General features: G+C 40.6%; 9 protein-coding genes, 2 long non-coding RNA genes and 1 pseudogene across 37 annotated transcripts; 4 read left to right on the top strand and 8 right to left on the bottom strand.

The window, feature by feature from the left end:
* Positions 1–27,887: 27,887 nt before the first annotated feature.
* IFNAR1 (interferon alpha and beta receptor subunit 1) lies at positions 27,888–51,539 on the top strand. The gene is made up of 11 exons (XM_019730209.2): positions 27,888–28,512; positions 31,936–32,059; positions 35,924–36,102; positions 38,096–38,253; positions 38,338–38,485; positions 39,295–39,409; positions 42,605–42,804; positions 42,913–43,067; positions 45,206–45,356; positions 46,110–46,252; positions 47,481–51,539. The coding sequence occupies exons 1-11, from the start codon at positions 28,440–28,442 to the stop codon at positions 47,715–47,717; spliced, it is 1,683 nt and encodes a 560-aa protein (XP_019585768.2). The 5' UTR covers positions 27,888–28,439; the 3' UTR covers positions 47,718–51,539.
* A 38,430-nt stretch (positions 51,540–89,969) lies between these two features.
* On the top strand, positions 89,970–114,889 carry IFNGR2 (interferon gamma receptor 2). Its single transcript, XM_019730214.2, has 7 exons — positions 89,970–90,755; positions 97,484–97,616; positions 102,679–102,893; positions 106,715–106,863; positions 111,107–111,266; positions 111,644–111,801; positions 114,186–114,889. The coding sequence occupies exons 1-7, from the start codon at positions 90,680–90,682 to the stop codon at positions 114,294–114,296; spliced, it is 1,002 nt and encodes a 333-aa protein (XP_019585773.2). The 5' UTR covers positions 89,970–90,679; the 3' UTR covers positions 114,297–114,889.
* LOC141570126 (uncharacterized) lies at positions 109,225–111,730 on the bottom strand. Its single transcript, XR_012494032.1, has 2 exons — positions 111,625–111,730; positions 109,225–111,031 (listed from the first exon to the last, which is right to left on the bottom strand). It is a non-coding gene; the product is annotated as an uncharacterized LOC141570126 (long non-coding RNA).
* LOC141570128 (uncharacterized) lies at positions 113,395–121,336 on the bottom strand. The gene is made up of 3 exons (XR_012494033.1): positions 119,564–121,336; positions 115,690–115,767; positions 113,395–113,631 (listed from the first exon to the last, which is right to left on the bottom strand). It is a non-coding gene; the product is annotated as an uncharacterized LOC141570128 (long non-coding RNA).
* A 2,950-nt stretch (positions 121,337–124,286) lies between these two features.
* TMEM50B (transmembrane protein 50B) lies at positions 124,287–155,088 on the bottom strand. Of its 5 annotated transcripts, none has more exons than XM_019730215.2 (8): positions 154,932–155,084; positions 139,452–139,923; positions 139,117–139,256; positions 137,478–137,590; positions 136,107–136,174; positions 133,076–133,168; positions 129,798–129,855; positions 124,287–126,217 (listed from the first exon to the last, which is right to left on the bottom strand). In XM_019730215.2, exons 3-8 carry the CDS (start codon positions 139,213–139,215, stop codon positions 126,172–126,174), a joined length of 477 nt encoding a protein of 158 aa, XP_019585774.1. In that variant the 5' UTR covers positions 139,216–139,256; positions 139,452–139,923; positions 154,932–155,084; the 3' UTR covers positions 124,287–126,171. The 5 variants fall into 5 exon arrangements, with proteins under 5 accessions (XP_019585774.1, XP_074181998.1, XP_074181996.1 ...); XM_074325897.1 differs by lacking the exon at positions 139,452–139,923 and adding an exon at positions 150,072–150,229 and having other exon boundaries at positions 154,932–155,083; XM_074325895.1 differs by having other exon boundaries at positions 139,452–139,556; positions 154,932–155,082.
* Positions 153,191–153,379, bottom strand: LOC141568143 (small nucleolar RNA U3; annotated as a pseudogene).
* Positions 155,089–170,466: 15,378 nt separating the features above from the next.
* On the bottom strand, positions 170,467–174,496 carry DNAJC28 (DnaJ heat shock protein family (Hsp40) member C28). Of its 3 annotated transcripts, none has more exons than XM_019730210.2 (3): positions 174,355–174,487; positions 174,146–174,275; positions 170,467–173,362 (listed from the first exon to the last, which is right to left on the bottom strand). In XM_019730210.2, exon 3 carries the CDS (start codon positions 173,331–173,333, stop codon positions 172,173–172,175), a length of 1,161 nt encoding a protein of 386 aa, XP_019585769.2. In that variant the 5' UTR covers positions 173,334–173,362; positions 174,146–174,275; positions 174,355–174,487; the 3' UTR covers positions 170,467–172,172. The 3 variants fall into 3 exon arrangements, with proteins under 3 accessions (XP_019585769.2, XP_019585770.2, XP_019585771.2); XM_019730211.2 differs by having other exon boundaries at positions 174,350–174,476; XM_019730212.2 differs by lacking the exon at positions 174,146–174,275 and having other exon boundaries at positions 174,350–174,496.
* Positions 174,497–180,764: 6,268 nt separating this feature from the next.
* On the bottom strand, positions 180,765–214,925 carry GART (phosphoribosylglycinamide formyltransferase, phosphoribosylglycinamide synthetase, phosphoribosylaminoimidazole synthetase). Of its 8 annotated transcripts, none has more exons than XM_019730222.2 (22): positions 214,787–214,925; positions 212,415–212,565; positions 210,230–210,325; positions 209,586–209,760; positions 208,391–208,502; positions 207,576–207,644; positions 206,942–207,067; positions 204,593–204,680; positions 204,283–204,368; positions 203,599–203,767; positions 201,353–201,584; positions 199,530–199,624; positions 199,054–199,163; positions 198,478–198,676; positions 197,243–197,494; positions 196,845–196,997; positions 193,155–193,361; positions 185,791–185,928; positions 184,680–184,810; positions 184,263–184,404; positions 183,096–183,211; positions 180,765–182,998 (listed from the first exon to the last, which is right to left on the bottom strand). In XM_019730222.2, the coding sequence occupies exons 2-22, from the start codon at positions 212,557–212,559 to the stop codon at positions 182,807–182,809; spliced, it is 3,033 nt and encodes a 1,010-aa protein (XP_019585781.2). In that variant the 5' UTR covers positions 212,560–212,565; positions 214,787–214,925; the 3' UTR covers positions 180,765–182,806. The 8 variants fall into 8 exon arrangements, with proteins under 8 accessions (XP_019585781.2, XP_019585776.2, XP_019585779.2 ...); XM_019730217.2 differs by having other exon boundaries at positions 212,415–212,598; positions 214,787–214,898; XM_019730220.2 differs by having other exon boundaries at positions 214,762–214,861.
* An 824-nt stretch (positions 214,926–215,749) lies between these two features.
* On the top strand, positions 215,750–247,565 carry SON (SON DNA and RNA binding protein). Of its 8 annotated transcripts, none has more exons than XR_012493996.1 (13): positions 215,750–215,899; positions 219,273–219,439; positions 221,185–227,085; positions 228,385–228,545; positions 230,436–230,582; positions 230,761–230,949; positions 237,935–238,045; positions 239,345–239,461; positions 242,897–242,976; positions 243,643–243,790; positions 245,677–245,748; positions 245,849–245,964; positions 246,504–247,565. XR_012493996.1 is itself a non-coding variant. In XM_074325754.1 (12 exons), exons 1-12 carry the CDS (start codon positions 215,823–215,825, stop codon positions 246,660–246,662), a joined length of 7,365 nt encoding a protein of 2,454 aa, XP_074181855.1. In that variant the 5' UTR covers positions 215,750–215,822; the 3' UTR covers positions 246,663–247,565. The 8 variants fall into 8 exon arrangements, 5 of the variants coding, with proteins under 5 accessions (XP_074181855.1, XP_074181859.1, XP_074181872.1 ...); XR_012493993.1 differs by having other exon boundaries at positions 246,451–247,565; XM_074325754.1 differs by lacking the exon at positions 242,897–242,976.
* Positions 247,566–248,049: 484 nt separating this feature from the next.
* DONSON (DNA replication fork stabilization factor DONSON) lies at positions 248,050–256,862 on the bottom strand. The gene is made up of 10 exons (XM_019730232.2): positions 256,015–256,862; positions 255,186–255,266; positions 253,858–254,061; positions 252,710–252,888; positions 251,978–252,156; positions 251,046–251,124; positions 250,826–250,930; positions 250,158–250,356; positions 248,984–249,196; positions 248,050–248,467 (listed from the first exon to the last, which is right to left on the bottom strand). Exons 1-10 carry the CDS (start codon positions 256,324–256,326, stop codon positions 248,330–248,332), a joined length of 1,689 nt encoding a protein of 562 aa, XP_019585791.2. The 5' UTR covers positions 256,327–256,862; the 3' UTR covers positions 248,050–248,329.
* A 328-nt stretch (positions 256,863–257,190) lies between these two features.
* On the bottom strand, positions 257,191–290,382 carry CRYZL1 (crystallin zeta like 1). Its single transcript, XM_019730234.2, has 13 exons — positions 289,982–290,382; positions 281,753–281,824; positions 279,452–279,529; positions 277,476–277,548; positions 274,506–274,550; positions 272,848–272,916; positions 266,956–267,089; positions 265,546–265,657; positions 262,390–262,488; positions 261,157–261,278; positions 260,265–260,370; positions 258,038–258,083; positions 257,191–257,530 (listed from the first exon to the last, which is right to left on the bottom strand). Exons 1-13 carry the CDS (start codon positions 290,078–290,080, stop codon positions 257,431–257,433), a joined length of 1,155 nt encoding a protein of 384 aa, XP_019585793.2. The 5' UTR covers positions 290,081–290,382; the 3' UTR covers positions 257,191–257,430.
* Positions 290,383–290,736: 354 nt separating this feature from the next.
* Positions 290,737–473,732, top strand: ITSN1 (intersectin 1). Of its 7 annotated transcripts, XM_074325803.1 has the most exons (40): positions 290,777–290,984; positions 340,120–340,179; positions 342,169–342,261; positions 343,230–343,293; positions 348,050–348,107; positions 352,813–352,973; positions 359,379–359,558; positions 361,094–361,190; positions 363,961–364,061; positions 370,029–370,092; positions 372,325–372,462; positions 373,972–374,087; positions 377,049–377,311; positions 380,133–380,282; positions 380,372–380,512; positions 384,895–384,982; positions 385,120–385,259; positions 397,679–397,806; positions 400,343–400,572; positions 402,325–402,446; positions 410,686–410,933; positions 412,734–412,893; positions 417,008–417,213; positions 417,985–418,067; positions 422,204–422,370; positions 425,555–425,600; positions 427,897–428,018; positions 430,914–431,031; positions 432,678–432,869; positions 451,159–451,280; positions 453,038–453,144; positions 457,497–457,680; positions 459,716–459,814; positions 461,216–461,383; positions 465,169–465,381; positions 466,552–466,673; positions 467,684–467,766; positions 468,093–468,176; positions 468,685–468,858; positions 470,688–473,732. In XM_074325803.1, exons 6-40 carry the CDS (start codon positions 352,826–352,828, stop codon positions 470,834–470,836), a joined length of 4,953 nt encoding a protein of 1,650 aa, XP_074181904.1. In that variant the 5' UTR covers positions 290,777–290,984; positions 340,120–340,179; positions 342,169–342,261; positions 343,230–343,293; positions 348,050–348,107; positions 352,813–352,825; the 3' UTR covers positions 470,837–473,732. The 7 variants fall into 7 exon arrangements, 6 of the variants coding, with proteins under 6 accessions (XP_019585798.2, XP_019585800.2, XP_019585804.2 ...); XM_019730239.2 differs by lacking the exon at positions 348,050–348,107 and having other exon boundaries at positions 290,737–290,984; XM_019730241.2 differs by lacking the exons at positions 348,050–348,107; positions 422,204–422,370; positions 425,555–425,600 and having other exon boundaries at positions 290,737–290,984.
* The last annotated feature ends 5,722 nt before the right edge of the window (positions 473,733–479,454 follow it).

Here is a 479,454-nt window from a genome sequence, read left to right as displayed (position 1 = left end):
CCCTTTCAGCTTTCCAGGTTACTCTACAGTCATGATTTCAATTCTTAGGGCCTCTTCCTCTCTACTGTGCCTTGGTGGCAGCCTTATTTTGTTCTAAAACATTTGGAAATGACTTTCCAACAGTCTTGAGATTTTAGCACCTCTCAGCTTTTCCATGACTGGGCCATGATGGAGGCTACATTTCTCCACTTTGTCCAAAGGGCATTAATTAAATCATGGAATTAATTAGGCAGTAGGATCAGTAGGGTCAGGCTGGAAAGTGGCCCCCTACAAGGCATCCGCATCCTAATCCCTGGAATTTAGGAATGTGGTCCTCACAAAAGGGGTCTTTGCAGATGGGATTAAATTCAGGATCTTGAGATAAAGACATTATCCTGGATTATCAGGGGGACCCTAAATGCCCTTAGAGCTGTCCTTATAAGAGAGGCAGAAGCAGATTACATAGACAGAAGAGGAGGATATGACCGCAGAGACAGAGATTGGAGTAATGTGGCCACAAGTCAAGGAATGTCTGGAGCCACGAGACTCTGGAATAGGCAAGGAACAGACTCCTTTCTAGAGCCTCTAGAGCTGGTGCAGCCTTGACAACAGCTTGATTCTGGTTCAGTGGTAGTGATTTTGGACTTGTGGCCTCTACGACTGAATAAAGTACCACAGTTTGTGGGACTTTGTTACAGCAGCCACAGGAGACACATACAGATGGGGATATTAGCTTGTGTTCTGCAGGCAGCCTGTCCTGTGTTCTGATTCTGACCCTGTCATGACTAGCTGCGTGACCTTGGTAAAATATTTAACATCTATCTGTCCTAGTTTTCTAATCTGTAACATGAAAGGTGATGAAAAGGATGCCCATTTTGAAGACAATTAAGGATTGGACCTGGCAAGTCCATAAAATGACATCTGATTGTAAATGAAAAATGAGGTTCTATGGAAAGTAAGCTCACAGGGTGATCTGATCGTAAATTCCTCATTGGGTAGGTCATGGTGGGTAGTTATACTCCAGGCATATAACTTTTTAGTAAAAGGTTTATCACTGCCTTAAGCAAGCCCTGTCCATTGTTTTTGTGCATCTAGGTTTACACACCTTTGAAATAAGTGTAACAACCCTCAAGAGAGCTCATAACCTTGCTAACTACCCTGTAATCCAATCCCCACCTTGCATTCTCCCACCTTCATGTCATTTTCCTTATGTTCCCTCTGTGGACCCTGAAAAGAAGATAACTACAGAGAAGGACTCCTGGTGGCTAACTGAACTCAAATTTAACAGCAGAGCCTAGCAGCCATTTCTAACAGGGGCCTCTCACACAAACCACACTTCCGGGAGAGAAGCCTGCACCGAACTGCCTGCCTCCACTGTGTTCCAGCCATCCGAGCCAGCCCTTATAAAGCAGTTCCTGGAATTGTATTTCAACCAATAGGCCTGAGACTTTCCCCATCCAATTGGAGCTGTACAGCTACATTCCTATCAGTATCTTCACTGACCAATCAGAGCATCTCCATTCTGACCAATCAGAACAGTGGTTTTTGGACCTATCAAACTGTGAGAATTTGGAGTCCTCATTTGCATGAAGACAGAGCAGTCAGGGACCAGGGACCAGGGACAGGGACTTCTTTCTATATAAATCAGTTCTCCTCTGGCTCAGGGAGCATACTTTCTCTTTTCACTGAAGACTGAAGACAGCATATCCCTGGCTGGAGCTGAAACATCAAAGACTTCTCATTGAAGCAGAGGGGAGCAGACTACACTAGAACATGTGGAGCAGAGCCGTCTAGACAGAGAGTGGCCTCCCCGCAGGGCCTCCTTTTCGCCTTGCTGTTTCTCAGCTGTGCTGCTTCATAATTGAGCTGTGACACTATTGAGCTGTTCTAAAGCCATGCTGTATCACAACTGAGCTGGTGGCACTACATACAGTTTCTTTCTTCACCACATCCCAAATTAGGGATTCCTGTTGGCATTGAACTGGTGCCGACAATCAACGGTTGATAACTTCTTAATTTCAAATGCATAAAAGAAACTGCAAACTGCTGTTCTCCAGAGCATTTGAGATCTTACTTCCCAGCAATTGTCATCAACTTTGGTGCAAATAAACCCTTGTAAAAATTATCCACAGGTTTGGACGTTCTTATGTCAACAAAAGAAAAGGCCATGTGAAGACGAAGTGAGAAGATGGTCATCTGAAAGCCAAGGAGAGAGGTGTCAGGAGAAACCAACTCTGCTGAGCTGACACCTTGATCTCAGACTTCCAGCCTCCAGAAGTGTGAGAAAATAAATGTCTTGTTGGAGCCACCCTGTCTGTGAAACTTTGTTATGGCAGCCCTAGCACACTAATATAGACAGGTAGATAAAAACAACTTGTGGCCTAGATGTATCCACACATCTTATTATTTAAAAATGTTGTCAAGAATGCTTGGCAAGCTCAGATTGTCGAAGGTCTTGCTCAGTCCTGGAAGAAAGGTCATGTATTCAGAACCTACTCTATACACAGCACTGAGTCAAGAACTGAGTCAAGAAATAGCAAGAAGGGTCACCCAGACCCCCTCCAGAGCAAAGACAAAGCCACTTGACTGGTACATGGCCTCCCAGGCCTAACAGACCCTGCGACTGTGATTGCAGAACCCGGCCAGTGAGATTGGAGAAATTACAGTCAGTGAGAAGATAACAACACACTTGATGTAGATAAAGAACTACCACATTTTCAGAAAGAGGGAAAAAAGCAAGATTCAGGAAAGTAAAAACTATTGAGATTAATTCTGATTCACTAGGAAAAAAATTACTCTCTATGACTGATTATTGAATGGAAGTTTTCGAACACTGTCAAAGTAACCTCATTTCTTTCTCTGGATGCGGTAATTTGTACAGTGTATTAGTGAAACATTATAGACCAGCTTTTCCTTCACAGTGTTTCTCATAACACTGGAGTTCCTCAAAATGGTAACCAGAAAGGGGGGAATTGATTGATCGAGGAATTTCTGAAGCACTTGGTTGAACAAAATCAGTTTGAAAACATGTTACTATTGCAGGACTCTTTGCAGCATGTCATATGCTAGCACATGTAGTGAATTTTCCCAGAGAGAGAATATAGTACATATCATTTTTAAATATTTGATGGTAAGACCTTTTTATGGAAGAATATCCATAAGTACTTATGGAAACTGCTACCATTGACATTGGGTATCTGATTTCATCAGGTCATGTAACAATGTCTTAATGATAACCACGTGGAAAAGAAGAGGAACTATAGCATAGACAATAATGCAGTTAGAAGGATCTGTGGCCAAGGAAACAATCAGCTAATCACTTTATGTGGCGTAAGGAAGGTGCACCCAGGAGCATTTTCAGTCATTTAATCCACAAACTTAATAAAGGTCTAGAACCATTCCTTTCAAATCAGCAAATAAGACTAAGAGAAGCAATAAACATGTTAAATGAGACATTCAACAGACTGTGACAAGCTGCAATGATGGACTAAAATTAACACGATATCCTTACCAGAGGTTTCTCGTTGAATTGAGGTTCTCATGGGTAAGTGGCAAAAAGAAGAAGGCAAGAATTAAAAACGAGCTGGAGAATGTATTTGATGTCAAACTTAGCCTGTGGTAATTGTGTGGGACATGTCTCCTAGAAAACTATGTGACCTGTGTCTGTTCTCCGACTCCCAGTGTGCAGGCCTCAAGGACCGTCTGCGGAACCCTGCCTCCCCATGGCCTTGTTCTCGGGCCATCCTGTTTTCTAAAGAAACACCAAGGGCCAATCGGTGCACTGGGGTAAAGGGTATAGAGGAGTTCCTCATATGATTCTTACAACTTTTCTACCAGTTTTAAATTATTGCAAAATAAAAAGTTTGAAACAAAAAGGAAGAGAAACACTAAGTGTCTAGGGCCTGTGTCAGATTATAAATGAAAAATTATAATTAGGTCCTGGTACCACCATGAAAACCTGCAGCACATTGTGGAAAGGGTGACAGGATAAGGATGTTTTCAAAGAAAATGGAGACATGATGGGGGACATTGTAGGGCGGGGGGGACGGGGCTTGTGATACTGAACCTTCCCCATGCTGTCGTGTGGAAGACTGATGAGAAGGGAGCACAGCAGAGGTGGGCACACGGAGACAGACCTCAGCAACCTGGACGGAAGCCATGTCCCTGCAGCCCTCTGGTCTGAGTGAACTTGCCGCCTCACAAGCCCATCAGTCAGGGCTGAACTGGGTGGGAGTTTGCTCGATGTGGTGATTTCTGAGGAGCCTTGCAACCCCCACACTCGGGCGTCTATAAAGCTACTTCACATGCTCAGAGGAGGAAAATTACAGACGCTGCATCTCAACACTCACCGTCATTGATGGTCTGCTCACAGACAGGCGCACCCCATTCCCCGGTTTTGTTTTGATTGGGGGGGGAACCCTTGAACTTGAATACAATCAGTTATCCATGGCTGCGGATTTCGAAAGACCTCAGAGCTATAATGAGAAGTGATTTGAAACAAGTGAAGATGAACGGAAATCATGGGTAGCAGTACTAAGTGGAATGGTGTTCCCCCACACCCCCAAATTCATGTCCACCCCAAACCTCAGAATGTGGCCTTATTTGAAAATAGCATCTTGGCAGATGTAATTAGATAATTTAAGATGAGGTCATACTAGATTTGTGTGGACCCTAAAATGTTGACTGGTGTTCTCATAAGAAGAGACACACAGACACACACAGGGAGAAGGACATGTGATGATGGAAGCAGAGATTGGGGTGATGCGTTTCCAAGCCAAGACACACCAAGGATCACAGGCCAACATCAGAAACAAGGAAGAGGCAAAGAAAAATCCTCCAGAACCTTTGGAAGGAGCACAGCCCTGCCACCCCTTGATTAGTCTCCAGAACTGTGAGAGAATACATTTCTGTTGTTTGAAACCACTCAGCTAGTGGTAATTTAAGGTGGCCACAGGAAAGTGATACGGCAGTGAAAGGCTCCACTTTTTCATCCTGACCAGTTATAACTTCTTCTCAGTGCTTAAAACGGAAGGCAGGAGAGGAAGGAGGCCCTCCCAGTTCATCTTATGAAAACCCAACACTAAAGGAGGAATATGTCTCTGTGAGTCACCAAATGAAGAAGGGGACTTTGGAGTGAGTGAGTGAGGGCCGGGATCCTGTCTCGTGAGACCAAAGAATGGAAACACGGACCCAGGAGAGGCAAAGAGTTTTGAAAACAAGATAGTTTATTGAAAGCAAAGGTTCAGAACTCCCGAGCGGGTGGGGGTCCCGAATGGGGGTGCCCTGCGACTGAAGCAAAAGATCTTACTTTTATACCTTCCTTTGCCTGTTTGGGGAAGGGGAGCTGTTTGAAGAAGGGAATTGTTTGAAGAAGAGAACTGGTGCCTTCTAGTGAAATTCGTCTACCAGGTTTGTTCTGCTTGCCCATCCTGAAGGAATTAGCAAAATAACCCACTCTTATCTATCAGATCTGCTCGTTTGTCAGGCCAAAAGGAATTTTTATGATTAACCTCAAGACGTTGTTACATTTGTCCTGGAGCAAAGGAGTGATTTCAAAACCTAGAATTTTAGGATATGGCTGTCTTTGTTTATTCCACCAGGGACTTCCCTCTCTACCTCGGGACATGCTACATAACCTGTCTCAACACGACCCTCTCCTCAGCAGGGGACTTACCTGAAGGACAGACAGCTGTGTGCTGTCTTGTATCCTGAATTCTCCGTTCAGATATCTAACCTCGGAAAACAAAAGAAAAGAAGTCTGACTCACGCAATAAAGACTCAATGTGATTTTCTTCCTGAGTCACGTTCCTGGTCTGTCTCCTGGCGGCCTCCACTCCTGTCTGGACCAAGCAGACACCAAACAATGCCAATTTCCATACCCATAAGTAATGCTTCATTAAGCAGCCACCTGCTGCTGGGCCTAGATTTAATGCCCTTGGTTTATGACTAAAAATATGCCCAGAAGGCTAAACGTATGTGGGTAAATTCTCTGAGCAGGAGAAATGGCAAAGACAGACGCAAGACAACAATTCTCCAAGAACAGAAATGCAAGATAGCTGCGAGTCCCCTCCCCCTGAGGGCTGAGCTGCATACCTGCCGGGATGGAGTGATGGGGCAGGAGGAACAGCCAGTCCTTAGTTAGCACCCTCTGCAGGTCCTGCTTTAAGCACGTTTGCATTTTTATTTAATTCCCACAGCAACCCTATGAAGCCTATTATGTGCCTCGTTTTCCAAAGGTTGCGACTAAGACACAGAGAGGTTAAGTGACTTACCCTCGACAAGTGCACAGTTCCTTGGGGGGGAGTGGGACAGGGGTTCCCTGTTGCTTATACCACGCAGTAAGTGATTAAAGGTGGCACTGTTCCTTTCATTTTGGGCTTCTTGCTTTCATCGCATTCTCTGACACGGGGCAGCTCAGTGCTCTGTCTCCAACTCAGCTGGGCCCTTGACACAAACACTGATGATACCCGTGAGAGGAAGGACTGACACCCTTCGAAAGAACAAGAGCACAATGACAGGACCCAGAGCCCCAGCACAGGCCTTTGACAGGAGGGAGAGAAGAGGAGAACGTGGTCAGGTTCTGGCAGGCTATGGGACTAGGTGGTGGGAAATTAAGGAAGTCTGGTGTCTCCTATTATCCCAATGAGGTCCAGGTCATCAGAGCGTGGGGAGAAATGAGCAGGCATGAAGCCGTCCTCTAGGGGAGTGTCGTGCAGGGTCTCTGCTCCCGCTCCCCATAGAAGAACATAGAATATGGAGAGGCCAAAAAGGAACACCCATGGAGCCATGGATGGGGGTTTATATCACTACAGTCTCGGCTGGGTTGGAGACACAGGAAGCAGGAGCCACACTATCTGCAACCTGCCATCCGCTTCTCTGCCAACCAACCAACCAGCCAACCAGCCAGCCAACCAGCCAACCAGCCAACCAGCCAACCAGCCAACCAACCAACCAACCAACCAACCAACCAACCAACCAACCAACCAACCGATGCAGCCATGGCAGCTATATTAGTGGCTAATGGCTAACCGATAACAGCTGATGGCCAACCAGTCACAGCTGATGGCCAACCAGTCACAGCTGATGGCCAACTAGTCACAGCTGATGGCCATCTACTACCCAAGCCAGCACCTTTCCACATGAGGCTGAGAGCCTGGAAACTGCTCTCTGGAACTCTGTCCTCACAGGGAGTGAAAAAGAGAGTACCCAGCAAAGGAGTGGGCTACCTGGGCAGTGTTGAGAGGAGAGCCTATTTGAATATCAGTGGCAGAATATTTGCAGATTGCCTCACATGGCGACAGGCAAATAGCAGGCATTTTGCAATAGCGAGCTCCCCCCTTCCAGTGCCACATGCATTTCTGCCAGGGTGGGGGCAAGCATAGCGCTGTTAGATGGGAAAGGGCTGGAAGAAATGCTGCCCCGGGGGGGGGGGGGTGACGTTGACATGTGGCTCTGTTCCTAGCATTCCAGAAGGTGCATCAAACAGGGACTTCGATGCATCCAGTTGAGCAGCCAAAGCCCCCAGGCAGGGAAAATACAAGCAGTAAATCCCCAGGCACTGTTCACTCAGAGTACAGTGTGTTTGGGAAAGAGCTCGCGTGTGGACTCGTGGCTTCTTTCTCTTCTGGCTCTTCCGTCGGTCAGATGGGGAATCAATCACTAAATTTGTTTTACTCAAAGCCTGAAGGTGTCCCAAGTGGGCTGCCTGAAAGGCCCGGGTCCTTGACCGTGCTCACTGTCCCGGGGGCTGTGTGCATCCCCAAGGTCCTGGGCATACACAGATCCAGACCCAGAGGTAGCAGAGGCCTCATTATTGTTGGTCTTCATGGTCAATGGGAAGTAAAATTCACTCTCCGTCAGCTGACTTGGCTGTAACTAATTAAAACCACCTGGTTCTGGCAACAAGCAGTTGCAAAATGGCTTATATCACTTGCATCATAAACACGTACGTAATTAGACAGTCTTTTCTCAGGCTCTACTTTCAAGGTAAGACATTCAAACAGCCTTATTTTTCAAAAGATTATAAGACAAAGGACACCAACAAATCAGAGTAAAACTGATCGCTTAGAGCCATTCACCTGGGCAGTTCCTCATGTAATGGACAAAGGCTAACCCCCCAAAAGATAAAGAGCCTGTTCTGGTTCTGCTCAGACAGAATCCTCTGGAGGGAGGCAGCTCCAAGTCTCCTGGCCCTGGTTCTGAGCCTTCACCTGTTCACCTCAACTGGTCAGCAAAAGCCAGTCTGGGGGCCGGCCCAGTGGCTCAGGCGGTTAGAGCTCCATGCTCCTAACTCCGAAGGCTGCAGGTTCGATTCCCACATAGGCCAGTGGGCTCTCAACCACAAGGTTGCCAGTTCAACTCCTCGAGTCCCGCAAGGGATGGTGGGCAGTGACCCCTGCAACTAAGATTGAACACGGCACCTTGAGCTGAGCTGCCGCTGAGTTCCCAGATGGCTCAGTTGGTTGGAGCGTGTCCTCTCAACCACAAGGTTGTCAGTTCGATTCCTTGAGTCCCGCAAGGGATGGTGGGCTGCGCCCCCTGCAACTAGAAAACGGCAACTAGACCTGGAGCTGAGCTGCGCCCTCCACAACTAAGACTGAAAGGACAACAACTTGACTTGGGGAAAAAAAAAAAAGGCCTGGAAGTACACACTGTTTCCCAATAAAGTCCTGTTCCCCTTCCCCAATAAAATCTTTAAAAAAAAAAAAAAAAGAAAGAAAGAAAAAAAAGCCAGTCTGACTCTCCAGCTCAGGCAAATAAAAATGTCATCCTATCTGTCAGGGATCTATCAAGAAGGAGCTGACACACATCAACAGAGTGACAGAGGAGGGTGGAATGAAGGTACTATTTATAAAAGGGTGGGCAGGGTTAAAGGAAACCAACAAGGAATAGCATGAGCTCTGGTGTGGGCAGCTGACTAGCTCCAGGCCTGGAAGGGGAAGGGCGGAGCCATTATCCCAGAGAGAGGAGGGTCAGCAACAGGGTTTGCGGCCTTCTGTGCATGACACAGCCAACTCAGGAGACCCTGCAGGAAAGGAGCCTGCCTCACTGTCCCCCTCCCTCCAATCTCAGGCTGAGTCCCCCACTGTCAGAACCCAACAAGTTGGAAGTCTGAGAATAAAGGACTCTGTTGATGCATTTTATACGAGGAGTCTCCCAGGACACAGAGCAGGGCAGACAAGGGCGAGAATGGATCTCGGGAGGCAGACGGAAGGTGTCCAACCCCCCAGGGAAGCAATATGAAAACAAGAAAATAAGAACAGAGATAAAAAGCAAATTTAGATACATGACATTTTTGCAGAAAAGGGTTTGGGAGGTTTATATTGAAAATTTTATAATTACTATATTCATGTGTGTGAGATTTTTAAAGTGTTTAAAGCATTTTAAAGTGTCTTATAATTTGGCTTAAAATTTTCATTTGGAAGAGTTTAGCTGATGAAGGTTTTAATCACTGTTAAAATGTTTGGGGAACGCCTATTTCTAAAATTCATATTTTTTGATGTTATAGTTATCTAAGCAGAATGTGAATATTTAGACAATTACCAACTCCTTAAAAACAGATAAAAATTTAGTGTGGGTTCCTTTCAACATACAACAGCCCTTAAACATTAAAAATGATTAAAATGGGAGTAAGTCCAGTGTCACTGTGAGCAAGGAGGGAGGTGGGCCCCTGGCGACCTTGCACCCCTTCTTTCCCAAGTTCACCTGTTATTGCTGTCCTGGATCAGCCCCAGAGCCCAATTTCTTGATCTGGGGTCACATATGTGTTGTTCCGGGTAGAAGAACTGGGGCTTTCAAGAGTCTCAAGAGAATAAAAAAGACAAATAATCCAATTTAAAAATAGGCAAAGGGTCTGAATAGACATTCCTCCCAAGAAGACTTACAAATGGCCAAGATGCACACGAGAAGTTGCTCAATATTATTAGCCTTTGGGAAATACAGTTCAAACCACAATGAGATATCACCTCACACCCACGACGACCGTAATGAATGAGACAGATAACCACACGTGTTGGCAAGGATGTAGAGAAATTGGAGCTCTCGTTCACTGCTGGTGGGATTATGAAATGGTGGAGTCACTTCAGAAAACAGTCTGGAAGTTCCTTAAAAGGGTAAGTAGAATTACCTTGTGACCCAGCAATTCCATTCTTAGGTATATAACCAAGAGAAATGAAAACATATGTCTATACAAAAACTTCTGCACAAATGTTCATAGGACTATTATTCATAACAGCTGAAAAGTAGCAACAACCCTACTGTCTACCAACAGATGAATGGATAAATAAGAGGTGGTGTATGCATACACTGGAATATTCTTTGGCAATAAAAAGGAATGAAGTCCTGATACATGACACAACACAAATAAACCTAAAGCATTATGCTAAGTAAAAGGGGCCAGTCATAAAAGGCCACATATTGTATGATCCTATTTATATGAAGTTTCCAGAATAAACAAATCCATAGAGACAGAAAGTAGATTAGTGGTTGCCTAGAGCTGGGGCATTGGGAGGAAATGAGGGACAATTGCTAAAGGGCGTGGGGTTTTCTGGGGGAGTGATTAAAATGTTCTATCAGAATTAGATAGTGGTGATGATTACACAACTCTGTGAATATACTAAAAATCACTCAATGGAACAGTTAGAGTCAAAAGGGGTTACATGCCCACAGGAAGCGACCACAGGGAATGGTGGGGACCATGAGGCCCTGCCTAAAGGTAACGTGCATTTTTTTAAAAATTAATAGATTTATTTTTTTAGAGCAGTTTTAGGTTCACAGCAAAATAGAAGGAGAGTACGGAGTTCCCACACAGCACCACTCACACTCATCCCACACGTGTGGTCCACTTGTTACAATGAATGAACCAACACACTCACCCGTTGTTCTTAACCAAAGTCTATGGTTTGTTTACATGAGGGTTCTCTCTTGGTGCTGCACATTCTATGCGTTTTGACGAATGTATAATGACATGTATCCACCATTGTAGTATCGTATAGAACAGTTTCCCGGCCCTAAAAATCCCCAGTGCTCCACCAATTCATCCCTTTCTCCCCTGACCCCTGGCAACCACTGATCTTTTCATTGTCGCCATAGTTTTGCCTTTTCCCACATACGTACAGTTGTAATCACAAAGTAAACAGTCTTTTCAGATTGGCTTCTTTTGCTTAGTGACGTGCATTTAAATTTCTTTCATGTCTTTTCATAGTTTAAGAGCTCCTTTTTAGCACTGAATAATATTTTGTTGTGTGGATGTACCACAATTTATTTATCTAGTCATCTATTGCTTCAAAATGTTGGCAATTGTGAATAAAGCTGCTATACACATTCATATGTAGGTTTTTGGTGTGGACGTAAGTTTTGTCAAATATTTGGTTTGATTTACAAGACCCACCCACCCAGCTGCTAATTGGGAGCCCTTGTCTGGAGGCCTTATGAGGTCCAACTAGGCATGCTCACTCTTCCAAAAGAAGGAAGGAAGTTAATAGTTATTGGACCCTCTGGGTATGCTAGTGCTATGTGTGACCTCATTTGCTCCTCACCACCAGGCTAGAGGGTGCATTTAACAGATGGGTAAACTGAGGCTTGGTTCCTTCGTTTCTGTGTACTGTCCAGGGTTCTCTGAGAATCTCGACCCTTGGTGCTGGAAGGAGCCTTAGGCGTTGCCTAGTCAAATCCCCTCACTTTATATATGAAGGAGCAAAGGCTTAGCGAGTCAAGGACACGGCCACCATCTTGGAGTCATCCTTGACATCATCCACCCCAGAATACAATCCATCATCAAGAGTCTTACACCTCACCTTCAAAATAAATCTCAATGTGTACCACTTCTCCCCACTGCCATTGCTTCCACCCCGACCAGGCCTCTCTCACTGGTCACCTGGGTTACTGCAGTACCTTCCCAACAGGTGTCTTTCCTTCCTCCCTGCTCCCCTCTGCCCCATACTTGAATCTTTACACAGCAGCCAGAGTGACCCACTTGAGACGTAAGTTTGTTCCTCTGCTAAAATCTCTATAATGGTGTCATGCAGGGTGTCATGCGAGGTCTCGACTCCCACTCCCCACATAAGAATGCAGGACATGGTGAGGCCAAAAAGGAACACCCACGGAGCCATAGATAGGGGAGTCACACCACTATATTCTCACTGGTGGCTGGGTTGGAGACACAGGGAGCAAACATCCACCAGTACCCCAAGGAGGGGTCTTCCTACACCCCAGTCTCGCTGGCGGCCGGGCGAGATACAAGAAGTAGGATCAACACGATCTGCAACCCGCCATCCACGCTTGCAAACCCCACTTGCTAGCCGCAATCCGCCTGTCTGCTTTTCTGTCAACCAACCAACAAAACCCCCCTTGCCAGCGTAGCCACGGCAGTTCTGTTAGTGGCTAATGGCTAACCTGTAACAGGGGATGGCCACCCAGCCACAGCTGATGGCCATCTAATAACTGAGCCAGTACCTTTCCACATGAGGCCAAGAGCCTGGAAACTGCTCTCTGGAACTCTGTCCCCACAAATGGCCCCCCATCTCCCTCACAGTAAAACCCAAACCCTTCTCATAGGCTGCAGGCGCTACAGACGACTGCTCAGGTCTGTGTTCCCTGCACCCCCTCCCTCCCCACACTCTAGCTGCTCCGTCCTCCTTGTTCTGCCTTTGTAAGGGACTGTTAGCATAAGAACTGCTACTTTAAGGTTAAGATAGGGTTAACAGCCCTGAGCTTAAAATAACCTAATGGCCTAATTGTTATGTGAGACCAGGTGCCTAATAGCTTATCTCCCGCTCTCTGAAGCAATGGAGGCTTTTGTAGCTTATCTGTAAACTCTTTGAAGCATAGCTCAACCTGCACTCCCTAAGACTATGAAAAATTACTAAATGCCTTAGCTATGTGGGAATTATAGTTTACCTTGTACTCCCTAAAATTACTGAGTGCCTTAGAAACGCTATAAAAACCCTTAGCTTGAAGGGCTAGGGGTCCTTGTTAAAACCAGCTGCGTCAGGCAGAGACGGGGACCCCAGCTAGCTAGAAATAAACCTCGCTGTGTGACTTGCATTATCGTGTATGTCCTCTGTCTGTCTGAGGGGTGGACGATTCCAGGACTTAACACCTGGAACATGCCAGACACATGCGTGTATGTCAGAGCCTTTGTATTAGTTCCTCCCTATGCCCAGGATGTTCTGTTCACACCGCCCTCTTATGTCATTGTATTTCTGCTACAGTGTCTCCTCTTTGATGAGGCGTTCCTTCTCACTGTCTCTTGTCCTGCTTTATCCTTTCTCATAGCTCATATTGTTACTTGACATTACATTGTTTCAATTCAGTTTGACACATACTTGGAGCACGTTTGACTGTGTCCACACCAGACTGTAGGGTCCATGAGGGCAGAGACTGTGTGTGTGTGTCGTTCAAAGCTGGATCCCCAGCCCTTAGAACAGTGCCTAGTACTTAAGAGGTGCTCAGGATAGATTGATTAGATGCATGTATGAATAAATGGGTGAATGTCCAAGGTCATCCCGTAAGTTAGTGGCAGAATCAGACGCAGAGCTGAGGTCTTCTATGACTCTTTACTGGTTGCTGCATTGCAATCCAGGACTTCCCATCTTTCAGATTCTCAAACATTATATGTACACAATTTGGAACCAGCATATGTAAACCTTCTGAAACATTCAATTTGTGTTTAAATAATATCTATACCCATAACTAGGACTTTACAGCATCTTTTTTTCCCCATGTGGAAATTTAAGCACTTTCACATTGAGTTTTCTCTCATCCATCCTAAAATGTAGAATTTATGGCAGAGATTCTACTCCCTCATTGCTTTTTCTCTTCCTCCCATGACCCTCTGCTTCTGTCTTTAACACAGGAATCTGCCTTGTTTGGGGGTTCTCATTGCACGAGACAGGTTTGCCTTCTCTGTTTAAGAGGTGCTGCGGGAAGAAGCAGCTGAGAAACCCTTCCTTAGGTGCTCTGGGAAAAGGAAGTGGAGCACCTGCTGTGGAAGAAAAAGCTTCACGTTATATTTGAATCTGACGTGCCACAAGCAATATTTTTCGTTTTCTTTCTTTCGTTTTTAACTGAGGTGAAATTCACATAACATGCAATAAACCATCTTAAGGTGCACAATTCAGTGGCATTTACTATCTTCACAATGTTGTGCAACCATCACCCATATCAAGTTCCAAACCATTTTCAATACCCCAAAAGAAAACCCATACCCATTAAGTAATCATTCCCCAGTTCCCCTTCCCCCGCTCCTTGGTAACCACCAATCTGCTTTCTGTCTCTGTGGATCTACTTGAGTTCATAAAAACGGATCGTACAATATGTGACTTTTTATGTCTGGCTTCTTTCACTTCCATGAAGTTTTAGAGGTTCATCTATATTGTAGCACGTTTCAGGACCTCGTGCCTTTTATGCTAATATTCCAATGCATCCTGTATGCTGCATTTTGTTCATCCATTCGTCCAGGGGTGAACCCAGTTGTTTCCAGCAATGTTCTTTTTGAGCAGGTCTCTAAAAATAAAGCTAAGCCTAGAATCTAATGCTTTCTGACTAACAAAAGAACCTCCACTGCAACGGTGAATTGAAATAACACAACACTGTGGCATCGATTGTAGTTGGTAGGTTAAATGTTACAAGTATTCATTCACAAGGTATCAAGCAAATTCCATTTCCAAGAACAAACATAACTTACATGTTTGTCATCGGATACATCACATTTTCCCACAAACCTTATTTTCTTCTCCTTCTCCTTTTCCTCTTCCTCCTTCTCCTCCTTCTTAACTATTAGGAAGCCTGAAGAGATTTGTAATAAAGGCAACATGAGGGATGGTGTGTATGGTATAAGCTACACAGACCCTTGCCCAACCTGGCTAACGATGTGTCATATAAAATAGCTTCCAACCTTTTTCATATGTTGTTCTTCAACATAGCAATTGAATGCCACAGTGTTTCTTGTTAAAGAACATTGAAGCATCTTTCATGATTAAGGTCTATCAGAGATGATTTCTGCCTCCCCATTGGTGAAGACACAGTGAAGGAACTGTTGCTAGATATTTGCTACTTCCAATTCAGGGAGTGCTTTCTACTTTTTGCTTTCCCTTCTCTCTCCTCTGAGCTGCCTTGCTCCTGCTTTCCTGCTTATCCTCTCTGACCGGCCTGGACCCTCTGGGTGTCCACCAGGTACTATTAGGCTTCACTGCTGGCCCTCCAGGCTATCGATTGCTGGCCACACCTGCCGTAGCCTCTCGGCTGAGGTCTTTCTTTCTCTCTGCACCCCACACTGGCATCAATCTTTCCACTTTCCAGAAACAGGAAACACTGCAGTCTACAAACTCCCCAGGGGACCTTGTTCTTTCTTCTGGGAACATCATGTGAATGCATCAGAGTTAGGGCCAGATCAGAGCTTTGCTTTCAAAGCATATCACTTTATGCGCATGAAGTGTCCTGACATGTTGGAAACCTCATAACTTTTGACAGAAGCTGCACTGTATTTGCAGTACATACTTGGATATGTTAATTAAGTGCTACATTTGAAAAGAATGAGATTGCTAATTGTGTTTAAAATTAAATGAAGCGGATTGATGTTTTACTGGGGTAAGAGAACTGTTAACATGAATATGCTGAGGATAACCACATAAGTAGAAAATTCTAAATGGCCTATCATCGCTAATAAGAAACTTCAACAGTCTATCAGATACTATACAATCACATGGAAAACTACATAGATCGTATTAGAAGTTTCCATGAAAGGAACAGAGACTGTAAGATATAATCTTCTAAGCTAGGGTAAGAAGAACACAAAATTCCTTAAAGCAATCGTTCTCAAAGTGTGTTTCCTGGACAACAGCAATCACCTGGAAACTTATTAAAACTGCAGTCTCTGGTCCCACCCCAGGCCTTTGGATCAGAAACTCTAGAGATGAGGCCTGTCTTTTAATCTTTAGTTTAACAATCCCTCAGGCGATTCTGATGCACACAAAAGTTTGAGAACCGCTCCCTCAAAAGACACAGAAATTGTCAAGTGAGTACAAAATGTACAGATTTCTGTGTTATTGTGGTTTCCTACTCTTGCAGGAGTTGAAAAGTACCCTATTGTGGTGGAGATAAACGGATATGAAACCCTAGCACCCTCAGGAGAGGTTCTTCATGGCAGCTGGACCCTACACGCCAACTGGTCTTACAGGTTTGTGTTCATTGTGGTTTAATAACCTAAGAGACAAATCTGCCGCATTCTGGGTGTCTGAATTCTTCTTGCCTTAAGCAGGATCAAACATATTACAGGAAGCACAGGAGTAGAAATTTGCCTCCCATCACCAGCCTCTCTTAATAAACTTTTGAAGAGAGAAGAGTGGAGCTTTTGGTGTAAGGGGTTAAGGGAAGGATGTCAACTTTTGGCCCCTCTAACTTTACTGGATTCCCTCCCAGGAGGAGATCCTGAGATGACAATTGAAAGCATGTAGTTTTTCTGGGAGGTGTAGAGACAGCACCAGAATAGAGGGGAGATGCTACAAGGAAGGGAAGACTTTCAATAAACCAGCTATCAAAGTGGGTGAGTAATCTTTACCCCATGGAAAAGCTCAAGAATAGTACAGTGCACATTCCTTAAAAATATCCTGGCCAAGGATCAAGGGAGCTGGTGTTTACACTCCCACACACCATTCCTAAAAATGTCTGGTCTACATCCAAAAAAGACACAGGTGCTTGGCATTAGAAGATGCAGGCTCAGGTTCACAGACAAGTAAAGGGGATCCCAGATGTCATGGATGGATTACCGCTAGCATTAGTACATGCAAAGCCAGACAATAAGGTCCAGGTCTTAGCACTGGAAAATGAGGACCCAGTCCATGCTTAGGATGAAGTTTTGTTTTTGGTTTGTTCCTGAACCAGCAAATATGCTTTCCAAACGACCAAAATGAGACAATAATAAGTGGGTACTCACGATTCATCACTGTTTCCCTTCAGCACATGCTCACAATTCTGTAGTCTCAATAGTTGTACTGACAAGAGCCTACTATTGTGGGCTCATAACATTTTATTACCTGTAACCCAGAAACACCTTTTTCTACTAAATAAGACATCAGTTATGATGCTCAAGAATCATTTTAGGTGCTTTTGAAATTAAAAAAAACAAACAACTTTTGACCTTTTAAGTGGACACCTAAAGTTTACCAGACAGTGAGAAAAACTAGCGCATAAAAAAAAAAGACAAAAATAGGCAAATAAAAAAAATTTACTCTTGAAGAAAAAAAATGTTGTAAAGAAGAGAATGTCACAAAAACCCAAATCCTAAAATATTTGAGATGTTAGTGCATCCGTAAAACAAGAAGAAGCTGCTACTTTAAAAAGAAAGAAAGAAAGAAAGAAAGAAAGAAAGAAAGAAAGAAAGAAAGAAAGAAAGACAATCAGAATAAGACAGTGTTTTTGAAAATTAAACACATAATTGCAGAAATAAAATTTTAATTAGAGGTCAAATAAATCCTTCATAACCAAGGGCAAAAATACAAAGAGATTAAAAACTAGAGAAAACAGATTAAAAGGCATCGAGGGTCAACCAAAGAAATAAACTTTCTACTAATAAGGAGAGAGCAGAGAAAATGGAGAGGAGAGGATCTGAAAAATAGTACAATGATGGACATCTGCTTCTGGAAGAATATTTATATTATATTATATTACATTATATTATGTCTGATATATGTGTTTAAATATTAGACAATAGACAGTTCAGGACAGTGATCCCTGAGAAGAGAGAAACAAATGAGAAACAAATGAGATACAGTCACCCAGGCTGACTTACTAGAGAGAATTTCCAGGCCTCAGCACAGAGGAGGAACTCAGAGCCCTGTGGGTTGAGGAGATGGAACTAGGAGTCCAAGAAGGCTGAGGCAGCTGGATTTCTCAGGGCAGAGGATCAGGGAGGAGAATGCTGCACACCAAGAGAAGGCTCTAGAGATCTTCACAGGGTCTCCCTCAAGTATTTGGCTAAACACTGATCAGAGCATTTGTTGTAAGGAAACACAAGACCAGGGGAAAAAAACACAAAAAGCGGGAAGGATGTCAACCCCCAGGGCTCATACAGGGTGGCAATAGTTCACCAGCCAGAGTGGAAAACCTCATAATTCATGGAGAATCAGGTACAGTACTCAGAAGGCTATTACCTCAAGGCAAGCCTTGAAAGGACCAAACTATTTCCAGGTAACTTAACTGAATCCCAAAACAAAACTCAACCATATTTATAGGGATACAGAAATTTCAAACACCCAACAATGTAAAATGTACAATGTCTGGCATCGATACAAAAATTACATGCAAAGAGGCAGAAAAATACAACCCACCATGAGAAGAAAAATACATTAATAGAAATAGATAGAATTAATCAATTGTAACATTAAAACATTTATTAAAATCATATTTCATATGTGTTTTTGAAATACATATATGAAGGTAGAGAAAAGCATTAGTATGATAAAGAGAGACACGAAAGATAATTTTAAAAAGACTCAAATCAAAATTCTAGAGATAAAAAATACAATGTCTGAGATGAAAAATATACTGAATTGGGTCTAATAGCAGATTAGGCACTGTAGAAGAAAAGATAAGTGAATTTGATGACATAGCAATAGAAACTATCCAAAATGAAAGACAGAGAGAGAAAAAAAGAAAAGACAAGAATATCAGTGAGCTGTGGCATAACTTCACGCAACCTAATATATGTGTATTTGGAAAGTGAGGGCAGGAAAGAACAAATATTTGAAGAAATAATAGTAAATTTAGTTTTCCAAATGACGGAAACCATAAACACACCCAGACCCAAGAATTTCAGCAAGCCCCATTTCCTTCAGCGGAAGAGATACAAGTTTCCAAATGGAAAAGGCCCACTGAATGGTCTCAAGTAATCAAGGGTCCACGTAGTCCAACAGGACAAACTGAAAGTAATAAGTGTGACTTTGTTCATTTACTGCCACAGGCAAGCAAAAGAGGCACCGGCTCCCCGAGATCCCTTATCCTCACAGAAGAGTTCAGGCAAGTCAGGTGGATACAGCACAGATAGGGGAAATTGTCTCACTGCCAAAGATCCCTGCACAAAAGACTCCCCAACAACAACAATAAAAAATCAATGAACCAAAGGGGAGTGAGGGAAAGGGAGAAGGGCTAGGAGTGGAAAGGTACTGAATCAAAGTAGAGAGAAGTGCCTCAGCTGGGGTTCTGAATGGAAGTACCTGGAACGCAGGTATGCAAATGAGCATGGCTGGCCTGAGGAAGCCTGAGTTCTTGACTACAACCCCCTCTAGGAACCTGGAATGCACTGCTCTGCACCAGGTCAGGTGTGGAGGGGCAGTTTCCTGTGAGGCCGGCCAGGCAAAACTTTATCATTGTATTTGGTTGGGACTAAAACATCCCATGTAAGATTTTAGCCTACAATCAGCCTCCTCAAATGGGGAGCAGAATAATTGGGGAATATTTCCAATATGCTGGTGGGTATAAAATATGGATATCAAGAGAGAGATCTAGGCTGAAGACAATTTTGGGAGCCATCAGCATAAATGACAGCCAATGAACTCATAGATCGGAGGGGACCCTGAGGGGAGATCACTTAAAATGAGAAGAAAGAGGGCTAGGACAAAAAAATGAGGGACACCAATATTTAAACGACAAGTAGTGGAGTGGGTTTGCAATGGAGATTGAGAAGAATGGCCAGAGGGACAGAAAGAACAGCAAATGAGTATGAAATCATGAGACCCTGAGAAAAAGGGAACGGGAAGTAATAGACACCAAATGCTATTGACAAGTCAGGTAAGATCAAGGCTGTAAAGAGTGTAATGAGTGTGAATACTAGAAGCTAGCTGGTGATCTTGGTGAGAACAGGGCAAGCATGACAGGAGGAACAGAAAGTCAGACTTAGTAAAACTGAGGAATACATGGGAAGTGAGAAAACAAAGATAGGTGTGGATACATGTAGATATGAATGGTAGGAGAAAGGACAGCTTCTGGAAGGAGTAAAGAATGTGACCTTTTAAGATGGGAGAGACTTGAGAATGTTTAATTGTTGGTGAGAAAGAGCCAAAGAGAGATGATGAAGTCATGGGGGGAGAGGGGGAATAATCAATAGAAAACTGTCTCTACAAAGAGGTTGCTCACAGAACCAGATGGAGAGATTGTCCTTCCACTGAAGGAAGGACATCTTCCTATTAATAGAAGGAAAGAATGGCTGTGGTTTCAGGTGCGTTTGAGGCCTTGGTTGTGGGAAGCTGAGGTCTAATCTGTTGATTGCTTGAACTTTGCCACAAAGTAGGAGCTGGGTGGGAGAACATCTGTTGAAAATGAGAAGTGATGGCGCAGAGATTTGCAGTAAGTGGAGATGTTTTTACATTTCAGCACAGTTGAGGTTGGAGAATGAAGTTTGGATCGTTGGCACCTGTGACCCCTCAGGTTTTTTCTACTAGAACTGGATCTTCCCCTGAGCCTTTCAGACATAGAAAAGTTATCACCACAATGGTCAGGGTGGGGGTGGGCGGATGGGGGGGAAATAGCCACTATTTATTGAATACCATATGTCAGATACTGGACTGAACTCTTTACATGCATTAATTAATTTAATCCTCATCACACCACTACAACATACATATTCTTGTGGTCCCGTAAGGAAACAAGATTAAATACCTTGCTCAAGTTCCCAGAATGATGGAGCTGGGATACCAACCCAGGTCAAGTCAACTTTAGAACTCATACTCTTAACCAGCAGGCCTACTGTTTTGTTTCAGAGATACTTAATTACCAGATGGGCAGAGGCGTGGCTGTCCTGCACCATATCACTTAAAACCTGATATGTTCCTCTCCCTGTATGCAGTCAGTATGCAGTCGATCTCACTCTTTCCTCAAGCCTAGGGTTTCCGGGTGGGAATCCCTGCCTGTTCTTGTGATTTTTTTTTCGCTTTCCCATTCCCGAATCCTGAGAAAAGTTGGTCGGGAAATCGGGAAAATTGGCTCCTTGAACCCAGGTGGTTGGTAGTATCGGCCATCACTTTGGGGAAACAATTCATCGTGGAGAACAGAAAACAGTTTATATCTCAGGATTCAGGAAAGGGAAAGTGAACACAATTCCTGAGAACGGGCGAGAATTCCCGCCTGGAAACCCTACACAAGGTACATTGAACACAGGCTTCAAATATGATGGTCCCTTTGCTTGGAACATTGTTCCCCTCTCCTTTTCCTGGCTATCTCCTGCTTATACTCTCGGTCTCCACTTAGACACCTCTTACTCCAAGGCACCTCCCAAAATCCATATTCCTTGCCACCAGAATAGTTGACTGTTTGTACTGTTTGCTTTATTGCTATTCTTTACTTAATTGTCTGCCTGCTGGGATGAGGAAAGGAAGATGATAAAGCCCCAAGGAGAACAGCAATTTGGGAGATTCAGGGGCAGAGCTGCTCAGGTTCCTCCCTGAGCATCCTGGAGCTAGTATTCCTGCACCCTAAAAGTTTGCTCCTCTGAGCTCTTCTCCACCATCCTGTCTGCCCAAAAAGAAGTAAACTCATTTTTTCTGAAAGCTTGTAATACAGCAGTTTCTAAACTGGGGTCCACCACTCTGGGATTTGTGTTGGAATAAAGGGTCCACTAGGGTGCAATGAAATTCTATTTGCATTGTTAAATAAGAAATAAAAAAGCTTTACTGATGTTTGACATATGGTCTAGCACTAGCACTTTCACTTAGTGTAAATGTCAGAGGATCACACGTCACATTCAATGATGTGTGACATACCTGAGCCCAGAGTGGGGGTCCCACCAGGAGGAAATCTGCAGTGATGCTTCCACTTGTATGTTTTTGGAGTTTGTGACTATGTCTAGCTGTTTACATGGCCCAATTAATCATGTTTACAGATTATGCAGCTAGTTTTAATAAACTAAAGCTCAATAAATGGATGTGACAAGATTTCTGCAAATACACTGGGAATTAAATATAATACTAGTAACAGAGAAGTGAATAAGATAACGTCAGAACTGACCCATTTCCTGTTATTGATATGAACTTTGTGGGGTATTTTTGTGCCACATTATGACAATCTGATCAGACCCTTCAAGAACTCAGTAAAAAAAAAAAATCATCACAAAGACTATTTGTGGAATGTTTTTTTTTTGTTGTTGTTGTTTTTTTGGGGGGTACAGGACTTTATTGGGGAACAGTGTGTACTTCCAGGACTTTTTTCCAAGTCAAGTTGTCCTTTCAATCTTACTTGTGGAGGGTCCTGTTCAGCTTCAAGTTATTATCCTTTCAATCTTGGTTGTAGAGGGTGCAGCTCAGCTCCAGGTCCAGTTGTGGTTGCTAGTTGCAGGGGGCGCTGCCCACCGTCCTTTGCGGGATTCGGGGAATTGAACTGGCAACCTTGTGGTTGAGAGCCCACTGGCCCATGTGGGAATCGAACCGGCAGCTTTCGTAGTTAGGAGCATGGAGCTCTAACCGCCTGAGCCACCGGGCCGGCTCCTGTGGAATGTTTTTACACTCATCATTAACCATTCCTCTCCCCCTAAATTATATTGAGACTTGAGATATTAGCTAATGACAATCTGAAGCCATAACATTAGGAGGACCATAAAAACAAACCTCTACAAGAGTATTTCAAAAGTGTTTACATTGTGTGATACTTACTCTTTACAAAATTTCACAACTGATGACAATGTTTACAAAGCTGCTTTTGATGTTGTTACTTAACAGCAAGAAACAAAAAGCGACAGGTCATGGGGAAACATTTGTTCTTCTTGCAACTATGTAATGATAAACTAAAGCATATTCCTCTGCCAGCAAACACTATTGGAAGATGTGTAAAAAAATATGGCTGAATGCTCAGGTGTTTGGAGCTCCCTGCTCCTAACTCCGAAGGCTGCCGGTTCAATTCCCACATGGGCCAGTGGGCTCTCAACCACAAGGTTGACAGTTCAATTCCTCGAGTCCCACAAGGGATGGTGGGCTCCGACCCCTGCAACTGTGATTGAACATGGCACCTTGAGCTGAGCTGCCGCTGAGCTCCTGGATGGCTTGGTTGGAGCGCATCCTCTCAACCACAAGGTTGCCGGTTCGACTCCCACAAGGGATGGTGGGCTGCGCCCCCTGCAACTAGCAACGGCAACTGGACCTGGAGCTGAGCTGCACCCTCCACAACTAAGATTGAAAGGACAACAACTTGAAGCTGAACGGCACCCTCCACAAGCAAGATTGAAAGGACAACAACTTGACTTGGAAAAATGTCCTGGAAGTACACACTGTTCCCCAATGAAGTCCTGCACCCCTTCCCCAATAAAAAATCTTAAAAAAAAAAAATATGGCTGAAGATTTGAAGAAACAAGAGTTTCACGTTGTGGGAAGTTTGCTGTATAACTATATGGCAACATACCATGCAGGCAGCTGTTTGTAACAAGTCCTTTTCAAAAGTGAAACACACAAGGAACTGCTTTTCTTCGTTAGCCCCCAAGGAAGAGACAAGATATACAGGCAACAGGAATTTACTTCTTTAATTAAAACAAAAAGTTTTAGTGCCTAGACCTTGGTTTCTAAATACCATTCCCCATTAAAAGAAATCAGTACCTCTTGGAGAAATGGCTGATTTCAGGGTTGGGGCTGAAAAGTATGACATGAACTTGAAACATCTTATACCAGAGTTCAAAGAAGTGCTTTAAAAAAAAAAAAGAAAAAAAAGAAAAAAAGATGGGACATATCAAAAGGCTCCCACGGACCTAAAGTGGGACAATTTGAAAGCATTAAAATAAAAAAAGACGATGAGTCAATGGAGTACAGGGAATTTTTAGGGCAGTGAAACTATTCTGTATGATACTGTAATGATGGGTACATGATGAAGGGGGACAGAATATGCTACCCCAAAATATGCTATTTGGGCACACTGATTATTTTGAATTAAAGTAACTTGAGAAACAACTGGTGCAGGGACAGACACTCTGATCATCTTTGTCCCCTTAAAGCAGACAATAACTCTCTCACGTGAAAGGTACCTCCCTGTACCAGGAAGGTAGAAGGCATCCTTATCACCAGAAATAGGGAATTGAGGGCCGAGAAGGGTGTGTAAACCAACCTTGCTACCTCAGCAATTTACTACTCCAAGCTCCAACCCCTTTGTCTTGTCAAGTCTTGACAAACTTATTGTTTCTGTCTCGTAGGTGTAAAAGCTGCCTGCTTTTGGTCACATCTTTGAGTCTCATATTTTTATGGGGCTTCCGTACATATGTAACTAAATTTGTTTTTCTCCTGTTAATCTGTCTTATGTCAATTTAATTGTTAAACCAACCAAAGAACTTAAAGGGGAAGAAGGAAAACATTTTCCTCTCCTACAATGACATTATGCATGTGGCAAAACCTATAGAATGTACAACACAAGGAGTGAACCTTAATGTAAGCGATGGACCTTAGTTAATTATGTGTCAGTGTAAGATCATTCGTTGTAATAAGTGTACCATACCAATGTAAGTTGATAACAATAGGGGAAACTGAGGAAGATGAAAGGATATATATGGGAACTCTGCACAATTTTTCTGTAAAACTAAAACTGCTCTAAAAATAGTCTATTCCTTTAAAAAATGTAATAAGCAAATAGCGATAGTAATGAACTATAATCAATTGAATAAAATGAGAGTCCATCCTGATAAATAAAAGAAGAGCAAGCACTTTCCTATAACATGTTGGCTAATGCTTGTAGTAGGAAAGGCAGTGTTACGTTACCCGTTCACAATCATCACAGTCACAGTAGGCTGCTTTAGGCGGGGATCATTAATGGATGCTAATTACAGATGGAAAAGTCTGATGAAGAACAGAGTATTCGCAGGATCTCAGGGCATCTCTCCACAAATTAGTTGCAAGGGATAAAACAATAACTACACAGTGGAGAACATTTTGTAGGATCACACTTTGACACTGTGCTCAAAATTAGCCAATAAGGGGTGAATGAATATAGTTCATAGGTGGGTCATCTGAGGACACCACACAATTTATGCAGTATTCCAGCCAGGAATACATAATCTGAATCTAATCATAAGTGTTGTCACACAACGACCTAGCCGATTGTCCCCTCACCCCACCCCGTGTCTTTCCTTAAGGGAAGAAGAGTCTGTGAGACTGTGCCTTTTTGGGATTTTGTTGTATCTTGATGTTTTATACCTCATGTCTCTCTATCTAGTCTCCAAAAGAGCCAATGACGAGTAAGATTCCCCACGGGGGGAACAATTCAAGCCAGGTGGAACCGCATGGAGACCCCCAATGAGCTGCCTTAGAAAGATCTGGGAAGGGGCCTTGCCTCCCCTTTCCCCTGCCTGGGAAAAACCACTGCTGACTCTGGCTTTCCCCTCTCACCTGACTGTGAGAGAGGTCAAGAGAGTGGTAAAGATCAAGCCCTCTCTGCTCAGCTCTATGGAACAGTTTCGACATGTGATATATGTCCCTTAGGGAGTCGCATACCTCACCTCAGTCATCATAGGACTTTCTGCTTTGGCTGTTTGGGGACCAACATAACTGTTTTGGGTTGTCTCTATGATGTGATAAATGAGTCTCACGACCGTGTCAGAAACAACACTACTCCCTTGTATGCTTAGCAATAAAAGCCACCATTCGGTATGATTAGGGGCTCCAGTATTTCATGGCTGTGAGACCCCCTGGCCTTCTGGGATTTAACTGCATTAAGTCTCTGTTTCTTTCTTTCTTAAAAACTTAACCCAAAGCTGCCCCTTCTCGCACGCTTACTGCCCGTGTTGCGCTGGATGCGACACATAAGGAAACATCAGACAAGCCCAAAATTGAGAGGCATTCAGCATTGTATAAAATAATTGGACTGTATTATATATATAAAAAAGTGCCATGAAAGACCAAGGCCAGATCTAAAGAAGTTCAGAGAAGCACAGATAGATATATAGGTATAGGTATAGATATATATATATAGATATACAGATATGGAGTTTGTACATATATGTGTGTATGTGTATACACAGAAAGCACAAATGTGGCAAAATATTAATAATTTGGTGAATCTGGAGTTCTCTATTTTTGCAACTTTTCTGTAAGTTTGAAACCATTTCAAAACAAAAATTTAAAAGAACATGTTTAATAAAAAACCTGCAAGTGCAACCTCTGATGGATCATTTTGACTTGAATGAAGAGCAGGTGGTTCTGGGTTAAGGTTGGAGAGCTAGAACCCACCCCAGGGGAAATTAATTCATGCTTCATCCACAGACAAACTACTATTACAGCAAATAAACTGAAACTGAAGTGCATAAAGTGCTCCAGGTTGTTACTTGTGTGGTAAATTTTATTAAAACACAATCCACTATTTACAATATGTTGTGTTAAGATGAGGAAAGATCTTGAAAATCTGTGCCATGCAAATGCCGTCAACCCCAAGATGAATTATGTATTTTTTACAAAAGATATTTACTGGCCTTTTCTTTAACAAGTGACTAACATTAGTATGTTATGTCACAATACTGAAAAGCAAAACAAACCGGTGAATGGATTCCTTAAAAGTGCTTTTATTGTGAGAGAAAGTGAAAATCAAAAGAAACTACATAGGTGTGAGCTATATATAACTCTCGCAATTTTTTTTCTTTTTTAATTGGGAAAGGGGAACAGGACTTTATTGGGGAACAGTGTGTACTTCGGGGACTTTTCCAAGTCAAGTTGCTGTCCTTTCAATCTTAGTTGTGGAGGACGCAGCTCAGCTCCAGGTCCAGTTGCCATTGTTGCAGGGGGCACAGCCCACCATCCAAGGAGTGGAACCAGCAACCTTGTGGTTGAGAGCTCCGGCTCCAACCAACTGAGCCATCTGGCCACCCAGGAGCTGAGTGGCAGCTCATTGACTTCGTTCTAGTTGCAGAGGGCGCAGCTCACTGGCCCATGTGGAAACGGAACCCGTGACCTTGAGTTAGGAGCACGATGCTCCAACCACCTGAGCCACCGGGCTAGCCCCAACTCTCACATTTCTAAATATATTTGGGGATATTTCCATTTGGATGTGACTTTTGTTGCCAAAAACACTGTGCGCACCTGTAAAAACTCTAGTTGTCTACTGAAGTGTGTGTGTGTGTGTGTGGTGGAGGAATTACCACCACATTTAAAAATTATTCAAATGCAATGTTTCGGTTGATTTGGGGTCCATTGTTCTAAATGTAAAAATGCCACTAGTTTGCAGAACAACTTTTGTAAAGCAGGAAATGGAATTGCAATAAAACAGGTTCCATGAGTCATAAGAAAGCCTTTTAACATGAGAATGATTTGGTAATTGCAACCAGGAATATCCTTCTTCATTTGGATTCACATATGCTGGTAGGGTATTTTTCCATCTGTGACATCGTTGAAAGCAGACATACTCAGAATCAAACCAAAGAATCGTTGAATCCCAAAATGATAATCCAAAGGTTTTTTAAAATGAGGCCTAACAACTGGAGATTTACTAAAAATCATTGTTCACTTAAAATGGGTGAATTTCATGGTATGCAAATCATACCTCAGTTTTTTATAAGGCATATCCAATCGTGTTGTCCTCTACAAATACTCACTTTGCCATATAATTGACAATTAATATTGTTAGGTGTTATATAATTAACAGCTAAGCATTTGATTTATTTCATCTCTCATCCTTTATTTTTCATTTTGCTTATTTTCATAATGTACATACTCTATTAAGGATTGAAATAACCATTTGAATGGTGGATTCGAATTGTTTACTGATAAAAGAATTGGCGATCAAAGAGCTTGAGCTCCGCTGCTCTGGAGACCACCTCACGCGCGGAGGCCTCACTGTTCTCTCCAAGGGGCCCTCTGCCAGATCGCTCCGAAAACGAGCGCTAGACGTGTCTTGACCTAACTCTGGACTCGCCCGCATTTCGCTCGCAGCGCTCTGCACTTAGGAAACGGCCTGGCCTGCTAGGCAGCTTCCTCATTCATGCCTCCCTTAACCCGCAAGCCGCCCCAACACCGCTCTCCAAGGCCGCCGAGTTCGCGAGCAGCGCGAAGAAGGGCGACACCTAGGGCGCCTTGACAATGCCCTCCAGCAGCAATCAGCGGAAAGGAGCCAGGGGATTCCGGAGCCGCGAGACCCGCGCAGCAGCACTGGCAACGCGCCACGTTCCTGCGAGGATCAAAGTCTCCAGCTGGGCGCTGTCTTCCCGGAAGGCAATGGGAGGACCCCCGAGTGCGCGGCCTCAGGCCGCACGGAGCGGGCGCAAGAAGGAGGCAGCGCGGCCTGATACTACTTTCCCCGGCGCGAGCTCCCGAGCGCGCTCTACCGTTCACGCCGCCAGTAACAGCGCTCGCCCTCGCGTCGTGGGGACCGCGCGTGTGCGGAAGGGGCGGGGCGAACGCAGGGGTTGGGGGACTAGCGCGGGGCGTGTCCCGCGCACACGGGCTTCCCCCTGAGTGCTCCGCAGGACGTGGGGTGGCCGAGATGTGAGTGGCGTGGTCGGCGGCGGCCCGCGGACAATGTTCGCCCTCCTGGGCGTGACGACCCTGGTGCTGATCGCCGCGGTGCCAGGGGGGTTGCGCTCAGCCGCAGGTGAGAGACGCGGGGTCCGGGCGCAGGCTCCGGGGACGGGGCTCGGGGGACGGGGCGCGAGGCTGGGCGGGGCGATGTTGGAAGCCGCCGTCCGGGGAGGTGGCTGGGTGGTATTAGACGTCCTTCTGGGAGGCCTCTGGTCATCCCTGGCCGCAGTGCTCAGGTTGAAACCGATTTGGACTCGAATATCGAACGGGAGGAAGTGGTGTTCAAGAGCCAACCACGCCGCTTGCTCGGCGCGCGGCGTACCAGTCCCCGGGCTGGGGGCGCCCTCCCCGCGGGTCCTCCAACCCTCGGCCGCGGGCTGCTCATCACCCCCGCGGCACGTAATGTGCGAGAGCCTTTGTGTAGAGTTTGTTTCTTTGGGCAGCTCGGCTGGACCGCTTAATAATAATAAGGCTTTAGACGCGAACTATGCTACTGTTCCTGAAACGCATATCCTCAATTTAGTAAACAGTCCCACGTGGGAGGGAGATGAGGGTTGCAAACATTTCTGTGCCTTCAGGATTCGTACAGTCTAATAAAAAGTAACAATAAAAGGAGATTAGTCAGCCAAAATACAAAGGCTGGGAACCACCCAGGCGAGGGGGCCATCTCAGGCCGGAAAGACGGGGCGGAATCTTGAATACTTACCAGGATGTAGCTGGGGAATGGCAGCTATTATAAAGGTTGATTTTTGCAGTGAGGAGAGGTGCCCAAAGAGAAACGGGGCCTAACAATCGCGCGCAGGAATCCAGGAGGTCGGGACATGGTATCTCAAACTCGTCCACACGTACAGTACGCGGGTGGTAGTAGGGCTCTAGGTCAACCCGTGGTAATTTCTTTGAAGGCTTTTGTTCGTGAAAATTTGCGTTAAACTCATGTTTGTTTTAATAAGCATTTCCCTAGAGTTTTCATGTAAAATTAACACTCAAGAAGGGTGTGCTTTGAGATCCTAATTTTACTCTAGAGAGAGCTGCTAAAATTACTTTGATACACAACACAGCTAGCGTTTACTGTGCTCTTAACTCTGTACCAGGCACTGGTCTGTTTTAACGGTATAAACTTCTTTACCTTTCAAAACAACCGCTAGGCGGGCTTACCCTCATTTCACATATAAGTAAACTAAGATCCTGAGAGATTGAGTAACTTGCCTAAGCTGTACAGCTAGCTAGCCAGTGGCTGAGTGGAAAATCAGACGCAGGGAAACTGGCCTCAGAGTCCTGGTGCTTTAGGCTAGACTGTTTTCCTAAAGACCAAACAATTTAAATTCTTGATTAGCCACCTCTATGTTAAGAGCCTAGTTAGCTTTCAATTAACTACTCTACTTTTTTCTCAAAGGAAAAGTCGTGTTGAAAACTAAATGAAATGTGAACTCTAACTTGAGATCATAATGTTGTTCCATCTTTCAAAGTCATAAAAATATTCATACCTTTAAACCTAGTAAATGCAGTTCTGGGACCCTAGCCTAAGAAAACTACCCAAAATATGGGAGGAAATTGATATTTGTGTGGATGTATGTGTTTGGATTTATGTCAGACTTAAATAAAATAGTAAACTGGCCCGTTATCAATATGAATGTGAAAGGTTGGAAGGCAACCAATTGTATAAATAGAAGTTTGGGTTAAGTGCCCATTTATATATTTTACATGCTAAAAGGGTGAAATGAACCATTATCAAAAGGATGTTGCTAATACTAATAGAACAAAAACCTGTGAAATCTAAAATCCTGTTTAATAACTCTATTTTCAAGTCTCTGTCCATTTATCAGGCAGTTATGTGTTGATCTGCCAAATGCCAGCATGCCTCTAATTCCAGGGTTCCTTCCTTTAGCAGAAGAATTGCATCCTGAGGAGCTCCCTGGTTCCACCCCATCAGATTTCCTCCTCACATCTGAAGGCTCCAAATTATAGAATTAGAATATACTACACATGCCATCAGGTCTTTTGTTAACCCCTGTAAAGCGAGTCACTGTCCTTCAGTTGCATAGAATATAAAATTCCAACGAATGGGATGGGAATTAAGTTTAGATGAGTGGGATAAGGGGAAGTATTTTGTTCAGGGATGAAGTCTCAGAGAATATGAGTGTGAAATAAAATAGAGGGTGCGGACACTCAATGAGTACCTCCCCCAATTTAAAAAGAAATTCAGGAAATATTTTCTCAAATGTCTCCCCTTTTGACTCCGTACCGTAATGTCTCTAAATGGAAAGTAGAGGGAAGCAGTCCCAATAAAGAAAGTTCCACACAAGGACCCCTGTGGTAGCAGAAGTCTGCAAGGAGATAACATGCTTGCTCTTAGGCAGAAGTAAAGGCTAGAAATATCGTAGGAATCAGAAATAAATTTAAAAGCTGGTCTTTTAAAAATTGTAGTTTATCATAGTGAAGGATCAGACCTTTGTGATATTGAAGAAGTTCACGTGAGCTCAACATTATGCTAAGTACTCTGAAAAACGCACATTAAGTATGCAGATACATAGACCCTGCCCTTAAGGAACCTGCGGTGTGGGTGATTTGTGTTTAACTCAATTTTTAAAAAAAATCTTTATTCAACAAATTTTGAGAGCCTACTAGGTAACACGTACTGTGCTTTATTGTTGTTGTTTTTTTCACCTGCTTCCCATGTGAAATTGGGCAGTTCAGCATGTGAAGGAAGATCAGCGTGAGCTGCAATATTTGAGGGAAGTTTTCCAGAATGGGTCAAACTTGAGCTGGGTCTTGGAGGATTTGAGTGGTCAGATAGGAAGAAAAATGCAGATCGGAGGGACCAGAACGGAAAAATGAGGCAAGAGAGGTGGAAGATTTGTACTAGGAGTGTAAGAAATAAAGGTCTCTACAAGTCCTTAAAAGTAAACAGAAGGGTTCAGCCTTGATTTGTTCAGCATTCAAGACCTTTTCAGGTTCCTGTAGGGCTTGGCTGACATAAACATTCATACCTCTATCTCTTGGTTTTGTTATGTGAATATTCATTTCCTGTGAATCGCCGTCAAGTTTCAAAATCGCATCTGTTCAGTTCTCTATCAGAGTATGTGAAGCATATATTGTCTCTGAATATAGAATGTGAAACCAAACAGTTCCACCCTGTATTCTTTACATCATTATCACTTCCAGACAAAATAAAAATTCCATTTTTGTACAGAGACTATTTGTTTCAATTAAAATACATGTCTTTTTTCCTACTTTTATTGAGGTATAATTGACATATAATATTTTTTATAGATTAAAAAAACTCAGTCTTTTTCCAGTTCTCTCAGATGCGGAGATATAAATAATTAGCAGCCTCCCTGTGCTGTGAGCAATGATTAGGTATTCTTAGATGTTTTTATATACTTTGTTGTATTTAAATGTATTCATTCTTAAATCAGTGATGTGAAGGGAAGAATAACGTTTTAAAAAATAATCTGCAGTGTGTATATAACTGGCTTCTTTTTTGTTATCTTTACAGGACAAACAAACCTAAAATCTCCTGAAAATGTAGAGGTCTACATCATTGATGACACCTTTAGCCTGAAGTGGAACAGAAGCAATGAGTCTGTCACAAATGTGACTTATTCAGTAGATTATAAAACGTATGTGACTCTACTTATTGATTTGCCAGAATCACCTGAAGAATTTTTATGATTTTAACACCATAGCTTTTTTCAGATTTGTGAAACATTTTGTTTTTCCATTTTTTAAAGAAATGTTATGTCTACTTTGCGTGATACAAATAACTTCATTTGTACCAGTAGAGATCTAGTCAAATTTATCCTTGGACATTGACACAAAGAGATTTTGGGGGATGCTGATGGCAGACAGCTTCTGTAGTCCACAGCCACACCTTCTCTGTTCCGGATGCTCCACCTTCTTTAAATATAAGTCTGGATCTGAACTGGAGCATCACCATAACTTGAGGATGTAGGAGAGATAACCCCAGAAAGCCTATCCATGGTTTTGGAATAGGAAACCAGGTTTTTTGTGGTCAGGCTTTCCTATTATCTCCAGCATATACAACATTTTAATTTTAGATGCAATTTATAAACGTCAATACTGGGAGTACCAAAAAAATGTATACACATGGCTTGTACTCATCTTTTGTTCTCAGTATATATTAAGTATTACAATTTTAATACAGTTTTTTTCCTTTGCTTTTTTGGCACCCTCTGTATATTGGACCCTGCGTTTCCACACTCGATGGTTTTAGGGTTTCAGTTCGTCCGTAGTGCTACCTTTGTACTTCATAATTGCTGGGAGGATAAACAGGCAGGGAGGTGAAAACGAGATTGCAGAAGGAAACAGAACAGAGCTCAGGAACTGCAGTACTTTGCTGTTGGGACGTGTCTGCTAACCCTGCTCCTTGTCCAAGAAAGAGCAGGCAGGTAATCAGGCAGTGAAGAAACCAGGTGTAAGACCCCCAGTACCGGGGTCCCCCCTTCACGCGTGGCCATGGCACTGTCATTGTCCAGTTGATTGTTAATAAAACTGTGAGATGACTTTCACCTCACAGCTTTAGTAGTGTCTGCGTGTGTATATGTGTACGTATGTGTGTACATGGACACATACACATGTACGGTTTTTCTCAGAATTGATAATATACAAATTTTTATCTCTAGAGTTTTTCTTTAAATTGAATTTTGAGTTTTGTTACCAATTTTGTTCTTTGTATTAGTTCAGAATTTTTAACTGAACGGCTGTTTTAAGTATAGCAAAGATGACCTCAGATACCCTTCTGTAAAGTTACCCAGTAATAAAGGACAGAGCCGTAGACCGCTCTTGTGTTCTTCCTTCACACGTTACATTTATTGCTTATACTGAATTCTCCAGTCCACAGCCATCTTGTATCCTTCCATTCTGACTTGAGCATCAAATGCATTATTCCAGTGTGTTCTTACTCCTTTCTACTAGCTTTATAAACAATTGGCTCTGTAAAAATATGCCAGATTACAAGGTGGGGGAGACAGTATAGCGCAGTGTAGTGTGGAGTGTAGCATGGATGTGAGCCAGGCTGTTTGGGCTTAAACCCATCCTCTGCTACTTCATCACAGTTTCCTTATCTGTTAAGCAGAGAGAAAAACTATGACCATATATAATTTAGCATCCAAAGCAGATACTTTTGAGAGTGAAAAGAGGCACTTAATTTTACATAAGCAGGAACAAGCTTACACCAGGACAGTTCTAGGTAAACTGGACTACTAGGACACCCGAATAATAAAATGTCTGTGAAAGTTGTTATGAGTATTGAACAGTTGTTTATCAAATACTCAGAACAGTGGCATAGAGTAAGTGATCAATTAAAGTGTAGTCAATAGCAACAGCAGACCGGTATCTCTTAGTGTTTCTCAGAATGGAGCGCATGTAATGGTGATAAATGGTACCCAGATGCATGAATAAGCTGTCAGATACTAGTGCCTGTGGAACCGATGGATGCTAAGACATCAGTGCTTGTGACCTGTATCTAAAATTTGTTATGATGCTATGTACTATGTAGTGTTCTTTTCATTCAACAAATATTGAATGCTTTTATTTTTTGTTCGTTTTTTAATATTTTATTTGTATTGTTTTTCATTTGAATTCCAAACACTGTTCTGGGTGCTTAGACTGCGTCAGTAACTAGGAGAGACAATGATGGCAGGAAGTTATATTATGAAACCTGTTTTAAGAAATGAATTTTATATTGGTTATATATTCACTTTCAAATTATATTCTGTTCTGATGTAAATACTGTATACGATAAAGTTTTTTTAAGGAAACATAAAAGTAGCTACCTCTGTAGTAGCTCCCTGAGATGCAAAAGCAGTTGTAATAGAGTGTGCAGGAAAGACAGCTGTAAAAAGTGAGGGTGGTTTGAAACCATCTCAGGGCTTAGTTTTAAATTTTTTATAAAGTTTTCTGTTTATAATAAGAGTTTTCCAGATGAATGGACCATACAGTCGTTCAGTCATGACCTGCTTTTTGCCTGTAGTTCATTTTATTTTGACCCTCTGTGCCCCTGATTTAAAGAAGTCTGTGTACTGGACCCACTTCCCAGTCTTCTTATAGCTCCTACTTTGCTAGAATTGTATTTTCTAATCAAAGACATTTGAGAAAAACAAAACTATCAAAAAAATCTGGATTTTGATATACGGAAGAGTTTTTCAGGAATGTTTATGTTAAATTAAGGTGTCATTAATACAGCTCTAATCTCAGAGCTCACCTAGGTCATTAGAAGGGGTAACTGGCCATGGCCAAGAAGGAAGGGTTCCATATGCTCGTGTGTATTTTTTGGTAGTTTTAAAAAATATTTCCTTTTTGAAAAATAAAGTAGACTTGAATTTGGGTCAGCACCAAAATTATTTGGATAGCATCCCTAGTTTCTGTTGTTGTAAAGCATCTTTAAAATGAAGTCTAGGGATATAAATGATAAATGTCTAACTATTACATTGTTTTGTGCACCTGCAACTAATAAAAAAAAAATGTTATTTAAAAAAAAAAGAAAAAAAATGAAGTCTACGGTATTCCAAAAGAAAAAAAATCAGCTAATGCTAGAATTCTGAATTAACCTTGACAAAAATGTCTTCTCAGAGGATAGTTTCTGTGTGGTTCAAGGTAGGCAGGGCTTACCATTGGCAGAAGTTTTGAAATATTTGTTTTCTGTCCCTCACATTCACTTCAGACTCCTTTTCTCCTTTATAGACACAGGTCCTTTCTGCTTGGGGCGCTGGATGCCAACTTGATTACTTCATGTGTTTGAAGAATTTGATATTAATCACTTAAACTTTTTGATTGACTAAATCCACTTTGAAGAATTTAATTCTGTTAACATTTTAAGTTCTTTGTTTCTAATACTATAATAGAAGGAATAAAGGAGATCAGCAAGCAGAAGGGATGGTTTGATTTTGAGGAGGGCAGAGGAAATTCTCAAACCAGATTGATTCTGAGGTCAGTCTTAGGAGGAGGAAATCTGTTCGTAGGAGATCGGAAGGGAATCATCTGATCCAGTTTCCAAATTTTCAGTAAGAAAGAGAAGATCCAGAAATGCAAAGTAATTGCCCAGAAGTCACACAACTATTTTTAACAAAGCTGACACTAAGTCCACTTTAACCTTATGGGTCATTTCTTTCTCTGTTTCTTTGAAATCTAATGCAACCACACGCGGTTACACACAAGTACACACAGGTACCATTTATATGCTCTGGACTCCCAAAATGATACCTCCAGCCCATTACTTCCCCTTACCTTTAGAACTGTATTAAAAAGTAGTTATATGTCAGAGTTAATCCTTTTATAAATAATGACTTGGTATATATGCTTTGAAAATGAATGGAATGTTACACACTAAAATGTTAACAGGACATTAACTCAAGTCAAAGTAACTACTTAGACTAGCTTTATAATGTTAGTAAACAGAACAGTTGTCTTAGCACTCTTTTGTATTTATAGATTTGCCTATTCATTTGTTTTTTTTAATTTTAAAGCCCTGAAATAGATAATTGGATAAAACTGCCTGAGTGCCAATATATTACTAGTACCAAATGCAACTTTCCTTCACCTGATATAAATGTTTATGAAGAAATGAAATTGCGTATAAGAACAGAAAAAGGAAACAGTGCTTCTCCGTGGTATGAGGTTGACCCGTTTATACCATTTCAACAAGGTAAGAAAAAGTGGCCAGCTGAGTTGCGTTGTATTCTTTGTTAAATATTACCAGAACAGCTCACTTCTTAAACCCATTCATTTGCATGATGAAAAATCTCCCGTCTTCAAAAAAAATAAACAGCAACAAAGATTCACTTAAACTTAACCTCATCCCTGCTACGGCCTGATTTTTCTGCTTTCCCTGTAATGGTGGTTCTTAAACCATGGTCCCCAAGACACTTTCAGGAGGTCTGTCAAGTCAACTTCATAATAGTTCAGAAGATTTACATTCCTTTTTCATTTTCGTTCTCTCTGAATGTACACTGGCATTTTCCAGATGCCATTTGGTGTGTGATTTGGTGACTGGATGAATGCAGAAGTAGGTGTGAGGGACATCTTCCTTTTTTATTAAGCCAGACATAAAAGAGATGTGAACAAAAACGTGAAACTCTTCTCACTAAGTTTTGGTTTGTTTGGGGGAACTATAGTTAATTTTTCATAACAAATATTTGTTACTGTGTAATAGGTTTATCATTATTTTTAATAAATTAATAAATATTTTATCAGTTCATATTTAATATGCTAAATATCAAAAGACATAACCCATATAAAGAAAAGCTCTTTGGGATCCTCAGTTTCTTTCAAGTGTGTAAAGGGCTCCTGAGACCAAAAAGGTTGAGAACCCCTGCCCCACACGGGACTGACAGGAGCACGGTCTGTACCTCTTTTTTGTACCTGGTCCTCCCACTCCTCCTTCAACCCTCTCCGCTCGAGCTTGTTCCTCATCACTACACTAAAACCAGTCTTGTCAAGGTCACCAGTGACCTCCACGATGATGCCCAGTGAGTTCCCAGTCCTCTTCTGGCTCCGACCGACGTGGTTGTCGCTCCCTTTTCTCAAAACCCTCCCGTCTCTGGACCTCTAGGGCACTGCTCCTGCTTGGCTCTCCCTGTGCTCATCGGTCGCTTCTTTGCCAGTTTCTCCTCATCCCCCAGACCTTTAAACGTGGGACTGCTGCAGGGCTCAGTCGTTTCACGTCTTCTCTTTCTGCACTCACTCCACTGGTAATCGTACAGCTTTCAGTACCATCTATGTACTGTGGACTCCCCAAAGGATACCTCCCTCCCCTCACCTGTAGACTTGAATCACCAACTCTCTGTTCGATATCTCTACTTAGATGTCTAAAAGTCATCTCAGATTTAAAATGGCCCAATAAAGCTCTTTATCTTCCCCCTCAAAACCAGCTCTTCTTGCAGTTTTTCTCCATCTCTGTCAATGACATCACCTCTGTATTTGCTCACGCCAACCGCCTTGGAATTATCTTTGACTTCTCTTTTCCTCACATCCTACATTCAGCCTGTCAACAAGTTCTGAGTGATCACCCTTCCAAGTGTATGCTGAGTCTGATCCCGTGTCACTTCCCCTCCTGCCGCGAGCCTTCACCAAGCCCCTTTCACTTCCTTATACATTAACCAGGTTGACCTTATCAAAACATAAATCACGCCATGGCACCCTTCCAATCTCAGCCCTCAAGTTCTTTCTTATCTGACTGCTAGCTCCCTCTGATCTCATTTTCTACCACTCAGCCATTTAAGCCCCCTTATTGTCTCTTGAGAATAGTAAGCACTTTCCCTTCCCATCTTAGGGGCCCTGCTCTTGATGCCCCCCCAGTCTGGCATACATACTTTTACCTTAGATATTTGCATGACTTACTCCCTCACTTTAGTCACGTATCAGCTCAAATGTCTCAGGCTTTACCTGCCTAACTTATCTAAAACAGCTTTTGCTACTAGTCTCTCTCCCCTTATATTACTTCATTTTTCCTTAGAGCACACATGATACTGTATGTGTTTGTTGGGGGGTTTTGCCATATCCCCCATTAAAGAGTAAGCTCCCCGAGTGTCTCTGTTTGACCGTGTCAGGCACGTATTAAATAATCAGAATTATTTGTTGATTGAACGTTTTGGCATTGTATTAATGAAGTTGTATAGTAAATGTTCTGAGTCTTGCAGCTCACATTGGTCCTCCGGAAATACATTTACAAGCTGAAGATAAGGCAATAATAATAAACATCTCTCCTCCTGGAACAGAAGATAGTATCATGTGGGCTATGGAAAGTTCCAGCTTTATATACAGCTTAGTGATCTGGAAAAATTCTTCAGATGTAGAAGTAAGTATTACTTTTACCTTGGTTTGATAGGACAAAAGAAAGACATGAATTAATTCTGAAATTTGACTTTGTCCTTTTTTAAAGACCAGGACGGAAACTGAAACTGTTTATACCAGAGCTAAAATTCATAAACTCTCACCGGACACTACTTACTGTTTAAAAGTTAAAGCAAGATTACGTTGGCAGAGAAAAGTTTCTTTGTATAGTCCAGTGTATTGCATAGCTACCACAGGTAAGGAGAAAATTTTGCTTTTAAACTCAATAACTATATATACAGATTAGCAATCTAATAATTTTGGCATTTTTCCCATTGTTGCTGAAATTTATATGATGGTTTAATAGATACTAAAACAAAAGCATTTACATTAGCAAAAAAATTTTGTTCAGAATCCACAAAAAGGGGGAGGCAGTTGCTATTATAGAAGAACAGTTAGTCTTTCCAAAATTATTCCTCTGTAAGTGAGATGTTAGAATATGAGCGCGTCCTGATATGTTTATCAGTGACATCTTGCAACAATTAAGGTCACGGGTAGGAGGTTAGATTTGTGTATTATTTTAATTATAAATTTAATACACTTTGTGTTTTGAATCAAACCATAGAGAAGGGTTCAAAATAGTTTTCCTCTCCTGCCTCCTTACCCCGAATTCCATTTATCAGAGAGAAGCATTGCTAACAGTTTGCGTAGCTCCCTTCTGACTTTTTCCAGGACTTAATATCAGCATGTGTACAGACATACAGTTTTTTTGTTTTGTGTTTTAAATTAAAAAATAGGATCCTGCTAGAAATATTTTACAACTTGCTTATTTAACCTACTGTATTGAGAATCTCTTTGCATGTCAGTACATTCATATAGGTCTACCACATTCTTTTAAATGACTACATAGTATTACATTGTGTGAATATGTACCATAACTTTACCACGTCATAATGATAAAGTGCAAGCCTTTTATCGTCTCTGCCCATGCTGTTGAGAATTCTTAGCACGTGTTATCTCACTAGAGTAAATATGTATGCTTTTTTCTGTATTCTTTGTCTTCCAGTTGAAAATAAATTGCCTCCGCCAGAAAATATACAAGTCATTGCCAAAAATCAGGTCTATGTTCTTAAATGGGATTACACATATGAAAACATGACTTTTCAAGCTCAGTGGCTCTCGTAAGTTCTATTCCATAACGTTCCCTTGGCACGGTTTGTTTTGCCCAGTTTTGTATGCTTCTTTTCACTCACTGCAGCCCCTGCGGCTCCTTGCACACATGCTGACTGATAGAGAGGCAGTTATGATATATTGGAAATGAGATACTGAATTGTCATTCTTCCTCTGCCAGTAACTAACTGGATGACATTAAGCTAATCACTTACCGTCTTTTGCTCCACTTGATATTAGCCAAAAGGCCGAGAAGTGATCACTTAATCTCTTTTGGACTCAGTTTCTTCGTTTGTTGTAAAATGGGTATATTCCAATAATACCGACTGTCCTTACCAGCTCTTGGTTTTTAAAAAGAAAGGTGTGATTCTAGTTACTTGTGTTACTTCCCCAATCTGGAATGCTTGACGCGTGACCTTGATCTTTTCTTCTGAGCTCACTTCTTCCATGAGTCCTTGAAATGATTCCAGTCCAGTCACTATGACTTGTTCAGTTCAAGTTAGCCTTCCCATTTTCTTTATAATTTCAGTGGTTTGAACAAATTTTTCAGTGATTACTTTAGTGGGAATTGAAAGACAGTTGGAAAGAACTGTGTTCTATGTGGTCGAATGGAGACTAGAAAAATATGGATAAAGTCTTAGCACCACATGGTGAAAGAGACCTGGACATAGTTTATACTAATGGGAAATTGTAGGGAACAAATAGAGAAGGAGAAGAGAAGAGGAAAATCAAATGGGGGAAGTGGAGAGAAAAGGGGTGAGAAAGAGAAATATCGAGGGCAGAGGAGCAGAGGGACCAAAAGCAAGTATAGGTAAGGCAGGTAAGGAAGAGGAAGAGCGAAGAGACTGGAGAGAAACAGAAAATGAGGGAGAAGGAAAGCTGACACTGCCGTGATCGATTTCTCTATCCTTTAGTGTTAGTTTTGAACCGAGAACAGTTTGTATAAAGGCAACAAACACATTCATGTATACACATGCCTCTCAGTATCTCGTATGTAATCTCAGACCGATCAGGAAACTGCAGTAATCTTTTGCGTATACTTCACTTTCAGAAGTATGTTAAATAATAGGGCCGCAGGTTAGAGAGGGATAAGGGTTTCTGATGGCTGCTGTCTGTGATTTTCTTTTGGGTACAAAGCTCTGAAGGAATTGAAAAGATACAGCAGAATTAAGACAGATGGTTCTAGAAATCCAAAGCAGCAGCTGACATTGCATAGCAAGTGTGTTTTAGGACTGAGGAGTGATTTACAAATTATAAGCATTATAGAAATCGAAACACAAAGGGCGAAGGGGCTGGAGAGACCAGAGAAGCCACCCGGAAGGAGATGAGATGTGAACAAGGCCTTGGGTGTTGAATCGGATATTTTAAAGTGCGTGAAGGAGGGCATCCTAGGCAGGGATCTATAGCACAAGGGAAAGCTTGGGATATGAAGAGACGTAAAATTAGGTTGGGGTGAGGGACAGGTATAAGTTTTCTGTTGCTCTGTAACAGACTATCACAAACTTAGCAGCTTAGAAAACCCTGTTTATTATCTCAGTGACCTCTGGTCAGGAGTCCAGGCACAGCGGGGTCCACTGCTCGGTCTTACAATGCTGCAGTCAAGGTCAGCGGGAGTCATGGTCTCACACAAGGCCTGGGGTCCTCTCCTGAGCTCATGCAGTTGTTGGCAGAATTCATTTCTTACAGCTGTGGAACTCATGAAGGTCATCAGAAGAGTGAATCTCTGACCTCTGGACCCTCTTTGAAGGGCTCATCTGATTAGGTCAGGTCACCCAGGACAGTCTCATTTGATTAACTCAAAGTTGACTGATTTGGGACCTTAATTTCATTTGTAAAATCTCTTCACCTTTGCTGTATAATGTAACCTAGTCAGGGGTTCGTGGGTCCTGCCCACACTCAAGGGGAGGAGGTGTACACCAGGGGGCAGGGCTCTTGGGGGCCAGCTTGGAGTTTTGCCCACCTCAGTGGGGAAGGCCTGCTTGGAGAGCAGCAGGACATTGGGTGCAGGAGAGCAACGAGACAGGGAGTTGAGTAAGTTGGACAGGAGAATACGAGGCTTAGCTTCAGACTTGCCCGTAGGCATTTGGGTGCCATTGGGAATTTTGTGTTGCGGGATGGGTCGCATGACCTTTGTATTTGAGGAAGGTGAAGATGGCCGTATTGTATATGGTGCAGTGGACTAAGGGGAAGCTAAAGATGAGGAAACCAGTTGGGAGGCCATTGTAGTTCCAGGCTTAAATTCAGATGCTTTGAGCTGTTGGTTTCTGAGCAACTTCCTTGGCCTCTCCAGGTTCAGTGAGGTGCCCATACTCTGTTTAGGCTTGCTCTCTTAACGCTGGTGTATATCTCGGTCATAGCACTTACCCGGTGTGGGGCTGGTGCGCGTTCAGCATGCACCAAAAGGGAAAAGCCTTATTTGTAGTATTTGCCAGTTTTCATGATGTAAATATTCCCACCACGGCCACTTTCAAGCTACTAATATAATGTCCCTGAACATGGAGTTGGGACAAGATGCATGGTAGCACTCCATTGTTCAGTATTTCCACCATGTGGGTACGATAGACATAAATAGCCTGAGTATAGGTCATAAATGTAGTAAAATAGGACAAGATGAGTTTTGAGTGTTTGTTACTCTTCTTTTTAGTACAATTTATTTACTTATAAGTTTATTTAATTTTTAATAATGGCTGTGTTTAACAACTGGCTCCCAGCATTCCTGAAAATTTAACAGCTGTCTTTGTGCACTGATATGAGCCAACTCTAGCACACCACTACTTTATCACACTCTGAAACAAGATCTTTCGTTTTCTTTTGTGTTGTATATACCGGGGGTGCCACAGTGGACACTTTGGTCAACGTTGCTCAAACAGTAGTTCGCCATAATCAGAAGTGTCTAGACACTGATGGTAACAACTTTGAGCACCTCTTGTAATTGCAGAAGTCAAACGTGACTTGTATTCATCTTTTGTTATTGGTATATATTGAGTATTACAATTTTAATAGTTTTTTTCCTTTCTTAAAATGTGTATACATTTTTTTGGCACCCTCTGTATCTCTCTTCCACTGCATTGTGAATTTCCTGAGCGTGGGGACTATTTGTCTTTATAACCTTAGCCCCTAACAGAATGTCTAACCTATTAGAGGTACTCAATAAAAATATTTATTAATGTGTTTGGAATAAAAAAAATTTTTTTTTGTCTTAAAAGTGCCTATTTAAAAAAGATTCCTGAGAACCATTCAGGAAAATGGAAACAAATACCAAACTGTGAAAATGTCAGAACTACCCAGTGTGTCTTTCCTCAAAATCATTTCCAGAAAGGAATTTACTTTATCCGTGTACAAGCATTCGATGGAAATAGCACATCATTTTGGTCTGAAGAGGAAAAATTTGATACTGACACACAAAGTAAGCCAATAGTTTTTACTATAGATTGTAATTCTCCAGTCTGGTAGAGATTCTTAAAATTGTTTCCATAATCTAAATTAACATTGTGCCTTTACAAATGTTTTCCAGCTCTCATACCTCCTCCAGTCATTAACCTGAAGCCCATTAATAATTCACTGCGTGTCTATATTGGAGCCCCAAAAGTCTCTCAGAACAAGTCTGTGTACCAGCATTACCCACTAATTTATGAAATTACTTTTTGGGAAAACACTTCAAACGCTGAGGTAAAAAGAATATGTAGTATAATTCTGTAATTTAGAGTTATAATTGACGGGGTTAAAAAAAAGCTTGAAATTAAAATTTTAGGGAAATTTTTAAACTTTAAGACAGTGATTAACTCACATATTTACAATATGAAAATGACTAGCCTTTTCCCATGTTTTGCATGGCAGAGTTATAGGTCACTTGCATCTCGGCCCCGGTTTGTTTTCAAAATTCAGATTCCTGAGCCCATTCCTACTCAGTCAGAATCCCTGGGGGTAGAACTCAGGAATTTGCATTTTTAATATGATTGCCCAGTATTTACCTAAACCACTGTGTTGGGACTGTTGACATTTGGGGCGAGTCGTTGTTGTGGGAGCTGTCCTCCACATTAGGGGATATTTCGCAACATCTCTGGCCTCTGCCCACTAGGTGCCACAGCAGTCCTTCCCAGGTGTGACAACTGAAACTACCTCCAGACATGCCAAATACCCCCTGGGGGCAGGACACCTCCAAGGGGGCAAAAATTGGTTTTTAGGGGGCAAAAAAAAATCTTAGGTATTACGATGTTTTGTGGAACTCTAGGAGGGAAACATTCTTCCAAAATTCAACATTGCCCAACATCCTTGGTATTCAACTCCATAGTGGAGAGGGGTTAGAAAAACATCATCTAGAAAAGCTCCTCGTGGGGGTAGACATGAAAAAAGGGTTGAGAAACCCTGGCTTAACGCTAAAAACCCTGACAGAGATAATACACTGCATCAGGTGACCCACATTATTCCCAGGTCACTTTTCCCTGTGGAATTACAATCAAGGAATCAACCTTTAAAAATCTTATGCCGTTGAGTTGGTAAATTCTTTAACTTCATTTTCTGTTGGAAATCTAAGAAAATTCTGGTTACTTGGCTACTTTTATTTTAAGTATCTGACACTGTAATCATAGCATAATTTAGCGCATTGCTAGTTGTGGTCAGTTCTCAGTTGTCCCCAGTTCAGGGAAACCTAAATTTGTGTCTCAAGCTACGAAATTGTGTATCCCTAGGCAAGGTGCTTTACCTCTCGGAGACCATTTCCTCCTCTGTGAAATGGTGGTAACCACAGTAATGAATTTTGAGGGTGGATGTTTATAAGGTTTAAAATGAGGTAACATGTGAAATACTACCTGTGTAGCCCATTGCTTGATAAATGGTAACGATTCAGGAACTTTTAGTTACCATCCTATCCTAGGCTGGAAAATTCATCAATAATGACAGTAATAATAGCAGCTCATGTTTATTAAATACTTACTCTGAGTTGTGTGCTAAGAAGTATTTCACATGAATTGTCTCAGTCATTCTTCAAAACAACCCCGCCATACAGTATGGTCAATTCAGTGACTGTTCAGAAGATACCTGGGATGGGGTTTTCGCTACTGCTTCACTGGCTGGGCTTCAGACAGCGGGACGTGAACGGTTGTGATGTGAGCAGAGGCCTAACTGTGCATGCCTGGCTTGGCTTGGCTCTTGTCCTTCTGCTTGCCCAGAGCAGCGCTTGCTCGGCATGGTCTTTGGTCCGAAGACAATGAGAGCAGACCCAAACCAGACCACAACTTCCACAACAGCTCCCCAGCCAGTCAGGACACTCAGGAGTGAGAAAAGGAAGTATGTCCTGAGCCAGGGAATGTTTTGTCCCACAACATTTCACAACACTTACATGTTTTGTTACACACTATGGTGGCAATAGCTGACTAATACAGATAGGAACAATAATTGTCTTCATTATTTCCTGTCTGGGTGTAGGGCCCAGAGAGATGGAATCACTTGCCTAAGGCCACAAAGCTGTAAATGATATCTTCATACAGGCAGTCTGAGGCCAGACCCTTACTTATAACCATTCTGCAACTAAGCGGAGGTAATACCGTGGTAAACCAAATCCGCATGTACATATAAATTAGAGTTGTCTTAGGAATATGTCATATTTCTTTTTGACAGCAGCATCTTTAACTTCCTGATTTGGTTATAATGTGTTGTGCAAAACAAATTTATATTTCTTAAACATACACCAACTGTTCTTGGGAAAGGTCAATCTTAGATTGAATATTTAAAGAATTCAGGAATAGATGTTCCCTATATGATTTCATGAGGTGACTACATTTTATCAATGATACACTTATTTTTTATAGAGGAAAATTGTAAAGAAAAGAACTGATTTTACTTTCCCTGACTTGAAACCGCTGACTGTATATTGTGTCAAAGTCAGAGCCATCGTTGAGGATGTAAAGTGGAATAACAGCAGTGTTTTTAGTGATACTGTATGCGAGAAGACAAAACCAGGTCAGAATCTTTATTATATATATTTTTAAAATATTACTAGACTTAACAAAAATATTTAATTCATTGAAAATTGTAAAATACTACTATAAATTGTAAAATACTACTGTAAAAAGAATATTTTCTTTATGAACTACATGAATGAAAAGTAGATCTTCAAGCTAAGTCTTTTCAGTTTTAGAAAATATTGTTAATGCTTAGTTCAATTCAGTGTTTTTTTAATGCTTTCTATTTCATCCAGTATGTACATAATTGCTTGTGATTATTACTCTTTAGCATTAAGTAAGACTTACATGTTTTACATAATCCTTAACATAACCATCATTTGGAAATCACTTCATGGGTTCAGTTGTGAATTTTTTTTTATGTGGGAATGACTTAGTCCCATTTTGTATTTTACAGTTTCTAGTGTAGACTTGTGGACAGTCACACCATGTTTTTAATTGTGCTAGCTGTCTGTTACAGAAGTGCTGGAGAATACTTAGTATGATTGGCGCTATGTGGCAATATTGTATCCTTCACTAAGGATCTCTTATTTCACTTCCCAGGCTTCTCTTAAAAAGTAAAGTCCATTGCCCACAGCGGTGGTAGGCTCAGTGGTACCAGAACCACTTCTAAGGGTATCATTTAGTAGATTTTTATGTAATAGAGTTCCTTTCATATGGTTATATTTCTTTTATACAAACTGTCGGCGCTTTTAACATATTTATGTGTCAAGACATGTATTGATGCCAAACATCATTTGTTTGTTTTTAGGAAATACTTCTAAAACCTGGCTTATAGCTGGAATTTGCACTGTGTTGTCTATCCCATTTGTCCTTTACGTTGTGAAAGTGCTCTGGAAATTTATCCTTTATGTGTTCTTTCCATCAAGTAAACCTCCTTCCATTATAGATCAGGTATGTTACTTTTCTTTGTCTGGATTTTTCTTAAATGGGAAATATATTTGGTTTCAACAGAACATACACGATTTCTTGATATTTCGAAAGTAATGCAGACTGATTTGGGTATTTTCTTCAAAATTTCAGTTTATTAAGTTTGGAAACAGTCATTTAGTACAATATAACATGGAATGGTAAAGTTTGTCCTTAATCTTATATTTTTCTGGCATTTTGGCTACTGTGGCATTTGTTTTTCCATTGAAAGTCTTTGTATTCACAGAAAGAGTAAAACACTACCATCAGTGCAGAAACTGTATTCTATGGATGAAATCTCAGAAAATGAAATAAGAAAACATGAGTTTCCTTCCATGACACCTCTCAATTTTAGGTGTTTTTTTGTTTTTGTTTTTGTTGGGTTTTTTTGGTGGCAGGGATGTCAGATATTTCCTTAAATATCCTGTGAGATCAGCATATTTAAGGAAAGCACTAACTGATGAAGACCTCAGCCTGGGTTATGCGCCGGGAGTAGTATGTTCACCTAGCTGCGTGCCGTGAGAGTATCGTTAAGAGCTCAGGCTTTGGAGCTAGAGAAACCTGACGGTGAATTGTTGATAAGCTGTAATATAGTTGCACTTGTGAGCTCTGTGCACTCTAGCAAGTCCTTTCAGGCTGTAAGATGGAGCCAGTAATACCACCGCATAGAGTGGTGAGCAATAAAGAGAAACCAGAAAGGCTTAGACCTGTAAAAACGCTCCGTAAATATCAACTATTTTATCGCCCTGAGTTTTTAAATATCATTCCAGTATACTCTAATACACATAGCTGTTACTGAAAGAACTTAAAACTAGCTGATTACAACAGTTAATCTTAGTTGAACAGGGGAAAATTAGTGTATCGTTGGTGCTGCTTCTGGATGTTTGTGGATTGGATACAAAAATTTTTATTACTTCAAAATGTCCACGATCCCAGTGCTCTCCCATCCCCTGCCCCTGCCAGCACACTGTACTGAGGTACTCTTCATGTACTTACCAAAAAACGGTATTAAGATGTACGTGACCTCACCAATGATGGTTTTATGCTACACATTGTAATGCAGGGGATAGGCGCTTAGCTGACTTTTTAATATGCATGCCAAAAGATAGGTTTTCTAGATAATGAACTTCAGAAACTAAAGCTATTAGAACTAGAAAACTGATTTTTATTATTTTAAATAATCTGTTTCTATTCTTTCCCTTTTTTAAATTAGTATTTCTCCGAACAGCCACTAAAGAATCTATTTCTTTCCACTTCTGAGGAACAAATTGAAAGATGTTTTATAATTGAAAATATAGACACTATTTCTACAATAGGAATTAATCAAATTGATGAAAATCACAAAAAATTTAATTCCCAAACTAGTCAAGATTCAGGAAACTACTCATATGAAGATGAAAACAGTGGAAGTAAAACAAGTGAAGAATTTCTACAAGTGGAAACTATGTGACCAGAAATGAACTGTAAAATATTAGGGAGTTCTGTGGAGTTACACTGGGAACCTGAGCTCCTCGCTTCTCTCAGTAACTATCAAGAGGATATTTGCTTGTTGGAGAAGAAAAACCATCTCCGATCATAGGTCCTAAAAATACAGGCAAGCACTTAGCTATTCACAAGTGAAATTACAGGAATTTGGAAAGAAGTCTTTTCCATGTGTAACGTCTTGCAAGAGCTGTCATTGGGCTTGTCTTAGATGAGATGAGGTAAAGCCGGAAGATGCCGTCTGTGTTTCTAATGGTGTCGTAAGTCCCGCTGTGCGGTGTTGTGTTCCTGTCAGTTAGCGCTATCACGGCGCTGCTGGGCTGCCTGTGGCACTGAGTCCGGCTCCTTTCCCGGTGTCGTCCATTATGTTTCAAAAGATACTTAGAACATTTGGCCTTTTCTTTTGATGCTAAAGCAGCCCCTTAGGAAATTTGTTTAGAAAAGCTGAATACTGCTACCAGTAAAAGAAATTCTGAAAAAATAGCTTACTTGAAAAAACATCTACAGAAGATGCCAGAAACGTGATCCTGAAAAATTTGGGGGGGAATTCTACCCATTTATCCTGAGAACATTGCCACCTTTACCACAGTTATCTGTCTTTCCATGGTTTAGGATGAAAACCAGGTGATCTTGTGCTATACACGAAGCTGTCCTGATTCATAACTTATTAGAATAGCTTCTGATTAGAATTTGCAGTCACTAAAGTTATAGAGAAATGGGAAATTACCTAATTAGAGAAATTACTATCATTTTTGAAGATAGCGGGGAGTACGTCGTGGTTAGTCACAGTGTATGCAAGAAGCCTTCAAACCAGAAAATGCTACTGGTAGAATAGACAGAGTAAGAAGTAGAATAATTCAGTAGGAAAGAAGAAGGCGACCTTAGTGAAAAACAAGAATAATGTATGTAAGCGACTTTTAATTATTAACATCCTGTGGAGTTGTTTGTGTTTATGGTTTATCTGTGTCATTTTTAATACGAGGCCAGTCTCTTGACTCCGCAGGACAGTGTGCAGGACCCCTTCTGCTCTGCCTGCATGGACTCGGGACAATGCAGGTTATTTATTACCAGGATGAGGGAGGAAATTGAACTGGGAAGAACACCTTATTTTAGAAAGTATATAATCATAATGCTTTTCAAAGGCACCTCTAGCTTATTTTTCTATTATTTGATATTTGGGATCATTCATGGAGATCCTTCGTGGGAAGGAAGTCTAGGAATTCCAGGGCAGAGTTGTCAACTTGAGCGCTTGCAGCAGGGAGCAGGGAATGGGAAAGGAGACGAAGCCACCAGAGCAGGCTGGCACGTGCACATGACTACAGCCACTAGCTTACCTAGCGTCTCTACCCAGGGAACAGTTCATCTGGGTGGAAGGAAAGGTTGAAAGCAGCTGCCCAGGGGGGTCGGGGTCGGGGTGGGGGTGGGGAAACTGTGACCTGGGCACCTCTGCAGAGCCGGCCATGCGCTTTCCTGCTCCTGTGGTCCAGGCTTCCGGCAGCTATGGTGGGGATCAGGGAAACCCCTCTGAGACACAGCTGTGCTGGAGAATCCCTCCAGCGACCCCGACACACTCACCTTTCCTCTTTTTGACCAGAAACTTTAGTTTAAAGCAGATCTTCTGGGTTGGCCTTCCATTTGTAAAGGCTCTGTCTCTGGAAATGTGCCTCTTTCAAGAGGACGTTAGGACCGTGTCGTGACACCTGGCACTGCTGGCTTTCATATTGTGCCAGCCCATTGCTCTGGTCCAGCATGCAGGCCCTGGGTTTATCTGGGAAAATGCTGTTTCAGGCTGGACATCCTAACAGACAATCTCTGTGTGGAAGGTGCAGGAGGGAAACTCAGACATTCAAATTCAGAGACACTGATGAAATTGTTCGTCCCTAAGATGTGGGAACATGTGTCTTCAAGTTTTAAGGCCCTGGGTGGTTTTCAGGGAGCAAACGTGGGAAGTGGCAACAGCAAAACAAAAAACCCTCGCTTTTGCCTTGTCTCCTGGATGGGAAAAAGCAGCTCAGTTCCATTTATGGTCTGCGTGTAGCTTAATCAGACGTGCTTACTTGTAAGGATATTTTTTTGAAGAATACGTGGAAACACCTTGTACTTGCGAGCACCAATAAACTGCCTGAGAATTACAACAGGGGTGGTTCTTGGAGAGACTGGATATAACCTAAGAATTTTTGTATCATTACAGCCAGAACTAATGTTATATTAATGTGTAATGTAGATAAATGTGTATGTAATAACTCGGGTCTGTAAACATACCCTTAGGATGTGGCCATGTCCCATTAGTATAACCATAAAGTACTACTAGTATAGATTCTATAATAATCAGAAATGCTGCTCAGAACTGTGAACTTGATAGAGTCTGACCAGAACTTTGCAACCTACAAAAAAGTGATTTTACAATATAATTCAGAGTTTTATCTTTTCCCCAAGCTTTGACCTTTAAGGCAGCCTCAGATAGCTCTGAAGAATTTGGAGAGTGTACAGAAACTTTCCTTCCTCCCCCTTCCTCCCATAAGCTTTGACTACCTGACCTCTTCATATGTGTGTGGTCTGGTGTCTGTCTGCGCCCACGAGACCAGAAGCTGTATGACAGCAGGGACTTTCTAACTCATGACTGTGTCCCCAGCATCTCAGCAATGCAGTGCCTTGCACGGAGATAGAACGCAGAAAATAATTACCAAATGAAATACAGAATTTGAACCAACTGGGTGTTTCTGACAGTGTTTGTGTGTTTACTGAGTTGTGGAAAGACGTACAAATGTTTTCAGTGTTGTATTGTACCTCCTATTTAATTTGTATTTCTGTCTTAAACCTGTTGCTATGAACAGTTTTATGTAATAAGCACTGGGTGGGGCCACAAGTCTTCGATTTTGTCATTGTACTTGAACTTAATCAATAAACGATGCACTGAAAGTGCTGCAGCTGACACCTTCAAAGGTATTCACAGTGGGGGCTGATGCCGCTCCCAGTGTCCTGACGTCCAGCGTTAGTGTCTGGAAGGAGCCGCTGGAAGGCGCCAGCACTGCCCCACGGTCCCGCACTTGTCCCAGACCCAGTCCATTTGCTCGCTCATTTTTTCACAGCCTCAACTTAACACGTTGCGTACGGCGGGGTTTAAATCCCTCATACCCCTCTGTTCCGTCAGGTTTTTAAAAGAAACTACTTTAAAATGCACTCTTCTCTTTAAAGTGTAAATGCTTCTATGTCATTTATTATTTTTCTATAAATAATAGATTCTACAAATAAATTATTCTATAAATTATAAGTAATTATTCTACAAATAATTCAATAAAATATGCAAAGTAAAAAGAGTCAACAGTAAAAACGAGAATTCTTGTTATCTGTCCTTAACGCATGGCTCAGAAAAAACGAAGATTCTTGTGATCCGTATGCAATGTGTTAAGACTTGGTTGGACCTGTAAGGGATGGTGGGCTCTGCCCCCTGCAACTAAGATTGAACATGGCACCTTGAGCTGAGCTGCCTCCCGGATGGCTCAGTTGGTTGGAGCACGGGCTCTCAACCACAGGGTTGCCAGTTCAATTCCTCGACTCCCGCAAGGGATGGTGGGCTGTGCCCCCTGCAACTAGAAATGGCGACTGGATCTGGAGCTGAGCTGTGCCCTCCACAACTAAGACTGAAAGGACAACAACCTGAAGCTGAACGGCACCCTCCACAACTAAGATTGAAAGGACAACAACTTGACTTGGAAAAAAGTCCTGGAAGTACACACTGTTCCCCAATAAAAGTCCTGTTCCCCTTCCCCAATAAAATCTTTAAAAAAGACTTGGTTGGAGCACAGCCTTACTGAGGTTTTCAGTGGTGTTGCCTACTCTGCTTTCTAGAACCAAACTGCTGTCATTTCACAAATATTTCTTCTCAGAATAAGCTCCTTCTAAGGAGACCCCAATCCCACATGTAAATTGGTCTCCCCTGCCATCTAGACATTTGAATCTGAATCCGAACACACTTGACATTCAATTGGGAACCTTTCTATATTCATGTTTTAGACAAGCTTCCTCATTTTTTTCAAAATAGGGAAGCAAATTCATCTCTGATGCCCAAGAAATGCCCCATTCCTTAACAACAGTGAGAAATACCAGTAACGCCCAGTTTTTCTCACTACCTTTTTTCTTGGGTTTAGGTGATCAGAATTACAGGTCTTGTGGGCCACATAAATACATGTGGATATTAGTTGTGGGATGTTTTTATTGATGGAGGAAATACCGTGTATGCCACCTAAGGGAACAGAAGCATGAAGAGAAAATTTTAGTAGTCTTACATGCAAAGGATATACTAGTTTCCTACCCTTCCTTTCGTCTGTCCCCACTTAGAACTCATTTCTAACACAGGACATTATGTGATTGAAGAATTAGTAATTGGTGAGGATGAAGAAAAGAAAAAGTTGGTGGAGTAGATATTGATTAGAAAAAAAGGGCTTGGGAAGAGGCTGGAAATAGAAAAATTACACCTCTCAATAGCTAATTTAAATTAAACATTTCTTCTCACAGTACTCCCACTTCCCCCACCCCCTGTCTTCCCCCCCTGTCCTCCTCCCCCAAATCTCCTGGCTCCATCAGAGAGGACGGAGCTGAGGAGAAAATGAATAAGAAAATCATTTTCCTATCTATCCAGTAGAAAGATGGTCTACAGAGGGTGCCAAAAAATGGATATACATTTTAAGAGGAAAAAATTGTATTAAAATAGTAATAATATAGTCACGTTTGACTCCGGGCAATTACAAGAGGTGCTCAAAGTGGTCACCACCAGGGTCCAGACACTTTTGATTATGGCGAACTGCTACATAGATAACATATCTTAAAATTCATATACTTTTTTTGGCACCCTCTATCTTTTCCAAAAGATGGCAATTAGTCCTTAAATATCTAACAGATTGTAATACCTTTTTGTGTACTCAGTTATTGTCCATTCCCAATTTTTATAATGCTTTAAATACTCTGGAATTTTACTTATCCAAAGATTATTATGAATTTTACAGAATAAAGGTACATCATCCACTTTGAAATTTTCCTAAAAGACCTCCGTGTAGATTTCTTTGTGACCATCTGTCCCTGCACGTTTGTGTAGCACACGCCCTGTTAGGCATGTGCCCACATACATCTGCTGGGTGGCAAGCTCCAGGAAAGTGAGGGCTATCTTACTAATTTTTGAGCCAGCATTCGCTACGTGTTTAATAAGTGATGGCATTGAAGGTACATACATTGTCTGGATTCGCCACTAGGTGGAGACAAGTCACTTTAAATGCACAATTAGCTGGGTTGTTTTTTGTTTGTTTTTTAATTTTATTGGGGAACAGTGTTTTTCCAGGGCCCATCAGCTCCAAGTCATTGTCCTTCAATCTAGTTGTGGAGGGCGCAGCCCACTGGCCCATGTGGGAATTGAACTGGCAACCCTGTTGTTCAGAGCTCGGCTCTAATCGGCTCTAACCAGCTGAGCCATCTGGCCGCACCCTTAGCTGGTAGTTTAGAAATAGATTCCTAAATAGCTGTGTCACCAAGAAACATGAAGAAGGCAGTGTGTAGCTGAAGGCTGTGTACATCGTTCAGAGTTGCCAGATTTAGCAAATAAAAACGCAGGACACCCAGTTAAATTTGAATTAAATTTGAATTTTAGGTAAACACTTTTTTAAAGTTATGTACCAAATACTTCATGGTACATGTTTACACTAAAAAAAAAGTTTTGTTGCATAATGTTTTGAATGCTCTGACATTTTACTTATAGAAAGAGATGATTATGAATTTTTTAGAATGAAAGTATATCATTCCCTCTTTGACATCTTCTAAATGGTTTCTATCACATAAACATGGAGAAGGCATCTTTGTGCCCCATCAGTAATTTCAGATAAACAACAAATCACTTTCATGTCCCGTGCAATATTTGTGACATACTCATGCTTTACACAGAAATTTATACCAGCTACATTACACACAACATGTTTTGTTTACCGTTTAAAACAGTGGTTAAGAGAGTGAATATTGCAAACATATAGCCAGAAATATCAATTCTGATCTAATTCTGTTCCAATGAGAAGCCATAGGAGGCATCTCCATCCTGGGGCCTGGGAGGGGGATGCAGGTCTTTCTGAGGAATCTGACCTGCTGCCAGCCTCTCATCACTTCTCACCTGGCTCTGATCACATCTTTCATATCACAATACTTTTATGCCAGTGAGACCCATTTTGGACTTCTGAACCCCAGAACTTACAATTCTGTAATATGAACATTTTGTTCTTTTAAGCCACTGTTTGTGGCAATTTGTTCGAATAGCACCAGAACACTATCGTTGGTATTTATTATAGGGATTAGACCCTCAGCAGTTAGAAAGGAACACCGTCCCACTGACATTTGATTGGTCCTTTGTGGAAGTTCTAGAGGAGAATCACTTCCTTGACTTCTCCCACATTCCTTGGCTTGTGGCCCCTTCTTCCATCTTTGTACATTTGTATATGTTTATAATTTGGAGTTCTAATGGATCCATGCTTTTATCATTTATAAAATATCATCATCTCTGGTAACAATTTTTGTCTTAAAAGTCTATTTTGTTTGGTATTAGCATAGTTACTCCAGCTATGCATTGTTATTTGCGTGGTATATCTTTAAAGCTCCTCCATTGATCCTGAAGTGTGGTCGGTTGAGAATCAGCAGAACAAGCACTTTAAGCTAGGAGAGCAAAAGAGACAATCTTTTGTCATCATATTAGTTTATTTAGCAGAATGTTTCTCAAACTTGAAAAATGTTTGGAACACTTTAAAGGGAAAAGTTTCTTTGGCACCTACCAATGTTGGAGAAAAATTTTGTGATAATATTCCTTAAGTATATGTGAATATTTAGAATAATTTTATTTTGTTGAAATTAAGTTGTCACTGGCGGAATGAATCTGGTCATTCTTTTGAGTTCAGCATTGCTTGTCTACCACACATCCTGCAGTGAACCAATTTAGCCATTACTTTTTTAAAAATTCAAACTATGATGAATGTCTGATTTTATAGTATACAGTTAATATCATTTAACCATGTTTGGATGAAATAGATAAATTGAGTCTATCTTTGTTTATGTCCCATTGCCTGGAAATGGTCAAAATAGTGCTATTACACCCCAAGGAGACCTTAAACACAAACACACAATAGATTAATTCTGATGATTCCAGAATATGCCTATATTCATTTTTTAAAAGATTACTATCAAAGTGAACACACATTTTTTTAATTTCTGGAAGAAAAGTTTGTATACCCCAAAAACAAATCTGAAATTTGAAAAACATTGGCTTGGAACTCAGTTCTTTCCACAGGGCTCCACTTGAATCCTTAGGCCTTTTTACCCTCAGAAAATACTTCCTCAAAGTATGGTTCTGCAGGGAGTTTCTTAAAGTTCTATTTTTGAATGTCTCATTTTGCACAATGAGGAAAGGAAAGCAAAAGTAAGAATCATGTGCTGGTCACCATTACTTGACCTAGAAAGTGTTTGGTTATTGGTTTTACTAAGCAAGATAAAAGCAGCTGAGCAAATACTTAGCCACCACATTCTCTACTATAACCACCTTTGCCTTTCAATGAACAGGACTTTGTAGTAGTTAAGTCACTGAGAAGGAAGCTCCTCTCCATAGTAACACCTTGGGGAAGATGGGAAGAGTAGGTCTTACTTCAGAGCTGAGTTGAACCGGAAAGGAAACAGGCCTGGCCCCAGGGTATGATCATTGCAATGCACACCCTGCTGGTGGAGATGACTCATTAAACTCTGACTTGTTGAACAAGCAGCTGAAGACAGGAGTATAGAACAGTCAGAGCTATGACCCAAGAGAGATATACTGCAGTGTCTCCTGCCCCATCCACTCCCAGGGAGATGCCGGACCACTCAGGATACCACCTTAAAGTTATGGCTAGAGTGGCATGTGAGGACAGTATTTGGTATTGCTTCTTCCTTCTTTGTCTACTGAACCCAATAAATAGACTATAAATGGCCTAGGAGGTCTCCTCTTTCTACAGAGTATGATATAACATGTCTAGTTCAATTCACTCGTGGAAAAGTTTTGCAAAACCTTGAATAAAATGCTTTCCTCTCATTTTAATTCAACTAGTTAACTCAAGAACCATATGAAACAATGATGAACCCTTTCGTAAGATGAAAAAGAAGAAAAATAACCTTGCCCAAAATTATAGGAAAATTAGTTAGGTATACTCTAAAATTCCCTTTAAAATTTCTTCTCAACAAACCAAGAAACTGAATCTCTTCACACATTTTACTTGGAGGGTTCATTTTGGGCTCAATTTTTATGTTACTGAAAATTACTCTACTTACATATCAATGACAGTATGTTCAGAGTTCCGTTAAGACTTTTTGTGTCTACTGAACTTTCTCACTGCACAGCATGATCAGAGGAATATGGAATAGCTTTCTAATAAGGAAAAATATGCGTCAGATCCTCAGTTTTCACCATCTGCACCTCTTTCCTCCCAATCGCACAGCACATTACAGGTCAGTCACTCCCTAGAAAGCTCAACCTGAGAAGAATTGCTCTCTATCTTGTCTAAGTATGATTGAGAGCATGGCAAAGCATTGGAGAGGGCACATTTAACTATCCATTTTTCTGAATATAGAAAAGCAGCAGACGGACTTCAGTAAGCCCTAGGAATGTTGCTATGCTAAACTACAATTCAATATTACTTCTCAAGCTTTTCAAGGGCATGACCTCATCCACCTTCACCTCCCACCTTTTTGTCTCCTTGCACACCACACACAAGCCATATTGGCCTCCTTTTTGTTTCTTGGGAGCTCTTTCCTGCCTCAGGGCCTTCATCAGGGATCTCTCCCCGATGGTGTCCCCACTGTGCCTCCCCACCCATCTTCACCAATGCTCTCCTTCTCCCAGGTCTCAGCTTTCATGGAACCTCCCCAGAGAGAGCTCTCTGTAGTCCCTTACCTGACTCCTGGATCCTTTTCTTCATGGTTCTTACACACCTTTTCATTGTTTTTATTTGTTTGGCTACTAGTATCTAGGCGCAATGAGGTAAAAATCTAGTATGCTTTATCCATCAATATACACGCAAATTCAAGCATGGTGCCTGGAATATGTAAGCACTCAATTTATATGTGTCAGTGAAAGAATAAATAAAAGAAATGACTATAAAAATGTTTATTTTCTTCAGAATACAAGAGGATGGTGATGTCATCTATTATATTACCAAATAATGTTCCAGCAAAGATTAATGAAATAAAATTCTCCTTGAAAATGTTTGTATTCCCAGAGTGGTAAATTTAAGGCAGAATAACAAATTTAGCAAAGTTACAGGATACAAAATCAACACACAAAAATTGGTCACATACCTATACACCAACAATGAACAATCTGAAAAGGAATTTAAGAAAATAATCTCATTTATGGTAGCATCAAGAAGAATAAAATACTTAGGAATAAACTTAAACAAAAAGATGAGAGATTTATATATTGTAAACTAAAAAACACTGCTGAAAGAAATTAAAGAAGAGTAAATAAACAGAAAGACTTCCTGTGTTCATAGATTGGAAGACTTAATATGTGATTAAAAGGTCCCATACTATCCAAAGTGATCTACAGATTCAATGTAATCCCTCTGAAAATCCCAATAGCATTTTTTGTAGAAATAGGAAAAAAAATCCTAAAATTCTTTTGGAATTTCAAGGGACCCCAAATAGCCAAAATAATCTTGGAAAAGAATAAAGTTAAAGTCTTCATACTTCCTGATTTCAAAATATGTTACAAAACTATGTTTAAAAAATGTGGTGCAGACATAAAAGCAGATACATAGGCCAATGAAACATAATAGAAAGCCCAGAAATAAAGCTTCGTATAAATGGTCAAATGATTGATAAGGATAAAAGACCACACAACAGGTAAACAATAATCTCTTCAATAAATGAAACTGGGAAAATTGAATATCTACATGCATAAAAATTAACATTGGAAACTTACCTTATACTATGTACCAACTACAATGGATTAAAGACCCAAATATAAGACCTAAAACTATAAAAATTCCAGAAGAAAACATAGGAAAAAAGTTTCATGATATTGGACTGGCAATGTTTTTTTGCATATGACACCAAAAGCACAAGAAATAACAAACAAAATAGACTACTCAGACTACATCAAACTTAAAAATCCACATCAAAGGAAATAATCAACAGAATGAAATGACAACCTACAGAAAGAAGAAAATATTTGCAAATCATGTATCCGTTGAGGGATTAATATCCAGAATTCATAAAGAACTCCTACAACTCAACAACAAAACAACAAATAACCAGATTTAAAAATGGACAAAGGACTTGAATAGAAATTTCTCCAAAGAAGGTATACAAATGATCAACAAGCATATGAAAAGATGCACAACCTCACTAATTCTTAAATATAAATCAAAACCACAATGAGATATCACCTCACACCCATTGGGAAGACCACTATCAAAAACCAGAAAATAACTAAGTGTTGGTGAGGATGTAGAGAACTTGGAACTCTATGTACTTTTGGTGGGATATAAAATGGTGCAGCTGCTATGGAAAACAGTATGGAGGTTCCTCAAAAAAATCAAAAAAGAATTACCATATGATCCAGGAATCCCGCTTCTATGGATATATATAACAGAATTGAAAACAGGATCTTGGAGAGATATTAGCACGTCCACATTCGTTGCAGCATTATTCACAATAGCCAAGAGGTGGAAGAAACCCAAATGCCCATTGACGGGTGAATGGATAAAGAAAAAATATATATACATACATTGGAGTATTTTTCAACCTTTAAAAAGGAAATCCTGTCTCATGCTACAACATGGATGAACCTTGACGACATTATGCTCAGTGAAATAGGCCAGTCACGAAAAGACAAATATCTTATGATTCCACTCATATAAGGTATCAAAAGAAGTTAAACTAAAAGAAATAGAATGTTGGTTGCCAGGGGCTAAGGAGAGGGGAAACTGGGGAGTTGTTGTTCCATGGATGTAGAGTTTTAGTTTTGCAAGATGGAAAGTTCTAGAGATTTATTGCACAGCAATAAATACAGTCAACACTACTGAGATGTACACTTAAAAATGGTTAAGATGGTAAATTTTATGCTATGTGTTTTTTACCACATGTTAAAAAATGTGTTACCTGGTTTTTTAAAGTCTGTAATTAATTGTTTGGGAAAAGAAACAAATTAAGATATTTGTTTGTGTGTTTATTTTTTACTCAAAAGATTTCAATCACAGTTTAGCAGTTTTGTAGTCTGGATGTCTATATTTTGGCTTTTGTTGATGAAGAGCAAACCCTCATTATTGCATGTTTTTTATTGTTCTTTGGAGGAGATTCTTAGTATTTTATTTCTTTCTAACAGAGGGAGGGAGTCAAGACTTATGTTTGGGTGTTTTCAATTATGAAAACACTGGGAAAATCATCTGAATCAAAATAGATTGAGAGGAAACAAAAGTAGATATTCCAAGATGAAAGGCTAATAAATGAAAAAAAGATGTCGTGATTTTAATAAAAAAGTAATTTAGGGCAGACTTATAGTCACCACTTCATCCTTGGTTCCTGATACAGTATTTCCTCTGTTCTCTTAAGGGAGTCTGTTCATTAATCCGCCATTATTTTAGCTGTCCAGAACACAAGTACAGAAATGTTTTATTCTGAGTTTTTGTCATATGCAAATCTCTTTTGAAAGCAAATATACAGTTAGTCACACAGGCTTTTGCTGATGTTAATGTAAAAGCAAGCCCTTCCCCATTGCACTTAAATATTGAAGGAACATGAATGCCAGTATCTTCAGACTGAGAGGGAGAGCGGGAAAACTGCGTGTAGTTTTTCAACATTTTGCTTGCATAGCCCCTGAAAGAATTCTTCAAGTCCTTCCCTCACACGTTTTCACTGACATCTAAAATATTTCCTGATAAGTTTAAATACTTGCAAAGGATGTTAACACTTAAAAATAAACTTTATCACTCTTATAAACGTATCCAATGGAGTCTAATGCCAAAGCAATTGATCCCCCCTCTCACTTACTTTAAAATTACAGAAACTCTTCTTTATTGGTTCTGAAATTTGCCTCATAACTTGTTCTCCCTGAATTCATATTCTTCTTCCTGAAGTGTTTCTTAATGTAATGTGTTTATCGATCACCTGTTGTACATCTTTGCAACAAAAAAGTATATAAATTGATACAATATTTCTTTTTATATTTTCTATGACCATAGTCTCTAAATGTTAAAAACAAAACAAAACACAAAAATACCTCACAGCTGAGAAACTAGGTTGTAATATGCCTTTTGCTTCACTAAGAGGAGGCTTATATGTCCACAAGAGGCTATAAAGCTAGCAGCAAAACCTTGCAATACGTTCACCTGTATCCTTCCTGTGATCAAATACTGATATTGCTCTGGAAATGGAAATGGATTAGACATTTTGCCAAAGAAAGTGACATCCCTGCAAAGGCATCACTTTCTAGTACAAATGCTACAAGAGGGAAGAAAGGGCCAGTAAAGTGAGTGGGCAGGAAAAATTAAAAATTTCAAAACAGGGCAGCCAGTTGGCTCAGTTGGTTAGAGCACAGTGCTCATAACACCAAGGTCGCCGGTTTGATTCCCACATGGGCCAGTGAGCTGCGCCCTCCACAACTAGATTGAAGACAACGGCTTGACTTGGAGCTGATGGGTCCTGGAAAAACACACTGTTCCTCAATAAATTTTTGTTTAATTATTTCTGTTTAGATGTTAAGCATCAACAGCTCCGAACATCACAACAAGAGACACATTACACAACTCCTGTTGGAGGAACACATCACCATCTGTGGAGAAGTCTTGCCAAAAATTCAGTCCTGATCTGATCAAGCCTCAGATCCAATTACCGACTTACAGGAAACATAGGGCAGAAAAAAGTATGCTTCAATACGTCATGCAGATGCAATTAGCAAACTGCAGACGGAGCAAGTCTCCAAGACAAGTGATCTGGTTTTATTAACAAATCAAGTGCAAAGAACAAGAGAGTTTATCTATTTGCAATTTTGATTTAAACAAGCAAACTTCAGAGAAATGAAGAAAGAGTAAAAATTATAACATTTTTGAGACAATTAGAAATTTTAGCACTAACTGCATTTTTTCTTTTTTTTTGAAATTAGTTTCAGGTGCACAAAACAAAGTAATACTTAGACGTTTATCATTTATATCCCTCACACTGTGTCAACCCCCTCCCCCATCCACTGTCCCTCTGACATCGCACACAGCCTTTACATTTCCACTGTCTCTATTCCTAATGCTGTACTCCACTTCTTGTAAGTATATGCATACATACATACATACATACATACATATATATGTATATATATATAAACTTGTAGTTGACATTCATTATTGTTCAGCTTCAGCACTAACTGCATTTTTATAATATGAATTATTAATTTATTTTGGATGAGATGATATCATGATTCCTTGTATTTTAAAGACACATATGAAACATTTATAGATGAAGTAATACTGAAATGTTTATAGATGCAGCAATAGGATAGCCGGGATTTAATTCAAAATAACACTGGATGACTGGAAAGGAGGGGCGTAGAAATGCGGTGCAATACAATTGCTGTAATGCACTAATCGGGAATGAGCAGTTTATTTCCTCACCTGCTGACGGGTTGCCAAGAGACACCCGGCTACTCTCAGTATGTTCTGGGAGTGCCTCACCGCTGCCACGCCCTCAGTGAACCCTGCCTGGGCAGCCCACGTCCAGGGTCTTGTCCACACAGGGGCTGCCCCACCCTGGGACACCTCTGACGGACCATCTGAGTTTCAGAACTTCCTCTCCCCACTCTACTTCCTTCTCTTCCCTTGCACAGAGTTGGTCCTGAGAAGCCAACCTTCATGTCGGAGCCTGCTTCCCAGGGAACCCATTCTGCAACGAGATGAAACAAGCTTGGCCATGGGTTGGTAATTCTTGAAGCTGGGTGGAGCAGAATTCAAAGGTGGTCCACAAGATCCCCACACCTGCTGTGTGATTCTCAGCGCTGTGAATATGATGGATTTTACTCCTGTGGTTAGGTTATAGCATATAGCACGGTTGACCTTGAGATAGGTGATGGTGGTGGGCCTGACCTAATCATACAAGCCCTTTAAAAGCAGAGAGTTTTCTCCGGCTCATCACAGAAGAGGCAGTCAGAAATTGGAGCCACAAGGATTCACTGCACCATCGCTGGCTTGAAAATGGAGGGAGCCACATGGCAAGGAATTGGGGTGGCCTGTAACCACTAGGTGACAGTCATCGTGGAACTAAGGGCACGGTCCTCAGTCCTACAACTTTGAGGAACTAAATTCTGCCAACAAGAACAAGCTTCCCCCAAAAGATTTTTTTCCCCAAAAAAGACTTCCAGACAAGAACCCAGTCCAGCCAACACCTGGATTTCAACCTTGTGATATGCGGACTAGAGAACCAGGCATGCCTACACGGTGTGGTCAACAAATCTGTAGGCTGAGAAATTGGAAGAATTCCTCTTAAATGACCAATTACTTGCAAAGTTCAAGTACATATTTATCCTGAGCAAGAAGCGTTCATTTGATCTCATTAACATCATAACTATATGGAAGCTGATACCTGAGATTTGATTTTTTTGTTGTTGTCATTTTGTTTTTGAGAGAGAGAGGAACTGGTCAAATGGAGCATTTGTCTTGCATATTTGTTTTTGTCTAAAACTAAACCAGGTTGTACCCTAAAGCTTCCTTCTGTAACTGGCCCTGTGCCCGCTGTGACTGGTATCTACTTCCTGAAACTCACATCTTTATGACGGTAACCATCAAGAATAAATATGTGAACTGAAGCCTGGGTGTTCCTAGTTCTGTTGCTTCCGTCATTTCAGGGAAAGGAAGTTGAAAAACAGAAGAAGGTCAAGAACATTCATTCATCCTACAAACCTTGCATGTGCACTATCTGCCCCACGCTATGCAGGTCTCTTCATTACCACGTTCAGGAATCATCAACTTCGATTACAAGCTTCGAGTGCATAGTGCTTTTGTGCCATTCCTTCGGTTTTAAAGAATTATTATGGAGAAGTACAACGTTCTCTGAGTCTTTGGGGGCCTGTTGGTCCCCTGGCCTGGTAACCCACTTCCTCAACTGTACACTGTCTTTTATTTAGAAAAATTCCCCTTGACTAAGCATGCACTATCTAGTTATACTTCCTCTAAGACAGACAAGCTTTTTTTTTTCATGTGTGGAACTTAAAAAACAAAAACTCGACTGCCATAAGAGCAAATAAATTACTGAGTCTACCCTTCTGGAGAATGAGAATGGATAATTCAGAATTACTATCAAGCACTTCTTTCCTATGTGGCCCAACATTCAGTTTTGCAATTAGGCACCACAGTGTGTCAAAGAGACGGGGAGCTTCAAGGTCCAGCACACCAGTTCAAATCCCGGGTCTGCTACCTACTGGCTGTGTGAGCTGGGGCAAACAACTTCTCCTCGTGGCCTAGAGCCCAAGAAGTTCTTGGTAACTGTTTGCTATCACTAATTACACCCCAGGTATGACATAATGAATCACATAGTAATAAATGTAAAATCGGCACGCTCACACCACGTCCCAGAGGTGTTGCTGGGATAAACAGGGATGGACATACAGTTTCTAGAACAGTTCATGGTTGCAAGATTATCTAGAAGATTCTAGAATCATGTGCCTCAGACACATTATCTTTTTTCTTAAGTCTTCTATTATAAAATGAGAGATGCTGATGATGATTTGAAATCAAATCAGCCTTTCCTATCCTCCCATGAAGTAGCAACTCCTTTCTTCCAGTTGCCGAAGCCAAAAACCTTGTGCCACTTTTCACTTCCCCACTCTCTCATGTCTCCCATTCCACCTGTCAGGAAATCCTGTCAGCGCTACTACCAAATATCTGGAATCTGACCACTTCTACCATGTCCACAGCTACCACCCCGGTCCAAGCCACCATGACCTCTCGGTAGGTGATTGCAACTGCTTCCTATATGGTCCTCCCTCCTTCAGCTCTTTCCCCTCTTCAATCATTTTAGGTGACTCTTCAGCAATGTAAGCCTGATCATGCTACTCTGACCCGACATCCTTCCATGGCTCCCTTCTAAAAGTAAAACCCCAAATCCTGCCAAAGGTCTATGAGGCACCTCTCTGATTTCATCTCCCCCTTGCTCCCTCCTCTGCACCACACGGGCCTCCTGGCTGTTCCTCAAGCATTCCAGACATATTTCTGCCTCGGGGCCTCTGCACTTGCCAATTGTTCTGCTTGGAAGTCACTTTCTGCATACTTATCCTCATGGCTCACACATTCTCTTCCTTCAGCTTCTACTCAAATGTTATTTTCTCAGGGAGGCCTGTCTTGCTCACTTTCTCTTAAATTGCAGCCCCCCCACACACACACAACACATACACATTTTTAACCCCCTTTCTCTGATTTATTTTTCTCTTTAGAAAAAAAAAACTTTTTAACTTATGTATCATGTATATTTTCTGTCTCCCCCACTAAAATGTAAGTTCCACAAGGCCAGGGATTTTTGTTGTTTTCTTTTAATCTCTTTCAGTAGCTGCAGTATCTCCAATGCTTAGAAAGTACTGGGCACACAGTAGATGTTCGATAATAACTAATGGTTAAATGGATGAATGGAAAAATAAATGATTTTATTCACTAAATTACGAAGTATTAAGAAAAGCTAAAAGTATGAAGGCCTATTTCTTGACTTGATATGATGTTACATGGAGTCATATGGGGCAGGGGGATACACCATGCTGGGAAAGTTAAATTTTCTTTACAGAGATTTCAATTTACTACGTGCCTTTGAAAACAAGAAAACATAGGCAGCCATGGCTGCTGACAATCTCTACACATCACCACTTTGACAAAAATCTTAAGTTACATCCTTAATGAGCTCATATTATTAAAAATTAAATGTTGACTTTCCAGTATGGATGTTGTGGACTGAATGCTTGTGTGTCCCCCAACATTCATATGTTGAAACCCTACCCCCTATGTGATAGTATTAGGAGATGGGGCCTTTAGGAGGTAATTAGGGTTAGATGCGGTCATGGGGGTGGATCCCTCAGGAACGGAATTGATGCCCTTAAGAGTCACCAGAGAACTCGCTTCCCCTTTAGGCTCTCCCCCATGCGAGGATACAATGAGAGTTGGCAGTCTGCATCTAAAGGGAACTTTCCCCAGAACTCAGGAATGCATTCTGAGTAATGCAGAACTCAGTAATGTGTTCTGAAAGCCACCCTGACCGTGGGCTTTCAACCTCCAGAACTGTGAGACATCAATTTCTGTTGTTTATAAACCACTCAGGATGTTTGATAGAGGAGCCCAAATTGACTAAGACACTGGGTGAAACTTTGGTTTTATTTTTTTTCCAAATAAATGTCTCAAGGGAAAAAAGAAGAAAAAAGAAAGTTACCAGAGGCCAGCCAACAGACTGGCTTTCCATCTCATGTGGGCTGAAGTGTGTCTCTCCTTTCCTCCCTAGAAATTGAGATGTTGACGTCCCAACCATCAGCACCTCAGAATGTGACTATATTTTGAGTTAGAGCCTTTAAAGAGGTAATTAGGTAAAATGAGGTCATTAGATTGGGCCTCAATCCAGTCTGACTGGTGTCTTCATGAGAAGAGGAGATTAGGACACATATAACAGTTAGACAAATGTCTGACCAATGATCAGGGTACCACAGCCTCACCACATTGGCACATCAAATTAACTATCACATGATGCCTGACAAATGATTGAATAGTTGATTGAGTCATTGAAATAAGATTGCAATTGGCTTAATTTAAGCCATTGCCACAGAAAGAAAAAATATATACTTTTTAAGTTTAAAAATACTTTCAAATTTCTGGGTTTTTAAAAATAGACATGTATTTTTCTCTAACTCTAATTGTACTTAGGGTGCTTTTAAGAATTAAAAGAAAATTGACAAATGTGCTAGATTGTGGTTATTGTTGCACAACTCTATACAGTTACGATGAATTACTGAATTGTACACTGAAGACAGATGAGTTTTGTGTACAAAAGTTATACCTCAATAACAGCTTTTTTAAAAATTTAATTGAGCGATAAGTGAGTTTTTAATCCAGTAAAAACATCCAAACAAGAGCATTCCAGAGCAGAGACAAAACTAGACTCCACAGTATTTCAGTGTAAGTAGGATCAAGTCTGGGGACACTTGAAAAATAGTACTGGTATGGACAAAATCCTGACAGGCACAGAAAACAATCTTTAAGAAAATAACTTTGTTTCTGTTTACAAAGGTAACAAGTTTTTCCTAATAAATTTGGATGCCACTGAAACTGTCAACAGCTTTGGGAAGATAGGAGCTAAAAAGCTTTCTTTGGAGTTAGCTATAAAGTCACTTGTCTCCTGAAACGGACTGGCTCTCCCTTCACGCTCAGAAGGACAACCACACTGGGCTCTTAGGGGTGTTTGGAGGAAGGAGCTTCCCACCTGACCTCTTTGGCAAAACCTCCGCCAAAATCCAGAAAATTCAGGTGCCGTTTCCCCACCTCCGGACCTCTTGTTTTCTCCCAATGATCACGCCATTCTCATCCTGCCCTTTTCTTATTTCTTCTCCTCCTTTCTTCCCGGCCCTCCATCTGCTCTACTTTCTCCAACTTTGCCAACGTTTTCAATGTTTTTAAAATAAGTAAGATCTTTTTGTCTCTCATCCTATCGAAAGGTTACCACCCTCATGGCATGACTGCGGTAATCACAGTCTTTTGACAGGTGTGAAATGAGACTCCATAGGTGAAAGCCACCAGCTGCTCAGCTGCCCTTCTGAAAGGCCCTGGACTGTGATGACACAGACACAGATGCCCAGTCACACCTACTGATTTACATGAGGTCCGGGGACTCACCTGCACAGACCCCACCTGGAAATTGCTGAACTAGAGGAAGAGAAAGCACTGCCCCTTTGAAAAATGCTCTATGAATGCAGAGGTGTGACCAGAGTGACAGAGATGGTGGCAGATCCCAGAGACCACGGGAACGTGCCCTTCCTGACTTACTTGAGTCAGTCTCTATCAGTCATCTGCTTCCTCCTGTGTCCAGGACCCTGGGAAGTTCAAGATGGCATTGAAAGAACTGTAGGGTCCTGTCTGAAAGGCCTGGCTGTCAGAGGCCCTGTGGGCAGCATAGTGCGGGGAGGGCCAACAGCACACAGTAGGGCTGTTTGCAGCAGGTGCAGCTCTGATGATACGTGTGAGCCCTCCTCTCCACCTTCCCGTCCTGTCTGCCTTTCTTTCCTTATCCAGGAGCAGAGGCAGGAATGGATGGCAAAGGGGAAGGGTCCCTTGAGAAGTCTGGACTCTTGGCAACTTACACCCAAAGATTTGCTATGAAGGTGACTTGGAGGACACACACACACTGAGTAGAGCCTGGGACATTCCAGAGATGCTGTTATATGGGAAAGTGATTTGTTTTTGTATATGCATCATTTATCCAGCCATTTTACCAAGCCAAGTGACACTAGTAAAACTTTTAGCTGAGTCTCTTGAATGTTCCAGAACAACAGTTCTCAAAGTGTGGTCCCAGAAACCCACGCAAGTGCGTCTGCAAGGTCAAAACTATTTTCATTATAATACCAAGAGGTCATTTGCCTTTGTGGCTCTTATTCTGTATCGAGTATACAGTAGCATTTCCCAGCAACCACACTGTGTGTGACAGCGAAACTGCAGAGCACACATAGGAACCCAGCTGCCTCGCGGTAGGCCAGAGGTTAAAGGGATTTGTAGAACAGCAAAAGAATAGCACTTTTCTCACCAAATGCTTTTGGGGGGAGGGGGAGAATATAATTACTGTTCATAAAATGGTGTTGCGTTAACCGGTAAGTTAGTTTGTTAATCTTGAATGAATTAATGAGTAAATATTAAAAAATGTTTTCTCAGTCAATTTCTACCATGGTTAGAACAAAAGTCATTTGGAGTCCTTCATGAATTTTAAGTGAGTAAAGGGATCCCAAGGTTGAAAGGGTTGAGAACTGCTGTTCTAGAAAAAGTAGCATACTACATGCAAACAGCGGTAATTTTGTATTCGTACTTCAGATAATGATACCTCTTTTTTACTTCTTATCTTTGTTAGTCAGATCTTCCAGATCCATATTAAATAATTGCAGTGAAAGAGCAGGGAGCAAATTTAGTTCCTTGGCTGAAATGACCAGTCAGTCTTCTAAGGTTTCCCAGAGCCTGGTCATATTTCCCAAGCTGTGTCCTGGTCTAGAAAGTGTTGACAAGTGTTGGTGCTGCATTGCTCTGGCATTTCAGAGTTGTTTCAAGGTAGATTTTTCTTTTAGTATTAAAAAAAATAAATACCTCTTCTATTGCTAGTGACTGTGTGATTTTGAGAAAATCTTTTCATCTCTCTGAGTCTCCGTGTTTCTTCTCTGCAAGTGAGGCGGTTGCACTGGATCAGTGCTTCTGAACTGTGGTGGGTTGACATTAAAATCACCGGTGAAATGGATGAGGGAACGCTTTCTTCATAGAAGAATTCCAGCCGATAAAGGCAAAGTTAATGAAAGAATCATAAAATTAGCATTTTGCAATTCCTAGTGGAATAATTGCTTCAGGAAAAGCTTATCAATGGATGTTAAAACCCTTTGGTGAAAAGTTGGGGAATGGAATTTTTGCACAGAGACAACCTACCACTACACTGAGCGTTTCTTAGTTACAGTAGAGAAAATGGACCTTTACAATGGACAGATCTGCCTCAACTGAGTGGTCACTAAATGTGAGACAGCCAGGCATTATGGAAGCAGTGATGTGATGTAAAACTATGACGTATTCCTGCCAAAATGTTTAACTTGAACCTAAGGGAGCCTTTAGCTGAGAGGCAGATCCAAGTCTCATGAGACATAAAACTTATACAATGTTGGGAGTCCCTCTTTAAGAAAAAGTATACAAAATATGCACCAAAGCAAATACTGACATAGAATAAAAAAATAAAATTACAAGTTACAAGTTTCAAAAGGGGTCAAACATCATGGACGTCACAAAATCCAGGAAAATAATGTAATATTTGTATTAATTAACAGCCTGATACATGTCTGTAATACTTTTTGCCTACATTTTTGCTGCATTCTCTTTGATCCATAGTGTAATGTCATTTCTGTAGAAAAGAGAGTTCCCAGCAGTCAACGTGTGGGTCCCTACCACCCACCCCAATTGACTCAGAGGCTCTAGGACAAACCTGGGCATTGCTAGTATTTAAACGGGCCCAGGTATTTCTAAAGTGCAGCCAGAGCTGAGAACTACACTGGGCCGTCTCTGGGCCTCCCGTGTCCCCAGCTATGACTTGCTCTAACACACAGCAGGATGGCAACCAGAGCATGGCAACAGACAGGAAACCAAAACCCTGAGGCAACAACGGTTCCTGTGACCCAGAAAAACCTACATCTGAGCGAAAGAGACTAAGGGTGCCCAGGGCACCGGGACTGTGCAGCCCTCCCTCTGCCTGGTTTCTCCCCCACCCACTTCCCTCCCATCCCCTGGCCTCTGAGACTCTTTCCAGAAGAGCTGGTCTGAAAGCGTAAGCCAAGCCCATGGCTGACGGGCCCACAGGGTTGCACAGCATAGCCCCAGGTGGCACACTGGTGGCATGTGTGACCCCAAAAATGATGGTCCGTGCCCATTAGCAGTCACCCTCATCCTCCCTCCTCCCAGCAGATGGCATCCATAAACTACTTTGTGTTTCTGTGGATTTGCCGATCCTGGACATTTCATATAAAGAGAATCACGCAGGGTGTGACTTTCTGTGACGGGTTTTGTTCATTTGGCACAGTGTTTCCAAGGCTCATCCATGTTGTGGCATGTATCAGCACTTCATTTTTTTTTTTATTGCTGAATAATTTCCATTATACACTACATCACAGTTTGGTTATCCGTTCATAAGTTGATGGACATTTGGGTTGTTTCCACTGTGAGGCTGTTTTGACCAGTGAGTTAGCTGCCCACTTTTGATTCCCATGCAGCCACTTCCTGAAGGCACCCCACGTGTGCATGTGGCCCTGTCCCTCACAGGCCGATCCACACTAACTCTTCTCTTACATGACTTAGGCTCTGGACCCACAGTTCAGAGCCTCTTGGGCCTCAACCCTTCAGATTCCCAGTCCTTAGGGTGAATCAGGGCCCCCACTCTTTTTTCCACCAGCTTCAGTCAAGCTCTCCCCGCCCACATCCACCCAGATGAGCTCCAATAACACTAAACTTCAAAACAAAAGAGTTCCAGTTACTCTTTCTCCTTGACATCTCTGTAAATTAGTCAGTCTATTTGCATCTCTCAGATTGAGGCATCACCGAATTTCACAGGCCAACTACATCTAAGCTCCAGGCCCTTATCCAGCCAAAAGCATCGTGCCCAAGCTCCCAGCACCACCACCAGTACAACCCTTGGAAGGCTGCCTTGTATCTAAGTCACTGAAGGGGCCACTCATGAGGTTAGCCTTTGACCTCAAAGAGGACCGCAAAGGAAATTCCAATTTCCACTCCAGAAGGAGACACTGCTACAGCCCCGAATCTAGCGCTGTCCCAGCTTCACCATGCTTAAGACGCAGCCTCCTCCACGAGCCAGCGGAGCCCTGTGCCACACCCCTGCAATGCAGCGGTATGACTGCCCGAGGAGACTGCCTCAGGGTGGAGAACCTGAGATTATCTCCAGGACTGGAGATACTGTAGCCTTGACTTCCGCACGCCTGTTTAACCAGAGCACAAGACAGGCCAACCAACTCAACCAATTTACCAGGGACTTTCCCAGGTTCACACGGAAAGCCCTGCCTCTGAGGAGAACCCTTGGTCCCTGAACAACCAGGACTGTGGGGGTACCTGGCAGAGCATGGCACATTTTAGCCACAACGTTGGCTAAAGACCAAGGTGTGATGAAGCTATAGGGAGTGTCACGTGATCCACACTGTGAGGAGGACAGCAGGAAGTCAACCATGGCGGTGTCCATCACCTGCCCAACAAGTGTTTGGATCCCCATTTCAGAGATCAGAACATAGTGGACCAGGGTAACTTGTTCATTGCTGCACGGCTGGTGACTAACGAGTCTTTGAATGGAGGGAAGTGGAATCCCGCAATGGGCAGGGCCCAGCATCGTTTTGGGCTGGCATCATGATGATGATGATGATGATGATGAAGAAATTCACACAACATGAAATAACCTTTTGAAAGTGTACAATTCAGCAGCATTTACTACATTCAATATGTTATGCCACCACCACCTGTATCTAGTTCTGAAATATTTTCATCACCCCTAAAGGAAACCTTGTACCCATTAACAAGTCACCCTCCTGTTCCCCTCCCTCCAGTTTCCAGCAACCACGGCCCTGTTTTCCATCTCTATGGATTTACCGATTCTGGACATTTTATGTAAATGGAATCATACAATCTGAGACCTTTCATGCCCTGCTTCTTTCGCTCAGCATAATGTTTTCAAGGTTCATCTGTGTTGTAGCAAATATCAGTACTTCGTTTCTTTTTATGGCTGAATAATATTCCATGTTATGGACATGTCATCTTGGTTTATCCATAGTTATGTTTATTGAAAGCTTGAGCTGAGCTCAGCCTTGCTCCAGGCCCTCCAGGAAACAAGGGAGACCTCAGCAAACACTTGTTCTGGCTCTTGTTTTTAACCTCACAAACCAAATATTAATATGTTCTCATTGTAAAACAAACAAAATTCAAACAACACTCATCAAGCGATGAAACATCAACATTCTGAATGTGTGCCAGCAGTTACAAGGCACGTAGGACCGTGTACGGAACACGAAGAGAGCTTGGTGATCGCTATCATGACGTCTGCTAAAGATGCAGATTAAAGATATCCCTCCTCCACTGGCACCATCCCCCACCCCGACGCCACCCTCCAACTACAAACATGCTCAGGTCTCCCTCAACTTAAAAACATAGACACAAATCTCCTTTGGCCCCACCACTTCCTCAGCTCACCACCATGCTCATCACCACGCTTTTCTCGGCTTCCTCACACCCACTCATTGGTTAATCCCTCTCGATTTGGCTTCACTGCCTGCTGTTACACCAACACTGCTCTCTGAAAGTCACTGCTGTCCCCAGCAGTGACCCTGGTTTTTGGTCCAACCTCTCCCGTCCTTTTCCTCTATAGTGGTTGATGCTGTTGACCAGCCCTCTCCTTCTGAAAACTCTCTTGCCTTCCTCCCCCTCTGCCTTATCTTAGCATATGTTTTCCCCTCATTTGTCTTGTTTGATTGCAAGATCCTGAAGGCAAAAAATCTGTGTTATCAGTTTCACATTCTATGGAACGTCACACACCTTATCAGTTCTCAACAAATATTTGTTGATGTCAAGTCACTTAAGCTGTTTGTGTACATTTGTTTCCAGAATGAGACAGTGTCCACCCATCCCACTCTGAACAACCCTGCATCTCAGTGACATGATCAAGAACCTCTCAACTGCTCCTCTAGAGGACCTTAGAACGTACCGAGGACACTCGTTCACCAGGGTCTGATTTCTCACGTGAAAGGTTCAACACATGAAAGAGCGTGTGACGTTGAAACAGCTGCTTCGTTGTTCTGCAGTACTGGATATGTACTCAAAGGCTTCGAGGAATAGTTTCCTGAGTTTCTTGATGTTCGAGTGCTTACTGTTACTTTCACACTTAGCTAAGTAACCTCTGATACTGTGTGGTTATAACATAATAACCACATGTCACTTTGTCTTCTCTGTCAATGGTGAAAAATTCGAAGGGCTTTAACCGTTTGTAAAAGTGTCTTCACACATTAACCACATAGCAGCAAGTATTATGTGAATCAAATGGCTATTTTCACTGAGTGGGTTGAGTATAAGTTACAAGCGGAATATAAAACTACCTGGGCTTGGCTGAGTGTAGGTTAGCCAAAGACAGTTCTCTGGGCAGCTAAATGTCCTCTTTCAATTGCTTTCCTGTTAGTTCTAAGCCAGCCTTGGGACTGACCCCAGCTTCTGAGGTGTGTCTGATAACTCTGGCGGGAAGTCCATGCCATGTTTACGTAAGGTAAGTGTGCTAGGGGCCATCCCAGGCTGCAGCCATGCCTTTCCCTGCCATCTGGCCCTTCCCCGGCTTTAATGGAACTGCTGCCAAGAGAGCAGGTCCTGCCCAGTAGGTGGTTGGAGCAGGGACTGATCACCAGCACCAAGTGTCCAGGGGCTCTTTAAAGCCACGACTCCCCTCTCCTCTGCAAGGAAGAGCACAGACCTTCTCTGTCCTCAGGGTCTAACTTCCCCCAGTGACCCAACGGCCCAGGTCATTGCAGTGCCCCCCGAAGCCCACTCTGGGTCTGAGGAGGTCTTTAGCAGCTGGGAACTTGCTCTCCTTTCTGTCCTGGACCCAAGTGGGGTGACTCCCCTGAGTGAACCACCATGTCCTCGCTACCAGCTCAGAGACACAAATCTCCTTCATCAGGAATCATCTCTCTCATTCAGCTCCTTCTCTTCCCTCGTGGGAGAACTATTGAAATCCTCAATAGAATTTCCAGGCCTTTCTCTGTATTGTTAATGGGTGAACCTGACCTCAGAGTTACATTGCGAAATATGTGCCATGGGGTCCGTAATGCCAGCCCCATGTCTTGGCACCTTTTCAGGGGTCTTTCCCTTTCCAGGGGACACTGGGACTCTTCAGAGTCCTATTGCTCACATACCTCTAGAGTGGCCCTGTGAAAGCAAAGGAGAGGGCGCAAAGTCACCTGTGCCATTAACTGGCAGCAAAGACACCCACCCTAAGATCCTGCCCAGAGCCTGGTAGACGGAGGAGCGTCTGGTCATACCTCCAACCCAGCCAACCTTTCTTAGGCAGCACAAATGCCAATCACTCTAAAACCTCATCTCTGATATACCTGCCAACTGAGGCAGTCCTGCTGAGTTTATAAATACCAAAGCATCATCTGTGCCTGTGTGTTTGTAGGTCTGTGGAAACACGCATCATAGCACAGGCTTCACCCATATCGTGTGTAATGGCAGGCGAAAGAGGAGAAAAGTCATTCCTGCCTGAAGATGATGTTGGGTTGTATGAACATGAGGAACAAAGACAATCAACTGAGAAACTATTAGAAACAATCAGGGAATTTGATCATGCAACTCATTACAAAAGTAATATGTAAAAAGCAACAGTTTCCTACATAGAAATAAAAACCAGTTAGAGTAGATATAATGGAAGAAAATATCTCTTTTATAATAGTGACAACAACACATCAAGAGATAAAATATCAGGGAATAAATTTAGCAAGAACTCTATAGGGATTATTTTGAGGAATATAAAAGAAAGCTTAAGTAAATAGAAAGATTCACTTTGTTCTTATAAAATATGTCAATTGTCATTTGATTTTTTTAATTCAGTAGTGTCCCAATTAAAATACCAACAGGAAAAAAAGCACTGAAATCCTAACTTTATTCTTTAAATGAATATAAATTATAGATTGGTCAAATATGAAACAGTAAAAGTCCCAGAAGAAAACATGAATACATTTGCTAACAAATTAAGCTACGGAAGTCCTTTCTAAGGAAAAACTATTCATAAGCATAAAAATAAATGGGGGCCAGCCCGGTGTCTCAGACGGTTGGAGCTCCGTGCTCCTAACTCCGAAGGCTGCCGGTTTGATTCCCATATGGGCCAGTGGGCTCTCAACCACAAGGTTGCCAGTTCAACTCCTCGAGTCCTGCAAGGGATGGTGGGCAGCACCCCTGGCAACTAAAATTGAACACGGCACCTTGAGCTGAGCTGCCACTGACCTCCCAGATGGCTCAGTTAGTTGGAGCGCGTCCTCTCAACCACAAGGTTGCTAGTTCAACTCCCCCAAAGGATGGTGGGCTGCGGCCCCTGCAACTAGCAACAGCAACTGGACCTGGAGCTGAGCTGCGCCCTCCACAACTAAGATTGAAAAGACAACAACTTGACTTGGAAAAAAGTCCTGGAAGTACACACTGTTCCCCAATCAAGTCCTGTTCCCCTTCCCCAATAAAATCTTTAAAAAAATAAAATAAATAAAATAAATAAATAAAAATACATAAATATTATTTTAATTACATTAAATAATTCATCGTTAATCTTTTTTAAGAAGGTAACTTGTCCACATAGCATAAATTTTTTTTAAAAAAAGAAAAACGTTCACACACAAAAAGATTTTCAACAAAGAATTAAAAAGTAAAAGTAAGTCTGGGGAGAGAAGTTCCAAGATGGAGGAGTAGGTGAACGCTGTGCTTGCCTCATCCCATGAACACATCAAAATTACAACTAAATTATGAAACAATCAACCTGGAGAACCATCTGAAGTCTAGCTGGACAGAAGTTTTATAACTAAGATATAAAGAAGAAACCACGTCGAGACTGGTAGGAGGGGCAGAGACATGAAATGAGCTAGTCCCACACCCACCTGTGGCAGTTGAAAATTGGGAGAGATATCTCGGTCACAGAGGTTCCCCATGAAAGAGCGAGGAATCCCAATCCCTCACACCAGGCTCCCCAGTACTGTCCCAGGAACAAAAGCCCCCTCAACTTCTAGCTGTGAAAAACAGTGGGGATTTCAACCATCCAGGTGGAAGGGAAGGCTGCGGGAAACCCAGATACCCTCTTAAAGGGTTCGCACAGGTACTCACCCTGGGCTCTGGCAGAGGGATGGTGATGCTGGGGGTGTCAGAGACATATGGAGAGAGACTGAGTTGTGGAACTTCAGGGCAAGGACTGGAGGAACAGTCCCCATTTTCCCTGTGTGGGGCCATTGTTGTGAACAGCCGGCAGGTGGCCGCCATCTTTCCTGTGTTGAGCCCGCCCCCACAGGCCAAATCTGAATCTGATTGGCCTGGTGAGTTCTGCTGCTCCATCCTGCTGACTCACTGAGATCCTGCCTCACCCAACTTGCATACTACAGGAGGCTGAACCTTAAACAAGCCAGAGGTGACAGTAGGACTCAGAGTGTCCTAGCTTTTTGCAGAGGTACCCCAGACCCGGTACTGGTGGCAGTCATCCTCGGTTCTCAGCATGGTCTCTCTCACAAGCCTCCAGGGCAGCACAGGCAGCAACCAACCATGGGTTGCTTTGTAACTCCTACCAGGTACTCCCCAGCCAGTCACAGGCAGTGGCTGAACTGGGCCTATACTGGAGCCCCTCCCAAGAGTCTCTAGAACCAACATACTGGAAGATTGGCTTCAGACCACAGCAGAGCACTGCCCAATTAGCCCCACAAGCAGCACACAAAAAAGGTGGTCTCAACAGGCACCAGAACCCGCTGGAGCAAACCCCAGTCCATGGGGTAAACACCCACCCCCACCACCGCAGCTCATAAACTGTGGATGTGGACAAAACCCACAGCCAGTCAGCCGGAGGGTCTGTACCACCCACTGACATGCCAACAGCAATCAAGGCTCAACCATAACAGGAGGGCACACACAACCCACACAAAGGACGCTCATGGAGCACCCAGCTCAGGTGACCAGGGAGACTATGCGACTGGAACCCACAGGACACCTACAACATAAGGCCACCTGGCCAAGACTGGGAGACATAGCAGATCTACCTAATATATAGAAACAAATGCAGGGAGTCAGTCAAAATAAGGAAACAAAGGCATACTCCCAAATGAAAGAATAGTGAAAACACCAGAAAAATAACTAAATAAAATGGAGGCAAGCAACCTACCAGAGACAGAGTTCAAAACAATGGTTATAAGGATGCTCAAGGAATTTAGTGAGAAATTCAACAAAAAGATAGTAAGCATAAAAAAGGACATAGAAACCATAAAAAAGAACCAGTCAGAAGTGAAGAATACAATAACTGAAATGAGGACTGCACTAGAAAGAATCACCAGCAGATTAGATGAAGCAGAGGATCAAATCAGTGATTTGGAAGACAAGGTAGCAGAAAACACCCAATCAGAACAGCAAAAGGAAAAAGAATAAAAAAAAAGACACAAAAAACCCTAAGATATTTCACTTACTCCAACCAAGAGATCAATTTATACATCCACATTTAATGCTATCTCATTCATTTCTCCTTGTTTAATATTTTATTTTATTGTTCTGCATAAAAATTATTAATTCCTGTATGGGAAAAACTATGACAAACCAATTTAAAAGACAAACGACAACCTTGGGGGCACATATTTGCAACACATATGACTGAATAGAGCTAATATCACTAAAACAAATCACTTTTAATGGGAACAATAAGCCACTCAAAAAAGGGCAAAAGATGTGATCAGCCCGTTCACAGAAAAGGAAATTCAAATGTTCTTAAACAAACAAGAGATGGTCACAGTTAAAAGATGCAAATCAAACAACAGGAAGTTTTTGGTTGTTTGGTTTTTTGCCTATAACATGGGCAAAAAAATACCAGTTTAATACTTTGGTACTGGTGAGGTTGTGGGAAAAGAATGTGCCCACCAGAGCTGCCTAGAGGTGACAATGAAGACCATTTCTGGCCTGGCCATGAGGTCTCCAGGTCTGTTTTCTGGCTCAGCCAGAGATTCTGCTTCCTAATATCCTTCCATACACTTGTTTTCTGCTTGAACTGGCCAGGGTGGCTTCTGTTGTGTCTGATATAGACCCTACCACAAGGCCTCTGAGCCCCAGTTTCCGCCCAGCTAAGAGGATACCTGTTTCTTCTTTACAAGTGGGTCGAGAAGACTCCCCAAGAATCGACATACTGGTGTTCAGTGGATGGGCAAGGTTATCAGCACAGGTGCACAACCCCTCCTCACCTGGAAACCTCGGGCCAGAAATGTTTTGCAATTTGGGATTTTAGAAAGAGGGTATGGTACAAGTAATGTTATGTAGTACCTCCAGCAGGGAGTGGGCCAGCACCTTATAATCAAACCATTTATAGTTAGTTCTCAAGAGAATCGTGTAACTATTTCCACTTCATGGGACAAAGACTATATATAGCTTTGAGTTAACACAGGTCATGAGTTATAAAAGAAGTTTGTGATTTTCAGAGTCTTTGAATTTTAGAAGTGTGGATCAGGATTGTGGACCTGTATGATGTCTACATTATTTTCCTGTGGCCTAATTATTTTATTCTGTGATACTTGGTTTTTTTTTAAATACTTGAACAGCAGCCTGCATTCTCAGTGGAGACAACTCTGACCTCTTGGCATAGTTTCTCTTCTTATCAGCCTTGGTGACCTTTGGCCCACCGGCAGGGTTAGCCCCAGCTTGTATATGACATCACTGGGTTGTTGGGATCTCCAAGCCCAGGGTGACACTGGAGTTTCTCCAGGCCTTGGAGCTGCCTGAGGGGGCCAGAGCCCGGGCACTGAATTGGGGTCATTTTTCCATATAGGTCCTGCTCTGATTTCTAAGGGAGGAAACTCTAGGAATTCCAATTCAGGTTAGGGGTGAAATATCTTTAGAGTTAGATTTCCCTCTCATTGGGGTTCTCCAAAGGTGGAATTTGACTCATGGAATATATAGATTGATCTGTTACATTGACCATCATTGGCTAAGAATTTTGCAACCCTATGTTTAAAGTCTTAAACAAGACATGCAATTTTTTCTTTGTTTCTTTTTGTGACAGCTTGATTGTGGTATAATCAGTATTGAGATAATAATCAGTATACATCATGCTGTGCTTATATGAAATGTACATTTTTATGAGTTTTTACATATATAAATAATGAATATCCATCACTCCCGAAGTTTCCTCATTGTATATGGTTTTAAAATAAGATAATTAAAAAAAAAAAAAGTAAAAAATTTCCTCCCTTAGCAACCTTTTGCTTCTGAGGGACAAATTCAGTTATTTGTCTTTTTGACTGTGTTTATTTAAAAAAAAAACAAAAAAACAAAACAAAACAAAACAAAAACCTCAAAAGAAGGTCTAGATTTCAATAGTTCCAATAAGATAACATGTATTATAATAAAGTCTACCCTTTTGTCATCCTATATCTGCCACTTCAAAAAAAATCCAGTGCAATGGAAGATGGTACCCTGGACTGGATCTTAGGACAGAAAAAGGAAACTGGTAAAATCCAAATAAAGTTTGGGTTTGATTAATATTAAGGTGCCCATGTTGGTTTCTGGGTTTTGACAAATATACCTGAGTAATGTAAAATATTACCCTTAGGGAAACTGGAACTGGGTAAGGGGTGTACAGAACTCTCTGTACTTTGTACCTTTTCTGTAAATCTAGAAAAAGGTTCCAAACACAGTTAGTTATTAACAGAGAACCATGTTTTATCACACGTACAGTGTTTTAAACATAAAAGATTTTATTATAATTCTATATAATGGGCAAGCAATAGCTCTTATATTGTAGCTTTTAAAAAGTAACAATGGGGCCGGCCCAGTGGCTCAGGCAGTTGGAGCTCCATGCCCCTAACTCCGAAAGCTGCCGGTTCGATTCCCACATGGGCCAGTGGGCTCTCAACCACAAGGTTGCCGGTTGGATTCCTTGACTCCTGCAGGGGATGGTGGGCTGTGCCCCTGCAATTAACAACGGTGACTGGATCTAGAGCTGGGCTGTGCCCTCCACAGCTAAGATTGAAAGGACAACAACTTGACTTGGAAAAAAATCCTGGAAGTACACACTGTTCCCCAATAAAGTCCTGTTCCCCTTCCCCAATAAAATCTTTAAAAAAAAAAGTAACAATGAAGCATATTTCACTTTCTGGTGCTGCCTTTTCCTCATCCTTGAATTTCATCATCTTCTCATTCATTTTCATCGTCACCTGTGGGGTGCTTTACTTACCAATTACAGCCATTTCTAAATGCAAGCTTGAGCAGGTTTATATTTTGATTTTGGGAAATAAGACTAATCTGCTTGTAAAAAAATTTATAATAACATAAATGGAGCCACCTTAAAATGGAGTGGAGCTGCCATCCCAGAGGAATTGCATTGCACGTCTTACTCATCAAACCTTTGAAATGGTAGAACAGCGCAAAATAACCTTTGGACTGAGCCTAAAGCAACATTGTGTACCAAAGAACTGTTTGCAAAGATAACAAGAAAGCAGATATTATGACTACCAGACTGAAAATTAAAAACACTTTTTAGAAATAGCATCAATACATTAGCTTTTCTGCACCAATAGAAATCCCTTTCTTCTACTGATGTAATTGTTCCTCTTCCCTTTCTTAAAAATACCCCTTACCTTTGTCTCCTAAAGGGAACACTATTTGGGCTTCTAATGGCTATTCTTTTTGATCTCAAATAAATGCTTGTTGCCCTCTCACTTTGAAAGGTCTTTTATGTTTATGTTAACATGCTTTAAGGTGAAGGGGCTAAATAGAAATTTAATTTGTGGAAAACAAATTAGAAACTGTCTCTTCTGCTGTTGATACTGCAGTCGCTGTGAATGAGAGAGGAGGAGTGGGAATGTTTGTGAAAGAGGAGCCAGTAGAAGGAAAAAACGGGCGCGGGGAGGGGGGGGCAGGGGGCGGGGCTCCGTTTCCCCTGGTTGGGAAGATGCAGCTGGTGGGAGTCAGGTCTTGAGTGGCAGAAGGCAGAGGAGGACCCGGATGAGGTTGCTTGGGTTCTCTAGGGGTGCAAGAAGTGGGCTCAGAGAGCGGGGATCCACTTTTTCGAGTGGATTCATGAGCATTTCAGCTGTGCTCACAGCACGTTCAACAGGGCTGGCCCTCCCTGCATTCCCGTATTTTGTCCAACTCTAGTGGCCTGGAAAGTTGGAAGTGAAGCCTGATTTGATTTGATTTACATAGCAAAAATGATTCGATGGTTCTTGTTTTCGAATGTTGTGAAGCCAACGCATAGTGGCGCTCACCTTTTTAACAAATGCACTCTTTCTGCTGGTGAAAAGGTTTATCTAGGTCAGGAAGTACAAAATATTTTCAGTAATCACTTTCTCCCACTAAGTCTTCTCTCTGGCTTCCCATTTAAACGACACTTTTTTTCTTATAGATAATAATCAAATTACTGAAGTCCAAGGGGTTGTTGAAGTTTAAATTTAGCTACAGTGCTTTGGTCTGGGCTGTATCTCAAGTGTCTAGAACAATGCCTGACATATAGGAGTACGCAACAAATATTTGCTGAAGAATGAAAAAGGAAATGGATCTGTCTCTTTGGATACTTGGATAAGTCAAAATTTTGGTGTTGGAATAATGTGTTATTTACTAGTATTACCTTCATTTGCATCAAAGTTCTTTAGGACTCTGCTTCCTGAGGCAATGTGAGCAATGTCCATTTGGGAATCAAGAGCGTCCCCGGGTCTTAACTGAGATTGTCCAGGCAGGTTCTGGGGCTTCATCTGTATTGATGCCCCTGTACCACCTGACAGAGAGAGTGAGGACGTGCTTGTAGCTGGACGCAGGTCTCTGAGTATTTAGGACAGTGCCAGAAGGCAATGGTGCCCCCCCACTGCATGTCCTGGGAAGGCCAAGGCAGGGGGAAGATCCCCCCAGGTCAGGGGCGGTGGGGGGACGGGGAGCTGAGGGTGAGATCTGTAGACAGGAGGGAAGACATTGCCACTCAGTGGACACCTCCCAGGAGCCCAAGCTAGTGTTTCCCTCAAGCTACAGTTGGGGACTTTGAAAAACTGCATGGATGGGTCCTCTCTGGCACAGCCAAAGAGTCACCTCAGTTCCTGCCAGGGGTTCCTCACTTCCCATACAGAGGATCCACCCACCTCATGACCGACTGCTAACACTGGAACAGAAGAGAGAGGAGGGGCTCCTACAAAATCTGCAACTGCAGACACGAAGGGAAAGGCCTGGGACAGAACTGAGTGCGACTCATCCTCTCAAGAGAATGTCCATCATCACCCCAGACATGAGGTGCTGTGTTTGCTGATTGACCTGTGTGACCTCTGTCACGTCCACTAAAAAGTAAGCTCCACAAGCTCAGAGTTTTTGTTTATTGTGTTCAGAACAGGGCCTAGCATGGAACAGATGTTCAATAAACATTTGTTAAATGAATGAGAAAAGAAGGAAGGAAGGAAGGAAGGACACAATATGGAAAACAACCTATGCTTTTTGAACATGCATCTCTGTCCCTAGACTCTCTCTGTTCCTTTATTTTTAAGTTAATATGCTTTAAAGTGAATATGCTTTAAAGTCAAAAAAAAAAAAAAGGAAAGTTCATGTTGACAACATTCTAAGACTTTGCAAGAGAAGGGAAATCCACAACGTATTTAACATCCATGAGATGTAGGATAAGCCCGGGTAATGGCCTGCTGTACAATGTCCACGACTTGACTCAGAAGGAGTGAGCCAATATAAGGCTTAAGCTTGAGGGTGGCTAGAGAGTGAATGTGAGGTGTCTGGCTCGGTGTTTCCTGGCCCAAGTCATGTTCCAGGCTTTGCAAAGTCAAGACTGTATCTGTAGAATGTCCTGAAAATATAGGCAGCCTGATTTTTACATAATTATAAAACACAAGCACGTGAGAAGCAAAAGATTCCTTTCTATCGTGTCCTGAATGTGGTTTCTATGACCGTCTCAAAAAGGGTGAAATAACGCTGCCTACTTGCCATTTTACAGGTGCTCAAGAACTTGAGAATTTCAAGATGCAAACTGTGGTTATTTCTGGGTTGTAAGATTACGGGGGAATTTTTTTCTCTTCTTTATTCTTTTTCTGTACTTTACAGATTCACCCACAGGGAGCAAATACTATTATTATAACAAGGAGAAAATGTATGTGTTTGTTAAATTTAGAAGTTCCAAATCAATGAATATTTCATTTTAAGTTAACCCACATACTAAAGGCCCAGCAAAGGCAAAAGTAGCCATTGTCTGGAGCAGAAGTCAGACTGGAAGCTAAATGCATGTCTTGTAAACTGCCTTTTATTACTTCAGATACTAGGGCACCTTGGGACATTAAGTAGCCAGGTTTTCAGTTTGGTTGCTAGGAAGCTGATTTTAGTAAATGTGTAGGCCTTTTTGACTGCACATGAACATACTGCCCCCACTCCCCCACAACACTCTTTCTGTCTTAATTCCCTGAACTCATATACTTGTCCTAGGCCAATACTTTTTTATCTAATATTTTGTACCATGTATGCTTCTTTAGTTATGGATTTTTACATTAAAAAATAATACATGCATAGGTTACAAACAGCCATATAGTATATTTATTATTCTAAGCTGCCTTAGAATTCTAGAGAACGAAGTACATGATTAACTTTTTTTTTATTATTGAGTAGTAGTAGAACTCAGCTGATTTTCACAGGTGCTGCCCAAGCTAAGCCAGCATGTTGGTCCAGGTGACTGACAGTATTACATCACGCACCAGAATTTCCTGGAAGTCTCAGTTCTGGCAGGAGCCTGTTCAAGGGGAATGTGTATCCAGAAAAAAATTGTTTGCACGGAGGAAGGAATTAAATGAAGAAAGGTGCTGTTCACAATAACCCTTTGTCTTTCCTACTGTGAGAAAATATACAAAATATATATTGGTCTCTGTCCCTGCTTCCTTGCCAGAGCTCCTGAAACCCTTGTAATTTCCTGAGTGATGAGAGCACCTTCTTTTCTATGATTTGGCCTTTGATCCTGGTATCATGGAATAATATTCAGCCGTAATAAGAAGGAAATCCTGCCATTTGCACAACATGGGTGGTCCTCAAGGGCATTGTGTTGTGAAATAAGTCAAACAAAGAAAGACGAATACTATAGGATCTCACATATATGTGGAATCTTAAAAACTAAAACAACGAACTCATAGATACAAAGAACAGATTGATCGTTGCCAGAGGCAGGGGTGGGGGCTGCAAAATGGGTGAAAGGGGTGAAAAGGTACAGACTTCCAATTATAAAATAAATAAGTCCTGGGATGTAATGTACAGCATGGTGACTATAGTTAATAATGTTGAATCGCACATTTGAAAGTTGCTGAGAGAGTAGATCTTAAAAGGTCCCAGCACAAGAAAAAAAATTGTAACCATGAGTGGTGTTGGGATGTTAACTGGACTTATTGTGGAGATCATTTTATAATATATAGCTATATTGAATCATTATGTTGTACACCCAAAGTTAATCTTATATGTCAATTACATCTCAATTTTTTATAAAGGAAAGAAAATGTGGTGGCAGAAGCAGGGATTGGAGAGAGAGATTGAGAGCTGAAGACACTAGGCTGCCGGCTGCTTGAAGATGAAGGGCCCACAAGCTGAGGAATGCAGGCAGCCTCTAGAAACTGGAAAAGGCAAGGAAACAGATTCGCCCCTACAGCTTGCAGAAGGAACACGGTCCTGCCAACCCATTTTGGACTTCTGACCTCTAGAACTGTAAGACAACTTTTTGTTTTAAGCCACAAACTTTGTGGTAATTCGTTACAGCAGCCAGAGAAAACTCATGCAGCCCCGGGTAACAGGGGCCCAAGCAGGCCTCCACAGGGCACATTGACAAGAGGGGCAACTGGGTCACCCATTTCTGAGCTGAGGGCTCCCAGCCTAAGTCCCCACATCTCTGGGAGTCTTTCATGGAGGAAATGAAGGCCCCCGGGACTGTCTCAGAGCCTCAGAGAAATCCTTCATTTGCCCTCAGGAAGGCTTCCTGGGTGAGTTCAAACATCAAGTTTCTTTCTCTGTGGCTGGAATTGTACCCCCTCGGTGTGGTAATATGTTTTGCCACCAGAAACGCTGACTGGCGACATCTGAGAGGTTATAAAACAGGAACTGAACTCCCCCAGACTTAGTCCATGCAGGGGTTATGTTGTGGCAAGGAGAACACAGACTTTAGAAAACGTCACTATTCCTGTTTCCCAAACAATCTCCATGAAATGAGAAGAGCATCCATCAGATGGAAGCCAGGTGACTTTTTCACTTCCGTTCTTAACAGCTCTGTTTTATGAACTCTTCTTCACACATTGGTGTAACCAGAGATGAAGACCCCTTGTCTTATTCCACTTGGCTGCCGTAACAACATACCACAGGCAGTGTGGCTTAAACAACAGGCATTTCTTCTCCCACAGTTCTGGGCCTGGAAGTCCAAGATCCAGCTGCCAGCATGGTCAGGATCCGGAGGGTGCTCTCTTGCCACTAATCCCATAACCTCATCTAACCCTCATCACCTCCCACAGGTGCCCCATCTCCAAATACTGTCACAATGGGGTCAGGATTTTAACATATGAAACTGGGGGAACATATTTAGTCCATAACCCCGCTCCAAAATGCATACACACACGTTCATGCACGTGCACGTGCCTGCACACACACACACACACACACACACACACACACACACACGAGGCCCTGTTCTCCCAGGTAAATGAACCTACAGTATACATTTGACAAGATGTTCCAGCACACATTTTCCACACACAAAGAGTAACAGTAAATCAAATCAGAAAACACATATGGAAGAAAGATTCAAATATATGTTTTGAAAACAAGGGGAATCTCAGTAAACAAGGTAAAGAATATATATGAAAGGATATTCATAAATATGTTCGCAAAGAGAGAATAATATATGTTTTTAAGTTTTAGGATCTATAACATACAATTCTTTTGATTATATGGTGCTGATCTCCCTCATGAAAAATTCTTGAAGAATTAGAGTCTGCAGAGAACTCCTGGTGGTTCTTGGAGGTGAAATTTTGGCCCAAAGGAGGAGCATAGTGGAAGAAGGATGCTTAGCACAAACTGTAAGGGAGGCTGGGAACTGGAGTTTTCTGGGAGGAGAAGTCCTCAGAAAGCTGAAAATCGCCTAAATATAGCGAGGGTATTCAAAAGGTGCCAGGCAGTGAGAAAACAGGACACACAGCCACTTACCCTACCTCAGAGGTTTGCTACAAGGATGGAGGAAGCAATACAAACAACATGGGGGGTGGGGGGAGGGTCTCAATAAATAGTAAGTATTGTTAAGGGCGGGTGAGGGCATAACTCCTTGGTTTGCTGACGGTGTTTGCAGTGACTCATCAGATGTCCCTTCTAACGCCTCGGCCTGGCAGTACTTTGCTGACTTATGGATCCTACTCCTGTCTGAACCACTCTTACTCATTTCCGACCTGCCAGGTTCTTCCTGTAAATCTACAGGATTCAGAGGGCAAATTTAAATACGAAAGGATACTGATAGAATCTTAATCTTTCCAGGAAACGGAGATTGATTTGAGTTTTTCTGAATTACAAACCCCCCGGGGACAGGGCAGAGTCACCGATTCTGCCCTGAGAAGTCTCAAGCCCACTGCCTTCCAGTTCCCACTGGCAGCTTCCTGAAGCCCTGTGCCCTGTCCCCGGGGGTTGCTGGGGCTTTTCCAGCGGCCTCATCAGGGCCGGCTCAAAGCTCTGGCATTTACCTAAAATGGAGGCGCACCTTCTCTTTTTAAAACGGATAAAAGAACTAATAAATGTTTCTCTACTCTCTGACTATTCTTTCTTCTCCCTGCCAAATTTCAAGATATTACCCACCCCCTGTTTTACGGAGAAATTAAATGCAGAATGTAGTGTTTTGTAATAGTTACTCTTGCAAGAATTCCCCCATAGGAGGCGTAGAGGAGAAAAGGGTATGTATTTTTGTGGTAAGGCTTTATGCTGGCTGCACTGGGGAAGCAGAAATGCAATACTTGTGGGGAGATGAAAAGAGGGGCTGTGAGAGACAGTGAGAAGACAGGACCCAATCTCTGGAGACCTGAGGTGAATCTGTCCTTTCACTTAAATGCCAGTCAATCCCCCTGACCTTGCTGCTGGCATTTCTTGGAACAGAGGACACCAAGTTACAAATCAAAGGCCCACAGAGCAGTGCTCAAAGATCTACTTCAGGATCAGAGCTCTTGCTGCTCTTTTGGAATCTGTGGGGGACACTCACCCATCTACACTTAGGAGGCCTCCGTCTCAGACTAGATCAACGCTGATACTAAATGGTGTCGAAAGGTAGAAGATAGTAATCAGAGAAGGCGACAAAGTTCTCAGGAAATTCACGCAAGAGATAGAGTTGTACATAGAATTTAGATTGTGGGTATGCGGAGGGGGAAGAGGGTGGTAAGTGAAGGAAGGAAGAAGGAAGCACAGGTGGGACAGGTGGGACAGCGTGGGAAGAGAAGTTGCGCCTGTGACCTTCACAGAAGTACATCTTCAAAGACTTGCTGATGGAATAGCAGGGTCTTGCTGGGGAGCCGCGGAAAGCACAATCCGGCAGGCCGGATTATGGGGAAACTGAAATGGCAGGATGAAAAGTTTGGTATGAGATACGAGGGGCTTTGGAGATAGATGGGACTGGCCAGGAGCCCACCCCACCACTTACAGGCTGTGTGATTTGGGGGTATGATCAGTCAGGTTTTGATCAGAGAAGCAGTACCACCAGGGGATGTGACATGACGTGACGTGAGCCTGCATGGGTGCATCCGTGTGTGTATGATTTAGGGATTTGACCTCAGGCAATCGTGGGAGTTAGCTACAGTCTACGTGAGACTGTTTCTCCTGTGTCTAGGGCAGGAGCCTGAAGTTCTCAGGGCGGGAGGTGGAGGAGAGAAGGTGGAGGATGCAGGGACAAGCTGGAACCCTCATCAGGCCCTCATCACCTCCAAGCCTCCAACTTGGATGACTGCACGGGGTGTCCTGCAGGGAAGCTGGCGCCCATTATCGCGGAGCTAAACAGACACCTGGCCCAGAACAAAGGGGAGCTGTATCAGAGGATCTGGCAGGAACTGGAGGAGGCTAAGGCCTGGCTGCATTCCCTGCGATCCAGGACGCTAGCAGATAAGCCACAATGTTGTGACTGCAATGCCCCCTGCCCTGCCCCAACCTCCCGAGCATAAAAGAATATGGCTGCACCTTGACTTCTATCTTCCAAATCTTGTACAAAAACATCTCTCCTGACCCATGCCATTTTGGAACTATGCAAGAAGGGGAATTCTAGGAAATGCAGTTATAGCTTAACTAAATTGACAAATACAGGTGGCCGGATGTCTCAGTTGGTTAGAGCTCGAGTTCTGAACAACAGAGTTGCCGGTTCGATTCCCACATGGGCCAGTGAGCTGTGCCCTCCACAACTAGATTGAAAGACAATGACTTGGAGCTGATGGGCCATGGGAAAACACACTGTTCCCCAATATGCCCCGATAAAAAAAAAACTGTTGAAAAGAAAAAAGGTTTTAAAAATAAATAAATAAATAAATAGACAAGTACAAATTCATCACAGGGCAAGTGACTTAATTCTCTGAGCTTGGGTCTCCTTATCTGTGAAATGGGAGTCGGGACTAAGTGATAGAACACATGTAGAAGCCTTCCTTTCCTGGCCATCAGCCAATGTTGGTTTCTCTCTGACATCTCTCATCCATGCCCCTGAGGGTGTTGAGGGGAAGCACCTCTAGATTATTAGCATGAGAACAATATTTAGGGACAATCAACTGGGTGGAAGGCAGCAAATTAATGGAAAGGGATGGGACAATTAAGGTTTTGTAAGGCTGAAGTTTAGATCCTAGGTGGGAGCCCTTTCTGAAAAAAACAAAAAACAAAAAAACCCAAAAAAACTAAGAATGTAAAATTAAATACCAAAGTGTCTATTTAGAATGAGAAAATAAATCACAAATTACACATTTTTAAAAGCCGCCAAATACCACTAACATTGCAAAATCTAGAAAAATATTTGTACATACCTCTCTAATACTTTTACCTACATTTTTTACTGTAATCTTTGCTTCTGCATCTGACAACATATTTGTAATATGTTCTATAGAAACAATAGATTAACAATAAACAATCGTTAATTCAGTCTTTCCTCTAGAATGATTTATCAAAATGTTTATTCTTGATAGTTTAGGAAAGTTTCTTTTAACTTCACAACTTGTTGATACATAATGTCAAGACATTTCTCAAAAATGCCACAGCCACGCCAACAGCGCTACAGAAGTATGTTAGAGAAGTCAAAGAGGAAAGAGACAGAGGTCCTAACAACTGTGGTTAAAAACCTCTTACTCTGCAGATTTCACAAAAGCATATGACCATGTGAACACAGGGCTGGCAGTGCCTTCTATGGTCGGGGAAGAAGTTGTGCAAGTGAGGGCCCCTAAGGTTTAAGGTTTCAGTAATTTCACAGTAATTCCGCCTCCAAAAGGCAGAAACTGCAGAAGGGGACCCACTTAAAGGTTATATACAATAATCGAAGTATTGCATGATGCTATGTGGGGGACGCATCCAAAGACAGGGCAGTGGATGCTAAACACCTTTCTCAAGAAATACCAACAACATTGGTTTCCTTTATTTGTCAGATCTGGGATCTTGGTGGAAGTCAGAGTCGTCCATAGGCGACTTCAAATGTCTTCCAGGCAGGAGGAGCAGGAAAATGGAAATGCCAACCACCACCAAGAATTGGCCTTTTCATGGCGAGCTGCTTTGGAGTTGGGACAGTTGCTTGCTTTGGGGATAGTGTGTGCTTGAGGTGACAGCAGGATGCCCATCCAAGTAGCAAGACGGGCATGCTCCTTTTAGGACTTCTACAAGGAAAACTGAAGCTAAGTTCTAGCAGAGAAGAGCTTTGGAAGCTTCTCCATCCTGGGAGAAACAAGCAGCCCCCTGGGGTGTTGCCATCCCCCTCAAAGACCACAGGTGGCATTGTCACTGCCCCTGAAAACTTGACGTCAAGAGACCTCACAAGGCCTCTGTGGTCTGGGTTCAGACAGATGTAGGTTTGTCCTTTTCTTCAACAAGGTATATTTGCATCCTGATTATAAAAGTAAAATATGTCCATTGGGGGAAAAAGTATAAAAAAGGAAAAGTGTTACCATTCACTATCCCACTACTACCTAGTCCATGTTAGTATTTACTCCAGTCATTTTCCATGCATCATTTTTGCAAGGATTCTGAATTATATCCTGCTTTTTAAACACATAAACATGTCTCTGTATCCTTGAAAAACTCACTCAAAGCATCATTCAAATAACAGCTAGATATTTCATCACACATTTTCACAAAGGTGGCCAATTTCAAAAGAGTTCCACAAAAAGGAAATAAAATGCAAGTCCAAGAGTAAAGCTGTATGTTGCCAAATACGCTGCTGTCAGCTAGCCCAGCAGGCTCCCGACTGTGCCCTGATGACCCTGTTCTTTCATTCGTGGTCTTCCCCCATTTATTCCCTTTCTGCCCCCGTCCTTCCGTGCTGGGCCCACCTTGGGAGCACAGAGAAGACTCAAATCCTTCCAGATGGCATCAAAGTAGCAACAGCGCAGGCTCAGGCTCAGGCTCAGAAAGTGGGCTTCCCCGCCCCCCACAAACCCAGTTTCTGAGGTTACTTCCTCCTACAGCTCACGGCCTGTCCCAGAGCCAAACCCACAGGCCATTGAGAAATGTGGGACGTTTGTCTTTTCCCTCCGCATTGTCTGGCAACATTATCTCCCAAAGCCCCACTCCTTCCTTTATCCAGGCCCCTTCTAACTCGACCCTTAAAATCTGTTTTCAAAAACGGGTTAAAAGCTTCACCTGTACTTTAGAAGCTATTAAGAAAGCAAAAGTTTAAACTAAAGAGAGTAATCTTCGAATTGTGCGACCTCCAAGTATCAGGGAGCAGCGGGAAAGGAGGGCGTGGGGCTAGGGGGCTCCAAGCTGGGCGCGAGGCCCACGCTGGGCCTTGGGTGTTGCGCGGTCTCTTCCGAAGCGCCGCAAGCTCCCCGAAGGTGGGCATCTGGAGGGGTTCCATCTCCGCCCCTCCTCTGTGCCAGGCCCAGATCCGCCTCGGTGGGGCCCGGCTCGGCCTCCGCAGAGGCCCGGCCTGGACCGCGCGGGGCGCTGCGGATCGAGGAAGTTCGGGACGCGGTTCCCAGGAGCGTTGCCAGGGGAGGTGGCTGGAAGCGCCGGGGAAAGTCCCCGGCGGTGGGCAGGGAGCCGCCGGGCGGGGCGCCGGGACGGGTGAAGGGTGCCGGGCGCCGCAGCGGAGCGGGACTCCCTGCCCCCGCCGCTCGGGAAGAGGCGGGCCCTGCGCACGCCATGGCCGCCGCAGCGGCAACGTGAGCGCCTCCGCGGACCCCGCGCCTGGGCCGGGGCGCGGCCGGAGCCCCGCCGAGCCTGCGGCGCCGAGAGGCCCCCGGCCATGCGGCCGCCGCCACTCCTGTTGCTGTCGCTGCTACTGCTGCTCGGCGGCCGCGGCGTCGCGGCGCCCCCGGCAGGTAAGCGGGGCCTAGGGCCCACCGAGGCGTCACCACAGCGGGTGGGAGTCCGCAGGGCGCCGCGAATGGGTGGGGTTCTCGGCGAGCCCCGATCGGGTGGGGTTTCCGCGAGGAGCCCGGAGCTGGTGGCCGAGCCACAGGGAGCTCCAAACGGTTGAGAATATGCAAGGGAGCCCCAATCGGGTGGAGTCCTGAGGGCCCGTACAGGGGGCTCCGCGGGGAGCCCGCAGTGGAGGGGGCCAGCAGGGAGCCCGAAGCAGTGGACGGCGGGGAGTTCCGGGCGGCCTCCTGGCACGGAGCCGGCGGACCCGGAGGGCTCGGGACGGCCGTCGCCCGTCGCGGTGTCCTGGCCCTTAGGACACCCTTCTAGGGAAGGAGGACACTCCCACGGCCCCTGCATGAATCTGGACACGCTGCTACCCCTCCTGTTCCCCACTCCGCGCCGCTGCACCCTACGTGCGCTGCGGTCCCCGAACTTCTCAAAATGAACAAAGGAAGAACCGAGTCCAGGGCTCGGGAGAGGGCAGACGCTGCTGGCCACACATTCTTCATCCTGGCGACTGAACGTCCTGCTTGGCGTGGCCTCGCCAGTGGCCCGAGCTAGAAGCGGAACCCAGGTCTGCCTTCCTTGCCGCTTCGTGCCAAAGCGGTCAGCCAGGGGCAGGGACGTATGTCTTGGAGTAGTGACGACGACTTGGCCCTACTGTGTTCCGGATATGTTTGATAGTGGGTGTGAAATCCAAATTGTCAGTATCCTAGGATCAGATAGATGGAGGCAGCCCTCAGGACAAGACCCACAAATATCTGGACCTCGAGTTGTGTCGGGATGGGGAGGGTGCCACTGAACCAGACTTAATCCCCAGCTCTGCTCCCATCCAAACAGCCCTTTACCTGGGCTCTGCCTCCTTACCTCTGACACTACCTGACCATACTTACAAGCCAAATATAAATTTAAAAAAGAAGAAAGAAAGAAAGGGGGAAAAAGAGCTCCGTGATAGAGGTGTAGGTGGGAGAACATTCTCTCCGTGTATGTGTGTGCGTTTTCCTGGGTTCTTTCCCTTGGAGAGACTGATATCATAGGTTGGGTAGCACTTTAGAAGTTTCCTCCCACCTGAAGTCTCAAGGTGTTGTGGAGTTTGTTTCTTCTACCAGCATATCTTGCAGAGGCCCTTAAATGCCAAAGCTCCTTGGTAAGAGGAGCTGTGCTTATGTGGATGCTGTGCCTGGTTCAGTGGTTTTCCTCTGGAAGTTGGCCAGATGTGTTTAATCCTGACCCCACCCCTTCCCACCTTCAAGTGTTGTGCAACCTAGGTCTGCACCCTCCCTGGGCCTCCTTCAGGGGAGATTTGGGGATTGGCAAAATGTTGGTAATTAACCCAAGCTGGGTGATGGGCATTGGTGGTAATTTATACCAGTGCCATACCTGACTAGTGGTGGTCTGTGAACTGTTTGTGATTCCTCTGCACCAGCCCAGAGGTTGAGAGAATATTTAGAAAACTGCAGTTTGACATTTGCCGACACCCAAGGCCATGTCCATCTCTCTAGTAATTGCCTTTTATTGGATTCTGCAAAAGTCTGGGTCTGTGTGATGATTGGAAATAAACTGGCTCTTCACCATAGACCCTTTGAAACGAAGCCTCATGTTATAGTAACCTTTATTTTTGTGACTATTGGAAATTTTTCGTAATAAATGATTTAAAAATTGATATTTTTTTAAAAAGAAACTCTTTGTTAGTGAAAACATAAAGTGAAAATAATTACCGTGAGTATATAGTAAATGGGTAATAGAAAAAATTTCCACACGTTTCCATAATTTACAAGCCCTTCAGTAATCATGAAATTGATTTTATGGTGAGAGAGAAAAAAAAGGTATTGGAAGCAAATTTTAAAAAGGGAGACTTACAATGTCTACCCGTTAGAGTTATTATAGGGATAACATGGAAAATATTGGTCTTGAACCGGTCTGTAGTGGTGCTTTAAGTGGCGGCCATTTGCTTTGGATAGAAAACTAATCAACAGCACTTTAGTGCAGCAAGTCAAGTGACTCTTTAGTAATTTAATCACCTGAGTGTTGAAGTATTAAGGCTTCTATTGGTAATTGTTGTAGATGTTACTTAATTTTCCAGTGGATTGGATCTGTACTTGTGCCACAGAATTTTATTACCATGATTTGTTGACTTGAGCATCCAAAGCTTCTAATGTGCTTAGAGACCACTGAGAAAGACAGTAAATCTCCAATTGCAAATGAATACACACAAGTAACTCCTGTTTGTCATAGTCCCAGTTGTTGAAACTACTCAGTAGCTGGAAGGTTTTGGTTGGGCAAACTCTGTAAATGACAGTCATAGTTGCTATTTATTGGGCTACTCTCCTACGTCAGCCAAGGTGCTAAGTGCTTTATGTACATTATCTTTCTTAATTTTCTCAGCAGTTCTTTTGAGTAGGTAACAGCCTCATTTTCCTCCAAAAGAAACAAAACCATGCTCTTTTGGAAGAGACGATCTGGGTGAATAAGCTCATGTACAGTATTTACTGATAAGAACAACTTCCTAGTTATGGCTGAGGATTCAGGGAATTTTTTTTTTTTTTTTTTTTTTTTTTCTCACCTGCAGGGTGCTGGAGGTGGGCTCATTGATATTCATCATAATGACCCATCTATGGAAAGTTCCTGAAGGGTCTTCCATTGTCAAGATTAAATGATTAATTTTAATAACTGTACTTTATTATCTGTAGGTGATGATGTGTTAATCAGCTATGATGCTAAGACCCAGGGTAGCCTATTCTTAAATATGGATAACATCTCAAACGCCTGGATCTGCCTGGATCCAGGGTGGATTAGACGGCAGGTTGGGACAGGAAGGCAGAATAGAAGGAGCTGAGGTGGTGAGGTGCAGAGGACACACTTGACTCCTAGATTCTCTCTTCTTACCATTAACAATTTATGAATCATTGCCGCCAGACCACGGAGAAAGAAGGAAGAGTGGGGTTTTGTACAGCCTAGTTAGAGGACTGTGAACTTTCATCTCGTAGGAGCTGGGGTGTCATTAAAGCCTGGCATCCGTTTGCGGGGACTGTATTCATTTCCTGTTGTTGCTGTAACAAAAGACCACCAACTTGATACCTTAAACATACTTCCTGTCCCCACACACTTTTGTTACCTGGAGGTCAGAAGTCTTGATGCAGGTTTCACTGGGCTAAAATCAAGCTGTTGGTAGGGATGCATTGATGCATTCCTATCTGGAGGTGCTAGCAGGGAGAATCATTTCCTTGCCTTTTCCAGCTTCTAGAGAAACACCTTTGTAATGCCATTGGGTCCACCCAGATATTCCAGGATAATCTCCCTATTTTTAGCATCTTCTGATTAGGAACCTAAATTTCACTGCAACCTTAATTCAACATTGCCATGGAACCTAATATATTCGCAGGACACAGACATCTTGGGGGGGACCACTATTCTGCCTTCAACAGGGTCAGACCATTGAACACAGTGCTCAGCTCAGGGCTGGGCGTCCTGTTGGGGGTCACTAAAGGGAGTGTCTGGGTAACTGGTTGGGCCAGCCATTCATCGGGACACCCTGCAATCATCACGTCATAAAAATTACACTGAGGCAGCAGTGTCTCCTTTGCCTTTCGTTTGTGGTCTTGCATTTGCCCCGTCCTGGGAGAGATGGTTATCGTTTCACTCTTCATGAGGAAACAGGCTCAGGTAGAGTCTTGGCAGGATCCCGGGGCTAGAGTTGGCAGGATCAGGATTCCTTTGTCCATAAATTCTGTTCTCTTCCCACTGAGCCTTCGTGAACACCATTGACAGCAAGAGCTTTGCCCCTAAACGTACTGATGTTAGAGCCATCCAGATAAGTCCGTGGTCCAGAGTTATCCACCCACTCCCTGCCCCAGCCTCCAAGACCAGAGAAAAGGGAGGACTTAAGCATAAAGTAAGGAAGGGCAAAGAGCCTGAGCTTTGTGTGTGGCCCAATGAAAGTTGAGGACACAAGAAACTGCTACATAATCTCTGAAGGAGATTGAGTGGCTGCTCTTCCAGACACTGGGGATAAAACAGCCCCCAAATCTACCACCACCAGCCTTCCTAGAGCTCACTGTGTCAGTGTCTGGGGGAGACTGGATAAGCTGCTAGCGGTGACCGGAGGCCACGCTCATGCGGTGCTCACACTGTCCTCAGCACTGCACGTAAGAGGAAGTCTTCATTCCCTGTCACCGCCTTTTGAAGTCTGTACTGCCATCCCCATTTTACAGACGAGACAACAGATGCACAAAGAGATTAAACAACTTGCCCAACCTCCCCCAGGGAGTGTGTGGCTTTGGACCCAGGTAGTCTAGTTCTGGAATCCATGCTTCTAACCACTGTGGTGTAAAGAAAGGTGGTGGGAAAGCAGGAATGGGGAGCCCTGTGCCCTAGGCATTGTACGCAGGAAACAGCTGGTAAAGTGGCACCTGAGCGGAGACCTGAAGGGTAGAGAGCCATGGACTAGCGGGAAAGAAGGTTCCAGAGAAAGGGAGCAGCAAGGGAGGTATGAGGTGGGAATATTTCCAGCATTTCCCAGAAACTAGGAGACCATTGGGCCGGAATAAAGGGAGTGAGGCCCCTCAAGGATGGGCCTTCTGCGTGTGACAAGGCAATTGTTATGAGTGGGCAAGCTTTGGTACTTCACTGGAAATCCACAGTTCGAAGACTTGTTTTCTTCTCTGAATGTGGTGAGACAGGGGATTCCAAGATCAAAACTGTGGCTCCTCTCGCCCACGCCTCAATAAGAATGAAAGTTGAAGAAAGTGGAAGGCTCCTCTGTGACAAGGCTGCCCTTTTGGTCCACATGTTGGTGGGGCTGGAAGCCCTTCCTTCATCACTGGGTACCTTGGTGATTCCTTTCTTAGCTGAATGTCCAGATTGGGGAGATGGGGGGGGGCCAGGAAGGATGGAGGGAGAGGAAATTACTGCTGACTCCTCCCCGGAGATGGAGAGATGCTGAAGGGGCACTGTGGCAGGCAGAATCCCCAAAGATGTCCACATGCTAAGCCCCAGAACCTGTGACTATTACCTTACATGGCAAATGGGACTTTGCAGATGTGACTTAATTAAGGATCCTGTGATGGGGCAGTGACCCTGGATTGTTGGGCTCCGTGGACCCAGTATAACCACAGGGGCCTTGAAAGATGGAAGAGGGAGGCAGAAGAGTCAGAACCAGAGAGACGGCAGCACAAGAAGGACTCAGCCCAGCACTGCTGGGGGAAGGGGCCACGAGCCAAAGAATGTGAGCAGCTTCCGGAAGCTGGAAAAAGCAAGCTACCATTTCTCCTCTAGAGCTTCCAGAAGGAACGCAGTCCTGCTGACACCTTGACATTAGCCCAGTGAGACCTGTTTCAAGCCTCTGACCTCCAGAACTGTAAGAGCATAAATCTGGGTTAAGACACTGAATTTATGGTAATTTATTTCAGCATCAATAGGAAACTAATACAGGCAGTAAAAGGAGTTCTGAGGTTCTTTGATGGGTGCCTAGTTCTAACCAAGTGCTCACCACTGGGGCGCTGCACAGCCCTCCTGGAAGCAGGACGTCAGTGCTCAGCTCAGTTTGGGGGTCCTCTGGGCCATAGCAGCCACGGTGAGCAGGACGTGCCCGCCCAGGAGAGCAGCCTCCCCCCACACTCTGTCTGTCTGCCTTTGGCCCTGGCCTTCGTGCGGCCTGGTATGAACTGAGAGAAGTGGTGGTTAGCCCGTTCAGTAAAGATCGGGAATGAAGGTGTGCCCAAGCTTGGCGCTGTGGAGATGAGGGGCATTCCGTCAGGAAGCAGTGGCCACAGACGCTTGGTAATGCCTGTCAGGAGAGCTGGCAGGCCAGGCTGTGGGCTCCAGTCCTGTTCTACATTGATGCACTTACTGAAAATGTGTGGTTTGAATTTCCTGCTTTGAATTCCGGAACAACATGGTTCCCCAACCTTGCTTCCCACCTTCTGGGCGTTTCTCATTAATCTTTCAATCTCAGAGAAACTCATCATTAGTATTTTCTTACTGGAGAGTGGGCTCTTGAGCTTGTAGTCTCTGGCCCAGTCCTGTAAAGTATCTGCCTAGAGATTGTGTCATCAGACTTCTATGTGCATGAGAATCAGCTGGGAAGCTTGTTGATAATGCAGATTTCCTGGTCTGGGGTGGGACCTGGGAATCTGCCTTTTAACTGGGAAGCCCAGAAGACAGCTCTCACCCCCACTTATGTGTGTGGGTTTTGCATACCTGGGGTGGTGTGTGTGTGTGTAGGTTTACCACATAACTCCCTTCATATTGAGTCTGGGGCTAATGCATGTCACATGGCCACCAATTTAATCTTCACTGTAGCCTGTGGAATGTATTATTATTTACCCTTGTTCCTGAAGAAGAAACTGGGGTCTGCCTGTTACCTGCCCAGTCACGTACACTCACTAAAAGTGGGACAGGCATTGTAGTCTGGCCAGACTCCGGCACCCAGGACCTGGAACCGACAATGGAAAGGCAGCCCCGAGCCCCTCTTTTTTCCCACGGACTGTGCTGATGGCTCCATCTTTAGTCAAAGGTGGGGTGAGAGCCAGGGAGATCATGCCATTTCTGCACTTGAACAAAAACTGAATTGTATAAATGGTTTGGCACTGTGTATTTAAATATGTTTGTAATTGATTTTTCTCCTTTTGACCCTCCCTTTCTCTCCCACCTCTTCCACCTTCTTTTGTTCTTTGTCCTTTTCAAGACTCTCTTTCCCAGCTGCCTGCCCCTCAAAACCCGAAGATTCACCTGCACAAAACCAAGCAGGTTCTGAGTTGGGAGCCAGTGTCCCTGGACAATGACACAAGGCCAGTGGTCTACCGGGTGCAGTACAAATAGTAAGCCTGATGTTTGTGTTGGCGTCCTTACGGGAGCGGTGGGGGAGCTGTGGAACCCTAGGCCAGCTGCTCTTCCTGCCTCTCAGCAGGATTGTAAGCAAACCCATGGGAAGCAGATAGTTCTCCCCCATTTTTAAAATCTCTGAGGACAGATTTCACAACCCCCTACTCATTTGCAAACCATATGGCTTCTTAGTTTGGGGGAAGTTCATTCTCTCAATGGTTTCAGGATAGGAAGGGCTTTCTGTCTTGGAAGGGCTGGAGGCACCTGGAGTCTTCATCTTCAGGTTTAAAAATCTGGCTTCTTTCACCTGATTGGCCACATTTGGCCTCACAAGGAATTTATTCATTTAATTACTATCAGTTCTCAGGTTTTAACCGGGTTTTCTATTTTGCATATTATTCTGGTTCCTCATTCTATATCTCACCTCTTTTTCAAGCTTTTATGTAACACATGTAGGAAGTAGAAAGACAAAACCCAAGTCCTGAAGTGTTATTTGTTTACTTTGTTAAATGTATTAATTGAAGACTAAGGCTAATTGAAGACTAATTGGCTAAGTCACTTTATGTTACTAAAACAAAATTGAAAGAAATGGTAATGCTCAGTGCTTATGAGAATGTGGCTGGTAGATACAATGCTGGATGAGGGTCAATTAGCACAGCCCTCTTAGAAAGTAGTTCTACACATTTAGTCATGGACACGTCAATGTTATTTTTATACTAAGCAGATAATACAACCCCCCACCATCAGAAAAAAAACCTTATATTCGTGAAGGTGTACATTAAAATGTGTATTCAGGTCCATCAACAGAAAAGTGGCAAACTGTGTCATGTGAACTTATAGTTGTATATTAGGCAATCACTAAAAAAGATCATTGTGTGTCAGCCGGTAGTGTTTGCAACTATGTAAAATCTAGACTGTCTTTGGTCAAGAAAACTTTTAGGCAGTTAATTTGTCAGAGGAGTGTGTTCCAGATGATTTGTTTTTCTTCTTTAAATGTCCATTGTAACAATATGTGCTAAATAGCAATAGATTCTAAACTGAGACTTGGGGGTTATCTCTGAATCATATTTATCTGTTCCTCAAGTAATTATAAGTTACAGACACGATCATCTCTAATAAATTGGTCAGTCCACTGGGACCAGCAGGACCCAGTGGAAAATGAAACTGTGGGGCCCCTTGTTCACAAATCATTAAGAATTTCAAGATGGCATCAACAGAGCACCAAACCAGTGCCCTCCCAGAGCAGGGCTTTGTGACACTGCGCAGGTCACAGGCCTGAAGCTGGCCCTACTCGGCATTTCATACACAATATCCTACAGCTAAACAAGATTTCAGTAAGAGGAAGTCACAGACGATTTACTGACTGGCACTCCTTAACCTTGAATAGGGAAGTAACATTTGCGGGGTGACAGTGCCTATAAATATTAGAAATACTTTTTCAAAACTTTTGACAGTTTCACACCACAGACGTGTTTCACGTTGTTTTCTTTTCAGAAAGTATTTTGTGGATAATTTGTCAGGATAGAGATTGGTTTGGGTGAAAGAAACAAAGGATGGGGTGACTGTGAATGTCCCTGTTTGGAGAAGTTGAGGGGTCCCGAAATACTGAAACTGAAGTTGATTTTGTTTTTGTTTCCAATTGCAGATTTGATGATGGAAGAGGGCTTTGCTTTTGTTTTGTTTTATATACTTTTACATGTTTGGGACATTTTTGTTACATTAAATAATTTAATTTTGAGACTTGTGGGACTTAAAACTCTCTATCCTGTTTATCTACAGTGAAGCATTCCTATAATTATAAATGAAGATGCCTCTCTTTTGTGACAGTCACAGTAGCAAAGCCAAAATTACATCGAGCACTTTGTGGGAAAATTTATATCAGGGGTTGCAGATAGTGTGGCCTACAGGCTGTGTTTGGCCCACAGTGTTTAAATTTCTTTCCCCAATTACTGCCAACATTAAAAAATTTGGGGGTTTCACTTAAAAAGAAAAAAAAACAAGTTTTGTTTTTTTCCTGAAAATACAGACAAGCAGCAGGGCCCTTCTGGGTCACGCCCCATTTGGCCTGCTGCCAGTCCAGTCTTCTTAAAACATTTTTTTAATTTCATTTTTTTCTGACTTTAATAGCAATACATGTCCTCTATAGAAAATCTGGAAAAACCCATAAAAGTTGGAAGAATAAAATTAAAACACCCTGTTGTCCTACAGTCTAAGAATAATCACTATACTCGTTTTAGTGTATTTCTCTAAGACTTTTTTCTAAATGCATGCACTTGTTTGAAAACGTACTGGAGGTGTGTGTGTGAAAATGAAACAAAACGAGGTTTAATGTTTGGGTCCTGCATCCTTTTCTTTTTTCAACATAGTACGTGTATGAGCAGTTTTTTCATATGATTAATTCTGGGTAAATATTTTTATTGCATGTCGTCCATTTTTGGAAGTGATCTAACAGAGGCTGAACAGTGAGGCTTTAGTTGCCACGTGGTGCTTACTTGGCACCAGGCCCCTGGCCCAGCCGTCGTCCCGAAGGCCACTTGTTCCACCTTCATGGCAACTCTGATCGGCAGATACTGTAGTTTATCTCCGTTTTATAGATGAGAGTCAGGAATGGAGAAGTGAAGTAACTGGGATTTGAACCCAGGTAATTCGGCTCCAAAGTCCATGTTTTTAACCGCTATCCTATGCTCTCTCTCAGGAGGAGGGTTGCTTTGAAAATTAGGTAAATTCAGGGATAGAGGCAATTCCCAGTGGGTGCATTCATTGCAAGGAGGAGCCAGGACGACTTTCTGAGTAAGGCTCAGGCTGGCTGAGCAGACAGGACCCAGGACTAGAAGCCGTGAGTCTAGTGACGGGCAGTGTCCTGCCCTTGAGGCCATGCTCCTTGTTCACTTACATGAGGCCAGCGCCACCTTTCTTTCCCCTCTGCCTGTAGCCGGGGAGGCAGCCTTCCAGAATTCAGCTTCCTGTCCCACTCTTCCCTCCCCCAAAACTGCTGGTCTTCGTGTGCCAGCTGTCATTTCCATTTGGACGGCTTGGTCCCCTTTAAACTCCTTTTCTGAAAAACATTTTTAAAACGTACTTCTGAGAAAGGGGCAAGTTTGGAGGAGAGGAGGAGAGAGGGTGGTACGTGGTTGTTGATTCCACAGGGAATGAGCCTTTGAAATACAGGGAGCCTTTTGGCCAAGTTCAACAGCTAGGATAGGTGGGGAGGTCAGACTATCTTTAAGTGTTCGTATACCTTGAAAAAGAAATCACCCCTGCTGAAGCATGCCCCCCAGCCTGAAATCGGGGCCTGTGGTTTGGGATCCCCCTCCCCAATAGGGTCTGTGACCCTAGGCCTTGGAGGTGTGTGAATATGGTGGATGTCTTCTGTGGAAGCCCTGGTTATGCATCTTGAAGTGGCTTTCATCTTGTCACTTGCCACTTCAACAGAAGATAAAAGTCCCCAGCCAGGGTCAGAGTTACCCTTAGAAGCACGTGTGTGAAAGGTTGGTGGCAGTGCCCCCCAGTGTTGCTGTCCATGGCATAGCCTCTCCCTAGAGGGGGACACTGCCCACTGCCCCCCACTGAGGCTACTAGCAGCCACCTCCCTGGCCTTTCTCAAGTCTGTCACCTAAAACAAGGACAGAGGTCAAAGCTGGAAACCAGAGTCCCATGTGGGGATGAGGCGTTCGGACTCTGGGGACTGCATTGTCACCTCCAAGGCTGCACGGCCTTATATTTGGCAGGGTTTTCATACGGGCGAAGCAAAACTGTCTTTGCATGGGCAGCTCTGGGGCGAAAGCCAGCTCCACAGTAGCAGGACGCATGAGTGTGGTTAGTGTGAACACAGTATCCCCTTTAAGCTACAGGCTTACAGAGGCTCCGTGTCAAGCACTGAAATCGGTTAGAGCCGCCATTCTGTTGTCTGTATCTATGCCTTCGTTTTTGTTTGTTTTGTTTGTTCATCAGTTACTTTTTGTTTTATATTCCACATATGAGTGAAATCACAGGGCTTTTATCCTTTTCCATCTGACTTATTTCACTAAGTTAATAAAAAAAAAAAAAACTTTAAAAAAATTGGCCGTAGGACAGAATTGGGAGAAAATGTGTGCAAACCACGAAGCTGATAAGTGACCTGTAGCCAGAATGTACAGACTCCTTACAACTGAACAAGTAAAAGACAAATAACCCAATTAAAATGCGGACAAAGGATTTGAATAGACAGTTTTCCAAAGAAGAAATACAAATGGCCAACAAGTACATGAAAATATGCTCAGCATTATTCCTCATCAGGGAACTGCAGATCAAAACCACAGCACACCCCCTGGGGTGGCTATAAGAACAAAGGCGTAATAGCAAATGTTGATAAGGATGTGAAGAAGTTGGAACCCTCAGACATTTCAGGCAGGCATATAAAATGGTGCAGACTCCTGGAAAAATAGTTACAAACAGTTACCACGTGACCTAGCAATTCCACTCCTAGGTATGTACACGCAGAGAATGAAACCAGAAGAACTTGTATGTGAATATTCTTAGCATTATTCACAATAGCCAAAGAATGGGAAAAACTCACCACATGTCCATCAACAGATGAGTGGGTAAACAAACATGGTATATTCCTACTGTGAGATAGTGTTTGGCCACAGAAGGGATGAAATACTAACACACGCTACAGCACGTATCATGCTTGAAAACATGCGAAGTGTAACATGCTACATGAAAGGAGCTATTCACAAAAGACCACGTCATTTACAATCCCATTTATGTGAAATGACCGGAATAGGCAAATCCATAGAGACAGAAAGTGGATTAATGGTTGCCTAGGGCTTGGGGGGTGGGGGAGAAGGGGGAAGTGACTGCTAATAATACAGGCCTTCTTTTTGGGGTGACGAAAATGTTCTAAAATTGAGTGTGGTGATGGTTGCACAACCCTGTTGAATATACTGAAAGCCATTGAATCATACACTTTCAATGGGTGAATTGTATGTTATATGAATTGTATCTGAATAAAGCTCTGGGAAAACTGTGTGATAGAAAAGGGAATTCTGTGACGTGAAATCCTGTTTTTCTTTCCAGCTCCACTAGTAATGATTGGTTCAACGTGGACACAAAGGAAGCACACGTATCGGTGAATTGTACGAATATCACCTCAACAGAGTGTAACTTCACCCCAAACAGCGTCTCGAAGGGTTTCCCACTACATTTCAACATCTCTTTACGTGTCCGCGCTGAGCTGGAAGAACGTGTTTCTGACTGGGTGACAGTGCCTTGGTTCCAGCACTTTCGGAATGGTAAGAGAGCTTGGGTATCAAACTTCCGTTATCATTGCCAGGTTTCCTTCACTTCCTTTTCACTGAGCAGTATTGACTCCATGAACCTCCGTCCTGCCTCTCACCCTAAATAACCAGCAAAGAGGTGGGGATAATGGTCAAACCCAAGCACTGACCGTGGAGGCTGGTGCTAGGGGAGTATGATTGACTTAGACAGGGTTTGGCAAACTACAGCCTTCAGGCTAAATCCCGCTCACCATCCTGTTTTTGTGAATAAAGTTTTACTGGAACGCAGTCATGCCATCTTTTAATATATTGTCTATGTCTGCCTTCATGTTACAACAGTAGAGTAGTTGCAACAAGTCGGGTCTGAAAGCCTAAATTTACTCTGGTGCTTTACTGAAAAAATTTGCTGACCTCTGTACTAGATAGAATACTAACATAGTGACTGCACTGATCACACTTACCTGTTCTGGCACAACTTCTTTTATGTTCAAGAAAGACTGTAATTGAGCCCTGAATGGTTCCTGGCACATAGTATATATTCAGTAAATATTTGTTGAATGATTGAATGGAAAATGTGTTCCCAGATATTGGAAGGGGGCATAAGAATCATCAGATACTAATTTGTACATTTGTTCATTCACTGAATCATTTTTCACATGGTCAGTTACACCCGATGTTTCTTCAGTGTCCATGGTTTATGCAAACACAAAGGATGGAACTTATATGGATCCTGATTCAAACAAACTAAAGTATAAGGCAACTGAGGACATGTGATCACTGTCCACATATTTGATGATACTTAAGCCATTACTGTTAATTTATTGTAGGTGCTATAATGGTATTTTGTTTACATGTTTTAAAAGGGAGGGGGGGTCCGATCTTTTAGAGATATGTACTGAATTATTTACAGATGAAACAATGTGATGTCTGAGATTTGATCAGAATAGTCCAGAGAGAGAGGGGCATGGACAAGGGAATGAGCACAGGAGAAACGAAACTGGCCATGACTTGGTGTTTGATTTCAAGTTGGGTGACCAGTACACGAGCTTTTGTTACAGTCTTCTCTCCGCTTTCTATGCGTTGTGAGATTTTCTGTAATAGGAAGCTGAGGGGGAAGAAGGGCCTATTCTAGGCGACTGCAGGGATGGACGGAGCAGACATGCCATCCCTGCTCGCTCATCATCTACTGTGCACTAGTCCTTTGTCCCTGAGTAGAGAATCATCATAGAGTGGAGCTAGGAAGTGTCACCTAAGTGAGAATTAGTTTAAAAACACTTTTTATAGTAATGGTGATTACCAGCCGCTGCCCAGGAGAAAGGGGTGGTAATAGAAGCAGGACGTGTCATGAAAGTCACTAGTCCAGTGTCAGCTACTCTGTCCACCCGGCCTGAGCTGGGCAGCCATGTTCTTGGTTAGTTACTGGCTGGGTTGTCATTCTCTGCCCCCTCATGTATCGAGTCTGAGGTGGTGGTGTGCTCCAGACCCATCGTTGCTTTCACCACTTGGGATGGCGTTGGGATGAGTAACCAGCAAGAAGATCGTTTTTACCCAGGGCCTGAGGGGGAACGGATGAGACGGCTAAAGAGGGCAGGCTGTGGCATCACACAGACCTGGGTTCAAATTCCAACTCTGCCACTTACTGGCTGATACTCTGGGCAGGTACTGTCACCTCTGGGCTTCTGTTTTCCCCTCTGGGCAATGGGGGTCACCTTGTATGGCTGCCCCATGGATCTTTGTGGACACACAGGTAAAGTCCATGTTGCCTGGTTTATAATAACCACTCAGTACATGAAAGGTGCTTTCGACAGTTATCCGTAGTCGCATCGAGCCTTCCTTCAGTGCACTGAGAGAAAGCAGATTGTTCCCTCCTCCAGAGACAGGCTTATCAGGAGGGTATCAGATTCCAGACCCAGGACTGTCTTCAGAAGGGGGGTCTTTCAGCTCTGACCTTGCAGAGATTTAGTGATGAGTCATGGCTGGTCTCTGTACTCACACGCATTCCCATGTGTAAGTCACGGAAGTCTAGAGGATATGTGCTGCGGAGGTGAGAGGCCACAGCAGGTGGCTGCGCCCTGCAGTCAGCAGGTTTTCTCGTGCTCCAATCATGTCGCTGTTAAAAGGGAAGCTCGAGAGTGCGTGTCAGCATCTGTGAGTAGGTTCAATAACAGAGCTTTTTGCCACTTGCAGCCAGTCTGCCAACCTCGCCCTGGCTCGTGGTGGGCCAGGCCCTGCTCTGTCTCTGTCTGGGTTAGTTCCTCCACCAGAACAAATGAGGTCAGAGGGCACAGTTGCAAAGCCCGTAGGGACCAGTTACTTCTGCATAGAGAGAAGGCTGGCCAGACCATATTCCTCACCCTTGCTCAGGGGAGAGCATGGAAGCGTTAAGAGAAATCAGCCCCAATATCATGAACACATAACTGTTTACAGTGATGTGATGGTCTCCGTGTATAAAATATACATAAATAGGCCTCTTAGAGCTTGTAGGATCCAACCTGTACTTTGATCTGAGCTCCTTCGGTTAATTATACATTGTAAATGCTTACTTGATAAGTGCTGTGAACTTTCATTTATAGCACATGCTGAGTCACAGTCCTGGGCTGGCCTGTGAATCATATGAAAAGCCTGAACAAATAGACTTAACAATGGTAATATTGATCCGTTATTATATTTAAGTATCGTATTATAATAAGCTAGGAGACAAATTATTTATAAGTTTATAAACATCACTTTTTGTTCATGTGTATAGAAATTATATAACAAAATATAGATAGGTGAGAGGTAACAAAATCTTTTCCCCGCTGCATGAAAATTTGACCCTTGGTTAGCCTTCCAGCTGTTTCCCTGGAAACCTAATAAACATGGCATGTCAGCCACGATACTAGGGATACTAGGCATCATGGCTTGTGGTCAAAATGAACCCTGATTGGTAAGCTGCATTTCAGTTGAGACGCTCTGAAATACCCAATAGGAAGCCCTATCTTTGGGCTGTGCTGAGCGCAGTGATTCTTGTAACTGTGCATATTCCTTATGGGGACTCTGGAAAGTGTTCCTGTGGAATTATTGTAAGAGGTATTGGTTCTTGTGGCTTTTAAGCCACGGAGGCTCCTGTACCTCTGCCTGACATGGGTCTCGGCTCCTTGCACTTGAGCTGTCTCTTGGGAGGGCCAAAGAGAATTGCTCTGGGCTGCCGTGTGGACTCCCGCAAGGACCCCTCCTTCCACTGAAGGTAAGAAGTCCCTGGTGCTGCGCTGTGGTCTTGCTGGGCTTCCTGCCCTGCAGCCTTCCAAATAAATCTGTGCCCAGAGCAGCCTCTGGTAGTCTTGTGTGCCTGAATGCAACCTCGTTGCATATATAAGCATATGTGTGTGTATGTGTACATGCCATATATACAATATATACTGTGTGTGTATATATATATATATATATATATATATATATACACGTTATATTGTATATATACAATGTGTATATATACAGTACAAGATATAATGTGTGTTTATACATGTTATATATATAATATATACAATGTAATGTGTATATTTACAATATATATTACATGTATGTATACAGAGGGTACCAAAAAAATGTATACACATTATAAAAAAGGAAAAAACTGTATTAAAATTACACTGTGGTAACCACTTTGAGCACCTCTTGTAATTGCAGAAGTCAAACGTGACTTGTATTCATCTTTTGTTATTGATATATATTGAGTATTACAATTTTAATACAGCTTTTTCCTTTCTTAAAATGTGTATACTTTTTTTGGCACCATATATATGTATGTATATATATATTTATATATTTTTTTGTTTTTGTTTGTAATTCTATTTCAGTTACCATCGGGCCTCCAGAAAACATTTGGGTGACCCCAGGGGACGGCTCCCTTATCATCAGGTTCTACCCTCCCTTTGACATCGAGGCCTCTTCCAAGGCCACTTTTTTGTACTATGTGCATTACTGGGAAAGGGCAGGAATCCAACAGGTAAGAGCATTTTCGTGTGTTTTGATTTTCTTGTCTTTGCAGTTTCTGATACAACAAAAGACAGTAAGCTTTAAAATGGACAAGGAGAACAGGCTGTCCCACTGTCACCTTAGAGTCTGAGACCTGAGCTGGTCTTAATCCTCCTCTTTAAGACCTATTTTTCTCCTCACTGTGCTGAGAGTTCCCTTCCACCAGCTCCATCTGAGGGGCCCCTTGCTCACGGGGCACATTGCTCACGTTGACTTTGACGCACTCTGGAGTTTGGAGAAGGCTCTAGTGGGCCTGTTTCTACAACTAGGAATCTTCCCCTGCAGTCTGCAAGGTTTAACAATATAAATTTCTCTGGTTCGAACAGTTTGCAAAGAAGGTACATGTGAATAGGTGACAAGTCGACTGGAAGGAGAGAGTGTTTTAGGGAGAATGACCAGTAGAGATGAGAAGACGGCCAATTTTGAGAACTGTGAGTGTGTGGATTTGTCAGAAATACAGGCCATGTGAGAAGGGGCTGTGGCAGGTGATAAGGTTGACAAAGGTGGGTCAGCCCCCATGGGTAGTACAAGAACAAAATGATGGCTTTTAATGCTCTCCAGTGCCTGATTATCCAAGCCGCATTTCATGAGGTTTCAGTATCTATGTAAACGTCATGATTTCCTAACTTCAACACTATTATAATTTTTCTACTAATAATAAGAGCTTATGTTTATCAAGAGCTTTCTTTGTGTCTGGCACTACGCCAGGCATTTTAGATAGATCATCTCATTTAAGCTTTACACCAAACTGTTACAGAGAGAGAAATCAGTAATTAAGTAGTAACCCAAGGTCAGCAGCTGACACCTAGCAAAGCAGAAGGAAACATCTGGCCTCAGGGTTCGTGCTCGTATTTGTACTTCATTTCCCTTTTTTTTTTTTAAAGGAGAGTAGCAGAACCCCTAATAGGTTTTTATTAAAAGAAAGTATGTAATTTAAAAAGTTACATACATTGACTTTCCAAAGAAATATAAACATCTTTTTACAATTAGATATTCTCAGCAACTAAAACAGTAGTCTGTAATCAAGATGTTTTAAACGCTCCTAGGTAATGGCAACTGTTTGTTTTAACAATGCCTACTTAGATTTGGTGCTACCGAATGTGCTTTTTTTTTTTTAATTAGTTTCAGGTGTACAAAACAATGCAATAGTTAGACATATCACCCCTCACAAAGTTATAACCCCCCTTCCCCAATCTATTGCCCCTCTGACATCATATATATGTACCGTGTTTCCCCCAAAATAAGACCTAGCCGGACCATCAGCTCTAATGCATCTCTTAGAGCAAGCATTAACATAAGACCTGGTATTTATTATATTATATTATTATTATTATTATATTATATAATATAAGACCTGGTCTTATATTATAGTAAAGTAAGACTGGGTCTCATATTAATTTTTGCTCCAAAAGACGCATTAGAGCTGATGGTTCAGCTAGGTCTTATTTTCGGGGAAACACAGTATTACAATTCCATTGACTCTATTCCCTGTGCTATACTCCATATCCCATGAGTATTGCACTTCATTTCTTTATAGTGAGTCTAAAATCACTGGGCAAGGCAAAACTCATGGAAGAACATGTTCTTAGCAAAACTCAAGGAAGAAGGAAGTAATCATTTCCCCAAATCAGAGGTTGAGATCTGGTCAACTGGAGTAGAGAAGGCTCAGAAAAATCCAGGAGGGAGAGGCGGCTGCCTCTTCCATATACATCCTGCGCCATCTACATCTTGGACTTCAGATGTGATGCTGGAAATGTGGGAGATAGGATGGGCACTCTGACCACATGTTTTCTCCGCCATTTAGTTGGTTTCTTGCCCAGCATGCATGCATCATGTTGCAGTGCTCCCTTCCTGTCCTTATTTGTGTTACTTACGATGGAGTCAATGGCTTCACTCCACCGAATTGGCCCCCAGGGGGCAATTTGCTGTTGGTATTGTAGAGCTGGGCAGGGCTGCCCAGTGCTGGAGGATTCAGCCTCCAGGATGCTGAAACCAGGCTCACTTAGCTGTGTGCCTAATGAAAAGGGCATGGACCACGCTTCTACCCCTTGGAACTAGTTCAATGTCACTTAGCCATTCTAGGCTACAGTTTCCTCTTCCGTAAAAAGAAATAATTGAATTATAAGTTGGAATTTGTGGGGGGCCGCAAGCCCCTTCCCCCCTTTCAATCAGAGCTTCTAAACTTTGGATTCCCATAAACAAAATACTCTAGGGCTAAAAAAGGACTCTGAAAACCACCAATATGGTTTCCATCCCAGCTGCAAGTCTGTGTGTCCGGGGCCCCCAAGAGCAACTACTAGATTTGCTCAAAGGACTCGCAGGACATGGCATGTAGTTGTACTTGCGGCTATGATTTATTACAGAAAAAGGACACAAAGCAAAATCACAAAGCAAAGAGAAGAGGCCCATGGGCAAAGTCCAGAGGACACCAGGCGCAAGCTTCCAAGAGCCCCCTCCTGTAGACTCACACAGGACACACTCAATTCCATCAGCAACAAGCTGTGACAACACGTCCCATGTTATCTACCATGGAAGTTCATTACAGACTCCGTGCCCAGGGTTTTTATTGGTGGCTGGTCACATAGGCAGTCCTCTCCCTAGCACATACAAAGATTCCAGACTCCCAGAAGGAAAGCAGGTGTTCAGCATAAAGAAATATTGTTTGTATAATAAACCACCCTTATTGGAGAATGGTGGGACGCTCCTGAGCTCCAAGGTGCCAGCCATGGGTCAGCTTTGCAGGAAGCCATTTGTTTCTAAGGACAGCAATCTCAAGCCTGAATGTTGGTTCTTCTCTGCAATCAGTGATTCTAAATTTTAGAAATGCCAACTGGCTGCTGGAATAAACCCAAAAGCAATTCTGTCCTTACAATTGCTTTATGTAGCATCATGAATAAAATTGCCTTTTTTTTTTTTCCCTCTGCCCTGGCAATCCATCAGCAGTAAACAGAAAGAAACAGAATTAAAAACCATCTGTAATCCCACTATTCATAAATAATATAATTATTTTGTCTTTTTAAAAATAAGATCATGTAGGAGAAGATCCAAGATGGTGGGTTAGGTCAACGCTGTGCCTCCTGCCTGCCAGGACCACACCAGAATTACAACTAAATTAGAGAACAATCAACCCCAAGAATCATCTGAAGACCAGCTGAACAGAATCCCTATAACTAAGGATATAAATAAAGAATGTCCCATCTAGATTGAGAACAGAGATGTAATATATAAGTTATATATAATATATTATTATTATATTGTTTCTACCAAATATATATAGTATGAATATATAATATATATATGTGTATACATATATGTGCATATATAAATATGGTAGAAAAATTGCAATACTCTGAAGCAGAGTCACAGTGACCTTTGAAAAAACTGGACCATATTTACTTTTGAAAAAAAAGATCATGTTCCGTATACAGTGAATAATCTTTTTTCAGTCAATACTACAGCAGTTTCCTCTCTGACTGATGGTTTTACCACCATTTCAAATGGCTACAATGCATCCTACTGTATCTCAAAATAAGAAAGCAGTCCTTTCTAAAAAGTCCTATGTTGTCGTAGTATAATACATCTTTTCCTCGTCTCCCTGTGGGACAATGGCCAGTTTGTTCAGGACGAGGCAGAAGCCACTGACTGGAGTGACCCAGGTGTGGAGGTGACGAGGCCTGAGGGAAGGCAGACATGGGACAGAATCCTCTAAGAATTTGGGAGCCTACTGTTTACGGATTACATAAACCACTAAGGTCATTTTGACCAAAACTATAAAAGGAGTCAGCACATTTCAGTTAAAACTAGAAGCAGGTTGGGAATTAAAGGCACATTTTCTTCCTAGAATGCTGTTTTTTCCCTGTTTACTAACTTGATGTATCTGGATTAAATTAACCATGAAATACAAAATGGTCGTTTTAAAGGAGAAAATTTAATTCTTAAATTCCAGTTTTGGCTCCTCCGTTGCTGTAGTAGGTCCTGGATCGGCCGTCTGAGGCCGCACAGCCAGAAACAGCCCTAAAGCCATCGGCACCTTTCTTCACACTACTCATCAGTTTTCACATATAAAATGTGTCCCCTGACGCTTTCAAAACAGAATCTCCTTCTTTGGTTATTGTGTTCACTGTGAATCTGAGGAAATGCTGAAAGGATGGAAGTGGCTTGAGCAAGTCTGTTTGGGTCATTTACATGTGTGGCTGTTGGTGATTTTTACACAGGTTAAGGGCCCTTTCAGAAGCAACGTCATTGTGTTGAAGGATTTAAAACCCCTAAGAGTATACTGTTTACAAGTCAAGGCACAGCTGTCTGTGACAGAACCAGACATCTCCAGATTCGGGCAATTGAGCAACATAACTTGTCACGAAACGATAATAGATGGTAAGTTGTGCCTTCTCGTGCCCTTTCTGAGCTGGGAGAAGAATACTAAACTGGTGAAATTGGGGACCACTTATGAGGTGAAGGGTGGTGGGTGTGGGGAGACCCAGAGTGAAGGGGGCGAGAAGAACACTCTTAACTGTAGGTACCGTGAGCTGGTGCTGAGATCGCCAGTAGCAAAAGCTGCCACAGCTAACACATGCTTTATCTTAGGGTTGCCTCACTGTCTACTAATTTAAGCAAATGGGGTGGGGAGGGGGCTGGTATCTGTCCATTTTATTGGGACATGAATGCTATTTGAGCAGTCAGCAGATGAAAAGGTACCTGATATTTGTATGTGTGGGATACTCCTCTTACTCACTTTTACGACATCTTTTTAGCCTCTACCGAGCTTCAACAAATCATCCTGATTGCCGTGGGAACCTTTCTGTTGCTGTCAGTGCTGGCAGGGGGCTGTTTCTTCCTGGTCCTGAAATATAGAAGCCTGATTAAATACTGGTTTCAGTCTCCACCAAGCATCCCATTACAAATAGAAGAGGTACGTATGCATACATCTAAATGGGTGATGTGTCAGCCCTCCATAGCCCTCTGGTAACACCGAAGAGTCCAGCAATGGACAAAGCCGTGGACACAGATTTGAGTTAAAAGTGGTGTGAGATTATCCGTACATTCACCTTCACAGCAGCCAAAAGATGGAACTAGCCGAGATGTCCATCGACAGATGAACGGATCAACACATGTGATGTACACATACAGTGGAATGTTATTCAGCCTTAAAAAGGAAGGCGATTCTGACACGTGCTACAACGTGGATGAACTCTGAGGGCATTATGCTAGATGCAATAAACCAGTCACAAAAAGACAAATACTCTATGATTCCACTTATACGAGGTACTGAGAGTAGTCAGATTCATAGAGACAGTGGAGAATGGTGGCAGCCAGGGGCTGGGGGAAACGGGGAATTAGCACTTAATGGGTACAGAGTTTCCGTTTTACAAAATGAAAATGTTCTGGAGATGGATGATAGTGATGGTTGCACAACAATGTGAATATATACTTTGCACTGCTGAACTGTGCACTTAAAAATGGTTAAGATGGTATTTTCTATGTTATGTGTATATTACCACAATTAAAAACAAAATTTTTTACGGGTACAAAGTTGGTCAAAATGGTGGTCCGGCCTGGCCAAGAGATTGGCTGCAGAAGGGCCCTGGCTTGAGGCAGCACAGTGAGCACTTAGGAAGATTCTAGAAGGTCTTGCACACCAAGTGCTCGTGGGTGTTACGAGTATCATAAAGGCTCTCAGAAAGAAAAGCAGAGCGGGCCCCGTGGAAAGTCTTGTTTTCCTGCACGTGCCCAGGCCCCTGAGGCTCTGTGAGGCAGCCGGTCCCTCTGACGACTCGGTCGGCACATTCTTAGGATCACAAGCTGGCTGATAGAAAAATATTTAAAAGTATTTGCTTTTGAAGGTTTATTATTCTTTGGTAAAATTGGGGTAAAACTGAAATTCTGTTTCGTTGTAAACAGAATCTGATTCTGTGACGGCTAGAATGAATAGGTGTTAGATAAGGTCCAAGTCTGTACAGAGTGTTGCTTCTGGAAGGAGCTGTAATCACTTGTTTTCCTTCATCTGTCATGAAGCATTTAAAGGACACGGGCGTCATACAAATTATAGGTTAAATTCCCTACTAGAACCTCCGTACAAATACTGCATGATTTACCTTATAAGAGGCATCGAAAATAGTCACACTCATAGAAACAGAGAGTAGAATGGTGGTTACCAGGAGCTGGGGAGGGGGAAACGGCCAGTTGCTGCTCAGCAAGTATAAGGTTTCAGTTCTACAAGATGAGTAAGTTCTAGAGATCTGCCATACAACATCGTGGCTAGAGTTAGTACTGTATTGTGTACTTAAAATGTCGTTAAGAGAGTAGAACTCATGTTAAGTGTTCTTACCGCAAAAGAAAAAAAAAAAACAGCAAAAAACCCAAACCTTCCCTGGTTGATATTGTCACAAAATGTCAGCTCTCCAGGGTCTCGGAGGTCTAACTGCATCAATGATCTCTCTGACGCAGAACTAGCCACTAGCCCTAGGGAGTTAATTTACTACTAGTTGTTTCTTTGGGGCTTGAATCTAAAACATAGTCTTTCGGTTCACTTTCTTGGGAAAGTGTGAAAAATATCAAAGGCCACTGAAGTTACCTAAGAATAATCCTGTTTCACTTACATTGTCGAGGTTTCACAAGCACACGTAATTCGTTGTTTCTCGTTTAGTTAGCGGCTCTAAGCTTAACCGTATTTCAGTATCTCTCGGCATCTTGAAGATCTAGGCGCTGGGTTCTTGGTAACTTGGTGAGTTTATGGCGAAGCCTAGAGCAGAGGCAGGAGGGGAAGGGAGAGTTAGGTGGTGTGAAATATCACTTTCCCCTGAGGACCTCCACTTTCTCACAGCCCCACCACCAACCCCCCAGGGCCATGGGGGCCATGCTGCACGTCCAGACTGCGCGTTGTGTGGAGTAGAAACGGCCGGTGGGTAGGAGGGCTGAGAAAAATGCTCATGCCGTTGCTCCCATTGTTGGTGAACGAGAGATCCTGTTTTCTCCTTCACTGAAAAGTTAGAATTTTGGAGACATTGTAGGGCTAATAACCTACAATCCTGCCCGGGTGCAGCGGGTCAGAGCTTGCTTCTCCGTGGCGTGATCCCTTTTACACCTTCAGAGCGTAACCTAGTAGGGCCTTGGATTCGTGTTCAAGTTACCAATGAGATGAGGGGTGAAGGGGAGTCAAGTTATACAAGGTGTTTCATTGGTGGACAGAATAGGAAGTGACACCTGAATGAAATATGGTGGTGCCGAGTAAAGCCAAAGTACAAGGGCTGGTATTTTGAATGGATTATTACAATGTTGGTTTTCAATCTTTTCAAGTATTTAAAGGACCCGGCTCAGCCGATTTTAGAGGCTTTGGAGAAGGACAGCTCGCCAAAGGATGATGCCTGGGATGCCGTGTCCATCGTTTCATTCCCAGGGAAGGAGTGAGGAGATGGTCTCCCGAGCACTTTGCTCAAAAGCACTGGTCCCGTTTGCCAGGCTGTGGGAAGAGGACGTGGAGCCAATGAGCTGCTGATCATCCTGTCAGGACTTTTCGGAGCCCAGGACACCCTATTCCCATAGCAAAACGGGCCGTCGGTGCCTGGGGAGAAGTAGTGGGTCTCCTGACAAGCTTCTGTGTTGTTGTGTTTTTTTTTATCTTTTGGAGTTTTCTAATTATACAACTTGCTAGACTGATTCTATAGAAATATCCCAGAAAAATTAAGATTTCTCTTAAACACTAAAAAGGAATGTAATTATTTGTTAGCAAAATGGTTCTGGCATACCTCTGATATTCTGTTTATTGTTGGTTGGACCCAGCAATGAGGAGACCAGGTCCTCTTCCTGACTGTCTGGAAAGTGAGCCGTGGCCCCTCAGGGAGGTCACATTACCTGTCTCAGCCTGTCCCTACGAGGGACACTGAGCGGCCCTTCACATCCAGTCTCCCAGCTTAAAATATGATTAATCCTGTAAATATTTCCCTAGTAATTTAAGGGTTTTTTTTTCCCCCCAAGCTAGAAATAAAAGACTGTATAATTAACTTTTAAAAGTCTGTGTGAAGTTTTTCCTCTCCACTTTGCCGTCTTATTTTTGGTCTCTTCTGCAAAGTTACAGTTTTTAAAAATTACTATACCTGAACATGTTTTCTTCAATGACCCTTAGTAGGGCTACTGAAGCCTCATGGTCACTCAGCAAGAACTTTCTATGTATGTTGCTTGATCCCTTGAAAAGGCATAAAGGAGATTTTCAGAAGCTACATTAGCATTTCATTCAATGGGATGAGTCACATGTGCTGACCAAGGCAGGGCTTGTAGCAGTGAGTAGTGCTGTCCACTGGGCACGCAAGTCTTCTGATTGTGCAAGTACCCCTGGGCGCTTCTGTTCAAAGGACATGGATTATAACCCACTTATGTAACTGAGCATTTAGGAAATGGATGTGTGGTTTCACCTCCTCCCCACAATCACACAAAATGACATAGTGCTGTAAGGTCTGCTTTAAAAAGAAGCCCCTACTGGCAGCCTAACCTTGACAACGGGAAGAAGAGATGCTGACTTTGGCTATATGTATGAAACCTCTAGCACTAGTTAATGGAACCTCTCTCTCTCTCTCTCTCTCTCTCTCTCTCTCTCTTGGAGCTCTGTGCCACTGGTGAAAAGTTGGGTTGACTTTCTGACCCAGCACTGTGCATCCTGCCAGTCTAGGGTGACAAGAGACAAAAGGACGCCCACCCACAGCCTACACCCTGGCAATTCCCCCTACTTTATCTACCTTGAGTAGGTGCACCTTGAGTTGGGACAGATTTAGAGAAGAGTTAGTAGCTGGACATTATACAGACCTACCTGGATCATCTAGGGAATTTAAGGTAGAAGAGCTTCCTGTCCTGGGCCACGGGATGAAGCTCCGAGCGGGAGGGGGGCCTGTATGTGTCAGAAAGAGAACAGGTTAAGAGTTGGAGCCCAGGAGAAAGGGGGACAGATAATTGTGTTAGAAAGTTAAGTTAGAAGTATGAAGTTACATTTGCAGTAGGCTGGTGTACGCCGCCCTGTGTACAGGGCGCTGACAGCTTCTCAGGAGCAAGCAGGCTGGTTGTGGGGACGAGATTCTAATGAGGCTGAGCTGGGTTCAGGACAGAACCGGGCTAGTGTCCTGGGGCACAAGTCACTGTGGTCCAAGCCCAGAAAGGCTCTTCTTAGTTGAAGGCAGCTGCTTAAGTTAGTGAGAGATTGTCACTTGTCAATTGACTTAATTGTCAATCGTAGGTTAGTAGTGACAGACAGCCCCAGCCCAGGGCCAGCGTTCTGTCCAGGCCAGCTCTCTAAGATTATTACCTTAGAGGGGAGGGGCTGGCATGACACCAAACAGGGGTCACCCAGACACCAAACGTGCTGCCCCCTGCGGGCCCTCCCCACTATCCTAACTCAGTAAACATCTCAAGTAGATATGAGGTTGGCCTATTAAATGGGGAATGGACAGGAAGGTTTTGATTAAGATACTCCTTTCTTATAGTATTGCCCAAAAAGAAACACCCAGCTCTACTTTGCAAAATAAATGTCTAACCAATGCGATTAATACTTACACTAATTTGGGGCTTAATTTCTAGTCAAGCTAAGTACATAATCATAATATGTTTGAGTTGGAGGTGATAGATTGGGACTTTAAACGAACGTAATCAGTCGGGAGGGTCTTTGGCAGGCGCTAGAGCTTATGGGAGGGATTCTTGGCGTTCCACGTTATGGGGAGCACTCCAGAGGAAGAACTCTGTGCTTACAATAGAATTATTTGGTTGTAACTCCCATTAACTTCCTTTTTCCCCCCTCTATAAATAACCCTCCATCTTGGCACACAGTTCAGTGTGTACATGTGGTCACGTCTGCGTGGCTGGATTACAATCTTTTATTTCCCTACCTCCTGCCCCGCCAATAATTCCTTTTTGGTGACAAAACACTTAGTTGATACTGTTTTCCAGTTGGCAGAAGCAATCTTATAAATCAGCTACAAACAGAGGAAAGCACCCAAGCACCCAATCCAGCCGGCTCCATTTTCATATGGCCTGTGAACTGACCATAGTTTTTATCTCTTTAAATGGTTGAAAAAAATCAAACATACAGGAAATTTAAATTTCAGGTGCATAAATAAACTCTTATTGGAACCCAGAGATGCTCATTCTCTTATGTATCATCATCTATGGCTGCTTTTGCTCTGCAAGGCAGAACGGAGTAGTTGCAACAGAGATTGTGTGCCTACAAAGCCTAAAATATTTGCTACAAGAAAAAGTTTGCTGACCCCTGAACTATACGGTGAAGTGTTCATTGTATAGGAGAAACAGACCCACCCCGGTTATTTAGGTTTATAATTACTGAAGGTCCCACAAGACCCCATTTGACACTGAGCTTATCTTAATTCAGGGGCCACATATTACATGGGAGGAGGGGTATTTAATTCTTGCAGGTATCCTACGAAGCACATTATGAACTAGTGACTAGGAAAGGCTGGATACAGAGTTTAGGAATGTGCAGCTCAGTAGAGGAAAGTGAGCCCTATACCAAAAATAGGTCACCCAGAGATGACGCGTTAGCTAGATCAAGGCCATTGCTAGCCTACAAGGTACCTTTGCGTGAATTAGATAAAGGCGTCTATCTTTCAAGACACTGATTTCAAGCGCCATGGATTTTCTTTTTAAACCGGTCGCATCTATGGCTGCACTGTGAATAGCGCCCCCTGGGGGTCCCACAGTTCTCAGTCGTTCAGCCGCAGACTGGACAGTGGCCCTCTGCGGGAGGAAGCTGCAGGCTGAGCCGTTATACCGGACGGTGCTAGGCCGGGAGGAGGCGGAGCCCATGGGGTCCCCCGGGCAGGAATTGGAGGAGGGGTAGAGACGGAGAAAGGAGACTTTCTCTGTATAGACGTTCTCTGTATATCTAGGACCGATAACTGGAGAAATCGCTTCTGCCCTCTCACTCTGAGGGGAAGAGCTCAGTTCCTAGCTGGTGCTTGGGGCAGCCGCCTTTGTGACTTTTATTTCAATTACAGTGCTTATCTCTGTCCACAGTATTTACATAAATCTGCATAGTCTCTCGTTGCTCACTCCCTTCCGCAGCTGCAAAACAACTACTCTTCTCTTTGAGGTTCCCCAGAGCCCTCCCAACTAAATTTGCTGTGTGCCAAACAGCCTGTACTTGAGATCAGAACATCCTAAACGGTCCTTACTGTTTGGCGAGAATGAGAATCTACTGGGCATTTTCACACGATGCAGTCAGACCTCCCTGCTCTTCCATGCTGCTCACAGGCCCCCTGAGGAAAGCAAGGGCTCTGTGATGGGAATGTAGCAAAAGTCAGTTCTTCCTCCTGCTTCGTTTGTGGTGACAGAAGACAACTGGCTGCTTTGGGAGGGAATGGAAACTGGTCAGAGTGGGTACTAGGGACCTGGGCCCTCAGAGCAGCGCGTTGCTGCGGGGAGAGCTCTGGTCTGCGCAGTTGGCCAGTGCTCTGGGAAGACCAAGAACAATGCTGCCTAAAATTTCATCCCGGGATAGAAATACAGCCAGTAATGGCTCCTCTGGGCGCCTCAATTATTTTTTTTTTTAAAGGGGGGAAGGCAGGCAGACCCCCAGGGTTTCTTTACATACATACCATTAGATAACCTAAAATCACTTTCAAAAGGTAGTTAAGTATTTTTTCCTTGTAATTAAAGAGTGGTATGAATAACAATTATAACGGATCGGAATGTAATTGAACTTGTTTCGTTTTGCACTCAGGTAAATAGAACTACTTGATATTTTCTGTAGGTAGTAAGTGTATTTTTTGTAGCTGAAAACATAAGAGAAGCCTAAGCTCTTAAAGAGCTGGTGAGTCCAAGTAGGACCCTGAGATCCTTGGGAATGGGCCTGGCAGAAAATTCAATTAATTAAACGAATTTCATTTCTTGACTGTTTCCGTTCTGAAATGTTGCTGTGAACCTCCAAGTGTACCCCCAAACACTTCTCAAGTGGCCAGCCCCACGCTGCTACTAAAAGATATACACAATACCACCAGTCAGGGCCATGCATACATTTGTGCAGGTTGTGCACTGTGCAAGTCCAGTGGTGCCACTTACATACATAGAACACAAATGTACACAGCAACTGCTAGTAATCCTGACTTGTATGTAATCCAGTGAAGTTTCAAAAATACATTTGGTTCCTTTGAGATTTAGAATATTCTCATAAAAATCTGTCAAAATTAATGGTGAGGTTTCCAAAATCAGATTTAAAAGTTACTATACACCAAAATGCCACTAGTAGACTTTAGATGGCAATGTGAATCTCTTCTTTCTACCCTGTTTTCCAGCAATTTTCTATGAGAATATTCTTTTACAATGAAGTAATTATTACAAATTCCATGAGATGAAAGGACAATGCTCCAGGACCAAGGGAAACTGGGATGGTAGGGACTGAAAACAGGCAGATTTCAGGATGAGGCGAAATCCTCACCCTGCCCCCACCCCCCACACACATCTGAGTTGTCCTTCAACCAGATGTAAAGTAAAGATTATAATTTGTTACATACAAATTGTATATCCCCTCTGTCACGTCATAGGGCCAATTTAGTTCAACTCCACGTAATGCTGTTAGTAAAAAATACAACAAATTTGTTCTATTTGATTTAATAAGTTAATCAGTCCCTCTCCCCACAAGGCACTTTAGTAATTACAAAGGAGAAAAATGGTTACATTACAGTGGAGAAAGCTGGCGGACACCTCCTTGAGCAGGCAACAAAGTTAAAATCACGGATATGCGGACACACGGCTGGGCAATTGCTTGCTGATAAGCTGCACTGAGAACAAACAACACTCCTATATTATTCCTGCCAAAAAACGCATAACCAGGATTTAATCATGAGGGAACATCAGACAAATCCAAATTGAGGGGCATTCTATAAAACAACTGGTTTGCATTCTTCAAAATACTTAGTCATAAAAGACAAAGCCTAAAGAATTATTCCAACATTAACAGCCACTAAAAGGACGTAACAACTAAATGCAATGTGTGATCATGAATTGGATTCTGGAACAGAAAAAAAACCCCACATTTTTCTTTACTATAAAGCACATTAGTGCAGCAATTGGCAAAATTTGAATGAAGTGCTTAGTGCTGTGTCAGTGTCAACGTCCTTCTTTTAGTATCTGATTTGGGAAAATATATACAGATATATTGAAAGCTAAAGAGGCATCACATCGGCAGCAGATTGTCAAACACCTCAAAAAAAATAGACGCAAATGTGGTAAAATGTTAACATTTGGGAAATCTGAAGGGTATACAAGAATTCTCTGTGCTATTTTTGTAACTTTCCTTTCAGTCTGAAGTTATTTCTAAGTGAAAAGTTAATCTCTAAATTCACAACTTGCATAACGGAAGGTATTAAAGTACACAACATCATACTGCATCACTTTTTTGGCACCTGGAATAGAACAGGTGGAAAGAAGCTCTATTTTACTCTTTTTCTGAGAATTCTCTGGTTTTCAGCCTAGACCTCTGGGTAGGGAGAGGCCATAAGTTCCCAAGGCAAAGATCTGGGTGCTTTCTATACTGGCATAATCAGTGAGGGTCTGGAAGGCCTACCCCACCACACTTACCTGTAGAAATATAAAACATCCTATTTTCTACAGCTAAAAGAATTGAAGAGGCATACACTGTCATCTGAAATCACTATGTAAAATGATTTAAGCTGTGTTAAAACTGCTCCAAAAAAAAAGCAATCACTGGAAGTTTCCAACAAAACAAAAACCAACTTTTTTTTTTTAGGTGGCACGCCACCTTGTGACAAAAAGTGAAAAAGCCATTGAATAAGGAAGGCAACATCCCTTCAGGCAAAGCCATTAAGATAAGGAGGGCCCACATTTATTGGTCACTTACTGTTTCCTGGGACTATGCGAGATGTGTTAATTCTCACACACACACAAATAGGTAAACAGCTCAGGGTCATGTAGATAATAAGTGGCAGCACCAGATTTAGGGAAAAATAAACCAACCTAACCATAAACTCATGGTCCCCCCAAGAACCCCAACTTCAAAACCAGAGATGTCTAATAACAATGCAACTGCAAATACTCTTCCTTCCATCTCCATCTTCACCATTTTTATTCTCCATGTGAGGTTGGCCACTGGGTTTTCCTAAAGCCAGCAGCATCCACAACTAAGTTTCCCTCTCCTTTTGTTAATTTCCTGCGTTCTATCTATTCTTCTAAAGCCACCATAGCAACAGTTGCCCCAAATTTTATTTCTCAAAGTGTTTCAGGAGATAAATTTCCAAGTCTCGGCTGCACAAGATGGCGGAGTAGGTAAACGCTGTGCTTGCCTCTTCTCATAACCATTTCAAAATTACAACTACACTACAGAACCACCATCATTGAGAACCACCTGAAATCTAACTGAACAGAAGTACCCCTCACAACCCAGCATGCAGACTTAAGCAGGCCCCATATCTGAGTCTCCATCAACCTGGCTAACACCGTTCACCCCACCCTGGTAATTCTGAGACCCTCTCCCACCCAACTTGCAGGCCCACCCAAGCCACCCCCAGTGGCTTTTCCATACAAACGGCCTGTCTTGGCTCATGCTGTGGACTTTCCCAGAATCTCTCAAAGGTTCACAAACTCTAAACAAGCAGCATTTGGCCTCAGCATGCCCCGTACCTCTTTCTGGCCAGGCACTAGTGGTAGCCGGCTGTGGCTCACAGATTGGCCTCTCCCAGACACCTCCCAGTGTGAGTGGCAGCAATCCCCAGATTACTTTGTGGCTCATTCTAGATGACCCCAGGCAGGGCACAGGCACCAGCTGAACTTGGCCTGTAGTGGGGCCCCTCCCAGAAAACCCTGGGGCCGGCACACCTGGTGGCCAGCTTGAGGCCAATCAGGAACATCACCTTAGCTGCCTCCAAGAATGACACACCCAAAGTGCAGACTGGGCAGGCACAACAGCCCTGCTAAAGCAAACCCTGCACTGTAGGGTCAGCCCCTGCACAAAAGCTCCTCCACTGTAGTCACAGCCAGTCCTCACAGACAATCAGCCTGAGAGTCAATCCCTCCCACTGATGTACAAACAGCAAACAAGGTTCAACTACAACAGGAGGGCAGACACAACCCACACAAGAGACACACGTGAAGAACCTGGCTCAGGTGACTAGGGAGACTGCGCCACTAGACCCCACAGGACACCTACTACATAAGGCCACTCTACTAAGACTGGGAGACATAGCAGCCCTACCTAATACATAGAAACAAACACAGGGAGGCAGCCAAAATGGGGAGACAAAGAAATATGTCTCAAATTAAAGAACAGAACCAAGTTCCAGAAAAAGAACTAAACAAAATGGAGACAAGTAATCTACCAGATGCAGAGTTCAAAACACTGGTTATAAGGATGCTCAATGATTTCAGTGAGAACTTCAACAAAGAGATAGGAAACATAAAAATGGAGCTAGAAAACATGAAAAATAACCAGTCAGAAATGAAGAATACCTGAAATAAAGAATACATTAGAGGGAATCAACATCAGATTAGATGAAACAGAGATTCAAATTAGCAAAAACACCCAATCAGAACAACAAAAATAAAAAAATTAAAAACAAACAAAAAATAAAACCAAAGATAGTTTAAGGGGCCTCTGGGACAACATCAAGTATACCAACATTTGCATTATAGGGGTACCAGAAGGAGAAGAGAGACAGCAAGAACTTGAAAACCTATTTGAAGAAATAATGATGGAAAACTTCTCTAACCTGGGGAAAGACATAGACATATAAGTCCAGGTAGCACAGAGAGTCCCAAACAAGATTAATCCAAAGAGGCCCACAGCAAGACACATCATAATTAATTGCTAAAGCTTAAAAACAAGAGAGAATCTTAAAAGTAGCAAGAGAAAAGCAGTTAGTTACCTACAAGGGAGCCCCCATAAGACTGTCAGCTGATTTCTCAAGAGAAACTTTGCAGCCTAAAGGGATTGGCACAAAATATTCAAAGTGATGAAAAGCAAGGGCTTACAACCAATATTACCCTACCCAGCAAAGCTATCATTTAGAATCGAAGGACAGATAAAGAGCTTCCCAGACAAGAAAAAGCTAAAGGAGTTCATCACCACCAAACAAGTATTACAAGGAATGTTACAGGGACTCCTTTAAGATGGGGGGAAAAATCAAAATTATGAATAATAAAGTGGCAATAGCTACATATCTGTCAACAATTACTTTAAATGTAAATGGAGTAAATGCTCCAATAAAAAGACATATGGTGGCTGAATGGATAAGAAAACAAGACCCTTATATATGAGATTGGACAATTAAATTCATGAACTTGTTGCAAAGATGTTGCTAACCGTTTTTGATACAGAAGGATTATTCATTATGAATTTGTACCAACTGGACAAACAGTTAACCAAGTTTACTATTTGGAAGTGCTGAAAAGGCTGTATTAAAAAAGATAGACGACTTGAACTTTTTGCCAATGATTTATGGCTCTTGCATCACGACAATGCACCAGCTCACACGGCACTGTCTGTGAGGGAGTTTTTAGCCAGTAAACAAATAACTGTATTGGAAAATCCTCCCTACTCACCTGATCTGGCCCCCAATGACTTCTTTTTTTACCCGAGGATAAAGGAAATATTGAAAGACATTTTGATGACATTCAGGACATAAAGGGTAATACGATGAGAGCTCTGATAGCCATTCTAGAAAAAGAGTTCCAAATTGCTTTGAAGGGTGGACTAGGTATTGGTGTCGGTGTATAGCTTCCCAACAGGAGTACTTTGAAGGTGACCATAGTGATATTCAGCAATGAGGTATGTAGAACTTTTTCTAGGATGAGTTCACAAACTTAATTGTCAGACTGTGTATGCTGTCTGACTACAGGAGACTCACTTCAGATGAAAAGACACACAGATGGAAAGGGATGGAAAAAGGTATTTCATAAAAACAGAAAAAAAGAAAAAAGCTCAAGTAGCAATACTTATATCAGACAAAATAGACTTTAAAACAAAGGTTAGACAAAGAAGGATCCAGTAATCCCACTTCTGCCATTGAAACTGTAACATAGAGATCTTTATATTAAGGGAATCACATATATTTAAAAATAATTACAAAAGACTGTATCTTTTCTAACTCACATTACCTATAAGAGTGGATACTAAGATTATCTTCCTTTTTTTAATGAGGAAAGAAAGAGAAAAGAAATGATTTGCTAACAAATAAATTCATGGCAGAGTCAAAAATAGAAAAAAACAGCCATTTTCTGTTGGTCTTCTCAGACGCCCTTCATTAGCCTTCACACTAGCATTTTACAAATCTGACTATAATATTTTTCCTTATTAGAGCATGCAGACCCAGGGAAAAGCCCTGAGACTGAAAATTTACATCCATAAGCGGAGGGCAGGGAAAGACGGAATAAAGAGGCTGGCCACTCTAATGTAATTAATAAGAGTTTATTTAAGGGAAACTTATATATGAGGCATATTTTGGGTGGCTGCAGGATGAAATGGATCCCCACACCACTTGGCAGGCACCAAAGAATGACGTAGGGTAAAGGAGGGGGGCAGTCACAGGTACTAGTACGTGATTACACACTTGAACCGATCAGGACAACGGCCTGTTCCAGGAACCAGCGCATAGCAGGAGGCAGGGAGGGGTGTTGATTTACGTCAGAATGAACATCGATTACAATCAGACAGACTCTAAGCGGGGTTGTGCTAAGCAATCTCCATTCTGGCCCGGTCCAGCTCAAGGGTCAGACAGTGGTCATGCCTCCAGACTCCTTATTTTACAAAGATCAACGGCTTCTTTGATTGGGTGCACTTGAATAATTGAAAAATGAACAGCAAACCAATGTTTATGGTTCGTTTTCTCAAACAGATTCAACGATGTTACAACATGTGAGAAGTAATTATTTATTGCAATAGGTTACAAGAGACTGGAAACAAGTAATTAGTCTTACAATTTGTTGGAAGCAAAACAAAGTATTACTAACATTAAAAGGAAAAAACAACAAAGAAAGAAGTAATTAAACAAGATGGTATCTAGACAAAGGCACAGCGCTGTGTTCCACCACTGCTTCATACTCTGCACAGTAAATCCTCTCAGAGAGGAGAGAAGTTAAGATAAATAAGGCTTGCATTAGAAGCTGCATGTGATACCCTTGATATTATTGTCTTACAACAAAAGGCTCTATAAAATCCCTCTGGAGGAAAAAAGTGCAACATAAAACCTGTCTACAAACAAAAGCAACAATAGTAATAAAGACTCAAATATCCATTTGACATCTCTGGTAGGAATATACACAGTGCAAATACAGTGTTTTGAATTCAGCAAATGAAGTTTTTGACAGCACTATGAACTTTCAGGTTCAAGAGATACATTTTGCAGGAAGAGTTCACCCCGACCTTGAGAGCTGGAGCAAAAGGAGACTTGCAGTTGGTACCTAAGGGGATGAAATACCTAATTTTTCACCAGGTCATAATAATTCCCTTTGGGAAGAAGTGCTTTATCTGGAAACTAATTATTCCACCTTTTGTTACATCGTTCGTGCTTCTAAACTGCAGTTGTCTCAAACTTGCTTGATGTTGAATTTTGTAATGTGAGATAATAGCAAGCTGTCAAATGAGAACCCCAGTAGACAGACCATTTAAGCTGCTTTTATAAGAAGCATGTTGCTGAGCTAGCTGCCTTACAGTCTTCTTACATTAACCATATAAAACTGAGCTTATCTGATTGTGTATTACCCCATCTCAAATAAAGTCATGTTAAAGGAATTGCTTTTAAAAGAGGCTTTCAAACTAGTCTATCAGACATTTATAAAATCTTCATATAAAAGTCCACTTCTTTAATACACAAGAACATTTTTCCTTTAAAAAAATCTCATTTTTAAGCCAAAATAAATTACAACTTGCTGAAATACCCTTTTTAATGGCTCAGTGCTTATTTCAGATACATGGATCTATTTTTCGTACATCTTCAAAAATCAGAGATACTGAAACAATACAGTTAACTCTAAAATGACATGATGATACAACCGGGGCTCAGAAAACAGATCAAGCTTTAAGTCTTCAGGAATGAAAGACTGATATTCACCATCCCATCTCTATAGTCTTATATTATGTACATGTTAACAATCTATTCATTTAAAAAAAGGACAAATTTCATAAAACTATTTCAAAACTCAGAGCATAAAAGTGTAAAGAAACACAACATTTAATGTACAATCTATTTCATTTGGCAATGTGTAAACTATATTGAAAGATAAAAACTTATCTACAAATAGAATATAACACAAGAAAAATGTGATTTAAGAAGTGATCTCAGGTCCATAGTTCTTCAGTTCTTCCAAATTTGTAGATCAGAGTGCTACAAAAATATTAAAATAAATTGTGAGGAAAAAATACATGGAATAAGCAACAGAAAATTCATTTTCTAAATATGCTTTGACAGATACTTCACTGATCCCTTTGTATCAATTTCTAAATTAAAGATTGTGGTGGTGTTGGTCTAAATTTGCTTTTTTGTAGAGCAGTTTGCTGACCTTGATATCTGAGCTTAATTAAACACCCTTTCTTAAAGCCTGTAAAGTTATTAGATAGGAAACTCGTAAGGTAAAGGGGAATGTCTCATAGTGGCAGGCATTCTAAGATATCTAAGCTACAATAACCGAAGCATCTTAAAATGGACCATCCTGCAATTTTCTGTTCATTTAACAACTAATTATTGTACAGGTATGATTTAAAAAAAAAATACAGTGAATGCTGCTGCCAAGTGCCATCCAACGGAAAGGCAGGGATCTTCAATACAGGAAGTAACACATTGAACCTTAGTAACACTGTGTGACAAGTTTCAACTTGTTTGGTGCAATCACTTCGGTGTGAGCTACGGTTGAGAGAAGGTGTGTTTTAAAGTGTGCTGTAAATCATGGATCACGAACAATGCATTAACATGAAATGGGCAAATGGTTTCATCCTCCATCATGACAGCACTGCATGCCACACATCGCTTCTGGTATATGGCAGTTTCTGTCAAATAAAAATATGACAGTGTGTCCTCATCCACCTTATTCACCAGCTCTGGCACTGTGTGACTTCTGGCTCTTCCCCAAAGTCAAAATGATTCAGAACATCGAGGCAGCCGTGACAGTGCAACTAAAGACGCTCATGAAAGAGGACTTCCAGAACTGCTTCAGAAAGTGGCAAGAATGATGGGATAAGCATGTCCAAAGCAAGGGGGAATATTTTGAGGGGATTAATGGCAATGAGTCTTTTACTGTAATAATTTTTTTACTTAAACATTCACCATATTGTTTGATCACACCTCACACTGGGTACCGACTAAATGCTTGGAATGTGATTGTGAGTCAAAATGAGACAAATGTGCTCACTAATAGAGCTGAGTTTACTGAGGGAGACAACAAATCCCAACTGCAAAACCAAAACCAAAAACAAAAAACAATGCTTCAAAGGCAATGTACCAAGAAAGTGAAATAGAAGGATCTGACCTGGTAAGAGAGGTTTTCCTGCGGAAGTGGTGACTGAACTGAGATCTAAAACAAGAGCAGGAATTATCTCAGCAAAGCACAAGGGGAAAGAGGGAGAGGACCAGAGAGATGGGATACTCTGGAACCATGAGTTGAGTTGCGGGCATTTTGGATGTGTTGGATTGGAAACGTCTGTCACCCAAGAGGGGACAAGGAGGAATCTGTGTACATAGTTCCGACGTGGAGGTAAGATTCTGTGACTCATCGGCATATCGGCAGTCACTGGCGTCCTAAGCACAGAGGAGCTCAGCTAGACAGAGAGAAAGAACGAGCAGAGAAGAGAGTGCCTAGAATGGAGCCCTAAGAACCTTCAAAAATTAGTGGCCGGGGGTGGAGCATCAGCTTGCAAAGGAAACAGGAAGAGTGGCCAGAGAGTAGGAGCTGCACTCTGGTGCGTAGAACAGGCCCAGCACAGAGGACGCACTCAGCTGGCCAGACAACGTGGGCCTCCGGGCGGAGCACACAGCAGGTGCAGTAGTCACTTCACTGCCCACGTGAGCACAGGCTTTCAGACACACAGACAAGGTTTCTGTCCATCCGGCGTTTATGTGGATTCACCTACGACTACAAACGGCTGGATGGGAATTTAAATGTGCTCTCTAAACGATGTCTTCATGAAAATTTACTGTACCCCTAGAAGGCTGTCAGTCACATGTCAAGAAATACAATCACAAGACAGCAGAAAACTGTCCAACGTATTCCAAAGCCACGAGTGTCCAGGCCATGACGCAGTAAGAGGGAGCCCAGGCAGAGCCAGTGGTCTCCCTGAGTTGAGGAAATGGAGTTGAGAGTTCAGGGAGGCCAAAGCGGCTGGAGTTTGTCAGGCAGAGTTCAGAGAGGCACAGAGAAAGGGCGCTCAGATGTGTAGGGGGTTCCCCTTGAGTCTTTAATCAAGGGGTAGACGCATGTGAAGAAAATACCCAAGAAAAGGGAAAGACCCAAAGGGAAGAACAATTCCCAGAGCGGCCACAGGGCTGAGAGGGCTTCACAACGTCTTGAACACAGTGGGAAATCCCGGAACGCATGAAGCGTCAGGAAGGATACTCAGAAGTCTGTTGCCTTCGAAAGGGGGACAAGTCAGTCGCAGACTCACGCTGCTCTGGTCCAACCTAACAAAGCTTAAAAGCAAAACTCAAAAGGATCAAACTGTTTACAGTGACCTAACTGCATCCAGAACAAAGCTCAAAATATTTTAAAGAAATGCTCAAAAGTCCAGCCCCTACCACCTGCATGCAAAGCAAACAAGGAAAAAAGGCCCAAATAAAGAGAAAATAGAAATAATCAACAGGAACAGACTCAGAAATGACACAATTAGACAAGGACCCTGAAATAGTTATAAACACACTTCAGATGTTTAAGAAGGTAGAGGAAAGCATGAACATGTTAAGGAGAGATGTGAAAAATTTTTTTAAAAAGACACAAATCAAGCTAATAGAGATAAAAATATAATGTCTGAAATGAAAAATACATTGGATGGGAGGAATAGTAGACTAGACACTACAGAAGTAGAGATCAGTGAATTCAAAGATACAATAGAAACTATCCCAACTGAAGCAGAGAGAAAACAAAAACAAACAAACAAACAAACAAAAACGAAGCATTGGTAGGCTATGTGATGGCTTTAAGCAGCCTAATATACATATATTTGGAATCCGAGGAGGGCAGGTTGACAGAAAAAGTATTTAAAGAAATAATGGCTAAAAAGATTCCAAATTTGATGAAAACTATAAACCCACAGACCCAAGACAATAAATGAATCCCAAGCAGAAGAAATATGGAGAAAACTATACCATAGAATATCATAATCAAATTGCTTCAAACCAGTGACAAAAGCAAAATTCTTCAAGGCTTAGATCTTAATGATTTGGGGTGGGGTGGGAGGTATAATTTTACAAATGGAAAAATACGTAAAATACGTATCTTTACATTAAAAGACATTCACAGGATATAGGCTTCATTTGGGGGCTTTTTAGAAGATAGCCCCTAAAAAACACTTTTAATCAAAAGTGTTTTAATCAAAAACCCAATTCCCCTACCAGTTTTTGTATAAGACATGAATAGTCTGTATAAATTCTGATTTCTTTCTTTTTTTTAAATAAAGGTACCTGATATTTTTTGTTGTTATTTTAACAAAACACAGACTGTGGAAATAGCAATCTGGGTTCAAATACCAGCTTTGTATGTATTAGCTGGGTGTCCTTAAGGCAATGCTGAGCCTCACTTCCTCATCTATTAAATGGGAACAATTAAATGGAAATTAAATGGTAACACATCTAAAGCATCCGGCTTAGACTGTAACTAATCAAAGGGATTTATACATGTTCCATTGTGTATTCTGCTCTTATAAGAAAGGTGACATTTCTGTAAATGTTCCAGGTATGATTAAGAAATTAGGCAACTTACCTAAAAAATATAAGTGCATTTTGAAAAAACACAGCTAGCCCTGGATAAACATCAGTATCTGCACATACAAAATAAAACGGAAGATTACAAAAGGGAACTGGCAGTAACAAAGTCTCTGCGCCATTCGTAATGACATGCTCTGTATACTACACAATACTGCTTTATTCCTTAACTCTAAGAAATCTATAATGAAATTGAAATAAGAAAATGCCAGTCTCACTTGCCCAAAACAAAGGATTGGTCTCACAGTGAATAAAAGACAATGAACTTGGGTTTTCTTTTTGTCTAAAGTAATTGTTATGGTTCTTGCTGCATCAAAACTGTTGCGGAAGCAGTAGCTCATTTCTTCACTTCCAATGGCCAATTTATAAATACAAAATGTTAGAAAGATACAAATTAAATTCCTGATGATTTCCTAGTCTGTTCATTTGTTTTCTTTCATTAATTCAGGAGTTTTATTGTGCAAATCTGACAGATAGAAAAAGGGTTATTATAGTTCATTGTCATGTTCTTTCATTGAATCTTTCCTAGAGGAAATATTTACGTTGGTGCAAAAGTAATTGCAGTTTGGGGCAGCAGGATGGCTCAGCTGGTTAGAGCATGAGCTCTGACAACAGGGTTGCCGGTTCAACTCCCACATGGGTCAGTGAGCTGCGCCCTCCACAACTAGATTGAAGACGAGCTGCTGCTGAGCTTCCAGAGGGGCAGCCAGATGGCTCAGTTGGTTAGACCATGAGCTCTTAACAACAAAGTCACAGGTTCAATTCCTGCAACGGATGGTGGGCTGCGCCCCCTGCAACTAAAGATTGAAAACGGCAACTGGACTTGGAGCTGAGCTGCGCCCTCCACAACCAGATTGAAGGACAATGACTTGGAGCTGCTGGGCCCTGGAGAAACATTGTTCCCCAATATTCTCCAATAAAAAAAATTGGGGGAAAAAAAGTAATTGCGGTTTTTGCAATATTTTTAACCTTTTAAACCAGAATTATTTCTGCACCACCCTAATATTACTATCTTCAGAGAAAAGGAAAACTACTTAAATTTTTGTGAATATTTAACTTTTATAAAACTGTAAACGTTGATTAAAACTACTGGATAGGATGAAGAAACATTCAATTTTTACTTTCTGACATCACAGGAAACAACATAGCAGCATGATTAATAAGAGCTCCAAGTTTGAGCCACATCCCTGGATTTGAATCTTAACTCTACTACTGACTAAGTGTATGACTACGGGCAAATTATTTAACCTCATTATGCCTTAGTTTCCATCTCTGTAAAATGGGCACCTCCCCCAGAGTGTCAGAAATGTGTGACTACATATAGCACTTAGAATAGCACCTGACCCATAAAGTGCTACATAAATGTTAGCTAGTATGATTAATAGTTCAAGCAAATCTGTACAGTAAAAGATTTGAAATATGTTAGAAATGCTCTCTGAAGTAAAAGCATATTCAGTTTACAAACAGAAAAATATATTTAACGAGCAATGCTGTAGAAATATGAAGATGAGGTCCATAATCAAGAAATTACTCGATATGCACTAATTCTTTAAAGATTAAGATACAATCAATGAATGCACAACCTTCATAAACTGAATACTTCTCTACACACCTCTCAGGATGGATAACTGATTCCTATTTTCATAAATAGTAACTGGAAAATTTCACGAGTTGATACAAGTACCTATGCAGACTTTCCAAGGAAATCAATAATAGCAGCCCATCCTTCTTAGAGTCAGAGATAAAATGAGCTTAAAACACACTTCCTATATGATTCCACTTATATGAAATAGGCAAATCTATAGAGATGCAAAGTTGGGTAGTGTTTGCCTCGGGCTTGTGGAGAAGGAGAATGCTCATGGGTAAGGGATTTCTTTTTTGGGGTGATAAAAAGTCCTAAAAATGGACTGTGGTGATGGTAGCACAACACTCTGCTAAAAACATTGAAGTGTACATTCAAAATGGAATCATGATATGCAAATTCATCGCAATAAAGCTGTTTTTAAAAAAGCACTTTACACAAGCTGCATACTAGAACTATGTGCTCCATCAGTATTTTTAATTAACTAAAATAACACATTTTAGATATATTTGGTGAGCAGTATTATTTAAGCATTAGTCCACCACCGTCCTCTTGCACTGACTTATTCTGTGCCAAGTGAAAGACAAAAGTATCTCAAAGATCTAATATTGATCAAAGTATGAGATTTAAGGGCTCCTAACAAGAATATTAAAAGATCAGCTATGGGTCAGGACAGGGAGATGTGACAGTTACGCAGAGTGACAAAGAGATTCCAGAGAGAAAGGGGTCAGAAGATGAATAAGCTATTTATTATCTGAAACTGACTCTTGTCTTTGGAAGGAAGGGAGACAGCCAATGAAACGGGTTCTTCCAATGCTTCCAGAGGCACATGCTCAGACTGGGTCCTGCTTTTCAACCCAATCCTGGATGAAAAGCTCTGGTGCCTGGAACAGCCAGAAAACTCAGGATGGAGTATGAAGAGCTCACGTCACTGCATCAACAGGTTCTGCATGAAGACTACACACACCTTCGGTGTTGCCCTTAAAAAGCTCCTCTTGTATCTATGACTGAAAACCTACTTAGGTTAGAGAGAGGAAGTATTAGTGGAAGGAAAGATTGTGGTCCACAGCCTCTTATCTGAAACCCACGAGGCAAGGTATATTTTGGAATTCAGAATTTTTCAGATTTAAGAATGATAACACATTACATAGCAAACCCAGCTAGGTATGGACCAGCATCCCACAATCAGATACAACCACATTCCTGCAAGAAAACATCTGAAGATGTATTAAATGGAATAAAGACTATAATGAGCCCCACATCAGTTTAGGTGAGGTACGGCTGCCAAACTGTTAATGGAAAAAATGACTTTTAGCACTTTGGATTTTAGAATTGTGCATTTTAGAACTGCAGGCCTGTACAGGTTTCTTTTACTACTACAAGCATCAGTAAATGGGCCTCTAGTAGAGAGCCTAGCTGCTCAGGGTAAGGAAGGAAATCAGAAACTCTAGGGATGGCCGAGTTACACAGTCGTATCAGTGGCTTGCATTTCCTAACCAGGGTATCCCACTGCAATCAATGATCCCACTAAGGAATTTTATTCAGCGACTATGTACCTTCACACAGAGTCGTATCTTCAAGCTAACTGAGTAATTCAACTAAATTCCACTCCAGGTGGAGTTCACAGACTGAGGCAAATATGAAAGACATATCTGAATCCATATATATGAAATAAAGGAGGAATGAATACTTACTTTGGGAAACATATGCACCAAAAAGAATCCACATGGAAGCAATAAGTGACCCGAACATCAACATGAAACCAAGGAAGAGCCAAACCCGAGCACCTGTGTGAAGAAGAGGCTTTATGGTTTTGCCCATGTCTGCAGCTCTGTGCCTTAGGAATGAGGAACACTAGAAACACTGTTAACCTAATATATGTCATGCACATCAAAGACAGTCACATATTTACGCACACCTGCTGTCACAGTTACCTGAACGAAGATTAAAAAAAAAAAAAAAACCTAAAAGGGAAAGTTACCTTTCTTTTAGTGGCTACAGAATCTAAAAGCTGAATACACTAGGCAAGCTTCATAAGTAATTATTTGACTAAATTGATTAATTAAGCCCTAACTGAAAATGTACCCTGTTGTATATATGGTATTATCAAAGTAATTGCTCTATGAGAAGCAGCAAAGGTATTTCAAATAGCAATTACCACACAGGAATGAGACACTGCACATGAGTAAGGACCAATGTGTCCCCTTTGCATCACGCCATTACTCAGAACGGTGCAACCCCTGAGTGTGCCTAACAGACAGTCTGCCCTTCATTTTTGAAGCACTAGATAGAACTTGCACTATATGCACCACATAGAAATACATATAAACTGTATTCTAAATTTTAACTAGGTAAATGGAATAAAATGTCATACATAACTCAGTGAGGGTAAAAAGTATGGGCTTTGAAACCAGAGAGACCCAAGGCAAGTTCTACCTTTAAGCTAAAAAACTTTTGGTAAATTACCATGAAATTTTCTACAGAAAATAGTTAAGAGTAGCACAATCCACAGCAATGTCTTTGGAATATTCTTTAAAGAAAAATAATCAAATAAATTATTGTGTGTTCTACGCACAACATTTTCACTTGCTAATACATGCTTTCTTATTCTTTACTCTCCCCCATTCCTGATATCGCCTGCTGTGGCTGAGGCATAAGATATGCGAGCGCGCACGCACGTGCATACACACATGCGCATGTACACACACGTGCGTGCATGCACACACACACAGAGTGCACTTTTAACTTAGGTTTGTCTGTCATTTGTCACTATCCCCCTCCCCTCCAATTCTTATAGGATCTCAAGGGAAGTGAAGTCATAAATTCTGCATCAGCATTTAAAGCATCAGGTAGAAAAGATAGTTAATTTATCCCCCTGTAACTGGCTTATTTCACTCAGCATAATGTCCTCCAGGTCCAGTGTTGTTGCATATGGCAAGATTTCCTTCTTTATTAAGGCACAATTCTCCTTATATGAGGCATCTGAAATAGTCAAACTCATAGAAACAGAGAGTAGGAAAGTGGTTGCCAGGGCCGGAGAGGGGGAACGGGCAGTTGCTGTCCAATGGTATAAAGTTTCAGCTATACGAGATGAATGTACGTCTTACAGATCTGCTGTACAACACCGTGCCTGTCGTGAAGTTAAAAATTTACTATGCACTTAAAAATTTATTAAGAGAGTAGATCTCATGTTAAGTGTTCTCACCACCAAAAAATTTAATTAAAATTCTTTTTTAAAAAGCTAGGCTCTTGGGGCGGCCGCTTAGCTCAGTTGGTTAGTGTGCAGTGCTCTTAACAACATGGTTGCCAGTTCGATCCCCACATGGGCCAGTGTGAGCTGCGCCCTCCACGACTAGATTGAAACAACTACTTGATTTGGAGCTGATGGGTCCTGGAAAAATACACTTAAAACAAATATATTTTAAAAAACTAAACTCTTCACAGCTTCTTTATTTGGCATAAAATGTTATACTTACTTTATGATACCACTTATATGAAATTCTAGAAAGGGCAAAACTACAGGGATAGAAAGCAGATCAGGGGTGGCCAGGAAGTGGGGGGTAGGGCATTAATTACAAAGGAGTATGAGGGAACTTTCTGGAGTAATGGAAATGATCATGATTGTAGTGGTAGCTACACAACTGTATACATCTGTGAAAACTAATCAAACTGTACACGTTAAATGGGTGGATTTTATTTGATATAAATTATACTTAAGCAAGTTGACAAAAAAATAAATATGTATTACTACACCAGACAAAGATACCAAATGGTTCTGGATTAGAAACAAGCATAGCACGGTGGCAAACAGCATGGGCTCTGGAGCCAGAATGTTGGTGTTCAAATCCTGGCTCCACGACCTGCTTTGTGTCTTTGGACAAGTTATTTAACCTGTCTCTTAGTTCCTTCATCTAAAACTGAGGACAGTAAGAGCACTTACCTCATAGGACAATTAAACAAGTGAATACTAAGTGTAAAGCATTCAGGACAGTCTCTAGCACACACTAAGTATTCTACAAGTATTTGCTATTATTCTTAACCATCCTTCAAAATTCCTTTCCCACCTTCTCCAAATTTCTGGCCATAACCACAAATCACCCTCCCTAGTCCTTCAATGTTGAAAATAGGTGCTTTTTCCATACAGCATGGAAACTCCACTGAAAACAAACTCCTGGATTCTAACAGAATGTGTTACAACCTGAATAAAAGAAAAATACTATTGGATGACACTTCAAAAGAATTCAACCTCCAAAAAAATGATTTATATGTAACAAACAGAATGTGCTTCTAAAACAGTTTTGTTAACAGTGTGTGTGGGGTTACTCAGGTGATCAGAACTGAACGTGAAAACGCTGTAGTCCTAGGTTTGATTTCCTAATGTGTCCATACTTTGCTGGTAGTAATCATAACAACCATCTCATAAGTAATATCATCGGTCAACATTTGGGATAAGAATAACCCATCGTTAGCACTGGAAGTCCAAGATCCATTGACTTTCAATAGTAACATTTTATCTACATACTATGGGTAGTAGAACATGACAAGAATAGTAATTTCTAGAACTTTAACTTTCTTAAGGCTTTATTAACTCTGAAACTTTTGAAAGTTAATAAAAAAAGATTCCACTAATCATTACCAGTCCTAAAGACTCACTAGAGACTTTGTTTTTTCCTGCTCATGAATCCCTCTTTCATCAGCGAACAGGAACAACTCAAATGCCTTTACCTGTTCTTCCTAAACAGCCGCTTTCGTAGCTGTCACCTCTCACCTGAGCATTGGACACAGCATTTATCCTAGAACAATACAAAATCATCTAATAAGCTTTCGTGATGCTGAAATGTTTACAGGTATTTACTTATTTAGAAGGGAACATTTCCTAACTAAAGTCAATGTCTGAATAACTGAACATACCTTTTAATTTAATGTCCCAGTGGATATAAATGTTACATTAGTCTTATCTCTCTAAAGTACACCCAGAAAACACTCAATTTTAAGAAATTACTATTAGTTTTCTCCAGAAATTATGAAAGAGGGGCCATTTTTCTGATTTCTTTGCCTATTTTACATTTACACATGAATGACTCAGTGTGTGTTTTCCCATTTTAAGGTTCTCATTACAATCAAGAGTTTAACAGTTTGTCTTTGTGTTAAAAGTCAAGTGATTTTCTCTGATCCATTTCTCAAATTCAGAGAACATTTGATCTACGTATAATAAATAGGCCCACTTTATTCAGCTTCTTTCTATTTTTGTTAGAGAAAGGTGCATCTACAGCAGGAATTGCCTTTTCTTAGCAACTACTTAGAATGCATACAAGTAGTTACATCTTCTACAATTTAAACTTTTAAAAAATTCCTGCCAGTATAAGGGAATTATATAATCTTATTGTTTAACACATTTTTAATTAAAAGACATCCATGAAAAGCTTTCAAACTCTTTTATGAAGTGAGATAACGAATAAACTTGAAAATGATTTAATTAAAAAGAAGCCATTTCTTTCTCATTTAAGACCAATCCCACCCTTCCTTCCAAATACTAAAAAACACAGTCAAGCAACACATTTAAAAAAAATAATACTCCTTGGAAAAAGTTGAGTGTATTATAATACTTAAGGATGATTCACTGCTTAAAAAATTTAGAAATGTAACATTTCATTAAATATAAGATGCCACTGATTTTTAAGAGGCACCATTATTTTTTAACTTGCCAAGAAAGAAAAATATGTTATCAACGATAATTATAAGATTGCACTGACTAAAAAAAGCACCTGATATTCAGAGACGTTAAAATATAAAAAACAATCTTGGAATGGATAAAACAGGGTAACTGACCGGTTTAACAAATATAAGGAGAAAAATCACATGACAATCTTTACAGATGCTAGCTAAGAAAACATGTGATTAATTCAACACTAATTCTTGATTTTAAAAAATCTTAATAAAATGGGGATTTGTTTGTTTGTGGGTTTATTTATCATGTTAAAAAAGAATCCATTAATTAAATTAAAAATTTATTCCAAATAGCAGATAGCATTAAACTTTAAGGAAAAAATATTTTTAGAAAAATAATCTTGAACTGAGAATTTCCTTCACACTTACATGAAGAAAGCCAATGTGGAAAATACACCACATGTGTGAAAAGCGTGGTTCAGCTGCTCTGGCTTAGGATATACCACGGCTGCATCAATCATTATCCACCAACCTGTGAAGAACTTGAGAAAGGGCCCAAGTCATTAAAATAACACTAATACTTTGAATTAGCATCATACCTGCTCTTTCACATTCCTCTTTTTCTATAGACCATATAAGTGAAACACAAAATATTTTTACTTTGAATTTTCAGCATTGAAATATAAAAAAGTAAGAATCCTTGTTTACTTATTCTTTACAGCACATGAGTGAATCTAATCACTCTAAAGTTCTCCTCTCAACGCAAGATGAAAAATTATGTGGAAATCAATTCTCTGCTTCTTTCATCTACCATAATAATATATGCAACTGAAGCTCTCTTTACTAACTTCCAAATAACCAGCTCTCTGATTACATGACGTGTTTCATTCACTCTAAAGAACACTCCTTTTCAACATGCCCATGCATTTCTGCTTCCACAAATGAGCTGTACACTTACCAAGAGTCAGCTGTCATGTCTCCAAAACTGTTTAAATCTGCTACGGTATTAATTCTGTAATTTGATTAAAAACTATATAACTGACTGAACATGAGTTTGTAAAATGTAATGTTTCTATGTAAAATAAGCTGAATCAACTTAAATTGGACAAGTTGCTAAAGAATTTCACAGACAAATTAAGTGCAGCTGAGATGACCATAAAGAACAAAGAAAACTTAGAAACATCATCTAAGAGGACTGCTCCACAATTATCTTTAGTTTCTGCTCTGCTTTATTTTTTTCTATTGGACTTCAAGTATAAAGCCACATACTAAAAGAGATGAATTTTTAAAATGTAATAGCTACTGAAATTTGCTTCAAAAAAGGCAGTGGGGGCAGAGTGGTTGATGGAGTGCTAAAGCAAGATTAGTCATGATTTGATTTTTTTTTTTTTTTTAAGTACATGGGGCAAGAGGGGGAGAGACTCTTTTACCACTTTCCCTATTTTTGTTTATATGATGGACATTTTTAATAATAAAATATTAAGAAAAGAAAAAATATTTGGGAAGAAAATGAAGCAATGGTCAAAAGAATTAAGAAGACAATGAATTACCAAAAGCACATACAAAGGTATTCAACATCTTCAGTTTTCTCCACAAATTTCTTCCTCTCACTTTCCCAGACCTGGGGAAATGGAGGTGGCATCTCTTCGCTAGCACTGCAGGGCATCAGTTCTAGTGCAACCTAAGGTCATTACTGCTGTCTACACAGCCTGAATTTTAATGAGTCACAACAATAATATTTAGTTACATCAAATTCTGAGCCTCTAAGGATCTTAAAGGACTTACACATATTGTATCATGAACTTCAAAATGTTACTTCCTATAATAATTGTGTTATCACTGGAACTGAAGAAAAGATATTAAGTTTAGCAAATTTATAGTCAAATGAATCCAAGCTCTACCTTGTTTTTGTTCAGTAACAGTAACTAGAATTCTTAAAATTATCTATACAAAATAACCAGTGAAATAAATAGCTCTAAATGGATATTCACAGTTCAAAAGGACTCAGCATTAATTTTCAGGGAAAAAGATGAGGCATAAATGTCACCAACCAGGCTTTTTCACTTACCAATATACCTGCTACCACAGAAGCCACGGCATTTCTTCTCTCACTCCAGTCAATACATTCACATTCTGGCCAACGGAAATTATCTAGGAAGCCTGCCATTTTCACCCCTTAAGCATGGATTTTTCATTAAATACTGTGTTCTAGAAATGAAAAGACCAAAAAAAAAAAATCAATCTAAGGAAATGTTTTTAAGAAGTGACATTCTCCTTTTTTAAAGCTTTAAACACAAATTTACTTTAGGTCCAAATCTACTATAGTTAAGAAGAAAAATTCAATATTTCAATGAATATCTAACGAGATGTACAAAGGACATTAGGACACGACAGGGAGCTTACTAGTTCCTAAATGAGCATGGTGGTTTTGAAACATGTCTGCAAATTCTAAGAGGTGCATTTATGTCCTTCCCCTTGAATTTGGGCCAACAATAAAGACTGGTTGACCTAGAAAGTAGAAAAAGGATGCTATGTAACCTCTGCTATACAACTTCTGAGACTAAGACATAAAAAGCAATGAAGCTTGTAGTTGCTTCTCTGGAACACTAATACTAGAGTCCTGAGTTGCTGTGTAAAAAACCCGAGGCCACAATGCTTCAAGGAGACCCTGTTACAGGTATTCTGGCCCACAGTTCCAGGTGAGGTCCCAGCCAGCTGCTAGCATCATCTGCCAGATGTGTGAGTAGACAATGCCAGTTGATTGCTATTCCAGCTGCAGTGTTATCCCCAGACGTTAAGGTTTCCCTGGTGAGGCCACATATGTACAGAGCAGAGATACATCATCCTGGCTGTGTCCTTTCCAAATTCCTGACCCCTAGAAACCAGAACCAAAAGTAACACTCTTTAGATGAAGATAACTGAATCCAGAGTGTCTATAATGTACCACCCACAATGTCCAGTATATAGTAAAAAATTACTAGACCTTCACAGAAACAGGAAAAAATGTGATCTGTTTTTAAATAGATATATAAATAGGTAAATATAAAAGATGTTTGTTTTCTTTTTTTCATTTAAAAGGTAACTATTTAAGCAAAAATTATAACACTGAATAGGATGTCCACAAAAATAAACTTATTTCTAAATAGTATGTCAGTTACATTTTCAAATAATGTTTAAATACGGATTTAGGTGAAATGCCTCTAAATTTAAAGTAATGGGTCCAATTGTTCATCTGGGGGAAAAAACACAAAACAATAAATATACTACAGAAGATCCAAACACTGGAGACACAAACTGGGAAACAATATTTGCAAAACAAATATCTGACAAAGGACTTGTATCTAAAATATACAAAGAACTCCTAAATATTAATAATAAAAATGTAAACAAAATATAGGCAATGTAAAGTGTGCAGAAGACTTCAACACACTTGAAATGGTCAAAAGAATTAAGAAGACAATGAATTACCAAAAGCACATACAAAGGTATTCAACATCTTCAGTCATCAGAGAAATGCAAATTAATGAAATATTACCACAAATCCACTAGATCGGCTAAAATTAAAAAGACTGACAACTAAATGTTGGTGAGGTTGTAGAACAACTGGAAATCTCATACATTTCTTGTGGTAGTTTCTTACAAAGTTGAAAATAAACCTCCCAATAACCCAGCAATTCCATTCTTAGGTATTTACCAAGGGAAGTAAAAACACATGTCCACACACACGAAAACACTTGTGTAAGAAAGTTTATAGCAGTTTTATTCATAAGAGCCCCAAACTGAAAAACCTAAATATTCATCAACAAAAGAACGGATAAACATATTATGATCAATTTATGCAATAGAATACTATTTGGCAACAAAAAAGAATGAACTGATACATATAACCACACAGAAAATAATCTCAAAAATATGAATTTAAGTGAAAGACAGACACAAAAGGGTATATACAGTGTGATTCCACTTAAACGAAACAAGAGGCAAAGCTTATCAATGGTCCCAGAAATCAGAACAGTGGTGGCCTAAGGGGGTGAGGACTACAGAGAACTTTTGGGGGTGCTGGAAATTTTCTATATTTTGATTGGGATAATGGTTAGGCAAGTAGATATAGTTATCAAAGTCATTCAAGTGTATACATAAGATCTGTCTATTTTCGGTATGTAAATTTTACCCACAGAAAGTTTAAAAATGTTTTTACCATTCAGATATGCTTTAGTTTGCACAAAAGTCTTACTCTGCATTATGAGCACGTTATCAAGATATTCTACAGACATGGTAATGAACTGTTATCAGAGATTAAATATTAACTAGTTAACAGCAAGTACAGGGAAGGTCAACATGAATTTAAGACAATGTCTGAAGGTTAAAACAAAAGTCTTACTTCCTCTTATAAAATTCATTTCTCGGGACGGCTGGATAGCTCAGTTGGTTAGAGTGCATGCTTTTAACAAGGTTGCCGGTTCAATTCCCGCATGGGATGGTGGGCTGTGCCCTCTGCAACTAAAGATTGAAAATGGTAACTGGAATTGGAGCTGAGATGCGCCCTCCACAACTAGATAGAAGGACAATGACTTGACTTGGAGCTGATGGGCCCTGGAGAAACACACTGTTCCCCAACATTCCCCAATTTAAAAAAAATTAAAATTAAAAAAAATTCATTTCCTACATATTAACATTATAAATCGTTCAATAGGTAAAAAACATATAGTTATTTCCACACTGTGATTTATGAAATGTCATGGTCTTCTCCCTCCTAGGGCTTAAGTTGGTCAGTCAGGGATGGGGTGAGGCAGAGAAACATCAAGCAAAGTAATACAAATAATTACTGTGAAGGAAATGCACAGGATCCTAATAACAAATAAAGGGGAGACCTACTTTAGAATGAGCGGTTAGGAGAAGCCTCTCCAAAGAGGTAACATTTGCTAAAATTTTGAAACATACTGAAAATAGACAGATCTTAAGTATACACTTGAATCAGGGTATCATTAATTCAGTGGAGCAAGTGGCTTGGAATAAGTTTGGAGACAAACAGGGAAGGGCCAGATCATATTCCAGATTAACGTGGACCTTAGGATGGATTGGGGGTTTCACCATGGTTTGTAATGAGCAATCAACTGAAGGTCTTCAAGGAGAAAAGTTGCTGAGGCACCAAGAGCCCAGTCACTACGGAGAGGACAGTGAGGGGGAAGGGCTAGTGTGTTAAGAACTAACCGCTCAACTGGGAAGACTGACTTTCCTAAGAGTTTTATTATTGATATTTGCCAAAGGATAAGCATATCGCATCATGACACAGTCTTGATGTAATGGAAACTGACAATACTAACACTGGCTCCCTGGCTTAAAGTAGAAACAAGTACACAATATTTAATATAACAGGCCTTTGGAGACTTAACGAAGGCAACAACTAGTTAAAGAACAAGTACACAATATTTAATATAACGAAGGCAACAACTACTTAGGTAAAATCTAAATGTTCAATAACAGAATAAATGTTAAAGTAAAATTGTTTACTTAATGCAGACAATAAAAAGTCTATTTTTGAAAAACATTTAATGGCATGAAGAAACAGCAATGGCTAATACTAATACTAAGTGAAAAAAGTGTATTCATAGCATCATTTCCTTTTTAAAAAAGAATTAACAGTATACATATATAAACACACATATACATATAAAAATACTAGAAGGGCAAACATCAGTACTTTTGTAATATTATTTACATACTCGTATATATTATATAATATGCATATATATTATATACCGGGGGTGCCAAAGAAAAGTATAACCAAGTCACTTTGGTTAACGTTGCTCAAGCAGTAGTTTGCCGTCATCAGAAGTGTCTAGACGCTGATGGTAACCACTTTGAGCCCCTCTTGTAATTGCAAAAGTCAAACGTGACTTGTATTCATCTTTAGTTATTGGTATATATTGAGTATTACAATTTTAACACAGTTCTTCTTTCTTAAAATGTGTATACATTTTTTTGGCACCCTCTGTATATATATGTTTGTGTGATAGGATCTTGTGTTTGTCTGTTTTCAAAGTTTGCTGCACTGAGCATGAATTACTTTTTTTAAAATACAAAGTTTCTGAAAGTTATTGTACTTAACACAATGAATTGTTGATATTTCTTGCCTGTTGAGAAATCTCTCATATAATGTAACATGTCTGTAACTGCTTTTAATAAACTCGAAAAGACTTTTTTGAGGACAAGGAATTATTGGTATGTTCTCCCACAAAACTGATCCTGGTACCAATTAAAACAAACAAAAAACCCCAACAACACTGCTGTTGTAGCGTAAACGCAGCAACAGACAGTACGTGGACACACGAGCATGGCTGCAGTCCATGCATAAAACTTAATTTATAAAACAGGCAGCAGGTCAGACTAGGCCCACAGGTCGTGGTTTGCAGACCCCTGCTCTAAGCAATAGGAAACCACCAGAGGCTTATAAGCAGGGAAGTGACAAAAAAGGCTCTGTGATTTAGAAAGAGAATTCTGGCAGCAGCACTGTGTGGGGACTGAAGAAAAATGTTAAAGATACCTGCCCTCATTCTAGACAGGGAGAGAATAAGGATGCAAACTGAGATCATATTGGTACAAGTGAAACAAAGTTTCTATTTGAGAGATGTTAAAGTAGTGCTATCAAGAGGCAGGGAGGAGCTAAGCATGACTGTGGTTGGGCGCCAATGACTGGTGAGACACCAGTAACCAAAACAGAAAAGGAAGAGTGGGAAAGGAGAGTCTCAGCATAACTGACATGACTGAAGGACATTCAGATGGAGAGGTACGTGAGACAGATGTACAAAGATTGGTTTAAGTCAGAAATACAAATTGCAGGCTCACAGTCAGTTAGTGGGGCAGTGAAGGTATCTCAGGGAGAAAATATGGAAGATGACTGAGGATTGAGTCAGTGCTCATCTCTGAGTCACTTCCTTGCTTCCCTGAATTACAGGCATTACAGCAGACATATGTATATAAGGGTATTCAATCAGCACAGAACTCCTCTACAGCATGTACTGAATATTTACAGATCATCTCCTATGAGCACGGCACTGCGGGGAAAATAAAGATAAATAAAACTCAGCCCTTATCATCAGGGGAGTTATAAACTAGCAGAAAAATCAATGAACACTTCTTAAAATTAAATTACAATTCGTGTCATTAAAACTACAATTCGTGTCATGTTACAAAAAAACAGATTAACAAAATACAAATATCATTCAAAATATTAGGTCTACATAGCCAGAGCAAAATAGGCTTGACTCAAATGAAACAAAACAAAATGTACATCTTCCCACTACGACTCACTGTTATAGCGTGCTTATAGATTGCAGACCACTCCATTCCACCCTCCGAAACACTTTTTTCATGGACTATTCCATTGAATCCACACACACACACACACACACACACACACACGCTAAGGCAGTTACTATTATTAGCTCATATTACTGCAAAGGTTTCCAGAATGGTTAACCTGCCCAATGTCACAGAGCTAGCTGGAGGAGAGCCAAAATTTCCACTGAAGTTCTGATCTGATTCCAGAACCTGCGCTCATGGCCGTTACACGGCAGTGCCACCCATCACCAGACAGTCGCACAGCATGTCTCTCATTTCAGATTTCATGAGAACGTTATGGTTCCACTACCCGTGGTGAAGAAAGCAAGAAGAACAAGATGGAAAAGAAACAGCCCCAATTTACAGGAACACTGTGATCATTTGGAAATAGAGGAAAGCAGCTCTGTGAGACCCACCATGACCACAGTGATCACTGCTGATTGAAATCTGGCCAGAGGAGTCTGGACAATACAATTTTTGTTCCTGGATTGGTACAAACCTGGTTTCTAAGCACTTCCAGCGTGAATATTTTATAGGCCTAAAATCCAACAGCAAGAATTAGTCAGACATCTAAATACTTTTGGAAAACACATTTTACATACTTAATTTTAGGGAATGCTTATTATTTTTAAACAATGTATTAAACATGACAGATTTTTTTATTGGGGGATATTGGGGAACAGTGTGTTTCTCCAGGGCCCATCAGCTCCAAGTCGTTGTCCTTCAATCTAGTTGTGAAGGACACAGCTCAGCTCCAAGTCCAGTCCCCGTTTTCAATCTTTAGTTGCAGGGGGCGCAGCCCACCATCCCACGAGGGAATTGAACCGGCAACCTTGTTGTGCGCTCTAACCAACTGAGCCATCCGGCCGCCCCAGGGAATGTTTACTTGCCTTCCAACTTGTAAATTACAAATAACAAGAATAAAATTTAGTAAGTGCCACCAATTATGGTAGAAGATTTAAATCTAAAACCCAAAGTAAAGGATAGGGAGCACAGATATTTAGAGACTTTAATTTTATAACTATGTAACTTCCCCAGTAACATCCTTAACAACTTCTAATTATTCAAAATGTGGGCTACTTAATAAATTCTCCACTGCTTCTCTATGCAATTGATTCACAGATTTAAAAATCCAGTCCCAGATCCATACATCCAACCACCTGCAAGCAAAGTCACCTCAAAATCAACATGTCCAAATACAAATTCATGATCTCTTCCTCCAAACCTGATCCCATTCCGAGGTTCCCTAAGTGACCTGAGTAGCACTGTCTCACCTGTCCCATTACAATAGCCTCCCAACTGATCTAGCCACATCTACTCCTGCCCCCATCAATATGTTCTGATACTGCAGCTGGAATGATTAAAAAACAAAACAAAACAAAAAAAAAGCACACAGCTGGTATCTCCCTCCTCCCTAAAACCTTTCACTGCTTTCCCATTTGTTTTAAGATAAAGACAAAACTCTATTTGCAGGCCAATCACTTGGCCCAGCCTCCTCTTACATTTTCTTCTTTCCTCCAGTCATCCTGGTTTCTCTTTTAGTGCCTCATTCTTGCTAAATCGCCCCATCTAAAACCCACACAGCCTCTCTGTCTGATACCTTTCCATCCCCAACTCACCGAGTTAATCCAACTCATACTGTCAGATGGCAGCTTAGCTGTCACTTTTCAACTCATCAGCTTTCCCTTCCTTCATTTATCTACAGTGTCTATGACACGCCAGGCACTGCTATCGACACTTAGGATACATCAATGAACAGATAAAAAGCACTCGCTCTATGGACCTTCGGGAGTGGGGGCAGGGCAGGGGGGGAGAAACAGACAATAAGCATAATTTTTAAAGTAAATTATATACCACGGTAGTATAACTTTCATGGGGAGAAGGCATTGGGAATATAGTAAGGCTGGATAGATAGTAGCGCCAGATGAAGGGCCAAATTGATGGAGTTAGGCCCCGCTGAGAAGACAACCCCTGAGCCAAGACTTAGCCCTGTGGCTATCTGACGGAGAGAACAACATCGGGGCAAGGCCCTAAGGCAGAGTCTCCATGGAGAAGGAAACCAGTGTAGCTGCAGTGGAGTAAGTAGGAGAAAACCAGATCAGAGGTGACAGGACCAGGAAGGATAATTCTAGAGCCTCAGCAGCCACCCCGAGAACTCTGGTTTTTACTGATTGACAAAGAGAGCCATAGAGAGTTCTGAACAGAGTGACTTATGTTTAAGGGCTGTTGAATTAATCCCAGTGAAAGATACCGACTTCCGTGAACAGATGGAACCCCCCTGGTATGTTATTATTAATCTTATGATTTGATTAACACCTACCTCTCCATGTAGAGTAAGCCCCATGAAAGACACCCGGTTTTGCTCACTGTAGTTTTCCAGGGCCAACCACAGACTGTCTGGCACTAATCGGCATTCAAGCACTTGTTGAATGACTGACTCTAACTATTACAGCTTTCAAATTCTGAAATGCAATACATGTCTCATTATCCTGTCACGAAAAGAAATGGAGTCAACTTTATACCTGTATTTATTTAAACTGATGATCTGTAGAAGTTGTATTACCATAAGATACTTCATTTCAGTGAGGGAAATAAATTTTGCCGTGATAATATATTCAAAAACATTATTTCTTAAAATCATCCTCCCTGCTTCCCAAGTCCAGATTCTGCCAGATTTTTCTCCCTAAAATTCAGACTAGATCTTGCCTTTCATTCAGAAACTTTCAACAGCCTGTGAGATAAAGTCCAAAATATACGGAGTGCGTCCAATCTCCCAATATAGCTTTCTTCTCACCTACTATCTTGACACACTCTATACTCCAGCCACAAAGAAAAGGGAAAAGGCAGCCAATACTTGTTGAATATCTGTTAGGCAAACTGCTAAGTTTACACACACACACACGCACGCACGCACGCACACACACGCGCGAGGTCTGACAATTAAGTTTGCGAACTTGTCGCACAGATGTTGGTAATCTTTTTTGGTATCAGAGGGATTATTCATTACGAATTTGTACCAACTGGACAGTTAACCAAGTTTACTATTTGGAAGTGCTGAAAAGGCTGCATGAAAAAGTTATACGACTTGAACTTTTCGCCAACAATTCATGGCTCTCGGAGACGGCCTCATTACGGGACAAATGGTGATGCTTACATTCTTAGCAATGGAAGGGACCCTTGAGGTAGTTTGGTTCAGTAATTCCCAAACTTGGCTGATCATTATGTTCACCTAGACAGTTTTTAGAATAGATAACCTGGCATTACTCTTGACTTTCTGATCATGGGGGAAGGAGTGAGTCCTAATCACTTTTTTCCCCAGCTGAACTCCCTGAGTTACTACCGTGTTTCCCCGAAAATAAGACCTACCCTGAAAATAAGCCCCAGTTAAGATCGTCAGCCAGACAGAAGCATTTAGTACATTATGACGATGTTCCAGAAGATGACATGACTGTATTTGAATAAATGAAGATTGTTGTACATGAAAAAATAAGACATCCCCTGAAAATACACCCTAATGCATCTTTTGGAGCAAAAATTAATATAAGACCTGGTCTTATTTTCAGGGAAATATGGTATAAGACCTGGTCTTATTTTTGGGGAAACATGGTATGAAGTTAGCTTGTCACTGGTCCATGTCCCTATGTTTGGGAACCACTGATTTAGCCCATCCCATTCATAGGCCAGTGTTATACAGCTGGAGAATGTCTGAGCCAATACTAGAAGGAAGTTTCCCAGGTTCGTTTTTTTCTAGACATTATTCGAATACCATTTGTCAAACTGCTCATGAAAGCATTTACATGATTTCTGCCTGGAGAAGGAATTGTTTGATGTGTGTCCTGAAGGTTAAAATGGGAGTTTGTCTACAGATAAGAGATGAAAGGGGTATTCCAAAGAGATTTTTATACATATATATAAAATGTATATATACATATATATGAGGTCTGACAATTAAGTCTGTGAACTCTTCCTAGAAAAAGTGCTACATACCTCATTGCTGAATCTCACTACGGTCACCTTCGAAGTACTCCCCTTCGGAAGCTGTGCACTGATGCCAGCATCTAGTCTACCCTTCAAAGCAATTTTGGAACTCTTTTACTGGAATGGCCATCAGAGCTGTCATCGTATTACCTTTGATGTCCTGAATGTCATCAAAATGTCTTCCTTTCAATATTTTCTTTATCTTCGGGTAAAGAAAGAAGTCATTGGGGGCCAGACCAGGTGAGTAGGTAGGGTGTCCCAATACAGTTATTTGTTTACTGGCTAAAAACTCCCTCGCAGACAGTGCCATGTGAGGTGGTATATTGTCACGATGCAAGAGCCATGAATTGTTGGCGAATTTTATCAGTAATTTCATCTATGTCAAAATATACAATTAACAAACCAAGTGAAATAGGTTTAACCTTATTAATTCTGGTTAAAAAAAAAAAGTTTAAGGCAGTCTGGGCCAGTCGGGAAAATCTGAATATAGGTCAGACATGAGAGGATAATACAGAATTATTTTCTTGGATGTGATAATGATAGAATTGTGGTTATGTAAAGAGAATGCCCTACTGTTAGGAGAAACATGCTTATATATTTAGCGGTGGGAGTGCTGATGTCAGCAACATTATCATCCAATGGGTAAGCGAAGAAAAAAAGGATAAAGGAAATAGGGCAACATGTTAAAATGCTGACTTTACTTTTCAACATTTCTGTTTAAAATGTTTTGTAACAAAAAGTTGAAAAAAACAAAGGCATACTATCATGAATGGCCACCTACATATAGAGGACTGCTACACAATCCAAGGGCGGATCCAGCCATGGCAAAATTCCATTCACTCCCTAAAGCCATCTTTGCATTGGGGTCCAGCAGGAGCCCTGCTGAGGCATGTTTGCATCCTCTGGGATTGCTCAGTAAATGCCCTACTCCCCAGTTCAGAGAAACCGGCCCCAGGGGCACAGCTTCCAACCCACAAGGGAAAAGAGAACTCTACCGGCAAGCAGTACTGGGAAAGTAAGGCCTATAGTAAGAATTTTTTTTTTTAAAGATTTTATTGGGGAAGGGGAACAGGACTTTATTGGGGAACAGTGTGTACTTCCAGGACTTTTTCCAAGTCAAGTTGTTGTTCTTTCAATCTTAGTTGTGGAGGGCGCCGTTCAGCTCCAGGTCCAGTTGCCGTTGCTAGTTGTAGGGGACGGAGCCCACCATCCCTTGCAGGAGTTGAGGAATCGAACCGGCAACCTTGTTGTTGAGAGCCCACTGGCCCATGTGGGAATCGAATCGGCAGCCTTCGGAGTTAGGAGCACGGAGCTCCAACCGCCTGAGCCACCTGGCCGGCCCAGTAAGAATATTTTTAAAGGGCTCAAAGGCAGTGGACACGTTCCAGCCCCAGTTATCACCTCCCAGTATTTGCCAGCACAGAGGCAGCTACAGGCATAGACTCTGGAGTTAGTCCTGGCCTGCACGTGCCCCTCCATCCAGTCTCTGCCCAGCTGCGCCTACTTGGCCAGGTTCCCTCAGCCACTCTACTCTTCATGGAGTAGTTGCTCTGTGCAAAGCACTGTTCAAGCTTTAAAAGTCGTTGGGCTATGGTCTTCTGGTATGTAAGCAGGGGTGATGAAAGCACGTCTCTCAGAATGCGAGAATTAATAAGAACCGCAGTGTTCGGCACATGTGATTACTCAATACTGTCAACTACCTACCAAACGGATGTTTCACGTACACGTGACTGCTTTGCAGAGGGCTCTCTGCTCCTGGCAGGAAAGTCAGGACTCCTTGGTCAGGAAAAACTATTTCTGTTTCTGGGTGAAGATGGCAGAGTGTACATCAGCATCTCATTTTGCTCCCTCCTGAAACTTCACTAAAAGTACAATAAAAGTAGTTTTTCAAGTGTCATAAACTCCTAATGATACAGAGAACAGAAAAGGAGACAACAATAAAATTTTGAAAGCTAGAAAGCAAATGGACAATGGTAAGTGACTAAGCACACCCAAGAAAGCTGAATTTCCAAGCCAGCAGCAAGGAAAGCTGACAACCAACGCAGTAAAGACTTGGGACAGTAGTTAGAAAACTTAGATCCCCAGATACTCTCTTTTCTCTTTATGGGCCTGGCAACTGCTTCTTCCATATCCTAGCAGAAGTCTGAGACTTTTTTCCTTGTCTCTTGTGTTCTGGACTGGGGATACTATCTAAGCACCAATGAAGACGTACGTATCACACTGGAAACTGGACGTACGGGAATGTTGTTTTCCTGTTCTAGCTCAGGAAAATCGGCAGCTGAATCCTTTCCGTATACACAAGAAGGTGGAAAACTATGCAGAGAAAGAAAACTTAAAACAAATCATTGTAACTTCAAAGATAAGAGAACACATTTCATCTATTAAACAATAGGATGCTATCATAAGAAACATTCAGACTAAAAAAAAACAGCTTTTGGAAATTAAAAACATGATCTTGGCAATTAAAAAAAAAATCCAAATAGAAGGGTTGAGAAATAAAAGTTAAAATATAGCAGTAAGTAGCAGGATGGAAAACAGATAAGAAAATTAGAAGACCTTTAAAAGATTCACATGTAAATATTAGGTAATCCAAAAGAGAGACTACAGAGAAAATAGAAGGGAGAAGATAACAAAATATTTCAAGAAAATGTCCCAAGAATAAAGGTTTTAAAGGGCCCATCAAATACTCAACCTAATGGAAGAAAATATGAGTAAGTCTACACTAAGACACATCACTTACAATGTTAAAACACCGGGGTCAAATGTAGATTCTATAAATTTGCAGAGAGGGAAAAAAAAAAAGAACAGGTCACATACAGAGGATCAGGAATCACAAAGCTCAGCATTCTCAACAGCAACCCTGGAAGCAGGATGACAATGGAGCAGTAACTTAAAAACTCTGAAGGAAAATTATTCCCAATTAAAATTCTATTAACAGCCAAAACATCAATCAAGTATGAGGATAGAATCAAAACACAGGCAAAGTCTCCAAAAAGTGTTACTCTTTTTGTCAAGAAGCTACTGGAGTTTCAGTACCACCAGAGAGAGTAAATCAATAAAAGAGGATACAGCAAAGATCCAACACAGGAGAGCTCAGAAGCCAGCTGTGCCCCAGATGAGGAGAGTAACCAGGCCAGACTGAAGCAGTGTCACAAGAGACAGATTATGTCCCAGCTGCTATACCAGCGTGTTAACCTGAGGATTGAATGCCCCTGAACCTGGCCCACATTCCTGTCTGTACTCAGCGGGGCTGGGCTTGATCTTGGTCATATGCTCATGCGGTTCCTGCTCTCCTCCCAAGCCCCGCAGCCTGGATCAGCAGAGAGCATTCACTTCCCTCCCAGAAGGGTTCTGCTTTGACCTACCCTGCTAACTGCAGGCAGGCCTTGGTGAGCTAAGCAGCAGACACAGAGCAGCCCATTCCCTCATATTCCTGCTGTCCTTCCAGTACTTGGACCACACGAGAGCCCTCCAGAGCCCCTGACTGCAGTGAACCCCTTTTCCTAGGACCCACTCAGATCCCTGACCATTGACTTCCTCAGAAAGGGCCCTTGCAAACAGAGACGTTAAAGCCATTCTTTTCTGCTCATCTTTTCCTGATAGTGACAATACTGTCCTTTCTTTACACAGTCAGGTTTGTGCTTAAAATTATGAAACAAAATTTTAATCTCAAATTTAGAAAGCTCTAGCATTTTTTATTAAGCCTGTTTAGATCTCACCTGCACTGTTGGGGAGAGAACTTTACTACCATAGTTTATTTAATGAAAGGTCTACTTAGTAAAGGCATAGTTTATAGTATGCAAGGTTTGAACTAAACTGCAGAAATTTGTAGTGTTATGATTTTATAGACTGGCAGAAAAAAAAATTAATTCCGAAGTTATGATTTTGTTGCCCTTTAGAACATTAAAGTATTATATCTAACTCTGCAATTTTACTGACATTCCTTTCTCTATGGACTACATAAATGTCTATTCCTTAAATCCTCTTAAAATCAGCTCTTTGTGGCACTGTCAATAAGTTAAATAAAACTTTGAAACACGCTATCTATTTTATCAAGAATTTTGTTTTTAACTCTATTCATTCAAGATCAAATATATTATTTAGGATGTGTGTGTATGTACTTTTATGTATATATGTGTAAATATATGTGTGTATTTATACATTTATGTATAAAGCTTATTTTAAAAAGCAAGAGAAAGATTAACAAAACAATCAAGATAGAGGCAACTTCTGGAAGAAAGATGTAAATGTTTTGTTTCATAAGTAATCGGTGGTAGATACAATGATGATCATCGCAAAAGTAGCCTTCAAATATACATATATGTTTTACACAATTTCTTGTCCCTGAGATACATTTTGCAATAAAGGAAACTTATTTAAAAAGAGAACAAGAATTTCTGTTACTGTTGGATATGCTAGGGAATTACCACCAGATGATATTACACAAATATGTCTGTTCACATTTTCTCTTCCTGCAGCCACTCTCTATTCATTCCTGCCAAGCCAATCAAATGAGTCAATACGACCTCATAGTCAACACCACTGAATGGTAACAAGGTTAATAAATTCGCCATTATTTACCGTGGTCCTCAAAATTTTCTTAATCCAATCTCTGAATATAAAAGGACACACAGCTTCTAAGAAATGCATTCAAATCAAACAGAAATCAGCTACGGCCTTTAAATTATGAAATCCTCTAAGTTATAAAAAGAATCCTGGTGAAAAGAGTTATTTTTATACTGAAGTACAATGATCTGTTTAAATTATCTACTTGAAACATTCTACAATGTCAAAATGATTTATTTTATTTTGTTTTTATAGACACCACTCATTCAGACTGTGTTTTCTCTCTCTTACTCTCCCAAAGGAAGATCTCAATCAACCGCTAATGGCAGTTACAAAAGCAACACCAAGATCTGGCTTCAGGCTCAGGAGAGCACACTGCACCTCTTCCTCGTGGTTTCCAGTGCTCTGCACAATCAGGGCAAAACGATTTTTATGCAGCAAGACTTTTAATGGCTAAGACCCAGAAACAACCAAAATGTCCATCAATAAGGAACTGATAAATATATTACAGTACATCCAAACAAAGGCATACTATACAGTATTTTAAACATGAGGTCCACAGTACTGATACAAAAATGTGTCCTTACATTAAGCTAGTTGCCCAACAGTATTATCACATGATTCCCTGTTAGGGAGTGGAATTCAGGATGTAAAGGATGCAAAGTGAAGAAATAAAGAATTCTGACTTTTCACTTGATATACTTCTGTGCTGTACGAATTTTTTCTTGATATTCTTCTGTAATATTAAAAAGATTACAACCTGAATATACTTCTGTAATCAATTAAAAGGAGAAATTAAAGATAAAATGATAAGATAAATTATTTACCTTGGAATCCAGAAGTGAATTCAGGAAAGACCAGCCAGTTAAAGCTGCCCGTAAATCCTAATGGGCAGAAGATGGGGGTGGGGCAGGCACGTCTCCGGAAGGGAAAACTACATCCTCCCCCGCTCTCAATAAACCTGCTTTTCCAGCGGCATCAATATTCAAGACAACTTTTTATTTTCATTTTAAGAAGGAAGAGTCTTGCAACACTATCACGGGTGAAAAAATGTTTAACGTTTATTCTACGTCTCAAACCTATGCAGGTTTGAAAGAAGACAAGTGCTGGAAGTGTGCCAAGCCTGGGAGTAAGAGCCTCGGGAACTGTTAAAACGGGGGATTTAGTACAGGTAAGGGAAAAGTCTGAGAGAAGAGGTGGACATGCCAAAAAGAAAGTGAGAAGCATAACGATGATTACATTCATTCCAGTGGGAGCCTAGAAACGCCCCTCAACGCGCGCGCGCGCGGCTCTGGCAGCGAGAGCGCGAGCACAGCCGGTCTCCTCACGGCTCAGGTTTTCAAAAGGTCATCTGTTTACCTTTCCGATTAAGCACCTCCCAGTAATTAACTCGGAAGCCAACGTATTGGTTAAAAACCAAAATGGTCTTGCCCAGCGCAACTACCACTGCTAACAGTGGCAATTCTCTGCTGCTACTTATCTACGAGGACGCTCCACACTTTATGATTCATTCTCAAAAGAATGTTGATCCTCTTCCATTTCCTCTTCCCACCTCTGCACCTGACTCCCGTACGGACACGGTCGGAAAAGCCCACAAAGCGGTGGCCACATTCCCAGCAATGGTTCAGAGCAGTCCGGAGAGACGGCGAAGTACTTGGGTCGCCCCCAGGCACCCCGCGCGAGCCTTACACCGTCTCTCCCCGGGCCGGTCTCCCTGGGCAGCTGACAGGCTCCAGGCGGAAACCTTTCCAGACCTCCCAGGGAAGCAATCTGATGGCGAGATAACGCTGCACTGAGACCAGCCCCGGCCGAGAGCCGACCAGGGCGCGTCACGGCCACCGTGGGCCCGAGGCCACTGGAGCAGGGCGGGAGGGGGCAGCGATGGCCCCCATTCCGCAGGCCTCCGGGGGCGCCGCTGTACTTCGCAGGCCGGGCCGGGCCGGGCCGGTGGGGACCGCCTCCCCTAGTGCGCCTGGGGGCCTGGCCGACAGCACTCACCCGGCTTTCCCCGACGCCCACGCCGACCCCAGGTGAGCACACAGGAGGAGGAGGCTGCACCGCAGCTGGGCCCGCGTACCCCGCTCCGCCTCAGCCAGGAGCGGGGAGCCGAGGGCCGGCACCAGGCTAGAGCGCCGAAGGGGCGGGGCGGGGCGCGGCGCCGTGCGCACCGCAGCAACCAATCGGCGCGCGGCAAGTGGCCGGCCGGGGGCGGGGCGAGGCTTAGTGGGCGGGGCGAGACTCCAGCGGACCGGGCGAAGGCGCTGCAGTTCTGTGGGTCGCCAGCCAGACCCCGCGCTACTCGGTTTGTGGCCGCTCCAGTGGTCTTCGGGGCGGCTGCGACGCGCTTCCCCCTCAGCCCCCGACGCGCTGTGTTTCTGCTCGCGGACTTCAAGTATAGCCTCCGTGAGATCACGAGCCGGGGAGCCCAAGACCCAGAAGGCAGGGGCTCTCGTTACCTTTGCCTACAGGTTCAGCGGCGTTGGCCGCGAGCGGTTCAGAGTAGGGCAGGTGCTCCTGGAGGGTTCTCCGGAACTTAAGGTCTGTAGAGACGCCTCTACCCTAACCCGCCACTCAAAAATGGAGGCCTGGAAAGGTGAAGTTACTCGTCCAGAGCTACTAACTAGCACTGTAACTCGAGGTTACCAGCACAATACAACTGGTCTTCTGAAACTGTCTGGATGCTTTTCCCGACCATCCACCCAGATTTTTAGCTTTCTTACAGTCAGGTCTCTTCCTATTGTCTCCTTTAAAGACACTGTGTCTTGAATTTTCAGCATCATTTCAACAGCCTTTGAAAGCCCCGTCTAAATTTTTCCTACAGAATATAAAACATCATTTAGTTGTCTGAGCAAAAGACACTGTGTAAGTCCAGATATTTTCAATGGAAATCTAAAAAAGTTTTTACCCGAGGTATAATGCAATAAAAGGTTCTGTGTCCCGAGTTATCACAAAATGCCATCCTTACACTCCTGTTACTTCTATAGATCTTACTATACATGTAAGAGGGACAATCCCTACTTCTTGTTATTTTTCCACTTTCCCTCAGTTCTCATTTTCATATGTACTATTTTTTTATTCTTTATTGTTGCGACCTGCACAATACAAGCCGTGGGAAGGCGAGGGAGGCGGCGAGGGTTAAACTATAATAAAGAGACAGAGACTCATATACAGTTAAATCACAGAGGACCAGGGGACTCGCAGCCTTAAGAGACTGGAGCCCCGAATCGGGTCGTCATCAATATTTATTGATTTCTTACAATAAGCATCACATGATTAGGGGCGGGGTCTGCAAAACTCTTACACCACACTGTAATAATTTTTCCAATACCCACATAATTGTCCCAAAGCAACCGATGCACATCGTCCCCAGGTGACTAAGGTGCGGTGTGTACAACCCCTGGGGAGCAAGTCTCACAAGGCAAAACTATCCCATGAGCTAAGCAGAAAGAGCGAGATCTTATCACTCTAATGGGTCCTTTGCACAACAGGGTGCAGGGCAACAACTGGGGCTGCATCAGCAGCTTCCCGTAATGACAAGGAGGAGGGGAACGGCTTCCTCCTAACTTTTATTATACTAGCTCATGGGGGTCCCAATGGGGTCCCGTCTGGCTTAAGTCGTCCCTCCCTTGAGGAATCTTACTTGTCTTTGACCGCAGACCCTTCTCCTGAGGACCAGATGGAGAGACTCTAGGTATTACAAACTCAACCCCAAAGAGGCACAATCCCACAGAGTCCTCTTTCCCTAAGGAAAGATTGGAGGGGACAGACAGCTAGGCTGCTGTGTGACCACACTTTATATTTTGTCAGTTGGCAAATAATACATTTATTGTTACTTTATCCATCATCCTGATACATGTGCCTAGGATATAGGTGCTAATAAATATTTCCTGAATAAATTACTTTTGAAATATGTGCAACCCTAAAACTGGTTAAATTACTGACCTATAAAGGTTGACTTTTTAAAAATAAGCTTTTAAATCTTGCTTCTGTTTTGATTATTGTATTGGGATTAAGTTTGACTGGGAGTAACAGGGCGAAACAACCACAAAATAACAGGGGCTTAAGCAAAAAATGGACTTCTTATGTGTCAGACGTCCAAAGTTAGTCTAGAACTGGTCTGGCACTTCATGGAGACAGATCCAGCCTCCTTGCTCCAGTCAAGAGAGTCGCACATAGATTTATTTATGCTTTCAAATATATGGGCATTTGGAAAATATCAGGTTCCATTCCCAATATCACCTCATGGTCTAAGAGAGCTACAATAGCTCCAGCCATTGTGCCTGCATTCCAACCAACAGAAGAGAAGACAAAGAAGGGAACACTCCTCTCTTTAATAACCTTTTCCAAAGGTTGCACTTACCATTTCTGCTTTAATTCTGCTGGCAAAAAAACATTCACTTAGCTACATTAAACTGCAAGGAAGACTGGAAAATGGGGTTTGCATACTGAGAAAGGAAGGAAGAATGGATATTGGGGGACAAGTAGGAGTTTCTACCATAATTTTAAATATCATCACTTTTTAAAATTGAGTATCTTAAGATTCCCCAAGATGTTTTAAAGCTTTTTTACAGAAGAATATCTGTACAAAAATGCTTACCTTCATACATTACGAAAATGTGAAAGAAGAGGTTGCCTTGCTGTTGACCTGCCAATAGGATGTACATGAGTTGCTTTTCCAGAAGTGAGTAGGAACTTACACTAATGTAGCTTGCTTCTCTCTCACTCTATAAAATATTTCACAAAGAAAGTCAAATATGTATACAGCTATGCTTTCAAAAATACAGGCATTTGAAAGATATGCGTATTGGGATTAAGTTGCTGATGTCAGCATTTCAGTGTCAGCATTTCAAATGCACTGATTTGAGTCTTTAGTAAAATTGCAAATCATCCTTAAAAAGACTCCACATATGCCCTGATTCAACTGGTATTCCATCATGTCATTACCAAAGTTATATGTTTTGTTAAAATCCTACTTGTATTACCTAAGGATCTCGGAGGGGCTTTCCTAGATTCTGAAGTCTTTGTGACTTCACAACCATTTCAGGTTTGGTCCAGAACAGGTTCTTAAAGACCTACTTCACCTAAAACTGGACAGGTAGAATCCAGTCCAGTTGGTTCAAGCTTACGAAGAGTAAGGAACAATCCAGTTGTCCTTCACACTAGGTCCTACGTGTTCTAGTTTGTTCTTAACTTTCTCAGGGCTGCTTCATGAACTTAACTCTGATGGAGTGGCATTCACTTCCGATCTTTAAAATAAGAGTACATGCCAAATGTTACCATAAGAACTAGCTGAAAGACTAAAGCATGTTGTGTAAACATGTACTTCCAAAACCAGTCTCTTCCTCCATAAGCTTATGAGGTTGTGTGACAAAAAGACTTTGTGTCAGTCAGTTAGAACTGTTGTATTTGGATAAGAGTGGCTTAAGACTAAGGTGACACTCCTGTGAGTCTGAAACGACCCTCTCCTGAAAGAATGGGTATTCAGTGTCAATATTTGGAGGAAAGAGTGGTCATTAGATGAAAAACAGAAAACCAAAGATTGAAAAGATGATTTGATTCTGTCAAAAGAGAAAAGATTTGCTTCTATAGTCTACACTCTGAAGGCAGTGGTTACACTTATCAGTTGGTTTCACTTACAGTCATAGAGAAAAACAATCTCAAACTGGCTCAAATAATACAGAGGATTCAGCGGCTCATGGAACTGGAGGAACTGGTGGGCTTCAAGGCAGGGTGACCCACTGGCTCTACAATGTTGTGTCACCTTTTATCTCCACAGTGTTGTCCACAGAAGTGGTTTCTTCCTAAGGCTGGCTCCAACTTTCTCCTCGAAGTTGTTGGGCCTAGCATCTTTACTGATCATATCCAGCAAACAGCTTTTCTCTGATTGGACTATCCATGAACCCATCCCTAAACCCAGCAAACTGCCAGACAATGATTGGTTTAAGCCAAGTTACCTGAACCAATCACTGGAACAAACAATAGCTATGACCTCTCTGAGGCCCAATCAATATCTTCTACTATCTCATAATGCCCTTTAATTATATTGAAATGGAATTCCTGGAAAACGTAACTTACCTAAGCACATAATTTTTAAAATATCAGTAAATGCCCTAACTCTAATGTAAGAGAAATAGAAATGGTATAATTTACAATTTTAATGATGTACTATTACACTAGAGGACATAATAAAGTAGTCAAATGCTTTCATCCACTTGAATATGTTTAGATTTAAGGGAAGTAAGAAATCAGAAGGCATCCTAATCAAGAAGTGCAAGAAAAATGAAAGTATGAGCTACAGATGGAAACTAGAGTGAAACCAAGGTTTAGAATAGTAACAACATGACTGGCCTGTTTGTATCTGATAAAAAATGGGACATAACCTCAGTTGAAATAGAAATACATATGGAGAAAATGTATGAGACCCAGAAAATGGTGGTGATGAAATATCACAAGTACTCTAAACCAAGGATATATTTAGACACCAGTGTTTAAAAGACTGATGTAGAGACAAATTCTTCAATGGGTAACAGTACAGAGGCTACGTCAGAAAAAGATATAGTAGTATAGTAGTACCAGAAGCCATAGAGAAGTCAGGTAGAAGGCCTCTGGGGACAGTATAAAACAGATACACGATAGGCGACCCCAAAATTAATAAACCATTTCAACGTGTAATTTTTACAATGCAGATTGACTGTAATTACACTAGAAGGGTAACATGTGAAAATTTAAAACTGCTTATTGATGAACTTGAGGTTACTGAGTTTCATGTATGTCTACTATATTCGTTATCTATTGCTACATAACAAACTATCTCCAAACTTAGCAACTTAAAACATCAAAGACTTATTAGTTTGCATCATTTCTAAGGGTCCAGAATTTGGGAGCAGCTTAGCTGAATTGTTCTGGCTCAGGATTCCTCAAGAGTTTTTAATTAAACTGTCAGCGGAGGCTGCAGACTTCTAAAGGCTTGAGTGAGGCTCAGCTTCCAATACAGCTCACTGACATGGCTGTTGGCTGGAGGCCTCAGTTCTTGGACACACATGCCTCTTCACAAGACTGCTTCAAGACACAGTAGCCGGCTTCACCCAAAGTGAGAGATCCGAGAAAAAGAGAGCAGAAAGTTTCTAGCCTCAGAAGTGACATGCCATCCCTTCTGCTCTATTTTTTGGTCACACAGACCAAGTCTGATGCAATGTAGGAGGGAAAGCACTACACACAAAAATGTGAATATCGGGAAGTGGGTATCTTTGGGGGTTATCTTGAATGCTGGCTATGACATTCAGTAATTTAGTTATATTTGGTTCTCAACTAAAAGGGATCTCCAATTTCCTCTGATACATATTTGTATCCAACATTACAAATGCAGACTGCTGTAGGCATATACATGGTGCCATCAGTAATGTTTTTCCGAAATGGGGTACAAGTCTTGGTAAAATTCCCCAGAAAACAAAGTACAATTCTCACAGTAGTTGCATTTGTGATAAAAAAAAAAAAATTAGTGTATTTAAAATCATGTAGAAAGTATGTTGTATTTATATGTAAAATATAATTCTGTTCTAGGCTTAGGTGATTATAAGCAGGTTTTTCACCCACACGAATGTCTGGTAGGACATTTGAATGTTGGGCAGAACGTGGAGCAATTCCTTTTTGTGGTCAGCAGCCTGCACATTTGAAACCCAGTATCCCTGGCCCCACTTCCTAAAAGCCTGTGTTGAGGGGTGATGTTTGAAATATTTAACAACTAGGATGGTGTGGACTTACCAACCAATCAGAATCGATGCCAGCCAGTACAACGTATTGGTCCAAATGGGCTAAATAGAAGCTCTGCCAATAGTGCCCCTCTAATCATCGTGTCAACTAAAGATTTCCCCTCCAGATTTTCAAAATGTCCTCTAGGGGGAAATATGCCTCCTCTGAGAACCACTGACTTACCACCGGGATCCATCCTGCACCCAGCATCTCATGTTCATCATCTCTAAAGATTACAGCAATCCTGCAAGTTGGGTCTGGTTATACTCACCTGACAGATGAGAAAAGGGAAGCTCAGGAAGGTCACGGAGCCAGTGGATGGAAAAACCTGGATCTAAATTCAAATCTCCCTAACTCCAAAGCCCATTTCCTTCCACTGCGTTACATTGCCTCAAGCTCACTGGTATTAAGGCCAGTCAAAAAGGCAAGGGCCTCAAGGGAAATAAAGGACAAGAATGACAGTCCAACTATAAAATAGACTGAATCCAAGGCAGCCCCAGGATGCTCAGTGGATGTTCTTGAATCTTCACTCCAGAATCTGTCACTAATGTGATCTGTACCCCTCTCCTCAATGCCTTCACCATAGTGCAATGTGTGGGTAAGAACAGGGATCTGGAATCAGACCAGTCATAGACATCCTGGGTTCAAATCCCAATTCTGTCACTTTCTAGCTGTATGACCCAAGGCAAATTACTGAACCTCTCTGTGTTTTAGTTTCCTCGTCTCTCAAAAAGAGTTAACAATAGCACCTACTGTGTTTCCCTGAAAATAAGAACAAACCGGAAAATAAGCCCTAGCATGATTTTTCAGGATGACATCCCCTGAACATAAGCCCTAATGCATCTTCTGGAGCAAAAACTAATATAAGGCCCGGTCTTATTTTCGGGGAAACATGGTATGTCATAGGGTTGTTGTGAAGGTTAAATTAGTTAATGCAAGTAAAGTGTTCAACAAGTGCGAGCTATTGTACCATATCTCATTCTTGATTCAGCTATTGTGACCTTCTCTGTACCTTATACCTTATGCCTCATTATTATGCCATATCTCATTCCTGATTCATATAACTTCAGCGTGCATTTGCTCTCTCTAGGCCTCATGGTGTCTTGTGTAACCTTGCACTGCTGTTTATTTCATTTGCTCAGTATTGATTAACTCTAATTTCCGTAAGAGCATATAACAATCTCACGCAGGCTTAACAAATAACGTGTTAACAATATATTAATAGGCAGCTGAAGAAAAAGATATAGACAACTATGTAGTGTGATCACATTTGTATGTGTGAGTTTGAGAAAGAGACAGTGTGTGTGTATAAATTATATATACATATATATATTTGGAAGAGTATTGTTGTAGCAGGATAATGGTCCCCCCAAATATGTCGTAATCCCCAGAATCCATGAATATGTTATGTTACTTAGCAAAGGGAAATTAAGATTGCAACTGGAATTAAGCTTGCTAATCAACTGACTTTATAATAGGGAGATTATGCTGGATTATCTGGTAGGCCCAATGTAACCATGAAGATCTTTAAAAGTGGAAGAGGGAGGCAGGAGAGTCAGAGTGATGTGATACGAAAAGGATTCAACCTGCTGTTGCTGGCTTTGAACACAGAGGAAGGGGGCCACAAGCGAAGGAATGCCGACAGCCTCTAGAAGCTGGAAAAGGTCAGGAATCTGGTTCTTTTCTAGAGCCTCCAGGAATGAAGACATGCCAGAACCTTGATTTTAGCCCAGTGAGATCTACTTTGGACTTCGGGTTTCCAGAACTGTAAAATGAATTTGTGTTGTTTAAGCCACTAAGTTTGGAGTCATTTGTTACAACAGCAGTAGAAGACTATTATAATGTAGCTATGCAAGAAACTGGTGATTAGAGCTGGGATGTGGGCTCAGGAGATCTGGATCTGGGGTGACAGGAAACCCATTTCTTTATTGCCTATCCTTTTGCATTGATTGACTTTTTACTATATACATGTGAGTTTTCATAATAATTTTCCCCCCCAAATAAAGTACATTATCTTGTTATGTATTATGTAACCCTTCACTAGTCAGTTGATGTATTTGCTGCCCTCAGGCCAAAGGCTGTGGCCCCTGTGGGGATGTGGTCAGGCACTCACTGCTAGTGGTAAGTTGATGGGCATCTTCCAAACCTCTCAAGGTACTCAAGTTCATAAGAATGGGACCCAAAGTCATGTGCAAGCATTCTTCCTCCCTCTGCCAGCTCCCTGCCACTCGTGTTCAGTCATTCTGTGGATCCAGTTTGTGGATGCGTGTTTATGTCAAGCCACCACTCCGTTTGGTAAGAGTAGTCATTTGTTGTAAGAAAGACACAGTAGCAAATGCCTGAGAATACTAACAAAGATTTATGGGTTTTTTTGGTAGAAATTTGTAAGTCATGTTGAAGAAAAAAACATAGGCCCCCAACGGTGTCACTTGTGTTAAAAGCCCATGAAACCAAACCTAAATTTAATACCTCATCTAACTGCAGTTTCCTCCTCTCCCAGAAACATAATCTTAATCAACCAGTCTGGAAGTTTCTGGTCAAGCACCAGTAAGGTTATCTGTCTCATGGGCCCTCTCTATCCCCTATAGAAAGAAGAGCAATCTGCATGATGAAAACCCTTCCCTTTCTCTTCCTCCAAAGAAATCTGGGCTCAAGAATTATCCTTTCTTTTCTTTTTTTTCTTTTCTTAATTTATTGGGGTGACAACTGTTAGTAAAATTACATAGATTTCAGGTGTACAATTCTGTATCACATCATCTATAAATCCCATTGTGTGTTCACCACCCAGAGTCAGTTCTCCTTCCATCACCATATATTTGATCCCCTTTACCCTCATCTCCCACCCCCCACCCCCCTTACCCTCTGGTAACCACTAAACTATTGTCTGTGTCTATGAGTTTCTATTTTTCTTTTCTTTTGTTACTAGCTCCTTTGTCCCACCCTTTTTCCTACAAGAACTTTCCATTTTGTACAACCCCCTCCGAACACCCTTCTAGCTGCTAGATGGGATGCTGCCCCATTCATGAATTGCTTAATTAAAGCCAATTACATCTTCAGATTTACTTGGTTGAATTTTGTTTCTCAACAGTAATAATCAACTTTTGCTATAGATATAAGAGCATCTAAATTTAAATTCTTAAAACATTGCTAGTCATTTTTATGCTTAACACAATTTAAAACAATTCTTATTTCTTACACTCCTGAAGACATTTCTTGCCTATAAAAAAGTAGTAAGCAACCTACTAAATTCAGAACCATTCTACATTTTTTTCACTTTTTTCTTTTTTAAAAAACAGTTTTCACATACCATAAAATTCACTCTTTTAAAGTGCACACTTCAGAGAGAGATTCAAGATGGTGGAGGAGAAAAACAATGTGCCTGGGTCCTTCCGAAAACACATTAAAATTACAACTAAATTATAGGACAATCAACATGGAGAAGCATCTGAAGTCTAGCTGAACAGAGTCCTATAACTAAAAATATAAAGAAGAAACCACATCCAGACTGATAGGATGGGTGGAGACGCAGAACGGGCTCCAAACCTCTCTGTGGTGGTTGAGAATCAGGAGGGATGTCTCGGCAGTGGAAGTTCCCCCTGAAGGAGTGAGGGACCCCACTCCCCCACACCAGACTCCCCAGCATGGAGCAGACGAGTCCCAACAACATCTGGCTGTGAAAAACAGTGGAGATTCCAGCCCTTCAGGTAGGACAGAAGGCTGCGGGAAACCCAGACATCCTGTCAAATGGCCCACACACAGACTCATTGCTCACAGACACTCACCTTGGGCTCCAGCACAGAGAAGGTGACTTGGGGGGCCTTGAAGACATATGGGGGGCAGACTGAGGGCTGTGGCTTCAGGAAGAGGACTGGAGGACTGTCAGCATTTTCCCAGTGAGTGGTCCTTCTCCTGTGCAGCTGGCAGGCGGGCGCCATCTTTTCTATGTTGAGTACACCCCCACAGGCCAAATCTGAATCTCACTGGCCTAGTGAGCTCCACTGCTCCACCCTGCTGACTCAGCTGGGACCCCACCCCACCCAACTCTCACATAGCTGGAGGCACTTTCTCCACAAGCAGCCAGCCCCTCCCACGTTGCACTCTTTCTTAGAAAACTGTGGGAGACCACAGGCTCCAGGAAGGTGGCGACTGGCCTCAGTGTGTTCTGAGACTTTTGCTGTTTTGTTCCAGGCTCAGCACTGGAACCCTACCAGAGTCTACATTAATCTGGTGACCACAATTCTTCCCACTCTAGTGGCTCCCTGAGACCTTGCCTCACCCAACTTGCATACTGCACGAGGCTTTATCAATGACCGAAACTTAAGGGAGCTGGCAGGTGGCAGCATTCGTCAGGGTGTCCTGGCATTTTGTGGAGTTACCCCAGGCCTGGTACTGGTAGCAGTAGTCCTCAGTTTGCAATGTGGCCTCTCCCATGTACCTCCTTGTTCAGCACAGACAGCAAACAACTGTGGACTGCTTTGTAGCTCCTACCAGGTAGTCCCTGGCTGGTCACAAGCAGTGGGTGACCTGCCCCTGCACCAGAGTTCCTCCCAACATACTTGGAGGTTGGCTTCAGACCACAGCAGAACACCACCCAATTAGTCCCACAAGTGGCACACACAAAGGGTGGTCTCAATAGGCACCAGAGCCCGCTGGGGTGAATCCCACTCAGTGTGGTAAGCCTCCTGCACAGCAGACAATAAGCTGTGGATGTGGCCAAACCCCACAGCCAATCAGCCTGAGGGTCAATCCCAGCAACTGACATGCCAATAGCAATCAAGTGTCAACTATAACAGGAGGGCACACACAACCCACAGAAGGGACACTCCTAAACACCTGGCTCAGGTGACCAGGGAGACTGTGCCACTGGGTTCTCCAGGACACCTACTACATACAGCCACCCGGCCAAGACTGGTAGACATAGCACATCTACCTAACACATAGAAACAAACACAGAGATGCAGCCAAAATGAGGAAACAAAGAAATACGTCCCAAATGAAAGAACAGCAGAAAAATCCAGAAAAGAACTAAACAAAATGGAGGCAAGCCAACTACCAGAGACAGTTCAAAATAATGGTTATAAGGATGCTCAGGGAACTTATTGAAAACTTCAACAAAAAGATAGCAAGCATAAAAAAGGAGCTAGAAACCATAAAAAAGAATGAGTCAGAAGTGAAGAATACAATAACTGAAATGAAGAATGCACTAGAAGGAAATCACCAGCAGACTAGATGAAGCAGAGGATCACATCAGTGATTTGGAAGACAAGGTAGCAGAAAACACCCAATCGGAACAGAAGAAAGAAAAAAGAAACCCCCCAAATGAGGATAGCTTAAGAGACCTCTGGGACAACAATAAGTGTAACAACATTTGCATCATAGGGGCACCAGAAGGAAAAGAGAGAAAGCAAGGCATTGAGAATATATGTGAAGAAATAATCACTGAAAACTTTCCTAACCTGGTGAAGGAAATAGACATACAAGTCCAGGAAGCACAGAGTTCATCCAAACAGGATGAACCCAAACAGGCCCACCCCAAGACACATTATAATTAGAATGGCAAAGGTTAAAGACAAAGAGAGAATCCTAAAAGCAGCAAGAGAAAGGCAACTAGTAACTTATAAGGGAGCTCCAATAAGACTGTCAGCTGATTTCTCAACAGAAATTTTTCAGGCCAGAAGGGACTGGCACAAAATATTCAATGTGATGAAAAGCAAGGACCTACAACCAAGATTATCTACCCAGCAAGGCTATCGTTTAAAATCAAAAGACAGATAAAGAGCTTCCCAGCAAGAAAAAGCTAAAGGAGTTCATTACCACCAAACCAGTATTACAAGGAATGTTAAAGGGACTTCTTTAAGATGGAAAAAAAAAAAAAAAGACAAAAATTGCGAATAATAAAATGGCAATAGCTACATATCTATCAACAATTACTTTCAACGTAAATGGATGAAATGCTCCCATCAAAAGACATAGGAGGGCTAAACAGATAAGAGAACAAGACCCTTATATATGCTGCCTACAAGAGACTCACTTCAAATTGAAAGACACACACTGAAAGTAAAGGGAAGGAAAAAGATATTTCATGAAAATGTAAATAAAAAAAAAGTTGAGGAAGAAATACTTGTACGAGACAAAATAGACTTTAAAACAAAGGCTATAAGAAGAGACAGCGAAAGACCCAGTAATCCCACTTCAGGGTATTTATCTGGAGAAACCCAAAAGTCTACTTTGAGGGGACCTGTGCATCCATATGTTCACTGCAGCATTGTTTAGAGTGGCCAAGATGTGGAGGCAGCCTGGGTGTCCGTCGATGGATGAATGGATAAAGAGGAGGTGGTACATATATATAGTGGAATATTGCTCGGCCATGGAAGGGAATGGGTTCTTGCCATCTGTGGCAGCATGGATGGACCTGGAGGGTACTATGCTGAATGGAGTCTCAGACAGAGAAAGATGCAATGTGATTTCACTTATATGTGGAATCTAAGAACAAAATTAACAAACAAAACAGAAACAAACTCATAGATACAGAAAATATTTTGATTGTTTCCAGATGGGAGGGGGTTGGGGGTGTGGGTGAAAAAGGGGAAAGGAATTAAGAAGTACAGATTGTTTGTTACAAAGTAGTCATGGGGGTGTAGGGTATAGCCTAAGGGATATAGTCAACAATACTGTAATAACTATGTATGGTGTCAGATGGGTACTAGATTTGTTGGAGCTATAGATGGGAGGGGGTTAAGGGGCAGGGTGGAAAATTTGAAGGGATTAAAATTATAAATTGGTATTTACAAAACAGTCATGGGGATGTAAAGTATAGGGAATTCAGTCAATAATATGGTAATAACTATGTATAGTGCCAGGTGGGTACTAGACTATTCAGGGGGATCATTTCTTAAATTATGTAAATGTCTAACTATATGCTGTATAACTGAAATTAATATAAAATATTGAATATTAGCTATACTTGATAAATTTAAAAAGGGGATGAGAAAAACAAGAGGTCCAAAATTCCAGGTACAAAATAAGTCACGGGGATGTAATGTACAGCATGGAGAATATAATTAGTAATATTGTGATAGCATAATACAGTGTCAGATGGTTGCTGGACTTATCATGGTGATCACTTCTTTAGGTGATCATTTATAAATGTTGAATAGTTATGATGTACCCCTGAAACTAATATAATATTGCATGTTAGCTATATGTCAATAAAAATATTTTTTAAAAAATGCACAATTCAGCAGTTCTTAGTATATTCAGAGCTGTGCAACCATTACCACAGTCAATTCTAGAACATTTTTATCACCCCCAACAGACACCCTGGAAGCATTAGTCACTTATCATTTCCTCCCAAACTCTACAGCCCTGGGCAACCACTAATCTACTTTCTATCTCAATAGATTCCCCTGTCCTGGACTTTTCATATAAATGGAGTCATAAGATATGTGTCTTTCTTGACCGGCTGCTTCTACATTTTCATGTAAAGCCCCTGCTAGCTGAACGCACCACAGAGGACAGTTTCAGTCAATTTGGGACATAGACCGAAACTGACAAGATCAGCTTTGAAATCAATACTCCCCCAACAGAAGACCTACGGAACTTTTTCAACAAATCTTAAAAATCATTAAGAACTTCTATTTATGATAATATTAGCACAATAACATACACAATTTAATACTTAGAATGGAGTGCTCGTTGTGTGTCAGTAACCGTGTGTCAGATTCTTTACACAGATCTCGTTGAATCTTCACAATCACCGATCATTATTCCTATTTACACCCGAGCATTCTGTAGGTCAGTGAAGTTGGGTAATTTGCCCAGGGTCACACGCCTACAAAGTGGCACAGTTGAGAGCGGAACCAGAGTCCACGTGCCCCATGCACTACAATCCACTGCATAGTTCCTGTTTATCCCAAAGCCATGACATGCCCCTGATCTCAACTCTCAGTCACAGTTCTTAGTTGCAAAACAGCAGTCCCCACTCTAGCTGGATTAAGCAGAAAAGGGATTTATTAAAGGACACTGGAACTTTTGGGAGGGCTGGAGAAAGTGGTTCAAGGTTATTCCCAGGAAAAATGCCTAAAACCACACTGAAGAGCTGGCCTGGTGAGAAAAACACCAAGCTGCTGTGGCCACCATGCACTACAGGCGAGGAACTTCACTGCCACTGCCATTGATGCCACTTCTGTGCCAGGAGCTCCCCCTGGCAGCCACTGTCTTCCTGCACCAGCTAAGTGGAACTTCTCCATAGACAGCCGTTTCCTCCAGTGCCTCATTCTGAACCCATGTCTCCCAAGGACAAGTCTTCTTGGCAGAGCCTAGGTCACATAACCATTTCTGAGCATATTTAAGAAAATTAGGGATTTTCTCTCCTGCTAAGACCAACTTTAAATGCCTGACTTCCTGTACTAGGAAGTACATCTTCCCCAGATGAATGACACGTGCCACCGTCAGTATAGGCCATGTGGAAGATGAGAGGCTGCAAAAGCACAACAGCTGTCCACTACATCAGTTAAGGAAAGCTCACGAAGAATCTTAGGGCTCAACTGGGCAAATTATGATATAAACTGTGGCTGAATGGGGAAGTTGAGAGGACGAGGCCACGGAATCAGGATCACCCAGAGGTGGAAACCACAGATAGCACAGAGGCCCAGCTATAAATGCCAAAGCTGAGTCGCCACTGAGCCACATCCTCCTTGCCAGGAGGTTCTCAAGGGGCACCGGGAAGAACCCTGCCCCATAACTGAGTAGGTCTCTCTTGTAATAATGGTAAGCTTATTGGGGTGTATTTGGATGTATCTGTCCTGTTGAGACCTTCAGGTAGGCTTTTGGGGCTGGGGACAATGGCATACATCAGTCATCTAGGGAAGATACGGGTCCTTGAAGAGGAAGCCAGACCTTTGAAATTGGTCTTGGCAGGAAAGAAAATTGCTTAGACCCTACTTTCCTAAATCTAGATTTGGGGGTGTGGGGGCATACTTAGGGCACTTGAGGGCTGCCCCAGAGGTAAGAGAATGGTGGGCTCTGTCATCCACAGCAGGCTGGGGGCTGGGCTCAGAAGCAAACTGGAGAGGGCTACAGGCCAGGTTATCCCATCCTAGGGACTGTCTTCCCTTCCCTGGTCATCCCTGAGCCTTGAGGAAAGTTGTAATTTGGTGTTCTGGTCTGGTCTCAGGCGGGCAAGAGGTATCATGACCACATTTGTGGATCTGCCCTTAGGTCACAGGAAGAGGAGCCCAGTGTCCCCAACCTGGAGCTGGTGGCAGCAGTAACACCAAGGAAAGTGAGTATCTGAGGATTACATGAGGGGTCCATCTGCCCCCATCAATTATTAATTTCTGAGAATCCAGATGGTAGAATGGTGGATTCCATTTCAGGACTTCAGTAAATGTATGTTGAATGAACAGAACATTGTTGAAAAGGAAAGGCAGTACTTCTGAGTTCAGAAATCTCAATAAATTACTACTAGATCTGAAAAGCTGACAAAGTTAGAAGGTGAAAAACTACAAGAAAAAAGTCAATGCTGCATCCTAAGAGAGATAAGTGTCAGATTCCAATTCAACAAACTCCAAGAAACTGGCCAAAATCTTTTTTCTGACCTGGAGTTCGGTTACTTAAATAAGTGAATCTGTTTTTATACAGGCAAATTTGCCTTCTTAACAAGAATAATCTATATTACAGTTTTGATATTATCAGTCAAAAAGATTAAAAAACATTTATTTAGGTAGTCAGCCAAAAGTATGGTGATTATTTGTTTTTGTAAAAATGGACCATTGAATAATAATGAACTTTATTAATTAACTTTATTACTATAGACATTTACAAACATAAAGTGTCTTGTGCTGAAATTAAGGATTTACCAGTTTTCTGGTAACTTTGCCTTCCCATCCATTACCCAATATGGAAAATGGTTTCCTTTACAAATGTTGCTGCAGTGGAATTAGGTATCACACATTGAATTCCCATTTTTAATAACAAGATTGACAGAATCATAGCCTTCTAAAATATTTTGGAACTAGCTCTCATTATAAAGCTATATTCATACTGTTCACAATTTTGTTTAGAGTAATACTATCATTATAGAGGCCAAATTCTAACCCATTCAACAAAATAATCACATATTATACCAATGAATGCCCCATCATCCAGGTAAAAAGGCCTGAAATTTCCTTTTGAAGATGTAGCTTTGTTTTGACTATCACAATTTACAAAATAGCTGTTTCCCCACAACCAAGTGGCAAGTGCCATGTTTCTGAAACACATCTAGAATACAGTGCTCTGAATTAAATAAGGAACAGACCTGCTCCTTTTGACCACTCTCCGTATCCTTCTAGTTGCCTAATTCTGTGGCTAAAGCAATTAACAAACCTAAAAGTCAGATTTTCTGAAAGGGGATAGGACACAACACTCTTATGAATGTCAATCTCTTGTCATTTGCCAAAGGTGCAAATTGGTACAAAATTCAGACATCTTGTCTTTGTTTACTAAAGGACGACAGTAAATGGAGATTTTCATATGGCTGAAAAGCCTCTGGGGCGTCCCATACATGACACAGAGAGAGGCTTTAGACTCAATCTTTCTCTGGTTAGATATGAAGCCAGACGTGAAATCTTAACTTTCCATTGAGCTCAAGGATTTTTTTCCTCCACCTCTGAACGATCAGAAAATACACTCAAAACTCTTTAAAAGTGGACACTGGAGTCTATTTCTAGAATAGCTAAACCAACTAGCTTGGTTGATTGATTTGTGCAGCCAATGGATCATGAACTTAGGCAGGAAAAAGTACAAACCAGATTTTTTTTCTTTAAATCCAGTACACACACAGAAGGCCCTTACAAAAAAAAAAGAAGAGTACCTCTCTTAGGCTAATTTCCTCATCTTAACATTTCCACCCATATAGAGTATCCCAAAAGTCTTGGAACAGTTTTGGGCTTCAATAAAACCTCAGGTGTATAAATGCAGAAAACATGCAAAAAACATACATCATTTGGAGGTTTACTTGCTTAGTTTTGTGACTTTCGATACTTGTTTAGTTTTGTGACTTTCGGTAACAAATTTTTAGTTTTTTTGTTACTGTTGCTAAGTACCTGTGTTTGAAGATGGCAAACAGCAACTGTTTTTAAGTTACTAGAGTTTAAAACTGCATGTTTGGAATATTCGTTATGATCCCCAATCGGAGTCCCTGTCCCTACTCATTTTACCGGATGACTGACAGTTAAACTCTGAAATGGATTCAATTGTTTTCTTACAAGTCAGTTCTCTTCTTTTCTTGCTATATTCCCAGAACAAAGCTGGTTGAACATTTCTTTGACAGTTTCTTATAGTTTTCTTACTTATATAATACATCTCTGCAGATGTGATTAGTTTTGTGAAAAGCACCCAGGCACACAGTTCTCAAACTCCTGTTTTACAGCCATAAATCTCAGCCTCTATGTGTGATGTCAGTACAACCAAAAACGGTTTGGGGCAGTAGTGTGAACATTGAAATGGTCACATTTTAATAAATTTCCACATATTCATCCAGTTGAAAAAACCTGTCTTGACTCCAGGTGTTTTCTCCCCTTCTTCCTGATCAATGTTACTTGGGTTTTCATCTGTGACTTCTTTTGTTTTTATAAGGGTCTCATATATTTCCTGGACTTTGGCAATTTCTTTCTGTGCATCAAAATGGACTTTTTGCCTGGTCAGGAGGGGAACAATTAAATTAAAATCATTAATTCGCTTATTTAGTTTTCTGATGTTTTCTTGAAACTGCTCACAAACTTGGCTCCACTGTTTCTGTTCAGTTGATGTCATTGGATTCCCAAGTTTTTTCCTTGACACTAAAATTGCCTTTCTGAGTTCATCAATAGTATCCTTTATTTCCTTTTGCATTAGGATCCATTCTGGTTGGTATCCATTATCTATCAATATTCTGTTCAGGTTGTGGGTCATGGGATCAATATATGAACAGCCAGAAAATTTTTTTAGAGGTTTTCCCTTCCCACTGAGATTGTCAAAGTCTCCTTTTGCCATTGATTCCTGAATGAGATCCTCCACTAAACGCTCTATTGCTTTAGTTATCTTTTGTTCTTTACTCTGTCTTACATCTTTAACAGTTAAACTATCAGCAAAATACTGTCTTTGTAGTTTCTGCTTTTGATATTCCATCACTTGCTCAGTTGCACGATCTGCTCTAAATTGCCTATATTGTTTCTCTCGTTGACTTGGAGTTCCAAAACCAATACCTTCAAAACTTAAATAATGCCGGTGTTGGGGTGTTTTATATTTGAACTTTTCTTCTTCTTCTTCTGCTACTTCAACTTTATTCTGTCTGGCATTTGTTTGTTCTAGCACGTGGGAAAGCACCATCCTATAAGCTTCTTCAATCTTTATAAATGTTGCAGAATCAGCAGTAGTAGAACCACTGTCTGGATGGTACTGCTTGGCAAGCTCACGAAAAGATTCCCTGACATCATCGGCAGAGCATCCTTCATCCAGATTCAGGCGCCTATAATATTCTCTCATCTTCTTTTTGGATTTATGAGTTGACATCATCCTATTTCTAATTACACCAAGATATGGAAGCACTTTCACTCGATTAGGAATCATTGCAGCATTTATCAGATGCGATCTTAAGATTTGAGCCATCAGCACATACATTGTGTTCATTTTTGTACTCAGTTCCTCCTAGCAATGATCTATAAAATGACAACAAATATAGGGTAAAGAAAGTTGTGTTATCCACTAATTTCCTATATTCGACAGTAAGGAAGAAATTACAAGTACAATATGGCGTAGTTCTTTCTAAAGCGGCTGCCAAACTTCTTACAGCTCTATTTCATTTATATTAGTGGAGAAATGGAAGTTGATAATGTCTAGCATTAACGTATTGTGATATTATCTGGATTCTACCCACTAACCACAGAATTTTAGAGCAATCAGGTTCTTAGAGACCATCTAATCCAATCTTCTCATTTTATGAGAGAACGTAGGCCTAGAAGGTTAAGCAACATGACCGTCACAGCAAGGTGTAAGCAAAATGAAACAGAAAGGTGTATGCACATGAAACAGAGGACGTGACAAAGTATGTACCTAATCCGACGCTAAACTGAATAGAATCAAGTATCCAAAAGACTTTAAACTCTCTACCTCGTTTGGAAGGAGCTATTTGCTACATGCTACATGCCGGGAAACCAGGATAAAGGTGAGCCCTCCCAACATGTTAGCTGGTATTTTAAACACGCATGCTAGAGGAGCAAGACTTGTACATAGATAATGGCAATGAAATGATGGAAATGGTTTAATTGTGTGATTTTAAGGGTAAACGCTAAAACTGATCTCCTGGGGGCCGCAATATTCTGGACAACTGGGGTTAACGGCTTTTAGAGTCGGTTGGGGCAGTGGTGATTGTGCCAACGCGGTTGCTGCAAGGGAGTGGTGAGTCCCAATGGGGGACACGCCCCGCCCCGTGACCCACTCACCACAGACGCCAGGAAGGGGCTCAGCGGCTCCTGCCCCCATGCTGCGCCTCTGCGCATGCGTGCGCGGCCCGTCCTTCTCTCATCAGGCGCCTCCGGGGCAGCGAAAGGTGTCTTCGCTGGACTAGACCATCTGCCGTTTTACACAGAGGGGTTTGAGGGAGGGGTGGAGGGCAGAGTCATACCTAATCGGAACAGGTATCGTACCTTACCGGTGGACCCAAGAATCTCTCTTAAAACGAACTCTACCCAAGAGGACACAGGCAGGACATTTCGGGAGGACACGTCCCATCCCAGGGCGATCCGCTCCGCCTCCGTCCCTACCTCGGGAGGGAGGTGGTCCAGTCGATTGGAATTGTGGGGGCTGTAGTTTGTCGGGAAGCGCGACGCGCCCTGGACGCCTCCGTGCGCTTGCGCCTGCGCCTGCGCCTCCCGCGAGAGAGGCGGGGAAGGTGAAAATAGTTTGAGGGCGGAAACGGAGGCGTGTGTAGGGCTTGTTGCAGAGTGTGGTGAGTGTAGGTTGGTACCTTTGAAGTCTTAGTGGTTCCGAGGGCGACGGCCCTCAGTAACTTGTTTTTTGGGAGGGGAAGACGAGCCCGTTTTCCTAAACAGGACCTGAACAACCTTTTCCGAGTCTGCAGACGCAGATGCCGGCGCAGAGACGTGAAAGATCCACCTAACTCAGAAAGGTCGAGCTAACCCAGGCTAGAAACCTCGTCTTTCATTAATTTAGCAAGTACTTACTGAGCACCCCGCTTAGCCAGGCGTCGGTAGGGGGTGAGGATAAAATCAGAATAGGGGTTTACGGGTTTTAAATTCAGGCACCGTCATGGGGATTTACTACGGAGAGATAATTGTTTTAAAAAGAAGGGAAACACTTGAGTTACCTTCTCTCTGGGTGCACAGAAAAAGATTTAAATTCTGATTCAGAGGAATTTCCTTACAAGCAAACAATGAACTGTGTGAAAGAAAATGGTGTTAACTTTTCGGGTCGACACCTTAAACAGCATAAAAGAAAAAAGCATCGATACAGTTTAAAAACCACTCATACTTGTATCCCGTTTTGCATTTTACAAAGCTCGCATCACAAATTTCATTTTGACGTTTGCATCTTATAAGTAATTATACTTTAATCCTGAGTAGTTCAGTGACTTGATTAAATGGCAAAGTTAGGAGTAGAACTAAGTCCATTTCTCTTTTCAGAGGGTCCGTATTATGATACGATTCCGTACATACAGAAGGTGAATTGGAATCGATTGAGTACCTATAAAGAACACTTTCAGCTGCAGAGTGTACACTAGCTAAACTACTTGGGTTATTTTTCTCATGTATAAGAAACGTGGAGCTAGGCAGTTTCTAGTATTGATTCAGCTGCCAACAGCTGCCACGTTTGCTTTGCCATTCTCTCTCTTTCTTCATATAGGTACTTCCTCCCGCCCCCAAGCATTTAAAAGTAATTGCATATATTACGTCTCTTTACCCCAGAGTACTCCAGTATTTATTTCCTCAAAACAAGGACACACCATAGTACTGTTACCAAACCATCAGATTTAACATAGATATATTATTTAATACACAGTTTTGTGTTCCAGTTTCACCAATTGTCCTAACGATGTCCTTTAGAGCAACACATAGACTTTTAAGTCAGCAGGTCCAATGAATGATAAACCAAAGCATTCTTGTTTAGTTTAGTTATGGGCGGAAAGAGACCACCATATTAAAATAATGGTTCTTTTCCTTTTAAAAAGGTGGCTACATAGTCTGCAGTCAGCAATCCTAGTGTTATAATATGATGTGAAAAAAAAAATCAAATTTAGAGTCAGAACAAACACACAGGTTGACTAGCATTTTTAATGTGGTTATGTTACCTTGCTTAACTAAACTGTAGATTCTTAAAAACGTGTTCAGTTTTCATTATAATATTGTTAACCATTTTAAGGGTATGTCATGATTAAAATCAACATACTTGAACCTCAGTCTATCGTTTCCACAGTCTTACCTCAAGTTTATCAGCTGGGATGTAGTATAATATTACACATAGGACTGGTTTTTAAATGAAAGTGTGTTAGATTAGATGTATGTGACACATTTCCTGGTTTAGAGCATCTTTTTCATGAGTCTGTGCTCTCACAATATTGTTGAGCATTTTGAAACAAATTTTCCCACAACCAGAGACAACTGTCACATAACACTATTTGCAAGAATTTAGTTTGCACACCAAAACCTTTACTAATTATGTTGCTGAATGGATAGAAAATAGATGATGATATTATTGAAAGTTACAAAAAAACCAAATTTCCTGACTTTATCATTATATTAGATATTTACTGCACTACTGCAAAAAGTGTGGTACTGCAAAAGCAACCACTTTTCTCTTTGTACTCTCCGATGTAATTTCACACCTTGACTAAAGCCAATGAGGTCTCTGTTTTAGTCCATCTGTGTTTTTTTTGTTTTGTGTGCTGGTTCTGTGATAACTGCAAAGAAGTTGATTTTCCCCCCAATAAATTGTGTTGCCATAGTAACCAAAAAATCACACTTCCCTGAAGATTGATTTATGATTCAGTCTGGATCCTAAAACTGAATTTTTTCCAATGACGTTTGCAAATGTATCTTCTGGAGCTACAGCCTTTAGAGCCACCATGAAAATGCTTTCCTCTCTGAGTGGCATCCGAATTCATTTTTCACTCTTTTTGATCAAGGAACAGTTTGATGCAGAGAATGTCAGCTTTAAAAGAAAGTAGGTGGTAGATTAACTTACACAGTACAACAGCACTCTAAATTCTAAGGGAAAGGTGCCATGGAAAAGAGGAGATTCACAGTCACTTGGGTATTTTTCCCTTTTCCTTCTCCCCAACCAGGTTAACCAGTTTTTGAACTGTCCTGGAGTGGTCATTAAGGGCCACACACAGAGTTTGTGGGTGTTTGCTAATGGTAAAATGCCCTCCCCGACACAGGATGTCTAATTTTCATTTTTGGCGTTGAATTAATGTGATGATTTATTGTCACTTGAGCCTGAAATATCTACATTTGACTGGTACTGGTCTATAGCACCTGCTGTTCCTTGAAATTATGAATAATGTATATACCTCCCTCTAATTGCAGGCTACTGTTCGGGAAAACAAATGCACATCAACTGCCTGGGAATCAAGATTTGAATTGTTTCCAGTCCATATTATGTTTACCCAGGGTGTTTATTGAAATCACTGCCTTACAGCACAACTACTCCCTGCTTTTCTGACCCTTCAAAATTTGTTTCCAGCTTTATTGAAGTATAACTGACAAATAAAAAATTGTATATATTTAAGGTGTGCAACTTGATAATTTGATATACACATATATTGTGAAATAATCACCACAATCAAGCTAATTAACATACCCAGCATCTCTGTAGTTACTATTTTTTCAGGGAAGACACAATCTACTCTCTTAGCAAATTTCAAGTATATGATACAGTATTGTTAACTGTAGTCAGTCAAAATGTTTTGATGAAGAAAAAACAAAACAAGGAGGGTTTACTTCCTTTCTCTTACTGCTGTCCAACTGTCAAAGATTTTAGGAACAAAACTGTAAATACATCAAAACCGTCACATAACACTATTTGCTAGAGAACCATCCAAGATGCTTTACAGACAGAATTGGTTTTAAGGCAAATCTAACTCCAAAGACAGCTTCCTAATGAGATGGGCGCTTCTGTTCAAAAAGCCCATCACCTGGGGATGCCTCTGAATGACCCTTTCACCTTAAGGCTTGTCCAGAGACACCTCCAACTCTGGGTGAGGAAGATACTGTATCATTTGACCCAAGCTATTCTCAATAGAAGAGCACAGGAAATGAGCATATGCATCCAGTTTGTTACCTAAGCTCCTTTATGAAGAGGCCCTTCTTAAGTCACATTCTTGTATTAAATAAAATTTAAAAAATCACATGATTTCTATTCCTTGACAGCTAAGGTTTATCAGCTCTGGGGGATAGCCACAGTGAGCGTTTGGTTTTGTCTTAGTTCTGAGGAAATACACATTGAAATATTTATGGATAAAGGGATATGATGTCTGCATATTATTCTCCAATGATTTAGAAATAAATGCATGTACGGAGCAAGGGGGCAAGAGACAGGAAACAGCAAACTGCATGGAAGGAAATGTTAATTGGGAAATCTGGGTAAAGGTTATTTGGTATGTTTGTATGTTCTTGCAACTTTTCTGCATGTTAACGTGTCATTTTTAATTTCTAAAAAATGTATTCATAATTGCCAAAAATTGGAAGCAATCAAGATGTCTTTTAATAAATGAATAAAACCTGAAACTAACAAAATAATACTAAATGTCAACTATAATTTAAAAAAATATATATAATCATGGATGTAAAGCACGGCATAGGAAGTAGTCAATTATATTGTAACGGCTATGTACGGAGTCAGGTGGGTAGCAGACTTGGGGTTATCACTTGTGAGGGGTGTAAATGTCTAATCAATATGTTTGTGCACCTGAAACTAATAATAAGTGAATACATTAAACTGGTACATCCATGCAATGAAATATTATTCAGTAATAAAAAATAGTTTGAATCTTAAATGCATATTGCTAAGTGAAAGAAGCCAATCTGAAAAAGCTACATGTTGTATGATACCAACTTTATGACAGTCTGGAAAAAAATATAGAGACAGTAAAACGATCAATGAGTTAAAAAATTGGCAAAGGAATTGAATAGACATTTCTCCAAAGAAGATATACAAATGGCCAACAAGTATATGAAAAGATGTGCAATATCACTAAATCATTAGGGAAATGCAAATTAAAACCACAATGAGATATCACAACACATCCACCAGGATGATTACTATTAAAAAAAAAAAAAGGAAAATAAGTGATAGCAAGGACAGGGAGAAATTGGAAACTGCATTATTGGTGAGGATGTGAAATGGGGGAGACATTTTTGATTGTTACAATAGGGGATTGTTACTGGCATCTAGTGGGTAGAGAGACCAGGGATGCAGCTCAACATCCTACAATGCACAGGACAGCCCCCCCGCCCAACCAAAGAATCATTTGGCCCAGAATGTCAGTAATGCTGAGGTTCAGGGACCCTTCTGTGTTCTTTGTTTAAGCCACTCAGTCTGGTATTTTTTTATAGCATCCTTAGCAAACCAAAACAACAGGTCTCTTTGAGCCTCATGCATTGCTTCAGTGGACTCCAGGAATTTGTATTATCCAAGCTGTTTCCTCCCAGACGGAAAACTAACAGCAAGTACCGTGTTTCCCCGAAAATAAGATCTAGCCGGACAATCAGCTCTAATACATCTTTTGGAGCAAAAATTAATATAAGACCCAGTCTTATAGTAAAATAAGACCCGGTATATTACATATTACATTATATTACTAATTAATGGCTTTGCCTATTTTGGTTATCCCATGCAAATAGAATCATAAATGTGTGTGTGGTCATATGGGACTGGATTCTTTCGCTTAGCGTGTTTCAAGGTTCATGGTGCACCGCATCTTCATTCCTTTCTATGACTGAATAATACTCCATTTTATGGCTGGACCACATTTTATCAATTCATTAGCTGATGGACATTTGGATTGTTTCTACTCAGGAATTTTTAAATGTTAATTTACAGTTGGCTCCAGGTAAAGGAAAATGGCCTTACATTGTGGTAAATACAAGTTCTAAGTGGCTTGAGAAAGAATGGCTATCAGAGATGGTCTCTTTTAAACAGTGGTGGAGGTGGCAAAATTTATGTGTTGGCTAATTACCAAAAAGCAGCTCGGGGAGATAAGAAGCCAGGAACTGTCAGCATAACATGAACTTTGAAAAGAAAATGTGGATTTTACACATCTTCTGACCTAGTTGCAGTTGTATCCTTCACTCCAAGTCTGGAGTTGGACTTTTGTCATGGGGGGAGGGGGTGTGCCCCTGGGCACGGGAATCCCCTTGCTGTGTTTGGGGCACCCACCATTGTGACAGGCAGTCTCCCTGACAGCCCAAAGGGCTTATTCTTGTTCTCCCTAACCCATGGCTGTGAGAACAGGGTGGGTGACCTCAACTTGGCCAATCAGATCATCGTGCCTGGGACTTGAAGCCTGGACGAATGACCCAGAGACACCGGCAGCCCGAGTGCCTTTTGGTTGTGGGGCAGCTGCAGACGGAGTGCACTGGAAGTGGGGCCAGTGGAGCCTGACTTGGCCATGGCAGCAGTTTCCTTGCCAGACTCTCCCCGTGGCATGATTTTGGCTTTTTCTGGCTGCTTAGCATGAGAGAGACTAGCCAAGATAAAAAGTAACAAGGCACTAGCTGTACCAGTTACCAACTTTACTATAATTAAAATAGTACTATATTGTACCTGAGTTATATAAAAGTTTGTATAGCAGTTACAAATATTAAAAAATTGAGAGAGAATACTTAGAGTCTGAAATCTTAGAAATTACAATACTTCTCTTTAGAACGTTGGCTGTCATTTTGGAACTCACAGTTGAATCCTTTCTCTTTGTTGTGCGTAACCAGCAGGACTCATTAACAACTGGACCCCCTTCCACAACCCCCACCATATTCTACCTGAACACAATGTGTGATCACTGGGCTGTTTTATTGCTGCTCACACAAATAGAAACAGAGACATCGGTAATAAAAAAAGTCCACATTTATTACATTAACAGTAACATCTTGTTTTCACCTTTTGCATTATGACCTCTTTATAACTTAAATGACCTTTTCTCTGTGACTATCATTATAAACAAATGGCTGCTCACACACTCAACATGTCCAAATAATATTCAACTTAGCACAATCCTTAAAGCTCTTAAGACCCCCTTTAAGCTCTTTTGTTCTTTCAGTATCATCCTGCTCTTTTCCAGTGTTTTTTTCTGGTGTCTGGCAACAGGTATTTCAGACATTTTGATTCTTCCCATCCAAAGATATGGAATCAGCTACCTTACATGGAATACAGGTTCCTTTTAGTGAAATTAGTATCAACATAAGGGCTGGAAAGTTTTATTTCTAAAGTCAGAAGCTTACATTGGTTTTTCTAATCTACACCCTGGTACTAGCCTCTACTTTTACAGTATGGAATGTTATCAGCTAGTAACATTTTCCTTTATATCTTTTAACTTTCTACAAACTTCATTGGACAGTGTTTGGCATATATGTAATAAATGCTTAACAAGCTGAGTGAACGCTCCAAAACCAGTGATTTGCTTGTTTTTATAGCAAAGGGACCTATGGGAAATGAGGCACCTGAATCTCCCATGTAGTTGATGGCAGTTGCCGACTAGTCAGTGTGAGGTAACATAACGTCCGCCAGCTGCCCAGGCCTGGGGACACCCACCAGCACCAGAGGCAGTGATCAGGGTCTATTGGCGAAGGTGTCTGTCCGCTCACCCTCTACTCTTTCCTGCCTTCAGGCTAGAGTATCCTACCTTCTGAATACGTGTATGACTACTCTAAGAATCCTTTCTGGTTAGGTTTGGAGTTCCAACTCCGACGGAGGATTTGAACAGGGCCTCCAGGTACCCTTCTAGTAAGGTGCAACCCTGCTGGGCAGGCAGAGCTCTGAGGCCACATCACCTGCAAGTCTGCTCAGCAGTCTGAGGATGGCTGGCTGCCTTTGGGTCAGGTAGCCATTGCTTGTTCACTCAGCCATGGCAGAAATGTGGTACCAAGCTTGGGTAGGGTACTCACTAGCAGCCTCGGCCTCCTAGTTCCAGAACTGCAAATCCAGACTGTGAATGACCAGCTAGAAAGGAAAATAACATGCAATGCCATAATCTTCTTCACTAGTCTGGGTAGATTGCCATCCACTTGCCTTCACTTCTTCCAAAAAGAACTACCACTCTTCCAATATTCCATTTATCACCATGCTTGAGTTTATGCTCAAGATGTATTTGTTTTAAGAATGAGTTACAACAGCTTTCATAACCAGCAGGAATTATGAAATAAATGCTAAGCTTTGAATGCCTACTCTGTCCCAAGCATTGCTCTAAGCATTTCACAAGTACTAAATTTAATTATCAAAACAACCATGATAGGCATTTGCTACTTTAGTAGATGGGGTGATAGAATGCGTAACCTGCCTAAAGTCCTGTTTGAATCTAGAAGCCACCGAAACTGTCCCTTTAACCCTCCAGTGCCCTATAAAAGTATGGATGTATATAATCCATAGAATAACTAAGCAGCTAAAATCTGCGTATTATAAAATCTGTCAACAGTTAGAGGGACATTTAATATTTCAAAGCACAAGGGATACTATCCCTCAGAAATGGGAGCTACCCAGAAATTTTATGCCACTAAATCATGATCAGGATAATTAGAGATCTCAGTTCAAATCAGCACAGATAAACAATATGGGGGAGAGCTATTACTATTAGACTTGTCGGATAACTTTTCAAAGACTAGAGAACATATAACTAAACCAAAATAGAGGGGAAGGTCATAAACAGGTAAAACCTGAAAGACCACTGAAGCCACTACATGTCTTAGAAATGCTTCCCTTGTTTTGCTTGTAATGAATCTCTATTCGTTAACAAAAGGCCGAAGAGGATAAGGGTGAGTGAGGTTCTCTTTTTTCCTTTTTTTAGTTTTTCTTTTGGGTCAAGTCCATGATAAAAAGCCACCATACAAACAGCTAGACTTCTTTCAAAGCTGGTGCCATTCCTGAATTAGGCAGCTTCATTCCTCTTTGGCCCAACAGAGCTGGCCATTTTCTTCAAGCCGTATAATTCCCCTGGCCACCAGCTGGAGGGCTGCAGGAAATATTTTATGTTCTGCTAATTTCACTCTTTCAGACAGAGTTGCAACAGTGTCACCCCTCTTCACTGGAACAGCTTCTTGCAAGATAATCTGTCCAGCATCTACGTCTTCCTGAAAAAAGAAGCAAAGTTTTGAACATCACCTTCTAGCAAGTACAATTTAGGTCTGAGCCCTAACAATACAGGATTTTGGGAGAAGACATACTCACAGCTACGAAGTGCACAGTACACCCAGTTACTGTGACCCCGGCATCCAGGGCTTGCTCGTGGGCATTTGCACCCTTAAAAGAAGGGAGCAAGGAAGGGTGGATGTTCAGCATCTTCCCTGGGAATAAAAAGCACAGTAGTCAGAATAGAAACAGCCTGTGGATTCTGTTAAAAGAATACACGCTTCCCTGGGTCGAAACAGGAGTCCACAGGAGCAGGATTTTTCTGGGACAGGGGTTTTTCGTTGTCAAAGACAGAAATGATGTAAAGAGGAAGACAGGTTCTCATCGAAGGAGGCCCTGGAGATAGCCAGTTCCTGCCTTGAACAGCTGAAGACGCAGCGAGGGCTCTGAATAGGCGCCCGCAATGATGGAAAGTTGGACAGGGGCGGGGCGGGGGCGGGGTGTTTAATGCTATCCTAGGGCTCTTGAAGAAAATTCAGCTTGTCGCTGGCACATACTATTAGAAAGACAGGAGATTCTCTCATAGTGTCTATGTGTTTGACTTCTAACCACCAAGCGGCATGTCCACTAGCCAGATGCCGGATTAGTTAGTTCTGTGTGCCATATGTCACCAAAGGCATTGCCTGGTTAGATCAGACCACAAGGGCTCTGACTATATTCTTAGGAAAACAAACTCATTGGAGAGAAAATGCATTTATTGCCTAAATGTGTGCACAAAAAAAGACAACAGGATGCAGTCAAAACTTTTGTGGAAAAAGGCAAAACACAGTATTTTGTTTTCTGGCAACAATGTCTCCCTTGCCATCTTCTGGCCACGGTCATGACTTCCTAAGGAGAGGATAGACTCTTTTTGGGATACAGGGAATCACTTTCTCTTGCTTCTGAACAAGTGAAAAAGTCTCTTCCAAATATTACTCAGAAGATGAAATATCTTTGCAGTAATGTGAAACAAACCTAAGCTATATTAGAATAAGTGACTAATTACAGCAGGCCAAAGAAAACTGATAAAGAAAGCAGGATAATGAACAAATCATCACTGGGTCATGCTTTGGGCTAAGGCAAAGGAAATTAAATTATGACCTGTGCCATGAAAGAAAATGTTGCAGTAAATATTTCACGACTAGGATTGTTTGGCGAATTACCCACCCTGGAGTCCATTTTCATTCAGTTGATTTCTCAATGTGGTGTCCCACAATTTGTGCTTACCATTCCATTTTCTGACAAAGGGGCCAGATAAAATTCTCATGAATCCTGCAAGACAGACTATGTCTGTGGAGAACTCTTCAAGGACTTGGTCAATTGCAGTGTCAAATTCTACACGACTTTTATATAATTTATGATTAATTACCTGTGATAGAAAAAGAGAAGTGCAATCTTTTTCAATGAATTACCAAAAACAATTTAAAACTCAACCTTTACACAGAACATACTTCACTGCCTTCTGAAGACACACCCGATACACATCTGTTAAGGAGTGGACACGACGAGGCGGAAAGGCAAGCCCAGCACCCACCCCAAATCCAGACATCCAAAGAACGAGTGCCCCCCAGCCCCAGGTCCTGTGGAGGCAGACTGTGAGCTTCAGTGCCGCTGGCAGGAAAGACACTTTTCCAAGCCACTTACTCTGGTCGGAATGCCGGCTCTGGCCGCCTTATCTAAACCAGCCACCCCAGCTTTGTTGGAGATGACGACAACAATGTGCGCAGCGCTGCTTGGCGCCTGCGTGCTGGCGAGGAGAGCCTGGAGGTTTGATCCTGAAAAGGACAAAAACGCAAGCAAGCTCATGCTTCTTAAAAAGAGACACGTACCATTTTGAATGGGGAATGGTCAAGATTTCTGGATAAATGTCTTAGAATAGATTGGCAAAATATGTGAGGCTTTTAAATTCTCTTCTTCTTGGGATAATGGATTAATAGCTTACAAAAATAGGCATTCCTGGCTTTAGGATATGTAATTGCTCTTGCACTATAATAATAGCTTATGATCTATCATTAAAAAAATATGATCTAGCACAGCAGTAGACATAACATGATTTTAAAACTGAATACGCTGCTAAATTAAGCAAGAAAAACCCATCCTCTCCAGAAGAATAAACCATTATGGCCTTTACAAGCACAGTATCTTTGCTTTATCATCAACGTGGGCCTGAAGTATACTGAAATCTTAAAATGGACTTGTAAAGCAATGATACTTCTGAGAAGGCACCCTAAAGAAATAATCCGATATGCACTTAAGAATGTACTATAAATTTATGAGATGTTTACCAATGTTACAATAGTGGAAAAAAAATCATGCTCTATCTGCATAAGAAAATATGACACACTTATCACTTTACCCTTCTATCCACAAGAGTCAAACATAAATTTCATATTCTTCTTATTATTAGCAATTAAGATAAACCCCTCAACTATTATAAGACTTTTCAACTATAAAGCCACTATGCAAAAGAAGTTGGATTTTCCATCCTCTCTGTGTTTTCTAGGTTGTCTTTCTTCAATCGTCTTCCTGACACCTACTTTTCCTTTAGGAACTGTCTCAAATGCCTGAGAAAAGTAGAAAGACTGAGAATCCAGGACAGATAACCCTCCTCAGTGATCCCCCCACCCCACTCTGCTGAGTGTTCTCACAATCTGAAGGAGGTTTTTCTCTGGTGGGGAGGGTGAGGTGGGTAGGGGGTCAGAAGAAGGGAACAGCATTTCTACATTGATACGGCAAAGAGGAAACGACACCTCACCTGTTCCAGATATTAAGACAGCCACTCTTGCCTTTTTTGTTTGGACAGCGAAATTATTTTTCATGGTGCCATTCTGCAATTTTGGTTCATTTGTTTGCATGGCTTCAATCAGGTGCCTGACTTTCACACGAGGAGAACCTTCATTTCAAACACACCCAGTCAATAAGTAAAAAACTGAATTAACTAGTAAAAAAAGTATTTCATGAAAACTTTAGAATACTGCATTTTATTCTCAAAATAAGACATTTAAGGACTAAAACAAATAATAGGTTTTTTATTACTTAATATTACTCATTCATAAAAACTTCCTTAATTTGACCATATTACCTACTTCGACTAAAAGCTCTATGTTACTGCCTGCCAGTGTTGTGTCCCCACCCCTCCCAATCTTCCATTCAAGATAGTGCTACCATGTTTTCCCGAAAATAAGACCTAGCCGGACCATCAGCTCTAATGCGTCTTTTGGAGCAAAACTTAATATAAGCCCCAGTCTTCTCTAACATAACATAAGACTGGGTCTTATATTAAGTTTTGCTCCAAAAGACGCATTAGAGCTGATGGTCCGGCTAGGTCTTATTTTCAGGGAAACTCGGTATAAGCTCCTGGCCTCAAGGGTAGGCATGTGACCCAAGCAAGGCCATTAAAAGATTTGATATAGGGACTTCCGGAAAAATGGCGGCGTGAGGTGAGCCTCTGTAAAGCTCCCCTGGAATTTACAACGAATCGAACAACAAAAACTCCACAAAGGACTCCCTGCACAGCACACAGGCAACACGAAGAGGTCCACTACCGACTGAAATCACCTACAGGTGGGAGATTCGCGCGAGTGGAGGGAGGAGGAAAGGGAGGAGAAGCGCGCGGAGACGGAGCCGCGCGGGCGCAGGACGCAGACCTAGTTCAGTGCGCCGAGCTCGCTGCTTCCCGGAGCTACCGCAGCTGCGGGAGAGGGAAGAACTCGGACTGCTAGGGCTCCGCTTGTGGCCCACAGGGCTGAGGGGACAGCATATAACACGGCTGAACCCAACGCTCACGGCAGAGACCTCGGAGAAAAGACTGAGGGAAAAAGGCTGAAAACGGTGGTTTAAGCCCGCACTGCCGAGCAGAGAACGGAGCCTTAGGCACTGAGACTAGCCACCCCCTCCCTCCCCTCCCAGAGCTCGCCCCGCCCCCACCTGCCCGGTGCTAAAAGCGAAACAGTAGCAGTGTCAGATCAAAACAACAGAAAATTTGCTGTTTTGAGAACTGTGGACTGCAAACACAATTTCACAGCCCAACTAGTTCCAGCAAAGGGGAGAGACCTGTGGAAGCAGGACCGGCTGTGGTGGTGGTTGCCGCCATTGCTCTGGGCCACCTCACAACTCACCCCGCCTCTGACCCCACCTATCTGGGCGGATCCCTGCAGGAGTAAACAGAACTGCTGAAACCTACGGGCTCTGAATCAGGAGCTGGAAGAGCTTTGGAACATCAAAAGCTCTCCGCATACCCACCGGGACACTGCGCCCTGTGACCTAGACGAACTATTAACAGAGGAGAAGCCCATCTCCCAGGGAATCCCCCCATTGTGTGAGAAGTTGGAATAGTGCAGAGAAAACATAGCACTACTGTGTGGGAGAAGAAAAATAAGTTGCAGTTGGAGAAATAATAAAACATTCTACCAACAAGTACTGGCAAACAAAAGAAAGACCGCTTTCTATCAACCTGTTGCAGAAGCCACTCCTGTAGATGTCTAGGAAGAGAAATAGTAAACCAGTAATCGCCATGAATAACCAAGGCAACAAGATAGCTCAGAAAGAAAGTGAAAAATCTCCAGAGAAGGCACTTAAAGATACAGAAATATGTGACTTAAATGACAGAGAATTCAAGATTGCAGTTCTGGAAAAACTCAACGAGATACAAGAAAACACAGATAGGCAGTTAAAGGAACTCAGAAACTCAATCAAAGAACAGCATGAGCATTTTACGAAAGAGATTGAAATCTTAAAAAAGAACCAAATAGAATTTCTGGAGATTAAGAACTCAATAGAAGAAATTAAGAATGAAATAACCAGCTTAGGTAGTAGAGTTGACCAGATGGAGGAAAGAATCAGTGACATCGAAGATAGAAACCTGGAAATGACACAGAGAGAAGAAGAAAGAGACTTGAGACTTAAAAGAAATGAAAGAACTCTACAAGAACTTTCTGACTCCATCAGAAAGAGCAATATAAGAATAATGGGCATACCAGAAGGAGAAGAAAGAGAGAAGGGAACAGAGAATATATTCAAACAAATTGTCGATGAGAACTTCCCAAATTTGTGGACAGAACTGGACCCTCGAATCCAAGAAGCAAATAGAACACCTAGTTACCTCAATCCCAACAGGCCTTCTCCAAGGCACATTGTATTGAAGCTGTCTAAAATCAACGACAAAGAAAGAATCCTCAAGGCAGCCAGGGAAAAGAAGACGGTAACATACAAAGGAAAGCCCATTAGATTATCATCAGATTTTTCAGCAGAAACTCTACAAGCCAGGAGGAAGTGGAACCAAATATTCAAACTATTGAAAGAGAGAAATCATGAGCCAAGAATAATATATCCAGCAAAGATATCCTTTAGATATGAAGGAGGAATAAAGACCTTTCCAGACATACAGAAGCTGAGGGAATTTTCTAATACACGACCTGCACTACAAGAAATACTAAAGGAGGCTATTCGACCACCATCAACAGGGACAATTTGTGGCAACCAAAACTCAAAAAGTGGCAGAGTAAAGGCCTGTAACCGAATATGGGAATGGAGAAAGTAAGCGTGCTGAAAAAATGGAATACTCTAAATATCAAACTTTCTTTTACATAAACTTAAGGGTAACCACTCAAAATAAATCCAGAATTGAAATATATACTGAAATAAAAGAAGAAACAGAGGGAAACATCATAGAATACCACCACACAGAAATAATAGACAACAACAAAAAGGCAAAGAAACAATGGAGACACAGCCTTACCAGAAAACTAAAGATAGAATGACAGGAAATCCTCACATATCAATAATCACCCTAAATGTAAATGGACTGAACTCACCAATAAAAAGGCACAGAGTAGCAGATTGGATCAAAAAACTAAACCCAACCATATGCTGTCTCCAAGAGACACATCTCAGCTACAAGGACAAGCATAGACTCAAAGTGAAAGGGTGGAAATTGACACTCCAAGCAAATGGTACCCAGAGAAAATCAGGTGTAGCCATAATGATATCAGATGAAACAGACTTCAAGGTGAAAAAGATAACAAGAGACAAAGATGGACATTTCATAATGGTGAAGGGACTGTACAACAAGAAGACATAACAGTCATCAATATTTATGCCCCCAATCAGGGAGCACCGAAATACACCAAGCAACTACTAACAGAACTAAAGGGAGAAATTGACCAAAACACAATTATACTAGGGGACTTAAATACATCATTGACAGCTATGGATAGATCATCCAAACAGAAAATAAATAACGAAATAGTAGCCCTAAATGACACATTAGATGAAATGGACATAATTGACATTTATAGAGCACTTCATCCTAAAACATCAGACTATACATTCTTTTCTAGTGTACATGGAACATTCTCAAGGATAGACCATATATTGGGACATAAAATCAGTCTCAACAAATTTAAGAAGATTGAAATCATACCATGCATATTCTCTGATCACAAGGCTTTGAAATTGGATATCAACTGTAAAAAGAAAGCGGAAAAACACAAATACATGGAGATTAAACAACATACTTTTAAAGAAGGACTGGGTCAAAGAAGAAATTAGAGGAGAGATCAAAAGATACATAGAAACAAATGACAATGAAAATACATCCTACCAAAATTTCTGGGATGCAGCGAAAGCAGTTTTAAGAGGGAAATTTATCTCATTACAGGCCTATCTCAAGAAACAAGAAAACTCCCAAATAAATAACCTCATGTTACACCTTAAAGAACTAGAAAAAGAAGAACAAGTAAAACCCAAGGTCAGCAGAAGAAAGGAAATAATAAAAATTAAAGCAGAAATAAATGAAATAGAGAACAAAAAGACAATAGAAAAAATTAATGTGACAAAGAGCTGGTTCTTTGAAAAGATTAACAAAATTGACAAACCCTTGGCTAGACTTACTAAGATAAAAAGAGAGAAGACACTGATTAACAAAATCAGAAACGTAAAAGGGGAAGTTATCACGGACACCACAGAAATACAAAGGATCATCCAAGAATACTATGAAGGACTATATGCCACCAAATTCAACAACCTAGAAGAAATGGACAAGTTCTTAGAAACATATAGCCTTCCAAGGCTGAACCATGAAGAACTGGAAAATCTAAACAGACCGATCACCAGTAACGAAATTGAATCAGTCATCCAAAACCTTCCCAAAAGCAAAAGTCCGGGACCAGATGGCTTCACTAGTGAATTCTACCAAACCTTCAAAGAGGATCTAATACCAATTCTGCACAAACTCTTCCAAAAAATTGAAGAAGAGACAGTACTCCCTAACTCATTTTATGAGGCCAACATTACCCTGATACCAAAACCTGGTAAGGACAGCACATAAAAAGAAAACTACAGACCAATATCTCTAATGAATACCGATGCAAAAATCCTAAATAAAATTCTAGCAAATCGAATACAACAATGCATTAAAAAGATTATTCATCACGACCAAGTGGGGTTCATCCTCGGGCACAAGGATGGTTCAACATCCAAGAATCCATCAATGTGATACATCACATAAACAAAGTAAAGGACAAAAATCATATGATTATATCAATTGATGCAGAAAAAGCATTTGCCAAGATACAACATCCATTTATGATTAAAACACTTAATAAAATGAGTATAGAAGGAAAATACCTTAACATAATAAAGGCCATATATGACAAGCCCACTGCTAATCTCATAATTAATGGAGAAAAACTGAAGCCCTTTGCTCTACGTTCAGGAACACGACAGGGATGTCCCCTATCACCTCTGCTTTTCAACATAGTGTTGGAAGTCCTTGCCAGAGCAATCAGGCAAGAGAAAGAAATAAAAGGCATCCAAATTGGGAATGAAGAAGTTAAATTATCACTCTTTGCAGATGACATGATGCTATATATAGAAAACCCTAAAGACTCCACCAAAAAGCTATTAGAAACAATCAACGAATACAGTAAAGTTGCCGGCTACAAAATCAACGCACAAAAGTCCATTGCCTTCCTATATACTAACAATGAAATCTCAGAAAAGAAATACAAAAACAATTCCTTTTGCAATTGCAGCAAAAAGAATAAAATACCTAGGAATAAACTTAACCAAGGATGTGAAAGACCTATATGCTGAAAACTATAAGACATTTTTGAAAGAAATTGAAGAAGACACAAAGAAATGGAAAGACATTCCGTGCTCATGGATTGGAAGAATCAACATAGTTAAAATGGCCATATTACCCAAAGCAATATACAGATTCAATGCAATCCCCATCAAAATCCCAATGGCATATTTTAAAGAAATAGAACAAAAATCATCAGATTTGTTTGGAACCACAAAAGACCCGAATAGCCAAAGCAATCTTAAGAAAAAGAACTATAATGGAGGTATCACACTTCCTGACTTTGGCCTGTACTACAGGGCCACAATAATCAAAACAGCATGGTATTGGCAGAAAAACAGACACATAGACCAATGGAATAGAATTGAGAACCCAGAAATAAAACCACATAAATATGGACAGATAATTTTTGACAAAGAAGCTAAAGACATACAATGGAGCAAAGACAGCCTCTTCAATAAATGGTGCTGGGAGAATTGGATAGCCACGTGCAAAAGAATGAAACTGGACTGCTATTTGTCACCATGTACCAAAGTTAATTCAAAATGGATCAAAGACTTAAGCATAAGACCTGACACAATAAACTGCATAGAAGAAAACATAGGTACTAAACTTATGGACCTTGGGTTCAAAGAGCATTTTATGAACTTGACTCCAAAGGCAATGGAAGTAAAAGCTAAAATAAGCGAATGGGACTATATGAAACTTAAAAGCTTCTGCACAGCAAAAGAAACCATTGACAAAATAAAGAGGCCACCAACTGAATGGGAGAAGATTTTTGCTAACAGTGCCTCCGATAAGGGGCTAGTATCCAGAATATACAAGGAACTCATGCAACTCAACAACAAAAAAACAAACAACCCAATTGAAAAATGGGCAGAGGACTTGAAGAGACATTTCTCCAAAGAGGACATACAAATGGCAAATAAACATATGAAAAATGCTCAACATCACTAATCATCAGAGAAATGCAAATCAAAACCACAATGAGATATCACCTCACCCCAGTCAGAATGGCTATCATCAACAAGACAAATAGTAACAAATGTTGGAGAGGTTGTGGAGAAAAAGGAACCCTCATACACTGTTGGTGGGAATGCAGACTGGTGCAGCCGTTATGGAAGGCAGTGTGGAGGTTCCTCAAAGAATTACGAATAGAATTGCCGTATGACCCAGCAATCCCTCTCCTGGGTATCTACCCAAAAAATCTGAAAACATTTAGAGATAAAGACACGTGTGCTCCAATGTTCATTGCAGCTTTGTTTACGGTGGCCAAGACATGGAAACAACCAAAATGTCCTTCGATAGATGAATGGATAAAGAAGTTGTGGTACATATACACAATGGAATACTATTCGGCAGTGAGAAAAGATGATATAGGAACATTTGTGACAACATGGATGGATCTTGAGAGAGTAATGCTGAGCGAAACAAGTCAGACAGAAAAAGCAGAGAACCATGTGATTTCACTGATATGTGGTATATAAACCAAAAACAACAAAAGAACAAGACAAACAAATGAGAAACAGAAACTCATAGACACAGACAATAGTTTAGTGGTTGCCAGAGGGTAAGGGTGGTGGGGGGGGAGGTGAGGGTAAGGGGGATCGAATATATGGTGATGGAAGAACTGACTCTGGGTGATGAACATACAATGGGATTTATAGATGATGTAATACAGAATTGTACACCTGAAATCTATGTAATTTTACTAACAATTGTCACCCCAATAAATTTAATTAAAAAAAAAAAAAAAAAAAAAAAGATTTGATATAGGATGTTGACAAAGAGAGGGCCTCTCTTTCTCATTGCAACATAAGCTGAAGGATGTGGGCTCAAGACATTTTTCCGGTATTTGGAGAACATGCTTGCAAATGAGCCCAACATAATAAAGCAATGAAAAGCAGGTACAGAAAAAAGAAGCCCTGACATCTCTAGCTAATTGAGTGGGTATTCTGCCACCCTGACGGTTGTGAGGCAGGACACAGTTATATTCAATATTTTATACCTAAGGGCAACTAATAAGGAGCGATTACCTTCAGGGCATGCCACCACACTGCCAATCACCCAGGCTTCTTCCTGGCGCTGCTGAATATACTTTAGAATCTGCTTTGTCAGTTCTTTTGATACCACGAGGGCAGCCCCAATGCCACAGTTAAATGTTCTGGCCATTTCTTCTTTAGAGAGCTGTCCTTCCTGCTGTAACCATGAAAAGATCCTGGGGACCCTCCAGGTCTGGGCATCTGGAAACAGGCAAGTTGTATGATTAAACCTATTGTCTCAAACAAGTATATAGGTGCATGCACACACAAAGCTATGGAAATTCCAACCAGCACTGTTATTTTATAGGGTAAAACTATAAACTGCCCTTTTAGAAGTTTTTTTGGGGATCCATTTATACCTTAGACATTAGAAACATTTTTGTTGACACACTTTGGCCAGTATTCACAATTGAGTGAGATTTTGTGTTGCATTAATTAGTATCTAGAGGCTTAGAATCCCCTAATGTAGCAGATGTGCTAATAGCTGAATTCCAGTAAAGGTTGGCATACTATCCTTTTGTGAATGTTTAGCTGGATCTTAGTGATGACCCAAGTGCACCTTAAGTATGATGCAAAATTAGGTGGCTTATATACAGATTTAAAGGAAATGCATACACTTTTAAGGAAAAGTCATGTTATATAAAAGGTTTACGGTCAATACTCTATCTTTCTATATTTATCTAAAAAAAATTTAGATTTAGGTCTGTCATAAGAATATATTTCGGGGCGGCTGGTTGGTTCAGTGGTTAGAGCGCAGTGCTCATAACACCAAGGTCGCCGGTTCGATTCTCACATGGGCCAGTGAGCTGCGCCCTCCACAACTAGATTGAAAATGACTTGACTTGGAGCTGATGGTTCCTGGAAAAACACACTGTTCCCCAGTATTTCCCAATAAAAGTTAAAAAAATAATAATAAAAAAAGATATATATCCTTTATTATCACGAATAACACAACAATAATCTTTAATAAAAAATTTTAGGTGAAGGTATACACACATACACATACACATACATAAAATTTGTGGATAATAAAGGAATTTGCAGAGTTCTTTGCAATCTACAGTTATGGGATCTGATTTACAAAATTACTATACTGAATTAAATATTTATGATGCTCCTAAGAAAGAGAAGTCACCGTGAACTTAGCTTTTTGTTATATAATAACATTGACTATCCATTCCCCTTATTTATTTGGGATACCTGCAGGATAATTAGCTTTTTAGTGCTGCTGAGTTGATACAAGTTTTAAAAGGCATCCCATGTGTATGGATCTTGTCCCCTATCAGATTTAATTCCATTTCTACTAGCTGGGAAATATCCATTTTTTAAAGTTGAGCTCAGAAGATTTAGCTACTATGAAGTTCACTATTCTACCAATAATCAAAAATGAGTAACTACATAAAAACAAATAGTGCTACACCCATAAAAATGGAATACTCTTCATGAAAAATGATGTTATTATGACAGGTAGGTGATATATTAAATGGCAGGATAAATAGCAGATTACCAAACTATGATCTCATTTTAGCAAAAAGATTTACAAAGTATTTATTTATAGAAAAAAAGACTGACAGACTAAGAGCCTAGTTCCTACAAATGAATAAGTATGTCATGAATAACACAAGTTGTAACTTTAATGCTGAGAATTCCTTTCTTAAATCTATTGTCAAAGCATGATTCCTAGAAGAAACCTCAGAGGCTGATGCAAGGGACTGAGTTTCCTTTTTAACAGGACACAGACATTTGTGTAACTCAAAACATAACAGACCTTAAATACTACATCAACTCTCAATTTCCTGATGTGGGGACCATGATGTTATTTTTCACCAGTGGTGTGCGAGAGCCAGCTTGTAGAGACCGTTACATATAGCCATTTAAAACTGGCAGGATTGGAGTATTTACACCACAGAGATTGGCAAATGCACAAATTAGCCTTGCCTGTTCCCCATTCATCAGCATGCCACCGATTGTAATGATTTAAAGAGGATGAATACTTCGTTAAGGTTTTGTTTATGCTCACTGGAACACAGTTCTATCCCGAGTGTCTTAAACCACTAACTTAATCCTCTTACATACCCTTCAATTCTGTACTACGCTCATGACGGGATTCCCATCAAGCCTGTCTCTTCTGCTTCCCTGGAGATGCTGTAATCCCAGTTGACCACTCTGCCAGCCTACCTTGCCTGTTTCCTCACTTTTACACCTATTTCTGACTCTTCAGATTCTCTTAACTTCACATACTCTCTGACTCTAGGGTTAGCTCAGCAAATCTACTCACCTGCATCCACAGCTGCTTCACCCCATAACTGACCCCTCCACCTGGATCAATCCAAACCATTTTTTTTCTGTTGTTTCAAGGCTACATATGCTCTTACTTTTGGAGAAAAATTACACAACCGGATTCATTTTGACCTTCAGTACTGCTTGCTGTCTCATTCTTGTTTCTGACCTTGATGGGTTTCCTATTCACTCCTCTCCTCAAGTCCGCACTCCAGGTCCGCTCATCTCATTAAGCTTATCTTACTTCAGTGGGAAAAGACATTATTTTATGGGAACTTCTTCAGTTTCTACTCCCTCAAACCAATGTATACTAGTTGACTATGATAGCTGAAACCGTTTCTCTGCCTATCTCTTTACCCTATAAAAACAGGGAGGAAAAACCCTGTCCTTCACTTTTGCCACAAGCGTTTAACGTATTAGTCCCCTTTTCCTTTTACTAATGAACGTCTTAAACAGCAATCGCCATTAATTGTCTCTATTATCTCTGCAACCCACTGCCCCACAATAAACTGGTGGATAGCACCTACCCTCACCAAGCTGCTTTTTGACCTAACTCTGAAATATACTGGTCTTTTCTGGTCCTCATCCTAGATCTATGTTGTACTTGATACTGACCAGTGTTATGTTCAAATCCTTGCTTCAATTGATGATACTTTTACATGGTTTACTCCGTTTCTTTTTTTCTTCTTTTTCACAGTTTGACCCACTATATTAGTTTTCTATTGCTATTACTCCGTTTCTGACTGTTCTTTTTGAGTAATTCTACCTCTGCCAACGTAGCTAGAACACTGAACAACACCTTTTGGTACTCTCTACCCGCTTGGCTGTAACCATCTGCATATGAGCACCCATATGCAAATTATCTCCAACCTGATCTCAACTTCTGTTCAAAGACTCCTTGCAATAAACACAATGAAGGTTTAAAACACTGTATTCCCACTTCCTACTCCAAATCTACTCTTCCTCTTGTGTTATGAATGTTACCATCTACTCACCTGCTTAACTATAATAGAAACACGGGACGTCTTTTTTCCTTCTAAGCACAAAAACGATTCTCAAACCTGTCTCTCTTCTCTATGTATTGGTTTGGGTCCTCTTCATCTCCTGCAATGGACTATATAATAGCTACCTCTTCCCTTCCTGGTATGTTCCTGATTCCATCCTGTTAAGAGCTTGATCTTATATATAAGTCAATTACATGAGAGGATTTTTATGCCTTATAAACACAGCTAATAAAGCAAAAAGGTAGAAAATGGTCAGCTCTACTTTCCCCCCAAGAAACCGCAATGATATGACTTTAACATGTATAATCATATGTGTACTAACTACCCATAGAGCTTCCCCCTCTAATGTACTTTTTCTTCTATTGGTTTTCGGATCAAAAGTTTCATTTCGCGAGCTTACCTAATACCACCCCAAGTTTCTCAGGGAGGACTCTCGGGATGTTTTCTAGCAATCCTCCACCCGTAATATGGGCAAAGGCCTTGACATGTCCTGCACGCAAGACAGGTAACAGTGAATGGCTGTAGATTCTGGTTGGAGTTAGAAGTAAGTCCCCTGTATGTTGGAGAGAGAAGACAAAAACTTAGCCTGTGAACATAAAACCAAAGCATATATAAATAATAAAACTGAAACAGAAAATGACTGTGACCCTGCAGACACACCAATTCTATAATAATGTCCAAACAACAAAACCATAGGACAATGTAATTTATTCTACTTGAAGTTATCAGAGACGAACCCCACGAAGTGGTTGCTCAGACATTTCCAAGCAGGAGAGTGTAAAACGTAAGTGCATGTACCTAAGGTCTGGTCACCACAGCCATCAGGTGCTGGAGAGGAGTACTGGAGGGAAGATTTCGCTACAATTTTCCTCACAAGGCTAAATCCATTGCTGTGAAGACCAGATGAAGCTATGCCAATAACGACATCCCCTTCCACGATTCTTTCCAGGTGAGGGAGTTTCTGATCCCGCTCCATGGCCCCAACGGCAAAACCAGCTAGATCATACTCTCCAGGAGGATACATGTCAGGCATTTCTGCCGTTTCACCTCCTGGCAGGAAGGTAATGCAAGAGTAAAGAAATCATAATATTTATAAACCCATCTAGAATGTAGTGACACCAGCTACAATTAAACACGTGGCTATATTCCGCGGACATTCAATAAAATGTACTCTAGTAACTGTCTAACAGAACTTTTAACCAAGCATAATTTCAGGGGAACCAGCACTAATTTACACAAAGGTTGAGTGTAGCCTCCAAACACTATTACTTTAACAGGGTGAATGCTCAGCTGAATGTCATTTCTCTAGCAATTTACTTTCAAAAATGCTTTCACCTATAGTTGATCTTTACAATCCCTGTTAGATGATGGTACTGGCTTAGAGATGTGATTTAATCAGCCCACCCAACTCCACATGCCCTGGCCTAAAAAGCGTACCGCAGTTCACTTTATGAGAATATCATGTAAAGACAGGGTTTAGGCCGGCAGATTCCAAATTACAAATTGTTCTAAAAAATGGTTGAAAAGGCAATTGGCTTCTGGAACACATTTGTCCACAGAAGCAGTAATATAAAAGAGGTACGATAGTTTCGTTTCTTAGTCAATCTACAAATCGAATTTGCTCAAAATTCTGATATATGTTGAAGTAATGTTTCTATAAACCTTGAGTACATTTTTAGTGTCACTTCTGAGGGAAAATAAAACTTCAGATTTAGAATGCCAAGAACCCATCTGCCTCTGTTGCATGGCGATAAGGAGGAAGTAACCCCTACCCTGTCTAGGAGGCCACTGAGAAAGATGGAGATAGAAATGGGGGTCAAAGATGGGGGAGAAAGCTAAGGCCTCGCTGACAGTGTAGGAGTGTGAGTCTGGGGAACAAACCCTTGAGGAGGGGTTTGAAGACACCAGGGTCTAAGTTGTCTTAGTGTTATCTGTATCTTTATTTGCCTGATCTTGTGATACACAGTTTCTCTCATTAGCTATACATAGGGCTAAAATACAGTAAAAAGGATGTGTAATTAAAATGATCATACCAAGGAGGGCACATCCAGCTTTTCTGCAAGCTTCAGCGATTCCAGCAATGACAGCTTCAGTCGTATTGAGGTCAAGTTTTCCACAGGAAAAGTAATCGAGGAAGAAGAGGGGCTCTGCCCCTTGGGCCAGAATATCATTTACACACATTGCAACCAAATCTTGACCAATGGTATCATGTTTATTGCACTGCTGGGCAATCTACAGAACATAACACATCCACATGAAATTAAGCTCCAAATCATATCTTCTCCTTTTTATCAGTGGAGGCTAACAAATATTATCAACTTTTGGCTAGCTGCTCTGAACGCCTAAAGACAAAAGAACACTAAATTCTGATAAGCTATTTGGTCCAAAAGCATCCCTTTTCATCCCCTAAAATAACCCTTCCATCCAGAGATAGAGTCAACAATATTGTACTGTTAGAAACATGTCGATATTTTAGTCATATTATATGGTTATCTGGTATGGTTCACTTTAGTGCTTATATGTCAAAAGGGCAAAGTATGTATTTGATATACAGCAAATTCTCTCTTATCTTTCACAAAAGGCCTTTATTCACAAAGGTGTCTGATTACTTTCAGTTTAGTTCCAACGCCATCTGTTCCACAGGCCAGAAGAGGATCTTTGAAACCAGCTGCTTTCAAATCAAAAAGACCAGCAAAACCTCCCAGATCAACATCACAGCCTGTTGGAGAGGAAATTAATTACTTTCTGCACTTCGACAGATCAGGTAAACATGAGTATACGAAACACTTTATAAGATGCCTTTCCTGAGAATGGGAGAGAGCACCCCACGCTTAAAGCACAGATCAAGAAGGTAATTAAATATTAAAGGAGCAGACATATCCTTTTGAGTTTAACATCCTAAATAAGAGATGCTTTTTTAAATCACAGGTACAAGAAGGCAGAAGACTTTGAGTCTGGCTTAAATAGGGCGAGACAGCAACTTGGCATTAATTTGGAACATTTTCCTCTGTAAATTATAAAGCCCAAATCAATTCACAATATTTGTCAAAGTTAATGAATTAGCAAAGGCTAGGATCTGCCTCACCTGGTCTGGAGGTGGCTTTTGCTAAAGGTTTAATCCTCTTGACCAGCATATTTCCAGCTGCAATGTCTACCCCAGATTCTTTGTAAGTCAGGCCTCTAAAGAATTCAAACAAACAAAACACCTAGGATATCACCTAAATATCAGGAAAAATCATTTTAATCTTAAAATATTTAAAGCAGAATACATCCCTAGTGATTTTCATATCCCCTAATGTGCTGCGACCCCTCCACAGATTATGATTTAACTGGTCTAGGACTGGCCCTGGAAATTGAAATGTGTTTAAATAATCTCCCTAGTTGATTCGATTGTATCATCACTACTGAGAACTACTTTTCTAACTTAACCCTTCCGTATTTCTCACAGGTAGTTAAGATATATGGATATTTTGCCAAAATCTTTCTCTGTTCAATTTTGGTATGGGATGAAAAGGAGTAAGAAAACTAAGTGAAAGAAGTAAAAACTAGGGTTATAAGAACTCAACAAAGAAACCCTTAAATTCTAAAAATCAGGATTATAATAATTCCTCAAAAAAATCCCTAAATTATTGCAACAACAGAGAATTGTAAATTTCCTTATAGCTGAGACAATAAGAAACAAGATGAAAAAACCTATGAAAAAAGCAAAACCAGACAGTAGTATTCAGTGCATCATTTCCTTCTACACAGGACCAACACACTGGAGCAGTACATTTAGAGACCAAGTTTGTGAATGGCGCTGTGGATTCAGCAGTCTTGCCTTACAAAAATGAGAACTTTGGCCTAGTCGAATGCAGTGATACATGAAGAAATATGGGAAGTTTTATTAGAAACAAGGTACCAGGGTACATACAGAGTTTGAGAGCTTTGCCAGTTAATACCAATGAAATTAGCAGTCAGGGTCATGCTCAGATAGGAAACAAAGTTCTACTGGTTTAAAAAAAGCCTTTTCTCAGTTAGCAGCTGGCATTGTGGCCTCTCATTTTCTTCATCTTTAATTTAAAGAACTTGAGACAGTATTAAGACTGCAGGGCCTTGAAAGAGGTCACTTTTCAATGGAATTATCAGTTTAAGATAAAAAATACATTTTTAACAATGGTATTTCAATGTTCTTCTTTCTAAAAAAAAAATGCCAATATTTAAACTTTAAAAATTTGCCTATCAGTAGTAGTATACCTTGAATTAAGTTGCTAAAAATTTCTTATTTTATCCTAAAATTTATTTTCAAAGATGAACTCAACAAATAGTAACTGTAATATATACTTAAGAAATCAAAACACCCACAGTTACAGTTAACAGTTTATTGATTTTACAAAGGACTAGTTGTACATGTCAATAAATGAATCGCAAAGGGGTCAAAAATACATTTCAGTAATAGGTATAAATGCAGTGACAAAAGACTGCCAAAATTTATAGTCTAATCAAACTAAGTTGTAAAAGTAGATGACCAATATTTTCATCTTGAATTCTTCGAAAAAACCAGGTATTAAGATATAAGTATAACAGTAATATTTAAATATTACAAAAAGAATAAAAATCCTTTTTCTCATCTTTATTGAATGATTGACAAAATGATCGTATATACTTAAAGCGAACAATGTGAAAAAAATCCTTAATATCACTGTGATTTTATCAAACTTTTTAAACATACAGAGCTACCATGAAATTTTTTCCATTTCATTTGAATATTGTAACTAGTTTTGATTCAAACCAAATGCAAATCAAAATCAGATCAGTCCCACAGAGAGAAAAGAATACAGAATGACTAGTATAGGGTTACAGAATTTTCTATATAGGTATATATGCCAGTTTGAAGCTGTGCTTTCATCACTTTGGTAAGAAATTTACCTGGGCTGCTGCAGGAAAGCTATGGCACGATAGCCGATGTCCTTCCTGTAAATGGCTCCCTCAAACTTTATAACAGCTAGTCCTTTCTTGGCATCTTCAAGGGCTGAGATAAGATTTTCCCGGATGGCTGTAACAGTAAGGACTCTACCACCATTAGTCACCACTTTGCCATCTTTTAGGGCAGTACCAGCTTGGAACACCTCCAATCCTAAAGCTTGAGCCTCAGGAAACCCTGTAAAATAGCACATTTGACATGTTATTTCAGATAACAATATTCTACACTTGTGAAGTGGTTTTTAATTGCCAGAAGTTTTGTTGTTTTTTTTTTAAATAAAATCTTTATTTCATTTAAATGAATCTTCACAAGGATCAGGAAAGAATGAATGCAATAAATTAGTAAACAGACCCTTTCTCCTAAGAACAGTCCATTCTGCTCTAGGGAGATAACTGTATTTCTAAAACCTTGTGTCATCATCATTCTCATGTAAGGACCAGTGGTTCAATGTGGGAAAAAAAAAGAAAGCTAAACCCTGAAAAGTTTGAGACTTAAAAGTAGAAAGTTACTTTTACGTGACAAATTAAAAACTAAAAAAATAAAATAAAAAAAGATATGAAACGTAAACATCAATGAACAATCCTGCATTTGATCACATCTTTCACTTAAGACTAAAGGAATTTCTACTTCCTTTATCCGTCATCCAAGTAAAGTTGCTTTCTTTCTTTTTTAAATAACCAATAGGACCATAGCATTGAAAACATATTCTTAATCTTTTCCCTACTATAACAATTGTAAAATTTTAAGACAAATTTGATTAGCTTTTAGACTTGTCTAAGATTTCTGGCTTCATTTTCTTTTGAATTATTTTTAAAGCACTCATATATAACTTTACACTTAAAATATCACTCTATTTTATAAATTCTAAAATGATGAACCTGGGGAGTTTATACAAAAACACAATCTCTTAATTTTTAAAGACACCATTCTTATATCCCCAGTTTGTCCGTGTCTGTCTCCATTTTTCTTTTAGCATCATATTTGGTAGTCTGTTAATATATGCCTTTCCTAAGTGTTTTTTTGTAATATAGTAGCATTCAGTCACAGGTACCCAAATAACTGCTGGTATTGGTAATACCCAAAATCGCTGTGTCAAAAATGAATTATTGGGCTGCCCCGGTGGCTCAGGCGGTTGGAGCTCCATGCTCCTAACTCCAAAGGCTGCCGGTTCGATTCCCACATGGGCCAGTGGGTTCTCAACCACAAGGTTGCCAGTTCAACTCCTCGATTCCTACAAGGGATGGTGGGCAGCGCCCCCTGCAACTAGCAACGGCAACTGGACCTGGAGCTGAGCTGCGCCCTCCACAACTAAGATTGAAAGGACAACAACTTGACTTGGAAAAAAGTCCTGGAAGTACACACTGTTCCCCCAATAAAGTCCTGTTCCCCTTCCCCAATAAAAAATCTTGGGAAAAAAATGAATTATACTTGTCACCTTAATCTTAGAGAAATTTCATAACACAAGGGATCTTGATTCTATCTCTTTCTTTGCTCATTTTCAAAGGCAACCAATTCCCAATTGCCCAGTTGCATGTGTGGGATTCATAGGGCAATGGACTTGTCTGGGCAAGACAGTAAATAGGGTGTTTGAATCAAACACACTTTTGGGGTACCAAGGGAGGCCAAGCTACAGCCTGCTAGGGATCACAGAGGTCTGCCTTTGGGCTTTTGGCACTGGAACTTAGTTGGCATTTTAAAGTTTTACTTAACGTCATTTTAACTAGACGCCTTACCTCCTGTAAAGAGAAACAGAACAGAAGGCCATACTTTTGAAAGCTTGAATTCTACCACCCAAGGTGACTACAGGGTGCACTGCAAACTGCAGGAATCCATGTGTGATGAGATCAGATCTCTGAACTGTATCTCATCGATGCAGTTTATACTAATGTGCTTCTAATTCTCATACAGTTCCATTATCTTCCTGGCTCTTGGCCAGGCCCACTTCAGTCTTCCTTGTGTAGAGGAAAGGAAATGGATGACATTTCTTTAAATACAGTGATTGTGGATATCTGAACACTCATACCCAATAAACAACATGAGTACGTTAAGACCCCCTGAAAGGTTTCTGATGGGTTTACACCCTTAAGAGGAGCAGAACATGGCATGGAGACCTACAGTCAACTGGACCTAGTGACAGTGGCACTAGTGACTTGTCACATTGTAATTCAAGCTTTTGTTCTCTAACATTCACCTGTTACCTCCACACCCTTGGTGTAGTCTCCTGGATAACCTTTACTTGCCATGACAACAGTTATGGCAGTGCGGTTTTCAAGCCAAAGGGGTGGAGAGGTACACAGCAGGCCATCTAAGGTAGACTGAATCACTTCGTAAAGATCACTTTTAAGAAGTGGGAGGATAACCTGGAAAAACATAATTAACATGGCAATTGAGAAACATTTTAATCACTGGGATACCAGCAAAACTTGCACATACTGTTGACCCATGAACAACGTAGGGGTAGTGGCACTGAAACCCTGTACAGTTGGAAAATCCACGAATAACTTTTCACTCCCTAAAAACTTAACTATGGTCGTCCACTGGTATCCGTGAGGGATTGGTTCCAGGCCCTCCCAGACCAAAATCTGCAGATGCTCAAGTCCCTTATATAAAATGGCGTAGGATGCAGACAGTGGGCCTCCGAATCTGTGGATTCCCAACTGCCAATATGCCAGTGGCTGAATCAAAGAGGTGAAACCCAGGGACATAGAGGGCTGACTGTATATATATTTAAAAAATTCATGTATAAGTGTACCCACAGTTCAAGCCCGTGTTGTTCAAGGGTTAACTATATTTCTCAAAGGTAATTATTCCAAGGTTGATAAATCCTGAGATTAAAACAATATACATCTTCTACAAAGTAATACTTTTCATCCACCTGGCACTCTGGATCACCGAAACGGCAATTAAACTCCAGAACTTTTGGGCCATCCTTAGTCAGCATTATACCAGCATAGAGAATACCTTCATTAAAAAAGAGAAAACAAAACACAAAAAATAATGAAGACATTGTATTGTGACTATGAAAATTAGAACATAAACTTCTAATACTTGAAGTTTTTGAATAGCCATAACAAATGTTACAACAATGGTCAATTAAAAGGTAGTGAAAAAAAGAGAAAACAGGGAAGTTTTGCCAAAGGTGTCAAGTTACTCCATGAATAATAAAATGACATCGATGTGCTTACCTGTATATGGCATACCCTCCTGCTGCATGCCATCCACTGTCCGCTGAAGAATGGTATTTTTAATTTTTAGCAACAAATCCTTAGGAACCTGGGGAACAGACAGCAATATGTAAATGCAATCAGTATCTGAAAAAAATCACCTTGCATGGGACAATGAAAGGGGACAACTATCATTTATTTACTATCTCAGATAGGCTGAGCACTTTAAATTCATAAACGTTTTAAATACTCACATTGGCCCTATCAAGTAGGTATTCAGCCTCATTCTTATAAAATAGGAAAGATGACCTCTGAGAGTTAAAAATTACCATAAGCAGAAGCTGGATTATGTATTTATAGAGCAGCATCAATTACCATTTCATAACCGACTGTTAAAGCACCTTTTACTATTAAACCTATAGATTTTCAAACATATACACGCTTAACACTTAACTAAAACGTTTCCTGAAACATAATAAAAATGAAAAAATTCCTCTCCCATTTAGAGGCTCCTTTGATTCTTTCCAGTATATTCTACGCATATTTCATAAGCCTATAAACTTAAGAATATGAGTTTATGAATTTAATTGTAAAAATGAGACCTAGAGATAGTCCTTATATTAAAACTATCTTCTACCAAATGGTAGTTTTAATACTTATAAAGTCTAAAGTATCGGAAGAAAGCCATTTGGAATCTAATTAGAAAAGATATATGCATCCCCATGTTCACTGAAGCATTATTTATAAGACCCAAGATATGGAAGCAACGTAAGTGTCCACTGATAGAAAACTGGATAAAAAGGATGTGGTACATATAACAATGGAATATTACTCGGCCACAAAAAAGAATGAAATCTTACCATTTGCGACAACATGGATGGACCTAGAGGGTATTATGCTAAGTGAAATATATAGAACAAAATAAATGAACAAATAAAATGGAAATGAACTCATAGACACAGAGAACATTTTGATGGTTGCCAGATGGGAGGGTGGTTGGGAGCAGGGTGAAAAGGTAAAAGCATTAGGAAGTACAAATTGGTAGTTACAAAATAGTCATGTGGATGTAAAGTACAGCATAGGGAATATTGTCAATAATACTGTAACAACTGGTGTCAGGTGGGTACTAGACTTAAGAGGGGTGATCACTTTGTAAGTTATATAAATGTCTAACTGGTATGCTGTACACCTGAAACTAATGCAGCATTGAATGTCAACTGTAATTGAAAAATAAAAAACTTTAAACAATAAAGAATAAAGAGGGCCGGCCCAGTGGCTCAGGTGGTTGGTGCACCGTGCTCCTAACACTGAGATCACCAGTTTGATTCCCACATGGGCCAGTGAGCTGCGCCCTCTACAGCTAAGATTGTGAACAAAAGCTCTTTCTGGAGCTGGAGACAAAGGTTGGCGTGAGCAGCCAGAGGTTGGCGTGAACTGCCGTGGGCTGCTGTGTGCTGCCATGAGTGGCCAGCGTGAGTGGCCGGGAGCCATGGAGAGTGGCTGGCAGGCGGCAAGAGCTGCCGAGAGCTGCTGAACGTCGACTGGCAACTGACCGCCTCAGCCGGGGGGAGCACAAGGCTCCTAATACCAGCATGGGCCAGGGAGCTGTGTCCTATACAACTAAACCGAGAAACAACGGCTTGAACCAGGGTGTGAGGGGGAGGCAGAAGGAAATGGGGAGGGAAGATTATAATATTGCAAACAAAGAATTCATTAAATAAAAAGAATAACGCAAATCCTGTTTGGTTTTTAATCAAGAAAAAAATCTGAAAGGCACTACATTATTAGCACAGTTTATGATTATCATCAGTGGAAAGAATGGGTGAGTTTCTGAAGTGTTAATGTACTTATAATACACTCAATGCAGATTTCTTATAAAAACTGTCCAGAAATTGTTTGGAAATATACTTTATCTATCCATTATCAAGTAGAAAGACCAGAAGAACAAATTATTGTCTGACTGGGTTCTCAATTCATATCTCTCTCTCTCTGTCTCTCTCTGTCTCTCTCTCTCTCTCTGTCTCTCTCTCTCTCACTGAGCACTTCTGTGCTGGGTCCTGGATATCCAAAGATGAATAAAAGATAATTCTAGACTATAATTGTCTCCCATGGGTTAAAAATAGGGTACAGAGAGGAGGGGCCAGAAGATCTGTTCAATCTATACTTAAATTAGTTTTTCAAAGGCTTTTTTGAAAAGGTTAATTTTAGAGAGACTAGAAGAGATACCATAAATGCCATTTCACTTAATAGGAAAAACAAATTACTGATGGGTAATCATTTACAGAAATATACAAGACAGAAAAGCATTGTCTGAGAGCTCTTTGAGAAGACCAATTACTAGGGAACTTTAGCTGAGCCTTTGGGAAGTACCTGAGGTGCCGGACAATAGGCTCCCATCCCCCCTGTGTTGGGGCCGTGATCTCCTTCCAGCAATCGCTTATGGTCCTGTGCTGGGGGCATAGGGGCCACAGTCCTTCCATCAGTGAAGCAGAGACACTGGACAGAAAACAAATAGGCCACTTAGCTTAAATGCCAGAAAGTAAAAAAAAAAAATTTAATAAGGAGAACTATATGCACCTTAACTCTTCTTAGAGGAAAAGTCTTCTTTTTTTAAGGTAAAATGAGTTGAAACATAACTAACCCTAAGCTACCTATATCAAGAACCAGATCTTGTATATTCAATTTCTGAAGGATCTGTAATTTTTGAGCTAGGTTAGGAAAAATATCCAAACTACTTGCAAAGTAAAATATTTCAGCCTTTGCCCCTTTTAAATAATTTGTGATATAAGTCCAAGTCTCTTACTGAGACACTGGGGAAGATTAAAAGAAGGTAAGTTCTTTTTTCATGTACATCCCAAATACTAAATGCATACAAATTTCTTTGTAACTGTTGGGCTTATGCTTTCAGATGAAACAACCAGGGTAAATCAAGTCGTTTGGGGCTCATAGGTCAGACACCACAGCTTCTATCCTCCATAAAAGCCCCAAAGATAAATATACTTACAGACACCTCTTCTCCTTCAAGAAGTTCTTCAATGACAATTGTTTCTCCAGCTGCTCCAAAAGCTTTATCCTTTTTGTAGATTAAAAAAAAAAAGGTAAATTGTAAGCTTTTAATATTTACTTAATTGGCTGTTATTGTCTACCATTTGTATTATGAACCAATACATTGGTATTGTAATTTCCTTTTCCCTTTCTGAAAGCCTCAAAAGAATATGTAAATGTTTCCTGTTTTTATAGTGGCAATGATACAGAGCTAGCACTGGTACAGATGAGTGTGTCACTAATACTCTCCTGGGGATCACGCTGTCCAGTTTCAAACAAGGTAATGGAAAAACAAATGTTTTCATCATTGACATTTAATTTTTATTTCTGATTGATTTTATATGTTTGCCTATAATAATTCATCTAAAAGGAAGGAAGCCACAACAACCAAGATGGATCATAAAAGAAAAGAAAAGTATATTAATTCATTACTTCACTTCTCTGAGGCCAGGGGCACAAAGCACAAATAATTTTGTCCTCATGGATAGTTGAGAATTTATTTGTATGTTCTGTAGACTGAGGATTTTCTATTTTTCAGTACCAGACAACAAAGGATGCTAGAACTTACTTCCAAAGAACAGAATCATGGTTTAGCTATCAGTGTAGATCTATAACAACTCTTACAGAGATGGATATAATACAGGGTATTAGGCACAATAACTTACCTGTATGTTTGCTAGATTTGTTTTCCTTATTTCGAGGAACATTTTGTAAACGTTAAGAGTATTTACCCAGTGTGATTAGGAACTTACTTTTCCAGAGGACTCAACCTACCTGCATGATCTCCTGCACAGCTTGGCAGGCCTCTTCTTTGCTCTTTGCAACAATCACCCCTTTCCCAGCTGCAAGACCGCTGGCCTTCACAACCAAAGCAGGGAAGTCTTCACTGTGAAGACAGAGCGGTCTTCAATAGCCAATAAACCCTTATCATTCGGGATAAAATGCTTCGGGATTTTGTTAATGATATGCTATAGCAACAAGTGAAAAGCAGAAAGAAAAATTCATGATCATACCAACACCCTTTTGATGTGTTTCCCACCAGGAATTTTCCCCCTACGTATTCATTTATAGTCGTGATCATATCGCACATACAATTTTCCTTTTTTCACTTATTATGAGAGCATATTGGCAAAATCTTTGGAAGAATAAAGCAGTTGTAGAGCACTGGTATAGAATGATCTTTATGACACAAAGTAGTGAATCATACTCTCATTCAAGTAGAAGATACGGCTTTGTAAGAGCAATATAAACATGGGCACATAGACCATTTCTGAAAGAACACATCAGAAACTGTTGCTGGTAATTTCTTCTGTTGAGTGGAACCGGAGATCAGAAAGATTTACCCAAAGTAACAAAACTGTTACTTACCCAAGGCATCCGGCTACTAGGAAATGATAATATTCAGTGTTTAAGAAACTCTGTAAGATTTAGAATGAATAAAGAATGAAGCTGACACCACTAAAAAGAAAACATACCAGGTCACAGGGAGAAGTGTCAACAAAAAAGGGCAAAGTCATATGTCTACCAACGTTCATGAATTTCTCAATGTTTTTCATGTAATATTGAGAACAAGGATGTTTAAAATTTAGAGTTGAGCAGTGCTGGCAGAATGTCAAGCAATGATTTCTCACTCTGGTTAATTACTTATGGAAAAAAATCAATATTCTTTATGTTGTAGATGCCACTGTGTCAATTTGGCTGTCAAAATAGTGCATGACTGTAAAACCAAATGTATCTTTTCCCCTAAAACTATTCACTAATAAATATATAAAAAGCCTCTTTCAGCAAGGCCAGAAGAGTGTACTATATGCACAGAAGCCCACTTTATTTTGATGTTGGAAAAAGGCAACCTACATAGACTGATCTTTCCCCCATAATTATGTTACAATAAACTTGCGACATAAAAGTGACCCGTATATTTAACTATCACAACAAAACAACTGCCCTTCACAGTCAGTCTTCTATCTACCTCATAATGAAGCTGGAGGCCTCTTTAGGTTTGGTGAAAGCTCTCCATTGTGCAGTTGGGATTCCATGTCGGTCCATAAATTCTTTTGCAAATCTTTTGCTGGACTCTAACTGAGCTGCCTCTGCTGTGGGGCCAAAACATTTCACTCCTGCAGATGTCAGGTTCCCAACAATTCCTATGGATGGAAACAAGCAGCATGAGGTGAGCCAAGGTCTTTATGGTGCCTTTCCATTCTGAAGAATTAGGATTAGACTAAATATACATTGAGATAAAACAGACGACTGGTGGCAGAGAATAACTAAGATTTTCGTGTTGTCTACAAGATATAAACAAAAATGCTACCAACATGTGATTCAAATCCAGCAGAAGTTATTTGTTTTATTCAAATATATGGATTACTGATACCGTAAGAGAGCAGAATAAAAACGTATGCTTCCCACAGCTGCAGATTTGATCTCTCACTTAGCACATTGCTGATGCTTGAGAAAAAAATCTAGAATCCATAAATTTCAAGAGGGTGAAAGCTTTTTTTCCAATGTAATATTACATTAGAAACCCTCATCTCTAAAATGAATTGGATTAGATGAGCTCCAAGTTCCTTTGGCACTAGACATACTGTAACAATAAACAGAAATGATCTTTACCAGCAGCCAGAGGTGCCTCTGGTCCGACAACTACCAATTCGATTTTCTCATCTTTGCAGAACTGAGCAAGAGCACTGTGATCACTGATGGAGATGGCTGTGAACAGAAACAAAACAACAAACCCACATCACTTACAAAAATATTATTTAATAAGTTATCGAAGTGTCACACTGAAAACTAAGTACTACACTTTGTTATGCCTACTAACTGTTGGTTTTCTTTTACTGGTACAGACGAGTTTCACCATGAGAAAGTCAGAGCAGAGGGGATTAGGCTGACCAATAAAGCTCAGTTCTCTGCCACCGCTTTAGCCAGTTAGATGAAAACACCAGTAAGCTTCCCAAAGAGCTATAGAGAACCTTCTCGACTATGGTGTTCATGTCACTAGTGTTGACTGTATAGTAAACAAAAATGTATATTCAGAAACCAGTCTTTTAATGTCATTCTTTCAAGATTTACTGAGAACCACATGCTTTAGATACTCTTCTAGTCACTGCATTAAGATGTTAACACAAACAGGATCCCTACACTTAGGATCCTTATATTCTAAGCAAGGGAATGTTGGGTAATACATAAATAAAGAAAAAACCAATTGTGAACAAATGAGGCAAATTTGATATGAGGTGAATTGGGAGGCTATTTCTGGTGGAGTCTCTGTGCACAGATGTATAAGCTAAGAACTAAATGATTTTAAGACCTTGCTCGCTTCTCCAAACTACAAGCCAGGTAAATTTTCTTTCTTGATGGAGTTCTAATTAACTGGCAGTAGGATCAACCATATACTAAGCATGGGTTGGTTCTATAAGTGCTCTCCTGCTTCACTGTACCTGGATCCCTTTTCTTAAGTTAGCTGAAACCTCCATTACCCTGCACATATATGGTATTTGTGATGTGTTGGGGATAAGTACAGAAAGGGTAGAGTTCTCAGTCCACAGGAACTGCCTGAGTGGAATAAGGATGGAGTACAATGCACTCTGGGTGAGCAGCTGCAAACACAAGTGGGCTGAGAAGAGCCAAGTACCTCAGCACAGCAGAGGGTGGCATGCGGAAGAGGGCACACCTAGCTTGTCTCTGCAAGTGGTAGCAGCCTCAGGACAATCTGGGAGATTTTCAGGGGCTGGCCTGCATGGCATCAATTGCTTTTACATAAAATGTGCTAGTTCTTCAATAAACATACAATATCTCACCCCCTAGCTAAGATTCCAGGGAAGCAGATATTTCCTTATTTATCTTTTTGTTATTATTCTTATTTTTGGTCCTGTGTATGCTATTATCTTCTCCCAGTTTATGGCTTGCTGGGTGATAGTCTTCTCTCCAATACATACTATGAGCCACATAGGGTACTAGGCACAGGGCACACAGTACAAACCAAGACAGTTGAATTCCTTGCCCTGATGTAGCTTACCTCCTACAGCTTACATTCCAGGGGTGAAGTGAAGGTAGGAGACAGACAATAGACAAGTAAAAAATAAATATAGATAATGGTTCATAATCGCAAACAAATAAAATGTGAGGTGGACATGCTTTACTTAGAAACTTTAGGAAAGTCCTCTTTGAGGAGATAACATATAAGCTGAGATCTGAAATAATGAGGAGCCACTGATGCTGGAGGTGGGAACAAATACAAAGGCCTAGGCAGCTCTGTTTGGGAAATTGGCAGGCCTGCACGGCTAGAGCACAGTGAAAAGAAAACAAAGGATATGAAAAATAAGACTGGAAAGCAGGCAGCGGCCAGATCACAAAGGGCTTCATAAGGAACACTAAGGACTTTTGAGTTTTATTTTAAGTGCTATAAGAAGCCATTGAAGAGTTCAATATAGCATAAGAACTGATAATTTTTTCATTTTTACCAGTTAAAGAGATAAAGGCTGAGATCTATGATGGAGATAGAATTGTCAGAACTTAATAGCACTGCTCAAGTTTTCATGTCCAAAACTACACATTAAAATGCCTTTAACCTACATTGGGCATGTGTGACTTTTTTAATGGACGTGTTTTATAATTTAAGATAAGGAAATGCTATATACCGAGCAACAGTATACCTTACATTTACAATATATGGCAAACATTCAAATTACCTCATAAACTTTAAGGTTAAGAAAAGCATTCAAATCTGAATAGCAATTGACCTTATAAAAAACAGATGCGGTTGACAGTTTATCATTTATAATTAAAACATGATTACCAGCATTTGAAATCTTTTCAGAGCAGGCAGTGCCTGCATTTCCTGGGGCAACCAACACCTGCTTGACATGATTAGACTGTGCAAGTTTCCAGGCCAGTGCATGCTCTCTTCCTCCATTGCCAATTACAAGTACTCGGGCTGCCATTGCTGTCTGCAAAGCAGGAATTCAGAAGGAAAATGAGAGCTGCAGAAAGAAAACCACAATCGGTATTTCAGAATGCACATACTTTAGAAATCACAATTTTTAAATATGATGTATTCCAACGATTCATTTGTGAAAAGTCAGGATGAATTTGAGAAATGAAATAATTTGAGAAATATGACTGTATTCATGAGGATTAGGGAGGTATTTTAAAAATGAGGCAGACGAGCCTAGACAGCTAAGTTAAGGAGTAAAATGGTGACTTTAACTCCTTATTGGATTAAAAAACAAAACAAAAAACAAACCTTGTATGAACAATAACCTTTTGGGTTTTTAGAAGATATAATTATCGAACCTCAGTTAAAAATGAATCCCCATGTTTTAAATCTAGACCAGAACTCAAAATAACTAGTTTTAAATCTTGTGATCGTCTCCTGTAGCATGAAAACAACCACAGACAATACCTCAGTAAATGAATGTGGCTATGTCCAGTAAAAACTTACAAAAACAGGCGATGGGCAGTAGGTCATAATTTGCCTATCTCTGCTCTAAGCAATAGAAAGTAATCAGAGGTTCATAAAGGATAAGCGTGGCTGTGTTTTAATAAAACTATTGTTTATGGACACTGCAATTTTAATTTTAATTTTCAGGTGTCGTAAAAACACCGTTCTTTTTCCCCCAACCATTTAATAATGTAAAAACTATCCTTATTTGGTGGGCTGTACAAAAACAGTTGACAGGAAAGATTGGCATAAGGGTCATAGGTTGCTGACCTCTGATTTAAGAAATTAGTGCAGTATTTTAGAAAATCAGTAGAGAAGGCAAAAATCAAATTTGAACATGTCTCACATTGTTCTGGCATTTGATTCTGAGCAGGATGAGTACAACAGCTATCTCTCCACTGGTTAGCAGTGTGACTTTGGGTAAGCTCTTACTATTTGTAATTCAATTTCTTCACATCTTAAAAGATGGGAGAAAATTTGCCTTACAAGGTTACTTAAGGATGAACTGAAAGGATATTTATATAAACAATTAGTACAATTTCTGACATTCAGCAGTAGTAAAAGCTAACTTGTTTTATTTTAAGTACTTTTACTCAAGTTAATACTTTAGAAGTTAGAAGTTCTAACAAAAAAAAAGCAAAAGGAATGAATAATTTGGCAAATTAATTTACTAATTTTCAGAAGACATTTAATTACGTAGAAGGCAAACTGAAAATAGGGAAAAGAAAACTGAAATTTGTAACTTCCTGTGAGATGCTAAGATTACACATTTAAATAAAAACCTAAGCTGATAATAGAAAAAATTAACTTTTTGAGCATTTACTTTGTACCAGATGCTATATTCTAGACGCTTTTCATGAACTACTTTGCTTAATCTTCCTAATTCTATGAGGTACTATTACCATCCCCACTTTACAGATAAGAAACTGAGGTACAGTTAGGTTAAGTAACTTGCAGGTCAGAGCTAATAGGGGGTGGAGCCTGTATTGCAACTGAAGCAATTTTTCATCAGATACTGCAAAATTGAGATGGTGGTCATTGAAAACCTGAGGGGAAAAAATTACTAAATTATCTTTTCAGAAAAGGAAAAGCTATTTTAGTTTAACAGAAAACACAGATCTACCACGTGCATTGAAACATCTGAAAGAAACACAGCTTTAAAACTAGAGAAAATATTACATTTTGTTTGAATAAGAGGGGGAAGAGAAGACAGCCTGAACGAATCTACACCAGGAGTGGTCAGGCCAGGCTCTAGTCTGGGTGCCCTGGTTTGGGTTGAGACTCTGTCCCTTATTACCTAGGGTACGTTGAGGGACTTAACTTTCTCGGGCCTCAGTCATCCAAGTGAGTAACATAACGAGATGTGGATTTGATGAGTAATATAAAGTAAAAACCAATTACAGAGGTGGACTAATCTGCTAGACACAATGGGTGCATAACAAGAAAATATGCAACTTATATTTATGACCTAAAAAAAGAAGCATAAAGATACAAAAGGCCCTGAATCTTAGACAGCAGGGAAAGTGACAGATCCAATGTAAACCTGTTAAAAACGAAAAGCACATGGCGAACCCCCGCTCAGTGCACTTAAAAATTGAGTATTCCTATGGCCAAGCCAGTTCCTACAGCTATCTCTCAACTTAAGTTAGTTCATTCAATTCCTGATATTAGATCCCCAAACCAAAGTATAAATGTACTTTACTTAAAAGCGGAGAGGGCTTACGCACGGACACAATGTCGACTCAAGGCCTCCTGGCCGCTGCCACTCACAAGTTCGACTGCGCGCGCCGGAAGTCAGCCGCCCGGGATCCGGGGCGCGCGCCTCCTCCCCGCTCCGGCCCGCCCCGCGGTGGGCTTCGCTTCCCCATTGGTCAGCGCAAACCGTGGGCCCTGCCGCGAGGTAATCAGTATGTTCCCTCCCATTTTTGGGTGCGGCCTGAGCCCACTCCAGCGCAAAGCTAACAAGCCCTTCCTTGCGTGCTTAGGTGATACTACAGCATCAGGTGCCACCTAAGGTCCTTATTCCTCCCGTAGAGCGTCTGGGTCTCTGAGGAGGGGGAGCACCCCAAAACGCTGAATCCACACTTAGCTAATTGTGTGTTGCTAACGAGTCAGAACCAAGCAGCTACAGTGATAGTCTCGTGAAACGCCCGGCTCCTGACTAGCATGCACCAGGCGTTGATCGCAGGTCGCTCAAGACTTCCTATTGCTTAAAAACAAAACTGATTATAGGCTATCATGGGGTAAAATCGTGTCCTTCCTATTGGCATCAGTGGGGGCGGGCGCTGATTAATGCTTTCCCGGATGCATCTCCCTTGCCGAAACAACTTGGGAATGTCGGAGGCCCCGTAGCCAACATGTTGCCCTTCTTACACCCTTTCCTCATAACGTTTAATCTCGGGAGTTTAGTGGCTAAAGTAAGCCTCTTAAGCTTCCAAACATTGTTGGGGACTGACAACTTAAACTGACAAAGTCGCCTCGAGAGATTTCTCCTGTAATGGCGCCTGCGTCAGTCACTAACATGGCGGACAGAGTCGTGCGCGGCGCAAACGTCAGCAGCTCTACCCAAGCCGCTCAGAAACAGCGGAGGAGAGCAGGGCCGTGCTCACTGATTGGTACATTGGCAGAGCGTGCAGATCCGGGCGCTCCCACAGGAGCCAATCAGGACTGCGAGAGACGGAATTGGCCCCTGCGCCTCCTCCCGAGGCATTCTGGGAGACTGGAGGACTAGCGAGGAGGAGTTGAGAGAACGGAGCGGACGCCATGGCTACCAACATCGAGCAGATTTTTAGGTCTTTCGTGGTCAGTAAATTCCGGGAAATTCAACAGGAGCTTTCAAGGTAGGCGCTTCCCAGACTTTTCTGCTCCCAAGGGATCGATAGAGCATCATGTAGTCTTCCATAGCACCTTTATTCAGAGACGCCGTCGTTCCCTGCCTCAGGCCCCGCTACAGCCCCGCCTGGGCCTGGGATCCATTTTCCGCCCCCCCCACCCCCATCCGCTCCCTCCCTTCCCAGCGAGGAACTTCGCTCTTTCCGAGGTAATCCCAGACTCCTCTCCAGGACCGAGTTAAGAAGCTCACTCTTCTCTCTCGTTTGGTCGTCTCCTACCCTTTAGTTAGTAGGCCTGGTTGTCCACTAGGGACGGGCCTAGTTCCTCCTCAGCTCCTCCTCCGCTGCCGCGTTTCCCCTCCCCCTCTCAGCCTCCGCGGATTTCGCCGGTCGGTGCCTATGACCGGAAAGGGTCTCTAACGGCCGTTTTTTGAGTAAACTTAAATCCGCTTTTTACTACATGCTTCAGACCATTTGGGGGTCGGGATCCTCTAATTAGGTTATTTGGGCCCTAGTGTCCTGTGGCTTCCACTAGGCAGCATTGTAAGATTCGGAATTCAAATTAAAAAAACTCAATTAATGTTAGCTTCTTTGACCAAAATGTCGAGTTGAGGATGGAAGGGGACTTTGAATTACTACTAATTTCTTAATTTAGCAAGTGAAAGATGGGCTTTGTGTGTAGATTTAAATTTTTATTTGCTATCGTTGCCCCAATTGATATTTGAACAACACGTTCCTTTTTGACATTGCTGGTAGACTTTACGTAGTTTATCCTTGGTTCCACAAAATTTGAACGAGGAGAGATTTCCAAAGAAATAGTTGTTTACTCAGAGGAAAATAGTGTGGGTAATGTGGTTGTTCACTGGTTGTCTTTCAGTATTTTTTGCTTTGTATAACGTAAATATTTGTTCCGAGTTCAAATGTTTTTGCTAGTTTTAGTTTAAAAGTTGACATCAGGAGCAATAAAAATCAGCGGAAAACGCAATTGTAAATTAAGCGCTCGAGTTAACATAGGGTTATTGGAGCAACGATATAGTATTGCTAGGATTATTTTTTACAGGATATATTGTTTTTTAAATGGAAAATATATCTGCTTACTCATTCCATTGCTTTCAAAAATTTTGTTACATGCTTGTGTTTTCAGGATGATGGGAAAAGACCTGAGCTAAGGGAATATGTAATATATTTTTTTTGGGGGGGGATACATTACATTCTAATAGTCTCGTGCAATAAGTGGTTGTGTTTGCTTATTGTAATGTTTTTCATACCTTTTAAAATCGGTTTTTGTGTTAGAAAGTGTTTTGTTGTGGAAAAACTTTAAAAAATTTAGAAGGAACAAAATTAAAAACTACCACAGTTATTGATGTTCTTTGATTTTTTTTTTTTTCCTGTGCGGACAGATGCACATGCATGTTTTGTGAAATGTGATTATCTTGTGTTGGTTTTTTTTTCACCTAATGTATTGTGAACAAGGTTGTCTTTAATCAATCTCCGTAGTCTTTTGGAACTTACGGGACATTTTTTTCATGGTTCCATAGAATTCTGTAGGAATGTGTTGATGGATATTTAGGTGGTTTGAAATTTTCATCCCTTTTCATCCCTTTTGAGGTAAACATCCTGATAGCTTTAAGATGGTTACTTTCTCATAGACTGACTTTTTTTTAGTTGTACTTTTCTGATTTTTAAATCTGTTGCCTTTTTAGTGAGGTAATTACGTATGTGTAAGTGCTTAGGAAAAGTGCTTTGGAAGGAAATTCTAAAGAATATCAGAGAAAGCAGTTTATTATTAGAGGAATATTCAGCTTCTGAAATAACATGTAATACGTTATCGGTCTAAAAACAGATTTTTGATATTTGCCATTTCCATGAGCTTTATGTCCCTTCTATTTTTACGTATGTCAATTTCGGTAAGGAGACTGAAATTTAGGTAGTTAAAATAGGTTATTTATTATATATAGATGGTGGTTAAGAGTATGAGCTCTGGCTTTGAGTAGCAGCTTCACCTCTTAATAGCTGTGTGACCTACAGCAAGGTTTCTTGTCTTTTCTGTGCCTCATATTCCTTATTTATAAAATCAGAATAATAGTGCTGATCTTAGGGTCTCATTAGGATTAAATGAGTTTAAAAAATGTAGAACCTTGTGACATTAATAGTCAACAAATGTTAATTATGTGCATCATTGTATTAGAAAACCAGATGTTCCTTAATTATGGTTAACTACCAATTTTTATCAGGTAGTGGAGCATAATTCCATCTGTTTTGTTAGCTAAAATGTAAGTTAAATTGAATGTGTTCTTGAAATTATTTTTCAAAACAATTTTGCAAATTTATACAAAAGTAGTGAAAATGACCAGGTAAATGACATGTTCTTATGTCTATTAAGATTCTTGTAAAACAAAACAAAAAAAACCTTTAAAAAAAAACACCCCAAACCCACAAAACAAATGAACAAACAAAACAAAAACAAACTCATAGATACAGAAAACAGAGTGGTGGTTATGAGAGGGGAAGAAGGTTGGGGAGGAGGGAGGAATAGGTGAAGGGGTCAATGGTGTGGCGATAGATGGTATCTAGACTTTTGATGGTGACCACTCGTGGTGTATACAGATGATGGATGATTATGTGCACTTCAAGACACACACACACACACACACACACACACTTTACCCCAATTAAAAAAAAAAATGAATTGACCCAGTGAGTTGAAAATATGTTAAGCCACCCATTCAATCTGTTCGTTTACTGTTGGTATAAATGAATTGTCACTTGTTTTACGTGAATTTTTTTTGATCTCCAGGAAGTTTTTTTATACTAGGATTTTTGATGACTGGGTAAAAATTATATAAATGTATTTTTGTTTTTAATCTTTGTGGCATTTCGCTAACATCAACCTAAGTCTGATCAGAGTCTACATGTTACCTGATGTGTCTGTGGCTAACTTTGTGTTCCTTGATACTGTTGATGGTGATTGTGATCCACGCACAGGTGTGGCTTTATAGTGGCTATAGCTTCTGTTGTAACATTAGGTCATATAGTTTTCTTTGGATTTGTGATTGTGATCTTACAATAATTTTTCTTTCCTGAGATAAATATGTAGGTAACTGAAATCTAAATAAATTTATATTTCTGGGAGTGTTTTATTTTTTAAAAAAGATGAGCACAGAAATTTATTTTGAAGACTTTTTCACAGTTCTGAAAACTTGGTGTAAAAATCTATAAGTAGATAGTGTTAAGGAAGCACTACTAGTAGGGAATGTAACCTGAAATAAATACAAAAATGGTGAATGTATTCATATAAGATGATTTTAATCAATTGAGTTACAAAATTTATTGTATAATGTGGTAAAAATATTAATGAATTTTGATAACTTTTCTTGTAAAGTGGAAGGAGTGAAGGCCAGCTCAATGGTGAAACAAATACACCTATTGAAGGAAACCAGGCAGGTGATGCAGCTGCCTCCGCCAGGAGTCTACCAAATGAAGAAATAGTTCAGAAGATAGAGGAAGTACTTTCTGGGGTCTTAGATACAGAACTACGATGCAAGCCAGGTAAGTTGGAGATAATGAGCTGTTTGAAAAACTTGAAGATGATTTTTTTAACGGTAAACAGTATTATTTTTTGACTGAATGGTATTTAAAATGTTCATTAGATCTAAAACTTCAATAAATTTAAGTTTTAGTTTGACTGGTTTACTGAAGAATTCGTTTGATTATTTTGAAAATACAATTGTTACTGAAATATGAACATTGATGTACTTGTTTGCTTTGCTGGTGGAACATAACTTTGATTCAGTCTCATAGTGCCTCAGTGCCAGGATTTTGAAAGTGGGTTTTCATTGAACAGTTGTGTAAATGTGCACTTTGGAAGATACAGGATCCTAGACCACATTAGTCATGATTTTAAAACCCTGGGAGGTTTTATTTTATAAACTACGTGTAGAAATTGTCTTGTGTTTGCATCTACTCCTCTTAAAAGTGCAGTGAATGCAGAGGAATCATTGCTTGGATATTTATCATTTTTGGAGTTGATTAAATAATTGATGCTTAGAAATGAAAGTGTTATGATGAACCACAAAAATAGCAATATCTTCATTTAATTTTTCGAAATGGAGTATGGTACGGTATTTTTATTTTAATTATTATTTTTGGTACAGGGTATGGTAAAGAAAAGCAGAGACTTTAGCTATACTTAGATTCATGGCACTAGCAACTTTTTATTGATTGAATTGTAACTTAGCTAACATTTGGTGCATAATAAATGATAGAAAACGATTAGTTTTGCTTTGGAATAGGTCTTGTGTGCTGATTTTTTTTTTACCCTCCCATAATCTTAATGGGCTAGGATTCTGATCAGCTTTTTCTGGGATCAGTAAGATTTATCTAATTTAGTACTGGCATTAGAGTAAATCCCACCTGGTTATAAAGTGGACTGTAAGCCACTCTCTTTCAGATAGGCAGATTGAAATGTTCTTATGTTACTTGTTAAAGGCTGTAAGAAATTTCTTCCCCAAATGACATTATTATTAGTAGCAGTAGTAGTAGCAGACATATAAAAAATTGTTTCTTAGTAATTTTAGAAGATTATTGGTGGGAATATGTTATTTTTATTAAGACATAGCATGGGTGTAATAAGGTAAAATTCATGTTCCATATTGATGCTTTACATTTGTTGTTCAGACCTTTGTGTGCCATATAAAAGCAATCACTAGTAATTGATGAGAGCAGCTTACTACATGCCAGGCATTGTTCAGTGCACTTTGTACGTTTTAACTCACTTTGTTCTTTTACTATGGGAGACAGAGTGTCAGTCTAGTGAGTGGTGGATTGATTCAGGGTCCAAAAGCAGACAGTTTGTTCCAGAGCCAGTGCCATTTTGCTTCTTGCATAAATAGAGGTTATAAAAGTCACAAAATTATTTAACGTTAGCATTTTTTATAGGAATTCTAATACTGATAATATGAAAGCTGTTTAAAAATAATGTGATATAATTTGAGAGCTGGAGAAAATGATTGTTTTAAAACGAATTTGGTTGAAACACATTTTAATGTAATTCTAAGTTTTTGTTATAAACTAAGAACTTATTTTTAATCTAGGCTTTAGTTGTAGAGGTATTGGAAAAGTGTCAGTCTTCAGATAATTGGTTTATGGAAAATAGTTTATTTGGTAACTTTATTTAACAAGGAGTGTTAAACGATGTCGTCTTAACATGGAATGTAAATTTTGGCTTACATGGCTTAGCTAAGTCTACTTGAAGGAATGTTTGATGAATTAAAATTAATTTCTCTTAATTTCAGACTTGAAGGAGGTCTCCAGAAAAAGTAGATGTGTGTCTGTACAAACAGATCCTACTGATGAAATTCCCGCCAAAAAGTCAAAGAAGCATAAAAAGCACAAAAATAAAAAGAAGAAAAAGAAGAAAGAAAAGGAAAAAAAGTATAAAAGACAGCCAGAAGAATCTGAATCAAAACCGAAATCACATCATGATGGGAACATGGATTTAGAATCAGATTCCATTTTGAAGTTTGATTCTGAACCGTCAGCGATGGCACTGGAGCATCCTGTAAGAGCATTTGGCCTGTCTGAGACCAGTGAATCTCCTGCAGTTGTGCTAGAACCTCCTATAGTATCAATGGAGGTATCACAGCCACACACTTTAGAAACTCTGAAGCCAGTTACAAAAACTGCAGAACTGTCAGTTGCATCTACATCAGTAATCTCAGTTCAGTCAGAGCAGTCTGTGGCAGTAACGCTGGAACCATCCGTGACAAAAACCCTGGATTCTTTTGCAACAGCACCAGTGCCTACTACAACAGTAGAGCTAAAGTCATCTGAATCATCTGTACCAATGTCAGTGGCATATCAGATGAAATCTGTGCTGAAATCTTCAGAGAGCACACCTCCAGAGCCATCAAAGATCACGTTAGAGCCTCCAGTAGTAAAAGTGCTGGAACCATCAGAAACCCTTGCGGTATCATCAGAGACACCTGAGGCATACCCTGAGCCAAGCACATCAACAACAATGGATTTTCCAGAGTCATCTGCAACTGAAGTACTAAGATTGCCAGAGCAGCCTGTAGAAGTACCATCGGAGATTGCAGATTCATCCATGACAAGATCACAGGAGTTGCTGGAGCTGCCCAAGACCACAGCATTGGAGCTGCTGGAGTCGTCGGTGGCCTCAGCGATGGAGTTGCCGGGGCCACCTGCGACCTCCATGCCGGAGTTGCAGGGGCCCCCTGTGACTCCAGTGCTGGAGTTATCTGGGCCCTCTGCTACCCCGGTGCCAGAGTTGCCAGGGCCCCTTTCTACCCCAGTGCCTGAGTTGCTAGGGCCCCCTGCGACAGCAGTGCCTGAGTTGCCGGGGCCCTCTGTGACGTCAGTGCCACAGTTGTCACAGGAATTGCCAGGGCTTCCAGCACCATCCATGGGGTTGGAGCCACCACAGGAGGTATCAGAGCCACCTGTGATGGCACAGGAGTTGCCAGGGCTGCCTGCGGTGACAGCAGCAGTAGAGTCGCCGGGGCAGCCTGCCGTAACAGTAGCAATGGAGTTGACCGAGCAACCTGTGACGACGACAGAGTTGGAGCAACCTGTGGGGATGACAACGATGGAACATCCTGGGCAGCCTGAGGTGACAACAGCAACAGGGTTGCTGGGGCAGCCTGAGGCAGCGATGGTGCTGGAGTTGCCAGGACAGCCGGTGGCAACGACAGCGCTGGAGTTGCCAGGGCAGCCTTCGGTGACTGGGGTGCCAGAGTTGCCAGGGCTGCCTTCGGCAACTAGGGCACTGGAGTTGTCGGGGCAGCCTGTGGCAACTGGGGCACTGGAGTTGCCTGGGCAGCTCATGGCAACTGGGGCACTGGAGTTCTCGGGGCAGTCTGGGGCAGCTGGAGCACTGGAGCTTTTGGGGCAGCCTCTGGCAACAGGGGTGCTGGAGTTGCCAGGGCAGCCTGGGGCGCCAGAGTTGCCTGGGCAGCCTGTGGCAACTGTGGCGCTGGAGATCTCTGTTCAGTCTGTGGTGACAACGGAGCTGTCAACGATGACCGTGTCGCAGTCCCTGGAGGTGCCCTCGACGACAGCGCTGGAATCCTATAATACGGTAGCACAGGAGCTGCCTACTACATTAGTGGGGGAGACTTCTATAACAGTAGGAGTGGATCCCTTGATGGCCCAAGAATCCCATATGTTAGCTTCTAACACCATGGAGACCCATATGTTAGCATCCAACACCATGGACTCCCAAATGCTAGCGTCCAACACCATGGACTCCCAGATGCTAGCGTCCAACACAATGGACTCCCAGATGTTAGCCTCTAGCACCATGGACTCCCAGATGTTAGCCACCAGCTCCATGGACTCCCAGATGTTAGCCACCAGCTCCATGGACTCCCAGATGTTAGCCACCAGCTCCATGGACTCCCAGATGTTAGCCACCAGCTCCATGGACTCCCAGATGTTAGCCACCAGCTCCATGGACTCCCAGATGTTAGCCACCAGCTCCATGGACTCCCAGATGTTAGCAACCAGCACCATGGACTCCCAGATGTTAGCAACCAGCACCATGGACTCCCAGATGTTAGCAACTAGCTCTATGGATTCCCAGATGTTAGCATCTGGCACTATGGACTCTCAAATGTTAGCTTCCGGCACCATGGATGCCCAGATGTTAGCGTCTGGTACCATGGATGCCCAGATGTTAGCATCTAGTACCCAAGATTCTGCTATGTTGGGTTCAAAATCTCCTGATCCCTACAGGTTAGCTCAGGATCCTTATAGGTTAGCTCAGGATCCCTATAGGTTAGGTCATGACCCTTACAGGCTAGGTCATGATGCCTACAGGTTAGGGCAAGACCCCTATAGATTAGGCCATGATCCCTACAGACTAACTCCTGATCCCTATAGGATGTCACCTAGACCATATAGGATAGCACCCAGGTCCTATAGGATAGCTCCCAGACCATATAGATTAGCACCTAGACCCCTGATGTTAGCATCTAGACGGTCTATGATGATGTCCTATGCTGCAGAACGTTCCATGATGTCATCTTATGAACGCTCTATGATGTCTTATGAGCGCTCTATGATGTCCCCTATGGCTGAGCGTTCTATGATGTCAGCCTATGAGCGCTCTATGATGTCAGCCTATGAGCGCTCTATGATGTCCCCTATGGCTGAGCGGTCTATGATGTCAGCTTATGAACGCTCTATGATGTCAGCTTACGAGCGCTCCATGATGTCCCCAATGGCTGAGCGATCTATGATGTCCATGGGTGCCGACCGGTCTATGATGTCATCGTACTCTGCTGCAGACCGGTCTATGATGTCATCGTACTCTGCTGCAGACCGATCTATGATGTCATCTTATACTGCTGATCGTTCAATGATGTCTATGGCAGCTGATTCTTACACTGATTCTTACACTGATACATACACGGAGGCATATATGGTGCCACCTTTGCCTCCTGAAGAGCCTCCAACAATGCCACCATTGCCACCTGAGGAGCCACCAATGACACCACCATTGCCTCCTGAGGAACCCCCAGAGGGTCCAGCATTACCCACTGAGCAGTCAGCATTAACAGCTGAAAATGCTTGGCCATCTGAGATGCCAGCATTACCTCCTGAAGAGTCTGTACCACCGCCTGAACCTCCTGTGAGTCAAAGTGAGATTTCAGAGCCTTCGGTAGTACTTGCTAATTATTCAATGTCAGCATCAGAGCCTTCAGTGTTACCATCAGAGGCTGCCGTGACTGTTCCAGAGCCACCACTAGAGCCAGAATCTTCGGCTACATCCACATCTATAGCGTCTGCTGCAGTAGCAGAAGAACATGAAATTGTTCCAGAAAAACCTGTGACTTACATGTTATCTGAAACTCCTGTGTCAGCTGAACCAACTATGTTAACATCAGAGACTTCTATTATGTCAGAGACAGCAGAAACCTTTGCTTCCATGAGAGCTTCAGGACATGTTGCTTCAGAGGTATCTATGTCTGTGCTAGAGCCTGCAGTAACTATTCCAGAGCCATCACAGAGCACACTAGAGCTCTCAGCCATGGGTGTCTCAGAGCTACCAGCTGCGGCTGTTCCAGAGCCCCCAGCTGTGGCTGTCCCAGAGTCCCCGGCCGTGGCTGTCCCAGAGTCCCCGGCCGAGGCTGTCCCAGAGCCCCCAACCGAGACTGTCAGGGAGCCCCTGGCTGTGTCTGTCCTAGGGCCACCGGCTGAGGCTGTCCCGGAACCTCTGGCCTTGGTTGAGCCAGAGCGTGTTACCATTCATGTGCCAGTTTCTGCCCTGGAACCTGCTGTGCCTGTCCTGGAACCAGCAGTGTCAGTTCTTCAACCTAATGTGATTGTTTCAGAACCATCTGTTTCTGTCCCAGAATCCACTGTGACAATTTTGGAGCCTGCTGCAGTCACTGTCTCAGAGCAGACTCAAGTAACACCAACTGAGATGGTTTTAGAGTCTGCACCAGTGATGCTGGAGTCTAGTGTTTTATTATCTGGTGATGAAACTCGTGCTCCAGAGATGGGCACGCAGGAAATTACTGTGCATTCAGAAGTAGAGCCATATACTGAAGGACACCTGAAGAATAACTCTTATGAAAGTGAACATGGTATAAATATAGACCTTAATATAAATAATCATTTAATTGCTAATGAGATGGAACATAGCACAGCGTCTGCTGCCAGTACTGGTGCTGTTAGTGAAATTGGTGAAGAGAAAATTTTGCCTACGAGTGAGACTAAACAATGCACAGTATTGGATACCTGCCCTAGTGTTAGTGAAACTGATGTAGGAGGAACTCTATCTTCTACTGGCCCTCTTGCTCTTGAACCTGATACAATGGGAACTAGTAAGGGTATTGAATTTGCCACAGCATCTGCTCTCAGTTCAATTAGTAAATATGATGTTGAAGTATCTTTAAATACTCAAGATACTGAACATGACATGGTAATTTCCACGAGCCCCAGTGGTGGCAGTGAGGCTGACATAGAGGGACCTTTGCCTGCTAAAGACATTCATCTTGACTTACCGTCTAATAACTTTATTAGTAGTGATGCAGAAGGACCATTACCTATGAAAGAGAGTGACCAGACAGCGGTTGCTCTCAGCCCTAAAGAAAGTAGTACAGATAAAGAAGTACCTCTCCCTGCTAAAGAGATACTATCTGGTTCAGGATTTTCTGCCAGTATTGATGATATTAATGAAGCAGATTTAGTAAGACCATTACTTCCTAAGGACATGGAACGTCTTACAAGCCTCAGAGCTGGTATTGAAGGACCTTTACTTGCGAGTGAAGTTGAACGTGACAAATCTGCTGCCAGTCCAGTTGTAGTTAATGTACCAGAAAGAGCTTCAGAGTCATCTTCAGAGGAAAAAGATGATTATGAAATTTTTGTAAAAGTTAAAGACACACATGAAAAAAGCAAGAAAAATAAGAACCGTGATAAAGGTGAGAAAGAGAAGAAAAGAGACTCTTCATTAAGATCTCGAAGTAAGCGGTCCAAATCTTCAGAACACAAATCACGGAAGCGGACCAGTGAGTCTCGTTCTAGGGCAAGGAAGAGATCATCTAAGTCTAAGTCTCATCGCTCTCAAACACGTTCACGGTCACGTTCAAGACGCAGAAGAAGGAGCAGTAGGTCAAGATCTAAGTCTAGAGGAAGGCGATCTGTATCAAAAGAGAAGCGTAAAAGATCTCCGAAGCACAGATCCAAGTCCAGGGAAAGAAAAAGAAAAAGATCAAGCTCCAGGGATAACCGGAAAACTGTCAGAGCTCGAAGTCGCACCCCAAGTCGGCGGAGTCGGAGTCACACTCCGAGTCGTCGAAGAAGATCTCGATCTGTGGGGAGAAGGAGCTTTAGTATTTCCCCGAGCCGACGGAGCCGCACCCCAAGCCGACGGAGCCGCACCCCAAGTCGAAGGAGCCGCACCCCGAGCCGACGGAGCCGCACCCCGAGCCGACGGAGCCGAACCCCAAGCCGACGGAGCCGTACCCCAAGCCGAAGGAGCCGCACTCCTAGTCGTCGGAGAAGATCAAGGTCTGTGGTAAGAAGACGAAGCTTTAGCATATCACCAGTCAGATTAAGGCGATCACGAACACCCTTGAGAAGAAGGTTTAGCAGATCTCCCCTCCGTCGTAAACGATCCCGGTCTTCTGAAAGAGGCAGATCACCTAAACGTCTAACAGATTTGAGTAAGTCATTTAAAAATTTAATGGTAGTGTAATAGAGAATTATTTAAATCTGTGTTTTTCTGATCTTTGAGTCATGGGATATTTTGGGTTATTGGTTTAGGATAAGTGTTTCTTTTTAAGTTTTAATAGGTTAGTTTGTGTTTAGAAAACGTAGGGATAAGTACTTTTGTAATTAGAGTTAAAAAGACCTGTCTTGGAGTCTGTTAGAACCAAGGTGTTTTCAAACTTGAATGTTTTATTTTGCTTGAACCATTTTCCATAACCGAAAGTGGAAAGTAGAAGGCTAGTTAGAGACAAGGCTAGTATATGCTCAGGTTGTTACCATAATATTCCAACACAAATCCTTGCAAATAAGCCTCAAGTTACAATGTTTCTTTAGTGTTACATGTCTTAAAATGGCAACATAGCACTTAAATGTTTGTGAAGGTAATTCTAATAGGTATAATGGGTAATGGAAGTGAATAGGGAATTTTGCTTATAGGGAGTTATTTACCTGGGTAGGTGATACTAGTAAAATAAAGTGAAATTTATTAGAGTGATTTTAATAATCTGCCTTACTTTAAAAATAAAGTACTCTAATGCCCCGATTTTAAGAAGTGCACATAGGTAATAAAATGTATGGTTAATACATGACTACCTGCATAAATTTAATGGCTCATTTATCATTATCCCAGGTTGGACATTTCCAAGTCAGTGTTGTCTAAAGAAAAAGATCCTAACAGAACAATAAGGGAGAACGCATTCGGTTTAAAAAACATTTTTGAGTTCTTTTTCATTCAAAGGAGAGGAACAGTATCTAATTCCTGAAGTGATTACAAGTTAGTAGAGGAGACATGGATAAAATACATGTGTCTCTTTAACCAAATAGTAAAATTACCAAAAAGAGCAGTGTGTGATGATTGCTGTAAATATAGGTAAGGTGCTTTGGGAGCACAGTGGAGAGGAATGTTAAATTCTGACTTATGACTTGTTATAAGAGGTGGCACTTGAACTTGGGCTGAAAGAGTGGTTTAAAATGTCAGATTAGAAGGCTTTGGCAGGTGTGTGTCTTAGAGTGTGTCAAGGTGATCATCATAGTCGTATAATTTAGCTATCTTCTGTGGTATTTGAATGGGAAGCTAAAAGTGGACTTGATTCTTTAAAAGGCATTCGCTTAAAACCTGAGCCAAAGAGTAATTTGATAACAGCTGTAAGTTAGGGCAGAAAATTGATGTTTTCAGTTTTGTTAGCATATGAAATTTTTGATAATACAAAATGTATAGCCTTTTAGGAAAACTGCTTATATTTTTCCTCTTACAGATAAGGCTCAATTACTTGAAATAGCCAAAGCTAATGCAGCTGCCATGTGTGCTAAGGCTGGTGTTCCTTTACCGCCAAACCTAAAGCCCGCACCTCCACCTACAATAGAAGAGAAAGTTGCTAAAAAGTCAGGAGGAGCTACTATAGAAGAACTAACTGAGGTAAGCTAGACAGAATTTGTTTTCATTCTTAAATGGATTATTCCAGTGAAGTTGACTCTGGAGCGTGCCAAAACCCGAATTGTGGGCTGAACTGATAATGGCTGGCACCGAGTGGCCAAAACCCGAAATACAGATGTGGCAGCGGCAGAAGCTCTGTTTAGCAGGCCATTATCCGGGATGGCTAAGCTCCGCTAGCTAAAAGTTACTTCCCATTACTTTTGCTTTCCAGTTTTAGAAGCCAAACTGACTGAGGAGTGGGACGGTTCGTTTGAATGGAGGAGGTGTTGAGTGAGCAACACGCAGAAGCTCGCCTACAGTTTCGTTTCCATTCACGACGTGTTCACTGATCGCCACGAGTGTACTGCATATACGCAAAGACACAGACAATCTTCAGAAATGATCTTTTGCCACCGGAGCTTGGAAATTAATGAGAATAGCTGGCCATTGCCTGAAAGGAACTTCTTTCGCATCAACATTTCGGGTTTTGGCTGTTTGGTACCAGCCATTGATGATAATGGCCAGCCATTATCAGTTCTTCCTTGCGGTTCGGGTTTTGGCAGTAACATATATATTTTAAACACTTATTTTTGTTTTTAAGAATTTGATCTTTTCAATTAAGGCTTTTTTGGGGCTTTGTTTTATTAATGTTATTTTGTTTGTCTTTTTTTCGGGGTGGGGGGAATGCTGAAATATTGCTGCTAGGATCCAGAAATACCATTTTCACATATTGAAACTTGCTATCGGCTAGCCTTATGCCAGCCTGCCACTGTCAATATATTCTGTTTCCCTTGGTTACAAGCTTAGTATACTCTGTGTTTTTGGCTAAATGAGCTTTTTATCCTATTGTAATATTTTCACTTAATGGATGTCACAAATTCTACTACTTTATGTATAGAGACAAGTCCACTCAAATTTATTCTGACCTTTTTATAAAGCCAGGTAATGGAGTCTGTTCCTTTGCTTCTCAGGAAGGAATTGACTTTGCTTTATGTGTCAGACCTCATTAGTTGCAACCTCTCCATCATGCCTTATTTTCCATTCTTGAGTTCTATTCCTTTAGAGACTCAACCTATAAAGACATTTATGGAGAGACATTATTATCTAACCCAATCGCAAATGTTTCCGATGTTTTATTTTGCCATACCTTTGGGGATCACATAGTTTCTTAGTCTGTTTCATCACTTAGATTTATTACAATATGAATTACAACTTTTTTTTTTAAATAAAGGACCTAGTAAAGTCTTCTTTCTATTGCTTATCAGATCCAAACTCCTTACCCAAAACCTGTGAACACTTAGTGTGTCCCTATGTTTTTAGCCTCATCTTCAGCCCTCTTGTCTCATAAGTTTCTTCTCACCTTTTTACCACCACCTGACTAGATCACTTTCTTCTCCTTTCCTTGCCAATCCTTGTTCTTAACTATGAAAATCTGGTCTAGAACTCTTCAAGGAATATTCCTTGATTATCAAATTCTGCCTGATTCTATTCTCTCTTAAGCTTTTGTTCTTTCGGCACTTAATGTATTCAGTTTGTATTATATCAGTTTGCACTTGTTAACTTGTGTTGCTCTGTAAAAGCGTTTCAATTATTTCATGTGTATGTATTCTGTCTCTTGAACTAGATTGTAAGCTCCTTGAGAGCAGGGACCATGTCTTTTTTTTTGTATTATCTGGACAGTGCCCAGTACAGTGCTCTGCACATAGTAGGTGCTCAATAAATGTTGTTGACTGACTGACCAGCTAGTGTGTTTAAATAATAACTAAGTCAAGTTATTTACCTATAATCTATCAATCTTGTTTTAGTTTTGAAAGCTGATTTTATGTGGTTTGGTTCTTTTAAGAAACATTTTATCTAAAGTGTAAGATCTATGTTTTGTTTTTACTTTTTAAGAAATGCAAACAGATCGCACAGAGTAAAGAAGATGATGATGTAATAGTGAATAAACCTCATGTTTCGGATGAAGAGGAAGAAGAACCTCCTTTTTATCATCATCCCTTTAAACTCAGTGAACCCAAACCCATTTTTTTCAATCTGAATGTGAGTATTAGCATTTATGGTTTGATGAAACAGAACTTATGGAACTATTTAAATAAAACTCAAATGGAATTTAGTTTTTTAATTTATGAATTAAATACTGTGAGAAATAATGAACAAAATCATTTTCAGACTGTTGAATATCTACTGAGTTTTAATTAAGAAATACATTATTTTCTAGATTGCTGCAGCAAAGCCAACTCCACCAAAAAGCCAGGTAACATTAACAAAAGAATTTCCTGTGTCATCTGGATCTCAACACCGAAAGAAAGAAGCAGATAGTGTTTATGGAGAGTGGGTTCCTGTAGAGAAAAATGGTGAAGAAAACAAAGATGATGATAATGTTTTCAGCAGCACTTTACCCTCTGAGGTAAGTAAGAGAAATATTATGTATTTTTCTTTTTTTATACCTGAATCTGCCATTTTATTGTTATTTTATATCTGATTTGGATTCTGTTTCACTCTTCTTAGGGCCGGGGTAAACGGCAGGGCCGGGTTAAACGACAGATGAAACAACCCGCAGCTTCTCATTTGACAGTAACTCGATGCAATTCACTTTGTGGAACCAAGCCACAAAGTGAAAAGCATCGAATTGCAGAGAACAGTGTTGTCACATCCCTACCCAACATTGGGCCCTCCTTGCACTTGTGGGAAGGTAGCCCGAGGTACAACTATTTAGCTTCCCGTTTTGCTTCAAGGCTCTATAGCTCTAGATTTTGGTGGTAGCAAATTTACTGGGTGGAGGGATTGAGCAGAGAGAGGCATATCAGGTTCAACACAAGACGTGGAATGGAAAGGTCTTTGTAGGCCGATGTGAGCATCTTGGATACTTAGCCCATTGCCCTTAAATAATGGTTTCTTACTATTTCTCTGGGTTGTCAGATAGCCTTTATTTTAATCATTTTCCCTTCCCTGTGCTACCTTGGCCCTTTTGAATTCTTGTGTTTAACTTAATGCTCAGCCTTGGTGTACTCCATTTCCCTTCTCCTTCCCCTCTTTGCTACTATTAAAAGTTGGAGAAGTGGAACACCTTGAAATTTTCACGAGGCTATAGTTGCATCTTGTCAAAATGACGCAGTAATAACGCCAAGTGTCAAAACAACCCCAGTAAAATGCCGCCTGATTAAATATGTGCTGCTGAATACAGTGCACATGAAAACAGCAAGACTGTATATATATGTAAATATATATATATATATCTGTATCTTTGTATGTATCTCTGTATCTGTACCTTTGCTGTATCTTTTAATAAACAGTTTACTTTTATTTAACTTGTTGTGCAAAATCACGCTTGGGGGATCTGGGAGGGTGGAGACTTTTAGTAGAGGGTGGTGGGGGTTTTAAATACCATAGACTAGTCATCACCTCTTGCCTTTGGTTTCCAGAGCCCAGACATTTGTCCAAGGACTGGATTAGATTATTGGTGCCCTTACAATGTGGGACTTCTTCCCCTTCCTTTTCTTGCATTTCTGGGATATGTAGGTCAGAGAGACCTGTACTCTACACCTTGAGGTTCCCTTTATTGGCCATATCGTCATCTTCCACTAAACATCCCCAATATTACAAATAAACAAATCCTGTTTATAAAACCAGAAAGTGAACAGAACCCAAATCAGAAATTTTTTTGATAGTATTTTTTTTCCCCTGAGCTATTCACAGGTGACATTTTCACTGCTTTTTTTTTTTTTTTTTTTGGACCTGCGGCATTTTAAAAGAGCAAATTCTATACAATGAAGCTGGCTGGACATGATAACTGGCCAGTGCGACTTACAGTCACTGGTGATGATCTTTGTTTACATGGGGTTCAACAATTGAAGCAAGTTACGCCATCGCCGGTTGAGGGGAGGGTGGCTGGTTTGTCCACTGTTTTAGTGAAACAAGTTGAGGAGCTCAGTTGCTAATCCCTAAATCGGGCTACCTGCACATTGACCAGGGAAAGGATAACTGATAGTTGCAACTGACTTAAGTCTTGTCGCTGACTATAAACCATTGATAAGGGCTGAACAGACTTACTTAGAAATTCTGATACATACGCAGTTAGTCATTTCTTGCAGAGTAAGCATTTAACAAAGAGTTGGAAAAAAGCCAGCGAGGTTATGTGAGAAAAGTTTTCCAACAGAATGAAGCCCTATAAAATTGCAAAATTCCAAGGGGTTTTCCCAAGAAAATAAATGGCCATAACTATTTTAACTTCAGTTGAAAGTGGGGAAGGTAATTAGTGAATCCTGATGACTTTCTTTTTTGACTGAGAATTTATATGCATGTATGTATATTTATTTGAAATTCACTATTCTGCCAATTTTAGTCTTAACACTGACCGGGGGCTGCCTTAGCCTTGTTTGTCATCAAAAGTGGTTGACAAATTTTAATTAAACGTTGGGAAGAGTTATTCCAAAGAAATCTCGGGGAAAACGTGGGTATTCAAATTTTATAATAAGTAAAGGGAGTGTTTTATTAAAGCAGGAGGAAGAAAGGTTCTGTTCAGAGGGCAGAATAAATGAAGCAGATTCCTCCTATGGGAGGATATATACAACTATTTGATGTCAGAACTCTTAAGCTAGTTTCTTAGAAGAGTAGACTCAATACATAGGTTAACTTTAATTTTAAAACAATCCCAAAATTTTAGGAGGAAAAGGGACAGGATTTTGTTTTGGCCTCAGGTTTCTATACTTGTATGTAGCAATAATATTAAACACCTGGAGGAAATGTTCACATTGTAAAATGTTGAGTTCCGGTTATTTAACTGTGTCTTGTATTTGTAAGATTAATAATGTTCTATATACCAATGTTTGTGGAATACTACTGGTGAAATTTTATGAAAGCATTGACCCTTTTCCATCAGGGGTTGAAATAAAGCCTTCATAGAGTAAAGGAAAGTTCTTTAACAGTTCTTTTAAAGCAAATATTTTAACTGAATAGTATTTAAAGTTTTTTTTTTACCTTTTTCATTTTTAAAAATACAAGTGGATTTTGTGGTTCTTTAGTGTTGAGCATAAAACATTTAGGCAAAGGTCACAGATTTGATCCCACCAATTGTCTTGCATGTGAGTGCTCTTTGACATTAAGTATGAGTGGATGGATCAACATAAATCCATCTTATGGAATATCAACTCATCAGATTGTGTGCCCCACTGCCATAGCATAAGAAGTAGTAAGCCATTCTCAGTAAGGAGTGGTTATAGAATTTTGACTATATTTTTGTGAATTTGATTTATAAGCAATGAAATAAATGTTGGAAAACTAATATTTAAAAAAATGTCCTTGGGGGCATTAATTCTTGGTAATAAATGTTAGCAAAGGCTTATTGGGTAGGCGATTTAAATGTAATCTTTGACATAAAACTTCCTTGGGTTTATTATCCATCGTAAACGTTTAGAAGTCCAGAAGTAGCTCTCCATGAGGGTCTAGTGATTGCTTACATGTGAAGATAATTTTTGTCTCAGGCTGTGTGCTTCGTTTTTATTACTGAAGAATATTTTCACATCCCAATGGAGCTAAAAATCTCTTAAAGTTTAGAAGTTCTAAATTCATAAAGTTTAGGAAAGCTAAATTCTTGGGTCAAGATGAAAATTTCAACTGGAAGTTAAACACATAGTTCCTAGCAGTGCTGGAATGTAACAGCCTTGTTACTCATTCTCTCCTTAGGTTCTCCTAGGTGATTAACACTGAATTTCCTTAAACCATTTAATGGGTTATCTATTTATTTTTCTGTTATATTTCATTTAGATCAAGTGTATAAGTTAACTAATAGTTGCACTAGATTATTTTCTATACTACAAAAAGACTCATAATTCACCTTTTAAAATGAAGCAAATCCATTAACAACTCAGGCATTCTATATTTAGTGTGGCTTTTGTTTTTGAAGCAGTCGTTTTCATTTCTATATGAGTCTTTGTATTTCATTAATTTTTGTGAAATGTTTTAAAATAATGTTTTATGTATCAGTCAGATGCTTTTTCTTTACTTCCATTATAATTAAAATCATTCTTTTATACTATCTTAATTCGAGATACCTGTAGTTACCTGTGTAGAAAATAATTTTCATGTTAGGAGCTATTTTAATTATCTGATTAACTTCCTTATAATTCTCTTTAGCTCTTTTGTAGCCTTTCCTTGTCTTTTTAAGAATTATTGAAGTTACTTCTTTCTATGTAAATAGTTGGGTTAACAAAAGGAGGAGTAAATTGACTTAGAAGGCTTTTTTTTTAAATGAGGAAGATACAGAAGGTACACAATTACAGCTTAGGCCCTGTAATGCATGTTGCATGGTACTATTTACTTTATGTATTTTATTATTCCTGATACCTTTTTAGGTTATAGAAGAAAAAGTAATCTGTGTTGATGAAGTAGAAAGATAAATAACTTGGACAGGTTTTTATTAAAGTGAGAAGTATTCAGGTCAGGACACTCTTTTATGTAGATTTCACCCTTAAGAACAAGTCCTAGGGAAAAAGAAATTTAAGCATTTCCCCGAATTGTGATATCTGGAGTATTATTATTACACAATCATAGTTATATAGATATACTTCCAAGTCTAGTGTATCAGTGGAAACAAGGCTTGTTGATGACAACTTGATAATAGGGATTTAAGATTTTTTTTCCCTCTAGTTTTTAGAAGGGATTTTTTAGCATCATTTTGGTACCTTTCACACATTCCTGTTTCTGAGCAACATTAAAAGATGTTTAAGGCTCTAAAGCTCCATTATGTAGTATAGTACACGTAGTCCAATGTAGTAGTCAACAGCCACTGAAACATCAGTTCCTTAATTGTACTAGCCACATTTCAAGTGCTCATTAGCTAGCTGTAGAATATTCTATTGAACCGATGCTGCTATAAAGGGTAGCAGTGATATTTTGAGTGTTTAATACTGATACATACATTTGGCCTAATCCTTGCATATTAATGCTTTGGGGATTATAGTTGGCTTTTTATGCATTGTATATCCTGAGTTACCTTGAAATCCTGGAAATAATGCTTTTAGATGCAAACTCTTGAGGATCCTTAAGAAATTAAGATAATCCTGATTCATGCTATTTTGAGCATATCTCTTCATAATAAAAAGGAACAAATATGAAATTAGTCCAATTATTATTTGGTAATAAAATTTTGACATGAACTTGCAGCTCACTTGGTAAGCCTGTTGAATAAATGAGGTTGTGTTACCTTAGGAAAAAACTAGTAATTTTATCTAAAGTAAATTTATATTAAGCATGAAGGTTGCTATATTCAAATTATTTTCAGAGATATGAATTTAACAAAATATTACTGAGATTTGAAAGAAGTGTCATTGTGGGGATAAAATGATGACGCATTAGGTTACCTGCTTCTACAATAAAGGCTTAAAGAGAAAAAAGTATGAAGATATAAAATGTCTTCAGAAGGATGAATTTACAGATAGGTATATTTATTTGCTTTACAGTTGGGAAGAATTAATTTTATTTTGGAAAAGGAGTTTTCAGAGCCATCTTAACTACATTTTTATGGCTTATATTTGGACATTAGGGATCAGGGCTTGGGAATGGTTGGTAGATACATTTTTCCCCAGTATTTCCTCTTGAGTTTAGACTTGGGAATAAAAATGTATTACTTATACCTAACCCCCTAACACATAGATTTATAGACTACTGTGGAACCCAAAATAATTCTGACAAGGTTATTGAACAGTATTTGAGATGTATTTGGTGGGCCTTTAAAAAGTACATCAATAATCCTGAGAGTTTTAGGAAACATCTACGGTAGGCTAAAGGAACATAAATTCTGACCAGGAAGTTCCAGCGGTCAGAATTACAATAGAAGTGAAAGGCGAACATACTAAGTTTTTAGTGTTTAGTGTGTTTCAGTCTGATTTTGCTTAGGTGATTTCTTACAGGCCCCGGAAATATTCTAATTAGTTTGGATAATTTACTAAGTTGACTAAGACATTAAGATCTTTCACTCATGAAATCTGTAAATAGTCTAATAAACAATTACAGAATGCAGTTTAATTTTGCTTTCATTTTAAGAAGACATACAAGAATCTATCCTTTGTAAGAAAAAAATTAATTTTGCTAAAGAAATATTAGGTGATTTAGCAAGATAACTAGGAATGATGGAGTGATGAATGATAAAGGGCTTCTGAAGTTAGGGAAAGGAAGTAGTAATCCTTATGCATGACAGAATTATTCAGTCATATACCCTTCTCTACTATATAGGTCTTGTTTTGAAAAGTATTTTATATGCAGCACATAGTCAAATTACAGGTAGCCTTTACTTAGCTTTTTAAATAAATCCTTAGCTGTTAACTCATTTTACTGACTGCCTTATATTTGTCATACCCAAGCAGTACTTATTAATCATTCTTTGTATATGAATACAGGGAAACCTTCCCATGTCAGATGAGCTTTTTCCAAAAACGAATTCTCTTGGGTGAAATAACTAAAAAATAGGTATTAATGGGTTGTTGTATCGCAGGAAAACAAGTATTAAAAATTGGTGAGTTGGTACAGATCAACCTGAGCTCTTAATGTTAGAACAAAAAGCATCAGATACTCACTTGATGAGTTTCTTCCTTCTGTGGTTGAGCCTTCCACAAATCTGACAGTGGGGATTTGTTCTAAAGGGTACCTTTAAGAATTTTCCTGGACATTATGAAACATTTTTAAAAGTTAAATCATAAAGTCATCTCTGCTTAGCATAAGGTTTTTACAGGTAGAAGATGAGCTTTGATAGGGAGAACCTAAGACGTTTCAAACATAACCTTAAGTGTTTTAATCCCACAGAAATATATTAACTTTGGTCATAAATGTATATAAATTAAAAACAAAAGATTCATTTACATAATGAATATATCCTTTGAAGAAATTAAGTTCAAGACCCAAAGTATATGAAAACTGCAAGAAGGTTAAAAGGTCTGCAGATGAGTAAAGACCATTGACGCAATAGTGGTTTTCTGCTTGCTATTCAAGAACTATATTGCTTCTGAAGGTTATGCTGATGAGTAAAATAAAAACTGCTAATGAGTATAAAATTAATAGTTTAAAAATAGTTTTAAAAATTCTTAGTGAAAGCTAGAGATAATTTTAAGTTCTTCATGGAACTTTCTCTGATTATATTTTGATACAGGAAATATGGCATCATATTTTTGGATTGAGTTCAACAGCTGCCTCTTTCTAATACTTTGTAACTTACCTTAAACAATCCTCGTCTACTTTCCAAGGTTACTTTACCTGTTTGAGTCTTCTACCTACTTTACATGATTATTAATACATACAAGACTATTTTGTTTTTCACATGTAGAAACTAAAGATTTGAGCACTTTTCAGAATTTAGGGGGTCTGTCGTAATTTGAGATAATTATCTGTGTTTTCTTTCTTAGCCTGTGGACATCTCGACAGCAATGAGTGAGCGGGCACTTGCTCAGAAAAGACTCAGTGAGAATGCATTTGACCTTGAAGCCATGAGCATGTTAAATCGAGCTCAGGAACGGGTATGTAGCAATTTTAATGTCTTAAGTGAGAATTTCATTAACTAGATTGTTGTGACATAAGCAAAATCTGTGGCGTGCTGTTGAAATGTAGGTCCTTACCTTGAAAATCCAAGGAAATAAATCATTTGTTAATTAGCTAGCTTATTTTAAATGAACAATTTGGGGTCTGGTCATTCAGTAAATGTTTACTGTGTACTATATGACAGGAACTGTTTCTTGAGAGAATAAAATAGAAAAAATTTCCTGCCCTCACAGTTTATAATCTCGTGTATAAAAATAGCTAATTGCTCTTAACAGCCCTGTGAAATGTAGGTAGTATAGTGATGCCCAAAGTCATAAAACCTAGTAAGTTGGGGAGCTAGGATTCAAACCTAGTCAGTCTAAGTCAGAATCTATGCTTTTAACAATGGGCAGCAAGAAAGCGATTTTATACAGAGGGTGCTAAAAAAGTGTGTACATATGACTTGTGTTCATCTCTTGTTATCGGTGTATATTGAGTAGAGTGGTACCTCGGTTTTCGAACATAATCCATTCCGGAAGACCGAGTTCTGAAACGTTCGAAAACCACAGTGTGGTTCCCCATAGAAAGCAATGCAAAATGCGTTCCAGACCTTTAAAATCAACCCCTAAAACTGCAAATTAAGAATAAATTTTACTATCTAATGATACCATAGATGTATAACATTTACGGCATTCGTAAACCGAAATGTTTGTCAACGGAGATGTTCGAAAACCGAGATACCACTGTATTACTAGTTTAATAGTTTTTTCTTTTCTTAAAATGTGTATACGTTTTTTTGGCACCCCCCGCCCCAGTATATTCGAATGAACAATTTTTTGTATTACTACTTAAGCATGTATCTTGCATTTATTCTGGATTTATAATACTTCAAAGGAAGTAATTAAAAACTGGCTGTCATGACGTTAGAATGCATTTATATGAGATATGTAAGCAGGAGGGCAGGTATCCTTTGCCATATGAGCTCTTTATGTGTGTGGTATTTTGAAGAATGAGTATGGTAGCTATGCTTTTTAGTTAGAAGAGGTACAGCTCAAATCATGTTAATAATGGGACTCACTGAATGTTATCAAACTTATTTGGAATGTTTAGGAAAACAATGTTAAATATGTATAAATTCACTATGTGGTCTTAAAAAGTGGATATTTAAGCCATTTTTTTTTTAGCCTTTTCAGGAACTAAATAACCATTTTTAGTGAATTAAATTGTTAATATACCAAGGGCATTTTAACTAGATAAGTAATTTTACTTAGTTAATTGATGCATCTTCTTGTCTTCAGATTGATGCCTGGGCTCAGCTGAACTCTATTCCTGGCCAGTTCACAGGAAGTACAGGAGTACAGGTTCTGACACAAGAACAGTTGGCCAATACTGGTGCCCAAGCCTGGATTAAAAAGGTACACAACATAATGCACATAGAAAAGTGTTCAAGTTGAAAGCTAAAATTTTTTAGAAAGTATTTTATTAAAAATGCACAAAGAAGCCACTGACTCTAACCCAAGTTGATGAGTAAATTTGCTATGTGTATATACTCCAGGATGGACACTGAAGGTGGACCCGGATTCGTGAGACTATTGCCAATGTATAAATATGGCTCAGGAGCCACTCAGTTTATATCCTGAGGTTATTTTTATTACTGCTGCTACTGCTCTTTTGGGGGGTGGTTTTTTAAACTGTGTTTTGAAATGCTAACAGTGTATCTTAGGTATTGTTCAGAATATTCCACAGTTCCTGTTTGACTACTAATCTCATGATTTCAAAGCAGTGGTTCTCAAATTTTTCTCATCATGGGATACTTTGTTTCAGGTTTAGTTTTGGTGGATCACTGCCCCCAAGAGCCCTCTACCACCCTAATTTTCCACTGCTGTTCCTCTGCCCTTCTTTCCCCTTCCTTAGTGCCTGCGCCCTCCTGTAAGCCTCCTTGGTCCCTGTTCCTCACCCTTCTTGTGATCTTCAGGCCCAGGTCCTTGTGGTTGGCAGCTGTTGGTTACAGCAAGTGGTCGGGAGGCCCCAGTATTAGCACTGCATGCGGTGATTTTGCCATGGGACTGGACGGCTGGGGGAGGACGGCTGGAGCGTGGGGTGCGCAGTGTTGAAGGGTGAAGAGGGTGGGATGGGGATGGAGAATACTATCTGTGGACCACCATTTAGGCCCTGGTGGCCTTTGGTGATCCACAGGCTTAATTTGAGAACCACTGATCTCATGAAAAAACAGGATATATGAGACCTAAATTCAAGGGAGAGGATGGACGCCTCGTGCTGCGAAGATATAGGTGCTCCTGGTTTCAGATTCCTGCAATGAGACCTATGAACTCCACCTACGGCTGCCTCGTTGTTGGGGGAGTCTTAGGTGGTTAAGAAGGGCTTCCTGAAGAAATGCATTCTGGTGAAGGGATGTGGCCTGGTTGGATGGGTGATTGGAAATTTGTTTCAGGAGTACTGGCAGCATAGCAGTGCTGAAACTGGGAGGCTCCGTGGTCTAATGGATTGGGAAGGTTTCTTTATCTGCCGTACTCCTGACTCCTTTTGTGATCATGGGCAAGTAATTACTTGGAATTTCAGTCTTCAAGTGTCATGTGAAGACAAGTCCTCATTCATGCCTTTCAGGGTGGTAATGTGATGGGTACCTGTAGAGAATTGCCATGAGTGCCAGTGGATGGGCGGAATTTCTGAAAAATGAGATTTTGGTTGCTTTGGACCTTTTAATCTCATAACATTTATTTCACTTTTTGATAGCATTATCTCTGGTGATCCTCTTATTAACAGGTTAATAGGAAACATTATATATTCTCACTTTGCCTGCCATTTTTTGGGGGAAATAGTTGCACTCCAATATGTGTATAGTGAGTACACAGATTCATTAAAAAATTATAACTTACCTAATTTACTAGGGGTTGGTATTGGAAAAAAAGATGAGAATCCAGCAAAATATTTTTCAGTCTGAATTAATTCTGGACTAATATTACTACAGTATTTCAAGTATGAAAGTGATTTGAATAGTATTTGAAAATTGCTTTCATCTCATTGAGAATTATAAATGTACATTTAAGTTTTAATTCTTTAATACTATTAAAGAATTTGTATATAAATTCTATATATTCTTATATATTTAATATGTATATTAAATCTTGAAGCTGAGTACTCAGTATTTCAGGAACTTAGACTTGAAGCTTATATGGGTGTTTAGGCACATAATAGTCATGTACATTACTAAGAAACTTCAATGTGATTCCATTGCAAAATTTTGGTACTGATCCATAATGCTTCTAAATATACTTCTAAAATTCATGTTAACTTTTAAAAAAGTGAATCTTTTACAGATTCAGTTGGTTCCCTGTAAACTTTTTCCCTTAAATTATTTCCAGTCTTAACAGTTTATAGATTTTTAAATAACCTATATCATTTTAAATGTAAATAATGTAAATCATTTTGATAAATTATCATGAGATAGATGTGTTCATCTGACCAAATTTTAAAATAATTACTGAAGAAAGCTGTGTTTTTAGGAAAACTTAATTTGTATGATACTGAAGAATATTTGCTACTAATACCATTATTAAGGAAAGACATTTTATAAAAATGAGCTAGGACATGTGGAAAAGTTATTAAGAAAACATCATTTATCTTCACTGTCAAATATCACAAAACTATCTACTTATGTTTAGAAAACTTTTTCAAATGATCATTTGGCTTTTTCTTGCCTTGCTGTAGCCCAACGCCCTCTCTATATGTTAAAAACCACATAGAATGCCAACATTCTCCTTATTCTTTAAGTTTGTTGCAGTATATTCTTAGATGAAAAAGGAGAGTTTTATTATTTTTTGTCACTAAAACATTTTTACATGGTTATTGATTGAAAAGAACCGTTATATTTTGGAATGGAATGATTTGGAGATGACCTGATGAATATGGCTTACTATTGTAGTCTCAGATTAGTCATCTTTTTGGTGAACTTTATACACACTGGGGTAAAGAAACAGATGAAGATATTAGAGAATGGAAACAAAATTGGAAACCTGGGTTTTTTTGGATTTGTATTACACTCTGCACAGTTGCCCTTTTTTTTAGGAGTGTTTCCTGGAAAAGAGGGGCGGATGAACCTGGAAGTAAGTAAAAGTCATTCTAGGTGTGTAGCAACAAGGCAGTTAATACCCAAGCATCAGCTAACTTTTCTCTTTATACATCAACACTGCATGGCCTGCACCAAATAAGGAACTGAACCAGGGGTATGTTTTTACCTCCACAGCTGCCTCCTTCCATCAGAGCACCTTCTTGAACTTAATGTCTAGTCACATAAATCATTGGCATGTTTTCTCCCTAGCATATAGTTAAAACGCTGGGGGAAAATAATATTACACAGTTTTACTGTGTGAAAACAAGATTTAAAAAATTTAGTATTATCAATACAGGAAAATGACTAGTGTATACTATTTCTAGATTTACCAAAATTTTTTATCCCCTTTGTTGATAAGTAATGACCTCTGCTATACATTTACTAGAGAATGTAAATCTAAAATTTAGTAACAAGGGGAAATAATCATTTGGAGATTTATGTCATAAATTTTTTTAAAAATAGCCAGAAAGATCAACAGTAGAATTCAGTAGTTTGTTACATGTACACGGATGCCCTTTAAAAAAAGGCATCACATTATTTCTTTGTGTGGAAACAATTGACTGTTGACCATGCTAATGTATACAGCTGTGCATCTTATGACATTAAGTGCTTTGCTGCTTTGATGGAAATTATGGTTCAGTGGGTTGGATACAAGAGAGATGACTGTTCACAGAATAACCTGTGAACTTTCACCCCTCTGTATGGAAACTTGTTTCAGGGCCAAATCCTTGTAGCTGTCTTCTTGCCCCGGTCAGTGCCAGCCCTACTATTCACAACACTGCTGCTACCGAGGCCTAGGTATGTAAACGTTTAAGGAGTTTTTTAAGTCTTTTAACATCAGCTAGGTTTTAAAAGAATTCAAATTCAGTTTGGTATAATTACAGGGTGTTTTCTGTGATTGCCTTCCATTTTCTTAACTGTGTAAATTTATTTTAAGAGCTATCTTTTGGCTTCATAGGGATTTTCTCAGTAAAATATTTATACTTGCTTCATGGTAGAATGGGGAGGAACACTTTGGATGTTAACAGTACGCTTTTTCATTGTCCATACTATTCCTAAATGATTTCTGGGCTTTATTCATTAACTAGGTACACCTGGGACAATTAATATTATTGACTGTTTTAACATTGCCTTCTTTTTATTTTGCAAGCTAAGAAGAGATACCAGTGAACCTAAATAGTGGACGAAAACAGGAGTGTTCTAATTTTTTTTTTTTGGAGGGGGGCACGAGGGCCACTGTTTTAAAACTGCTATTTATTGCCTTATTTGACTTTGAAAATATTATGTTAATGTGAAAAACAATTAGAACATACACATTACAGTATGTATATAAGAAGCATTTAAATTTAATTGCTATAACAGATCTAGAAGTAAAATGAGATTTCTTTTTTTAAAGTGATACTGATTTGCAGTCAAATTCTAACTGTAAAATGGGGACATTTTACCTTTTTTTTCTTTGGATAGGATCAGTTCTTAAGAGCAGCCCCAGTAACTGGAGGAATGGGAGCCGTTTTGATGAGAAAAATGGGCTGGCGAGAAGGAGAAGGATTAGGAAAAAACAAAGAAGGAAATAAGGAACCTATCCTAGTTGATTTTAAAACAGACCGAAAAGGTAACAAGTTTTTATGGGAATATTTATTATATCTCCTTTAACATTTAGGGTTTCATTACCGTCATACATTCTTTTGGTATCAGTGGTCCTGAACTGGAGGTACTTCTGGTATATGTACAGCTATTTGTTAGGGAAAAAAGTTTAACCCGTTTTCAGCAACTCTAATATAAATATAGATGGAAACACTAATTTGAGCTTTGAAAAGGCAACCTCTGTTACGTTAGTTGCTAAATATTATGGAAGTATGCATATATATTTGTATGATTAAAATTTTAACTAGATTTCATATTTAGAAAGTGGAATTTCCATTGTGTTTTCTCTTGACAAGGAATACATTCTTATCCTTCTAGGATTTGATTGTTTTTTCTTTCTCAGATACTTTATTCCACATAGTCCCTATATTTCCTAGTAGAGTGCTATTTTGTCTTCACCTTCCTTATAAACCCTTTTTACACATCCCTCTTTTCAAGCTCAGTAATTTGAGTTCTGTTGGGTTGGGAAGTAGATCACCTACTGACAACAGTGTTACCTCTTCACATTGCCCTGTGTTTGGAGCTTATATCTACCTGTATTTCGCTACTATTCTCAGATACCTGGGGGTCTAGCTTGCATGTAGTCACTAACTATTAAAAATACACTTGGATAACATAAGTAACAGCCAATTTGTACCTTTTAAATAATTTCTTCCCTTAGAATGATGTCTTAAATATCACATGGGAATGCCAGTTCATTGTGATTTCAATAGCTTGTTTTAAAGCCTGATTTTTAAAAACTGGAAAATTTAAAACTGGAATTTATTTTCCCTATCTTTGTAATAAAATAGCAAGTTGAAGTTAATGCAGTTAAACTATTTTCTTAATAGCTTTTGAAACCGACTAGCTGTGACCAAATTATGTATTTTTTAAAATGTTTGCATCAGAATTTCTACATTGTCATCCATGTAGAATACTGTGTTGCTATTTTATTTCAAATCGGAGGGAATATATTATATTCATAGACTCAAATAGGCTTGAAATAACATGAGAATCATCCTATGATATAGCTAGTTAATTCAAACTTTAAATTAGAAAAGGACATTATGCTAATTACGTCACTGTCATTTTATTGCTTGTACAAGTTGATCCGAGTTCTTTGTGTCATAAAAGGTAGTTTGTTGGAAGAAAACATCTGTAGATGTATAATTCCAGGGAACATTCTCTTTGGAATTGCAGTATGGCCTAGGTTTAGGAAAGCATACTGGCAGAATTAGCAAACATCTGGTTGAGGAATTCTCCCTAGGATAAAAGGAAATTGGGAAAGCATTTATTTGGATAGTAACACAGCTACATCACTTTGGAAAGGGAGGTTATGCACTGCTGGCACGTTTGTCTTTTGAGAACATCTGACATTTGATAAGTCAGAAAGGGCTTCATTCCTGGGGAAAAAATAGAACCATAGAGACAGCCTTGCTCACTTTTTACATGCGCGTGCACCTAAACTCCTCACCTTTGGGGGAACATACTTCTTAAGTGAGCATTTTTAAAGGAATGGGAAATACTTAGAAATCACTTGCAATAAATAGTAACTACTTTTTAAACTTACAAAAAGCCAGACCTAGAGTTGTTAATTATGGCACTTTATATATGTACTCACATATTAAATTTTTGTTTTCTGAACTTCATTTATACACTTTCCAATACACCAAGGTATATGAATATAAAGTATAGATATATACTGTATTGAAACATAGCAAAACAGAAGTCAAGATGATATAGAAATCAAGGGTAGTGGGAATTTGTTGAATATTTGAAGGCATGGCTTGTTTCTACAGATGGAATTGTTTTGCTATGTTATAATTTAAAACGATCTTTGAAATTTATTCATTGAACATTCACTGTTTTTTAAAGGTCTTGTTGCTGTAGGAGAAAGAGCACAAAAGCGGTCTGGGAACTTCTCTGCTGCAATGAAAGATCTGTCAGGTAAGGGGACACTTGAATTTCTTCTTGCCCGCCCCTACCATGAAGTCATAATTTGTTGCCACAGATGGTGGAAATAACTGGTTTGTTTTTTTCTCTGCAGGCAAACATCCTGTGTCTGCCTTGATGGAAATCTGTAATAAGAGAAGGTGGCAACCACCTGAATTTCTCTTGGTCCATGATAGTGGCCCTGATCATCGCAAACATTTTCTCTTTAGGGTAAATATGAATTTCTGCATTAATTGTATATTTATTAATTTGATGTTAGAGGGTGAGGGATGAATATATGATCATAGGATTACTATATTGTTTGTGGGTTGGGAGTGTGTATATGTGTGGGTAGATTTGTGGGGTTTTTAAACATTTAAGCATGCTTTAATACGACTTTTTAATACCCTATTTTTAAAAAATGTTGGAGGGAAATATGTGGGCAAAATCTGGTGAACAAATTTGTTGACATTTTTCAGTGGAATGTGGGGAATGAATTTAGTAGTTTTATCAGGATTTTTTCAATTTGGAGACCTGCTCTTAATTTGCAGTCCCTTTTTCCAAACGATTTGTTTCTTCTGGGTTGAGATTAATTTGACTTATATCATATGGGTTTTATATTTTCGTAAATTATTTTTCTAGCATTTAGTGAAAAAATACAAAGCTAATAGATATTAAAGTTTGATGCTGTTCTTATTGTATGTTTTTCTTGAATAGGTATTGAGAAATGGAAGCCCTTACCAGCCCAATTGTATGTTTTTCTTGAATAGGTATTGATAAATGGAAGCGCTTACCAGCCCAGCTTTGCCAGCCCTAATAAGAAGCATGCTAAAGCCACAGCAGCAACTGTGGTTCTTCAAGCAATGGGCCTTGTACCAAAGGACCTCATGGCTAATGCCACTTGCTTCAGGAGTGCCTCACGTAGATAGATTGAGGTTTTATAATAATCATTTCAGATAATTTTACTCTGCATCAAAATGTATTTCCTCTTTAATGTTGTAAATATTTGGCAATTTAAGACATTGTGTAAAAAGCAATCTGTATAAACATCTCCAGGCTTTGATTTTTGTACCATGGAAATTGTATTTAACCATACAGGGTTTTGGTATGTTTATATTGTTTACCTTAGTGATGTATTTGTTTAAGTGGCTAACATCCAAACAATTGTTTGAAGGCATCCGTAATCTTCAGTGTGGAATGTTAAATAACGCTTTTATACTGTATTTTGTACTATGATGTAACTCCCCTTCCTTATGGCTAGGCTGCTGTAACACTTGCCTGTAATCAGTGAAGGGCTGTGCACCTTGTATTAGTTCACAATGGGTTCTGCTGGACAGATACTGGGCCAGTGTTAATTGAGGTAATCAAGCAAGATCTGTTCCACAGGGCTAATGCCACCATCTCCCCTTAAAATTTTGTAGAAGTTATAAAAAGAAAGTGGTATGTGTGATGGTCAGCACTAAGGCCTGCATTCCCGTCAAAGCCACTTGGGCAGTGAGAAGGGAGTCAGAATGAAGTCCGACTAGAATTCTGCAGAGGCCAAGTACATTTAGTATGGCATTGAGTTGTGATATAGTTTTACTTTGATGTGCATTTTGAATTTCAGCTACACCTAGATAGACGTAAAATGATAATTAAAACGCTGTAACCAATTTATCTAATAAAATCGGCACCCGGCCACTATTTTTTGTTGACTATGAGAAAGTTTAAGTTTATGTTAATTTTTAGGGTCTGATAGACTATTTCATGTGTATTACAGTGGTATTCATATGCTATGTCTCAACTTTATTTTCAAAAGCTTAAGGCCCAAATATAAACTTCTCTGGAATAAATGTTGTGTTTTATTTTCTGGATTATAAAGTGAACACATACATTTCCACTAAATACTATTATTTCTTTACCCCAATGCTTTTGATTTCTAAGCACTTGAAGAAAATTTGAATTATACACACACAAACCACACATACCACCACACACACAATACCTAAAAGCACATTAAATACTACTATACTGTAATAGGTGAGCATACTTCACAACTCAACACTATGGAATATGAAAACCCTTACCTGTATGAACATGCATTAAGATACATGTATATTATAGGAATTTTAAATCAGCAAGAAAGCTAAGGTAAAAGCATCAACAATCAGCTCAGCAGATACTGTCTACATTTTGTTTTCTATCTTTATAAACTAGAACCTGCTAATTCTAGGAAAGTTAAATAGTTTTGCCCTGATGCTGTTAGTCACAATGCCATGAGTTAATAATACTAAGTTAGCCTCAATATCCCATTTGCAAGGAAAACACTGACATTGATTCAATTTTCTATTCAGTTTATAATTAGGTTATAAGGATCTAGAATTCTCATTTGAGGTTTAAAAAGTCTGAGTTTTCATATCTGAATATCCCAAGTAGTAAAAAAAATGTTGATTTAAAAACCTTAGTGCATGTAAAAAATGTTAATGTAAAAGAATATAAACATTAGAAATATTCAAGTTATATTTCTTCTAACTTCCAAAATGAACTTTAAGAATCTTGAATTTCCTTGCTAGAAGGCTTTTTTCCTCAAAGATTCCTTTTAGGCTTACTTTGGTGTTCAGGATCTCCAATTATAAATGTAGCCACTCATTTCCACATTGCGTAAAGATGACTTCCCCAGTACTGGTGTTTGACTGATTTGGTGCAGAGTCTTAGGGTGCAACCCACAGTTAGCAAGCTCCTCATGAACAGTCTCCTGTGGAAATTTGTATACAAGTCAGTAAAAAGCACATCAATCTTTGAACACTAAAGTTTTTAATAATTACTATGGGAACTTTGACAAATGTCTTGTTCCTGTTCATCAATAAACATCCCAAAGAATTTTTGTATAGTGAGTGTCCAAAAATAATTTTTTAAGGCTAGCAAAGTGATAAATATGAGGCAAATTTAAAGTTCTTAATAAAAAATATGTCCAAAATTAAAGGCAAATATGGTTAAATAAGTACCCATAATTTATAACAGGAATCAGGCACTAGTAAGTTCTGGATCTGAGAAGACAAACTTGGCTTTCTTTTTGGCAAGTTCTTTAGTCACTGCTGAGTACAACAGCCTACATGCATAAAATTTACTGCACAAGAACAACATAACAGACTGCTTCCTCAATAATTGGAAAAAGTACAATTTAATAACTTGAAACAAGTCTAGCTCATAAATCTATCTAGTTTGAAGAAATCAGCTGTAACTAAAAGTCTGTTTATAGCTGTCTACTTACCTTATCCAGTACTTTATCCATTGGTGGGCAGATATTAAATACAACAGTTGGCTCATGGGTATACAGCCCTGCAGAAAATGACCCACTCTGTGAAGATTTGAGTAGTGTGGTCATAGAATGTAGACAATGAGGCATGATAGGTCCTGTAATCTCCAAACTAAATTGATCTTTGTATTCAGAAAGACCTTGTGCCTTCACATTTATACTTCGTGCCTTCAAAAAAATTTAGGGGAAAACAAAATTACGGTCATCTCTCAAGCTTTTGTCCCTAGCTAAAAATGTGTTCAATAACTTTTTATTTGGGTTTTCCTCTCTTTAGTTACGGAACAAAAGTAGTTCATAAGACATAAAAAGAATGTTATATGAATAAAAATTGTAAAGTCTCAGTCTCCAGCATCTCCAAATTATGAGAGAGTCAGTTTATATTCTAGGAAATACAATTTTTGCTTACCGTATCCATTCTGATTTAGTAATACACTTTCAATACATAATGGGAAAACAAAAATAAAAATTTGATTCTATTGCTTTTAATCTATATTATTGTGTATTTACATGTATTATAATATGGACATACACGCATACCTGGGAGATACCACGGGTTTGGTTCCAAACACCGCAAAAAAGTACTGCAATAAAGCAAGTAGTAATCTTTTTGCTGGTGGAAGGTCTGCCTTCAATTAAAAAAAAAACAAAACGCAACATCTCTGAAGTGTAATAAAGCAAAGTGTAATAAAATGAGGTATGCCTGTATTTATCCATGACCCAGTGTTTGAGATCTAGAACATAATATTCTTGGTTGGCTATGGTCTTTCATTGGTTAAGAAATGAGACAAAGATTTAAGACTCATGATGAAAATCCTGAGACACAATGAGACATGAGATTAAGCAACTTTATGGCAAAAAAAGAAAACATCAAAATGCTTTCGTTGCCAATTATGCTTATTCAATAAGAAAAAAATTATTTTCATATAATTCAGGTATTTTCAAATAATAACTACTTTGATACAAATTTACATCAAAGAATTTTTTTACTGGGAGGAAAGCATAAACAAAATATGCACCATGTAAAAATGCTAGAAGGTGTTGCTAAAAACAAATCAAGATCAAAAAAGGAAAAGTTCTTTTTAAGAAGCTAGGTTATGAGGATGAGTATAGAATTATTTATTTTTATTACCTTAAGCATTTGCATTGTGGCTCCTCGGAAAGCTATTGGGGATAAGAGGGTTGGTGGAAGTCCTGCCTGTGGACCTGAAGTAGCAATTAAACTCTTACAGTTGATCAAAAAATTGAGCAATGTAAAGGTGTTCGTTCCCTTCACCAGCACAACAGACTCAGGTCTGTGATCCATTTGTACTTCATGTTTCTCTTTACGCCTGAAGATTACCATCAAGGAAATTGCTAATGCGAACTCCATACCAATGGGAAAAGCAGTTACCTTGATTCTGAATCATGTGGGATTCCTTTCCCCATTCCAAACCAGAAATGCTCTTGCTGCCCCCTCACTGCAATTTTAAGGCATCTGTTTAAATCAAAACCATTTTCTCTTTGATCTGAATTTGCTAGAAATTGACACCCAGCAAAAACTAATTTCTTCTCTAGTCAAAAATACGTTCTGTTCCCTTCACACACTTAACCCAAAATGGAATGTTTTCACTTTCAAAAAGCTTAAAAATTGTTCGTATTTTATTGGTACTTAGGGGTTTGTTAATGTCATGGAGAATTAGTTTTAATATGATCCTAAGATAATTTAAGATTATGGTCAAATAAACTTGCCAGTGAGTATTACACTACTAACTTAATTCAATGAAAATGAATTCTAGTTAACAACAAATGAAAGGATACAGCTTGATAGACAGTATGTCTGGTTTTTTAATTTTATCTTGCACACCCATCTCTTCTAGCCAGGAAAAACTTTCTTCTTCATCCTCATCACTGATTGCTTGCTCCCTAAAAAAGGGTTACAGTTAAGAGTTCCCATTTCATAAAGCTGTTTCCTCTAAAAATCTATTCCACTGAGTCCATAAATCACTGGATGACGTAAAAAATTATTATAATCACATACTCCCCATGTCCCAAGCTTGTTCCAGATGCTTTCTTCTCATGGCCATTTGCTTTTATCAAAGGCAGAGAAAATTCAATACCTACATGAGAAAAGAAAAATTTTCTTTAATATTCATTTTCATAATTTAAATTCATAATTTCATATGCATTTTCTTTAATATAATTTAAAAGAATTTAACAGGTGTGCCCTATTTTTAGAGAGTACAAAATTTGAAATGTGAGTCTTTACACTTGATCTGTTAAGTCTAGCTTTCAAGCTTTCTTGACAGCAGCCCAAAACACACTCATTTCTCCACGAAACAAAAGGTTTAGGGAATAATACACAGTCTTACTACCTGTGGTAGTCTTTCATAAAATATATTTTACTCTCTTTCATTTTTAAAAAAATGCTGACTGAACCCACTAAATAGATTTTATGATCCAATAATGGTTTGACCCAGTATGAAACTGTTATTAAAAGGGGTAGGTAATTTGCACTATAATTTCAAGAAGAGTATATTCAGATAGAGACTTTCTGACCCAATATGTATTTAGACAACAGTGACGGGAACACCATTAATTTAAAGCTATGTATAAAGGATAGCTTAAATACTAAAAAAAGGAATGAAGAAATAAAACATTTCTTAATATAGACAAAACTGGTAGAAGACAATTCAACTTGTAAAAGATAATTCAACTTTGAGCTTTCAAGAAAAGCATTTAGTAAGGGTGGTGGGGAGTGAGAGATGAGGGTAAGGGGATCAAATATATGGTGATGGAAGGAGAACTGACTCTGCGTGGTGAACACACAATGGGATTTATAGATGATGTAATACAGAATTATACACCTGAAATCCATGTAATTTCACTAACAATTGTCACCCCAATAAATTAAAAAAAAAAAAAAGCATTTACTATATAGTGTGGTAGTCTCATTTTAACCTGCAGTTTTACCTTCATTTTTCATAGCTTCTCTTATACCTCTAGTTGTAGGAGATATGAGAGCTGTGATTACATCATTTCCTCCTAATCCTGCTGCACGGAACAGGACAGTAAACTGATAGGTACAAATGTAGAAATAGGGACAAAGTTTTGTCTTCAGCAGATTATATAGAGAAGTGAAGCTCACAGACCTATGAAGCAAAAAATGCTCTTTAGGTATTAATAAACACAACATCTAAAATTTAATTTTGTATAATTCAGTTTGATACTCACTTGATTTAAAACACAACACAAATATTAAAGATAATGGTTTGAATTTCTGCCATTTCATGCAACTTGGCATTTAAAGAACTAAAATTGGTCATGGGACTCACTGATGACTTCTAGATACTTAAACAAATAGTGTTTACCACTTAAACTCTATTTTTTCTTTAAACAAAATTTAATTGATAAGTTGATGACATCCTCTGAGCAGCTTTTGCTCAGAAAGGAAGCAGCCACTGACAAGTAAAGAATTATTTCTATATATTTATCAAACACTTACGTACATTTCACAATTGCATAAAGAGTAAGAGCTAAAAAAGTAAACAATATAAATGTTGGTTATTAACAGTTTAAATAAAATAATTCAGAAGGACAAAGAGTTCCTTCTATCAATATACATTTCTGTATCACAAACAAGGAGAGAACATTGCCAAAATGAAAATTCACTATTGGGTTTGCACAAGGTTTTACTGATCTTACCAGTCATTCATTAAAATGTGTTGCAGGGTTTCATCATTTGACCAAGGGCTTGTCTTTCCAGCCATTTTTCTATCAGCTCCAATACGCGGGAACATTGACAGCCACGGAAAGGCAGGGTGGAGCCAATAGATAAGGCTCTGTTGGAAGGCACACCGAAGCTCAGTGCAGAGTTTGGGGTCCTAAAATCCAGAGGTATTGGACAGTGTTTGCCCCATTAGAAGTATAACATTTCATTAAAAAGACACTGCTTTTTCAGATAAACACTTACCTTTACTGCTTCCCATGGCAAAGTGTTCATAACTGTTACAGGGGCTAAAATGTAGTTTATGCTTGTTTGGGAAAACCTCTCTTGTCAGCAATGACAATCTGTAAACCATTTATCAAAAAGAGCTCTGGAGCATAGACAGGAGCAGTCTGCTGTCTCTACCGTCCTTGAGAGCAATGACTATCTTTTTCATCATGAGACTGGTGTGTGTGTGTGTGTGTGTGCGCGTGTGTGTGTGTATAGCTAACACTGCATTCAGTTGCCTACCCCTCACAACACTGTTTCAAAAGTAGCCAGTAAAAACTGACAATGCAAATCACAAATCATCCTGATCAATTTATTGAAAAAGATATACCAAAGCCTCTTTTGGCTAATCCTTTTCAACCTTAGCAGCTTGACAGCAATGCTATTACATTTCTCTGAAAACATTCTAGAACTCATTAACTCTGCTAAATTTACAGCAGACCATCATCCAGCTAGCAGGAGTTAGTGCATTTAAATAAAGAGTATATGTTATGTGAGAAAATCAGTAAAATAACCAATCTGCCTTTGCAATTCGACTCCCCAATTGCTTTTCATTTCTTTTCCTTATATTTTCTTTCTCAAAAGGCCTTTAAGAAGAATTGTTTTGTTGAAACAATGCCTCCCTGCAACATTGACTATTTCTCAGGACACCTCTCTAAATTTAATGAGCAGTTATTGAATCTGATTAAAATAATTTTATGAAAGCACCATTTGGGAAATACAAAATTGCTAAGCCCTAGTGTCTTTAAATGTCAGAAGAAAAACTTAATGGAAGGAAATATCTCTGATATTTTGCAGAGAAGTAAATTTTACATTTAATGTGTTACTTTAAAACATAGCTATTTGCTTTCAGAATTACCTGTATACTTTGAGGCAGAGTAACTTCTGTTGACCTACAATGCTGGACGACACCTTGAGCCTCTTCCTGTGCTTTCAAATGATCTGCCCAGGTAAAGGGTTGAGAAGAGGTGAAAAGGAGTCGAGTTTTAATACTCCAGTCCACAGGTAACTCAGTACTTTCTGAGGATGCGATATCAGATTCGGAGAATGATACATGTGGAGTCTTTTAGAAAACAAAGAACACAAAAATTAGTAGAGTAACAAGAAAAAAACCTTCAATCTACAGATTTCATCAACTAACATACTCATGATCACTGAAATTTCAAAATTGTAGGAAATGTATAATAAATAACATATATACTACACACTGAAAACGTCTGGAAAGAGCTACACTAAACCGTTATCAGAGTTACATTAAACAGTGGTTATCTCTGGAAAGTGGGATTTTTTGTTGTTGAGGATGGTGGTCGTGGTGGTGGAGGGGCAGATTTCACTTTTTGTTTATATAGTTCTATATAGTTTAGTAACAGGAGGCATGTGCTCTTTTCATGATCATAATTTAAAAAACAAAATCTATTAATACTGCTATCAAAGCAAAAATCTTCCAAGTACCTTCAAAGCACCCTTTAAGCCTCTAAAACTCTGAAACCAGGACTAAACTGCTCTTGCAGATAACTTAGGTAGGTCTCTTAGAGAACATATTTAACAGTATTTCCTACACTACAATGATTCTTTCAGATGACATAACCAAAAAATAACAAGGAAAGGGGAACTACTTCCAATAGACTCTGTGAAGGCCATTTATTTACAAGGAAGGGAAACTGGGTCTTGGGGAATTCTTTTAGCCGGCTCCTATTAGAACTAACTATGCATTTCTTAAACTATCACAAAAGAAGTATCAGGGAAATGGATTCAACAGTGTGAGTGTATTGCGTGGAGTGTGTGTATGGTGGTGATGGTGGTGTGAGCAAGGTTCAATGATACGCCACATTTGGGGTATTTGGTCTGAAGATTCAGTGAAAAACTATGCTGCAAAAGCAGCTGAGCCTGGAGGGGCTGGCTCTGAATGATGAGCTGGAGTTGTCACCATCCACAGGAGTGTTACAAACTGTTGGAGGGTGAAGGAAAATCCACATCTACGCCTTCTTTAGTGTTGGTGCCATTATAAACATCATTACTACATCATACAAAGTTCTTGACCACAGCTGATGACATCTTTTTAACCCTGGTAGAGATGACCACTCACTCAGAGCTCTCTGTGAAACGATTTTCCAGGTAAAATGTTTCTGAGAAGTATGAATTTATAATCTAAGAATATACATTCTAATGGCATTTAAAAAGTATTACCTGGAGTAACTCATTAACCGCTGTTCTTTCAGGAAACTTCTCTTCCCAAAGCAAGTCATTCTCTTGATTGGAATCTAAAAACTGTGGTTAAAAAAAATAGTCTCTTTTAATAAAAAATGATGCTAGAGTTTGCTTTAAATACGTTCAGAGCCTCCTCACCTGCCATACAAGTTTCTCAATAACTGCAAGTGCAGGAATTCACATGCACCCAAATCGGTACATCCGTATTTCGCTTCAGTTTTGTGCTTTAACTTTACTATTAAAATTGAGGCGGGGAAAGCCGGTGATTTGCACATCTAATACTGATGTATAAATCTCAAATCAAAAGGCTTTGAGGTAAGACAAATTCTAGTAAATTCTGATCCCATGAATCCTCGACATTCCTCCATGCCCAGAATTTTGAGAGCGTGAGGGGAGGCCCTGAACCACGCAGAGAAACCGTGTTGTTATCTTCCCAGCCTTCCAGGATGAGCTATTCTAGGATTTTTAGATCTATCTGTCTCACTGATTTCTAACCCCCCACGAGGGCTGCTGCTCAAATTCCGACCCGGGCACGGCGCTGGACTGCGGGGGCGCGCACCCTAGTGCTCTTCGCTTTCCTCAGGACAGGCCGACTGGACCCCGTCGCTCCGCACGTCCCGCGGCAGCTCGCGAAGCGCACTTCACCCACACTCGACCTGTCAGAGCAGCCACTGCCAGTGCCCAGGGCTCCCTGAGGCTACGGGGGTCGGCACTCTTTGCGCCCGTCGCCCTCCGCGAACGCGAGAACTGGCCACCCCTAATTCACAGCCAGGTCAGCCTCTCGGCTGCCAAGCACCAAGACACTCACCCGGCTCGGCGGCTCTTGCTGGTCCCGGGACGGCCCGTCGTGGGGCTCCGCGGCGATCGGCGGCCGGTTGTCTAGGCAGGCGAAGGGGTTCCTCCCGGCTGTGGCCGGGCCACCGCCGTCACTGCCTGATGCCGCCGCCGGGAAGGGGCGGAGGGACAGCCGGTCCGCCAGGGGAGCGCGGCGGGGCTCCGGCTCGGGCCGCTCCCCGGGCGGGAGGGCGGCCCCAAGGCTCCGGACCCTCTTCCGTCGTAGCCGTAAAGTCTCGGGCGGCTTTTTGAAACTGGGCGAGTAGCCGGGAACCGAAAGGGCCATGATGCGCGGCGGCGAATAGGTGAGCTGGCCGGCCAACCCGCAGGCGCTTCCCGCGCGCGCCGGCCCCGCCCCCGAGGCGCCGCGCGGCGCGTGCGCCCTGGGCCTCTCCTGAGGCCCCGCCCCCGGCTGCGTTCCTGCGAGGAAGCCGCCGGACTTTCAAACCAGGTGGTGCCCCGGACGCTCGCTGCCCTGGCTCTCCTGCCGGGACCTTAGCCATCGTCCGGTCGCCGGGTGCTAAATGTCTGGGAGGCACGCGATCCAGGGTACTGGTCTGCACACCCCTGTTGGACCCCAGAATAGCTGACTGCTATTTAAATCCGCAGCAGGGGCGTGATGAGCCCGGGGAACGGTGCCTGGATGAAAAGGAAACGTCACACTTGAGCTGCTGCTTCGATAGGCTTAGAGGGCAGTGGCGAAGTCCAGAGCTGGCGAGAGGGGCCTGGGTCTCTTCTCTCTACCCCCAAATAGAGAACCCCGAGGGGAAATGAGCGCAGCCTCCCGTTCCCCTCCCCAAGCATCGCCACCGCAGCCCTCCACGCAAACACTGCAGCTGCCACTGGCGAGTTACTCTGAAGATCCTGTTTGATCCTGAGAAAACCCTGAGGTGAATATTTGAAAAACATTTTAAGTGTCTATGGGCTAGATCCTTTGAGACTTGAAAGTATACTCAAAAGATTAAATTACGACAGCAAACGTTTGTTAAGGAACGAAGGTGCTGAGAATGGAGTTGAGACAAAAGTAACGTTATTTTGACATACCAAAGGACTAACAGCTTTATCAACAGCGTGGCTTTTGCTGAAAGCAGTTTTCTTCATGGAAAAAAATTAATAACGGAGGAAAGTACATAAAAACAATAACGAAAAAGACTTTCAGAATATTCCCTTTAGATGTTATAGAACGGTCTTGGCCGTTTGTACAGTAATTTTTCAAATACTTTCTAAATACTTGAAATAACGCTGAACATCTTGTCTCAGCAGGAAATCATGCTTTAAACTGGAACAACTTGCTTTTATCTTCCTTGACTTTTCTGAACAATTTCCAAGAAAACTCTGGCTTCAAAAACTGGAATGGATTCATCCAACTGAGCTCTGAGAAAGAACAAAATTAAAATTGAACAACTTGCTTTTTTCTTCCTTGATTTTTCTGAACAACTTCCATAGAAACTTTTGCTTCATATAGTGGAATGGGTTCATCCAACTGAGGCCTGAAGAAGAATGAAATTATTAGTTGAGTAGAGGACATAGAATCGTAGGTAGTTGACAACTGCTAGGGTTCAACTGTATTACTTTAAATAATACAAAGTTGTCTATTAGATTTTCTAAAGTGATTATATTTTGAAGGCGAAAATATCTAATGTACTCACTCCCTCTTTTTTGGTAAGCAGATCCAACTTTAAAAAAATGTACTTTTTGTTCTCAAGCTATGGGTTATTTCAAGTTGCTTTGGGAGGGGTGATGAAAGATGCAAAGGGTGAGGTATGGTACAGAATGGAGTAAGGAAAACTCAGGAGCTACTTCTCTCTTAGGGAATACTTACTGGTTTGTCACAAGATACCCTTTGAGAAACATTAAGGAACAGCTCTTTATCTAACCCAAATAATAAAATGTAGAGGCAATAGGTGTTCTGTGAAAGCTGAAACAAAAATAGAAATGCCTGCCTTACCTCCTTGAGAACAGAAAAATAAACAAGATCATTTGGTTACTTAGCGTACCTAAAAACACCAATCGATAACTTCTCCATCACATCTTTTAAGATACGTAGCTGAAAGGATGGTTAAGGTGGCAATGTAAAAGATAAAAGGATTAAACAAAACCACTCAGAAGGTGCCAGACAGGCCACTTGTTTTTTCTTTATGTTTAGCAATCTCAGAAATTCAAAATTTTATGTTACAGAAATTCTGTAAGCTGTCAAATTTATCTCTAAAAAGGGATATGGGGAACTGTGGGAGGTGGTAACATAATAGAGCCCAAACTTGAAAGAGCAAGTGATGAAAGAAGCAAGCCTAATGCCTGTCCTAAGGAATGCCTAGTGTTATCCCAAATGGATGATAATGGGATGGTGTGAGGTTTTTTCACTTTAGCACTACCTATGCTATTTTCAGTTAAAAACAATTTCAGCACGTACCTCTCTTACTTTAAGTGCACATTTATTTATTAAATGGCTATAGACATAAAAATTTGTGTGCAGGAAAGTTAAACTGTGTGGTATGTCACCAAGAGAACCATAAAACTAAAATTTTTTAAAAATCTAGTCATTAATTGAAATTAGAATTGAGAGCCTATGTAATTGCTAGTACTGGAGAATTATTTATTCTCACAATTGGGAGAACTGTTAAATCACAAGCAGCAACTGGCTCAATGTGTGACCTGACGCAAGGGGGTTTGCACAAGTGAGGGTGAAAGTCTTACTTAGGACTTTAGAAAATGTAAATTAGAAAATATGAACATAAGACATTTTAAATATTTTTAAAAAGGACCTAACGAATACTGATTCACTTATTCATACTGTAAATTCTTTTTACTTTTGTTAATGAAATTGCCAACAGTATATTTAAGTGTGTGTGTGTGTGTGTGTGTGATTTCTGAAAATTTAACATCATTTCATATAAACATGTCACCTTTCAACATGGTCCAAGAGTTTGTCAAACAGGTTAAAAACATCTTCTGGGGGGGAAGGGAGGATGGTTGAGAGAATTAAGTTAAGCAACATAGGCAAAGCAGCCCAGCCTAGCTTCTGCCATGTAAGATTCAAAACATGCTGTTACTTTTAAAACACTGTATTCTCTCTTGCTAACATCCCATGATATTCTTGATAATTACAATGATATTGGACATTTAAGTTGCTTTAAACTGAAATTTAAAACAAATTCTTCTAGAAAGTTGAGAATTAATTTTATTTTCTAAATTTAATAGGAAAGTATTTAATCAGAAATACTTTAATCTCGTCCACTCACTACATTAAAGGGATTTTTCTGGTTTTTGAAATGTACTCTTTAAAGCTCAACATACACAGTATATTAATGAAATACTTATGAAGGCTCTGCATCAAGTCTGTCATTGCTCCTGGAAGAGACTGGCCTTATACATATCACTCCTATCTAACTACACATTTAACAAAAGTAAAAGTAAGACATTCAGTGGCGACAAGTGTAAGGTCATGCAAGTCTCTTTCTTTACGTACAAGTACACTCTATTATGTGATGAGAACTTATTTTTTTATCCAGTATGTTAAAAATTTTACCAATGGCAGCTGCCTTCAGAACAGCCATCTTAGAAATAAAAGTTTTATTTTTAAGTTAACCTTGTTCTGAAGTTTGGAGCTTTCTTAAGAAAACTTTTCAGTACTTTTACCAAAACTGGAATGATTTGGCTTCCTTTACCAGATTTGTCTCTGAATGACTTCCATTAAAAAAAATAAATCAAACTCATCTTTATTTCATGAAGATTTCCTAGCAGTGATATTCTTAAAAAATGCCCCACAAACTCTTTAATTTAGATAAAAGTTTTCTGAAAGGTTTTCCACAAGGGCACCATTGTAAGAGTATGAAAGCAGCTTCTCGAGGTGACGTGTCATTTCCAGAATGCCAGGTTAAAAACAAAAAATCTTCCATGTAACTTATGGTTTAGCTCCCATTCAGAAACGAGCAAGACTGCCTGGGTGTGATTCCTGTCCTGGCACTTGCTAGCTGCGTCCTTGGGAATGCATTATTGATCTATTCTGCTTCAGTTCCTTCACCTGTGAAACAGGGATAATAACAATACTTACACCTCATAGGGTGGTTTTAATGTTTAAATAAATTAATACCTACAAAGGAACGTTGTTCAGCATGCTTAATGAAAGTTAGCTGCTGTTATTATTGCCATTATTAAAGGACATAATGATGACAGCACAGGGTAAATTTCAAGCCAGACACCCGAGTCCGTAGAAAAAAAGGATATAAAGATATTTTCCTTGCTGTACATTTGACAAATTCCAAACTTCATCGTTCAGGAAAGCCACCGTTGCTCCCTTGAGGAAAAGGCAGTAGCTGTCGGGAGGATCCAACTTGGACAGAATGCACAAAGACTGATCAGTTACTGAGTTTAACAGCAGAAAGGTGACGGGAATCTTAAGCCAGGAAAACTTCTACACAAATTAAATAATAACCACATCACAAACAGCACAGAAACTTTAGTAACTGTACGTAAGCCATGTTTTCTTTTGTACTTCATTGTCCAAAATGATGAAACAGCAAGGTCAGATTCAAGGCCCATGTAGAATCCTGGTGATAGAGCAGTAGAGAGTGTGTGTGTGTGTGTGTGATTTCTGGCTGCTACTTACCAGTCATTTTCATGAGGCTGTTGGAAAATCAGAGATGACTGGTGTATGAGAACTATGGTGTTTGCATATCAACCAAGATAAAAATATTTAAGAAATGTAACTTTGGGAGACAATGTGTATATACACAAATATAGTACATTCCAATTTGAATTAGGAAATTGTAGTAATTTTATATAGAAATATTTTGCTAAGTATATGTCAATAATGTTTGTTACTAAGAAAAAGATCCTATTTGAAATACGTATAAATTCAGAAGTCACTACTTCCAAACCACTAGATAAAAGTTAAATGAACTTCTCTATTAGGCACCATTTCAACATTTTGGCCAACATGTAGCTAACAGTAAAAAAAAAACAAAACACCACAAAAAACAGCTATACTATACAGAGTATAATTTAGAATTTACAACAATTTAGCCACATCTTGCCTCAAAAGACTTAGGCGTTATTCTTTGGTAATTACCCCCTTTTGGTAATAGTAATAGTAATGCTTTACTGTGTCTGATAATACCTGCAGTTTTTCTTCCGTTGTTACCCAATGGCCTCCGACACCAAGCAATGTGATGATATCATGTTTATGTGGTAGTAGTTGTAATTTTACATCTGGTTCATCACCTTTACTATATAATCTCACTTAGAGGGGAACAGTTGAGGGAGAGAGAGAGAGAGAGAGAGAGAGAGAGAGAGAGAGAGAGAGAGAGAGAGGAAATATATTTTATAGTCATCTGACAAAAATTTATTCTTCAAACAAGTTCTCTTTGTCCTTTAATGTAGGAATGAAGAAGCATTTTTTCTCAGAAAAAGTCAACACAATGTATTCAGACATCCTAAAATATACTTTTTGCATTAAAACTGGTCATAAAATTTACTCTAGATTTAATTATAAGTGTAATAACTAAAGATAAAAAGTCTATTTTTATTTGAAAACCAGGCAAGGTAATACAAGTAATACTAAGCCTGAGAGTTTTAATCATAACATCGGTAGGTCAATACTGTGGGAAAGGTTGACTTCTGATTAAGGAACTCATAGACTCAAGATAGTCACACTTTGACATAATTATTGATATGTCCACTTGAATAGTTAATGAAGTATACATTCGCTCCACTGAAAGATTTGTTAATTTCAAATCTTGAAAATAATGGTTAAAAAGAAACACATATGATAGCCATATGTAGCTGTCTTCACCTATGATTCTCATGACAAAAAATAAATCTGAACAAAGTATAAATAGAATGCTTTTGCAGGCTTGTGAAACCTATTCTTTAGGTGATATGGCACTACCTAAGTGTGTACAAATTTGGTGTTAGATATTTGTTAAACTACAAAAGTTCACTAAGGTGAAAAACTGAACAACATTCTGTGCGTTTTCCAAATAGAGACTACAGAAGTCAACCATCCAATACAGGGCCATAGGTAGCACAACTGATTGAATAAGCATCTGGCTGAGACTTGAATGAATGTGCATCAGGTGGGAACCATTGAAAAGATGTCTGTAGATTCCTGTAGACATGTTTAAACTCTAATGCTTATAGTTTAAAAGGCAAGCATGTTCTCTCTTCCAGACAGTTTACAATGGAAATAAAATGAAGAAGCTCCAATTTAAACAGAAAAAAAAACCCAAAAAACTAAACATCAACTTAATAAATATGCTAAAAATTATTCCCTGGTTATGTATCTTTTTTCTAAAATTCATCTATCACACTAAAAAAATTACGCAGACTATTAATTTAGTGAAGTACCCACCTCCAGCATCCAGGACAATATCTACTCCCAGGCCACCTGTTTCTTCTAAACAGCTTTCAGCAACATGGGCTTTCCCATTAGATAAATCGATCACTCGGGCTGCAAAGGACAGGAAGTCAGGCAATTGTACTGTTCTCTATGTGATCAACACAAACAAATCAGAGGAAAGAAAAAGAAAAGCAAATAAATATCTATTCTCTGAAATGAATTAAGTGGTTCAAACAATTAGTGAATCCAAATTATACTTTTTCTCATCTAACCCAATATTGGTAAAGATCAGTTCACACGAAGGGGCTGGTATAGTCCAATAAAATAAAATATAAGCATTTGTGGATAACGAGTTTCAAGGCTGGTCTGTTGACAACAGAGGATTGTTCTCTATAGCTATAGAACAGGGGTGTCCAAACTGCGGCCCCGAGGGCCAACTGCGGCACGCAATCCATTGTTAATTGGCCTGTAGCAAATTCCAAAAATATATTTAGTTTACTTAAATAAACCAGGTGAGGCAATACGTACTTCACCTCGAGTAAGTGGCCCGGCTGTTTGTGTATTTTACTGCACATGGCCCTTGGTGAAAACCGTTGAAAAAAGTTTGGACACCCCTGCTATAGAATATATTGCCAAGACTGAGAATCTCTCAACCATAGAGGTACACACATCAGTTGAAAGATTAAGCAATGTCTTAAGTATTTTCAGATTGACTAGAGTTTAAAGCTAAAAAGCATGAAATTATATTTGTGCAATATACTTCTCTATTAGAGGCTGTTTTATCCTTTCTCAATCATAGAAATCCCCTTGACTTGTGCCCCAAAACAAAGAAAAATCTTGAAGGAAAAAAAAGCATGATTATTTTTAGCACAGTTAGTGAAAATTAAACTAATTTTAACTGGTTGCTTTAAAGTATTATATCAATAGAATAAGCCAATGAGACAATTAAAATAGAAGTCTCAGAATTGGCAAATGAAGACACATATATATTTCATTTTCGTATCTTTTTTTTTTTTTTTTAAAGATTTTATTGGGGGAGGGGAATAGGACTTTACTGGGGAACAGTGTGTTTTTTCCCAGGACCCATCAGCTCCAAGTCAAGTTGTTGTCCTTCAATCTAGCTGTAGAGGGCGCAGCCCACCATCCCTTGTGAGAATCGAACTGGCAACCCTGTTGCTCAGAGCTTGCGTTCTAACCAACTGAGCTATCTGACCGCCCCTCATTTTTGTATCTTTTAATGCCTCCTTAAAGAGAATCCTGCTAAGGGCTGGTCAGGTTTATGGTGTAGTCCAATAGTGATCTATGATTGGGGGGGACAGAGATGTGGGGTGGGGAGGACACAAGGGAAAGGGGACTAACGCACCTGCGAAGGGCATGATTAAGTAATAAGAAAACTTTCCCGGGGCTGGCCGGTGGCTCACGCAGTTAGAGCTCCATGCTCCTAACTCCGAAGGCTGCCGGTTCAATTCCCACATGGGCCAGTGGGCTCTCAACCACAAGGCTGCCAGTTCAACTCCTCGACTCCCGCAAGGGATGGTGGGCAGCGCCCCCTGCAACTAAGATTGAACACGGCACCTTAAGCTGAGCTGCTGCTGAGCTCCCAAATGGCTCAGTTGGTTGGAGCGCGTCCTCTCAACCACAAGGTTGCCGGTTCGACACCCCCAAGGGATGGGGGGCTGCGCCCCCTGCAACTAGCAACAGCAACTGGACCTGGAACTGACCGGCGCCCTCCACAACTAAGACTGAAAGAACAACAACTTGAAGCTGAACGGCACCCTCCACAACTAGGATTGAAAGGACAACTTGACTTGGAAAAAAAAAGGCCTGGAAGTACACACTGTTCCCCAATAAAGTCCTGTTCCCCTTCCCCAATAAAATTAAAAAAAAAAAAAAAAAAAAAAAGTAGCCACTTCAAAAAAAAAAAAAGAAAACTTTCCCTTCAACAATACCATTCATACTTTTTTTTTCTATTTTCAATTTCTTCTTTTTCCTTTTTTTCCCTATATTCCTCCTTCTCCAGCCCCTGCCTTAGCCATCCTTCCATGCCTTGGTTATCTCTGTCAGAAGCGTAATTTAACAATGGAAATAACATGGACTTTAATGCTAGACAGGCCTGGGTTCAAATCCTGTTCCAGCCCTTCTTCTAGCTGTGTATCGTTGAACAAGCTAGTTAGATTCTCGGAGATGCTGTTCCTCAGTTAGGCAACCCAGGGCTGCTGAGGACTTAAAGAGATAACATCCATATTAAGACTCGATAAACATTCCTTTCCTACCTTCCTCCTTTCAATTACACTCTGCTCATACTCTTTTCTCTTCACGTGTTAAACTCCAATGTTAATTCTGTAACTCCATGCTATTAACTTCCATTCCTATATTTCTCCTCTCCTTTTTCATGTTTTCAATCTCTATTTTCTTTCTCCACTCCATATTTGTTGCTGTTCAGATATGTTCAATCTTTTCAAGAGCTCTCTAGTCTTTACCATGCCCATTCATCATAAACTGTATCTGACCTGTGTTTTTGTGTAAGTAGCTCATCTCCCTTCCTAGTATATCACGGAAAATAGACAACTTTAGAGGTGTATCACTGGGTAAAACAGGTTGAGAAACATAAAAAGTAATGCAAAAATATATTGATTTATTGACCAAAACCGAAGAGGCATCAGGTATATCTAAATTGTTTCAAAGTTCATGTAACTTGAACTTGGCTAAGTTGATAACAACAGGGCAAAGAAGAAAAACATTAAAAAATGAAGGTTTAAAAAACAAATAATTAGATAGATGACATGATACTATACATAGAGAACCCTAAGGAATCCCCCCAAATTATTAGAACTGATAAATGAATTCAATAAAGTAGGATAGAAAATGAATATTCAGAAATTGGTTGATTTTTAATACACCAATAATGGACTACCAGTAAGAGAAATTAAGAAAACAATCCCATTTACAACTGCATCAAAAACTTTAAATAAAAAATAAAAAAAATTTAAGTGAAAAACAAAATTAAAACTATCACTTAAGTTAACTTGGACTTAGCACAGATACTAAGTGCATTTTAAAAGTGACTGTCATTTGGGATTTTGTGCTTTGTTTTACGAGCATAATTTTTAAGGTGATGTCCCTTCAAAATTTTATGTCTTAAAGTCTGTGTTGAACAATACTACCCACCTATAGAAGGCCTAAGTCTTTCCAGGTACTGCTTGTCTTCAAGGCTGCACGCTGTTGCAATCACTTTGGCTCCTCTATGGTGTGCTAACTGAATAGCTATTGTACCAAGTGCCTGTGTAGAAAAAATACACAATAGGTTTATAGATATAGGGTGGAGGCCATATCTAATTTACTTGATAGGTTGTTTAACAAAGTGTAACACCTCGGTGCTACTTTAGTAGTGTATTTTCCATTGTTATCTGATAGAAAAATAAAATATGGACAAGTTTAGTAGAATAGAACATTTGAGTGAGTTTCTTCTTCAGAAAGGGTGGTGGGAAAGCTGCATGTACCACATGCTCTCACCCAGTCAGACCAGAGCATATAATTTCAAGGCTGGAGCGCTGCATTCAAAAACATGGCCTTGAAAAGAGAAAAATGGCTTTGCGGGCCTTGTCAGCATCATGATCTAAGCTAATCAGACTATCATACATATGTGAGTCCAGCGACCTCTGTTGGAACATCACAGCACTTCCAAAGCTCCGTCCTTTCCTTTGCTGACTTGTGGGTAAGTTCAGGGAGACACTACTACCCTGATATTGGACATCAGGCTAAGCCACAGCTAAAGACAGTTCTGCCTTTTTTCCAAAGAAAATCAGGGGAAAAGCATTTTCATCAACAGCAAGATAAAAAATAAAAGTGTAAATTCATTCCAAGTTTGTAACATTTTTAGATAATGTTTTTATGTATTTGCTTTTAGTGTCAAACTATTTTTTTTAAAATTAAATTTATTGGGGTGACAATTGTTAGTAAAATTACATAGATTTCAGGTGTACAATTCTGTATTACATCATCTATAAATCCCATTGTGTGTTCATCACCCAGAGTCAGTTCTCCTTCCATCACCATATATTTGATCCCCCTTACCTTCATCTCCCACCCCCCACCCCCCACCCCCTTGTAACCACTAAACTATTGTCTGTGTCTATGGGTTTCTGTTTCTCATTTGTCAAACTATTTTTTTTGATGATACATGTAAGCTGTTTAAATTAGGACATTTTTGATCCTGTGTGATCCACCTATAAATGCAACACTTTATTACAGAAAGTGTAAATGTGTGGGACATGATAAAACATTGGTAGGGAGTTCTAGGGTATGGCTTCAAAGACTTCATGAGCTATTTCAGACGTGTAACGAGGCATGAAAAAATTGCTTGTTTGTTTTTTTAAGGTACTAGCAGATTCAAAGTAAGAATAAACACTAAGTCTTTTATCTCCTATTGATAAAAGTTGCTTATTTTAACAAACTGGGACTTTGGTCAACACATCAGTGAATGAACTATTGGCAAAGAATTACATTAGCAAAAGGGTGGCCCGGTCCCTAAGTTTACTGTGTTTTGGTCTATTTCTGAACAAAACTATTAGCACCTACACTTGCTCCATCCATTATCAGCACTGATTTTCCTGGAGAGAGATGAGAAAGATAATGCAGAGCTGTGTAGGCTCGTACTCCATCCCGAATGGTTCCAGCAGCTTCTGTCCACGTGACTTTTTCTGGCTTGTGAACTATCACATAGAACAAGAGAAAACAATCCGTTAGCAAGTCCTGTTAGTGTCACCATCTGGAGCTACTTCTCTCCATCACCACTCCCACCACGGTCCTGGTCGCAGCCTCTACTCTCATTGTCGCTGACCTACAATGTGGTTTCCCTGCTTCCACTCTGGCCCATGCATAATCCACTCCCCCCAGCAGCCTTGTCTCTCCCACCAGAGGTCACCACCATTGTTTTTGGCTTTTTTTAATTGAGATAAAATTGATATCAGAGGTCACCACCATTCTAACTTAATTTCTTAGTTGCCTTCATTGTTCATCACCAAATATCCTAAACAATATAATTTAGTTTTGCCTGTTTTTGAACTTTATCTAAATGGAATCATACTCATACGCATTCTTTCCTGTCTTGCTTTTTTATGCTCAACATTTAAGACATACCCTTTTTTGTACATGTGGCTGTAGTGCTGTCATTTTTGTTGTTTTATGTCACGCCACTATGTGAAAACACCTTCATTTGGTCATCCATTCTTCAGCTGAGGAACATTTGTGTGGTTCCCAGTTTTCTGCAGTTATAAACAGTGTTGCTAAGCATCCTCTTGTAGACAAGATAGTGTTACACTGGTGCACAAGTTTTCTCCAGGATATTGGCTTAGGAATGGAAATCTGAGGTCCCCGGGTGTATTATTACCTCGACTTCACTATGCATTTCCAAAGTGGCTGTATAACTTCTTTCTCCCGCAGCAGTTCATTAGAGCTCTTGCTGCTGCCAATACCCTGTCAACCCTTGGCATTATTCTACATTTTTACCAATCATGTGGGTATGTAATGGTTTCTTACTGTGATTTTAATTTGCTTTCCCCTCACTACTGATGAAGTTGAGCATCTTTCCATGTTTGTTGGCCAGGTAGAATTCCTTTTGTGAAGTGAGTGTTCAAGTATTTTATCAATTTTTCTATTGTCTTTTTCTTATTCATTACAGAATTTTTAATATATTCTAAATGAGTCACTTGCTTATGTGTTATAAATATTATTTTCAATTTTATGGTTTCTTTTCAGTCTTTTCAACAGTATTGTTGAAAAACAGAACCATCAGAATGATATTTTAAAAACATAAACATCTTAACACTTTGATACTTAAAATTTGTCAACGGCTTTCCGCTGCATTTGGAACAAAATGCAAACTCCTAATATACTTGTAGTTTAAAGAGCCCTATTGATCTGACCATCAAGTGGCTCCTTATAATATTTAATTATTCAATTTTAATTTTGTTTTTATGTTGTATACTGATTGTGATCTTTTCACAGTATAAACAATCCTCACTTAACCTAAAGTCAATTTTATAACACTTTTCATAGTCTTTACCAGTGTTTTCAAATAACTTTCCTCTAATGGCAATACTCGGGTGGTGCAGCACCAGTCAGCATTACCTTTACGATCTAACTAGTGCCATCTAGTGGGGAAGCGCAGCATCCACGCATACGTATTGAAAATGTTATGATCAAGGCATTAAAATAGTACAACATACTAAGCAGGGGAATTACAATCATGATCAGCATAATGACGTTTGTCAACAATGGATCACAAATAATCCCATAAGATTATAATGGAGCTGAAAAATTCCTATTGCTTAGTGAGTGACCTTGTAGCCACCCTAACGTCTTACAAAACGCATTACTCACCTGTTTGTGGTGATGCTGGTGTAAACAAACCTACTGCACTGCCAGTGACATAAAAGTATAGCACGTCCAATAATGTACAATACATAATATTGAATCATGATAATAAAAACTGTTACTGGTTTATGTACTTACTATACTCTATTATTTTAGAGTGTCCTCTTGCTACTTATAAAGAAAAGTTCGCTCTAAAATAGTACGCTGTTATGCGGGCCGCAGCCTCACACATCTTGCGTTTACCACCTCTTGAGTGCATCACTTTCTCTTGTGCTTGATTTAATCTCGTGTTGTTTTGTACAGTAATAGGCTGTATAGGCTTATAACCTACGAACAATAGACTGTACTGTCTAGCCTACGTGTGTAGTAGGCTATGCCACTAGGCTTGTGTAAGTGCACTCTATGATGTTCACACAAAAACAAAATTGCCTAACACATTTCTCAGAAAGTATCCCCTTCATTAAGTGACGTATGACTGAGGTCATATATCTAATAAGTTTGAATGTCTGACTCTAAAGCACATCTACTCTATTTGGGCAGGCTTAATTTACCCACAATTTATTTAGAGTGTTTTGGGAACATGTTCCATCATAAGAACTGGGACTACCTACATTTTTATTTAAAAAAAAAATCAAACAAGCATTTTTTATAAGAACTAATGAAATAAGTAAAAGAGAGTCATGTATGGATCAGTAATAACAGTGCGTAAGAATCCAATAATTATCATTTCAGTTCGTCGACCCTATGTCCAAAGGAATAATGCTGAAAATGTGTGCTAAAGTTTGAATGAAACATAAAATTATTTTTAAGTTTGACAGAATGCCTTGAGAACTGAAAGCACAAAAGAACTGGAAGAATTACGCAATTTTTAACTCTGTCCTAATGTTCTGCAATTAAGGATAGAGTCTTACTGATCAATAAGACAGTTTTGGGGGGAGTCGTTTGGAACCCAGCTATTTGGTTTTAGGGAAAGAACAGACTTCTCTGAAGGTGACTGAGTGCTGAGCTTTCATTAAAACAACAACAAAAAAATCACCAAAGAATTAATACGAACTAAAATTAGAGTTGTGGTAAACTGAATATTTCCCCCTGCAAATCTTTAGGAAACATACTGAAATTATTTCCTTTTCCACAAAATGCTGGCACTGCAATAGAGGTTAGAGCTTATCTAGTTTGGCAGCTTTGTTTATAGACATAGTAAATGCACCCAGGATCTTGCCTAAAGGTCATCTGCAATTAGTGGTGGTTCTTAAAGTACTTCCTTTAAACAATACAGACATTTTTACTGTATTTTCTTTCTCAAGGACTATCTGAAATTGTTGCTCTATACGTTGGTGGATTTTTAGACTATAATCCTCCTGATCTGTGGGAAAATAAAAGGTCATTGTGTGGTTTGCTTGTCTTAGCTTAAGCTTTATAGCTAGGAAACTTTGGTGTTCTAATTTTCTTTTCTCTTTCTGGTCCGTTTTATAATTCTCCAGTTTTCAGCAATACCTACAGGAATGGGCCTTTTTTGTTTCTTTTTTCAACATGTAACCTTCTGTAACAATTTAGTTTACAGGACTTAGCCAAAAGTCAAGCTTGGGAATCCAGATTAAAGGTTTTAGTTGACTCCATATTTACAAGGTTCTCAAAAGAATATGGGCAACAAGGGCCCAAAGAAATTCTGGGGTCAAAGTCTGTAGTTTCCCATAAAGGAGCCAGGGTTGGACTTCCATTTTCAAACAGCCTACTATCAAAATAGCTATGGATCAGAGACTTTCACTGCATAGTATTTGAAAGTGAACTTTACTTTCAATGGAAGGCACATTCTAACCTTAAAACACATATAAGTAAGCACAGTCCTCAGATTTCTGGAAAACTACCTTTTGAAATTAATTTTTAATAAAATAATATGGTATTACTTGGAAATTTTAGACATAGTAAATGTCATTAATTTAAACATGGGTTATTTGCAATTTATAATATTAGAAATGAAATGACAAAATCAGCTATCTAATTTTAGCATTTGCTTTCCCAGTGCAAGTTACTATATGGACAAAAAAGTATAAATTTACTATTTTTAATAGTCCAAATCCAAATTGGCCATCTGTCCTCCCAAGGTCTGATTAGGGATTGTATCATTTAAGAAAAGACTTTGGAAAAATTTTAATGAAATACTTCAAGAACACAAAAGAGTATACGTTGACTTATCCATAAAGTACAAGAATAACATGAATCGTAGTATAAGAAACAGCTGATTGGCAGAACCGCCTGAGTCCTGGGGTCCACTCTGATCACATCCTTCTTCTTTGCCCACGAAGGTAACGTCCAGCTGATTTTTCCCCCCCTGATTTGTTTATTTTATCATGCATACATTCTTATAAGGGCCAGGTAGACATATAAGTCATCAAGGGTTTTTTTTAAAGGAAATTTGAGCCATTCTTAAAATAATTAGACACCTTGGAAATGTCAGGTTTTGTTGGAAACGTTAGTAACACAAACCTGATTTGAAGCTATAGACTTTGTCTTGTTTTTATGAGTTTTATTTAGCAACTGTCACAGATCTGGTAGCATCTAGTAACCTATCTTCCTCTCACCCGTTATATTTGGAATTGAGATGAAATATAATAGAGCTGTTTAAGTATTCTAGACTATACTTTATATTTAAGTATCCCCTGATTTATGAACTGAGTTGTATTCTAAAAGTTAATTTGTGAGTTAGCTATTTAATTTCACTATAGAAATAATGTACATAGGGTTTTTTATCTTTGTTCTCAAAGTATAATTGATTCACAAAGACCAGCTTTTTTATTTTTAAAACAAATTCAAGATGTTATGCAGTTTTACTCCTGTGTATTTTAGTGTTCACCTTTAAATAATAGGGACATTTTCTGATATAACTATAATGGTATTTTCATAGATGACAAAATTATCAGTAATTTCTTAGTGTCATCTAATACCCAATCCATGTTCAGATTTCTTTATCTCGAAAAATCTCCACCTTATATTTCACCCCTACATTTTCTTTATATCCTTAAGTAACATATGTTTAACTTTGTATGTTTTTGAACTTTATAGAAATAAATGGTTTATACCGTTTGTATTCTTGCTTTCTTCACTCAGTACAGTTTGTGAGATTCATCCATCTTGATATGTTTGGGTCTTATTTATTTTCACTGCTGATTTGAATTACCATCTAGGACTATCTTTAGTTATCCATTTTCCCGGTGATGAACATATGGGCTGTTTCCATTTTTATTTTACAATTTACAAACTGCACTATCATGACCTCTTGTGCATATCTATGGGTGCACAGCAAGTTTCTGTGAGGTACAAAACTACCAGTAGGATGATTAGGTCTGAGTATGTAGCATTACCTTTATTAGACAATGCTAAACTATTTCCCAATGCAGTTGTACCAATTCCTGCTCCTGGTGCAGGAGAAGTCCCACCGCTCCACAGCCTTCCCGACCCGAGAAATGGTTTAACTTTATAACTCAGTCAAGCTTGTGGGTGCACATGTCATCTCAAAGGGGTTTTAATTTGCTTCTCCCTGATTACTGAGGAGATGCAGCATCTTTTCACTATGGTTTCATGAAGTGTGTGTATTTATATTTATTTTAATTTAAATATTCAAGAAGTAAATTACTATAAGAAAAATAAAAAATTAACATTTCAGTTAAACTGAATACTTGTCAAAAGATATTAGCAATAGAAAGCAAACACAAGTGTTCTTGATTCTTTCCTGTATCAGACTCTACATGTATTTAGATTTTTCAATTAAAAAAATTTTAAATGAACATTTCCAATTTCAATTAATAACCAAGAGTAAGAAGTAAAAATATTCTAATTAGGAATAGCTCAGAGCCAAGGGAGAAACTGCTTCCCAAACCTCTTACCACGAGCAGTATAAACAAAACTTAAGGTTCTATATACTGCTCAGTATGAATATGAATTTTATGATGCTACATTATAAGCCGAGGTCCTCACATGACCAGCCAACAGTTATTTCCGATGTACACTCACGGTAGATACAAAGACATCAAAATGTCACTACAACCACACAGCAGTGAAGTAGACTTATCTGAGCTCTGAGACTGAGCCGCCACATACCCAAGTAATGCTCATGTACTCTAACAACTTCACAAAGTCCAGGGTCTTCAGAATCCAGGGGTAAAATTCCTGAAAATTAAAACAAGAAACTTAAGGGAAGCTATCCCCAAATGCATAAATTCATTCCTAATGAGATGCTGGTAAGAACCAGTCTAAATTTTGTTCAGTGGAATTTTGAGGAAGATTCCAGTAATTAGTAGTGTAGGAAAGGGAAGGACTTCAGAAATATGAAAGGGAAGTGGATATTTCATTTTCTGACACAAGCATTACATCATCTGTACTACCTTTTTCTTTCCTTTCCTCCCTTTTCTTTCACCTCTGAGTGAAGGTAAAGACAATGGCCAATGTGAAGAGCCAACCAGAGTCTAGGGGGCACCTGAGTTCCTCATTAAAACTGTGCCCTTTGTATATCTGAAACTAATAATAAAATAAAGTAAAATAAAATAAAAATAATTTGAAAAGGAGAAAAACAACACAAAACTGTCCTTGGTGCACAGCTACCTTCCCACAGTTTGGTTCTATAAGATGCCTCAGTATGCTTCCAGTAAAATCCCATTTTTTCCTAAGCTAGTCTGATTTCATTTTTGGTCTTTTACAAAAAAAATCTTGAGTAATACAGTGTCACTGATTTTTTGGCCAGATAAATAAAATAAGAAAGACAGAAATAATAAATTCTTCAAGAAAATATACGAGTCAAAGACAATAATATTGTAGGAGGCTAACAAAAGCATGCCTACAAATCTATCTTTTCTTAAAATTTTAAAATTTTTATTAAATTTATTGGGGTGGCATTGGTTAAATTACATAGGTGTCAAGTACAATTGTATAATACATCGTCTGTAATACATCGTCTATGTATTGTATTGTGTGCTTACCTCCCAGAGTCAGTTCTCCTTCCATCACTGTACTTGTATACTTGACCCCGTTTTCCCTTTTCTACCACTATCACCCCCTTACCCTCTGGTAAACACTATAAACTGTTGTCTGTATCTGAGTTTTTGTCTTACAAATCTTTTCTTAACAGCTTCAAGCATGCCATCAAGTTCAACAATTTCTAAGTTTATATCAATATTTTCCATAGAGAAATGGTCATTTCAAAGTCTACTACTCCTAAAGTTATACTTCATATGCTTGTGTGACTGTCTAGGACACAAGTATAAATATATGTATTTGCAAAATAGTATTAACTGTGGATTAATAAAAAACAACAACCAGTAAATGAAATGTTTCTAGTTTTACAAGAGCAGTGAGGAAGAAGTCCTGTATAATTCAAGTTGATGTGGGGAGGGGTGCTTCTACAGCGTACAGCCAAGTCAGTCAGCAGTCTTCAAGTAGATGACCTACGACTTTTCTCTAGACTTCAGTCTAGCCATAAACAGTGGCCCTGTCCGGAAAGGGCTGAACCAAGCATAGTGACAACTATGGTCATCCTTTTCATCACTAATATTAGTCCATAGCCACATATTGAAAAGTTTTACATGTTCTGCTATTGAGATCAAACTCCCAATTCCCTTCATCAATGAACATGTGAGAGCAAATTTCAAAAATCAGAACGTACTTGTATATGAAGCAAGGTCACAATAAACATTAATAATTGTACAGAAAAAGGAAGAGATGACAGTAAAATAGATGAAATAGGACTGGGAATGATAACTTACCGACTACTTCATCATCTGGTTGAAAGAATGATACCTTGCTTCCAACTAAAGCGTGAAGGAAATTCATAATTAGTATTGAGGTTATTAAATATAATTCTTATTTAACTATTAAAGTAAATAAAAAGATTCATGGGTTTCTAAAAAGTCAAGAACTCAGAGAAAAGGCCAGAACTTCTAGGACATTTTGATGATCTATAAGGACTACTGGAAGAACACTTCAAATGTGGATTCTCTACAAAATTTTCTACAAAATCTGGGCCACGTGGCTTTTGGCACCACAGAGAAAAACGTCCCTCAATTTAGCTAAGGATGAAGGACAACAATCCACAGCATGGCTCCTACGATGGTTATGTTGCTTTCCACCCCTCATGTGGTTAGCCTGATTTTCTATCATTATTTTAGTTGCAGAATCTCAGACACACAACAGGATATTCTGGTAAGAGTCACATATAAAATTACTTTGATTTGGGATTATGGAAATAAATTTAGACTGGTGCCAAGAAATTTTTTGGAACTATATTGAGATGAGACAGTTACATTTTCTCTGCACATGTAGAGAAAAAGCCTCTACCATCAGTCAATTCTTTAGAATATTTTTCTTCAAATAGTTACAAGAGGAAGAGGGGGGAACCAAACATCACTGAGTGTCTACTTATGTCCAGCATGGTAGTGTGCTATCACATTTAATCTTCCTGGTATACATGAGGTAGGCATTATTATTCCTATTTAACAGACAAGGAAACTGAGGTGAAGCAGTAATCTAGAGGAGGACTCTTCGGCTGGCTCTGTCATCAAAATGGCCGCAGAACTCATTTTTGGTACTCAACAAGGACCTCTAAGTCTGACATTCCTATTTTCAAGGCCTCCTTTTACAGTTTGTTCTTTGGATCCCTCCTGTGCCATCATCTTCCAATAACTTTGACTTCTGATCCATTGTACTTTTTTCCTTTTCCTACTCATTCTCCTCCTCCTGGGATCACTCTGATACTTTTTTCTTGGCTTCCTTCAGACTCCTTTGGATTGTCCCTAGAATAGTGACATTCCCAAGGGATCTGTGCTATGCATATGTCTCTCCTCCGTTATCCCCTCCCTGGGTGAGTTCATCAACTCTGTTATATTTAAAATACAACCTACATGCTGACAACTCTCAAATATATACAATTCCAGCATAGGTCTCTCACCTTTGAGCTTAAGCTCACATAACTGCTTACTACACATCTCCAGTGGGATATCACTTAGGTACCCTGAACTCAACAATCATAAATCTAAACTCACCATCTTCCTCCAAATCAAATCCTCTCCCCCTATTAATTGGTGGCACCAATTCATACCTTACCAGAATCCTGTTATTCCTGGCTCTTACCTGTTTTTAACTCCCCTGTTCCAGTCAATTATTAAGCCCTGCTGACTTGACTTCCTCAGTATTTCTTGAATATGTCCCTGTTCACTTTCGCCACCATAGCCTAGGTTATGGACTCTGTCGTCTCTTGCCTATTGGTCTACACTCCACCCAGTCCTCTTCCCTACAGGCTGGTTTGCCACACATCTATCCTTCATGTGGCTACTCTAATAATCTCCCTTAAAACCCAAGCTAACATTTGAGGCTCATCATGGGTCTGGCCCTTAGCTACCCTCCTGTCTCATTTTTTAGGGGGAAGGAATCAGTATTCATATCATCATTAAAATATCTTGTTCACTATCTTTTATTCTTCTATGTTTGAAGGAGAATTTTCTTGACAAAATGCTTCTCTGTGCCAAGTACCTGCCTTACCTCCAAGGCCTGCCAAGAAGCTTATTTTGCTCCAGCAACACCAAACTCTGTCATTCTTACTACATACATCACATTTTTGTTACTTGCTTCTCTGCCTTTGCTCATGATATCCTTGCTGCTGGGTGATTCTCCTCCTGCCTATCCCTTACTTTCTGGCTAATTTACTCCAATAAGCCTTTCCTGTTTCTTCTGGCTAAGTTGGGCATCTGTCCTCAGAGCTTTCATAATAATCCACTCATATTTGTGTATCTGTCTCTCCCCTAGATTGTAAATACTTGGAGGGCAGGGACTTTTTCTTCTTTATCTTCATATACCAAGCACTTAGCAAGTGCTCATTAAATATGGAATAAATGATTACTCATCTTCTGGCTACTATAATTCTTTTTTTAATTTTTAAAAATTTTCCTACAGTGTGAGCAGAAGAAAGGAGAGGGAACAAAATTATGATTTAGCTGTCTTAGAGGATTACATTGAGAAAGAGTATCAAATGTATTATGGGCTACAATTAGTCTAACCTATTATATTACACACTCACTCATTCATTCATTCATTCATTCATTCATTCATTCACATATGCAGAAAGAACAGATACTGACTGATCGTGAACTACCTATTAGCAGTGAATATGAACAGCAGGTCTATTTAGAATTAAATTATTTCAAGTACTCAGGTGTATTGCCCTGCACGTTAAGACCATCATTTACTAAATAAAACTTAAAATATTTTTTTATTTAAGGCAATCATAAAACCTTACTGGTTATTTCTCCCTAGAACCCATTTTTAGATGAGCAAACTGCTTAACTTTTAAACGCTCAATTTTAGGCAAACTTTAAAATATAATGTGAATTTAATGTGATTACCATATAAATTTTGGCCCAAAGCCAACTCACTCAAGTAATTTATGTTAGTTTGTAAACATCATAACAAGGATAACACTAGTCATTCTATTCAATATGATTACTCACAGATTTAAACACAGAATTCCTAAATATTTACTAAAGTGTAATAAGCTCTTTAATTATAAATACCAATTAAGTTCTATTTTTCTTTTTAATTAAAAAAAAGAAAACATTTCTGTATAATTAAATTTTATATTTAAAGAAGTGTGTACGATTTTATGTGCCAGTAAACCAATTAGCTCCCATGTAATTTCTTGTACTTTAGAAAATAAATTTAGATATTTACATCTGTAAACTTACCATCTAACACAATTCCCGCAATTTCTCTCCCAACAGGAAAGAAATCCTTCTCCATCTTCATTTCTGCAAGAAGCTAAATCACGACAAAGGCTGTTTATTGTCAAGAATAAATCCTGGCTTATTCTTATACAAGAGGAAAGCAAGAGCAAAAAATCAAACCACAGATAAAGCAAACATGATTCAATTTTTGGAATCAAGACAAAGCAAATAACTTCACAAAATAAGTTTCTCTACCGAGAGTTTGCTGAGGAATTAATTGATATGTATGATTTAGGTACGAGTATTATTATTCAAATCACCATTAACATACTTTAACATTCTCACTCTGACAAGCACGAAGAGAAATTATGGCCCAAATTTACCAGTCACCCCATTTGAGTGGGTTGAGGCGAGTTTGGAGAGGACACTGCTGAATAAGGGGCATATGTACAAAAAGGTCTCAATTCCCACACCCTTTAAAATCATCCCGTTTCTCACAAGTCTTGACTTAGGAAGCAGGCGGGAACAAGTGATAGATATACATAGAGAAATTGCTATGTAATTTCAAATTGGCATTTCTTTTAAAGGATAAATTATTTATTTTTGAGCAATTAGTATTTTGTTAGATTCTGACCAAATTAAGTACTTGGCTTTTGAAGTGACAAGACTGTACCCAGATAAGCCTGTAGTTTAAGTTCCTGTCATTTACACTTTTATAATAACACCAGAGCTGTGGGACACATTTGTCGGTATCACAGTATTTTAGGGACAGTAAGTAAAAAGAAATTGAAATAATTCTCTTGTATATTTTTTTATTTTCCAATTAGCTCATAGCTTGTGTATGGTTGCCAGAAAAGTCTCTTTTTCAATGTAGAACTTCTTACATTTCCTTTTATATAATGTAAAAGAGATAACATGACACTCTTATAGAAATATTGGGTGTTTCACATTATTTCTTTTATGTACACTTTTATAGAGCTATAATCATGGTTATAGCAGTTGCACCCCGCCTTCTTTACTTACCATAGGCATTTTTTTTACATTATTACCGTTTTCATAAATGTTATGTTTAATAGTTGTGTAATATTTCATTGAACTGATTTTATTATAATTACTATTTCTTTCTGTTAGACATGAGATAATTTCCTAGACTGGGATTTTAATGAATTTTTCATAGTTTTAAAGAGAACACCGTGGAAGGGTGGAACATAACCCTGCAAACAAGGAGAAGTACTCGTAGCCCCAGTGAAAGGACTTTTGCATCTCACAAATTCATTTTTCAAGTCAGGCTCAATGGAAGCCTTTAATTTTGTTCTGTAATTTCCCTAAATGTGACTTCATTACAGAAAACGTTTAGATTCCTAGAAATTAGGGTGACATTATAATCCAATAAGTTAAGGGTCCAGTAAAACTATGGCATTAATCTTTACAAAACTGAGTAAACAGACCTGTTATATTTATCATTGCATATTTAACCACAGTCTACCATTGGAAAACTTCCCATGTATTTCATGATCGATAGCGGAACGTTATTGTGGGGTGAGGTGAGGTTGCAAATGTGTATGTATGAGAGAGAGACAAAGAGAAATGATTAGAAGAATATGAACTCTATCTAAAGACATTAACTAGAAAAATCTATAGAATATACAGTTAATAAATTAGTTGATTAGGATTCTATATTTTTACTATATTTATAAGAATAATTTCTTCCTTGGTTATAGGCTTTAGTAATTATAAATTCTCAGCCTTTCACACTGTAAAAGAGTTACAAGGTATTTTCATATAACAATATAAAATACATGACTTCAGTCAGACTAATAATTTACTTTAATGTAGAAATATAGAAATTCACATTAAACTTCTTCCTAGCTATTCTATTCTTCTGAGGATGATAGTAATTTCTTGACACTCAGAAATCAGTTATCATGATACATTTGTACAGTAAATATACTACGAAACTCTCATTTGACTTTTGACCAAAATGAAAGCACCAATACCTTTATATTTATCTGGCTCAGAGCACAGGCTTTAACTTGAAGTTTCACATAGTTATCCTCTGTAACAGGAAGATTTTCCTAGAATCAAATGATAACAAAACATCACACATTTCTTTGACAACATGCCTTTGTGTTGTGAAAATTTTCATACATAATTTAACAAAATTAAACAGACCCCAATCCTTATAGCTAACTTAATTGAAAAAGCTGTAAGTAATGATCCAATAGTATACTATCAAAAATAAAAGAAATTGGGGCCGGTCCGGTGGCTCAGGCGGTTAGAGCTCCATGCTACTAACTCCGAAGGCTGCTGGTTTGATTCCCACATGGGCTAGTGGGCTCTCAACCACAAGGTTGCCAGTTCAACTCCTCGAGTCCCGCAAGGGATGGTGGGCTGTCCCGCAAGGGATGGTGGGCTGCACCCCTGCAACTAGCAAAGGCAATTGGACCTGGAGCTGAGCTGCGCCCGCCACAACTAAGACTGAAAGGATAACAACTTGAAGCTGAACAGTACCCTCCACAACTAAGACTGAAAGGACAATTTGACTTGGAAAAAAGTCCTGGAAGTACACACTGTTCTCCAATAAAGTCCTGTTCCCCTTCCCCAATAAAATCTTTAAAAATAAATAAATAAATAAATAAATAAATAAATAAATAAATAAATGAAAAAATAAAAGAAATTTTGGGGTAAACTTTTTAAAAAGCCTTCGGGTACGTATTTTGAAAATGTCCTCAGATACTGACATGGATATACTGCAGGTGCCAAAAAAATGTATACACATGACTTGTATTCATCTTTTGTTATCAGTTTATATTATGTATTACAATTTTAATACCGTTTTTTCCTTTCTTAAAATGTGTATGCATTTTTTTGGCACTCTCTGTATCTGTGTACACAATAAAGTTAGGATAACAAAGTAGAAAAACAAACACTGTACTGTATTTCAATCTAAATAATCTCAAAGCATCTAACCTTTACACTTACAGGGATATCTTTATATATATACATATACACATAACACATGGCCTTTACTGATTTTTGGAATTTCCTAATGCTATAAATGTAGTTCTTTAGTCTACTTGTTTATCTCTTATTTAACATTACCTTACTTAACATGTCACTTAACATTTCAGCATGCCCCATGGAATTATGGGGTCAAAATATAAATTTAATGAAACTTAATTACTCTTCCTATTCCACAGCTAGATATAATTTCAAAGGCAAAAAAATATTTCACTCAGGCACTCAATGTCAGCCACCTGTATTATTAAATATAACATCACTTCCTCTAAATAGCTATATCCCGGCACCAATAATTAAAATACTCTCTTTACCTCCAGATAGATATGCCCCCAAATTAGATCAAAAGCTAGCTAAAAATAACTACTTGCATAGCCCTTCCTGTGGTCTATTAACCAGATCACCATGTTTGACATGAAAACAATATTCTGGGAGTATCTCTTTTTAAATCTCAGATCTAATAATATTTGGTGATATTATGAGGATATTCAATAATGTCAATGAATTTGTGGATTTTACTCATTGTTGTGTGACCCTGGAGGCTATTCTTTCTGAGCCAATAGAACCTCTTAGACTGTCATCTTGACTTAAAGGGAGAAGCCAAGCTGTCTGAGATTTAGACTCCTGACCTAAATGATTCTAGAGTTAGTGAAAGATAACAGAGAAAAACTGGATTGTGGTCATGATCCAGAAGTTGTTATTACTACTAAGAAATATACAACTATGAAATATAAATAGCACTTATTTTTAATCCCTAAATTTACAGTGGAATGATTTTGGCTTGCCACAAACCTTTCAAACAATCACGAATATATAATTCTCTTACTATGCTTAAAGTGATAAAAAGCTAGTAAACATTTAAAGCTTAGTGAATAAGGCAACTTTGCAAAGCTCAAAAATTTGTGTGGAAAACAATGCTTTTCCACCTTTTTCATTTCACAATTTAAGAATTTTCTGAAATATGGCTACAATCTGGAAAGTCACTTTGTTGTGGTATTCAGAATAACTTGAGTTAATTTTGCAACATATAAGACTACTAAGTTTGTTTTGTTTTCCTATTATCTGTATACTACCACCCTGAGGAACTAAAAATTCTTTTGTAGCAACTGTCTCAAAAATATAATTGTATTACAATATGGACCACCTGTTATATAAGATTAAAGGAAAATAATTTGTAGAGTTTCATTTAAGTTCCACTCAAAGTAACTTCTAACAGATCATTCAAACCCGGGTAAATGTACTTTTCTTGTTCCATTTAATGATTAAACAATTTTTCTTACCCTTTCTTGAAATACAAATGTTATTTCTTCATTTGTAGAACTCTGTTGAAAATATAACCCTTTCATAGTCACCTAAAAAAAAAAAAAAGAAAAATATACATGAAATAAACAAACCAACAAAATGTCTTCCGGATCAAATGAAAGCAAAAATTAAAAAATAGTGCTGGAGGGGGACGGCCCGGTGGCTCAGGCGGTTAGAGCTCTATGCTCCCAACTCCAAAGGCTGCCAATTCGATTCCCACATAGGCCAGTGGGCTCTCAACCACAAGGTTGCCAGTTCGATTTCTCGACTCCTGCAAGGAATGGTGGGCTGTGCCCCCTGCAACTAGATGGCAACTGGACCTGGAGCTGAGCTGCGCTCTCCACAACTAAGACTGAAAGGACAACAACTTGACTTGGAAAAAAGTCCTGGAAGTACACACTGTTCCCCAATAAAGTCCTGTTCCCCTTCCCCAATAAAATCTTTAAAAAAAAAATAGTGCTGGCAAAGGATAAATTGACAACTATAAATGTAGTCTTTAAACAAAATAATTTAGGTAACGGTTCTCAAAGTGATCTCATAAGAGAATTTGTGACAGTCTCTGGGTAGTCTTATGGAGAATGGGTTTATAGTTCAACCTGTCACACAAAAGTGAGCATGTACTTAATTTCACTTTGCTATTCAAGAAAAACTATGAGACATACTTGAAAGGAAAAAAAAAAATCTGAGGGCCAGAGTTCAATTTTTATCACCAAAGGTGTCATTTAAAAGGCTTTCAAAGTCTTATACAAAACCTTTGAAAAGGAAAAAGTGGACTATTTAAGACACTGAAATTATGTCCCTAATTCTTCTCTAACAGTTTATAACCATTTAACTTGTATTCTGTGGATTTGTTGAAGCATCTCTAAGGATTCCAGTTGTTTCTTTAATTTTTATAGTAATTGCATGGCAGGACTAATTTTTAAATGTAAATCTTATAAAAGAATAAAATACACATAAAAAGTGCACAGATCCTACAATGTATAGCTTGCTGAATGTTACAAAGTGAACACGGCTGTCACAGCAGAAAACGCGTAGCTAGAACTCCAGAAGCTCTTTTGTTCCCCTTCTGGCCAATACATCCCCTCCTAAGAATACTCAATATCCCGAGTTTTAACAGCACCGATTAGTTTTGTCTGTTTTGACTTTATGTAAATGAAATCATACTCTTTTATGCCTGCTTTCTTTGTGTGAATATTATGTTTGTTTCACCCATGTTGTTGCCGGTAGTTGCAGTTCATTGTTATTTAGTACTCCATTGTATGAATAAATTACAATTTATCCATTCCACTATAGATGGACATTTGATTGTTTTCAGTTTGGGGCTTTTACAAATTATCCTGTTAAGAACATTCCTGTACACACTTCTTGGTGAAAGTACTTATTACATTTATTTTATGAATGAAGGAACTGAGTCCTGCAGAGGTTAAGGCACGTACCCAGGGTCTTCTAGCATCAGCTGGCCCAGAGCTGGCACAAACCAGGTGCTACCACCTCCATAGTGATTTTTGTTAACCATTGTATTTAATGGTTCTCTATTGAGCTACTAACATTAGTTATTTCCCTTAAAACTAGGATCCTATGTCCTTTAGTTTAGGATTGACAATTATTAAATGCTTGCTGATAAAACTGGCTACATAATTTGCAGAGCCCAATGCAAAATGACAATGTGGGGAAGCTTCTCCAGAAGTCATTAAAATTTCAAGATGGTGACAGCAGAGCATTAAACCGAGCTTGGGTTCCTTCCGAGCATGAAGTCCAGTGCAACTAGCTACGTCCCACGCCCATCAAACCAGCTTGCACGTTGAATCTCAGAAGATCCAATGGAATCATATAAATGGTTTTTACTGAGTAGTTCAGCAATGGTTGCCACTTTCTAGAGTACGATAATCAAATGCTGGATCAGAAATGAATACACGTTCAAGACCTGTATAATTATGTATGTCGCATGTATCAACAAAGTATATAACAGGGTGAGCTAGGTCAAACGACTGAATTCTAACCCTTTGGCTGGCTACAAAAGGGCCTTGTGTGTGTATGTCAATGTGTTTGTTTGCATGATAGAGAAGAGGGGAAGAACCGAATCACAGATACATGTTATTTCCTGTGACATTAAATCTATCCTCTTCCGCCTAGCTTTCAAGGCTGTCTGAAATGCATTACCCACTGCCCCTAGTCTACCTTACTCCCTCATTTTTCCAACACATACCTTCTGTCTGACATAGTCATTATGACTTCACACCATATGGTTTCCCATCTCAGGGCTTCCAGGCATTGCTTGTTCTCAGAGACTAAGCTGTACTTACTCTACTGATTCTGCGAACAAAGCTCAATCCTACTCCCTCTCTGAAATCCCCCCAGTGACATTCAATCTACCCCATCTGTTCCATGCATCTAGGTATTATAGGCTAACAAAATCTTGCCTTATTCACTTACTAACTAGTGTGTTTTCCCAGCTATTGCTTAGAAGAATCAATACCCTTTATTATTAAATAAATAAATCTCTGCTCCTACTCAGTCTGGACTTACGAGCGTTGACTTTTTGAGAAATGGAACATTACCTCAGCACCACCTTGATGTCAAAGCATCTCCTTTTGTAGTTCTAGAAGTCACTGTTTTCTCTGCCCACTGCATCTTAAAACATATGTGTCATCTACCAGATTAGCAGTCACATGGACCTCACATTGCATGCACCCCGATTTCAAAGACCCGGGAAGATATGCACTAAAGCAAATATTATATACATACTAATGCCACTATTTCTAGTCAGGTTGTTCTAATGGTTCCTCCAAATTTTAGGTTAAAATTGGCCTGGCTGGTAGGAAAAAAAAAATGTTTAGTTGGTCCAATAAAGAACCATGTAGGAACAAAAACATCCTCAAAATTACAAAATGCAGAGAAGTGTTTTTACAAAACTGGCAAGAAAATTAAGGAAAAATTATGTTTCACAAACCCAAAAAAGGAATACTGAGTTCTTGACACTAAGAAGATGGTAGAATGGATAGTATTCAAGGCCCAAAGAGTCCCTTAGGCACAGGTCTAGATTAAATGGAACACTTAGTCCATCACTTAATAAAAGTTTTATTGAATGTAAAGATACTTGCACACAGGAAATAAAATACCACCACCTTATGAAATGAAAATGTGAATTAAAATATGTAACACTTATGCCATTTCCAAGAATGAATGTTATGTAACTTCAAAATTATGTATTTTACTATAAACTTTCCTTTATCAAAGAAGTGCTATATAAAACTTTTAAATGACAACAAACCTGTTTAAAAATGTAGGCTGTTGTGCCCTATAAAAAGCATAAAGATTTTATATTTTTCCATGTACGTCAGATTTTAAATACATTTGATGTAAGTTCACAAATTGAGGACTATGTTTGTAATACTTTATATTTTTATAATGGTCACACATTAAATATATTTAAAAATCTGGAGGAACAAAAATTATGACACCTATTTTAAATAATTTTTGGTACAAAGCAGAGGACTCTGTGTACATTGAACACTTGCTATATATAACACTTCAAGAAAGTAGTTAATAAAAGTACTGATCTTTTAAGAGATTTCTAAAAAATCAATAGGAAGAAATTTCCAATGGCTTCATCTTATACAGCAACACGAACTCCACTTGCTTTTCTGCTGCGGCATATAATCCCCCAAGGAGCTCATCTATTAATAATTATAAATAAAGCCGCTACATATCATTTTTCAGCTACATTTCCAGACCAAAAGTGTTCTACATATCAGATCAACCTCAAATTTAAGAGACATAAAACTGGACACATCTTTCCCCAAAATAAGATTTTGCTGTACCAATCTTCAGTCATCACTTAGTCTATCATAATTCCTTCCTTTGTATGAAGTTATTGACCATAAAGCTTCCTTTTTTCTTTTGATGTTCTGGCTTACCTGCTCATTTTTGGTTTTCATGGGTATTAGCACAAGTGAGGCACTAATGTTGTAATGCCTCAGGCCTGAGCTAGGGCCACAGGCTGTTGAATGGCTTCATTTCTTTCCGTCATCCAATCCATCTGTTACTCTGTGGACAACTTAATTCCTGAAAATCCAAACCTTTATACTGGTATGCTCAAATTTCTATCATTCTCTACCAAAAACTTTGCAATACTGTGGCCACCTCAGGTTCAGGATTCAGTTGTAACATTTCTAACCCACCCTCATTTTTATTTTAAGGAAAGCATAGATATTGTCAAGCAACTAGGCTACCAAAAACACCAGAAAAACAGATGGAGTCAACGCTGAAACGTGGCCCCATATGCTCATCATTATGCCAGGACTATTACATAGCGTTATTATACTAGCTGGATTGTTAGGGATAAATCTTCCATTATGTTGAAGAGTTAATATTAAGTTTTAACAGTGTTTACCAATCTGTGAGACTTTTCATATTTAACCACATATCAGATAAAGAAGCATGTCAAGCCACGTGCCCAAATGTTTGATTAAAAAATATGGTCAATAAATTAAAGTAACTAGATGGAGGTGTGATTTAAATATGTGGGGACGGAGCCAGGAGTGCAGTTTCCAGGCTCTTGGCCTCACGTGGAAAGGTGCTGGCTCAGGTAGTAAATGGCCATCAACTGTGATTAGATGGCCATCAGCTGTGGCTAGTTGGCCGTCAGCTGTAACCAGTGAGCCATTGGCCACTAATATAACTGCTGTGGCTACGCTAGCAGAAAATGGGGGCTAGCAAGAAGATGGTGGCTGAGCTAGCAAGCGCGGATTGCAGAGAGGTGCGGAGGATAGTGGCATGACTCCCCTATCTATGGCTCCGTGGGTGTTCCTTTTTGGCCTCACCATATCCTGCGTTCTCATGTGGGGAGCGAGGCCAGGGACCTTGCATGCCACCTTGCATGACAAAATACCATACTTTGCAGGCTGTGGAAAATGGTAGTCCTAACTAGATAGGCCAGTTCTGCTTCTTAAAAGAGGGAGCTGAACGCATGGTTTTAACAGTTGGAGGACATGTCTACACTGTATAGGCAACAGTGTCTAGAAATCTGTCCACTCTAATGACACCATGCACAAGCAATGAGTACACAGGTGTTTTGCTACATACAACTGCACCGCTCTCCTGTGCCTGTTACAAGATGGGTACAGGAGACACTGTGATAGTGGCTCACACCTGGCTAGACACTAGGAAGCGTTTCTAGCTAATATTGTGTTATAAGAAGCCTTACTTTCGCATTTTAGGTATATAATTTAAACTTCAGAAAATGCATGAAGTTGCATGGTCCCTATCTGGATACATTCTTACAGTGGCATCATAAATGGGATTCAAGCATCAGTTGAGGGGGGAGGGAGTTGAGATGACCATATTCAAGTCTCATCTAATTATGACAATCTAAATTTCTATGAACATTATCAAGACGTACTCGATTGAATTTTTACATGTGTGACATAATCTTTACATCTCACATAACCTGAGATCTAAAGGTAGGTAAAGAACTAGGAAGGAAAAAAAGTTTTTTCTTTTTGATATAAGCTTTAAGCAGAAGCAAAAAAACCCCCAAAAGAACATTTGCTTGGAGATGCCAAGTTGTATATCTATGCATCAAGTGGTATCCAAATGAGTCTGTCTAGAACAGTGGCTCCCAACAATAACCTTTAGAATCTCAAATTTTTGATTAACTCTCCTGTCTCCAGGAGAGCTTAACTGTTATTATTTGATTTATAAAATGCCTTTTCACTTAGGGTTCTCACTGGAGGCACTCCCCTGTAGTACCTCTGGGGGGTGGGTAGTGGGTAGGTTGGGGAAGTGGGATGGCCATTATGTCAAAGATTGGACATCTTTGGTCCAGTTACTATTCAATGTAGGGCCATTTAATATAGTTAAGATCCAAAACAATAGAAACGTAACTTTCTGAACATTTATATTTCTGAATCAGCACCATATTTTCCCATATTGTACTACTGGGGAACAATGGAACCAATGGTGTGATGAAAGTATTCTCTTTATGTTGGCTTAATCATGTGACACTGGGAAAATGCAGGTGGTGATGAGGGATATAAGCAACTGAAGGATCTTCAAATCTTTACACTTTCCATCCTCTCCAATTGATTTAACCAATCTTCTCCACTGACTATCATCATTGCAGTTTGTAAATGCTTAATTTTCCAATTTGTTATAGGATCTTAAAGAAACCATTTCTTGCTTCAGATGCAAAATATCATAGAAATTGTAATTTTGATTACATATTTGCTAATAAATTCATAATCAAGAGAAAACAATTTATGCCATATTTATTATAAAGTATAAAAACAGAAGAAAATTATTTTGCAAAATACTGTATTTCAGCAGTGTGGATATGTGTGTTTTCACTCTTCTACTCACAAAACCTCTCCTTATTTCCAGGTACTACTGTTCAACAGGTCTAGAAAAATCACAAATAAAGTTGTCCTTGAAACATTCTATGTCAAATTCACAAGAGGAAGAAAACATTCATTTTTATCAATTAAAAAAACATTTCACTAAAAACAAAACCAAAAAACACTGTGATTCCATAGTGAAACACTTTAAGAATTCCTTAGTTTTTCCATCTTTAGGGAGGTACACAAATGAATCAAGACACATTACTGCCCAGGGTATAATACTGGTCCAGAGGCCTAAATATCTCGATGGTTTGAACATCCTTTTTCAATCCAGAACTTTGATTTTGAGTGCACGGAACTGACAGTTGTAAAACTATCAAAATATTTTACTGCACCTGACATGCCACTGGACCTTGTGTGGGGAACCCTCTGTGTTTCAAATCTGAACATTTCATCCCCTGCCAGAAACTGGAGCAAACGCATCAATGAGGTGAAATTAGTGATAAAAGATAATAATTATACATTGCAGTGGTTGACAGATAGGATTTGGAAGTCATAATTGACCCAAGTTTGAATCCTGATTCTCCTTCTTGCTAGCTATATGACTTTGGGCTATTTAATTTTAATCTTCTGGGCCTTAGATTTCATATTTATAAAACAGAGATAATAGTAGTAGTTACCTCAAAGGGTTGCTGTAAGGATTAAAGAATACACGCAAAGCACTCAGTACAACGTCTGGCACAAAGTAAGCATTCAGTAAGTGTTGGCTATTTTCACTCTTATTTCTGCAAATTGGGCAGAGAACCTCTAAGGTAGTTCCGAAGCCCATCTCAAAGAGCAGCAGAGGGTTTGGTCACATGGTCACATGCAAACCCTTTTAGCTGTAACACCTTTTAGTTTCTGCAGTGGGCAACCATATCATCTGGATCTGTGCTGTCCAGTAAGCCACAGGTGGCTAAGGAGCACTTGAACTGTGTCTAGTCAGATTTAAGATGTGCTGTAAATGTAAAATATGCATCAGATTTTGAAGACAATACAAAAAAAAAGTATAATATCTCAATTTAAAAATATCTGATTGTATGTTGAAATGATAACATTTTGGATATACCAGATTAAACGAAACTTATTATTAAAATTGATTTCACGTGTTTCATGTTTTTTGATGTGGCTGCCAGGAAATTTTCAATTATGTAAGTGGCTTTGCCATTGTATCTGTTTTGGACAGAGCTGATGTAGAAGCTTGCTGCTCCTAAGGTGCACCAGCAGCACCAGGGAGCTTGTCAGAAACGCAGATTCTCAGTCTCCCCGCAACCTACAAAATCGGCATCTGCACTACAACACATTCTGAGGTGATTCTTACGCATTGCTCCAGAGTATCATCAGCTGTTTAGCTTAAAAGGGCAAACCTGGCCTTATAGCCGCATAAATGCGAACACTCTTGCTTTATTTAGGTAACTGCTCACCAAAAAAGGAAAGTGAAGGAGAAAGCGGTTGCAGAGCAGTAAGCGAGAAAGAAAAAGAAACTCAAATTATAGAAACAAACAGAAAGAAGCAGGTGGGGGGTAAATTCAACCTGGAAGATTCAGTGGAAGGGAACTTCCAGACTTTTGCCTCCATTAAAGGTGAAGGGATATGCAAACTGAGATAAAACTTACAGTCAAAACCTGTAAGGACCAGGAAATCGTCAGTCAAATCAAATCTTACCCGCCCCTCTGCGCCCTTAGCTAAGCTAGGCCTGGGCCCGAGGGGATCTGGGGTGCAACGCGAACCACCACCCGCTGCAAGGCTGGATGGTTCCGCGGGGCGTCTCTCGATCTTTCCTCCAAAGCCCTGTTTCCCAAGAAACACGACGCGTTTCCCCGGGCTCACCTGCCTTCGAGCGGCCCTAACGGCCTGCGCCTGGGCCACCGCCACCTTCGAGTCCTTCTGTAGAGAGCCCGCCCCCGCTGGTCCAGGCGCTGCTCCCATTGGTCAGGCCGCTCGTCACTCCCGGACTCCCGGAGGCTGTAGAGAACGCCATAGTAACTGAATTCCGAACTACATCTCCCGACATGATCTGCTCCAAGGAGAAGCGAGGCGCCGCTCAGGGGCTACCAATAAATGAGTGAAGTTGTAGTCACCTGGATGGGTTCCGTTTTATGCAAATTTAAGTTGAAGGTCACACCCCTTCTCATTCTAACCGTTTACCCTACCACCTTACTAGGGCTGTGCCCCGCCTCCCTCTTGGCCTCCACGTTATTCTCTCCTTTAAAAATCTTCCGTAACTAGATTAGCTGTCACTAGCGTCTCGCATGGCAACAGATGCACTGAAATCGTGGAACAAAATCTCCATACACCGCGTCAGGGAGATCCCAGACCGGAAGCATCTGGTTACGCCTTCTGGAAGGTGGGCGGGGAAGGATACTACTATGCCCGCCCCCTTTGAGCTTGCGATTGGTTTACTTGGCTATCACTCCATCTTCATTCGTTTCTACGGTGGGCGGAGCTAGAGACGGGGTGGGGCGGTGAGGAGGTGCCTGCCTCTTCTTCCGATTGGCAGGCTGTTTGTCCCCACCTACCTGTGGGCGGAGATGGAGGGGTGGGTAGGGGAGGGGCAGGTAGCCGAGGGAGATGAGGAGATAGGCGGGAGCGAGGGAGCGAGGGAGGGAGCGAAGGAGGTAGAGAAAAGCGGAGGAGAGGGGAGGGAGCGCAGCTTGGTTGCTCCGTAGTACGGCGGCTCGCGAGGGAGACTCCCGAGCGGACTCCGGGACGCACGGAGAAGCGGGCGGGCGGGGATGGTGTGCGGGGCTGCGGCTCCTGCGTCCCTCCCCACGGCGAGTGAGCTGCACTGATTTGTCCCTGGGGCGGCAGCGCAGACCCGCCTGGAGATGAGGTGAGGAGCTGGCCGCTCGGCGGCGGCCTGGACCCGGGAGGCGGGGGCGGGGGTCCATGCGGGGGTCGGCGCGATGGCCGCCCGGGGCGCCGGTCCAGAGGGCCGAGGCGCGTCCCGAGGGCCGCCCTTCACCCTTTGCCGCGTGCCGGGGAGGCGCGGCCCCGGCGGCCCCTCCGCTTCGTCCTTCCCCATCCTCCCGGGGGCGGCGGTGGGGTGGCCCGCTGGCCGGCGCCAGGAGGCCGGGGAGCCGTGGCGGGCTGAGGAGGTGGCGGTCGCGGGACGGGCTTCGGGTTGAATGGGCGTCCGCAGCCCTGGCGGGCGGAGCGGGGTCTCTCCCTCCCCAGGGGGACGTGGGGGCGGTCGGTCCTTCCAGGGCTGACCTCGCTGCCCTCCGCCGCCTGAGCGTGGCGCGCTGGCCAAGCCTCGCCTCCCCGCCAGCCTCCCGGGGATTCGGAGCTCGCGGGGAGCGGCATCGCGCCGCCCGCCTGTCCCCTCGGCCTCGAGTCCCCGGCTCATCTCTTTCTTTCTCGTGTGCCTGCACAGCCCTTGTCAGTGAAGGGCAGTCAATGCCGTTTGGCCCTAAGTCGCCCTACCGGGGCTGACTGATGGTATTTAACAGAAAGCCGCTCTCCTTTTAGTGGGAGCGCGTTCCTCCTCTTCTGCCGTTCCTCCTTCCCTTCTTTACGCACAGGCACGGTTTTATGCTGTGCACCCAAGGCACAATTGCGGGCTCTTCTTGCTTGAACGAGGAAATGTAATCAGAATCCCCAGGAAAAGGAAACCAGCAAGGAATGGGTTGCACCTTCCTTTACTTAATGTTTGCCTTTGGATTAGCAAGCGACTTCGTAGATTACATTTCCTATGGGCATCTTTTGTTGTGATTCAGACTGAAGCAGATTTTGCTTTTGAAGAAATAGATTAGCGGCTTCTCAGTTGAGTTGGAGGCTATGGAGATTTTTGATAGCCTCGTAATATGAAAGTTTCCTTTAGAACTTTGCGATCACCAATGCTATTGTGAAGGCAGCACCAGCCTGAAATTTCAAATACATACAGACTCTGGACAGACGCGTTTCTTTATGATTATCTGCTGGCATCCTGCTCTTGCTATTTGCGTGGTCAAAGGGTACAAATAATAAAAACAAGAACAATAGAAAGTATAGATTAAAAAAACAACCCAAATACCATAGAAACAAACGCATCTGAAAAATCTCAATTCTGTCAACGAGGAGACAGTTTTACTAATCGCTTTGGACCGTTGAAATACAGGCTCAGAGATTGCATGGATTCTGTAGTGGGCAGGATCTGAGGGCAGGGACTGGGGCGAGGACCCAGCAGACCAGCTGGTTTGTGTAGTGCTCCTTTTAACCTCTGAAATAGGAGGAATGTACTTGTTGGGATACCTTTGTTAATTTGATGACTTAAGGTACAGAAGCTTAAACAACCCTCCAAGTTATGATTTCCACCTGTCAGTTATCTGAGAATAAAGTACTATGTTTCTCTTTTAATTCTTTTTAATGGGTTACTTGAAACATTTATATTGCTTTGATGTGTGTTTGCTTATAACTTAAAAATATTTTTAATATTGAATTCTTTCTATGGGAGGTTTGTAAAGAACCTAGGAACTTTTAAGTAATCTAAATTGAGAAATAGGGATACTAGTGATGACATTATAACTATTTAAAACTCCTTTCCATAGCTCCAGTTAAGGAGTTTCTGTTAGAACATATGTTTTAAAAAGCATTTTTAAATCTAAGAATGTGTCTATTGAAATTGCTGAGGCACATGGTACCTTCACAAAACTCTATTATTATTCTACCCACGTAAGGGAGGAAATGAACAAATTTTTGATGTACTTTGGAATCCTGGATTGTTCAGATACTAAGATTGTGAAATAGGGCATAAAATGAATAGCAAGTTAGTTCCGTGAAATGTTTGTCCCTCTTAGCATTTTTTTTTTTTTTTGCACTTGACTAGTAATTTCCTTTTTCTTAAAATGCTTACCTCTAATATTGGTAGTAGAGGTCTGCTTAAGCTCATCTTTTCCCCAAATGCCTAGATTGAGACAAATTCAAATCTTCCATAAGAGGTTAAGGAGGAAATGCTGGTAAATTACCCTAACTCATCTTTTTAATTTGCTAGATTTGTGAATTGCAGAGGATTGATTAATTACATGAGGGTTGGGTTTATTACTCAGTTCAAATTCCGCTGCAGTAGAGCATTCCTTTCTTAATGGCTCCAGGCACTGGTGGTTTTCTCAAAGCCTGGACTTCAGATCACTTACAGCAGCATTAACTGAGGTTCTTGTTAAAAATATGTATTTTTTTTTTGTCACATCCCCTCCAAATCAGACTCCGGGAGGTGGGAGCCTGGAATCAGTATTTTCAACAAGTTTTTCAGGAATTTCTCCTGCTCAGTAAAGCTGGAGAACCACTGGTGGTGTGCTTCCTTCTCACTGACTGTCTTCTAAGACCATCTCTTGAGGTAGATAGCAAGTTTTTCAAGTAACAGAATGTTTTATACCTTTTGCTGCTAATAAAAACTGACCGTGACCCTCAGATAAGTTATATACCTATTATAAACATTTCAGAAGGGCAGAGACTTTGGTTCATCATCTGGAGGAACTTGATTAAATATTTATGAGTGAACTACATTGCAGCAAGGCCATATTTTAAAACCTTTACTTGTAAAATCATCTTTATCACTTAATAGTCACTGATTTTAGAAATTAGGAGCTAATAAGTACTGTATCCCAGTCATTTTGGTAAGTTTGGTTGGTTCTGAAAGGGGAGAACCCTTCTCAAGCATAGAATGCTCAAGCTGATAAGCTGGAAAGAAGGCACCTAGCAAAATATTTGCTTTAGAGACTCAAAATGTAAATTTAAAACACAATGTAGTGGTAAACTATTATGGTACCACTATATCAAAATACCATTTTTTAAACTATGATATGCCTAACATAATGCTATTAAAATTGGTTTCCAAAAAATATAGACCATTGGTATGTTTTCCAATTTCATTTTTCATTCTAATAAAATCTGACCTTCATTCCCTTCTTTCATAGTCCAGCATAGGACCCCATAAATTACAGATTCTATTGTATAATTGAGGGTGCTGGATAGTTAATCCCTAGAGCATACTGAGTTTGATCACACAAGGTCTGTGCCTTTGATTTAGTCACCTAACTTCTCAACACTTCAGTTTTCTCAGCTGAAAATGGGAATAATAATAGTAGATAAAGCGTAAATACTTCCAAGTGCTTACATAAGTTCTTGAGACATGTTTATTTAATCAATGGTAGTTACAGTGATGATAAAGAATTGGGGTATATAAAAACATAAAACTCATATATATTAATTTTTGTACTACAGCACTTTATGGTAGTAAGTAGAAATCCATTGCTACTTGGATTAAAAGAAGTCTTGCAAATTTCTTGGTACTAAAGAAATTGATTGGATAACTAGGCTGAACATTAAAAGCATTTAGTAAACCAACAAATGTTACATAAATACAAGTTTTTTCTAAATAAAGATAAATCTTGCCATCACTTTCAGCTTAATTGTACATTTCAGAACCAAACTGATAATCAGTTTATCATGATTAGCTAATATCCCTTATATTGTAAAGAACTGCATGTTCATGGTAGAAAGACTGAAATACAGAAAAGTGAAAAGGAGAAAAGTATACAATACTCATAAGTCTATTGTCTGAGTATGTATCTCTCCAAACACTATTTATGTGTGGATGTGGCTATTCATAAACAATTTTTGGTAACAAGAGATACAAGAGATTCTACTATATATATGATTGCTTTGTAACTTTTTTTTTACATCTTATGAATTATTCCATGCCTGTATTATCAGTTGTAATAGTTTAGTAACAATAACATTCCATTTTATGGATCTATGATAATTTAGCTAATTTATTTCATTAGACATTAGTTTCTTCCCTTCCCCCCATTATCAGTAACTCTGCAGTGACTGTCCTCCTACATACATCTGTGTATCTGCTTGTGAGAATCTTTTTCTTAGGATAAGTTTCCAGAGGTGGATTTTTAGGATCAAAGTACATGCTAAGTTTTAAGGTTTTTGATACATATTTCCAATTTACCATTTAGAAAAATTGTAGCAATTTGTACCCTTACCTTGTTGTATGAGAGTTCGGTTTCCCTTCCTCCCTTTTTTTGAAATGACTTAACAAGTGACAAACCTAGTGAATTATTTTTAGGAAGAAGAATCGGATGTCAGTGTAACCTGTTGAGTAGTGCGCTATGGAAAGTCAGAAAATGCTTACACCTGTGATAGTGATAGCTCATGTTTATCAAGTCTGTTTGCAGCATTTTATAAGTATTAAGTCACTTAATCTTCATAAACTTCTCATGCTTTAGGTGCCCATGCCTTGGAAATGGGCATACCTGCAGTTGAGTATCTCAGAGAGCCAGCAAGTAAGATTTGTATCTGTAGGGCCCAGAACGCTTGGCCACAGTGCTGAACTGCCTATTTCCTGGGCATGTGTGATAGGCATTCGGGTTCTTTTCTGCATTCCTGGTTTCTGCTTTGGAATAACCTAGAGATTCCCTGATATGTATTAATTTATAAATTAGGTGGGGCACAAATTAGAATCCCAGTCATTGAGGAGTTAGCTCATAAGTTAGCTGGCAAATAGGCCTTGTCTGCTCTCAGCATTCATCTTGCAAAGCAGCCTGTTACCCTTTACTTTCGTGGTTTTCCTAAAGTGCCCCTGCATGGAAAACAGGAATAAAGTCGTAGAGAAGACTAGTGAAATTTGGAAAGGCAGTTCACGTGTGGTGTGGACTTGCCTTGGAAACATCAGACTATATACAGAAGTGAGATTAGAGAGCCTGTGGGAGGCTGTCCACACATTTCCACATTGGCCAGTTTGGAGATGTGAGCTGGCCTGTGGAAGTTCACATCAGGCATGCAAAGGCCTCACAGTAGAGAGGTGTCACAGATCCACTGGGAGACCATCAAAAAACAAAACTTCTATCACTAAGTGTGAGGGTAGGACATCATTCAAGTTTTGTTGCTGATGTTTGTAGCCCTCTAACAAGGTGCATTTCAAGCAAAGTAATCTATTTGAATTCACTAATGCTCTTTTAAGGTTTCTCTAGTAGAATTACGGGTTGGTAGCTTGCCTTCTAGCTGATTGTCCAGAGAGAGCATTAGTGAGATTGTTTTGGCTTCAGCTCCCTGGCCCGAGTTTGTCTCTGCTGCCTAGTGAGGTAGTTCTGCTGCGCCTCTGTGGGAAGCTGCTCACTGCTGTGCGGGCAGGGCTTCACTACGGTGGTGTGGGAATGGCACTGGTCACATCTCACTCTTCATTGAGTGGTAGAGCCAGGAATTGAACTGAGGGATGTGACCGACTTTTGGATTCAGCTGAATCTGAGTGTGAAAAGAACAAGGTCATAGCAGTTGGTCAAAGTTTTTTTTGTCCTTGGTGGTTAAAATTAAACGTCCTCTCCTTCGTACAGGAGGGTAGTGCTTTTGATCCCCTCTCGCTTTGGTGAGCATTTGGTCTTGTTTCTCTGTCAGTATTGGTTTCGTTCACCCCTGCAGTCTGTTTGCGAGTCCTGGTGACTGGTGGTGTGCATTTGCAAGACATGGATACAACTCATGGAAATGAACAAAGTTAACTGACTTTTAATGCCATGTTTTAACCTCTGAGACAAATTTCCTGAGCAGTTTTATTGTTCTAACAAGGGCAGTGTGTTGTATCTTAAGCCATTGTATAAACACACACACACCATTCCTGTGCGTTATCTATAATGAGTCTGTTCATTGTGGATTCAGTGTTTTGTAAAAATCAATTCATTCCTGCTTGTCATGCAGGAGACCCTGCTCACTGCGCCATGTGTTGTGCAGGGCAGCCTGCGGGGTCTCTGGTACCGCTCCCCACATAAGAATGCAGGATGTGGCTAGGCCAAAAAGGAACACCCACGGAGCCATAGGTAGGGGAGTCATACCACTATATTCTCGCTGGCGGCTGGGTTGGAGAAACAGGAATCAGGAGCCACACAATTCTCAACCCTCACTGCACCGCTTGCAGGCTCAGCCACCAACCTCACTTGCTAGCTGCAATCCGCCGTCCTAACTATAATCCGCTCTTGCTAACTCAGCCACCATCTTCTTGCTAGCCCCCATTTTTCTGCTAGTGTAGCCACAGCAGTTATGTTAGTGGCCAGTGGCTCACTGGTTACAGCTGATGGCCATCCCATCACAGTTGATGGCCATTTACTACCTGAGCCAGCACCTGTCTATGTGAGGCCGAGAGCCTGGAAACTACTCTCTGGGGCTCTGTCCCCACACTGCTATAAACTTAAGGTAATAGATTTTAAAAGCAAGTAATTATTCAGTTTCTGGAATTATTTCAAGCTCAACTGCTCCATTCTTGCAGAATCAGAGTATTACATTTTTTGAGTACTGATATATAAAAGCTGTATAGCTAGTACTGAAAAATTGACCCCCCAAAATAGTGCCATTCCTGGTATGGAGCAAGTTTCAATGAGTAAAGCCCTCCTTTATTTCTCCTCTCTCCCTCACTAATAAACAAAAATTAATGTTTATTACAAATAGTTAATGTTAAATAAACTCAGTAAATGGTAATACATTTTCTCGGGTAGTCCTGCTGCCTCTCAGACCCCTTCAGAGGTAGTCATTGCAATTGTTTCAATATTCTTTAAGTGATTAGAGAGATTGAGGAGAAAGAGAACTTGGTACAGAGGTTACTGGAATGTTAGTGCTATGACGGCGGGGAGCTTTGTCTGCGTCGTTTCCTACCTGAGTGTATCCTTAGGACCTAGAACAGTGCCTGGTGCACAGTGGACACCCGGCTGTTACTTGTTGGTATGTGGAATAGATTTGCGTTTGAGGACCCAATTGTTTGGAGGCCAGAGTCGCCCAATTGTGGTAAGCATGGGAGAGACAGGTGAGGAATAAGGGAGACGGGCTGGTTTGGAGTTTATTCGGTCCGTGGAAGTAGGACGCTAATGTGAGTTTTAAGCAGGGGAGTCCCATGATTTGCTTTTGTTTAAAAAGATCACTCTGTTTTAATTAGTATCCAGGGGAGGGCAATACTGCAGTAATTGTAACCTTACATTACTTCTTTAGTTCAATTAGTTTTAAAACACAGTCATTATCTGTTATCGTTAGTTGTTTTGGTCTCCTTAGATGAAGTGCTATTGCCGTTGTGATTTGGTTATTTTTAAAAATCACGTTTTTTTTTACTACAAACGCAATGCATGTTTATTGAAGAAAACTTTTGAAAATATCGATAAGGAAAGACAAAAGCGTACCCAGAATCTCATTGTCCATCGATAATGACTGTTCCTACTCTGTGAGGGTCTGTTCATACTCAGGTTACTTAGCAGGTTGGGTGTGTGAGGCTGCGCAGTCTGGGAGACAAAGGCACCTGAGGGACTCTGGGCACCGAAGATGGTCCCATAGATGGGGCAGCCTGGGCTGCCCTGGGAGGATGCATCCTGGTGGCACTACACTTTCTAGTTCCTCCAGAGAAGCTGGAAATACAGGCATATGGATTTAATGGGAAATCTCCCGATTGTTAGGTGGTTCACAATTTTTATTAACACGCTGGGGTTCAAACAAAGCACAGCTGAGAGCTAAATTCAGTCTTTGTTGCCTTGTCAGTTTATAACCTCAGGTGCACAGACTTTTGTAGCCTGTCTTTTTTACTTACTATGTTGGAACATATTCCCAAGACCGTAGAGCACCATGCCCTCCAGTGTGCTCCCCTGGCAGTGTGTACCTAGTTCCAGGTCCCTTACCAACATTGGGTAAAACCACTGCAAAAAAGTCTTAGCCAGTTTTACTTGTTTAATCTTACCAATGAGTCTGAACACCTATTAAATGGTAATTGGCCTTACGCAGTTTTACTTGGTAACCAGCCTCCTTGCTAGAACTCTTCGTTCCAGTAAGTAGTGTTTTGGTCGTTTATTGAATGCCTCTCAACATTTTAATACCATGTAATACTAGTCCCACATAAGTCCTGGTAATTAGTGCTAATGGCAAGCATCATCCCCCAAAGCTGAGGGCAGCAGTACCTTGAACACACCTGTAACTCATTTTAAGGTGCTATGGCTGGGCAGTTCAGAGTTTGATCGGGGGTCAGTAAATGTCTGAGCACGGGCTTCGTGCCTGCCACTCACTGTTCTAGGTGTCCAGACTGGTATCAAGACACAATCTCAGCCCTCTAAGCGTTTTCATTTCTCTTGGGTTTTTTCATGTAGACCATCATACTTGTAAAAGACAATTTGTATTTCTAGACTTTATAATTTGTTTTTTACCTTGTATATCTTTATTTACATGAACTTCTAAAACAGTGAATGCTCGTTACCCTCTCATCTCTTAAATTCAACTTAATTCTCTTAAGTACTGTTAAACTCTAGACTCTTAGCAAAAATGTAAAATGGACTTTGGTGACCAGTTCGTATGTTGATGATGAGAAAAGCAAAGTACGAAGCTGGGCCTGTGCAATGCTGTCTGACCCAGTACAAATCCCAGAGCCGTCCTTTAACCTACACATTCACTCCCCACTAACTTCTTCCTTCCCACAGAAGACACAGAGGATTGAACCAGGTTTGGAGACTTGACCCAAGGTGGCCCAATCAGTGTCCCTTTCCTGCAAATTTGAAATGGGCCCAAGAGAGGGTTCTTTGGCCGTGGTATGTGCATGGGATGGGATTTAAAGGCAGTTCTGTTCTGCTGCTGTGTCCAGGGTCAGAGAAAGGTCATTTATTGACGGAGAGAATAAAGCAAGTATCTAGAGAGACACAGAGAAAACACAACCTGAGTCCCTGATAGTTTTAAACCTTTTCTAGTCTTTTCTTGGGCTGCCTGCATTCCTGTTCCTGACTTCTGTGAAACCAATATTCTTAACATTACCCCTACATTCCCCTTTTAGTTTGAGCCAGCTGAGATTGGTTCTGTTACTGTGACCTCAGTGTTCTCATTCTCAGCACCATATTCTTTTTTATAATACTACCATGTCTCTTACGTTCCTTCACTATTTGAGGAAGTTGTGAATGTATTATTTTCTCCATATAACAACATCACAAGTTAAAGATAGCAAGAAAACCAGAGGTACACACATGTAATGTAATTCAGGTAATCACAGTTTTGTTGGCAAGGCCATTTTGCAAATGTGGATGCAGCCTCTGACCTCTATTAACACGTTGCGTATGGATCACGAGAATCTTCGTTTTTTCTGAGCCATGCGTTAAGGACGGATAACGAGAATTCTCGTTTTTACTGTTGACTCTTTTTACTTTGCACATTTTATTGAATTATTTGTGTTTCGTTAATAACAAAGGAAGCTGCTTTCTGCAGTATCACACCAGGAGGGATTACTAACGTCATAGGTGAGTAAATCCTAAAAAATTCCATAGAAAAATAATAAATGACATAGAAGCATTTATGCTTTAAAGAGAAGAGTGCATTTTAAAGTAGTTTCTTTTAAAAACCTGCCGGAACAGAGGGATATGAGGGATTTAAACCCCGCCGTACGCAACGTGTTAAATCAGTTCACATCTCTAGCTGTGGGAAAACAGGAAGGAAGAGATTTTGAATTTACTACCAAATGTCATAACATTTTGACCTCATGCAAAAAATGATCATAGAGATATTTACAGCATACAGTGTTGTGTGTGTCATGTAGGGGGTGAGTTTGAGGTCTGTTCAAGTGTGTTCAGTTCAAGCCACTGAAACCAGACTCTTAACTTTAATTTCTAAATATCAAGGAGTTGAATTACAACGTAATTTACCTGGGGCTAGGCTTATTCTTAGATTAGTTTGCTGTCTCATGACAATGTCATGAAAACTCAGTGCTAAGTTTAAGCAGTCCACTATCCTATGGAGCTGGGTGGGGAGAGGGGGAAAAAGTGACAGGAAGAGAAGGAAAGAATTGTACAGAGGACAAAGTTCATTGCTACAATTTTCCTCATTCATAATTGTATTTGTCTGAGCCTTTTCATTTGCAAGTGGAAGAAGCAAAAAAAGTGCCTTAAAAAAAAATGGAAATGTGTTGATTCATATGCTTGTTAAGTCCAACGGTTCTGATTGGCCTGACTTGGTCACATGCCTGAACCAATCACCATGGCCAGGGGAATACAGAACTCTTATTGGCTGTCCTGGCCCTTTGGGTCCACCTTTTGTACCAGTTGGGGAGGTCAATACCTAAACTTCTGAAATTAACAGGAGGGAAAGTGGGGTCAATTACAGGAAGATAGAAAGCTGGGCAGGCAAAACACATGTCCAACACACTCATCATTTACAGTGATCATTTGGAAAGGGACTGATGGTGACTTTTTTTTTTTTTTTTTAATGAGAGCCTTTAATAAAACAATACAAAGACATCAAAGCAACCAAAAGTATGTATGAACTTTCTTCTCAATAAAGTTTTCTTTTTAAATATAAATGCCCTATATGCCCACAGAATTCATGTTGTTTCTCATTCATTTTAAAACAAAATATATTTTACTATTCTGTGATTTCTCTAGAGGGAGTTCAGTGTGGGAGACTCATCTGTAATCTGGTTAGATCCGTGGACATTATTTTCACCAGTTTGACTACTTCTATAATTATAGATTTTTTCAGTGCCTAATAGTCTGTCAGTATTCTCTCTTGGCTCATAGTTGGGAGGCTTTTTAACTGAAGGTTCTGGAACTGCTGGAAAAACATGCATATACTATGGAAAAGTTGGAGCTGGAAAGGGATATCCTTTCTTCAGCCATCTGCATTTTTTAAATTTGATTCCAGGAAAGATAGCGACTTGACCTTTTTCAGAAGGGAATGGGGCTATTTTTGATTTTTTTTGTTTGTTTGTTCTAAGAGACTGATAACAGTAAGTGCTGAGAGCTTATGATATCATGAAAAATATGTTGTACTAAGTTTTTAAATTACATATCTGCAGCGAAATTTGTTTTACACTTTCTGATTATAATAATTCCAACCAGAAGCTCTAGTTCCTGGATCTTCTTCCTTTTATTTCAGATGATCAGTTTCCTCCTACTTTCATTTCCTTCCATATGCAGCTGGGACCTCAGAGTAAGTAATTTCAGCTATTTCCTTGCTCTGTTGTCCTGTCATTTTTACCCTGCAGACCTCCATCTTTAGACCAACTCAACTATTCTGCTTCCTGTATTTGTGCTGCTAAAAGTCAGCTGAAGAAAACCATACAAATGTGGGCTTTTGTCCTTACCTATTTGGCTGTGTTCCACTAAGTTCCACTAAGTATCCCTCCTCAGCTTTCTCTCCATCCCTCACAGCCATTGAACCAAATTTGCCCCTTTTCTCAATCCTCCCTGCTCTTCCTCAGACGCGACGCGACCTTCACTCTGAGGGGTGCTTCTGCTTCCTGCTTGGGGCCACCGCCCATTTCCCAGGTAGCCCTCGTCCATCTGCCTGTTCACACTTACTCTTTGCTTCTCGAGATCAGAGGGAGAAGGAAGAGGTCGGTGTCTCCTTCCCCTGGTGCTAGATGCTATCCTTCTCTTTTTCCTCTGAGACTTCTTGCCATTTTCTTGTGCTCGGTCTCTTCAGCGGTGCCACAGCTATAGCCTGCTTGACTGCTGTTGTGCCAGGTGCTGTGTGTGGCAGGAGCCAGGAGGACAGTCATGATGGGTCCCTGTCCTCACTCAGTATTTTACTGGGACAGACATTACACCCTCACTCCGCCACCCCCCACCAATCACATAAATAAATGATTCCCACCTGTTGTAAATGCTACAAAGAAAGTATTCAACAGGACATAATCTAGTTTTAGAGTTCAGGGGAGATGTGACATTTACTTGGGGTCTGAAGTATGGATTGGAATTAATCAGGGAAGGGAAAGGAGTTGTTTTGCAGGCTGAGGGGTCAGCACGCGAGCAGGGCCTGTGGCATTCAGGAGCATAGTGTGTTTGAGGGGAAGGCCCTTGTGGCCGCCATGAAGAAATTGGAGAGGGAGCTAAGTACAGACCAGGGAGGGCCTGGCAGGGTTTGTGTCCTTCTAAAGCCCTCCTCTGACTTATGCTCCTCTATCTCCTGTGTCTTCCATCCCCTCTGTCCTCTTCCTTCATGTCTGCTCAGGTTTGTCTCACTTGCTGCTGGACTCCCTCTCACTGTTAGCGTCTCACTTCCTCCTCTAGTAGCCATGTTGATCGGAAGAGCAGTCTATGTGGGGTGCCTTTGTTCCTGTCACCTGTGGCAGTCAGCTTCTGCCTCTGCCCCTCCATTGGTGATCCCCGTGCACAATTTTCCATCCATTTGTTTCTTGACCTTTTTGTGACATTCTGCACATTCTTGAGAAACATTACTTGTACGTTCCTCTGCCTTGTGGTTGTGTTTTTTCCACCTTTACCTCTAGGACTTCTAAGCTGTTTTTTCCACCCTCTTTTGACCTTACACTGTCCTCCAGGACAGTCTTCTCCACTCTTAGAGTTTTAGCTACCGTACTTGGAGCTCTGTCCTTTCTTCTGCGTTCTAATGCTTTAGCTAACCCTGCTGCATTCCTTGGGCATTTCAGATTCAGTGTGTCTAAAACATAGCCCACCCACCACCTTTCTTCTGACCAACCTCTTTTGATGCCTGTATTTCCCATTTTGGTGAATGATAGTGTTATTTACCCTTCTGTTCATTCTTTAAGCAATTATTTATTGAGTACCTGGTATATATCAGTAATGTTAGCTACTCTGTGGTATAATAACAAAAAATAGTGTTGGTCTTTGTCCCTAGTTCCTGACACAGGTCCTAAGTCCCTTGGAATTTCCTGAGTGGTGGGAGTGTCTTTTGTTTTTCAAAATGATCCCCTGTAGATCTTACCTGAGTGTCATGCAGGAGACCCTGCTCGCTGCTTCATTTGTCATGCAGGGTGTCATGCAGAGTCTCTGGTCCCGCTCCCCACATAAGAACACAGGATATGGCTAGGCCAAAAAGGAACACCCATGGAGCCATAGGTAGGGGAGTCATACCACTATATTCTCACTGGCGGCATCTGCCTCTCTGCAATCCGCTCTTGTTAGTTCAGCCACCATCTTCTTGCTAGCCCCCATTTTAACTGCAATCCATGCTTGCCAGCCACAGCAGTTATATTAGTGGCCAATGGCTCACTGGTTACAGCTGACGGCCAACTAGCCACAGCTGATGGCCATGCAATCACAGTTGATGGCCATTTACTACCTGAGCCAGCACCTGTCTATGTGAGGCTGAGAGCCTGGAAACTGCTTTCTGGGGCTCTGCCCCCACACTCCACCCCTACAGGCTCTCGCCTCACAATCTACGCGACAAGCGTCTTCCGCGAGGGGCCCTGTGCGAGGAGCCTGGAGGTGAATGCAATATACATAGCCAGGCTCTCTGGGCACAGCCAGGGTTTCTGAGGGCACCACCAGTACTTCTGGGCACAGCCAGACATCCTGGGCTTCTTAGGGTACCATTAGTTTCCCCGGGCACAGCCAGGGTTTCTTAGGGCACCACCAGTACTTCTGGGCACGGCCAGACTTCCTGGGCTTCTCAGGGTACCACTAGTTTTCCCGGACACAGCCAGGGTTTCTCAGGGCACCACCAGTGCTTTTGGGCACAGCCAGACTTCCTGGGCTTCTTAGGGTACCACTAGTTTCCCCAGGCACAGCCAGGGTTCTCAGGGTACTGCCACTCTCTCTGGGAACAGCCCGACTTCCTGGGCACAGCCAGGGCATCTTAGGGCACAGCTAGACTTCCTGGACTCAGCCAGGGCTCTCAGGGCACTGCCACTCTCTCTGGGAACAGCCCGACTTCCTGGGCACAGCCAGGGCATCTCAGGGCTCAGCCAGACTTCCTGGACTCAGTCAGGTCTCTCAGGGCACTGCCACTCTCTGTGGGCACAGCCACACTTCCTGGACACAGCCAGGGCTCTCAGGGCACTGTCACTCTCTCTGGGCCTCTCAGGGTACCGTGCTGGAACAACAGCGACTCACAATCAAGGTGCTTACATATTCTCGATGGCGGCGGTCAAGACACAAAAGCAAATATCCCCCAGTTCCACTACATGGTGGTATATTCCCAAACAAACAGTCAAGCTGTCCATTACGACTCTCCTCGGCTCTCCTCGGCTCTCCTCGGCTCTCCTCGGCTCTTCTCCTTAGCCGCAGCAGTTATCCTAGTGGCCAATTGGCCAACTGGCTACGGCTGACGGCCATCTACTACCCGAGCCAGCACCCCTCCACTTGAGGCCGAGCGCCTGTAAACCACTTTCTGGGGCTCTGTCCCCACACTGAGTTTGTGCTAATGAAATGATTTCCAGCCTACCTCCCCTCCCCCCAACACACTGCCACCATCTCCTGGAAAAGGAGAGAGACTGGAGATTGAGTTCAGTGTCAGTGATTTAATCAATCATGCCTACATGATGAAACCCCATATAAAAATCCTAGGATGATGACGTTTGGAGAGCTTCTGGTTTGGTGGACCCTTAGACGTATGGGAAGGTGGGCAACCATATTCCACAGAGGAGGCGAGGGCATGGAAGCTCTGCATCTGCCTTCCCCGAACTTTGCCCTGTGAATCTCTTCCATTTGGTTGTTCCTGAGTTGTATCCTTTATAATAAAACTGTAATCACTAATATAGCGCTTTCCTGAGTTCTGTGGGTTGTCCTAATGGGTGCTTAAACCAAGGGCGTGAGGGGATGGCGGGGAGCGTTGTGGGACCCCTTGAATTTGTAGTCTACCTGGCAGAAGTGCTGGTAGCTTGGGGATACTCAAGACTTGTAGAGGGTGTCTGAAGGGGGATGAGCCCTTAACTTTTGGGGTCTGCATTAACTCCGGATAGTTAGTGTCAGAATTGAATTGAATTGTAGGAAACCCAGTTGGTTTCAGAGAACTATTGTTAGAACTCATATCCTGACTATAGAGTATTTAGATATCTGGATATATACAGTCATGCTTCATATAATGATGTTTTGGTCAACAGTGAACCACATGTATGACAGTGGGCCCATGAGATTGTAATGGAACTGAAAAATTCTTGTTGTCTAGTGTGTTACTCACGTGTTCATAGGGACGCTGGTGTAAACAAACCTGTGCTTCCAGTTGTGTAAAGTATAGCACAAACAATTATGTACATTATGTAATACTTGATAATGATAATAAATGACTGTTGCTGGTTTATGTATTTACTATACTATCATTATTTTAGTGTGTACTGTTTCTGTGTAGTAAGTGCTGTAAACCAGTATGCAACAGCCTCATACATCTCGTGTTACTGCATCTCTTGATCACATCATTTTCCCTTGTGCTTGGTTTAATCTTGTGTTGTTTTGTACAGTAACGGGCTGTATAGGCTTGTAGCCTGGGAACAGTGAGCTAGCACACAGCTTAGGGGTGCAGTAGGCTATGCCATCTGGGTTTGTGTAGGTGCGCTCTGATATTCACACAACTCATATCAGAAGGTGTCCCTGTAATTAAGCGGCGCAGGACTGTATAGACTAGACTCAGTCCCTGCTTGTAAGCCAAACAGGTGGACAGGAAGTTACCATGTAGCCATGCAGCCTGGACTTCTCTCCACTTCTGAAGTTGGTTGCTAGATTCTGTCAGTTCTGCCTCGGAAATACCTTTTGAACTCATCCTTTCCTCTCTATCCCCGTTATTAGTCCAGCCTTCCTCATTTTTCACTCTACTAATTTGCTCTTCCTGGCTGCAGCTTCCCTAATTCACTTGGTTTTACCTACTCCTTCTTGTGGAGGAGTGTATTTGCTCAGGTGCTGCCAGACAATAAACTCTTTCTCTGTGGTTTCATCTCCTCTGGCCAAGGGTTTCAAACTTTGGTATCAGGACCCATGGATACTCTGAAAAGGACGATTGACCTCCAGGAGCTTTTCTGTATGTGAATTTTTTATCTATTTGCCAGAATAAAAATTAAAACTGAGAAGTTTACAAAATATTTATTAATTTATTGACACTATTATGTAAGCATGTAATGAGCCCATTACATGCTTACATAAATAACACATTTTTATGAAAGCTGTTTTATGAAACAAAAAACTTAGTGAGAAGAGTGGCATTGTTTCACATTTTTGTAAATCTTTTTAATGTCCATCTTCATAGGAAACAGCTGGAGTCTCATATCTTGCTCCTATAGTCAGTCTGTTGTGAAATGTTGTTTTGGTTGAAGTAGTTGAAGAAATCTGGCTTTATACAGATAAGTAGTTGGAAAAAGCAGGAGTCTTTTAATGGCATTTTCAGAAAACTGGTTATTTGATACTATATCAAAATTTGACACTGGTGGTTTCCTATGGGTTAGTTGCAAAGTGGAATCTGAAATCACATTAGTGAACTTTTCATACCGTGTTTCCCTGAAAATAAGACCTAGCCGGACAATCAGCTCTAATATGACTTTTGGAGCAAAAATTAATATAAGACCCGATATTACATTATATTATATTATATTACAATAAAATATATTATTATATTACAATTATATAATTATGTTATAATAATATATTATAGTCTTATAATTATAAGTCTTATAGTAAAATAAGTCTTATACACAGTCTTATAGTAAAATAAGACCGGGTCTTATATTAATTTTTGCTCCAAAAGACGCATTAGAGCAGGTTAATTATCCAGCTAGGTCTTATTTTGGGGAAACATGGTGCTCTGTTGCAATAAAATCTATTGATCTAAATTGCAAAATCTATTGTAATTTGAATGGATGTTTTACTCCTGTGTGAATTTTGTTAACATCATGTTTTGGTATTTGGAAAATATTGGTTCACTGAGTTTGTAGATCTTCCAAATGTTGATATGTTTCATTAAATAATATCACAAAATCCTATGTGGAAAACATCAACACCTATCTTGGAAAATTCTTTAAATGTTGGGAAGTAGTCTGTCTCACCATGGCAGATACAAGTTTTCCAAATTTCTACTTTTGACCCAAAAGTTCAAATTTTATCATTAGCAGCCAATACTCTCGGTTGTTTTACTTGAAGCAATAAGCTCACTTTATTTATGAGAAACAGCCCGCCAAACACTCAAGTCTGAACAACCATAGTTTTTTTGATGATGTTCTGCCAAATAAAAATTGTGTTCTGTGAAAAAAGGGGGCTAGTTCAGCTTGCAGCTCAGTTGCACAAGTGTTTCCCTGAGACATTTGTCATAGTCGGTGTGCCATAGCAATGCTTTATGACTTCTTCCATTATTAGTCACACAGATATTAAACACATGGACTCAGGGGCTGAGACTTAATACAGTAATAATTTTTAATAACTCATCAAGACCATTCTGAAGTGAAACTTTTTTTTTTTTTAAATAAGAGTCTGTGGCAGTGAAGAATACAATGACCACTAATACAGTTTGGTGCCACTGCTAAGCTGGAGCAGTTTTACCCACCTTGTTTTTGTATCAATGTGAACATAAACACAGTGAAAAGGGAGAATAATGTCTGAGTCCTACTGTGATAATAATTTTGACCTTCCCGACCTCCTGAAAGCATCTTGAGAACTCTAGGGGGTCCCTGGACCACACTGATAAAATCTAAACTTTTACGCACAGTCTAAAGCTTTATGCTTCGTCCCTGTAGACCTTTCTAGTTTCTTCCATCTATATCTCACCTTTCTGACTCTAGTCACCTGCACCTCAAAATGTGGGTATTTTATCACATACAATTTTCACATTTCATTTCCCTAAGTCTAACATGTTCCTTTGCCCTCTTTTTTCTGCCTCCCCTAATCTGTCTCTGGCTCATGTTCCAGATCAAACAGACGGACGCTGCTGAGGTGAAAGTTCCTGCCCCAGCTATTTCTCACTTTCCCTTTGACTCCCTCCCCCCTCCCAAACTTTTGACTCGACCTCTGTCCATCTATTTACTAGGTCCCTCTGGTTTACAGTTATTTTCATAAACCTGTGATAACAGGAAAGCGTTTTACATCCCTCTTGTGACTTAAACTTAATATTTTGTATGTTGAACCTTCTTAGCCCTTATGAAATGAAGCATTTGGACAAATTGTGGTGGAGTAGTTTTTGGAGCCGTCTGCTCTACCAGAAATGGTATTATAGTTAGGTGTAGCCCAAGGAATAAATTGATTTTGTTGATAACTATATGAATGATACCTATTTTCCTAGTCAGGAAGCTCCCCTGGTATTGTCTAGATTCTGGCTTGTATGCAGCTGAGTTCATCAGATAAGTAACCTTTAGATAAGTAATCAGAGTTGTGCTGAGCTTATGTAAATAAAGTATGCCTTAGAATGACTTCTGGCATTATCTGACTGGTAACCATTGCCCCACACTTGCTTATGACTGTTTATTGAGTACCTGTCATGGCTGAGGGATTTTACAAGAGGCTTTCACAGATCCCATCTAAATTTGTTTTCCACAATTCTGTGAGATAGCTGGTAAATATCCTTATGTTACAGGTGAGAAAACAGAACCTCACATTTGCTACCATTTGTAGTAATGAAAACATTGCAAATGGCATATTGGGTAGCTGAAGTTAAAAAATGCTTGTGTTACCACAAAAGTAAATAGGAATGTTATAAAATGACACTTGGTATAAATGAGCATTTATCTAGGCACATTTCAGGGCTTTAGTCTACCTTTTATTCTAAAAGGAGCAGGAATTGTTTGTAAAGGATTGTTCTAGAAATGGCCTGAAATTTCTTCAAATTCTGAGGTCCTGTAACTCTAGGCAGTTACAGCAATGCCCAATACTTCAGGCAGTTTTGTCTGTAATTACCGCTCAGAAAATGAAATCTATAAACTCCAGCATTGTGTTCATATTGGTTTTTATTATGAAATACATTACCTTTTAGATTTCTTCTCAAGTTTGAGATTCAGTTTACAAAGCCATTAACCAATATATAATTATACTGTAAATTATGGGTTTGAGTTAGATGGGCCTTTAGGCCCTGGCTTTGCTGGTCACTGTAATCTTAGAATTACAGTCAGTGTGCAATCCAGACGCTCTTGGAAATAGACCGCTGAGTCAGAATATCCTGAACAGTCTTTTGCCAGACTCAAAAATGTTAGAAAAGATCTAAATCGAAATGAGAAAATGACACTCACCCATCTGGTTTGGGGCTTACTTCTTTATGACATTCCTAAACCCAATGAGAGCGGCAAGCTCTAGAACCAAGAATTGCTTAAAACATTTGTGCAGACAGTGGAGATTGGAACTTGAAAGTGACATAACAAAATGTAGCTACTGGCATTTTCTAAAAAGTCCTCAGTTCGGCAACCAGGTGAGGTTTATTATTATTTCATGGTTGAGAGGCAGTATAGCAAAGGGATCAAGAGCACAAATTCTGGAACCAAACTGCTCAGCTACTGATTGTATAACCAGAAGCCAGCTGTCTAACTTTTCTGTAGCTCGGTTTCCGCATCTGTAAAGTGGGTGGGTCACAGTTCTTGCCTTATAGAGTTGCTGAGAGGATGTTAAAGCACCTCGCGCAGTGCCTCACTAAATGGTTACACTTTAGAAGAAATGACTGTATTATTATTATTACTATTTTATCATCATCTATGACCCAATCCTGGATTTATGATTTCAGGCAAAAATGAAGGTGTTATATACACTTGTTGCCGATTGATTCTATGATCTCTCTTAACTTCTCAGTTGCTCTTTCCATCATCTGGAAGGTTGGCATTTGTCTTAAAGCTTGGTGGAGAGGGGAAGACCAGATGCTTGCTAGGTTTAAAGTGCTTTCATCCACTTATATAAAAAATAATTAGACCTAAGAACTCTTATAATCCAACAACAAAAATAAAGAACCCAATTGAAAAATGAACAAAAGGCATGAATAGGCACATCTCGGAAGAAAATATACAAATGCCCCCAACAAGCACATGGAAAGATGTTCAATGTATTTAGTCGTTAGGGAAAACAGTTTTATAGTTCCTGTCATGTGGGATCTCTGGTCCCGCTCCCCACATAAGAACGCAGGACATGGTGAGGCCAAAAAGGAACACCCACAGAGCCATAGGTAGGGGAGTCATACCACTATATTCTTGCTGGCGGCTGGGTTGGAGACACAGGAAGCAGGGGCCACACTATCCGCAACCTACCGTCCACTTCTCTCTGCCAACCAATCCTACCTGCTAACTGCAATCCGCTCTTGCTAGCTCAGCCACCATCTTCTTGCTAGGCCCCCATTTGCTTCTAGCTTAGCCACAGCAGTTATATTAGTGGCCAATGGCTCACTGGTTACAGCTGATGGCCAACTAGCCACAGCTGATGGCCATCCAATCACAGTTGATGGCCATTTACTACTCGAGTGAGCACCTTTCCACATGGGGGCGAGAGCCTGGAAACAGCTCTTTGGGCTCTGCCCCCACACTTCTTCAATAAGCTAAGTACGGAATTATCATATGGCCTAGCAATTCCATTCTTAGGTATGTACCCAATAGAATCGAAACAGGTGTTCAAACAAAAACTTGTATATGAAGGTGAAAACAACTCAAGATGCCCATCAACTTTTGTATATCAAAGAACAAACAAAATGTGATATATTCTTGCAATGGAATATTATTCAGCCATTAAGAAGAATGAATGATACATACTATAATACGGATGGATGCACCTTAAAACCGCTATGGTGAGTGAAAGAAGCTATACACCAAAGGCCACGTACTGTACGATTCCATTTATACGAAACATCCAGAAGAGGTAAATAACCTACAGAGACAGAAAGCAGATTAGTAGTTGCTGGGGCTGGGTATGGGGTTTCTTTTTGGGATGATGAAAATGTCGTGGACTAGGTGTTGGTGATGATTGCACAACATCGTGGATGTATTATATGTCACTGAAGTTTACGCTTTGAAATGGTAACATCAATTTGATGTTACGTATTATTCTACCACTTAAAAAAGGAAAAAATTAGGCATGACATTTATTTCGTTTACCTTAGTAATAATTTTGGCGAAATATTTTCTTAAAATTTTTTTGTAAATTTAGGTAATGATCATTTCAGTTATTCTCTTGTAAATCTAGAAAGATAGAACATGAAAGCCATGAGAATTTTGATACCTGTTCTTTCCTCAGTGCAAATGGGAGCCTCTGGGGGTCACTGAGATCTTTTCAAAAGGTCTGCAAGTTCGGATTATTTTCATAATGACAGTTAAGATGTTATTTCCCTTTTTAACTCATTCTCCATAAGTGTACAGTGTCGTTTTCCAGTGGCTGTATGATGTTTGATGACATCTGTTTGGTGGCTAATGGCTTATGTGCTTGTATTTGTCTATTTTTTTAGAATTTTCTAAGGTAAGCTCTTTGGGATCCTCAATCATTTTTAAGAGTGTAAAAGAGAGTCCTGAGACCAGAATGTTAGGTGGAACCAGTGTCTTAGTGGAAATGTTATGTGCTCAGAATAATAATAATACTAAAAAAAGTAGAAGTGCCTGTATTATGCATTTTTGAAAATAGAGGGAAAATAAATTAAAAGCCAAATGATTTTGGGAGGGTGTCATTTTATGTCTTTATTGCTCAGACATTACTAGATTTAGAACCATGGTGGTTTTTTTTTAAGTACAAATATTGGTGGTAATGGAGGTCTTTGGGTTCAAATCATCAAAATAAGAGTCATCGTCCTCGCTAAGGTCACTTTGCCTTGGTGTAGGCTCCCCCAGACTTATCATCACTGAGGCGAGGGTAGGTGCTTTGCCTGGAGAAATAAGCCAGCCCTGTAGCCAAGCGCTGGAAGGGAGAATGTTACCCAGAGCACTGGGGCTAAAGGATGTGCCCTCTTACCTCCTCCCGTTTTCTCTTCCTACTGTTATTCCTACTACCACCGGTCCCTCCTAGGTCCAAGTTCACACTGGGGTGACATGGAAAACAGGGATGGGGCCTCGGGATGTTCCAGACAGTTGGTGTGAAGTGGAGGTTCCATTACTGTTAAAAAGTGGGCATTATAGTCCTTTCCCACTGGTACTCTCAGTAAAAGCTTTTACCTCCGGGGATTTTCTTTGCTCTGTGGCCATATCCGTTACTCTGTCCTAAACTGTCCTGAACTGCAGGTGGCAGGCCCAGACCCTCCCAGTGGAGCAGTGAGAGGGCCGAGCCTGCAGGGAGTTCTGGCAGATATGTGTGACAGGGCAGTAGGTGGTCCCTGCTTCCTGCTGCTTTGAACACCTCTGATTGAAAAGGTTTTTGAAGCTGAATCCTTAAAAAATAAAAAAAGAAAGAAAAATTCTGGGGGTGCCAAAAAAATGTATACAAGTGGACACATTGGTCAATGTTGCTCAAGCAGTAATTCGCCGTCATCAGAAGTGTCTGGACGCTGATGGGAACCACTTTGAGCATCTTTTGTAATTGCAGACGTCAAACGTGACTTGTATTCATCTTTTGTTATTGGTATATATTGAGTATTACAATTTTAATAGTTTTTTCCTTTCTTAAAATGTGCATACATTTTTTTTGGCACCCTCTGTGTGTTGTGTGGGATCCTAAAGATACTGGCTGAAGGGGGCGGCAGGAGACTGGATGCTCCCTCCTGAGGCTCCACTACCTTTGGGGGCCACGGCGTGGAGTCCAGGAGTCCAGTCTTGTTTGTGACTATTGTCCAAACATGCTGGTTTATTTACGTAGATCAGAAGCAGGGAGAGAAGAAGGTATTTTTAACTATTATTATATCTGCGTGAAAGGGGGCTATTTGTGCCAATATTTTCATTTGAGCTTTTATATGTTAGTGGATTTATTTTCTACTTACAAAACTTTTATTACACAAAATAATATGTTTATGATATTAAAATCTCTCTGAGTGGCTTTTTGTTTACGCAGCTGCCCCAGTCAAAAGCCTGTGCCTTACCCTGGATTCCTTCCTCTCTCTTACACCCACTTCTAATCAAGCTCTATTGATCTGGCGTAGTTCTCAAAGTTTCCTCATTCTACTCAGCCGCTGCACCAGCCTCGGGACCTGCTCTCTCCAGCCAGTTTTGCCCCCATTCCATATCTTTTTCTACTAGAGCCTCAGTTTTCAAACTTTGTATTCGTAGGACCCCCTTCATACACTTAAAATTTGAGGACCCCCTCAAAGAGCTTTTGTTTATGTGGGTTCTATACTGCTATTACCATCTTAAAATGAAAACTGAGAAATTACTTTTCAACTTATTTATTCATTTAGAAATGAATAATAAACTCATTAGAAGTTAACATAAATAGCTTTTTAAAGAAAATAACTATTTTTCAAAACAGAACTGTAGTGAGAAAAGTGTCATTGCTTTGCATGTTGGCAGTCAGCTGGATTCTCATCACGGCACTCATTCCCCTGGTCATCACAGCAAGCTCTCAACCTTGGCAGACCCAACACTCCCCTCTGTAATCCCCCTTTATTCTCATGAAGTTAAATTCATCACTAATGTACACATAATTTAAAAAGTATCAATGTAATGCCCTAACTTGTTTCTAAAGAAATCTAAGTAATTTGCACTATTTCAGTATGTCAGATCTCGGTCTTGACTACACCGGAAGACAGGGAGTGAGATGCTCCCTGCAGATGTAGACAGATGGAGGCAACTCACGTAGCGAGAAGGGCCTTATAATTAGGACATGATTTCACGAAATTCTGAACAACTTTTGATAAAACTCAAAACAATCTTCTCTTGAATTGCACTCCTGGAAAATTGAGTGTATACCGTGCTTCCCCGAGAATAAAACCTAGCAGGCCAGTCAGCTCTAATGCTTTTTTTGGAGCAAAAATTAATATAAGACCCTGTATTATATTATATTATATTATATTATATTATATTATACCCGGTCTTATAGTAAAATAAGACTGGGTCTTATGTTAATTTTTGCTCCAAAAGACACATTAGAGCTGATTGTCCGGCTAGGCCTTATTTTCGGGGAAACACGGTAGTAAAGACTTTCAAAAAATCCTTTGTATTATATGTAAAATGCAATTTGGTTCTAGGCTCAGGTAATTATAAATTGATTTTTTTTTTTCCTTACGCCAGTGTCTAGAGAGACATTTGAAAGTCACATGAGACAATTCCTTGTATGGGACTGTTCTGAACAGCCTATTAAATGCCAGTGATGCCTTCCGATGAATGTGATAACCACAAATAACTGTACACATGTCCAGTCATCCATCCATCTATTGAAAACCACTGATTAATGGAATCTTGGCTGGGTAAAAAAAAAAAAAAGGTTTTTTAATGCTAATGACCATTTAAAAAATAACTTAATTATAAAAGAATTTCAAAACAGAAGAATAATTGCCTGTAATCTCATCACCCAATATAATCAGTACTCTTACATTGTTCTATTTTTGTCTTGGCGTTTGTTTTGTTCTCTAAATAATTTTTCCCATTCAAAACTGGTATCAGATATAAACTACTTGTTTACTTGGCTTGATACTACTTGATTTTACATAATGTCTCTTTTTAAAATCATAACAATCATTTTTATTCTTGATTTGATCCTAAAATCAGCACCATCTCATGCTATAAGCAAACAATGCCTCCTCATGACTCTTGTTAACTTTAAAAGTGGTACTAACATGAGGAAATGGGGCTTCCTTAGGGCAGAAAGAGCCTGGACTTGTAGGGAGTTGGGTGGCCTTGAACAAATAAATTAACCTCTCAAATCCTCACCTCAGTTTTCTTGTCCCTAACAAGTACTAGAGATGGTGCATGTAAAGTTCCTGCTCTGGGGTAGAGGGAAATCCCTATCTGTTCTCTGCTGCTCTCCAGGTGGACTGCAGGTTTCTGGAGGGCAGGCAGGGTGGTGTCTTAGACACCTTTTTGTCTCAGCCCCTGGCTCGTTAATCCATTGAACAAATGACTGTGACCGAAAGTTAATTTCTTTGGACTGTGAATAAACTTTGTTTCATTTCTATCATGGTTACACTTTCATCAAAGTAAATAACTAGATTACCACATAAAACCTCACACAAATCTTGCCCACAATAAATCTTGCCCCAAATGGGATCATTTATTAGTTGAAGAGAAAGATGTTTCTGAAATTTCCAGCACACCTGATTGTTGTCTTTATGTCTAGATGTGGCTTGAATATTGTTATTACTCAGGAATCTGGTTGATTGTTTGTGCATCCCTCTCTGTGACGTGTAATTAAATGAGTTCATGTTTAGTGTGTTCCTTGAGGAAGCCAGGTCTGTTTACCTCAAAGACTGGAAGGCTTGAAGCGATGTCTCTGGGACTCATTGGTACCTTTAAGACACCTGTGCAGGTATGGTTTTCTTTCATTGTTGATCTTTTTTTTTTCCTTACGGAGGTTTGCTTTCAGCTGTTAAGATTCAAGATGTAGCAGCTCAGTCCCCTTGAATGATTTAATTACATTACGATTGGAATTTTGAAACATGTAATTTAAAAAATGAGTTGACTGTTTTTAGGAGGGTTTCTAGATTCTGATGGCCTAAAGCATATAGGCTGAAACAGTGGTTCTCAAACTTGAGCACACATTAGAGTCACCTGGAGGATTGTGATAAACATTATTTGGAGGACCTCCCCTGTTCCCTTCTTCCCTAGGTCTGGGGTGGGGCCCCAAATCTTGCATTTCTAACAAGCTCGCTGTTTATTCTGGTGCAGGTCTGGGATCAGCCTTTAAGAATGACCTAGGCTGAAGTGTTGTAGTCAACTAAAGGAAATAATATGAGGGAGATTTGGGGCCCAGCATGTTTCAGGAGAATCCCTTTGTCCTTCCCCAAAATACTAGAATTATAAAGAAAAACTGGTTTTGGAACTCAAAGGGAAGGAAAACATAGGCGTAATCCCTTAAAGACTGTATGATAGTTGTAATGGTTCATAAAATTAAGGTAACAAAAGAGAATTGGAAATAGTTAATTGAAAAAAGATTTTATTTTACCTTCTTAAAAATAAGTGTAATGCATATTCATAATGGGAAGTGTCATAAATACAGAAAAATTTCTATTCTAGAAGAGAGGAAACATATTCCCAAATTATATTTTACCACTTGGAGATGTGTTCTGTAAATTTTTTGGTTAATTTCCATTTAGTGTCTCTTTTATGTGTAGGACTTTTGTTTTCCCCCCAACTGAGGTTTTGATTATCAAACAATATGTGCTCAATGTAATCAAAGAAAAAGATCGTAAAGAGCACTGTCTAGACGCAACTGCTACTGTGTTTCCCCGAAAATAAGACCTAGCCGGATCGTCAGCTCTAACGCGTTGTTTTGGAGCAAAAATTAGTATAAGACCTAGTATGTTATACTCTATTCTATTATACCCAGTCTTATACAAGGGCCGGTATTATATTATACCTGGTATAAAATAAGACCGGATGTTATCTTAATTTTTGCTTCAAAAGACACATTAGAGCTGATGGTCCGGCTAGGTCTTATTTTCGGGGAAACACAGTATTAACTTCCTGCACTTTATTATCTTTTTATATGAATTTACCTATCGGTATGTATTATCCTGATCATATGGTTTTATAACCTCATTTTTTATACAATATCTTTTCGTGTCATTAGGTGTACTGCTGAAGCATCTTTTTAGCTACAGAGTATCCTAACCTGAAAAACATGATTTGTACCTGAATCTTTTCTAACAACCCCCAATTTCCCACCCTTAGGATGAATTCCCTGAAGCAGACTTGGTAAGTCAAAGAGCATGTAAAATCTAAGGCTATTGATTTATTTTACCAAATTGTCTCCAGAAATGGCCTAGTAATTACTGCCCAGGCTCCAGTCTACACTCATTGCCATTTTAATATTTGCTAGTTTTATCTCCTCATTTTAATTCAGTTCTTCTTGCTGATAAGAAGTTTAGCACTTCTTTTCATGTGTTAATTGCTCATTTATGTTTCTTCTCTTTTGAATTTCTGCTCTTGTCCTTGTCACATTTTCTTTTGGAATTAATCTTTTTTCTTACTTTATGTGAGCTCCTTCCACTTAAGGATATTAATTCTTTATGTTACATGCTTCAGAGATTTATTCCCAATTCTTCATTTATTTTAAAAACTTACTTGTGTTTATCTTTAATAGAATTATTTAAGGCCTCCCTTTCCCCCGACCTGTTATTATTTTCCATTTTTGAGGGTTTCTGCCCATGGTGTCCAATGGGAAAGTCCTCTCTCACTCCAAGATTTTCTAAGTATTAACCTGTATTTTCTTGTAGCACCCTAACATTGTTTCAGTTTTTTCACTAGAATCTTGAAATCATCTGTAATTCATTTTGGTATGAGCAAATAAATTCTAGTGTGAGCAAGTGCAATTTATATTTTCTTAATATTTAATTATTTGGTCACACGATGCAAACATGAGGCAAATTTAGGTAGCAAGTTGGAGATACACATTGTTTTCGCATTGCTCTGAGGAGCACTGGTAATTCTGAGGAGGCTTTAAAGGATTTGCCATGAGAAGAGAGGTGGGAAAGGAAGGGGAGAGCTGAGCAAGTATGTGGTATTTCCAGCTTCTCCCAAGAACTACAGACTTAGATGGGCAGCTAGGCACCTAGTAGGCAGATCTTGGGCTCCTAATAATAGACAGTTCAAAGTTAACATGGTGAGAACAGAATTCTTGGTGCTATCCCCACTTTCATCTGCGCACCCCAGACCTGTCTGTCTTAGTAAATGGTGCCGTTATCCCCCCGTTACACAGGCCAGAAACTTTATAGCTATCTTTGATTCTTCTCTCTTCCACACACCTTGTATTTACTCCATTGTTCAGTTCTGTAGGTTTTCTGTCCAAAATACGCATAAATCTCAAATCTGACCACTTCTCATCATTTCCAATGTTAGCCTGGCCACCGCTGTCTCTCACAAGTTTATCTGCCATGTCTCCCAGCTGATTTTCTTGATTCTACTCTGCTTGCCTTGAATCTATTTCACATCGTAGCTTCTACAGCATAAATCAGATCATGTTATTCTCTTGCTTAAAACCTTTCAGAGACTTCCCGTTACACTTAGAATAAAATCCAAGCCTCACTTTTGGAGATCCTTGTGGTCTGGACTCTGTTGCCTCTCCAGTTTCCTCTCTTTCTACACTTCTGTTATTTACTTTGCACCAGCTAACCTGGCCTCTTTCTATTCCTTGATCAGGTACTTTTTTTCCTTTCTTGGCTTTTTGCACTGGGTGAACCTTCTCTAGAACTTTCTTGAAACTACCCCGAATGTCTTCTTAGAGATTGACTACCCAGGCTCATGAAGAAACCCCAAATACCACGTCCAGTATTCGCCTACCTTATTACCCTACTCGCTTTGGAGTGAAATGATCAGATTTGTTTTTCTCCCATTCTAGAATGTAAGCTCCCTGAGGGCCGAGACTCTGTCTTGTTCCCTTCTGAATTCCCTGCCCAGTGCCTGGTGGTACTGGTGATAGGTAGTAGGTAACCATTTGTGGGACTGCTCCCACCCTGTGGCCCCCTACCCACACTGTAATCAGAGCAGCTCAGCTTTTATGTCTTGAGCTTCAGTGTAAGGTTTTGTTTATAGAAAGTTTTCTTGGTAAACAAAAGTTTGAAGATAATTTCCTTGGAAGATAAGATTTTACTCTAAAGATATATGAAGAAGAAAAAATTTTAATTTGACATTTGTCAGTTTTCTAGCTACTTTATAAATATATTGGTGATATGGTTCCTGATTTTTAACCTGAAGTGGCAAGCCTGAATACAGCATAATGATTTTAAACATTTCTGGCCCCAGGGTACTTTTTTCTTTACATAGTAAATTGCATGCCACAGATTGTTTTTATCCTATAGTTAGGAAGATTATGAGATGATGCCATCTTATATTTACCCTTTTTGAAGAGTGCTTCCTGAATCCTAAGCCAAAGCATTTGAACATCTTTATTGTGTAAATATTTATGTTCCAGGTGTGTTATTCATAGGTATGTATGCATACATATAATCTCTATGTGTATGCATAGTATTTGTGTTCTCCTGTTCCCATTAAATTATAAACGCTGTAGTTTATGACTTCTCTGTTTCCTTTTCTACCTCCTCACTGCACCGGTACTCTGATATATACCTGCTTGCTGCCTTAAATATTAACTGATTTTTTGTGACAGATGTCCTATGACAATTATAGTATTTTAGTTTTAGGCTACTCTGTTAATTAGAAATTCATCTCAGTTGTGTTTTAAGTTATTGCTTTCTACATTTTAGCCAGTCAGTGTAAAGAGATTGCCTTTAGTTTTTTGCTTTACATGTTTTCATGTTACAGTACTCGGAGTATAAAGTTTTACAACTGTTCTCACTGTGGATTATACATTTTATGAAAAAAATGTATCATATATAGCTTTTTGAATCGCAGATAGGTTTTTCCCTGAAGTGATATTTTATTAAATTTAGTAACTCTTCCTTTTTATGAGGCTTTTTTTTGATAGATCCTTATTCATCCCTTTATTTTCAGTCTGTCTTTTATTTTAGGTGTATCCTTGTTAGCTTAGCCTGCTCTCTTTTCACAACAGCCTATTGTTTAGTAGATATAATATTCTTTTGTATTTTATTGTTTCTAAAGGAAATACCTTCTAATTTTAAACATAACTTTTAGCTAATTTTTAAAAATGAGATATAATTGACATAACATTATGTGAGTTTCAGGAATATAACATAATGATTCTTACAGTTGATTTATTTCAAAGGAAAGTGGTAGGTTTCATTCCTCTGGACGTTTCTTGTTCTCTTGTGTCCTGTGGAATATTTTCACTGGCACCACTTTTTGAAGGTTTTTTTGAAGGAAGGGAATTGCATGCATGTCTAAGGCTTGAGTGAGAGCAGAGCTCCAAATGCCTGAAGTGCTGCAAATTGTCCTGCCCAGACTTCTAGAGAGAGAACAAAGCAAAACAAAATAAGCAGTGGGTTAATGACTGCAGTGGTTTGGAGACCAAATAGCTACAATGGGCATAGCGAGGGCGGAAGTTACTTATTTCTACCTCCTGTTCATTGGTGAATGGTGATCTTTAATGTATTGAAGTTTAGTCAATGGTGTGTGAATTAGTCAGCTTTTGCTAAATTATGCTGCAGTAACAATCTCCAAATCTCAGTTGTTTACAACAACAAAAGTTTATTTCTCATGTTAGTGTCCTTTGTGGGCTTCATTCCAGGACCCAGGATGGAAGAATGACAAGAGCCATGACAGAATCTTCCAGTGGCTCTTAATGCTTCTTCTCAGAAGTGGCATATGCCATTGCTACTCATACTTCATTGGCCAAAGCAAGTCACATGGTCAAGCATGGCCTCAATGGGCAAGAAATATAATCTCCTGCAAGGATGGGCAGGAAGAGAAGGATTTGGAAAGGAAAGGACAACAAATATTTTCACAATAATGCTGTCTGTTGCAGTATATTTTTGGACGCAGTGGCGTTACAAAAAGAATTTTTCGGTTTTTGAGGAGTATTTAAAGTTGGAGGTGCGGGGGCAGGAAGATGTACCGCTATGCTCTCAAGCACCTTGATAATGAGAATTTACTGGTTATATCTTTATTACCATTTTGGGGATCTTGGCAGACACTGGATCTGGTACATGGTAGCTGCTTAATAGATGTTTGTTGGAATAATGGACAAAACTTATTAACAATAGGAAGAAAGCAGTTCTTTTCATTATCTTTAGTGCCTTTTCCTGCTTAGCTTTAAACAATTTTATGGAGTAGTTCCTATAAATTGCACCTTAATATACGAAATGAAAATGCTTTCTTGGGGGTCATTTTTGTCATACAAAAATTGTTTTTCTTAATGACTTACATATTATAGAGTATTTGAAAAATATGCATTAAATACAGTCAAGGAAAAGATCGTCTTCTATCTGGCTATTGATAATGTTTATTGTGTATCCCACTATGTTTCCTCTTCCTTTTTTCTTCATATAGTTTTTGAACAATGTCCTTGTTTATAGTCATATTGTAACCACTTATTTTTCTTCCTTTTGCAATATCTCCTGCTTAACTTACAAGGTTGTGAATCAACAATTGAAAGGGTCATAGATGACATAGATGAGTTTTATAGGATTAATTTTAATTTTTCCTTGTTCTCTTTCTCTCTTCCTGACTCTACTCCTCCATATGAACTATTCACTAAATCAAAAAAGTTACATCCTATTCTCTCCTTTGCTATGGCAAGAATGGAAATGAGCAGAAGAATGATGGAAGGTGGACAGCAGGCCTGTAAAATAAGATGTTGAGGTGATTCTCAGACTAGATAATCAGCCCCTGGAGAATCAAGCTCATTTTCTTTTTTTATTTGGTCTCTTTCTTCTTTTACTCAAGAGCTCTCTTTCATATCTTGGAGTTTGCACAGTCTTTTGCGTGATCTAAATGTCAAGAATTTGATAATAAGTTGATTTTAGTCCTCTTATCTTTTTGTGACTGATACACTAGTTAAGTTTAATGTGAGTCTTTCAAGAACCTAGCCCCTGCTTGAACCTGCGATGAGTGCCCTCTTTATCTAAAGTTGAAGCAATTTTTTAGCCACTGAATCTTTTGTAAGCAACGCATTGTACACATTCACCATGCCTTGTTCTTCTGTATCATTAATCATCGTCCCTCTAAGCTTTGGAAACCTGGCTGAATCTTGAGTCATCTGGCCCTTCACTGGGCTGTAAATCCACCCTGCTGAGGTGAATGCATGAGTATTTGTTGTCTCGGTATAGATCTGAGGACTGGTTTATCTCCTGCAATACACAGATTGAATTCCTTACGTGTTACTAAAAGGTGCCTTTTGTGTCCATTTTACAAAGAGATCTGATCAGGGCTGTAAAAATTACCATAAAGATTACATGATTAACTAAACTGTTTATTAAACTCTTTTGAGTACCTCTTGTTCTTAATGTAATTTCCAAATATTTTGAAATACCCAGTGTAGATGCAGGGACCAGTTTTTGTGTTTTGATGAATTTCTCTGTCAAGTTTTGTAGTTGCTACCCATTTTAGAAACGTCCACTCTGCAAAATAGGTTAGGAATGTGTGCAGAATGACAGCTTATATAATGTGCATGTTTGCTGTTGAAGCAGATGCCTCTAAGTAAAGCTACCAAATCTAAGAGGAGAAAGGGGAAAAAAAGGAGAGTGAGCACACCATGAAACATCTGTTAGAGACTAATGTGAGCTCTACAAGTTATTCTTCATTTCCCATCCTAGATTTCATTATAATTTTCCCTGTTCAATTAAAGCATTTCGATAAGTTCTGTATTTAGTAGACTGCTGATAACGTCTTAAAGAAATGTGATTCTTAATAACTTTGAGTTTCCATGTGACTACTTATCTAATCTAACATGTATCTCCTTTAAGAAAAGTGTCCATTAAGATCAACTCACAGGTTCACAGGTCCGACATTAATCTGGATTGTCTAATGTCTCACATCATTTATGGAGACTGAAGTGATCTTGATGGAACTCATCAGAATACTGATTCTATTGAATAAAAAGACACTGGTCAGGGCTTTGGTATCTATTGTGTTGCAATTCTTAGCAGGATCTAAAAGAATGAAATTTCCCAAATATGGAATAGTATGACTTAGGGGAGTATTTCTTAATATATTAAGATAATATGTTAAAAATTAGCTTAATTTAGTTTAATCTAAGGGTAACTCTTAGAAACTGATGTAAAAATTTAAATTTTGCTAAGCTTTATTGAAAGCCTGGGTTTTTGGGTAGAAATGGCTTCCCTACAGGATCCTATAATTTCCTTTAATTTTTTCAGAAAGAGTAGAGTAGTTACCAGGCAAAGAAAAAAGTGCACAGTCATTTTTTAAAAATCAGCCTTATTTACAGTGACATATAAAGGAGAAATCATAGTAATTTAGAGACAGGTGATTTCTTAACTCTTTTGCTGCAACGTTTGGATATGTTTTCCTGTGGCTGGCACTATTAATAACAAAGATATTTTGTATACCATATTGTGTAACATTTTGTAATAAATTATTTTATGTCATCAATGCCATTAGATTCTAATTCATCTATAACTTAAGTCTAATTGATGCCACTAAGTATGTTTTGAGTATTTTTTGCTAAAATTCAATATAATGGTAAATTTATTACCATATAACAAAGGTTTAAAATAAAAATAATGTCATTTATGTACAAAGCAGCTCAAAATGTTATTAAATGCATAAGATAGTCAAAATATCAACTTTTTATTTTTTGTGGATTTTTGATACATTTTGGAAAAAAACCTGAAATCAATTAACACAGTGAAAACATTAACTCAGACTTTTATTCCTGTGTGAACAACAGAAAAACTGTAGGATCATCCTGATTGTTTTATAACTATAAAGAATTTTGCTATATTCTTTTTGAATTCTCAGTTAAGTAACTTGTTTCCGAGCTGGTAGCTTATAGAAATAGGCTAGTTGGGAGGCATTTACTTTTGAAAATTAGCTTTCTTCTCTTTCTCTATTTAACCTTTTATTTAAAAAATTCCAACATCTACAGAAATGGGGCGAGTAGTAAACCCCTAGAACCATATCCATTTCCCAGCTTCAGTAACTGTTAACTCTTGGCCAATCTTGTTTCATCTATCCCTCCAGCCCCAGCTCTAGATTATTTGGAAGCAAATTCTAGACATCATATTTCATTAAAGTGGGTTGCTTTTGATTGTGGCAGTAGAAGCCATTTTCTCTTTTGGCATTAGCATGGCCGGCTAGGGCTGAATAGAATTTATAAGGAGACAGACCCTGCATTGAAGAGCTTACCTTTTAAGAAAGGAGCTCATATTTTCACTGGATACTTTCTTCAAGTTTCTCTTGTCTTTCAAATAAGGGCGTATTTACAAAGTTCTTAAGTTCTTATCTGTTTGGAAATTCCTGTAACAAGTTCAGGTTTAGTCATCCTGTAACTGCTTTGGCTGTGCCTTATCTAAATAGTATTGAAGGGAAGAAAGAATTATTTCACCAAGAGTTGGCATTGAGAGGAAGTTAGATATATTAGGTATATTCAGGAAGTGCCCCTTAATGCTGTAATAATACACTAGCTTTTAAAGGTACCTCTTATAATAGCTCTTAAAAAGCACAAATAAAACACTTTTAGGTGATTTTGTTTTGTAGCCATCAGTGGGACAATTGAATTCCTATTTTGAGTCAAAATGAAATTTTCTTTCAAGTAGCTGGGATCTGCAAGTATTGGTTGACTCATCCTTTGTTGTTAAACCTATTGGTTTCCCAGGCCAGTGTGTCTTTTTATGTACTTTGACCTTGCCCGTTAAACTGAATTCCTTTTTTTGTCCTTTGAAGGAGGCATAAAGCTGTCAGTTTATATTGGTGAGTGTGCAAAACAGAATTTTCACTTTTCTGTATGATTTGCAAATGTCAAGTGGTTTTAATAATAATCATAGCAGTTCCTCGATGTACTTCTAAAAAAGTAGATTCAACAGATTGAAGAGACTACTTGAAGTGCTTTTCTCCTAAAACTAAAGCCAATTTTGCCTTAATTATTAATTCTTATGGTTGAGTTCTTAAACATAGAAAACTGTGGTGTTAACTTTTATATTTTACTGTGTTACAATTTATAGAGTAATTGGTGACTTTTTTATAATGGATGCTGAGTGTGCTAGACTGAGCTAGATCAGGAATCTAATTTGCAGTGTAATATGTGTCTACTTCAGTAGCTAAACAGACATAGTTATATTTATATTCTACCTATTTCACAGGGATTTTGTTAGAAGTACTATCATTAGATTTTTTAAAAATTTGCAAAATTATTTGAGCTCCTTCACAGATTGGTGCAATACGAAAAGCCAAGTGTTATTACCATCTCATTTTTCTTGATCTGTGTTTTTGACACTAAAAATATATTGCTTTTTGTCTTTTCCCGGTACAGGTTTTGAATTTGTTCTCTTAATGTTTTTAGTAGCTGGGACACTATAGAAGCATTCTTGTATCCTATTTTTAGTACACAGTCGAGTCTGGATAGATGGCTAAATGAATGACAAGGCAATTGAACTGTGCTAAGGGCTTGCCTGTGTAGCCTTCTGGCCTCTCCACTTTCAGGGTTGAGTTACTGTTTACAGTGACACTTTTCACTGTCTGTGACTGGGTAGTCTGAATCAGTTTGTCTGTTGCCTGGCTGTCTTGAACTTGAATTTTGTCTTCTACCCCCTCTGTTTTATGTCTTCAATTTCAGTATGGATCTACTTGGTTAACTAGTGCAAGGAAGATGGATGCTGAGGAATAGTCAGAATGAGATCCTTCACGTTATGTGGCATGAATTAGACAGTGAGCAGCAGATCTGAGACGAGAGCTGGGTCTCTAGATTCCCCAGTTTTCTGGGCTCCCATTGTGTGTTTATGGGTGAAATTGCTCTCTTCATGTGGCTTGGGTTGTATTGTTTGAAAAAAATGAGGATAGGCATCTTGTACATTTGCAAAACATGCATTTTCTTTAGTCTTAACAATATTTGGTCAACCTTATATTTATGAGGTTGAAGAATTTTAACCTTAGTAGAATTTTAACTGTAAAGAATTTTCCAGCCTACTTGGAATGCTTATAGGCATGATCTTTTCAGACACTAGATGATCTATTTAGGTTTTGATGTTTCTAATGGAACTTGAGGGCCTAAGGATTTGGGGTGGTAATTTTTAAGGGAACAGGACTCTTTCTCTCAGGGTGGTCTCCTTTGTTACATTATTATGTCCACCTACTCAAAGGGTTGGTTTCTGTTACATTTGGAAATGAATTAACTTTTAAGAACAAATGAGATGACTTGCTCCAGACAGCATTCCACTGATACAGGTAGGGACAGTTGTCAGTCGAGTAGGAAATGTTTGAAAGTGGCCCTCATTGTGTCATACAGCATGACTCGGCATCCTGTGATAACTGCCTTGCTTTTGTAAGGTCCTTACAAACAAGAATGACATACTTTGGTACTGAGTACATCAAATAAACAAGGAAGCCTCTGATGGTAAACTGAATTAGTTTGATTTTAAGGCTCACTAAATGAAGACTTTTTAAGAAAAACTTGTCCTGTGTGCAGATAAGAGGGCCTCCTAAGCATTTTTATAGTTGCGTCCAAAATAGCAGAAATCTAGAATGTGATTACCTGGTCGGTCTCTTTTAAAAAGCTGCCCTGCGTATGATAAGATATTAAGTTAAAAAAAAAAAAGGCATCAGTTTTTAAATTCATAGCTCCTTTTTTTTTCTTGAAAAGCCATATGTTTAAGCATTAGCTTCATTAGCTGGACTGCATTTTATGTATTTCTGTGAGAACTCCATATAATTGATTTGCAAATTGCATGGCAAATAAAATACTGTGAAGTTTAGGAAACTAGTTAGTTTCTGTTGTATTCTTTGGAATATTTGGGGGGCCATAATCACCTTTTAAAATCATTTGTTTTTTGCTCTGGTATTGGTCGCTTTAAAGAAATGAAATTGGTTCCTGAACATTTGTTGAGACTATACAACAGCAGGAATCTGACAGGGAAAATGTTTCTTGTTTGTTTCTCAGTGTATGCAGGTGACCACTGAAGGTGGAAGGGTGAGCACATGGGCTTCTCAGTATTTACTTCATTCATTCATTCATTCATTCATTCATTGTAAACCCCATTCATTCAGTACACATTCTTTGTGTGCCTTGAATGGGCCAAACCATGTAACAGATGCTGGGAATTCAGAAAGAAGTCCTTGCTCTCAAGGGACAATGGTTTTGTCTAAGAAACAGACAGTAAATAAACAGTTTACAGTGGATCTAGTTGTAAGCTGAGAGCATGTAAAGGGAACAATGAAGGAAATTCACAAGGCACTGTACCAAATGTCTTACTTACACTAAAACTCATTGAATTCTCTTTGTTGTTAAAGAAAAAATTATTCTGACACATGTTAAAAATGTGAGGAAGCCTTTATTCAAGACTGTTGCAATAGAGGAGAGAGATTGGGCTCAACTCTACATACAAGAAGTGGGAATTTATACTCAAGGAGCAGGGTGAGGGGGGTCACAATGGATGGAAAGTTACTAAGAGGAGACATCGGGGTAGGGGGATTCTTGCTAAACTGACCTAACAGGATTTTTGCAAAAGGCAGCCCAAGGACTTACACATCAAAGGTTGGGGATGAAGAGCTCATTCGGATACCAAGTATGATCAGATATCTGGGGTAGGGTGTCTCTCACTAAACTGACTAGTAGGATTCTTGCTTAACACGTTGCACGTGTTAAACTGGGCTAAGCAGACTGAAGACTGCAAGAACCAAGGCCGAAGCCCAATACCTAGGCCTCGTCAAGAGGGCTCAGAGCCTGACTAAAGTATGGTCAGGGAGAGAGTATTTGTCATTACGAGCTTTTTGAGTCAGGTACTGTTATTACCTGCATTTAATAGATAAAGAATCTAAAGCTTAGAAATCGTCTAAGCAACTCACACGAGGCCCAAAGTCAATTAAGTACCAGAGCTGGACGCTTGCTGGATGCTTTCCATTTGATGACTTTAAACTGTTGGTCATGCTTTGGACTGTGTGCCCAGCCCGTAATGGCAGTTCATTGTTGCTAACTTATTGTGAGACTCAATAGAAGGTTGCCTTATTTTAGAATGATTCATGGCCTTGCCACTATCAATACTGTTTCAAAGCCCATGATTTCCACTGGAGCAAGATACTGAGGTTGCAATACAGAGAGCCCTTTAAATGTTAGCGGCTTTATTGGAATTTCAAGTAGTTGGTGTGACTATTTGTCTATAAATGTTTCTTTCTCTCTCTCTTTTTTTAAATTAAAGTTTATTGCGGGGCCAGCCCGGTGGCTCAGGTGGTTGGAGTGCCGTGCTCCTAATGCCGAGGTTGCCAGTTCGATTCCCACATGGGCCAGTGAGCTGTGCCCCCTACAGCTAAGATTGTGAACAATGGGCCATCGACTGACTGCCTCAGCCCCAGGGGGGAGCACAAGGCTCATAATACCAGCAGGGGCCAGGGAGCTGTGTCCTACACAACTAGACTGAGAAACAATGGCTTGAACCAGAGCTGGGGGAGAGGCGGAAGAAAGGGGAGAAAATGTTTGTTGCAGTGACAATTGTTAGTAAAATTACATAGATTTCAGGTGTACAATTCTGTAAAATATCATCTATATATCACATTGTGTTCACCACTCAGTCAGTTCTTCTATCAGCATATGTTGGATTCCGTTTACCTTCATCTACCACCCCCCTTCTATTTATTTATATATATATATATATATATATATATATATATATATATATATATATATATATATATATATATATATACATTCAGTAGAATAACATTTTTCAGCCATATTTCTGGATGTCACATATTGAAATATAGCTACAGAAGGAAGAAAATATAAAAATTTGGATTTCAGATGTGAACATGAAATGTGATTTTAAACATCCACCAATAATCTATTTCTATGCAAAACTCCTCAAATATGGGCGAGTTATCCTGTAAGCTTTACTAATTGGCTGTTTTCTAAATTGTTATGAGTCAAATATGACCATCTGGGTGTGATTTTACTCAATTTTTTATAAGAAAAATAAAAAATAAAAATCGCTTGGGTAGCTGCTGCTCCTGCTGTGCAAATTAATTAGAGGAAGACCTCTTCAGCACGAAGCTAAGGTTCTTTCAATCGCAACACGTTTTGGAGGCTACTCTCCACTACTGGGTTCCTGTCCTCTGTACGGCATCTCTTACATTCTCTCATCCCTTTTACATTCCTCCCGTTCTGAATTACTGACTAATCCTTGGATGCGTTTTGTACTTTTACATGCTGCTTTAATCATACCCTTCATGCCGCTCTTCAATCTAAATGCTGTTTCCTGTGTGTTTATATACAGCTTCTCATTTAAATCACACTCATTGCTAGTTACTCTGCAGAGTGGCTTGTTCTCTCTGTCAGGTTGATAGCTTTTTCCTCTGGGCTTCACAGTCCAGTGGACAACTACAGGGTCATCTCATTTGATACAATGTATATGAAAGTAGTAACTGAATCATTGTACAAGTTTTAAGTGTTAGTGATAACATTTACAACACTTTATGCAACTTTTAAATGTGTTGGCGTACTTTCTTCTTTCGTTGTATTTTTTAAAAACAAAAACATGGTAGACCCAATACTTCATATAAAGTTCTATACTTTTGATGAGCGTTTTTAATTGTCACATCTCGTTGAATGGTTGTATCATAATTTACCTAACTCTTTGTATCCTATTGAACATAATATAAGATTATTTCAGTTTTTAATTGTAAAAAATACAGTCACAGTGACCATCTTTGGACATATGTCTTTGCATTTTAGATTATTTTCTTAGGGCAGTTTCCCTGGAGTTGAATTATTAGGCATATGGGTAAACAAGATTTTTCCTACTCCTGGTACATACCTTGTCACGTTGCTTTCCAGAGGATTTGTAACAGTTTGCCTTCCCACCGGTTTATAATACTGGAAATCTTCAATAATACACTTACTTATTTTGAGGTCTTACTTCATTCCTTTGTGGTGAGCTTTCCAAGTTGGGTTGACCTTAAGTAAATTGGTTCAAATTCCCAAGTAAAATTTCCCTTTGTCAAAAACTTTAGAAGATTCATTTTAAAAGTGGGGGTATAGAGGAAATAATAAAAGCTTTGTCAGAGAGGGAATAAAAGGGTTAGTTTTATAATGTCCACATCTAGATGAATATTAATCAGTGAACTGCAAATTGAATGAATTGACTTTTCTTCCATTCAGTAACAATAGTTATCTTTTCAAAAATCTTTTGAATGTTATCTGAAATTGTAAAGCTTAATATCACTACCGGATTTCACAACACTGAAATTAAATGCAGTCAACTTGAAGTGTGTAAACATGACTAAATTGGAATTCTAGATAAATTGAATCATAATGACACTTTGAGTATGAAATTGGCTTCTACAAAGTTTTTCGTATTATGAGAAATTGAATCTTTTTAAAGAAAATACAAAATTGAGAAAATCTGGGATTTTCTTGTTTTTCAGTTTTATTCCAGATCACATTATATTAGTGATTTTTAACAGAAACCTTCAAGCTTCCTTTCTGTATTTTAATGGTACAGCCAGATATACTTAAAGAAATTGAATGAAATCCTCACTAAATGATAACCATGATTCTTTTCAACCTTTTCCTTTTTTTCTCAGACTTAAATATATTTCAGTTATCTCAGTCAAGTGAAGTGAAATTAAAGATTTGAATCATGTACCTGTTGCCTTCTAAAATGGTCTGGTTTTCTGTTGGCTGCAGTTTATTTAGTGTTTTAGTGATGCTAATGTTATTGCACGGTTTTTTTAGTTCTAAAACTTCCTAGTGCTAATAAATCGTATCCTGCATAGAAGTCCTCTAGGTCACCTAGCAGGGTGCAGTTGGTTTTTGTTAATGACTGCATTGTCCTTGCTCTTATTCATGACACTTTTCATTGATACTGCAGTAAGGCTTTCCCTTGGACTTCGCTCAATCTTTAGACACTGGTAAGTAATCTTCAGCTGTAGCAGGAGGCGGCTAGAATTTAGGTTGGATCAGATTCTCAATATGTAGCTATGTAGGTTTCCTTTATCTCCTGATCAGGCAAACACTTAACAGTCTTCAGCAAAGAATCTAAGAGATTAAAACAAAATCGCCCTTGAGTTTCCCACTTTCTGGCCTCAGGAGTTGGTTGTGTTGGACAGGAGGGTCTAATTGTCATTGCTGTCCATTGTGACACTACATCTGGGAAGACGTCAAAGATGTGAAATGTTTGCTGGGTTCTCAGTTGTGTATTTGTTATCAGGCTTACATGTAGCAGATTTAATTTTGATGCAAATATTCAAATATAGAGCATTCTGTACATTCTAGCACATGGTTGTTTTTTATACAGCACACATATTTCATTTCTTACTATGATCTGTAAACTCATTTCATTTATCCACTTGCAGCTGTTGCACTATTTTTGTTGAAGCAGGCTTAAAAATCTGGCAGGAAGCCTTCCGCTTTCTTGCTCTTTTCAGTGTTCCAGTGCTCTTGTGCACAATTGGTGCTTTTCGGGTAGTTTCTTGACTTCTTTTTTAAAGCTGAAAGCTTGATCTAAAACTTTTCTCTGCCCAGGCTTCACCACTGTTCCCGCAGGTGAATTGATGATACCAGGTTTGGTTGCTAGAGTATTTAGAGATATACAAGTTATTAACCTAGTGATAAAGGGGATAGTAGAAAATAGTACACTGTACTGACTTTAGACTCAGTGTGACATCAATTCTTGTGCTACCGTGTGGAAGTTTATTTGAATGTTTTCCTTTAAGTGTGCATGTGCCTTGTAATGTGTTGAAAATCAGTTTTTATTTGGAAGAAACCCTTCAGATCATCTCTCTCACTCTTTTTTTTTTTAGTGACTATATATAACTACATTACACAGGTGACAACATCTTGTTCTCCCGTTACCTAGTTCATTACATTTTTTCATGTGATAAGTGTTTTCAGTTATCTGTGAAATTTCAATTTTTTAGTCACTTAGAAATTTATATATGAGAAGGTACTAGAAAGTTTGTGAGTTGCAATAAGTTAAATTTATGTAATCTCATTATTAATTTGGCTGATAATCTTGAAATTCCGTAAATTTTACATTTAAAATGAAATTTTGGAAATGCTTTTCTGCCGCTCAGTGATTCTTAAAATTATTGTTTGGTGTTTGGTATGCGGGTTATCTGCATTTTCCAGGAATTACTTTTCAGCTTTAAGTGTGTCTCTTAAAACAAGGGATAATGTTTTATTCTTAATGACCCTCTTGAAAATGGAAACTTCCAGAAGAAATAAAATCCTTCATTTGTTTTATTGAAGCCTTATGAATGGTTATCCTACCTGCAGGTATAGTGTTTTAAAGTCTGATTTCTTAACTTAGGCAAACTATAGTTAATGACTTACTTTTCGGATGTTATTTTGCAGTTAGTTGATTGTCTAGAGGTGGAAATAAGCTTCGAAGAGAGTCTGGTTAATTTCCATTTATCTCTCAAAGCAGGAATTTGTTTTTTTTGTTTTGTTTGTTTTCTATCTCTGATTTTTCAATGTTGTAGCTATGTTTTGGTTTTACTGCTCCCTGATGAATTCTCTCTCCTATTGCAAATATTAAAGTAAGGGTGATTTAGAAGAACTGAGGTTAAAATCTGCTTATTGAGCTTTGTAGGCCAGATACCCTGGCATTTCTCTTTGTGGAAAGTAAACAAGAGTAAATGGATAAATCTTCTGAAATGCCATTGAGTGTTGCCAAGTGATGTGCTGACAGCTGGGCCTGACAGTGATTGCTCACCACTGGTCACTCCTGACCTGTCCCCTTCTCACCTCTGTCCCCTGCCACCACCCCTCCCCCAGCAACAAAAATCTGGGAGGAATGCCTGTTCTCTTTTCAAAGGACAACTTGAATGTTCCCTACAGTTTTTCAGACAGAATGTTGACAGTGTCTCTTTGAACTTACTAATAAGGTTTTCTTTTTTATTGGGTTCTTTACCCTTCATGCAGTTTTAAAATCTTCCCTGTGAACGGGCAGTACATCCCTTACAGGTCATCTTGCTCCACTGCAGGCAGCAGCACATGTAGAAGCCACATTTGAGGTCCGTGGCTTCAGACATGACAATTTGGCATTGATCAGGTTGGCTATATGTTTAGAATTTGTCAGTTCCTTTATCCATTTATTGCTTGGCTTTCAGTAACTTTTTTCTGTGTTTCAAAAGAGCTTTGTGTACATCCTGCCTGTATGTGTCATCTTACAGGGCAGCTCTGCGTTTTGTTCATCTCCTGTTCAAACAGTCTCTACAGGAGTGGAATTTGGTGTAAGACTTGCTTAGAAAACAGGGGTATAGGCTCTTCTACTTGTTTCCATTCATTACAGACTTTTTTTTTTTAATAGAGAAAGGTTTCCTTTGATTTTTTTTTTCTTTAAGGTTTTCTAATTTTGAATTTTTAGAGATATGAAGGCCTCTTCATATTTCTAAAGGGAAAAGATAGGGGGACAATAGTGTTTTTTTGATGATTTTTATTTTTTTTCTAGATCAAGGGTAAATATGGCTGGAAAAATACCTAAAACCAGACTCTCACAACTCTCAAATATCAGATAGTATCATGATATGACTAGGGTGTACTGTATATTTTTTTAATGTTCCTGAGGCTATTTTTTGTATCCTTCAGGATGTTTAAAATATCCATACATTTTCATTTTCTTCTCACATTTTGACATTATTTCTGTTCCTTTCTTTCCCCTCAATGTTTTATTGATGCCACCTTTGTAGAAATTAAAATTTTCTATTCTGTAATTTCCTATTCTATAGGTCCTTTCACCTAAACCTCTTGAGCAACTTTAGAATACTTTTTTTAAAAATTCTTTATAAGAAGTGAATTTAAAGTTCACTACTTTACTGCCATGAAAATCTGTTTCAAATAAATTAGCCTGAATCTTGAGAAAGAACACCATGAACTGGGTGTAGACAAAATACCTTCTTTACCAAGAGTATATTCTTAATATTGAGACCCAGGAGTTCTTTATGGATCCAGTAACACAGGTCAGTGGAGTGTTTACAGCAAAGCCAGGACCTCTGCCTCTCTCCTCTCCTGTAACCTTCGTTCCTCTGTAATTTATAGAAGAGGATTACAAGATTGTGAGGGAAGGAATGGTCAGTAGTTAAGTGAAAAACAGATAATGTATGTTCATAATATCCTCTTGGTCTTTAGGTCAATAATGCTAAATTAGTCCTGTTTTTATATATTAGAGGCTTTGCTAATTTGTAATTCTTTGAATTACATAATTGTGAAGATTCCTTTTTCTGTGAATGAGTACATATTTGAATCTCATCTCACATACTTGTTTTTATATATGCCCTTCCCCCCTTTAATTAAAAAAAAAAATTAGAAAATTTTCAAACCTGCAGGAAATTTGAAAGAATACTATGACATACCTGTTTTTAAGGATTTTTCAACTAGTTTAATTATTTAATATAAAGTTAAAATCTTTAAAGTGTGCCAGTACTTTAGAGTTAAGAAATTTTATTCTTCATGGTTAATTTTCCCCTTTTTACCGCTAAATTTAGTGTTTATTATGTTCTAGAAATTAATTTTATATGTAGTATTTCATTTACTTTGATTTTTTTGCAATCGTTTCATGTTTTCTGAATAACCTTCCTTTAATTTATGATAGCAAACATTGGAAATCAAATAACAAGCCTGTTTCAATATAATTTTTTTATCATGCAAAATGACATTTTCATAAATGCTATTTTTAGAATGAATTTTTATTTTATAAATACACACAGAGGTCTTCTACTTTATATCAATATTTGGGATTGTAATGTAAATGCCGAAATTAAGGATCAACATTCCTTCAACTTTCTATAATTAGCTCTCCTTTCTGAAGCTGAAATGAAGGAAGATTACAAATATTTCCCAAACATGTTCTAGCTTTTGGCTTAAAAATCCTAACATCCAAACTTTTAAAACTACTACTATTTACTTATTTCTTGATTGCGCAATATTTAGTCTGTGTGTTTTCTGTTTTTTATATGTAAATAAAGGAGTGTTTGCCTTACTCTAAAAATTAGTATCTAAGTCCAGCAACATGTTTATGAAAGGTTTTAAGAACTTGAGAAAAGTATGTATTACAACGTAGAGTGTGCAAAAGAGGGAAACAATTGTGTATTTATAGGGAAAGGACTAAAAGGAAATATAAATACCAAGATGTTAATAAAATAGGACAGTGTTGGCGTATTTGCATGGTGGCTGCCTTCTCTATAAGAGACGAACTGCAGATGGTCCACTCAGCAGCATGACATCAGCTCTCCTTCGGGGGCAGCCACCCTCCTTCTGAGCCAGGATCCTGCCTCCCTGCCTCCAGGCAGTGGGACCCCACACCTCAGAGGGCAGAATGCCGGTCTCTGCTTTGCTCTAGCCGGGTTCCTGCATTTCTTTTTTTTCTCAGTGTTGGTGATTATCTTATCCTGTTGAAATCCTGTTATCTGCATAGAACCGCTGCCTTCACTCTCTTTGTTTTGTTTTTTTCTTTTCTTTTTGCTGCTCTGGGCTTTGTTATATATGTGTGTGTGTGTATATATACACATATATACATATATACATATATACATATATGTACTCATATACTGGGGGTGCTAAAAAAAAGTGCACATTTTAAGAGATGTATGTATGTATTTTCGAAGTTGAGTTGAATTATGGTAGCAATGTGTAGTATGACGTATGCTCAAAAGATGGTGTTAATCAAATGACTACTAGCGTCATTCATTGTATTACAATTTTAATACACTTTTATCCTTTCTTAAAATGTGTATACATTTTTGGGGCACCCGCTGTATATAAGACTTCCAACTTTCATTTGAGAAGTGCTTACTAAGGCAGCTTTGCTTGTTTCGTATAGAAGTAAAAGCTCTTTGGACTTATATGGCAAAAAGCTTAACCTTATTTCCCCCATTCAGTTTCCTCTGTGGTCTGTGATGACTCTTAAAAAACAAACAAACTCGGTTTCCCTTTCTTTCTCCTTTTTGTTTTCCAGTGCTTTAATTGCTTCCAACAGGATCCCCTCACTCCCTCCCTCCAGCTCCGCCCTGGTTGGTTTGCCAGGCTAACTACTTCATGATTGTTCCATGAATTTCTTAATCCTGAAAGTATGAGGTTATGATCATGGGCCCTGAAACCAGACTGACTCCCTCTTCTACTATTTAATAATTGTGTGAAAAAACAGTAATAATGATTGTGTCAACTGTTGCTTTAGTTTCCACATCTGTAAGATGGGATAGTTATATTATTTAACTCAGAGGGTTGTTAATAGGGTTAAATTGGCTAATACAGATCAGATGTATTAGTAAGCATTTCATTAAGTTTTAGTTAATTACTATTTGTTGCTTATGGCTCTTTGTATACACACACACACACACACACACACACACACAGATTTTTGATATGTATTTTCTCTCCCCTAATTAATTGTAAACTCCTTTTTTCTCCAGCTTCATTGAAGTATAATTGACAAATAAAAACTATAGTTAGGGTACAACATGATGATGATTTAATATGCGTATACATTATGAAATGATCACTGCAATCGAGCCAATTAGCACATTCAAACAATTTGCATATGTGTGTGTGGTACGAACACTTAAGATCTCTTCTCTTAGAAAATTTCAAGTATAAAATACAGTATTATTAACTAGTCACCATGCCATACTATACATTAGATCCACAGAACTTATTCGTGCTATAACTGAATGTTTGTATCCTTTGACCAACATCTCATTCCCTCCACTCAATAGCTCCTGGAAAGTACCATTTTGCTTTCTGGTTCTATGAGTTTGACTTTTTTAGATTCCACATATAAGTCAGATTATACAGTATTTGTCTTTCTGTGTCTGGCTTATTTCACTTAGCAAAATGTCCCCTGTTTCATTCATGTCACAAATGGCAGGATTTCCTTCTTTTTTTTATGGCTGAATAAAACTGCATTGCATATGTATACCACATTATTTGTCTGTCAACAGATAAATTGTTTCCGTATCTTGGCTATTGTGAATAACGCTGCAGTGAACATGGGAGTTCATGTGTCTCTTCGAGATAGTGATTTCATTTCCTTTGGGTATATACCCAGAAGTGGGATGCTGGATCATATGATATTCTATTTTCAATTTCTTGAGGAATTCCTATACTGTTTTCTATAATGGTTGTACCAGTGTCCATTCCCATCAACAGTATATAAGGGTTCCCTTTTCTCTACATCCTTGCCCTTGTTATCTCTTGCCTTGATGACGGCCATCCTAACAGGTGTGAGGGGATATCTTACTGTGGTTTTGATTTGCATTTCCTCGATGATTAGTGATATTGAGCATCTTTTTGTATACCTGTTGGCCATTTGTATGTCTTATTTGGGAAAATGTCTGTTCTGGTCCTTTGCCCATTTTTAATTGTGTTATTTGTTTTTTTTGCTATTGAGTTAATTGTAAACTCTTTAATAGTAAGGATCATGCCAGTAAATCCTTACCGAAGCTGACTCCATAATTTTGGCGTAGTGTAGAACATTATCTCTGATTCTGGGAGTAGAACTTTAAGATGTCATTTGAATGAGATAAGGATTTAGAAATGAGCTCTTTTAGGACAATCTTCAAATGCTTTAATGAGGAGATAAAAATCTCTGACACAAGCCTGTTATTTATATGTTGGATCAATACAGCCTTGGGAATAAAATAGTTCATGGGAATAAAAACTTTTCCTGAGTGAATGAATAAGACTTTGGAGAGAAGGAATCTTTGAAAGGTATAAAGGCTTATTTTCAAGTAAGCTCTAAATAGAAATAATAATCTGATCGTAACTGAGAAGAATATTAAGTGTACTAGTGCTCAGACTTGAGAGTAAAAAAACTACTTGTTTTTCCAGTTATCTTAACATTTGAAAATTTCATAGATGCTCTGTATCTGAGGAATTTTCCTACCAATCCTAGTTTTCAGAAAGTTTTTATTATTACTGAGTGTTGAGTTTTTGTCAAAAGCTTTTTTCTGCATTTATTGAAACAATCATATGGATTTTCTGCTTTATTCTGTTAATATGGTAAATTATATTAATTGTTTTGAAATGTTAAACTAACCTTTACTTACTTCTAGGATAAACCCTATTCGTTCATGTCTTATGCTTTGTATATATTACTGAGATTCAATTTCTAATATTTTGTGAAGGATTTTTGCATTTGTATTCTTTAGGATATATATATATATATATATATATATATATATATATATATATAATATTTTTCATATATGTAATATATATAAATATATGTAATATTATTTTTTGGTAATGCCTGTCACCTTCTCCCTTCCCCACTCTGCACCAGAAGCCAGTAGCTAGATGTGGTGTTCTCTCTCCACTCTCCCCTACACTTCTTTCTCTCTGCAAAACTGAACCTCTTCAATGAAAAAAGCCTCTCCATACTGATATTTGGAGGTCGCTTAAGGAAAAGGTGACGGCTATACATGATCGTTGTATGGAGAACTCCGTCATCAGTCAGCAAACCTGCCACCCACACGCAGCTTCTGAGCATTTGTTTAGTGTTTCAAGTTAACTACGAAGGATCACCCAGGGATCACTAGATAGTGAAGAAAGCCTCAGAGCTGAAAAAGAGAGACCTAAAACAGATCATCAGCCAACAAACAAACAGGAGGAATCAAGTGATGTAAGAAACAGAAGAAAGCTAACGAGCAAAATGGGAAAAAAGAATGAGAACTGTGTCTGTTAGAAACAGAAAAAGATGGTTTTAGAAATAAAGAGTGGAGAACAGAAAGAGTTTTTGGAAATTTAAAAATATCATGGTTGGAAAATAATTCCATGGACAGATAGGAAGATGACATTGAAGAGTATTAGGGCATTTTTAAAATCTAAGTTTAACTAAAATTTAAATCTGTGATTAATTGATACTCACTTTTAACTGTGCACATTTACTGTGTTGTTAAATTAACTATAAAGAAAAATATTCAGTAAGTGCAGATTTTTTTAGTTGAGGAAAAGGATGGACTTGATTTCACGTTGGCTGTTCATGAACAAATACTGCCTGATGGGGATTGTGGAGCAGTGGATTTGTGTTTGCTGTTGCCGACAGACATTAGTGTAATACACCTTGTTTATGGCTTTTCTCAAAATCTTTAAGCAGCGATTGTAGACAGTCTTTTTCGTGGGTGAAAGGAACACAGGCTGTGGAGTTTGCTTTAATTAGTTTTGAGCCACTGCTCAACTCCAGCTGGTACCCAATTGTAGTATTGTCTAGTCGCTTCACTTCTCTGATACGCATTTTCCTCATCTGTAATATGGGGATGGTAATAACAGTACCTATCTGATAGGGCGGTGATGACAATGAAAAGTATAAAACTGGTAAGTCACCTGATACAGTGGGCAGCATATTCTAAGTGCTCATTAAAAGGAGCTGTTGTTATAACCATCAGGCAGATGGACTAGTATACACAGACAGTTAAGACAAAGACATATTGAAAAAGAAACACATACAACATTGGTGATATTGTAGCCCAGGCTGTCCCGGGCTAATGGTATCCCTCACCAGGCTGAAAGCTTGTTGCCAGAGTCTTTCATTAACATTCCCCAGTGCCCATCATTGTACCTGACACAGAAACTGTGCAGAGAATGAATGAATGAATGAATGAATGAATGAATGAATGAATGGGCCTCTTAGTTGTAACTTTCATTTGTGGTGCTGTACCCTAGCTCTGGTATCAATCTTCTGATCATTAAAGACACAGAGTATTAATGTGTTTATAAGTATCTAGGAGTGAAGTTTTTATAAACCTAAATGTTGCATTTCAATTACAGGCGTCGATTAGCAAGGTAAAAGTAACAGAACCATGGCTCAGTTTCCAGCACCTTTTGGTGGTAAGTTTTCAAAGATTTTCCTTTTTTAATGTACTTTGGAACTACATTTTTAATAACTTAGTATTATGACAAATTTCAAATATGCTCATAAGCAGAGGAAATAATATAATTAACTCATATGTACCCATCTTATGGCTTCAGTGATTATCAACTCATGGCCAATATTGTTTCATCTGATTCTTTGGAAACAACTCTCAGGCATATCATTTCATCCACAAATATTTTAGTATGTGTTTCTAATAGATAAGAACACTTTTAAAGGTGTAATTATAATACCATTACCACACCTACAAAATTTATGGTAATTCCTTAATATCAATTATCAAGTCAGTGTTAAAATTTCCCTGATTTACCCATTTATTGGTTACGGTTTGTTTGTCCAAGTCAGGATCCAAACAAGATACATACACTGCAGTTAGTTCATGTATCTCCTAAGCATCTTCATTACTAAATTCCTCTTCCATCCCTGTTTTTTTCTTTGCAATTTGTTTGTTGAAGTGACTGGATCATTTGTTCCATACATTTTTTGAAGCCTGGATTTGAAACATGACATTTTCATATGCTTTAGTTTAATTTCTTAAAACATATCAATCTACATAAAATATGTTTTTTAGGTAATTTTTCCTAACAACGTTAAGAAAGTGTTAAATAATATTTTTGCACACTGGCTAAGTATTTTTTTTCAAAGACAGTGTGACACATTAATTGATTACTCTTGGCAGCTGTCTGATCCAGTCATGAAGAGAGTAAGAAAACACAAAGCATCATCCCTATGATCACATCTGTAAAAGTCTCTGTGGGATTCTAGTATAGCAGTCTGGAAAGTTTTCAAAACCATTAGTGTTATTGTTTCACTTGTGTTTTGCTTTTGTCTTCCTTCTTAATTGCTGGGCAAGTTTTGGGTTGTTTTGTTTTGGTCTTGCTTTCTTTATAGTTCCAGGGAAGAATTCTGACAAGGCATTAAAAATCCCTTTTAGAATTTGCAGGACTGTAAGGCCTGTGAGGGAAGGGATCATACCTGTATCAGTCACCATTTTATCCCTAATATCTATCCAGTGCCTGGCACATTAATTGTTCAATAAATAGGTTTCCAACGATTGAATGAATTACCACTCTATGTGTCACTGTCATACCCCACAGAGAGATTAAATGTGATGTTTAGACATTTTGCTTTTGTGCTAGACATATTCACATTTTGTATGAAACATACATATTGTCTGTTCCCACCTTTTGGGAAAGTGTCTGAACTTTTGAAAGCCTTCTGTCTATGTAATCTAAAATTATTTTGGTGAATTTATTTGAGGAGACCTAGGACTAAAGTGAGGAAGATCTTGGAAGGGAGGGAACATCTGGTCAGACTTAGAGCTGAAACTGAAGGAGAACAAAAATTCCATTCTCTTTGGTTTGCCATTACTTTTTTCAAGGACCCCGTTTTAAAAAACAGTCTTAGTGAAGTATAATTTACATACCATAAAATTCACTAATTTTAACTGTACCATTGATTCAGTGGTTTTTAGTGAATTTACAGAGTTGTGCAACCATCACTACAATCCAATATCTAAATATTTTTAATACTCCAAAAAGATTTTCATGGAATCATGTAGGATTGCGAGGCCCACATTTTTTCCATAAGTTTCACCTTTTGCATTTAAGACATCTGAAGATGCAGTTTTAAATTAGTCTATTGCTCAAGTTTATGTAAATAAATTATGATTAGTAACTTACTATGTCTTCGTACAATCCTGCTAACTATAGGATTACAGGACCATTTTTATAAAAATAATTTGTGCCAATTTTTGGGGGCCGTGGGCTACTTTACTCTTAATTTGCTAACTTTTTGTGTATAACTTCCAAGGACAAACAGCTGTTAATTTATCAAATCAGTTATAACATTGACAAACTCTTAAAGTACTATGGAAATAGTTTGTGTGAGTGCCTTGTCTTTTATTTTTTTTCTCATTGAATAATTTGTCTTTTTTTGGATTGTAGGCAGCCTGGATATCTGGGCCATAACTGTAGAGGAAAGAGCGAAGCATGATCAACAGTTCCATAGTTTAAAGCCAATATCTGGATTTATTACTGGTAATTGGAGTCAGTATTTTTACATTTTTACTTCTCAGTAGTGCATGTGTCTGTGGAGAGACTCTATTACGCAAAGCTAAGGTGGACACGTGTGGTTGGGGGGCACATTTACCCATTTTGCCATCGCCTGAGCCTGTATTTTTACCATTGCTTTTCCTATGATGCATTCAAGCCTTGATTAGTCTTTAATGGATGTCAAGTCACTTGTTTCCACCATATCACTGATGGGAATTGGTTAAGATCAAAGGACCTCATTCTTTAAGTAGCACTGGGCTGTGGTCCTTGAGCTAAAACACTTGCTTAATTCTCATCTTGAACTTGTTTGGAAAACTTAAAGAAATTAACAAATGCTGAACATTAAAAAAAAGAAAGAAGGAATTCTCTTATTGTTGTGCCCTTAACGTGCCTTTTGTACCATTATCTTTCCTGTTTGATTATTCTTTAGGAATTGGCTTTAGGAAAAAATGGCATCTAGATTTCCTGGGACTTGTTTTTGTGTGGTTTTTTTCTCGTAGTTCTCTTTAATTTATTAATTCTTAATCATTGATGTGATTCTTTTAATATTTGTTACTTATTCTCCATAAATACACTCCAAATTTGAAGTGTAGATACTGGGAATGGCAAAGACCTTTTTTATAAAGTAGAAGTATGGGGTCATCACTTTCTTCAGGATCCCTGTAGATGTGCTTTGTCACGTGCAGCTGTTACCATCTTAGTTAATAGCACATCAATTAAAGTATCTATCCCTGCAAGTGGGCTGCCCTTTTTCAGATGATTTTTTAAAGTCAATGCTGATGGATTTGTTTTACTGTTGCTTTATAGACGTGCCATTTGGCTTCTATCATGTATTCAATTCTGTATTTATAGGATTACCAGCCTTTTCTTATTTTTGCAATTTTGATGTAAGGAGATTTCTATTATTGTTCAGCTGTTGTTTTCTTCTGAAACTGTTTCCACTTAATTTGCAGGTGATCAAGCTAGAAACTTTTTTTTTCAATCTGGGTTACCACAACCTGTTTTAGCACAGATATGGTAAGTTGTAACCTTACATAAGCAGATGGTAAAATAAAATATTTCAGTAATATAATTTCTTAAAGTATAGAAGGAGAACTTATATCCCTAATCTGAAATACTCGACTACTTCTTACCAGAGGGATACTTCTAAAAAGTATCTCTCTAATGCAGAACTAAAAAAAAAGGTGACATTTACAAGGTAACACTGTCCAAAAGTTGAATTTCCTGTTGAGAAATCTACATTTTGATATTTTCTCTCTATTCTTTTTAGCTTCATCTACAACACACATTTTCATCTGAATGTCCCACATTTCTTTCTCTATAATGTAATGCTTCTGTATCTTTTATTGAATAAATGGTAAAGAAACTATTTGAAGGCTAGTAGTGAAATAGCCAGTGAAATATCCAGTATTTATTACAATGTTGTACAAGGTGAATGCATAACATATATTGTTGAATTTCTTGATTAATTAACACAAGCACTAAGTCTTTGAAACCATAGGAAAGAAAAGAGTGAATAGCAAATATAGTTTGGGGTTCTAGGTTCATGACTTTGGGCAGTCATGCTAAATTCTGTTGTCAAGAAACCACATTTCCCCACAGTGTTTGGTTCTTACAATTTCTACTTCATTGCCCTGGTTTCTTAGTGTTGTGGAGGCAGCTTGCTGTAGTAGAAAGCACGTGATTTGTAGTCACACACACCTGGGTTTGAATCCCAGCCGCTCTACTTTCTGTCTTTATGATTTGGAACATGTATTAATCCTCTCTAACCTCAGTTTTCTAATCTAGAAAATGGGAAGACTTATATTTACCTTATAGAGCTAAGAGGATTAGGAGAGAACCTGTATATAAAGGGGCGTGGCACATAACAGTCCCTGAAACCAAAACCTCCAAAAAAGTAGCTGCTGTCGGCACTGGGGACTGGGTATTCCACTTAACGAAGTTGTCCCACTAATTGCTTGTCCCTTAAGTGAGCGACTGTTTTTATTTATAATTTTATGGAAAGTAATAAAGATTGACATACCACATTTTCCCAAAAATAAGACCTAGCCGGACCATCAGCTCTAATGTGTCTTTTGGAGCAAAAATTAATAGGAGACCCGGTCTTATTTTACTACAATATAAGGCCGGGTCTTATATAATATAATACAATATAAGACCGGGTCTTATATAATATAATACCTGGTCTTATATTAATTTTTGCTCCAAAAGACGCATTAGAAATGATGGTATGGCTAGGTCTTATTTTCGGGGAGACACGGTAGTTCCTTGTTGCCTTCAAGCAGAGTCTCTAAGCTTGATTATACGTGTCATTAGTATGAAAATCACTTACTATGTTCTGAAATAGCAGAACTTTCATGAGAAATTTAGATATATTTGTGTATGGATATATTAGAATTGAAACTAAATGATATCAGATTCCTGTGCTTTTTTTGGTGTCTGCTTTATTTTCTTTTTCCTGGTTGTCAGCATGTTGGCTGCCAGACTGTCTCTTTCAACTACTGAGTCTCCTCCTCTGACGCCCTTCTAGTTCTAACCTCTGATTTACTTTGAGCTTGGAAAATCAGATAACCAGGTTCTTTGGAATTACTTTTTAAAAATAAAATAGAAGACAAGTTTGATAGAAAAGAGAGAGGAGAGAGAGAGGAGAGAGGAGAGAGAGCTCAAGCACATGTAAACACAGGAGCACACCTGTCAGTTAAGTGCCTAAGTTAAAATGCAAGGGATTTGTGACATCTGTGTTAATTGGGACAAGCTTGTTTGACTTTGTGTTCTGGTATATGATTGTGTTTTACACCAAAAGTCAGGATCACTCATTAGAACCTTCCTTTTCCAAGCTTAACTTCCTCCATTTAATTCTGCTTTTATGTTATATTCCCAGTTTATGAAGTTTCATTCAAGAAACAGGCTTCTGATGAATACTCTGCTGCAAGAAAAATCTCACTTCACATTTACTCATTCAACAGTGTAAAAATATTTATCAAATGTTTGCTATGGGTCAGTGAATATTGTAGGTGCTGGGGATATAGCAGTGAACAAAGTAGACAAAAATCTGTGCTTTCATAAAATTGCCGTCTAGTGGAAGGAGAGCGTTAATAGCAGTATAAAAATTGTTGCATAGTAATAAGTGTAATGGAACAAAATTAAGTATTATCTAGTAAATTTTACTTTTTTTTCAATTAAGTTGTTAGTTTTCCAAAGTGTTTTTTAGCTTAGTGTATCAGTCATTTTTCCAACTTATTTTTATAGTGAAAATTTTTATTAACAATACAGATGATAAATTGGCAGTCAAAAATGTTCTTTGTCTTTAACTTTTTTGTGACATTTTGTTAAATAAACTTGTGATAGCCTGTTTTACCGAGAATTGCTATTAGGGGGCAAAAAATTACGCCTTTAAGTATCTTTTCCCAAATGAAACATCTTTGAAAAGTAGTTGTAAATTTCACGAACCATGGCTGTCCTGCTGAGATGATGGACTAGTGTAGTGCAAAGTGTAAGATCTCTTTTTCCGTATTAGCTCTGATACTTTGTAACCCTGAGCAATACTTGAGCTCTTCAACCTTAGGTTTTTAAATTTATAAGTAATAACATCTGACCTAATTAAATACTTTTCCCTTTCTGTCTCTCATGCTAATCTTGTGTTTTCCTGTGGTTTTTCTAGTAAGGTCCCAGGGAAGGCCCCTGACCCTTTTGGTAGAGAAAGGAATGGGTTTGAGTCAGAATGGGTTTGTGTCAGTCATCTGGATAAGAAAAAAGTTTTGTATTGAGAATTAGGAACTATTTCTGGCCTATCTCTCTGGGCTTTATTCTCTTTACTCTGGACCTTGGTTCAGTTGTATGAGTGATGTGGACTATTTGGGAGTATGTGTTAGAAACCTTTATAGTTTTTGTTCCATGTGGAACCTATATTCCAATGAACTAATTTGTGACGTTTGAATTGTAACCTACTGATACTTTGGGGCTGCCTACCTATCCAATCTGATTTTCAATTAAGAATATAAGAAAGCTTGAACTCTCAGAGAATGGCGTCAGGTCAGTGTGTGTAATGCCAAATTGTAACAAAGAAATTGTCTTATAAATAAGGAACTGGAAGGAAACTGGTAAATATTCTATTTCCTTTTGGCAACTCAGGTGCTTACAGTTGTTCAGTCTTGGCCTGGGAGAGGGAGGAGAAGGAGAGGTGAATGGACAAGAGCCTTGAAGGTCTAGGAAAGAAAAAGTGGTCGAATGAGGGCTTTGGAATCAGAGGCCGTAGGGGCTGCAGAAATGGAGATCAGGGTCTTCTAAGGAAAGAAATGAGCGGGAGGAAGGGAGCACCACCTGGAAATGGGCCTTGAGAGAGAAGGAGGGAGCCAGAGCCAAAAACAAAGAAATCAGAATGGCTTGGTGATCTGGGGCATGGGGACAGGGCAAACGGCTGTATAACATGTACTGTCATAGGATGCCTCTGAGTGGCCGTCAGCCCCCAATAAGGTCAATGTACCAACCTCATTTACCAAAAACAAAAAAAGCCATCCTGACTCATGTTCCCTTGTCCTCCATCCCCGTTCCCGAGCCTACATCTCAGTTCATGGCACTGAGCATGTATCCAGCAGCTGAGAGCCACGCTTGGTTCCTCTCGTTTCCTCACCCTGCACATCCAGTCTGTCAAGCAGATACTTTTGACTCAGTTTTCAGACTTTATTCCCAGTCTGGCCACCTCTTCCTGCCTCCACTGTCCTCTCTGACCTAATCTGTCTCACCTGGGCCCACTGTTTGACTATCCAGACTGAAGTCTCTCTTTCACAGTTGCCCCTTTTAGATTCCAGTCTGCAAATGGCATCCAAACGATCTTTTAAAAAAGTAAATCCATTTAAATTCTCCATTGAGAAGAAAATCCAAAGTCATTACCAAGGCCACAGGCCCAGCATGATCTGGCTTCTTGCATTTTTCCTCTTCTGTTATTTTGCACCACTCTCTTCCTCAATATTTGCACTCCAGTTTTACTGACCTTCTTTCTATTCTGTAAATCAGCAGGTCATTCATTGCACTTGGTATTTCTTCTTCCTATAACGCAACTCTAATCCTCGCGTAGCTGGTTCATTACCCTTCAGGTTTCAGTTCACATGTCACCTCCCCAGAGAAATGCTTCCTGACCACTAGTCAGTCTACAGGAGTTCCCTCTGCCCACCTGCCCCTGCCCACTGCCTTCTCTTTCCCATCACCTTCTTTATTTCTTAATTGCATTGATCATGTGGAATAACCTGATTTGTTTTCTTGGTTGGTGTCTGCTTGCACTGAAACATAAGCTCTGTGAGGGCAGGAACCTTGTCTGTCTTTTTCACAATTGTAACCCCAATTCCCAGAGAGTGCCTACACCTTTTGAAGAGGCGACCCTCATTTGTCGGATGAGTAACCAAACAAAGAATGAAGACTAGGCTGGAGTAATCTGAACAGTGAGGGATGAGCAGCCTGTGACAGCCTTTGTGGAACATGTGGGCTCCTAAAGGAATCCACAGGCTTCAGCTCTGGGGCCTGAGAGGAGGCTGGTCTCTCCCTTTAATCCTATAATACAAAGAAAGTTGTTTCAGAATTGCTGCGCTCGCGTATCCACTACAAACACCAAACTCATTCAACAGAGTTCAAGATTATTACTTCCTAGTTCTTTCTTTGTTTTTAGACTGAGGATATATGTAATACTGTGTTTAGAAGTTACTCGGATTAGTTCTTTTGTCTTCATATGTGTATATGTTATTAAAGTGCTGTTACGTTAATTTGTTTTTGTTTTATTCAGTTTAGGGATCTCTCATCTTCGTGGACTTCAAGGTTCCAAAAGCCAAACTATACTAAAAGTGAGCTCAGAGAAATGTCACTCCCTCTCCTAGTCTTTCATCCTCATTCCCACCCATTTTATTAGTTTCTTATTATCCTTCCTTTATTTTTGTGCAAAAACAAGTAGGTCCGTAATATATTCTGTGTACGTATTTATATTTTTCCTCCTCTTTGTTACTTTGAAGGTATCCTATAAATGTTCTTCTTTGCTTTTCTCCCTTAATGACATTCTGGAAATCACTCAGATCATTCCATAGAGTTCTTTCTCATTTTCTTTTTGCAGTTTCATACCGGTAGTACTTGTTGTGGAAGATATATCATAGTTTATTTAACCAACCTCCTGTGTATGTGCATTTAGGTTACTTCTAATATTTTACAATTATGAACAACATAGCAATGTGTGAGCTACAGCATATATACTTTTGTATTGTTGGAGATCTATCTGCCGGGGAAATTGCTAGGAGTGGAATTGCTGGATCAAAGAGTAAATGCATGTGCAGATCTGCAGAAGTTGTCCAATTGCCCTCCATTTCAAGTTAAAGCACTTTTCGCCACTGACAGTATATAAGAGTGACATATAGTTTATTTGTACACATCAAACAAAAGCAAATTACCCTTAGTATTCAGCATACTTTGGTCCCTTTCACATCTCAACCCTGCCTATTGTAATGTACAGATTTTAATATCAGGCTAAACATTGTTTAAGATCAGTTTGTCATAAACAGCCATTGTTTGATTTATAATTTTTTTAAATCTGCTTTAAAAAAAATATACACACACACACACACTTATTTTATTTATTTATTTATTTATTTATTTTTAAGTTTTTTTGCAGAGAAGCCTCGAGAAATAGAATTCCAACTCTATTCCAGTGTACTGGGCGGGGGGTGGAGAGAGAACTGAGCTTTGTAAGAGTAACTACTGTATTTCTTTAGAGTCCTTTAAGTACCAAGAAGTTCCAACAGTTATGTTTTTGTTTTTTTGTTTTTTTTAATTAATTAATTTATTTATATTGGGGAACAGTGTGGTTTTCCAGGGCCCATCAGCTCCAAGTTGTTGTCCTTCAATCTAGTTGTGGAGGGCGCAGCTCAGCTCTAAGTCCAGTCACCGTTTTCAATCTTTAGTTGCAGGGGGCACAGCCCACCATCCCATGTGGGAATTGAACTGGCAACCTTGTTGAAAGTTCACCCTCTAACCAACTGAGCCATCCAGCTGCCCCTCTGGCAGCTCAGCTGCAGCTCGTTGTCTTTAATCTAGTTGTGGAGGGTGCAGCTCACTGGCCCTTGTGGGAATCGAACTGGCAACCCTGTTGTTCAGAGCTTGTGCTCTAACCACCTGAGCCATCCTGCCACTGCCCCCCCCCGTCCCCCCACGGTTATATTTTGTTAGTTGAAAAAAAAATTTTTTAGGCAAGATCACACAAAATCCTCAAGTAATATTTTGGGGATGTGGTGCGGGGCTTACAGTCAGGCACCTACAACCTGGGATTCCATGTTTCCTCTCCTCTCCCCTTGAGGCACTTCAGTGGACAGTTTCTTAGAAACTAATTTTTTATAATTAAACCATTATTAGAAAGTCTTTTCTCCCCTAACCCACTCATTATTCCACATTGGGTATTTCAGTTTTTCATTAGAAAACACATTTTTGAGGGCAGTGGTTGGGGGAATAAGCCGTGAGACTCTATCTACCTGGTCTTTTTTTTTTTTTTTTTAGGTGTGCAGGCTGACATTGATTGACAGAAACTTTTATTTTTTTTCCTGAAAACCATTTGAAATAGCTGAATTACCTTTTTACAAACAGCAAAAGAAAGAAAAGTTCACCATTTCATTTTATTTAACTTCCTTTATAAAACCTGAAAGACAGGACAGAAATAAAGCAACGAGAGACCAGTCTCAATTATGAATATAGATGCAAAAAATCAAAACAAAATCTTAACAAGTAGAATTCCAGAATGTATGAAGACTCTGACCAACTTGAATTTATGCCAGGGGTACAAGGTTGGTTCAGAATCAAGAAATTCTCTCAGCATTATTATATTAGCAGATAAAAGGGGAAAAAAAAGGTGTGATCTGATCAGCAGATGCTGACTAAGCATTTGATAAGCCTTGTTGTGTTAGCAGATAAAAAGAAAAAGAGAAGGTGTGATCAGATCAGATACTGATTAGGCATTTGATAAAAAATGTAACCATTTCTGATAAGTGGAAAAGGGAACTGCCTAAGTATGCCAGGCTACTTGTAAAAATCGCTACCAAACATTTTTCTAAACAATGAAACACTACAGCCATTTCATTTAAACTCATAGCTAAGCAGGGATGCTAACACATTTAATACCAGAGGGGAATGGTATAAATATTGGAAGAGAAAGTTTAACTTTTTTCGTAGTTATGTGATTTTTATACTTACCAAACCCAAGAGATTTTATTTCAGTTTTAAAAAATTAATAAGATTCATAGAATATTGGTGGGATAGCTAAGCATAAATGATCATTAACAGCAAATTATTTTTCTGTGCTTAGAACAAAACACCTAAATATGGAAATGGGGAAATGTTCCATTTAAAATAGTACCAAAAAAGATAAAATTCCTAAGAAAAGTAATTACTTATTTGTAGAAGATGATATAATCTTATTGAAGGACATGTTAGTAGAACTGGACATACTATTTTTTTTCGGTGGACAGATTATCATAAATGAGTCGTTTTTCTAAAAAGGAATATATCTAATGCAGGTTCAGCTTGGATCCCATTAGGGTTTTTTGTAGAATGGATAAATGATCTTATAGTTCATAGGGAAAAAGAAACATCTGTGAGTAGCCCAACAAAGTTTAATAAAAGGGAAAAAAGAAAGCCTTGCCAACTATCAGAATGTACCTAGAGCGAGTGTGATGAGATCATTGTCATATTGATGGAACTGTTCAGTCAGAATAGATAATCCAGAAATAGGTCTCACTTCATATGAACATTTAATAAACAACAAAAATATGTTTTAGTTCAATGAGAAGAGGATGGATCAATTAATAAATGTTGCTGGGCAAGCTAGGTATCCATCTGGAAGAAATAAGGTCGAGCCCAGGGATAACATATCACACATACACATACAATTGCAGTTGGTTTGAAGACTGAAATGTAATAAAATAATCTTAGAAAGTAAAGGACTGAAAAGGTACAAACTGTGTGATAAAAGAAATCTTTATATGTAAAAACGTAGAATTTCTTTCAGTAAAGATACTATACACAAAACGAAAGACAAATAATAAATTTTAAAACATCTTTCAACAATTGACAGATAAATAGTTAATATGTAATACACAATGAGTTCTTATAGACTGACTAGGAAAAGACATGCAATCTAGCAGAAAACTTGGCAAAGGCTGTGAATGAGCAATTCATGTATGACTCCAAATGCCCAGAAACATATGGAAAGCAGTGCCCAGGCTCACTGGTAGTGAGTGAAATTCCGATTCCACTCCTGTGGTTTGCTGAAGGGGATCATTGACTTCAGGGGCTGGGGGTGGGTCTGTCTGAGGCAAAAAGGAGGTTCCGTAGCTGTGGGGTTCCGTTTCCCTCTTTATGACCTTTTCTTGTTTTCCAAAAGAATAGTGTTGACTTGGACAATTTTTAACATTATTAGAGATTTTAAATTTTTGTTAAAGGTCATGCTTTTTATTGTGTTTCATGTTTTCTCTCTTTGAGTTAACTCCAGCAACATTATTATAGCTTATTAATTATTACAGGATTATTTTCCATGAAACTTAATTTTTTTTTGGATACTCCCTGGATGTGGCTTCTTGAAAAGATTGCTAGTCGTGGCAGTTTAGTTGGAGTAGCTGGTCTTATCATTTGATGTTTCAAATAAAATTGTTCTTAAGATTGGCTTAAAAAAATAAATTCTCGCTCTTTTAATATCTAGACTAAAAGAAACGAAATCTGAATGAACATTCTTCACACAGAAGAGGTTAAGTCATGCACACGCACAGTTGCGGATCACAGTTTCCAGTTGCCAGGACAAACCCCTTTCTCCTGCTTACTCTTCTCTGAGAGAACATACTTTACATAAAAGCTCATTGCGAGTTACACTTGACCGTTTCTCTTTGAGTACCATTTTCAAATCATAAACACACTTGTAAGCTCATTTAATTAATTTTCACAGCTTTAATCGTATAGTAGAATGATACGAGCATAGCGTGTCATGTCCCCATGGGGGGGTTTGTAGAGCCCCACAGAGGAGTTGGTGCAATCTAGTCAAGTAACTCTAGAAATAAACTCTCTTGTTCCTAAATACTTTTTTTGCTGACACCTTTATTTTCGCATACTTCACATAATAAAATTCATCCTTTGAAAGTGTATAATTCATTGTTTTCTTAGTCTCTTCACAGAGTTGTGCAACCATTACCACTATCCAAGTGTAGAACATTTTCATCAGTCCATAAAGAAACTCTATTTGACATCCAAAGTACATATCCTGAGATTCGGACTGAAAATTACCTCGTGTATCATATAAGTAAAGAATAACACAATAAAAAGCATTTCATATTTATATAAAATCTTGTCAGTATTTCCAGGTTACTCTTGATAGCTTGGTAAATAAATTTAGTTTTGTTTTGCTTTGTTTCTTCTCCCCAAGATTAAGGGAGCTGATTATTTTGTTTTTGTGTGGGTGGGAGTGGTAGTTTGGGAAATGTTCTTTCGTGGTCATCGTCATTTTAAGCCCTTGCTGTTGGTTTGCAGGGCACTGGCTGATATGAATAACGATGGAAGAATGGATCAAGTGGAGTTTTCCATAGCTATGAAACTTATCAAACTGAAGCTGCAAGGCTATCAACTCCCCTCTGCGCTCCCCCCTGTCATGAAACAGCAACCAGTTGCTATTTCTAGTGCACCAACGTTTGGTAAGTTTGAAAAGCAATTGATTCCTATATTTCATTGTATATTTTAAAAAGAAATGTTTCCCCCTTTCCCCCCTTCTCAGTTTCTAGCATTTGTGAAATTCTAGGGGGTAATTCTGACTGGAAAATAATGGCAATAGGCAGGAAAGTAGTGCTGGAGGAGAACGAACATATTCACATTCTAATCCCAGGATGAGAGTGATCCAAATGAAGGCGTGCGGGGGTGGGGCGGGGTGGGGGGGGGGGCTGGAGGATGGGGGAGGGGGTCGAGGCAGATTCTCAGCGTGAAAGTAACAAACTTGCAGTCTGCTGCAGCATCTTCTGTTTTTTTCTTGCTCTTACTTGATTCTTGACTTCCACATTGTCACATCCTTCCTTTTGGTTTTCTGTTTTCATAATATCTTTGTTTCTCCTTGTGTATAAACAACTGCTTTGGATTATGGTATCTCAAAAATCTATTTTTAAATTTACAGGACTGAGACAAATGGCCACATTTAAATTCTTAGAACAAAATGAGGCAGGAGAAAATAAACATTGTTATCGCAACTAAGAACGTAATTCCATAAAAAAATTATCTTTTAGCCAGATAGTTTGCTTAAAAATTAATCAGAATTAGTTGACTAAGATCACCAACTGTTCTGACTTCTCTGTTCTCACCCTAAACTTTGATTCTTTAGGTTGATTTAAAGATTACAGTAATCAGATGTAACTTCTGATTCATGGGAAACCTCTTAGACAGTTTAAACAAAACAGGGAAATTGTGGATAGAGTTTCTTTCCCTCTCTTCCTCCTGATGTATCTGATGACAGGTGATAGAGTGATGTAGATTTGGGAGGGGAGCAGTCGATAGTAGTTCAGGTTGTTTCTGGTACAGTTAATGATAAGCTGAGATAAATAAACAGTGTGGTTTTACTTAATACATTTACTGTTGAAAACGAGTGAAGTATGCATGTCCTTTCCTTTGGTGAGGTTTAGCCTAAGACTGGTTTTTATAAGGGGAAGGGTGCAGGGTTTGAGTTAGGCAAGTAGGATAGTGATTGAAAAGAAGGAAACACTTATAAAGTCGTGTGGACAAAGGCTGGGAAGAGCGGCAGTGAGCAGGACAGTAGGCCCTAGTGGCCGGGCCCTTGTCCATCGTGTGTCCTCAGTGCTTAGCCCTCGGTTAACCCGAGTCCAGAGGAAAAGAAGACTTATGCTGTGTGCAGACAGACACACTGAAGGAAGGAGGTACCAGGCATACACACAACACTTGCTGGAATTCAGTTGGGCACCCTGAGGCAAGTCACAATATCACTGTATCCCGTTTTCCTCCCACATCTTTAGACTAGAGGGGGAAAACTCTGATTGTGGGGAGATGGGATATTTTCAAGAATTATCCCTAGTCAAAAGAGATGGCTTCTAAAACACAGCCTCAGGTGAATGTATTTATTTAGAAATACACAGAAAATATTCAGAAAAGGTAGTCCATTGGTAATTAAATTTTTTTAAAAATTTATTTTAAATGGAAATTGCTCTGGCTCTCTGAAGGTCCGTGTTGCCAACGTTTGGTCAGGATCCATGTGTTAAAACAGCTAACGGGTGTGTTTGGTTTTATTTTGGCTTCCCTTCCGGTGCTGCAAGAAGAAACCTCAGAGTAGAGAGGGTCAGATAACCAGAGGCATCCCATTTCCTCTTTTTCTCTCAAACCCGAGTGTCAGTTATTCTTCCTCTGACATTTAATATGTCTTCTCTTATTCCATTCTGCTATAGGAATTTCAACTCGAGAGATATTGCTGATTTATTTTCAGGCTAAATTTCAGCTGATTTATTTCTGGGCCTCACTGCCCAGAGGGTTTTCCAGCCACTTAAGTAACATGGCACTACCTCTGTGGGAACCTGGGATTTCTGATCTGACACCCTGCCAGTCAGTCTTTAGCTCTTCCCTTAGGCTCCTCCACTGCCTTTCACCTTGTTCTCAGCACGTCAACCTTCTCAGTAAACTATTTCCAAGAGGCCAAGTCATGAGGAAATATCAGAACATAAGAGAAGTTAGAAGTACATGGTCTTGATCCATTTTGCCCAAGGGTATTCTGACCTTTCTTAGTATTTCTAGTTCCACATCTCAGCTCAACCCAGGGTAATTTTTTTCTTACACTTCTGGCTACTTGGGAACAAAAGAATTTCTTACTATTATCATTATTTTCTAATTAGTATTAAAAATTATCTGACCAGGCATTTCCTAGCCCTTACATGGTGTGCCTTCACATACAGTATTTTAGTCACCAGTCACCCTGAAACTATGCAGAAATGCTGAGCTCTGTTATATGAATGAGGGAACTAAGATTCCAAGAAGTTGAACAGTTTGCTTAAGACCATATTTCAGAAACTGGAGGGAGAGTTTGTGCAAACACCTAGTTTTCCTAAAAACTCTCAGGTTCCTTATATACCTTCTCTCTCCCCACCTTCATTATCACCAAACCATCAGGTGACATGGGGCATCACTCTTCTGGGATTTGTTGTCTACATGTATTAATGCAAACGTTAACACCCCGTGTTGTTAAAGCCAGCTAGGAGATGAGCAAGCATTTTCTTCAACTTCCCTATATTAAGAAGAGGAAAATGGGGTACAGTGATATTGTGCTTAGGGTACCGAGCTGTATTTCAGCAAGTGCTATGAGTATGCCTGATACCTTCTTCTTTCAGTGCATTTGTACACAGCATAGTTCTTCTTTTATTCTGGATCCAACTATTTCAAGGGAAGTTCATTTTTCTTTTCTTTGATTTTTAAAAAATTATTTTTGGCCAGAAGTCCATGGTTTTATTGGAGTACACCAGTATTTTTAAGACACTAATGTGTGTCCTAATTGCTGGGAACATGCAGGTGAGCAAGACATCATGGCTCCTTCTACTGTGAAGCTTCTTGTCAAGTTGGGGGAAACAAGCAAATAGGTAATAAGATAGAAAGAGACCAATGAGACCAAGTTGTCAAGGAAGAATTCCTTGAGGAGATCACTTTTGGGCTGACTTAGAGATGAGAGCCAAGTAAAGACCTAGGGGAGAAGACCTCCAGGCAAAAGGAACAGCAATCGCAAATATCTAAAGGCAAAAACGGAAGTATTGGCAGGCCAGCAAGGTAAGGCAGGGGCCACATGGTTTATGGCCTGATAAAGCCACTGAGGGGTTGGAATTTCTTATTCTGAGTGCATTTGAAAGCTGCAGAGAGCTTTTAAGTGAGGGGAGTGACATGGTTGCTGGGGGACCAGAGTAGAATCTGGGAACTCGGTAAGGAGCCCTTTGCCATGGGCAAGAGATAATGGTGATTTAGATCTGGTGACAAAAACCAAAATGGAAGATAGCATAAGATTAAATTCATTATGTTTTGAAGGAAAAGTAAATCAAGTGTTGGCCACGGTAAGTTGAGGGGCCTAGTAGATTGCCAAGTTGAGATAATGAGGAGGCAGATCAATCCATGTGTCTGGGACTCAGAGGAGAGATCCATCAGCTCTGGATCTGAGTGTGGATGGCATTGCAAGTCCTGGGACTGGGTAAGATACCTTAGAGAAAGTGTAGCTAGCATAGGCAGAAGACTTAGAACCAAACCTTGGCCTGCTGTGATATTTAAAAGTTGTTGGTTGGTGTCCTGGAAACCAAGAAAAGTGATTCATGAAGGAGGAGTGCTCCATTGTTTGAGTTGCTTCTGAGACACTGAGTAAGAATAGGACAGAGAAGTGATTGGATTTCCTAAGTTGAGTTTGTGGATGACCTTGACAAGCAGTCTTATTGGAGTTGTAGGTACAAAAGCCTGACTGGAGGCTTGGAAGAGGCCTTTAACTCTAAAGGGGAGATGAAGCTGGAGGCATATGCCAGCTGGAGAACGGTGTGTTTAGGATGGGAAGTGCTTCCACAGTTTTAGAATGGGAAGGGAAAACTCAGTGATTGAGGAGAGATGCGAAATTTTCAAGAAATTAGCATAGTCAAGAAGGATGGCTCTTAAAACACAACATCGGGTAGATATATTTATTTAGAAATAAATAGAAACATTCAGGAAAGGTAAAAGGATATAATCTTTGCAGTGGCTATTTAACAGCTGAGTAGGTCACTTAAAGTGGGAAAATTATAACGTGAGAGAGTAATTACAATGATGTGCCTGGGATAAGAAGACCTGACAGATCTGGAGCAGTCTGGTTCCTATGAATTCACAAAACTGGGGGAGGAGAACGGAAACTGGAAATCCCAGGAAGCAAGGCGCTCATACAAATGAGCAACAGGCAGTATCCGGCAAGGTCGGATCCCACTTTGAGCTATTATTAGAAAAAAGAGAATAAAGAGCCAAATAACACCCTATGCACAGCGATAGCACACCAGTAGCCTATTTCAAAATGAGCTAAAAGATACTAAGAGAAGGATACCAGTCATGAAAGACCAACATAAATCAGAATTTTGAAACTTCAGAAATAAAGTGACAGAACTCAGGCAAGAGTGAGAAATAAAAGAAAACGTCATTTGAGAAATAAAGACTAAATTACAAGCAACACAAGAGATGGTGTCTGAAAAGAAATAGAGGTGAAAAAGAGGAAGATTTCAAACATTAAAAGGAAATGAAAAAACGTAAGGATTTGAGAAAAATCGACAAATATTAAAGGTAAAGAAAATTGAATGTATGGTTAACTGGAGTCTCTGAAGAAGAAAACCAAAGTAAGGGAATAGACACATGTTAAACACTAGCTCAAGACAACTTTCTTGAAATAAAAGATCTGAAAGTATATTTGAAAGAGTGTGTCATATACCTGAGAATATCAACTGGAAGAGACCAACACTTAGATATATTCTGGAAAAAACAAAAAAATTATCTGGGCATGTAGAAAAAGAAAGCACATGACATACAAGGGAGAGAAGATTTAGAATACCTTTAGACTTTTTTACAGCAGTGCTTTATATGCCCAAAGAAAATGGAGTGACACTTTTAGGATTCTCAAGGAAGGAAGGAGACAAGAATTTTGTATCCAGAAAAACCACATCAGCCATTGTTCCAACTCTCCAGACATTAACTTAGTATCTTATAATTAAATTCAATTCCAACACTACCCAGAGTGAGCATCAGATTCCACAGCTTTAAGGGCTCAATCCCACAAGATTGAACTCTTTTCAGACTTGAGTCACAAGTAATGGGTCCCCATGGTACCCACGCATTTGTCCAACTTGACTACAAAGTCAGAGGTTCCCACAAACCCTTTTCTCCCATTCTATATAATTTGCTAGAACAGCTCATAAAACTCAGGGAAACAGTTTCATTCACCAGTTTGTTATAAAGGGTATAGATGAACAGCCCAATGAAGAGGGATCTAGGGTGGGGTCCAGAGGGTCCTGAGTGTGGGAGTTTCTGTCCCTGTGAAGTCGGGGTTCGCCACTCTCCCAACATGTGGGTGTGTTCAGCAGACTGGAAGCTCCCAACCCTGTAGTGTAGGAGTTTTTCATGGAGTTTTCATTATGTAGGCATGATTAATTAAATGATTGGCCATTGATAACCTCCATCTCCAGCCCCTCTACCCTCCCCTGAGGTGTGGAGGTAGGGGTGGGTGGGGTGGGACTTGTCAGTCCTGAAATCGTCCCTTGGGAAATCCACTTTCCAACCCTTTAATCGTGACTTGGTTTTTCCTGTGACCAGCTCCCATCTTGCAGCCCAGCCACCAGTCACTTCATTCAAATACAAACAGAGATCACTCCAGAAATTCCAAGGGTCTCAGAAGCTCTTGTGTCAGGAACTAGGGACCAAGACCAAATATAACAGATGTTCCCATCAGTCAGGAAATTACAAGGGTTTTAGGAGCTCTGCCAGGAACAGGGGACGAAGACCAGATATGTATTTCCTATTATATCACAACATCACGAGTTGAGACAAAGAAAAAAGGAAGGAAACATTTATTTTAGTTGTATCATTTCTTCATTTTTAGGTTGAAATATTTCTATAAAGAGAAACTTCCCCATCAGATGTTCGGTTACTCTGAGGTTCAGTGTATAAAGGAAAGGCAGGATAAATGTTTGATTTATTTTCCCCCTTTATTTACTAATTTTCAAAATATGTTGATTACCTGTGGTGACCAATTAGGATATTTAATTTGTTTGTTTTCAAATGGTATTATGAATTGTGAATTTGATTCTCTTTGGTGGCTTTTAGTCCATTACTGTTACTGTTATTGATCCTTAACTTTGGCCAGTAGATCCTTTTTCAGGTTGGATCTTGAGCCCTTTTGATTGACTCTTGACATGATTTTTGGTACTCTTTAAGATGACTAATCTGAATTCATATTATACGTGGGAATATATTAAAATTGAGAAGTGATTTTCTTCTTCAAGCGGTCTTGGATTCATTATCACTGAATGTTGAAATGTGATTCCTTGTGAATTTTATTGGGAATTCTTTCTTCGTAGGTATAGGAGGTATTGCCAGCATGCCACCACTCACAGCTGTTGCTCCAGTGCCAATGGGATCCATTCCAGTTGTCGGAATGTCTCCACCCCTAGTATCTTCTGTTCCTCCAGCAGCAGTGCCTCCCCTGGCTAACGGGGCCCCCCCTGTTATACAACCTCTGCCTGCATTTGCTCATCCTGGTATGTGGCCTGATGAATCCATAGACTGAATTTTTACAACTTGTATTTTACTCTTCATTCTTGTTAAATCTTCTGTCTTAACTTTCTGGTTATATTTAAGTGGTATTTTATTCCAGAGGAAAATAGCTTCATTTTTTTCATTTAATTTCTCATTTTTTCAACACATTAAATGAGGGATGTGCTAGGTTAGAGAGAAGGAAAAGAGAATGGAATTATGGGACTCTGGGTACCACTGTGGACCAAGGTGAACTCAACAGCTAAAACCAAGAGCATAATGTCCTTTCAAGGGCTTGACCAAAGCAACTGAAGTTTACATAGTATTGTAACGTTTTGTACTTCCATGTATCATTTACTATTTTTCTTTAGCTGCTACCACTTGCTAATGAACAAGCCAATCCCTTCAGAGAAGAATTATGTGGTGGTGGGGGCTGGGAGAACATTGCTTTTTTGTTTTGTCTTGTTGTTGTTGAAATGGAGTGACAGGGGAAGGAAGTCTATTAAATGACTAAATATATTAAGATCGTAGCATTACATACTTGCTTAATTGAAGAAAAGGATTAAAAAGTTTCTGATTTAGTTAATTTCATCTCGAGACTTTACTCATTCTTTTTCCCATTAATTAAAAGAAAGCATAAATTGTAAATGTTGATGGCTTTAGTCTAACAAATCTTCCTGAATCCATATCAATATGGAAAGTATCTTTTTAAAAAGTATGTTGGATGTATCTGAGTAAATTCAGTGGTGATGACTATGGGTTTGGGCATTATATTTGAATTATAATTTCTGTGCATAGCCCTTGGATTTATTACATCTGTCAGGATATGTCTCTAAGTTATAGCCAAAGAATCTAAATGTACCTCTTTTTGAAGATTTTCTTGTCACATATAGTTCATCTTTCATAAGTGACCATGACTGCAGACATTATGCAGTCAAGAAAGTGCTTGTTTTCCCAAGGATACCAGTGAATCCCACACCATCTTGTTTCCTCTGGTGGCTAATGGCCGATGTTGCGAAACAACAGGCAAGGATGAGGGAATGTGGCCACAGCTCAGAGGTTTTTTTTGTGACACACAGCTAACCAGCTGAATGAGAATCAGACACAAAAGCTGACCCTCCCTAGCGTCACGTTATCTGGCCAAGACTGCAAGTCTGTGACTTCTTGGCTCTCACATCTGGAAACAATACTTCAGCTCCTTTGGTGCCGTTAAGAAGATGCCATCTGTATATTTAAGCTGTTACTTCTATTACTGTTGACAGATCCTATAAAATATGATACTAAATGCTTAATGAAAAGTAAAATTTTATGGATGTAAACATTACTACTTAGTAAGGTGATTTTCAGTAGGAACAAATAAATCTAGCAGTGTTTTTGGCAAGAGGGCAGGAAGCCAGGAGGGAGTAACTCTTTTTGAGTCCAAAATGGTAAGGAAGGAGGAATAATTTCTGCCTCAGACTTGATGACTGTACATTTAAATTTTTGTAATTGTCTTATTTTTGTAGGATTAAAATTATTCAACGTTTATTTATTTTTACAGCAGCCACATTGCCAAAGAGTTCTTCTTTTAGTAGGTCTGGTCCAGGGTCACAATTAAACACTAAATTACAGAAGGCACAATCATTTGACGTGGCTAGGTAAGTTTGCTTGTTTTTAAATGGGCAGTTTGGTTCAAGCCATTATCTGATTAACTCATAAATGTGAAAATGAATTAGCTGTGTTCATTATTTATTACCTTTTTTTATTTTGTAGAATGCCAAAGTTTTTCTTGATTCTGGATAATGTTACTAGGTTTTATCATTTATTTGTTGCAGCGATGACAGAATCAAGGACATGACATTTCCTTTAAAGGCTTTGCATGTTATTTTTTTAAGAGAATAATAAATATGTAGTAGTAAACGTTTAAACCTAACTAGTACTCTAGGTGTGAGGGAAAAAAGCAAATTAAATATTTTGTGTTAATCATCAAAAGTTTACTAATAAAAATTTTTAGATGAAGATTAGAGCCACAATTGGCCTTTTTAAAAATTCTATCCCAGATAATTTTATGAAGTCTGTGTGGATTATTAGTAAAACGTTATTTAAGATCAATTTTTATGAAATGAGTTATTCAGATTAGTGGACAGTTTTTATTAACCAAATATATGGCTCGATTTTGGCAAAGCTTACATGACCTTACTGCTTATGTGTTGGCCAATCTTGGTTTCATATTATCTTTCATATTTTTATTTTCTTTTATCCTTATTTGTTTCCCTTGCATACTGCTGCACTAAGATGAAAAATCTTAGATGACTCTTTGTAAGCTGTCAAAACTCTTGGACTGAAAAGGGAATGTAAATGAAGACAACTCCATCTTTTCTTGTTTCAATACTCATTAGAAATCTTTCCTAAGTGAATCAAGTCATTTTTTCCACTCTAAAGAGGAAAAAAAAAAAAAAAGATTTAAAGAAAATCCATAAACTGAAAAGCACTGTCCCAGATGCTTTCTGTGCATTAACTCACTCAATGCTCACCTTCTTCCCCCTGAAATGACTCTTATTATCTCTGTGTTATAGGTGAGGAAGAAGCTCAGAGGCATTAAGTGACTTGCTCAAGATAATATTAACTCTTAAGTGACAGGGCTGAGTTGAACTGAGTTCTTTCTGATTTTAAGGCATAATTCTTAACCATGGAAGTTTGCTGCAAAAGCTTTAATTAATTGTTGTATACAGATATTTGTGTTCCACTTAATTAAGATTTTACTTTTAAGATTCAGGAACATTTATTGAGCATCTACTTGTCAGACACCTGATGAATCTTATTTACCCCCCGTTATCGTCCTATGCAGTAGATACTGTCTCAGAATTGTGAATGAGAAAATAAACCCAGAGAGGTTATATTCCCCACCCATCGTTTACAGCTTATAGATTTAAACCCAGATCACCTAACACCAAGTTCCAAATTTCTTATTCTTTCTCCGTACCATGCTGGAGTTTTGAGTTTTCTTTTGACTTTCCACAAGGGATTTTGAAATCTGTCTTAAAATTGATTTGTGACATTAGAATGAATAAATAATCAATAATAGCAAACATTAATGCTATTAAGACAACTGTGGTTTTTTAGGTAGTCATTTTTTCAATGTTTAAATTTCTAGCAAATTTTTGCAATGTGGCATCTAACTCTTTGGTTACCTATTAATGAATATTCAGTCCATTTACATTCTTAGGAGTTTGGTAGAAAACTATACCTTGATAGTGTAATCTGGGACAACTTCTGTGGGTAACACCCTACATTCCTGGGGTGCAGAAGAAAGATAATTAGCTTCTTGACAGATAGGCAAGTTGGAATCAGCAGAATATTAGTTTAAAATGAGAGACTTGTTGCAGAAGTATGCACAGCAGAATAGATCTTGGTAAGTGTTTTTATTAAGAAATTTATAAAAATTGAAAAGGGGAATTTATAAGGGTACTTTTCAAGTGATTGGAAGCCATTTCCTATACTTATGAAGTGCATATAAGTACATAGATAACGTGTATAAATGATGACTAAGGTTCAATTTATGATTAAAATTTTGATTTTACATGTAAGAAATAGATATTTTTGTTGAAATGAAAGCAAATGGCACAAGGGACATTAGTTGTACTCTGTCCTGGATGTGGAGTGCCATTTTTTACTGTTCATTTAGCCATTGTGGTTACATTGCCCTATTTAGACATTGGGCTCTTAACAAGCCAGGGGGACCCTTGTGCTACTTGTGTGGCAACTGCTTTCTGGGAGGTCCAGACCCAAATTGCCTATTGACAGGGGCTTCCTCAGGTATGGGTTGCTGCGTTGGCAAGGAAAGGTTGGCACTGGGTCGCAGGCAGAAAAGCAGAGGTCGTTCCATGACCCCTCGCTGATTTGCCATGACCCCAGGAACGTTCTCGTCTTTCTGGGCACCTCTCCATTTGTGGGAATTGAAACTTCCCAGAATGAAATAATTTCCTTCCATTAAGAAATACATCCTGTATTTTGGTGTATAGAAAGCTAAACATTTTAAAGAATTAATACGTTTAAAGACAGTTATTTGTCTGCTATCAGCATTGCTTTTTAAACCCAAAGAGTACTGTTTAGAAAAGCCTCGACATTAGGGTATCTCGGTTCCAAGAAGATTTCCCATACTTTTGTAGAACCTTTAAATTATTAAATTGTATATACACTTGAAACAGCCACACCGTCTGTTGTGTTTACCCTTCAGTGAAAGAAATGTTGGTAACTTAAAAATGAAATGGACACACTCATTACAGAAGATTCAGAAATTGTGACACAAAAGTGAATAAACGGTTAAAGTTGGTTTCTAGAGAAGTTCTTAGTTGGCTGTTTTTGAAGAACTTCCATTGGCAGTTACTTACTCTTAATCCTTTTTTCCTCTTCCTCTTTTCCCCACAGTGTCCCACCCGTGGCAGAATGGGCTGTTCCTCAGTCATCCAGACTGAAATACAGACAGTTGTTCAATAGTCATGACAAAACTATGAGTGGACACTTAACAGGTATTTACAAACAAAAAAAAGTTGAGTGAAATAGGATCTTTGTTCTAAATGCGATTGTTTCTAGATGTTGGGACAAGGATATTTTCTAAACATCTTTTCCTCTTGGCTTTTTCTGAGCAGGATTTCACTGTGGTTCTTATCTTGAGTTCTCATCTGCTGATAAAGCCATAGTTACATTATTCTTCAGTGCCTCTGGCTTTTGCCCTATTGCTTCTTGGTAAATGGAACCGAGACCAAGGATCCTTCTGCACCCTGAATGCCACTCGTATGCAAATCAAAGCACTGGCAAAGAAACACTGCTGTGAATAAAAAGCGGTTCAAGTTCTGAAGTCCAGCTTTGTAGATGAACTTGAAACCACCTACGCAAAAAGTCGGTGTTTAAGGCAGTAGGTAGGGTGAAGGGTAGCTAAGTGGCTGGGGAGTTTTGAACCTGGCCATGTTACCAACTAGGTAGAGGTCACTTACTTTACCTATTTGGATCTCATTCATGCATAAGAGGCCAGACAGAGTTCAGTTATATGATCTCAGTGGATTTTTTTTCTTTTTAAAAATACTCTGTCATCTACATCAGGAGAGTAGAAAGGATTTTAGAATACTGTCCAGAAATCCTTTCGTGTAAACACAATTGTTCAGTTATAAGGAAAAGCTTAATTTTAATAAAGGAAAATAGAGACCTCTGATAGGACATTAAAAGTGTAAAAGGGAAAAATATAACTGCCCTTTAATAAGTAGAAAAGGGAGAAAAAAGTTTTCTTGCGGTGGAGAAGCACTGGTATATAACACAAAACACTTCCAATTTTTTATTCTTTTTTTATCACTTACAGTTGTAATTTTTACTTCCAAAAGAAAAATTTATCCTTGTTTAAAAATGTCAGGATTGGGTGAGACTTTGAAGGGTTCTGACGTAATCTTGAACCCTATCCCGATAAAAGATCTCAGCAGTCCTCTCAAATAAGCATATATTTGTAATTGAAGGGGCGAATTATAAGTATAAACAAATTCTCTGTATGCTACTCTTTCTCTCTGCTAAAACAGTAGCTGTCGTTTTTATACATGGCATGAAAAAGCAGTCCGGCTTATATAGGCAATGAAGGAATGTTCAACAGCATAGTTTTAAATACTGGTGAACATGGTTTGTTTGACACCAGTACTCCATACGGACCCAGAACTACATTACCAGTAAATCTGAAAAAATTTATTCAAAGCATTGTTGGTATTTGCTGTGAGTTAATTAAAATAGTATTCAGATGCGACATTGATGTAAAATTCCATCTTGGTAGGATGTGTGTTTTATGACCAAAGTGCAGCATCTTCAACCCAAAGGTAATGACCCAGGCATTTGAGTATTTAGATTGTTTCATATCTGAGGTAGAAAGTAAAATTTGTAATATACTGGAAAGAGCAGATTTTGCTAATGTTTGTCTGCGTACTTATTACTGTTTTGTCCTGGCAAGAATGTAAGGTGGAATTTTATTTTCAAGCCAGATCTTTGTATAGTCATAGCAAATAAAATAATTTATTATTGTAAATTTAAAAATAGAAATGAATGAAAGAAATCCAGTTTTCCCTTTGTGAGGAATCAATATAAGGGTGTGTTTTGGGCTAAATAAGACTGTTGATGGAAGCAGAGCTGGTTTGTTGAGATGAATGAAATACGAAGACCATTGTCATGGTCACAATTTAGAAAATAATTATGTGAATCCTGAACCCCCAAAGCAGTTACCCATTCAGCTTAAGGATAAGAGGAATAGTTGAGAAAAGTTCCCAGAATATAAAGGCCCAAGTAAAACGTATAATATAATATTCTTAATCTCGTTTTTTTACTTCATGGCTTTGTTTTTCATGTGTTCTTGTTTTAAAGGAACCAGAAAACATTTTTACAACTTGTCTATAATTGCAAGTTGTCCTTTCAATCTTAGTTGTGGAGGGTGCCGTTCAGCTTCAAGTTGTTGTCCTTTCAGTCTTAGTTGTGGAGGGCGCAGCTCAGCTCCAGGTCCAGTTGCCGTTTTCTAGTTGCAGGGGGCACAGCCCACCATCCCTTGCGGGAGTCGAACCGGCAACCTTGTGGTTGAGAGGATGCACTCCAACCAACTGAGCCATCCGGGAGCTCAGAGGCAGCTAAGCTCAAGGTGCCGTGTTCAATTTTAATTGCAGGGGGTGCTGCCCACCATCCCTTGCGGGAGTCGAGGAATTGAACTGGCAAACTTGTGGTTGAGACCCCACTGGCCCATGTGGGAATTGAACTGGCAGCCTTCGGAGTTAGAAGCACGGAGCTCTAACTGCCTGAGCCACCGGGCCGGCCCAAATACCCACTGTTAATGTACTGATGGTGGTTAGAGCAATTTCTGATCACCATTTTGTTTCATTCACATCCGTTTGGATGCCATCGAAGTGTGGCTTTATCTGTAAGAGTATGTTGTGGGCCTACCATGTTTCCCCGAAAATAAGACCTAGCCGTACAATCAGCTCTAATGCGTCTTTTGGAGCAAAAATTAATATAAGACCGGGTCTTATTTTACTATAATATAAGACCCGGTATAATATAATATAATGTAGTATAGTATAATATATATAATATAATATAATATAATATAATATAATATAATATAATATAATATAATACCGGGTCTTATATTAATTTTTGCTTAAAAAGATGCATTAGAGCTGATGGTCCGACTAGGTCTTATTTTCGGGAAAACGGTAACAATACCATTGGTTGGTCCCAAGCAAAAGAAAGTGAGAACCTCTGAGCTTGTGACATGAGTTTGTCCACTGTGGGAAGTGAAGCTAATCTAGAAGTGGCACCATTTACCTGGTTGATTGAGCTGATATACCTGGTTAAGTGGGAACCCCTTGTTCCTTCACAGCTCGATGTGTATGCTCTTAAAAGAGACAGTTTCATACAATAGAGGAGGCCCATTCTTTAATCAAGGTTAAATAAGGACCTGTAGAATTCTGGCAAACCTGTTAATGTTAGCCCTCTTCTCAAAGGGGTGTTTTATTATCTGCTTGCATTCTTAACCGATGAATGTGCTATTTGGTTATTCATATATTAATCACAAAAGCTATAGTCTTAGCCATTGTTTGAAATAAAGCATTAACTTCATTTAATTCTCTAGCCTCATCTATTCATGCTTTCTTATCCAAACATGGATGCCCAGAGTAGGGTTTATGAACTTGAGATTTCTGTTTATCCCCATAATGTTTATGTATAAGCCAGTATTCCAAAACTGATATCCTTTTTTGAGTGTAGGTTTCCACAGGATAGTTCTGTCTATTCAGAGCTCAATTTTATGGTGTTGTTATACTAAAGAGGCTATGTGAGTTGTTGCCTATCTATTTTAATGTTTCACAACCTTGTCTTAGGACATACAGAGTCAACTGTTAGAGTTGCAAAAGATAATTGTGATCTTCTGGCGCACAGGGGTCATGACACTTTTTCTGTAAAGAGCAAAATAGTAAACATTTTAGGCTTGCAGCCATACACTGTCACAACTACTCAACTTTGCCGTTGTAGTATAAAAGCAGCCTATGTCATGCTTAAATGAATGGACATGGCTATGTTTCAATAAAACTTTATTTACAAAAGCGGGTGGTGGGGCAGATATGGCCTGTGGACTGTGGTTTGCCAATCCCTGTTCTAGATCATTTCCTTCATTTCAGAGATGAAGGAACTACCTCTTAGAGAGTGAAAGTAGTTTTGTTAATGTCACATTAGAGAGTGGGAAGTTAGGACTGGAATCCATATCTCGTGATATCCAGGTCCAGGGCTAATTCTTTTCATTTATTGTTACACTTTTTATTGGGCGTAGATGAAATATTACCTTTCTTTTACATAGTTCTGAAATAGAGAGAATTATTACAAGTATAAATTAAAGCATTCGCTAAAGTTTTGCTAATTCACCTCTAATGTTGCCAATTCTAAAAACAATGTTAAAGACTAAGTAAAATGATCAGTGAACTTTTTTCATTCCAACATATCCCAGAACTTTTAGACGTTTCACATTAATTCAATAAAGATGTTTATTATTCATAGGTGCTCTCACACACACACACACACACACTCTCACACACACACTCTCACACACACAAATGCAACAGGAATGTGCACATGTGTTCACCAAAACTTAGAGTGTTCGCTATTTATCATAGCCCCAAACTGTGACATAGCATGCAGCAATTAGGAGTATGTTCTACAACTACATACAATAATATATTGGGCAAAATGAACCAAACTTAACATAGACGCACTCTGCCATTAGAAATTAGGCTACACTTGGTGGGAGGGGATGATTGAAGGGAGTCCAAGGGGGCCATTTGGGATGCTATTTTGTGGTCTGGGTACTGTTTACTTGACCATTTCCAGTTTGGAAATTAATTAAGCTGCATACATGTGCACATGTAAAAATACACAGGTATATATTCATGTGTGCCGTCTGCCCATAATTTATAGGTAAATAAAAGTTAAAATATTGTCAGTAATGTTAATTACCATTTAGTGAGCACTTTTATGTGTTAGCACTATGCTAAGCTCTGTGTTATGGTTTGTAACACGATGGATCATAGACATGTAACTCTGGAAAGGACTCCTGAAAAAAGAAAACTAGGGTCCAACAAGTGAAGAAACTGCCTCTCCAACGGTACTTGGCAAATTCTAGACTGAACCAGAACCAGAGCCCACAGCCTCCCACTTGTTTCACCAGTGCTTTTCCTGCCGTTCTCTGGAGTTCCTGTGCTGGAACCTTCTGGTGATGCTCAGAGATGGCCAACCACTGTGGCTTGCTGTGCAAAAACACATCCACTTCGGTGTTTGTGATGAGGTAGCCTACGAAAAGTGAAATAGCTCAAAGCACAAGTTTGTACACAGGCATCTTTCCAACACAATTGCTACAGTTTTCCATTCCTTGGTCCATCAGTCATCCTGGGACCATAAACCCCAAGAGGTAGGGCTGGAAAGACTTACCGTGTTTCCCCGAAAATAAGACCTAGCCAGATAATCAGCTTTAATGTGTCTTTTGGAGCAAAAATTAATATAAGACCTGGTCTTATTTTACTGTAATATAAGACTGAGTGTTTATAATATGTAATATATAATATAATATAATATAATATAATATAATATAATATAATATAATATAATATAATGTAATACCGGGTCTTATATTAATTTTTGCTCCAAAAGACGCATTAGAGCTGATTGATTGGCTAGGTCTTATTTTCGGGGAAACATGGTATTTGTCTCTCTCCATTACTGGTTTATTCAAACACTCAAAATCTCCCATTGTAACTTTGTCTGATATCTAAGGCTAGTTTCGTTCCAGAAATGAAGATATTTACAAATATTTGAAGAAATGAGAGCAGATTTTGAAAGGAGAATGGAAATTCCAGGAATTCTTTTTAATTGCTAACATAGGAAATTCTAATCCTGGCTGTGATATTGACCATTTGTGGAACCCTGAGCAAGTCGTATTGTTGTTGTTGTTTTAAGTCTGTCTACTGAAGTAGTTAGAAGAATTCTAAGGTCCCTTCCCCCTCTAAAATTCTCTGACTTTTCCCTGAATTTGTCTGATACTAGTTGTGGTGGAGTCAGCAGGTGGTGGCAGATGTTGCATTTAGAGAGGGTAAGTTTCATCTTGGTAAATAAAAGCCTAATACTAATAGAGATGGTCTATGGACAATAGGGCAGGGTATGTTTTGAATCGTTCGTCTTTTACAGACTGGTTCTTCATTCATCATCCATTTAATAAACATTGATTGAGTGTGTGCCAGTTGCTGTGCTTTGTGTTTCTCCCACTCTCCATTGGGGCTTAATTTCCCTTTTAAAAAGCCTCTTGGGTAACGGCAAATATTGTTTAAAGCACTGTGACTGCATGAGGTTGCAGAGTGCACGTGTGCAGAACGCTGGCCTTCCCGGAAGGTGACGATGTGCTGATTCGTCTGTATACTTTTTTCCTGGTTTCTGTTTAGGTCCCCAAGCAAGAACTATTCTTATGCAATCAAGTTTACCACAGGCTCAGCTGGCTTCAATATGGTAAGGAATGAAAAGCTCCTTGGTTTGTATAGTGTGGAAACTTTATTTCTTAAATTGGTATGGGCTCATCTGTCTTTGGACTAATACCATTATTTATAGAGGGGATATATGGAGTACGCTTAATTTTTTAATGACTTGTAATGATTACCTGTCTTTTTCCCCTTTTCATTTTGAAAAATGCAAAAGCAGAGAGATTAATATAATGAATTCCCAAGATCTCACAACCAGTTTAAATAAGTCTCAACTCAGGGCTAGTCCTGCTTCTCCCCTCTTTCCTGATTATTTTAAGCCAAATCTGTCACATTGTTTACAACTTCTGATAGTTCACCTTGTATGAACATTCACCTCTCCAAAGGAGATAGAGATTTCTTTCAACATGTCTGCCATGTTTCCCCGAAAATAAGACCTAACCGGAAAGTAAGCCCTAGCCGATTTTTCAGGATGACATCCCTTGAACATAAGCCCTAATGCGTCTTTTGGAGCAAAAATTAATGTAAGACCTGGTCTTATTTTCAGGGAAACACAGTATAATACCAATTGTCCACCGAAAGTTTTTAATAATATTTTATTAAGTTAGTATTCAAATTCAGATAGTATTCAAATTCCTTAGATTGCCTTGTAATGTTTTTATGATTGATTTATTTCAGGACTAAAATAAATGTATTTTGTACTAATTAGTTAATACCTCTTTTAAGAATCCTTTAACCTATTAACTTCTCCTGTCTTGTTCTCAACTCCCCCCCTCTACCCCCACCCCCCCCGAAACAACTGAGACATTTGTTTTATCGTTTCTTATAGTCTAACTTTTGATGATTGCATCCTTGTGGTGTTAATTTATTCCTGTATTTCCTGTAGATTGCTGATTAGATCTAGAGCAATCTTTCTTCACCTCGGCACGATTAACATTTTGGGTCTGACAGTTGTTTGTTGTGGGGGCTGTCCAGTGCCTTGTAGGTTGTTTAGTCCCATCTCTGGCCTCTACCTACTAGATGCCAGTAGCACGTCCCTCCCCACCCCCAGTGGTGACAATCAAAAATGTCTCCAGAAATGGACAGATGTCCCCTCCCCGCCTTTTGTTGCAGGACTGCATCAGAGATGATACTGGGCACTTTCATCAGGAAGCATATGAGTGTCTCTTTATCTATTCTGTAATTGTTTTTAATAGCTGTTGGTGGGCATTGCCTAGATCATACAGGATTCCTGACATTAAACGTTAGCCCAAATGGCTTCTTAAGAAGCGTGTATCTCTCAGTCATGCACCAACCATTGATTCTGCCTGGAAAGTAACTATTTATGGCTGAAGGCCATAAAGCTCCACCCGAGTGGGCCTAGATCAGGGCTTGGCCACCTGAGCCCAGTGAGCCGAAGCTGGCCTCCACCTGTTTTTGTAAATGAAGTTTTATTGGAAAAACAACCACGCCCATTTGCTTATATATGTCTATGGCTGCTTTCCTGCTGCAATGGCAGAATGTGGTGTGATAGATTTAGTATGTCCTGCAAAGCTTAAATATTTACCATCTGACCTGATACTTTGCTGAGCATAGAACATGATACATTTCAAATGGGCTTGCAAGGACTGAGATCAATACAGTTATAATCATAGTTAACATTTGTTGAATGCTGAACACCATGCCAGCTATACAGATTGTCTCGTTTTATCTTTGCAACAGTAGTATGAAATAGGTACTATTTTTATGAACTGAGGCATAGAGAGACTCAATGGACCTAGAGTCAGAATAGAAAATAGAACATTTAAATTACTCAGGCATTGGGGTGGCCGGATGGCTCAGTTGGTTGGAGTGCGAGCTCTGAACAACAGGGTTGCTGGTTCGATTCCCACGTGGGCCAGTGAGCTGCGCCCTCCACAACTAGATTGAAGACAGCGAGCTGCTGCTGAGCTTCTGAGGGGCGGCCGGATGGCTCAGTGGGTTAGAGTACGAGCTCGTAACAACAAAGTTGCCAGTTCAATTCCCACATGGGAGGGTGGGCTGTGTCCCCTGCAACAAAAGATTGAAAACGGCGACTGGACTTAGAGTTGAGCCTGCGCCCTCTACAACTAGATTGAAGGACAACTACGTGGAGCTAATGGGCCCTGGAGAAAGACACTGTTCCCCAATATTCCCCAATAAAATAAAATAAAATAATAAATAAACAAATAAATTACTCATGCATGAATAGTAACAAGCATGCATTTTCATGAAGCTAGATTACAATGAACTTTTTGTTGAATAGGAATCTTTCTGACATTGATCAAGATGGAAAACTCACAGCAGAAGAATTTATCCTGGCTATGCACCTAATTGATGTAGCTATGTCTGGCCAACCACTGCCACCTGTCCTGCCTCCAGAATACATTCCACCTTCCTTTAGGTAAGGAACATTTAGCTCTTACAAGAAATTCTGTGCTGACTACGTGAATTTCAAACTTGGCTTTGTCGGCTATGTGTCTCATAGTCATTTTTATTCCTGGCAAGAGAATGAAATATCCATGAATTCAAGAAAATCTTAATCTAGGTTCTGTGTTAATCTTGGATCTGTTCTAGTCTTTAAAGTATTTATAGTATATAAGCATACCTCGGAGATAGTGTGGGTTTGGTTCCAGACCATCACAATAAAATGAGTTGCAGTCTCTTTGCTGGTAGAGTGTCTTGCCTTTAGTTTGTAAAAAAAAATGCAACATCTGTGAATTTCAATAAAGCAAAGCACAATGAAATGAGGTATGCCTGTGTTAGTAAAACAATGAAGTAAAATATCAACAGATGGGTGATTTTTGTACCAATCTACATAATTGAAGCTCACTAGAAATTTTAGCAAGTGAAACTGTATCAATCTGGACCTAGAAAATAAAGCTAGGAGATTCTGCCTGTGAATTCTACACGTTCAACAGGTAACAAAATTATGGCAATGTGAAAATTATAGTCAGGAAAATAGTTAAAGAAAATTATTCTGGTGTGAAGCACAATCTCAGTGGAGATGTAGGGAGCATAGACCAAGGCCCCGTTGGGAGGAATCTGGAATGACCTGTATCCTACACTCACTCCCACACACACCCCTTCCCAGACAACTCCATCTTAAGGCTTTAGCTTAGAAGACAACCATGAGATCTTACCAGCGCAAAGAAGAGTGGAAGAAACAAAGATAAGAATTTCTGTCCTAATTCCTCCACTATCAAGAAAGACTGCAGAAACAGTTTCCATAAAAGTAAGAGAAATGGAGTCATTACTGTCAGCACGAACACGACACAGGAGCAAGAAACCAGCACTGGGCCGTTCGTCTGTAAAATCCCATGGCTGTAAGCATCACAGTGAGAGATACTTAACACTGGAAGCTGATAAAGAAACAAGTTAAAAAGACAGATCGGTTTAAAGAGCAAGGTTAATGGTTTAAAGTGAAACGAATCCATAAACTAAGTGATTTGTTTTAAGGGACTATAAAGTGTAGACATTTCATGTGTTTATTAAGAGATAAAATGGCAAGATCTTTGTAAAGGGAAAAGAGATACTCCCAATTAGCTGAGCTGCTCATTGGAGGAATTGAACGTTCCATAAAAAGGTGATGATAATAGCAGCAAACACTTCCTGTGTCCCAGGCACTGTTGTAGCCACTTTACGATTATTCACTAATTCATTCCTTTGGATTTGCCCTCATTTGGGTAGTGATTCTAAACATTGGAACCTACTTAGTGCGCAGTCTGATGACGTTCAAATATTCATTTTTTAAAAACTCTTTGTAAATAGTGAGGATCAAATCTTTTTTTATTCCTAACTATACCATGATATATGGCATAATCTTTAAAAATTCTTTGTCAGAGTTTGCTCAGTTCCATCTAGACAGCTTTATGTGAATTTGTTTCTTTTTCCTTCTTTTCCATAATTGCAGAAGAGTTCGATCTGGCAGTGGTATATCTGTCATAAGTTCGACATCAGTAGATCAGAGGTTACCAGAGGAACCAGCTTTAGAAGACGAACAACAACAACTAGAAAAGAAATTGCCTGGTAAGGCAGTCTTTATATTTGAGTTATATCGTATTAGAGATGTTCTATCTCTAAGGCAAAGAAAGATGGAGGTAAAATAAATTGAGCTTTTGACATTCTTGCTTTGTTCCTTTAACTGACCTTAGGCAGAAAGGAGACACTCTTAATATGCTTTTGGATTTGCATATATGTATAGAAATAAGAACATTATGTACTCTGCTAATACACACTTGTTCTAGCTTTTAAATTGAAATCTGATTAGTTACTACTAAACAAAAATCTTACAAATGTTATCTATAAAGCACTCAAAATTGATAAGTCTTTAAGGCAGTTGGTTACTACCACCAGTGCAGAAATAGAATGTAAAGTCACTACTGTTATTTTCTTATGTTGCTATAGGAGAATTGGAAACTCCTTAATAACAAGAAGCTATTTGAAATTTAATACGAACCTTTTGTAAATAATCCTCATTTATACTGGTAAACCCATCATACTGTTAAAATATTCTAAGGCGACTGAGTTATTAATGACGAGGTGATAGTTGATACTAAGAAACAAGTGAAATTTATTATGGAGTCTCTTTTTTGTTAAATGCTTTGTCAGTGTCATTTTGCTACATTTAAAGTGCTTAGGGGTTAATTGACCTGCTCAGGACACTAGTTCTCCCAGTTTCCTCTTTAAACTAAGTTACTTTTGTTCACTGATAAACTTCTTATTGAAAATGTTCTTTGTGCAAATATATTCAGCACAGTGAAGAATCTAAATGTTAATAATACATGGTCATACCTTCTCGAAGGTTATACCATAATTGAGGATTTAAGACATCCATATAAACAATCATCAAAGCAGTGCATAAGTGTGATACATTTCTGAAGACAGTGTTACAGAGGCACAGCCAAGCTTATTTACAGCTGATTGGCGTAGACTGGGAAAGACACAAGGAATTAAATCTCTATGGAAGAGGTCACAGTTGAGTGGAGACTTGAAGATGAATAGGGTCGTTGCAAGTGGAATGGAGAAGAATTTTAGGCTGATAATCATGAGAATAAAGACTCAAAGGCAAATAAGGACAGGGATCCTTAGAATTTGGAATTTTCATTTTCTGTTGGTGATAGACATTCATTTAAAGTTTTGAACAGGCAGTTTTTTTGTTTGTGCATCTATTATTTTAACAGCCATTTATTATGTGCCTCCTGTGGACCAGCTATAGGGCCAGATGTTGGAATTTAAAAGATGTGTAGAGACTTACAGTTCTTGTTTTTCAATTGAGGTAAAATTCACATAACATAAAGTTGAACATTTTAAAGTGTACAATTCAGTGGTTGTCTTAGGGCTGCCATGACAAAATACCATAGTTTGGGTGGCTTGCACAGCAGAAATTTATTTCTCACAGTTCTAGAAACTCGGAAGTTCAAGATCAGGGTGCTGTCCAATTCAGTTGCTAGTGAGGGCTCTCTTCTTGGCTTGCAGATGGCTGTCTTCTGGCTGTGTCCTCACTTGACCTTTTCTTGTGTGCCCAGGGACAGAGAAAGCTCTCTCTGTGTCTTCCTCTTCTTATAAGGCCACTAATGTCATCATGAGGGTCCCACCCTCATGACCTTATCTGAAACCTAATTACTAAGGCCCCGTCTCCATATACCATCACATTGGGGGTTACAGCTTCAGCATATGAATTTGGGAGCATATTTGGTCCGTAGGAGTGGCATTTAGTACATTCACAATATTGTGCAATCACCACCTCTATCTAGTTCTGAAACACATTCATCGCCCCAAAAGAAAACTCCATACCCAGTCACTCCGCATTCTCCCTTCTCCCCAGCCCCTGGCAACCTTTTATGTCTGGCTGCTTTCACTGAGCATAGTGTTTTTGAAAGTCATCCACATTTTGCACGTGTATTCCATTCCTTTATAAGGCTGAAGGGACTTTCAGTTTTAAGGTAGCTGAGGAAAAGGGCTGCTGCCTCCTCTGAAATCAGTAAAGGAGCAAGAAGAACAAGAAAGCCAAAGCATGGCTGCCATCTTTGATCTCTAATCCCTAACTCCAGTGTGTGAGGAAAGTCCGTCTAAAGCAGTGAAAGCCAAACAGGAATGTGGGAAGTAGCCAAGAAAGGATGCTCACAGCTACAGATCTCAAGACAAAGTGTGAAGTGACAGTTCTTGAAATAGATTGGGAACAATGGGAATGCATGCTACACAGGGTGGCAGTGAGCGCTTCCCTTGTCTGGGGTTGGTTCTAAGGAGAAGCATGTGAGGCAAACACAAAACTGAATAATAGGCACTGCTGAAAACAGAGGTAAGGACATAGAGGATCGGATTCTTTTTTAAAAAAACATAAAGTAAAACGGATATAAATTGTTAGCAAGGACTAGAAAAAAATGATTGACCTGAGAATAGTCTAAAATTCATAATTGGTGTTCCCCAAGGAAGAAAATTGAATAATGGATTAGAAAAAAAAATTATTGAATGCAATCTGCATAATGATGAGGGCACAGCTTGTTCTTTGGTGTGAAACACGGGATACTTCCCTTCCTATCCCTGCTTCCGGAAATCATTGTTTGTTAGGAGACACAGCAGTGCAGTTAGAAGCTAAGGGGCGAGTGGGAGAGACGCATGATACAGAAGACATACAGGGTCAGCTGCTGAATCAAGGTCACAGAGAAGGGAAAGGATAGAGTAATGGGGAAGGAAAGGAGAGTTGGTGATGATGCAGAATTGCTATAGAAAGAGTATTCTAGAAACGGTGTTTGGCGTTTTGAACACCATGACATGACATTCATCGTGGAAGGGACAGTATGTAAGCAAAGAGGTTAGGTGCGGGCATTTTCGTAGTGCTTATAACAAGGGCACAGGCAGAAGGGAAGCTTAGCGAGCTCTGGTTTGCGTTTATGCTGCAAATTTCAAATATGGCGTTGAGTTTTTCGTTCCTTGATGGTGTGTTGAATATCATGACTTGTCATAATTGTTTTATTTCTTGTTTTAAAGTAACATTTGAAGATAAGAAGCGTGAGAATTTTGAACGTGGCAATTTGGAACTGGAAAAACGAAGACAAGCTCTTCTGGAGCAACAGCGAAAAGAACAGGAGCGCTTGGCACAGCTGGAGCGGGCGGAGCAGGAAAGGAAGGAGCGGGAGCGCCAGGAACAGGAGCGCAAAAGACAACTGGAGTTGGAGAAGCAACTGGAAAAGCAGCGGGAGCTGGAGCGGCAGAGGGAGGAGGAGAGGAGAAAAGAGATCGAGAGACGAGAGGTGAGCAGCTGGGGAGAAACCCACAATTAGCCTGTGTTCTTGCGCACCCTCCCCTACTCTGCCTCCCCCTTCAGAATCATTCAAGTAATATGTTAATCTTTTTTTTTCCCCCTTCTTCCACCTCCCCACCCCACTCTGGTTTAAGCCGTTGTTTCTCAGTCTAGTTGTGTAGGACACAGCTCCCTGGCCCATGCTGGTATTATAAGCCTTGCACTCCATCATCCCCACCCCCCCACCCCGAAGCGGCAGCTCACAGCAGCTCACAGCAGCTCCTGGCAGGTTTTGCTGGCTGCCGGCCACTCACGCTGGCCGCCGGCCACTCATGGCAGCACACGGTAGCCCGCAGCGGCTCACACTGACCTCTGGCTGCTCATGGCAGCCCAGCTCCAGGGAGAGCTGTTGTTCACAGTCTTAGCTGTAGAGGGTACAGCTCACTGGCCCATGTGGGACTCTAACCTGGCGACCTTGGCATTAGGAGCACGGTGCTCCAACCACTTAAGCCACCGGGCCTGCCCCCCGCTTCTTTCCCCCACAATTCAGTAGTTTTAGTATATTCACTAAGTTGTGGAACCATCACCCTGTCTAATTCCAGAACATTTTTATCAACCCAGAAAGAAACTACTTACCCATTACACAGTAACTCTGCTTTCCCCTCTCCCCATAGCCCTTACTCACCACTGATTTAATTTTCTGTCTGTTAGGTTTACCTATTCTAGATATTTCGAATAAGTGAAATCATACAATATGTGGCCTTTTGTGTGTGGCTTTCACTTAGCATAATGTTTTCAAGGTTTTTCCAAGTTATGACATGAATCAGTGCTGTGTTCCTTTTTATGGCTGAATAGTATCCCGTTTCATGAATAGACCACATTTTATTTATCCGTTCATCAGTTGATGGATATTTGGATTGTTTCTTTTTGGGTATTGTGAATAATTTTGCTATGAGTGGTCATGTATAAGTTCTTAATACAATCTTATAACAAGCCACTGATATTAGTTGTGTGTGTTTTCAGACATTTTTCTCTTCATTTATATACATGTATAGAAATAGAAAGGTTTATGTGGTGGAGAGGTTGAGGGGTTTGTGTAAATTTTTTTTTTTAACCACTGTGATGTGTCATACTAATTCTTTGCACTGTTTTTTTTTCACTTAAAAAAAATATGTGTAGGAGATCTTCACTATGTTCTATGGAAGGTTCATAAATTTGGTACCATGGCTGGATAGGGGCCAAGCCAATCTCTTGTCTTTCCAATTTTAGTATATTGCTACAGAGGAAATGCCATGATTCTCTTGTGTGAATGAAATACATTTTAAAGATGGGGAGTTTTTTTTGTTTTGTTTTGTTTTAATTAATACTTTGGTTTCAACTCCTGCTGATTACTTTACAAAACTTGTAGCCATAACCTGCCTTTTATTCAGGCCGACGCTCGCAGATGCAGGATTTTAATTTCCAGAATGGGCAACCCAGAAAATAGCCTTCCCTTCTTCAGTGTAAAAAAAAAGATAAAGGACATTTTAGAGTATTTATTCAGAATTATTTAGTAGGCATTTACCACGTGCCAGGCATTGATAATCCTCGGAAATGCAGAGGTGAGTAGGTACTCACCTGTCTGCCAGGTCCTTGCAGTGTAGCTGGAGGACAGGTACGTAAGAAGCAATTACAGTAAAGAGTGTCAGATGCTGTGGCAGGTACTCTACCTAGTAGCCATCAGAGTCAGCTTTGAAGCCAGCTGACATTGCCAGAGAAATTAGAAAACCTTCTGTGGTAAAAAGGAAATGAATGATTAGTGGGACAAAGGTCCTGAACTTTTAATACTTGTGATAAGTACCGGTTTCCCCCACTGTCCAAAAGTAGTATTTCTGTGAAAACTTCCGTAAGCTGAAATGGTGTAAAGTGAAGAAGCATTTACCATTAATTTATAGGGAAAAATTTTTGAGTGTTCCCAGACCCAAAAAATAACCTACCAAATCATGCCAAATATGCTTATGTCCAGTTTTACGCTAAGTGTAACACCCTACAAGGTCTCTTAGCTTTTCTGATACCTTGCTAATAGGATGCACCAAATGAATGGACATAAAGCACAGATGCTCACAGACAGTTCAAAGCTGTGGTGGCTTGATGCTGACTAAGTAAGATGCTGAGTGTTGTTTCCAGGGAAGGGGCTTGGCGGGCCACTCTCGCTGCTCAGAGTGCCACTGCCTCTATAATGGCTTGCTGCAAATCAAACGCTGAATGCTATTTTGGTTTTTCACCTTTTTTCGTAAAAGCGAAAATCTTCCGATTTCTTTCAGTTAGTAAAAATAGGTAGTTACGTAGGTCTTTCATAAAGTGAAATGGTGTAATCCGAACTTTCGAAAAGAGGGGTGGGGGATACCTGTACTAATTTCTCCTTTAATGGAAGAAATAATTACTTGTTTGATGGAAGAAAGTTTTTATTTGTTTTTTCTGTTCTGGGGTGTTTGGCTTGATTTTAATAGACTAAAGACATTTTCCTTGCTCCTCCTGAGTCAGTAAATAAGGACAATTTTATTTTACACATCAGGTATTCTTGAAGGCCTAAGCAATCCAGTGGTCAAGTGATCCCATATATTTTCCATCTGATGTAAATACTGTAGTCTTTCTAAAAGTTCCTTTCTTTCATAGAAGGAAACTATATTTGTATACATTCTGTTTTGCTATTTTGTAATAGAATTTCTTGTAATGTTTAATAATACTTCATCCCTAGAAGAAAAGATTTACCAAGTGTTACATTTATTAAGCTATATAGGATAGTGTAAGAACTGAAAAATTAATAAGTCGTCTGTTTGTGTGTGTCACAGGCTGCAAAACGAGAACTTGAAAGGCAACGGCAACTTGAATGGGAACGAAATCGAAGACAAGAGCTATTAAATCAAAGAAACAAAGAACAAGAAGACATAGTTGTACTGAAAGCAAAGAAAAAGACTTTGGAATTTGAATTAGAAGCTCTAGTGAGTGAAGTCTGATTATGCTTTGGGAATATATTAATACTGAACAATTAAAAATGGTAATAATTTTTATTATTTTTCATTTGTTAAAGAATGATAAAAAACATCAACTAGAAGGAAAACTTCAAGATATCAGATGTCGATTGACCACCCAAAGGCAAGAAATTGAGAGTACAAACAAATCGAGAGAGTTGAGAATTGCTGAAATCACCCATCTGCAGCAACAATTACAGGTGAGAAAATATGTCCCTCAAAGCTCAACCAGCATCAAGCATCTACCAGGTGCTGGGCTCTGGGAAGTCACGATGAACTGCACAGGTTCCTTGCCTGAAAAGTAGGCCGTCCGGTAAACAAACAACGCACGTTTGCTGAGCCCTGTGACGTGCGGGCCAGGCGCTCTCATAGGCGCGCATGGTCCAGCAGTGAGCAGCAGAGACTCCCCACCCCCCGTTCTTGGAGCTTATCTTCTATTTGCAGGGCAGACACACTAATAAAATCAGTCAGGTATGTACTCTAGTAGGCAATGAACAGTCTCTGGAGAGTGAGTAGGGAAGAGCTAGAGAGTGTTGGGGGTAGGGAGGGCTGTGTTTTTGAATAAGGTGGGAAGGACAGGCCTCGCTGTGAGGGTTCCATTTGAGCAAAGACTTGAAAGAGACGAGCGCCTAAGCTGTGTGGACACCTGGCAGAGCAGGCTTTACCCTAAGACGTTCTGAGGCTGTACCTGGTCTCTGGGATGCAGGTTACTGCAAGGAGACCACTGTGATTGGAAGAGGTGGGGGCTGGATCATGTAGGACCTGAAGTCCATTCACAGGAATTTGGCTTTACCATGATAATGACAATAAAGAAGTACAGTTTGAGTCATTTAGGGGAGGTATGAGAGGTGTATATATTCTGTTCCATTCATCTACAAGTATCCTTTCACCAGTACCTCACTCTGTGGATAAGTGTAGCTTTATAATAATTTTTGAAATCAATTACTGTGAGATCTTCAATATTTTTTTTTCCAAATTATTTTGGCTATGTTAGGTCCTTGACATTTCCACATGAGTTTTAGAATCAGCTTTTCAGTTTTGAAAAAGATACTTAGAATTCTGATTGGTGTTTCATTGAATTTATAGATCAGTTTGGGAAGAATTGGCATTTTGACAATATTGAGTTTTATAGTATCTTTTTCATTTTTATTTAGGTTTTTATGTTATAAATTTCTCTCAATAGTATTTTATAGTTTTCACTGTATAAGCCTTGTACATATTTTGTACAGTTTATCCCTAAGTATTTCCTGGTTTTTGATGTTATTTCAATTTACAATTTGATGCCCATATACAAAAGTAGAATTTATTTTTACTTATTGACCTTATATCTACAATGTTGCTTAACGTATTTATTCTAATAGCTTTTTAAGCTTCCTTAGCGTTTCTGTGTACATAAACATTTGTCTGTGACTAAAGAAATTTGCTTTCTTTTCTCCCTAATTTTCAATCTATATAACTTTTATTTCTTTTTTCTTTTTTGTCTTAACTGCATTGATCACAATCTCCAGTACTATGTTGACTAGAAATGGTGAGAGTCTTGTTCTTGGTCTTAGGAGGAAAGGATTCAGTCTCTCACCATTAAGTATGATCTTACCTATAGGGTTTTTGGTAGATACCTTTTATCAGCTGGAGGGATTTCCTGCCTGTTCCTTTTTTGCTGAGAGTTTTTATTGTGCACAAGTGTTAAATTGGGTCATATATTTTTTTGCCCTGCATCTATTGAGATGTTTACTTGTTGTTTTATTTCCCCTTTATTTTGTTAATATAGTGATTTACTTTGGTTGAAATTTGAATGTTAAACCAGCCTTCCATTCCTGGATAAACCATACTTGGTCACGGTGTATTATCACTTTAAAAAATATGTTTTATTAGATCCAATATGCTATAATTAAGGATGTTTTCATTTAAGATCATGAGGGACGTTAATTAGTTTATAGTTTTTTGTAATGTCCTTATCTAGTTTTGGTATCAGGGTAATAAATATGAAAATAATAACTTGGAGAATACGCTTTCCTTTCCTGTTTTCTAAAAATGTTTGTGTCGAAAAGGTACTTCTTCTTTGAATTTTTGGTGGCATTCACCTGAGCTTAGAACTTTCTGTTGGTAAGACTTTTAACTGTAAAATTTATTCAATAGATATAGGACTATTCAGATTTTGTTTCTTCTTGAGTCTGTTTTGATAATTTGTATCTTTCAATGAATTTATCCATTTTATCTAAGTTATCAAATTTATTTGTGTACAGTTGTTTACAATATTCTCTTATTATTCTTTGGAAGTCTGTAGTATCCATAGTGATGTCACTTCTTTTATTCCTCGTATTAAGGATTTGTGTCTTCTCTCTCCCCCTCCAAATCTTCCTCTTCCTCCCCATCTTCCTTCTTTTCTTCCTCTCTCTTCCCTTCCTCCTCCATCAATCTAGTTAGAAGTTTATTGGCTTTATTGATTTTTTTTTTTTTAATAAGCTCTTGGTTTTATGGATTTTTTCCCCCTGTGATATGTCTGTTTTCTGTTTCATTTATTGAGGCACTTTATTATTTCCTTCCATCTACTTTCTTTGGGTTTAATTTGCTTTTTTTAGCTTCATAAAGAAGAAGCTTACATTATTGAATTTGGATCTTTCTTCATATCTGATATAAACATTTTAAGCTATAAATTTCCCTCTAAGCATTGTCATAGCCATATGCATATATCACAAATTTTTAATATGTTGTGTTTTCATAATTAACTCAATTCACAATTGTTTTTTATTTCCTTTGTCATTTGTTCTTTGATGAGTTATTTAGAATTATGCTGTTTAGTTTCCAAATATTTGGATTTTTTCCAAGTATCTTACTGATTTCTGATTTATTTATGCTATGATCTAGGAGTGTACTCTGTCTGATTTCAATACTTTTTAATCCTTTTAAGTTTATTGAGACTTACTTTATGATTCAGCGTGTAATCTGTCTTGGAGAATATTTCATATGTACTTGTAAAGAATGTGTACTCTGTTGTGGGTGTGTGTCTCATAAACACGAATCAGATCATGTTGATTCATGGTGTTTGTGTCTTATGTGTCCTTACTGATTTTGTGACTTCCTTCAGCTGCTGAGAGGGGAGTGTTAAATCTCTATCATTGTGAATTTGTCTATTTTTCTTTCAGTTCCGTCAACTGTTGTTTCAAGTACTTTGAACTTCTAATGAATTTGAGATATTTGGATATGACATATATTGAAAATAGTATCAGAATTTCACTGCTAGAAATTCTTTGAAAATATTAAAAATGCATGCACCTTTTTCTTCTGTATGGCACCTCTCTATATATATGTCTTTCACTAATTCTTTATGAGATGTTTCATAAAATATTCCCTTGGAAAATGTAGTAGTGATGGCCATATGCTTATTTCTTATCTCACTGAATGTGCTGTGACCAAACACATTTTTGTTATTTAAGATCGACACTTAGCATGTTCATTTATTAATAATAAAATGCAAATCAGGGTTCTTGATGTGAAATAAGAAACTTTGGTATTGGGTAAGAGGCCTTGCCTTAATTTAGGGAGGAGAGTAAGAGAAGCTCAGTTGACCATGCTTTTTGGGGAAATGATCTGATTTGTGTATTCTATTTTGTACAAATTTTGGGTGTTTGTGGGGATTATTCATATGAGAAGACGCTTCCAAATCCTCGCTGTTGAGTTAAATCTCTCTACTGTTCAGACACATAGTACATAAAGATTTGTTAGACACAAGCCAGTCTATATCTAAAGATGGTTGTTCCAAAAAGTACTGGTTCTTAGCCTCTGATGAAAATTTTTAATTAACGCATTTTTATTTTTCAAACTGAAAACAACACATAGAGATCTTTTTTTAAATCAAGGTAAAAGTCAAAGTCAAATATTTCTTACATGCTGGAAAGGCTGTCATTTTACTGAAATGTATAGAAACTAAATAGGATCATTTCGGCTGAACTTAATATGTATATAATGCTTGACAAGTCACCCATGAAAATTCCAAATCTCTTGTACAGTGTGATTTAGCTTTTTTCTTACGTCATTTAAAAATAGTTGGCTCAAGACTTTTTGTCTACCTTTTTAAAATTGTAGCTACATCGTGAGTGGTAGCGGAAAAACATGTGGCAGCTAAAGATTCTTATTGTTAAAATTCTCTTGGATTTCTGTTTCCAACTTCAGGTGTATGGTAAACCTCAGTTCAGCCCTATTTAGTATTAAAGTTCAGAAGAGAATAGTTTCTATTAAACTTCACAGACAACAGAGATCCTTACTTTCAGTTTTCTCCGCTGAGTATGTTTTTTAAAGCTTACAAATAGGCAGTAAGTCAACAAAAATTTAAGAAATATCAAGGGAGCTATAACTGTCTGAACTTTATTTCAGTGAAAAGCAGTTGGCAAACAGTGAATTCGTTGGCAAGAAAGCAGGAACCGCCCTGACAAGCGATTAAATGCCTTTTCACCCAGAGAGGGTTTGGGATGAGATAAGAAGAGTCTTTGAGGAACCAGAAAACTGACCTGTGTCCTCATCAACGTTGAGTATAGATGTGACGTTTTCCCTGTCATTCATGGTTGTTTCCCTTCTTCTCTTCTAGGAGTCTCAGCAAATGCTTGGAAGACTTATTCCAGAAAAACAGATACTCAATGACCAATTAAAACAAGTTCAGCAAAACAGTTTGCACAGTAGGTGTTTTATTTTTAAAATTGTCCATTTCCTTTTTCACTGACAACTTTTTTAAGTGAAAGGAGAACATTAAAAACTATTTTTCTTCATTGCCAGTTTTTAAAAATTTTTATATTACAATGTTTTTCTAAAACAGGAGATTCACTTCTTACACTCAAAAGAGCCTTAGAAGCAAAAGAACTAGCTCGGCAGCAGCTACGAGACCAACTGGATGAAGTTGAGAAAGAAACTAGATCAAAACTACAGGAGATTGATATTTTCAATAATCAACTGAAGGTAAGTATTCTGTGTGTTCCTGCTTGTATCTTACCCTTTAATTTTTCTAAGTGGCCAGATGATTAGTTGATATTTAATCTCAGGCAGAATAATTTATGCTGGTTTGTCAGCCTCCGTGAAAGCCTTCACATTTATAGATGAACATTATGTAATTTAAGTTGCATTTTTCTCCTTCAAAATATAAAAATGAGGGCCAGCCAGGTGGCTCAGGCTGTTAGAGCTCCATGCTCCTAACTCCGAAGGCTGCCAGGTCGATTCCCGTGGGCCAGTGGGCTCTCAACCACAAGGTTGCCAGTTCAACTCCTCGAGTCCTACAAGGGATGGTGGGCAGCGCCCCCTGCAACTAAGATTGAACATGGCACCTTGAGCTGAGCTGCTGTTGAGCTCCCGGATGGCTCAGTTGGTTGGAGCGCGTCCTCTCAACCACAAGGTTGCCGGTTCAACTCCCGCAAGGGGTGGTGGGCTGTGCCCCCTGCAACTAGCAATGGCAACTGGACCTGGAGCTGAGCTGCAACCTCCACAACTAAGACTGAAAGGACAACAACTTGAAGCTGAACGGCACCCTCCACAACTAAGATTGAAAGGACAACAACTTGACTTGGGGAAAAAAAAAAAGTGCTGGAAGTACACACTGTTCCCCTTCCCCAATTTTATATATATGAATTTGACATCTATAAATTATGGCTGAGTGAGTGACCCCAACATAGTGCCTATCTTTAACTTGAATTATATTTTTACACATCTCCATCCTTTTGTTTGTTAAAACTACATCAAGTTGAATTCCAAAAGCTTCATCTTTCTTATTTTCTTTGTTTTATGTCTCTACTAAAAATGGATTGTTTTCTCTTTTAAAACTAAGAATTTTTCTGCCACTTCTTACCTTTAGGATTGTTCTTGAATGTAGATATTTTATTTTGTTACCTCATATTTTAAATTTTTATTGTTTAATGGAGTAATTGCTTTTGTCTCAGTGGCGGAAGTGGTGTATGGTTTTGTCACATTTACACAGTAAAACTCAGGAAAATGCCAATATTCTTAGGGAATGTAAAGGTGGTTATCACAGCCTCTTTCTGACTTGGTGCTCTCAATTTCACTTTACAACTTTATCATCTTAAGAAGTTAACTCTTACCTTATGATAAAACCAGAATACAAGCAATTTGTTTCTTATCAATAGTGATCATATACTTTATTTTTTTATTTATTTTTTTTATTTATTTTTTATTGGGGAAGGGGAACAGGACTTTATTGGAGAACAGTGTGTACTTCCAGGCCTTTTTTCCAAGTCAAGTTGTTGTCCTTTCAATCTTAGTTGTGGAGGGTGCAGCTCAGCTCCAGGTCCAGTTGCCATTGCTAGTTGCAGGGGGCAGAGCCCACCATCCCTTGCGGGACTCGAGGAATCAAACCGGCAACCTTGTGGTTGAGAGCCCACTGGCCCATGTGGGAATCGAACCGGCAGCCTTCGGAGTTAGGAGCACGGAGCTCTAACCGCCTGAGCCACCGGGCCGGCCCTGATCATATACTTTAGATTTAAGTAGATATTGGAGTTTTTATCAATTATGTTCTGATAAGAAATTAGATTTTACACTTTTTAAAAATATATTCATTTTCCTTTTCTAACTTAAAATCCTTTATGCTTGATTCTGGCTGACTTAGCTTTTGTAACTAGGAAAAAGTAAACTCCTATTCTTTATTACTGTAAATAGAAAGAAATTAGGAAGCATATTTGAGATTTTTAGTTGAACATTGAATTGAGATTCTAGGCCAAATTGTCTAGACATCCAAGTTTGAGGCATTTGGGCTTTTTTTTTTTTTTCTTTTCCCAGAGTAATAGGTAATGAACTTTTCTCAACTGTACAATTCCAGGAAAGTGCTCTTAGGGGAAATATTATTTGAGTCAACTTAGTGTTTTTCTTCACCTCACTTTCATGTGTACATAGAATGTGCGTGTGCGTGTGTGTGTGTATGTGTGTAGTCTATACTTGTACGTGTGTGATTATATGTGATGTGTAAGTATGGGAAGTACAGCTGTAAGTTCTCCAGCTCGAGGAAAAGCACAATAAAAATGACCACATTAACTCTCATGTGACTTGCTACTGTTTTAAGCCATAAGGATATGATACTGTGTGCAAGCTTACGGTGCTTTTTAATAATCTCTTGGAATATAAGCTGTTAAGTACTCAGGTATCTTTTGAACCCAGGCAGTAGTCCAGTTTCTGCCTTACCCTTAAGACTGCCTTTTAACTTACAACAAGGAGAGGGAAGGATTAAAAAAAAAAAGGACTCCTTTTTCTATAAGTTTGACTCACAAATTAGAAAGTGATAATGCAGTAGATGATTTTTTTTACAAATGCGTAGATGATTTGAGAATGATTTCAGCCATTGAAGTGCTGTTACAGTGCTAAAGAGAACACCCTTAAAATGTGGTGTAAGTCATTCTTATTGTGTTTAGGCTGCCTTCAGTGTTAGAGAATTGTTTATACAAAGGCTAATTTTAGCTCTTTATTCCACCAGCTCTTTTTCCAAATATATTTATTTTTAAATAAGAACATTTCTTTCCATCTTAATTTTTATTTTGGTTTCCATTATTACTTTAAGTTTAAGTTAATGTGAGAGTGAAAAAAATCAAGCCAGTATAGTCATATTATTTTGTTTAAGAATCCATTTGGAGGGCTTAATGTTATGTTGCTTTACGGTTATCATGTCTAGTGTTCCTCTTAAAACTGATGAAACCAAAACAAACACGTAAATTGAAGAATCAGAAGATTTATCATTTGATTGAGACAACTCAGAGGCCAGTTTAAGATCCGGTCCCTTGAGGATCTCCTGCCTATCCTTATTGTAGCCACATTGGAAAACATGAAGCGTTTTGTTTCTGATTTAGAGCATGTCTTCATTAGCAGCTGTAATTTCTTGTAAGATGAGATAGACCAGGCATGCCAGCATTCTGACCCTTGGGATTCCTTCCATGCCTCTCTTGCCGCAGCAGTGTCCTGTCCCAACAGCGTCCACACTAATGATGCAAAACTTACGTCTGCCTTGCCAGGAGTGCAGCACTGGCGAGTGTCCACTCATTCTACACACCCAATTTGATGGTGCGAATTTGCTGTATCCTAAACCTTCGTCTCCCAAAAGGAAATCAGCCGGAGAATATAGAAATTAGAATTTGGCAATTTCATTTGATATTCATGTAGGTGGTTCACCTAGAAGAAGAAAGTATAATTCACTCATTATCAACTTGTATGGTGACACTGGAGAAATACCTTATGGAGTGAAAACATGTTAAATTAGTTGACCAGAACGCTGAACGGCTGCTCCATAAATGAAGATTACATTCAGCAAAAACTAATTCTCATGCTTATTTGGTACAAAACTATTTGCAAAAAGCCATTTATGTATTTTGATGCGCATTCAAAGTCATGTCCAGTACATTCTGTCATATTTTTCTCCTTTTAAAACAAAAGAACCATTCCATCTGATTTAGTCCTTTCTACGAGACCCTTGTTCAGATTCATTATTCTTTTGAGGGTCTCTCCCTTTCTCTTCAGTTCAGGAAGAATTACATTCCTGCCTCCTCACCTAAGATCTGATAACCAATGATGGAAATTCTCAAATCATTAATTAAAGAGGAAAAAAAAAAATTACTTTTGCCGTCAGGTTAATTAACAGGTCTTTGTTTCATATAGGTAGCAACATATTGAAAACATAAAACATGTTTACAATTATGGTCTGTTGGTAAATGGCTCCAGATTCAGTACGGTGGAACATAAGATCTCTAGAGTCTTGGACTTTTGTGTTTCTGTCTAATCTCAGAGAAATTGAAGTCTCATTCTTTCGTTTCAGACAAGGCTCTTTTTCATGTATTTTAATAGACTTTTACCTTATAGATGTGATATTTTTATATTCCAAAAATGTTCCCAAGACATACGTATCTTTGTTTTTCTAATTTATCACCCCAAGCCAAGAATTACCTGAGAAAGGAAACAGGAATCTTACCGTAGTGAGTAAACTTTGCTTTTATAAATCTATAGAAAAGGGAAAGTGGGAGAAGGGGAGAAATGTACTGTCCTGAGATGCTGAAGCTCTTGTGCCAGAAATGGCCCGATTGGCAGTTTGGTATTTGTGCTGCCTTTTCTATGAACAGTAAATTTTAGCTTTTTGATGATCAAAGAAAGTATTTAGCCAGTGATTTCACCAGAAATAATTGATTTTGTTCGTAATTATTCCTAGCATTAATACTCCTTAAAGTAGTTATTTAATTCAGTGGATCACATTTGTGCACCATAATTTCTGCCTTTAAAATATATTCTATATGTAGTAAATATTTTATCATGCTAAGAAGTCAATAGGTCTTCTCATATTCATGTTCTAGAAACATCAGTTTAAAATCGATTACCTATGATTTGCTCTTTTTACCTCATTTTACAGGAAAATCAAAACTCTCAATATTTTTTAGAGAATCTGTATCTAAGGGACACATAGAGTCATCCTGATAATTGTTTCTTACACTCAGTGCTTAGCTATAGGTATAAAATTATCGTTCGAACAGGTCTCAAATAACTCTACCAATAGGGACTTTTTGGACAATAGCGCTTGACTTCACCTTGCCCTTGGAAATGTTAGTAGTTTCTGTAACAGTTTTCCTTGGCGCTGATGGCCTATGCTCTGTATTTTAATATCTTAACTACATAGAGCAACATAAAGTATAGCTTATAGTTTTCAAGGCTCCATTGAAATGGATGCCAAATAAAGAGAATCCATCACACAAAGAGACTAGATGTTGTGTTTCATGTTGAAAAGTTGAGTCCCTGTTGGTTCCCGTCTAGTCCCTGTGTGCTGGACAAGTCCTAACGTGAGTCATGTTTACATTTCAGCATTTCTTTCTTCCAGTCAATGGCGGTGGGGGGGGCAGTGTTGCAGTGCCTGGAAGTTCTCCTGGGCCGCGTCATCCACTTAGACTTATTTCTAAAGGTCCATGTCCTCCTCAGGCAATGCAGATCTTTGTCAGGCTGTGAAGCATCCTGCTCTAGAATGGTTGAGGCATGGTGAAGCATCTCCAGCTCTATGCTTCTGTTGCCCCCACGCAGATGAGTGCTCAGTGCCCGACAGCATTTACCATGACGTGCTAAGCCTTCTTTGTAAAAGTTAATCATGATTAGTTATTATTAATCATGGTGTGTGAGCGAATCTTTCCTCTTGACAAATTGTGTGTGTGATGATGGAAACTCCTAATTACAAGCTGGAGAAGGTGCTGTGTACTATAGTCTTGTCTTTATATCAAGCATTGTTGACACTGCATTTGCTATTTGGCTACAAAAATTGGAAAGAACACTCAGTGATCATTTGGATCTATATGCATACTTCCATCATATGGGAAACAGTATTATAGTCAGTGTACTATTGCAAAAGTGGACTGTTTTCTAAGGAATATTTGAGTATGTAGGACTAATTCAGAATTCAGAATTATATTCCTTAATATACTTGGGAAATTCATAATTTAATTTTCTTAAATTAGACACAAGAGGCTATTAGAAATACAAATTCTGCCTGTAATAATACCTATCCTAAAAATTGCTTCTAGGAACTGAATTGTTGAAATGAGAATGCCAGATTATAGTGAAAAGGTTCTTGGCTTAACTAAGGCTTTTATGTTCTTGGTTTCAGACACTTGCTTTCATGGCAGGCTCATTCATTATGAAGGCAGTGAAAGGCAAAATGTTTAGCAACCAGGGAAAAAAAGAAAAGAGCCGGAGAAAGAACTGCAGAACAGAATGAAAAGTCAGGGAAAAAAATACATCTGAAGGGAAGCAATGAAGGGAAGAAAAAGATCCAGAAAGAGGAGATGCAGAGACAGCAGAGAAACTAGTGTGAATTCAAATGATAATGTTGTTTTTTCATATCAGTAGAATAATGTTTGGCTGTTTCATGGTTTACTGTCTTATTTGAGATTAAATTTTATTTTTACATGTATGCTAGTTTTGAAAAAACCTCTTTTGCCCAGAAGTAATATAATTCACTTATTCTCATTCAGTATACTTGTGGTTGTCGAAACTTGACACAGATTCCTTGAATGTAGAAAAATAATTAGAACACTCCCAAGACTCAAAATAGCTAACAGATGTTGTATATTAGATTCTATATCATACCAGTAAGCTTGTTTGGTTGGTTGGGTTGAGTTTTTTTTAGTCATAGGGGTTTTTTTGTTTTTGTTTTCGTGAAATTTAAAAAAATATTTAGCAAAAGGTGATCTGGGAAGGGAGAAAGCAAAACTCAATCTTTTGAAAGAAATATTTTCTGTTTTAATTCTTTTGTTTAGCCAAACTCCTTAACAATTTTGTCCTTTAGAATGACATGCATTTAAAATAATGGAATATTGCTTTGTAAACAACGCTGAGACATTTTGGGAAAACTCAGTTTTTCAGGACAAAATGGAGTCAGTTTTCTCTTTCTGGCAATATAAGGTAGACACGAGAGAAGATTCTTAATCAGCTATTCCTACTACAGAGAGGACAGGATTTTCTAACTCTCCTTTTCTGTCCACCTGTTCTCTCTCTCTCTCTCTCTCTCTCTCTCTCTCACACACACACACACACACACACACACTTTCTCTCGCACACACATACACGTGCACACATGTACCCCAGTGCATTTCTCTTTGGCTCTCTCATAGCACTTACGATGCATTGACTGCCAATCTTTGCCTTGGGGAATTGGACTTACTATTTGGTAGAATATTGACTTCAGATTTAGAAGTAATATTTAAAATGCCTTTAAATATTAGTATACCCCTTCTCAGAATTTAAATAACTGATTGATGTTATTTTTATGCAACCTCCCACTTTTAATGCATCAAGAATGAATACATTTTATAATTTTGTGATAAATGGAATATCGATTTACCTTGATTTCAGCACAAATGTCTATGTTTTGAAATACTTAGTTATTTTTCAGATTTTTCCACACACATACAAGTTCCCTTATCCTCATTGGGTTTGTTGATTGCTTTTCAAATTTGTTTCACAGCCACTTAATTGGGATAAGTTACTGTAATTTAAGACTCAAATGGCCTTTTAAAAATTCTGATGTTGTGTACTACATAATATCCCTCGGTGAGAAATAAAGTAGTATTTGTTTATATAAAAGCACTTTTCTGTAGTTATTAGGCTTAGACAAAACAAATGCCTGAAATTTCTGATGCGGTACCTAGATCAATTTTCTATGAGGCCCATTTCAATATTAACACTACATAGATTATAAATATAAAATATGTGTCCTTATTTTCATTTATAGTGTTAAGTTCATGAATTTTAAGTAATTAATCAAGGTATGTTGGTTTTTGTCTCTCTTGAGACAGCCTGAGACAAAAATCAGAAGCAGAGTGAGTAATCCTTCAAAATGTTACATGAGCAAATTACTAATAAATTTCTGTTATATGTTGGTCTTTCAAATGCCCTGTTATTGCTAGTTAATTCTTTTCTCTCTTCACAATCATTCATGTAAAATAATGTTTATGAAAAGTAATACCATATATACTTTCAGGTGGATGCTTCTTTATATTTCAAGTAATATCCCTTCATATAATACATCTATTTTTAAGTGTCTCTAAAACCAAATGAACGAGAAATAGTTTTTAAATCGAGTGATTCTATCCCCCGTGCATAGCAATATAACAATTGTCATTAGTAAAACTGAATGTGAGCCATCTTTCTCAGGGCAAAAAGTTGGATATTCTTGAGTATTCAATTTGTCAGGCATATTGCTTTTGAAATACTTTGGCTGTATGCCACAGGCTGTCCAAAGATGTTTTATGGTGTAAATATCTTAATTCTTTAGGGGAAATGAGTGACTTTTTCCTTTTGGTTGAAGGAATAAAGTTAAAAGCAAGCTGATTTTCATTTATCTTAGTACAAGACAGAATCTTTACTTGCCAATAATTTTCTTAGTGTGATTCATAATCTGTGTTTGATCAAAGACTCCTGAAAATCAAGTAAAGTCTTCTCTGCAAGAAAAATGCCTGTATACCCCAGTTTACATACAGTTTTATAGTGTTCACAGGGCCAAAGCTTATTCATAGATCCTGGTTAAGAAACTCTGCGGTATCTTAGAATTCTGTAGATATTATTGGTGATAATCTGATTATTTTAATTTGTGTATAATATAGTACACGTTTTATAGGGGTTTTATTTTTCCCATGTATTTGTTTGTAACATGTAGCGAAAACTTCCTGAATGCATGTTTAATAATTTCTTATTTATTAAGAAAGGTATTATACTTTTATTAGGAGATAATATTAAATTATTACATACTATACCTAATGTAAAACATATCATAACCTGGAATGGAATTCATAGAAGAAATCAACAAAGTTGTCCACTGAATACCATATGGATAGAAAACTATCTAGCCAAGAAATATGTGATTGTAGCATTATTTGAGAAAAGCATAAGTTAGTTTTAGGAAGAACCACAAGTGAGATACTGAGTTTTGATTCTTAGTAATTTCTTATTTGTTCTATTTTTATCCTCATTATAATAGAGAAATAATTGTGACAAATTTAATAGAATTTGCAGGGCACTTTAATCTGGTTGACCAACAGAAAAAGTTGATAGAATGTGTGGTGACGTTTTTCTTAGCTGCTCCTCCTGATAGTTCTCTCATTTCCTAAGGAAAGAATTTAATGACACCGGATTTATTTGTTACCTTAAAAATGTTTTCCCTGAAAGAATGAAAAGGGCACTTTTAAATAACTGTCATTGTACTTGAGTTTTTTAAACAGTATTGAAAAGGAAGGAAAGAGCAGGGCCGTCCTCTGCTCCCCATGTGAAGGGACTCGGTGTTCCTTCCACAAGGCCATTGTCAGGCATATGAAAGCAAGTCATTCCCTAGTTTTTAGTGCATAGGCCTTCATTCTAGCGATTGCCTTCTTGAAAGTTCAACTTTTAAAAAAGTTATCAACTCAGGAATCATAAATTGTCTGCGTATTTTGGTTCATGCCATCTTAAGCTCCCAAATCCAAGGAAAGAGAGGAAGGGCCCGAATGCCTGCCTGTTTGCAGAGTCTTGATTGTCTTACAGCTGATAGTGTATCTCAGCAGATTGGATGAAGGAAATGACAGAAAAACTTCGCAGTCTTCCAATCTGGGTCATAAGATGCCAGAGCCTTCTGTTTCCTTATTTGACATCTGTTATTTTATGGCTCCTGCAGGCTTCAATTCCTTGGAGGTTCTTGAAGCTGCAACTTATTTCGACAGTTCCAAAGATAGGTTCAGCCTATCCTATAATGCGCTTATACTAAGAAATAAATGTGCTTTTAGATTTTTAAAATATCTTACTTCATGGTTTTGATACATTTAAAAATTGTTGTTTTTAAATTGTCTCATTAGCATGATTTTTTTTCTGTAGATTCTTTAAATTCACTTCTGCTTTTCATTTTGTAAGTGCCTCCTAATACATTACTAATATATCTTGACTTTGTATCTGGTAATTATTGATCTATAACTCAACCTCTAATTACTAGAGCCCAGTATAGAAATGAAATGTGCAGTATAATTCTTTATTAAATGAAGAGTCTTCATTCGTGCCTTTGGTCCCTGGTGCATTGGTACATTGTGGCCTGCGTCCACTCTAAATGACTCGTGCTTGTGTAGTACCTGTGGGTAAATGTGCTGAATATCACTCTACCTGTACAAACATTTTTTTCCTGGATGAAGTAACAGCTTTTCTTTTTTTAATATATAATCAGGTTTCTGAACATCAAACTAAAATGTTATTCCTTCCCTGTCATTTCTTACTCCTTCATATTAAATCTCAGCTCACACTTATTTTGCTTACTGGTTATACCTTTTTGGCTTAGAAGGATAAATAAGAATAAAACCCTAAATAAAAGACGCTGAAATAAATCATATTTTTTTGGTTAAAAAGCATTGTCTAAGAATTTACTAGATTTAAAGCTAAAAGAAAACCTGAAGACCATCTACTCCGATTCAGATGCTGGCCCATGTCAGGGGCCTGGGATAGAGTGCAGGTGCCTTTGTTCCCAGTTCAGTACCTCCTAATTATAGCCTATTCCACAACTTATTCTTTCTGAACCTATTTAGGAACTTTCTGCTATTGAAGATGAAACTTTAAAATAGGAAAAAAAGTAAATCTATTAGTCACTCCTTTCCCTTCCTTTTCAAAGGGTCTTCACCGTTGGGCTAATGACAAGAGGGGGCCCCCGTCCCTCCCTGTCTTGGCAGGTGCTGACCTGTGGGTCCTTCTCTTAAGACAGGACATTTAGAATTCGATTCCATGTCACCCCACTGCAGTTTTCCTTTTCATGTAGAGATATTTGAGCCAAATGTCCAGAGTACTCCAACAACAGGAACTGGCCCATTTTATCCATTTGTCTCTGAAATATCAAATTCAAATGTGGATCACATTTTTTCATGGCTGTTATTAGAGATTACTGTTTATGCTTGATTCCAAATGACCATGAAAAGCAATACTGCTGATTTTTTTTGTAAGACATTACAGTTTTACATCGTGTGGTATGACAGTGAGAAAGGTAATGAAAAATGAAATTCTCTTTCTTGTATTGATTTTCTTCTCTTCGTTAGAAGTTTAAACAGTCAGAGTGAGGCTTCATCATTACTTTCCAGTTTCCATTCTTCGCCTTCCATGCCCCCTCCCTAGCTAAACTGCTCTCCCAGGTCCCCTTCATAGTTTGGAAGCCACGTGCCCAGGGCTACTGCCATGGCGAGTAGTCCAGCTTGTGGCTTTCGGAGTTGCCTCTTCCTGCTGCGTCCTGCTAGGGAGTCCCGGCCTCATGTGCTGGCTTACCCACTGGAGCCCCTTCCCTGCCCCCTCTCTTTCGTGCTTCCCATCCCCTAGTCTTCCCTGCCTTCCAGTGCATGTCTCCCCCAACCTCCTGATCTCCAGTTCAACATGTTCTTGTATCTCAATGACCTCTTTATGACCTCTCAAAGTCACTTATCGTATACAAAATGCTTGTACGTGTATTCTAACTTTATCTTAAGAACAGCAGCCTAGCCAGTAGGAAAGGGTTAACCTAACACTTAGGGCTATTTAGCAGAATAAGTGCATTTTAACACTGATCTTCTACAGGCACTTCCTCTACCTTTGCAGTTCAATCCCTGAATGAATGTAAGGTTGGCATTTAAGGCAGGAAGAAATCTGCCCATTTGGACTTGCTAGTGAACAGGACGAGAGAAGACAGGGCAGGACTTAGTTCTTACGTCTCACCATATAGACCCCTTGGCTGTCCACTTGGGGGACTAACTCTAGTTAGCCAGACCAAGAAGTCAACTGGGAATATACTTCAGGCTCTGCTGGGCACTTTGGCTCATCTGATTTATTGTTGACACAAATAAGGAGTTTTGGTGACTGAATCTGATAGTGACAGTTTGATTCCTATGGAGTCTGAGGGTTTCCCCCTCAACCAGCATTTCTTTGTTCTTCGTATTTTGGGGTGTTTAAATACTTTAAATATCATAAAGTGCATTTTGCTTTCAGTAGCCTATGAAGGAAATGACTGTTATTCCTGAGGCTAGTGTCAAATGAGGAAATCAGATCCAAGGTGGTGATTATGAAATTATAGCTTTTTACTTTCACCTGATTACTGGTTTAGTCTGGGGCAGCTGACAGCGTCACACATGGATTTAGTAAGAGGAGATGCTCTGAAAGAGGGGTGATTTGAAGAAAAATAGACCCTGGGTGGGGGAGAATCGAGGTTGGGGAGCAGAAGGATGTCCGTCTGTTCTAAGGCAGCATAGCATAAGCAGGAGGGGAGGTTTTAGTGCAGATAGTGTGTGTATTTTCAAAGCCAGTAGAGGCTGGTGTTGATTCATTACCGTGTTTCCCCCCAAATAAGATCTAGCCAGACAATCAGCTCTAATGCGTCTTTTGGAGCAAAAATTGATATAAGACCCAGGCTTATTTTACTATAAGACTGGGTCTCATATAATATAATACACTATAATATAAGACCAGGTCTTACATTAATTGTGCTCCAAAAGACGCATTAGAGCTGATTGTCCAGCTAGATCTTATTTTCAGGAAAGCACGGTATTAGAAGGACCTGGTTCATGATTATCACCATGTCTTACAACCGGCTAAGGTTCATTATTGCTGCTGAATCTTGAGCTTCTCTAATGCCCTTCACTAGCAATTTCTTTCTAAAGCACATCATGGAAAACGGTGTCATGTTATGGCTCACTAAAATGTAATCTTGGAAGAGCTTTTGGAGATCAGTCATATCAAAATGCAGAGCGATGCTAGTTTTCCAAGTTAGTGTTTTTCACATCTGAAATGTTATCTCTTAAGTGCCTAGGCTGCCCCACTGTGAAATGTTGCATGTTGATGAACAGTGGAAATGCCTAACACCTCATGCATTACATGAACTGTTTCTTGGTTATTTATAGGAACTAAGAGAAATACATAATAAGCAGCAACTCCAGAAACAAAAATCCATAGAAGCTGAACGGCTAAAACAGAAAGAGCAAGAGCGAAAGATCATAGAATTAGAAAAACAAAAAGAAGAAGCCCAAAGGTGAGTCTTTTCAGTGGCTTGTGGACCCATCTGGAAGGAACTTTGAGTATTTACTGTTCTTTGCTTGGCTTCTCCAAGTACTTACTGCACCAGAAAGAGCCTTCAGTCTGTGTGTGTCTGTGTGTGTGTGTGTGTGTGTGTGTGTGCACAAACACGTGTGTATTTATAAACCTTTGCATATATAAGCACCCCCCGAAGTTTTTGGTTGGTTCCCAGAGCTCTCCTAACTTACTACTATGTAGATAAATGGAATTATACAAGGAAATTAGGACACTTGGTATGCTCATTTGCATGCCAATGACCAAAATACGTTTCCAGTTCACAGCTTTTTAATAACAGTGGAGGTCTGAGTTCTGGGTTTGCAATTGGAGTCCCTGAGTCCTGTCACACAGGCTTTCTCGGTAGGAATGACAGTGAGCCGCTCTTTCTGCTTTTTTTCAACTACAAATTAAACTTGAGTACAAAAGGAGAAAATTGGCTGCTGCTGCTGCTTAGGATACAGACATTTTTGTTGGTTTTTGTTTGAATATTTGTGTTTCTGTAACTTTCTGCAGTAAATTATAGACATTTATTTTTTAACTTTCGGTGTGTCTGATTTTGTTGCCTTTTAAATTTCAATGAATTTTAGATGCCAAGAAACAAAAATGACCAAATACCCCAATGAGATACAGTATAAATTATAAAAGTCAATTATTGAAATTAGACTAAAAAGACGAAGAAACCTACTTTAGGCAAGTCAGGAACTTTAGTGGCCTGAGCTGAGTTAAACCACCTAGAATGGTGCATGTTTTGTTACGGGTTTATACAGTATTCTGAGTCTGGGGTTTTGGACTTTTTTGTTTCCATGCCAGCGGGTAGGGTCTCAATTTAGAGGACTACTGGGATGCCAAAAAAATGTGTACACGTGACTTGTATTCATTTTTTGTTATCGGTATATATTGAGTATTACAATTTTAATTGTTTTTTTTTTCCTTTTTTAAAATGTGTATCCTTTTTTTGGCACCCTCTGTATTTTATGGTTTTCTTGAGGGTAGGACTATGATTATATACCAAGGATTAATTCCTTGGATGTGTTGATTAACTTTAACTCCATCACTTTTCGATCTTCAAACTTTATAAAATGCTTTCATTATTCACACTATATACTGCATCAAATTTTCACATTCATACAGAGTAGAAATAAACACAAAATATCATAATATAGAAAGGTTAAATTTTCTGCTTACAATTATATGATAAATAGTGCCCAAAATATAACTTCCGAAATTACATGGTTATACACTATAAATGGTTACCTTTATTAGTAGAAAATGTTAAGCAAATTTTATTGTGGTTTTTCTTTTTGTTATTATGAATAGCAATTAATGTCCCTACCCTTCCAAAACAATTTTTCTGCTTTCCTAAAAGATATTTTGAAAATTGTAAGTAAAATGTTTAAGATTTAGGTTAAAAAAAAACTGTACTGCACTAAATTTTCACATTCATACGGAGTAGACATAAATAAAATATTTTTTAAGTGGAGGAGAAAGTTTTGTTTGTATTATGTTCCCTTGGCAGTTTCCTATTCTAAGAAATGACCTTTGTATGTGGGTGTGTCACAGGATAGTGGTTCAGGTTGTGGCCTCTAGAACCAGGCTGCCTGGAATTGAAACCCAGGCTGGTGTGTCTGTGTGACCTTGGACAAGTCCCTTAATATATCTGCCTTATTTTCTTCATCTATAAAATGGGGATGATAATAATAGGACTTACCTACCTGGTGTGAAGGTTAAAGTAGTTAATAAATGTGTTATTATTAACATTATGTCATTAATATTGAATGTTAGTTCCATTTAAAAGGGTGATCATTTAAAGTGTTTTCTGATTTTATAAAATATTATGGGATAAGAAAAATCATTCCCAGTCGTTTCCTATGGGTTTCAGTTTGAGGCCCTCAAAGGTCTAGATTCAATTGCAAGTATTTCTTTGTATCAGCTGCTTTGCAAGACAAACAAAAAGTAGTTGAATTCAGTGAAATACATAAGAATTATTGCTGAGTAATGGATGGGTACTACCTCAAGGGTTTAAAATAATCTATTGCTTTCAACGTCAGTTTTTGGGGTGTTATGTGTGTGCCTGTAAAAGTGGTATACCTTTAATGATCTGACTGATCATGGGTTTGTTTAAGCAATATTTCATTTGCAGTGTTGATTGTACATTCTGTTCATGAAACTTATGTTCCTGTGTGTTTTATGGCTTTTTAAAATGTTTTTTGCCATTATATACCAGTTTTAAAATTGAGAAGCATTTTTGTTATTTTTCTAATCACTTTATAAGCTACATCAGACAAGTTCTTTGTGTGTTTCTCTGAATCACGTGATTTCATCTCACTCAGAACTGGAGCCCTGAGAGTCTTTGCTTCGTTGATCGCTCCATCTGCCCAACAGTATCTCCTTGCTGTTTAGCATCTCTTTGACTAGATAGAGCTTTTTTGTGAAAAGAGACAACTGGTGTTAAATTGGAGTTGCTTCCTTGCTGTAACCAAGCATTTTGTTGACAGACGAGCTCAGGAAAGGGACAAGCAGTGGCCTGAGCATGTGCCACAGGACGAGGAGCCTCAGCGGCCAAGAAAACTCCACGATGATGAAAAACTCAAAAGGGAAGAGAGTGTCAAAAAGAAGGACGGCGAGGAAAAAGGCAAACAGGAAATGCAAGACAAACTGAGTCGGCTTTTCCATCAGCACCAAGAACCGGCTAAGCCAGCTGTCCAAGCACCATGGTCCACCACAGGTATTGAGGGCAAAATAATTCCAGAAAATGTCATCTTCAGATCCTCTTGAGAAATTTCCGTATCTAATCAGGCCCTGTCCTGGCTATATTAATAGAGGTGAGAATGCCAGTCTCCTTTTTGGGGACAGTGCAGCTGTTCATTCTCTAGGGTCATTAGATCTGTTTTATTCTTCAGCACCATGCCAACCTTTGGCTGCCATCATTACACTGGCATCACAAGTCTTTTGCAGACAAAGATGGCATGAAGTTTGATGACCGAGCCCCCTTCATTCCTAATAGAGCTGAGAACCTTTCCTGCAGAAGGAACCCTCTGCTTCTCCAGTCCTCCACTGTTCTCTCTGGGAGTTCTGAGCTGTCTCAGGAGCAGGAAGTGGTCCTCCCCTGGCCGGTGCTGATGTGACATTCACTGTCTTTAGTCTGCACTGCATAACACCGTGTTCTTTACCTTTGGAAAAGTGTGGCTGTTTTTGCCCTTTGATCATAAGTTGCCTCTTTAAATAATGATAAATGAAAAACTTAGAACTAGCTAGAACACGTCCATTATATCAGATGCAAACTAGAATGAATTTGTAAAATTCTCGTGTGGCAGATAATGCTCAGCTGAACAAAGCGATTGCCTTTTTCTTTGTGTGGTAAATTATATATATATCAGTGTGCTTTTTACTGGTGTACAGAAAGAAAAGGCAGAAGCACACTATTCCGTAAAGGTTCACATGGTGGGCAGGGAGACGAGTGACGGTTCAGAGTTCGGTCCGACACCCTGCCTGCCTAAGATGCACGCAGGCCGGGGAGAAAGGCTGGCAGGTCATCAGAGCCACGCAGGCGTGGCCATGCTATAGGAAGGCCAGTCTGTGTTTTCAGACCGTTTAGAATTTCACCATTACTTAACCTATGCCACTTAGTTTAAGTTTCTTATATCTCCTCTTGGTATAAAATAAGGATTTTTTTTTTCCCCTTCAGTCAGTGGGAAGTTTTGCACATCATCCGGTTTCAAGACTCCATGAAGATAATATCTTCCCCTCACTGCTTTTCAGAGAAAAGAGATATGTGTCAAAATATTTGGGTAAAACAATTCCGAGGGCCATGATTAGTACTGTTAACCAGGATCCAAAACTATCCTCTGCTCGCATGCATTTTTAAAAATTTTATTTCATTTCAAATCGAAATTCTTTTCATCTAAGGCCCATCCTTGGGCTCACGTCACCTCCCCAGGAAATGGAGAGGAAGGTTTACCAGGGATTATCAGTCATAACTCTTCTTAGTGAAGTCAGTACTTGTCTTTTCTAGGACTACGTTCAGGGCCGCAGACATCAACATTTCCCTGTCTTTTAATATGAAAACTGTTCTTGGCCCCCGTCCTACCCTCCTTTTCTTCTTGGCTGATCCAGACTTTGGGTCACATTCGAGGTGCTGCCTGGGTTGGGGGAGAGGGGTCTTAGTGCTTTACAGATGTGCACTGCTGGAGCCTCAGCCAGGAGGGAGAGAATGGGGACCTTAGACAGCCTCACTGCACTTGGCATTGGGGTGACCTTTGTTTAGAGAGTCTACGAACAGTGGGTTTGATGACATCATCAGATTCAGCTCCTTTTTGGCATCCAGTATGTTTCAGAAATTCCTTGAATGGATGGAAATAGTTCAGATGTTAAGGTAGGCAGTAGAGGAGATGTCAGTTATTTGGCTTGTTCTCATGTGTTTGTGTTACGTGTAATGTTTTATTTTTGTTTCCCCCCCACACACCCCTTTTGTAAACAGAAAAAGGCCCACTTACGATTTCTGCACAGGAGAATGTAAAAGTGGTCTATTACCGGGCACTATATCCCTTTGAATCCAGAAGTCATGATGAAATCACGATCCAGCCGGGAGATATAGTCATGGTAAGAACGACTCCAGTGAAAGTGTGATTTCTGTTGATGATTAACATCTGTCCTTTTTCTGGACTTTATTTGACAATTGTGAAATTGTCCGTGAGTGTCAAATCCAGTCATCCAGCATCTGGGTTTTTGAAGTATAGGATCAATCTTCTTCTTTTTCTATTAGAATAAAAGAAGACATTTAAAAATGTATTCTAACTTCTAACATAACTTTAAAATAGAGTTGTGAAAGAAAATGGGTTTTTATCACAGCCTTAGAATATTTTTAAATCTGTAAAGATCTGGTAATTTCAGAGTTTAGATTACTGCTTATATGCTATGAGTAGTCTTTAAGAAATAGTTTTAAATGCAAAATACTCTATCATTTTCATAATTGCCAGTGATAACTTCTGTATCTTTGGGTCAAAAGCATCTTTTTTTCCCTTTGATTGTATTAACTTGGAATTGTGTGAAAAGTAATGAATTAAATACAGTTAATCTGGTTTCTTAATTAAATATTGTCTTATGATTGTAACTAACACTGTAGTAACCAGTTTAAGAAAGAATAAAGCAATGTGATTGACCTAAATTATTTTCTAAAAGGAAACAGTAGTTCCTCAATCTAGTTATTAACTTAAGAACAGGAGTCTTAGAAGTGGTCAAACTTTGCATTACTGTTAGCAATAAAAACATAAGATTAAAAAAAAGATGGGCTGGGTCAGAATTTTGAAAGGACTCGGAAAGTTAAGAATTGAGACAAACATGTTTCTTGTGCTAAGACTATATGTCTTTAAAATATAAAAGGGTGTTGTACTTTTCCTCATGCTTTTGCATATATGCATCATCTCTCTGAGCAGAATGTATGATCTTCAATGAGCCAAAATATAAAGAAAGTACATTGTGTTTGGTACTCAGAGAAATCAATCACTTTTCCCTTCATTTTTTTGATAGCTTTTCCTCTAATTATGGGCTGGAAATAGGGGAATCAAGGCCAAAGGGCTAGAATCTTTAAAAATGAAAATCTCCGTAATGGTATTGAAACCCTCTTCAAATATACTCCAGCCTTCATTCAGCAAACAGTTTTTGCATTGCCTGAAATGTGCTGGGTGCCAGCTTCACTCATTCTTGACAGAAAGAACTGCTGGTTTCTCGGAAGTGTGGGCACACCTCTCTGTACCCGCAGGTGGTGGTGCAGGGTGGTGGCGCGTGCAGTTTCTCCACCACCTCCCGTTTCCCGCGCCAGGTTTTCTAATGGCCTGAAGCTGCTTTACTCATACTGCCTCATCTTTGAAATATCATGCCTTTAAATCAGATTAATTGTAAAATATAAATATCATGCAATAGTAGGAATCTAAAAATTATGAAAGTATAGTGCGGCATCAGATAGGATCTCATTACAAAGTTGCCTTTTTACACTGTTGAAAGAAAAAGCTTAAGTTTTTGAAACTGGATTTTGTTGGGACACGGTGCAGAAAAGTGATATTCTCTTCTTGAGATAAGGAAGTCTTACAAATATTAGGATAAGGAAATGTTATAGATGATCTGTATTTTAATGAGGAAATATTGCTTATGGAAACAGTCTTGTTACAATGATATTAAGTCCTTTTCTTCAAGTTGGCTAGTTAACCACCAGCTTGACTAAATGAATAGAGTCTAGACAAACTGTAAGAATAAAACATTTCATTAAATATATATTTTGCCTTGCTTTCAAACCTTTGCTTTCCTGGTGGAGGTTAAAGGGGAATGGGTAAGTGCTATGTACCTGTCAGGAAGTCTGCATCTTATTAAATGTTTTGTTCTTTTAAATCACTTTAATTCTGTGTAAGTACACATATCTTTGGGTGTTGTCACGGCAGTAAAAACATGTTTTGAGTTTATGTAGTACGTTGTGCTTAAAAAAGAAAGGAAGAAAGTTATAATAAAGGTTTGTGTACCAGGTGTCTCTTTGCTAGATTCTATTTAAGGACCAACTTGAAGGCTCTGTATTTGGCAGGTTATTAGGTCAAGTCTCTAGCTCAGGCCATGGGCAAAAAAAAATTTTAGGTAGTTTAAACTTAAAAGACAAAATTCTAAAACTATTTTTTTCAAAGGTGAATATTGGAATAATTTTCTGGCCATGAAATGACTTTGTAAGTTAAAACTAGAAGCCATAAATGACAAAAAATGGACAGAATGACAATATGAAAAAATTAAAATTTGTATTATTACAAAATACATAAGAGACAAAATCCATATTACATAGAGACTCTAAAACGTTAATATGAAAGAAACCCACAACATAGAAAAGTTGACCAAAGATATGAAGAGATAGTTACAGATAAAGAAAAGTAAATGTTTAAAAATATACAGAAAGATGCTTCATTTTATTGGTGATCAGGAAAATACAAGTTAAAAAAACAAGACAGATAGCATTTTTTAATCTCTCAACTGAGCAAGTTTAAAAGTTTGATAATATCTAGCTTTGTCAAGAATGTAAGAAAGTGGATATAATAAACATTGTCAGCATGGTTATATGAATTAGCTAAGTCATTTGAGAGACAGTTTGGCAATACCTATTCAAAGTGAAAACTCTCAAAATTCTATTATTCTCTCTAGGCTGTTTTTTGGTATATGTACAAGTATATGTGTAGATGGATATTCACTAAAGCATTGTTGGTAAAAGAAAAAGGAACAGCCAGATGTCCATCTATACGGGAATGGTTTAAACAAAGTACAACACTGCTAAACAATACATTTAATGAAGATGTTAAAAAAAAAATTACATAGATCTATATATACAACAAATAAGATCTCCAGTAAAAAAAAAACAAAAAACAGAAACAATCTACAGAATATAATTTCATTTGGGTTAAATAAGAAACTACGTGTGTGTATGTGAATGTTTATATGCGTATACTTAACAGTCTTGAAATCAAACTGTGAACAGTGGTTACCGCTGGCCAGTAAAGAGGAGGCTTTCATGTTCAATTTTATGTAATTCTACATGATTTTCATATTTACAAATGAATTAACATTTGTAATTTTTAATAAAACACTAAAAATAAATCCAGCTTCGACAAGTGTAACAGAGAATGTCTACCTGGGACTAGAATGGTGTTTGCTTTATTGTAGATATCCCAAATATGTAATGAACTATGGAATGTACTACTGGGCATCGTTTATTGGCTTGCTGATGGGACAAGAGCAGTGTCTTGATTTTATATTATCAAAGGCAGCATGACCCCCCAAATGGCATTCAGTTGTATAACCTTTGTGAGGTTAACCATCAGTGCAAAAAAAAAAGGGGGGGGGATGAACATGTAATAATAGTAAGTTTTTTATTTTATGAAGTTTGCAGTTAAGACACATGTGCATGAAAAATACGTACATGAAAAATAGAACATTGCTGTCAATCTCTCTTGGTTGAATAATCAGGACCTCACTTACTTTTTATGGGCACAGTAATCATCAGATTTCTCAAACATCTAACTTGATTCACTTTTATCCCAAAATATTTTTTTATGTTTAACAAAAATTGATAACTTGTACATCGTCCTGTTCTGAATGTTGTTGATAATACAAAGAAATATAAGATTATGTCTGCCATTCATATGTTTAAAATCTTTCTAGAGAAATAGGGAGCAACACATGGAAAAGCCAATGCATGATGAAATTCTCAATGAATACTCACCAATGCTGCTAGGAATTTCAAAGGGGAAAGGAATCAGGGTGAACCGATGTGCTCAGACAGGTGAATGGAAGCTTCTTAGTTGAGTTTGACCTTGACAGCTAAGGCTTAGACACTTAGAAAATCTATGGCCTGTCTTCTGATCGGGAGGTCCCCATACTTGGAGGGTGAATAAATCCAATTTGACATCTACAATGTACTGGGATAGCTTAAGAAATTAGAAGACCTTTGCTTGTTACTGTTTTGTTGAGATTTACCCTAAGAACACAGGCTGCTCATTTATTCAGCAGGTTTTAGAGGGTACAAGACGGAGTACATTAGACCTGCTCGGGGAGCTTTAAAAAAACAAGCATTCCAGGGCTCGCCTCCAGAGACCCTGGGGGTTTCTAATCGTAACCCTAATACAGGATTCAAAACCTTCTCCAGGTGGTTCTGTTAGGGAGTTAGTTTCCGGAACCACTGAGCAAGCCACTGATAAAATCGAATCTCTTTTTCCTGTCAGGACTAGTCCTAAATTGTTTCTGGAGAATATTTTTTTCTTGAAATACCCAAGAAGGAGACTTTTTTTTTAAAGAAGTTGTCAGCCATCAACCAGTCAATCCGTTGTGGAAATTGTTTATCCTCTAACTTAGCGTTAACTCTCATAACAATTTAAACTCATTTTCACCTTTTCTTCTCTTGATGGAGATCTTTTTTTAATGTAGTCAATACCTTATCTTTCCTGCCTTCTTAGATTTCCATAACCTTAATATCTCAGCTCAGCTTGTTGGGTAACAATTAGTCATAGTGTCATTGCTGTTTTGAGGGAGTAATACCCACATATGATTCCAGGGATAGGCCACATCCGGCTCACTCCCTATTTTGGAATAAAGTTTTATTGGAACACAGCCAGGCTCATTCATTCATTTGCATATTGTCTACAGCTGCTTTTGTGCTACAATGGCAGTGTTGAGTAGTTGGGACAGTGAGCGGAAAAATTTGCCAACCTCCAGATTAGAGCTTTAGAAAAATTTAATATCCTCATGTAGGAATTTTGAAGGAAGCCTTATATTTCCAACTGGCAAATGCTCCCACACTCCTCAGCACGTCCCAGGCAGTCACATGAGCTTGTCTGAGTTGGTAGGCAGTTTAAACCTGTTTGCTGGCCGTGTTCTTCGTCATGCTTATGAGGGGAGAGGGGATTTCTGTTTCCCTTCTCTATGAAAAAGTCTGTGATTTTAGAAATATTAATGCTACCTACCTAATGACAGTAGCAGCCATGACGCATATAAACGTTGAGAAAAGAGGCGTCATGTCATTGGGCTTTAGCCAATAAAGCCCAATAGCTGCTGTGTGTTTTAGACTGTTGCATGTATCCCCTGCTGTATACAGTGTATAATTACTACATCTGTAATGTATACGCAGACATGTAAGCAATTTCTGGGGTTTGTACTTCCCACTTGGATAATGTTCCACTAGAATGACCGCAGATGCTCTGAGGGGTTGCCATTGTGTCACAGGAGTCTGGGTTCTTCTTGCCGACATGGTGAAGAACCAAAGGTCAGCACCTGATTAATATTCAAGCAGCGTTTATTAGTGACACATTCTCAGGGAAGAGAACGGGCGAGGTGGGGGAGAGGGAGAGAGAGAGAAAGGGGGAGAGAGCTAGGGCTAGAGATCCCAAGGGCCAGAGAGAGCACTTGCCCCAGGACTCACAGTTTGCTGGGTGGGGTGAGGGAGTTACATATTGGTTTGGCGGGAAAAGTGGTACATGCTCTTCCATGGGAGGGCATGACCTCCTAAGGGAGGTGGAGGTCAGGATCCTTATGTTGCTCCCGACCACCTCTTGTCATCTGTTGTTGTAAAAACAGATACGTGGCTGGAGGCAGTAATCAAAGCTAGTTAGGAGCTTCTCTGTCAGCACTATGGACCCCCTCCAACCCTTCCTCCTCCTCCTGTTTTCTAACTTCTACCTAACAGTGGGACTGGTTAAATGAACTTGTATTAAGACCAATGTTGTTAATCCCCTTGATTTATAGCCACCAATAGATAAATCTACTTTATATATGTAAAAGTCCACATTCTAGCCAGCCACGTTACTAGAAGCTTATATGTCTAACTTTTCCTGTTCTTATGTAATGTTTTCCCTCAAGTAAGAGGCACCCTGTCCCCTTCCTAAGTATACAAAACACCTTTCAGTGGGGAGGCATGCTTTCTGTCTTATCAGGGGACTGGGCGGGTGTGGTCAGTCAACTAGGGTGGGAGCTAGACCTGCCCACAGGGTAGGTCATTTCCTTGGGGTTTCAGATCAAATTCTAGATATGTCAACCAAGTCTTGTTGACTAGATAAGACCCTGGGTCTCATGGGAATGACAGATCATAGGGTATGAGTAAAGCAGCTGACATTCCGGGAAGTCCAACTTGTATAGACCAGTAGGAGTTCCAGACAGGCCACAATCACAGGTTGAACTAAAGGGTGAACCAACCTACTGGCCAGAAGGCAAACCCAGAAAGTACTGGACAAGGAGGGTAAAGTAGAGACCAAGGTTTTAGAACAAGTGAAAGCCCAGATAGAACTAGTACAGAGTCAGAGCTGGGCAATAGAAGTGACTTTAAAAAAATCTATCATTAAACTCTTCTCATATGTCAGGTCAGGCAGTGTCCTAATATTTAACAATCCTTACAACAACCATGAAACAGGTACTGTTATCCCCATTTTACAGATGAAGAAGCTGAGGCAACAGGAGATTAAACTTGTCCAAGGTCAACCAGTTGATAAATTGTAGAACTAGTATTCAAATTGAGGCAGTCTAATTGTCGAGCCCTACTCTTGATCATTACACTTTGCAGTCTTGAGGCTCAGGGTCCTATCTCACTCCTGCCTGACGTCACTTTTGGTCCTAGAATGAATGGAATGGGCCGGAGCTTGGCTGTTGAACCTACTGAGACGTTGGCGAGGCCCTGGCACAAGTTGACCTTGAAACAGCTAGGTTTCCAGTGCAAAGCGTGTGTAAAGTTAAAATATGTCATAATACCACAATAAATATAAATGAGGTAGGAAAGGCACGTAGCCATTTGAGTTTAGCCTAAAATAAGATCCAAGTGGAAAAGTGTCATCTTAAATCCTCATCTAGAGAAATAGTTGGGGCTTCCCAGAAAAAAGAAAGTAAGAACAAAACAGCACAGGGAGTTGAATGAGAAGTGACTAATGTGTTCCCATCTGATTCGGTGTTAGCAAGAAGAATAACTGCAAAGCGAAACACAGAAGCTTAGAAGCAGTACTGCACTTTGTCTCTGGGAACTTCTTTTTGGAGAATTCTCAGCTGTAAAAATTGCTTTCACCCATGATAGTAAGAGTCCCCTACATATGGGATATTTTGTAAATAACATGTAGAATTAAGTAGTAAGCTGAGTATTCCACTTTCTCCACCCCATTCCAAGCATATTTTTTAAATTCAAGTAAGCTAATAAATATTACACCCTATTACTTACTCTACACGGAATACAGAAAGATGTTTGGTTCCATAGGTTTTTGCTTTTTTTGTTTGTTTTTCTACTGAATATTTGAGTGGGTTAGAAAATCAGCATTTTTGCCAGTTTTTCCAAAATCAATGTTAAGACCCTACCTATTCATTTCTATGATTTCTAAAAAACATCGCTAATGTCCAATGAAGTAAGTGTTCAATGTTTATCCTCCTTAGGTGTATATTAAGGGATTAAAAAAAAGCTCAAGTCTCTGATAACCCTTATTTGACTTATAGTGATGAACATAATTTTCTAACAGCGAATGTAATTGTCCTCTAAAATTGTTCTGTTGTTCGTAAACTAATGGGGATAACTCATAAAGATAAGTAGAATCATTCTGCTGATTTCGAATGATCCTTTTGAGTCAGAATTAAGACAAAATACAAATATGAAAAGCACTTGGTTTAATAAATAGCCTCTGAAAATTTTAAACAACAGAATTCTATATTTTCATTTGTACTTTTGTGACTATTCAAGTTAAATTTGCACCAGAGAAAACTATGGGACCTTAGTAAATTGACTGTTGCTGTAAATAATCACTTCCTTAATTTTCTCATCATGTATCTGTGGGGCTTTTAAATGGCTAAACACAGCAGTCAGCTTTGCTTCCCGTGGAAATCATCTAAGGCTGTGTTTTTTATCTTTCTTGTCCCTGTGCTGAGTAACTACTTGGTTATTAGAGACTTTCAGAGTGCTAAATTTATATAGATTGTGCCCTTTGCTTTCAACTTTAAATAATAAATCCAAGTCAAGTTATTTTTAATAATTACATTACTTTCTGAGTGATGAAGTGTGTCAGATCGTTTTCCAATTCAAAATAGCTCTAAAAGTTTTAAACTATGGGCCTTAGGACTTCAGGCACTTTATCTAAACTTCCATTATTTGAAGAAGTGGAGGGGGGGGAAGCACAAAGGATAGGAACTTGAATCAGAGGCCATTTTTCCAGACTCTCAGTATAAGAATAAGATGAAGAAACGTCTGTGCCGTGTGTCAGTCTCACAGGGTCGGAGGCTTGGGGCTTTGTTCGGGTAAAACGTTTGGTGTCTTTACAGGTTAAATTAAATCTTTAACGGGCCTGTGACTTTGCTGCAGGTGGACGAAAGCCAAACTGGAGAACCGGGATGGCTTGGAGGAGAATTAAAAGGAAAGACAGGATGGTTTCCCGCGAACTATGCAGAGAGAATCCCAGAAAACGAGGTTCCTGTTCCAGGGAAACCAGTGACTGACCCGACCTCCACCCCTGCACCCAAACTGGCCATGCGGGAGACGCCTGCTCCTTTGACAGTGGCCTCGTCTGAGCCCTCCACCACCCCCAACAACTGGGCCGACTTCAGCTCCACGTACGTGCAGCGTGCTATTGCTCATGACTATTGAAATCTTCACCTAGTGGTCTTCTTTTTTTCTTTTAAGTATTTTTATAGTGTGGGGTTATACCCCTGAATAAAGGAGCTGGCTCACTTCCATTGCCATTTTCTCTGACTGGCCTATTGGCAAACGGGGGATTACGTTCTCTGAACTGGAATTAAGTCTGTCGTTGCTCAACAGTGATTTGCCCTGGCACAGGATAAAGCCCGTCTCTTGTTTCATTCAGTCATCTGTCTATTTCTTTCATTCTTGTGGAAGAAATGGAGAAATGCAGTTTCCTAACAATCTGTTTGACATCCGTGTCAGTCAGCAAATATTCAGTCATTTCCTGACTATAAATAGTACTTTTTTGCTGGACAGAAACAGAAATTGAGTTCAGTCATGTGGCTTTGAATAAGATAGAAACCTGTTTCCTTTAAAGCTGTCTTTCCTCTTTGATCAGTCGTGTACAAATGGACGGGGAGTGGGGAGATGTATGCTCCTGCTGCTGTTCGTATTGTGCCCTTGGTCATCGGGAAATGGCATTAAAAAAAGGTGTGAGCAGACCTTTGCCATGTAGGTGAACCCTCCCATGAGCTAGAGGTGTACTTGTCTAAAAATATTTTATACGAGTATTCAAGTAAAAGTGATTTGAATAAAAAGTGTTTCAGAATTTTTTTTAAGTCTAACCAGTTGAAGGCAAGGAGTCAAGACTTAAGGCTGGAGAAAGATCAGATGGGTTAAATAGAGGAACGGAAGGAGCATAATGAGCACGGGCTGGAGGAAGTGGAGGGAAGGATGTAAAGGAGAGCAAGTTCTTCATACTTATTTTCATATAAAAGGTTGAAAGTGCTAAACAAGGTCCGCCCTGTCTAATCTCTGCTAAAAAGTAGCCTTCCGTTAGCATGAGTTCAAGTTGAAACTCTCCCTTCCTTTCTGGATCTTGATTGAAAAGTGCTGACGTTTTAAACAGGCTGAAATAAAAGGCAGATACCACATCTTCCAGGATTTTGTTTGGCTGCGGGTCCAATCGGGGTGCCTGTTTTCCTCATTAAATGTGTGGTGTGCGGTGTCCTGGTGTGATCATGGGCATCTTAGTTCCGGAACCCCAAAACAGAACGTGCAGTCTAACAAAGGAATTATTTTGATTTTTCAAATTAGTTCATGTCTTACAACAATATAAAAAGTAAATTGCATTTAGATCTGCATTCACACAGATGTGTTTATTTACAAGTGTAACATTACAAAATTCACCCTGTCCCAGAAATCCAGGACAACTGGACGCCCTAAGAATACTGTAGTTCCCATGGTGTGGAGGCCTCCAGCCGGGTGCTTGTATGACGTACGGGACAGAGAAATGGCGTTGAGAGGCCCCAGCTACCAAGCTGGCATGTTCTCCTTCCTGGTGCATAGCTTCTTTTTTGGCTAATTAGCTATTGTTATTACACATGATGATACTGGTCAGGGGAGGGTGTTTCTCGATGCTTTAGATTTACAAAGTATTTCTCTATCCAGTATTTCATGTGACCCTCTCAACCAACCAAACTGGCAAGATATTGTTCCCATTGTATCTATGAGGAAATCACGGTTCAGAGAAACGATTATAATTTGCCTGAGGTTTGTTGCTAGTGTGCGAAGCTCAGATCCAAACCCAAACCCAGTCCTGTGCTCTTTCCTCCCCTCCTCGTTCTTGAACTGTAGAAAGCCCCGTCAAGTTCGGGGTTTGTGTTTGCTGTGGGGAAAGGCCGATGCCTTAGGGAGTACCTGCTCCTCACGGTGGCGTGATTTCCTTCCAGGTGGCCCACCAGCATGAATGAGAAACCCGAAACCGATAACTGGGACGCATGGGCAGCCCAGCCCTCTCTGACCGTTCCAAGTGCCGGCCAGTTAAGGCAGAGATCGGCTTTTACTCCAGCCACGGCCACTGGCTCCTCTCCATCTCCGGTCTTAGGCCAGGTAAGAGCAGTCCGTGGGAGCGTGAAGACCTACATGCCACAGGGTACCAACAAATTCAGCAAATGCTGATCCACTGTGTCATTTAGAAGGAAGCCTCATTATGTGTATCTGGGTCAGCTGGGAGGGTGCAGTCCTGTTCACGTTTTCCCAGCAGTCCAGCTCCCTGGACGGGGCTGTGAATAGTGAGAAGGGCGTAAGCTGCTCCTGCCTGGGCTGAGCGGGAGAGCTTATTTAAGGAAGTAGCGTTTGCACTGCATCTTGAACAGTGGGTGAGATCTGATGAGGAAATGGAGAGTCCTGGCATATCACACAGAAAACACTATGAGGAGAGGCTTTAAGGTAGGAAATCAGAGAGTGTTTAGGGGAAGTCACGGGCCAGTGCATTTGGCTAGGCCATTGAGCATTTATTAGAAAACACAGACTGATGGCAGGTTAATGGGAAACTCTTCAATGCCCTACTAAGAAAAGTAGTTTCTGAAGGGATAACGGTGGCTTTTCCGAATATTTCTGTTTTTACTTCACACAATAAAGATAAAGGAATGAAATTTCTATAACTAATCAAACCCAACGAGCAGATGCCCGTCTGGCAGGCTTGGGGGCCAGGGACAGGTTCTGATGCGGGCAGGTGCGTATGGAAGTCGTGTGCAGGGAGGTTCGCGTGGAGGACGTCGGGACAGTGACACCAGTTAGAGGATGGAGTCACAATGCCTGTGGGAGCAAAGGGAGAGGAGAGGTCTGGGATTGAGCAAAAGGACTTGACCTTAAAGAGAAATGAAGAAGGCAGAAAGAGAAATTGATTTTTAGTTAGAGGGAGGAACTGGGTTTTCAACGTGTTAAGTTTAAGGTAAAAGTGGGACATCCAGTAGTCCTGCCTGGAACATAGATCAGATCTAAGGACATGTGTGAGGTCTTCAAAGGAAAGAGGACATAGGGGATGTGCAAAGTACACAGAGCATGTGCATTCTGTGAGCTGGAGGGAGGGCAGCTTCTTACAGCTGCTCCTTTTAGTCTGTCCCAGGTCTGCAGTGAGCACGTGTCTCATGCTCAGGGGTAGCTCAGTGGTGGAGAAGACGGGGGGCAATTTCCGGAAAGGGGTGGTTGTGGTGCTCATGGTACTAATGGTGATCAGGGCAAAGAAGAGACCATGCAATGTCTCATGTAGACTGTATCTGTGACCTGCAATAGAGTGGGATAAACCAGATTGCAAAGGGGTGAAAGAGGAAATGATTGGTGAGAAGGGGAAAAGACTCGTAAAAGTAAAGAGAAGGAGCAGGGTGGAGGGAGAGCGCCAGGAAAGGTGTGAACCAACCGTGTTGCCAGTGGAGAAAGGGACTAAAAAGTCAGGTACCAGAGAATATAATCGGTGTAAGGTGGAAACAAGGTGAAAAGCACAGAAAAGAGACAGGATTCTTTTTTCTTCTGGGAGAGGACTGGTGACGAGAAGTTGGAGAAAAATAAAGGAGAGAAAGAAGTTCAGATAATGCTACTGGCAGCAGTCGTGGGAGGGGACCCCGAGGGCCTGCACAGTGTGCAAAATAGGAATTCAGCAAAGCACGAAGAATTGCTACTGAATTTAGCCTGAATCTCATTGTCATTGCGCATTGTCTTAGCTTTCTCTGGCAACACTTCACAGTTTGGGACTAGCAGTAATGACAGTAAAAGCTACCGCCACTGTTACGATTATTGCCATCATCGTACCATAAATACATCTTGTCTTGACAGCCTTTTAAAGAAAGTATTGCTGTTTTATAGATGTGGAAACTGAGGCCTAGAGTGATTAAGTAATTGCCCAAGGTCACAGAATTAGGAAGTGACAGACTTGGGATTTAAACCCAGGGTCCAAGGTCTGGCCAACCCCTGGCTGGGTTATTCAGGCAAATCTATGTAGAGAGATTGACAAGGCGTTACAGGGAAGATTTCTCAGGGAAAAAGATTCTGAAATACTCCTGAGGGCACAGTTGAAATGGGGTCCATTCTTGAAGAGAAATAAATGGAAGTGGCCGAGAGGATTAGACAGTACAGAAGAGCTGTGAGAGCCCCTGTGGTGAGTTTATGGGGTTCTCTGTGAGTGCGAGAGAAGAAAATAGGGGGCAAAGAATAGATGGTCCCCGGCAGGTGTTTGAAATTCAGAGAAACCTTCCAGCTCTGAGAACTTGAAGGAGTGTATACAAGGTGTGACAAGTTTGCAAACTCATCCTAGAAAAAGTGCTACATACCTCATTGCTGAATATCACTATGGTCACCTTCGAAGTACTCCCCTTGGGAAGCTATGCACCGACGCCAGTGCCTAGTCCACGCTTCAAAGCAATTTTGGAACTCTCTTTCTGGAATGGCCACCAGAGCTGTCGTCATATTACCCTTGATGTCCTGAATGTCTTTCTTTCAATATTTCCTTTATCTTCGGGTAAAGAAAGAAGTCATTGGGGGCCAGATCAGGTGAGTAGGGAGGGTGTCACAATACAATTATTTGTTTACTGGCTAAAAACTCCCTCACAGACAGTGCGGTGTGAGCTGGTGCATTGTCGTGATGCGAGAGCCATGAATTGTTGGCGAAAAGTTCAGGTCGTCTAACTTGTTCCCGAAGCCTTTTCAGCACTTCCAAATAGTAAACTTGGTTAACTGTTTGTCTAGTTGGTACAAATTCACAATGAATAATCCCTCTGATATCAGAAAAGGTTAGCAACATCGTTGCAACAAGTTCGCGAACTTCATTGTCAGACCTCGTGGTTGAAGTGGAAGAAATAAGGGTGTTGTAGGTTTAAGAAGGTGAGAACCCATGAAGACCAGGGTGTAGAAGTTATCAACAAGGATGCTGAAACTGTTTGACCTGTCATAAATTCTCCACATATCAGACATAATCATCAATATGCAATATACAAATGTCTATATGCAAATGTCTTCTGAAGGCAAGTACAAATTGGTTCAGAATGAACTGTCTTTGGGCATTATGCTTTGTTCATGTCCATTTATGAAGTATGTGATTGAAATTTGACGTATTTTTGAGGAATGTTTTAAGCTATTAAATGGTATTGTGTTATCATTTTTAAAAAGACAGTAAATGCCTCACCCTCCTTTCCAGCCTCACCTCACACTACACCCCTACATGAAACTAGGCCCCACGCACCCCTGGATTCTGCTCCTTTTCCTGGACCCTTCACCATGTACCGCCTGTAGGCCTTTACCTGTGCTGCGCCCTCGGCCTGGACTGCCCTTCCTCCGAAGCCCTACCTGTCAAAATGCTGCTCATCCTTCAAGGCCTAGCTCAAAAGCCACCTCCTCCACGAAGCTTTCCCTGGTGCCATCAGGCAGAATTAATGCCTCTTTTCTCTCTGTTCCCACAGTGAATGGCTGGAACCTCTTATTAGCATATTTCATTCTGCCTCATGGTAGTCATAGTAGTTTGTATCTCTTTCTTCCTTATTAATTGTGAGTTCTTTGCTAATAATATCATACTGTCCCCTTTTTATAATGCTTTATGGTTAATAAAGTGTCTTAATCTAAATTATTCTGGGGAAGCAGAGATGGCATTTTATTTATCTCGGTAACCCCATAATGTCTTGCATATAGATGTGCAATCAATGGTGATTACAATAGATTTAGGTTAACCAAACCTCTGTTCTGAAAAGGGAACTAACACAAGCCGAGTCCAATGCAGGGCATGTTTTCCTGTGTCCACCTGAACTAAGATGTCAGTTAATTATCCTTTGGGATTTTGTAAGATTTCTGCTCCAGTATTAATCTCCCACTAAACATCCAGATAAGGTTGGAAATGGGGGACGGAGGGTACCCTGGGCAACTTGAGAGTTAAAATAGAACGAAAATGTATAAAGCACACAGCCAGGGGCAACAGAATAAATATGACCTCCTGGCTTGTTTACATAGAGAGTTCTAGATGGCCAGACAATGGCTTTGTGAGTAGCTGGCAGGTTTTCACCTACACTTTTGAAAATAAACAATTACTGGGAAACTGTGAAGCATCTGTAACCACCTGCCCTGAGCAGGTCCTCTGGCTGGGTGTGTGCTGGAGTGTTCTTATTGGGGAGGAATGTTCGTGTGGTCGGAATTGATACACATCACAAAGTAACAAGAGGTCCTTTACCTTATTCCACACAAGGGTGAAAAGGTGGAGGGGCTCCAGGCACAAGCCCTGTATCCCTGGAGAGCCAAGAAAGACAACCATTTAAATTTTAACAAAAATGATGTCATCACCGTCCTGGAACAGCAAGACATGTGGTGGTTTGGAGAAGTTCAAGGTCAGAAGGGTTGGTTCCCCAAGTCTTACGTGAAACTCATTTCAGGGCCCATAAGGAAATCTACAAGGTATTTTTGTGTTTATCTGCTTCTATTAGATGAAAACAATATCAGTCATTAAATTACTGTTTGCACGGGTTCAGATTCAGATAGGAGTTGCAGGATTCTTTTGTCTTCGGGATCTTTTAACTGCAAAAATTAGAGTATGTGTCAACAAGATGGGAGCCTTTTACAGATAAATGGTCATTTTTTCCCTCCCTTGTGGAAGCCAGCATGTCTTGCTTTTCATTAACTTCTGCAAAAGGGAGTTCTACTCTGAGACCTGAAGCATTCTTGTGGATTTGTTGTAGATTATGCCTCTCTTCATAAGCTTAGTACCGGTACTGTGCCAGATACATATGAATACTTAGAGGCCAACGGCATTTGGGGAAGTAATTGGAAGAGTGAATTATCTTTTTCATTAGGAGCCTTATAGCATGGAACTTTAACCAGGTTGTTGTCTAATTATTCCAACTGTATTGATGTTCAGCACAAATTCTGAGCTTTAAGAAGATAAAAATAGAAATAATTGGCTGAGGATCTGTCAGTCTTGCTTTGAAATAGACCAATACGTTGGCTGTCTGTCCAGCATAACGTAGTGCTGAAAAACAAATATATAAGCTTAGAATCAGGCCTCTTGTACCTTACCGTGTGTTTTAACTAAGTGCATCTATTTCATCTGTAGATTGTTCAAAGTTTTAAATGTTAAGCAGTTTAAAAAAAAATCAATGTCATTTGTTTAATTTCTTTGAAGATAAAAATTAAAATACTTTCTGCCCACCCCTCCCCTCCCTTTTTCAGCATGGATTCTGGTTCTTCAGAAAGTCCGGCTAGTCTAAAGAGAGTAGCTTCCCCAGCAGCCAAGCCAGCCGTTTCGGGAGAAGGTGAGAACCTGAGTCAAATTATGTTTTTTAGATGGGTCAAGGAAATTATGTAATACGAACAGCAAATGTTTGAACCAAGATTGGATTTCACTTTTAAATAGTTATTTATTTAATATATAACATTAATTTATGTTTAGTATATTAAATTTTTAGGTAAAGTAAAAGTTTAGCTCTTTACAAAAGCAAAATATTTCATGGAGACTTTCAAATTACTCTCAGATATATTGATCATAAAAACTGAATTTTCTAATTACATTTGATTATGAGCCCTTTGACTTTTGAAACAGGCCCATCATCGTCACTGAGGGTCAAGTTTTCTGAGCATCTTTATTTATAGCTAACTTGTGGGCGTTGCTATTCTTTGACCGATACATAGGTATTTTGTTTTGAAGCCATAACTATACAGTCCAGTAAAGCTGTCACAGTAACGTCAGGCCATCTGGACCGCCCCAAATGAAACAGAAGTTCAGTTTCTATGTTCCACGTAAACAACCACACCAGATTATTTAGGCCTAAAAATTTCATTTTGAGTGTTTATTACACAAATAATTAATTTATTTCCTGGTCTTTGCTTTGTGACATAATCCTAAGGATTGTATATGCTAGTATGTAGCATGAGTTTAAAAATGAGTTAAAAACCTACATAATTCAGGCTCTAATGGTAAATTCTCATGTCTTTTCTACATTCAATATAGCCATTATCACACCATGTTTCCCCAAAAATAAGACCTAGCTGGACCATCAGCTCTAATGCGTCTTTTGGAGCAAAAATTAATATAAGACCCGGTATTATATTATATTGTATTGTATTATATTATATTATTTTATTTTATTTTATACCGGGTCTTATGTTATAGTAAAATAAGACCGGGTCTTACATTAATTTTTGCTCCAAAAGACCCATTAGAGTTGATTGTCCGACTAGGTCTTATTTTCAGGGAAACACGGTAAGTACTAATTGAAGAATGCACCCTGAGTCAGACAGGCTTTCCACGTAGCAGTCTGAACAGTGTTTGTAGCTAACAGATAATTGTCTACGCAATTATGTAGTAATATTTCATGGGTTCCTTGAATAAATTATAGGAGGATAGAATGTTTTGTTTAGTTTGTTTGCCATTGTGAGATTGCTGCGTTCCTTCGAAACCTTGCCTTTTGACAACTGGAATTATTAAAACAATTATTTCCATGGAGATAGCAAGGATTAAGGTTTAATGGTATTTCAGACCCACAGTAACAAAGGTACTTTTTCAAGAAGAATTTTACAAGTGAAAAAAACATTTTGTTTTAATTATGTATAATGGTAAAACTTTATCCATCACTAAACAAGTCCAGCATTTTATTGCATCCAGCTTTTGCTATTACCACCAAAACAGTCATTAACATAGTTCTTTTTACACATTCTTATCATTTTAATGATTTTTTTTTTTTATCCACTGTTAGAACAAGGCAAAAAGTTCATTGAAACACAGCACACGCAGTCAGTATGTATAAGGCATATGATGACCTGCCCTCCCCACCCCCTGTAAGTCTGTCTCAAGCACCAAAGCTTATATCCTAGCTCCCTCACCTAGTAACCTTGTAATTTTGGTCATGCCTTAACTTCCTCGTCTGTAAAGTGGGCATAATAACCACCCTTTGAGTTAGGACATTATTTACAAGGATTATGAAATAACATGTGTACAGTTTTTAGAATGAAGCTCAGTAAATTCCTGCTACTTTCATTTCCTTTTTGCTTCATTTCCTGGGTTATTGATAGAGCCACAGAAAGCAGTGAGCTTTCTTACCTAACAGCGGTGTTGATGGATGTCAGTTTGTTTTGAAACATGTCAAGGCCTCAACATTTAAGGCCTCAATAAATAGGTCACAGATGAACCACGCACATAAAGTTGGGCAACAGAAGAGAGTTCAATTCTAATCTTAGTTGACATTTATGACACCCATTTTGGAATGATTTCGATATTAGAAATATTAGGAAAGATTGCACATTTCTTACACCCATTTGAAATGATTTAGATACTAGAAATATTGGGAAAGATTGCTGGCACCCTGGAGGGATGTGGAAGGACACTGGCATCTGAAATTCTGAGAAAATCTATTTAGTATTAGTATTAATGAGCTGCTTATTCAGACTGCATGAATCATCAGCAAATTTCAAGTAAACCGTAAACCAGATTAAACAGATTGTCAGTTTGAGTAGCTCTTAAAATGTTGGCTTGGGAAAGGCCAGTGCCCTGCGTTACATGTCTCTGGTGGAGGGTCTCCGTGGTGAGGTGCCACTGCGTCTCCAGGCTTTCATTGAAACCAGAAGCAGCCCCAGACTGCTGTGGGCAGGGCTGCAGGCCCAGTACAGCCACAGTCTTCCAGTCTCTGGTGTCTTACACTGTAGTGTTGGGTTCAGCTGGAGTTCATGCTTCTGAAGTTTCTTAAGCATTTTGAAAGTTCCTTCAACATTTGGATCCGTTTTTTGAGAAAGTGGCTTTTGAGTGTAGGAATCACCGGGGACAGGACCGACTGACTGCCAAGGATCCTATCTAAGTGGCCAAACATGAGCTAAGAAACAAGTAACGGAGCAAAGTGAAAAGGGAGGGTCACAATATTGAGAAATCAAGAAAAGAAATGTATTAACAGAAAAAGAACGTCCTTATGAAAGCTGCCAAGCTCTGATTTCCTTGTGTGGGAAATAATTTTTCCAGTTTTAACTGTGGAGGTGTGTGTTACCAGCCCTGGAGGGCCAAACACAGAGAGTCTTCTGTTCTCCTTGGCACGTTTGGGTGACCTTGTGTCTGCCGAGGGCGGGCACTCACCAGTAGTCGTGCTGGCCCCGGCCTCCTATGGGTCAGCGCTGAACCGGCAGCCCAGGCAGCCTTGGAGAGCCCCCCACATCGCAGAGCTGCACACATTAGCACAAGCCATGGGGGGTTTTGTGTTCTTTTTGTGTTTGTTTTAGCTTTCACTAGTGCCTCCTGCAGAGGCGCTTACAATTAGCCAAAGGATTCCTCCATACTAAATTTCTGTCTGTTAATTAACCTTAGGCTCTGCACTGGAGTTTTAGTGAGAAGCATACAGCAAAATGAACTTTCAGTCGATGGTGTTTTTTTATTGCTTTTCAAAAATTATACAAAGGCCTAGGATAAAACAGAGAAAAAGTGGGGAAAAAAGCTTAGGTTCATCTTTCTGTACATCTTGATCCTGTCCCTAGTGTAGTGTCTCGAATTTTGTGTCTAGTGATCTTTCTGAGCATGTGACTTGGTTTCTAAGCTGTAGTAAAATCAGCTGCTTATAATTAAAAAGAAGAATTTCCTCTGGAATGCAGAGGCTTCACATTCAAGACAGTGAAGAACATTAGTTCTTATTCGTAAGAGGAAATTACATGAATAATAAAATGTACGAAACTGTGATTTGTCTTTTCAACTTGTTCAAAAAGGCTTGATTATTTCCTGGTGTCGGCTTTCATTGTAGCCCAGTCTACCTGTTTATGCATTTGAATCACAAGTAGATGCCCATTTTTAACAAAATAACATATATTTTTTATTTCCTGTTCCAACAGCTTCCTATCATCTGTGTATATGTCACAGTAGGACATAAGTTTTCACTCAGGCTTTTGAGTAATGAAAAATGTGTCTTAATTTACATACAGGGTGTACTGTATGTAAACATTTTCTAAAATCGTGGCTTGGTACCCTCCAAACTGAAATACAGATACTTGATGTGCAGACCGGAAGCTGCAAGTCACTGTATCTAACCCCGTGCTCAGCACAGCATGGCTGCTCAGTAACTGTTAGTTACAAATGGGAAAACCATTTTCATTTTAAAAAGAAATCATGATGTTAAATTATAGATCACTCTTGGTGGTGCTCAGTGTTGGTAGGCGCGCAGCTGGGTTTTTGTGTTCCTGTGGCTGGGTCTTCCTTCCCAGGAATTGTCTCCCTGGCTGCAGTTACTGAATTTTTATGTGCTGTTGGAGAATTTGGAGCCCAGGGTATTCTGCAACGCCATATTTTATCCGTGACTAGCCCTTCTCAGGAATGGGTCTTATTATCCTAACTCCCTTATTCATAAACTTGCTTTTGCAAAGCTGTCTGGGATTTCTGTCAACAATCAAGCTCTCTCCGTATCTCGATATTTCTCCCCACCAGAATTTATTGCCATGTACACTTACGAGAGTTCTGAGCAAGGCGATTTAACCTTTCAGCAAGGGGATGTGATTTTGGTTACCAAGAAAGATGGTGACTGGTGGACAGGAACAGTGGGCGACAAGTCCGGAGTCTTCCCATCTAACTATGTGAGGCTTAAAGATTCAGAGGTAAACCCACATTAACTGCTTCCTCTCCCTGTCTGTGCAGTGATTCTCTTCACATGTTTGAAGGTGGAACACTTTGTTGGGTTTTGCTAAGTCCTGGAATGTGACAGCCAATACAGTGTGACCTGTAATTGTTTGAACTTGTCATTTGGTGCTGCAGGGTAAGCCGTGGCTTCCCACCCGCAGAAGAACTCCCCGGGGCTGAGCGGAGGCTGTGCTGTATCAGCTGGGATAATGTTCAATATTCATCTCTATTCCTGCGTGTAACTGACATAGGATTTGGAGTAAACGTTTTTGTTTTTTTCTTTTTTCTTCATTGACCTTTTTTTTTTTTGAGTAAACGTTCTTGATGAGGTCTTCGTGGTCACTGAATTGGGACACCCCAAGAAAGATACACAGCAGGATTTTGCCCATGTAGACAAAAGTATTTTGGGGATACTGTCCCCAGAATATTGGGCAATAGAGAGTTTCTCAAACTTATATGCCTACGCAGTAGGAAGGCACAAGGTCTAAGGGATTGGTACACTTTTGGCGAGGCCTTAGTATCTCCGTTGATAAGGGTCTGAAATTATTTTAAATGCTGTTATCCTTCTAAATCAGAAATGGCTCCCATTGTTGTTAAATGGGGCTCAAAAAATTCAATTGCATAAAATGTGCTCTGGAGATAGTGCAAGTTTAATGAAATGGTGGGGTGGGCCTACCGAATATGGGAGCCCATCTCGAAGTGGCCAGTGTCAAGTTAGTGGAGAATTTCGGGGGTATAGATGTAGTCATTTAACAGATCCATTGCACATAAATAAACCAACAAGAATGGGCTCTTTTTTTTTTTTAAGTGCAGGCAATCAGGTCGCAGTTCTGTTCTTTCTCCTCATGCCTTCTAGGCACAGAGAGAAGAGGCTGGTAAAGCGCCTAGAGAAGCCACTGCCTCAGGTGTAAACAAATGGACAGGGCTCCTCTCATTTGAATGCTAGTAGGAGGGTGCAGCTTGGGCCCCTCCACAGGGCCCTAGCTGCTCTGAGAGCGAGGCTGGGCCTGTGACATGCTGCAGTACTGCCACCGACCTTCTCACCTTCCCTGCAGTTCTCAGAATAGTTCATTTTGCATGGGTTTGTTATTTAGGGAGCATCTTTATTGTTGTTTTTGTTTCCTTGTTTTCCCATGCTGTGGTCTGGAGAACAGCTCACTGAAACTCCCCTGATAGGATTTGCAGAAGTCGGCCTACCCTTGGAGAATCTGGCAGAAGCCAGGAAGAAAGTACCTCCCCTGTAAGACAGCCAACAAATTGTCCTCTGCAGACCTGGAGAGAGGGAATTAAATTCTTCTCCATGCCGGCCAGTTGGATTCAATAAGAATTATGCAGATGTTTTTTCAAGGGGTGGGGGAAACATTAAACTGGATTTCTGCTACCAGGCATGAAAACTTTTAAAGTGACTTTACCTTTTGGATTAGTTAAAACACAAAAGCCATCACTTCAATTTTAATAAATTATATATAGTTTTCTATAAAAAGCCATCTGAAGTCAGTAAGTTAAAAAAAAAATACACTGTGACATTTTTTAAAGGTAAGCTGAGCTATAAGGTGCTTTCTTAACCGTAGTCTTAAATTATTAGCCACAGAAGAACTAGCAGTGCTAAAGGTTTGGGACATTTATCTACGTTGTTTCATAATAATGAAAAAAATCTAAAAAGTCAGCTCTTTCACCCTACTTAGACACAGAGTTCAGTGTGTAAGGAAAATATCCTGCCAAAGGTAAAAACCAGACCCAGCCTCAGATTCCAGAATTGCCCCAGGGGTACAGGAGCGCTTGTGCCATCCTGGCCTCCCTTCTCTGTCTGAGATGCGCTGGGCACACAGCCTGGGCAGCTCTGCCACTGCATTGTTGAGGAATGCCGGGTCTGACCCTGGCCTTCCGAGGACATCTTAGCTGAGGTGCTGGCTGTGATCTTTAACAGGGAGCACATTGAAGCTACGATGATATTGCTAGTTGCCTTGTTCTTTTTATGGAATATAAGGAGTATAGTAGAAGACTGCACTGGGAATGGAACTGGTCATTTGGACTCTTGTTTCATTAGCTTTCCTTTATTTTGATATGCAGCCTATACAAACAGCAAGGGAGATTGGTATTGTATAACTTTGTTTATTAATACAGAAAGCATTATCAGAGTAAAAATTTTAACTCAAACTTGCCCTGGTAAATGGTTGTGAAATTTCAATAACCAAAATAAAGGAACTATGATGAGTTGGGTTCCTGGTAGATAAATTACATATTTTTATTCTTACAGTAACTCTCATTTTGTTTATTGAGACTTTTCTTTTAATTGGAATACTTAATGTACTGCAAGATAGGGACTGGAGGTTGAAAATTAATTCAGAATACAGCACTTTAGAAGGACAGGTTTCAGCCAGGCCTCTGTCCTGACTCCAGTTCTCTGTTGGCGTACTCGGCCGGTTTAAAATTCCATGAGTATCCATGAAGGAATTCAACTCCAGAGCACTTTGAAACACTTAATAGTTGGAAAAAAATATGTTCTGCTTTTATGGATTGTGCATCCAGCATGGACAGAGAAACTCAGTGTTTAAACAGCTTAAGATTTGAGTAGAAAGGCTACACAGGAGAGTAGCTGCCTCTTTGGATAAAGAGGTGAAGGCAATGGGGGAGGGGATGTTTGAATGGCCACTGTACTGTTGTAGTTCTTTAAAAAAAAGTTCTAAAGCAAATGTAGCAAAATATTAATATTTTCATGTATTAAATCTGGGTGTTGTGCTCATGGGTGTCGGTACTTTTTATATGTAAACTAATAATTAACCATTTGAACATAAAGCATGAGCTTAGTTTTTAGGGAATAGACTAATAGTCCAACTAGCGTGGCAGCCCATTTGATTTTACCCAGGGACAGGATGTGCCTTCGCTACTTAGTACTTGAGCCCCTGGGACCCTACAGTGCCCCCTACTTTGCTAAGTTTTCTCTAGCAAAGAGAGTAAAAGCTGCATGTTTTAAAAGACTTATTTTGTCCCGTGTTTTCCTGATGCACGTCTGTATCTCAGAATATATAGTGCTATTGTGTTCCCCGGAATGAAAAGGGGGATTCAGGGGCTCACGTGGGTGTGTGTCGTCACTAATCATTTTTTAAGTTGCATGATGAAAACTCTGCAGTATGCAAATGAGACCTTTTGCTCTGTTTTAAGGGCTCTGGAACTGCTGGGAAAACAGGGAGTTTAGGAAAAAAACCTGGTAAGTTACAAACCCTGATGCTTATTTTTCAATGTTTTGAATGTAATTGATAGTTGCTCCCAATTTTTGTTTATGAAGGCCAGAAGCTTAAAAAACAAACGCACAAAAAGACAAAGTAGTCTTTCCTAAGAGTGGTGGACATAGTAGATCCTTTCCTTGGAATCCCCAAATAATGTGTACATGGTTATGAAATATGGCTGTTGCTTCACACATGGGACAGAGTTCCCTCGGGCAGTGAAGAACCAGGCAAGATGGCGGGGAGTCGTAGTGCATGGAGCGTAAGGTTTGGGGTGAGCTGCTGCTCAGTCATCTCGTTAGACTCCGGAAGCCCTTTTACCTTTCCCGACAGCACGTTCAGTCCCAGGCCATAAATAGTGGAGATCAGAGGAGCAAGAGTCATTATTATTATCAGAGTGTAGGTCCCGTTAGTTTGGAAGCTACTGGGTGGTTTTCCTCAGGTGCATATTGAAGGTACAACATCATAGTCATCCCTCTGAATTCAGTGTTTTTGTTTTTTTAAACAAAATCACATGTTCTATAAATAGAAGCATGAAAGAGAGAAGCAGATGTGAATCATATGGTTTGTGTGGCACGTCTTCCTCATCTAGGTCATTTGAGCTTTTTTGCTATTATAGCCCCAGGAAATTATAGGTTGAAAGAGTCACCGCTACGCCAAGCGAGGGATTTATTTGTGTATCTGTATGTGGTTCTCGGCTCCAAATGGGCTTATCTGGCAAGGAAAAGTGGGCTTTCGGGTTGTCGTAGGGTTTTAGTCAGACTCAGACCACCAGGGCCGAATCTGTCTTAAGTGTGAGTGGTCTGCATTTTGAGTTGTTGTTCCACAGGGTCCAATGGGCTTAACTTCGCACTGAAACCAGTGAGCTGCTTGGGGACGCCAGAGCCAGGAAAAAATGCTGGGGCCGCTCGCTGGCCACATGTGCCAGGTCCTTTGAGGAGCAGAAATATCTGAGGCCAAATAGGTTACTGATCTGGACTTTGTCCCCACCAGAAACTCTTGGACTCTGGAGCTAGTCCTTGGCGCTTTAGGGGAGAATGCCTGTCCCTAGCACAGATGTCCCAGCCTGAGCTCTCAGCAGAGCCAGGGTATATACGTATGAAAGCTGCGCGCTGTCTCGCTTCCTCTGAGCTCTCTGAAGCCTCTGGCAGGGCTAGGCTGGCACCATGACAGCCTGCGCTCCTAGCCTGGTGCCCAGCACTGACTGCAGATCAGGGTAACGGGGGTGCGGGCGGGGGGGGGGAGCTCGTGTTCCTCTAGAGAAGTAGGAAGTACTGTCAGAGGATGGGGCCTTTTTACCTCTTTCTTTCTTGACTTCATTCCTCCTTTCTTTCAAGCATGATTGTGATGGGGAGAGTGGGTAGAACAGTTTGTTCTGTATTGCTTCTAGAAGTTCGGAAAGCAGTCACTGCAGGTACGCCAGAATTCAGTCAGAGAAGAATTTTGTCTTTTCATACTCAACCTCCTGTACTTTTCAGAGCCTAGTCTGTGGTACTGCTGGAATTTTTCCCATGAGATTTTTTTAACATTCAGGAAAAGTACAGAACTATTTACATTTTTTTCTGTGCTCAATTGTTTTTGCATAAAATTCCCATCGTAACCCGAGGTTCCTCCTTTAACTCAAAATAAAAAGAAGCAAACTCACATTGACATGATTCTGACCTAATATTCAGGGATCACCCTAAAAATGTGAGCTGCAAAGAAACTGGTCCCTTGGGCGAGGGTGCGAGTCTAAAGCCACAGTGTACATCAGCTAGTACCATGCTCCCAAGGTGTCTGAGGGAAACAGAATTTCTCTTTCTCCTGTACTTGACAGGTGGAAAAGCATCACTTGTGTTCCTTTATTCACTTCGCCATCCTTGAGTGCACTGTGTGCTGAGAGCTGTGGGGGGCAGATGAATGGGGCGCAGCTGTGTGCCTCAGGGTGCTTACAGTAATAGTGGGAAGGGCTGAGACAGAAGGTGCAGGAATTGGGGAAGGAGGGAGAGTTCGTGGAGGGAAGTTGGTAAGTAAGTTCTGAGAGATGATGTGGAGAGTCCTAGAGCAGACTGGACCGAACCAAAAGATCAACCAAGCCCTTGAATGCTGTTTTGTGATGTAGGCTGTGGGATGGGGGGACAGGGGGACAATTGAGTGAGCCTACTTCATTTAGCAGAAAACTAGCCCAGTAGACTGGCTTTGATGATGGTAATCTGTGAACCTGGGGGGTGGCTGTGTCTTCGTAGAATTTTCTTCTCTTGACTATAACAGTACCCCACGATGTTGGATCTTGTTTTTCAGAAATCGCCCAGGTTATTGCTTCGTACACTGCGACGGGTCCCGAGCAGCTTACCCTGGCCCCTGGTCAGCTGATTTTGATCCGAAAAAAGAACCCAGGTGGATGGTGGGAAGGAGAGCTGCAAGTTAGTGTCTTTTCTGTTTGTTTGAAATTCTCTGTCCAAATTTGAATATGCAAAATCTCAAAGGGATGCAGTTTCATTGCAAAGTAATCCTGCGTTTGAACAGCGAGCGACCGATTCCATATTATCCAAATCTGTTGGTTCCTAAGCTTTGGACATCCAATAGTAGAATTGTGAGAGATAAGGATTCTTCTGAAGACTTATCCAAATCTATTGGCTCCTGAGTCAGACAGTGAGTGTTGAGATAATGAGAATTCATGATGAAGAAGACCTGCATAGAAGTTACCATTAAGTGTCAGGCATTACAGAAGCGGCGCTTTCCGTGGGGGCATTAGACGGTGTGGTACAATAGCAGGTGTGCATGTGTTCTAAGCCACATCTATACCTCACAACATTTTAATTTCCATGTGTGAATGTGTGTGTGTGTGTCCATGTCCGTGTGTCTGTGTCCCCATCTATCCGTCCTCAGTTCACCATTTTGTTGATGCAAACATTTGTCAAGGAGAGGAAAATCTATACTGTGGTAAGTTGAAGAAATACAGTACTTTTCTGTGCATATGGGACAATTAATTTAAAAAAATAAAGTGCCTTAAGAGTGAAGAGTGAGCCAGTGGACTAAAGAAATGCATCTTGGCTGGAATGGACGGCATAGCCTCGAGTGAAGCCAAAGATGAAACTTGCCCTGGGGAGCTCGCTAGTGGGCGGCCATAAAAACCCTGTCTGACCAGCTACAGCTTCCTGGCTCAGCGATGTGACCTGGAGTCCTAAGGTCCCCTCCCCTTTAATGTGTCTGTTCCTTTGCTGGATAGGAAGAGGCCCTCCTCAGACCTGTGGGTCGCACTCCCTGTGGAGAGTTGGCTGTCATCACCTAATAGGCCTTCTGCTCTATATACGTCCCTTTCCCGTTCTAAAGACTTGAGTGACTCCCACTGCCCCTCCTCAGGCTGCCGTGCGGGCATCCCACAGGTGCCACTCTTCTCGTCTCAGCCATACCTCTTACCGGTCTTGTCACTTGTCAGTGACATCTCCCCTCCAGGTTCATTTGGTGAATTGCTGTCTGGAAAACAAGCTAACTCCCCTGGACTCTCATGCCTCACTGCCTTTACTCATCATATGTCTCCCCAAGTGGTGGTCTCTGACCTCTCCCTCATCCTCAAGAGCTGGCCAAGTGCCACTGCTTCCGGAAGCTTTCTTTGACCACCCCACCAGAAGTGACATCTCCTTCCCCTGAACTATGATGGCTCTGATGCCTGTACCACTCTTGATATTTAATATTGATGCTGACATTATTATTAGCTGTCCATGAATATTTCTTATTTCTGCATGTCGGTTATCAGCTCCTTGAAGGCAGCAACCACATTTTTTTGTCCTCACGCTCCTAGTACCTTGTTCAAAAGAGAGTTTTGAAGGGGTCTTGGACTCCACAATAAAGTGGGTGAGTTGCCATGCTCAGGAGGGCTTCTGGTGCTTTAACCAGTGTTTCTCATCGTGGATACACAAATGAAGAAATTGCCAGTGAGCTCTGTCTGCCCTTGTGAAACTGCAGGGGTGGGGAAGGGGGGACCATTGTGAGCCTTGTGGCATATACAACACAGATAAAGCATGTGGGAACTGGTAAATGAGTGGCTTCGATCATTGGTGAATTCACTGTGAAAATAGAAGCTTTTAGTCCTTGAGCCAAGGGCATGAAGTCTATCAGACCGCAAGGAAAGGGAAATGTGATCTGTGTTCTAAAAGGAACCAGAAGTATCCTTGATATAGTGGCAGACGGGAGAGCAGGGGTAAGATGGCGGGAGTTCCCTTTTCTCTTAATTTTATATTCTTTATATCGTATGTCCTTTTGGAATAGGTAATATATTCACATGGTTTAAAATTCAAAAGTTACAAAAAGGGATTCAAATGGCTCCCGTCCGTTCCCAAAGGCAACTTGCTTCTCGAGTGTGAGAGTGTGTGTATGTGTAAATTGTTTTGACTTCTCTGTTCCTGGTGGAACGTACAAGGGTAATCATAGCACTTCTCATGATCCCTAACGAGAGTCTCTTGCATCTCATAGAGTTGTGCCATGGTTGTAAGTCTTGGCTTACCAACTTTATAAGTTTGTCTGTGTCATATACTAACCCTTTCCAGCAGTACTTGGCTTGTAAACACTTAATAAATGGATCTTGTGTTGAATTAGGTCAAAGTGAAGGAGAAAGGAATGGAAGTGAAAAATTAAAAATGTGACTGTACCCATCATGTAGGCCTGATGGTTTTTGAAAACAATGTCAAGTTTAGACTCCTTGTGTTCTATGTATATTGCATGTATATATCTTGTATCTACAGTTGTTTATTATCAATAAGAAGAGTACAGACATGAGTGTGAATCTTGGCTTGCCACTAACTAGCCTGTGACCTTGGGACTGTCACTTAACTTTTCTGAGCCTTGCTTTCTTTATCTGGGAAATGGGAACAGTAAAGTGTTGTACTTTTGGAATTATGCAGGTAAATGCATTTAAGATGCTTAGCACAGGCCTGGCTCATGAAAAGCACCCAATGAGTGTTGACTGCTATGATTATTCCTAAAATCCACGTAGCTACAATCTTACATTACCTGAAATTAGCAGATGAGAGCTGACATTACATGAACCGTGTTTGATCCTATATGTACTGCTTTATACTCTGAGTTGTGACCCATACAATCCCACCCATGTAAAAACATTTCAGGCTTTGCTGACCAGTGACCTCCACAATTAGAATTTGAGCTGCAGTGTTTTCATTTTGTAGCATAGTAATCCATAGATTCTACTGTTAATGCGTTTTCCAGGTATGTGCAAACCTTACATGAGTGCTGTTACAAAGCAAACCATACCGTGAAAGAACATGAACCTTTTAAACTTTTGATATATTTTTTTTTACTAGGCACGTGGGAAAAAGCGCCAGATAGGCTGGTTTCCTGCTAATTATGTAAAACTTTTAAGCCCTGGGACAAGCAAAATCACTCCAACCGAGCCCCCTAAGCCCACGGCATTCCCGGCAGGTAAGCAGTTTTTCATCTCTACGTGGAAAATGGTCTGCATGGCGTGTTAGTCTTCCCACTCAGTTTTCTCATGAAGTAGCTTAGATTGTTTTTCTGCTGCAAGGGCTTTTTTTACTTGCTGGGACTGACACCCAACTAATGTGATATGGAATATGTTTTTCAAAAGGACCAAAATCTCAGCAGCTTTGCTGTGCTGGGTACAACAGAGCCCTTGTTGGAACTCGCTTCCGAAAGGAGTTGTGAATGCTGTGGCATTAAAGCCAGCTTTTTCTCTTGATTTCCTTCCAGCTATTTAAATTGGGATTTGGGCTCGGGGGTGAGGGGACAAAAAGGGACTTCTAAAAATAAATGGCTGGGGTCTAAATAGGTCAGGAGATGGAGCTGGAGTCCACGGGGGTCTGGTGGTGGTGGCGTGCTGCTCACTGAAGACTAAAATAACTCCCCTGTGACATTTCCTGTGAACAGAGGGGCTTCGCTTAATGGGCAGGATGTTGCACACACACTCCTAAAGGACTGAAAGGAACAGAGGGCACTGCAGCTGAGCCGGTTGGCTGTTTTCTGATCGAACAGACCAAAGTAGATGCTTCGGTAATATTTGAGATGGGTGAGGTTAGGGGGGCAGAATTCTGCTTTAGGTCATTAAGCCACCAATTCATGGGTGGCATTTGTGGAAACTGCAGAATTTTCGTTCCAGTACCTGTGGTTAAATGTCTGTGCTGTGCATCCCCAGTGGAATAAGATTAAAACTTGGCAGCCTTTGCAAGAAATGAAAGGATTGGCAAACTGTGTGACTGATTCCCGACCCCAGCTGGGCCTCTTTGCTTGAGCTGTGGCCTCGTGTAGGCAGAGGGGTGGGGTGCCAGCTGGATCTCCTCTCCCTTGGGGAGGCCTGGCCCGTGTCCCCTTCATCAGGTTGGTTGAAACCCACAGAAATAATTTGCTGACGTGACTGAATTAGCTGGCGAATTTGAAAAGCCTAAACCTATATATAGGTTGGTTAAGAAAGATGAATTGGGGGTACAACCTCACTATGCAGACTTATCTGAAGTATAAAAAATGCCAGGGAATGAAAATAATTTAACCTCCTGTAGGTCTGAGGGAAAATGAGGAAAGAAAACTTGTTCTTAAATGTGGAAATTTCTTTCTTTGAGACAAAATTTTGAGCTGCAAAAATGCAGCGAATGAAACAGTTGATTTTGCTCTTCACTAAGAGTAGGAATTTTTGGAGGTCACCTTAAAAAACAAAAACAAAAACTATGGTCAAGTGTCCACGATACACAGCTGTCCTGTACAGTTGGGCCAATCTTTCAGAGTCAGCTTTTTAAAGGAGTTCCACTGCACCCAAATTTAGAAACGATTCCACGGAAGCATTCAGTTACCACTGTAAATGTTCTCCTGACAAGTAAACATGAAAAAGAGGAAGATATTGTAAAAAAAAACTAAAGCCTTCGTGTGGAATTCTTGCCGCTGTCTTGGTTTTTTAATCCTTCGTGTCCTCCTCTGCCGCCCACACTATACAAAGCTCATCCGAGCGCCTCCGCGTCCCTTTATCCTCTTCGGAAAGGACACAAAGAATACGTGCGAGTGTAAGGCCCCCGCGTTGCCCGGCAGGCACGCAGCTGCTCACCCGGCCCTGTCTCCTGCAGTGTGCCAGGTGATCGGGATGTACGACTACACCGCCCAGAACGACGACGAGCTGGCCTTCAACAAGGGCCAGCTCATCAACGTCCTCAACAGGGAGGACCCTGACTGGTGGAAAGGAGAAGTCAGTGGCCAAGTGGGGCTCTTCCCATCCAATTACGTGAAGCTGACCACGGACATGGACCCGAGCCAGCAATGTAAGTGCCCTGGGGCTCTGTGGCCTCTCCTCTCTGGTACCTTCCGGTAAAACATGCAGCATTGCTCTGATTCTGCTGAGCTTTGTTTGCAGAACTTAAAGCTAGACCATTGCTGCATTTGCATCAGTCTCTTTGAAGACCTTCTGTAATACGAGACTTTATCTTGTGGGGTTGTTTTTGTTTTTTTCATTCCTTCTGTAGCATGTCCCCTCCCTCCCCGCCCCCCCTTTTCCTTTTTTTTTTTTTTTAATCATTTTGGCACCATGCTGTTTACATGCCTGACTCATTTTCCTAGCTTGAATTTTGCTCATTGTTTTGTTTTGCTTATGTGTTGTTTTCCTCCTTTTTCTAGGAATCATATGTTGTCCATCCCCCCCTCAGGCTTGAAAGTCCTCAAAGAGACCCACTATCCCATATCACTGCCCAGAGGGATGATGGGAGATGCAGCCTTGATCATGTGACTTCCAGCATGATCACCAACTGCCTTCTGAGTGGAAGAACTCACTGCAGAGCAGTTTACCTCATTTTACCTTAGTTGCATGTGAGGGCAATGTGGAGTTATTACTTGCAGAGATAGAAGCAAAAATTACAGAAATACACAGGGTAGTGGGTCCTTTTGTGGCTTTCCTAGTGACTCCAATTGACTTACCCCCACCTTGGCACAGGTGCTTTCAATAGTTTTAAAATTATTTTTAAATATGTATTTTAGCCTTTTAATAAAATCAATCAAACAATAAATTACTTCTTTGCTATTTTGGTTTTGCAAAAAGACCCACTATCAAGGAATGCTGCATGTGCTATTAAAAAAATGTTCCAAATGTCCATAGATCTGAAACTTGATGTATTTTTTTCATTTTGTCCAGTGTTATCAACTCAATTGTGTAGTTTGGGTTTTTCCCCTACTGTAGAAGTACAGAGGAGTTCAGTATATCTGTTTTAAAGACGTGTAGAACGAGCCCAATTAAACAGACGGTGATTTGTGCTTGTGTGTGTGTTTCAGATGTACCTTGTTGAGCATGTAATAATACATCCTGTACGTAAGAAATTAGTTCCTTCCATGGCAAAAGCTATTACCTTGTACGATACTCTAATCATATTGCATTAATTTTATTTTGCACAGTGACCTTTTAGCCACATGAGAAAGCACCTGTGTTTGTTCTGTCTCAGATTTATCTGGTTGAGTTGGTGTTTTCTGTTTTGGGTTTTTAATTTTGTGTGTTTTCATACCATAAATCAGTAGACAACACCATCGAGATTGTTATGATCAACAGTACCTACAATCTCTTCTTAGTCTCTGTTATATGAAGTTTTATTCCAGTTACTTTTCATGGAATGACACATTTTGAACAAGTAATTTTCTTGACAAGAAAGAATGTATAGAAGTCTCCCTGCAATTAATTTCCAATGTTTACATTTTTTAACTAGACTGTGGAATTTCTACAGATTAATATGAAATGGAGCTCGTGGTCCGTTTATGTGTTCGATGTGCTGTAGCTGAAGCCATGTTTGTCTTTTAAACACTAGTTGGAAGCTCTCAATAAAAATGCCCATTGCTGACAGCACAGGAAACGGGGTGGCGGGGCCTCAAGCACAATCTAGAAGTTGTACTAATGACTTTTTAACTCGTAGTGACCTGTTTGTGTGTCTCTCCCTTTGGGGATCCTGTGCTGGCACTTGTGTCGAGGTCCCTCTCCAGTCACGTGGTGCAGAGGATGAGGGCTTCTCCTTGTTCACTTGTGCCTCAGTATTTTCACGGATATGAATGTAAAATATATAAATATATAAACCTGCGGCTTTAACAACTGTAATACAACCTTTTGGATTAGTTACGTGTATAGATAATTAAATTCTTCATATAAAAGTTAGATGGAAATGTCTCTGTGTGCTTGATGTTGGAAACTGGCAGTGGTGACGGGGAACCAAACAGACTAGATGTCAGCAGGTGGCCTGCTGCCCGCGTGCTCATTACAACCCGTGCTCTGTGAAATACAGACATCATGAGAGCCTCACCGAGTCTTATTTGAACGGCCTTCCCTCTCACCTTGCTACCCGCCTCTCCCTGATCAATATGTAAACTGTTTCCCCTCAGAATACTGGTTTTGAAGGATAAAACTTCCACCCAGCTTAGCGATTAACTTATCTCATTGGACTTTCGGTATATATTATGGATATATTGACAGGTGTGTGATTAGACTCAGAGTACAAAACATGTGTCCAAAAGATGTATTATAATAAGGGTCTGTTGAACATCCAAAAAATATGTGGGTAAAGATGGAAACTTTCACCCCTTCCATACTGTTGTTCGCCATTCATTTCTGCCTCACACACTCCAGTCTTGTCGCCTTGGCAGCAATAAAGCAGTGTACACATTGATGAAACTGTTTGCTATAATGACCATGTACTTGATTCCGTCCATGAACTTTGCTATTGGTCCTCCCCTGCCACTCAGTGGAATACAGCAAATATTTGGGGGAAGAGGTATACGGGTGTGGGTGCTCCGCTGGGTTCTGGGGAAGCATGCTGCGCAGTCAGTAGAGACAGGGTCTCTAACTTCATACTCTAGTGGGACGAACCAGCAGAAAACCCAACTACTGCAGTGAATATCAATATATGTGGTGTGTTGCGAATTGAAGAGGTCCTAGGAGAATCGGGACGCAAGGCCCCACTGAGCAGGACATCCAGAGCAGTGGGGCAGAGAGAGCCCTTCCTGGAGAAAGTGCTATTTAAGCTGAGACCTGAAGGACCAGTAGGATCCACATGAAGTGGGAAGAGAAGTGGTTATTCTAGGCAGAGGTGTCATGCAAAGGCCCAGGCGTGGGCAGAGATCGCCGTCACTGTCCCCCAGTCCACTCTGTCGTGGTGCAATGATCAAGACCATAAGCCCCATCTCTTGCCCAGGACCCCTTCACCTGTATCAGCCAGTGTTTCTTCTCCAGCCTTGAGTTTGGCTAGAAGGGATACAATTGTCAAGGTGGGTACTGCTCTCTAGTACTATATATAACTTCCTCTCCATAACACCGTGTCTGTAGACCATTCCTCTAGGTTTTCCTCTGGCTTGTGAAGCTGACACAGGTTGTTCCCCTAGGAAACTACTCTTGCCCCCACACATACCATTCAGCTTGCATTTGATTGTAGCCATCTAACCTAGTGCCCTCAACCAGAGGGTAAGTCTACTGCCATCTAGTGGGTGGAGGCCAGAGATGCTGTTGAACTTTCTACAGTGCACAGGACAATCCCCTGCAACAAAGACTTCTGTGGCCCCAGATGTCGCCAGTACCATGATTGAGAAACCCTGGTCTCACCTCTGGCCACTGTGGTTAATATTCGCCTGGTTGCTCATGGTCAAAAAGGCTGCCCTGTTGGGGGCTGCTGAGGGTGTTCCGGCAACTACTGTTGAGTAAACTTAATCATTTAATAAGTCCATACCATGTATCTGCACATAAAGTGTCTCAGAACCTTGATTTTGTATTTTAAACTTGATCTTATTCTTCTTGGTTATTCCTCATACTCTGTAATTTGGTACTAGATTAAATTTTTTAGTCATGTTATCAGAGAATCTGGTTAACAAAAAGTTGAATAGCATGGAGAGAACGCAGCTTAGTTCTAATTAAATTAGTGAAGAGATACTGGTTATCTCCTTTGGCCCCAGAGTTTAAAGATATCAGTGTTTTTTTTGGGGGGGGAGGTTTGTGGGTTTTTTTAGCTATTTGTTAAACACAATTAATTGGCCAGTATATCATTTAATGTCATGATTGCTGTTGATATGCCTGTGCGAATACATTTGCAGCTGAACTTTGGGTACAGTTTTGTTCCAGTGGCAGATGGCCAAGAAGAGAGCAAATGAGATCGCCTTCCTTTTGCAGTTTTGGATTGCTTTCCTAAGGCTGGTGTCCACACGGTGGGGGCTCGGGGAGAGCGGGGGGTGGAGGCAGGGCCCAGGAATGGAAGGAAAGGAGTAGAGGCCCGGGGCCCAAACCCCAGACTGCCTGTGCGTTAGAGGTGTCTGGGAGAAGCTGGTCTAGCGGAAGCATGCAGGCTATCGCACCATGACAGGTCTGGGGAAAACGTATCCAGCTTCTGGAAGAGAACCTGGCAGACCCGGACTCGCGTAGTAAATGGTGACTAGATGCTCTAAACCTTCTTTGGTATCAGAAGGAAACCTAGTAACACTAGCTTAGGGAAACCTTCAAAGTAGTAGGTTTAACCGTATGAAGTGGCCAATATTCCTGTTTCCTAAACTACAAAACTGCAGTTTCACGTGGTTCAACCTAATATATGTGATCGCTTGGCACATGGTAGGTTAGGGCCTTTAAATGCCTGTTGAAGGCCTGAGTCCAGTGATTCATAAATGTGAGGGAGGCACGGGAGTTCAGTTCCTGGCACACCCTAACGGCATCAGCCTCAGAGAGGAAACCGACATGTCTCTCCAGTTTCCTTTCCTTTTAGATGTGAGCTTCCCAAAAGCAACAGTACCCTTGGAAAGGGCTGCTCGTCGAATCTCTTGCTTATTTGGTCTATGCAGGAGACGACCAAGGATTCCAGGGTGTCTCCACCATCGTCTGGGTCAGGTCTCCACTCCGGCGTGGGGTGGGGGAAGCACCCACCCCTCCAGATCTGATTTGAGGAACAGGCCTAACAAATCAGTCAGTCCTGCTTCCGGGAAATTGAAAGTCATTTCTGAGAGAAAGTGAATAGTCACTTTTTAATTCTAGCAAAAATTATAAGTTAATTCGATTCATTCTTTTTAGTTCCAAAAATACCCAAGAGAATTTTTGTGGTAACTGTATTGAATGCCAGCAATCCCAAAATGCATAGAAAAAAATCACCCGTTTTTCAAAATGTCTGATTTTTTGGATCTGGTAGGATCAGGAAACCTAGTAAGGTCACAGATTACAATAGCGATATGTGACTATTTCACTTCAGCCAGAGTTCTCTTGCGCCTTTCTTTAAGAAAACACCACACATAAAAGTCAGACTGCTGGAATGTTTCCTGGTGTGTAGTTACTCTGTATCAAAGGTTTGCATTGCCTCTCAGGAAGTTTCCATTCTTCAAATGGAAAACTCCCCAGGCATTTTTAAATGATATAACTTGAGTCACAAAACTTTTAAGATTCGTTTTTTTACAAAAATGAGAATCAGCTATAAAATTAAGTCAGTGCAACTTGCTGTTAAGCTACCATGTTTTATGCTGTCAACAGGCTGGGCGTGTGTGTTTGTGTGAGAGAGAGAGAGAGGGACAGTAATTTACAGGTGATTTACATGCCTGTGTCTATAGCATAGTAACAGGAGAGTAAATGGTGAGGTTACAGTAGAGCCAGCAAGCAGGTGAATGTCACGCTGTAGAAGATTCTGGCAGATGTGGACAGCTGCTCTTTCCACGTCTTCTTGGCACATAGTATCAGTTGATGTTTCAAGCCTCCAAAGAGGAAGTATCCCTTTGAGGTCATCATGTTGGACCTATCTTACTGAGGAATAGTTTCTCCTGACTGACTCAGGAGGGAAAGGCACTTTGGACCTGCCATTTCTCATCAAGGATACGATTTCACTTAGAGCATCAAAGAACTCGATTCCCTTTCTGTGTCCCATGCTGTCCCTTCCCAACACTTGGTCCCCGGTCTTCCCTGTTGCATTCCAGGCCCCACCAGGAAAGTGGGGGCAAGGTCCGTGATGGGGGAGAATACGTGCCAAGGTGCACCCACAGATTATTCGATGAAGTGGAGATCTTGCAGAACAGTGGGCACTGGCCAGCCCTGCCCTTGGTAGCTGGGAACGCGGAGGGTCTGGGAGCTACAGTGACATTCTCAAAGGCAGCTCCCAGCCTCCCTGGCCCGTCCTCTGTCACGTTGTTCCATGTGACAACACCCCTGTCTATGCCGGGGCCAGAGCTGCCTGCCTCCACAGAATCAGTGACTATTCGTGGAAAAGTGGAGCGTGCGTTCCTCTCCCTCCTGTGGTTCCCTCACTGTGGGGCTGGCCGGGGAGGTGGGAGCTCTGGGTAAGGGCCCAGCTCGTTGCTGCACCTTTCCAGTGCACAAGGTCAAGACGCAGCTGCCTCCTCAACCTTTCGTCCTTCCACCCCAACTGCAGGCAGATCTTCCAAAGACGCAGGCTTGCCAGAGGGGCCTTTGCCCTGTGCCACCCTAAGATCAGGTGTTGCCGGAGCTTCTCATTTCCATTCCCGCCTCTGCCAGCAAAACATGGTGCCGTACATAATAACACAGTTTATCTACAAGTTCAGTGTAATATTTGACTCCATTCTCTTACAAATTTGGAACATTTTATTTTCCTATAGGTAGATAGTTGAGGGAGGTGGGCGAGGAGAGGGTAACTATATCCTGGGCCCTGATAGAGGCTAGGAAGCCATACACGATGGCAGTTTGGAGCAGGGGTTCAAATCCAGCTCTGCCACTTAGTAGGTGTGTGATCGTGGGCAAGTTGCTCAACCTCTCAGTGCTTCAGTTTTCTCATTTACGTGTGGAGAGAGAATAATACCACCTAGCAGATAGGAAGCCCCGACAGTTATAGCTTTGTTGTTGTTGGAGAGAAAAGGCATTTGTGCGTGGTCGGTGAGCATGACAGAATCCATTTAACTGGCTTCCTGCTTTGTTGCGTTAAACCCAGACAGCACGTGGGTTGTGTATGCATTTTAGGACTTTTTCAGAAAACAGGCTTTTGCAGATTGGGGGTTTCAGAGAGAAAAAATTGGACAGCTTCTTTTACAACTTTTAAACCTGTCCTTCGTGTGTACACAAATCAGGGTCCCCTTCTCTCCTTTAGCAGGAGGCCTACTTGTTGCAAAGCAAGCAGCTTTTTCATACACTTCCCATGCTCCCAAAACATTCAGTGACACTCTGGACTTGTGGCTGTGGACTCTTGGCGGACGGGGAGAAGCTGCCCTGTGTTTCACACGGCTAGCGGTGGGGAGGCCGGCAGAGCAAATGGAATGTGCCAAGCTTTGAAATGTCATGTCTGTGGACTGAGTTGGCAGGCCCCTGCAGAGCTCCACAATAAACCTGTCACAGATGCATTGCCTCACTGGGCCTTTATTTGTCATCACTGCATTCTGTGGTCTTGTGTTCTCTTGCCAGCAAAGACTGAACGTTCAGCCTCCAAACACGCCAGAAGCTTGCTTTTTTTTTTTTTTTAAAGCAGCCATGCAGCTCGGATAAGGGAACGTGTGTCACTAGGGGTGCTTCCCCAAGGCGCCGTCTCCACAGCAGCCACCCCCAGCTTAGAGGCTGGGACGTGAATTCTCTCCCGCCCCACTGCGTACCTACATCCTGAGATGCTCTCAGGAGCCAGAGCTTTGGGCCTTGGACGCCTCTGCTCTGTTTGCTGGGCCTCCAGCAGAGTGTGAGGCCTGCATCTGCCCCTTTCTTTCCTCTCTGGGACGTTACCTTGGAGTTCCGAGGCCCCCGTGGGAAGGCGCCCACAGAATCCTCTAATGGCCCTCCACTCATGTCGTCTCCGGTAGTAACCGTCACCCCACTCCATCCTCCTGGGGCAGAAATACTTCTGCCAGTTCTCCCCTTCCCCCAGACCGTCCCCATGCTGTGTCAAAGGCTTGGACATCGCCTGTGAGACCAGGAGGGGCCCAGCCGGCCAACGTTTCCCCGGCAAGCAGCTCCTGTCCCTGAGAGTCATGGCTGAGAAATATGGAGCCTGGTAATAGCGCTGAGCTCAATGGGATGTGAGCAGACAAGGAACCTGTTCCCCTGAAGCTTGTCGGAGCGGGGCTTGACCAGAGCAGACATAAGCTAAATCATTTCAGCTAGTGGTGGGTGGCTGAGGGTCAGGGCTATAGCGGGTGGGGTGGCCCCCCAAGGAGACCTCTCTGGAGAAGACGTGGGGGTGGAGGTCTGACAGCAGAGAGGGAGTCAGTGCACAGATCAAAGGGACATGGTTCTAAGCCCGATGAACAGCAAGTGCAAAGGTCCTGAGGGCGAATGTTTCTTCTGCCCCTGCCGTAAAGAAGCATCAGTCTTGTAACTGGTCTCTGTTCCACACTTGGCTCTTCTCCACATGGTGGGCAGAGAGGTATTTTCAAAACCCAACTGCTTCTGCTGAAAATCACCCAGGGGCTTCCCAGTCCTCATGGGATAAAGACCTAAATCTTGTGGTTGGTCCCAAGGCCCTGCCTGATCTGCTCCCTCCTTCCACCCATCTGGCAGCCCCCTCTCCTCTCTCCTCATTTATACCTATTTGTGCTCAACTTTTAGCGCAGCTCAGCCGTCACATCCTCAGGGAAGCCTTCCGTCAACGAGGGCCTTCCTCCCTGGATTGCTAAGAGGACCACCAACAGGTGGCTAGTGTCATCTAAAAACCCGTTTTTCTGTCATCTAAACACCTGGTTTTCAGCACCAAAATGTGTTGCAGGTTCAGAGGCCATGGGCCTCTGTAGCTTGCAGGAGGGGGCACTGGTGCTTGAAGAGGTGAAACCCCAGGCTGGGCCCCTTACAGAGCTGGTCTCCAGCATCCCGGCGAACTTTCGAGTCACCATGACAACCCTCAACAACGTCTAGGCTTCTGTTGCCCCAATGGATTTCCACTGGCCCTCTTGAAAACTATCTCTTCTGACCTCCAAACCACTTGATGGAAAGGCCCGCTTTAATCACTGGTCCTCACTGTCTGGGGCCCACACTGCGGAGGAGGTGCCGGTGAGCAGACGGCATGGACCCATGCTGTGGTAGAGACCCATGACTCAGCCCCTCACCTTCCTCCCAGGGCTCTGTGTACCTGCAATGGGAGGCGGGGCACAGACTCAGATCCATGGCCCCCCATCATTCAACTCCATCCTGCCTGTCGAGTCTGACCCAACCAGACCTTCCCTCTATCACCAGTCTTCTCCCCACCTTCTTGCATCAAGCTGAAGCCCCTGGTGGAAATGTCCTCACTCCATCTTCCCTGCCTCCACCTGCCCACCCTCACCCCTCTGCCATCTGGCCAGCTCCATTGACCTCCGTGACTCAGCTCTTTGCCGAAGTCCTAGTTACTTGTCATAAATAAACACAAATGGATAGACTGATGCCTACACACATAGATACTCATTTTGCCCTAATTAGACTGCGAGCTCCTTGGGGACAAGACCGTATCCCATTAAGACCTACACATAACAGCACTAATAAGTAGTGATGTACCTCCCCCTGTGTGGTTTATTTCCTGATGCCTAGTCTCCCCCTTGGATTATAAGCTGGGGGGTAGCATCGACCCCACGCATGCACCTCTCGCCCAGCGTGCCTCACTTGTGGCAGTTGTTCAGGAAGTGTCTGTGGGGGACAGTCCCGTGTGGCCCTGCCATTGCTCCGCAGGCTCACCCCTTCCTCCCCAACTAGGCTGTTCAGTCCCCCCGCTGTGTGTGGCCAAGAACCCCACACAAACCTATGGGTTGGGCAGCACCATCGTTTAAAAGATTAATTCACATGAGAAGACCTTGGAACAGGAAATGAGCTTATGAATTATAAGATTTGTTATTCAGCATTCTTATAACCACCCTAAACACGATATGCTTATGCATGAGTTTGGTTTTCTGTCTTCTCCCACTAGAATGGAAGCTCCACGAAAGCAGTGGTCTGAGCACATGTGTCCAGTTGCTGAAAATAAACAGGAAGTATCTTGAGTTCAGGTCGTCTCTTGTGTCCTAACAGTTTGCCAAGTTAGGAGACCCCAGAGGACCAGGCTGTTCTGAGACACTTGTGAAGAAAGTTCTGTTGGGATGAGAAGTACACCTGCCCCTCTGGGCCACCCACCGCTGGGCTGGCCTCCAGAGCTTCCTGTGGTCGGGGGCTGCCTAGGACTGGTCAGCCGAAGGTCATTTCCAGAGAAGACCTGGCTGCCTCGACCCAGGCTGGCTGCCCATTACAGCCCCCGATAGCCTCAGGTTCCAAGGACAAGTGTCCTCTCAGCCAGGTCTTGCAGGAATGTACCGGGAGAGAACCGGGTGTGGACCACCCACAAGCCCATTCCGAAAAGTTGGTGGTTTCCTTGTGATTCTCCATTTCCCAGGATATCAGGAGCAAAGGTTTTATTCCTGACAGAAATCACCATACGTCTCTGGATTCCGCTGTCCCATCCATAAAATGAGGTTGTTGAGTGAAGTGACCTTTTAAGCCCTGGCCCTAGAATTGAGGGTCAGGTGGTGGCAGTGCAGCCGCCAGGGATGGCATTCTGTGGTTATAGCCACAACGCCCCTTTGAGCGTCAATGACTTGCATTGGGCTGGATTTGGTTCCGCAGTTGTGGCACCTCGTGCTGCATGCACCTGGACAGGTCTGATTTTCGAATCTCGCTTCCAATTCACACCAGGTGTCTTGATTGCCAGGCAATCTTCCTACTGATGGAGTGGTCCTCACTCTTGGTTGTACGTCGGAACCACCTGGAAGCTTTACACATTATGGACGCCTGGGTTGCATGCTGGCCTGTCAGATTTGATTGGTCTGGGGTACAGTGGGGACATGGGGCTTTTGAAAAGCTCCGTAGGTGATCCTATGTGCAGCTGATCTCAAGTGCAACCGCCCTCATCCATCCTCATGCAGCTGCCACGGGGATTTGCCTGAAATACAGCCAGGACAAAAATACAGCTGCCTCATTCCAGGGTTCAAAGCCTCCTTGACTGTACTTCCCCACCTGTTTGGGGCCAAATTATGTCCCCCCCAAATTCATGTCCTGAAGCCCTTACCCTCCCCCTACTACCTCAGAATGTGAATGTATTTGGAGATAGGGCCTTCAAAGAGGTGACTAAGTTACAATGAGCCCCTGGGAGTGGGCCCTCATCCAATCTGACTGGTGTTCTAAGAAGCGGGAATTTGAGCACAACACGTCACCAGGGGTGACCGTGCACAGAGGGAAGGCCATGTGAGGACACAGAGAGAAGGGGCCATCTGCCCGCCTACGAGAGGCCTCGGGAGAAACCAGCCCTGCTGGCACCTTGGTCTTGGACTTCCAGCCTCCAGAACTGAAACAGTACATTTCTGTTGTCTAAGCCGACCGTCTGTGGAGCTAAAACGTCGCTTGTGCAGCAGGCAAGAGGCACAGTGATTTGAGAGCAGGATCTCTAAGGTCAGACTGCCTCTGCCATTTATTGACTGAGCCTTTGGCAAATTACTTAACTTCGCCGCTGTGCCTCAGTTTCCTTGTCTGTTCAAAGGGGAATAACAACAATAGCTGCCACATAGGAGGATTCAGTAAGTTTATGTACATAGTACAGTGCTTGGAACCGGTGGGCTCACCGTAGCATTCAGGATCAACTTTCCTCAACTCCGTGTCCACACAAGAGACGTCCAAACCTGTAGAGAATTTTTATGAGTTTATTTGAGCCAAAATTGACAACAGTTGCCGGGAAGAGGTTCTCAAGAGCTTTGTTGAAGTTTTGCAGCTTCTCTGATGCCCTTGAGATTAGGGAGGGGACGTAAGGAAGATTCCATGGAGGTGGGGGTTGGATTACAGGATAGTTAAGATGCTTATGTGCTCTCTTGAGGGAGGCTTACACCCTCCAGGGGTATTACTTCAGGTATTTCAAAGGTGTATTAACCTAGATGTACAAGAACAATGGGCAGGCTGGCCTAAAAACCTTTCACTCAAGAAGTTACAGGCCTGGGGCGTGACTACCCACCATGACCTGCCCAGTTAGGAATTTATGTTTTGTTACAGCATCCCTTTTTCGACCACACCTGTTACCCCAGCATCTGCTTCCCTCTTCCTCCTGTTTCCTGGGGTCCAGGCACTCCTCTCTTACTCCCCTTTCCTGCGATGCTTGCTCTGCTTGGATCCTTCGCTACTACCCACCCAGGCTGACATTTGTCTGATGAAGCCCACCTCAAATTCCTCCTCCTCAGGAAAATAGTGCCCGATCCCTCTAGGCATAACTGCTGCCTCCTCCCTCGTAGTCTTATAAAAGTGTTTGTCCTTATAACACCCCAAGCTACCTGTGTGCCCAAAGGATTCATTTATGACCGCTACGTCAGATACCTAAGCTATTGCAGGATAGCACACCTGGAAAGCAGAAACTCAGGAAGAAAGAAAAACAAGGGTGGTGGCATAAATGGGGCCAGGAATGAGCTAACAAATGCATACCGTAGGGTACTTGACGCCACGCCAGGAATGCCAGTGTCAGTTATAAAGCCACGAATGATACGCCTTTAATAAAATGAATGGCTAACAGTCATATTTATGGAAAATGAAGAGATGACTTATCCCAGAATAATTTGATTTTCACCACTTCTCATCGCCATTCGACTGCCTGACAGCCCATGTAAACCGGATTCCTCTTCCTGGGAGAAAATTAAGCTTATCCGGAAACCACAATGGCATTTTTAAGCTTCTGGATTATGACCGAGTGCAGCTGAGCAGAAACCCCCAGCTTCATGGGGCCCGGGGAGTCCCCAGGCCTGGGCTCACCTGGAGCGAGATGCCTGGGCTCACCGGGGCATAAGTATGGGGGGGGGGAGTTGGTGCCTTCAGGTGGCATTCCACAGGCCTCTGTGCCCAGCTGGCGTGAGACCCCATAAAAATCCAGGCTTGGGGATTTGCAACTCTGAGGTCTCAAGGACTGATAACAACCGCAGTGACTCCCTCAGCGAGGTGCCTGCGACTCAGAATCTGCATGGGATGCCCGAGCCTCCAGTAAACCAAGGCTCCTGAGGACAAGAACCCATCCTGCTTCATTCATCACCAAATCTCAGCCCCGGGTGCAGTGGCTGCCGCCCCACACATGACAGTCTGCCTGGGAGCTAGAGGGCAGCACAATTGGATTCATTTCCAAAGAGACTCCAGTGTCACCTTTAGGGGATGTGGGCTCACCTGGCAGGAGAGACCAGGGCATGAGGCCCCCATTTCCTAGGATCAGGCCAACCCTGGAGAAGTCTCCAGAATACAGAAGCCCCAAGAACCTAGGTAACCCGTGTTCTGCTACGCCGGGGCCATGAAGCCAGAGGATTGGGGCCGAATGTCCCCAGACGTGTTGGTATAGCCTTTCCCTTGACAATGAGAAACCACCGCCTGAATTTGTACGAGTACATTGCTGATTGGTACCCAGTTCTCACCTCCGGTCCCTCTGGCAGCACAACCTCTGTAACCTACTTCCCACCTTATCTCTCACAGCGTCTCTGCATTTACCTGGCTTGGTGGCCCCCACACCCTCAACATAATGGCCCATCCGCCGGGCCATACGGAAACCCAGCACAAGCTGGACCTCCTTGCGGAACCCCGCTCCCTTGGGACAAAGAGCAGTTACTCTCTGAGTCCTACGCTGCCGCCATCAGCACAGCTCACAGGCCCAGTCTTTGTTGCTCGCTGTTTTAAGTTTAATTTTCCTGTCGAGTCTCCCCAAGGGCTGTGAGTTTCCTTGAGGACAAGGACATTATCTTGCTTATTTCTGCTTCTCTTGGACTTCATAGGAACTTAATAAATATTTATTGACCAACTTATTGTATATGTTGGCTCTTTCATAACAGGAGCAAGGCCAGTTTATTTGCTTTGTTCAGTGGCCAGCTTGCTGTGGGGACTGGCTCAGTTTTCAAAATTATGGTCCTTTTTGGGAAAGGAAGGAGAATGGTTGGAGGGGTCGGAGAGGGGCGACGCTCACTTTTTACCCTAAACACTTCTGTATTCTTCAACTGTTTACAAGAAGGATGCATGCATACATTACTTTTGTAATAAAACAATTCATTTAGATTAGGTTTGTCATATGAACATTGTCCCATGGAAGGGTCGAGATGGCTTTTTTGAGTGAGATTTTCCCATACTTTTCTCCAGTGCCCCAGATCAAATCCTTTCAAAGGGTCATTGTAGCTGTCTCCATTTTGTAAATGGGTCTAACTATATGAGTTTATAAGGAATAGCACATAGAGTAGGAATTTTGTGTGGGCTATAATTGGGGATCAGTTTTAACTGCCTGGAGACTTTTGCAATATTATCTCAGCTGTGAGTGGATTATACTTAGTTATAAGAATTCTTTCACATCAAGATGTCCATGAAAAGTTTTTTCACCAGAAAAGGGAGCCAGCAAACCATGTTTATCCTGGTCCCCAAAGGAGCGAGGGACCACGTCCCTCCACCCCTAAAGAAAACTCTCTTATTTGAGATGACTTTTCCATTTACCCTGCTCTGAATAATGGAGTTTTTAAACTCTCTTGTTTTTCTAAATACTAAATTTTCAAAGGAAGGATATTTTTGAGGTCCAAGTGCCTATTTCAAGTCTTTAATGGTTCTCTTGGTCTGGCATTTACCAGCAAAAATTCTAAAAGCAGTGTCCTATGGGTCCGTTCAGTAGCTGAAAAGACGATTCCAAGCCAACATCACTGGCGCATAATGCTAAGACAAATCTCTCCACAAAATCTTTGCTTTTTATTGTGTTCTGGGGTCTGGAGAGGCCATCTAGGCCATCTCCCCGTCTCCAGGAAGACGGGTAGGTGGACCTGCGTGGGACAGGATGTGTTGAGGCAAACAGCTCCGACTTCTCAGCTCCATCGGCTCTGACTTGGGCCTGCTGGGTGGTTTGACTGCCAAGGCCAGAGCTTCCCCGAGGAGGAGCCATGCAGCCTCCTCACGCCCCCGACCCACATGAGCAGACCTGCAATTCACCCTGAACTGCCTCCAGCACCTGGGATTCTTGGACCGATGGCCCAAATCCACCCTGGACCTTCTGCTTGTACTCGCTCTGAGCTTCTTCAAAACTGCATGTGTGCAACTTGAAGACTCAGAAGAACTTCTGAAATCCAAAGCAAGCCAGTTCCTGTCATTGTTCCTCACAGGTCCTCGTTTCTGGTTCCTCAGTCATTCTAAGCGTGTCTTCTGCTCTCTTGCACCAGCCTTGCTATAGAGTGGAATTCTGGTCTGGTTGGGTTGTCAGTTTCTAGTAAGGTGACTATTTCTCAATGGGATGCTGCTGACCTCTGGGGTGAGCCGTTCTCTGTCCTGTATATTGCAGGTCATCTGACCGCCCCGGTCCAACCCACCAAATTCCAGCAATCAGCTCTCGTCATTATGACAACCAAGAATCCATTCACAGCCTGGGTTTGAAGGAGGGGGCAGTAAAACCCTCAGCCTGCTGGGGAGCAGTACCACAGCAGTACCACTCTCAGCTGGGGAGGGCAGTACCACCTTGGGAGGGTGGGAGAGTGGCAGTATCACCCTCAGCCTGGGGAGGGCAGTACCATCTCCCGCCTGGGGGAACAGTATCATTCTCAGCCTGGTGGGGAACAGTAACAGCCTCAGCTTTGTGGGGGGTTTGCAATACCACCCCCAGTTGAGGACCACTGAACCCCAAGGTTCTTAGCTGTACACTCTGGAAGACAGGCATCTCCTTTTCCTACAGCACCCAGCAGTTAGTGCCAGCCTCATGGTCGGGCATCAGGAAATGTTTGTCATATTATTTACTCAAAATAATGAACGAATGCAAGAGATCCATGAACAAGCTTGAAGAGGGACTATGAACCCTGTAAAATGCTGTGCAAAATGTGTGTGTGTGTTGTGTGCGTCGTATACATGTGTTTTCTGGGGCAAGAGTTTATAGCATCCATCAGATTCCCCAAGGGAATTTGTGACCTAAAGGGACAGACGTTTGAAGACTGGCCCAACCAGTGTCCACTACTAGCCTGACGTGTGTGTCCCTGCAAACACCACTGCACGGTACTTGTGGTTTTAGAACTGCAGCTCTGTACCAATATGCTGCTATCCCTACAGACAGGAATGTCCTAGAAATTCCGGGGGGCTCTGCTTCTGTGAGTTTACACAAGTCCTTGTAATGGAAGGGCTGCATTCCTCCCTTTAACAAGAAATGGCCTTAGTCCTGGGCCCTTTAACTCACTAACAGGCAAATTTGGTAAAATAGGGCAGGAACGAGATGTGTTCCTCCCCAACTCAAGAATATTTCCTGGGTGGCTTTCATTAGGAAAATTGGTGACATTGCTTAGCTGCCTGCTCACGCAGCAGCTGGGCAGAGGCCGGCTGAATGGAAGAGGGAGCAGTCGTGACTTGCTTCCTTTCTGACAGTCCATTGTTGATGTCATTGGCTTAATAAAACACAAGCAACGCCCCGAAGCAGGAAGAACAGCTGGGCCAGGCTTGTGGTTGCAGAGGGCCTCATTCCAGATACATCTGCAGACCTGCATGAAGGTTCGCACTCAGCTTGTGGCCCCGCGGAATGCTAGGTTGGCTGCACTGCAGTGGCTTTGAATGAGGCCTCGATGGATGGAGGCGGAAGGTGTTAACATAATGATGGCTCATCCTTGCTGCTTTCCCGGCATCCATCCGCCTGTCCCGGGATCGTCCTGTTTCAGGAAGGGAAGCTACAGCATTCCAGAAAAGACATTTGGCCAGGGAAGGGGACACAACTGAGGGCTGGAGTTAATCTTGAGCAGGGTGGAACATTTGCCAAGAAGTCTATGATATCACTTGTCCCAGAGGGGCCATTCTATTTGCAGAAGCTTGAAGCATATAGACTAGATCAGTCATGAGAAGATAGAAACTCTGAGGAACCCCTGATAGTTCAGAGCAGGCTTCTCAAACTTGAGTGCACCTGAAATTATCACCTGGAGAGCTTGTTAAATCAGATTCCAATTCCAGACAGTCTATTCATCAGGGGCCTGATAATTTGCATTTCTAACATGCTCCCGCTGGAGCATGTCAGATACTGATGCCGCCGCTGGAGCTGGAAACACACTTTGAGAACCACTGGTCCCACCAAGGGGTTTCATGCTGCTCTATTGCGCCCCCTTGTGGGGAGGAGAAGGGATGAGAAAAACAGGTGAACGGGACTCTGTGCTCTCATCCCCACCCCCAGGCAGGACGCCTCCCAGTCTATCTATTGTACAAATCTGATTTCTGTGATTAAATGAGGACCCCCTAAAAAAATGAAGGGGTGACCACTGGCCTGGAAGAGGTGAGTCCAGGCCTGCCTGAGGGGTGTTCCCAAGAACTGAACCTCCCCTCCTCATTCCAGTGTGCCTGTGTCACAGGGCAGCATCTGCCAATAACTCAAGAACATTTGAAGCAAACACAAACCCAAAGAACCAGCTAATCGAGTGGAGACAAAGGCTGGCACCACCTCACCCCATCTCAGGTTGCAGAGCCATTCCTTTGGGCATCTTTAGCCAAAGCTGTGGTCTGGTGCCCAGCTGCGTGCAGCTGGAGGGTTTTCCCTTTCTGCCTGCAGGCTCACTGCTCAGCTTCCACAGGCAGGGGGCAGCCGCCTGGTCCAGGAGAGCTGAGCCTGCCCTGGATGGTCCCCAGGCATGGCAGGAGCCTCAGCACAGCCATTCCATCCCCCAAAACCAACTTTATGTCCTCCCTGTAGCTTGGACTGAACACCAGTGTTCTAGCGTCGAGCCCAGTGTCTCGGGTTTACCTGTCGGGGATCAACTTGGCTTCATCACCCCTCAGCTGAGAGATCTTGTGTGAGCCTTAGTTTCCTTGCCTGTAAAACGGAGGTGATTGTAGTATCTACGTGAGTGTTAAACATAGCTGCCGATGTAAAGCTCTTTGTACTGTGCCTGGCGTGGTGTGAGCCCTCAGGAAATGTGGGCCAATTTTCCTACATCTTCTCTCTTATTTCTGTTTTATTGTGCTAGAGCTGTTGTAACAAATGACCACCAACTAGGTGGCCTAAAACAACACAAATTAATTTTCTCACAGTTCTGGAGATGAGAAGTAGAAAGTCAAAGTGTCATCAGGGTCGCGTTCCTCTAAACTAAAGGCTTCAGGGAAGACTTTGTTCCATGCCTTTCTCTTAGCTGCTGATGGCTGCTGGCAATCCTTGGGGTTCCTTGGCTTGTGGATGCATCATGCTTGTCTCTGCCTCCATCACCATGTGGCCTTCTTTCTGTCTGTCTCTTGTCTCATGTTCTTTTTTCTTTAATTTTTAAAAATTAATTTTTCAATTACCATTGACATACAATGTTATATTAGTTTTAGGTTACAAAATAGCATAGTGATTAGACAGTTATTTGCCTCCCAAAGTAGTCACCCCAATAAGTCTGTTACCCATCTGTCACTGTAGATGTTATTAATGCCTCGTCTTCTTATGAGGACACAAGTCACATTGGATTAGGGCCCGCCCTGAGTATGCCTTCATCTTGATTTGATGACATCTGCAGAGATAAGGTCACAGTCACTTGTAGCAGGGGTTAGCACTGGAACATATCTTTTGAGAGGGGACACAGTTCGACCCACAACACTGCCTGACTGAGGCGAAAACACAGGACCCGGCCGCTGTGAGCCCTGGGGCATCACCACTGTGAAGCTGTGTGGGCTCCCCCAGACTTGGGCTAAATTGTCCTGATGGTTGTGTTTTCCAGGGTGTTCAGACTTACATCTCTTGGATATGTTGACCCCGACTGAAAGAAAGCGACAAGGGTACATCCACGAACTCATTGTCACGGAGGAGAACTATGTGAATGACCTGCAGCTGGTCACAGAGGTAACAGCAGCTGTGGGTGCCAGCGGGTACCGTGGGCACTGGCAGAGGGGGGGGAGGGGTTCTGCCAAGGAGGCCTATGTCCTGATTCTGAGCCTGAGAAGCTTTGGGATGTGCGGGGAGCATCTGGACGGTAAACCACAGAGGAGACCCTCACCCAGGAGAAGATGGTGACATTCTCACCCTTGGCCAACTCTAGGTCCTGCCTGCAGAGGGGCAGGGATCACTCAGGCCAAAGGACAGGTGAGTTCGTGAGGCCCTGTCTGCGCAGAGACACGTGGGCTGTGAGCTGGGGTCCAAGTCCACGCAGTTACAGCTCAGCCACAACTAGTTGATGCACAGAGCAAGTCACATCTTCCCCTGGCCCTCAGAGTTGGCATCTGAAAGTGGCAGCCATCTGGCTACTGTTTCAACTCATTCCTAGTGCTACATATTGCTTCTGAGAGAAATGTTGCTGAGAATGAAGACGTTTCCTGGGCACCGCCTGTCCCTGGGCACTGCCTGTCCCGGATGACATCTCATTTTGTCTCTCCTGCTGGGTAGCCCTTGAAGGGCCTTGGCCACCCTGTCCAGAAGGATGGGGACATGCAGAGTTGGGGAACCATGCTTTGCGAGAAGCCTTTTGTCCACACACCGTGGAAGTTACCGTATGAGGGCATTTGCAGAACTGAATTTCAGGAAAGTACTGTCATAATTCAGAAACTCCTTCCCCTCCCCCCACATCAGCCCCCTTGCCACCTAGCTGTTGTGGAACCATCTCTGACAGTCTTAACAACCGGGAAAGACGTGACTCGGCCGCACAGTGTTGAATGAATGCAGAATGCAGGATGGGTTGCTGGCCCACAAGACCACTATTAATGCATAGAAAGTGTGAGTGCAAATTTAAAAAAGACACTTCACCGTCACTAAATATACAGTCTAGGATGTCTAGGATGTGTGCGTCACCCCCTTGGATATGGCACCTTTTTGCAGTGGCCTGGTGTAGCCCGGATTCAACATCAGCTTAAGGACTCAGGAAGAGTAGGGCTCCCAGGGAGCCCCCTCAGTGCAGCCACGTTTACTTAAAGACAGGCTGCCTCCATCCCTACGGAACCTTCAGGATAGCGGCCTGCCTCCAGTGGCAGGTAATAACTCTTTGTGGGCAGGGGCTCACCACATGGGTTTGGGGGATATCTGTGATTTCCTGCAAGTCACCCAACCACGTGGAGCTTGGGTGGGCCCACTTATTTCCCAGAGCCCAGGAGAGGAGCCTCGCCCACCCTGTACCAGGCCTGTACATGCTGGCCCTGTGCCAGGCACAGCCCAGGCTGAGGGCAGAGCAATGGAGTCTGCCACCCAGGCTGCTTGTTGGAGGCTGCGGGAAGCTGCTCCCCCAGGAAGCCCAAGGCTTGACTGCAGTAGACACTGCAATGAGGATGAAGGGGTCGCCCATACCCACATGCATCTTTAAGCCCCCCACTTTTCCCACTGTGCCCATGTCTTCACCGCAGGCAGAAGACTCTGTGAGGCTTTGTCCTGGTGCAGTAGCCTCCCTTGCAGCACAGTGCAGACCTGATGGGGACCCCTTCCCTGCCCAGGCAGAGGAGGGGCCATCTGTTTCAGAAATCTCTGCAGGAATGTGGGGCGTCCTGCATCTTGGCCTCCCAGCAAAGCTGCAGACGCCTTGGCCCTTTGCATCGCTCTGAACAGATCTGTGTGTGCGTGTGTTTGAGTTTTGAGCTTAACTACTTTCTGAACTGCTTCGTTTTCTGCATCTGTAGATCTTTCAGAAACCCCTGATGGAGTCTGAGCTGCTGACAGAAAAAGAGGGTGCTATGATTTTTGTTAACTGGAAGGAGCTGATTATGTGTAATATCAAACTGCTGAAGTAAGCCTCTCTTCTCTAATCCCAGCCTCGCTTTGCCCCTCGGCTCTCACACACTAGCACTTGCGCTCAGGTTCATCCGTGTGTCCCCCCCATGCATGCCTCTCTGTGTGTCTTTCTGCCTTTTTGCTCATTTCTACTCACAAGCACCATTGCTCTTTTTTTGCTCTGATGCCTCCCAAAACACCCCCGCCCCTCCCAATTTTCATGGTGGAGAGAGTTAATTGCCATGGCACCCCACGTTCTGCTTGTACTGTGGTTCTAGAATTTCCAGAGCTAGGCCAATTCCGGTTCCATCTCAGGGCGTGGGGCAGCCCACCCGCCTTCCCTCAGACCTGGGTCTCCACGGCCAATATTGGTCTCTTGAAGCATCTTTGCAGCTGTGGGAGGCAAGGGTGGAACCATTCACTGCCCACCTCAGCAGCATCTTCAGGATAGCTCTCCGAGAAGCTGGCCTGGAGTGTTGATATTTTCTTCCTGGTTTAGTTCTCAGAGGCAACTGCAGGGCTGAGGAGAGACACTGGGCCAGGAGTCAGGAGACCTCGGTTTGGAGCCCAACTCACTGCCCTTCCTCTTTGAGCCTCAGTTTCCCTACCTGGAAACTGAGAGGATCGGATGACATCATCACAAAGGTCCCTTCCAGTTCTAAAAGTGTGTATTCACCAGGACGTCATTATAATGCACTTGCTAGAACGCAGATTAAGTCCATGGTGACACAGCCAGCTGGGAGGAAGGGCCACTCTCTCCCTGGGCTCGAGAATGAAGCACAGCCCCCCCGACTCCCTGGAACGTGGGTCCATTCCTAATCTCTATGTTCACATAATTGGGAAGTGGCTGTTTCCTAAACGTGGTCCCCGTGTTGTTCTCATAAGGTCATTTCAAGTCCCCACGTTCTTGAGTGTGTGTCTGGGAGTGGATGAGGGTTGGAGAGAGGAGACACAGAGACGTAGATGTGAGAAAAATATATCATATCTGCTCTTTCTAGAACACAAATAATCAAAGACGACCCCAGGGGGGTTTACAGAAAGTATTTTCATTATCCTCCTTGAGAATCTTCTGAGCCCTAGAATCTTCTGAGCTTAGGTCTGGGTCAAACTCAGGCTCACATCCTGCTGTTACCCACCAGCTGTGTGTCTTTGGACAAGTCACTTAACGTTCACTGGGCCTCAGTGTTCTCATCTGTAATATGGGGATGAGAGTAGTACCCACCACATGGGGTTCTTATTAGGGGATCTTTAGACTATAAGTGTCTGGTCCATAGTAAGTGCTGGGTTCGGGCCCCCGGGGACCCCGGTGGTGGAGGCTAAGCACCCACCCTCGCCTTGGAGAGAGGCTCCCCAGTCACCTGGGGGAAAGGGGGTTAGTTAACTCCTGAACCTACGAATACTATTAGGTTGGTGCAAAAGTCATTGCAGTTTAAATGGTTAAAAATAATTGCAAAAACCGCAATTGCTTTTGCACCAACCTAATACGCCTAAATTGTTGGAGACAAATTGTTTTAAAATAGTGACAAAGGTTTTCTGTTGAAACTATACCTACAACTTAAAACCGCTTTTCCTTGGGCCGCTGCTATCAGTCGCGCGTAAGGGAGGTGGGAGATGTTTCTGATGTCCCCATGTGCCCCGACGTGGTTGGCCTGCGGAAAACTGTGCTTCTGGCATTGCTCACCCTGCCCCTGTTCTCTCCCCGCCCTCCTGCTCCTGTCAGGGGAACAGATGCCCCTTTCCTGAGCTCAGTCGGGGCCAGGCCTGCCGCTCCTCCTTTCTGTTAGTGCTGATGTGCTCATAGCCCTGGACGTAGGAATCGAGAGTGCAGTTACAGCTGGCAAACAAGGCCCAGAGAGGCTGGGTGACTTGTCCGAAGTCACACAGCAGGGGCGCTTGTGCCCAGGGCTGCTCGGTGGGTGAAGCGCAAGGTCCCACTGGAGGTTCCATCCCCACAGTCCCCCGTGGAAAGAATGTAGAACCAGGAGGCAGACATCCCAAGTTTTTGTCCAGGGTCCAGCACCTTCTAACTTGTTCTGGGCAATTTCCTTGGGCAGATGACTCTCTGACCCTTTGTTTTAGAGCCTGTAAAGTTGCAGTATGGTGCCTGCCCTGTCTAACATGCAGGGTCATTTCAAGGAGCCAGGGTAAGGAGTACAGCTGGCACATTGTCAATCACGGTCAAACTTGTTTGGGTCACGCCTCTCTCCCATCACAATGTCCTGTGCTCTGTCCCCTTCCTCTGATGACCTGATTCATTTTCATCTTCCAGATAAAAGATTTAACAGCAGCCTTATGGGGACCTGATTTCTTTCCTTTCTTTTTTTTCCCCTTTTCAACATCTTATTATGAAAAATATTCACTTTGCTGCATGGACTTGATTTCTTCATGCAAAGGAATAGCCCCGATGATGGGGAAGAGTTAGGGCCCCTGGCAGCTGGAAGAGGGAGGCGTTTGCGGACAAACTGAACTTAAGGCAGAGTGTCCCAGAAGGCCAACCGTGAGCAGCCACATATCTGCCACTCCTGACCAAGGGCCAGAGACAGCTTGTACTTAGGGGACATAGGACTTAGCAAACAGATAAACAGGAAGTAAATAAAATGAAAATAAAAGGGGGTAACTGCAGCATATGCGTTTCCTACTAATGGTGCCTCTGCTTGGGGATTAGAGCGAATGGCTGGCTCTCTTGCTGGTGAGCCCAGAGCTGAGAAATTTGTCTTTAATATGCAGAGTAGGGCGGAAAGATCTAGAACCTTTTTATATTAAGACCCAGGTGCAGGCCCTAGGGGCAGCTGTCAGATGTGACAGCAGTAGGTAGGGCTGCACAAGCCCAGGTGCTAGAAACTGTCTTTTATCAACATCCTTTCCTGCCTCCTTGCCTGAAAAATTTAAAAAAAAAAAAAAAAAAACAAGAAAGAAAAAGAAAAAGAAAAAAAAGAAATGAAAGAGGTACGCAAAAAAAAAAAATTGTATTTCTTAAATATAAAGTGTTCGGCTTAACTTCTTTTTAACTTAAAAATAGACACAATTTTATTTTAAGCAGAAAACAAAAGAAAGATAAAATATCTATCTTGAGAGTAAATACAAGATGGAGAGAAGGAAGAAAAAAAGGAATCGCCGATTGTTCAGACCATATAACTTATTGTCCCTAAAGTTTTTCTCCTTGGCTTGCTTGCCCAGTCCAAGGATTTTTGTTCTTTAACTAAAAAAGTAGGTGAGAGAAAATAAAGAGATCTGAAGTTTTTAAAACCTAATACTGAGATTGCAGAGCCTCCTTGGAAATGACCATGAAGGCATGACCCTGGCCATGAAGGCAGCCAAAGGAATTCATAGTGACATCCTCCCACCCTTATGTTAAAATCATATAGCACATCATTCTGTTCCACCCATCCATACGTCCGTCCATCCATCCATCCATCCATCCATCCGTCCGTCCGTCTGTCTGTCCGTCCGTGATCACTAGGGTAGGCAGAACACATTCATGGCCTCCTATGTGGTGGTCCTGCCCTCCTAGTGCACTGCTATCCTTGCCGTGTAGAAGCTCAGTGCCCTGCTCTTCTTCTAGATGCTGGTGTTAGGAGTTGACATGTTCGAGTTGCAAGGGTGGGATGCACATCCCTGGCTGTGGTGGCCGTGAACACTCAGACCGCAGCAGGACCCCAGAATAAACACTCCCAGTCCCTCCAGTCCCTCCTCGGTTTCCAGGATATAAATTGTTTGGGTTCATTGGTCCATTGTTATATTAATAGGCTTCTCTCTCCAGAGCTCCTCTTAATTAAGTCAACTTCAAATTAGCCATAGTCATAAAGCAGTGAACAGCACAGATGTTTCAGTCATTTGTACCTGGCTTTGGGGAACATAATAATGGGATTATTTTTCTGTGGCAGTTGATCTACCATCTTAATTATGTTCTGTTTAGTCTGAAAATGAGCCTCCACGTCCCCTCTGTTCCCTGGCTACAATAACTTCCCTTGGGCCACATTGGCCTGGAAGCAGGCTCGGTGCTGGGACCGTACCAGCTGGGGCTTTCACCACAGATAATCCGTAAAGTGAAACATTGACACAGGGATCCTGAGTTATTAAAGAAAGGATTCTCTGTTTCTCTATAAGAAAAGATTGTTTTTCAATGTTGACCTGTTTTATAAAGATTCTTTCTGAAGTTTTTCTTCCTAAGAGCCAGCAAACAGCCATCATGCCCAAGAAAAATGCTCCGATGTAACCTCTGTGTAGCACTAGACTCACTTCTTTTTCTGTTCCTCATCACCCACATAGACCCTTTAGTGGCCCTTGGGTTTGCGCCCCTCACACACATTCTGCTTCTGTGTGACCTGGAAGTGTCCCGTGTCACTGCCATGTCATGTTTCTGTGCAGAGCACTGAGAGTTCGCAAGAAGATGTCTGGAGAGAAGATGCCTGTGAAAATGATCGGTGACATCCTGACGGCCCAGCTGCCACATATGCAACCCTACATCCGCTTCTGCAGCTGCCAGCTGAACGGGGCGGCCCTGATCCAGCAGAAGACAGACGAGGCCCCAGACTTCAAGGAGTTTGTCAAAGTAAGGAGCCCAGGTGGAGCCGAGCCCCTGCACCAGCCCTGGCCACCAGTGGCTGTGTTTGGGCAACGGGGTGTGTGAGGGGCTAATTCAAATGTTTGGAAGCATATTCCTGCTAAAGGCCAAAAGGGACTGAGGACTTGGTTCAATAATAGTGGGCTGGCACTAGCTGGCATGTGTGGTGACCAAAGGGAGCTGGAGAAGAGGGGCCAGCCCTGGGCCTGGGAGCTTTGATCTGTCGTCCAGGTGTTAGTGGTGTTGTTTGGATACAGGTTTAAATTTTCCGTCTCATTTGTCAGGCCCAGGAGGGCTGGTGGGTCTCAAGTTTCCGATTCTGTTTAATCTGAGCACCCTCAATTCTTGGCTGGTCTCTGCCCTTCACCTGCAGAGGGAACGGCCAGGAGCCCCAGTGCACTGTTGGTTCCTTTCCAGCTTGGTTTTCCTTGATGGTCTCAAGCTCTAGGCAGCCCGTGGGGGTGAGTGAGGGATGCCAAGGTCTCTGCCTCGGGGGCTAACAGAGGTCTGGGAGCCACATGTCCACGAGGGGACATCTGTGGAGGTGCTGCTAGAGGCTCCAGGCCCTGGGTCTGCTGCCCTGGCACCCGACCTTGGCCAGGGTGTGTCCCTGCTGGCCACGCCAGCCCGTATAATCAGCCTCTCTCAGAGGAGAGAAAAATAAGAAGAGAATAACATAACTTCTCCTAAACAGGTACGTTTGAATGAATAGACAACAAAACGGTAATAACGACAGACTTCTTTTTGTACCTCATGCATTTTGGGGGCAGGCCATTCCCTCCTCCTCAATGATTGTGTCTGTGGATTCCTCATTGCGTCTCTTCTTAGCCATAGCATCACAGACGCTTTCTCTTTCTCCCCTCCCACCCCACTGCCCTGGTTTTCCTCAGCATGAAAGGCTTTGATGTGCTGACTAATGAATGAGGCATTCTAAAATCATTCGAAGGGGAGAAATATTGCTAAGAAGTTGACCTAGGATGGGATGCAGACTGGAATGCAGAGTCTGGGCTGCCCGGTGCCACAGGCCCCCTGGGGTTTCAGCCAAGGCTTGGGTCCTCCCTGGGTACAGGCAGGATGACCTCATCGTTGGATGCGCTTGAACTTCAGGGAAATGCTGACACCAGCCCAGGGAGGGGGCTGTTGCCCCTTCTCACCTCACCCTTCCCCTCCTCAGCTGTCCCCACCCCATCCCTGGGGGAGTTTGACATGCCTTTGCCAGCTGCCAAGTGTTCCTGGAATAATGATGCCCACGGCGAGAGCAGGGTCAGGCGCTGACAGTTCTCAGGGCCTGGGGCCCAGGTCATGGCAGCTGCCTGTTTCTAAGGCATCAAACCTGAATGGAGCCTTTGAGAGCTCAGTCACCACGTAATCCTGTGACTTGTGGACAGGACCACCTTTGGGGACAGAAGGATTCTAGACCTCCAGATGACTTGACAGAATTGGCAGAAGTGGTGGGAAGAAAGAGGCAGGGTATCCAGGATGGAGCCAGCCTGCAGGCCCCCAGAGGGAGTCCTGTGTCTCACGTCCTGCCCTGTCTGAGCCTCCCCCAGGCCTGTGCAGGCTCTGCCGGAAACAGTCAATGACAATCAGCTCTTCCAGCATCTCTGGGACTTAAGGGAAATTTTTATTCTGACCCTTGAATTTTTATTCTCCTCGTTCCTGGGAATGTTATGAAGTTTTTACAGATATCCAGAAGAAATATTCTCTAATCTCACCTCTGTAAGTAAGGAACTGTGTGTCCCATGGAAAGTGTCCCATGTGTCCCATGGAAGGAACCTAGAGAGCAGGGGTTAACCCTGGTGGCTGAGTCACATCTGCAGGTCTCCCATTCTCCATCTGGAAAGTACCTCCATCCTGGATCAGGATAACTGGCCCGGCCCTTCCAACTCCAGGCTCCTCAGTTGTCACCCACATAAATGAGACCATGCAAGGGATGGGAGTCCTAAATGTAGCATCAATGTTGATGTCACCAGCTGGATTTTGCAGATTTCTTAAATACATTTAAAACAATCTCTTATTTCAGAGATTGGCAATGGACCCTCGATGTAAAGGGATGCCTCTCTCTAGTTTTATACTGAAGCCTATGCAACGGGTAACAAGATACCCACTGATCATTAAAAATGTAAGTACCCGTCTTGCCTTTTCAGCAGAGGAATGCTTTCTCAGCATTTCAGGGATCCGGGGTCATGGGCAGGTTCTGCAGCCAGCACACCTGGTATCTATTGTGTAGAAATCATATGCCAACAGGGTGTTGGAGGCATGTATGTGGTAACTCAGAAAGAAAAGCTGTTTATCATGAAAAGAGCTAATAATATGCCGCCTTCAGCTGGGAGACCACGTGGCTTCTACCTTATAAGTTGGAAAGTGAGAGCTCAGACCTTGATTCTTTCCCTAATGCAGACATAGTACCTTGAAGCCTTGATTTTCCCAGCAAGAACGAGAGAAAGAAATACAATTCCTACCACCCATCTTCAGAAAGCCACTGTGACAGACTCTACTTGACATTAGATAATTGTCATTCTCATGTAACTTCAAGGAGCCAATACCAAAAGAAAGGAAAAAAATTAGCGTTTCCGAGTCCCCGTCTGTAATCACTGAAAAGACTTAGACACCCTCTGAGCCCGGGATTAGTATCCACAGGGAAGACAGCTCCTGGAGAAAGCTTTTACATCTGGTTCCTTTTAGTAGAGAATTTAGAAACCCAGATCCGGACACTGGCGTGCTCATTGCTACCAGGGCGGTGTGGACTTTTGGGTCTCTCAGTGGTAGAGTCTGGAGATATATGTATGTAAATATATTCATACACATATTTACGTATACATATGTGTACACACATATATTTATTTCAATGTCAATATATGTATATTATAATGTATGTTAAAACCCATGTGTTCACAATACCTCCTATTCTAATCTAACACCACAGAATCAATTCTACGTAGCCTTCCTTCGTTCTATATATTTATAACTCCCTTCTCTATGAGAAGCCTTGCTCTCATTATCCTCAATATGTTTATGAATTGGCGGGATCCCCTTATATGTAACAAATCATGGTACATTGATGTAACTGGCTTATATCATGGCTGGTCAATGGCAGAGCAGGAAGAATTTCCACCTAGGAGGCCTAGCTCCAGAACTGGCGCTCTTATCCACTGGCTTGGAATGGTCTATGCAGAAAAACGCATATTCGCATTCAGATCCAGAAGTGGGAGTACACAGACACCTGCGCTGTGTGTGGACTCAGGAAAAAGCCATTCTCGCGAGAGAAGTCCATGTGGGGTGCGTGATGGCCCTCGCTGCAGCCACTGCCCTTCTCACACGCCAAGTATAAATAGTGTGACATCCTTTGTCTCCCAAAGGGGACCCTGCCAGCAAGGAGTGGCTGTCACGCTCCATGTCACTGCCTCGGTGGGTCATGTGGGCACCATTCAGGAAAGGTCTGTGCTGTGCTCTGCCTCTGCTGGGCCTGACTGTCAAGGACAGCGAACCCCAGGGGGTTGTTGCTTTCTGTGCTCCCATGTAGATCCTGGAAAACACTCCTGAAAACCACCCCGACCATAGCCACCTGAAGCACGCCCTGGAGAAGGCGGAAGAGCTGTGTTCCCAGGTGAACGAAGGGGTGCGAGAGAAGGAGAACTCCGACCGGCTGGAGTGGATCCAAGCCCACGTGCAGTGTGAAGGCCTGTCTGAGGTTAGCGGCCGTGGGGTGGGACCCGGGCCTCCCCCGCTGAGGCTCCACAGCCAGCCTGAAGGAGGACGAGAAAGATCGTGAACTGTCCCTGTCTCTAGCCCGTCGCTTGCCAGTCTCTCTCTGGCTGCTTCCCATCTGCTATTTAGCCCATCCACTGAGTTTTTAATTTCAATTCTTTTCCTTTCCATGTTCAGCAGTTCTATTTATTTTCTCTAAGCTGCTGGTTTCTTTCTTGTGTCTTGTTCCTTGCACAAATGGCCATGCTTCTCATTTATTTCCTAATTCTTTTTAAACATCTGCCTGTATATTTCAAACCTGATCATTCCAATATCTAACGTATGGATCTCTGTCTTCTGTCTGCCGTTTCCGCCAGCCCTTGCCGCACAGGCCTGTTTCTCTGTATGTACTGTGATTTTTGATCGTGGGCTCAATGTTCCTTGGAACTTTATCTGTGGGATCTCTGAGGTCTGAAGTTGCATTCCTCCTGAGAGGAATTAAATTTAGAGGGTTTTTAGGGATCACGTTAGTTGTGTGAATTGTGGTTGTAAACTTGTATGAGCAGCCTTTTGGTTACAAATTCTCAGGGGCATTTTTTTCCCCCTCGACTTATACCAAGGTCAAAAGCAAGCAAGTTTTCTTGCTCATCCCTTCTGCGCTTGAGTTTACATGTCGTTCTTCCTCTGGGGTCTAGCTTTTTGTGATCTCCTGTTAGATTCCTCACCTCACACGGGCCCTGCGTATATCTCCTGTCATTTGTACCCCACGTGGACTTCAAAGTGAAAGCTCAAGGTCACCAGATTTAAGAGAGACCCTCAGGGCTAAAGCCCGCTTTGGGGACTTCTCTTCCAGGGTTTGCATTTTCATTCTGTTTTTGCCTTCTGTACATTTCTTACTTTCATTTTTACCACTTTGCTTATATTTAAAAAGTGCATTTTTTATATTTTACTCAGTTTTTTATATTTTCATTTGGGTGAGTCAGAGTATCTAGTCCACCATACTGCCAGACACAGAGGTCTGTCCTCTAGTTCTTTGCTTCTCTTCTTGTCACTCACCTTTCCTTTAGTTTCATTCAGTCTTTCTGTCTGTTCTCTCACTTTCTCTCTCTGTCTCTGTACACACAGGTACACACATTCACACACGTATGCATCCCATTCACCAGTGTTTACCAAAGTGCCTGGGCAGAATGTGTCTCCCCCACTCACTGTCCCTGTGGCTTCTTCCTTCTCACAAGCTTCAAGGCAGTCACTACCTGAGACGTCACCACCAGTTCCTCCCTGCCCCACCTCCTGTCTGCCTTCAGCGTAGGTGTTGGTTAATAAAATTGTGGGAACAGCTCTGTGGAGACCAAGGTGATGGATGTGGACTCCCATTTTGGAAGTCTGTGTTGATATGCAATGTAGGGGCTTCCATTGGTTGGTTGGCTCACTCATTCATTCATTCATTCATTCATTCATTCATTCATTCATTCAACATTTATTGAGCACCTGCCCATGTGTCATTGCTCGGTACTAAATCTGAGTACATGAAAATCAGTAAGATGTGACCTCCCCTCTCTCAAGGAGCCTATAATCCTGGAAGGGTCAAACCAATATTTTCAGCAAAATATGAAAAATGGTAGGTAGAACTAGGTGCCAAATGTGGGAACATATGACAGGGAGGTAGGGACAGTCATAGAGGGATTGGGGAATATTTGGAGAAGGTAGCACTTGGCTGGTATTGAAGGATCAAGATATCTCTCCTGGAAAGAATCCAGGGGGAGAGCATTTCAGTGGAGGGCACAGCCTGAGCAGGACATGGGTGAGGAATGGAGTGTGACAGCGATAAGGCTTTAAGGCAAGTGGAAGCCAGGACGAGAAAGGCCTGTGTATCATCGTGAGGAGCGTTAGCTTGATCCTGAAGACAGTGTGTCTGAGCAGTCGGCCCAGCAGAAATGCCACCATAGCAGCAGGCACTTGGGAAAGGGACCCACCCTGAGTCTCATGGCTGTAGTCGGGGGGACTCAGTGAGGCCTGGCTCTTCATCGTAAAACATTAAGAATAAAATAAACTCTGTCATTTGCTTTTTGTGGCTTCTATACCCTCTTTGGAATAGACTGTTGTCCTTCTTTATCGGTCAGTCTTTCCTCGGTTTCGTTTTGCCTGTACTGTGTTCACAACCATGGAAAGGGGCCACGGTGCCCTCTGTTTCCTGGCCCAGATCTGGACACACACCAGTGATTAAGTTTCAATTAAACGCTGTCGTTGGTGTTCTTGTCTGTGCCCAATTCATACGTAGTCAGTGTTAGCCTGGCCACGTGAAGGCCCTAACCTTTGAGTATGAGTGAACGACACCATCTTTAAGTGATCCAAGTTGACTTTTCTTGATTCATTGTCCCCCAGTGGCTTGAACTCTGTCTTGGCAGGCCCAAAGGGCTCCTGTTTTAGAGAGACTGTCAGAGCCCGCAGGGATGAAGAATACCCTTTGAAGGCTCCAGCTGGGGTGTCACCGTTAGTCTTTTAGGCTCTCTCAGAGCCTCAGTGGGAGGCTAGAGGCCCTCCTTCCTCCTTGTACCTGAGAGCGAGGTGGAATGGCCACTCTTCCTTGGTGCCTATAGGTCTCTGGTCACAAAGGCCCTGCCACTTCTCTCACATTGGAGGCAGACAGCTGGCCACCTGCATCTCTTGGGGGATGCATGTTGTGAACCCCATCACCTCTTCACAAATAGTGTCCTCGTGGAGGTCTGTAAGGTTTGTAGCTCTGGAGAGAGCCTCAACCTTGAATGCTGCTGGATGGAACATCTGGCTGTGGACAGGTGGGGACCAAATGATGCCTGCCTGGCTCATATCACTGCCCGGGCACAGCTGTGGACTTCCCCTCCCTCAGTCTCCCCCTGCTGTCTAGAATAGACTGTTGTCCTTCTTTATCTAAAAAGGGGACCTTTGTGAGGTGTCTCTGCCTCAGTATCCCTCTGTCCCTTTAGAACCTGCTCACATGAGATGATAGAGCCTCCCATAGAGCGTGAGATGATGGAGCCCATCGGGATGATAGAGCATAGGATGATAGAGCCCTGTGGGATGAGAGAGCTGCATTTTAGCAGTCAGGGCCATCTCTAAGGTTTGGGAAGTGGCAGGAAGAGAGCTATCCTCTTCATGTTTTCAGGACCAGTGAGTTGGGTGAGATTTAATATGCACCAACGCAATATCTGTTCTGCTTGACTTTGAGGCATCACTCAGCACCACTGAGTTTTACAGTCACCTACATCCTAGTGGCCTGGCTCTCAGCGGTACCTTGGAAAGTAGTATTTGTCCTGTGAAATTGTGCACAGAGTTGCTGCTGCTTTCCAGAAGTCCAAAAGACTGTTTGAACCTGTGCAGGGCCATCACTGGAACAGGTTCACGCCACCTCCAGCAGGCCACTGTGCACACAGCACATACTCATCGAGGTAGCTGAGAGCTGAGTATTTTCTTCCTGTTGTCCAGGTTCCCCACACATAAAAGGGAGAAGAGCACCAATCACCCAAAGACACTAGCAAACCCCCAGGGGAAAAGCATTAGGAATCATAACCAAGACTCATCTTGACACTCAGAATCCCAGAACCATCCCTTTGACCTACTGTGACTTCTTGCCTCCCAAAGGCACTGCCTGGAGTCTTCAGAGCAGTCCTTTGCTGTGAGCCTCAGCTACAGGTCCACCTGGGCCCGGCCCCAGCTGCTGATGGAGCCCATGCTTTCAGATGCACAAAAACCAAAATCAAAACATGACCTGACTTCACTGTGTCTTCTTTGGGTTTTGTTTTCCTTTCTCAGCAACTTGTGTTCAATTCAGTGACCAATTGCTTGGGGCCACGCAAGTTTCTGCACAGTGGGAAACTCTACAAGGCCAAGAGCAACAAGGAGCTGTACGGCTTCCTCTTCAACGATTTCCTCCTGCTGACCCAAATCATAAAGCCCCTGGGCTCTTCTGGCACTGACAAAGTCTTCAGCCCCAAATCTAACCTGCAGTATAAAATGTACAAAACAGTAAGTTGGATTCTAGATTGCCATATCAGGGTTGATGTGCGGGGGAGGAGAAGGCTCCAGAAGGAGTCAGAGTATCAGCAGAGTTCTGGGGCTGTGGTCTAGAGGAGAAGGTGAAGGGGTGAGCCAGGTTTTAGGGTGCAGTTCCAGTACAGGCACACCTCATTTTATTGCTCTTCGCTTTATTGCACTTCACAGATGTTGCATTTTTTTACAAATTGAAGGCAAGACCCTCCCCCAGCAAAAAGATGACGACTCGCTTTTTTTTTTTTTTGCTTTATTGGAGAGGTCTGGAACTGAACCTGCAATATCTCGGAGGTGTGCCTGTATTATCAGAAAAGTAGCAACCCTCAATTTGATTGACAGAACATCTATTAGCTGCCAAATGTCTGCTGTGGGTTCCCCAGACATGACGAAGACACACCCTGCCCTGGCGGGGCTCACGGTCGAGTGTACAGATGAGGCAGGAGTGGGAAAGGTTGGGAGTAGAGCCCCCACTGTGTGTGAGCACCCACCTTCCAAACATTCCCAGATCCCCCTCCAAACTCCTCAAGGTCGCATGAATCATCTGTGCCCCTCACCTGTTCCCATAATAGCCAATCTAAACGGTCCACGTGTGGAGAATTCTCCTAGGCTGCTCACTGGGTCTGCTCCTCCGTGCATGTCTGTGTGTGTGTCTTCGTGTCATGGGATTTTGTTTTTCTAAATTTGTCTCTGTGGGGGTGTTCTTATAGATGAATTTTCTCTGAAGCAGCCATTAGCATTATTTGGCAGGAAACAATAATGTACCTAGGTAGCTTGTCACTAGCCACTTTGTATGAAAATCTTTGGAGGGAATTTCTTGAAGTAAAGTTGATGGAGGCTGTTTGCTGATTAGGATAAGCTGTGGGAAAAACAGACCAGTTATTCTGAAGGACTTAAAAAACACCTGCAAAATGGAGGGGGAGAAAATCCATATTTCTAATTTGTAACATATGAAAATTGATACAACACAAAATCATTATTCTACTAGAGTTTACTGGAACACACACAGACACACACCCTCACCCTCAGTCTAGGGTACTGGAAACACACACACACACACTCACACACTCACACTCACACTCACACTCACAGTTTACTGGAACACACAGGCACAGTTTAGTTTTATAATGCCTGTGCATTATTTTTCAGCCTATTTTCCTCAATGAGGTTTTAGTAAAATTACCCACTGACCCTTCTGGAGATGAACCCATCTTCCACATTTCCCACATCGACCGCGTCTACACCCTCCGAGCAGAAAGCATAAATGAAAGGTAAGACCTGCCACCTCCCTGGGCCTGAGCACCAGGACCACGGGGGACATTTAATTAATCAGCAGGTCCCAAGAATCCCCCAGTTGCAATACCGTAATCTCTGTCTGGAGAGGCCGGGGGAAGTCTTAATGCTTTCTTCTAGAGCCTCACAAAAGTTTGACATGTGGCATGAATTTTTCAAAATAAAATGAATTGAAATTAATTTTGCTTGAGAATTCTTTTTTGGTAGAAATTGTCAGCATTCTTTAAGATAAATGGAGCATGTCAGGTTTCCCAGGTGGCAGAAACCGAAAGGAATGCGATTTAGGGACTAATAGGACCACCCAAGCCCAACCCCCTCGTCAGCTGGCTCACTTGGACAGACATTCTGGATCCTAGAGCTGTGGGTGTTTTGCTTCAATCATGTCTTCAAGACTCTGTCCTGGAGCCAAATGAAATAGATCATTTTCTGAAGGGTGAACTTGACCCAAGGCCAACATTCCAAAGAGCATTTGTGCCAAGTAAGAAAACGGGCCAGAGTTATTGTACATATGGTTCTCTGAAAAATGAAGAAGAAAGTGTCATGCCAAAATGCTTGCCCAGTGTGTGTTTGCTCCTTCATGTAAAGTGTTTCCTTATCTGGGAAATGGTTTTCGTTCTTCCCTTGGATGGTTTAGTAGGAGAGAACCTTCTGGCCTTATTGGATTAGGGAAATATGTGATGCTTTTCAATAAGGGAGAGAGAGGAATTGTGTGCTTATATCTCCTCTAGGACGGCATTTATCATAGATTTTCTTGCATGCGGACACCAGTGCAGGTCTTGAATACATCAATAAAAATGTCACACATGCCTTTCTTATTAATGGTAGGAATAATTATTAGCATCATGTGACATAAATCCAGGCTTTCTTTCCCGAGCCTTTGTTGTTAAAATCAAACGAACAAAGCAGAATCCTGGAAACTGCACTGAAACAGACCTGAAGCCTTTCTCCAGAGTTCTGTTTGGCACCTTTCTGTCTTTTCCTTTCCAAGGACTGCCTGGGTGCAGAAAATCAAAGCTGCTTCTGAACTCTACATAGAGACCGAGAAAAAGAAGCGGGAGAAGGCGTACCTGGGTAATGCATTGCTCCCCAGCATGGACCGGGCTTCCTGCAAAGCTGGGGCAGAGGGCCACTTGGTGGGGCCCAGAATCCTTAGAGCTGGAAGACGGGCCTGGAGGTAGAGAAGTCTGAGATAGGATGGAAGTGGGGGGGAAGAGAGTGGGGTGCAGGATGAGGGGTGGAAGGCAAATTCCAGGAGCTAGGAAGCAATTGTTTAAGGAGAGGAGAGCAGAATTCTTCTTGAAGGGGGGCAGGTACACAAAATAGAGCATGAGGCAAGCAGGGATGGAAAGGTGTCAAATGTTAAAATGAAACATGTGTTGTTTTTCCTGCTGTCATAGTCCGTTCCCAAAGGGCAACAGGGATTGGAAGATTGATGGTGAATGTTGTTGAAGGCATTGAGCTGAAACCCTGTCGGTCACATGGTAAGGACCCAAGAAGCACCCCCCGACCTCCCAGCACGTGTTCAAGGTAGAAGCCTTTTCTGCATCCTCCCCGCCCCCCACTCCTGGCTTTAAATCAAGTGTGCTATTTCCAGAATCCCAAATTTCCTTCCAGAATTGGTTTTTCTAGCACTTATTAAAAACCTAGAGATTTTTATTCCTTTTTTTTTAAGTCCTTTCCGCTGTTATGTTTTTCAGAGAGGTCTGAGTGGCTGCCTTAGATGCAATCTAAGGCTGATGCAAAGAGACAGGAAAGGCGCAGTTTCAAAGCCCACTCATCTAATTATTTATTCTTAGTTTTATTATAATGCTGAATGGTGGGAGTTTTGTCCTGGATTCTCCGTTTTATGCCACTTACGAAGCACGGCAATGGAGGGGTATAAAAATAGGTGTAGAGGAAAGTGGTACCCACTGTGGCGGTGACCCCACCACACTGTGCCCAGAAGAGCCTGCGGCCTGGCAGGAGTTGAGCAGGCTCTGTTCACTCTAGGGAAGAGTAACCCGTACTGTGAGGTGACCATGGGCTCCCAGTGTCACATCACCAAGACGATCCAGGACACTCTGAATCCCAAGTGGAATTCCAACTGCCAGTTCTTCATCAAAGACCTGGAGCAGGAGGTCCTCTGCATCACGGTGTTTGAGAGGGACCAGTTCTCTCCAGATGGTGAGTAGAGAGGCCCCCCCCCCTCCCCACCGTGGGGCCCTTCCTCCTTCCCCATCATGAGTAAATATTTTCTACCTGGAAACTTGGTGCCCAGAATTGCTTATGCTTCCCTCCAGGGAGATGAGGTTGGCATAAGACAAGACTCAGCCTCCCCTAAAAGGAAGCCTTCCGTGATGCTGGTGCATCTCAGGGAATTGGACAGAGCATGCTCAGTCTAGAGTGGTCCAGCTCCCCTAGACAAACACCATGGTCCTATGCTTCCCCAAAGCAGGTGACTGCAAAGAGGGCTACCCCCAATAAACCTCAGCCCAGCCCATGAATCCTTGGCCATAAGCCAGTGGTGAGAATGGATAAAACTAGCCAGTTGAGCAAGAAGAACGTTAGCGCACAATAGGTGTGGCAGAATCAATCAGTGTCCTTTGGGTGACGTTTCTGGTTAATCAAATGGATGGAACTGTGTTGGGTGCATCCTGCCTTCAACCAACTTCCTCTTTCTGCTTTGGGCCTAGAAAAGAATGGATCTGGCCAATGATTCCAATAAACTCTCTTCCTCAACCCAATAAAAACCAGAGAGTATGTTTAAAGATTACGGTCTCAATTTAATTATATTTGACGGAGGATAATTAAATGCAAGGAGTGAGGGTCTAATGCTAGCATGATCTGTGCAGGGCTTAAAACGTTCCGTGTGGCTTTTGTCTTTTAGAACTTTTATATGAATTATCTCATGGTGAGTAGATGGTACTGGTCACGTAGCTGGCTATGTTAGGACATGGCCAGGGCAGTCTGACTCCCAAGTCTGGGCTCTTCACCACTGTTTTATTGTCAGTTTTTATTCTGACAAGTGAACGTTTGAGGTTAAGTTGTTTTGTTTTGCTTTTTTATAGTGAAATATCATGACACAATGACAACTCCACTAGGGTGTAAGTTGAAAAGCCTAGTGTAGTTCTTACATCAGCGATTACTTCCATACCATGCACAGAGGGGAAAAATAAACCTGTATCTGTCCACCAGAAAAACTTCCCAGGTTTTAAATGGGAACATTGAAAAAATGTTGTTTCCTATACAGGAGCACCTGGATCATAGTATATTCCAATAAATAATTGTCCAATGAATAAATGAAGGAATTAATGGTCTGGAGGTCCATGGAACAACATGGTGTATTTGCATAGCACTTAAAAAATTTTCAAACATAGTCATATCCATTCTCATACTGACAGTCAATATTTGTGAAAAGTGGTGTTGAGATTGTTCTGGGAGCATTGCTGGAAGCATGCAGCTCCTGTGTTGTCCCCTCCTTTCCTGTCCCCTCACACTTGCTCTCTGTCACATGGAGAGGGGCATATCAAAACTGAGCCAGCTCACCATCCTTGACTTTTCTGAAAGGGGCACAACATCACAAAGCACGCTCCTGTGACAACCTCTGGGAGAAATGGCTGTTTCATTTTTGTCCCAGAAACAGTTGTCTTTTTTGTGTGTGATTTCTTTAAATTCCACGCGCATTGCAGATTGTGCAGCTGGTACGACCTCTGGTTTTGCATCACCTGCCAGGCAGTTTATAGCCCTTTGGAGGGCTCCAGGTGTGAAGGAAGTCATCGTCTGTTTTTAGCTCCTTCTAGATTCTCCTTTGTCCCCACCCTGGCGTCCTTTTCTTTTCAGTCCATTTAAAAATTATCCTCTGTCATTGTAATTCATGGATTCCTGTAAAACAACCTAGCTCCCTTTTGGAAGAAGGGAGAGCATAACCATTCACTGGGAAATTTCCAGTATGCCAAATACACACCTTGAAGGGAAGGGATCTGCTCTCTGAACAGGGTCTGTTCTCCTTTCAGATTTTTTAGGTCGGACGGAGATCCGCGTAGCAGACATCAAGAAGGACCAGGGTTCCAAGGGTCCAGTTACCAAGTGTCTCCTGCTGCACGAGGTCCCCACAGGAGAGATTGTGGTCCGCTTGGACCTGCAGTTATTTGATGAGCCATAGGGAGTGGGCTCAGGGCCTACTTCAGTTCCAGCCCGAGCCAGCAGATGCCGTCTGCAATCGATGTTGCTTTTCTAAGACCACTGTTTGGTGTTCAGCCACAGGGCAACAGGACGGTGAAGACAGGCCCGTTACGGATTCTGGGAATAATTCTTGACAATCCTTCCCCCCCAGACAATTTCCCATTTTATGAAACAAACCTGTTTCGTTTGTCCTCACTTCAGGTCTCGCCATGGCTTCTAAGGTCTTTGAAATCCCGTAGCTCCCAGCCAGGTTTGGTTGGGAGTCTGGCCCGTGCCTGGGCCTGAGGCATGGTTCCGGTTACTATAAAAATAGATTTATAAATGCAATGTCTGTATTTTTGGAGAACTCATAACCCTCCTATTTCTTACCTCTGCCAGCCCCCAGTAGGCTCCTTGACCTATGATGCCTAGTCGTTGGTGTATTTAGGAAAAATTATTGGTCCTGCCACTGCTTCAGAATCTCATTTCCCCACTGGGACCTTATCTGAAATGCTGCCCTGGATCGGATCACTTGGGCAGGTGGTGTCCTGAGGGGACACTGCACTAGCTCTTTGAAGAGCTGGTCCATGGAAGATTCCAGCAGCTGTGTTGTTACAGCCATTCTAGTCCCCTCCGGGTCTTATATTGATAGATGTCGATGAAAACTATCATGAGCTTCAATCAGGTGATTTGATTCTGATTTCCAGCATAGTGGGAAGATGGTTAAGGAAGCTTGTTATCTGTAGAGTTCTATCTGCTGGATCAGATCATTGCAGGTCACCTGAAAGACCACGACGTCACGGCGTCGCTGGGTCCTGGTTGCCGGCCCACTTGGATAACTCTCTTTTGGTTTGGAGGTCCTGTGATATTTCATGATGAGAGTCCCTGATGGTGACCAGCTCGGAGCCTATTCTTGCTTGAATATTCCGCGTCTTGACCTTCATGGGAAATTTCAGCAGCTGCTTTGGTACGTTCCCTAAAAAGGCATCCCCAAGGTATGACAAGGAAAAGTGACAATCGGAAAGCGGGTGGACAGATGTGAAGGAAATCCACCACGTGGTGGGGGAAAGACCCCAGGAACACGCAGCTGCACAAGTCTGGGGAGGAAAGCCCAAGACTGCGCCCCACACTGCACCCCACACAGCCAACCTCTCACTAATGGGCATCCATGGGCTTGTTGCCAGTCAGGAGTGTATGACCACGTGCCAACCTGTCTGCTGTGAGTTCTTTGATTCCCCCCCCCCCTTAAATGCCAGGAGATAGGCTGGTTAACTAGTTCATAACTTGATTTGCTAAGGAAAAGTGTGGGTCATTTTTTGTTTGCATGTTAATGTTCGCATAACCCCAGTTCGTTGTGGTCAAGAAATGTTCTTTGCATGTCCTCTTGGTACTGGAGTCTAGCTTTCCTGTGGTTGATGGTATTCTCTTTGATTGTAGGTCCTTAGAAGTTATTAGGGTTGTAGAAGTGCTTTATAAATGGTAGCATCAACATAGTGGCCGAGTACCTACTCTGTCGGGAACTGAACGCATAGTGTCACGATTTCCCATCAGAGCCCTGTCATATTTCAAGCAATTTCACAAATGTGTGTGTTGGAAAGAGCAACAAAGTTTACATTTCATACTTTACAAAAAAACACTTTATTATTTATTTATTGAAGATAGTGTAGAATTTTATATCAAGAACAACAGACATACGTATTTTTTGAAACAAGCAGACGTACCCTTTAGGTAGAAACTTTCAACTGAACACATTACAGACCAAGTTTAACTTCACAGCATGCGTTTGTTTACCACTTCATAGCAGAAAACATGGTTAAAATACTTTACGTTTATATTTTTTGATGTTGTTAAGAAACTGTTTTAAATTAAATCTATAAATAGCCGTACAACTCATGCTTTCCTATTTCTATAATCAATACAGTTTGTTCAGTGTATTTATGAAGGATATGTTACTGTGGTAGAAAAAAAGTTTTAAATGTGTTATGGGGTAGCATTGGGTCACCATCCCGTCCCCTTTCTTTCTGTTCTCCCTCTTCTTCATTGACTTCCTTGGCGTGTCAGTGTTGGGGATGGATCCATGTAGGTAGGGTATGATGTGCACAGCGACAAACGTCTCGTCACCCTTTTAGTTCTGCCGGGTCACGCACTTGCAGAGTCCCGTTATCAGAATGAAGGTAGCATGCAAAGCAATATGTGAGTCTTTTTCCCCAAGTGACTACACTGAGCATCCCTGAGATGCTCCTTCAGAATAGCAATTCGGCATTAGTGTCCTTGCACTCACTGGTGTAACCTGTACTGTGACGGGTCATCCTTCTGGATGAGATAGGCTGGCTCTCAGATCCAGCTGTGACTCATGACTCGTGTCGTGGGTAGAGGAAGGTGGCTGATGCGTGGAGCCTCACACTCTCCGACCTCTATTCCATCACTTCTGTCTTTTTGGCTGCCAGGGCTAAGTGTCACAGAGACCAAATGTCCCTTGCCAATAAGCAATCTGTCACCTAGCTCTTTGCTTTCTCAACACAGGGTATCTCTAGGCCTCTGCACCCTGGCATTGTGTCCCCAGCTCTCTGCCCTCTTCTCTGAGCCATCTTGACCTCTAGCCCAACCAGGGAATTTTCTGCTCACAGGGCTGTGCCCTGACAGGAGCCCTTGAGCTGGGTCTTCGTAGACCAGAAGTCCTGAAGGGACAATCCATATGCCAGTCTCTCTGGGGCAGCGTTACTGGCTGGTATTGTCTCCCCTAGCATGCAGGTAGGACATACCATCTCCTGGGACCAGATCTCCTATGACCACGAGAGCCTGGAAGATGTGGTTCATTCAGATCCTGGGCTGGCCTGCCATGGGAATGAGGGACCTCTCTAGCTGGGGATGCTCAAGGAACTGGGGCCAGCCTTCCTTGTTTGACTGTCCTCTGACGGCAGAGGAGAAAGCTGTGCTCCCAAAGAACATTAATGTTAAACAGGGTATTTTTTTTCTTCTTTGCTTTTTGAGCAACTTAAGCATAACCTAACTATGCGAAAGTAACTGATTTTTCTGGTTGAGTAGTACTGGATTTAAGTTCTCATTTTCCCTCAGAAAATGGGTACATTGACTACTTGCGTTGTGTCTTATCTCGGTAACCTAGTAACAAAACCCCAGGTGTCCTCTGGGATGGGAGTGAGGTCAGGGGGTTAGGTGCTGGGGACACCAGGGAAGAACAATTACAGGTCTGCCATCCAAGCCCGGGCAGTCAGCTATCTCTCCAGGAGCTGACTGGGGCAAGCATAAAGCACTGACCATACAGAGTGGGGGTGTTCTAGAATCTGAAGGGGCTGGAGAACGGGGAAATGGATAAGGTGCTCCTGGTTTTATTTGAAGGGTGAAGATCTTGGAGTATATTTTAGAGTTTGCCAATAACTTGTGTGAGGAGAAGACTTCTCTATGTCTACTCCAGATAGTTTTTTCTGGTTGATTCAATAAGAAAATTTGTTTTGGGTATGTAGCAATTTTAGGAATTTCCATTGGAAACAGCAAGTAAGTTTTTCTTTCCTTTTTATCTATTTTTTATTTTATGTTATTTTATTTATTTTATCTTACATTTTCAGCTCTCTTCTCCTTTGGGTCTGGAGATGAGCTTTACAGCAGATACTACACTTTGAAATGGCCACCTGCATGCTTTAGAGGTAGCAGGGTCATTTCAGATTTGAGGCGAGTGTGAAGGTAGCAGTGGGTCTGCTTGCTCTGATGTACTTGTTTTACAAGTTGAGAGCCTCCTATGCCAGAAGGTGAGGCCATGAAAATAAACAAGCCTGTAGATTAGCTCCTACCAGGCAGAAGCGTAATCGGCAGCACCAGAAACCAGCGACTCTGTGAAGCCCTCAGACGCGATGGCCTGTGGCGCCCCGAGAGGTATTTGGTAAAAGCAACACTTTTTCTTTGTACCCTCAGTGTTGAAATGCCTGTGGGGCTTCTCCTTACTGCTGGGAATGGCTCAGGTCAGCTGCCAAAACTCAAGACTCACCTGGCAGTGCCCTGAGCCATGTTTTGTGGGGCCACTTAGTGTTGTGTAGAGTTGGGATGTTTATTTGAGCTAGAGGCAAGGAAAGTTCTAGAATTCCCACATTGTATCAGATCCAGGATATATTTGTAAGTCACCAGGCTTGACTAAGGTACATAACCTGATATCTTTAGGAGACAGAATCTACTCCTAACAAGCATGGAAAATTTATCTCACTTGAAGGAGAGAAACACCTAATAGCTCTTTATCTCAGGAGCATTAAAACTCAGATACCAACACGTTGGAAAGTCTTATCTCTGGGTTGTGATCTCTCCCTAACCTGGTCAATAAGGCTAGTCATTCATCCAAGGAGTCCCCATCCTGGGCTATTGTCCCAAGGGCGTGGGAGGTGAAGTGGAGGGACCTGCCTTTGTGGCATTCATGGCCTAATTATAGATCTAATTTTAAGTCACTGAAATAACACCCACCACCTTGTAAAAATTCACCTGCACCTCCAAATAATGATTTCAGTGACATGCAGATTCAATGAGTTCCTCCCTCTTTACTCTGGCTTTGGGGAACCAGGTAAATAAATACCCACATAATAATTTTTTCGACACTATGTGTGGTTGCCATGTTTCAGGGTAAATTTGCCCCTACTGTATGTTAGGGTGTTTTGTGAGTTGTTTTTAATAGAATTCTGTTCTACTTTCTATACCAGCCTATGTTGTTAATATCATCTGAATAGTGTGACTATTTTAGTATTCAAAGCCCACCAAGTAAAACTGTTTAGAAATGGGCTTATTTGGCCAGCTTTGAAAAACTTGAGGCTTTCTCTGATATTTACGGAGCATTAACCAGTAACCAAGCTTTCTTTTTATGCAGTGGTAGGAATGCATATTCTTCTAGGAACCCTGGTTTTGTACTTTTATCATTCAAAAAAAAAAAATTCCTGTGCGGCTGTGTTTCTAAAACTACGTTCCTTTTCATTTCTCCTCTTGTACTCAAATCCCTTGTTTCCTCCTGTTTCTGTGTTTAAATAGAATGGGGGACTAGGGCAAAGAGGATGATACAGGAACCAGAGAAAGGGTGGTGGGTGGTTTGCAGAGTCTGATTGAGGAGCCAGCAGCTGCCTCTCTACCCTCTGATACCACTAGGGGGCAGTCTCCCTGTTGAAAACCTGTAGGTCCCGCCGGCAGATCCCAGGGTGCTGGCTCCACCTACCGCCGCTCCAGGGCATTGCTCTTGGGTAAATCACAGCTCCAGCTTGCTGGTGGTCTGAGACTGATGGCAGGAGAAGGAAATTAGTGGTGGACGTAGGACTTGATGCCAGCACTCCTGGGGTACCTAGTGGCACTTTGCCCTTCCCTGCTGTTGGGGTTGGGGCTCTACCAGGGTCCTCAGCCTTCCCACCTTTTCTGCATCTGATTTGGTGAGAGCCCCTAAGATCCAGCCCTGCCAGGGCCTCGGGTGTAAGTTGGAGGTGGTCTCCCCACTGCTGGGCTGATCTCCAGGCCGGGTGGCCGGAGTTGGTACTATCTCCCCAACACGGGTTCCAGAAGTCAGGTCCCCTGTATGTGGATTGGATAACAGAGTCCCTACTGGGAGACTTGAACTTCTGGAATTTCAGATGTGAATTGCGGTGGGGGGATGCAGAAGCTCACCATAGGATGTCTGTGTGTGTGTGTGTTTGCGTTTGCATGGGCGCCAGGGGAAATGGACAGATATGTGACCTGAACAGGGAAACAGATTGGTCTGCACTTCCCATTGTCCTTCTCAGGACCTGCTACATAATTTGTGGGCCGAGTGCAAAACGAAAATGTGAGGCTCCTTGTTCAAAATGATTGAGCATTTCAAGGTGGTGACAGCAGAGAATTAAACCAAGCGTGGGCCCTTCTAAGCACGGTGTCCTGTGTGACTGCACAGGCCATACACGCACGGAGCCGACCCTGATCACACTGTATTTTCAGTTGCTTCTTGAAGCAGGTAGGACTTCGTTATATGTCTTCTTACTTTGTAAAGTCTCCCTGGCAGGTTGTGGAGAGCAGGGCTGACATACTTTTCAAAATGTCTGTTTTGATTTCGTAAACGCGCACATGGTCTGCACTAATCAGAGGGTACAGGACCCAAGCCCCTGTTGACAGATGTGCCTAGAGGCAGGAGAGAGAATCATCTGCCTAGTCTCTGGGCTCCCATGCAGGGTGGGCCACGAGGCGCCAAGAGGCTTTGGAGCTTTTACCAGTTAACCCACTAATTTGAAACAAAACCCTTCCTTTTGGTCTTTCATCACCCACTGAGGGCTTTTGTCTCCTTTCCTGGTAGGACAGAGAGGCTTTTCCAGCCTCTCCTTCAAAGCGACCATCAGGGTAACAGGGACGGTGGGGGAAGTGTTCAGTGCCCCTTCCCCAGAGGCTGGTTCCTCCATTGCCACTCCCTGGAGAGAGACAGTGCGTGGAGCCAGCTGCCTCTCTGCCCTGGCTGGGCCCAATAGTCCACAGATGTCTGCTTCTGAGAGGCAGTGACTGCCCAGCTGGGCTCTCCCCAGAGAATCCCCATATGGCTTTTGAGGGGGGTGATGTCAGGAGAGAGGAAAGAACCCACTGTGTGAGTAACCTTGAGTTCCAGAAGACCACAGCTCCTGGAGGCAGATGGTCTTGTCTTGGTCCTGCCGTGTGCTTGTTGTTGCTTTCTTTCACAGCTTTTTCTTGTACTGGGCTGGATGCTCCAAAACCTTTGACATTCTGCTTGTTCTTTGCAGCTCAATCTCATTTCTACACACACAGAGCAATAATCCTTTCCACGTCTCTTGATTCTGTCTGGGATTATAAAGTTTGTTAAGTAAAGAATTCGACAGAAAGCTGAACAGAAACTGCAAATTCATCTTGTGTGGATTTGCGTCACTTTGAACGAAATAGCAAATTGTAGCTTTGTTTCTACATGTAATGAATCTTTCAAGTGACTGAAAGTTCAGAAGGTGTTATCTAGAAGCATTTGATAAATATTGTCAGCATTCGTTTTCATGAATGAACATTTTTGATGTATATTTTATAAATCAACATCCTTAAAATGTTATCTGCTAAATGTTCACTGTGTCAGAAAGCAGATATTCTAGTAAGATCTTTGGTAGTGATATTTTTTTTTTACACATGCATTTAAAACATACATTGCCAATAGCCCAAGTGTCTTTGAACTGTGAAACCAACTTCAGATCTTGTCCTCTGAAGCTCCAGCCAGCTGGTCTGCACCTTCCTGGCCCCTTCTTCCTATTCCTTCTCAGCCCTGGGGAGATAGAGTAGTTGGCAATCATATAATTCATGCTGTATTGCCTTACCTACATTAGCTTTGGACCCGCACATCTATAGGTGGTCAACATATATGTAAATACATGTATACGGATGAGATATCTGCAACAAAAATATCCCGTATATGGTAATCAGCCCATAGCTTCTGGTTTCTTGCATTTTATGCAGTTTCCAGCTAAGAAAAATGCAACATTCCACTACATAAAGTGAAAAAGTTGTGCTCTTTAAACAGTTTGTTATGAAATCTCTGCTGTATGTTTATGGGAATGTCCATGACTAAATGTATATCTGGTATGTAAGAGGCTATCTGTTAAATGTTGCAAAAACTAACAGATTCTGTAGTCAAACATATTTAACTTGTTATTGTAAAATGTGATTTGTCATTGAGAGATTATTTTTCTGTATGTATATGAGAGTATTTTAGGTATCTAATTTAAGTGCATAAAACTATAGAAAAATATTTAAAAATCTATTCCAGAAGTAGAAAATGCTTAATCAGATTACTTGGGTAATGTGACTTCTGGGTCACCCTGTACTGTTCTCTTTCTGGATAGATCAGTGTATCCCTTTGGTGTTTGCATTTTCAATGAAATTTCCTGGGGCGTCTTCACTGTCTTCAGCACAGAGCAACCTCCTGGATGCCCGGGTCCCTGGTGGAGATGCCAGGGGCAGGAAGCCTCCTCCTCTTTCCTTTCCCCTTTCCAGAAAAGGGTCGGAAGTCCAGACTGTTTCTGGGTCACAAACCTATACTTGCCACCAGAAATGTCTGTCCCTGCAGGCCACCTAGGGAGGGATGGAGTGTAAACCCCCATGAAACTCAATGTCTAAACCCCTGAGAGATGCATTTGGAAGTCGTTTCAGAGGGTGGCAACCTGGTTGTCCAGCCTCTGCTATCAGGCAGGAAATGATGCATTGGTGAAATAGCCAGTTCCTGGTGAGATGGGGGCATTGCGTAAGGATATCACTGTTTGTGGAAAGTTTAGGGCTGATGACTTGAAAGACCATATAGGGAGTTGTGAGCATTAGCTTTCCAACATTTCTTCCCAGAAGTTGTATGCTTCTGAATGCTGCCAACCAACAGTGGAAGTCCCTATTGATAGGCCTGAACTTGGCGAATGCTGGGGTCCAAGTGACTTCCTGGACTTCGAGGGTCTGGGGAGCTGTGATTTCCAGAAGCTTCCTGGAATCTGTTATCATACAATAACCTGCAAATCACCTTGAGGAACTGCCCATGTGGATGTAGCTGACTTTATTTCCAAAGATGGAGCCGTTTAGAGATCTCCTTGTTCAAGCAAAGCCTGGGAGCGCCATCTCAGGCCAGCCAGCAGGACTAGATAAACT

Source organism: Rhinolophus sinicus, linkage group LG01 (genome assembly GCF_036562045.2).
Source record: "Rhinolophus sinicus isolate RSC01 linkage group LG01, ASM3656204v1, whole genome shotgun sequence".
In the NCBI taxonomy this organism is placed as follows: domain Eukaryota; kingdom Metazoa; phylum Chordata; class Mammalia; order Chiroptera; family Rhinolophidae; genus Rhinolophus; species Rhinolophus sinicus.
The sequence above is the reverse complement of the archived record's forward strand: the minus strand, read 5'-3'. Positions and strand labels throughout refer to the sequence as shown.

Bases quoted from the DNA above. Each gene is read 5' to 3' on its own strand.
- IFNAR1 (XM_019730209.2), top strand. From the start codon at position 28,440: ATGTTCGCCCTCCTGGGCGTGACGACCCTGGTGCTGATCGCCGCGGTG. The intron at 42,805-42,912 runs GTAAGCCAATAG...AATGTTTTCCAG, and splicing joins ATTTGATACTGACACACAAA to CTCTCATACCTCCTCCAGTC. The intron at 46,253-47,480 runs GTATGTTACTTT...TTTTTAAATTAG, and splicing joins CTCCTTCCATTATAGATCAG to TATTTCTCCGAACAGCCACT.
- IFNGR2 (XM_019730214.2), top strand. From the start codon at position 90,680: ATGCGGCCGCCGCCACTCCTGTTGCTGTCGCTGCTACTGCTGCTCGGC. The intron at 97,617-102,678 runs GTAAGCCTGATG...TTTTCTTTCCAG, and splicing joins TACCGGGTGCAGTACAAATA to CTCCACTAGTAATGATTGGT. The intron at 102,894-106,714 runs GTAAGAGAGCTT...ATTCTATTTCAG, and splicing joins GTTCCAGCACTTTCGGAATG to TTACCATCGGGCCTCCAGAA.
- TMEM50B (XM_074325876.1), bottom strand. From the start codon at position 139,215: ATGGCAGGCTTCCTAGATAATTTCCGTTGGCCAGAATGTGAATGTATT. The intron at 129,856-133,075 runs GTAAGTATTCAT...TTGTATGTGCAG, and splicing joins TGGTGCATATGTTTCCCAAA to ATACTGATGTTTATCCAGGG. The intron at 126,218-129,797 runs GTAAGTTGCCTA...ATATTTTTGTAG, and splicing joins AATGCACTTATATTTTTTAG to CACTCTGATCTACAAATTTG.
- DNAJC28 (XM_019730212.2), bottom strand. From the start codon at position 173,333: ATGAACACAATGTATGTGCTGATGGCTCAAATCTTAAGATCGCATCTG.
- GART (XM_019730222.2), bottom strand. From the start codon at position 212,559: ATGGCAGCCCGAGTACTTGTAATTGGCAATGGAGGAAGAGAGCATGCA. The intron at 203,768-204,282 runs GTGGATGAAAAG...ATGTTTTTCCAG, and splicing joins TCGGTGATCCAGAGTGCCAG to GTTATCCTCCCACTTCTTAA. The intron at 182,999-183,095 runs GTGAGTATGTCT...TTCTTTTTTCAG, and splicing joins GTACTGTGCACTTCGTAGCT to GAAGACGTAGATGCTGGACA.
- SON (XM_074325754.1), top strand. From the start codon at position 215,823: ATGGCTACCAACATCGAGCAGATTTTTAGGTCTTTCGTGGTCAGTAAA. The intron at 230,583-230,760 runs GTGAGTATTAGC...ATTATTTTCTAG, and splicing joins CCATTTTTTTCAATCTGAAT to ATTGCTGCAGCAAAGCCAAC. The intron at 243,791-245,676 runs GTAACAAGTTTT...TGTTTTTTAAAG, and splicing joins TTTTAAAACAGACCGAAAAG to GTCTTGTTGCTGTAGGAGAA.
- DONSON (XM_019730232.2), bottom strand. From the start codon at position 256,326: ATGGCCCTTTCGGTTCCCGGCTACTCGCCCAGTTTCAAAAAGCCGCCC. The intron at 254,062-255,185 runs GTAATACTTTTT...GTTTTCTAAAAG, and splicing joins CGGTTAATGAGTTACTCCAG to ACTCCACATGTATCATTCTC. The intron at 248,468-248,983 runs GTAAGTAGACAG...AAATTTCCACAG, and splicing joins TGGATAAAGTACTGGATAAG to GAGACTGTTCATGAGGAGCT.
- CRYZL1 (XM_019730234.2), bottom strand. From the start codon at position 290,080: ATGGGAGCAGCGCCTGGACCAGCGGGGGCGGGCTCTCTACAGAAGGAC. The intron at 265,658-266,955 runs GTAGGTGCTAAT...TTTTCTACACAG, and splicing joins TGATAATGGATGGAGCAAGT to GCACTTGGTACAATAGCTAT. The intron at 258,084-260,264 runs ATATCCTTTTTT...CCTTTCAGCTAC, and splicing joins ACAGCAAGGAAAATATCTTT to GTATCTTAAAAGATGTGATG.
- ITSN1 (XM_019730239.2), top strand. From the start codon at position 340,152: ATGGCTCAGTTTCCAGCACCTTTTGGTG. The intron at 364,062-370,028 runs GTATTTACAAAC...GTTTCTGTTTAG, and splicing joins TATGAGTGGACACTTAACAG to GTCCCCAAGCAAGAACTATT. The intron at 467,767-468,092 runs GTAATGCATTGC...CTGCTGTCATAG, and splicing joins GCGGGAGAAGGCGTACCTGG to TCCGTTCCCAAAGGGCAACA.